Source organism: Pan troglodytes, chromosome 6 (assembly GCF_028858775.2).
Source record: "Pan troglodytes isolate AG18354 chromosome 6, NHGRI_mPanTro3-v2.0_pri, whole genome shotgun sequence".
NCBI classification, from domain to species: Eukaryota; Metazoa; Chordata; class Mammalia; order Primates; family Hominidae; genus Pan; species Pan troglodytes.
Genome location: NC_072404.2, coordinates 11,532,518 through 12,092,652, shown reverse-complemented (window position 1 = coordinate 12,092,652; position 560,135 = coordinate 11,532,518). Strand labels below are relative to the sequence as shown.

Genomic DNA, 560,135 nt, shown 5'->3' with positions numbered 1-560,135 from the left:
CCTCAGGCAAAGCCTCAAACCTCTGTCCAGACGTCTCCTGCCTGGCTTGAGGATGCCCTCACTGGCTTCCTCTCACTCATGTTGTAGGAGGTGGAGTGGGTTGATGTCCTCTTTCCTATGCCCTAGGATTTGGGGAACAAACATTTATGTACTGGCCCTGGTGGCCAGGGTGAGCAATGACCAGGCTGGCCAATCACTGTATCTCAGCCTTTGTGTCCTACAGAGGGCTTTTTGGAGCCCCTGCAGAGTTGATACATTGGTCCTGAGAGAGAACGGTCTTTCTGTGGGTCCGTTGGCTGTGTGGACGTCAAAGGTTTGGGGCTGCTGGCAGCCATGTTACCACCCTGTGGAGGATCAGTTCTTATGACATCATCCGAACTCCTGGATCCAGCTGTGCCTGAAATGCACCCAACTTACATTTGACAAAAGGACTTCTCAGTAACACAGGCTCATAAATTCCTCTTTTTGGTTGTTGTTTTTTAAAGCCTGTTTGGCTGGATGAGGTGGCTCACGCCTGTAATCTCAGTGCTTTGGAAGACTGAGACAGGAGGATCACTTGAGCCCAGGAGTTCAAGACAGCCTGGACAACAGAACAAGACCCTGCATTTTTTTTTTTTTTTTTTTGAGATGGAGTTTCGCTCTGTCACCCACACTGGAGTGCAGTGGCTCGATCTTAGCTCACTGCAACCTCCACCTCCCAGGTTTAAGCAATTCTCCTGCCTCAGCCTCCCGAGTAGCTAGAATTGCAAGTGTACACCACCATGCATGGCTAATTTTTGTATTTTTTTTTGTAGAGACAGGGTTTTGCCATGTTGGCCAGGCTGGTCTCAAACTCCTGGCCTCAGGTGATTCACCCGCCTCAGCCTCCGACAGTGCTGGGATTACAGGCATAAGCCAGACCCTGTCTTAAAAAAAAAAAAAAATTAGCTGAGCATGATGGTACACACCTGTAGTCCTAGCGACTCAGGAGGCTGAGGTGGGAGGATTGCCTGAACCCAGGAGTCTGAGGCTGCAGTGAGCCATGATGGTGCCACCACACTCCAGCCTGGGAAGTAGAGTGAGACCCTGTCTCAAAAATAGACAAACAAATGAATAAGTAAATAAATAAATACATTAAAAAAAAATTTAAGGCTGTTTAGAGTTCAGATGCAATCACTTGCAACTAGTGGGACACTCAGTGCTAGAAACCTCTAAGTAAAGAGGAAACAAGAAGAGCTCTCATATGAAAGTTGCATCTCGGCTGGGCGCGGTGGCTCACGCCTGTAATCCCAGCACTTTGGGAGGCCGAGGCGGGCGGATCACAAGCTCACGAGGTCAGGAGATCGAGACCATCCTGGCTAACATGGTGAAACCCCGTCTCTACTAAGAATACAAAAAATCAAAAAATTAGCCGGGCGTGCTGGCATGCGCCTGTAGTTCCAGCTACTCGGAAGGCTGAGGCAGGAGAATCACTTGAACCTGGGAGGCAGAGGTTGCAGTGAGCCAAGATCAATTGCACCACTGCACTCCAGCCTGGGTGACAGAGCGAGACACCGTCTCAAAAAAAAAAAAAAAAAAGAAAGTTTCATTTCATTTCCTGTTGATGTTTGGTGGGAGGGGATTTGCCCTTTGAGCAAATCTTTGAGGAGGTAAGACTCTCCTTCTTGGCCTCCTCGGGGAAGGATGGTATGGCTGATTTCAGGTCTCTGGGTTCCTAGCTCTTGCATGGGCTCAGGGAGGAAGTGGCTCTGTCCTCCAAAAGAGGCCAATTGGGCTGGCGAGGGACTGGAGATCTGTCTCCAGTGGAAAGGTGAAGATGGACTATGCTGGATGGAACAATCTCTGTGTGTCCTTTTTTTTTAATCTGTTTTATTTTTAAAAACATTTTTTTAAGGACGGTAGTGGTGACTCGGGCCTGTAATCCGAGCACTTTGGGAGGCCAAGGTGGGTGGATCACCTGAGGTCAGGAGTTCGAGACAAGCCTGGCCAACATGGTGAAACCCTGTCTCTACTACAAATACAAAAATTAGCTGGACATGGTAGCGGGCGCCTGTAATCCCAGCTACTTGGGAGGCTGGGGCAGGAGAATCTCTTGAAGCTGTGAGGTGGAGGTTGCAGTGAGCCAAGATCGTACCACTGCACTCCAGCCTGGGCAACACAGTGAGACTCTGTCTCAAAAAAACAAAAAACAAAAATAAAAATTTTTTTCTTTTTTTTTTTTTTTTTTGAGACGGTCTCACTCTGTCACCCAGACTGGCTCACCGCAACCTCTGCCTCCCAGACTCAAGTGATTCTCCTGCCTCAGCCTCCCGAGTGGCTGGGATTACAGGTGTGTGCCACTACTGCCCAGCTAATTTTTGTATTTGTAGTAGAGATGGGGTTTCACCATGTTGGTCAGGCTGGTCTTGAACTCCTGACCTCAAATGATCCACCTGCCTTGGCCTCCCAAAGTGCTGCGATTACAGGCGTAAGCCACTGCACCCGGCCCATTTTTTAAAATAGAGACCGGGTCTCGCTATGTTTCCCAGACTGGTCTTGAACTCCTGGCCTCAAGTGATCCTCCTGCCTCAGCCTGGTGTGTGTTTCTGTTTATAGCAGGGATTTCTTATGGGAGCCCATGGCGGCCTCTGAAACCGTAGGCAGTATGTGGTGTGGTCAGTGTCGTTCTGGTCAGTGTGTGAAGGCTTCCTGAGCTGGCTTGGAAGAACCTCTGAGGGCTGGTTTTGCAAGGCCCTGGGCTTGGGTACCACTCAGCCCCCTGCAGCTGTGTGGAGATCTCCCTATGGCCGTCTTCTTTGCAGAACCAGCCTCTCCCAGGAGGCCTGGGGAATACTTCCAGGAAGCTGCAGAGTTGGGGACTGGGGACGAGGAAGAGACCTATCTATGATGGACTAGAAGGAACTTTCCTTGAGTGACACCCAATGAGAACTGGTGTCACCTGGCCACCAGAGGGCCCAGTGAGAGAACTCCTTGCACTAGGTGGGAAAGAGGTTGTCACACCCTGAGGCTGGCGGGATCAGATCCAAACACATCCCGGGAGTCCTCATCCCCAGCTGCCAGGCTGTGGTGCTGGCCCCTAGGCATGGAGCCTCAGGGACACTTCCTCTGTCACTTGGTGGCAAAGCATTGGGCTCCCGTGGTCCCCTGTGCCTAGGTGGGGTTTGGGCATCATCCCGTCCTGGAGGGGCCTCAAGTCAACCATGAGAGGAGACTCTGCTCCCCATTATCAAGGAAGGGCTGGCCGGGCATGGTGGCTCATGCCTATAATCCCAGCACTTTCAGAGGCCAAGGCGGGCAGATCGCTTCGGAGGTCAAGCGTTCGAGACCACCCTAGCCAACATGGTGAAACCCCGTCCCTACTGAAAATACAAAAATTAGCCAGGCGTGGTGGTGCACGCCTGTAATCCCAGCTACTCGGAAGGCTGAGGCGGGAGAATTGCTTGAACCAGGGAGGCGGAGTTTGCAGTGAGCAGAGATTGTGACACTGCACTCCAGCCTGGGTGACAGAGCGAGACTCTTTCTCAAAAAAAAAAGGAAGGACTGGTTGGAAACTGAGTTAGGGGCTGAGACACAATTCCCACGTCCCCATGCACATCTGTTCCGGTCCCCACACCTGTGATGGGTGGCAGGGCCGCCCATCAGAGGCCGAAGCAGGGAACTTCTAACACCTCCACACCCAGTTTGGTTGGGTCAGCCCGCAGTACTGACTCTCCAGGGCTCCTGAACCCTGGCAAGCCCTCCGATGTATCCCCAGTCCTGCAGACTGGCCCAAGCCCTCTCTTCCCCCATCAGAGCCCCCAGCCTGGCCCACTGTCTTTTCCTTCACCTTCCCTGGAAGCAAGAGTGCAGGCTCTGAATGGGGATCACTGGGCTATCTCAGAGCACGAGAAAGAGGCATCTCTGGGCCCCTGATCTCAGATGAGTGGGTGCGGTGCCCCCAGCCCAGGTCCGCTCACCTTTCTCGCTGATGACTGCAATGGCCACGGAGTTCAGGGCACAGTGCTCCCGGGACGCCCAAGGACACTCGCTTGTGGCCGGCCCTCTGCTGCTCAGGGCCTTGGCATCAGTTACCGATGTGCCCGCAGTGACAGCTGGAGTTTCTACGGCAAAGTGATCCCCTGGGTAACCTGAGAAGGCCCCAGTTACCAGGTGGACCAGCAGGATGGCTGGATGGCTTGGCCAGGGCCCAAGCCTGCTGGCCTCTTCTGCTTACTCCTGGTGGGGGGTGAGCCATGGCTGGGGCCCGGCCCATGCACGAGGTCCCAGAGCATGGCAGGTAGGTCAAGAGGATTCAGGGGTGTTGCTTTGGGGTGGGGTGTATCACTTAGTTCAGAGGGAACAGTGATGCTGGAGGGGACTGTGAGACCCAAAAGGGCGTGGGAATCCAGTTCCACAGAGAATGCCGCAGTGGGAGCCCGACAGGCTGAGAATATTGGCAGAAGGGGATACCCAGGATAGCAAAAATGCTTTGAGGGGCAGGCACAGTGGCTCACACCTAGAATCCCAGCGCTTTGGGAGGCTGAGGTGGGAGAATCACTTGAACCTAGGAGTTCAAGACCAGCCTGGGCAACATAGCGAGACCTCATCTCTACAAAAAATAAAAATAAAAATTAGCCAAGCGTGGTGCACAGTGTAGTCCCAGCACTTTGGGAGGCCAAGGCAGGTGGATCACTTGAGGCCAGGAGTTTGGAAACAGCCTTGGCAACATAGGGAGACCCCTTATCTACAAAAAATATATGTAAAAGTTACAGCTGGGCACGGTGGCTGATGATTGTAATCTCAACACTTTGGGAGGCCGAGGCGGGTGGATTGCTTGAGACGAGGCATTTGAGACCAGCCTGGTCAACATGGTGAAACCCCGTCGCTACTAAAAATACAAAATTAGCCGGGCATGGTGGCGCATGCCTGTAATCCCAGCTACTAGGGAGGCTGAGGCAGGAGAATCGCTTGAACCTGGGAGGCGGAGGTTGCGGTGAGCCAAGATCGTGCCATTGCACTCAAGCCTGGTGACAGAGCGAGATTCTGTCTCAAACGAAAAAACAAGAAAACATATAGAGAAATCTATTACACACACACACACACAGACACACACACACACACACACACTAACCTGGAGAGCCTCTTTGGGTAAAGCATTTCTGGAAAACATCCCAGCTCGAGCTCAATTATGGTGACCTAGGCAACATAATGAGACCCATCTCTACCAAAAAAAAAAAAAAAATAGCTGGGTGTGGTGGTGCCTGTAGCCTCAGTTACTAAGGAGGCTGAGGCAGGAGGATCACTTGAGCCCAGGAGGTTAAGATTGCCGTGAGCCGAGATCACGCCACTGCATTCCAGCCTGGGTGATGGAGTGAGACCCTGTCTCAAAAAAAAAAAAAAAAAAAGAGAGAGAGAGAGAAAAGAGTAGCTCCTTGTGGCCTACTAGAGCGTTGCCTTTTCTCTAAAATAAAATAAAAAGTAAAAAAATAAAATAAAATTAGAACCAGAACTCACCCTCTTCTCTCCACTTTCCAGGCCACCACCCTGGTCCAAGATGCCATCATTTGTCTCTTGGAATGGTTCCACCACTTCCTGCCTGATCTTCCCTTGCCCCCTGCAGTCTATTGTCAACATAGCACCCAGAAGGAGCTGTTAGGAAAGTCAGGCGGGGCGCGGTGGCTCTTGCCTGTTATCCCAGTACTTTGGGAGGCGGAGGTGGTTATCTCAGTACTTTGGGAGGCGGAGGTGGAGGATCGTTTGTGCCCAGGGTTTGAGACCAGCCTGAACAAGATGTAACCACAGGCCCCCCACCCCCCGCCAAAAAAAGGAAAGTCAGATCCTGTAGTTCCTCAGCTCAAACTTGTTGTTGGTTTTTTGTTTTTAGTTTTGTTTTGTTTTGAGGCAGTCTTGCTCTGTCGCCCAGGCTGGGGTGCAGTCTTGGTTCACTGCAACCTCCACCTCCTGGGTTCAAGCGATTCTCCTGCCTCAGCCTCCGGAGTAGCTGCGATTACAGATACCCACCGCCAATCCCTGTTAATTTTTGTATTTTTAGTAGAGACGGGGTTTCACCATGTTGGCCAGGCTGGTCTTGAAGTCCAGACCTCAAGTGATCTGCCCGCCTCGACCTCCCAAAGTGCTGGGATTACAGGCTTGAGCCACTGCGCCCGGCCTCAAACTTGTTTTCGTTTGTTTATTTGTTTGTTGTTGTTTATTTGCTTGTTTGTTTTTGTGGAGGAAAATATCTTGCTCTGCTGCCCAGGCTGGTTTCGAACTCCTGGACTCAAGCGGTGCTCTCACCTCTGCCTCCCTAAGTGTTGGGATTACAGAAGTGAGCTACTGCACCCAGCTCGTATGCTCAAATTGCTCCCCATCACTTAAGTCTTCACACAGCCTGCAGGACCCCACCCAATCAGGTCCTTGCACCTCTCTGACTTTTCTCCCTGCTACAGGACCCCTTGCCCAGTCACTCCTCGCCCAAGCCAAGCATTGAGCTCCCACTCAGGACCTTTGCACAAGCTCTTTCCTCTGCCTGGACCATTTCTCCCACGTGTCTGCATGCCTCCACTTACCCCCTCCCAGTCTCGGTGCAGATGTCTCCTGTTCCATGAGCCTCCCCAGCCCTCCTCTGCTCCCCTCCCCTAATTTCAGGGAGGAGAATGGAGGAGGTGCATCACCATCTGACATGTCCCCAGGGGTCCTATGGATTCATCCTGTTTATTGTCCTCTCCACCCATGAGAATGCAAACACTAGGAGGGCAGGTATTTCTCTCCGTTTTGTTTATTGCTGTATCTGTGGGACCCAGAATAATGTTTGTCGAGTCACAGACGCTTAATAAATATTTGTGAAATGAATGAAGACATTAATAAGATCTACACTGCGGCCCCATTCCTCTAACAGAAGTACATTCCCCTCCCCAGGCTGGCCTAAGTAATTTTTTTTTTTTTTGTAAAGCGGGGTGTCCCTATGTTGCCTAGGCTGGTCTTGAACTCCTGGGCTGAAGCGATCCTCCTGCCTCAGCTTCCCAAAGTGCTGGGATTATAGGCGTGAGCCATGAAGACTGACGTTTTTTGTGTTTTGGTTTTTTTTTTTTAAGAGACAGGATCTCTGGTCAGGCGTGGTGGCTCACGCCTGTGATCCCAGCACTTTGGGAGGTTGAGGAGGGTGGACCACCTGAGGTCAGGAGCTCGAGACCAGCCTGGCAAACATGGTGAAATGCCATCTCTACTAAAATACAAAAAATTAGCCAGGCATAGTGGCGAGTGCCAGTAATCCCAGCTACTTGGGAGGCTGAGGCAGGGGAATCGCTTGAACCCGGGAGGTGGTGGTTGCAGTGAGCCGAGATCACGCCATGGCATTCTAGCCTGGGAGACAGAGCGAGACTCTGCTAAAAAAAGGGCCAGGCGCGGTGACTCACGCCCGTAATCCCACCACTTTGGGAGGCTGAGGTGGGCGGATCATGAGGTCAAGAGATTGAGACCATCCTGGCCAACACAGTGAAACCCTGTCTCTGCTAAAAAAAAGTACAAAAATTAGCTGGGCGTGGTGGCACGCACCTGTAGTCCCAACTACTTGGGAGGCTGAGGCAGAAGAATCGCTTGAACCAGGGAGGTGGAGGTTGCAGTGAGCCGAAATGGCACCACTTCACACCAGCCTGGAGACAGAGCAAGATGCCGTCTCAAAAAAAAAGAGACAGGGTCTAGCCATGTCTCCCAAGCTGGGGTACAGTGGTATAGTCATAGCTCACTGCAGCCTCCAACTCCAAGGCTAAAGGGATCCTCCCACCCCAGCCTCCCGAGCAGCTAGGACTACAGGTGAGCATCATCATGCCGGGTTAATTTATTACTATTGTTGTTGTTATTATTTTTATAGAGATGAGGAATCGCTGTGTTGCTCAGGTTGGTCTCGAACTCCTGGGCTCAAGTGATCCTCCCACCTCAGCCTCCCAAAAGGCTGGAATTACAGGCATGAGCCACTCCAATCAATCCAGGAATCTTTTTTTTTTTTTTTGAGACAGAGTCTCACTCTTTTGCCCAGTCTCGGCTCACTGCAACCTTCACCTCCCGGGATCAAGCCTCAGCCTCCCGAGTAGCTGGGATTGCAGGTGCCCACCACCACGCCCAGCTAATTTTTGTATTTTTAGTAGAGAGAGGGTTTCACCATATTGGCCAGGCTGGTCTTGAACTCCTGACCTCGTGATCAGTCTGCCTCGGCCTCTCAAAGTGCTGGGATTACAGGCATGAGCCACCATGCCCGTCCAACCCAGGAGTCTTGAAATCTCCAGCTGGGCGCGGTGGCTCACGCCTGTAATCCCAGAACTTTGGGAGGCTGAGGCAGGCGGATCACCTGAAATCGGGAGTTCGAGACCAGCCTGACCAACATGGAGAAACCCCATCTCTACTAAAAAATACAAAATTAGCCGGGTATGTTGGCACATGCCTGTAATCCCAGCTACTCAGGAGGCTGAGGCAAGAGAATTGCTTGAACCCGGGAGGCGGAAGTTGCGGTGAGCCGAGATTGTGCCATTACACTCCAGCCTGGGCAACAAGAGTGAAACTCCGTCTCAAACGAAAAAAAAAAAAGAAAAGAAATCTCCAAGACAGGCCCCCATGTGGCACAAGGTAAGCATTATTTTCTGATTATTATTATAATCACTAGTATTATGCTTTTCTGACAACTCAGTTATGTTTCCCAGTGTTCCAGTTTTTCAAAATAAGCTTTTTGTGCTATAGTTTTAGGTGTACACTCACTTACTGAGGAACATGTTGGTTGCTTCCAGCTTTTAGCAATGAGGAATGGCTCTGCTATAAACATTTACATACAGACTTTTGCTTAGACATAAGTTTTCAAATCAGTTGGGTAAACACCTAGGATCATGACTGCCAGATCATATGGTAAGTCTATGTTTAGCTCTGTAAGGGACTGACAAACTGTCTCCAAAGGGGTTGGATCACTTTGCATCCCCACAAGCCACTCCACATGTCTATAGGCAATGGATATTGTTAGGCTTTCGGGGGGTTGGGTGGGAGGGATTTTAGTCATTCTAATAGGTATGTTGTGGTGTATTTCCTTGATGCTCATTGATTTTTGTTTTTACTTTTTTTCTTTTCCTCTTTTTTTTTTTTGAGACGGGGTCTCTCTGCATTGTCCAGGCTGGAGTGCAGTGGCTCTATCTTGGGCTCACCACAACCTCCGCCTCCTGGGTTTAAGCAATTCTCCAGCCTCAGCCTCCTGAGTAGCTGGGACTACAGGCACATGCCACCATGCCCAGCTAATGTTTGTAGTTTTAGTAGAGATGGGATTTCGCCATGTTGGCCAGGCTGGTCTCGAACTCCCCACCTCAGGTGATCCACCCCACTAAGCCTCCCACAGTGCTGGGATTACGGGTGTGAGCCGCCATGCCGTTTTTTCCTCTCTTTACAGAGACAGGGTCTCTCTATGTTGCCCAGGCTGGTTTTGAACTCCTGAGTTCAAGTAATCCTCCTGCCTTGGCCTCCCAAAGTGCTGGGATAGGCCGGGTGCGGTGGCTCATGCCTGTAATCCCAGCAGTTTGGGAGGCCAAGGTGGGTGGATCACGAGGTCAGGAGATCGAGACCATCCTGGCTAACATGGTGAAACCCCTTCTCTACTAAAAATACAAAAAAAATTAGCCAGGCGTGGTGGCAGGCACCTGTAGTCCCAGCTACTGGGGAGGCTGAGGCAGGAGAATGGCGTGAACCTCGGAGGCAGAGCTTGCAGTGAGCCAAGATCACACCACTGCACTCCAGCCTGGGCAACAGAGTGAGACTCCATCTCAAAAAAAAAAAAACTGCTGGGATTACAAGTGGGATGTTTTAATTTGCCTTTTCCTAATGTCAAATGATGTTGAGCATCTTTTCATATCCTTATTTGCTACCTGTATTTCTTCTTTGATGATGTACCTATTCACATATTTTGTCTTTTAGAAAAAATAGTTTTGGCCAGGCACGGTGGCTCACACCTGTAATCCCAGCATTTTGGGAGGCCGAGGCTAGCAGATTGCTTGAGCCCAGCAATTCAAGACCTGTCTGGGCAGCATGGCGAAACCCCATCTCTACAAAAAATTAGCTAGGTATGGTGGTGCACACCTGTAATCCCTGCTACTCAGGAGGCTGAGATGCGAGGATCACTTGAGCCCAGGAGGTCAAGACTGCAGTGAGCCATGATCTTGCCACTATATTCCAGCCTGGGTGAAGAGTAAAACCCTGTCTCAATAAATAAATAAATAAATAAATAAATAAATAAATAAATAAAATTGTTTTAATTGTTGAGTTTAAAGAATTTCTGTGTGTGCATTTTGGAAACAAATTCAAATTCTTTTCTGTTTGTTTTTAGATACAGAGTCTCACTCTGTTGCCCAGGCTGGAGTGCGCCCGGCCTAGAAATAGGACTTTAAAACAGGTAATTAAGTTAAAATGGGGTCATTAGGGTGGATCCTAATCCAATCTGACTGATGTCCTTATAAGAAGAGGAAATTTTGTGGGAGGCCAAGGCAGGAGGATGGCTTGAGCCCAGCCTGGTCAACATAGCAAGATCCCATCTCTAAAAAAAAATTTAAAAATTAGCCTGACATATTGGTGCATGCCTGTAGTCCCAGCTACTCAGGAAGCTGAGGTGGGAGAATTGCTTGAACCCAGGAAGTGGAGGCGGCAGTGAGCCATGATCATGCCACTGCACTCCAGCCTGGGCGACAGAGAGAGGCTCTGTCTCTAAAAAACATAAATATATAAAAATAAGAAGAGGAAATTTGGACATGAACAAGCACAGAAGGTAGACCATGTGAAGACACAGCATGAAGGCGGCCATCCACAAGCCAAGGAGTGAGGCCTCAGGAGGAACCAGCCCTGCCAACACCTTGATCTCAGACTTCCAGCCTCCAGAACCACAAGAAAATAAATGTCTATTGTTGAAGCCATCCAGTCTGTAGTATTTTGTTAAGGTAGCCCCAGCAAATGAATGTACGGCCACAGTGAAATTTTATCAGAATATGGCTAAAGGGCTCTTCATTCTGGATGTGTTGAGAGCCTGGGTAGGCTTTGGCCAAGGACAGCAAAGGAGGGCAGACAGGGAATGAGTGGGAAAACCCAGACACCCGTTTAAAATTGGCTGGCGCCTCGCTCTCTTCCTGCCAAGTCCACCCTGACACATCCAGCCTTTCTGGACTGAGGAGACAGGGTCCAAACAGAGGATTTTTAAAATTTTTTTGAGTCGCAATCTTGCACTCCACCCAGGCTGGAGTGCAGTGGTGTGATTATCATGGCTCACTTCAGCCTCGACCTCCCGGGCTCAAGCCGTCCTCCTGCGTCAGCCTCCAGAGCAGCTAGGACCACAGGCACGTACCACGACTGACTGATTTTTTATTACTTCTAGAGAAGGGGTCTTGATATGTTGCTCAGGTTGGTCTCAAACTCCTGGGCTCAAACGATCCTCCTGCCTCAGCCTCCCACAGTGCTGGGATTATAGGAGTGAGCCATCTCACCTGGCCCAAACAGGAGATTTGTATCCTGCAGTCACACACTCTTATCCAAAGCCTCCGTGTTTCTGCGCTATGTCCTCAAAATCTCAGGCGACAAAAGAAAAAAGGACGGGTGACAGCTTGCAGGATTGGGGGTTGGCCCAGATGATTGTCCACCACAGTGACTGAGAGCTGAAGTTGACCAGTGATGTAACGGCATTTTATTTTTTTCTTTTTTAGACAGAATCTCGTTCTCTTGCCCAGGCTGGAGTGCAGTGGCGCGATCTTGGCTCACTGCAACCTCTGCCTCCCAGGTTCAAGCGATTCTCCTGCCTCAGCCTCCTGAGTAGCTGGGATTACAGGTGCCCACCACCACACCTAGCTAATTTTTTATTTTTAGTAGAGACGGGGTTTCACCATGATCGCCAGGCTGGTCTTGAACTCCTGACCTCAGGTGAACCACCCGCCTCAGCCTTTCAAAGTGCTGGGATTACAGACATGAGCCACTGTACCTGGCCCCGACTGATTTTTTTATTACTTGTAGAGAAGGTTTTGCTATGTTGCTCAGGCTGGTCTCAAACTCCTGGGATCAAGCAATCCTCCCACCTCAGCCTCCCAAAGTGCTGGGATTACAGGTGCCCGCCACCATGCTCAGCTAATTTTTGTATTTTTAGTAGAGATGAGGTTTTGCCACATTGGCCAGGCTGGTCTCAAACTCCTGACCTCAGGTGATCCACCTGCCTCAGCCTCCCAAAGTGCTGGGATTATAGGCATGAGCCACTGCGCCCAGCCAATGTAATGGCATTTTGAAGGCAGGCTTGATGGTTAGCCCTGAGCTATGCCATGGCTTTCACCAATAACCAGCATAGTGTATTAGCACCGTTAATACCAGCTACTGTAACAACCTCCAATCTCAGTGGCTTTACATAACGAAGTTTCATCAATGACCACATCAAAGTCCAGTATGCTGGTCTGTGAGCCCTGGTGTCTGTGGGAGCCTCTCTGAGCCCAGTCACTTCCACTTCAAAGTAAGAACAGCCCATGGGTATACCTGGCTTCACCTTGTCTTATGTTTACATCCTCTTCTTCTTGTTTCCCCTTCTAATCTCTTTTTTTTTTTTTTCAGAGTCTTGCTCTATCACCCAGGCTGGAGTGCAGTGGCGCGATCCCAGGTCATGGCAACCTCCACCTCATGGGTTCAAGCAATTCTCCTGCCTCAGCCTCCCTAGTAGCAGAGATTACAGGCATGTGCCACCACGCCCAGCTAATTTTTGTATTTTTAGTAGAGATGGGGGTTCACCATGTTGGTCAGGCTGGTCTCAAACTCCCGACTTCAAGTGATCCACCCGGCTCAGCCTCTGAAAGTACTGGGATTACAGGCGTGAGCCACTGCGCCTGGCTCCCCTTCTAATCTCTTTAAAGTTATGTATGTATGTATTTATTTGAGGCAGGGTCTCACTCTGTCACCCAGGCTGCAGTGCAATGGCGCAATCTCGGCTACTGCAACCTCCGCCTCCTGGGTTCAAGTGATTCTCCTGCCTCAGCCTCCCAAGTAGCTGAGATAACAGACATGTGCCACACCCAGCTAATTTTTATATTTTTAGTAGAGATGGGGTTTCACCATATTGGTCAGGCTGATCTCAAACTCCCGACCTCAAGTGATCCACCCGCCTACGCCTCCCAAAGTACTGGGGTTACAGGCATGAGCCACTGTGCCTGGCCATGAGTCTAATCTCTTTAAAGTTACGTATGTATGTATTTATTTGAGGCAGGGTCTCGCTTTGTTGCCCAGGCTGGAGTGAAGTGACATGATCATGGTTCACTGCAGCTTCAAATTCCTGGGCTCAAGCGATCCTCCCACCTTAGCCTCCTGAGTGGCTGGGACTCAGGAGTGCACCATCAAGACTGGCTAGTTTTCATATTTTCTTGTTACCGAGGCTGGACTCGAACTTCTGGCCTCGAGTGATCCTCACACCTTGACCTCCCAAAGTGCTGGGATTACAGGCGTGAGCCACTGTGCTCAGCCTCTTTAAAGTTATTTTACCTTGTTTTTGCGAGCCTATGTAAGCCATCTCCAGTCCTGCCTAGAATAAGTCAGGCTGATAGAAATCAATGTAGTGGGCCAGGCACAGTGGCGCCTGTAATCCCCGCATTTTGGGATGCCGACGAGGGAGGATCACTTGAGGCCATAAGTTGGAGACCCGTCTGGGCAACAGAGCAAGATCCTGTCTCTAAAATTTAAAATTTAAATTTAAATGGATAAATTGGCCAGGCATGGCCAGGCATGGTGGCTCACGCTTGTAATCCCAGCACTTTGGGAAGCTGAGGTGGGCGGATCACTTGAGGTCAGGAGTTTGAGACCAGCCTGGCCAACATGGTGAAACCCTGTCTCTACTAAAAATACAAAAATGAGTCAAGCGTGGTTGCATGTGCCTGTAGACCCAGCTACTCCAGAGGCTGAGGCAGGAGAATCGATTGAACCCAGGAGACAGAAGTTGCAGTGAGCCAAGATCATGCCACTGCACTCCAGCCTGGGCAACAGAGCAAGACTGTTTCAAAAATAAATAAATAAATAAAAATAAAATAAAATAAATATAAACATAAATAAATAGCGGGCGTGGTGGCTCACGTCTGTAATCCCAGCACTTTGGGAGGCCGAGGCAGGCGGATCATCTGCGGTCAGGAGTTCAAGGCCAGCCAGGCCAACATGGTGAAACCCCATCTCTACTAAAAATACAAAAATTAGCCAGGCGTGGTGGCATGTGCCTGTCATCCCAGCTACTGGGGAGGCTGAGGCAGGAGAATTGCTTGAACTTAGGAGGCAGAGGTTACAGTGAACTGAAATCGCTCCAATTGCACTCCAGCCTGGGCAAAGAAGCAAGACTCCATCTCAAAAACATAAATTATAAAAATAAATAAATAAATGTAGTGGACCACGCTTTGAAGTTGCCCTTCCTGTTCCTTCTACCTGCTGCTCTTCCCCTCAACAGTCATGCTAGCATTAGCTGGGTCTGTGAGTGTGTGGGGGGAAGGTGACGGGAGATTGAGCTTCAAAAGAGCTACCTTTTTGTCCCTATACCTCCTACACAAACTTAAAAAAAATATTTTTGGTGTCAAAGTTGGGGATTTTGGAAGGGAAAAAAAATATTGCAAAAGCTTCTGTTTTACACCATAAACCATACAGTGGGACTGCTTGCACAAGAACTCATTTTTTTCATACCCAAGAGCAGTAAAAGTCTGAGCCATGGGCAAAGAGGGGAGACTCAAGAAGGCGGGCAGGCCAGGCACAGTGGCTCCCGCCTGTAATCCCAGCACTTTGGGAGGCCAAGGCAGGTGGATCATTTGAGGTCAGGAGTTTGAGACCAGCCTGGCCAACGTGGTGAGACCCTGTCTCTAGTAAAAACGAAAAAATTAGCTGGCCATGGTGGCGTGTGCCTGTAATCTCAGCTACTTGGGAGGCTGAGGCATGAGAATTGCTTGAACCCAGGAAGCAGAGATTGTGCCATTGCACTCCAGTCTGGGCGACAGAGCGAGACTCTGTCTCAAAAAAAAAAAAAAAAGCAGGGTAGGAGAGACAGGTTTGCTGTCCCATTGGAACGTGGGTCACAGCAGCCACACTAAGTCCAGTTACGGAGATGTAACCACCCAAGGGGTCACCTTGCCCGCTGCCTAGACAGAGCCGACTTATCAAGACAGGGGAATTGCAATGGAGAAAGAGTAATTTATGCAGAGCCAGCTGTGCGGGAGACCGGAGTTTTATTATTACTCAAATCAGTCTCCCCGAGCATTTGGGGATCAGAGTTGGTTTTTTCTTTTTTTTGAGATGGAATCTTGCTCTGTCACTCAGGCTGGAGTGCAATGGCGTGATATCGGCTACTGCAACCTCCATCTCCTGGGTTCAAGCGATTCTCCTGCCTCAGCCTCCTGAGTAGCTGGGATTACAGGCACGCGCCACTATGCCCAGCTAATTTTTGTATTTTTAGTAGAGACAGGGCTTCACCATGTTGGTCAGGCTGGTCTTGAACTCCTGACCCCATGATCCGCCTGCCTCGGCCTCCCAAAGTGCTGAGATTACAAAGTTTTATTTTATTTATTTATTTATTTATTTATTTGTCTGAGACAGAGTCTCGCTCTGTCGCCCAGGCTGGAGAGCAATGGTGCGATCTCGGCTCACTGCAAGCTCTGCCTCCCGGGTTCATGCCATTCTCCCGCCTCAGCCTCCTGAGTAGCTGGGACTCCAGACGCCCACCACCGCGCCCGGCTAATTTTTTGTATTTTTAGTAGAGACGGGGTTTCACTGTGTTAGCCAGGATGGTCTCGATCTCCGGACCTTGTGATCCCCCCGCCTCGGCCTCCCAAAGTGTTGGGATTACAGGCGTGAGCCACAGAGTTTTTACAGATAACTTGGCAGGTAGGGGCTTGTGGGCAGTGCTGATTGGTCAGGTTGGAGATGGAATCATGGGAGGTCGAAGTGAGGTTTTCTTGCTGTCTTCTGTTCCCGGGTAGGATGGCAGAACTGGTGGAGCCCGATGACTCGTCTGGATGGTGTCAGCTGATCCATCCAGTGCAGGGCCTGCAAAATAGCTCAAGCACTGACCTTAGGTTTTATAAAAGTAATGTTACCCCCAGGAGCAATGTGGGGAGGTTCAGACTCTTGGAGCCAGAGGCTGCACAGCCCCTAAACTGTCATTTCTAATCTTGTAGCTAATCTGTTAGTCCTGCAAAGTCAGACTGGTCCCCAGGAAAGAAGGGGGTCTTTTCGGGAAAGGGCTGTTATCAGTTTTGTTTCAGAGTCAAACCATGAACTGAATTACTTCCCAAAGTTAGTTCAGCCTATGCCCAGGATGAACAAGGACAGCGTAAAATTGGTTAGGTCTGATTTCTTTGACTGTCATAATTTTCTCAGTTATAATTTTGCAGTGATGGTTTCAGAGACACAAAGGAGGATGCATTTGACAACATGACTTTGGGGTCAGCTGTATATGCTCCCCCTTGATGGTATAATCGCCGGACTGGCTCTTCTTTCAGCTGCACAGATAGAGCCAATTTACTGAGACAACAGTATTGCAGTAAAGAAAGCTTAATTAATTCAAGGCTAGCCACGTGGAAGGACTGGAGTTTATCACTCAAATCAGTCTCCTGGAAAATTCAGAGACTAGGGTTTTGTAAGAATAATTTGGTGAGTGGGGGCTAGGGAATGGGGAATCCTCACTGTTTGCACTGGGGATGAAATCCTAGGGGGCTGGAGCTACCTTCTTTTTTTTTTTTTTGAGACGGAGTCTTGCTCTGTCGCCCAGGCTGGAGTGCAGTGGCATAATCTTGGCTCACTGCAAGCTCTGCCTCCCGGGTTCATGCCATTCTCCTGCCTCAGCCTCCCGAGTAGCTGGGACTACAGGTGCCCGCCACTACGCCCGGCTAATTTTTTGTATTTTTAGTAGAGACGCGGTTTCAGCATGTTAGCCAGGATGGTCTCCATCTCCTGACCTCGTGATCCGCCCTCCTCGGCCTCCCAAAGTGCTGGGATTACAGGCGTGAGCCACTGCGCCCAGCCCGGAGCTATCTTCTTGAGCTGGGCCGGTCCCTGGGTGGGATCATGTGACCAGCTGAGCCCTTTTACCAGTCACAGTGGCACCAGCTGGTCCATTACAATACAGGATCTGAAAGATACCTTGAACACCAATCTTAGGTTTTCCAGTAGTGATGTTATCTATAGGAGCAACTGGGAAGGTTATGAATCTTTTGACTTCTGGAACAATGGCTGGTTGTCATTGAAGTTGGCCTCCACTTTAGCAGAGTTCATATTCCTCACACAAGCCTAATCTTTGGTTGTTTATTAGTTTTACAAAGGTGGTTTAGTCCATGAACAAGGAGGGGCTAGTTGTTGGGAAGGGGCTTTTATCATTTTTTTAAAGTTAAACTTAGGGCTGGGTGAGGTGGCTCACACCTGTAATCCCAGCACTTTGGGAGGCCAAGGCGGGCAGATCACGAGGTCAGGAGTTCAAGACCAGCCTGGCCAATATGGTGAAACCCCATCTTTACTAAAAATACAAAAAAAAAATTAGCTGGGTGTGGTGGCACACACCTGTAGTCCCAGCTACTTGGGAGGCTGACGCAGGAGAATCGCTTGAACCCAGGAGGCAGAGGTTGCAGTGAGCCAAGATCGCGCCACTGACTCCAGCCTGGGTGACAGAGTGAGACTCCGTCTCAAAAAAAAAAAAATTGAACTAATGCTGGTTTACACCTATAATCCCAGCACTTTGAGAGGCTGAGGCAGGAGGATCGCCAGAGCCCAGGAGTTCGAGACCAGCCTGAGCAACATAGAGGTACCCCATCTCTACAAAAATTAAAAAATATCCATGCATGATGGCACTTCCCTGTAGTCCCAGCTACGCAGGAGGCTGAGGCTGGAGGATTGCTTGAGGCCAAGAGTTGGAGGCTGCAGTAAGCCATGATCTGGCCACTGCAATCCAACTTGGGTAACAAAGTGAGACCCAGTCTCAAAAAAAAAAAAATTAAAAAAAAAAAGTTAAATGAAATTCCTCCCATAGTTATCTTGGCCGATATCCAGGAATGACCAAGGGCAGCTTGGAGGTTAGAGGTAGGATGGAGTCAGGTCAGATTTCGCTCACTATCATATTTGCAAAGGCAGTTTCAGTCTCCACCCACTCTTGGGAGTATCATGAGAGAGTGACAGTCAGGGTGAGGCATGCCAGCTACTGCAATGAGCAAGCTCACCGTGTCTGTGTGTGCAACAACCACCCAACACTATGTATTCCAGATGCCTCTCCCTCTGGTCCTCTTGCTTCCAGCTCGTGTTCAGAAACCCTTCTGACACTGCAGTCTCAGGCAGCACGGCTTCCAAGGCCTTATTCTGGAGGCCTCCATCCAATGACGTAGCATCTCCAGCCAGCTCTGCAGAGGAGCTGCCCTGGTGGCTTGCTGGGCCAGAGGAATTATCAGAACCTGGGGGGCTACAGTGATCACTAGAGCCATTCCCTGGGGACATTTCACAGTCTGTGGGAGGCTCATTCCAGGTTCCTTCCATTGGCCTCACCCTTAGAGCCTCCCTGGGGGATTGTAGTGCACATCCTCTTTGGCTTCCATGATACCCCCTCTTCCCTGACTCTCCTCCCACTTCTTTTGCTTTGTTTTGTTTATTTAAAAACATTTTTTTTTGGCCGGGCGCGGTGGCTCACACCTGTAATCCCAGCACTTTGGGAGGCTGAGGCGGGGGGATCATAAGGTCAGGAGATGGAGACCATCCTGGCTAACATGGTGAAACCCCGTCTCTACTAAAAGTACAAAAAATTAGCCGGGCGTGGTGGTGGGCGCCTGTAGTCCCAGCTACTGGGGAGACTGAGGCAGGAGAATGGCGTGAACCTGGGAGGCAGAGGTTGCAGTGAGCCGAGATAGCGCCACTGCACTCCAGCCTGGGCGACAGAGCGAGACTCCGTGTCAAAAAACAAAAACAAAAAGAAAAACATTTTTTTTTAAAGATGCGAAGTCTTGTCCTATTGCCCAGGCTACAGTGCAGTGGTGCAATAATAGCTCACCGCAGGCTTGACCTCCTGGGCTCAAGTGATCCTCCCACCTCGGTCTCCTGAGTAGCTGGGACTACAGCTGTGCACCACCATGCCTGGCTAATTTTTAAATTTTTTGTAGAGATGGGGTCTCACTATGTTGTTCAGTCTGGTCTCAAACTTTTGGCCCCAAGCGATCCTCCAGCCTCAGCCTCCTAAAGTGCTGGGATTACAGGCATGACCCAAAGTGCCCAGCCTCCTCCTACTCCTGTGGACATCCTCCCTTGGCTTTCTTTGCCAGCTCCTCTTCTTCTGCTGGTCCCAGGAAGTTGGAGAGCCTCAGCCTCTTCTCTCCTTATACACTCTTGCTCTTCCTAAGGAATTGCATCCATTCTGAGTGACCTTGCACAACTGTAACTGCAGCTTTGTGGCTAAAATTTCCTTCTCCTTCCTTTGCAAACACGTTCCCTTGAATCTGCACCCGGAGATTGCTGCCAGGAAGGAATTGTATTAATAGATTTGCCTTTGAGTCTGGGAAATGAAGGACATGCATCAAAAGTTCCTACCATGCCCCAAGCATCTCATGTTCTCACTCTTGCACCTTCATTCATCGGGGGTTGAATTTTTTTTTTTTTTTTTGAGACGTAGTCTCACTCTGTTGCCCAGGCTGGAGTGCAGTGGCGTGATCTCTGCTCACTGCAACCTCTGCCTCCCGGGTTCAAGTGGTGCTCCTGCCTCAGCCTCCCGAGTAGCTGGGATTACAAGCACCCACCACCACACCCAGCTAATGTTTTGTGTTTTCAGTAGAGACGGGGTTTCTCCATGTTGGCCAGGGTGGTCTCGGACTCTGGACCTCAGGTGATCCACCCGCCTAGGTCTCCAAAAGTGCTGCGATTACAGGCATGAGCCACCGCACCCGGCCCTGGGTTGAATTTTTTTTTTTTTGAGACAGAGTCTCGCTCTGTCGCCCAGGCTGGAGTGCAGTGGCTTGATCTCAGCTCACTGCAAGCTCCGCCTCCCAGGTTCACGCCATTCTCCTGCCTCAGCCTCCCCAGTAGCTGGGACTACAGGCGCCCACCACCTCGCCCGGCTAATTTTTTTTTATGTTTTTAGTAGAGACGGGGTTTCACCGTGTTAGCCAGGATGGTCTCGATCTCCTGACCTCGTGATCTGCCCTCCTCGGCCTCCCAAAGTGCTGGGATTACAGGCATAAGCCACCATGCCCGGCCCTGGGTAGAATCTTAATTTGAAGAGACATTTTTGACACATTCCTTGCATCATTCCAGGTATCACTTATTAGATGTCCACTGATTGATTGCCTACCTGGCCAGCATCCATGTACCTTCCCAGTAGGGCCCACACATCCTTCCAGAATCCAGCCCCTCACCTGAGGAACTCATGTGCTTTGGGGGAAACTGATCCTCTGTAGCTTCAGCAGGAGGCCTTGTTTTACCCAAGACAAAGGCCACATTCCATTTTCCTGGTGGCATCATGGTTCAGGGGTGAGTCTATGACCCAAGCCAGCTTAATCACACTGAATGTCAGTACTCCTACTTGGGCCTGGAGGGAGACCTCCCCACTCTCCCTTCACTGGATGTGGGTGTGGACGCATGAAGCCCCAGCTATGGCTGGTGGCCATCCCATCATCAGGAGGAAAGCTGGTCTTCAGATGAAGCTGATCTTCCAGTCTGAGTGAGGGATAAAAAGAACATTGGTTCTTGATCATGCCATTGGGCTGCGGGTTCAAGTCATTCCTGAAGCCAGCATCATTTCTGGACATTCCAATGGCAGGGACCAAGATGTCTCTTTTGTTGTTTAATCTACTTTGAGGGCTGGGCGTGGTGGCTCACACCTGTAATCCCAGCACTTTGTGAGGCTGAGGCAGGTGGATCACCTGAGGTCAGGGGTTCAAGGCTAGTCTGGCCAACACGACGAAACCCTGTCTTTACTAAAAATACAAAAATTAGCTGAGTATGGTGGCGCATGCCTGCAGTCTCAGATACTCGGGAGGCTGAGGCAGGAGAATCACTTGAACCCAGGAGGCAGAGATTGCAGTGAGCTGAGATCCCGCCACTGCACTCCAGCCTGGGCAACAGAGCGAGACTGTCTCAAAAAAAAGAAAAAAAAAAAAGGCACGGGGCAGCAATTACAGTAGCAAAGGCAAAGTGGAAATTTGGGTGTAAACTGGGCACCCATACATTATGCTCCAAGCCAGCTAATAGTGACAACTGTGGCCCCACCTACTGGCCACAGGAATTTTTTTTGAGTGATATCAAGGATGTAGATTTCCTTCTGATTTAAGTTATCATTTTCTTTCATTCATTCAGTTGATACATTTTTATTGGGCATCTACTATGAGCTAGGTGCTAAAATAGTTGCTACTTATATAACAGTAAGCCAACACAGATCCAGTCCTTTTTTTTTAATTTTCTTTTCTTTCTTTTTTTTTTTTTTTTTTTTTTGAGACAGGGTCTTGCTCTATTGCCCAAGCTGAAATACAGTGGCACAATCATGGTTCACTGCAGTCTCAAATTCCTGGACTCAAGCAATCTTCCTGCCTCATCCTGCCTCAGCCTCCCCAAGTAGCTGAGACTACAGGTGTACACCACCACACCTAACTAATTGAAAACTTTTTTGCAGCGGTGAGGTCTCACTAGGTTGCTCAGCCTTGTCTTAAACTCCTGGTCTCAAGGGATCAGCCCTCCTCAGCCTCCCAAAGTGTTGGGATTACCGGTATAAGCCACCATGCACGGTTCAAAAATACTTTTATGTTCCTTTCCTTCTTAATTTCTCCATGGCAAAATTCCTCATGGTCAATAAATCACTGATTGTAAACAAGCATCATGTGTGATATGCCTTTTGCAAGCGTAGCTACGAAGTCCTGTATCCCATTTCCAAAGTATAGCATCCATCATTCCCTTGGGGACAAGAGATCGTGGTGTAAAGCTGGTTGATCCTGTCAACTGATCTCACAGCAGGTAAAAAACTGATACTGCAGGTCCAGTTTCAGGAGCTGACAGGAGCGTTTAGCAACACTCCAAAGAGGAATTCTTTGCTCCATGCATCACAAGCAAGGCAATCCTTTTGATCACACTTGAATTAAATTTTTGGTTTTAAGCTTAAGTAGTCTGTTTTCTCTTATGCTATTTATAAAATGCAGGTGTCAAGGTTTGCGCTTGGACGTTTTAAAGAAGAGGCAAAAAATCAAACATGCCTAGGTTTCAGGAACTGACCAAGTGCTGAGAGATTAATCTTTTTTTTTTTTTCTGAACCAGGGTCTTGTTTTGTGGTCCAGGCTGGAATGCAGTGGTGTGATCCTAACGCACTGCAGCCTTGACCTCCTGGGCTCAAACAATCCTCCCACCTCAGCTTCCTAAGTAGCTGGGACCACATGTGCATGCCAGCACACCCGGCTAATTTTTAAATTTTCTGTAGAGACAAGGTCTCCATATGTTGCCCAGACTGTTCCCAAACTCCTGGGCTCAAGCGATCCTCCCACCTCGGCCTCCTGAAGTGCTGGAATTATAGGTATGAGCCTTGGTTTTTCAATTCTGGGTCCATAAATTTATGAAGACCTTGGATACAATGTACACAGGAGAAGGCATCCTGTTGGTAAGGAGTTTCATAAAAAGGAAAAGAAAAAGCATCAAGAAGCTGACATAGGTAGCAAAGAGACAGGAAAAGAGAAGAGCTTTAAGGCCAGTGTTTGGAGATCAGACATTTCCCCTCAAAGGAGGACAGGCCTGGCTCAGGTCTTCAGAGGCATCAGGAATAGACCCTGGCCTCAGCTGATTCAGAGATGGTCAGAGCAAAGGACACCCCACAGGGCCTTCTCAGGGCTATGTTTGGAAGCAGCTCTTGTTACCCCAAGCCTGCCTAGCATCAAACAGCCTTCCCTTTTATCCTCAACGTTTGTGGTCAAGTATTTGTCACTGCCCCGAGGATATTTAGGGCTGTACAGAGCAAGATGTCCTTGTCATCAGGAGCAAGGACACACATGGAGCGGAATCTGACTGATGGGTACACATTGTGCTTTCTGCCCGCTTCTGCAACGGAAGATGCTGGAACTGTTCTGCTAGATCTCAACAGTGTGGGTGGCTGAAAGCAAACTCTGTCCACCACACAGACATAGTCTGAGAGCCCCCTAAGTGTGACTGCCCTGGGCCACCTGGATCCCCCTGCTGGGCTCTGAGCAGGGACATGACTGGGCTCTGTGCAGGCCGCAGGGCAGCTTAGTCCCTGTCACAGCCCCAGCATGATCGCCCCCACCAGGCCCAGGTCGGTCCTCCTGTAAGTCTCCTGGCAGTACTGCTCTAAAATCCCACTTCCAGCCCAGTGCAGGGACTCACGCCTGTAATCTCAACACTCTGGGAGGCCGAGGTGGGAGGATCACTTGAGCCCGGGAGTTCGAGATCAGCTTGGGCAACATAGTGAGACACCCGTCTCTACAAAAAAAAAAAAAAAAAAAAAATTAGGCGGGTGTGGTGGCATGCACCTGTGGTCCCAGCTACTTGGGAGGCTGAGGCAGGAGGCATTGCTTGAGCCCAGGAGTTGGAGGTTGTAGTGTGCTACGATAGCGCCATTGCACTCCAGCTTGGGCGACAGAGCGAGGCTGTTTCTGAATGAATGAACGAATACATAAGTAAATAAGAAAATAGGTAATACATAAAATAAAATAAAATAAAATAAAATAAAATAAAATAAAATCGCACTTCCCAGCGGTTACACCCGGCCACGGAGGTCCCCAGGCTGGCTGCGAGGGAGCCGGGGAGGTCACTGTTACTCCAGCCCCGCAACCCGCGGCGGCCCTCGCACACTTCCGCCGGAAGTCAGCCCCTCGGGGGCGCCGCGCTGATGTCACGAGCCCGCAGGAAGTCTCGTATCGCGCCCGGAAGGCGCCGGAGCCCAGCGGCTGGCGGTAAGGCCGCCTCCGCGGGGCTGTGGGAAGCTTGGGCTGTCCCAGGACCGTCAGTCTCCTCCTCTGACCCTCCCTTTCCCCTTGTGTGTGGGGCCGCCGTCCCACCCCCACCTCGCCCGAGTCCGGGGCGGCCCCGGTGTCCCCTCCGAGCCTGCTGCACTCCACGTCCCCCTACCAGGGCTCCAGCCCCCAGGGAAATCTCCGGCCAGGCCCGCCCAGGAGGTGCCTTGGATGGGGGTGGCTTCGGGAGGCCCTAATGGGGAGTGGCGGGGAGAGACCCAAGGCTACCGACTTGGCTTATTTCTTCCCAACTAGCTGTTTCTCACAAAGTCTTTATTATTATTGTATTTTGAGACGGCGTTTCGCTCTTGTTTCCCAGGCTGGAGTGCAGTGGCGCGATCTCGGCTTACTGCACCCTCCGCCTCCCGGATTCAAGCAATTCTGCCTCAGCCTCCCCAGTAGCTTGGATTACAGGCATGCGCCATCACGCCCAGCTAATTTTTTTTGTATTTAGTAGAGACGGATTTCACCATGTTGGTCAGGCTGGTCTCGAACTCCTGACCTCAGGTGTTCCACCCGCCTCGGCCTCCCAAAGTGCTGGGATTATAGGCGTGAGCCACCGCGCCCGGCCTATTTTATTGTTTTTAGAGATGGGGTCCAGCTCTGTGGCCCAGGCTGGAGGGCAGTGGCACGATCACAGCTCACTGCAGCCTCGACCTCCTGGGCTCAAGCCATCCTTCCACCTCAGCCTCCCAAGTAGCTGGGACCACAGGCGTGGGCCACCACGCCCCACTGATTTTTAAATTTTTATGTAGAGACAGTGATCTCACTATGTTGCCCAGGCTGGTCTCGAACTCTTAACCTCAAGCTATCCTCCTGCCTGGGCCTCCCAAAGATTTGGGAGCAGGCCTAAGCAACTTAGTCTGGGCCATTTCTCCCAAAGTCTTACCCATTCATGCTGGGGGTGCTGAAAATCCCCTACTTCCAAATCCTTTTCCACAGGTATTCTGCCTTTGACTGCAACTCTTGTCGTCTTATGTGGGTGTTGAATTGATCTGTCTCTGCAGCCAGATCCAGGCTCCTGGAAGAACCATGTCCGGCAGCTACTGGTCATGCCAGGCACACACTGCTGCCCAAGAGGAGCTGCTGTTTGAATTATCTGTGAATGTTGGGAAGAGGAATGCCAGAGCTGCCGGCTGAAAATTACCCAACCAAGAGAAATGTAGGCTGGGTACCCTGAATCACCCCGTGAGAATTGCTGCTGTTTGTTTACTCTCATCTATCATGTCATGAATAGCTTCTTGTTTGGTTATCTCACTTGGCATTACAGCCCAGAATCTTATCTGCTAAGGTCAAAAGTGACCAGTTCCGGTATCTTTTTTTGTTTGTTTTTGAGACAGGGTCTCATGCTGTCGCCCAGGCTTGAACTCCTGTGCTCAAGCAATCCTCCCGCCTCAGCCTCCACAGGCATGCGCAACCACACCTGGCTAATTTTTGTATTTTTTGTAGAGATGGGGGTCTCGCTTTGTTGCCCAGGCTGGTCTTGAACTCCTGGGTTCAAGTGATCCTCCCACCTCAGCCTTCCAAAGTGCTGGGAGTACAGGCACGAGCCACTACGGCCGGCCAATTCCAGTACCTTTTTTTTTCTTCTCTTTTTTTTTTTTTTTAAACCACTACACTATGGAAAAGAGTTCCAGTATCCAGTGTCTTTTCTTTTTTTTTTTGAAACGGAGTCTCGCTCTGTTGCCCAGGCTGGAGTGCAGTGGCGCGATCTCGGCTCACTGCAACCTCCGCTTCCTGGGTTCAAGAGATTCTCCTGCCTCCACCCCCTGAGTAGCTGGGATTACAGGCATGTGCCACCACGCCCAGTTAATTTTTGTGTTTTTAGTATAGATGGGGATTACAGGCATGTGCCACCATGCCCGGTTAATTTTTGTGTTTTTAGTATAGATGGGGATTACACCATGTTGGCCAGACTGGTCTCGAACTCCTGACCTCGTGATCCACCTGCCTCGACATGCCAAAGTGTTGGGATTACAGGCCTGAGCCACCACGCTCGGCCCCAGTATCCAGTATTTTAATGCAGGCCTGTGTGTTGACTCTGGTTCCAGAGGGTAATTCCTGATGGTTGTGGCCAGTGTCCTGGAGGACAGGACACTGTCCTGTCCTTCTTAGGACAGGATGCCTGATTCTGGGTGCAGGGCTCCTGACTGCCTCTAGGAGATGCTTGTTCTCAAGGCATTGTCAGCAGATTCTTTGGGGACACATCTTGTATCTTTATGAATATTTAAGGAAGTGAAAGAATGATTCATGCCTGGGGGCAAGGAAGGAGGATGCATTTTCTTTCTTGGTTTATTTTGGATTTGCAAGTTGGAGATGCTTCAAAGGCAGGCCACAGCCTTAGGGTGTTAGATTCAAAGTTTTTATCTTGGGCGGGTGCAGTGGCTCACGCCTGTACTCCCAGCAGTTTGGGAGGCCGAGGCAGGTGGATCACCTGAGTTCAAGAGTTCGAGACCAGCCTGGCCAACATGGTGAAACCTCGTCTCTACTAAAAATACAAAAATTAGCCAGGCATGGGGTGCGTGCCTATAATCCCAGCTACTCAGGAGGCTGAGGCAGGAGAATTGCTTGAACCTGGGAGGCGGAGGTTGCAGTGAGCCAAGATCGCGCCACCGCACTGCAACCTGGGTAACAAGAGTGAAACTCTGTCTCAAAAAAAAAAGTTTATCTTTCTTTTTTTATTTTTTATTTTTTATTTTATTAAATTGAGACAGGGTCTCACTATGTTGCCCAGGCTGGTCTCGAACTCCTGAGCTCAAGCGATCCACCCACCTCTGCTTCCCAGAGTGGTGGGATTACAGGCATGAGCCACTGCACCTGGCCCTGAATTTTTATCTTGATGGAGGGAGCTCAGGACCATTTTGGAGGCCCCACTGAGAGGCAGCAGGCCTCTGTTATGTGTGCCTAAGAATTGGTGAATTCTGTTCTGTTTGTCTTTCTGCTTTTTGCTTTGAGATGTCATTAAAGTCTAGATGAATTCTGTTTTGGTAGCCATTTGGGAGTTGATGTCTGAGAATGTGTGCCATGGAAGAAACCTTTCAGTAGCAGATAGTCACACTCTTTCTGTTCCTTTGTAGCTGCAGGATGGACTTTCTGGTCCTCTTCTTGTTCTACCTGGCTTCGGTGCTGATGGGTCTTGTTCTTATCTGCGTCTGCTCGAAAACCCATAGCTTGAAAGGCCTGGCCAGGGGAGGAGCACAGGTAAGGATGATCCTTGGATGGCACTGGAATTTGAATACTGTGTTAGTCTAAGAGACTCACAGGTTTTGCTACAGGACAAAAAAGAGATGCCAGGCCGGGTGCAGTGCCTCACACCTGTAATCCCGCTACTCAGGAAGCTGAGGCAGGAGGATCCCTTGAGCCAGGATTCTGAAGTTGCCGTGAGCTATGATCACGCCACTGCACTCCAGCCTGGACTACAGAGTGAGACCCTGTCTCAACAACAACAAAAAAGATGCCACTTAACATCATTGATGGATTTATTTCGTTGATGGCAGTTGTGGGATATTCCACAGCCTCTGTGTGTGTGGGTTTTGTGTTCCTGCTGAAAGTCCTCTTGCGGTGGTGCTTTGAGAGAAGAGGTTGCTGTTTTCCTCTGGATTAGATGCCTGCGACTGGGCATGGATGTGAGCAGGGTCCGCCTGGGGGGCTTAATGGGTGACTCTGGGGGATGTATGAGCAGAAAGCTCAGCATTGGCTGGCCCCCCTCCTTCAGGGATCAAAGTGAGCAAAATGGGGCAAGCAGCCTATGGGAAGGCATTGACTTGGGAGGGACCTGGGCCAATGCCCAGTGATCTGGGTGTGGATGCTGGAACCTGGGATTGAACCCAGGCTGGGGAAGGAGCGGCCTTCACATTGACATTCCCCGACCCATCCCCTCTGCTCACCTCTCTTTCCCTGAAGACACTGACAGGTGCCTTCGTCAGAATCAGACTAGAAATGGAGTTGGCGTGAAAGGAAAGACTAGTAGAAAGCATTCCCCTCTTTATTCTCTGCTAAATCACTTCTTCACCCATATAGGGAAACAAAACTTACTATCACCCAGATTGCCAGCTGTATGTGGAGTGTCTGATTTGTTTGGGAGTGGAGGAAGTGAGAAATGAAACTGAGTCTTTCTCTTTCCTTTTGTTTCAGATATTTTCCTGTATAATTCCAGAATGTCTTCAGAGAGCCGTGCATGGATTGCTTCATTACCTTTTCCATACGAGGTATTTCTCTTTCAGAGTTTAAATATTCTCCTCTTTTCTGCTTTGATTATTAATTGTTGAGATCCTCTAGCTTCAGGAAGCTCCTTGTGGTTTCCAGCATGGTGAGGGAAAGAAGGCCGGAAAGAATCAGGAGTCCTGAGTTGGGAGCCTCTACTCATAGTTAATCTGCCTTTTGAGATGGAGGTTTTAACTTGCCTACTTTTAAAAAGCGATATTTACAGATTGCGAATTTCTGTTAAATACATGCAAAATGTTTCACATAGTTTTCTATGTAATTCTTACTATTATCTCAAGCCCAAAGGAAGTGGTTGGCCGTTGGTTACTTTCTTTAGTATCATACAATTTCTTCAAGAAGAAACCCCCATGAACAAGCCATGCCTGTTTTCTTTCAGAAACCACACCTTCATTGTCCTGCACCTGGTCTTGCAAGGGATGGTTTATACTGAGTACACCTGGGAAGTATTTGGCTACTGTCAGGAGCTGGAGTTCTCCTTGTATTACCTTCTTCTGCCCTATCTGCTGCTAGTTGTAAACCTGTTTTTTTTCACCCTGACTTGTGTAACCAATCCTGGTAAGTTGAGGCTCTTAGCATACAGCATGGTGACAGCTCCACTGTCTTACTAATAGTGCTGCAAACAAGGAGAGGCCCCCCCTGAGGACTTTGTAAAAGATTTGATGTGTAGCATTTTCATTACCTTTCAGTTTTGAGTGTTTTCTAATTTTTTTCTTCTTCTTCAACCCATGGGTTATTTAAAACCACTTAAAATTTTTAGTTTATCTTTTTAATGCTTTCACTTCATTTTGTCATATATAGAGCATGTGATCGGTATGGTACTGTTCCTTTTTTTGTTTTTTAAGACGGAGTCACGCTTTGTCGCCCAGGCTGCAGTGCAGTGAGGCGATCTCAGCTCGCTGCAACCTCCGCCTCCCGGGTTCAAGGGATTCTCTTGCCTCGGACTCCCGAGTAGCTAGGACTACAGGCGTGTGCCACCACACCCAGCTGATTTTTGTATTTTTAGTAGAGATGGGGTTTCACCATGTTGTCCAGGCTGGTCTCGAACTCCTGACCTCGTGATCCACCCACCTCAGCCTCCCAAAGTGCTGAGATTACAGGCGTGAGCCACCGCACCGGCAGAATTGTACACTTTAAATGAGTGAATTAGGTTTGTATGTTATATCTCAATAAAGCCGTTATTAAAAATGAATTGCGTGGCTGGGCGTGGTGGCTCACACCTGTAATCTCAGCCTGTTTGGGAGGCCTAGGTGGGAGGATCACCTGAGGTCCGGAGTTCCAGACCAGCCTGGCCAAAATGGTGAAACCCCATCTGTATTAACAAAAAAAATACAAAAATTAGCCACGTGTGCATTAGCACGCCTGTAATCCCAGCTACTACTCAGGAGGCTTACGTGGGAGAATCACCTGAACCTGAGAGGCAGAGGTTGCAGTGAGCCAAGATCATGCCACTGCATTCCAGCCTGGATGACAAAGTAAGACTCTGTCTCAAAAAAAAAAGAATTACTTACGATATTAAAGATAGCAGTTTCAGTTGTGTTTTATCAGGACGGGTTTTGTGACCATCCAGTCCACCATATTGCACGAAACTGACATATGTCCTTACTTTTCCCAGGCATTATAACAAAAGCAAATGAATTATTATTTCTTCATGTTTATGAATTTGATGAAGTGATGTTTCCAAAGAACGTGAGGTGCTCTACTTGTGATTTAAGGAAACCAGCTCGATCCAAGCACTGCAGTGAGTGTGGCTCTCGTGACTCCAGCGGCACCTCCAACAGCACATGTGTGGGCTTCGTCTGTGAGGGAATGTTTCCTGAATCCGAAAGCAGAGCCAGTTCACCCCCAGATATGGTGTGGCCACTACTTGTAGAGTTGAGATAATGGTTTCTTTCAGATGAGTGAGGGTCAGGTCTTGTGTTCCTGTGTAGTAGACAGTCCTCATCTCTGGGCATAACAGCCCTTCCCTCGCCACGTGGCAGGACATGCTCCCCACAAGTTGTTTCTGCGGATGTTGTGTTTGCAGATTTCAGTCCTACAAAGCCTAGTCTTCTGGGGAGGGCCCAAGATTCTAGACCAGTGCTGTCTAACAAAAATAGAATGTGGCTGGGCGCAGCGGTTCATGCCAGGAATTCCAGTACTTTGGGAGGCAGGCAGATCTCTTGAGCCTAGGAGTTCAAGACCAGCTTGGGCACCATGGAAACCCCACCTCTACAAAAAATACAAAAGTTGTAGTCCTGGCTACTCAGGAGGCTGAGGCGGGAGGATCACTTGAGCCCAGGAGATCGAGGCTGCAGTAAGCTATGATTAAACCACTGCACTCCAGTCTCAGCAACAGAGCAAGACCCTGTCTCAGAAAAAAAAAAAAAGGCCATGAATAGAAAGTTTTTAAAAATGTTTTTCAAAATGTGGCTGTGCTTGGAGACAGTTTTAATCAGGATGTTATTTAACCTACATATGTGAAATATCATTTTAACATGTAATCAATGTAAAAAATTCTTCATGAGATAGTTTATATTCTTTTTTTCATACTAAGCCTTTGAAATCTGGTGTGTATCTTACATTTATAGCACATCTTGATTTGGACACTAAATTTTCATGTGGAAATGCTTGTGTATTTAGATTTAATAAAATGTACAGTTGAAAAAGTAGGCTTACATGTGCAAGCTATGTCCAGATATTCTTAAAAGTTTTCCAATATCTGAATTCGGTACCAAAAAAATAATTTTCCTTCACCATCCATGTCTACATTGACATAATGATTCATCTTAATCAGAAGAATTGACTTTAAAGCAGGAATACCAGTTTTAAAACTATGTCTATCCAAGTCAAGTAAATTAACTAACACTTGTGTTGCCTCCATATTCACACTGAATTCAAAGGAGTATTGTAGTAAAAAGACAACTGTAAATTTGTCAATATTGACAAAATGTCCTCTCCGTTTTTTGGTTTGTTTTTTGAGATAGGGTCTCACTCCGTTACCCAGGTTGGAGTGCTGTGACGTGATCATAGCTCACAGCAGCGTTGACCTCCTGTGCTCAAGTGATCCTCCCGCCTAGCCTCTGAGTAGCTGGGACCATGGGTGCATGCCGCCACCACCTCAGATTTGTCTTGTAGTCAGATTGCAAGTGCTCAATACCCACATTTGGCTGGTTGCTCCTGTACTGGACACCACAGTTCCAAAAGCTTAGTTTGGAACTAAGCAGCTGCCATTTTCCTCTGATGACACATCCAGTGGACAGATTGTGAAAATCTCAGCAGGTGTGCGGTGTCCTTGTCTCATCAAGCACCATCCCAGCACGTGCCCCCTTGTTTCTGTGCAGGTGTGTGTAACTGGTGTGTGCACCGTTTCGACCATCACTGTGTTTGGGTGAACAACTGCATCGGGGCCTGGAACATCAGGTACTTCCTCATCTACCTCTTGACCTTGACGGCCTCGGCTGCCACCGTCGCCATTGTGAGCACCACTTTTCTGGTCCACTTGGTGGTGATGTCAGATCTATACCAGGAGACTTACATCGATGACCTTGGACACCTCCGTGTTATGGACACGGTCTTTCTTATTCAGGTAATTATGCTGTAGGTTTCTGACTTCAAGTTTCAGAATCGCAAAAAAGACATTTATTTTTCCAGTAAAAGCAGGAAGTTAGGTGGGGTGTGGTGGCTCACGCCTATAATCCCAGCACTTTTGGAGGCCGAGGTGGGAGGATCGCATGAGGCTAGGAGTTCAGGACCAGCCTGGGCAACACCCAAATGTCCATCAACTGATGATTGAATAACTGGTCTCCTGTAGAGACCTTGTCTCTACAAAAAATACAAAAATGAGCCAGGGCCGGGTGCAGTGGCTCATGCCTGTAATCCTAGCACTTTGAGAAGCTAAGACAAGCAGATTGCCTGAGCTCAGGAGCTTGAGACCAGCCTGGGCAACATGGTGAAACCCCATCTCTACTAAAATACAAAAAAATTAGCTGGGTGTGGTGGCACATGCCCATTGTTCTAGCTACTTGGGAGGCTGAGGCACAAAAATTGCTTGAACCCGGGAGGGAGAGGTTGCAGTGAGCCGAGATTGCACCACTGCACTCCAGCCTGGGTGACAGAGCAAGACCCTGTCTCAGAAACTAACAAACAAACGTGAAGTTTTTCCTTTTTCTAAACTGATATAAAATTCACATATTGGGCCAGGCATGGTGGCTCACAGCTGTAATCCCAACACTTTGGGAGGCCAAGGTGGGTGGATCACCTGAGGTCAGGAGTTCAAGACCAGCCTGGCCAGTGTGGTGAAACCTCGTCTCTACTAAAAATACAAAAAAGTTAGCCAGGCATGGTGGCCAGCATCTGTAGTCCCAGCTACTCGGGAGGCCGAGGCAGGAGAATCACTTGAACCTGGGAGGCGGAGGTTGCAGTGAGCCAAGATCGTGCCATTGCACTCCAGCCTGGGCAACAAGAGCGAAAGAGCGAAACTCCATCTCAAAAAAAAAAAAAAATTCACATATCATAAAATTCACCCTTTAAAGTATCCCACAGTGGTATAAGTATATTCACAGACTTGTTCAGCCCTCACTACTATCTAATTTCAGAACATTTCATCATCCCCAAAAGGAAACACTCCCCATTCCCTCCTCCCCCAGACCCAGGTAATCACTAATCTACTTTCTGTCTTTCGGGATAGACCTTTTCTGGACACTTCATATAAATGGAATCATGCAATATATGGTCTTTTCCACTGGCTTTTTTCTTGTGGCACAAGGTTTTCAGGGTTAATTCATGTAGCACGAATCTACTTCATTCCTTTTGTTTATTTGGGATGGAGTCTCGCTCTTGTTGCCCAGGCTGGAGTGCAACGGTGTGATCTTGGCTCACTGCAACCTCTGCCTCTCAGGTTCAAGCAATTCTCCTGCCTCAGTCTCCCGTGTAGCTGGGATTACAGACATGAGCCACCACGCCTGGCTAATTTTTGTAATTTTAGCAGAGAAGGGGTTTTACCATGTTGGCCAGGCTGGTCTTGAACTCCTGACCTCAAGTGATCCACCCGCCTCGGCCTCCCAAAGTGCTGGGATTACAGGCATGAAACCCCGTGCCCGGCCTTACTTCATTCTTTTTTATGGCTGAATAGTATTCCGTTGTATGGATAGACTGAATTTTAATTATTTGTTCATCAGTTGATGGACATTTTGGTGTTTTCACTTTTTGGCTATTTTTGAGTAATACTGCTGTGAACATTCATGTACAAGTTTTTTGTGTGGACATATGTTTTTATGTTTATAAAACATGTTTTATGTTTATGTTTTTATGTTTTATGTTTATATTTCTCTTGGGTACATTCCACCTAGAAGTGGCACTGCTGGGTCATATGGTAACTTTTTTTTTTTTTTGAGACAGAGTCTCACTCTGTCACCTAGGCTGGAGTGCAGTGGTACCATCACAGCTCACTATGACCTGGAACTCCTGGGCTCAAATGCTCCCACCTTGGCCTCCCAAAGTGCTGGGATTACAGGTGTGAGCCACCATGACTGGCCCAGAATCACTTTTGATTTGAGGTCTTTATATAATAATGACGGTTAATCTTTTGTTATACTGTTTTTTTGTTTGTGGATCTTTTGGATCTTGGGAATGGGGTTTTGGGTTTTTTGGGGTTTTTTGGTATAGAAAAGTTCAGACATTCTTTCTCATCAAATTTCTTTTCTTTGTAACTTCAACAAGAAAGTCTCCTCCATCAGGAGTTTTGTTAAATGTTCTCTTTTCTTGTGACTTTCAAAAATATTAAACTTTCTAAATTCTTCATTTTGCTTATTACAAAAATAACTTACAAAACTTTAAGCAGCGCAGTTCCTATGGTCATATACCATTTACGGAGTCAGTTTTGTTTTTACCCAAACAAGATGACAGTGTAATCCTTACATCTTGCCTTTCTCATTAGTCAATATATTAAATCTTTTCACAATCAGTACATAGAAATTGACATCATTTTTCATGGCTCCTCGTTTTCCCATTGTGTGACCATCCCAGAGTTTAACCTTCCTGACGGATGGACAGTTAACTTGTTTCTTGGCCAGGCACAGTGGCTCACGCCTGTAATCCCAACAATTTGGGAGGTCAAGGCAGGAGGATCACTCAAGGCCAGGAGTTTGAAAGCAGCCTGGGCAACATAGCAAGACCCTGTTTCTATTTATTTATTTATTTATTTATTTATTTATTTATTTATTTATTTTAGATGGAGTCTCGCTCTGTCGCCTAGGCTGGAGTGCAGTCGCACAATCTCAGCTCATTGTAACCTTCACCGCCCGGGTTCAAGCAATTCTTCTGCCTCAGCCTCTTGAGTAGCTGGGATTACAGGCATGTGCCACCACACCCGGCTAACTTTTGTATTTTTAGTAGAGAAGGGTTTCACCATGTTGGCCAGGCTGGTGTCAAACTCCTGACCTCAAGTGATCTGCCCGCCTCGGCCTCCCAAAATGCTGGGATTATAGGCGTGAGCCATTGCGCCCGGCCCCTGTTTCTATTTATTAAGAAAAGGAAAAAAACTTCGGAAGAGGGGCTGATAAAATCAATGATACAATGAATATCCTTGTACATCTATTTTTGGGGTTGTATTGTTTTAAGAAAGACATTGATCTCTTTTGTCCATCTGGATTTTATTTTGATGAATGAAGTCTGCATTTATTTTATAAATAGCTAACTGGAATAGCACATTTCCTAAGTAAACTTTCCCTTTTCCTTCAGTGTGAACACTTCATTCATCCCACAGGAAACTCTTGTATGTACTGGGATTATTCTGGGCTGCTTCTCAGTGCTGTTTATGTTCAGTTTGTCACATTTGGACACAAGTAGGTGGGCTGAGGAAGCAGCGCTGGTGGCTGTGGCAGGCCCAGGGTTGGCCAGTGTTCACTCTCATGGATGTCACAGTCCAGCTGCCTAAAGCACTACCTTTTCTCTGCCCCTAGTACCTGTTCCTGACTTTTCCACGGATTGTCTTCATGCTGGGCTTTGTCGTGGTCCTGAGCTTCCTCCTGGGTGGCTACCTGTTGTTTGTCCTGTATCTGGCGGCCACCAACCAGACTACTAACGAGTGGTACAGAGGTGACTGGGCCTGGTGCCAGCGTTGTCCCCTTGTGGCCTGGCCTCCATCAGCAGAGCCCCAAGTCCACCGGAACATTCACTCCCACGGGCTTCGGAGCAACCTTCAAGAGATCTTTCTACCTGCCTTTCCATGTCATGAGAGGAAGAAACAAGAATGACAAGTGTGTGACTGCCTTTGAGCTGTAGTTCCCGTTTATTTACACATGTGGATCCTCGTTTTCCAAGCATGGCTTGTTTGTTTTGATTTCTGCTGTGCTTATAAATCACTTTCGGTGGGCAAGGGAGAGAGGGGAAAATGGGTGTTGACTGAGGAATCCCCCTTGCTTGTCTTCTTTTGAAACCGGGCATCTCTGAAGTCCTGGTGTCAGGGGGATCAAGAGATGACTTCTCAGAGGTTCTAGGTGATGCTGAGACCTTGGTGTCTCTAAACTCTGGGCATGTGGACAGGAGGGGCTTGCGGCCGTGTCTCTGACCTGTGTGATGCGCAGGAGGGTCTCATTGACTCAGCGCCTGCGCGTTGTGCCTGGCTGTGCTCTCTTTTATGCCCCCTCTATTCTCCTCTCTCCCCCAGGGGATTTTCATCTCAACAACAGAGTGTCCTCACCCAGGCCTGCCTTCCGGCCAGTATGGGTTGTACATCAGGCACCTTCCTGCATGTGTGGCCTCCGGCCTGCCCTCCTCTAGCCACATTCAAGTCCTTTCTCACCAGTTTAAAAATTGTGAAAGTGAACTGCCACCTATTTCAGAGGAGAGATGACTGCCAGAAACGAGGTCTTGGTGCGGAAGGTCTTTGGAGTGGGAGGGCTCTCAGGTGCAGGTGGCAGGTGTTCTGCACCTTGCTAGGCCAAGGAGCCCGCAGTCAGAGAGGCTGGGAAGTGGGAGTCAGGGGCAGGGGGCCTTCCAGCCATCTTCCCCCGTACTCCCCAGCTGAGAACAGATGGAAACGTGAAGACGGGTAGCTGGGGCGGCCAGGGAACCCAAGTCCGCTGGCCGAAGCCAAAGCCCGGCACCACCCCCCATTCTTGCTGGTGGAAAGCACCGTGAAATCAACCAGCGGCAGCTCTGAACGCGACGCAGAGCCCGCGAGGGAGCCTGGGCAAGGACGGAGCGGGCCTGCACCGGCGGTTGGGCGGGCTCCTGGGGCGGGGTCCACCTGGGACCGCGGCGCGCCCCTCACCGCTCGCGCCGCCAGGGGGCGCCCTCCGGAGAGCGCGCCTAGGCCGCGGCCTGCGCTTGGCCCCTGCGGGCCGCCGTCTCCGTGCCCGGCATTCGGCCGCTGTTCGGCTGCGCGGCGGCAGCTCCCGGCGGCTCCTGGCGGCGCCGCAGTCGGACCTTCGGGCGCCTGCTGGCCGGCGGCAGCGGCGATGGCCCCCTGAGCAGGCAGGGAGCAGGTGGCGGCAGGCGGGCAAGCGGGCGGGTGCCGCAGCCCAGGCCCGGGTCGCGCCTCTTTGTTTCCACGGGTAGCGGCGCAGTCCCGGGCCCCGGGCGGAAGTGAGACGCGCTCGGCGCGGGGGCCGCGGCGGCCGCACCATGAGCGACATCCGCCACTCGCTGCTGCGCCGCGATGCGCTGAGCGCCGCCAAGGAGGTGTTGTACCACCTGGACATCTACTTCAGCAGCCAGCTGCAGAGCGCGCCGCTGCCCATCGTGGACAAGGGCCCCGTGGAGCTGCTGGAGGAGTTCGTGTTCCAGGTGCCCAAGGAGCGCAGCGCGCAGCCCAAGGTGCGGCCTGAGACGGTCGGGTTCCCGGGCCCCGCAGGCAGGCGGGCGGGCCTTTTCCCCAGCGATGCAGGGCTGTGTCAAGCCGCGGGCGCCCCATGTCCAGGAGCCCCGCGCTCGCGCTCGGCCTCGCTCCTGCAGCAGCCCCCAAACCCTTCTCCGGGTCCTGCAGTGTTGCTCAGCTGCCTGTCCAGTTTGCGGGGCGTGTGACAGCCGAGTCTTGGTGTTAAAGGGACAAACTGGCGACTGCCCGCTCCCTAGAGGTCTGTTGGGCTGTTACCGAAAGGCTCATCCTGAACCCTCCAGGAGGATGTATAATGATCTGTATGGCTTTCTTCTTACATCTTTTTCTTTTTTTTTTCTTTCTTTGCCTTTTTTTTTTCGAGACAAGGTTTCACTACGTTGCCCAGGCTGGAGTGCAGTGGTGCAATCACAGCTCACTACAGCCTTGAACTCCTGGGCTCAAGTAATCGTCCCGCCTCATCCTTCTGAGTAGCTGGGACTCCAGGCATGCACCACCATGCCCAGCTAATTTTTGAATGTTTTGTAGAGATGGGGCCTCCCTGTGTTACCCAGGCTGGTCTCAAACTCCTGGGCTCAAGATTCTCTCTCCTTGGCCTCCAAAGTGTTGGAATTACAGGCGTGAGCCACAACGCCTGGCCTATATGACTTTTTTCTAAGGTTAACAGCAAAGATCTCCCTGAGACCTGAGCTTTACGAAGGGCGAAAAGTTCTACGGGAGCTTTACGAAGGGCGAAAAGTTCTACGGGAAAATACTGTTATTTCCTGTTTTTCTTTTTTTTTTTTTTTTTTTTGAGACGGAGTCTCACTCTGTCACGAGGCTGGAGTGCAGTGGTGCGATCTCGGCTCACTGCAACCTCCGTCTCCCAGGTTCAAGCGAGATTCCTGCCTAAGCCTCCCGAGTAGCTGGGATTACAGGTGCGCGCCACCATGCCTGGCCAATTGTTGTATTTTTAGTAGAGATGGGGTTTCACCATGTTGGCCAGGCTGGTCTCGAACTCTTGACCTCGTGATTCGCCCGCCTTGGCCTCCCAAAGTGCTGGGATTACAGGCATGAGCCACCGCGCCCAGTCTATTTCCTGTTTTCTTAATGTATGAGTTAATAAGTACGTTACAGCCACATTTCTTAACGCTTTTCCGGGATTTCTTTTGCAGAGACTGAATTCCCTTCAGGAGCTTCAACTTCTTGAAATCATGTGCAATTATTTCCAGGAGCAAACCAAGGACTCTGTTCGGCAGATTATTTTTTCATCCCTTTTCAGCCCTCAAGGGAACAAAGCCGATGACAGCCGGATGAGCTTGTTGGGAAAACTGGTCTCCATGGCGGTGGCTGTGTGTCGAATCCCGGTGTTGGAGTGTGCTGCCTCCTGGCTTCAGGTACTGCTCAAGAGAGACCCTCGCCCGGGTGCGGTGGCTCATGCCTGTAATCCCAGCACTTTGGGAAGCTGAGGTGGGCGGATCACTTGAGGTCAGGGGTTCAAGACCAGCCTGACCAACATGGCGAAATCATGTCTCTACTAAAAATACAAAATTAGCCGGGCATGGTGTTGCATACCTGTAACCCCAGCTACTCAGGAGGCTGAGGCAGGAGAATCACATGAACCCGGGAGGCAGAGGTTGCAGTGAGCTGAGATGGTGCCATTGCACTCCAGCCTGGGTGACAGAGCAAGACTCCGTCTCAAAAAAAAAAAGAGTCTCCCCTGAGAGTCTCTGTAGAGGATTTTGCTGTTCGGAATTCTCATTTAATTAGATTTCTGGAGTGTTTTTTGTTTGTTTGTTTAAATTATATTTTTTGGCCATGCTTAGTGGTTCACTCCTGTAATCCCAGCACTTTGGGAGGCCGAAGGGGGGCAGATCAGTTGAGGTCAGGAGTTTGAGACCAGCCTGGCCAACATGGTGAAACCTTGTCTCTACTGAAAATACAGAAATTAGCCAGGCGTGGTAGCACGCGCCTGTGGTCCCAGCTACTTGGGAGGCTGAGGCAGGAGAATCGTGTGAATATGGGAGGCGGAGGTTGCCATGAGCCGAGATTGTGTCACTGCACTCCAGCCTGGGTTACAGAGTGAGACTCAGTCTCAAAAAAAAAACTTTTTTTTAAAAATTAGGGTGTGTTTTTTTTTCTTTTTCTTTTACTTTTTTTTTGTTCTGACAGGGTTTCAGTCTGTCAACCAGGGTGGAGTGCAGTGGTGCAATCTTAGCTCACTACAACCTTTGCCTCCTGGGCTCAAGTGATCCTCCTACCTCAGCCCTCCAAGTAGCTGGGACCACAGGCGCACACCACCATGCCTGGTTAGTTTTTGTATTTTTTTGTAGAGACAGGGTTTCACCATGTTGCCCAGACTGGTCACGAACTCCTGAGGTCAAGCGATCCTCCTGCCTCAGCCTCCCAAAGTGCCGGGATTATAAGCATGAGCCACTGCGCCCAGCTTAAGAATAAGATTTTAAGAGAAATTTAGCAAGTACTGCTGTAAACACACATTTTCATCATGTGGCAGTTCACTGATTCTCCTGAATCTCTTCAATGTGATAGCAGCTGTTAATTTTTACTTGTGGCATCTCACCTGGGATCCTGTAGAGTACGGAAGTTGTCATTTCCTCACCTGAAGGCAGAAATGATGTTTCCTAAGTAAACTGTAAAGCAAGAGCTGGCAGATGTTTTATGTAGAGGGCGACATAGTGAACTGTCTTCAGCTTTGTGGGTCCTGTAGTCTCTTTCACAGCTACTCACCTCTTTCCTTCTAGTGCAAGAAAAGCTTTAGGCAGTAGGCAAACGAATAAGCGTGATCACGTCTCAGTGAAATTTTATTAACAAAAACGGGTGGTGGGACAAATTTGGTCTGTGCAGTGGTTTTTTTTTTTTTTTTTTTGAGGCAGAGTCTTGCTCTGTCGCCCAAGCTGGAGTGCAGTGGCGCGATCTCGGCTCACTGCAAGCTCCGCCTCCCAGGTTCATCCTAGTCTCCTGCCTCAGCCTCTCGAGTAGCTGGGACTACAGGCGCCCACCATCAGTGGTGCCGGCCAATTTTTTTGTATTTTTAGTAGAGACGGGGTTTCACCGTGTTAGCCAGGATGGTCTCGATCTCCTGACCTTGTGATCCGCCTGCCTCGGCCTCCCAAAATGCTGGGATTACAGGGATGAGCCACCACACCCAGTCAGGTGGTGTTTTTCTGTTTTTTTTTTTTTTGAGACGGTCTTGCTCTGTTGCTTATGCTGGAGTGCAGTGGTGTGACCACGGGGCTCACTGCAGACTCAACCTTCCTAGGCCCAAGCCATCCTTCCACCTCGGCCTCCTGAGTAGCTGGAACTACAGGTATGTGCCACCATATCTGGCTAATTTTTTCTATTTTTTATAGAGATGGGTTCTTGCTGTGTTGCCCAGGCTCATCTGGAACTGCTGGGCTCAAGTGATCCTCCCGCCTCGGCCTCCCAAAGTGTTGGGATGACAGGCATGAGCCGCCGTGCCCAGCCTGGTCAGTGGGCTTCAGATTGCCCACCCCTGCTTTAGTGTAAGCCTTTAACTTTTTTTTTTTTTTTTTTTTTTTGAGATGAAGTTTTGCTTTTGTTGCCCAGGCTGGAGTGCAGTGGTGTGATCTTGGCTTACTGCAACCTCTGCTTCCCAGGTGTAAGCGATTCTCCTGCCTCAGCCTTCCAAGTAGCTGGGATTACAGGCATGCCCCACCATTCCTAGTTAATTTTGTATTTTTAGTAGAGACGGGTTTCACCATGCTGGCCAGGCTGGTCTCGAACTCCTGACCTCAGGTGATCACCCGCCTCGGCCTCTCAAAGTGTTGGGATTACAGATGTGAGCCACCACACTCGGCCCCATTAACATCTTTTTTTTGTCTTGGAAGTGGTTCTGCCATTTCTGGAGGTGGTCACTGTGTGTGCATAGTTGCTGGTCAACTCACTCACGACGTCTGTAGTTAAGTGGACTGTGTGGCTTCTTTCCAGCGGACGCCCGTGGTTTACTGTGTGAGGTTAGCCAAGGCCCTTGTAGATGACTACTGCTGTTTGGTGCCGGGATCCATTCAGACGCTGAAGCAGATATTCAGTGCCAGCCCGAGATTCTGCTGCCAGTTCATCACCTCCGTTACCGCGCTCTATGACCTGTCCTCAGGTAAACTTTAAACAGGTTATTTCTATGGAAGAAGCTTCAGTCAATGGCTAGTTTTATTTTCCACTGAATACCCAGGTGAAGTGTCCAGTAAATGCTTTGGCCGTTTTGTCTCTGAAATGTATATTTTTATTTTTATTATTTTTTGAGATGGAGTCTGTTGCCCAGGCTGGAGTGCAGTGGTGTGATCTCAGCTCACTGTAACCTCCCCCTCCCAGGTTCAAGCAGTTCTCCTGCCTCAACCTCCCGAGTAGCTAGGACTATAGCAGGCATGCGCCACTACTCCCAGCTAATTTTTTTGTGCGTTTTTAGTAGAGATGGGGTTTTAATGTATTGGCCAGGCTGATCTCAAACCCCTGATCTCAAGTGATCCACCCGCCTCGGCCTCCCAAACTGCTAGGATTATAGGCGTGCGCCACCGTGCCCAGCTGAGTTTTTATTTTTTATTTTTTGAGACAGGGTTTCACTCTGTCACCCTGGCTAGAGTGCAGAGGCGTGATCCCAGCTCACTGCAGTCTCTGCCCCCAAGGCTCAAGTGTTTCTCCTGCCTCAGCCTCTCGAGTAGTTGGGACTACAGGTGCATGCCACCACGCCTGGCTAATTTTTGTATTTTTTATAGAGACGGGGTTTCTCCATATTGTCCAGGTTGGTCTTGAACCCTGAGCTCAAGCAGTTCTCCCTCAGCCTCCTGAGTAGTCGGGACCACAGGTTTGCAACACCATGCCTGGCTAATTTTTTATATTTTTTGTAGAGATGGAGTTTCACCTTGTTGCCCAGTGTGGTTTTGAACTCCTGGACTCAAGCAGTCCTCCCACCTCGGCCTCCTAAAGTGTCGGCATTACAGGTGTGAGCCATTGCACCCAGCCTGAAATGTGTGTTTTTAGTTTAGGCTAAAAGCTAAAGGTGTGGACCACCTGGACGTGTGCAGTTTGCTAAGAGGGAACTATTAGTGATACCCATTTGCCTGAGGTGCAATGGTCCAAGTGGCAGGCAGCCCAGAAAGCAAGCTCTGGTGTCTGTGAGATGTGACCCGCTCCCTGGACATATGACTTGATTTTTTATCATCCCCATACTTTCTTTAATTTTTTTTACTTTTTTGGATATAGAATCTTGCTCTGTTGCGCAGGCTGCTGGAATACGGTGGTGCACTCATAGGTCACTGTACCCTCAAAACTCTTAGGCTCAAGTGATCCTCCCACCCCAGCCTTCCAGGTCGCTGGGACTGTAGGCACACACTACCAGGCCTGGCTGACAAAACCTGCTTTTCTGCTGCTGTTTCCGATTCCTCCTCCTCTGCCCTTGGCTGTTGCTGCTCACAGGGCTGACAAATAGTCTCTTTCTCTTCCTGGTCTGATAGCCAAACCAGCACTTTGAAAGCCTTCAACAGCATCTGTCATTTTTATTCAGTCCAGTATTGGTCTCCCACCAGCCTCCTGACTATTTTTGAGCCTTCTTTTTTTTTTTTTCTTTTTTTGAGACAGTGTCTCCCTCTGTCGCCCAGGCTAGAGTGCAGTGGCATGATCTCGGCTCACTGCAACCTCCGCCACCTGGGTTTAAACAATTCTCGTGCCTCAGCCTCCTGAGTAGCTAGCTGGGACTACAGGCGCGCACCACCATGTCTGACTAATTTTTGTATTTTTAGTAGAGATGGGGTTTCACCATATTGGCCAGGCTGGTCTCGAACTCCTGACCTCCTGATCCACCCATCTCGGCCTCCCAAAGTGCTGGGATTACAGGCGTGAGCCACTGCGCCCAGCCGAGCCTTCTTTTATCTGTCACCCTTTTTTTTTTTTTTTTTTTTTTGAGACGGAATCTCACTCTGCTGTCCAGGCTGGAGTGCAGTGGCATGATCTTGGCTCACCACAACCTCTGCCTCCTGGGTTCAAGAGATTCTCTTTCCTCAGCCTCCCGAGTAGCTGGGATTGTAGGTGTGTGCCACCACACCTGGCTACTTTTTGTATTTTTAGTAGAGATGGGGTTTCACCATGTTGGCCAGGTTGGTCTTGAACTCCTGACCTCAGATGATCCACCTGGCTCAGTCTCCCAGAGTGCTGAGATTACAGGTGTGAGCCACTGTGCCTGGCCACCTTTTTTCTTGTTGTTAGGTTTTGTAGCTCTCTTGAGAAAGTTTGTGTGGAAATGTTGTGAACATGCAAGCGCATGCCATATTCGTACGCTAATTTCTTTCTTTCTTGTTGTTTGTTTTTGGAGACAGAGACTCGCTCTGTCGCCCAGGCTGGAGTGTAGTGGCGCGATCTCGACTCACTGCAAGCTCCGCCTCCCAGATTCAAGCGATTCTCCTGCCTCAGCCTGTAGCTGGGACTACAGGCGCCTGCCACCACACCCAGCTAATTTTTTGTATTTTTAGTAGAGATGGGGTTTCACCGTGTTAGCCAGGATGGTCTCGATCACCTGACTTCGTGATCCACCCGCCTCGGCCTCCCAAAAGTGCTGGCATTACAGGCGTGAGCCACTGTGCCAGCCGCATATGCTAATTTCATACTCTTCTTTTCCTAGCAGTTTCCTTGTGGCATGGGAGGCAGGTGTTGAGGGGCAGGGCCACGCTGCTGCAGTGGGATTTCCCTTCTCTCTCCTCCAAAGGCTTCCTAAGAGCTGTTAACAGGTGGGAGTGGTATTCAGGTCTTTCATCTTCCAATAGGAAAGATTTCACTGAACCCAGCTATGGTATCATAGTTGGCTTTTTGGTTTTTTTTTTTTTTTGAGATGGAGTCTCACTCTGTCACCTAGGCTGGAGTGCAGTGGTGTGATCTCGGTTCATTGCAACCTCCACGTCCCAGGTTTAAGCGAGTCTCCTGCTTCAGCCTCCTGAGTAGCTGGGGCTATAGGCATGCGCCACCACGCCTGGCTAATTTTTGTATTTTTCGTGGAGTCAGGGTTTCACCCTCTTGGCCAGGCTGGTCTCAAACTCCTGACTTTAAGTGATCTCCCTGCCTCAGCCTCCCAGAGTGCTGGGATTACAGGCATGAGCCACCACACCTGACCTACCTTTTAAGTCATTGGTTATTCCAGGCCAACAAAAACAGAAACTGGCCTTACCATGGGGAAGGGATGAGTTAGTATATGGAACAGGAAAGAATATTCAGGGAATGCCACTGACACAGCACAGCAGATCTGAAACAGTGTTTTTCTCTTAAGCCAGTATGTCCGTTGAGATGTTGGTGATTTCTCAAGTCACTGCCACACAGCAGTGGCCCTGGAAGTCACCATCCAAATGGTGACTGAAACAGCTCTTGGGCACTTCTGGTAACAGGAGAGCATTCTTGGGGAGCCCGTGTCTTCAAAGCACAAAAAGGAAGATACCCACATAATTATATCCCCCCTTTCCTGGATGGCGCTGAGAACGTGGGACTCTAGAGACCCTAACTGGGATCCTAGAGACTGAGGACTCATGAAGCGCACATGCCGACATGTATGATAAGGGCACACCTGCACAAGTGTGCACACGCACACATTTTCTACAGGCTGGTAGAGATGCATCAGCTCAGATCTGAGGGGGCGGGGATACACTGGAGAGGTGGGTATGACCTGGTGTTGCCCAAACAGAAACATCTCTGTGGAATCGAGGGTGCACACATGGCCGGGCGGGGTGGCTCACTCCTGTAATACCAGCACTTTGGGAGGCCGAGGTGGGCGGATCACCTGCAGTCAGGAGTTGGAGACCAGCCTGGCCAACATGGCGAAACCCCGTCTCTACTAAAAATACAAAAATTAGCCAGCGTGGTGGCAGGCGCCTATAGTCCCAGCTACTCGGGATGCTGAGACAGGAGAATCGCTTGAACCCGGGATGCAGAGTTTGCAGTGAGCTGAGATCACGCCACTGCACTCCAGCCTGGACAACAGAGTGGGACTCCATCTCAAAAAAAAAAAAAAGGCACATAGGACAGCAGCTGCTCCCCGCTGTAGCCATCGTCTCACTGCAGTAGGTGGGCAGGGCGGTTCATACTCCAACAGTTGGCAGGAATCATCTCAGATGGTGGGCACAGCCCCAGAGAGAGGGGGCTGAGGACGCACTCCTGTGCACACAGCCAGCCTAAGGGCATTGCACACCAAGCCCCACATGCACAGTATAGCCTCCTGATTAAAAGCCAGGCTGCTGAGGTCAGATCTGGGCTGTATGCTTTTTGTGTGTGTGTGTGTATATATATATTTTTTTTTCCTGAGGCAGGATCTCACTCTGTTGCTCAGGCTGTTGTACAGTGGGACAACCACAGCTGACTGCAACCTTCACCTCCCAGTATCAAGTGATCCTCCTACCTCAGCCTCCTGAATAGCTGGGAATATAGGTGTGCACCACCACTCCCGGCTAACTTTTAAGAATTTTTGTAGAGACTGGGTCCCACTATGTTTCCAGGGCTGGTTTCGAACTCCTGAACTCAAGTGATCCTCCCACCTTGGCCTCCCAAAGTGCTGGGATTGCAGGTGTGAGCCTGGGCCATATACTTTCGACGAGTCCTGGGGAAATCACTTGACATGACTGTCCCTCAGTTACCTTGTCCTTTGTATGAGACTAATTGCTGGGGTGGAGGGAGGATTAAATGAGTTCGTCTGTGTAAAGCGTTGAGACCTGTGCCGGGCTCATAGGAAGCCCAGACTAAGTGTCACCATCTTTTCTTCTCTGTCTGGGCCACAGAGCCTGCCAGGTCTCAGGGATCACATCTCTGAGGGTTGCTTAGATGAGGGTTCCAGGTTTGGGGTTGGGACGGCCCTTGGCAGCAGCCAGATCACTGACAGGACTCTGAGCTGCTCCCTGAAGGCCACCATTGCTGTCACTGCCCCATACAGGAGACACTGAGCACCGGGAGGACACGTACTCAGGGAAGGGGTGACGTGTGGCAGTGTGGGATAGAAAAACCGTGGAATTTTATCTAAATTAACATGCAGCAGGCAATTTCTCCAAAGCATGTTGGAGTTCCAGGGAATTGTAGACTTAAGTATTTCTGCAGCCTCTCCCTTGCTCCAGGGTCCTGGGCACTGGGATGTGACAGTGACTGAGATGAGACTCCCAGTCCCCCTGGAGTGGATGTTCTAGGAAAGGGGACAGAAAATAGCTAAGCCAGGAGGCGTGATCCAGACCATCAGGTGGGCAGTGCCATGGGCCCTGGGGTCAGGCTTCCCTCTCTCCACTTCCCGCCCCTGTCCTCGAGGCCAAGAGCGCTCCTGACCTAATGGTCTTTGTTTGCAGATGACCTCATTCCACCTATGGACTTGCTTGAAATGATTGTCACCTGGATTTTTGAGGACCCAAGGTTGATTCTCATCACTTTTTTAAATACTCCGATTGCGGCCAATCTGCCAATAGGATTCTTAGAGCTCACCCCGCTCGTTGGATTGATCCGCTGGTGCGTGAAGGCACCCCTGGCTTATAAAAGGAAAAAGAAGCCCCCCTTATCCAATGGCCATGTCAGCAACAAGGTCACAAAGGACCCGGGCGTGGGGATGGACAGAGACTCCCACCTCTTGTACTCAAAACTCCACCTCAGCGTCCTGCAGGTGCTCATGACACTGCAGCTGCACCTGACCGAGAAGAATCTGTATGGGCGCCTGGGGCTGATCCTCTTCGACCACATGGTCCCGCTGGTAGAGGAGATCAACAGGTTGGCGGATGAACTGAACCCCCTCAACGCCTCCCAGGAGATTGAGCTCTCGCTGGACCGGCTGGCACAGGCTCTGCAGGTGGCCATGGCCTCAGGAGCTCTGCTGTGCACGAGAGGTGGGTGCCTCCCTGGCCCAGGTCTCCTGGTGCGGGGACACCGCCGCCCTGCAGAAGGAAGGAGGGGCTGCTGGACAGACACTGTTTTTGCTTCATTTAGGACTTCTTTTCCTCCTAGTGAACACAGGGGAGGAAGGCGCCCCAGCCGTGCCCCCTGCATTCCACCCTCCCTGCTCACCCCGTCAGGGTCCTAACATCCCACAGATGGGAGGTCTCAGTGTCGCCCAGGACTGGGGACTCCTTGAGAGCCTAGATAGCTTTCCTTCCAAGGAACCCTTTTTCTTTTTTATTTTATCTTATTTTTATTTATTTATTTATTGCGACGGAGTCTCACGCTGTTGTCCAGACTGTAGTGCAGTGGCACGATCTCAACTCAGTACAACCTCCATCTCCTGGGTTTAAGCAATCATCCTGCATCAGCCTCCCGAAAGCTGGGACTACAGGCATGCGCCACCACGCCTGGCTAATTTTTGTATTTTTAGTAGAGACAGTTGCACTATGTTGGCCAGGATGGTCACCTGGTGGCCACCTCTACCATCCAAAGTGCTGGGATTACAGGCATGAGCCACCGTGCCGTTTCTTTTTCTGTGTCCTTTTTTATTTTTATTTCTCTTTATTTTTATGAGACAGGGTTTCTCGCTCTGTTGCCCAAGCTGGAGTGCAGTGGCACGATCGTAGCTCGCCACAGTCTCCAGCTCCTGAGCTCAGGCAATCCTCCTCCCTCAGCCACAGAGTAGCTGGGACTACAAGTGTGTACCACCACACCCAGCTAATTTTTTAAAAAGATTTTTGTAGAGCCAGGGTCTCACCATCTTGTCCAGGCTGGTTTCAAACTCTTGGGCTCAAGTGATCTTCCTGCCTCAGCCTCCCAAAAGTGCTAGGATTACCACTGTGCCTGTCCTTGTCCTTTTTTATTGAGGCATAATTTATTTTTATTCATTTATTTTTTTTTGAGGTGGAGTCTCACTTCTTTGCCCAGGCTGGAGTGCAGTGGTGCGATCTCGGCTCATTGCAACCTCTGCCTCCCGGGTTCTAGTGATTCTACCGCCTCAGCCTCCCAAGTAGCTGGGATTACAGGTATGTGTCAGCATGTCTGGCTAATTTTTGTATTTTTGGTAGAGACGGGGTTTCACCATGTTGGCCAGGATGGTTTCAAACTCCTGACCTCAAGTGATCCGCCCGCCTCAGCCTCCCAAAATGCTGGGATTACAGGCGTGAGCCAATGCAACCGGCCAGGGGACGGGTTTTTTAAAGCAAAATTGAAGACAAGGAGAACTCAGATTCTTCTTTTTTCTTTCTTTTTTTTTTTTTCAAGACAGGGTCTCACTCTGTTGCCCAGTCTGGAGTGCAGTGGTGTGATCTCGGCTTACTGCAACCTCCCTCTCCCAGGTTCAAGCAGTTCTCCTGCCTCAGCCGCCTGAGTAGCTGGGATTACAGGTGCCCACCACCACTCCTGACTGATTTTTGTATTTTTAGTAGAGATGAGGTTTCACCATGTTGGTCAGGCTGGTCTCAAACTCCTGACCTCGGGTGATCCACCCGCCTCAGCCTCCCAAAGTGCTGGGAATACAGGCGTGAGCCACTGCGCCCGGCTAGAACTCAGTTTCTAAATGACACTAGGGAAATGTAGTATGAGGCGCTCTTGCTGTCTTGCTAGCATCCTTGCAAAGAACGTCAGTGTGTATTTCACCGTGTTATCTCCAGTATGTTCATTAATCTTGTATCTCCTTAATTGCAGATGACCTGAGAACCTTGTGCTCCAGGCTGCCCCATAATAAGTAAGTATCCTCAGGACTCCTAGCTGGGCCAGCTTGCTGGAGCAGGGTGGAGGGAGGCAAGACAGGGCGAACCCCTTTGTCCTGGGTTCTTTGGGGAGAGCCCGGTAAGGACATGATGATAAGTGGAGCATCAGATAACGCACGTGAACAGAACTCAAGTAGAAAGTAAACCTGAAAAATGGTCGTCTTGCTGGTAGTCTGTGAGAGAGGCCAGTCCCTGTATCACCGAAAGCTCCCTAGTGAAGGTGCACCTGTTGAGTGGTGGGTGTGGCGCAGGGGGCCCTCTGTTGGTGGCACTGTGAACTGCACAGCCCTTTGGGAAGTCTCGCAGAGCCACAGCCCTACAGCACTGTACGTTTGTTAGGCTAGCTGCCAGCGCTTGGCCATCAGGCGGCACGGACCTGGGTTCTGGGCGCGGCCCTGTCTGGGATTGGCTGTGACACTTGGGAAGTCTCTTGACCTGTCTCTATGCCTCAGCTTACCCCGTTGTAAAATGGGGGTGATACTGTTCCCTAACTCACAGGACAGTAGTGAGGATGAGACCCAGTGGTGTTTGTGAATTTCTCATCCTACTCCTTGCCATGTGGAGACCTCCAGAAACGCAGTCATCAGGTGAAAAGTGGGAACTGTGGTCAGATTCTGGAGAGAATCCGGGCCTTGCCACTTCCAAAAGTCCATATGTCCTTGGGCAGCTTCCCTGCCTTCTGCCTGAAGTCCTCGTGTAAAATCAAGAAAACCATGGGATCTGCCTCATGTCCCTCTTGCCTACCCCAGCTTCTCACCGTAAGATTTTTGTGAGGATTAAATGAGTGAAAACAGGCCAGGGCTGGGGTGTGGTGGCTCACGCCTGTAATCCCAGCACTTTGGGAAGCTGAGGCAGGTGGATCACCTGAGGTCAGGAGTTCGAGACCAGCCTGGTCAACATGGTGAAACCCCGTCTCTACTTAAAATACAAAAATTAGCCGGGCGTGGTGGTGCGCACCTGTAATCCCGGCTACTCGGGAGGCTGAGGCAGGAGAATCACTTGAACCCGGAAGGTGGAGGTTTCAGTGAGCTAAGAGCATGGCACTGCACTCCAGCTTGGGCAACAGAGTGAAACTCTGTCAAAAAATAAAAAAAAGGCCAGATGTGGTGGCTCATACCTGTAATCCCAGCACTTTGGGAGAACGAGGCAGGTGGATCACTTGTGGTCAGGAGTTTGAGACCAGCCTGGCCAACATGGTGAAACCCCATCTCTACTAAAAATACAAAATTAGCCAGGTGTGGTGGCATGCACCTGTAATCACAGCTACTTGGGAGGCTGAGGCTGGAGAACCACTTGAACCTAGGAGGCGGAGTTTGCAGTGAGCTGAGGTCGTGCCACTGCACTCCATCCTGGGTGACAGAGCCAGACTCTGTCTCACAAAAACAAAAAGGCTGGGCACGGCTCACAACTGTAATCCCAGCACTTCGGGAGGCCAAGGTGGGTGGATCACCTGAGGTCAGGAGTTTGAGTCCAACTTGGCCAACATGGTGAAACCCCATCTCTACTAAAAATACAAAAGTTAGCCAGGCATGGTGGCGGGTGCCTGTAATCCCAGCTACTTGGGAGACTGAGGCAGGACAATTGCTTGAACCCAGGAAGCAGAAGTTGCAGTGAGCCAAGACCGCACCATTGCGTTCCAGCCTGGGCAATAAGAGCAAAACTCCGTTTCAAAAAAAAAAAAATTGGCCAAATATGGTGGCATGCATCTGTAATCCCAGCTATTCATTCGGGCGGCTGACACAAGGATTGTTTGAGCCCAGGAGTTTGAGGCTGCACTGAGTTGTGATCGCAACTGTACTACCTGGGCAACAGAGCAAGACCCTGTCTCTTAAAAAAAAAAAAAGAAAAAGTGAAAACACAGAATGCACTTAAACTAGTACTTGGCCTGTAGTGAATATCTAATAAGTGTCAGCTGCTTTTTTTCTTTTTGAGACAGTCTTGCTTTGTTGCAGAGGCTGGAGTGCAGTGGCACGATCTCGGCTCACTGCAAGCCTCTGCGTCCTGGGCTCAAGCCATCCTCCCACCTCAGCCTCCCAAGTAGCTGGGACTACAGGTGTGCGCCACCACAGCAGGCTGATTTTTGTATGCACAAAAAATGTTTCATACCGATGCAGTTACTAACTAGCAAAGAACTGGAAACAACCTGTCCTACAGCGGGGTGATACTTAGTAAATGAGCTGTGATACCTCAGGAGGATGGAACATTATGCATCTGCTAAAAATAGTAACTGACTGCTGGGGAGGAAATGTTGATAGTGGAAAGCAGAACCCCTGTGCACATGGACAGGGTTTATAGAAATGACAAAGTGAGCTTGGTGGGGTTAGTAATGTTCTTCCTTCAGAGCCCTCACACTGGTCTTTAGCAAGGAGAAGCAGGCTTCCAGGGCAGGTGTTGGCGAGCAGTGTGGACAGAGGGTCAGTGAGTGGCTCGGCAGCCCTGGGGGTGTACACAGCCTCAGCCTGGCCCAGTGGCTGTGTCAGGTCCAGCAGCAGAGCGCTGGGCAGCGCTCGCAGGCTGAGACAGAAACATGCATAACTCGAGTCCAGGGTTCAGCCGGATGCTGGTCCACAGCCTGCAGAGGAACTGCATCCTTGTGTGGGGGTTGGGGACTCCCATCCGTGCCACACTCACTCTGCCAGGTTCTGCAAGGGAGGAGCCGGGGCAGATGTCTGGATGGGTACAAAGCCTGAGGGGGCGGAAGGGAACAGTCTCTGGGATAAGACTGTCCTGCCTGAGGTGTCATAACAGCAGCACAGACAGATCAGAGGGCCACCTCTCCCAGGGGCCCACACTCTTCCTCTCCTCTTTTTCTTTTTCTCTGTTTTTTTTGTTTTGTTTTTTTGAGACAGAGTCTCATTGTGTCACCCAGGCTAGAGTGCAGTGGTCTGATATCAGCTCACTGCAACCTCCGCGTCCTGGATTCAAGCGATTCTCCTGCCTCAACCTCCTGAGTAGCTGGGACTACAGGTGCCTGCCACCATGCCTAATTTTTGTATTTTTAGTAGAGACAGGGTTTCGCCATGTTGGCCAGGCTGGTCTCGAACTCCTGACCTCAAGTGATCTGCCTGTCTCGGCCTCCCAGAGTGCTGGGATTACAGGCATGAGCCACTGTACCTGGCCTCTTTTTCCTTTTTTTGGTCTGGGTTCTAGAAGTTTCCACAGCATCGAAGAACATTGTTGGTATCAGCTGGCACCTTTCCCCTCCTGCAGGAATCCCTTTGTGATAGTTCCCTTCTTTGTCCACTGCTTTTATTTAACATTTTAATGTTTTCTTCAGGGAATTAGACAGCAGGATACAAATCCTGTGTATCATCCGAGTCTTATAACTAGGGGTCCACATTAGAGCCCCCCAAAACTAATCAGTCCCCTGCTGGTCCTGCCCTGGAGACTCTTGACTCCATCCCTTCCAAGGAGCTGGTGGCCGCCTCTCCTGATGCAGATTTGGGGAGCCCTGACCTCCCGGGGCAGGCCTGGCACTGCTGTTGGGGAAGGACTGGGGGTCGCCTGGAATACCTCCTACATTTCTTTTCTTTTCTTTTTTTTTTTTTTTTTTTGAGACAGAGTCTCGCTCTGTCACCCAGGCTGGAGTGCAGTGGTGTGATCTCGGCTCACTGCAACTTTTGCCTCCCGGGTTCAAGCGATTCTCCTGCCTCAGCCTCCTGGATGGCTGGGATTACAGACAACTGCCACCATGCCCAGCTAATTTTTGTATTTTTAATAGAGACGGGTTTTCGCCATGTTGGCCAGGCTGGCCTCGAACTCCTGACCTCAGGTGATCTGCCTGCCTCGGCATCCAAAAGTGCTGGGATTACAGGTGTGAGCCACCACGCCTGGCCTACCTCTTAGATTTCTGACAGTCTCTGTGTTCATTGTGTTTCCAAATAGACCGGAAACTTCTTGAAGTGCTTTCTATCTCCGGCAGGGTGTGTACAGGTTCAAATCATCACATGACCGAAATTTGGCCTCTAAAATACTCTGCAGTACCTCCTCCTTGGGTTCGTTAATCTCTTGCTAAATTACTTACCCAGGGTTATTTAATAGTAGTAACAGAAAGAAAGGGGGCTCAGAAGAACTTTGGGCACCAAATGCACCAGCCCTCCACATACCCTCTGTTTACTGCCTGAGCCCCTCCTGGGGGCCCTGGGCCCAAGCCTTTGTACTGGGGAGCTTGGGGGTTCAGTCTGTGACAGACCAGCCCCTTGATGGAGCATGGGGGAGTAGACAGCAGGCAGGGCCGTGGCTGGGAAAACGGGTTGTTGTGGGACCCAGTTAGGATAATATGCAGGGACGGAGCCTTGGCTAAGTGACGGGGTGTGAGTAGAACCCGGTAGGCTGGCCTTGGTGTTAGGAGAGACCAGTGCAGGCGCTGCAGACACAGGACCCAGCCGGAGCAAGATCCTGGGGCAGGTCAGGAGAGGGGCGGGCTGCGGCAGAAGCTTCCGACGGGGGAAGCAAGGGGAAGGCAGGGTAGGGAGGAGGCCTGGGACCTGAAGCTGGGAAGGGCCCCAGAGGGCCTTTTTTGTTTTTTTTTCTTTGAGACAGGGACTCACACTGGCTCCCAGGCTGGAGTGCAGTGGCACAATCATGGCTCATGGCTCACTGCAGCCTTGAACTTCTGAACTCAAGCAATCCTCCTGCCCCAGCCTCCTGAGTAGCTGGGACTAAAGGTGTGCACCACCACGCCCAGCTAATTTTTAGTTTATTTTCTGTAGAGATAGGGTCTCACTGTATTGCTCCGTCTGGTCTTGAACTCCTGGCGTCAAGCAGTCGGCCTCCAAAAGTGCTGGCATTACAGGCGTGAGCCACCAGACCCGGCCAAGAGAGATTCTGACTGGGGAGAACCCATGGGGAGTTGGTCGTTTCCGGCTGACACAGAGCGGGGCAGCCCTCGCCTCGGCTGGGGGAGCTGGGGGTGATGAGCCAAGCCAGGGAGTTCTGGGGGGTTGGGGGATCATCCTGGGGAGGGCGTGGTTAGAAGGCAAGGGCCGTGAGAAACTCTTTCAGGAGTCTGGGAAGGGACCCAGCTTTGGAAAGCCACGTTGAATTTGCTGGGAGGAGGATTCCAGGAAGTGCGGGCTGTGGTTGTGCTGTACCACCAGGACGGGAGGTCCAGGCCTCTGGGGCCCGGAGGCCTTGGTGGGAGCGCGGTGGCGGATGGGGAGACCGTGCTTGCAGCTGTTCTCGGAGCCCCGGTGCTGGGTGCTGGGCGGGGTGGGTGCCCAAGAGTGGGGGCATCTGAAGCTGAGGCTGCGCGGGGCGGGGTGGGAGGTGGGTGGGTCCCGGAGGTCTGTAAGGGCTGGGTCCAGGCCTGGGCCGTCCCCGAGGGGGCCGCACCGGACTCATTCTGAATTTCAGGACTCTGAATTTCGGGGTCGTTTGCAAGGCCAGCTTCCTGGGGCTTCTGCTTGGAATTCAGGTAGGGCGCGGTCATTCTCGGCTCTGAGGAGACTGTGGCCAGCTGTTCTGTGTGTCCCAGCGCAGCAGAGAGCCGCAGAGGCTGACGTGGAGGCCACCTGTGTGGGCTGCGCGCCCGGGAGTGCTACGGCCGGAGCTCCGTGGGCCACAGGCCCCGTGCAGAGCCCACTCCCACGCATCCTCGCCTGTGGGGTCCTGGCTCTGCCACTGCTTCTCCGTGTCCACCGCCTGGACCCCCGGGTGGTCCGTGCCTGTGTCGGTGCCTCTCCCGGGCGGGGTGCGGGGGGACGGGGTCAGCCTACCGTGCGCACCTGCGGAGTCCCCGGAGCCCGCCCGCGCTGACGCTTCTCCTTGTGTTCGCAGCCTCCTCCAGCTGGTGATCTCGGGTCCCGTGCAGCAGTCGCCTCACGCCGCGCTCCCCCCGGGGTTCTACCCCCACATCCACACGCCCCCGCTGGGCTACGGGGCTGTCCCGGCCCACCCCGCCGCCCACCCCGCCCTGCCCACGCACCCCGGGCACACCTTCATCTCCGGCGTGACCTTTCCCTTCAGGCCCATCCGCTAGGCTGGCCCGCGTGTGCCTTCTGCGCTCTCGCTGGACGAAGCCTTTCGAGATGGAAGGGGTGGCCGGACTCCCAGAAGAGAACCTCGGGGAAGGGGTCGGGCAGCCCCTCCCCGCCGGCAGAACTGTCTTGGTGTCACTCCCCGCCGGCAGAACTGTCTTGGTGTCACGGAGTCCAGGTGCTTCCCACCCGGTCGCATTCTTTGACATGCAGATTGGATGGTGAAGGGAAGAGTCCAGCAGAGAGGCCGAGAGCCTGCTGCGTGCATTTTTAAAAGATGCCGATCCTGGGAGCCTCTGTTCTCTGCGCATTTCAGACACAGCCTGTGTGGCGAGGAGTGTGACGGCAGGAGCCACGGGTGCAAGCCCGTGTGTCTGGCCTCTTTCCTCGTGAAGACGATGTGTCCCCGCCAGAAAAAGTGGGCTCCTTCTGCAGCCCCATGAGCTGAGCCCAGGCAGCGTAGTGACCACAAGCTTATGTGCAGCACTGCTCAGGGAGGCTGTCAGGAATTCCCCTCACCTCGGAAAGGAACTTCTCAGTTTTATTGGGGGTGTCTAAATTTTCCTTTCATATGTTCAAATAAATTTTTCTAAACAGTCATGTAGACTTTATGGAATGTATTTTTAACAGCTTCATAAATATTGCTTCCAACTGCAGGTATTTTCTTCCCAATCTCTCTTTTTTTTTTTTTTTTTTATTTAGACAGAGTCTCACTCTATTGTCCAGGCTGGAGTGCAGTGGCATGATCTCGGCTCACTGCGACCTCCGCCTTCCGGGTTCAATTGATTGTGGCACCTCAGCCTCCCCAGTAGCTGGAACTACAGGTGCACGCCACAACGCCCGGCTAATGTTTTGTATTTTTTAGAGATGTGGTCTTGCTAGGTTGCCCAGGCTGGTTTTGAACACTTGAGCTCAAGCGATCCGCCCACCTTGGCCTCTCAAAGTGCTGGGATTACAGGTGTAAGCCACTGCACCTGGCCTCCTTCCCAATCTCTTATGATCGTCGTAGTTTTTAGTCATTTCTTTTGACGGAAACAATTTGGACACCTATGTTCCCAGCTGAGCCAGGCAGCTGGGGTCAGCAGGCATAGAGTGCTCCAGGTCTTTTTTTTTTTTTTTAAGACAGGATTTCACTCTGTCACCCAGGCTGGAGTGCAGTGATGTGATCTCAGCTCACTGCAACCTCCGCCTCCCAGGTTCAAGCGATTCTCCTGCCTCAGACTCCCAAGTAGCTGGGATTACAGGCGCCCACCACCGCGCCTGGCTAATTTTTGTATTTTTAGTAGAGACAGGATTTCACCATGTTGGCCAGGCTGGTCTCGAACTCCTGACCTCAGGTGATCCACCAGCCTCGACTTCCCAAAGTGCTGGGATTACAGGCGTGAGCCACTGCGCCCAGCCTGCTTCAGGTCTGTTTGCTTTGGGTCACATTTCTTCCCTCAGGTACAAAACAGCCGTCGGGGGTGTTTTTCCTACTGAAAAGGGAAGGTGTCTGCTTGGAGTCCTCCCTTAACTGACTTCAGGAGGAAGGAAAGATCAGGAACCATGTCACTGGCTCTCCTAGCCTGAAGTGAGAGACAGCAAACATGGAGCACTGAAAGATGGAGCTTACCTTGCAGGGATGAAATTTAACCTCCTGGGGCCGGGTGCAGTGGCTCACGCTTGTAATCCCAGCACTTTGGGAGGCCAAGGTGGGCGGATCACTTGCGGCTGGGAGTTCGAGACCAGCCTTAGCAACATGGTGAAATTCCATCTCTACTAAAAATACAAAAATTAGCTGGACGTGGTGGTGTGCGCCTGTAAAATCGCAGGTACTTGGGAGGCTGGGGCAGGAGAATCGCTTGAACCCAGGAGGCAGAGGCTGCAGTGAGCCAAGGTTGTGCCACTGCATGCCAGCCTGGGTGACAGTGAAATTCTGTTTCAAAAAAGAGAAAATTGGCTGGGCGCAGTGGCTCATGCCTGTAATCCCAGCACAGTGGAAGGCCGAAGTGGGCAGATCACCTGAGGTCAGGAGTTCAAGACCAGCCTGGCCAACATGGTGAAACCCCGTCTCTACTGAAAATACAAAAATTAGCCAGGTGGGATGATGTGCACCTGTAGTCCCAGCTACTCAGGAGGCTGAGGCAGGAGAATCACTTGAACCCCAATTGCTTGTTGTTTTGACACAGTCTCACTCTGTCACCAGGCTGGTGTGCAGTAGTATCATCTTGGCTCACTGCAACCTCCACCTGCTGGGTTCAAGTGATTCTCCTGCCTCAGCCTACCAAGTAGCTGGGACTATAGGCACCTGCCACCACGTCCAGCTAATTTTTGTACTTTTAGTAGAGACAGGGTTTCACTATGTTGGCCAGGATGGTCTCGATCTCTTGACCTTGTGATCCACCTGCCTCGGCCTCCCAAAGTGCTGGGATTACAGGCGTGAGCCACTGTTCCTGGCTGATTATTTTCATGCAACACACTTCCCTGTCCTGGCACGGTTGATGGCATTTATTGGGTGTTTGACCTGAAGAGTGACAACCGACATTTGCACACTAGACCACTGCCAATGCATGCTTTCCGTTTTTTAAAATTGTATTATTTTTATTTTCCTTTTTATTCTATTCAGAGAATGCAAGCATTTCTAGGGAAGGACTCTTGAGAACGTGCTGCATTAAAATGAAGGGCAGCATCATCGATGCTCACTGCAGCATTCATCTCGGTGTTTCTCCCTAGTCTGCTGCTCCTCCCCAGAACAGAATCCAAATCTTTTCCATCATCTCCAGGAGGAGACAAACTTCCTGCAGCCCCACAGCTGCCGTCTGGGAGCAGCTCTAAGTCTGTCTTATTCCACTCCCTTTCAAGGCACCTGCTACTGGCCCACCAGCTTTTCTTCTCAGGCACAAAGGATCAATAGTCAAAATGGCACTGGACTTCTCTACTAGCAACTCTGGAAGCTAGAAGACAATGAAACTGTTAGTTGCACCACGGCACTCCAGCCTAGGAGACAGAGTGAGACTCTGTCTTGGAAAAAAAAAAAAAAAGTGTCTTTAACATTCTGAGGGGAAACAATTGCCAATCTATAATCTATAGCTGAGACAGGGCTGGGCACAGTGGCTCACACCTGTAATCCCAGCACTTTGGGAGGCCGAGGCAGGTGGATCACGGGGTCAGGAGTTCAAGACCAGCCTGGTCAACATGGCAAAATCCCATCTCTACTAAAAATACAAAAATTAGCTGGGTGTGGTGGCAGGCACCTGTAATCCCAGCTATTCAGGAGGGTGAGGCAGGAGAATTACTTGAACCTGGGAGGTGGAGGTTGCACTGAGCTGAGATTGCACCACTGCACTTCAGCCTGGGCAACAGAGCAAGACTCTGTCTGAAAAAAAAAAAAAAGGAAAAGCTGAGACAGGAAGATCACTTGAACCCAGGAGTTCAAGGCTGCAGTGAGCCATGATGGCACGACTGCACTCCAGCCTGGGTAACAGAGCAAGATCCTGACTCAAAAAATAAGAAAGAGACAGACATGGTGTGAGAACAGGGATTAGTATGAGGATAACAAAGGCAAATCCCGGAAGGACGGCAGTGGAGGGGGGGTCCCAGGTTGACAGTGGGCAGCAGCTCCGACAGCAGTCTGCCCAGTGTGGGTCTGCAGGGAGGAAGCCCCTGAAGAAACGCCCCCGGGAAACAGTGAAGCAAATACCTTCCTGACCAGATTGACTAGGTGGAAAGTTGAGCTGGGAGGTATTTATAGCTCCAAAGGAGGATGTGGGAAGGCTTACTAAAAGATTCTAGCTGGGGCTGGGCATGCTGGCTTATGCCTGTAATCCCCGCACTTTGGGAGGCCAAAGCAGGTGGATCACTTGAGGTCAGGAGTTCGAGACCAGCCTGGCCAACATGGTGATACCCTGTCTCTACTAAAAATACAAAAATTAGCCATGTGTGGTGGCTTGTGCCTGTAATCCCAGCTACTCAGGAGGCTGAGACAGGAGAATCGCTTGAACCCGGGAGGTGGCGGTTGTGGTGAGCTGAGATCAAGCCATTGTACTCCCCCCGGGAAACAAGAGTGAAACTCCGTCTAAAAAACAAAGATTCTAGCCCAGGCCGGGCATGCTGGCTTACGCCTGTAATCCAAGCACTTTGGGAGGCTGAGGCGGGTGGATGACTTGAGGTCAGGTGTTCGAGACCAGCCTGGCCAACATGGTGAAACCCCGTCTCTACTAAAAATACAAAAATTAGCCAGGCGTGGTGGCACATACCTGTAGTTCCCAGCTACTCGGGAGGCTAAGGGAGGAGAGTCACTTGAGCCTGGGAGGCAGAGGTTGCAGTGAGCTGAGATCGCGCCACTGCACTCCAGCCTGGGTGACAGAGCAAGACTCCATAAATAAATAAATAAATAAATAAATAATAAATAATAAATAAATAAATAAATAAAATAGCTGGGTGCAGTGGCTCATGCCTGTTAATCCTAGCACTTTGGGAGGCTGAGGTGGGAGGATTGCTTGAGGCCAGGAGTTCAAGACAAGGCTGGGCAACATAGGGAGACCTCGTCTCAACAAAAAAAATTAGCCTGGTGTGATGGTGCATCCCTGTAGTCCTAGCTACTTGGGAGGCTGAGATGGGAGGATCACCTGAGCCTGGGAAGTTGAGGCTGCAGTGAGCTGTGATTGTGCCACTGCACTCTAGCCTGGGCAATGGGAGTGAGACCCTGTCTCAAAAACAAACCACAAAAAGCTCAGTGGGAGGAACTGTGTGTGGACTGGGTGGGACCCCTCTCTGGTGGCACAGGTGAGCAACAAGCCTAGGGGAGGGGAGCAGAGCCTGCAAGGTGTCAGAGAAGGGGCCAAGAGGAAGGTGACCCAAGGTGTTTCTCCCTGGACAGCATGGCAGAAGTGTCCAGTGCTGCCCAGAGGCCAAATATGATGAGGGTTTAGTGATGTGGACGTTGCTGGTGACGTCACGGGGAGTTGTCTGGCTGCAGTGAGGCCAGGTCAGAGAGGAGAAGGAGGGATGGGCAGATGGGGGATATGGCAAAGGAAGGTTGGCTGTCAAGGGCAGGAGAGAGAAGGGGGTAGCTCTTTTATGTTTTACAGACAGAGTCTTTTTTTTTTTTTTTTTTGAGACGGAGTCTCACACTGTCGCCAGGCTGGAGTGCAGTGGCGTGATCTCGGCTCACTGCAACCTCTGCCTCCTGGGTTCAAGTGATTTTCCTGCCTCAGCCTCCTGAGTAGCTGGGACTACAGCAAGCGCCACCACGCCAAACTATATATATATATATATATATATATATATATATATATATATATATATATATATTTTGTATTTTTATTAGAGACAGGGTTTCACCATGTCGGCAAGGATGGTCTCTATCTCTTGACCTCATAATCTACCCACCTTAGCCTCCCAAAATGCTAGGATTACAGGCGTGAGCCACCGCGCCCGGCCAGCAGACAGTCTTGCTCTGTCGCCAAGGCTGGAGTGCAGTGGCATGATCATGCCTCACTGCAGCCTCCAAAGCCAGGGCTCTCACGATTCTCCTGCCTTGGCCTCCCAAAGTGCTGGGATTACAAGCATAAGCCACTGCGCCTGGCCCGGGTAGCATGTTTTTAAGATGGGAGAGCCCTGAGGATGTGTAAATCCTGTCAGAAAGAAGCCAGCGAAGGGAGAGGATAAAGACCTGAGGAGGGAGGGGCTCCTCAGGGCATGAGGGTTTGCAGGAGGCTAGAAGAGGCAGGTGCACACCTGCTATGATCTTAAACTCCTGCCCATATCCTCCTCGCCTTATCTGCTCATCCTTATCCTGCCTAGCAGGCTGTCATCTCCACTTCACAGATGCAAGGCAGTCATTTGCCTGCAGTTACCTGGCTGCAAAAGGTCCCATGACCCTAGATGACTCTGTCTCCAAAGCCAGGCTCTTGCTGCACTTTTTCTAGCCTGGGGCAGAAGCCACTAGAGTGCAGGCTTTTCAGGCAAGGGCCAGAAAGGAAGCCTGAAACTCCAGTGCCTGTGGGGGCCAGAGAGATTCCAAAAACAGGACAAGGTGGCCACCTGTGCCACAGCAGTGTGAGCCCAGGGACAGGAGGAAGGGAGGGGGCTGTGAACCCTGAGGGCTCTTGTCCCCCACCAGGGGGGCATTCCTGCTGCACCCCAGGAGCACCTCCCAGATTCAAGCAATTCTCCTGCCTCAGCCTCCAGAGTAGCTGGGGTTACAGGCATGTGCCACCATGCCCGGCCAATTTTGTATCTTTAGTAGAGATGGAGTTTCTCCATGTTGGCCAGGCTGGTCTCCAACTCCAGACCTCAGGTGATCCGCCCGCCTCGGCCTCCCAAAGTGCTGGGATTATAGGCGTGAGCCACCGCGCCCAGCATGTTTGCTTGTTTTTAGATGGAGACAGGGTCTCACTCTATCATCCAGGCTGGGGTGCAGTGGCGCGATCATAGTTCACTGCAGCCTCGACCTCCTCCCGGGCTCAAGTGGTCCACCCACCTTGGCCTCCAAAGTAGTTGGGATTACAGGCTACTTTTCAGTAGCCCAGCTAATTTTTTAAAAACCTCTTTTGTAGAGATGTGGTCTTGCTATGTTGGCTAGGCTGGTCTCAAACTACCAGCCTCAAGTGATCCTCCCGAAATGCTGGGTTTACAGGCGTGAAGTACCATGCCCTGCCCCCAGATCTTTGGGTTTTTCTAAAGAATTTGAGCATCCCAATTTGAATTTGAATTCTCCAGGTTAGAGAGGTTTGTGCACCGAGAACAGGAAAGTTAGGTGGTGCAACATTAAGACGGGGTTAGGGAAGGCCTCCCTTGGAGAAGACCCCTGACCCAGGCAGGAATCCACTTGCCAAGTAGGGAAAGAGGAGAGGAGAGGGTGAGGGAGGTGGGAGGCCTGACCACCAGCCTTGTGGTCAGCGAAAGGCCGCAGGGGCGCTGGGCGGGAGGATTCCAGCTCTGCCAGTTCTCCACGGTGGCCTCATTTGATCTATGCAGGTCACAGTCCCTGATCGGGGGAAGGAGGCACACACTCCCTACTGGCCTGCCCTCCCCAGCCCAGGGGTCTAGGAGGAGGGCTCCACGGTGCGGACCGGGGTGGCCTCTCCAGGGCCTGCTCGGGCCGGGCCCGGATGGCGCCTACTCCCTCTCCGAGTGCCATCGAATTGTGTGCTAATTAGCCACAATTTGCACCGCGGCAGGGGCGCCCCGAGGCCACGCCTGCCCTCTAGGGGGTGGCAGGGATCGGGTTGGGTACCCCCCACCCAGACACCCAGGCAGTGACAGTCGCCAACCCCGTGGCGCGAGGACACGCGCAGCAGGGATGCGGCACAGCGCGCGCTGCGCTCGGCACCGGCCAGCCCGGGACGCCCCAGGGGCCGCCGCATCGTGTCCCCCGGGCCGGGTGAGTGGCCGGGCCGGGAAGGGTTAAGCCCACCGAGCTGCGGCTGCCTAGAGCGGCGGCGGCGGCGGCGGCGGCGGCGGCGGCGGGGGCCGGGGCGCGGGGGCGCGGCGGGCGGGCAGGGGCGGGGGACAGGATGCGGATGCCGGGGGGACTTCCTGTGCCGGCCCCCGCGCCCCCGCCCCCGGCCCGGCCAGCGGCCCGCACGGACGCACTCCCGGGCGGGCGGGCGAGCCCAGGGGGACCCGGCCCTGCCGCGGCGCCCGCCCCGCCCCCGCCCCGGCCCCCGCGCGGCCCGGCCCAGGCCGCCCGCAGGCTCCGGGCACCTGTAGCCCCCGAGGACCCGCGTCGCCTGGCCGCCGCCGACCCCAGGCGGGGCCACCCCGTGGTGCCGACCCCGGGCGCCGGCCTGGATCCCGCTGCCCGCGATGGTCCCGGGGGGCCGGCCCTGAGCCCCGCGCGGGATTCGAGGCGCTGCCTCCCGCCCCGGCCCCCGCCGGAGAGTCTCCACCAACTTCTGCTCGGCCGCTCCTCTCGGCCCCTTCCCTTGGCCCAGGGCGACCTCGGCAGCCCAGACGGCGTGGACCCTCCGGAGTGCCCAGAAAGCCCCCGGGGTGGCCCTGCGCCTCCTGGCTCTTTCTGGATGGAGGCGCCTCCGGAAGGAGCCGGCTGCACGCCGTGGCCTTCACCTCGCAGCCTCTGCTGACCACACCTCCCTAGCGCAGAGGCTGCCCGGGAGCAGGAAATGCTCCACCAGGTGAGGCCCAGGGGGTCGTTGGCGCTGGGCAACCGGGAACGCGTCCCTTGAGAGAGTTTGGACTGGATGGCACGAGTCGGCCTGTTTAGGGGAGAGGGGCCAGCTCTGCACGGGCCAGGGTGGACTCTCAGGAGCGCCTGGGCACAGGGCCAGGCCGTGGGTGACAGTGCTCTGGACACCTGCCTTGCCCGGGAGCTGGGGTGGCAGCTGACACACGTGGCCTGCTGGCGGCCTTCTCAGAGCAGGCCAGGAAGGCAATAGAATGGAAGGGCGCCAGGCGCAGTGGCTCACTCCTATAATCCCAACACTTTAGGAGGCCGAGGCAGGAGGATCGCCTGAGGCCAGGAGTTCGAGACCAGCCTTGGGCAACATCATCTACAATATAAAAAAACATAAAAATTAGCTGGGGGTGATGGCACGCACCTGTAGCCCCAGCTACTCAGGAGGCGGAGGCAGGAGAATCGCTTGAACCAGGGAGACGGAGGTTGCAGTGAGTCCAGACCGCACCACTGCACTCCAGCCTGGGTGACAGAGTGAGAATCCGTATCAAGAAAAAAAAAAAAGTATTTTAAAAAAAAGAATTGAAGGAGGCAGGGAGGATGTTGATGGACAGTCTCTCTTTGGCCCCAGAGCTCCCCGCCCTGAATGTCCCTTTGGTGACTCTAGCTTTCCTCCCTTGTGAAGGGCTGATACCCACAGTTGTGTCTCAGTGGGGCTACCCCACTCTCCATCCCGCTGTGAAAAGTCAGGAGAGGCAGCCCTGGCTCTGTGCAGGTGACAGCCTCTGGTGCTGCCTGCCAACTCCCCAGTCCTGAGCCTCCAGGCCACCGGCACTCCCCGTTCCCCGCTGCGGGGGACAGTCCTATAGTTGCAGCAGGTATGGAGCTGACCGCTCTGGGTGGCCCGAGGCAGAGGTGGAGGGCCTTTGGGGGCCTGTGGGCACCTGGCGGGGGTCAAAGCACTCCAGCCTGGCTAAACTGCTTCCTTCCTTTCAGCACAGCCGACTCCCGGGAATTGGGGTCTGACCGCCAGGATGGAAGTGGGGCCAGCCACCGAGACCTTCGTGCTGGAACTTCGATGTCTTGAGGATGGGGGCCCAGGGCCTGACACCCTCTCAGGTGAGGGCCTTGGGGGATCCCTTGACAGAGCCTCATGCCTGCCTGCTGTGGCAGAAAGAGGCTCAAGGGTGGCGGGCAGCCTGCACAGACTCACACCAGCCAACGTCAGCTGCATTGAGTAACACCAGCAGCTCTCCCTTGAGATTTTCCAAGGTGGCTGTGTCAGGCAGGCTGAGGCCAGGCTGGTGAGGGGCTCCCCGCTCCCCACATGGGTGCTGACTGGACTTAACACTCACACGTGCTGCTGGCTGGAACTCATTGCTGTGTTTCCTGGCAGCCAGAGGGCCTCCACCATCCTCCCACCTGGCCCCAGCTCCTGAGTCAATTTCCACTCAATTTCCCGGATCTGATTCAGGTACTAATAGGCTCTCTTCCTCTACCCCTCCTGCCCCAGATGTTGGCTCCCTGGCTTCTTCTCCCCTGTGGCCTCATAACCTTTCCCACTTTACCTTGACCTCTGCTTGCATCTGTTTTTCTCTACCTGATGCCCAGGGGCAGATGTGGTACTGCAGAACCTTCCAAGACCTCTTCCTCTGGGACCCTCTCTGGGCAAACCTTCTCTGGTGGCCACACTCATGAGAGCCAGTTTCCATTCTGTGCTTTAAGGGTGCTGAGTGAGGGCCTGGGGCAGGGCGGGACAGAGCTTGAAAAGGACCAAGGGAATTGGAGGGGGTGGGATGGGGATGTGTGGAGTCAGGAAGGACCGTTCTGACCGAGCATGGTGGCTCATTCCTGTAATCCCAGCACTTTGGGAGGCCGAGGCGGGCAGATCAATTGAGGCCAGGAGTTTGAGACCAGCCTGGCCAACATGGTGAAACACTGTCTTTACTACAAATACAAAAATTAGCTGGGTGTGGTGGGCACCTGTAATCTCAGCTACTCGGGAGGCTGAGGCAGAAGAATCACTTGAACCCAGGAGGCAGAGGTTGCAGTGAGCCAGGATCATGCCACTGCACTCCAGCCTTGGTGACAGAGTGAGAGTCCGTCTCAAAAAAAAGAAGAAGAAGAAAAGAAGACCCTTCTGACTTGTAAATTTAGCTGACAAAACTTTGGGAGGGTATACACGTCAGACAACATTGGACTAGATGTTCACTAAAATGCCTTTGTTAAAAATGCTGAGGTCAGGCACAATGGCTCACACCTGTAATCCCAGCACTTTGGGAAACCGAGGCAGGTGGATCGCTTGAGCTCAGGAGTTCGAGACCAGCCTGTGAAACATGGCAAAACCCCATCTCTACAAAAAGTTTAAGAAATTAGCTAGGCGTGGTGGTGTGTACCTGTAGTCCCAGCCACTTGAGAGGCTGAGATGGGAGGATCGCTTGAGCTTGAGAGGTTGAGGCTACAGTGAGCTGAGATTGCGCCACTACACTCCAGCCTGGGTGACAAGAGTGAGATCCTGTTTAAAACAAACAAACAAACAAAAACTGAAATTGCTGCCCCAGGGAGTCAGAGTGGCCTGTGGTCAAGACTGTGCCAGAAAAGAGGAGACTCAACACAGAGGCATGATCTGTCTCATTCCTCCCAGAAGGGGTGGGAGAAAGGAGGGTCCATGAGACATTGGACTTGCTGGGGGGACAGTTTTCACCCTGTCTTCTCCTACCATGTGCTTCCCCCCAGCCGATGTCAGTGTCTATGAAAAGCACACTCACGGATCTGTTAGCCTAACCAAAGGTTATTAGGAATATTTTACTAGAGGAAATTATATGCATACAGATCTCCCTTGGTGGATTTTTTTTTTTTTTTTTTTTTGAGACAGAGTCTCACTCTGTTGCCCAGGCTGGATTGCGGTGGCTCAATCTTGACTCACTGCAACCTCCACCTCCTGGGTTCAAGCAGTTCTCCTGCTGCAGCCTCCTGAGTAGCTGGGACTATAGGTGCCTGCCACCACGCCCGGCTAATTTTTATATTTTTAGTAGAGACAGGGTTTCACTATGTCCCTTGGGTTGTTGTTTTTGTTTGTTTGTTTGTGTTTTTGATAAGGAGTCTTGCTCTGTCACTGGGCTGGAGTGCACTGGCGTGATCTCAGCTCACTGCAACCTCTGCCTTTCAGGTTCAAGTGATTCCCCAGCCTCAGCCTCCCGAGTAGATGGGACTACAGGCGCACACCACCACGCCCGACTAATTTTTTGTATTTTAGTAGAGATAGGATTTCGTCATGTTGGCCAGGATGGTCTCAATCTCCTGACCTCGTGATCCATCTGCCTCGGCCTCCCAAAGTGCTGGGATTATAGGCGTGAGCCACCGCGCCCGGCCATCCCTTGGTTTTATTAAATCAATATATTCTTTGAAAAATGGCCAGAAAGCAAACTTTTATAAATCAAAGCATTGTCTTCCATTACAAAATGGAAAACATATGATGTTATAGGGAGAAGAGATGTTGAAATCAGATTTGGGAACGGAGAAAGCCTCCTCAAGTCACATGTAGAAAGAAGGATTGGGATTTTCCAGTAGCACAATAGTAATACTCAAAACGAGAATCTCATGGTGTACACGGTGCGGAAAGAGAAGCGTAGTAACGGAGTGGTGCTGTTTTTGCAGGGCCTCCCAGGTTTATGCCTCCCAAAGTGTTGCGATTACAAGCATGAGCCACCACGCCCAGCCGAGTTAGTCCTTTGTATTCCTGAATGACAATCTCAAACAGTCCCAGTCTCCTTGGTATTTTTTTGTTACTTTGCAAACCAATCCTAACCTTCAGAGAGAGGGAATTTTCAAGCACCTACCAGGCTCCAGGTACTATGCCAGGGCTCTCCTTGTTGTACTGTTTAAGCAGATGGCGTGGGTATCACTGAGCTATTTTGTAGACAGGACTGTGAGCCTGCAGGAGGTTGTACACCTGCCGACTGGTAGAGTTAGGTTCTGAACTGAGAACTTCCCGCCTGAAACCTAGTGGTCTCTCTGACACTTTGGTGATTTTGGGAAACTACTTGTGGTAACACCTCCAGGCAGCTTTATATAAATTCTTTATTATTTACAGAGAAGGAGAATTTCATTTATTTAAGGTGTGGCTGTAACTGAGGTCGGAGTTCAGCATGGGGTTGATGGCTTGGCCGTTGGGACAGCCAGTTCAGTGGTTTCTACTGGAGGGTGATTAAGCGCAAGAGACTTCTCAGGATGGTCAGGGAGCCCCCAGCATCCCTGCTAGTGCCAGTGCTGAGATCAGAGCATGGGGCCTGTGTAAAGGGAAGCTCCAAGGAGGGATCAGGGAGCTGGGGTCCAGAGGGAGGTCACCAGCAGTCCCTTGGCCACCTACCTTCCTTCCCTTCCTTCCCTTTCTTCCCTTCTTCCCTTCCTTCTCTCTCTCTCTTTCTCTCTTTCTTTCTCTCTCTGAGATGGACTCTCCCTCTGTCACCCAGGCTGGAGCACAGTGGTGTGATCTCGGCTCACTGCATCCTCCACCTCCTGAGTTCAAGTGATTCTCCTGCCTCAGCCTCCTTAGTAGCTGGGACTACAGGCACCTGGCAGCACACCCAGCTAATTTTTTGTATTTTTAGTAGAGACGGGCTTTCGCCATGTTGCCCAGGCTGGTTTCGAACTCCTGAGCTCTGGCAATCTGCCCACCTCGGCCTCTCAAAGTGCTGGGATTACAGGCGTGAGCCACTGTGCCCGGCCACCTGGGCACATTTCCAAGCCACCCCCGCCCCTGCAGCATTTCAGTTTCTGCTGGGCTGCTATTGTTACTCGATCCAGCACTTTCGGGCTCCTGCTAAGAGCGTGTTAGTGTATCTTTGAGGGCAGGGTAAGGGGCAGGTCCTGGGGTCTGGACCAGAGAGCTTCCTGTAGATCTTTCTCTCTTGGCTTCCTGCCATTTCTTCCACAGGTGGCAGCGGTGGGAGCGAGAGTCAGGAGGAGGAAGAGCCTCAGGAGGGGAACAGCAGTCCACAGCGGCCAGCAGTCTCGGCCCCAGTGGGGGCCAGTGAAATCGCTGAGGAAACCCGGCCGGGACAATGGGAGTTGCAACTGCAGCAGTTAGAACAGCAGCCCGAGCCGCAGCAACAGCCGCAACACGAGCAGCTGCAACAGCCGCAGCCACACCTAGAACTGCAACAGCAGCCGCAGCAAGATGGGCAACAACAGCTATCTCAACTACAACAGGAAAAACACCAATCCGTGCACCATCAGGAACTGAAACCAGAACTGCAGCTAATGCACCGGCAGCAACAGTTACAGCCACAGCAAGTGCAAGAGCAACAGCGGTTGCAGCAGCAGCAGGAGCAGTTACAGACGCAGCAAGCACAAGAGCAACAGGTGTTGCAGCAGCAGGAACAGCTACAGCAGCAAGTGCAAGAGCAACAGCTGTTACAGCAACAGCAGGAACAGTTACAGCAGCAGCAGCTGCTACAACAGCAGGAACAGTTACAGCAGCAACAGTTTCAACAGCAGCAGGAACAGTTACAGCAGCAGCAGCAGCTACTATTGCTGCAGCAGCAGGGACAGTTACAGCAGCAACTGTTGCAGCAGCAGCAGGCACAGTTACAACAGCAGCTGCTGGAACAGCAGCAGGCACAGTTACAGCAGCAGCTACTGCTGCAGCAGCAGGAACAGTTACAGCAGCAGCAGCAACAGCAGCTGTTGCAACAGCAGCAGGAACAATTGCAGCAGCAACAACTGCAGCCTCCTCCCCTGGAGCCCGAGGAGGAGGAAGAGGTGGAGCTGGAGCTCATGCCGGTGGAGCTGGGGTCAGAGCAGGAGCTGGAGCGGCAGCAGGAGCTGGAGCGGCAGCGGCAGGAGCTGGAGCGGCAGCAGGAGCTGGAACGGCAGCAGGAGCAGCGGCAGCTGCAGCTCAAACTGCAGGAGGAGCTGCAGCAGCTGGAGCAACAGCTGGAGCAGCAGCAGCAGCAGCTGGAGCAGCAGGAGGTGCAGCTGGAGCTGACCCCGGTGGAGCTAGGCGCCCAGCAGCAGGAGGTGCAGCTGGAGCTGACCCCCGTGCAGCCGGAGCTGCAGCTGGAACTGGTGCCAGCCGCAGGGGGCGGCGGAGCGGCGGTCCCGGGGGCTCCGGCCGCGGTCGTGGTGGCTCCCCCGGGCTACGTGGTGGTGCAGGAGCTCATGGTGCTGCCCGCCGTGGCAGCGCCGGCCGTGGTGGCCATCCCGGGCCCGGCAGGCAGCGCGGCGTTGACCCCTGCACGGCAGCGGCGGCGACGGCGCGCTCGGGACCGGCCGACCATCTGCGGGGAGTGCGGCAAGGGCTTCAGCCGCAGCACGGACCTGGTGCGCCACCAGGCCACGCACACGGGTGAGCGGCCACACCGCTGCGGCGAGTGCGGCAAGGGCTTCTCGCAGCACTCGAATCTGGTGACGCACCAACGCATCCACACGGGCGAGAAACCCTACGCCTGCTCCTACTGCGCCAAGCGCTTCAGCGAGAGCTCGGCGCTCGTGCAGCACCAGCGCACGCACACCGGGGAGCGACCCTACGCCTGCGGGGACTGTGGCAAGCGCTTCAGCGTCTCCTCCAACCTGCTGCGCCACCGGCGCACGCACTCGGGCGAGCGGCCCTACGTGTGCGAGGACTGTGGCGAGCGCTTCCGACACAAGGTGCAGATCCGCCGCCACGAGCGCCAGCTGCACGGCGCGGGCCGCTCCAGGGGCCTCGGCCTGCTGCGCGCCTCGCGGCCGGCGGCCCTCGGTGGCCCAGCCCGCGCGGAGCAGGCCGCTACAGCCACTGCGCCCGCAGACAAGGCGCTGTGAGGGCCGTGATCGGGGCTGCCTGGCCGGGAGGGGACCCCCCACCCGCCTCCACCTGAAAAGCTCCTTGACCCGGGTTCATGGGCGCTGGAGGCGTCCTGGAATATCCCTGGAGTAAAAGGCTTCCACCATCATCATCATCATCATCTCCCGGATTCCCTGAGAAAATACCAGGTTCACAGATTCACCGCCAGAAAAATCCATCCGCCAAAAGAAAAGTGGGCTGCGGCTGAAACAGCACATGGGACACGTTTGTCTGCCCTTTGAGGGGTCTGCCAAAAGTTTTCCCTCCGGGAAAACTGGACTTACTACGAACGAGGAAAAACTCCCAGTGGCGAGACGATTAATGACACTGGCCGAGGACTGGACACCCACCAGGGAATCAAGACGTGGTGAGACACACATGGAAAATCTTCGATCCTGGTGAAAATGATCGCAAGGAGAAATTCGGGGAGGAAGCAAACTTGTTTGCACTATGTAGAAACTGACCAAGGCATCGAATCGTCCTCAGAGGCATTTGCCTTGAAAATACTTTCCAAGATGAAAATTCATCAGGGTGGGTATAATTCTGATGAAAACACCTGTGTTCATCAACACAGGGTCAGAGCGCTCACCGGGTCAATGTGCAAATCCAAGCCAGGAAGTCCTGCTCCGGGTGGAAGGTAAAACCTTCCCTCCAGGGAACCAGGGGCTCCGGCGGGCATCGGAGGCAGCTTCTTGGCCTCTGCTGCCGTGTCCCCCAGTCCCCCCAGCCCGCATTAATGTCCTCTGGAATAAGAGCCTGTGGCTGAAGCAGAGGGCCTTCTGGGAGAGCTCTCCAAGGTCTGGAAGGAGGGTGCCCCAGAAGGAGCTCCGGGGTAGCCCCACTGTGGCCCCCCTGGACTCCACCAGCTTCATGCTTCTCAGATGCTACCCAGGGGCCGGCCCGGGGAGACCAGGGCAGATTTCTCCTGCACCAGGCTATGGAGGTTTGGAGGGCTGCCTGAGCAGACCCTGTGCCATAGCTGGGGCTGGGGAAAGAATATCTGAGACAAGGTTTGGGAGCAATGCTCTTTACCACGTTTACCAAATCGTCTGGGGCAGGGGTTGTGAGCTGCAGCAGTTGCTGGTGCCTTGTGGGAAGGTGGGGCAGGGAGGAGGCTGCCCGCCACCTCTGCCCCCAGTGACTTCCTGCTTGACCTGACTCTTCACATGTGGCTGCTTAATTCCTGCCCCTCTCCCCCCAGCTGCTTCTCCTTTACTAACACACCTGCTACATTTTACACATGTGTTGGTAAGTGAGAAACAGAAACGAAAAATAAATTAAAATGCAGAAATACAATGTCCTTGTCTTGGTGTTTTCACCTCTGGATTTTGTGTCTTCCATAGGGCTTCCTTTCTTTTCTTTCTTTCTTTTTTCCTTCCCTTCCCTTCCTTTCCCCTGTCCCCGTTTTCCCCTTTCTTTCCTCTTTCCCCTTCCCTTCCTTTCCTTTCTTCTTTCTGTTTCTTTTCTTTCATTTTTTTTAATGTTGCCTGGGCTGGTCTCAAACTCCCAGGCTCAAGCAATCCTTCCACCTCAGCCTCGCAAACTGCAGGGAGTACAGGTGTAGCCACTGTGCCTGGCCAAAGATTCATTCCTTTCTTTGTTTCTTTTTTTGAAAGAGGGTCTTGCTCTGTTGCCCAGGCTAGAGTGCAGTGGTTTGATCACTGCAACCTGAAACTCCTGGGCTCAAGCAATTCTCCTACCTCAGCCTCCTGAGTAGGTGGGACTACAGGTGCATGCCACAATGTCTGGCTAATTTTTTTTTTTTTTTTTTGAGATGGAGTCTCACATTGTTGCCCAGGCTGGAGTGCAGTAGCATGATCTCTGCTCACTGCAACCTCCGCCTCCTGGGTTCAAGCGATTCTCCTGCCTCAGCCTCCTGAGTAGCTGAGATTACAGGCACCCGCCACTACGTCCGGCTAATTTTTTTGTATTTTTAGTAGAGATGGGGTTTCACCATGTTGGCCAGGCTGGTCTTGAACTCCTGACCTTGTGATCTGCCCACCTCAGCCTCCCAAAGTCCTGGGATTACAGGTATGAGCCCCTGCACCTGGCCATGTCTGGCTAAATTTTAATTAGTTTTTAGAGAGGGGGTCTCACTGTGTCGTCCAGGCTGTTGGGGTTCATTTCAAGGAAAATGTTTCTGGTTGCTCTCGAGCAAGGAGCATGCTGTTCAGGCCCATTACCCAATCCTCGTCACCCCAGACCAGCCTTCCAGCCTGAGGCCCTTGGCTGGGTAATGGACTTACTCAGTGAGAACCTCATGGGAGGGTCAGGTACCAGAGGGTGGATGCTTGAGAAGGCCAGCTTTGGGATCTAGTAAGGACAACCTTTGTATCAATTCAGCCCAACTTGGTAGTGGCTCACACCTGTAATCCCAGCACTTTGGGAGTCTGAGGTGGGGGGATCACTAGAGGTCAGGAGTTTGAGACCAGCCTGGGCAACATAACAAAACCCCATCTCTACTAAAAAATAATACCACTGCACTCCAGTCTGGGAAACAGCGAGACCATTTCCCCCTCCACCCCCCAAAATTCAGGCCAGCTGCAGCCTGGAGTGATGGTGCTGAGCTCGCCCTGCTGCACAGCCACTTGGAGGAGCATCGTGAGGCCTGGAGTCTCCTCCCAGCCCTGAGAGCATTCATTCATTCATTCATTCATTCATTGAGAGACACTAGTCTCTCTGTGTTGACCAGGCTGGAGTGCAGTGGCACAATCTTGGCTCACTGCAACCTCCACCTCCTGGGTTCAAGTGATTCTCGTGCCTCACCCTCCCGAGTAGCTGGGATTACAGGCATGCACCACCATGCCTGGCTAATTTTTGTATTACTTTTAGTAGAGACAGGGCTTTTGCCGTGTTGGCCAGGCTGGTGTCAAACTCCTGACCTCAAGTAATCCGTCCACCTCAGCCTCCCAAAGTGCTGGGATTACAGGCGTGAGCCACCGCGCCCAGCCTTGCTGGATGGAGCCCCTTGATGCACCTGAGAATTACCTTCCCCAGGATGACCCTGGAACCATTAAGACAGGCACAGGAGGAGAGTGCAGCCTGAGTTCTCCTGTTTTTGTTCAGGGCGTCTCTGAGGCGTGACTCATGCTCGAGTTTGCCTGTGGGATCCAATCAAAGCATCCCTTGCATATATATATATGCTCGAGTTTGCCTGTGGGATCCAATCAAAGCATCCCTTGCATATATATATATACACACAGGGTCTTGCTCTGTTGCCCAGGCTAGAGTACAATGGCATGATCACAGCTCACTGCAGCCTCGATCTCCTGGGCTCTAGCAATCCTCCTGCCTCAGCCTCCTGAGTAGCTGGGACTACAGGTGTGCTGCTACACCTGGCTAATTTTTTTTTTTTTTTTTTTGAGATGGAATCTCGCTCTGTCACCCAGGCTGGAGTGCAGTGGCTCAATCTCGGCTCACTGCAATCTCCGCCTCCGAGGTTCGTGATTCTCCTGCCTCAGCCTCCTGAGTAGCTGGGATTACAGGCAGGCGCCACTGCACCCAGCTAATTTTTGTATTTTTAGTAGAGATGGGGGTTTCACCATGTTGCCCAGGCTGGCCTTGAACTCCTGACCTCAGGTGATCCACCCGCCTTGGCCTCCCAAAGTGCTGGGGTTACAGGCGTAAGCCTCCATGCCCAGCCACACCTGGCTAATTTTTAAAATTTTTTTGTAGACATGGGGAGTCTCACTATGTTGCCCAGGTTGGTCTCGAACTCCTGGAATCAAGCAGTCCTCCTGCCTCGGCCTCCCAAAGCACTGGGATTAGAGGCGTGAATCACCATGCCCGGCCTCACAGGATTTTGCTGGGGGCTGCATCTCTGCTTGGTTTTCTCTCCTTCCTTGACCCGCTTCTCTTACTCCAGCACCCTCTGAGAGCATGGCCTTAATGCATCACTCACTCAGAAATCCGTGTGTTGAGGTCTGCTGCCCAGCAGCCTGCCCTGAGACCCGTGGTGTAGTTCTGGCAAGTGGAGTCTGGGCTGGGGCCACTCCCCCATCAGGTGGCAATAGGGACCTGTTTGTTGGGGGTGAGTGGTGGTTACCTTTGGCTGCCTTTTTTTTTTTTTTTTTTTGAGACAGGGTCTCACTCTGTTGCCCAGGTTGGAGTGCAGCTACAATCATAGCTTACTGCAGCCTCCAACTCCCGGGCTCAAGGGATCCTCCCATCTCAGCCTCCCGAGCAGCTCAGACTACAGGCACACACCACCATGCCTGGCTTATTTTTATTATTTTTTGTAGAGACGGGGTCTTGTCATGTTGTCCAGGCTGATCTCGAGTTCCTGGGCTCAAGCAATTCTCCCACCTCAGCCTCCCAAAGTGCTGGGATTACACAGACCAGGAACCGCCCCTGGGCTGATGCCCCTTTTTGACATGGTGGATGGGGTTTGAGATACAATAAGTTCTGCCAATCGCCTGCCTCCCCACGGGGCACCTGGTGGGCTGGAAACACGAGGAACATCAGACAAAGGAACCCAATACCACTTCATCAAAAACTCAAAACAGGCTGGGTGCAGTGGCTCATGCCTGTAATCCCAACACTTTGGGAGGGTGGGGTGGGAGGATCACTTGAGGTCAGGAGTTCGAGACCAGCCTGGCCAACATGGCAAAACCCCATCTCTACTAAAAATACAAAAATTAGCTGGGTGTGGTGGCGGGCACCTGTAATCCCAGCTACTCGGGAGGCTGAGGCAGGAGAATTGCTTGAACCCGGGAGGCAGAGGTTGCAGTGAGCCGAGATCGTGCCACTGCACTCCAGCTTGGACGACAGAGCAAGACTCCATCTCAAAAACAAACAGAGACAATAGGGAAAAGAGACCTTAGTATAGAACTGATAGAACTGGGTTCAATTCTGGCCAGGCGCGGTGGCTCACGCCTGTAATCCCAGCACTCTGTGAGGCCGAGGCAGGCAGATCACGAGGTCAGGAGATCGAGACCATCCTGGCCAACATGGTGAAACTCCGTCTCTACTAAAATACAAAAATAATTAGCCAGGGGTGGTGGTGCGTGCATGTAGTCCCAGCTGCTTGGGAGGCTGAGGCAGGGGAATCACTTGAACCCCAGAGGCGGAGGTTGTAGTGAGCCGAGATCGCGCCACTGCACTCCTGCCTGGCGACTGAGCAAGACTCTGTCTCAAAACAAACAAATGAAACAAAACCCTGAAAACAGAGGATGCCCCCCACACCTCCCCCATGAAGGGCTCCTGGCCTTCTGCCAACAGGAGGCAGCCTAGGGAAGGAGGGAGGACAAGCGGGCCTATGTCAGCGGCTGGTCCACCTGCCATCCTGCTGCTTATGTGAGCAGGAGGAAAGAGGAGAGGTGATTGGCAGCCTGCCCCAGGGACATGGCCTGCCTGGGCCTGTGCACCCCGAGACAGCAGGAAACAGCAAGAACAAGAAAAACAGATACCCACATGGACATTGCTGCTCGGCCCAGCCAGCCACTGGCCTGTTAGTGGGCAGCTTTCCCTCCCTGGAGGGCACTGGAGGTGGCTAACAGAGGTGGGCTGGAGCACCAGAAAGGCAGTCCCTCACTTTAGCCTCAGCTTGAGCTCCTGCACCGTGCCGCTGGCTATCATGGCATCCAGGGCCTTCAGCTCATGGCATCAGGCCTGGAGTAGGGCAAGGCCCCCCCACAAGTCCCAACCATGAGGTGCAGCCTGAGAGTCACACACCAATAATCAAGGGATGACAGAAAGAGGAGTTCCCTGGCCTGCATGGGGACAGGTGGTATTTCAGCCCAGCCTGAAAGGTGACCAGAGAGGGGGATGCAGTGGTGGTAGGGGACATCTGTCTTGAGCAAGAGCCTGAGGTGGGAGCTGGGGGCAAATCCAGGGGTCTGAGTGGTCCTGTGGCTGGAATTTCTTGCCCTGGTGGGGGGTCCATGGTGGCTATGAAAGGCGTCAGGTGCTGGGGAAGGTTATGACTTGCCAAGGTGGATGGGGGTGTGGCATGTGGTCCCGATGGACAGCAGGAAGCCATCCGAAGGCTGTTTAAGGGAACCAGGTGAGAGATGACAAGACTTCAAGGTGACAGAGTTAAGCTCTGGTAACTGGAATTTTTTCTTTTTTTTTTTTCTTTTTTTTTTTTTTTTGAGACAGGGTCTTACTCTGTCGCCCAGGCTGGAATGCAGTGGTGCAGTCATAGCTCACTGCAGCCTTGAACTTGGGCTCAAGCTCAAGTGATCTTCCTGTCTCTGCCTCCTGAGTAGCTGGGACTACAGGTGTGCACCACCATGCCCAGCTAATTTATTTTTATTTTTATTTTTAAATTTATTTTATTTATTTGCTTTTTTTGAGACACAGTTTTGCTCTTGTTGCCCAGGCTGGAGTGCAATGGTGTGATCTCAGCTCACCGCAACCTCCCTCTCCTGGGTTCAAGTGACTCTCCTGCCTCAGCCTCCCGACTAGCTGGGATTAAAGGCTCCTGCCACCTCATCCCGGCTCATTTTGCATTTTTAGTAGAGACGGGGTTTCTCCATGTTGGTCAGGCTGGTCTTGAACTCCCGACCTCAGGTGATCCGCCTGCTTCAGCCTCCCAAAGTACTGGGATTACAGGCGTGAGCCACTGAGCCCGACCTCTAATTTTTTTTTTTTTTTTTTTTTTGAGATGGAGTCTCACTCTGTCGCCCAGGCTGGAGTGCAGTGGCGCAATCTCGGCTCACTGCAAGCTCCGCCTCCCAGGTTCACGCCATTCTCCTGCCTCAGCCTCCCGAGTAGCTGGGACTACAGGCGCCCGCCACCATGCCCAGCTAATTTTTTGTATTTTTAGTAGAGACGGGGTTTCACCGTGTTAGCCAGGATGGTCTCGATCTCCTGACCTCGTGATCTGCCCACCTCGGCCTCCCAAAGTGCTGGGATTACAGGCGTGAGCCACCACGCCCGGCCCCGACCTCTAATTTTTAAATTTTTTGTAGAGGCGAGGTCTTGCTATGTTGCCCAGACTGGTCTCAAACTCCTGGGCTCAATCAATCCTCTCGCCTCAGCCCCCGACAAAGTGCTGGGATTACAGGCATGAGGCACTGCCCAATAATTCCCAGTAAATGGGAATGATTGTTCAGCAGAAAACTGATCCCTTTGGGAAAGTTAACGTGGGGAGAATGTGGCCTGGCTCTATGGTCCTTGACACCACCGTGAAAGACCAGGTCACCCTCTGCCCATTGCCCTTCCAGAAGTAGCTTGTCCTCCCTGCCCCAGCTCCGAGTCCACCACAGTCTCCCACTCAGGCAGCTGCAAGGCATGCTGGGAGTGAGTGGCCACTGGCGCTGGGGGCTGTCGGGGGCAGAAAGGAGAAGCAGATTCCTCCCTCCTGGCACCTACAAAAGTGTGTCCACCAGACAGGACTAGATCAAGTCCAGGTCCCCGCAATGGAATGGGAAGGAGCAGGCAGCAGTGGGGTCTCAACTGCCGATGAGGAGGCATGCAGGGCTGGAAACACAGTCTTTCTATTTCCTTGACCGGCCTTCAGCCTCCCCGGAGCCTCTTCTCCACTCAGCCTTGACCTTTGAGTGTCTGTGCCCGTCTCTGCATTGCCCAGCTGTAGCAAAAATCCTGTCAAGTCAGTTTAGCCAGAATCTCCACCCTTGGTATCTGATCAAATCCCTCCTCTCCCACCACCTGCCAGGTGCCCTCTGATCACTCTTGCCTGCCTTCAGCCAGGATCCTGGGAATCAGTTCAACCAGAACCTCCCACTCCTTCGTATTTTTCCACCCACCCACTCCCCTCCAACCTGCTCCTAGGCTGGAAGTCTCCACTTGTCCCTGCTGTATTCAGAATTGAGCCCAGTTCTATACTGAGGTCTCTTTTCCCTATTGCAATAGTTCCTGAATAAAATCTGTTTTTTACCGTTTTAACTACCGTCCAGCTTTGTTTTCTTTTTCTTTTTTTTCTTGAGACAGGGTCTCAGTCTGTCGCTCAGGCTAGAGTGCAGTGGCACCATCATAGCTCACTGCAGCCTCACCCTCCCGAGTAGCTGGAACTACAGGCTCGCACCACCATACCTGGCTAATTTTTTCTACTTTTTGTAGAGACGAAGTCTCACTATGTTGCTCAGGCTGTTCTCGAACTCCTGGGCTCAAGTGATCGATCCTCCCACCTTGGCTTCCCAAAGTGCTGGGATTACAGGAGTAATATGGTTTGGATCTGTGTCCCCACCCAAATCTCATGTTCAATTGTTATTTATTTATTTTTGGAGACTGAGTCTCCCTCTGTCACCCAGGCTGGAGTGCAATGGTGTGATCTCAGCTCACTGCAACCTCCACCTCCTGGGTTCAAGAGATTCTCCTGCCTCAGCCTCCTGAGTAGCGGGGATTATAGGCACTCGCCACCACTCCTAGCTAATTTTTGTATTTTTAGTAGGGACGGGGTTTCACCAGGTTCGCCAGGCTGGACTCAAACTCCTGACCTCAGGTGATCCACCCACTTTGGCCTCCCAAAGTACCGAGATTACAGGCCTGAGCCACCATTCCTGGCCTCTCAAGTTCAACTGTAATCCCCAGTGTTAGAGGTGGGGCCTGGTGGGAGATGATTGGATTATGGGGGCAATTTCTCATGGTTTGATACCATTCCCCCTGGAGCTGTCACCACGACAGTGAGTTCTTGTGAGATCTAGTTGTTTACAAGTGTGTGGCACCCCTCCCTTCTCTCTCATTCCTCCTGCTGCCACCATTTGAAGTGCTGGCTCCCCCTTCACCTTTTGCCATGACTGTACGTTTCCTGAGGCCTCCCCAGCCATGCTTCCTGTATAGGCTGCAGAGACATGAGCCAGTGAAACCTCTTTTCTTAAATTACCTAGTCTCTGGCAGTTCTTTATAGCAATAGGAGAACCGACTAACACTAAACATGAGCCACCGCTCCCAGCCTCACCAATGGTTTTAATAGCAGCACTACTGCCTTCAGCCCACTCCAGGCACATAGAGGCTCCGTGGGGGCATCCATCAGCATCCTTCTGTGCCAGGCTCCCTGCCAGCCCCTGGTGTGAGAGCTCAGGAGGAGCCCAGGAGGGCTTCCTGCAGGAAGAGACAGCTGAGGAAGTCCCGAGAGCTGAGTGAAAGGGAGCTGTGCCCAGTCAATGTTCAGTCCCTGCAGGTGGGTCTGTGCAGATACGGGGCAGGCCCATGTACTTGAACGGAGATGCTCTCGGCCTCACAGAATTCCAAATGCCCCAGATGCCTGGTAACTTTTCACATACCCTGTGTCCCTGCCAGTGAGACACACGAAGGCTGAAGCATAGAACAAGCTTCATGCCAATCACTGGGTGGGCTGGCACCCTCCTCACTGCCAGCACCCACCGTGGAGGATGGGCAGGAGCCAGGCAGATGACACCCCAGGAACTGTTTCATGAGTATGCTTGGATATTCCCCCAGCCCCAACCCCACCAACCGCTCATAGATAGATGACTGACATGGAATTGTACTAGTGCAAAAAGGGTATGATTTACTTTTTTTTTTTTTGAGACGGAGTCTCACTCTGTTGCCCATACTGGAGTGCAGGGGCGCGATCTCGGCTCACTGCAACCTCCGCCTCCCGGGTTCAAGCGATTCTCCCGCCTCAGCCTCCTGAGTAGCTGGGATTACAGGCACCCACCACCACGCCCAGCTAAATTTTTGTATTTTTTTTTTAGTAGAGACGGGGTTTCACCATGTTGGTCAGGCTGGTTTTCAACTCCTGACCTCAGGTGATCCACCGGCCTTGGCCTCCCAAAGTGCTGGGATTACAGGCATGAGCTACTGCGCCCCACATTATTTAATTTTTGAGATGGAGTCTCACTCTGTCACTCAGGCTGGAGTGTAATGACACAATCTCGGCTCACTGCAACCTCTGCCTCCCGGGTTCAAGCGATTCTCCTGCCTCAGCCTCCCGAGTAGCTGGGATTACAGGTGTGTGCCACCACACCTGGCTAATTTTATATTTTTAGTAGAGACAGGGTTTCTGCATGTTGGTCAGGCTGGTCTTGAAATCCGGACCTCAGATGATCCGCCCACCTTGGCCTCCCCAAGTGCTGGGATTACAGGTGTGAGCCACTGCGCCTGGCCCCTAATTTTTGTATTTTTAGTAGCAACAGGGTTTCACCATGTTAGCTAGGCTGGACTTGAACTCCTGACCTTAGGTGATCCACCTGCCTCGGCCTCCCAAAGTGCTGGGATTACAGGTGTGAGCCACTGCACCCAGCTATTTTATTTTATTTTATTATTATTTTTTTGAGACAGAATTTTGCTCTGTCACCCAGGCTGGAGTGCGATGGCACAATCTCGGCTCACTGCAAGCTCCGCCTCCCAGGTTCACGCCATTCTCCTGCCTCAGCCTCCCGAGTAGCTGGGACTCCAGGTGCCCACCACCATGCCTGGCTAATTTTTTGTATTTTCAGTACAGACGGGTTTTCACCGTGTTAGCCAGGATGGTCTCCATCTCCTGATCTCGTGATCCATCCGCCTCAGCCTCCCAAAGTGCTGGGATTACAGGCATGAGCCACCGTGCCTGGCCTATTTTATTTTATTTTTGAGACACAGTTTTCCTCTGTCACCCAGGCTGGAGTGCAGTGATGTGAACATAGTTCATTGCAGCCTCAACCTCTTGGGCTCAAGCAATCCTCTCACCACAGCCTCCTGAGTAGCTGGGACTACAGGCATGCACCACCACACCCAACTAATTTTTAAATTTTTAGTAGAGTCAGGGTTTCACTATGTTGCCCAGGCTGGTCTTGAACTCCTGGGCTCAAGCTATCTTCCTGCTTCGGCTTCCCAAAGTGCTGGGATTCCAGGCGTGAGCCACTGCACCCAGCTAATTTTTAAAAATGTTGTGTAGCGACAGGGTCTTGCTATGTTGCCCAGGCTGCTCTCAAACTCCTGGCCTTAAGCTTTCCTCCTGCCTCAGCCTTCCAAAGTGCTGGGACTACAGGCATGGGCCAATCCTGGCCTGCTTTTTAATTATTTCCTTCTTCAAATGAGTCTAGGGAAATCTATCAAGACTGAGTTCAGTAGTGAGTGACAAGAAGGTCCAACTAAACTACAGTTTATGAAAACCAATTGTCCTCAGGTCAGAGGCATCCTCAGGTGGCCCAGGCCTGGTCTAGCATCTCCCCAAGGCCAAGGACACATAAGCCCCACCAGCTTCCTTCGTCTCCTCTCCGTCTCCTCAGCCCCTCAGCAGCGCTGTTGGAGCAAGAAGCAAAAATCACTCGTAGGGCCCGGTGAGGTGGCTCACGCCCTTTCCTTTCCTAAAAAGGAAAGGGAAAGGAAGAAAAGGGAAGGAAGAAAGGAAGGAAGGGAAAGAAAGAAGGAAAGAAAGGAAAGGAAAAGGAAAATTATCTGTGGACGAGGGAGAGGAAGAAATTGAGTCTTGGATTAGGTATCAGGTGAGGACAGGCCAAGAGGAGATCTGAGGAGATGCTGGGGTGATTCGGGGTCCCTGCCTGACAGGGTGGAGGGATCTAAGGCTGGGATGGAGCTGCTGACTCTATTATACACACTCCTCTTCTGGGGTCCCTTGCTGTCCACATTACAGGTGGTTTTGGGCAACGGGCAGCACTGGGAAGTGATAGGGTGCAGGAGGGGAGGGTTGGGGTACTCTCTCCTTGCCACACTGTCCCTCCATAATCACAGTGCCCACAGTGTCCCCATCTTTATATCTCCACCTCCCTCCAGGCCTGACAACATCCTGCCCTTTCCTGCTCCTGCAGGGCTAAGGGTGGCAAAGGCCTGGTGCCTTCACATTCCAGCTGCTTCCCTGGTGTATTAGTCCATTTTCATGCTGCTGTAAAGAACTGCCCAAGACCGGGAAACTTATAAAAGGAAAGAGGTTTAACTCACAGTGGCTCACGCCTGTAATCCCAGCACTTTGGGAGGCCAAGGTGGGCAGATCACGAGGTCAGGAGTTTGAGACCAGCCTGACCAACATGGTGAAACCCCATCTCAACTAAAAATACAAAAATTAGCCAGGCGTGGTAGTGCACACCTGTAATCCCAGCTACTTGGGAGGCTGAGGCAGGAGAATCACTTGAACCTGGGAGGTTGACGTTGCAGTGAGCAGAGATTGTGCCAATACACTCCAGCCTGGGCAACAGAGTGCGAGACTCCATCTCAAGAAAAAAACAAAAACAAAACAAACCACCACCACCACCACCAACCACCACCAACCACCACCACCACCAAAAACTGACTCACAGTTCCGCATGACTGGGGAGGCCTCAGGAAACTTACAATCATGGTGGAAGGGGAAGCAAACACTTCCTTCTTCACATGATGGCAGGAAGGAGAAGTGTGGAGCAAAGCGGAAAAGCCCCTTACAAAACCATCAGATCTCATGAGAACTCACTAACATGAGAACAGCATGAGGCGAACTGCCCCCATGATTTAATTACCTCCCACCGGGTCCCTTCCACAACATGTGGGGATCATGAGAACTCCAATTCAAGACGAGATTTCAGTGGGGACACAGCCAAACCACATCACCTGGTGACACTGCTTTTGGTCAATTGTTAATTGTCCTACAGTCAGAGCCCTTCCTGGGAGCTGCCTGGGGGCAATTGCACCTTCCTACTGAACCTGACGGATCAGGTAGGGTGGGGAAGGGTCTAATCTAGGGATTAGGGGTTCTAAGAGATACCCACAGGAGAGTCAGGCAGTGTCATTCAGATGTGGGCCTGGAGGAAAGGGACAGGGAGTGGTGGGCACTGAGGACCATGGCCACGCTCAGTCCCACCCACAGAAGCTGGTTACTTCTCAGGCCCTACTGGCTGGTGCCCTGCAAACCAGGGGCCTTGTGTTGCCAGAACTTCTGATTTTTCAGATTTTATTTATTATTAGAGACAGGGTTTCAATCTGTTGCCCAGGCTGGAGTGGAGTGGTGCAATCATAGCTCACTGCAGCCTCGACCTCCTGGGCTCAAGCAATCCTCCCACCTTGTTTTCCCAAAGTGCTGGGATTACAGGTGTGACCCGCCTCGGCCCTCCAGAGTGCTTAATTTATAGGTGTGAGACCCCGCATTAGAACCTGATTTTTCAATTTTATTTTTTAAACAAGAATGGGACTCCTTATTTTAAAATGTTATTATATTAACTTTAAGACATTTTAAAACACCAAGAGCCAAGCGACATCACTGTGAGGGTCTGATTCAAGGGGTTGGGGCTGCACCCCTCTGTGGGACTAAGGTTTGAGTCCTCCTCTATCTTATTATTATTATTTTGAGACAGAGTCTCACCTTGTCGCCCAGGCTGGAGTGCAGTGGTGTGATCTCGGCTCACTGCACCCTCTGCCTCCCGGCTTCAAACGATTCTCCTGCCTCAGCCTCCCAAGCAGCTGGGACTACAGGGGTGCGCTACCACGGCCGGCTAATTTTTGTATTTTTAGTAGAGATGGGGTTTCACCCACCATGTTAGCCAAGCTAGTCTCGAACTCCTGACCTCGTGATCCGCCCGCCAAGACCTCCCAAAGTGCTAGGAGTACAGACACCGTGCCTGGCCGAGTCCTCTATCTCTTGCCCAGTCAGGCCTGGGGTCCCCACAGAAAAGCACCAAGAACAATGGTGCAGGCGGGCTGGGAGCTGGGGAAGGAGCCTAGGCCACACCATTCCAGGCGGAAGACAGACCCTGGACTCCACCAATGCCAGAGCTCATCCTGACACCCCAGCTGCACCTCTTGGGAGCAGGTGCAGACAGGCTTGTGGGTGGGGGTCTGGGGGTGGCCGCTGAGCGCACCGACCCCTCCCTGGGTTCCTGGGGTCGCCTGTCACTTCTGCCCCCACACTGGCCATTCCCTCTGCCTGGACATCGCTTCCCTGCCCGTGACCCCATGTCCCTCCAAGTGCGGGCTCCACAACCCCAGTCTCCTCCTGCACTCAACCGCCACAGTCCACCCGTAAGACGTTCACCCCGCCCGTCCCTCCTCCCTCCCCACCCACAAGACGTTCACCCCGCGCGGGCCCGGGGATCTGGTGGAGGCGTGGACACCTGGCCCCCTCCCCACCACAGGGGTCGCCTCCTCCCTCCACCATCCTGGGGTCCCGGGCAGGCCCCGTGGACTGGCGGAGGGGGCCCAGCGCGGGGCCTGGTCCTCAGCGGGCGCCCCGATGAACGAGGCCGGGCTGGGGTTCGGGGAAGGCGGTGGTCGCAGCGGCGGGACCTCGGGGTCACCTCCGAGACCTGGCCAGGGTGTCCAGGAGCGGGGCGAGGTTGTGGGCGCCCCACGAGTGTCGAGGGCGCTCCCGTCCCCTCCCCGCACGCCCCGTCCTCGCCCCGGCCCGAGGCCCAGCTGGGCAAACCCCCGCAACCCGCGCTTCCCCGCTCCGCGCCGCTGCCCCCGCGTGACCGGAAGTTCCTCCCCCCGCGGGCGCGGGCGGGGCGGGGCTGGCCGGCGGTACTTCCGGTGCCCACGCGCCGCCGTCGCGCAGCTCCCGGGCCGTCACTTTGTGTAGCGCGGGGCCCGCCGCCGGCCCGCAGGCCCCGGCCCCGGCGTCCGGCCCGTGGCTCGGCCAGCCCGGCCCGCGCGGTGAGTGGGTCTCGCGGGGCCGGTGGGCGGCGGCGCGGGCGGCAGGTGCGGGCGGGCCGGGCTTGCGCTCGGGGGCGGCGGCGGCGGCGGGGCCGGGCTGGCCCTCGACGCCCGGCGCGGGGAGGCCGCGGGGAGGCGGCGGGGCCGGGGCCTGCAGGGTCGGAGCGGAACGCGGGTAGGGACTTCCGCGGCAGCGCCCCCGCCTCCCGGACCCCCGTCCGGGCCTGCGCGTTGCCGACCCCCGGGGCCGGTCCGGGCAGGAGGCGGAGGGGGCAGGCCCGGGAGGCCACGCGTGACACCTCGGGGTGCCCGCCCACGCCTTCTCGGACGCAGCGGCAGGGGCTGGGCCGCGGCCGCCCCCAGGACACACCCATCCAGGAGGGGCTGTCATCGTCTAGGTCTCTGCAGGAGGAGGCGGCTCCGGACGCCCCCTGGGGGGCGGGAGGCGCTCGGCTCGTCGCCCCAGGAGCCCGCTTTGTGACCTTGGGGGCCTTATCCGGGCTTTCCCTCATCTGCAGAAGGAGCCCCGGTGGGCTGCTCGGCTGTCTTCTGCTGCCGGCAGGTGGGTAGGGACACCCATCCCTGGGATTGGATGGGGTCTGGGCTGTCCCGCGTGGCAGCAGAGGTAGGAAAGGGGCTGGGCTTTGGTCGAGGACCCGATGGGCAAGAGGAAGTGCAGGTACCAGGAGGATCAGGCCCCCAGCTCTGCTTGTGTGGGGAGACCTCGGTGCTTGGTTTGGTTCAACAAGTGTGGGCAGGTCTGGGGAGCCGGGTGGGGTGGTGAGGGGGCTACCCTGGGGAACCTGAGATGGCCCCCGTGGAAATAACCTGCACCAGGAGCAAACCCAGGAAAGTAGGGGGATCCAGAATCCGAGGACAGACAGTGAGGACTGTGGTGGTCGGGGAAGGAAGTCCTTCAGGAGGGCATGAAGACCCGAAGGGCTCTGAGGGCAGCGGGGGCCACCCAGAGGGAATGAAGGGGGCTAGACTAACAAGCACACCCCCACATCTCCCGCTCTCTGAGTTGGGTTTCCCTGGCTTTGGAGCTTTTGTGAGGAGTTTCTACCAACTTTCAAGCTTTGCCTCTTCTTCCTGCCCTTGCCTCGCTCCCTTCTCCTCTTGGGAGATACTTTGTCACCTCCCATTCTAAATGTTGGCTGCAGCACTGTATCCTAGAGTGCAGGGCCCTAGTAGAAATGAGGGTTTGGGGCCGGGTGAGGTGGCTCACGCCTGTAATCCCAGCACTTTGTGAGGTCGAGGCGGGTGGATCACCTGAGGTGGGGAGTTTGAGAAATGAGGGTTTGGGATGACGTTGGTGAAGCTCCCTGTGGCCTCTGGTTTGGGATTGATGCTGATGAGGCCCCCCGTGGCCTCTGACCCAGAGTTGGATGCCGAGGGAGAAGTGAGCAGTGTTTACAGTGGACTGGCAGGCTGGCAAGAAGAGGGCAAGAGTGCAGGCCTGGGGGAGGCAGAGATAACCCAGGGCGAGTTGCTGGAATCTAAACTCTGCCCGGACTGCTGAGGTCCGTTTTTCAAACCATTATGTCCTGAGTCTTGGGTTGGGGACGATGTGTGGCTGTGCTGCTCACCTCTGTAGGAGCTGGTCCTCCACCTTCTCTGGTCGTCCGTGGGTGGACTTCTTGGGAGAAAGAACTCAGTGTCCTCTTTGGAGGGAGAGACTCTCCACTGCTTCTGGGGTGAGTTCCAATTCCAAGGGTCCCCCCAACCCCCTACCCCCAGCAGTGGTCAGCCTGTTCTGGAACAGGACAGTGGGGCCAAAACGCTGAGTTTGAAAAATCCTGTGTCCATCACATTGGCTGGCGACTTTAGACATTCTTTTAGTAAGTATTTGAATGCTTCTTAAGTGCTGGTGTGAGGGGTATTCAGACATGAGCAAAGGGAGCTTCTGCCGCCCGGGAGCTGGCTGTACTCAGGGAGAGAGATGATAAGACAGTCTCATAAGTGTATTTTTAAGATGTGGTGAGTGCTGTGAGGGAAGAATTACAGGGAACTGTGTCACCCACTGGGGCCCAGGGGGCTGCCTCAGAAGACCACCCAGGAAAAGGGGAAGAGAGTTCTGGGGATGGGGAATAACACACACACGGCCTGAGATGAGACGAACATGCAGCCACTTTATTCCAAAGCTGTGAAGTGTTCTTCCGTTGTGTCTTCGTATATGGCGGCCTGGCTCTGGGAGTTTAAAGTTGCTGCTTCAGGTGGTGGCCAGGCAGGAGACAGCTCTACTGAGCTTGGCATGGCACCTAGGCCCAGCCTGAATCTGCGGCCTGAGGCTTGAAAGAGAAAAGCCCTCCTCTGGGCCTCAAGTGGGTGGCAGTTGGGAAACCGTTGCTGAGTGTACCCAGCGCCCTGAGTGCTGGGCAGGGCCGCGTCCTCCTGGAGGTGGCTGGCATAACACGCGGCACATGGATTTCGACACTTTGGGCATCTTCACACGCCAAAGAGCTGTGGACACTGAGAAGGTTGGCTTCTGGGAGAGGCTGGAGGTTGGGGTGGCGCTCCCAGGCATAGTTCTGTGACTTGAGTCTTTGGGGGTCAGTGATTCTGAAACTAGAAAGGGGGCTGGAGCCAGTCAGGGGGCACGTGTGACCTTCGGGACAGAGGTGGCTTCTGGATGCCTGTGTGTCCCAGCCTTTGACTTGGGTGGGCCTGTGTGAATGCTCAGAGCTTCCTGGCTATTAAAGTGTGGATTTTAAAGCAACTGCTCAAAGCAGTTCAGGAAATGAGTACGCGCGGCTGCTATGGTTTGGGTGTTTGTCCAGGTGTCAGGCTGTTCTCGCATTGCTGTAAAGAAATACCTGAGACTGGGTCATTTATAAAGAAGAGGTGAGACTGGCGCATGGTTCTGCAGGCTGTACAGGAAGCATGGTGCTGGCATCTGCCTGGCTTCTAGGGGGCCTCAGGAAGCCTTTAATCATGGTGGACGGTGAGGGGGAGTAGGTATGTCACATGGCGAAAACAGGAACAAGCAAGAGAGAGTGAGTGGGGAGGCGCCACACACTTTTAAAGACGACCAGATGTCCTGTGAACTCATTACTCACTGTCTCCAAGGGGATGACCCAAGATTCAGGAGGGACCCACCCCCATGATCCAGTCACCTCCCACCAGGCCCCGCCTCTAGCATTGGGGATTACGGTTCAGCGTGAGATCTGGGCGGGGACAAACATCCAGGCTCCATCAGTCCCCTTCCAGTCTCAGGCTGAAGCATGATTTCCAGTGCTGGAGGCGGGCCTGCTGGGAGGTGATTTCCAGTGTTGGAGGTGGGCCTGGTGGGAGGGGATTGGCCCATGGAGGCGGATCCCTCATGAATGGTCTAGCACCGTCCCCTTGGTGATAAGGGAGTTCTCAGTTCACAAGAGATCTGGTTGTTTTAAAAGAGTGGGGCTTCCTCCCTCTCTCTTGCTGCCCCTTTGCCTCCCTCCATGAGTGGAAGCTTCCTGAGGCCCTCCCCAGAAACAGATGCCGGCGCCATGTTGGTGCAGCCTGTTGAACTGTGAGTGAATGAAACCTTTTTTCTTTGCCACTTACTCAGCCTCAGGTATTCCTTCACAGCAATGCAGAAATGGCCTAACAGCTGCCTAACTGATAGAGAAGTGATGGGTTATGGAGGGAGAGCTAATCACGGAGCAGCTTTCTCCTGTGTCCGTAAGAACACCAGGCGTGGTGGTCTGGACTGTTCTCGTGAAGGCCACTCAGTCTTGTTTTAGGAGTTCTGTGGCAGACACTGTCCACTGCTCGAGCTGGATGAGCTAGGGTGGGCCCAGTGCTCTGTGTGGCCAAGTGGCCTGACACTCCAGGGTGCTTCTGGGGCTCATGGTCTCTCCCCCTGGATTCTGGGCTTGGCTTGCTTTGGAAATGGCCCTGTTCAGGCCAGAGACACTGATGGTGTGTGTCCTGGGTAATGGGCCCGGTCTCAGGTTTATACCCAGAAAGGAGCCACAGAAATGGACTCATCAACGCTGTGACTCTGCCGTGCCCTTGGGACCCCACAGGGGCTAGTGAAGGACACTAGCAGTGGGGAGGGGCAAGGGGTCCCAGGGCCAGCAGCTCCCATCCTGCTGTGTCCATGGCCCTGGACCCTGGACCCTGTGTCAGTGTGGCTGCCTCTCCCCTGAGCTTCTGGGCTGAGCTGTTACTGATGTCAGTGAGAGAGTAGGACACTGTAGCCTCTAGGGCTTTGGTAAGTCAGCCCTTAAGAGTCTCTGATCCCCAAACTTGAAATGTCACAGGCATTTCCTGTCCTCCTGATGGTCTGGCGATGAGCCGTGTGTCCACCATGCACTGCGCTTTTCACAGAGCGAGGGCTGAGGGCACATGAGGGTGATGCTGGCTCACAGCCCCCACTCTCCCATGTCCTGCAGGAAGGAGCCTGACCTGCCGGCTTCCTGGCACCTGTCTCTCCTCCCAGCCCCGTCGTGCCTTGCAAGTGCCTGCATCCTGTCTGTGCTGAGACCTCTTGGCGTTCCCTGCTGGCCTGGTTCATGTGTGTTGAGGACCAGGTAAGCGTCTCTTTGTCCTGGGTATCAGGTGGGCTTTTCCTTCTGGCTAAACATGGGCCACCCTCGGGCTGTGTGATGCTTCCTTGTGGATAAAGACTGGGATAAATGCCTGATTTACTCCAGGAAAGAGCAGCAGTTCACACCAGGCACGTAGTTCTTGGTGAAAAGGAGCTGAGACTGGCATCCCAGGGGTCACGCGGAGGGGCTCTTGGGGCAGCCTTTCTGGGTACAGAATGTCTTGGTGGTGCAGGGTAAGATCGTGGGAAGGCCCGGTCCTCCCTCATCTCCATTGCCTTCAACTACATAACAGGAGTAAATCCTGCTCCCCTCGCCCCCGCCAGGCTGCGGGAGACCCTGTGAGGGGACCGTGTGGTGTGCTGAGAGCAGCCCGTCACTGGCGTCCATCTGCATTTCAGGCCACGTGGAGGCTCGCTCCCAGGGAGGATGGCGGCGCTCCACACGACTCCCGACTCCCCAGCTGACCAGCTGGAGCGGGCAGAGGACGGGTCAGAGTGCGACCCTGACCAGGAAGAAGAGGAGGAGGAGGAGGAAAAGGGGGAAGAGGTGCAGGAGGTGGAAGAAGAGGAGGAGGAGATAGTGGTGGTGGAGGAGGAGGAGGAGGGTGTGGCAGAGGTAGTGCAGGATGCGCAGGTGGAGGCGGTGGCCGAGGTGGAGGTGGAGGCGGACGTGGAGGAGGAGGATGTGAAGGAGGTGCTGGCAGAGGAGCAGTGTCCGGCGTTGGGGACCCAGGAGCGACTTAGCCGTGGTGGTGATGCCAAGTCCCCAGTTCTTCAGGAAAAGGGTAAGAAAAGCAGCCAGCCTTGGGGAGGAGATGAACGGGGCTGAGGTGGGCCAGGCCAGGGACCTGGTCAAGCCAGGAGGGCTCTTGGGCCGACAGGGTGGAGCTGAAACCCAGCTTTGCAATGAGGGTGTTGCCAGGGCTCCTGGCCCTGCAGGCTGGGGGCTCAGGGCAGCTGGCCCTAAGAGATCTCTCCCCACAGGCCTGCAGGCCTCCCGGGCTCCAGCCACTCCTAGGGATGAGGACCTGGAGGAGGAGGAAGAGGAGGAGGAGGATGAGGACGAGGATGATTTGCTGACGGCTGGGTGTCAGGTGAGCCGCCCTCTCCGTTTGGGGCTTGGGTAACCCGGGCAGGGTTTCCCCGGGGCCTCGGCACCTGCTGTTTGGAGGCGTCTGTTGGCAGCGGCCATGGCACTGGAGTCCCCGGACCAGGCCCAGGCCCTGAGCTGGGAGGGGCCACAGGAAGCGGCTGGGTGTCCAGCCCCAAGCCCGGGGGTGTGGTCCTGCTTTCCTGGGCGTTGGGTTGTCCTGATTGCTTTGGCTGCCACCCACTCAACCGCACTGTGCACAGCGACTTCAGAGGCCTGGCTCTCCCCCAAGGCTGGCCCTCCCCTCACCTGGAGTGCCTGTCACATGTCCAGGGTCCGGGTTCCTGCTGCCCAGTCAGGTCAGGCACCAGTGCCCACGCTCGGTTTAGTTGCTGCTGCTTGTCCACTCGGGTGTGGGCCCTCCATGGCTGACATGGCCATTGCACTGGCTTGAGCCAGACTGCATGAAGAGGGGGACTGGGGGCGGGGCTCCTTGTCTCCTGGCCTCTGCTTGAGCCACAGCTCTGCCGTATGAGCTGGGTCGTTCACCGTCTTTGAGCTTGAGTCCCCATTCTCTGGCTGGGATCTGGTCCTTGCTTTCCAGGGCTGTGGCAAGGCCTGAAAGCCCTCAGTGCCATCTGGGCATCTGTGTCCCCTGACACCCATGCTGGAGAGCCTCAGTGGCCTCAATCTTCCGTGGCTCTTTGTAAAGGGCTCCCTCAGCCTCTCACCTGAGGCTCTGTTTCCCCAGGGGCTGGTGACGTTTGAAGATGTGGCTGTGTACTTCTCCCTGGAGGAGTGGGAAAGGCTGGAAGCAGACCAGCGGGGCCTCTACCAGGAAGTCATGCAGGAGAACTATGGGATTCTCGTGTCCTTGGGTAAGGACGGGACCCTTTGTCCCCAAGAGGCAGCCTGGTGTGATGGCTGCCAGGGTCTTAGCTGTCTGACGGGGCGCTTTTCAAATCCCAGGGTCTTTCCAAAGGTGGATGCTGGGCCCAGCCCACCTCCCAGGGAAGCCCTAGGACCCCATGGCCCCTGGGTGGGGCGGGGGATGTCACTGGCCAGGCAGCACCCTGAGCCAGGTGACACATCTGTGGAGGCTGTCTGTCTCTGGTGTCTGCTGCATGGCCCCTGAAGCCTCCAGGGGTGAGGCGGAAGGCGAGGGAGGAGGAGGGTTGTGGGCATCTTGCAGGTGAAGGTGTTGGGGGGGCTTGGTGGGAGGAGGGCAGGGGAGGACAGGGAAAGGTTCAGAGGGAAGGGACCGCCTGGACCCTCCAGAGCAGGGGTGTGGGAGGGCTGGTGCTGGGAAGACGGAGGTGGAGGGGCACTGAGCGGTGGCACAGCACGGGCTGCAGGGCAGGGGAGGGCCCACGGGAGCCGCCTGCAGCCGCCGTCTGTTCTCCTGGCAGGATACCCAATTCCCAAGCCCGATCTGATCTTCCGGCTGGAACAAGGGGAAGAACCTTGGGTCCCAGATAGCCCCCGACCTGAGGAAGGAGACATCGTCACTGGCGTCTACACAGGTGAGCGTGGATGGAATTTCGTGGTTTGTGCCGATAGCTTCTTGGAGCTGTTGTCAAACTTTGGCCTTCACTGCGCTCTCTGCAGACCTGGTACCTGGTGCCTCTGACTGCGCCTCTGCCTTTGCCGCCTGGCTCCTGGTGGTTCAAGTTCCAGAAAGGTCCGAGGGCTGTAAGGTCCTTAGAGAACCTAGAGGCTCCTCCTAGGAACCTTTAAAAATGATACCCTGCCCTGCGCTGGAGCCTGTGAATTTCTTTGCATGTGAGGGGCCAGCTGTCAGGTGGTCGGCTGAGCCAGGGCAGACCCAGGAGCCCAGCACACCATTGCGGAGGCCTTTCTGATGGCACAGCGCTAGCCGGTCCTCCTGCTTCTCCGCCCACTTGGCCATGTCTGGGAAAAGGCTCCCCCCAGTCTCCCTTGCTCTCCCTGGAGCACCATGGGCAGGACTCTGACCGGGATGGGCAGGTTGGGGCATTCTGGAGAGGAGGTTTTGGAGTGATGGGTGCAGAAGGTGTTCAGGGTGGTGAATTTCCCTGAAAGCCTCAGGCCCAGCTCTGGCTCTGCTCCTTCAACTCTAAGGCCCCCTTTATTCATCTGAAGAAACTGAACTCAACTCAGGTTCCCACTGGGGGACGCCACATTGTCAGTTGCGTGGAGGTCCTTAGTGGTGTCTGAGGGGCTCCTAGCGTCAGAGAGCTCTGCAGAGGCCCCTGCCCCACAGGTGTCTGGTTTGGGGCTAGGTGATGCCAGTTAGGAGGGGCAATGGGTAGATTTGGAGCACTTCATAGATGTGTTTTCAAATGAAAATACAAGCTGGGTGCGGTGGCTCATGCCTATAATCCTAGCACTTTGGGAGGCTGAGGTGGACAGATCACTCGAGGTCAGGAGTTTGAGACCAGCCTGACCAACATGGCAAAACCCCGTCACTACTAAAAATACAAAAATTAGCTGGGTGTGGTGGCGTGTGCCTGTAGTCCAAGCTACTCGGGAGGCTGTGGCAGGAGAATGGCTTGAACCCGGGAGGCAGAGGTTGTAGTGAGCCGAGGTTGTACCACTGCACTCCGGCCTGGGTGACAAAGTGAGCCTCTGTCTCAAAAATTAAAAAAGAAATAAAAAAAAAATAGGCTAGGTGCGGTGTCTCATGCCTGTAATCCCAGCACTTTGGGAGGCCAAGGTGGGCAGATCACGAGGTCAGGAGTTCAAGACCAGTCTAGGCAATATGGTGAAACCCCATCTCTACTAAAAATACAAAAATTAGCTGGGTGTGGTGGTGCGCACCTGTAGTCCCAGCTACTTGGGAGGCTGAGGCAGAAGAATCACTTGAACCCGGGAGGTGGAGGTTGCAGTGGGCCAAGACTGCGCCACTGCATTGCAGCCTGGGCGACAGAGTGAGACGCCATCTCAAAAAAAAAAAAAAAAAAATCAGATCTCGTGAGAACTCCCTCACTATCATGAGAACAGCATGGGGGAAACGGCCCCCATGATCTGATCACCTCCCACCAGGTCCCTCCCTTGACACGACACATGCGGATTACAATTGGAGATAAGGTTTGGGTGGGGACACAGAGCTGAACTATCATTGAGGCCTGCCAGTCCCTCCTCTGTGTCATTGTAGGAGGCCCTTCCTGCCGCCATTCTCCAGACACTTGGGGACCCTCTTGGAATATTCCCCAGGTTTCAGTCAGGAGGGCTCTGGTTGGCAAGAAAGATCACTGCTGCCCCCAGGATGAGTCTGGGATGTGGATGACGCTCTCAGGAAGAGAAGGGGACACAGACCTGCGGGGCCCGTCCCTCAGCGTGTGGTCTACTTGTGCTCCTGTTCTCTGTGCCTCCTGGAGGGTTAGGGGTAGAGCCTTGTGCAGGCTTGAGCCTGAGTGGTTCCCTTTCAGCCCGGGCAACAGTACCCTTGTGGCCTGTGCACCTGGCTGGGGTTTGAGAGCTACCTGAGGGGCTGGCTGGGCCAGTGCCTCCTGCATCCCCTGCGGATGGTCGTCGTGTTGGGGCTGGCAGGCCTGGGATGCCCCCCGGCCCTGAGTGGGTGTGTAAAGTCAGTCTCTGAAATGTGATCCATAGCCTGTGTACTGAGTGGCTACCCTCCCCTGATGCTCCCCGCCTCCCCCAGTGCTCCCTGCCTCCCCTGCATTCATTTCTGGTCAGCTGAGCTGGTTGAGATCGCTGGGGCAGGACAGAGGCTGCCTGTGCCCAGGCTGACAGAGTTTGTTTCTAGACTGGAGTCTTGCAAGAGCCAAGTATGTCCCTCTCTTGGGCTCCTTGATGAGTTGGGCCACACATGACATCTGGGCTCTGGCACTGCCCTGATCAGGACCCACCCCTCCTGAGGGCTGCTGAAGCCCCCACCTGCCCTTCAGCCATGCTCCAGACCCTCCCTTGCCCTGCCTTTCTCCTTACCTGGCTTAGATCCCCGCCCTGGTTGAACCCTGTTTTCTGCCGGCTCTGGTCTGCACTAGAGCAAGAATGTGCCTGGAGAAAATTGTGGCTGTGGGTGCCTGCCAGTGGCATTGGCCTGGCGGGCCAGCCCTGTACTTGTGGGACTGCCTTTCCACCCTCCGAGATGGACCCCCTCAGCCACTGCAGACTGGCCCTTCTGAGGTCACCTGCCCCGGTGAGGGGCAGGCCCAGTGCCTGTCCTCAGAGAGGCCCCTCCTTACAGACCTGGCAGCCTGGCCAAGGCCATGCAGCTGGTTCAGATGCCAGTGCAGAAGCTGCGCCCGAGAGCCCGCCTCCCCCAAGCACCAATGTGTGGGGCCAGTGCCACCCTCATCTCCCTGACAGTTTGCAGAAGGGAGCACTGCTAATGCCTATGAACTTGGGCGTGTCACCCTTGTCCACCTCCTCCCTTTGCGACTGTCCCCCGTGAGAGAAGCTCTCCCTAAGGCCATCTGGAGTTTGTGTCTGAATGGAGAAAGTTGCACTGGCCGGGTGAGGGGAGGGAGCAGTGTTGGCTTCACTCGGAACTGACTTCCACAGCCTGCACTCCAGGCCAGGCCCCAGCGGATGGGTTGTCAGAGGGAGAGAAGTGGCGCTGTTCAGTCAGCCAACTCCGTGGACTCGCCGTGGGGCCCAGGTCAGGTTGGGCCTGGAGAGCAGGTTCCAGACTCCGAGATGGGCAGAGGTTGCCCAGGAGTGGGAGTTGTAGATGGTGGCGGCCTGGTGCCATGGGTGGTGTGTGTGGGCTACACTGAGCAGCATCCCTCAGTGATGTGAGATGTGTGTGGGGTCCCATGGCAGGTTGGGACCGTGTCTTCTGGGTCAGGCATGTGGCTGTGGGGCCACTGTCTTCCCCACAGCCACTGTGATTAGTGTCCTATGTAGGACCCCCACCCTGTGCCCAGGGCAGGGCACTTACCAGACTGTTCTGGGGGCTGTGCTGCTGGGGACATTGGTTGGCCCCTGGGATTACCACTGCCTCCCACACAGTTAAACCAGGGCCTGGGGACAGAAGCTGGAGAGCCTGCAGTTGTGTTGGTGGGATTCTGGGTAAATGCCCGGCTTTGGTGATGCCCATGAGCACCCTCCCAGGTGTAGGGACCTTTGTGCATCCAGGGCCTGAGGGCCTTGGCACTGCACCAGCCACTGGTGAGCAGGAGGGCACTAGTGTGGGCTGGAGGGTGCCCCACCCCTCCTGTCCAGTCCAGGAGGCAGCCTGCCCCCGGGGCACAGGGCTGGCCAGGGGCCTATCTAGGATTAGGGACTGTGGCCCAGCCTCAAGAGCAAAGGCCTTGGTGGGGATCTGTGGCCACCAGGGCCTGATGGCAGGAAAGGAGCATCGCCTGACATTTGGGGGACAACTTGAGCAATGACCAACAGAAAGCATGGGATGGACAGCAGGGGGCCTTGGCATCTGCAGGGACCTGTGGTGGCAGCAGCGCCACCTGACCCAGGGAGCAGTGGAGGTGCTGCTGCAGCCGCATCGCAGGTGTTTACGGATGTGCATTTCATCCTGGCAGCAGTCCCACCAAGTGGATTGCAGGTGCTGTTATCAACCCATTTTACAGATGGGAAAACTCAGATTTAAGGCCTTGCCCAAGGTCCTATGGCCAGTGCGTCATAGGAGTGGAATTCACACCCAGACAGAGCCCGGGTCCCCCAGCTGCCTTTTGAGGTGAAGCCAAGGGAGAGAAGGTGTAGCATCCCGGCCTGGCCCCTGCCGTCCTGGTGGAACTGAGCAGATGTGGGGCTTCAGCCTGCAGGAGGGTTGCTGCGGGCACAGGGGAGTAGTGAGCCCTTGAGGAACATCTCAGCATTAAGGTTCAAAGGGGAAGCCTCTAAAGACGCCACTCATGCTAGGGAGCAGCTGTGCCTGGTGCTGATGCCTGTGGAGGGAGGTGGGGGGATCGTTCCTGTGACAGCCCCAGCCCCAGCCCTGAGGCCTTTCATTCATTCCCTTGCACCCAGCCTGCTGGGGTGGTCTCCCTCTCCATCAGCTCCTGTCACCTGCCGCTGGATGGGGGGGGGGGGGGGTCTTAGTGTTCCCAGTTCAGGACATGGGCCGTGAAGGTTCTTGTGGCCATACTCTGGAAGCTTCTCCCTCCCTAGACAGCTGACTTTGAGCCTCTGATCGGCCTCTCCTTTTTATCACTGAGCCCTTGTGGTCCCTCTTCCGGAAGCCTAGCTGCATGTTGCTAGGTCAGAGTCCTTAGGCCTAAACATGAGGTGCAGGGGAGAGGGACCGTCAGTCCCAGGGTCTCCTCTCCTCTGCTGTCCCCTGGGTTCTGGAGGAAGCAGGTGTGTTGGGTACCCTGGGCGGCTGTCGCATGGTTCCTGCCCCAGTGCCCTCCAGCTGTTGAGAAACATGCACCAGCCCCTCCTAGTCAGCCTCCTGTCGCCCCGGCTTGGGTCTGATGAGTTGAGCTGTGATGAGGCCTGACTTAGATCTGGAAGAGGGCTTTGGATCTGAGAGCCAGCAAACGCCCTCGGGGCCTTGTCCCTGGAGCCCTGTTGGCTGAACACCCTCACTCAAGGATGTTCCCATCGACTTTGACAGAGCCTGGCCTGGGGCAGGCTGGTCTCCCTCTGGGACCCTTCCCAGGGGCCCTGCTACTTCCTGGGAGCTCCCCTTATAGTGCAGCCCGCTCAGACTCCCCAGGGACTTGGATGTCCTTCCCCTCCTGCACTCGGTGTCAATGGTGGCCTGTCACCATGCCATATGCTGGAGTGTGGCCCACCCTTGTCCCAGTTGTTGGACAAGTGGCCATGCCAGCTCCAGAGCTGGCGGGGGGTGCCCTCTCTACAGATCCCACTGGGATGGGGGCTTCCTGCCTACCTCCCCAAGTGAGAGGATTCCCTGCTACGATCAGGATCAAGGGAGAGGTGATGGGAGGAGCCTCCCAGCTCTGGGCAGCTGAGACTTCTGTGGGCAAGGCCGCCCTTGGCCTGGAAGTCCAGTTCTTTGAGGCTTATTATCCAGTAAATGCTCGCTGAGTCTTGGCTGTTTCCTGAGGTACCGATGCACCCCGCTACAAAATCATAGTTGTTCCTAGGCGTGAACCTTCCCCGTTTGGAGGGGTCTCCAAACCCAAGACCTGCATCAGAGCCTCAGGGTGAGATCCTTTCGAGCTCTCTGCCAGCCTCCCTATCCTGTAGGGTTGGGGTATAGGGCTGGGGTGCAGCAGCCTTCCCAGACCTGGGGAGTGTGGCTGCCAGTCGGGGAAGGGTGGCCACTGATGGGGACGGGCCTTTTCTTTGCTGCTCTGTGCACGGAGTGGCTGTGGGTGGCAGTTCGAGGTAGACTCAACTTAGTGACAAGAAACCTTTTTATTTCAAGCTTACGTTTACTATGATAGTAAACCGATAAAGTATCATGAAATGTGAAAGATGCAGTAACCCGTTTTCTGACCCTTTTCTATGTTGCCTGTTTTTTCACAGTGAAGCCAGGCCTGTGTGGGTCTGTGTTTTCCTGCGGCTCTAGGTCCCCATATGGAATGCATGTGGGACGAGGCAGTGCCAAGGGCATGCAGCCTGGCAGGGGCCAGCGTGCGACATGAGGGGCTACCTGAGGCCTACTGGGACCTCCTGGGCTCCGACTTTCCCCCTAGGGCAGCACTCAGTGGTCCAGGCTTATCCAGCTAGGTGACGGCTGAAATGGGCAGGGGACCCAGGTGGGGTGAGGAGGAGATTTCCACACCAGCTGTGGGAGCTGGAACCTTCCAGATGCTGAGACTGTCGGGCAGACACCAGGCAGGGTCCATGAAGGTGCCTTAGAGCATCTGGGGCTGCAGGCCAGGTGTCATCCCTGTGTCCCGTGACTTAGTGCCTGCTCCATAGACACCAGTTCCCTCCTGGGTGCGTCACGATGTCTTAGGTGTTTGAGCCATCAACAGGAGCCCGACCGAGCCAGCTCCATCTACATGTTGTTCACTGCCTGCACAGGTGCCTCGTAAGGCTGAAGGGAGAGGGCAGGGGTGCAGCTTGGTGTGAGAGGGGCAGAATGGGGGAAGCTGAGCAAAGCTTAGAGCTGACAGGCCGGGCACGGTGGCTCACCCCTGTAATCCCAGCACTTTGGGAGGCCAAGGTGGGTAGATCACCTGAGGTCAGGAGTTTGAGACTAGCCTGACCAACATTGAGAAACCCCATCTCTACTAAAATCATCATCATCATCATCATCATCTGGGCGCACGCCTGTAACCCCAGTTACTCGGGAGACTGAGGCAGGAGAATTGCTGAACCCGGGAGGTGGAGGTTGCGGTGGGCTGAGATTCTGCCATTGCACTCCAGCCTGGGCAACGAGCTCAATTCCGTCTCAAAAAACAAAACAAAATAAAAAAAGGCTGGGCGCGGTGGGTCACGCCTGTAATCCCAGCACTTTGGGAGGCCGAGGTGGGCAGATCACCTGAGGTCAGGAGTTCGAGACCAGCCTGGCCAACATGGCGAAACTCCATCTCTACTAAAAATACAAAAATTAGCCAGCTGCAGTGCTGTGTGCTTGTAATCCCAGCTACTAAGGAGTCTGAGGCAGAAGAATTGCTTGAACCTGGGAGGTGGAGGTTGCAGTGAGCTTTTAAAAAAAAAAGCCGGGCGTGGTGGCCTGAGCCCATAATCGCAGCTACTTGGGAGGCTGAGGTGGGAGAATTGCTTGAACCCACGAGGTGGAGGTTGCAGTGAGCCAAGATCGAGCCACTGCACTCCAGCCTGGGTGACAGAGTGAGACCCTTGTCTCAAAACAAAAACAAAAAGCTTAGAGCTGACAAAGGCAGGTCTTCTGTGGACAGGGCCGCTGGCTGCGCTGTCTTCCAGGAAGGCCAGGGAGGCGGAGTTCTCCAGGAGCTTTGGGGAAAACTGCCCCAGCGTCTCCACCTGGTTTTCTCAGCACAGGATCCCTGCTTGGGTTTAACCTTCGGTCGCACCCCTTCCTAGAGTTTGCCCCGTTCCTCAGCAGGTGGCAAGCCCTGGAGGGAGCCGGCGGTCTGGAAGAGATGTTGGACGGGAGCCCTGGCTTTCCTGGGAGGGACAGTTTCATGTGCTGCGTGTCCCCAGGTTCCTAGCTGGGGGCGGCGGCTTTCCTGCCTTGCGGCTGTTCAGGACTGGCAGTGGGACATGGGCAACCGCTCACTTGGTGAAAGGAGGTGCCCCGTCCGACTGAAGGAAGGTCCTGCTGGTGGCGTCTCGGAAGCCCTGATTTCTCGGGACAGGAACCTGCCACAGGCTCCTGTCAAGTTCACTTACCTCTCTCTTCTGGCCTGCCTTTGTCGCCTTCAGGAGCCTGGTTCTGGACGGACGACATAGAGGACCACGAGGAGGAAGACGACGAGGACTTCCTGGCGGAGGTGGCCGAGGAGGAGAACGAGCCCCCAGGGCTCTGGTCGGCGGCCTACGGCGTGGGGGACGTGCCTGGGACGTGGGGGCCCGACGACTCGGATTCGGCGCAGACTCCAGAGGGGTGGGGGCCCGACCCAGGCGGCCTGGGGGTCCTGGCCGACGGCTCTGAAGCGAAGCCTTTCCTGCCCGGCCGGGAGCCGGGTGCGAACCTGCTGTCGCCCTGGGCGTTCCCTGCCGCAGTGGCCCCGCCTGCCGGGAGGCCGGAGACCACGTGCGACGTGTGCGGCAAGGTCTTCCCGCACCGCTCGCGGCTGGCCAAGCACCAGCGCTACCACGCGGCCGTCAAGCCCTTCGGCTGCGAGGAGTGCGGCAAGGGCTTCGTGTACCGCTCGCACTTGGCCATCCACCAGCGCACGCACACGGGCGAGAAGCCCTTCCCGTGCCCGGACTGCGGCAAGCGCTTCGTCTACAAGTCGCACCTGGTTACGCACCGACGCATCCATACTGGCGAGCGGCCCTACCGCTGCGCCTTCTGCGGCGCGGGCTTCGGGCGCCGCTCCTACCTGGTCACGCACCAGCGCACGCACACGGGCGAGCGACCCTACCCGTGTCCGCACTGCGGCCGCAGCTTCAGCCAGAGCTCGGCGCTGGCACGGCACCAGGCGGTGCACACGGCCGACCGCCCGCACTGCTGCCCCGACTGCGGCCAGGCCTTCCGCCTGCGCGCCGACTTCCAGCGCCACCGACGCGGCGGGGGCTGCGCGGAGGCGGGTGGTGACGGCCCCCGGCGGGAGCCCGGCGAGACGGCGGCCGCCGCGGGGCCCGAGGACACGGACCCTGGGCCAGAGGGATCTGAAGTTGGCGAGGCGGACGGAGAGGCGGAGGCCGCGGCTGAGGAGAGAGAGGAGGCGGCGGTGGCGGCGCCCACCCCCAGCGGCAAGGTGGACCCCGCGCCGGAACGGCGCTTCCTGGAGCTGGGCAACGGCCTCGGGGAGGGCGAAGGCCCCTCCTCCCACCCGCTGGGCTTCCACTTCCCCGTGCACCCCAAGTCCTGGCTGCACCCGGACAGCTTCCCGATCCTGGGCCTACCCGACTTCCGAGAGCGGCTGCCGGTCGACGGGCGCCCGCACCCGGCGCCCCTGGGGGGCCCGCTCTCCCTGGTGGAGGGCACCGGGCTGGCGTGCGACCCTTTCGGCGGCGGCGGGGCCGGGGGCGGCGGAGGCGGCCTGCGCGCGTTCGGGCCCGCCATCGGGGGTCTGCTGGCGGAGCCCGCGCCGGCCGCGCTGGCGGAGGAGGAGAGCCCATGGATCTGCTCGGACTGCGGCAAGACGTTTGGGCGCCGGGCCGCGCTGGCCAAGCACCAGCGCTACCACGCGGGCGAGCGGCCGCACCGCTGCGCCGACTGCGGCAAGAGCTTCGTGTACGGCTCGCACCTGGCGCGCCATCGGCGCACACACACCGGCGAGCGGCCCTTCCCGTGCCCCGAGTGCGGCGCGCGGTTCGCCCGCGGCTCGCACTTGGCGGCGCACGTGCGCGGCCACACGGGCGAGAAGCCGTTCGTGTGCGGCGTGTGCGGTGCGGGGTTCAGCCGTCGCGCGCACCTGACGGCGCACGGGCGCGCGCACACCGGGGAGCGGCCTTACGCGTGTGGAGAGTGCGGCCGGCGCTTCGGGCAGAGCGCGGCGCTGACGCGGCATCAGTGGGCGCACGCCGAGGAGAAGCCGCACCGCTGCCCCGACTGCGGCAAGGGCTTCGGCCACAGCTCGGACTTCAAGCGGCATCGGCGCACGCACACGGGCGAGAAGCCCTTCCGCTGCGCCGACTGCGGCCGCGGCTTCGCGCAGCGCTCCAACCTGGCCAAGCACCGGCGCGGCCACACGGGCGAACGCCCCTTCCCGTGCCCTGAGTGCGGCAAGCGCTTTTCGCAGCGCTCAGTGCTGGTCACGCACCAGCGCACACATACGGGCGAGCGGCCCTACGCCTGCGCCAACTGCGGCCGCCGCTTCTCGCAGAGCTCGCACTTGCTCACCCACATGAAGACGCACCGCGGAGCCACCGCAGCGCCGGGCTCGGGTTCGGCCCCAGCCCCCGCGCCCAAGCCCGAGGCGGCCGCCAAGGGGCCGTCCAGTGCCGGCCCGGGTGAGCGCGGCAGCGCTCTGCTGGAGTTCGCGGGCGGCACAAGCTTCGGCTCCGAGCACCAGGCCGCGTTCGCCGGGCCCTCGGGCGCCTACCGGGAGGGCGTCCTGTGAGGGGCCCGGGGCCGACGGCAGCGCAGCCTGCAGGGCCACCGGTCCCTCCCTTGGACGGCCGGCCCCCCGCTCCTCGGGCCCCAGGAGGCTGAGGGTCCCAGTCCTGGGTGCGGTGCCTTCCCTCAGCCCTCGCCCTGCGGCCCCGGGTCTCATGCCCGCCGGGTCCGTGTGCTCAGCCGGAGACGTGGGGGAGCTCTGGGGAGAAGAGCAGCGCGGAGGCAGCGAGGCCGGGACGTCACCCCCACGGAGACTGCGATATCCCCGGGGTGTGAAGCAGGGCGGTAGTTGGCGGGCGATGCTATTTATTTCACTCGGATTCCGACTTGGGTGGTCTGGGGAGCAAGGGACTTGTGTGTTTGCAACTGGGTGTGGCGGCGAGGGAGGGGAAAGTCCTTGCGCCACGGGGGGGTGGGGCCCAGCCACCCAGGTGGGCCAGCGGGATGCCTGGGAGGCCGGTGGGTTTGGCTGACCACTTCTTCCCATTCCTCAGTGGGAGACTTGGGCCCTCCCGGTCATCCGAGTCTGTCCCGAAGGTTTAACTGCGCGCGGCGAGGGGAGGCCTTGTAGGTTTCCAAAGGGCGGAGCTCCAGTGGGAAAACTTGAAACTTGTCTGCGGATATTTATTTCCACCTCTTGTATGGCCTGAAGAATCTAGGAGGAGAAAAAGCCAGATACCAAACTTACGGCCAGGCAGACGGGTCGCGGGTGTTGACAGGGTCCTGAGGGAGTTTGAAGCCTTATTCTCGAGCCGCCTCCTCTCCTCTACCCACACTTGCACCGAGGTCACCCCGGCACCCGCCGCACCGGTTCGGTTTTGGTCTCTGCTTGTCCTCTCAGTCCTTGGTACTTTCGTCTCCCTCAGCCGGAGGTGGCAAACTCAGACATCTACGGGCGCCCGAGGCCCTCGCAGCCCTGAGCCCCAGCTTTCACTTCCCTGGGCTGCCCCTCTCCGGGAGCAGGCAGACGCCCCGTTCTCGGAGCCCAGCGCTCACTTAGAGCGACTGAGGTTGGTCAAAGGATCTTTCCCCACATCCCATAATCAGGGCCCTAGGACACTCGCAGGTCCCTTTAACTCTGCTTCTGTCATTACACTAGAACAAGTAGTGTTTCTGTTTAGAGTCCCATTTCACAAATTGGTTAGTGGAGGCACCCGTGGCCTGGCAGCTTGCACAGTGGCTGTCCACCTCGGGGGGGTGTGGACCTGAGCCGTGGCTCAGTGACAAACCAGGCACCCAACTATGCAAGGCCCCTGCCTGGTGGGCATCCTACCCTCTGGACTGGGCCCATGGAAGCCACTGGGCGGGCAGCTGGGGTGTAGTTCATGTGAAGCCCCGTTCCCCTCACGCTTTTGGGGCCACTGTGAATGGGGCCAGGAAACGGATTTTTGGTGCAGCTGCATTCCCTAATAGACCTAGTTCCCTCCACGTTAGTGTAGACATGGCCTTGGGGGCTGAGCGCAGCAGCCAGGCTGCCAGGGCTGGGGGCGGGTAGGAGGCACGGTAGTTGGTGGGTGGGAAGAGGGCCTGGGTGGTGGCGGTCAGTTAGCCTGGCTGGGTGAGGTTGCGGGGCGGGGTGGTGAGGAGAGCAGGGGTCCCAGGGAGGCATCGGGGTGCTGGGTAATGACCTCGGCCCTGGGTTTCTCCTCTCCCTGTGGGACAGGAGCCTCAGAAAGGGCCAAGGGCAAGGTGGGCTTGGGGGGCTCCAGGAATCTCAGCTCTAGCCCTGTATGGCCAGGATCTGCTGTCCCCGTCCCTCCTGGGCCCCAGCAGCTGTCCTGCAGCCGTCAGCAGGAGGGCCTGGCTTTAATAAAGAGTGGACAAACTGAACTTCTGACTGGACTCCATGCTGTCGCCACTCCTGGGAACCCGTCGGGGAGGCTCTGCGCGGCCTCAGGTCCAAGTTGTTTCTGCAAACATTTTTTAAAAGATTTTCTCTTTTAAGAAATTAGAATGGGTCCTAGGATGGCCCATGAGGAGTTGGCCCCAGGCCAGTGTGGCCCCGTGCTGCCCATGCCCACCGTATTCCTTGGTGGCCCCCACGCTGCTCCACACTTGATGTAGTGCAAACACCTGACTTGGGGCATTACTTTTTGGGAAGATGTTGGCCAGGCTTCCAGAGGCCAGAGTGAGGGGCCAGGTACCCTTCGTAGTGGTCCAAACACATTCCCAGCCCTTTCTTCAGAGGCCCCAGCACCATGTGGCTCATCCAGGGCTCACCTGCTCCAGTACCAGGGCAAGGTGCACAGCCCCAGGACCCAAAATGCCTTCCTTAAAGCTGATTGGTTGATTTCTTTATTCTTATCACATGGTAGCCCACGATCAGATCTGACTCTCCTGTCCTTTCTTTGTGGGTCTGAAAAATAAGAACTGCTGTAATCAAATGTGATCTGGAGGCATCAGAACAGAGCAATCTAATGCTTCTTTTCTTGCCCAGGCTGGAGTGCAGGGCGTGATCTCGGCTCACTGCAACCTCTGCCTCCCAGGTTCAAGCGATTCTCCTGCCTCAGACTGCCGAGTAGCTGGGATTACAGGCATGTGCCACCATGCCCAGCGAGTTTTTTTGTATTTTTAGTAGAGATGGGATTTCAGCATATTGGCCAGGCTGGTCTTGAGCTCCTGATCTTGTGATCCGCCTGTCTTGGCCTTCCAAAGTGCTGGGATTGCAGGTGTGAGTCACCGCGCCTGGCCAGAGCAACCTAATATTTCAAAAAAAAAAAAAAAAAAAAAGTCGGGCATAGTGGTATGCATCTGTAGTCCCATCTACTTGGGAGGCTGAGGTGGGAGGATCACCTGAGACCAGAAATTCAAGGCCAACCTGGGCAACGTATCAAGACTCCATGTCTGAAACAGACGTTTGAGTGGCAGACAAATACAAAGACCTAGTTAAAAAATGGAGCCCCTTGAGGATCTTACAGTCTATTCAGAAAAGTTAAATGAGGCTGGGTGTGATGGCTCATGCCTGTAATCCCAGCACTATGGGAGGCCAAGGCGGATCCCTTGAGCTCAGATGGATTCCTTGAGCTCAGGAGTTCGAGGCCAGCTGGGACAACATGGCAAAACTCTTGTCTCTATAAAAAATACAAAAATTAGCTGGGTGTGGTGGCGCACGTCTATAGTCCCAGCTACTCTGGAGGCTGAGCCTGGGAGGCAGAGGCTGCAGTGAACTATGATTTTTCCATTGCACTCCAGCCTGGGTGACAGAACAAGACCCTATCTCACCAAAAAAAAAAAAAAAAAAAAAGAAAAAGTTTCCCCGATAGAACTTATAGTTGACTGTCCAGCCAAATACTTAAAAAAAAAGTTTATAGGGAGAAAAATACCCTCCCCCATCCAATGGTCATAGGAAAAAAAGTAGACACCCTTTATTGCCAAGGAGGAATTAAACCCTAGTGACTTGTGAAATGTGAGTCACGAAAGGTGGCACTTAGAGGGTCCCTCAGCCCTGAGCGTCACTTTCCCCTCCACCTACCTTTGTTATTTCCTTTCTCTTTTGCCGGTTTCCGCAACCTCCTTCCTTTTCTGATTCCTTTTATCCTGATCTTTTCACTTAATCTCGTCCAACATTTCCTTCTATCTCCATTTTTTCTTTCTCTAATTGGCTACATATGGAATAAAGTATTTTGAATTACTGGGTTATATCTATTAAATAAAGCTTTATGATCTTTGCTCTTTTTTTTTTTCCTGATTATAAAAATACATGCTAGGACCAGGCACGGTAGTTCACGCCTGTAATCCCGGCACTATGGGAGGCTGAGGCGGGTGGATCCCTTGAGCCCTGGAGTTCGAGACCAGCCTGGGCAACATGGTGAAATCGCTACAAAAAAATTTTAAAAATTAGCTGAGTGTGGTGGCATGCACGTGTGGTCCCAGCTACTTGGAAGGCTGAGGCTGCAGTGAGCCAAGATCCCACCACTGCACTCCAGCTGGGGCAACAGAGTGAGATGCTGTCTCAAAAACAAAAGCGAATTCACTAACTCAGTGATTTTGAACACTTCTGACTCATGATCCACAGTGAGAAACCCATTTTCCATCATTGAACTTGAGTGTGCATATGTGCATACACACACTTAGTGCACCAACACTTAAACCTTTACTGCATTGTTAAATTCCACCTCTTTAAATCTATTTCATTTTTTTTTAAGCCAATCTCAATTCATGATGAGTCAGGATCTGCAGTGTGAAAGCCATGGTTTGAATCCCTCTAAGCTGTAGCTCATCACACCCCCTTCTGAGCAGGACCTGCCCTCAGCTCCAGGAAGGGGGCTTGCCCAGTGTTCAGCAAAGACAGAGGCCAGGGTGGGACGCATATCAGGAAACGCTTTGGTGCAGAAGCACCTCTGTCTGAGCTACCTGCGTTTAAGGAGGTGCTGGCCACGAAGAGACATGGGGCAGCCCTTGGTAAAATGGGGGAGTGAGGCAGCCAGGACAGTGCACCTTCCTGTGGGCGCAGAGCTCCTTTTCTCTCCAGGGACTGGGTATTGAGGTCACTGCTGCTTTTGGGAACCCAGGAACTCAGGGCTCTTTCCTTTTCCCCCTTGTCCTCCTCCCTGCCCTGTCCCGTCTCAGAGAGGGAGAGATTCCAGGACAAATAACAATGGCCACTAACACGTGTGTACCAGACTCTGTCCTGAGAGCTTTATGTGAATTCATTCCATTTAGTTCTCACAATATTATTGTCATTCCTGTTTTGCAGATGAAGAAACCGAGGCATAGAGAGGTTCAGTCATCTGACCAAGGTTTGCATGACACGTGACCCCAGCATGCTTAAGGGCATTTCTGAAGGTGCTCTAGAGGTAGCCATGCAAAGACCGGGCTACTGCAAGCATGATGGTCGCATACGAGCGCCTGTGCAGCCGGGCTGTGTTGCTGCAGGCGTGTAGTGGGGTGGAAGCTGTCTATTGTCTGTTTCAATGCTGCCTGCTGTGTTACAAATGACACCTCCCCCCAAAACACACACACACGGTGGTTTCCTATCACAGCCGTTGGGCAATGTGCAAGGATTCCAGGGATCAGGAATGCAGGTGGCCACAGCAGGGCTGGCTTTCTTTCCCCTGTTCCTTCACTTCTGGGACCTCAGCAGGGAAGGGACTTAGCAGCTGGAATCATGCACCTGTAATTGGGGCTGCAATAACTTGGCAATTAGGACTGTCAGCTGGCATGCACACAGGCGCCCTCCTGCGTGGCGTGGCTTCCTCAGCATGATTGGATTTCTTCTATGGTGGCCCTGAGATCTGAACATGTCCCACATACGAGGCAGAAGCTGTATGGCCTTGGGCCGTGCGCGGTGGCTCACGCCTGTAATCCCAGCACTTTGGGAGGCTGAGATGGGCGGATCACTTGAGGTCAGGAGTTCAAGAGCAGCCTGGCCAAAATGGTGAAACCCTATCTTTACTAAAAATACAAAAATTAGCAGGGTGTGGTGGCGCACGCCTGTAGTCCCAGCTACTGAGGAGGCTGAGACAGGAGAATTGCTTGAACCCAGGAGGTGGAGGTTGCAGTGAGCCAAGATCACACCACCGCACTCCAGCCTGGGCTAGAGTGAGACTCTCTCTCTCAAAAAAAAAAAAAAAAAAAAAAAAAAAAGCTGTATGGTCTCATCTTAGAAGTTGTGCACCACCATATCCACCATACTCTACTGACTGGAGCTCATTCAAAGGGTGGGACACAGACCCCAATTCTCGATGGTAAGAATGTCACAAAATTTCACGGTCATTATTTTTTTTTAAGTACGAATACTTTTATATTCAGCTCCTGGAGAGCTATCACATGTTTGAAAAATTAAAACATGAACCAAAGGGTCTAGTTTTAAAAACACAGCAGTGAGGCCAGGTGTGAGTTTTATAATCCCAGCACTTTGGGAGGCAGAGGTGAGAGGATTCCTTGAGCCCAGGAGTTCAAGACCAGCCTGAGCAATATAGCAAGACCCTGTCTCTACAAAAAAATAAACAACATTAGCCAGGTGTGGTGGCATGTGTCTGTGATCCCAGCTACTTGGGAGGCTGAGGTGGGAGGCTCACTTGAGCCTGGAAGAGGGAGGTTGTAGTGAGCTGAGATCACGCTGCTGCATTCCAGCCTGGGTGACAGAGCGGGATCCCATCTCAAAACAGAACAAAAAAACCCCACTATGATTGGGTGAAATCCTACCCATGTAATAGAGTTATCCAAATTAGTAACAAAGTATAAAATGAAAGGAGGGTCCCTTAGAAGTTTGAAATTCTTCTGCAGACAGTTCTGTCTTCTTTATTCAAGAGGTTTGTAGTCATTTTCAGAATTCACTCCAGAGCCAACTTTTAAATTTAAATATCAGCAAACCGGGCTGGTTGTGGTGGCTCATCCTGTAATCCCAACCCTTTGGGAGGCTAAGGTGGGTGGGTGGTTTGAGCCCAGGAGTTTGAGACCAGCCTGGGCAACATAGCGAGACTCTGTCTCTACTAAAGTTACCAAAATTAGCCAGGCATGGTGGCACACCCCTGTAATCCCAGCTACTTGGGAGGCTGAGGCACAAGAATCGCTTGAACCTGGGAGTTGGGGCTGCAATGAGTCAAGATCGCACCACTGCACTCCAGCCTGGGTGACAGAGCGAGACTCTGTCTTGAAAAAAAAAAATAGTATCTTCCTTCTTTCCAGTGTATAGTATCTTCCTTCTTTCCAGTGTAGACTAAAAAAATTTAGCATCTTCCTACTCTGCTGTGATTACTTCACATTTCATGCCTGTGTCAACATATCTCATGTACCCCATAAATATATACGCCTACTATGTACCCACAAAAATTAAAAATAAAAAACAGTATCTTCCAAGATTCATGAAGATGTTGCCTGTGTAAAATCAGAACGGGATGGTGGGAGAAAGAGAAATCAGAGAACAAGAAAAAATTTGGAAATTAAACATAATGGCCCAAAAGAAAAAGAAAGAACAGAAGGTAAAGTTTATCTCTTAAAATACAGAGCAAAAAAGAGGAAGAGGCAGAAATAATGATACGGAGGATTGATACAAGAATCTCCACACTCAGGTAATAGGAATTCAATAAGGAGGGAGGAACAGAACATGTCTGTCACCCAGGCTGGAGTGCAATGGCACAATCATAGCTCACTGCGGCCTCGACTTCCCGGTCTCAAGCCATCCTCCTGCCTCATCCTCCTGAGTAGCTGGGACTATGGGCATGCGCCACCAACCCTGGCTAATTTTTGTATCTTTTGTAGTGATGGGGTTTCATTCACTATGTTGCCCAGGCTGGTCTCAAACTCCTGGGCTCAAGCAATCCTCCCACCTCAGCCTCCCAAAGTGCTGGGATTACAGGCATGAGCCACCACGCCTGGCCAGGTCCACCCTACTCTTAACTAATTACATCTGTAATGATCTTATTCCCAAATAAGGCCACATTCTGAAACACTGAGATGGGAGTTAGGATTTTGACAAATCTTTTTTTCGTTTGCGGGAGGTGGGGTGTGGGGGGCGGGCTGCTGGGGGCACAATCAACCCGTAATACAAGAGAAAGAAGCAAACCGGCCAAGAGACAGAACTAAACGCCGTCCTGATGTTGCTGCTTGGGCCCCTAGATCTGGCTGTGTCTGAAGCTAGCAAGAGCCATCCTGGACTTTTAAAGTTGCTTAAAGACAGCAGATTTACTCTTTTGGCTTAAGCTCATTTTAGTTGGGTTTCTGTATTTGCAGCAGAAAAGGCCCTCAATGGCAAAGCATCCTTCACAGTGTAGCCTAAGTATCTGTTTCTCAGGTCTTCTCTGTTCCCTTAATCTAATTTAGATTTCTCTGTTCTAGTTTTCTTTTTTTTGAGATGGTGTCTCGCTCTATTGCCGAGGCTGGAGCCCCGTGGCATGATCTCGGCTCACTGCAAACTCCACCTCCCAGATTCAAGCGATTCTCCTGCCTCAGCCTCCTGAGTAGCTGGGATTACAGGCACCCACCATCACGCCCAGCTAATTTTTGTATTTTTAGTAGAGTTAGTAGAAACGGGATTTCACCATGTTGGCCAGGATGGTCTTGAACTCCTGACCTCAAGTGATCCACCTGTCTCTGCCTCCCAAAGTGCTGGGATTACAGGCGTGAGTCACTGTGCCCAGCCCTTTTTTTTTTTTTTTTTTTTTGAGGGAGGGTCTCACTCTCTCCCCCAGGCTGGAGTATAGCAGTGCGATCTCGGCTCACTGCAGCCTTCACCTCCTGGGATAAGGTGATTCTCCTATCTCAGCCTCCTGAGTAGCTGGGACTACAGGTGTGCACTACCACACCAGCTAATTTTTGTACTTTTTGTAGAGACAGGGTTTCGCCATGTTGCCCAGGCTGGTTTTGAACTCCTGGGCTCAAGCTATCCGCCTGCCTCGGCCTCCCAGTCCCTGTTCTGTTCTTTTATAGTCCTCTATGGGCTCTGACTTTTATAGTTCTTAGCTTTGGTTATTACATTATTATGTGTTATTGGTTGAATGTCTGTTTCCTCCAAGAGACAGTGTGATCCAACAAGAAAGATTTTTTTTGTTATTCTTTCTCCCCGTGGACCAGCACAGTGCCTAGTAAAAAAATAATTGTCTGCATAATTAACATGTTTGAATGAATGGGTCATTGACTGGAGAAAGGTGAAGTCTAGACCTAGAGACATCAGGTTTTGGGTGGTCCCCAGCTAACAATTCCTTGCTGAGCTGCAGAGCCTCAACCTGCCCCAACCTTTTTTTTGAGATGGAGTCTTGCTCGGTCGCCCAGGCTGGAATGCAATGCCGCGATCTCAGCTCACTGGAACCTCTGCCTCTTGGATTCAAGCGATTCTCCTGCTTCAGCCTCCCCAGTAGCTCGGATTACAGGCATGCGCCGCCACACTCAGACTAATTTTTGTATTTTTAGTAGAGACGAGGTTTCACCATGTTGGCCAGGCTGGTCTTGAACTCCTGACCTCAGGTGATCTGCCAGCCTCGGCCTCCCAAAGTGCTGGGATTACAGGTGTGAGCCACTGCCTGTACGGGAGGGGATGTGGAGGTGGGGGTGATGGGGGAGGGGGTGGAGATTTAGAGGTGGGGGGTGAAGGGGATGGGGAGAGGATGTGGAGGTGGGGGGTGAAGGGGAGGGGGAGGCGATGTGGAGGTGGGGGGTGAAGGGAAGGGGGAGAGGGAAGGGATGTGGGGGAGAGGGAAAGGAGGTGAAGGAGGGGAGCAGGAGGGGATGTGGAGGTGGGGGGTGAAGGGGAGGGGGAGAGGATGTGGAGGTGGGGGGGTGAAGGGAAGAGGGAGAGGGAAGGGATGTGGAGCTGGGAGGTGAAGGGGGAGGGGTTGTGGAAGTGGGGGAGAAGGTGTGCCAGGCGATGGAGGGGGTCGGCGGGGGCGGGGCCCGCACTGTCCCCGCCCCATGTGGGTGGAGCCTCCTGCCCGGGCCTGTGTCGCGGCAGAGCCTGGCGGGCTTTGTGCGCAGGCGCTTGTGGCTTCGCGGGGCTGACCGTGCGCTTCGCCTGCGGGGTCGTGCTGGGGCGGCGGGTGAGCCTGGGGGCTGCAGAGCGGGCGCGGGGCGCGTCCGAACAGTCAGTCGCAGCCCCGAGCCCCTGGGACCGACTTCCCCGCGGGGGCTTGGGCTCCGCGCCTGGGGCGGAGGTGGGGCGGGGGCGGTCCGCCCGCAGCAGGGGGTGCCGGGGCCGCCTCCGGGTTTCCTCCACTGGATGCGGCGGTGGTGCGCTGTCGGCCCGGCGGGTGCGGCGGGTGTGGGGTCACGGGTGTCGCGCGCCGCCCTGGGCCCTCCTCCGCGGTGCCTCGCGTGGGGCCCGTGCCAGGGCCCGCTGAGTCGGGGCCGCTCGTGGGCCGCCTGGCTCCCGCCTGGGGCCTCCGGGCGCTGCATCCCGCGGCTTCTGGGAACCGTGCGCGCTCACAGGCGGACTTGGGCCTCGAACAAGGTTCCTGCTAAATTGAGTTGTGCCCTAGGCTCTGCTGGACAGAGCAGCTCCACTGCGTTGACAAGGAGGGGGCTCAGGGACAGAAATCTCAGCGGGAAGACAACCCCTCCTCCGAAGGGAGGCCCATCAGGGCTTCAGAGAAGGGGCAGAGAATCGCATAAGAGGAGCGTGTGGTCCGGAGGGGCCCGGGCGTAGGGGAAGCCCTGAAAGACCCAGCAGAGGAAGGGAGCTGGGCAGAGGGTGATAGCAGGGGCCAGACTGGTCTCAAACTCCAGGCCTCAAGTGATCCTCCCGCCTTAGCCTTCCAGGGCGCTGGGGTTATGGGCATGAGCCACTTTGCCTGGCCTACTCAATTCTGTTTTAAATGTTTCTGTGTTTGTGAAGTGGGACAAAAATTGTTAAAGCAATGGGAAACATTGCAGGTTTAAGTTCCACTAAATCATATTGGAGTCAAAAAGGGATGCGGGGATGTTTCCCTCCTTTCCTTCTGCAGGGTCAAGGTTACCCAGCGGACGTGTGGGGGTTTTTAGGAGAATTAGGCGGGTGCAGAGCCTGCCAGATCGCTCATTCTGTTTCTTCCCCCCTTCTTCCAGGTACGCTCTTTGAAGAACAGGTTTCCATGCTCTTAGAGGAGCATCAGAAAATGAACAAACCCCAGGTGAGTTGCTTTTTTAGATTTTTTCATTTTCCAGGGGATTTGCTGGCTTTTATAAAATTCGTTTATTCAGATGGACATTTAAAAAGCTACTTCAGGATAAATGAGGAGTGAGAGGCAACTGAGCAGTAGGCAGAGGTGGCTGCGGAACCCTGTGGTCATGTGATCCTACAATCGTCAAAGGAGAGTGGCAGATTTGTCTTTTTTTTTGACACGGAGTCTTGCTCTGTTGCCCAGGCTGGAATGCAGTGGCGTGATCTTGGCTCACTGCAACCTTCACCTCTGGGGTTCAACCAAATCTCATGCCTCGGTCTCCCGAATAGCTGGGACTACAGGTGCTCACCACCACACCCGGCTAATTTTTGTATTTTTTATAGAGATGGCTTCGCCATGTTGGCCAGTCTGGTCTGGAGCCCCTGACCTCAAGCAGTCCTCCTGCCTGGGCCTCCCAAAGTGCTGGGATTACAAGCATGAGCCACTGCGCCTGGCCTTCATTTGTGTTTTATCTTCCTAATCTGCACTTCATTTTCACTGGCCACCAGAAGAAACTAACTAGTTACTCTTGGGACAGAAAGATTTCCTGGAGTCTGAAAGAATGTCTGAACATCATCATGGAGCAAAGAACCTTGCAGTGAACCTCCCTGTTGCCTGTAATTGTTCTTTGTTGGAAGTTGGCGGTAGAACTCAGGTTTTATTAGGGGGACCAGAGCAATATGGACTCAATAGAGACTTTTTGGAACATCTGTTTTGATCTAAGGACAAAACCTAAAAGCATTTGGAGAAATGAAAGAAATGGACTGCCTGTATTTGAAATAACTTTTCCTTACACTCTATAGGTGGGACAGCAGATGGTTCAAAGTCAAACCTTTTTTTTTTTTTTTGAGACGGAGTCTCGCTCTGTTGTCCAGGCTAGAGTGCAGTGGTGCGATCTCGGCTCACTGCAACCTCTGCCTCCTGGGTTCCACTGATTCTCCTGCCTCAGCGTCCTCAGTAGCTAGGATTACAGGTGTGTGTCACCACAGCAGGCTAATTTTTTTTTTTTTTTTGAGACAGAGTCTTGCTCTGTTGCCCAGGCTGCAGTGCGGTGGCGTGATCTTGGCTCACTGCAAACTCCGCCTCCCGGGTTCACACCATTCTCCTGCCTCGGCTTCCTGAGTAGCTGGGACTACAGGTGCCCACCACCATGCCTGGCTAATTTTTTGTATTTTTAGTAGAGATGGGGTTTCACTGTGTTAGCCAGGATGGTCTTGACCTCCTGACCTCGTGATCCGCCTGGCTCGGCCTCTCAAAGTGCTGGGATTACAGGTGTGAGCCACTGCACCCAGCCAATTTTTGTATTTTTAGTAGAGACGAGGTTTCACCATGTTGGCCAGGCTGGTCTCAAACTCCTGACCTCAGGTGATCCGCCTGTCTCAGCCTCCTAAAGTGCTGGGATTACAGGCATGAGCCACCGTGCCTGGCCTAAAGTCATATTCTTTGGTGAATGTTTCTGCACTATCCATTCTCTTTTTTTGCTTGTGGTAAAATATACATAACATCAAATGTGCCATTTTCACTCTTAATGGTACAATTCAGTGGCATTAATTATATTCACAGTTGTGCAGCCATCACCATTTCTATTTCCAAAAGGTTTTCATCACTCTAAACGAAAACTGTGTCTCCATTAAGCAACAACTCCCCATTTCTCCCTCCCCTCAGCCCCTGGGAACATGTACTTTCTGCCTCTGTGAAGTTCCTTATTCTAGGTATTTTATATAAGTGCAAACATGAAATATTTGTCCTTTTGTGTCTGGCTTATTCCACTGAACATGACGTTTACAGGGTTCATTCATGCTGTGGCCTGGGTCAGAGCTGCATTCCTTTCGGTGCCTGAATAATATTCCATTGTGTGGATCGACCACATTTTCTTTACCTCTTCATTTGCAGATGGACATTTAGGCTGTTTCCACGTTTTCATTGTTGTAAATACTGCTGCTGTGAGCACTGGGGTACAGGTATCTGTTAATTCCTTCGCATTTTAGTCTGCTTTGTGTGCTCTTGCCACTTCCCCGCCACCTGCCCAGGACGTCCTGATAAAGCCTAACCACGGCCTCCTTGCAGTTCAGTCCAATGCGTGTTTTTCTGACCTGGCCTTCCTAGAACATTCTGCTGCATTGGCATTGAACTGCTTTCACCTTCTAGAAAGGCCCCTCTCCCTGGTGTCTTGTGACATGCTTCTTGTGGCTTTATTCCTGCTGCTCAGATTTCTTGGTGCCCTTCATTGTGTCTTCCTCCTGCACATTCTCATGGCTTGTGTCCAGATGTCCATCCTTTACTCCCTCATCTTTTTACTCTTCCAGTCTTTCCCGAGTATTTCATGCCCTCTGTAGTGGTAGGGACGGGAGGCAGGGAAATTCTGGGCAGAAGAGGGCGGGTCCCTGGCGAGGGCCCTACCCTCAAGCCGAAAAGCCTGACACTGTGGTCGAAAGTGAGAACTGGCCGGGCGCAGTGGCTCACACCTGTAATCCCAGCACTTTGGGAGGCCAAGGTGGGTGGATCACGAGGTCAGGAGATCGAGACCATCCTGGCTAACACAGTGAAACCCGTCTCTACAAAAAATACAAAATATTAGCTGGGCGCGGTGGCGGGTGCCTGTAGTCCCAGCTACTTGGGAGGCTGAGGCAGGAGAATGGCATGAACCCGGGAGGCGGAGCTTGCAGTGAGCCAAGATAGCGCCACCGCACTCCAGCCTGGGCAAAAGAGCGAGACTCTGTCTCAGAAAAAAAAAAAAAAAAAGTGAGAACTTAAATCCCTGTTTTCCCACTTGAATGTTGCCTTTTCCCAAACTACCCGTGGCCCACCCCACCCCCCCATCCTGTGCCCATAAAAACCCCAGGTTTTGTCTGTAGAAGCCCTTTGTATTTCCATATAGATTTTAGGGCTGGGCTTGGTGGCTCTCGCCTGTAATCCGAGCACTTTGGGAGGCCGAGGCAGGCGGATCACCTGAGGTCTTAGCCTGGCCAACATGGTGAAACCCCATCTCTACTAAAAATACAAAAATTAGCCAGGCATAGTGGCACACGCCTGTAATCTCAGCTACTAGGGAGGCTGAGGCAGGAGAGTCGCTTGAATCTAGGAGGCGGAGAAAGAAAAAATTAGAACCAGCTTGTATATATCTACAAAGAAAAATTAGGGATTAAGATTGGAATTGAACTTGTAAGATCAGTTGGGGGAGAATGGACCTCTTTAACAGTATTCATTCTTTCATGAACCCAGTATAATTCTACATCTATTTAAGTCTTTAACTTATTTCAGGATTGTTTTGTAGTTTACAAGGCACAGGTCTGGCACATCTCTCAAATGTATCCCTAAGTGTTTCATTTTTTTTTGATACTCTTGTAAATGGTATTGAATTTTAATTTATGATTGTTCATTGCTAGTATGTAGAAATACCAAATTTTGTATGTTTATACTACAAAATTATCCTGCAGCCTTATTAAACTCACTAGTTCTAGCAGCTTTCTTGTAGGTTCTGCAAGATTTTCTACATAGACAATTCTATCATGTCATTTACAAATAGTTTTACTTCTTCTTTAATCTGTGTGACTTTTTGTTGTTTTATTGCGTTGACTAAAACCGCCTATACAATGTTGAATAGAAATGAGATGCGACATCTTTGCCTTTCTTATTTTAATTTTAGGAGGACAGCACTAAGTCTTTCACCATTACTGTGATGGCAGCTGTTGGTTTTTCATAGGTGCTTTTTATTAGGTTGAGAAAATTCCCTTTTATTCTTAAACTGTTGAAAGTCCCTTTTTTAAAATCAGGAATCAGTGTTTTGTCAAATCCTTTTCTGCATCTATTGATAAAATTATATGGTTTTCCTTATCTATTTGTTAGTATCATAAATTGTTTGATTATTAAATATTAGTGTTCACCTGGTACAAAGCTGTTCTAATATTCTTACCCCATCTTGTATCTGTGGAATTTCTAGTGAAATTTCTAGAGGAAATTCTACCTCTCACCCCTGATGGCGATAATTTGTTGGTGTTGCCTCCTCCTCTTCTCTGTCTCTCATCAGTGTAGCTAGAGGTTTGAAACATTTATTGATTTTTTAAAAAGTTTTATATATTACTGATTTTTGTTTCTCTGTTCTCTATTTTGTTGTTTTCTGTTCTCACTTTTATTACTTTTTTCTGACTACTTAGGTGTAATTTGCTCTTTTTCTGGTTTCTAAAAAGGTAGAAGATGAGGTCATTGATTTTATTATTATTTTTTTGAAGTGGAGTCTTACTCTGTTGCCCAGGCTGGAGTGCAGTGGCAGGATCTTGGCTCACTGCAACCTCTGCCTCTCAGGTTCAAGTGATTCTCCTGTCTTAGCCTCCTGAGTAGCTGAGATTATAGGTGCGCGCCACCACGCCCAGCTAATTTTTCTATTTTTAGTATAGATGGGGTTTTGCCATGTTGGCCAGGCTGGTCTCGAACTCCTGACTTCAGGTGATCCACCCACCTTGGTCTCCCAAAGAGTTGGGATTACAGGTGTGAGCCACCATGCCTGGCCTGCTTTCAAATTTTTAAGAAAATATAGTTTAAGGGGCATGATGTGCAAAGGTGTGTGTGTGGGGGTACATTTTCTGGAGGATAACTGAGTGTTTTGTAGAGCCAAAGCTGAAAAGCAAGCTAGTTGAGTGTAAGAATCTCTGTTAGACTTGTGACTCTTGTTTGGGAATGAGTATTTTAGAAGATATTTATTGTGGATTCTTGTAAGGATACCTTGAACTAATATAAACCTTATTTTATCTGTTGGCACATAGATAGTGGGCTTTATCTATATAGGTCTTATTCATCTGTTTTGTCTCACATCTAAGCCATCCTGTGATATTTCTCCTTAACATCCGTGACGTAGTTTAAGGGGCATGATTTGAAAAAGGGGTGTGTGTGTTGGGGGTACATTTTCTGGAGGATAACTGAGTTTTTTGTAGAGCCAGAGCTGAAAAGCAAGCTAGTTGAATGTAAGAATCTCTGTCAGACTCATGACTTGTGTTTGGGAATGAATATTTTGGAAGATATTTATTGTGGATTTTTGTAAGGATACTTTGAACTAATATAAGTCTTATTTTATCTGTTGGCACATAGATAGTGGGCTTTATCTATATAGGTCTTTTTTTTTTTTTTTTTTGAGATGGAGTCTCGCTCTGTCACTCAGGCTGGAGTGCAGTGGCGTGACCTCAGCTCAGTGCAAGCTCTGCCTCCTGGGTTCACGCCATTCTCCTGCGTCAGCCTCCCAAGTAGCTGGGACTGCACGCATCTGCCACCATGCCTGGCTAATTTTGTTTTTGCATTTTTAGTAGAGACGGGGTTTCACCATGTTAGCCAGGATGGTCTTGATCTCCTGACCTCGTGATCTGCCCGCCTCGGCCTCCCAAAGTGCTGGGATTACAGGCTTGAGCCACCACACCTGGCCTATCAATATAGGCCTTGCTCATCTGTTTTCTCTCACATCTAAACCATCCTGTGGTATTTCTCCTTAACAGCCATGTCTCCAAACACTGCTTTTCACTCCATTTCCTGCTTATGATTTCGTTGGGCTGACCTCATTTTTTAGTTTCTCTGTCATGCTTTTCCCTCAGTTAACTGTTCCCTATGTTTAATAATTTCGCCTTTTCAGTTTTGAGGGTCATCTTTTTAAAAATAGCAAATATATGTGTGTTCCTTGCAAGTTTTTCCCCCCTTTTCCACTATAGCAGGTGGTTTTCATTTTTATTTTTTGGAACCAAGGTGAAATATGTATTTGGGATTTCATCCCAGGAGGCTGGGCCTGAAAATAGAGAATCCATGATATAAATCACACGTACATAGGAAATGTTTTAACATTTTTAACATATACTTAATTTTTCTCATTTCTAGAAGTCCAGAAATTAAGAGACCTGATAAAGGGAAGCCAGGAAAATCGAGATACATATTTGTGGTACACTTCAGTCCTCAGTAACAACACACTAAGAAGAGGGAATACGTTTTTGGGAAAAACCTTAATCTGGGTACAAACCCAGTTTCTTCAAGAAAAATAGCCTGTTAGTATGACTCATGTGGAATGAGTTTGAATACATTTCAGAATCAAGTATTAGTGATAAAAATTATTCCAGTAATAACACTGATGAAATTAATATAAGTGAGAAGTTGCCTTTTGATAGTAATCAGGAAAACACTCATACTGGGAAGAAATCTGTTGTATATAACCAAAGTGGGAAGTCACCAAGTCATAGTGAGGGCCTTATTGAGGAACAGGAAATTCAAGCTTTAGCCCACCTTTGGAAGATAATGAACATGGAAATCCCTTCCTTGAGAAGGTAGCCACCATCACACAAGAGACAGCTCAAACGAGAGAAACCCTGTGATTATAAGGAGCATGGGGAAAATGTCAGTGCCACATTAACTCCCAAAGTTCATCAAGAAACTCACACAAGGAAGAATCACTCTGAAGTTAACGAGTGTGAGAAGTCAACCTTCTTCAAACATCAGAGAGTTAATACAGGGGTGAAAACCCAGGGAGCTAATGAAAATGAGAATTTCAGTCACAAGTCACATCTCAGTCTACCTCATAGAACTCACACAGTAGAGAAAACTTTTGAATGTAGTCATTGCAAGAAATCTTTTTGCCAGGAGTCCCACCTCACTGAGCATCACAGGACATGCACAAGAGAGAAACCATGTGAAAGTAATAAATATGGGAAAACTTCCAGAAATGACAACTTACCAACTCTCAGATAATGCATCGAGAAGAGAAACCCCATGAATCTGGTAAAACCCTTGTGAAGTCAGCCCTCACTGATCGCCAGATAAGTCAATCAGAAAAGAAGCTTTATGTATGTAGTGACTGTAAGAAACCTTTTTGTCATAGCTCAGTCCTAAGAGTCCATCAGAGAATTCACACAGGGGAGAAACCCTATCAGTGTAATGGGAAATCCTAAGCAAAATCAAACTTCAGTCATCATCAGAGAACTCACACAGGGGAGAAACCATATGAATATAAGGAATGTAGGAAATCCTTCCGTGTGAAACCAAACCTCACTAAACATCAGAAAACACATATAGGGGAGAAACCTTTCAAATGTACTGCGTGTGGGAGAACTTTCTTCCAGCAGTCACAATTTGCTGATTATTAGAGAAAACACACAGGAGAGAAATCCTGCAAATGTAATGAATTTGTTGGCCGGGCGCGGTGGCTCATGCCTGTAATCCCAGCACTTTGGGAGGCCAAGGCGGGCAGATCACGAGGTCAGGAGATCGAGACCATCCTGGCTAACACAGTGAAACCCTGTCTGTACTAAAAATACAAAAAATTAGCTGAGTGTGGTAGCGGGTGCCTGTAGTCCCAGCTACTTGGGAGGCTGAGGCAGGAGAATGGCGTGAACCCAGGAGGCAGAGCTTGCAGTGAGCCGAGATCATGCCTCTGCACTCCAGCCTGGGTGACAGAGCGAGACTCCATCTCAAAAAAAAAAAAAAAATTTAATGAATGTGGAAAATCAGTCCTTCTACTATAAGTCAACCCTAAATGTACATCAGGGAAAGCACACAGAAGAGAAACCCTATAAATATACTGAGTGTGAGAAATCCTTCTCCTATAAATCAGCGCTAATTATACATGAGGAAACACAGATAAGAAATCCTATGCATGTAATGAATGTGTGAAGTCCTTTTGTGTGAAGTCAAGTCTCAGTAAACAACAAAATTCACACCACGGAAAAGCCATATGAATGTAGTGAATGTGGAAAATCTCTGAATTCAATCCTCATTGTGTATCAGAGAACTCACACTGGGGAGAAACCCTATGGATGCAATGAATGTGAGAAGTCCTTCTACAACAAGGATGCCCTCACTAAACATAACAGAACTCACACGGGAGAGGCCACATAAATGTAATGAACGTAGGAGGTCCTTACAACCCTAGTTATACACCAGAGAACTCACACTGGAGAGAAACCTTACAAATGTAATGAGTGTGAAAAATCCTTCTATCTGAAGTCACGTCTTTTTTTTTTTTTTTTTAATTTTTTGAGATGGAGTCTCGCTCTGTCACCCAGGCTGGAGTGCAGTGGCGTGATCTTGGCTCGCTGCAACCTCCACCTCCTGGGTTTAAGCGATTGTCATGCCTCAGCCTCCCAACTAGCTGGGATTACAGGTGCCTGCCACCACGCCCAGCTAATTTTTGTATTTTTAGTAGAGACAGGCTGGTCTTAAACCCCTGACCTCAAGTGATCAGCCTGCCTTGGCCTCCCAAAGTCCTGGGATTACAGGCATGAGCTACTGCACTTGGCCTGAAGTCACATCTTAATATTCATCTGAGAAATCACACAGGAAAGAGACCCCATGTATGTAATGAATGTGGGAAGGCCTTTTCTATGAAGTCAAACTTCACTGATCATCAGAGAACACACTGAGAAGAGAAATCCTATGAATGTACTGAATGTCAGAAAACTTTTCACCATAAATCAACCCTAACAGTACATCAGAGAACTCATATGGGGAGAAGCCTTATAAATGTAATGAATGTAGAAAATCTTTCTATATGAAGTCAGCCCTCAGTCAGCATCAGAGAATACATATATGGGAGGAACATTGTGAATGTAAAGAATGTGGGAAAACCTAGCAGAGGTCACACCTTGCTAAACATCATCGAAAGTACACCATGCAAGGAACCCTATGAATGTAAGCAATGTGGAAAAACCTTCCAGAAGTCACACCTCATTGAACATCAGAGGACACACCCAGGGGAGATACCCCATGAATGTAATAAATGTGGGAAATCCTTTTGTTATAAGTCACTCTTGACCATTCACCAGAGAACTCACATAGAAGAGAAGCCCTATAAATGTAGCAAATCTGATACTTATTTCTGTATGAAATCACACCTCACTGTGCATCAGAGACCCCATACCAGGAAGAACCCTTTTGAGTGTAATGAATGCGGGAAAATGTTTTATGTGAAGTCAAACCTCATCAATCATCAGAGAACTCACACAGGGGAGAAGCCATATGAAGGCAATACATGTGGGAAATCTGTATGAAGTCATCCTCCACACAAGAGTGATACTCTGAATTGTAACAAATATGGGAAATCCTCATGTGTAAAGTCAATTTGTTTTTCAAACCAAAATTCATGGTAGAAACCTTATGAATGTAAATAATGTAGGGGTCTCCTTCTGTGTAAATTAAATCCTTAGTTGGCATCAGAAAACACAAGATATGGGGACTGGAGGCCTCTCCACAAATGAAATGGATATGGGAAGATTTTGTGTTATCTTAGAAAATACTGGCCGGGCATGGTGGCTCACACCTGTAATCCCAGCACTTTGGGAGGCTGAGGCAGATGGATCACCTGAGGTCAGGAGTTCAAGACCAACCTGGCCAACATGAGGAAACCCCATCTCTACTAAAAATACAAAAATCAGCCAGGCGTGGTGGCAAATGCCTGTAATCCTAGCTACTTGGGAGGCTGAGGCAGGAGAATTGCTTGAACCTGGGAGGCGGAGGTTGCAGTGAGCCAAGATCATGCCATTGCACTCCAGGCTGGGTGACAAGAATGAAAACTCCATCTCAAAAAAAAAAAAAAAAATACAGAAAACTCAAATGAGGAGAGACCCCTGAGAACATCTTGTATATTAGTATCCACCAAGAAATCAAATACAGTATGTTTCACATAAATCACAGGGGAAAACCGATAGAACAGTAATATAAAAGCATTTACAAAGTTCCAGCACATTTGCACAGCATATGATTGATACTGGTGTAAAACTATGTTTTCTATGGATGAAAGCTTTCAGGAAAAATTCAAATATAAGCAGACAATTAATACTGAGGGGACGTCTATCAGTTTAGGAGATAGAGATACTTTATTTTTTTGAGATGGAGTCTCACTCTGTCGCCCAAGCTGGAGTGCAGTGGCGTGATCTCAGCTCACTGCAAGCTCCGCCTCCCGGGTTCACGCCATTCTCCTGCCTCAGCCTCCCAAGAAGCTGGGACTACAGGCACCTGCCACCATACCTGGCTAATTTTTGTATTTTTAGTAGAGATGAGGTTTCACCATGTTAGCCAGGATGATCTCGATCTCCTGACCTTGTGATCCATCCGCCTTGGCCTTCCAAAGTGCTGGGATTACAGGCGTGAGCCACTGCGCCCAGCCGAGATACTTTTTTTCCCTACAAATACTGTAATACTAGAAGTCACATTTCAGGTACCAAATTTAGCAAATGTGATATGTGATGCATCCAATGCTAATGACATTCATTGTTGGAAGATGAAGTCTTTTGAAAAACAAGTTGCGGCAGCAAGCTGACAGTATTAGATATTTGAGTACTTGAGGTAAGATGGCCTTAGATTTGTTAGTGGGCAGCATACAACATACATACATGGCCTGGGTTTGATTTACATAGTGGAACTCCACTGAGTGGTCAGCAGGAAATATCTCTCCATAGCTTAAGAACTGTTGTAACACATCTACCACACGAAATGCCTCCAGTGTTTCTTTGTATCTTTTTGTTTGTTTGTTTGTTTGTTTTTGGGTCAGAGTCTCGCTCTGTTGCCCAGGCTGGAGTGCAATGGCACTATCTCGCTTCACTGCCACGTTTGCCTCCCAGTTTCAAGTGATTCTTCCTGCTTCAGCCTTATGAGTAGCTGGATTACAGGTGCCTGGCACCGTGCCCAGCTATTTTTTGTATTTTTAGTAGAGACAGGGTTTCTCCATGTTGGCCAGGCTGGTCTCAAAACTCCTGACCTCAGGTGATCTGCCCGCCTTGGCCTCCCAAAGTGCTGGGATTACAGGCGTGAGCCACTGTGCCCGGCCTCTTTGTATCTTAATAGTACAGTATACTTGATATGTGACATGTATGACATTTGCAGTACACAATATGTTATTGAGAAATGCAGAGTACAGAAAACTATATGGCTTGCTTCCTTTTGTGTGAGAATTCAGGGGAAGAAATAATATGTATGTACATAGATATTTTGTATATATATTTATCTATTATATATGTTTATATATTTTTTTAATTTTTAAATTTTTTGTAGAGAAGGGGCTCGCTATGTTGCCCAGGCTGGTCTCGAACTCCTGGGCTCAAGCGGTCTTCCTGCCTCAGTCTTCCAAAGTGCTGAGATTACAGGCATGAGCTACTGTGCTTGGCCAATATATTTTATATAATATATATATTTTGCAAATAAGTATAAACTACAAACTACAAACCTGAAGAGTAAGTTACAAACTCAAAAGTGAATACCTATGGAGATAGGAGTGAACAGGGTGGCGGGGCTGAGGATAGAGACAAGGCTTCTTCACGTGTACCTTTTTGTGAAGTTTTGACTTTTGGATAAATATGAGTAATTTACATACTCAAAAGCACATTTTGAAATTGAAAGCAAAGAAGAAATCAACTGAAGTTTATATCAAATGGGTAACTTCACTAAGTAGAAGAGCTCATTTTTTCAAGAGACTTTTAAATGCAGTATAATGAGCATATCCTTAGTGGGATTTGTTTCTGTTTTAGGACAAAAAGAACTTTAAAAATGACATTTAGAAGACACCTGGCTAGGTCTCTTCAAAAAGCTGACTTTTTTTTATTTTTATTTTTAGACGGAGTCTCGCTCTGTTGCCCAGGCTGGAGTGCAGTGGTGCGATCTTGGCTCACTGCCAGCTCTGCCTCCTGGGTTCACACCATTCTCCTGCCTCAGCCTCCCGAGTAGCTGGGACTACAGGTGCCCACCACCACACCCGGCTAATTTTTTGTATTTTAGTAGAGATGGGGTTTCACTGTGTTAGCCAGGATGGTCTCCATCTCCTGACCTCGTGATCTGCCCGCCTCAGCCTCCCAAAGTGCTGGGATTACAGGTGTGAGCCACCACACCCAGCTGCTGCCATCATCTTTAAAAGGAGAGAAAAGGTGGAGGGACTGTTTTTGAAGGGCAAACATGCTGAATATAGAAAGATGAACTGGCTTGATGTCTGCAGCCTTGAAGTGGCTCAGGAAAAAGATGCATGCATAGATAAAGCAAAAATGGCAAAATTTAAGCAAGTGTTGATCTGGCAGGCACATGGGTATTGACTGTTTTTCTTACAAGAGTTGTGTTTGAAAAATTTGATAATAAAAAGTTTTGGAGAAGTACTGTGCCACTTAGCAATTCTGTTACTGTTCCTTGGCGTATATAAATAGCTCTGCCCATGGTTATTGCTCTGCTTGTCAATAAAGAAGCCAAACAGTAACCTTTAAAGTGTTCAGTTGTTTTGGGTTTTAGTCACTTCAATAAAAACAGAACATAACCAAAGGCTGGTCATGGTGGCTGATGCCTGTAATCCCAGCACTTTGGGAAATTGAGGCAGGAGGATTATTTGAGCCCAAGAGTTCAAGACCAGCCTCGGCAACACAGCGAGACCACCTTGTCTCTGTAAAAAGTTGAAAAATTAGCCAGACGTGGTGTACACCTGTCGTCCCAGCTACTTGGGAGGCTGAGGCAGGAGGATCTTTGACCCAGGGAGTTTGGCTTTGCAGTGAGCTGTGGTTGTGCCACTGCACCCCAGTCTGGGCAACAGAGCAAGACCCCATCACAAAAAAAAGAAATAATGCAAAGGCAGGGTATACCATTAACAACTCAAGCTTGTGTTAAGAACTAGGTGCAAACAGTAGTGCTCATTGCACTGACAATGAAAATAGTATTGTATAAAGAAAATGTGCTTCTCTTTCTACTCCTGACACGTTTCTAAGCGGTGCCTCCAGAAGTACATGGCATAGCCCCCAAGCGGTAGGAGCCCAGGAACCATTTGCCAACAGGGTGGCAGCTGTTGTGTCCTCATTCTTTCTCCCTCCTCTACCTGGATTTCCTTGCAGCAGGGGGCAGACTGTTCTCTGCTGCTTTGTTGCATGAAAGCCTTGGTGTGGCCTGTTTCCCCCCTTCAACAGGGACTGTTTGGGTTGGGCATATGACCAAGCCTTGACCTCTAGGATGTGTAGGGAAGTGTTCTGTATGATTTTGGGGAAAGGGTTTATCACTGATGAAGAGACATGAGCAGAATCACATTACCCTTCTGAATACATCCATTGTTTGCGTCTTGTGGCCCAGGGCTGTAGTTGGAGGCTGGTGAGCAGAGACAGAAGAGCCTGGCCACTGATGGTATGAAGCACTGATTTAACCCACACTGAGGAAGCTCTGGATTGGGCACTTGAGGTCATTAATTTTTCTTATTGTGTAAGCCTGTTGGAGTTGAGATTTTTCTGTGACTTGGAGCTGTAAGGCATCCTAACTTTGAAGAGGGATAGTTTTTGTTTGTAGAGACAGGGTCTCTATGTTGCCCAGGCTGGTCTTGAATTCTGGGCTTAAGTGATCCTCCTGCCTTGGCCTCCTAAAGTGCTGTGATGACAGGATACATTTTTTTAAAAGAAGTCGTGTAATTCAGAAGTGTTAGTCACAGTGATTTGGGGGCAAGAATGATTTTGAGAAAATGATTCAGCAGCTGCTTTCTGCTCTGTAAATTTACATGTAATAAGGAAATACAGGTACCCTTGAACAGCACAGGTCTGGACTGAGCAGGTCCACTTGTAAGTAGTTTTTGGGTTTTTTTCCCAATAGTTGGCCCTCCTTATCTGCAGGTTCCACATCTGCAACCATATACAGCTCAAAACTATAGTATTCACAGAATGCAAACCTGAGGATACAGAGGGCCAACTTTGTATACAGGTTCCGAAGAGTCAACTTCAAAACTTTTGTATGCGGAGTTTGGTATCCACAGGGGGTCTGGAAACAATTCCCCCATGGATACTAAGGGGCGACTGTAATGTCATTTCTTATTTGCAAGAATCCAGAGTGGGAAAATGTTCTTTTCGAAATTAGTTGCATATTAAGTATTCTTTCTCTTCATATAAAATGTCATTTTTAATTGATCAAATTATTCATTGCCTTTTTTTTTGACAAGGTCTGGATTCATGTACGGATGTAATCTTTACTTTTGCAATGAACTGCTAGTTGTCCTTACACTATTTAAGAAATCCATCTCTTTGTCCCTGGTTTGAAATACTATTTTTATTTTATTTTATTTATTTATTTATTTGTTGAGATGAAGTCTTGCTCTTGTCCCGCAGGCGGGAATGCAATGGCATGATCTCAGCTCACTGCAACCTCCGCCTCCTGGGTTCAAGCAATTCTCCTGCCTCAGCCTCCCAAGTAGCTGGGATTGCAGGCACCTGCCACCGCGTCCGGCTAATTTATATATATATTTTTTTAGTAGAGATGGGGTTTCACCATGTTGGCCAGGCTGGTCTCAAACTCACGGCCTCAGATGATCCACTCGTCTCGGCCTCCCAAAGTGCTGGGATTACAGGCGTGAGCCACCATGCCTGGCCGAAATACTACTTTTATCATAGGGTAGGTCACTGTTAGTAGTGTCTTTGCTTTTTGTGTGCTCAGCACTCTTTCTCACATCTTTGTAGAAAGAGAAGCTGAAAACCTGGAGAGCTGGAAGTTCTCTGGGTGACCATTCATTCATTCCACCATCCTTTTGGCCCATCTTGATTTTACCAGGGAAGGACATTCAATCTGAGAGGTTAATGACAGTTGTTGGGAGTTTGTAATGGGAGGTCATTGTAGAGCCGTTTTTGGTTTGGTTTCACCTGGGAGTTGTCAGCAGCTTGGTTTTATTGGTTTTTGTCTAATTTACAGTTTTAGTCCTGCTTGGCATAGCTTGTGAGTCCCGTTATGCTTTGCTTAACAACAGAGATACATTCTGAGAAATGCTTCATTGTGTGAATGTCACACAGCATGCTTACACAAACCTACGTGGTAAAGCCTACCATCTGGGCTGTATGGTATGGCCTATAGCTCCCAGGCTACAAACCTCAACAGCATGTGACTGTACTGAATACGCTAGGCAACTGTAACACAGTTGCATTTGTGTATCTAAACAGAAAAGGCACAGTAAAATGCGGTATTATCATCTTATGAGACCAGTGTTGTATATCTGGTCCATCACTGATCAAAATGTTATGTGGTGTGTGACTATACTCCAATTCTGAGTTTTATTCTGTTTTACTGAACTATGAATACTTTATGCTAAAGAAGATCATGTTCCAATTCCTCTTGCTTTGTAATCTTTTCCATACATCAAAGAACAATCCTGTTTTTCAAGCTTTTTGGCATTTCCTACAATTCATTCTCAGAGATGACCTTTAGAATAGACTCACCAGGCTCTTATTTCCAAAGCCTGTAGGGATTGTGATGATTAAATCTGCATTTAAATTTAACCTCAGTGAACTGCCCACTGAGGGGGGGCCACTCAATCCAGCTGGCTTGAACAATCTCTTGATGACCAGAGACTGGGGGGTCACTCCAGCTGCTCTCCCCGACCCCAGGGACATCACCATGGCCCACTGAGCATTCCTGGGGCCCCAGGCCTGCCTCATCTTCCTTCCAATTGTCTCCTTTCTAACTTTCTTTGGGGAAGGTGGCACCTAATTTGAATGCCCTAGAGGTTGATTTTTTACCTGCCGGCTTTACCCAGGGACTTGCAGCTTCCAGGTAGGGTAGGAGGAATTTTTTGTTGGAGGCATTTGCTGGATGCCTTCTCCATTGTTTCAGTGGTATTTCCTCTTAACAAATGCAAACGTAACAGCTCACACAATAGAACTTCAGTTTTCAATCACAGCAAGTCCAAAATCAGCACTCTTGTTCAGAGAGTGGCTTCCAGGGACTTCAGTTTTTCTATAAATGGCTTCTCAATTCTCCTTCAGAAGGTTTCCAAGGTCAATCTGCTCATTAGCAGAAAGGGGGAGAGGATGGAGAAGGCACACTGGCTTTTTGGCCACCTCACCTGTGGCAAGTGATGCAACAATTCTGCCCCACTGGTGACAATGTGTCATGAAGGCCCCATTTGTGCAAATGGCTGGCAGGTCTCATCTGCCTGGACAGTTGTCTCTGTCATCTTCCCTCTGCTCTGGTCCTGACAGGCATCTAGGCAACTCTGTTGCATCCTAAGGCTTTGCTTTCCCATCTTACCTGTCCATTTGTCCAGCTGTCTACTCACGTCCTGAGGGCCAGAACCTAGTCACCTGGCCACAGCTAGCTAACAGGAAAGTGGAGAAATGAACTCTCCAGTTACAGCCTGAACAACACAGTGAGACTCTCTACAAAAAAAAAAAAAAAAAAAAAAAAAAAAAAAAAAAAGCTGGGCATGGTGGCACACACCTGAAGTCCCAGCTGTCTGGAAGGGTGAGGGGGGAGGATCACTTGAGCCCAGTAATTGGAGGTTGCAGTGGACTATGATTACACCACTGTGCTCCAACCTGGGAAACAGAGTAAGTCTGCCTCTAAAAAAATAAAAATAAAAGAAATCTCATTAGGTACCCAGCTGAGACTTGAGGAAGGGGGAATCCTACAAAGAGGGGGAACACTGTAGTGCAATTAGCAGTCTGTTGCAGAGTTCTGTCACGCGATGCAGATACTCATAGATGGAGTATTCGTTCAACAAAGCAAGGATGTGTCCAACAGTTTGAGCAGCCCAACCATTTCCATGAAAGCTGGCACAGGGCAAAGCTCCTAAAAAAGGCACAGACATCACTTAGGCACCTGAGCCATGAAAATCTGGCTAAAACTGAACAGACTATTTATTATCAACATTGGTTACTTTTTTTTTTTTAAAGATGGAGTCTCTGTCACCCAGTCTAGAGTGCAGTGGCGCAATCTCGGTTCACTGTAACCCCTGCCTCTGGGTTCAAGCAATGCGATTCTCCTGCCTCACGCTCCTGAGTAGTGGGGACTATAGGTGACGTGTGCCACCATGCCTGGCTAATTTTTGTATTTTTAGTAGAGACGTGATTTCACCATGTTGGCCAGGCTAGTCTTGACCTCCTGACCTCAAGTGATTCACCCAGCTCGGCCTCCCAAAGTGCTGGGATTACAGGCGTGATCAACGTTGGCTTCTGCAAGGACCTGCTTATGATTTGAATGGTTGTCCCCTACAGAACTAAAGGTAGCATTTTAAAGAGGTGATTGGGTCATGAGGGATCTGCCCTATGAAAAAGTTAATGTGTTAATGGGTTAATGGATTAATGGGTTATCAGAGGAGTGAGTTAGTTATCACTGTAAAAAGCCAGGTTGGCTCTCTCATGAGCCTCCTCACAATGTGATGCCCTCTGCACCTCAGCACTCTGCAGAGTCGCCGCCAGCATGAAGGCTGCTAACAGACGCAGCCCCTAGACCTTGGACTTGCCAGTCTCCAGAACTGTTAAATCAATGTCTTTCCTTTATAAATTACCCAGTTTTAGATATTCAGTTACAGCAACAGTAGATTAAGACAGACCCCCCTCTTATTTTACCTGATTTTCTTTCCTCTTCATACCAGACCCCACCCCATTCCCTCCCCCGTAGGTGTTACATGAAATTTATGACGTTAAGTAGTGTTGTGAACCTATATAATAGATGTGTGTGTAGGTATGAGACATTTTGACATTTTGTTTAGCTATATTAAATATTGTTGAATCAGTTTTCCCATTCATATCTAAGAGATTTTATCAAATGTGCTACATGCTAGTCTAGCATTTTACTTCTAACTGCTCACAGCCTTCTACTGCTTGTGTCACATTTTACTTACCTCTGTTAAGGATGTTCACCTAGGATGTCTCACAAATCTTGTTACGAAGAAATTCCAGTCTATAAAGACAAATTTGCAGCCAGGCGTGGTGGCTCACGCCTGTAATCTCAGCACTTTGGAAGGCCGAGGCGGGTGGGTCACGAGGTCAGGAGATCGAGACCATCCTGGTCCACGGTGAAACCCCGTCTCTACTAAAAATACAAAAAATTAGGCGGGCATGGTGGCGGGCGCCTGTAGTCCCAGCTACTCGGGAGGCTGAGGCAGGAGAATGGTATGAACCTGGGAGGTGAGCTTGTAGTGAGCTGAGATCGTGCCACTGCACTCTAGCCTCGGTGACAGAGTGAGACTCTGTCTCAGAAAAGAAGAAAAAGAAAAAAAGAAAAATTTGCTCAATCTAAAGTAAAACCAACAAGTAGAATATATGAGGATATTCAGCAAATAATAAAAGGGTAGTATACTAAAAAAAAAAAAAAAAAAAAAAAAAAAAAAAAAAAAAAAAAAAAGGATATAACCTATACCTGAAATTAGTGGTTACAAAATGCAAGTTGAAACAACAAAATACCCCATTCACATCCTTCAGAACAGCAAAAATTACAGAGACATATAGTAAATATTGGTGAAGATGTGAATGGTAATTGAAAAGGTTTCGTGCTATAAAATGACACCCATTCTAGGGAAGTGACCAGGCAGTATCTTTTAAAATTAATATTGGTCTGGCACAGTGGCTCATGCCTGTAATTCCAGCACTTTGGGAGGCTGAGATGGGCAGATCACAAGGTCAGATTGAGACCATCCTGGCCAACATGGTGAAACCCCGTCTCTACTAAAATACAAAAAATTAGCTGGGTGTGGTGGTGTGTGCCTGTAGTCCCAGCTACTCAGGAGGCTGAGGCAGAGGAATCACTTGAACCCAGGAGGCAGAGCTTGCAGTGAGCCCAGATAGCACCACGGCACTCCAGCCTGGTGACAGAGCGAGACTGCCTCAAAAAAAAAAAAAAAAAAAAAAAAAAAAAAAATTAATGTCTATGCCTTATGCAATGTATACCATCAGTTTATATGTTCCAGGGAAGTTCATTCACATAAGGATATATATACAAGGAATTTCATCATAACAACAGTGCAGCAGTTAGAAGTGCTGGTTTTACAGGTAGAACATTTGATAAAATCATTTAGGTTATGAATGAAAAAAAGGATGGAACAAGATTTTCTTTTCTTTTTTTTTTTTTTTTGAGACAGAGTCTCACTCTGTTGCCCAGGCTGGAGTGCGGTGGCACGATCTCAGCTCACTGCCAGCTCCGCCTCCCGGGTTCACACCATTCTCCTGCCTCAGCCTCCCGAGTAGTTGGGACTACAGGTGCCTGCCACCATGCCTGGCTAATTTTTTGTATTTTTAGTAGAGACGGGGTTTCACCGTGTTGGCCAGGATGGTCTTGATCTCCTGACCTCGTGACCCACCCGCCTCGGCCTCCCAAAGTGCTGGAATTACAGGTGTGACCCACTGCGCCCAGCCCAGGATTTTCTTTATTTTTCCACTTGGCACCACATCAATCTCTTCCAATTTGAGGCCTTTCATTCTCTTTTAATTACAAGAAAATTTTAATTCGTGTATTTTCCTTGTGTGTTGTCTCTTTTTCTTTTGGGAATTGTAGTATATGGTTATTTCTACTATCCTCTACATCTCAGTTTTTGATTTTTCACTTTCCATTTCTTCATTTCTTCTGGTGTCCTGGAGGAAATATTTGCCTTTACAACAGAGCCTGCTAACTCGTTGTTTGGGTGTATTGCATCTATCAATCTCATCTATTATTTCCTTCATGTCGATTATGCATGCTCAACAATCCACCTTTCTTTTGGTAACTATATTTTTACACACACCCCATTCATCTTTATATTTTTCTTCAAAGATACGTATTAAGGCGGGGCACAGTGGCTCAAGCCTGTAATTACAGCACACTGGGAGACCGAGATCGGGGGGGATCACTTGAGGTCAGGAGTTCAAGACCAGCCTGGCCAATATGGTGAAACCTCGTCTCTACTGAAAATACAAAAATTAGCCAGGCATGGCGGCACGTGCCTGTAATCCTACTCAGGAGGCTGGGGCAGGAGAATCGCTGGAACCTGGGAGGTGGAGGCTGTAGTGAGCTGAGATCGCACCACTGCATTCCAGCCTGGGCGACAGAGTGAGACTCCATCTCAAAAAAAAAAAAAAAAAAAAAAAAAAGATACGTATTAAGAACATTTTGAAATCTGTCTGGATGCCCGTATTTCATTAATTTAGGCCTTCTCATGTAAATGGTATTGTGTACTGTCTCTTAGTACCAATTCCTCATGTGTCTGACTACTTTCCTGAATTTTTACTTGGATACTGTAAATCCTGGCTGAGAATGAATAGCAGGGAGAAGGCCTAATCCTCCTGTTTCTTCCTGTTGGGTGGGTTTAAGTGGAGGAGTGTGTTACAGAAAAAAATCCCCTATCACCACTGCTTGGAATGAGACCCCCCCTTGCCCCGCTTGACTCACCCTCAGGATACCACTTGACATGATCACCCTAAATACTGCCTCCTTAAGATGTCTCCAGTCGATGGTGTGGTCGCTCATGCCTGTGATCCCAGCACTTTGGGAGGCCGAGGCGGGCAGATCACAAGGTCAGGCCATCCGGGCCAACATGGTGAAACCCCATCTCTACTAAAAATACAAAAATTAGCTGGGAGTGGTGGCTGGCACCTGTAGTCCCAGCTACTTGGGAGGCTGAGGCAGGAGAATCGCTTGAACCCGGGAGGCAGAGTTTGCAGTGAGCTGAGATCGTGCCACTGCACTCCAGTCTGGTGACTGAGCAAGGCTCTGTCCGTCTCAAAAACAAACAAAAAACAAAACGAACAAACAAAAAAATGAATGTCTCCAGTCGTAGCAATGACTGGCTTTTGAAGTGAGGAGAGGATGCTCTAATGGAACCTAAGTGCTCCCATAGGACCGAGCTGCTCTCCTATCTTATGAAGGCACCATGGTGGGCTATCATCTCCTGGGCATACTACAGAGGACCGTAAATGTATAGGGAAAAAGATTACAATTGAACTACTCTTTAAGATTTGTTCTGTCTGCCATTACCTTTCCCGCAAAAGAGCCCCATTCACATCCTTAGTTCTCTGGACCCAAACACTGCTCTTATTTCCGTGGCACCTCCGGGCTTGCACTGTAACAAGCCAGCAGCCCATGCTAGTGCATCAATTTGGCAGGAATCATAGACTTTATATTCAATGAAGGGAAAAGCAATTTATTTTTGATGTAGTTATCTCTGTGATAGGAAGAAAAAAGCAATATAATTTTAAGAATGTATTTCCTGGTGGGCTTCATTTTAAGATGGGCCAAAAATGCCTCTGAATTTATGAAAACATTGGCATCTTTTAAACTATAAACATGTTACTATGAACACTGACTACATTACTGAAAAGCCAGTTCAGGACCACTTATATACGTACCAGACCCTTTGATGTGCAGGCAATCCATAGGATGAGAAGAAAATGCCAAGCCATTTACAGTTTTCAAATATTTTACTGAAAATGCATATTGTACAATTAATGTATAATGACACACCAGTGTGAGAAACCTCCATAGGTATCATTTCCACAAATATGCTATGAATATAGAGTTCCTACACAAAACTATACAACTTACCAGATGTAATTCCTGTTACGTACCATACTCACAATCATCTTGAAGAATATGGAGAAAAAGTGCTGAGTGACAAAAACAGGAGCCATGTGTGATTTTAATAAATGGAAAACACGGCATTTCAGCTCAGTGGTAAAGCAGTAAACCAATCAGATGCTTAGCTATCAAGTAATCATGTGAGAGGAAACAGAATTAGATCCTTACCTCATACTATATGTTGTCAGCTAACACTGTAGCAGTGGTATATGAATCACATAAATTACCTCCAACAAAATTTATTCCATGTATTAGAAAAAAGGAGGTATGCCTAACATTGTGTCACGTTCCAAAGGTGAATTTTGCAGGTCAACGATATGACAGTTCAAGGAAGCATACATTTTATTGTTTCAAGTTGATTTCTAATGCTCAAACTATTTACGTCAAAATTTACAGAAAATAAATCTCTATATCAACAGCTTAAAATAAATGACTTACCTAAAGTCCACTTCTGAACTGCATAACTCCTATAAAGGTTTAAGTCTGTACCAATTAGAATGTCTTCAGTTATTAGTAACAGAGCATCCTAAATCAACTGGCTTAAAAATAAGTTTAGTCTCTCACAAAAGAAACAGTCCAAAGGAGGAGTGGCTACAAGGCTGGTTGGTTTAGTGGCTCAAAGACATCATCCAGGTCTCAGGGTCTTTCAGTTTTTCTGCTCAGGCCATGATTAAACTATAATCCATTGTTGAAAGATGGTTACCAGGCACCACATCCAGACAAGGTACTGTTCACCACAAGATTCTACTTCCCTTTGCTTGAATCCTTGGGCCTTTGAGAAGACCTTTTCCAGAAGTAGTCTGTCAGGTATATCCTTTGTTTTATGTCTAGAATTGGGCCCTGTGACCACTGTAAATCAACTGCTGGCAACGAGAAGGGGAGTGTCATTGGTTAAAACTAATCAGGATTTATCTCACTTCCTTTTGAGGATAAATGGATAACCAAACTCAGCCAGCAGAGTAAGGGAGTGACTAAGAAAGTCACTCGGCAATGTCTGCCACAAACCCTTATTAGAATGTGTTCTTAATTCATTCAGTAACAGGAAAGAGTAGAGCACAAGGTTTAAAACCAGTACGATATCAAATGAAAACACAGTGAATTCCTATGTTACACAGCATTGTGCTCTGCACGGTTATGTAAGTGTCCAAATAAAAAACCGTAGAAAAAAATAATAGATACAAATGGGAATATTTTAAGTATATCTTAAAACTGTATAGAGTGCAATGATTTTCTCACTCCTGGAAAACTGGCATTATTAATTTTAAATTACCTAAGCAAAGTTTTCTATCTATTTTATACATGGATATTTATCTCTCTGGCTGACTCAGATACAGTTGAAAACATTATAAAAGCATTGGTCCTTTAGAGCTGATATTGTTCATTAAGAATGATCAAATGCATTAAATCCTAGAGAAGAGTGCAAGAAAAAGTATACTTTATATCTATCAAATGATATTAATGTAGTGCTGTTTAGAATACTCTTACTATATGAATTACAAAATTAATAAGGATACGTTTTTCAAACATGATTCGAAGTGAACATACAATTCCTGTAATGTAATGTAATAAAAACAACCCTCTCCCCAAACATAAGTCCTATGTTCTTTGGGAACTGCTTACATGAGTTTAAGGTTACCGACTTAACTAGCTATCCTGATGACTTTACAGTTTCTATTTACACAAGGAGTATGTTTATTCACAGCAGGAATCTTCTATTTCTTTTTTTTTTCAAGTTTGCTATTGTATCAGAAACATATCTTTTAGTATTAACAGTTTCCAAAGGATTATGTCTTCCACATTCCTTATACTGATAGATTTCCCCTTGGCTATGAATTCCCTGATAGGCAAAACAGTTCCAATCCATGGTGACATGTATATACATTCTTAATATTTATAAATTTTTACTTGTCTACAGTCTAGTATTGTTATACCATGTGGTCTTGTTATAATCATGGTTTCCATTCTGTGAGTCTTCAGCTTATGAGTCCAACACACAAGGGGATGTCCACACTAACCTGTGTGAACTCTCTGATGTACAAGGTGTTTGACTTCAGGCAGGAGTTTCTGATTCACTATATTGAAAGGGTTCTCTGATATAAAATGAGGTCTGACTTCAGAGAAGCCTCCCCACATCTATTACATTCATATTGCTTCTCCTATGAATTCTCTGATGGCTATTGAATGCTGATTTGTGGTAGAATTTTTTTCCACATTCAGTACACTCATAGGGTTTCTCTCCTGAATGAGTTCTATAATGTACAGTGAGGTATGACATCCGAGAGAAGGCTTTTCCACACTCATTACATTCAAAGGGTTTCTCTCCTGAATGAATTCGATGATGTATAGTGAGATAGGACATCTGAGAGAAGCACTTCCCACATTCGTAACATTCGTAGGCTTTCTCTCCTGTGTGTGTTCTCTGATGTCGATTAAGGGCTGAATTCTGGCAGAAGGTTTTCCCACATTCACTACATTCATAGGGCTTCTCTCCTGAATGAATTCTATGATGTATAGTGAGGTATGACATCTGAGAGAAGAATTTTCCACATATATAGCATTCATAGGGCTTCTCTCCTTTGTGTATTCTCCGATGTCTACAAAGGGCTGAGTTCTGGTAGAAGGTTTTCCCACATTCACTACATTCATAGGGTTTTACTCCTGAATGAGTTCTATGATGGATAGTGAGGTATGACAACTGGGAGAATAACTTTCCACATTCATTACATTCATAAGGTTTCTCTCCTGTGTGCACTCTCTGATGTCTCATGAGGGCTGAATTCAGGTAGAAGGTTTTTCCACATTCATTACATTCATAGGGTTTCTCTCCTGAATGAGTTCTATAATGTACAGTGAGATATGACAACCGAGAGAAGAATTTTCCACACTCATTACATTCATATGGTTTCTCTCCTGTGTGGGTCCTCAGGTGGGTCGTGAGAGTAGACTTGCGGCAGAAGCATTTCCCACATTCACTACACTTGTAGAGTTTCACACCTGTGTGAATTTTCTGATGGTCATTAAGTGCTGACTTCTGCGAGAAGGTTTTCCCACAGTCATGACAAACGTAAGGTCTCTCTCCTGAATGTGTTCTCTGATGTTGTGTGAGGTGTGTCTTCTGGCAAAAGGATTTTCCACAATAACTACATTCATAGGGCTTCTCTCCTGAGTGAGTTCTCTGATGCTGAATGAGGTGTAACTTCTGGTAAAAGTTCTTCCCACATTCATTACATTCATAGGGCTTCTCCCCTGTGTGTGTTCTCTGATGCACAGTAAGGGTTCCCTTCTGGCAGAAGGATTTCCCACACTGATTACATTCGTAAGGTTTCTCTCCTGTGTGAGTCCTCTGATGTATAATAAATTTTGACTTTTTACAGAAGGATTTCCCACATTCACTGCATTCATAGGGCTTCATTTCCATATGAGATGTCTGATGTACAGTGAGGTCTGACATCTGGAGAAAGGCTATTTCAGATCCATTCCACTTATAGGGCTTTTCTTCCATGTGATTAACAAAAACAGTGTCCTTTTGGAAGGCTTTCTGGCATTCAATATATTCAAAAGGTTTCTCCAAAATACGAATTTTCTGATAAAGACTTTCTTCGTTTAGAGTATAAGGTTCCCCATTTTGATTAAATTCATAAGCTTGATCTCCTGGATGAGTTTTCTCAAGCTTAATATGGAGGAGTGATTTCCCACATCCACTACATTCATCAGCTTTCATTCTTGCATAGCTTCCATCACTACTAATATATTCTGAAACAGACGTTAAACACTTTTCACATGAGTCACAGAGGCTATTTTTATAGGCTATTTTTCTTGAAGGAACAGGGTTCGTTTCTACATCAAAAGTTTTACCAGGAACATTACCTCTCTCTTCAATCAGGGTCTCAATGAACACAGTTTGCCTTGAAGGTTTATTTTCCTCTTCCTGGATTCTCTCTATTAGGTCATCAGTTTGCCAGACTTCATCTAAAGAGAGACAAAATTAACCAACTTTTGTACATCTTCCTATATATATATATGATATGGAATCAGATTCATGATTTGTACACAAGCATCTCATTGTGAGTAGATGCTAGCTTCATGAACAGATGAAAATAATTCCAAGTGTACTCTTCTCCTTTATTCTTTTGCTTAAAATTACACACACACAAACACACACACACACACACACACACACATCCCCTTCTAGGAATGGAGAAAGGGGGAAGTAAACTGACAAAAACACATGCACTTTTGATCTACTTTATATTTTGTTCAAAACTGGGAATAGAAGATAAAATATAACACAGAACAATGACTGGTAGGTGAAGAATGCTGGATGAATGGCTGACAGGGTAGAGCGATAAGGAGTGCTGTTGGACAAGGAGGGTCATAAGATGTATTCAATTAGGGATTCATTTAGGGGGAGGTAAAGCTGTACTTTACACCACATCACTTCATACCAAGTTGAGAGAGATTACAATTTAAGGCATTAGCACTGTATACTAACATTTTTGTGGTAGCATTTTCACTAGACTACATCCTTCCAAACTATTTTGCCTTCTTTCCTCATTCCACATAGTAGAATGAACTAAATCTCCTCATGTTTAAAGGAACAGCCCTATAACCAGGGCATTTGCCCTGTAATTCTGTTTCACTTGGATGAAGAATCCCAGGAATGTATATATATATATCCTATAGGAAATATAAAATAGTCCACAGAGCTATAGGCTTATCTTGTGAGGATAGCGATGAGATCAACTGGAAACTTTAGTATTCTAATGATGCTATGATTTAATGCTAAACTCATTCTGACCATGAAATTCTACTTGTTCCTATTTGAACAGTATATTTAATAGCATGAACTCTGGTGAGGTGACCTAGGGCAAGCTACTTAGCAATTCTCTGTAGTCAGTATCCTTCATCTGCCAAATGGAGATAATGACACCTACCTCATAAGGTGGTTGTAGGATTGCAGCAGTTAATGCAGTGCTCAGAGCAGCATCTGGCACAAAACACATGCTTGATAAGCTTAGCAATTATTCTTCCCATCTTTCAATCTCCTGACAATTTGCTTAAGCCAGACCCACCCTGACATACTACCATCACTTAATTCTCAGTGTGAGTGCTTTCCCACTCCTGAGTAGCATTTAGTGTACAAACCTTACAAATCAGATCCCTGGCCGGGCGTGGTAGCTCACGCCTGTAATCCCAGCACTATGGGAGGCCGAGGCGGGCGGATCACTTGAGGTCAGGAGTTCGAGACCAGCCTGGCCATGATGGTGAAACCCTGCTCTACTAAAAATACAAAAATTAGCCGGGCGTGGTGGTGGGCACCTGTAATCCCAACTACTTGGAAGGCTGAGGCAGGAGAATCGCTTGAACCCGGGAGGTGGAGGTTGCAGTGAGCCGAGATTGTGTCACTGCACCCCAGCCTGGGTGACAGAGTGAGAATCTGTCTCAAAAAAAAAACAAAACAAACAAAACAAACAAACAAAATCAGATCCCTTACCATGCTCCTAAAATAATAATTTTATTTTTACTTATCTTAGAAGTGTCTGGATGAACCTGACTACTGTACTTGCTATCATGTACATTAAGTGAAACGATATCAACCGTAACCCCTATAACCTGTGCTTTCCCTGAACCCACTGCCAAAATATCAACAGCTCAAATGAGAAAAAAATCTGAGAGACAATACTTTTCACCTCCTGGGATCATTATATGATTCCAAGCTAGGATGACAGTCATCTAACAAAAATATTCTGTTGCAGGAAAAGCAAGCTATTTGTTGCACAAGGAGGGTCCTAAGATAAGTCCAAGTAGAGAGTTGTTTTGGAGGAAGTGGGTCTGCACTTTACACCTTCTCATGTCACATCAAGCTGGGAGAGATAGGTCATGATCTATCTCTTATCCTTGCCTTATGCTATGATCACTGTGTGCCTGATCAATGCCCAGCACATTTCACCTACAGTCTCCACCCTTATTGTTTCACTCAGTTTGCTTGACTTCCTGCCTTCATCTTCTCAAAACCTACCTTTGTAGGGGATTTCCATGCTTGAAAAAGATACTTCTCAAATCCTTTCTCACCTCAATTCCATTTCCCCTTGAAGTTGAGAATACTGTCTATAGAATCATTTTAGTACAAAGTGACTCAGCCTTGCATTGGAACATCAGCACTCCATGTAAAATGCTGAGTTTTAATTACTTCATGCAGCGCTGTTCTCTTTTTTTTTGAGACGGAGTCTTGCTCTGTCACCCAGGCTGGAGTGCAGTGGTGCGATCTCAGCTCACTGCAAGCTCCGCCTCCCAGGTTCAAGGGATTCTTCTGCCTCAGCCTCCTGAGTAGCTGGGACTACAGGCATGCGCCACCAGGCCTGGCTAATTTTTTAGTAGAGACAGAGTGTCACCATATTGGCCAGGCTGGTCTCAAACTCCTGACCTCATGATCTGCCCGCCTCGGCCTCCCAAAGTGCTGGGATTACAGGCGTAAGCCACCACGCCCAGCCCTTGTTCTCTTTTCCTAACCACAACCTTTCTCCTTGGAAGGATGGTCCTATTTCCTATTTCCTTTGAACCTCTGAATAAAAATCAGAGAAGCTGTTCTTAATCTGAATCATATAGGTATTTTTCCACTACTTGCAAAATATATGGGGATGTGACCCAGGCATGCATTATTTCTTTTTTCTTTTTTTTGTAGAGACAGGGTTTCACTATGTTACCCAGGCTGGTTGCAAGCAATCCTCCTGCCTCAGCTTCCCAGGGTTGGGATTACAGGTGTGAGCCACCACATTTGGCCCAGGCATGCATATTTAGAAGTAACTGCCTGTAAATTATTTCTGAATGGATGGACAAGAAAGTTCTTTCACCTGCCTAGCTTCTCAGATAATCAAAGAAAGAAAGAAATATCTCTCTCTGTTACACACTACGTCAAGGGATAACATGCCCCTTTCCTTACAGGACTATGATCCAAGAGCAAAACAGCTCAAGCAAAATATAGACACTATCGAATAACAGATTACTTAATCAGACTCACTTCTTTTTCCTATCACCCCTAGGTGAAACTGAAGTCGAGGGAAGGGAGATACAGAAGTCATGACAAAAGTCAGGGAGGGGTTGAAGATTTGAGGTCAGACTTAAAGAATGTGTTATGTGGGGAAGGAAAGCACACCCTAATGAAATGTAAAGCTGTAGGGACAATAGTATCATGAAGAGAAGACATTAGGAGTGTGGACCAAATGGAGTTTAGTGAGAGTTTTGGGGAAACAACAGAAAATTACTTTTTCCAGGTAATACAGGCCTAATATTGTTGAGATCCTTAAGGGACAAGGAATTAAAATTCCCTTTAGGAAGTAAAATGTAACCAACTATAGGCTTATCTTGTGAGGCTAGCGATGATATCAACTGGAAACTTTAGATGAAGACATACTGCAAATCCAGCTAGGACTCATAGCAATCCAGGCATGACAGCATCTAGTCTTTGTTTACATTAAGTCAAAGGAAACTGAGGATATACAGAGGACAATGAAGACATTTCACACTGGACGAAATCCAGTAATCCAGAGAGATCAGTAATATCTGATGAGAATTTCAGTGGTTTCACAGGGACCACTATAGAAGAAGAAGAGATTAGTATAGTTTAGTAAATAAAGGGAGGTGGAAAGGTGATTAGTAATTATAATTTGGAATAGGTCATGATCAATTTCCAGGCCTGATGAGAACAAGAGCAGCTCTGTAACTGCTATCACAGAAAATACCAGACTAGAGCCCAGGCTCAATGGTGGTAGAGATGTCATCCTGGGTGCGAGCAACATAAAATAAAAAACAAAGCCTAAAGACTTGGCACTGGAAGCACCCTTTGAGAAACTCATAATGTGAGGAAATCACAGTAGGTAGAAACAGACCCTTTAAAGACATTTCTGGAGGTGGTGGAAGCATAAACCAGACTTCATTTACGTATATAATACTTACTAAGCACCTGCCATGACAGGGTATCATTCAAGGCATTGGGAACAGAACAGAAAATAAGAAACAAGATGAAAACGAGCATTTGGTTAAAGAGGGAGACCCAGGTACTGCAGTCACCAAATTTCAGGAGGGCTGGGTCTCAGGAATGAGCAGCACTGTCCAATGAAGCACAGGTGCACATGACAAGTGGCAGGATCCACTGGCTTAGGCACAGGATGGGAACTTTGGAGTCTAACCTCAAAGAAAGAAAAGTACAAAGTAGAACAGGGTCCAGAAACAAGTCTCAGGCACTGCACGGTAAAGATTAAAAAAAAAAAAACCAGAAGTTACATGAAGAACACAAGAATCACATAAGTTATTTTTAAATGTCAGACTTATAACACCTAAAAAATCCATGATAATGGTTTCTGAAAATGCTAGAAGAGCAAGCAAAGACCCAAAGTTTAAGAGAACAACAGAAGTGACTGGAATTCGATTCTTGGGAGTGGCAAGCACAGAAAAGCTCCATAAACATAAGTTCTTACGGGGAAGGAAGAAGGCTTTGGGAGTGAGATTCAGGTTCATAGAGCATATAAGCAACTATTTCTAGTCACTTCTAAAGGTTCGGGACCATTAAAAAATCCCTGGGAAAAACACTCCCAAGTTACCGATCTCCTCACTGCCTCCACTAACACACCTGGATAGCTCTGAAGTAGGAATTCTCCTTCTACTATCCATGGCTCTTCTCCTTGTTCCAACTTGCTGATAACATCCGGTTTGATAATGTGATACCCTGTTAATGAGAAATGAAAGAGAACTTGAGCCCAGGCCGGTTGGCTTCAGGGTCTCTGTCATACGGGGAAAATTCCATTTGTGCCTTATCAAAATCAGAACTTTTCACGGGGGAGATCAAGACCAAAATGCCCTGCCTGGTGCCCAAAAACAGATTACTCACATTCGTCCCATCAAATTTTAAGTTAAAGTCATAAAATTTGTGAGAAATCCCATGTATTTTAGCAACTGAGAAAGCAAGCTATCCTCACCCACAGAAACTAGATTGCTGTAGTTCTCCAGCATCACATCCCTGTAAGTTATCTTCTGCTCAGGATCCAGCTGCTGCCACTCCTCCTGGGTGAAGTCCACAGCCACGTCCTTGAATGACACTGGCCCCTGAAATGGCACCGTGATTGGAATTGGGTGACGTGAAATAGGCACATAGGTACAAGATCTTAGCATGCTCACTGGCAAAATTAACCATGAACACTGTATACCTTTATTTTATGTTACAGACTGTGAAAGGGAAACAAACATATCAGAAATACACTGTTCTGGGGTTCATTCAGTATACATCAAACAAAAAACAAAAAACAAAAAAACAACACTGGGATTGCACGGTGAGCCAGAAACAATCCTGGCTGTTGGGAACTCTAACACCAGCAGGGACGAATCTCACCCCTGAGGAGCACAGGCCTGGGGACACTCACAGAACCGCAGGATGCACTCTGCTCCTTTGCACATTCTTCAATTTGCTTCTAGAACATTAATAATGTTGGTTCTCTTCTTACCTCCCTGGTCACTCCTTCTCAGTCCCTTTGCTGGCTCCTCCTCTACTCCAAGTCATCCTGAATGTTGTGGGCCCTACGGCTGTCTTGAGTCTTTTTCTCTTTGCTGTCTGTACTTGCTGCTTTGATGGTGAGCCCTCTTCCCGGCTAATTTAATTACCATCTATACACCAACATTTTCCAAATTTACATCATCAGCCCAGGCCTCTCTGCTAAATTCCAGACACATATGTCCCAGATGGCAAACTTAACATCCCTGAAATTCAATTGCTGTTCCTGTTCAAACCTGCTCCTACCATAGCTACTACTGGAACCAACCCACAATATTTGACACAATTACCAAAATAACAAACAGGCTGGGCAACACACATTCTAGTTTTTATTTTTACTGCCAAGTGACCAAGCCTATAGCAGTTCAGAATGCAGCCTGTCACATGAATGATCAGTAATAGCTTGGTTCAGGTTTTCCTAATTCCCAGCTGGGAACCCCAAATTTCCTTTCTTCCCATGGTACACGTTCTAGGAGAAAGGAACATTCCTGAGGAGGAACAGACAGCTGACCTGGAAACTGTCAAAACCACATCTATAAATGTGTATCTTTTGAATAAAGTGTCCCATTCACAAGTACTCACACTAGCCATTATAACTGTTTCCTTTAATATCATCCCCTCTAAAATAAAGAGAATAATGCTACCTATACATAATACCAGTATTAAATGGACTAATCCACGAAAAGCACTTAGCATAGTTTGTTGGATAAAACACATACTTATCAATGAAATCTACTGTTATTGCAGACTTTCTACTGTGGCTCTGACCACTTTCCAAATTAGGACAGAAAATTAACCATAAAACACAGAAGTTTAAACAACTGAAGGTTATGTGGTTGTTATTTATGTAATTGGCAAGAAAGAATCATAAAACAGTGTCTGTGTGTTAAGAACAAAGAGGCTGAGATGATTTCAAGAAAATATGGTAGCAGGAATGGTGTAGAAGGTGTGGAAGGAAAGGCCATGTCATGTTCAGAGCTACGTAAGATGATGACAAACTCCTGATGTTGACTGAACACCTTGGGTTTCATATGTGGAATGACTGGAATGATCCATGAGTGCAAGCTGGGTTCTACTGACTCCCTGAGATGCCGTGCCACTCTCTCCCAGCTCTAGATACAGGCGTATCCACAGACAGGCCTGGCTGGCCTGGGAAGGATGAGGGTAATCAGGGCTGAGAGTGTCCAGCTGCTGATGGGACACACGGTGGGGGAAGAAGTGGGTCCCACCCCAGCCAGATGAATCCAGGTGCAGGACTGCCCCAGCAGGTGATGAGAACTTCCTGGGGAGCAATAGCTGAGCTTCCAGAAACTCTGTGCACACTTTGTTCAGACGTCATCCACCATGAGGATCGGGGGAGTCTGGAAGTTCACGTATGGCATTGCCCTGCCTTGCTGAGCAATAACAACTTGCTTATTTCTTAGGAAAGTCAGCCTGGTTTCCTTTATTCAAGTGGTAGGTCCCTGCTTAGTATGTCCAGCTGATATCTGTCAGGATGGTCACTGTGCAATGGGTGAAAACGGGCAAAGGACTTTCAAGAAGGACTCATAAGAGGAAAAATGTGAAGAAAGTCATCAGCTCAGGAAAAGTCACAAAAGGAAAGCAAACAAATGAAAGTAGATGAGTAAAGAGACCACATATATCTATGACTACAATAAGTGTGAACACATAAAATCTCTATTTTATTTTCGATTTTTTTTTAAATCTCTATTTTAAACCAGAATCCCTCTTACAATAAAAATATGCCAGGGACGGCCGGGCGTGGTGGCTCACACCTGTAATACCAGCACTTTGGGAGGCCAAGGTGGGCGGATCACAAGGTCAGGAAATATAGACCATCCTGGCTAACACAGTGAAACCCCGTCTCTACTAAAAATACAAAAAATTAGCCGGGCGTGGTGGCAGGCGCCTGTAGTCCCAGCTACTCGGGAGGCTGAGGCAGGAGAATGGCGTGAACCTGGGAGGTGGAGTTTGCAGTGAGCCGAGATCGAGCCACTGCACTCCAGCCTGGGCGACAGAGCAAGACTCCGTCTCAGAAAAAAAAAAAAAAAAAAAAAAAAAAAAAAAAATATATATATATATATATATATACACACACACACACACACACACACACATATGTGCCAGGGACACGATCTTGACCAGAAACATACTTAGAAATAACCAAACCATTTCAGTCACACTTCTGTCCTATAGATCGTATATATTTGTTTTTGAGTCTTTCCATTAAGAGATTCTAAGTGATCTTCCTGAGAAAGAATATTTCATTCTTTTTAGAATCCCATAAGCTAGGAGAGTCCTCTGTCTAGCATCTCAGCTAGACACCCTTGAGTGTCACTGACTCAATCCCCTCAAACCCCCACTGCATTTGTTTTGCACACTGTCAGTCTCTATTAATTTCAGCTTTTCAACAGATGACACACTTTCCCAATTAGAAGGCTTGAAGTTCTCTGTAGGACAAAACCAAAACTCAGTCCAGCATTGGGGGCTCCTGGGTCCATCTGGGTATTTATCTGCATTCCCATCCCTCAGTCTCTTAACGGGAAGTCCAAATTCTAAGGAAGCAAAAATTTCACCAGCCCTCCAGGAGACTTACTCAGGCCCCTAATGCTGGTCTCCTGAGTGCCTTTACAAGCCTCTGCCACTAACCCGAATTATTCCAGGGCTGGCAAATGCCACCTTTCCCTTCCTTGAATGACGGAATCACAATACTTTGATGGTGCATTCATTTGTTCGTTTGTTCGTTCGTTCATTCATTCATTCATTCATTCATTCATTCATTCGAGACAGGATCTTGATCTGTTGCCCAGGCTGGGGTGCAGTGGTGCAATCATAGCTCACTGCAGCCTCATATTCCTGGGCTCAAGTGATGCTTCTGCCTCAGCCTTCCAAAGTGTTGGGATTACTGGTGTGAGCCACTATGCCCGGCTGAGGATGCATTTAAAATCAGACTTCTGCTTCATCATCACTTCAGAGTTTCCCAGGCATTGACCAGAACGACTCCCATGATCTCCTATAATTACATCCATGAATTACCTCCTCCAAGGAGAACATAAGCACCTTGAGAGAAAGAAGTGCCTCTTAAAATCATATCCCAAACCCCAAGACAAATGATGTTAGTGTCTAAGAAAAAAAGACAAAATGCTAGCTGAGCAGAAGGACACAGAGCCAAGCAAGGAGGGAGCTTCCTCTGGGACTCCTGAAGCCCCAGAACAGCAGGTGTCTGTGTGGTAGACTGGCTGCTGCTCTAATCGCTTTCAGCTGAGAAACACCAGTATCATGACACAAGCTCCCAAAAGAGTAGTATGTTACATTTACATTGTAAGAAATGAGCTGGGATTTCAGACAGAAGGAAAGGATGGTCCTCACGGCTGGCTGAGCATGTGTGGGGGTGGTTAGGATGCAGCTGCTCTCTCCCAAAACCCGGCCCTCACCCCTCACTCTTGGCTGACGAGCTATTTCCCTGAGAAAAGAAGCAAAGAGGAATGCTATGTCTACCCTCTTCTCTAACCACCTCATGGGACACCTCCAGCTGTCTGCATCTCTGTCCCCTCTGGCTGACTCGAGGCCCCACAGCCATTTTCACCCCATGGGCAACAACTATTTCTCATTCTCGACAGAATCACCCCCACTATTATCTCTCCCATGAAAACAAAACAAAATGAAAAATCCTTTCTTAACCTCAACTCCTATTCCTGCTACTATCCAATTTCTCTTTTTCCTTTAGGGCAAAATTTCTCAAAAAAAAAAAAAAATTCTGAATAGACCAAATTCAATTCTTCTACCACTCTCTCCTAAACCTCTCCAATCAGGATTTCCCTTACAGATCCAGCCACAGGGCCTCAGAGAGTCACACGACCTCCCCTGAGCTAAATCCCAGCACTATTTCTCAGTCTTCCTTGGGCTGGACTCTTAACAGCATTTGACACAGTTGATCACCTGTCCCTGAAGCTTCTCATTCCCTTGGCTTCAGAAACTGCACGCTCCTGGTTCTCCCTCTAGCCTGACCAGTAGCACCTTCCCAGTTCCTCCTTCTCTACCAGACTGCACATGGGAGAGCACCAGATTCGTCTCCCAAACTCCACACACACACACACACACACACACCAGATTCATCTCCCAAACTCCACACACACACACACACCAGATTCATCTCCCAAACTCCACACACACACACACACACACACGTTTGTCTCCCAAACTACACACACGCACACACACCAGATTCATCTCCCAAACTCCACACGCACCAGATTCATCTCCCAAACTCCACATACACACACACACACACAGATTCATCTCCCAAACTCCACAAACACACACACACACACATCAGATTCGTCTCCCAAACTCCACACACACACATACACCAGATTCGTCTCCCAAACTCCACACACACACACCCCCACCAGATTCGTCTCCCAAACTCCACACACACACAGATTCATCTCCCAAACTCCACAAACACACGCACACACACACATCAGATTCGTCTCCCAAACTCCACACACACACATACACCAGATTCGTCTCCCAAACTCCACACACACACACCCCCCCACCAGATTCGTCTCCCAAACTCCACACACACACAGAGTCATCTCCCAAACTCCACAAACACACACACACACACATCAGATTCGTCTCCCAAACTCCACACACACACATACACCAGATTCGTCTCCCAAACTCCACACACACACACACCCCCACCAGATTCGTCCCCCAAACTCCACACACACACACAGAGTCATCTCCCAAACTCCACAAACACACACACACACATCAGATTCGTCTCCCAAACTCCACACACACACATGCACCAGATTTGTCTCCCAAACTCCACACACACACACACACCCACCAGATTTGTCTCCCAAACTACACACACACACACACACACACTCCAGATTCATCTCCCAAACTCCACACACACACACACACACACAACAGATTCGTCTCCCAAACTCCACACACACACCCCCCCTAGATTCGTCTCCCAAACTACACACACACACACCAGATTCATCTCCCAAAACACACACACACACACACACACACACACACACACATCTTCTTGATGCTGCCACTCATCGCATACTAACACAGCTAACACAGCTCCCAAACTACACACACACACACACACACACACACACACCCCTACCTGCCTTCCTGATGCTGCCACTCACTGCATACCAACACAGCCCAAATTTTAAACATCTGAAACCTAATTCTGGCCTTTTCTCAAGCCTGCTTTACCCACAGTCTTCCCCATCCCAGCTTCAGGCAACCTCATTTTCGTAGTAGCCACTCTGGGAGCCACACAAGTGCTTTTCCCATGGGGGAAGCACGATACGATGAACACTTCAGGAGAAATACTTGACATGGGAAATGCAATATGCCTGGGCTTGTGGAGGAAAGTAGCAGCATAGAAAGAAAATCTCTACAACAGTAGAGAGGCCAAAAAATAAGCTATTTTGACAACAGCAGGGAGGGGATAGGGGACAGGATAAAAACCATCTAGAATATGACATGAACAAACTCAAAACAATCGTGAGGTCAGAAAATGGACAAGTTTAGAAAGAATCCCATCTTTCTCGATAGGGCTACAGGCTGGACGATGGAACAATGAATCAATAGGAACAAGAGAAGGCATAGGTGGGGGGCTCCAAATAATTATTCTGAACCTGCTGCATCTATGACCTTGAGGGGCCCTTTGGACACACTCAAATGCTAAGCAGGTGGCTGGACAGTTCTACGTGGGAGAACCAACACAGAGCTGGTAGTTAGAAGCACAGGAGGGTGACATCAGATAGGTACAGAGTCGTGAGCCAAGAGTGGACACCAACACATGAAGACCAAAGAAATCATCAATTTCAGGAAGCAGGCAAGAAGAGAAAGGGCACTGAAACTGACAGAGCAAACTGCAGAGTGGGCCAAAGCAAAGATGCAAATGTCCACTAAGAGCATGTGCTGGATTATTGGCAACCTTTTCGAACAAGGTCAGGGGAGTGGTAGGGACAGGACCAAGACCACAGGCTATGGGATAAAATGGGCATCTATGCCAGAGATTTATTATGGTCCTTTCTGCTGTGCAACCCAGATAAACTAAGAGAAGTATTTAGGGAGACGGCTTGGCATGGTGGCTCACACCTATAATCCCAGCACTTTGGGAGGTCAAGGTGGGCAAATCACTTGGCACTTGAGGTCAGGAGTTCGAGACCAGCTTGGCCCAAGTGCTTCTGAAACCCCGTCTCTACTAAAAAAAATACAAAAATGAGCTGGGTGTGGTGGCAGGTGCCTGTAATCGCAGCTACTCGGGGGCTAAGGCAGGAGAATCGCTTGAATCAGGGATAGCGCCACTGCACTCCAGCCTGGGCAACAGAGTGAGACTCCATCTTTAAAAAAAAAAAAGAAAAGAAAATATTTAGGGAGACTAATTTAAGGGTGAGAAGGCCATTTCTGCAACGGATAGAGCAGTAAAAAGAATCTACCTTTGAGACAACAATGTTTTAGTTACTAGAAATATTATGGGCTGGGCGCAGTGGCTCATGCCTGTAAGCTCAGCACTTTGGGAGGCCGAGGCGGGTGGATCACCTGAGCTCAGGAGTTCGAGAGCAGCCTGGCCAACATGGTGAAACCCCGTCTCTACTTAAAAAAAAAAAAAAAAAAAAAAAGGCCGGGTGTGGTGGCAGATGCCTGTAATCCCAGCTACTCCAGAGGCTGAGGCAGGAGAATCACTTGAACCTGGGAGGTGGAGGTTGCACTGAGCTGAGATAGCGCCATTGCACTCCAGCCTGGTGACAGAGCGCAATACTTGGTCTCAAAAAAAAAAAAAAAAAAAAAAAAAAAAAAAAAAAAAAAAGAAAGGCAAGAATTGCAATGGTTCAAGGGTTGTTATTTAGGAAAGCTGTTGATAATGATCTCAGAGGAATCTTTAAAATTCGTGCAAAAACAAAAGTGATTCTGCTTACGGTCAATGTAAGTCAAGGAATGGATGGTATTTATCATTTTTTGTGATAAATGCCAAGAACATGAGACACTTGTACTCTGGCTTCAAGAACTCTTTAAGGATCATGCTATCTGCGCATATGAATATGATAAAAAGGCTTGGTGCTGATGGCTACTGTTCTGTCTGACCAAATCTTGTATCTATTTCTACTTTCCCATTTTAAACTTTGAACCCTTAATCTCCTCCTAAGGTGTATTGTAAATCAGAGTAGAGAATAAATACATGAACAGAAACACTCACCAGGGATTTATTCATTTTCTGCTGCTCTTGTAAAAATCTGGAGGACTGTGAAAGCGGAGGCAGATCTGGGGAAGGAAAACCCGAGCCATGGCGTTATGAGCGGTCTGGCCTGCCAAGGCGGTCATCTCCCGCCTAAAACCTACACAGAAAGTTCCAAGAAGTACATCCTGTGGGAGACTGTCCCTTTAAGCCTTCAGAAGGGATTGGAAAATGATCAGGAGGGGGACCGATCTGCACATTTGAAACTCACACATGGCTACCTTGTGACTGAGTGGATGAGATTCTCATGGTGAATGAATACTGGATCCTACTGAAATAATCTGCCATCATTAAATGCAAGATGTAAAAAGGAATTCTGGTGGACCAGCCTGGCCAACATGGTGAAACCCCATCTCTAGTAAAAATACAAAAATTAGCTGGGCGTGGTGGCGGGCACCTGTAATCCCAGCTACTCGGGAGGCTGAGGCAGGAGAATCGCTTGAACCCGGGAGGCGGAGGTTGCAGTGAGCTGGGATGGCACCATTGCACTCCAGCCTGGGCAACAAAGCGAAACTTGTCTCAAAAACAAACAAACAAAAACCAAACAACAAAAAATGAATTCTGTAATACTCATCTATTTTCTTACTCTTTTAAATAAAGATCAGAAAATCCACAGGATGCCCTAAATAAAAGAATACAGTCGGCATGATTGAGTCTTTATTTGCAGAAACTTCAGTGTGCTACTCAAAAGGATCTTTTATTGAAGAACTTACGCTCACTTAACTAGGATACGGGGGACAGAACACTGGCCTGGGAGATAAAACTCCAGAGTTCTACTATGAGCAACTCCACCCACAAAACCTCGGACAAGTCACCCACCTGCTAAGGCCCTTCCCCTAGCAAATGAGGCAGCAAGAGATAGTTCCTGCAGGCTGTTCCTGCACTACAACGTATGATTCCACAAGAGCAGACCTAAGGGGGAATCAGCACTTAAATGAGAGAACAGAGATGCTGACGGACGTTTAGATACGGTCGCAATCTGGAGCAGAGAGGAGGAAGGGCTGCTGGGGTGAGGGGGGAGTGGAGACAACGTCCGCAGCTGAGGCTGGTGACACCCCCCACGCCCCCGTAAGCCTCGTCCTCGCCGGACCCTGCCTTCAAACCCAAACACACGTCACTCCTGCAAGCGATCGAGACCCTCCACTGTCCCTCACTCTAAGGTGCCCTACACGCGGTGACTTCGCCCAGGCCCTTCTCGCCCCGGGCCCGCAAACCCACGACTTACCCTCCTGGGGCTCCGCAGCCTCTGCCCCACCGCTCCCGACAGGCCGGGGCGGGGTTGCTGTCGCGGGCGCGCGTCTGCTCGCGAGGTCCCTTCCTGTCCACCTCACCAAGGCCGTTCTGCTCCAGAGGGGCCCGGGCCGGGCCTACGGGACAAATCCAGGCAGGGCGTCCCTCCCGGAGCCCAGATCCGTCTCCCTGGGGCTCACCGTCCTGCGGAGCCGGGGCCGGGCCGTCGAGGACGCACACGGGCCGGGCCCGGGTCCCGCCGCCCCTTCGCCTCCGCCGTCGCCACCGCCCGGCCGGCCCCTTGGGCCCCAGCGCCGTCGGCTCCGGGGGTCGTGCTCGGGGATCCCCGCTTGAGCCTCCGCCTGGCCCGCACAGCCCCGCGCCCGCTTGGGTGCCGGCCCGGCTCTTCGGCACCCAGCCCCGCAGGCTCCGCGATTCTCGCCCACCGGAGGCCAAAGCCTGGGAACTAAGGCGAGCGGTGACCTGGGGACGCACAGGAAGCGAGGGCACTGCGGCCGCGGCGCGCATGCGCGAACACGCACACAGAGAGGGGTGCACATGCGCAGGAATGCACCGGAAGTCCGCCTCCCGGGACCCACCGCCGGTCCCAGGACAAATACCGTGACTGTATTTCCCATGAGCCTACGCGCTCCCCAAATTTAGGAGCCGTCTGAAATGTCTCTATCTGGTCTAGCGGTTAAGAGGCTCTATGCTAAGAGAATTGGCAACCCCGAACCCCAGACTCAAATTTCTCCTTAGTTTAAGGGAACGTCTTCATGGGGATGGCTTGACTATCTTTAAGGGAACGTCTAGAAAGTCTCTGCTTCATGTAGCATCTCGTACACCATGACCGGGCCAGTCCTGCCTTACCCGAGAGCTCAAGGCTTAAAATCAATGTCCATGTGCAACCGTGACAAATGGAACAAGAGGGTGCATCATGCTAGCTTATGATCACAATGACACATTTAACGAAAACTTCAGTAAATAGAGCCCATGGATGAAATAATAGAGGATTAGCCTGGGACAGGATACCATCCTCGCCCCAACAAGGAGAAAAAGAATTCCAGCTTTTCCAAATCACTTTGAATTAGTGATAGCTAGAAAACTCAGAGAATATGTACAGAATTGAAAGAAGAAAAAAATTAGCCAGAGCTCTACTTCCTGAAGAGGATGAGGCAAGCAGAAAAAGAAATTTGCGTTTTAATGGAAAACGAAGCACATTTAGAAAGCCATGTTACTTGATTCCAACCCTGTTCATTATCTTTGAGGTATTTTACACCTCTTTGAAAACTGTAGGTAATCGATGCAAGTTATGTTCTGTCTGGTGGAAGTTGGTTGACTTCCCACAATCTCCACTAGAGAAAATGCAGTTTTGACTGCATTTCTCCATTTACATATAATCATGTCAATATTCCTGATCTGAAAATATGTCTGTTTCTCAGATTCTCTCTCTCTCTCTTTTTTTTTTTTTTTAATTTTGAGACAGGGTCTCACTCTGCTGTGCATGCTGGAGTTCAGTGGCGAGATCTTGGCTCACTGGTTCAAGCAATTCTCCTGCCTCAGCCTCCCAAGTAACTGGGATTACAGGTGCACATCACCAAGCCCAACTAATTTTTGAATTTTTAGTAGAGATGGGGTTTTCACCATGTTGGCCAGGCTGGTCTTAAACTCCTGACCTCAAGTGATCCACCCGCCTCAGCCTCCCAAAGTGCTGGGATTACAGGCATGAGCCACCATGTCCAGCCCTCAGATTCTCTTTTGAACCAGTTATAATATCTGCCTGTTTCCTCTTGAATTAAATAAAATCTTTAGCATGTGCTCATTTTTATATCTGTATCAGAGTCATGATTTTACTTTTATGTTTTAAGGTTTTCCAGGTCTTTGCAGAAGTCCCTGATGGAATCACATGACTGAGCCAGGAAAACCTCAGGACTGGAGTGCCTCATGAACGGTTGAAGCCCAGGTGAATCTTTTCTTGGCTCCCAGGAATGAGTCCAAAGTGCCAGTAGAAATTTGCTGGCTTCTCATTTTTCAGTAATTTCCCCATTTACCAATCCTGTGTTTTACTTTTGTTTGCATTTGTTTACATTGCTAGCATCACTGATTGGGACTTTGTTTGTTTTTGTTGTTTCAAGGCAAAGTCTCACTCTGCCGCCCAGGCTGGAGTGCAGGGGTACGATCTCGGCTCACTGCAACCTCTGCCTCCCAAGTTCAAGTGATTCTCCTGCCTCAACCTCCTGAGTAGCTGGGACTATAGGTGCATGCCACCATGCCCGACTAATTTTTGTATTTTTAGTAGAGACGGGGTTTTTCCATGTTGGCCAGACTGGTCTCAAACTCCTGACCTCAGGTGGTAGACTCGCCTCAGCTTCCCAAAGTGGTGGGATTACAGGCGTGAAGCACCGCGCTGGGCTAGGAATTTGGTTTTATGGTCTGATCACATGGTGATCTCTGTAATGAGATTAATGTTTGCAAAGACCTAATCTCTGTTGGGTGAGAGACATCAGAGTCTGATTTGTTATTCTATTTCTCTGTCTATTTTGAGCTGAAATCAATTAAGAATTTCATGCCCACTGGGAGGAGAAGAGCTCTTTCATATCTGGAAGGGTGAGTTTTTGCATTTTTGTGTTTACTCTTGACCCATGTCTGAAATTTTAGAATTGAAGCTGTAAGCTCTATTTCTTTGTATGTCTATGTGTCTGTAATTTAGAAAGGTCTTTACCTCTGATTGTGTGAGGTAAATGTTTTTCCACCTCTGAATGGTATTAAAGTAGATATAGAGTTTGTTTGTTTTTGAGACAGGGTCTCACTCTGTCGTCCAGGCTGAAGTGCAGTGTGTGTGATCACGGATCACTGCAGCTTCAACCTACCTGGGCTCAGGTGTTTCTCCCACCTCAGCCTCCCAATTAGCTGGGACTACAGGTGTGTACCACCATACCCAACTAATTTTCGTATTCTCTATAGAGATGGGGTTTTGCCATGTTGCCCAGGATGGTCTCGAACTCCTGGGCTCAAGCGATCTGATCACCTCAGCCTCCCAAAGTGCTGGGATTACAGGCATGAGCCACAATATAGAGTCTTTAAAGGTTTGCTGTTCTGATTGGCTTGTAGAGGTGTGTATGTACTTATATAAATTGAATTTGCCCAAATTCTTAGAAAAAAAGAGAAATTGAACTTATATTGCTTTAATGTGCTAGAAAGGTATTTTTTACTGAAACCAAATCAAATGTTTTGGAAATGCAAGTCCGCATGTAGTCCACATATATGTTACCGAGCAGTCAATGCACTCGCTGCCCAGTGTGTACAGAGGCCAATACCATGGCTCCAGCTTTTGAGAAATAAAGCCTTTTTGTAAGTCAACTAGCAAGGACACAGGAGGAAATGCTCAAATCTCCCTTTCCCAGCTGGGGGCTATGTCAGGTTTTGTAAGCATAGGGTAAGGAGATGTGATTTGATTGGATCTTGAGATGAAGTAATTAATGCTGGGAGGTGTGATCTGACTGGATCCTGCCATGGAGTGACACCAAAACTCAATCTCACTGGTTCCTGGCTCCTGTCACAGGGTGTCCGGTTCTTAAATGGGTCCCAGCTCCTCAGTCCGAGCACTTAGGTTACACTTCATGGTTGCATGCTTGGTTAATCTGGGCATGCTCAGAGTATATGACCTTCAACCCACGGATCCATGGCAATTGAAAAACAACTGCCAACTACATTACATAAAAGTTGAAATGGACGTGGAGTGCAGTGGCTCACACCTGTAATCCCAGCACTTTGGGAAGCTGAGGCAGGCAGATCACGAGGTCAGGAGTTCCAGCCCAGCCTGGCCAATATGGTGAAACCCTGCCTCTACTAAAAATACGAAAATTATCCAGGGGTGGTGATGCGCTGAGGCAGGAGAATCGCTTGAACCCAGGAGGCGGAAGTTCCAGTGAACCGAGATCGCGCCATTAAAGTCCAACCTGGGTGACAAGAGCAAAACTCCGTCAAAAAAAAAAAAAAAAAAAAAGTTGAACTAGATTTAGTCTGATGCAGTTCCAGATTTACAAACCGTGCCCCCATCTGTCTGCCGACACCTTCCACTCCTCATTCTTGAGGGATTAGGGATGGAGGTCATGCTTCTGTATCTACTTCATGCTGACCAGGGGCACTGAGTCCCCTAAAGTTAGAGGAGTGAAACTCTTGGCCTGCTGAGTTCAAATGAGTTTTGGGGTCACCCAGAGTTGCTTGAAGGGCTGGTATTGTTGTGGTAATACAAGCTGAAGGTGGAAGTGTTGGAGCCGGGAGGACAAACAGCTTACCATCAATTTAAATAAATAGGACTGAAAAGTACCTGGAGAACAGTGGCCACGAGGGGCCCCAACAGAGGAAGAAACCAGGTGAGGTGCGGGGTAGTGGACTCGACTGCTTTCTAAATCTCAGTGGTTGGCCAGGCATTGTGGCTCATGCCTGTAATCTTAGCAAAAGGGAGGCCGAGGCAGGCGGATCACCTGAGCTCAGGAGTTGGAGACCAGCCTGGCCAACATGGTGAAGTCCCACCTCTACTAAAAATACAAAAATTAGCCAGGCGTGGTGGCATGTGCTGTAGTCCCAGCTAATCGGGAGGCTGAGGCAGGAGAATTGCTTGAACCCGGGTGGCGGAGGTTGCAGTGAGCCTCCAGCCTGGGTGACAGAGCGAGACTCCGTCTCTAAATAAATAAACAAATAAATAAATCTCGGTGGTTCAACTACCCTTGATACAGTTTGGCTCTGTGTCACCACCCAAATCTCATGTCAAATTGTAATTCCCAGTGTTGAGGGAGGGAGCTGGTGGGAGGTGATTGGCTCATGGGGGCCGACGTCCCCCTTGCTGTTCTCGTGACAGTGAGTGAGCCCTCGTGGGATCTGCTTGTTGAAAAGTGTGCAGCACCTCCCGCTTCACTGTCTCTGTCTCTCCTGCTCCACCATGGCCAGACGTGCCTGCTTCCCCTTTGCCTTCTGCATGACTGTCTGTTTCCTGAGGCCTCCCCAGCCATGCTTCCTGTACAGCCTGCAGAACTGTGAGTCAATTCAACCTCTTTCTTCATAAATTACCCAGTTTCAGGTAGTTCTTTATAGCAGTATGAAAACAGACTAATGGACCCTTCTGGATGAAGGAATGCAGCCATTCTGCTTGTTTGACTATTTCCTTTCTATTCATCTCTATTTCCCGGGAGGTGTTTATCCAAGTGCAATAGGAGGTATTGGTGACCGAACAGTCCCCTCAGTGTTCTGCTAGTGAATAGTTGAAGGTTGATCAGTGATCTCCTGCATTTTCAGTCTGGCATGGAAAAGCCCCCGTGTAACTGGTAAAGATATCAGTGAGCACCAGGAGGTATCTAAATCTTCCAGGAGCCATAGGCATCATGTTGATGTCCATTTACCAGTCTTCCCTGGCAAGGTTCTTCTGAATTGTACTGCCTTGGCCAAAAGAGGTATGGGAGGGGCTGGGCACAGTGGCTCATGCCTGTAATCCCAGCATTTTGGGAGACCAATTCGGGTGGATCATTAGAGGTCAGGGGTTCGAGACCATCCTGACCAACATGGTGACATCCCATCTCTACCACAAATACAAAAAGTTAGCTGGGTTTGGTGGTGGGTGCCTGTAATCCCAGCTACTCAGGAGGCTGAGGCAGGATAATCACTTGAACCTGGGAGGAGGAGGTGGCAGTGAGCTGAGATCACACCATTGAACTCCAGCTTGGGCAACAAGAGCGAAACTTCATCTCAAAAAATGAAAAAAGAAGTCCGGGTGCGGTGGCTCACGCCTGTAATCCCAGCACTTTGGTAGGCCAAGGCGGGTGGATCACGAGGTCAGGAGTTCAAGACCAGCCTGGCCTAGATGGTGAAACCCTGCCTCTACTAAAAATACAAATATTAGCTGGGCATGGTGGCATGCACCTGTAATCTCAGCTACTCAGAAGTCTGATGCAGGAGAATTGCTAAAACCTGGGAGGGAGAGGTTGCAGTGAGCCAAGATCGTACCACTGCACTCTAGCCTGGGTGACAGAGCAAGACTCCATCTCGAAAGGAAGAAAGAAAAAGGAAATTCCCCAGGGAAGTACCCTGGCTTATTTCATAAAGAGGTACTGAAGGAAGCAGAGGCATCTGGAGGACTGTTTCACCATTTGGCCAGGCTGGTCTTGAACTCCTGCTGGGATCAATGGAGTGAGCCACTGCGCCCTGCCACCTTTAGAGTTTTCTTACCACCTGGTTTTCCTCTCTCAATATCTTTCCCTCATTTCCTGCTTTAAAACTCTAGCTTGGGGTGTGGGCGCAGTAGCTCATGCCTATAATCCCAGCACTTTGGAAGGCCAAGACAGGCGAATCACTTGAGGTCGGGAGTTGGAGACCAGCCTGGCCAACATGGTGAAACCCTGTCTCTACTATTTTTATAAAAGTTAGTCGGACGTACAGTTGGGTGCCTGTCGTCCTAGCTACTTGGGAGGCTGAGGCAGGAGAATTCGCTTGAATCCAGACGTGAAAGTTGCAGTAAGCCGAGGTCGTGCCAGTACACTCCAGCCTGGGAGACAGAGCGAGACTCTCTCTCCAAAACAAACAAACAAACAAACAAAGCCTCTAGCTTGGGATCGGCCTTCTCTTCTATTATTTTTCTTTTTAAAAAAATTTTAAAAAATAGATGTTGATGCTATGTTGCCCAGGCTGGCCTCAAACTTCTGCCGTCAAGTGATCCTCCCGCCATGACCTCCAAAAGTGCTGGGAATGTAGGTGTGAGCACTGCACCCAGGCTTGTGTTTTTTTTCTACCTAAAAAATAATGCAGGATTGTCTTCTAGAGCTAATTAATATATATGTTCAAATAACCAAAAGCCCATTAAGGAAAAATGTCACATGACAGCAAATAATCAATCCAGACCAATATGATCACACTCGCTGTGAAGGTGAGAAAACTTCATCTTTATTACGTTTCCCCAAGAGACGCACTGCATTGTTCTCTTGAAAACACACAGCTCATGTCCTCCTTTAAAACACACATCCTCTTTAAAGTAACATACAAACATGCCAATACAAGGTAAAAAGTTACATCTGAATTCTCACATTTCAAAAACATACAGTAAACATCAAATAAAAATTTATTTTTATAAGAATTTAGGGGAACTATCATGTAGCTATAAGTGTAATACATATATTAAGTATCATAGATAAAAAGAGTGCTCCCTTCAGCAGCACATGTAATAATAGATACAAAGATTTACAGATAAAAGATTTAGGATAAAAAGAATCCTCTCTTAAAAAGGAAAACAAAATTATATTTATGTGTATATAGCAGCTGTAACACCCATCTCACAACTTTATGGGAATGGTGTCTATTCAAAAATACCAGTATTTTCAAAATATTTTAAATAAATGTAGTAATAATTCTATGCCCATCTTTTTCAAAATATACCAATAAAATATATAGTGTATATTAGACATGTTAGTATATATCTAAGACATGTTAAAAATCACAACTGAATTCTCACAATTCAGTTACAAATCTAAACAGCAAATAAAAATTTCTATGATGAGAACTTAGAACTACCAATAGCTATAAAGGGAAAAGATTATTATGTAAGTATCATAGATAAAAAGTGTACTCGCTTCAGAGGCACATATAATAATACAGAAAACAATTTAAACATAATAAAAGATTTAGGATAAGAAGGATTCTCTTAAAATGAAAAGTATGTATATATAACAGCTATAACTCTCATCAAAAAATCTACAGGAACAGCATGTTTTCAAAAGTACAACAATTTCCAAACTATTTGAAATAAACCTATTAATAATTTGATGGTAAACATTTTCCAAACAAACCAATAAATGCATAGTGTGCATGAAGCTGTCTGTTACAGTCTATGGCACTCATATTTTACAAAGAATTCCATGCCAATCTGAGTGTCTGCACTGTGCCTTCAAATGCTCCTGGACTGTGGCAACCAAGTCCGTAAGAAACAGGACCTCCAGGTTCCGCCCCAGGAAGTTGGAATTCAGCAATATAAAATGGGAGATGGTGCCTCAGGAAGGGGTGGAACCAGAAACACCCCTGGTTTCTCACTGTTCTCTATGGATTCCTAGAAGTACCACCCCACCCCATCCTAGTAGGACAACATGATCACTCTATTCAGCTCCGTCTAGAACAGTCCAGGTTCTTCTAGATGATCTGCACAAATGGCTCCTCTTCTTCCTGGTGCCTGCCATTAGCATTGGAATAAAGTTCCTGATGAAAATCTGCATCTCCCCTGGGCCCGGCGTTCTGGAAGCGAGAAAGAGGATGTCACACTTCAAGGAGGCAGCTCTCTAGACAGGAAGGTTATTCACGTCCCATGTCAAGTCTAACTAGAGTTCAGAGCAACTGAGAAATCCAATTTTATCTCCTGTCCTTCGTTCCATAGCCTGCTTCTGAACCATGGTGTTCAACTGTGAAACTCACACTTTGGTGACCCTGACTCCAAAACTCACTTAATACACCCAAGGGCAGCCCCAGTGATCTGCTTCATAGCAAGGACTTTGGGTGGATCTGCCCAGGGAGTAGGGCACCCTCAGAGAATGTGGCTTTGGACTTCATCACAGCTGGGGCCTTTTGTGTGACTTAAGAGCTAAACTTGTAACCATGCTAGATCTGTTTCTAATGTGACAACATCACGAACCCCGAGTCCAGAAGCCTAATCCATAATCCTACCTCCTCATGATGAAGTCTCATGCTCTGTGCTCAACGTGGTTAGCTGCACGAGATGTAAACCAAAGCTTCACTGAACCCTCGACCCAAATCGGTAACTCAAGTGCGTCAATCATAATGAACCTCCCCGAACTCAGTATTTATGATTATTTTTGAGGCAGGGTCTCACTCTGTCGCCCGGGCTGGAGTGCAGTGGCAGGATCAGGGCTCCCTGCAGCCCTGACCTCCCAGGCTCCAGCGATCCTCCCGCCTCAGCCTCCTGAGTAGTTGGGAGTAGAGATGCCTCCCACATCGCCTGGCTACTTTTTGTATTTTTGTGGAGAGGGGATCTCGCCACATTGCCCAGGCTTGAAGCCGGATCAAGCAATTGGGTTCCTCAGATTTCCGAAATAGACCCCAATATTCTGCCTTTACCCTGGAGGACACAGATGTACCTTCTCTCAGGCCGATGACCTCAGGCCTCCACAGTCCCTGGAGCTCTAGGAAAGGTGAGTGCGATCTCGTGCCCACACCCAGTGCTCTGGGTCATAAGCCTGGATCTGGAAAAACAGACCCCCCTTAAGAAGATGGGGACTCCCCAGGATACTCCTCCCTCCCCTCATCCAGCCTCCAGCCCACCCGATTCCTCCCCACCTCCTCCACCTCCCCAGGCCCCACCCACCTCCTCGAACTTCTCCAGGAAAACCCAAGCCCTGCAGCGCACAGAACGGAAGACCCGGAAATGAAGCATATGGAACAAGGCAATCTGAGAGCAGTTCTTCCCGTACAGGAAGTAGAAGATGTTTTGTTTGGGGGTCTCGCTGTCCTCCTCCATGTCATTGGCCAAGTAGCTGGGGACAGCTATCAGGTTACTGCTCAGGGGCACCACCAGGAGAGACTTCTGGCTGAGGTCAGCTTCCTAGAGAGGAGGGCAGGGGACCGTCCTCACCTCAGGACGGGCACCCACCCTGCAGAGAGCCACGCCTTCCTCAGGAGGGCTCTGCTGGACAGAGACCTGCTGAAGGGCACCTCCCACGCCCTCAGGATGGAGACAAAAACCCAACTGGTGGCCGAGAGTGGTGGCTTATGCGAGGAATCCCAGCACATTGGGAGGCCGAAGCAGGAGGATCACTTGAGGCCAGGAATTTGAGATGGGCCTGGGCAACATAGCAAGACCCTCGTCTCTATTAAAAATATAAAAAATACACCGGACACAGTGGCTCATGCCTGTAATCCCAGCATTTTAGAAGGCTGAAGCAGGTGGATCGCTTGAGACCAGGAGTTTGAGACCAGCCTGGTCAACCTGGAGAAACCCCATCTCTACTAAAAATACAAAAATCAGCCTGGTGCGGTGGCACACCTGTTAGTCCTAGCTACTCAAGAGGCTGAAGCATAAGAATTGTGTGAACCTGGCCAGCCGCGGTGGCTCATGCATGTAATCCCAGCACTTTGGGAGACCGAGGTGGGTGGATCACAAGGTCAGGAGATCGAGACCATCCTGGCTAACATGGTGAAACCTCCTCTCTACTAAAAATACAAAAAATTAGCTGGGCGTGGTGGCGGGCACCTGTAGTCCCAGCTAGTTGGGAGGCTGAGGCAGGAGAATGGCGTGAAAGCGGGGGGTGGAGCTTGCAGTGAGCGGAGATCGCGCCACTGCACTCTAGCCTGGGTGACAGAGCGAGACTCCATCTAAAAAAAAAAAAAAAAAAAATTGTGTGAACCCAGGAGGCGGAGGTTGCAGTGAGCCGAGATTGGGCCCCTCCACTCCAGCCTGAGAGGCACAGCAAGACTCTGTCCCAATCAATCAACCAATCAATAACTGTCCAGGTGTGGTGGCACAGCCCTGTAGTCGGAGCTAATCAAGGGGCTGAGGTGGGAGGATCGCCTGAGCCCAGGATATGGAGGCTGCAGTGAGCTATGATCTCACCACTGCACTCCAGCTTGGGGGACAGGGGAAGTCTGTCTCAAAAAAATAAAATAAATTGAATACATTGATAGTTTGCCAGGACCCTGCCTTCTACAGGCATCTAGTCTAATGGGACTGGGAGTAATCAAGGCAGATGACCTAATCCCAGTGTCACATTATAATAGGATGTAACTGGAGAGCTACGGGCATGCAGAAGTTGGAAGATGAGGGAAGGCATGACAGAGGCTGTGGGGTGAACTGACTTCAAGGAATGGGTCCTTCCCTTCAGAACCACATGTGTGTGGGACACTCAGACAGAAAACACAAACACAAAGTCAAGTGGAGGGCATTTGGAAGGAGCAGTGAAGCCAAGCCAGGAAACACCAAGATGGTGAGCCAGTGTGGTTGTAGAGATTGTAGAGAGGGTGGAATTGGCACTGTTACCCTGGCCTCGATAGAGAAAGACGTCAGCTAAGGAGGTTGTTCAGGTGCGCAGTGAGGTTGCTGTGCTGTGGAAAGATGTTCAGGCTGCACTAGGGAGCCCCCTGGCTTGGGGAGAGACTCCAGGAGACCCCGGCAGGGAGCATTTGACAGTGGATTCGAGTGATGCGAGGGGGACATGAACTGTAGCCTCTGTCGTGGGAACCCGGAGGAGGTCGATGGCATTTGCGGTTGATGTGGGAAGGAGAGAGAAGAACCAGAAACGTCTGCTTGCTGGGGGAAGTGTCGTGTCCGCTCCTCCGCTCCTTTTCTTCTCCCCTTAGGAGCAGTTTATGCTTCCTTTTGTTTTATTCTTTTATTTGTACACTGGCGTTGGAGTTTTTTTTTTTGCTTTTTTTTTTTTTGGAGAAAAAGTCTCACTCTGTCACCCAGGCTGGAGTGCAGTGGCTCAACCTTAGCATACTGCAACCTCCACCTCCTGGGTTCAAGGGGTTCTCTTGCTTCAGCCTCCCAAGTAGCTGGGATTACAGGTGCACACCACCATGCCCGGCTAATTTTTCTATTTTTAATAGAGATGGGGTTTGGCCATGTTGGCCAGGCTGGTCTCGAACTCCTGACCTCAGATGATCCGCCTGCCTGGCCCTCCCAAAGTGCTGGGATTACAGGCGTAAGCCACCGCTCCCAGCCTGAGTTTCTTTTTAGAAACAACAGTCTAAGAACAAGATAGTAAAATCCTGTCTTTTTTGTACACAGAGTAAAGTGGACAAATAGGTGAAAGAATAAATGAAAGGCTGGAATCCCACCTTCCTCTGCTGTCCCAGAGCATTGGATATTGACCGATAGGAGGCAGCAAACCACTCACAGAGCCAGGAAGAAATAGATGCGTTGGTATTGCCAGGAGAAGAGGCTGGCCCGGCTAAAATACGCTGACCATAGCCAGGAGATACTGATGGAGAGAAAGGAACACAGAGAGGTCACATCTTGGAAGAGGAAGATTGTGGAGAGGGGGAATGAGGGTCTGGGGAGGGGCTGCCCATCAGAGAAGGGACCTCAGTGTTGGGGTGACTGTACTCATTTGGAAATAGCGGGGTGGAGGGGCATTTGATGGTCGGATGCAAATCCGAGGGAGGAAGGGATGTCGGTGATGCTCCCAGGATGGTGGGCTCCGATGGGATCTTTGGAGGGGCGTGTCTAGGTCGGCCGGTGTCAGGAGGGTCTTTTGTGTGCCAGGCAGAGAATTGTCTCAAAGAGCTGAGAGTAGAGGGGCCAGGAGCTTCAGGGCTGCGGTCAGACTGTGGCCCAGGGCTCAGATCCTAAAGGACCCATAGGAGAGGCAGGGGCTATTCATTCACTCGGCAAGAGACCAGCAGAGTCCTGAGGGAGATGCTGACAAATCATAAAAAGACCAAGAATAGCTGGGAGTGGTGGCTCAAGCCTGTGATCCCAGTACTTTGAGAGGTGGAGACAGGAGGATCACATGAGCCCAACAGTTCGAGAACAACCTGGGCAATGTAGCGAGACCCTGTTTCTACAAAGATTTCAAAAATTAGTTGAGCATGGTGGCATGTGCCTAGTCCCAGCTCCTCAGGAGGCTGAGGAAAGAGAATTGCTTGAGCCCAGGAATTAGAGGCTGCAGTGAGCTATGATCATGCCACTGCACTCCGTCTTGGGGAGCAGAGCTAGACTCTGTCTCAGAAAAAAGTGTGGGTGCCAAGACTCAAGATTGTGGGAGCTGGTGGGGCACAGTGGCTGACGTCTGTAATCTCAGCACTTTGGGAGGCCAAGGCGGGTGGATCACCTGAGGTCAGGTGTTCAGGACCAACCTGCCCAACATGGCAAAACCCCGTCTCTACTAAAAACACAAAAATTAGCCAGGCGTGGTGGTTCACATCTGTAATCCCAGCTGCTTGGAGGCTGAGACAGGAGAATCGCTTGAACGTGGGAGGCTTCGGCTGCAGTGAGTCAAGATTGAGACATGGCCCTCCAGCCTGGGCAACAGAGGAAGACTCTGTCTCACAAAAAAAAAAAAAAAAAAAAAAAAAGACCGTAGGAGCACCTGGTGGGAGGTGGTGGAGGGAGAACTGTGGGTTTGGAAGCTGCGCCCTCCCTCCGGTGGTGCGTTGAAGCAGGAACACAGTTACATGGAGAACAACCTTACCTTGTCTGACACCCTCAGATCTTTGTCCCAGGCCAGGAATCTTTTAATCACAGGATCCTCTGTTATTGGAGGGCAGATGTCAGCATGAGAAGCTTTCTGTGGGAGCAGCAGGGCAGCGAGGAGAAGTGTGCCTCCCGGGGGGGAACTCTCAGGATTGCTGCCACGGGCGAGGTGGATGGGAGGGGGGAGAATGACTTTCACTGGGCAAAGGAGAGAGGCTCCCGCTCTGAGACTCCCCTGAGAAGAGGCCGAAGGAGGCCCTGGGTGTGAGAATCTATGGGATGTAGAGCTGGGAATAAGCCAGGATGCCCTCCCAGCAGACACGGAGAACCACTGCAGAGTCATAAAGGAATTCCCATCATTTCCTCATGAGACAGTCACATCAGGGTGCGACCATGGCCTCGGTATCCCCCACTATGGATGGAGACACTTAGGTTTAGAAAAGTCAGTAAGAGACATTAAGTTTCAGAGAGCACAGCTGAAACCACTTTCTTTGTTTATTGATTTTGTTTTTCTTTATTTGATTTTTATTTTTATTTATTAATTTATTTTGAGACAGAGTCGTGCTCTGTGGTCCAGGCTGGAACGCACTGGCGTGATCTTGGCTTACTGCAACCTCTGCCTCCCGGGTTTAAGCAATTCTCCTCTCAGTCCCCTGAGTAGCTGGGATTACAGGCATGAGCTACTGTGCCCAGCCTTGGTTTTTCTTTTGAGACAGGGTTTTGCTCTGTCACCCAGGCTGGAGTGCAGTGGTGCAGTCATAGTTTACTGCAGCCTCAAAGTCCTGAATTCAAGCAATCCCCTTGCCTCAGCCTCCCAATATGCTGGTATCTCAGGCGTAAGCTCACCTGGCCCAAAACAAAGCTTTCTTATCCCAAGCACTGACCTTTATCAAGTCTAGCCTAATCCTCTATTGTCTCCTAAGCGTCCCTCATGAGTGATCACTTCTGAGTCCTCCCACATGGAGAGCTCACCCAATGGGGGCATATTTTTCCCATTGGAAAATAGTGGTTATTGGAAGTTTCCTCTTTTTTAGAAGAACAGGATTGGAGGTGCTCCCTGCAGTGTCCTGCTACCAATCTGATTATTGAAGGCCTCGTGGTGCTCAGGGAGCACGGGTGACACTCGCTGTTGCTTCAGCTTCATCTTGAGCCCACACAGCATCTCCACCACCCAGGTCTCCTCAGGCTCGGGGGTGAGCTTCTTCTCTGGCTCCTCCTCACATTTGTCCAACCACTCCCTCTTCCTTTTCCAGCAAAAGGACCTACATGGGGGGCTGGGATCTACCCCAGGGGCTGAGTAAAGAAACCAGGCCATGGTGTAATGCTTCTGCAACTGACCACCTTAGACCCCGACCCCAAACCACTCTCCATCCTCCCCAGCCTCACAGACTGTTGGTTTCTCCAAGCCATCTTTCTGTCTTTCTCCTCTGCTGAGCCCCATGTGCCGCTCCTTCCCCTCCCCATTCTTCCGTCTCTCTGTCCTCACAACACTTCCTCATGTCCTTCCCATGTCCCTGGCTCTCTGAGTCCCTCCCTTTTTTTTTGTTTTTGTTTTGAGACAGAATCATGCCTTGTCTCCTGGGCTGGAGTGTAGTGGTGCAATCTCAGCTCACTGCAACACCCACCTCCCGGATTCCACTTATTCTCCTGCCTCAGCCTCTCAGGTAGCTGGGATTAGAGGTGCCTGCGATAATGCCCAACTCAATTTTGTACTTTTAGTAGAGATGGGGTTTCACCATGATGGCCAGGCTGGACTCAAACTCCTGGCCTCAAGTGATCTGCCTGCCTTGGCCTCCCAAAGTGCTGGGATTACAGGTGTGACCATTGCACCTGGCCTGAATTTCTCCATTCTTCCCACACACCCACCTCAGGTTCTTCTTCCGACCTCTGACCGTTTTTTTTTTTTTTTTTTTTTTGAGACAGCGTCTCACTCTCTCACCCAGACTGGAGTGCAGTAGCGCAGTCTTGGCTCACTGCAACCTCTCCCTCCCAGCCTCAAGCGATTCTTCTGTCTCAGCCTCCCGAGTAGCTGGGATTACATGCGCGCACTACTAACGCCCAGATACTTTTTGTACTTTTAGTAGATATGGGATTTGACCATGTTGGCCAGGCTGGTCTTGAACTCCTAACCTCAGGTGATCCGCCCACCTCGGCCTCCCAAAGTGTTGGGGTTACAGGCGTGAGCCACTGCGCCCGGCCCCCTTCCTTCATCTTAGTCAATCCTATCCTACCTGTTCCTCCTCCAGTCCCCTCACCTGATGGTCCTGACACTTCATCATCCACCACCTCCTGGAGGGGGTACCCCGAGGTGCTGGGCTGGGGGCTCTGCTCCTCATCCTGGGGGTGCGGTTGATGGCTGGTCATGAGCTTTCCCAAAATCTGTCCCATCCCACGGAACCTAGTCTCTGTTCTGTCCAAGGCCTTCTTCTGGACTCTGCTAAGACCCAGAAGAGTGTGTTGTCAATTTTCGAGGCTGGGAGAAGTCAGGAGTGGAGAACAGCTCTGAGAAGATGCTGTTGTCCACCTGAGCTCCCAGGCGCCCACAGAGTCCAGTCCTTCCAATCAGGAAGGTTGGAATCTCTGATGTCATTGGTCATTCCAACCTGGCAGCCAGTTTGAAGAAAAACACATGTAACTGCCAGGCTGATCTTTGTCCTGGAGATCGTGGGTGAATGGTATCTCCTGCCACTGTCCCAACCTCAGGCACTGTCCAAAAGCATCTTCAGGGTCTCCACATCCCTCTGTTCCCTGTCCCAGCAGAGGCTGTGTCCTCTCCACTCAAAGCCTGAAGCATGGTGGGGTCTCCTCTTCTCTGTACATGCCCATTTCAGAGTCCAGTCTGGTGGGAGAGGGAACAGGGTGGGAAAGAAAACTAGGCTAAGCAGAAAGGATGAAACCTTACAAGAGTGAGATGATCATGTACAAGAGATCCCAGGAACATTGACTTGATGAAAAAGTCACATCAGAGCACTCAATTTGGCAGAGCTTTTCTGCTGAATGTTTACTGACATTCACTGTCCGAGATTCTATACTGGGGGTACAAGCGTCCTCTGCCCTAAGGCATTTTTGAGTCCAGAGACATCTTGAGGCCCGAAAGTCATAGGAAACTATCCATGAGCTCACACATATTTCCAGTGGTGTCCCCAATTTCAGGGAGTCCATGGATTACCTAAAGCCAGCCCCTCCAGTTTGGCTAACAAACTCTAGTCTATATATCAAGTTTTGTATCATATGTATTGCTCTGAACTCAGAAATTTCCCTACCATTTATGGATTCTAGGAATAAAATATCGCATGTACAAAAAGACTAAGTCAAAAAAATCTCAGCTGTGCACAGTGGCTCATGCTTGTAATCCCAGAACTTTGGGTGGCCAAGGGAGGAAGACTGCCTGAGGCCAGCAGTTCAAGATCAGTGTAGGCAACATAGCAAGACCCCATCTCTAAAAAACCAAACCAAATTAGCCAGGTGTGGTGGCTGGCACCTGTGTTCCACCTACTTGGGAGACTCATGTGACAGGAAGATCGCTTGAGCCCAGGAGTTAGAAGCTGCAGTGAGCTATGATCTTGCCACTGCACTCCAGTCTGGGCAACACAGCAAGACGTTGTGTCAAAAAAATTTTTTTTGATACAAAATAAAAGAGATGCATGACATTCAGAGACCATCCGAAAAACCTGTGGGTTCCTGGCCGGGCTCAGTGGCTCACGCCTGTAATCCCAGCACTTTGGGAGGCCAAAGGGGGTGGATCACTTGAGGTCAGGAGTTTGAGACCAGCCTGGCCAACATGGTGAAACCCCATCTCTACAAAAAATCAAGAAATTAGCCAGGCATGGTGGTAGGTGCCTGTAATCCCAGCTACTCAGGAGGGAGGGCTGGAGAATCACTTGAACTCAGGGTGCGGAGGTTGCAGCAAGCCAAGATCACACCATTGCACTCCAGCCTGGGCAACAAGAGCAAAACTCTGTCTCAAAAAAAATAAAGAACGTGTGAGTGAGTTCCCACACAGCTTCCTAATGGGCTGTGGCTCTCCTAGGAGTCTCTTGCTCATGGGAAAGACACAGACTGAGTGAAGAAGCAGATCCCATTGCTGTGGAAGTCCCATTGTTAGGAAACTCTGCTTTTCTGGAGTTCAAATTTGCATTCATGACGCTTTAAACCGTCAGAGCTGGGTGGGTTCTCCTACAACAAAAGAGTTTGCTCTCTCTCTCCTAGTTAACAGGCTTTCAAATATTAGAAGATCAATGTTATGACCCCGTTAAAATTGCTCTTTTGTGGAATGAAAAGCTCTGATTTAACCCATCTTCAAGCCTGGTTTGCATATTCCTCTCTCTTCTGGCCACCTTGTCTAGACACACTACACTGAGGCTGTGCCCATCTTAAATGATGTTGATACGTTGTCAAAAAACATAGCGAAGCAGGTGCGGTGGCTCATGCCTGTAATCCTACCACTTTAAGAAGCCGAGGCAGACAGATCACCAGAGGTCAGAAGTTCGAGACCAGCCTGGCCAATGTGTTGAAATCCGTCTCTACTAAAAATACAGAAAAAATGAGCTGAGTGTGGGAGTGCACATCTGTAATCCCAGCTACTTGGGAGGCTGAGGCAGGAGAATCGCTTAAACCTGGAAGGCAGAGGTTGCAGTGAGCCGAGATTGCGCCACTGCACTCCAGCCTGGGTGACAGAGCGAGACACCATCTCAAAAAAAAAAAAAAGGCTAAACAGCCCAGGTTTGGTCTGATATGTTCAGAAAAAAGCAAAACAGCCACCTCTCGCCTTCTCTTTTCCCGCAGTGATGCAGTTGAATACAGCAATGGCTGCAGGTATGCGGCAGAAATACCATTCAAGTGACACAGAAGGGCTTTCCTGGCCGGACACAGTGGTCACTCCTGTAATCCCAACACTTTGGTTGCCAAGGTGGGAGGATTTCTTGCAGCCAGGAGTTGGAGGCTGCAGTGAGCTGTGATCCCACCACTGCATTCCAGGCTGGGCCTCAGAGTGAGGCCTGTCTCTAAAAAAACGCTTCACTCCCCACAAGAAGGGATTTGCAAATACCAGCCTTTCAGCATGAGGATCACATGGAGGAACATTAAGATACAGATGCTGGGACCCAGCCCTATTGATTGTAATTCAAAAGCTGAGGTGGGGCGTGATTTAACTCTGTCACTGGAATCCATTCAGATTTGGAACTCTCTGGGTTGGACAGTGCAAGAGAGATCCTAAAGAAAGCAAAGTCACTATGGACTGAAATGAGCAGACAAGGTTTTCTGAGCATGGTGAAATATGATCTGGGCCTCACTTGGGAGGGCTGTGGCCAGGCCTTGAGTCCTTGGCTCAGTGGGACCTTCTGAAACAGCCTCCAAGCTGCGCCCCCGCTTCCTTTGCTGTTGGATGACCCCCTCCAGCGGCTTTGGTGCTGATGGGAATAAGTCGACCTGCAGCGGAAGTTCAGCCCAAGTCTCAGCCCAGCAGCCTCCCCACACCTGACCGGGGTCTGGTCATGCTGCCATCTCTGCGGTTCTCTGCAGAGTTGTGGTTTCTGTACCTTGAAGAGAACTTCCCCTTCTGGAACCCAGAAACCCAGTAAACCCTGAGGAAAAAAGCAAATGAAATTACTGCAGACAGCTCTGTGGTGGGGAGATGGAAAAGGGGCTCTTTGTTTTTGTTTTTTATTTATTTTTATTTTTTGAGATAGAGTTTTGCTCTTGTCGCCCAGACTGGATTGTAGTGGCTCAATCTCGGCTCACTGCAACCTCTGCCTCCCATGTTCAAGCGGTTCTCGTGCCTCAGCCTCCAGAGTAGCTGGGACAATAGGTGCGTACTACTGCGCCCAGCTAATTTTTGTATTTGTAGTAGAGATGGGGTTTTCCCATGTTGCCCAGGCTGGTCTTGAACTCCTGGCTTGAAGCAATCCGCCTGCCTTGGCCTCCCAAAGTGCTGGGACTACAGATGATGTGAGCCACCGTGCCCAGCCCTCACTGTATGGATTTTCTTAAAAAAAAAAAAAAAAAAAAAAAAAAAAAAAAAAAAAAAAAAAGATTAAATTTGTCTTATTTGCCAAAAGGTAAATTAACCTTTTCTCCTCTCCTTTTTAAAGAGTATTTCCTGATAAACGTTGTAATATAAGTAACTTCTTTTGTGCCTTTGACATGTATCTAAATCTTTTAAAAAGGTAAATGAACTTCTTGCCAACACTACAACCCGGGAATTTTTTTTTTTTTTTTTTGAGACAGAATCTCACTCTCACCCAGCCTGGAGTGCAGTGGTATGATCTCGGCTCACTGCAACCTCCACTTCCTGGGTTGAAGCAATTCTCAGGTCTCAACTTCCTGAGTAGCTGAGACTACAGGAACTTGCCACCACGCCTGGCTAATTTTTGTATTTTTAGTAGAGATGGGATTTCACCTTGTTGGTCTGGCTGGTCTTGAACTCCTGACCTCAGGTGATCCACCTGCCTCGGGCTCACAAAGTGCTGGGATTACCGGTGTGAGTCACCCCGCCGGGCCACAACACAGGAATTTTTTTCTTAAGAGCCTGAGAGTCTTGTCTTTGAAATGTAAACCTCAAGGAAAATAGTGTCCCTATCTTCCTGTTGCCTAGGGAGTTTAGCCTAGGCACCTGAGCTGTTACTACCTGCTTGTCAAGGAGATATGAGAAGTTTTATTTTTTTTTATCTGATACAGGTAATTAACTAGCATGGGTGGCCACCTTGATTTCCAGGTGAATTTAGGATGAGTGTTTAAGAATGCATAGCAGGCCAGGCGCGGTGGCTCACACCTGTAATCCCAGCACTCTGGGGGAGGCCGAGATGGGCGGATCACTTGAAGCCACACAGAAATTGAAAGAAGGAGTTTGAGTCTAGCCTGGCCAATATGGCGAAACTCTGTCTCTGCTAAAATACAAATATTAGCTGGGCATGATGGCACATGTCTGTAATTCCAGCTACTCCAGAGGCTTAGGCACGAGAATCACTTGAACCCAGGAGGTGGAGGTTACAGTGAGCCAAGATCACACCACTACACTCCAGCCTGGATGACAGAATGAGACCCTGTCTCAAAAAAAAAAAAAAAAAAAAAAAAGCATAGCAAGTCCTTTTACATGAGGATGAGTTACTGTTTATCTTGAGAGCATGTATGCAATGGATTGTATCTGCCAGGCTATACAAAAAGGAGGCTTTGGCCAGGCGCCATGGCTCATGCCTATAATCCCAGCACTTTGGGAGGCCGAGGCGGGCAAATTATGAGGTCAGGATTTCGAGACCATCCTAGCTAACATGACGAAACCCCGTCTCTACTAAAAATACAAAAAATTAGCCAGGCGTGGTGGCATGCACCTGTAGTCCCAGTTACTTGGGAGGCTGAGGCAGGAGAATTGCTTAAACTGGGGAGACAGAGGTTCCAGTGAGCCGACATCACACCATTGCACTCCAGCCTGGGCAACAGAGCAAGACTCTGTCTCAAAAAAAAAAAAAAGAGGCTTTATTTCTCTTTGCATCTCATTAATGGATCACCTGTGATGGGCATCACAGTCTGGTTTAATGCTTATTCAATGATAAAATTGTTTTCTTTATTTTCTGAATTTGTGGAGAGAATATTCTAGGTTAACAGAATAATTTATTTATTTATTTTGAGATGGAGTCTTGCTCTTTTGCCAGGCTGGAGTGCAGTGGCGTGATCTCGTCTCACTGCAATCTCCACCTCCCGGGTTCAAGTGATTCCCCTGCCTCAGCCTCCCAAGTAGCTGGAACTACAGGCACGCACCACCACACCCAGCTAATTTTTTGTGTTTTAGTAGAGATGGGGTTTCACCATGTTGGCCAGGATGGTCTTAATCTTCTGACCTCATGATCCACCCACTTCGGCCTCACAAACTGCTGGGATTACAGGCATAAGCCACTGTTCCTGGCCTCAGAAGAATTTATTTTTAGTCTTCTCCTTACCAGTTTTTATGAAACAACTGGGCAAGAACACTGTTAGATTTCACCAAAAAATTGTGATGAATCATTGTCCTTATATCCCATTTTTGAAAATTGACATTTTAATTGTAAAGCAAAAATAAAATTCTAAGCCCCCACAGCTGCTGAATGGACTCCTCTGTTGGCCAGCAGGATCCAAAATAAACATGAAAAACTAATTCAGGTCATGACGGGAAGGAGGGGGTCGGACATGCCTTGTCATACTCTCCTCCCTTCAGAGTTTAGGCACAGCTGACCAACATTAACACTAGAATACACATCATAAGACTGACAGAACAGGCTCTTTGTATCAGTAAGATACCCAACTCCATCCAGACTCTGATATAGCATCACATGACAGATAGCAGTCCCTGAAGGAAATCATAGTATTTTACCCCATAATATATTTTCTTTGTCACACTTTAAAATAGTCCTGCAAAGCCATCTCTTTGGGGGAAATTTGCATTCTGTAGAGAATCTCCTTCCCTTACAGAAAAGACTCCAGGTCTTTTCTGGAGATTCTGACACCTTTTAAAATCCAATAAGAGATATTTATCATCTATTCTCTCTGAAGCCTGTTCTGAGGCTTCACCTACATAACAAGAACCTTGGTTTCCACAATGCCCCTTATCTTAACTCAAGCTTTTCTTTTCTTTTCTTTCCCTCCCTCTTTCTTTTCCCTCCCTCCCTCCCTTCCTTCCTTCCTCTCTCTTTCTCTTTCTTTTCTTCTCTGTTGCCCAAGCTGGAGTGCAGTGGCACCATCATGGCTCACTGTAGCCTCAACTTCCCAGGCTCAAGCGATCCTCCCATCTCAGCCTCCTGAGTAGCTGAGACTACAGGCATGCACCACCACACCTGGATAATTTTTTTTTTTTTTGTAGAGATGGGGCTCTTGCTGTGTTGCCCAGGCTGTCCTTGAACTCCTGGCCTCAAGGGATCCTCCCAGGTCACCCTCCCAAAATGCTGGGATTACAGGCATGAGCCACCGCAATGGCCCATTTCTTTATGTCATCTTCCAACTGTTCAGCCAACACTTAACTCTGAATCAACTGCCAATCTTTGAATCTGCTAGTGACCTGAAAGCCTTTCCAGGCTGACCCAATGTGTACATCCCATGTATTGATTTATGTCTTTGCCTGTAACTGCTGTCTCCCTAAGATGTATAAAACCAAGCTGTAACCCAACCACTTTGGGCTCACGTTCTCAGGACCCCCTGAGGCTGTGTCACCAGCCATGGTCACTCAAATAGGAGGCCCACAATAAAACTCTTTACAGACTTTGAGTCTTTTTGGTCAACATAACCTAACCCTAAACATAATCCTCCTGGGGAAGGTGAAATCACAGGTATCTTTTCTTTGTTCGATTTGTGTATTTCCTGATTTCTCTACAGTTTTTAGGCATTCGCTGTGTGATCTAGAAAAGCTACAGAGTCTGGCTCCGTCGCCAGGCTGCAGTGCAGGGGCGCGATCTCGGCTCACTGCAACCTCCACCTCCCGGGTTCAAGCGATTCTCTTGCCTCAGCCTCCGGAGTAGCTGGGATTACAGGCACGCGCCACCACGCCCAGCTAATTTTCGTATTTTTAGTAGAGACAGGGTTTCACCATGTTGGCCAGGATGGTCTCTATCTCTTGACCTCGCGAGCTGCCCTCCTCGGCCTCCCAAAGTCCTGGGATTACAGGCGTGAGCCACCGCTCCTGGCCACAAATTCTATTTTCTTTCTCTTCCTTGGAAAGCATCGCTGGGCATTTATCCTGTCCTAGTATTTGAGTGAAACTTCTCTTAGCATTTCAGCGCAGTGACCACGATACACCCTTTCCTTTCCTTCTCGTTATGGGAAACTCTGTTCTAACCTGGAGGCCTTGGGCTCCAGGACCCAGTCACAGCAGCCCTGGACTTGACCCTAAAAGGGAGTAAAGACAAATGCGAAGTTCAGTCGGGGATCAGGGCTGCCAAAGCTCATATAGCCTGGGGCTTCTTAACCTTTAGACGGGGTAGAGACATTTGAAACGGCCCCTAAACTTGGGGGGCGCTGGTAGGCTCCTGGGAAATAGAGTCCGGCCCTTGTCCTGGGACCAAGGGTGGGCCCTGGGAGGAGGACTTCCGGTGCACTCCTGCGCGTGTGCACCTCTCCCTGGGTGCGTGTTCGCGCATGCGCGCCGCCGCCTCACTGCCCTCGCTTCCTGTGCGTCCTCAGGTTACCGCTTGCTCTAGTTCCCAGGCTTTGGCCCCCAGTGGACGAGAATCGCTGAGCCTGCGGGGCTGGACGCTGAGCGCCCGGGCCAGCACCTAGGCGGGCGCGGAGCTATACGGGCCAGGGTTCGCACGGGCTGGGTGGAGGCTCGAGCGGGGACCCCCGAGCGTGAGCCCCTGAGCCGGCGGCCCTGGGGCCAGGGGAACCGGGCGGGAGGTGGCGAAGGTGGCGGCGGAGGCGAAGGGGCGGCGGGACCCGGGCCTGGCCCATGTGTGTCCTGGGGGCCTGGCCCAGGCCGCTGCTGTACGGTGAGTCCCAGGGAGGCGAATCTGGGCGCCTGGAAGGACACCCTCCTGGATTTGCCCCGTAGGCCCGGCCCGGGCCCCTCGGGAGCAGAACAGCCTTGGTGAGGTGGACAAGAGGGGACCTTGCGAGCAGACGCGCGCCAGCGACAGCAGCCCCGCCCCGGCATCTGGGGAGCCCCAGGAGGATACGTCTTTGGATTTTCGGGCCCGCAGCGAGAAGGGCCTGGGTGAAGTCACCGTGTGTTCGGGACCTTAGAGTATGGGGCGGGGGAGGGTCCCGATCGCTTGCAAGAGAGGCGTGTGTTTGGGTTTGAGGCGCTACACGGGAAGATATGGGAGGACGAGGCTTACTGGGGCGTGGAGGGTGTCACCAGCCTCAGCTGCAGACGTCGTCTCCACTCCCCCCAACCCCTAACAGCCCTTCCTCCTCCTTTCCGTGCTCCAGATTTCGACCGCCTCTAAACATCCGTCAGCACCTCTGTTCTCTCATTTAAGTGTCTGCTGATTCCCCCCTTAGATCTGCCCTGGGGACTGGTAGTAATGCAGGAACAGTCTGCAGGGATTCTCTCTTGCTGCCTCAGTTGCTAGGGGAAGAGACTGGGCCTTAGCAGGTGGGTGACTTGACTGGGTCACTGGCTTTGTGGGTAGAGTTGCTCATAGTAGAACTCAGGAGTCTTATCTCCCAGGCCAGTGTTCTTTCTCCCGTATCCTAGTTTTCTTAGTAGAAGATTATTAGGTGCAGCAATAACCAAGTTCAGTTAGATAATTTAGAAACAAAACCATATTTTATACACGTTCATTTCATTTCTGAGAGCTCACATACTCAATTCGTATGGCTTCTTTGATTTTAAGCAGTTTAAAGAGACAATAAGAAAATGCGGGCTGGGTGCAGTGGCCCATACCTGTAATCCCAGCACTTTGCGGGGCTACAGCAAGAGTATCCCTTGAGACCAGGAGTTAGAGACCAGCCTAGGCAACATAGGGAGACCCTGACGCTACAAAAAATACAAAAGTAGCCAGGCATGCTGGGATGCACCTGTGGTCCCAACTACTCAGGAGGCTGAGGTGGGAGGATCAATGGAGCCCAGGAGGTCGAGGCTGCAGTGAGGTGTGAATGCACCACTGCACTCCAGCCTGGGTGGCAGATTGAGACCCTGTCTCAACAAACAAACAAACCAGAAAAAACATGAGCCGTATAATGGGAATTTTTTTTTTCTTTTTGCAGGTTGTATTTGATGATGGCAGACTATTTGTAAAAGGAGTCACCTTACCCATGAGAGTCTAGCTCATCTAATTACTACCTGATTATCTTAGAGTTACAAAGTTACAAGTGCATGCTTCCCTTATCACTCTTTTTTTTTTTTTTTTTTTTTTTTGAGACAGTGTCTCTCACCCAGTCTGGAGTGCAGCAGTGTGGTCTCGGCTCACTGCAACCTCCACCTGCCAGGTTCAAAGGATTCTTATGCCTCAGCCTCCTGAGTAGCTGGGACTACAGGCATGTGACACTGCGCCTGGCTAATTTTTTTGTTATTTTTAAGTAGAGACGGGATTTCGCCATGTTGGCCAAGGCAGGCGGATCACTTGAGGCCAGAATTTGAGACCAGCCTGGCCAACATGGCGAAACCCTGTATCACTCTTTTAGGCCCTTCTGAGTGTTTGCAGGCTGAGTGTTCACAGGGCGTTAGCCTATTGAGCTTTCTTTTGTGGTTCTTACGCAGGAGATTCCTGCCTTTGCAGGCCAGAGCACTCATGACTTCAGTGACCTGCTTCTCCCCCTCTAGGTCTACCAGCCACAGTCTCTGCACGTTTCCAAGAGCAGCAGAAAATGAACACATTGCAGGTGAGTTTTTCTGCTTGTGTATATGTTCCTCAACTTTATTTTATGATGCATTTTAAGAGGTTTGTAAGGATTCATACTTTTTTTTCTTTTTTTTTTTTGAGATGGAGTCTTGCTCTGTTGCCCAGGCTGGAGTGCAGTGGCATGATCTCGCTTCACTGCAACCTCCACCTCCTGGGTTCAAGCGATTCTCCTGCCTCAGCCTCCCGAGTAGCTGGGATTACAGGCGTGTGCCACCATGGCAACTAATTTTTTGTATTTTTAGAAGAGACAGGGTTTCACCATGTTGGCCAGGCTGGTCTCAAACTCCTGACCTCAGGTGATCCTCCCGCCTCAGCCTCCCAAAGTGCTGGGATTACAGGCATGAGCCACCGCGCCCAGCCAGGATTCATACTTTAAAATGGGAATGTGGAAATAGACATTGTCCTGTAAAATATAGTTAGTGTGGCAGATCAACACCAAAAATGATTTGTGAAGCTTGTGTGTGTGGATAGTAGATTTTAAGGCTGTTGAAATTGAGCCGCACCCAGGACTGATATTCTTGGCAGTCATCACAAAAGGAAAATGCCATCTGTATTAGTCCATTCTCACACTGCTGTAGAGAAATAACCAAGACTGGGTCATCTATAAAGAAAAGAGGTTTAATTGGCTCACCTGCAGGCTCTATCATAGGAAGCATGGCTGGGGAGGCCTTAGGAAACTTACAGTCATGGTGGAAGGCAAAGGGAAAGCGGGTACATCTTCCATCACCAGAGCAGGAGGAAGAGGGAGGGGGAGGCGCTACACACTTTTAAACAACCACGTCTTGTGATAAGTCACTGAGTGTCAGGAGAACAGCACCAAAAGGGAAATTGCCCCCATGATCCAATCACCTCCCAGCAGGCCCCACCTCCAACATTGGGGATTATAAGTGAACATGAGATTTGGGCGGTGACACAAACCGAAACCATAGCACCATCCATGACATCGCTTGTATTCATTATAAGGAGAAACCAATTTTGTTACTTGTGGATTTAAAAGATTTTCTAGGACTTTGAAAACTTTCTTCATTCCAGTTGATACAATTGCGGATAGCTTTCATAATAACAACCATCAAATTACCGTAACTTATGGCTTATTCTTGGTGCTTATGTAAGCAGAGGGCCTGCTGCCCAAGGAGAACTTGGTGCATATAATTTTTCCAGGGACGGAAATATTGTGATCCAAGTAGACAGAATTCTGTTTTTACTGTTGAGTCCTAGATCATGGGGGGAATGAATGACTTGATCATCCTTCAAATATTTGTTCGTCTTTCAGTTTGGGTTGCACAGCAAACAATACAGTTACTCTCTTGTGAAGATTTCCTCATTTCTGTTTCTCATTTCAGTTCTCAGTGTTTTAGTTTTGTGCTTTTCACGTTGCTGAGTCAGTCTGTAAAGATTACCAGTGATTTCATTGCAGTCGAATCCAGCGGGCATTTTCTAGCCCCTACCTCCCAGGACCCTTTGTCTGCCTTTGACATCTGTTACTTCCAAACTGATACTTTCTCCATGGAGTCTCTCTTTTCTTGGCTTTTAAAAAGATTCGTCTGTAAGTATTTCTGCTTGTCTTTAAATGATGAAGTCTGTTTTGTTCTGTTTCTTTTTTCCTTTTTTTTGAGATAAGGTCTTGCTGTGTCACCCAGGCTGGAGTGTAGAGACGTGATCACAACTCACTGCAGCCTCAATCTCCTTGGCTCACATGATCCTCCTGCCTCAGCCTCCTGCGTAGCTACAGGCACACGCTGCCACACCCGGCTAATTTTTTTTGTATTTTAGTAGAGACTGGGTTTCACCATGTCACCCAGGCTGGTCTTGAACTCCTGAGCTCAGGCAGAGCTCAGGCAATCTGCCCGCCTCGGCCTCCCAATGTGCTAGGATTACAGGCGTGAACCACTGTTTCTGGCCTAGAGATGTATTCTCACTGTATTGCTCAGGCTGGTCTCAAACTCCTGGTCTAAGTGATCCTTTCACTTTGGCCTCCCAAAGTGCTAGGATTACAGGTGTAAGCCACCACACCTGGCTAATAAGGAATCTTTTTGAAAGGGGCTAGGAATAACCCATAATACTCTCTTAATACATGTGGCAGTTGGGTTAAGTCTTTTAATAGTTCCTATATTATGTCTCTTGCGTGCTCATTGTTTTGAAGAAACTGGGTTGGTTATCCTCATTTTGGATTGTGTTACCCTTGTTTCACCTTTAGCACATTTTTAAAAAATATCTTGTATGCCTTGTAAAATTGGTAGTTTGATCTGGAAGTCTAATCAGGTTTATGTTCAATTCTTTTCACACAGCTGTACCGTACGTGGCATTTGTCTACTTCTGGAGGTATGTGTTTAGTTTCGTGAAGTTAAGAACTATTGACTGTTGATTATTGCTGTGATTTAATCGTTCATTAGGGGAGGCAAAATGGTGATCTGCTAATTCTACCATTTCTTCTTTATTTACTAGCCAAAATACCTTTCTTTTCTTTTCTTTTTTTGGAGACAGAATCTCACTCTGTCGCCCAGGCTGGCGCGTTTATGGCTTACTGCAGCCTCAAACTCCTGTGCTCAAGTGATCCTCCCACTTCAGCCTCCCAAGTAGCTGGGAGTATAGTCATGTGCCACAATGCCCAGCGAATTTTTTAATTTTTAGTAGAGACAGGTTTTGCTATGTTGCCCAGGCTGGTCTTGAACTCCTGGGCTCAAGTGATCCTCTTCTTTGACCTCCCCAGTGTTGGGATTATAGGCATGAGCCACCACAGCTGGCCTAGAATACTTTTCTAAAGATAAATTTCTATTCTCTATTTGGTTATGTAATTCATGCAGGAAAGAAAGTTTCTAAAATATTGAGTAGGCTTCTAAGCAGGAAGGTTTTTTTGTTTTGTTACCATTATGAGCTTATGGGTTTAAACAGATAGTAAATATTTCAGTATGTCGAAGTTGTGATTCTTTTTGAAAATTAAGTGGTTCCATCTTTGGCCAGATGGAATCCCTTTAAGTTGTTTTCTGAGGCTCTGTTGAAATATATTTGATATATTTGATATCAAATGTATACATATAATATATATTTGATATCAAATATATAATATATATGATAGTATATATAATATATATCTGATATATATAATATATATTTGATAGCATTATTTTCTATTGAGCATTTTATTTTGAAATCATTTCAAATTTTCAGAAAAATTGCAAGGATTTTACAAAGAAATCCCAGGTACTTCCTTTTGTTCAGATACTTCATTCTTAACATTTTCCCACATTAATCATTTATATGCATATATACATATATGTGTTTATATATATTTATATATATATTTTCTGAACTATTTGAGAGTGGGTATGATATGTCATGCCTCTTTACCCTGTAAAGTTTTAGATTATATCTCAAAAAATCAAGAACATTCTATTAAATATCCATAGCACAGTAATTAAATTCAGGAAATTTATCATTGATTTAGTTCTTTTATCTAAGCTATAGTTCATTTTCCAGTTTTACCAATTTCCCACTAATTTCCTTTATAGCAATTTTTAGTTTTTGGTAGAAGATTCAGTCTAGGACTGTCAATTTCCTGTAGTTTTCATGCTTTTTAAGTCTGTTTAATACAGATTTGTTCCTCAGTGCCATTATAATATTTGCAGAATACAGGCCAATGATTTTATAGAAGTCTTTAAATTTAGGTTTCCCTGATCTTTCTTCATGATTAGATTTAGACTGAATTTTTGTCTGGAATACTACATGGAACCTCTTATATTTATGGCTCAGAATAGGATCTGTCTTGGGAAACTTCTGCACATGCTTGAGAAGATGACTTGTTCTGCTCTGATTTGGTGGAGTGTTTGATAAATGTTAATGAGATCAAGTTGGTTGGTTGTGTTATTCAGGTGTATTATGTCCTTGTTGATTGTGTGCCTACTTGTATCAATTGTGGGGGAGAGGGGATTGAAATCTCCTGCTGCAATTGTGTTTCTGTTTCTCTTTGCAATTTTACCACTTTTTGCTTTATGTGTTATATTAGATACATAAATGTTCAAGGTCATTACGTCCTGTTGATTAATTAACCACTTTGTAAAATGGCCTTCCTTATCCCTGCTAATATTCCAGGCTATGAAATGTACTTTGTTATTTATGTAGCATTCTTTTGAGTAATGCATGCATGGTATATCTTATTCCATCCTTTTACTTTTAACCTATTTGCATCTTTATATCTAAAGTATTATTTCTTGTAGGCAGCAAGATTTGGATCTTGCTTGTTTTCATCAGTCTATTTCTGTCTCATAATTGGGGATGTATAGACTGTTTACATGTAATGTGATTATTGATTAAACTAGTTAGGTTATAGTCCATTGTCTTTGCTTTCTTTTAGTCTCACTTTGTTTCTTTTTAAAATGTCTTTGTTCGTCTTCCTTTCTTTTGATTAATTGAGAATTTTTTATGATTCTACTTTATATCTTTTGTTGAGTTTTTAGCTATCCACTGTTTTGTTATTTTAGTGAGTTAGAATTTATAGTATGCAACTTTAATTATCCAGTTTATTCTTAAGTAATTTACCATTTTTCTTAGAGTAAGAGAAGTTTACAATAGGATACTTCCACTTCTTTCCTTTGGTCTTTATACCGTTGTTCATTTTATTTTTACAGGTGGTATCAGTGCCACACACAATCTATTACATTGTTGTTAATTAAACAGTATTTATTTATTTATTTATTTATTTATTTATTTATTTATTTTGAGATGGAGTCTCACTCTGTCCCCCAGGCTGGAGTGCAGGGGTGCGATCTCGGCTCACTGCAACCTCTGCCTCCCAGGTTCAAGTGATTCTCCTGCCTCCGCCTCCCGGGTAGCTGGGATTACAGACACCCACCACCACGCCCGGCTAGTTTTTGTATTTTTAGTAGAGACAAGGTTTCACCATGTTGGCCAGGCTGGTCTCAAACTCCTGACCTCAGGTGACCTGTCCACCTCAGCCTCCCAAAGTGCTGGGATTACAGGTGTGAGCCACCATACCCGGCCCAGTTATCTTTTAAAGAGATGTAAGTAATGAGAGAAAATACACAGTTACCATTTCTGATACTCTTCATTCCTTTGTGTAAATCTAAGTTTTTATTTGCTGTCATTTTACTTCTGCCTGAAGGACTTTTTTTTAACATTTCTTCTAGTTGATGGTGAATTCTTGTATGTCTGCAAATGTCTTCATTGTGTCTTAGCTTTTAAAGGTGTTTCTGCTGGATATTTCTCCACAGTGCTTTAAATATGTTTCTCTATTGTCTTCCTGCTTACATTTTTTTCTAAGAGAAACCTGATCTCATACTCATCTTTGTTCCCCTATATATAACATGTCTTTTTTTCTTTCCCCCCTTATTGTTGTAAACTTTTTATCACTAGTTTTGGGGAATTTGATTGCAATACATCATGGTATCATTTTTTTCATGTTTCTGTGTTGGGGATCATTGAACTTCTCGGATCTTGGGTTTATAGTGTCATCACTTTGGGAACATTTTTATCATTATTTCTTCACATACCCACCACCTCCCCTCCATTGATTCTTGTTGCCTGTATATTAGGCCACTTGAAATTTTCCCACAACACACTGTTGCTCTTTATTTGCTTTTAATTCTTTTTTCTCTGTTTCATTTTATGTAACTTCTGTTGCTGTCTTCATATTCAGTAATCTGTTTTTTCCACGATGCTGTTAATCTTGTCCAGTATAATTTTCATCTTAGATATTGTAGTTTCTGTCTGTAGAAGGTTAGCGTGGGTCTTTTTTACATCTTGCCTGTCTCAATTTTTTGAACATGTGGAATAGAATGATGAACTCTCTCAGTGCTTTGTGCCGGTTGTAAACTCTCTGTCAGTTCTGGGCCAGTTTTTTTGGACTGATTCTTATTTCCTTATGGGTTGTAATTTCCTGCCCATTTTCCCATCTCACAACTCCTACTCCTCACATCTGCCTCTGTTCTTCTTCCCTCCTCTGTGGCCTGGAAACACTCAAGGCAGAAGTTGATTGGTTCACCTTGTTTATTTCCCATCACTCATAGATAACTCTACTGCCTGATAATCAGTGCCTTGAAAACTATTGCTTCAGCCCGGGCGTGGTGGCTCATACCTGTAATCACAGCACTTTGGGAGGCCGAGGCGGGCGGATCACGAGGTCAGGAGTTCAAGACCAGCTTGGCCAACATAGGGAAACCCCGTTTCTACTAAAAATACAAAAATTAGTCGGGTGTGGTGGTACATGCCTATAATCCCAGATACTCAGGAGGCTGAGGCAGGAGAATCACTGGAACCCGGGAGATGGAGGTTGCAGTGAGCCGAGATTGTGCCATTGCACTCCAGCCTAGATGACAAGCGGGAGACTTCATCTCAAAAACAAAAAAAAGAAAAACAAAGAAACCATTGCTTCGTATATGTTCTCCGTTTTATTTTTCTTTGTGTTTTTGATTTTGTTGTTGCTGCTGTTCTTTGTTATGTGCCATTTCAGGTTGGAGTACCTGTTAGTTTATCACAACTGAGGGCAGAAGTCCTCATGTCTCTCTCTCTATATATTTTTTCTAATATATATATATTTTTCTTTGTAGAGACAGGGTCTTGCTATGTTTCTAAGGCTGGTCTCAAACACCTGGCCTCAAGCAATCCTTCTGCCTCAGCTTTCCAGAGTGCTGGGATTACAGGCATGAGCCACCGCACCTGGCCTGGATACAGTTTTGTCCATGTCCAAATGGTGTTCTTCCCTGAGCTGTTTTTGATTTTCTTCCACCCCATAAGAACTGTAGTGTCAGCTTATCTAGTTCCAGGAAAAAGCTTTTTGATATTTTTATTGGGATTGCATATTTATAAAGTAATTTAGGGTAACTGACCTTATCCTAGGTAGGGTAAGTTGACCTTAATAATACAACTAATTTTTTTTTTTTGGATTTTTAATAGGGATGGGGGTTTCACCATGTTGACCAGGCTGGTCTCGAACTCCTGACCTCAAGTGATCTGCCCGCCTCGGCCTCCCAAAGTGTTGGGATTACAGGCGTGAGCCACCGTGCCCGAGCACTTTTACTTTTTCTTATAGTCCTCTAATTGTTTTCTCTAATTGTAGATAATGAGCATTTTATTACTACCTTGTTTTTGATCTTAGTGGGAAGGTATGTAGTTTTTCCCTGTTAAGTAAAATCCTGACTTTTGGACCAAGAAGACTGAGGCATAAATGCGTGTGTGTGTGTGTGTGTGTGTGTGTGTGTGTGTGTGTATACACGCAAACTGTATATATGTGCTTGTGTAATTGAAATACATATGTCGCATATGTATCATACGTACTATTGCATATTAGGGTGTAATATTTATATTTGTGTATATACATAACATTGATGTTAATCAATGTTAATGTAGTCCCAGCTGCTCACTCAGGAGGCTGAGGCAGGAGGATTGCTTGAACCCACGAGTTTGACGCTGCAGTGAGGTATGATTGAGCCATTGCACTCCAGCCTGGGTAATAGAGGGAGACCCTGTCTCAAAAAACAAGACAAAAAAGAGAATTTTTTAATTTTTTTGTGCTCGTAATGTGGATAGCTTGACTAGGAAAGAAAACAAGTAAGTCCACCCTGTCTTTATTAGGAAGTAACTGTGAATTTTTTTGTTTGTTTGTTTTAGTTGCAAAGCCTCATTCCTTTTGTTCAGCTGCCCCCTAGTGACTCCATGTGTGAGGAGTATGGTCTGGGCTGTTCGGATGCTCTGCATAATCTTTTTTAGTAAGTAGATTGCTGGCAAGAGAATGACAATTGAACATTTTATCTTGAGAGTTTTTTAAAAAATTTTTTTAAAGATAGTGATTTTTAGGGCTAATAGTTTCATGTCTTTTTTTTTTTTTTTTTTTTTTTTAAGAGACGGAGTCTCACTCTTTCCCAGGCTGGAGTGCAATGGCGCTATCTTGGCTCACTGCAACCTCTGCCTCCCGAGTTCAAGCAGTTCTCCTGCCTCAGCCTCCTGAGTAGCTGGGACTACAAGCACGTGCCACCATGCCTGGCTAATTTTGTATTTTTAGGAGAGGCGGGGTTTCTCCATGTTGGCCAGGCTGGTCTCGAACTCCTGACCTCAGATGGTCCGCCCACCTTGGTGTCCCAAAGTGCTGGGATTACAGGCATGAGCCACCATGCCTGGCTAGGGATAATAGTCTTTTATGTCCTTTATAAAACTGTGAGCAATGCTATTGCTAAGAAAGATGATTTATACAAAGGAGTCAGTTACTTAATTCAAACCATGTTCTGAGTAACTGGTATATTTCAGGTGGTTTTCTGTTGAGCAGGTCTTCTTTAAGGCTCTGTTTAGTTAGACTAACTTGTAAATTATTTTATCATTTTAAATGATTTTGACTTTTCTGGCATCTGATGAAGGCAGTTCAGTGTCATTAGTTTTAGTATAAGAAAATAGACACTTCCATAAATAGGATTGGTCCTGTAAATCTCATTCTCTCTCTCTGTCTCTCTGTCTCTCTGTCTCTCTCTCTCTCTCTCTCTCTCTCTCTCTCTCTCTCTCTATATATATATATATTTTTTTTTTGAGATGGAGTCTTGCTCCGTTGCCTAGGCTGGAGTGCAGTGGCACAATCTCGGCTCACTGCAAGCTCCACCTCCCAGGTTCCCGCTATTCTCCTGCCTCAGCCTACCGAGAAGCTGGGACTACAGGTGTTCACCACCATGCCCAGGTGATTTTTTGTATTTTTAGTGGAGATGGGGTTTCACCATGTTGCCCAGGCTGGTCTTGAACTCCTGACCTCAGGTGATCCGCCCACCTTGGCCTCCCAAGGCTCTGGGATTACAGGCATGAGCCACCGCACCCAGCCTAAGATCAGTATTTCTTTTTGTTTGTTTGTTTGTTGCCTTGAGATCTATATTTCTTACTCTTCCTCCACTTGCTTTTGGCTTATGCCTGAAATTGTAAACATGGAGCTTTATGTCTTTATGTGAAGGTGGTGTTCTGGAAATGCCGGTATCCCTGGGGTGGGTCTCATGTGAAGCAAGCACTTTACCAAGACATGAGATACAAGCTTCCTATCCGGGAGATTTTGAAAGGGGAGGGAATGTGGGCAAAATCCTGAGCACAAGTGGTTAGACTTCATTGACAAACCAGGGGCGGCAGCACGGAGGTTCTGAGAATGCATTTGAAGCGAGACCCACTTACAGAGGCTGAGGATTTATCAGGAAGGGTAAGGAGAGCTGCAACACATCAGTTTTGGACGCACTGCATCACCTGTGGTGCATTGGTTGACTGCAGGAGCTTTAGAGCATTCCAGAAGGTCTGGTTCTTTGATGACTCATCAAGATTTGGAGCACAGATACTGATGAACTGCAACTGTGATACTTATTAGCATGTCACCTGGTGTTTTGTTTTCATTTCACTTTAAGAATGTGCCATGTTGGCCGGGTGTGGTGGCTCACGCCTGTAATCCCAGCACTTTGGGAGGCCGAGGCGGGAGGATCACAAGGTCAGGAGTTTGAAACCAGCCTGACCAACATAGTGAAACTCCATCTCTACTAAAAATACAAAAAAATAAAAAATTAGCCAGACATGGTGGCGCATGCCTGTAATCCCAGCTACTCTGGAGGCTGAGGCAGGAGAATCGCTTGAACCTGGGAGGCAGAGGTTGCAGTGAGCCGAGATCGTGCCATTGCACTCCAGCCTGGGCAATGAAAGTGAAACTCCATCTCAAAAAAAAAAAGAAGAATGTGCCGTGTGATCGTATTTCTAATCCCTTTCACTCTGGAATCCTGCTCTTACCATATTAATGTTGATTAGCATCTCAGGTTTCATTTCACAATGCGCACGTGGAGTTGGAAGGAGTTCAACAGACAGACAGTTTTTCTTTGTCAACCGGTGTCCTTGTGACCCAGCAAAGGTATTTAAAATTTTTTTTGTATTTGTTTGTTCTTTATGCCTTTGACTTTTAATCGATAACTTTTTTTCTGTTAATAGGCAGTTTACATGGAACTCGGGACTTTGAGACATGGCTTTAACATTATCTTATTTTGGGCATTTACAGAAGTTTACTGCAGATGGCCCCCAACTTAAGATGTTTCAACTGAAGATTTTTCTGGCTGGGCGCAGTGGCTCATGCCTGTAATCCCAGCACTTTGGGAGGCCGAGTCAGGTGGATTGCTTGAGGCCAGGAGTTCGAGACTAGCCTGGCCAACATGACAAAACCCCGTCTCTACTGAAATACAAAAAATAGCCAGGCGTGGTGGCCTACGCCTGTAATCCCAGCTACATGGGAGGCTGAGGCAGAAGGATCGTTTGAACCTGGGAGACGGAGCTTGCAGTGAGCCGAGATTGTGCCACTGCACTCCAGCCTGGGTGACAGAGCGAGACTGTGTCTCAAAAAAAAAAAAGTATTTTTCTACTACTTCACCTTGTTGCAAAAGTTATTTTTGCAGTAGATACCATACTTCAAGTACCTATGTAACCATTGTTTTTCGGTATAGTATTCAATCAATCACAGAAGATATTCAACATTTTATTATAACATAGGTATTGTGTTATTTTGCCTATAGACTAATGTAAGTATTCTGAGGCAAGGCTGAGATAGGACATTCAGTAGGTTCGGTTATCACAAAGGCATTTTTGACATACAGTATTTTCAACTTATGGGTTTATCAGGCGTGAGCCACTGCACCTGGCCTCTGTGTACAGTTTTTTAAATTGCATATACATGAGTGTGTTTGTATGTGTTTATATACATTATATGTGTTGTGTGTATATACATACATAAATATAACCCTATCATAAATCAAGGAGCACATCTATCTGTGTACAGTTTTTTTTTGTTGTTTTTTGGGTTTTTTTTGAGACAGAGTCTCGCCCTGTCACCCAGGCTGGAGGGCAATAGCGCCATCTTGGCTCACTGCAACCTCTGCCTCCTAGGTTCAAATGATTCTCCTGCCTCAGCCTCCCAAGTAGCTGGCATTACAGGCATGCACCACCATGCCTGGCTAATTTTTTGTATCGTTAGGAGAGACGGGGTTTCACTATATGGCTAGGATGGTCTCGAACTCCTGACCTCGTGATCTGCCTGCCTTGGCCTCCCAAAGTGCTGGGATTACAGGCGTGAGCCACTGCGCCCAGCCTCTGTGTACAGTTTTTTAAATTGCATATACATGAGTGTGTTTGTATGTGTTTATATACATTATATATGTTGTGTGTATATATATACATAAATATATAAACATATTAATTACCAGTATATTATTGTAAAAACTAAAACTATTTGAAGAAACTAAACATTTTATAACATTCTGCATCACCTTTCAGTATAGACTGATTACATGGTTTCTATATTTTCTATAGATTTCTATATTTTCTCTTCTTTCTGTTTTCCTAGGAAAATAGGGCTCAGATTACTTCTGCCTCAGATTTAAACTGATCATCTTGATATGATGACATGGGTTTTTTGAGTTTGTATCTTAGCAACACAACATTGTACCTCAGTAATATTTTCTGGTTTTTTTTCTTTCTTTCTTTCTTTTTTTTGAGACGGAGTCTTGCTCTGTTGCCCAGGCTGGAGTGCAGTGACGTGATCTTGGCTCACTGCAACCTCCGTCTCCCAGGTTCAAGCCTCCCGAGTAGCTGGGATTACAGGCACATGCTGCCATGCCTGGCTAATTTTTTGTATTTGAGTAGAGATGGGGTTTCACTGTGTTGCCTGGGCTGGTCGAGAACTCCTGAGCTCAGGCAATCAACCTGCCTCGGCCTCCCAAAGTGCTGGGATTACAGGCGTGAGCCACCGCTCCCAGCCCCTGTTTTTCAATGATGCTTTAGAGTTTGCTTGTAATCTGCCAGATGTGGTTGAACTTCTAAATTTTTTAACCTATAGTGTGATGGATTAATAATTATTAATTATAACTATTAATAATGTGATATTTAGGTTTATTTCTAATGACATTTTAATGTCATAAATACTTTTCTATGTACATTGAATGTGTTTTATGAACATTTAAGCTGTGCCCGTATTTCACTAGAATTTCTCGGAGAGCAACTTTAGGTTGGAAAAAGACTCAGTTTTAGGAATCTATGATTAGAGAAATACAACTTTGTTTTTTTTTTTTTTTTTCTGGGGTCTCGCTCTGTCGCCCAGGCTGGAGTGCAGTGGCGCCATCTCGGCTCACTGCAAGCTCCATCTCCTGGGTTCATGCAATTCTCCTGCCTTAGCCTCCCGAGTAGCTGGGAATACAGGCACCCGCCACCACGCCCGGCTCATTTTTTTGTATTATTTTTAGTAGAGACGGGGTTTGACTGTGTTAGCCGGGATGGTCTCGATCTCCTGACCTTGTGATCCGCCCGCCTCGGCCTCCCAAAGCGCTGGGATTTCAGGCATGAGCCAGCGCGCCTGTCCGAGAAATAACACTTTGAGAGTTGTGAGGAAACTTTTGGTGATGGATATATTCATTATCTTGATTGTGGGGATAGTTTCACAGGTGTTTGTGTATATGTCAAAGCTTATGAAATTGCACACTTTAAATATGTGTAGTTTATTCCATGTTAGTCATATCTCAGTAAAGCTGTTAAAAAATGTATCCTTAGGCCAGGTGTAGTGGCTCACGCCTATAATCCTGGCACTTTGGGAGCCCGAGGCGGGCAGATCAGCTGAGGTCAGGAGTTCGAGACCAGCCTGGCCAACGTGGTGAAACCCCGTCTCTACTAAAAATACAAAAATTATCTGGTCGTGGTGGCATGTGCCTGTGATCCCAGCTACTCTGGAGGCTGAGTCAGGATAATCACTTGAGCCCTGGAGGCAGAGGTTGCAGTGAGCCAAGATCGCGCCATTTCACTCCAGTCTGGGTAACAAGAGCGAGACTCCGTCTCAAAAAAAAAAAAAAAAAGAAAAAAAAGAAAAGAAAAAAAAAGTCCTGCCTGTAGTCCAAGCTACATGGCAGGCTGAGGCAGGCGGATCACTTGAACCTGGGAGGTTGAGGCTGCAGTGAGCCATGATTGCTCCACTGCACTCCAGGCTGTGACAAGGCGAGACCTTGTCTCAAAAAAAAAAACAAAAAAGTATCCCCTTCTAAGAACATGCTGGTTGGTTAGAATAGTATGTTGTTAGAATGCGGGGGGTCGGAAACATTTGTCATTTTTTCTTTTCTACTCCTTGTATTTTGTGCAGGTCTGCAGACTCGTGAATGACGTCTACCGCATGTATAATCGACACCAGTATCCATTTGTTGTTCTTAACATTTCTGTTGATTCAGGTAAGTTCCATTGGCATTTCAGTACAACTAGTGACTAATGCCTCAAAGAATAAAATGAAATTCTACAGCTCTGCTATGACTGGAATGAGATAACAATTTATGGTCATGTAAGTTTTTTTTTTTTTTTGAGACGGGGTCTTGCTCAGGGTTTCACCGTCCACGCCCTGTAATCCCAGCATTTTGGGAGGCTGAGGTGAACGGATAAGTTAAGATCAGGATTTCAAGACCAGCCTGGCCAACATGGCGAAACCCCGTCTCTACTAAAAATATAAAAAATTAGCCGGGTGTGGTGGCAGGTGCCTGTAGTCCCAGCTACTCGGGAGGCTGAGGCAGGAGAATGGTGTGAACCCGGGAGGCGGAGCTTACAGTGAGCCAAGATCGTGCCACTGCACTCCAGCCCGGGTGACAGAGGGAGACTCTGTCTCAGAAAAACAGACACACAAACAAACAAAAACCAAAACAGTATAGTTTAATCTGTTTTTAATTTGAAGTTATTCAGTCTGTCCTTTTCTGTGATTTGTTTCTTTCTCTCATTATTTTGTTTGTGAGATTCATCCAAGTCATGCGGCAAAATTCATTTATTCGTTCGCTATACAGTGTTCCGTTATAGTCAGATATCATCATTTGTGAATATTTGAATTGTTTCCAGTTTCGGGCTATAATGAAGAATGCCGTCATGAACATCCTCATCCACGTCTTTTGACGAGCATAGAGATAGGCACTTCTTCTTCTTTCTTTTTTTTGAGAGGGAGTCTCACTCTGTCGCCCAGGCTGGAGTGCAGTGGAGTGATCTTGGCTCGCTGCAACCCTGCCTTCCAGGTTCAAGTGATTCTCCTGCCTCATTCTCATTCTCCCTAGTAGCTTGGATTATAAGTGCATTCCACTATGCCCTGCTGATTTTTCTTGTATTTTTAGTAGAGACGAGGTTTCAGCGTGTTGGTCAGGCTGGTCTTGAACTCCTGACCTCAAAGGGCTAGGATTACAGGCGTGAGCCACTGTGCTGGCCGATAGGCACTTCTGATAGGAGTAGCTATGCTGGGTTGCAGGTGTGCATACATTCAGATTTAGGAGGTATTCCCAGAGAACTTTTCAAAGCAGCTGTACCAGGTTCATTCCTACCAGAGGTATTCAAGCATTCCGCTTGATCCTGATCTTTGTGAGCATTTGTTGTTTTTTTAATTTTACCCATTCTGGTGAGTATATGGCCATATTGCATTGTGTTGTGGTTTTTTTTTTTTTTTTTTTTTTTTTTGAGACAGAGTGTTGCTCTGTCACCCAGGCTGGAGAGCAGTGGTGGCATCTTGGCTCACTGCAACCTCTGCCTCCCGGGCTAAAGGGATTCTCGTGCCTCAGCCTCCCAAGTAGCTGGGATGACAGATGTGCCACCACACCCGGCTAATTTTTGTATTTTTAGTGGAAACAGGGTTTTGCCATGTTGTCCAGACCGGTCCTGAACTCCTAGCCTCATGCGATCCCCCTGCCTTGGCCTCCTAAAGTGCTGGGATAACAGGCGTGAGCCACCACACCTGGCCCATATTATAGTTTTATTTTGAACATTGAACCGTGTTCATCTGTGTAATTAGCATGTGGATCTCCTCTTTTGTGAAGTATCTGTTCACATAAGCACGTCCTCTCACCATTTCAGGATAGTCCCTGACCCTCTTCTCCGTCCACGTTTGCTTAGGTAACTTAATAAAAATGCATGCAGCGGATTTGGAAAAGCCCATGGTAGAAAAGCAGGATCAATCCCCTTCATTAAGGACTGGAGAAGAAAAAAGGGATGTGTCCATTTCCAGACTGCGAGAGGCCTTTTCTCTTCGTCACACAACAGAGAACAAGCCTCACAGCCCAAAGACTCCAGAACCAAGAAGGAGCCCTCTAGGACAGAAAAGGGGTATGCTGTCTTCTAGCACTTCAGATGCCATCTCTGACAGAGGCGTCCTGAGACCTCAGAAAGAGGCAGCGAGTTCCAGTCAGGGACCCAGTGACCCTACGGACAGAGCGGAGGTGGAGAAGGACTCGGGGCACGGCAGCACTTCCGTGGATTCTGAGGGGTTCAGCATCCCAGACACGGGCAGTCACTGCAGCAGCGAGTGTGTGGCCAGCACCCCAGGGGACAGGGGCTCGCAGGAACATGTGGACTCTCAGGAGAAAGCGCCTGAAACTGACGACTGTTTTTCAGATGTGGACTGCCATTCAAACCAGGAAGATACCGGGTGTAAATTTCGAGTTTTGCCTCAGCCAACTAATCTCACATCCCCAAACACAAAGTGTTTTAAGAAAGAAGAAATTCTTTCCAATTCTGACATTCGTCAAAAGTTAGTAAATACTCAGAACGTGTCAGCCTCTCAGGTTGATGTAGCTGTGAAAATTAATAAGAAAGTTGTGCCCCTGAACTTTTCTGAGTTCTTTAGCTAAACGAATAAAGCAGTTACATCATGAAGCACAGCAAAGTGAAGGGGAACAGAATTACAGGAAGTTTAGGGCAAGGATTTGTCCTGGAGAAAATCAAGCAGCCGAAGATGAACTAAGAAAAGAGATAAGGTAAAGTTTTAATTTTTTACTTTTTATTTTAAATTTGTATTTATTTTTATTTTTTATTTTTTTGAGACAGAATCTTGCTCTGTGCACAGGCTGGAATGCAGTGGCACGATCTTGGCTCACTGCAGCCTCCACCTCCTGGGTTTAAGCGATTCTCCTGCCTCAGCCTCCTGAGTAGCTGGGATTATAGGTGCACGCCACCAGGCCTGGCTAATGTTTGTATTTTTGGTGGAAACAGGGTTTCACCATGTTGGCGAGGCTGGTCTGGAACTCCTGACTTCAGGTGATCCAGCCATCTTGGCCTCCCAAAGTGCTGGGATTACAGGTGTGAGCCACCACACCCCGCCAGGTAAAGTTTTTTCTTAAGAGTATTTTGAGGCTGGGTGCAGTGGCTCACGCCTGTAATCCCAGCATTTTGGGAGGCCAAACCGTGGAGGGAGGATCACTTGAGCCCAGGAGTTCAAGACCCGCCTGGACAACATAGGGAGACCTCGTCTCTACAATAAAATTGGCTGGGCACGGTAGTGCGCAGTTGTAATTCCGTCATCTGCCCCTGGCCAGATCCTGTTCTCTGTGGCAGGACCCAGACTCCAAACACATGGAAGACTTGGGTCTTTTAGGCCAGCACCAGCTTTTGAGCAGATTATGTATGTACTGGGAACCAGGGCATATTCAGACAATTGCCGGGAGAGCCTGGGATCGGTGCCAGGGGAGGTCGTATTTGTGCTGGTATCTGGGATGCTTCTGGGATGTTCTTTTCCTTCCCTCCTGCGGGGCAGGAGTTCCTGCGTCATCACTCACTCTGGCAGCTTCTCTCCATCCAGCAGGCTGCGGCCACTGCTGCTCCAAGGAGGTCTGAAACTCAGCCTGAGTGGGTAGGAGCCTCTTACAAGAGTTCCTTTTCTGCTGGGCATGGTGGCTCATGCCTGTAATCCCAGCACTTTGGGAGGCCGAGGTGGGTGGATCACCTGAGGTCGGGAGTTCGAGACCAGGCTGACCAACATGGAGAAACCTTTTCTCTACTAAAAATGCAAAATTAGTGGGATATGGTGGTGCATGCCTGTAATCCCAGCTACTTGGGAGGCTGAGGCAGGAGAATCGCTTGAACCTGGGAGGCGGAGGTTGTGGTGAGCCGAGATTGTACCATTGCACTCCAGCCTGGGCAACAAGAGCGAACTCCATCTCAAAAAAAAAAAAAAAGAAAAAGGAAAAAGAAAAAAGAGTTCCTTTTCTGAGGACTCTCCCTCTTCCCTAGGGTAGTAGCATTTTCCATTCCTGTATTTCTTAGCATAGTAGTTAACCACCTTTTGCTACTTTGTGTAATGCCTTATTATATATTTTTCCTCCTCAGGCCTAGCATGGTGGTGCACACCTTGTAATTCCAGCACTTTGGGAGGCTGAGGCAGGAGAATCACTTGAGGCTAGGAGTTTGAGACCAGCCTGGGCAATATAATGAGGCCCCATCTCTAAAAAAAAAAAAGTTAGCTAAGTACACTGCTGCACGCCTGTAGTCCCAGGTACTCAGGAGGCTGAGGCAGGAGGCTCACTTGAGCCCAGGAGTTTGAGGCTGCAGTGAGCTATGATCATGCCATTGCACTCCAGCCTGGGTGACAGAGCAAGACCCTGTCTTAAGAAAAAAAAAAAAATCCCTGTTAAAATCACTGGTATGGTTTTTGTCTCTTGATTGATTGCACTTTGCCTGATATGGAATCGGTACCAGGAAACAGACCCTCAAAGATAGGATTTGGGGATTGGTTTGGTTATGACTTGGATTTGAGCTCTGTGTGGAGCCCCTCACCATAGGAAATGTGGGCTCAGTAATCCATGCCATGTGGAGGTCTCACAGTTCACCAAACTGTCCCCTGTGGTTGATTGTGATGGTGACGAGCATGGTGGCATGGGACCGGGTCTTCCTGGAGCACTTATAGAAACAACAATATCAGCTCCTTTCTCTTTTTTTTGAGACAAGAGTCTCACTCACCCAGGCTGGAGTGCACTGGCACGATCTCAGCTCACTGCAACCTCTGCCTCCCGGGTTCAAACGATTCTTCTGCCTTTGTTTCCCAAGTAGCTGGGAGTACAGGTGTCCACCACCACGCCTGGCTAATTTTTTTATTTTTAGTAGAGATGGGGTTTCACCATGTTGGCCAGGCTGGTCTTGAACTCCCAACCTCAAATGATCTGCCCACCTTGTCTTCCCAAAGTGCTGGGATTACATTATAGCTCCTTTCATCCTCAGCTCAGGCCACCAGGTGAGAACCAGAAAACGTCCATGGCTGCTTTAACAGAGCCATTTCTTGTCGTCACCGCGCTGATACTGCAGAAAATCCGTTTTCACCGGATTTAATTGTGTGGAACTGAGAATGACAGTGTCAATTTCTCGTGTGAAGGTTAGCGGTGGTGTCTGTCTTTTGTCCAGATTGACTAAGTTAGTATTTAATGACATTGGATGTTGAAGCCACCCAGCAAAGCACCCAGTGGTGGGCCTGGCAAAGATGAGAAGGATTGATATCCAGCATTGGCAGAAAGGTGCTCTTACACACCATTGGTGGGAGTGTGACTTTTCACAGATTTCCCATCAAAAAGTACACATGTAGTTCTACCTGTAGTGTCTGTCTCACGGAAATGCACCCACAGATGAGTAGGTTTATGCACAGAAGTATTTGTTGCAGCTTTGAGTGCACTATTGAAATTGGAAACAACCGAAATGTCCTTTAGCAGGGGATTTGTCAAACAAGTTATGGTACATCCATGCAATGAATTCCTATGTGGCCATTAAAAAGAATGAAGTAGGCCGGGTGCGGTGGCTCACGCCTGTAATCCCAGCACTTTGGGAGGCCGAGGCAGGTGGATCACTTGAGGTCGGGAGTTCAAGACCAGCCTAGCCAACATGGTGAAACCTTGTCTTTACTAAAAATAAAAAAATTAGCTGGGCTTGGCGGTGCATGCCTGTAGTCCCAGATACTCGGGAGGCTGAGGCAGGAGAATCGCTCGAACCTGGGAGGCGCAGGTTGCAGTGAGCCAAGGTCGCGCCACTGCAGTCCAGCCTGGGCAACAGAGAGTGAGACTCCGTCTTAAAAGAAAAAATAATGAAGTAGATCTATGTGTACAGGTCTGAAAACGTCTTTCAGATGCATTAAGTGATGACAGAATGGAGAATTAAGATTCCATTTTTGTTTTTTAAAATTAAAAAAATTATATAGAGAGACAAGGGTCTAGAAGGATATATTCCATTTAAATCATTAATAGTAGCAACTGATGTCTTCTCCGGAGAGTTGGATGAATGAATAATTAATGTTATCTTTAGAAAGTGGGATGGTTAAGCTGAGCGCAGTGGCTCACGCCTGTAATCCCAGCACTTTGGGAGGCCAAGGCGGGCAGATCATGAGGTCAGGAGTTCGAGACCAGCCTGACCAACATGGTGAAACTCTGTCTCTACTAAAAATACAAAAATTAGCTGGGCATGGTGGCGCACCTGTAATCCCAGCTACTCAGGAGGCTGAGGCAGAAGAATCACTCGAACCCGGGAGGTGGAGGTTGCAGTGAGCCAAGATTGTGCCATTGCACTGTAGCCTGGGTGACAGAACGAGACTCTGTTTCAAAAAAAAAGAAAGAAAGCGGGATGGCTAGGGACTTTATTTTGTTTTTGTATTGTTTGACTTTTTTTTTATTACAGTGTTCTATAACATAATCAGAAAAATAATCTTGTAAAATGTCTGATAATTAACATTTTCTACCTGCAGTAAAACGATGTTTGCAGAAATGGAAATCATTGGTCAGTTTAACCTGGGATTTATAATAACCAAACTGAATGAGGATATCTTCATAGTGGACCAGCATGCCACGGACGAGAAGTATAACTTCGAGATGCTGCAGCAGCACACCGTGCTCCAGGGGCAGAGGCTCATAGCGTGAGTGTGTTTAGTGTTCATTCCCAGATTCCCCCTCAAATTGAAGATCTAATAGAGGCCGAGGCAGGAGGATCACAAGAGGCCAGGAGTTTGAGACCAGCCTGGACAACACAGCAAGACTTTGTATCTACTTTAAAAAAGAAGAGATCTAGGAAGGAGGGGTGTAAAAAATAAAAAAGATCTGGTTGGCCAGGCGCGGTGCCTCACACCTGTGATCCCAGCACTTTGGAAGGCCGAGGCAGGCAGATCACCTGAGGTTAGGAGTTGGAGACCAACCTGGCCAACGTGGTGAAACCCCGCCTCTACTAAAAATACAAAAAGGCCAGGCACGGTGGCTCACGCCTGTAATCCCAGCACTTTGGGAGGCCGAGGTGGGCAGATCACTTCAGGTCGAGAGTTCGAGACCAGCCTGACGAACATGGTGAGACCTGTCTCTACTAAAAATACAAAATTAGCCAGGCGTGGTGGCGGGCGCCTGTAGTCCCAGCTACTTGGGAGACTGAGGCAGGAGAATCGCTTGAACCCGGGAGGCGGAGTTTGCAGCGAGCCGAGTTCGTGCCATCGCACTCCAGCCTGGGCAACAAGAGTGAAACTCCGTCTCAAAAAATAATAATAATGATAAAAAATAAAAATACAAAAAATTAGCCAGGCATGGCAGTGCATGCCTGTAATTCCAGCTACTCAGGAGACTGAGGTAGGAGAATCGCTTGAACCTGGGAGACAGAGGTTGCAGTGAGCCGAGATCGCACCACTGCACTCCAGCCTGGGTGACAGAGCGAGATTCTATCTCAAAAAAAAAAAAGAGACCTAATAGTTTATATGTGTGTCTATATGTATATATGTATTTTTCCATAAGTATTCATATAGCAGATTTTTATACTTTTTACATAATAATAGTGATAGTTACCATTTATTCAATGCCTAGAATCTGCCAGGCACTGTTGAAATAATGTATGTGTATTAGTTCCTTTAATCCTCAAAAACCTGTGAGGTTGTTACTGTCACCATCACCATTCCACAAGCGATGAAACTGAGGCACATGCAGAGAGGTTGAGTAACCTGCTCCAGTTCACGTGGTTAACATGTTCTCTAAGTATCAGACCTTTTTTGCTATTAAAAATGTTGATCACTGGTTAGCCAGAAGATCCTTCTGATGAGGGCAATTGATAGTATGGAGTATTAGTATGCATAGTGTATGGAATGTGTGTGTTCAGAAAGACAGCCTGTGCGCCAGTGTTGATTGACAGTAGAGTAATCAGAAGTCAGATAGTCACTGCAGGTTGGACGCAGGGGCACACGCCTGTAATCCCAGAGCTTTGGGAGGCTGAGGCAGGCAGATCCCTCGAGCTTAGGAGTTTGAGACCAGCCTGGGCATCATGGTGAAACCTTGTCTCTACAACAAATGTAAAAAATTAGTCAGACTTCATGGTGTATGCCTGTGGTCCCAGCTATTCGGGAGGCTGAGGTGGGAGGATCGTTTGAGCCCAGGAGATTGAGGCTGCCATGATCGTGCCACTGCACAGCTCTCCAGCCTGGGTGACAGAGTGAGACAATGAGACTCTGTCTCACAAATAAATTAATAAATAAAATAAAATAAAATTTAAAAATTATTTTAAGATAGTCACTGCAGAATTTGGTATTTCTCTCTCCTCGGCCAAGCTGGAATGTTTTACCCTGACTACTTCACAAAGGTCAGGTGTGATAGTATCATGTAAAACCAAAGTCTTGTCTTCAGCAAAGTTATAAGAAGAGGTCATGGATTTTCATGTGGGAAATTAAACCACGTAGTGAAGTAAACTCAGATCCCGACAAGTAGATCCCACATGGAGAAATGTACCACTGAACCTGTGTAGTTTACTGAGTACTCTCCTGTGTAGTTTGCTGAGTACTCTCCTGTGTAGTTTGCTGAGTACTCTCCTGTGTAGTTTGCTGAGTACTCTCCTGTGTAGTTTGCTGAGTACTCTCCTGTGTAGTTTGCTGAGTACTCTCCTGTGTAGTTTGCTGAGTACTCTCCTGTGTAGTTTGCTGAGTACTCTCCTGTGTAGTTTGCTGAGTACTCTACTGTGTAGTTTGCTGAGTACTCTCCTGTGTAGTTTGCTGAGTACTCTCCTGTGGAATGCGTGAATTGTTTTTATTCTCAGTAGGAGGCAATGGTAATAATAGACATTTAGTAAGCTACTTTATATCCCTTCCCTGTTCCTCTTAATAGAGGTTTTTTGTTTTTGTGTTTTTGAGACAGAGTTTCACTCTTTTGCCCATACTGGAGTGCAGTGATGTGATCTCGGCTCACTGCAACCTCTGCCTCTCGGGTTCAAGTGATTCTCCTGCCTCAGCCTCCCGAGTAGCTGGGATTATAGGCGCCCGCCGCCACACCTGGCTAATTTTTGGATTTTTAATAGATAGGGAGTTTTGCCATGTTTGTCAGGCTGGTCTTGAACTCCTGACCTCAGGTGATCCACCAACCTCAGCCTCCCAAAGTGCTGGGATTACAGGCGTGAGCCACCATGCCTGGCTGAGGTCTTGTATTTTTTAGCCATTCGGCAAAGATAACCTCTCGTCTGTGACATTTCAAGTTGGCCCAGGTAATCACAGACCACTTAGGGTCCCAGATGGACCACACTTCAAGATGAAAGGATGAAGACCCAGTTCCACCCTGCCCTGCCAGCCCCTGTGTAGGGTGGCCCTGTTGACTCTGTAGCTTTTCCCGTTCGTCTTCCCCTTGTTCCCTGTACTCAAGCCTCTCTGGCTGTCTTTCTTTTTCCCTTGGCAGGCCTGATGAATCCCTATGTGGCCACTAAGCAGAATGAAGGATATCTTTATGTGTGGCTCTGCAAACATCAGCGGTCCATCCTGGGGCTTGGCACAGATTGTTGTCCCTGTCTAGAATACTTGTCCTGCACCCTGCACCCACTTCTCCCCCATTACCTGATTAACTCTCTTATCCCCGGACTCAGCTCAAAGGTCACTTCCTGACCCCAGGGTGAAGTCTCTCTATGACACTGGGTGCTTTTTCTTCCTGACCTTCCTGTCGTTTCTCATCATAATTGACTTGCCTGAGTATTTGCTGAACGTCTTTCTTCCCCGGTAATCTGTTGGCTCCAGGACCAAGCCTGTGTTTGCTCACCAGCTGTCTCCTGCCTTTAGCAGTGTTTGTCTTATCCAGCACTCAGGACCGGATGCAGTGGCTCACACTTGTAATCCCAGCACTTTGGGAGGCTGAAGTGGAAGGATCGCTTGAGCCCAGGAGTTTGAGAGCAGCCTGGGCAACATAGTGAGACCCTGTCTCTATCTTTGAAAAAAATAACAAAAGGTTAAAAAAAAAAAAACACTCAGTAAATCCAGGAGGAGAGAAGGATGGAGATATAATACAGGCAGAGGAAGGAACAGGATAGCAAAATAAATGCTGTCTGTTCATTCTGTTTACAAATGCTGGCAATGACCTAACCCAGTGTTTCAAATTCTGTATTAGAAGGAGGAAAAATAGCATTTTTGTGATATTGTTATCCTTAAGGAAAGGATTCAGAAAAAGTGGGAGTCATTGGCGTGGCAGGCTGAGGAAAAAGCAAACTACTTTTGTAGTTACTTTAACTTTTTTTTTTTTTTTTTTGAGACAGGGTCTTGCCCTGTTGCCCAGGCTGGAGTGCAGTGGTGTGATCTTGGCTCACTGCAACCTCCACCTCCTGGGTTCAAGCAATTCTAGTGCCTCAGCCTCCCGAGTAGCTGGGATTACAGGCATGAGCCACCACTTCCAGCTAATTTTTGTTTTTGTGGGTGTTTTTTTTTTTTTTTTGAGACAGAGTCTTGTTGTGTGGCCCAGGCTGGAGTATAGTGGTGTGATCTTGGCTCTCACTACAACCTCTGCCTCCTGGGTTCAAACGAATCTCCTGCCTAAGCCTCCCAAGTAGCTGGGACTACAGGCGTGCGCCACCATGCCTGGCCTAATTTTTATATTTTTAGTAAAGAGAGGGTTTCGCTGTGTTGACCAGGCCAGTCTCAAACTCCTGGCCTCAAGAGATCTGCCTGCCTCGGGCTCTTAAAGTGCTGAGATTACAGGCGTGAGCCACCGCACCTGGCCTGTAGCTACTTTAACTTCTAAAAAGAACTTTCAAGAAAGAGAAAATTAAAAGGAACTTCTCAGGAAGTTTTGTGACACTTAGCTGAATAATGTTGTTATTCGTGTTGTTATTTTGACATGAATTCAAAATACAGTATTGTTGTTTTCATTTCATTTCTGCTGTAAAGCTAAATGTTTGACTTCAGAATATGGTTTGAATCATTTCTGTGTTTTTCAGACCTCAGACTCTCAACTTAACTGCTGTTAATGAAGCTGTTCTGATAGAAAATCTGGAAATATTTAGAAAGAATGGCTTTGATTTTGTTATCGATGAAAATGGTAAGTTATTAATTAGAACTATAGCGGCTGGGTGTGGTGGCTCACGTCTGTAATCCCAGCACTGTGGGAGGCCAAGGCGGGCAGATCGCCTGAGGTCAGGAGTTTGAGACCAGCCTGGCTAACATGGTGAAACCCCATCTCTACTGAAAATACAAAAAGTAGCCGGGCGTGGTGGCGGGTGCCTGTAATCCCAGCTACTCAGGAGGCTGAGGTGGGAGAATCACTTGAACCCGGGAGGTGGAGGTTGCAGTGAGCCGAGATCACGTCACTGCACTCCAGCCTGGGCAACAAGAGTGAAACTCTGTCTCAAAAAAAAAAAAAAAAAAAAATTAGAACTATAGATTCTTGTCTTTTTAGAGCTGGGAATAATCTTTCAGGTCATATAGACCAGTTTTTTTTAATTTTATAAAAGATTAAAAAGTTCCTCCAAAAAGCATTTTGTGACTTTCCTCTCTTTCAGGTGTTCACTTTTTTTTTTTCTGAGATGGAGTCTTGCTCTGTCGCCCAGGCTGGAGCGCAGTAGTGCCGATCTCGGCTCACTGCAAGCTCCGCCTCCCAGGTTCACACCATTCTCCTGCCTCAGCCTCCCGAGTAGCTGGGACTACAGGCGCCTGCCACCACACCCAGCTAATTTTTTCTATTTTTTAGTAGAGACGGGGTTTCACCATATTAGCCAGGATGGTCTCTATCTCCTGACCTCATGATCTGCCCGCCTTGGCCTCCCAAAGTGCAGGGATTACAGGCATGAGCCACCATGCCCGGCCTCAGGTGTTCATCCTAAGTAGCTTTCAAGTGAAACGTGTTTGTCAAGTCATGGATTTTTCTCAAAATTGTATTCTTTTAGCTCCAGTCACTGAAAGGGCTAAACTGATTTCCTTGCCAACTAGTAAAAACTGGACCTTCGGACCCCAGGACGTCGATGAACTGATCTTCATGCTGAGCGACAGCCCTGGGGTCATGTGCCGGCCTTCCCGAGTCAAGCAGATGTTTGCCTCCAGAGCCTGCCGGAAGTCGGTAAGTGAAGAAAGCCTGGCTGTCAGCTCAGCTGCTCAAGCTTGCAGTCGAGGAAGGTCTCAGCCCAGCTCCTGATTTGGTCAAGGTTGTAAACGCCTTTGTGATTGCCAGGGGTCATTTTACACAGAGAGCTATGTGCAACGTCGTAGCTGAGCATCCCTGTCGTCTGCATTCTCTGTGACCTTGAACTCATAGTTATTGCTCTTTTGTTACCTCTGTTAAGCATATTCTTGGCTGGGCGCGGTGGCTCAAGCCTCTAATCCCAGCACTTTGGGAGGCTGAGGCAGACGGATCACGAGTTCAGGAGATCGAGACCATCCTGGCTAACATGGTGAAAGCCCGTCTCTACTAAAAATACAAAAAAATTAGCGGGGCGTGGTGGCGGGCGCCTATAGTCCCAGCTACTCGGGAGGCCGAGGCAGGAGAATGGCGTGAACCCAGAAGGCGGAGCTTGCAGTGAGCCAAGTTCATACCACTGCACTCCAGCCTGGGTGACAGAGAGAGACTCCGTCTCAAAAAAACAAAAAAACCCCAGAATTCTTCTTCTTTTTTTTTTAGACAGGGTCTCCCTCTGTCGCCCAGGCTGGAGTGCAGTGGCGCAATCACAGCTCACTGCAGCCTTGACGTCCCAGGCTGAAGCGATCCTCCTCTCTCTGTCTCCCAAGTAGTTGTGACCACAGGCATGCACCACCATGCCCAGCTAATTTTTAAATTTTTTGTAGAAACATGGTCTCCTTTTGCCCCTTGCCTCAGCCTCCCAAAGTGCTGGAATTACAGGCGTGAGCCACTGTGCGTGGCCCGGCCAGTATTCTATCTCTGAGCTTTGGTTGACTCCAACGCAGTTAGCATTTGAGGTACCTTGTTCGTCTATGGACCTTATGGGTCATAACAACATTGGGAGATAAAGATTTGCTGCTGCCAGGACTCGGCGACATTGGACACGATTCTGCAGAGTCATCGAGGCAGCAGGTGCTTCACGGGGTGCCGTGGTTGTCATTGCACGTGGTGTCACTGCCGCTGCTTCGGTTGGTGTGGGAAGGTGGCAGCAGTGGTTCTGCCTGCAGTGGGGATTAGCCTGATGTCCAAGAAAAGTGACTGTGTATCAGCCGGCCACTGGGAAGGGCCAGGACGCCATTCCTTTATTTATTCAGCAGATGCTCCTTGAGCCCCTGCTGTGGGGCCCGCCCTGCTCCAGGTGCTCGGGACACAGAGGTAACAAGGCGGCTGCAGCCCCTGCCCCTGTGGAGCAGACAGTGGGGAGAAATAGGCATCACCACAAATAAATGACACGCATTAGATGCCAGTAAGCACAGTCAAGAGATTCAAACAGCATTTTTGTCTGTTTTTGAGACGGAGTCTCGCTCTGTTACTAGGCTGGAGTGCGGTGGTGTGATCCCAGCTCACTGCAACCTCCGCCTCCCGGGTTCAAGCGATTCTCCTGCCTCAGCCTCCCAAGTAGCTGGGACTACAGGCACCCACCACACCTGGCTAATTTTTATATTTTTAATAGAGATGGGGTTTCACCATGTTGGTCAGGCTGGTGTCGATCTCTTGACCTCATGATCTGCCCGCCTTGGCCTCCCAAAGTGCTGGGATTACAGGCGTGAGCCACCGCGCCTGGCCTAAAACAGCGTTTTGGGACAGGAAATGACAAGAGAAAAACATGGTGACCAGGTGAGATGGTGGTCAGGGAATGGCATCTGGGCAGGTGGCATCTCAGCTGCCATCTAAAAGGTGGGATGGAAGCCAGGCATGGTGGCTCACACGTGTAATCCCAGCATTTTGGGAGGCCAAGGCGGGAGGATTGCTTGAGGCCAGCAGTTAAGAGACCAGCCTGGGCAACACAGGCAGACCCCATGTCTACAAAAAATTAAAAGATTAGCCAGGCGTGGTGGCATGTGCCTGTAGTCACAGCTACTCAGGAGGCTGAGGTGGGAGGATCACTTGAGCCAGGGAGGTCGAGGTTACAATGAGCCAAGATCACGCAACTGCACTCCAGCCTGGGTGACAGAGTAAGACCTTGTCTCAAAAAAAAAAAAAAAAAAAAAAGGCAGAATGGAGCCCTCTTGGGTAAGAACTTTCCAAGCGAAGGAAGTAGCAAGACTGAAGCCAGAGGCTGATTGTGTCCCTGGAGAGGGGAAGGGAGTGAGCAGAGCGGCGTCCAGAGGACAGCCACGTAGAGTGTTGCCGGTCATACCTAGACCCTGGGAGTCTGTGCTGTGTGTGGCGCGAGCCACTGGAGAGAACAGACGGGAAGGAGTCCCGTGATTGCAGCTGCTGGAGAGAGAACAGACTGGAAGGGGTGCTGTGGCTGCGGCCGCTGGGGAGAGCAGCAGCTGGGGGCCACGTGGGGAGTGGGTGGGATGGAGCCTGCTGTGTGAGCTTCAGGTGTCATTTACAGCCATGAGATTAGATGAAATGACTCAAGGGCAGAGTTTAATTAGAAGAGGGCCCAGAGTCTGACTTCTAGCCACAGTGTTTCTTGGATAAAGACCTAATATGAGCTGGGCGTGGTGGCTCACACCTGTAATCCCAGCACTTTGGAAGGCGGAGGTGGGTTGATCACCTGAGGTCAGGAATTTGAGACCAGCTTGGCCAACATGGTGAAACCCCATCCCTACTAAAAGTACAAAACTTAGCTGGGCATGGTGGTAGGTGCCTGTAATCCCAGCTACTCGGGAGGCTGAAGCGGGGGAATTGCTTGAATCTGGGAGGCGGAGTTGCAGTGAGCTGAGATCGCACCATTGCATTCCAGCCTGGGAGACAGAGTCTCCCCACCACCCCTGACCTCGCCAAAATAAAAGACATAATATGGATCTTCCAGTCTTGGAGTCTGTGAGTGAGAGTGTGGAGCTGAGCTCATAGCCGGGCAGTTTTGATGTCGTGAGTTTAGTGTGACTCAGTGGCCCGGGGAACCACAGGCAGCTCCTTCCCTCCCGCCCTGGCCTGCCCGTCCATCTCCGGTGTTGTCACTGCCTGCCCAGGAGGCTCCTGCTTTGAGCCCTGCCCACCCTTCCAGCCCCATCTCCCCACCACGCTTCCAGCCATGTAGCTGTCTTCCAGTTCCACGCTCGCCTCAGTCTCCTCCCTGCCTTACACCCTTTCTCCCTACTCTCCTCTCTACCTGGGTTTGCCACCGTCACCCTTCACCCCATCCCCACACCTGAGCAGGCCGCCTCGCCTGGGCGCCACCTGTCTTGGTTCTCTGTTGACTTGTTGATTGTTTGTCCTTCTCCAACCTGCTGTCACCCCAGCCTTCTGACTGTGCTTGGCACATGGCGAGCCCTCAGGGTGCTGCAGGAAGAAGGAAGGTGACATTGGGCTTCAGGCTTGTGTCCTCTCCTTCCTGTCAGAGGACCCATGGCAGGGAGGCAGCAGGGCCAGGGCTGGAGTGCTATGGGCAGCAGGTCAGAGCTCGACAGAGGGGGAGTGACACCTGCACCCATTGGGGGAGAGGGTCCCGGGAGTGCCACAGTCCCAAGGCAGGTGTTTGCGTGATGGGCCTGTGCAAGAGGAAGGGAGTAGCAGTGCAGCTGGGGTGAGGAAGGGAGGCATTCGTGCTTGGAGGTGGGGGTGCAGGCACAGCCCAGCGAGGGCCAAGTCAGGGGACAGACGGGGGCTTTTATTCAGGTGAGGGGGAGAGCTGTGAAGTGGAATGAATAACCTGACAGCCCTTTAAAAGTAATCACTGGCTGCTGAGTGGAGAGCGGCTCGGAGGGGTCGCAGTGGGGCAGGGAGGCCTGCTGGGAGGCTGCTGCACCTGCCAGGGTGAGAGGGCAGGGTGGCTGCTGAGACAGGTGTGGTCGGCGTCTGGAGTGGAGGCGGTGCCACCTTGAAGGAGCCACAAGGAGCCTGATTTCACAGAAGGGTGGAGGGCTGAGATCTAGAACCTAGGCTTCTCTAGGGGAAGGTTTTTCAGGGGTTTTTCAGGGAAGGTAGTTTTTGAGCTGTAATCTTGTCCAGCCTTATTTTAGAGAAGAATGCTTCTGAAGAGCTGCCATTCTGACGTCAAAAAACTACTAAAACGTTGAACCGTTGTGTCTCACACTCAGGTGATGATTGGGACTGCTCTTAACACAAGTGAGATGAAGAAACTGATCACCCACATGGGGGAGATGGACCACCCCTGGAACTGTCCCCATGGAAGGCCAACCATGAGACACATCGCCAACCTGGGTGTCATTTCTCAGAACTGACCGTAGTCACTGTATGGAATAATTGGTTTTATCGCAGATTTTTATGTTTTGGAAGACAGAGTCTTCACTAACCTTTTTTGTTTTTAAATGAACCTGCTACTTAAAAAAAATACACATCACACCCATTTAAAAGTGATCTTGAGAACCTTTTCAAACCAGATGGAGCATTGCTTGCAAATTTTTTTTCTCTATGTTTGCATGCGCTCGTGTGTGTGTGTCCAGGCAAGAACACATTTTATAAAAATAAGAACACTTGGGCTGGGCATGGTGGCTCATGCCTGTGATCGCAGCACTTCGGGAGGCCGAGGCCGGCGGATCACCTGAGATCAGAAGTTCGAGACCAGCCTGACCAACATGGAGAAACCCTGCCTCTACTAAAAATACAAAATTAGCCAGGTGTGCTGGCGCATGCCTGTAATCCCAGCTACCCAGGAGGCTGAGGCAGGAGAATCGCTTGAACCCGGGAGACGGAGGTTGCAGTGAACCGAGATTGCGCCACTGCGCTCCAGCCTGGGTGATAGAGCAAGACTCTGTCTCAAAAAACAAAACAAAACAAAACAAAAAAAAACCAAACCACTTTGGAAGTTACTCAGGCCTCTGCTCTGGCTGGACATAGTTTAGTCTATAACTTTCAACCCTTAACAATAATTAAATTCATCTTTGTTTAATTTCATAAATTTAAAAGTAGGGTCCTTTTCGGTTAGTGATTCTCAGCCCTGATTCACACTAAATTTTTAAACAAGGGGGATTCTCTGCCCGGCTGGAAGAAAATGACTGGATGGGACAGGGGTCACTATTTGAAACATTCCTCTGTGCGGCCAAGGTCGCAAAGTGCTGTCCTCGCAGGGGAACAAAAAGAGTTTGGTTTCCCATAATTTGATGCTGTGATTTGGTTTCCTCAGGGTGTGAACTGTAGAACATTCCAGTTACTGGCCTTGAATGGTTCTGGGAATATAAGAATCCCTGTCTGTCTTTTCAAATAGTTTTCATGGAACCTTGTCCTGTTTGAACTTGGCTGAAAATGGAAGTAAAGATGCCCTCTTGGGGGCCCAGAGATGACAGATGTGGCTCCCCCTGCTGCCCCCACCCCTTCTCCAGACTGTGGGCGGCTCCCCTTCCTGCTTTAGAATCCCTCAGATGGAGGAGGCGGTACAGTAGTCACTGTGCCATCGTGTCTGGCACTGTGCTGGCGTGGTCTGCAGGATCCCACTTATGAACTCTCCAGATTGGGAGCTGTGGCAGGATAACAGCCCCCAAGACAGCTGTGTCCTAATCCCCAGAACCTGTGACCACGCTGCCTCACGTGGCAGAAGGGACTCGGCAGGTGTGATTGAGTGAAGGATCTTTTTTTTTTTTTCTTTGAGATGAAGTTTCGCTCTTGTTGCCCAGGCTGGAGTTCAATAGCATGATCTCAGCTCACTGCAGCCTCTGCCTCCCAGGTTCAAGTGATTCTCCCACCTCAGCCTCCCGAGTAGCTGGGATTACAGGTGTCCAGAACCATACTGGCTAATTTTTGTATTTTTAGTGGAGACAGGGTTTCACCGTGTTGACCAGGCTGGTCTCGAACTCCTGACCTCAGGTGATCCGACCGCCTCGGCCTCCCAAAGTGCTGGGATTACAGGTGTGAGCCATCATGCCTGGCTGAGTTAAGGATCTTGCAACAGAGAGATTATCCTGGATTGTCTGGGTGGGCCCAGTCCATTGGGTGAGTCCTTCAAAGGTGGAGACCTTTCCCTGCTGGCCAGAGAGAGGCTGCCTTGCTGGTTTTGGAGATGGAAGGAGGTACCACTAGTCAAGGATTGCAAGCAGTCTCTAGAACAGGGATTCCAACACTCCGGACACAGACCAGTAGTGGTCCATGGCCTATTAGGAAGCGGGGTGCACAGCAGGTTAGGGGCTGGCAAGCCAGCGAAGCTTCATCTGTATTTACAGCCACTCCCCGTCGCTGGCGTTACCACCTGAGCTCCACCTCCTGTCACACCAGCGGTGGGCATTAGATTCTCATAGGAGCACGAGCCCTATTGTGAACTGCACACACGAGGGATGTAGGTTGCACGCTCCTTATGAGAATCTGATGCCTGATGATCTGTCACTGTCTCCCGTCACCCCCAGATGGGGCTGTCTAGTTGCAGGAAAACAAGCTCAGGGCTTCCACTGAGTCTCTATGATGGTGAGTTGTAGAATTATTTAATTATATGTTACAATGTAATAATAGTAAAGTGCACAATAAATGCAATGCACTTGAATCATCCTGAAACCATCCCTCCCCGACCCCCATCCATGGAAAAATTGTGTTCCGCGAAACCGGTCTCTGGTGCCAAAAAGGTTGGGGACCGCTTCTGGAAAAGCTGGAAAAGGCAAGAAAACGCATTCTCCCCCGGAGCCTCTGGAAGGAACCAGCACTGTGGGACTAATTTACATACTGTAGGGTAATTTGTGTTGCTTCGAGCCACTAAATTTATGGTAATTTGTTTGCGGCAGCAATGGAAAACTAATGCCTGCGTTATTCGTATTTTATGATGAAGCAGTTAGCAGAGCTGAGAAAACCCTGGCCTGCTGCCTCCAGCGTCCAGCCTTTCCCCCGGCCTTCAGGACCAGCAAGGGCGGGACACCTGCTTGGCGCTGGCGCGCGGCCCCTTTAAGAGCACAGGGTGGGCCTGGCGGCGTCCGCGGTTGCCTGGAGACCGGAGCCGGGTCTGGGACGCAGAGAGCCCGGCAACACCTCAGCCCGAGCCCGGCGAGGTCTCTGGGCTCCTGGAGCGAGGTGAGCGCCCCAGGCCGCGGTCCTGCGTACGCCGGGACAGCCATGGCGACTGGGTCCTGCTCCTTCCCGGCCGGACTGACGCGGCCTCCCAGGACCCGAGCACGTGCGTGATGGGCGAGGAGGGCCTAGGCCGGGCAGACCAGTGCAGGGAGCCGATTCTTCCCGGCTCACCGTAGACACAGGAGAGAGACGGCCTCTCCTTAAGCCTAGGAGAACAGAGGAAACATTAGGAAACGCACTGAGAAACGAAATTGGCTTGATTTGTAGTTCACTTATTTGTAGGTCACTGACAGAAGACCGAAAAGCTCGTAGTAAAGGCCCCTCTAAATTTAGAGGTGAGAGCACCTTGGGCTAGGGGACCCAGGGGCGGCTTCACTGAGACAGTAGTCGGGGGTGGGAAGGAGCAAGGGTGTTGGAAGGAAGAGAGAAGGCTTGGCCGGGCGCGGTGGCTCACGCCTGTAACCCCAGCACTTCTGGGAGGCCGAGGCGGGCGGATCACCTGAGGTTAGGAGTTTGAGACCAGCCTGGGCAACATGGTGAAACCCTGGCTCTACTAAAAATACAAAAATTAGCCGGGAGTGGTGGCGGGCACCTGTAATCCCAACTACTTGGGAGGCTAGGGCAGAAGAATCACTTGAACCTGGAAGGTTGCAGTGAGCCAAGACTGTGCCACTGCACTCCAGCCTGGGTGACAGAGCGAGACCCTGTCTCAATAAATAAATAATGGAGGAAGAGAGAAGGCTGGAGATGGGTTCAACTGGAGGGTGGGGTGTCCAGAGGATGGCATCCAGGAAGAAGAGGGCAAGAAGTGCCCACTGCACCCGTCGGGGCCTACGAAAAGGGACCAGACCTGGCCTTCACCACAGGGCTCACCTATGCATCCTGCTTGATGGACCAGGGTGCTTTCAGCGGGGCCAGATTAGGAAAGCCATGAAAACTATGGCTTTGAAACCCTGCACCGCAGCTCATATGCCAGACAAGCAAAGATATGCGCTGGAAACGGAGCTCGAGCAACGATGCGCTGGAAATACAGCTCAAGCAACGATGCGCTGGAAACGCAACTCCAGCACACCGGTCCTTGCTTGTCCGGCATATGAGAGGCACTCAATCGATGGCAGTGCTAGAGGGAGTGGGAAACCAATGATTTCAAGTTTGAAAACAGGAAAGGGACGAGATAATCACTCAATTTATTGACTTTGCTCTGTATCCTGTACTTAGGGATTTTTCTGTGTGTCATCGATTTAATTCTTACGAGACAAGGTACTGTTATTTCTATTTGTGAGGCAGAGGAGATTAAGCAACTTGCTTCAGAACACAGCACTTGGCCGAGCTCAGTGGCTCATGCCTGCAATCCTAGCAGTTTGGGAGGAGAAGGTGGGAAGATTGCTTGAGGCCAGGAGTTTGAAACCAGCCTGGGCAAAATGTACAACACCCCGTCTCAAAAAAAAAAAGGAAACCAGCCTGGCACGGTGGCTCACACTTGTAATCCCAGCACTTTGGGAGGCCAAGGCAGGCAGATCACGAGGTCAGGAGTTCGACACCAGCCTGGCCAACACAGTGAAACCCCATCTCTACTAAAAATACAAAAATTAGCTGAGTGTGGAGGCAGGTGCCTGTAATCCCAGCTACTCGAGAGGCTGAGGCAGGAGAATCACTTGAACCTGCAGTGAGGTTGCAGTGAGCCAGTGAGCCAAGATCCTGCCACTGCATTCCAACCTGCAGGACAGGGCTAGACTCTCTCTAAAAAACAAACAAACAAACAAACAAAAAAAAACCCCAAAAAAACGCAGAACTGGGCCGGGCACCCACACCTGGTGGCTCACGCCTGTAATCCCAGCACTTTGGAGGCCGAGGCGGGCAGATCACGAGGTCAGGAGATTGAGACCATACTGGCTAACACGCTGAAACCCCGTCTCTACTAAAAATACAAAAAGAATTAGCCAGGTGTGGTGGTGGGTGCCTGTAGTCCTAGCTACTCAGGAGGCTGAGGCAGGAGATGGCATGAACCTGGGAGGTGGAGCTTGCAGTGAGCCAAGATCGCACCACCGCACTCCAGCCTGGGCAAGAGAGTGAGACTCCGTCTCAAAAATAAATAAATAAATAAATAAACCCATAGAACTGGTAATGGGCAATGCAGGACTCCAAATCCAGCTCTCGCACACTTTACAATGCTGACCTATAAGGAGAGGGGCTTTTGTTTTGTTTTGTTTTGTTTTGAGACAGAATCTCGCTCTGTTGCCGAGGCTGGAGTGCAGTGGTGTGATCTCGGCTCACTGCAACCTCCACCTCCTGGGTTCAAGCGATTCTCCTGCCTCAGCCTCCTGAGTAGCTGGGATTACAGGCATGTGCCACCATGCCTGGCTAATTTTTTGTATTTTTAGTAGAGACGGGGTTTCACAGTGTTAGCCAGGGTGGTCTCAGTCTCCTGACCTCGTGATCCACCCGCCTTGGCCTCCCAAAGTGCTGGGACTACAGGTGTGAGCCACTGCATCCGGCCGGAGAGGGGCTTTTAAAGTGTGAATTGGCTGCATGCAAGACCTGAGAGGTGAAGTAGCCTATTTCATGTGTAGGGTTACCTTTCAAGAAACAATGCTAGACAATGGTTCCAACTTAAATAATTTTTAGGGCAAGGTACAGTGGCTCACACCTATAATCCCAGCACTTTGGGAGGCTGAGACAAGCGGATTGCTTGAGCTCAGGAGTTCCAGACCAGCCGGGGCAACATAGCAAGACCCTGTCTCTACAAAAAATTAGCCAGGTGTGGTGATGCATGCCTGTGGTCCCAGCTACTTGGGAGGCTGAGGTGGAAGGATCGTCAGAGCCTAGGAGGTTGAGGCTAGAGTGAGCCGTGATTGTGCCACTGCCCTCCAGCCTGGGTGACAGAGTGAGACTCTGTCTCAAAAATTAAAAATAAAAAAATTTTAGGAACAACCAATGCGATGTTGAGGTTGTATTTTTATAAACTGATGGTACTTGAAACTTGTAATTATAATCATTTTTGAGACAGAGTCTTGCTCTGTTACCCAGACTGGAGTGCAGTGGTGTCACACCACTCACTGCAGCCTCAACCTCCCAGGCTCAAGCAGTCCTCCCACCTGAGCCTCCCTAGTAGCTGGGACTACAGGCATGTGCCACCACGCCTAGCTAATTTATTTTTATTTTTTGTAGAGAGGTGGCATCTCACTACGTGGCCTAGGCTGGTCTCCACCTCCTGGACTCACATGATCCTCCCACCTTGGCCCTCCAACGTGCTGAGATCGCAGGTGTGAGCCACCGCACCCGGCCCTGGTAACTAATTTTTCAGACTTTGTCAGGAGAATGATAATGACATTGTGTTGTAAAACTGAAATTTTAACTACAAATGAAAACCCCAAGTGTTTGGAGACGTAATTTTTATTTTTCAGATAAAACTCATCAGTGCTTTGAAACGAGCAGCTCTGAACCAAAGAAATCATTTGATTCAAGTAACCATTGGATCTTCCCAAGGCAATGGTGAAAGAAAAGAAAAAAGCAGACAAAAAAGGGGAGAAGTCTGCCCGCTCTCCCTCATCTCTCTCTGATAATCTAGACTTTTCCAAACAAGATGGCAATACCACTAGGCAAGAGATGTCCCCAGCTGGTGTCCCATTGCTGGGAATGCAGCTCAACGAAGTGAAACCCAAAAAAGACCCCCAAAACATTCAGCAGAACGAAGATGCTACCCAATACGAAGAGTCCATTCTGACCAAACTCATAGTGGAAAGGTGATTTTAATGGGGGTGCCATCGGGTATAACACTGCCAGTCAGGCGGTTTATCTTATTTTATTTTGAGACAAAGTTTCACTCTGTCGTTCAGGCTGGAGTGCAGTGGTGCGATCTTGGCTCACGGCAACCTCCACCTCCCACATTCAAGCAACTCTCCTGCCTCAGCCTCCTGAGTAGCTGGGATTACAGGTGCCCGCCACCATGCGTGGCTAATTTTTGTACTTTTAGTAGAGACAGGGTTTCACCATGTTGGCCAGGCTGGTCTCGAACTCCTGACCTCAGGTGAGCCACCTGCCTCAGCCTCCCAAAGTGCTGGGATTGCAGGCATAAGCCACTGTGCTTGGCCTGAAGGTAATTTTATGTATTTAAAAAAATTATTTTATTTTAGATTTAGAGGGTTACATGTGCAGGTTTGTTACATGGGCATGTTGTGTGATGCTGAGGTTTGGGCTTCTAGTAAGCCCATCACCCAAATAGCAAACATACAGCCCCATGGCGCGTGTATATATAGAGTTTATTGTGGTGAAACATATAACAAAATGTACTATCTTAATTATTTTAAGTGTACAATTCAATGGCATTAAGTACGTTCATAGTGTTGTACGACCATCTATTAAATAGTAACTCCTGGCCAGGTGCGGTGGTTCAAGCCTGTAAGCCCAGCACTTTGGGAGGCTGAGGCGGGCAGATCACTTGAGGCCAGGAGTTTGAGACCAGCCTGGCCAATATGGTGAAACTCCATCTCTACTAAAAACACAATAATTAGCTGGGCGTGGTGTCATGTGCCTGTTATCCCAGCTACTCAGGAGGCTGAGGCGGGAGAATCACTTGAACCCGGGAGGCAGAGGTTGCAGTGAGCCGAGATCACGCCATTGCATTCCATCCAGCCCGGGCGACAGAGTGAGACTCCATCTCAAAAAAAATCCCCAAAAGACAAACAAAAAAACCCCGAAACACCTTCATTCCTCACCCTACCTTCAAACCCCTGGTAACCTCTTCTACTTTCTAGCTCTGTATATATATATATATATATATATATTTTTTTTTTTTTTTTCTGACTTCATTCTTCCCATTACATAGTTATATAGTTTAACCCACTGTCACTTGGGTTTATTCACGTTGTTCATTACCTTGAATTACCTTTATTTCTTTGTAGCTATGAAGGGGAAAAGGTTCGTGGGCTGTATGAGGGAGAAGGCTTCGCAGCCTTTCAAGGCGGTTGTACCTATCGTGTAAGTCGCCCATTTGAGAACCTGCAGGAAGGGGAGGAAGGTGTGGGGTGATGGTCGTAGATTTGTAAATCTTCAGTAAAATCCACTGATGCTTCAAAAGAAATCGGAAGCTCTTCATGCCGATTTTATTCTGAAACCTGATTACCTATTTAAGGTAAAAATAATGCTCAATATAACAAAAGTTATTTTAGATTTGTTTCTTTTCCTGATTATTTTATATTTTTTGAGACAGGGTCTCACTGTGTCACCCAAGCTGGAGTGCAGTGGCACAATCATAACTCATTGTGGCCTCAACCTCCCGGAGTCAAATGATCCTCCCTCCTCAGCCTCTTGAATAGCTGGGACTACAGGCGTGAGCTACCACGCCTGGCTAATTTAATTTTTTTTTTTTTTTTTTTTTGGTAGAGACAAGGAGTTGCTATGTTGCCAGGGCTGGTCTTGAACTGCCGGGCACAAGTGATCCTCCTGCCTCAGACTCCTAAAGTGCTGGGATTGCAGGTGTGAGCCCCGGCACCCGGTTGAGAACACATTTTTGTAGCTGAGGTCATCCTTAGGTCATGAAGATGAGGACCTCTTAGATCCTTTTTAGAGAAGGATGGAGCCCAGCATGGAGGCAGCTCAGAGTAGGACTCAGTAGGACTCAGCTGGTGCTGAGTGCGCAGACAAGCATCTTCACGCACGTGAAATCGGGATAAGGCAGCTGTGGGAGAGAATCATCAGCTGCAGGCCAGGCGCGGTGGCTCATGCCTATAATCCCAGCACTTTGGGAGGCCAAGGCGGGCGCATTGCTAGAGCTCAGGATTTCAAGACCAGCCTGGCCAACATGGTGAAATCCCGTCTCCACAAAAAATACAAAAATTAGCTGGGCATGGTGGTGGATGCCTGTAGTCCCAGCTACTCGGGAGGCTGAAGTGGGAGGATTGCTTGAGCCTGGGAGTTTGAGGCTGCAGTGAGCTATGATCACACCACTGCACTCCAGCCTGGGTGACAGAACCAGACCCTATCTCAAATATGTATATGTGTCAGCTGTATTCTAAGTGTTTGTCGTGGCTTTGTTTTGTTTTGAAGGGTATGTTTTCAGAAGGACTCATGCATGGACAGGGGACTTATATTTGGGCCGATGGATTAAAATATGAGGTGAGGCATATAACCAGTTATAGTTCTAAGCTGTGAGTATTGGATGGAACAATCAGTTTCCCACAATTGAACAGACTGTTTTCGTAGATGTCATTCAGCATATGGGTTAAGAAAAATTTGCAGAACCAGAGGATCTAGTAACTCATGACTGCATGGGACCCGCCATTAATTGTTATTGGTTTCATCTGTGTGTTCTAGAGGTATTCTATGTGTTCTAAGCACAGAGAGCACACGTACATGTATGTAGCTTGTCCTACTTTTTTCTTTGAGACAGGGTCTTGCTCTGTTGCCCAGGCTGGAGTATAGTGGTGCGATCATAACACTGCAGCCTGGAACTTCTGTAGCCTGTCTTGCTTTTTACAAACACACATAGTTTATTATACACTCTCTTTGGCATATTTACTTAGTTAGTTAGTGAGTCTGAGATGGGGTCTTGCTCTGTCACCCAGGCTGCAGTGCAGTGGTGAGATCATGACTCACTGCAGCCTCGAACTCCTAGGCTCAAGCGATCCTGTTGGCTCAGCCTGCTGAGTAGCTGTGACTACAGGTGTGCTCCACAGCGCGCAGCTAATTTATTTTTACTTTTCTTTTATTTTGTAGAGACAGGGTTTGCCGTGTTGCCCAGGCTGGTCTCGAACTCCTAGGCTTAAGCGATCCTCCCACTTTGGCCTCCCAAAGTGCTGGGGATTACAGGCGTGAGCCACCACACCTGGCCTGTACCTTTAAGTTTGAGATCAAACCATATCCATTCATGCAGATCTGTTTTTAGTGGCTGCATGTATTCCATTATGTGGCTTTTATTTAACCTGTCTTGTGGGGTTGAGGGGAATGTGTATTTTTAAACTGATTGCAAGGACCAAATTGTTCGCCAAGAGATTGTACCAGGCTCAATTCCCACCCACAAAGTGAGTGAGCGCCTGAAATGCTATTCTAAAAATCCCAAATGCAGAGTTGCTAACAGATGGTGTTTATAAATGGTAATGATGACATTTAAAACACATGCGCATAATGCACTTATTCAAATACCACGCAGGCAATGATAGAAACGGAGTCAAGTTTGGGCCGGGAAGCCACCTGCAGCTGGGCGGTGAGAGGCGTGCTGCAGAGGAGCGGGGAGAGGGAGGGGCTGACCGTCACTGGCGGGGCGAGGAGGATCTCCAAATTCCAGGGGAGCCTGAGGATTGGGCCCCCATCTTGGGTTCATGCCAGCTCCCTTCCCACGCGACATCCCGCCTTCTAGCCGGTGACTGACATGTAAGGTTTCTGGTCTTTATTTTATTTTATTTATTTTTGTGGGATAGAGTCTTGCTCTGTCGTCCAGGCTGGAGTGCAGCGGCGGGATCTCGGCTCACTGCAACCTCCACCTCCTGGGTTCAAGCAATTCTCCTGCCTCAGCCTCCAGAGTAGCTGGAATTACAGGCGCCCGCCACCACGCCGGGCTACTTTTTGTATTTTTAGTAGAGATGGGCTTTCGCCATGTTGGCCAGGCTGGTTTCAAACCCCTGGCTTCAGGTGATCTGCCCACCTCAGCCTCCCGAAGTGCAGGGATTACAGGTGTGAGCCACCGCACTGGGCCAGTTTCTGGTCCTTAAGTGACAACTTACCAAGAACCGCCCTGTGCCTCGTTGTCTCGGGAAACTCTCGGCAGGTGGGGAGGTCATTTTTGCAGGCACAGACCCCCACTCCAGCCCAGTCAGGGGGGCTTCTGGGCAGGACTCGGGGGGCTCCCAGAAGCATTCTCAGAGGCCGACTGGCCTCATGGGTCCTGGCTGGTGATCAGGCCACGGCGTGCTGTCCTCTTTTCTCTGCTGCCGTGGCTGCCTCCAGGGAGTTCAGGTTCCTGGAAGAGAATCCGATGCTGCTGGGTGCTGTGCACTGTGCTGCCTGCTGCCCACTCAGACGTCCTGGGCAGAGCGCGTTCCCTGGCAGATGCCCCTGGGGCAGGCTGTTGGCTGATTTGTTTACAGAATATTTTGATGACCCATGGCAGAAAGAGGGATTTCCTGACCGGGCATGGTGGCTCACGCCTGTAATCCCAATACTTTGGGAGGCCAAGGTGGGCAGATCATCTGAGGTCAGGAGTTCGAGACCAGCCTGGCCAATATGGTGAAATCCTGTCTCTACTAAAACTACAAAAATTTGCGGGGCATGGTGGTGCACACCTGTGATCCCAGCTACTTGGAAAGCTGAGGCAGGAGAATTGCTTAAACCTGGGAGGCGGAGGTTGCAGTGAGCCGAGACTACACCATTGCACTCCAGCCTGGGCAACAAGAGCAAAACTCCATCTTGAAAAAAAAAGGAAAAAGAAAGAGGGATGTCCCCAGTCATCACTAAGCCTGGAGGGAACAGTGAATTCACCTCCTTCGAGCGGGTTATGTTTTTTTTTCATTAGAGACAGGATCTTGCTCTGTCGCCCAGGCTGGAATGCAGTGGTCATAGTTCACTGCAGCCTCAACCTCCTGGGCTCAACAGATCCTCTCACCTCAGCACCCCCAAAGTGCTGGCATTATAGGCGTGCACCACTGCACCTTGGTGGCCAGCACCTGTAGTCCCAGCTACTTGGGAGGCCAAGGTGGGAAGATCACTTGAGGCTGGGAGTTTGAGACCAGACCAGCCTGGGCAACATAGAGAAACTCCATCTCCACAAAAAATTTAAAAATTAGTGAGGCTTGGTGGCACACACACTTGTGTTCTCAGCTACTTGGGGGGCTGTGGTGGGAGGATCTCTTGAGCCTGGGAGGTCGAGGCTGCAGTGAGCTATGATTGTGCCGCTGCACTCCAACCTAGGTGACAGGGTGAGACCCTGTCTCAAAAAAACAAAAACAAACAAACAAAAAACAAAAACTAGGCATGATGGCTCATGCCTGTTAAATGCCTGTTAATCTCAGCACTTTGGGAAGCCGAGGCAGGTGGATCACCTCAGGTCAGGAGTTCGAGACCAGCCTGGCCAACATGGCAAAACCCCGTCTCTCCTAAAAATACAAAAAAAATTAGCAGGGTGTGATGGTGGGTGCCTGTAATCCCAGCTACTCGGGAGGCTGAGGCAGGAGAATTGCTTGAACCCGGGAGGCAGAGGTTGCAGTGAGCCAAGATGACGCCATTGCACTCCAGCCTGGGCGACAGAGTGAGACTCTGTCTCAAAAATAAAAACAAAAACAAATAAAATCTTTTTCTAGAGACAGGGTCTTCCTAGGGTGCCCAGACTGGCCTCAAATTCCCGGCCTCAAGCAGTCCTCCCGCCTCAGTCTTCCAAAGTGCTGTGATTACAGGTGTGAGCCACTGCGCCCTGCCAAGGTGGGTTCTAAGAATCTGAAGTTCCCCAGGTCAGGATTGGAAGCCAGCACTTTCCAACGTCACCTGCTTGCTTCTTCGAACTTGGTCGACCTGCAGCCTCCCAGATATTTCCTCCTGCCTGAGCTTCCGCCCACTGGTCGGGTCAGATGAGAGAGGATGCGATGAGAGCAGACAAGGAAGGAAGAGAGAGAATGTGAGGGGGATGTTCAGTGTGTCCACAGGAGAGGCAGGAACAGGATCAGAGGTCAAGCAGCTCCTGGAACCGCCCGCAGGACTAGGGATTCCCGCCCACACCCCCCAACGCTTCCTTCTGTCACCCCATGGCCGTTCTGCTTCAGGGCAACTTTGTGAAGAATGTCCCGATGAACCACGGCGTGTACACGTGGCCGGACGGCAGCATGTATGAAGGCGAAGTGGTCAACGGCATGAGGAACGGATTCGGGATGTTCAAGTGCAGCACCCAGCCTGTGTCCTACATCGGCCACTGGTGCAATGGCAAGCGGCACGGGAAGGTGGGCGAGGTGGCCACGTGGAGGGCAGGTGGGGCAGGAGTGAAGGGGGTGGGCGGACATGGGGGGGCAGCCATGAGGGGGCAAGGTCGGGGGGGTCTGGGGGGCAGAAAGGAGTGGGGTGGCCATGTGGAGGGCAGGGGAGGGGCTGGGTGGCCACATGGAGGGAGAGAAGGGGGTAGGGGCTAGCGGCGCTGTCCAGGGCATATTCACTTTTTGTTTATTGAGGTGAAATTCACATCACATAAATTGACCATTTTATTCATTTTTTTTTTTTTTTTGAGATGGAGTCTTGCTCTGTCGCCCAGGCTGGAGTGCAATGGTGCCATCTCGGCTCACTGCAACCTCTGCCTCCCGGGTTCAAGCAAATCTCCTGCCTCAGCCTCCCAGGTTGCTGGGACTACAGGTGTGCACCACCACGCCCAGCTAATTTTTGTATTTTTAGTAGAGATGGGGTTTCGCCATGTTGGCCAGGGTGGTCTTGAACTCCTGATCTCAAGTGATCCACCCGCCTCAGCCTCCCAAAGTGCTGGGATTACAGGCGTGAGCCACTGTGCCTGGCTGTATGCAGGCTTTAATAGGCTATTTATTGAGTTGTGTTGTTTTTGTTGTGTGTGTGTGTGTGTGTGTGTGTGTGTGTGTGTGTGTGTTTTACAGCAGATTGCTTGAGACATATTGGAGGGATTGGGGGTGGTGACTTCTAGACAGCAGCATCTGCATGGCTGCAAGAAGGAATGAGTTTGCCTGATCATGAGAAAGAAGATAGAAAAATTCTCTCTCTCTCTCACACACAGATAAACCTGTGAAAAAGCCTTTTGAGGCTTTTCTATGTAGATCAAACAAAGGGTACTCTATGCTCACTTATACTCGGAGGCGGTAAAATGAGTAGCATGTCCAAATGGGTAAAACAACAATGGATCTGGTGCCTAAGAGAGAGTGACCTTCCGTTACACGGAAGGCGCAACTGTTCACTCCAGGTGGCAACAGACAGGATTTCTCTAGGTACTTAATTGACTAATAGTTACTGGATAGAATGAATATACTCGAATATGATGAATACAGTCATTCTGTGCCTTAATATGATACTTTTTATTTTATTTTATTTTGAGATGGAGTCTTGCTCTGTTGCCCAGGCTGGAGTGCAGTGGCACGATCTGGGCTCACTGCAACCTCTGCCTCCCAGGTTCAAGCGATTATCCTGCCTCAGCCTCCCAAGTAGCTGGGATTACAGGCACGCTCCACCACTCCTAGCTAATTTTTGTGTTTTTAGTAGAGACGGGGTTTCACCGTGTTGGCCAGGCTGGTCTTGAACTCATGACCTTGTGATCCGCTCACCTCGGCCTCCCAAAGTGCTGGGATTACAGGCGTGAGCCACCGTGCCTGGCCAATATGGCACTTCATTAAGGAGCAATTGATTTGTGACATTATCTCATTTCCCTTTGTGCAGCAGTTTTACCATTTTCTTGATAGCAAAACAGAAAAATAGCAGTTTACATGTCTTGCCTATGTATGACATTGACCTCTGTGTAGGTTCTACTTTTTAAGTTAATATGCTTACATTTGACAAAGCATTTGTGTCATGAGGCTTGATAGTTTTAAAGATGACATTATTTGTTTCAGGGCTCCATTTATTACAATCAAGAGGGTACGTGTTGGTACGAGGGAGACTGGGTGCAAAACATCAAAAAGGGCTGGGGAGTAAGATGGTAGGTATGACCACCGCCGCGCTTGGGGTGTAGATGAAGAAGTGTTTGTGGGCCCAATAGTGTTCACCTCGGATATTTAAAAGTAAGATGCAAAAGTTGCACAGAACATTTTCTCTCTAAGCAGAGTGGATTTTTTCTCTTTTTTTTGAGACAGAGTCTTGTTCTGTCACCTAGGCTGGAGTGCAGCGGTGCCATCTCAGCTCACTTCAACCTCTGCCTTCTGGGTTCAAGCAATTCTCCTGCCATGATCACACCACTGCTCTCCAGCCTGGGTGACCCAGTGAGATCTCATCTCAAAAACTGGCCAAATATTAACTAATCATGATACAATAGGGAATTATTAAAAGATTTTAAAAACCCGGCTCTTACCCACTTTGTCCCCTTATTAAAGAGTCAGAAGATTTAATAAAGTGACTCATTCTGCTCCCTTAGGACCATGAGCCTATCCATTGATTTTTTAAAAATTTTATTTATTTTTATTTATTTATTTTTTAGACAGTCTCGCTCTGTTGCCCAGGCTAGAGTGCAGTGGCATGATCTCGGCTCATTGCAACCTCCACCTTCTGAGTTCAAGTGATTCTCCTGCCTCAGCCTCCTGAATAGCTGGGATTACAGGTGCCTGCCACCATGTCCGGCTAATTTTTGTATTTTTTTTTTTTGAGATGGAGTTTTGCCTCCCAAGTAGCTGGGCTAATTTTGTATTTTTAGTAGAGATGGAGTTTCTCCATGTTGGTCAGGCTGGTCTCAAACTCCCAACCTCAGGTGATCCTCCAGCCTCGGCCTCCCAAAGTGCTGGGATTACAGGCGTGAGCCACCACGCCTGGCCTGAATTTAAATACAGAGAAGATTGTATAAGTACAAGGGGTGGATTTCTTCAAAGGAGCTCAAGGGGAGTGTTTAAAAGAATGTCTTAAAGGTAAATGTTGTGTAGGAGGTAACTGATTGTTTTTCTTTGGTTTCTTTCATCCTAGTTATAAATCTGGAAATATATACGAAGGCCAGTGGGAAGACAACATGCGCCACGGGGAGGGGAGGATGAGGTGGCTGACCACCAACGAAGAGTACACCGGGCGGTGGGAGAGGGGCGTCCAGGTACGCCCGGGCGGGGTAGCAGCTTATACCCAGAGGCGGACGCTCCGCCGATTCTCAACGCGTGTATATTTCTTTTTGGGTTTTGTTTTTGTTGTTGTTGTTGTTGTTGTTTTTTTGAGACAGAGTCTCTCTCTGTCTGTCTCCCAGGCTGGAGTGCACTGGCGCAATCTTGGCTCACTGCAGCCTCCACCTCCCGGGTTCAAGCAATTCTCCTGCCTCAGCCTCTGGAGTAGCTGAGATTACAGGTACCCACCACCACCACGGCTGGGCTAATTGTTTTTTTTGTATTTTTAGTAGAGACGTGGTTTCACCATGTTGGCCAGGTTGGTTTCGAACTCCAGACCTCAAGTGATCCGCGCGCCTCAGCCTCCTATAGTGCTAGGATTACAGGCATGAGCCACCACACCCAGCCTGTTTGTTTGTTTTTAGAGACAGAGTCTTGCTCTGTTGCCCAGGCTGGAGTGCGGTGGCAGGATCTCAGCTCACTGCAGCCTCCACCTCCTGGGTTCAAGCAATTCTCCTGCCTCAGCCTCTGGAGTAGCTGAGATTACAGGCACCCACCACCATGGCCCGGCTAATTTTTTTTTTTTTTTTTTTTTTGTATTTTCAGTAGAGACGGGGTTTCACCATGTTGGCCAGACTGGTTTCGAACTCCTGACCTCAAGTGATCCACCCGCCTCGGCTTCCCAGAGTGCTAGGATTACAGGCGTAAGCCACAGCGCCCAGCGTGTTCGTTTGTTTTTAGAGACAGAGTCTTGCTCTGTTGCCCAGGCTGGACTGCAGTTGTGCAATCAGGGCTCTCTACCTCCTTGGCTCAAGCGATCCTTCCACCTCAGCCTCCCCTGTAGCTGAGACTACAGAGGTGCCCACTGCCACCATGCCTGGCTAACTAAAAAAATAATTTTTTTTTTTTTTTAGAAACGAGGTCTCACTTTATTACACAGGCTGGTCTTGAACTCTGAGGCTCAAGTGATCCTTCCACCTCTGCCTCTCAAAGCGTTGGGATTACAGGCATGAGGCACAGCATCCAGCCCAATTGGTATCTTTAAAAAATAAAAATTTAGGCTGGGCGCAGTGGCTCACATGTGTAATCCCAGCACTTTGGGAGACCACCTGAGGATTGAGGCCAGGAGTTTGAGACCAGCCTGGGTGATATGGTGAAACCCCATCTCTACTAAAAATATAAAAATTAGCCGGGAGTGGTCGCTGGTGCCTGTAGTCCTGGCTACTTGGGAGGCTGAGGTGGGAGGATCACTTGAGTCTTGGAGGTTGAGGCTGCAGTGAGCCAAGATTGTGCCATACTCTAGCCTGGGTAACAGAGTGAGACCCTTTCTCAAAAAATAAAAATATATAAAAGCAAATAAACCCCAACATTTAAAATAACAATGAAAATCTTCACGATCAAGCCAGGCACTTTATGTACACTTATCTTCACTTTTTAGTAGAGATGGGGTTTCAACATGTTGGCCAGGCTGGTTTCAAACTGCTTTATATCTAACCTGAGGGGTAGGTGTCATTTCTGTCTTACAGACGAGGAACTTAGAGGGCTTAAGTGATCTGCCTTATTTCAAAAGACTCCTTAGTAAGTAGCTGAGCTGAAATTGAACCCAAGTCTGTGTGACTCCAGAGTCCAAGTTCTTTGCCCTTTCCAGTTTTCATTGTATTTATCCTAATTTTAAGGGGATCCGGGTAAAGAGAAAAACTGCTTTGTGCATTTCTGATGGCAGTCTGCTTTCTTTTCAGAATGGCTTTGGAACACACACGTGGTTTCTAAAGAGAATCCGCAGTTCCCAGTATCCTTTGAGAAATGAATACATAGGGGAGTTTGTAAATGGATATCGTCACGGACGTGGCAAGTTTTATTATGCCAGTGGAGCCATGTATGATGGAGAATGGGTTTCCAATAAGAAACATGGCATGGTGAGTATAGACCTGGGAGGATCACATTTCAAACAATTATGTAAAGCCATTGAAATTATGTAAAGCCATTGAAATGTCCAAGGATAATTGCAGATTTGTCTATTCTGCTTTCAGATCTATCAGTTTTGATTCAAATATTTGAAGCTTTGTTAGGTGCGTATACATTGAGGATTATTCTGTATTGGTGCATTGGCTCTTTTGATCATCACGTAATGTTCCTCATTAACCCTGCTAATTTTCTTTTTTTTTTTTTGAGATGCAGTCTTGCTCTGTTGTGCAGGTTGGAGTACAGTGGCGTGATCTCAGCTCACTACAACCTCTGCTTCCCGGGTTCAAGTGATTCTCCTGTCTCAGCCTCATGAGTAGCTGGAATTACAGGCGTCGGCTACCATGCCTGACTAATTTTTGTATTTTTAGTAGAGACAGGGTTTCGTCATGTTGGCCAGGCTGGTCTCGAACTCCTGACCTCAGGTGATCCACCCTCCTTGGCCTCCCAGAGTGCTGGGATTACAGGCGTGAGCCACCACGCCTGGCCAACCCTGGTAATTTTCATTTCTCTGAAGTCTATTTTGTCTGATGTAAATATAGGCACTCTAGATTTCTTTTTAATTTTAATCGTGGTAGAGTACACATGAGATTTCCCATCTTAACCATTTCCGAGTGCACAGTCCAGTGGCATTAAGCACATGCGCATTGTTGCGCAACCATCACCATCCGTCTACAGAACTCTTTGACAAAAGGCATGTCATTCTCGATTCAATTACATTATCTGTTTTGTATAGGATGACTTACTGTTTTGCTAAGGTGATTACATGACTTTTTTTTCTTTTTTTTGAGACAGAGTTTTGCTCTGTTGCCCAGGCTGGAGTGCAGTGGCGTGATCTCGGCTCGCTGCAACCTCTGCCTCCCGGGTGCAAGTGATTCTTGTGCCTCAGCCACTAGAGTAGCTGGGATTACAGGTGTGCGCCACCATGCCCGGCTCTTTTTTTTTTTTTTTTTTTAGTAGTTACAGGGGTTTTGCCGTGTTTGCCAAGCTGGCCTCCTGGTCTCAAGTGATCCTCCCACCCAAAGTGCTGGGATCACAGGCATGAGCCACTGTGCTTGGCAAAATAGTTTCAATGGTCATTGATTTCCTATATATTTAGTGGTTATTTAATCAGTTTTTGGTGTGTGTGTACGTGTGTGTGTGTGTGAGGGTGGTTTTGGTTTGCAAGTAACAGAGAATCTAGTGTCGTCTGCCATGTGAAATACAGAATAATGGTTTGATTCAGCAACTCAGAGCTGTCAGGATTCCTCCTCCATCTATCCACGATATCTCCCACCATGTCACTTTCACCCTTGTGTTTTTCCTCCCTCATGATTGCAAGACGGCTGCTGTGGTTCCAGCCTTCACATCCACATACCATGCTAACTAGAAGAAAAGGAGGAACTTTTTACAGAAGCTCTCTAAAAAGGTCTTTCATTTCACAGAGCCAAATTGGGTCATTTGCCCACTTCTGAATCAGTAACTGACTATTGGCCTGGGTTTGACAAATCTCAGGGAGTCTTGGCCAGGCTTAGTGGCTCAGGCCTGTAATCCCAGCACTTTGGAAGGCCGAGGTGGGCAGAACACTTGAGGTCAGGAATTCGAGACCAGCTTGGCCAACATGATGAAACCCCGTCTCTACTAAAAATACAAAAATTAGCTGGGCGTGGTGGTGCACACATGTAATCCCAGCCACTCGGGAGGCTGAGGAAGGAGAATTGCTTGAACCCAGGAGGCGGAGGTTGCAGTGAGTTAAGACTGTGCTACTGCACTCCAGCCTGAGTGACAGCAAGTCTCCATCTCAAAAAAAAAAAAGAAATTGTGGGGCACGATGGCTCACGCCTGTAATCCCAACACTTTTGGAGGCTGAGGCGGATGGATCACGAGGTCAGGAGATCGAGACCATCCTGGCTAACATGGTGAAACCCCGTCTCTACTAAAAATATAAAAAATTAGCTGGGTGTGGTGGCAGGCGCCTGTAGTCCCAGCTACTCAGGAGGCTGAGGCAGGAGAATGGTGTGAACCCAGGAGGCAGAACTTGCGGTGAGCCGAGATCGTGCCACTGCACTGCAGCCTGGGCGCAGAGCGAGACTCCGTCTCAAAAAAAAAATCAGGGAGTCTGTATTGTGTGATGGGCGTTCTGCTGGTCACTAGCGTAGTTCAATAAGACACATTCTGTGGCCATAGGTGCTTAAAGTTGGAGAAAGATTGTCGGGGAGAGAGAGGGGGAGGGGGAGGAATAGGAAAAGGAGGACGAGAGAGAGGACTTACACAGTGCATGAGACCCAGGAGCCTGATTATATGTAGAGTAAGTGCATATTTTCAAAACGAAAAGCTCCACACCCTTGAAAAAACTATTGATGTACATTTACCCATGTTTTTCTTTCCTTTTTTTTTTTTTTGAGATGGAGTCTCGCTCTGTCACCTAGGCTGGAGTGCATTGGCACGATCTTGGCTCACTGCAACCTCTGCCTCCCAGGTTCAAGCGATTCTCCTGCCTCAGCCTCCCGAGTAACTGGCATTACATGTGCCTGCCACCAGGCCCGGCTAATTTTTGTATTTTTAGTAGTGATGGGGTTTCACCATGTTGGCCAGTCTGATCTCGAACTCCTGACCTTGTGATCTGCCCGCCTCAGCCTTCCAGAATGCTGGGATTACAGGCGTGAGCCACCGCACCCAGCCTTACCAGTGTTTTTCTAAGAAAACTTTTCCTAAACTGTAAAAAGTTTTTCTGTCTGCAGGGCCGATTAACTTTCAAGAACGGGCGTGTGTACGAAGGCGCATTCTCCAATGACCACATAGCTGGGTTTCCAGATCTTGAAGTTGAATTCATCAGCTGCCTGGACCTATCTTCAGGAGTTGCCCCAAGATTGTCCAGGAGCGCCGGTAGGAAGCGTTCATCTGTTGAAATAAAATTCACCGGCCGGGCGTGGTGGCTCATGCCTGTAATCCCAGCGCTTTGGGAGGCCGAGGCCGGCGGATCACGAGGTCAGCAGTGCGAGACCAGCCTGGCCAACGTGGTGAAACCCCGTCTCAATTAAAAATAAAAAAAAATTAGCCAGGCGTGGTGGCAGGCGCCTGTAATCGCAGCTACTCGGGAGGCTGAGGCAGGAGAATCGCTTGAACCCGGGAGGCAGAGATTGCAGTGAGCCCAGACTGCACCATTGCACTCCAGCCTGGGCAACAGAGAAAGACTCCGTCTCATAAATAAATAAAATGGAAAAAAAAAAGAAATAAAATTCATCTGTTTTTATCCATGGTGTTCACTCATGAAAATACACCGAACACTTCAGAAAACAGAAGTCCTCTGTGAGCAACTCCTTTTTTAAAAAAAAATTTGAGACAAAATCTGGCTCTATCACCCAGGATGGAGCAGGATACGATCACTTTTCACTGTGGCCTCAAACTCCTGGGATCCAGTGATCCTCCCACCTCAGCCTTCCCCATAGCTGGGAATACAGGCACACACCACCAAGCCTAGCTAATTTTTTTTTCTTTTTGAGACGGAGTCTCACTCTGTCGCCCAGCCTGGAGTGCAGCAGTGTAATGTTGGCTCACTGCAATCTCCGCCTCCCGGGGTCAAGAGATTCTGCTGCCTCAGCCTCCTGAGTAGCTGGGATTATAGGCGTGTGCCACCATGCTTAGCTAATTTTTGTATTTTTTGTAGAGACGGGGTTTTACCATGTTGCTCAGGTTGGTCTCTAACTCCTGACCTCGTGATCCGCCCACCTTGGCCTCCCAAAGTGCTGGGATTACAGGTGTGAGCCAGCACACCTGGCCAGGCCTAGCTAATTTTTAAACTTTTTGTAGAGGCAGGGTCTCACTGTGTTGCCCAGGCTGATTCAAACTCCTGTCCTCACACAATCCTCCTGCCTCGGCCTCCCAAAGTGCTGAGATTACAGCTGCAAGCCATTGCGCCTGGCTGGCAACTGCTTTTAAAAAATGTTTTTTTTAGAGACAGGATCTCACTCTGTTGCCCAGGTGGGAGTGCAGTGGCGTGATCATATCTCACTGCAGCCTTAACCTCTCATTTTGGCTTCCCAAAGTGCTGGGATTAAAGGCATGAGCCACTGTGCCCAGCCTGTGTTCTTAGTAGGTTTTTGGAATATTCTTGTATCACATTTTGGTGGAAAATCATTGTGACATAACACTGAGAAATTTGAACATTGCTTTTCATAATTATCTCCAAGGATGGGTGTGGTGGCCCATGACCGTAATCCCAGCACTTTGGGAGGCCAAGGCAGGCGGATCAGTTGAGGTCAGGAGTTCGAGACCAGCGTGGGCAACATGGTGAAACCCTGTGTCTACAAAAAATACAAAAATTAGCTGGTCGTGGTGGTGCATGTCTGTAGTCGCAGCTACTCAGGAGGGTGAGGTGGGAGGATGGCTTGAGCCTGGGAGGCAGAGGTTGCAGTGAACTGAGATCATGCCACTGCACTCCAGCCCGGGCGACAGAGTGAGGCCCTGTCTCAAAACAAAACAAAACAAAAACCCACCAAACAAACCATACTTATCCCCTGTGTTTGCCTTCATTCATTAGAACTGATCAGAAAGCTTGATGGCAGTGAAAGTCATTCTGTGTTGGGATCGAGCATTGAGTTGGATCTAAATTTGCTCCTGGACATGTACCCTGAGACAGTCCAACCTGAAGAAAAGAAGCAGGTAAAACCTTTTTGATTGGTATGAGTTGCATCCTGGGGAAATATAGCTGATGACTGCTGTCACGTGTTGAATGTCTTCTTTTTTGTTTTGTTTTTTGAGACCGAGTTTTGCTCTGTCGCCCAGGCTGGAGTGCTGTGGCGCAGTCTTGGCTCACTGCAACCTCTGCCTCCCGGGTTCAAGCCTCCCCCACCTCAGCCTCCCCAGTAGCTGGGATTACAGGTGTGGGCCACTACGCCCGGCTATTTTTTTGTATTTTAGTTGAGACGGGGTTTCACCATATTGGCCTGGCTGGTCTGGAACTCCTGACCTCAGGTGATTGTCCCACTTCGGCCTCCCAAAGTACTGGGATTATGGGTGTGAGCCACCACGCCCGGCCTAGAACAATGCTTTAGATTATACATGTTTATTCAATTGAATTGCGTTTTCAAAAGCAGGAATGAATGCTCAGCGTAACAAATGCCTGAAGCTGCCCAGGTAGGGCTCTGTCTCCCTTAGGACCCTGCATCCTGTTCTTCGCATTCTCTGAATATCTCATTATGAGGGTAGGGCATGGGGTGAGTGGTTCTGGAGAACAGGACGCTGTGTAGAGGGCAGGGCTGCATGTGTGGGGAATTTGGGGCAGCTTAAGGGCATCAAAGGTCTGGGGAAAATCCTAAAAGGTGAAGTGTGACAGAGGGAGGTGAGTAAAGCAACCACCATGAATATTGCTTTTTTTTTTTTTTTTTGAGACGGAGTCCCTCTTGTCGCCCAGGCTGGAGTGCAATGGCACGATCTCAGCTCACTGCAACCTCCGCCTCCCGCGTTCAAGGGATTCTCCTGCCTCAGCCTCCTGAGTAGCTGGGATTACAGGCATGCACCACCACCCCCAGCTATATTTTGTATTTTTAGTAGAGATGGAGTTTCACTGTGTTGCCCAGGCTGGTCTCGAACTCCTGACCTCAGGTGATCCTTTCGCCTCAGCCTCCCAAAGTGCTGGGATTACAGGCGTGAGCCACTGCACCTGGCGGAATATTGATTCTTTCAGACTTTCAGCCCTATGTGTGGTGTGAGTTGCATGTGTTTTGTACATGCTGTTTATCAGGTTGAGGGATTCCTTTCTATTCCTAATTTGCTGAGGGTGCTTTTCATGAATGGATGTGAAATTCTGTGAAACGCTTCAGTTGATAGAATCATTTGGTTCTTCCTCAGTCTGTGAATTACATTGATTGATTTTTCAAATGTTAACCCAGCTTTGCAATTCTAGGAGAAACCCTACTTGGTGCTGCTATATTATCTTTTTTTTTTTTTTTCTTTTTGAGATAGGGTCTTAGGGTCTTGCTCTGTCACCCTGGCTGGAGTGAAGTGGTGCGATCTCAGCTCACTGCAGTCTTGACCTTCTGGGCTTAAGCAGTCCTCCCGCCTCAGCTTCCTGAGTAGCTGGGACTATATGGGCACTTGCTACTGTGTCTGGTTAATTTCTTTTTTTTCTTTTTTTTTTTTTTTTGTTGAGACGGAGTCTTGCTCTGTCGCCCAGGCTGGAGTGCAGTAGCACGATCTCTGCTCACTGCAAGCTCCACCTCCTGGGTTCACGCCATTCTCCTGCCTCAGCCTCCCGAGTAGCTGGGTCTACACCACGCCCGGCTAATTTTTTGTATTTTTAGTAGAGACAGGGTTTCACCGTGTTAGCCAGGATGGTCTCGATCTCCTGATCTTGTGATCCGCCTGCCTTGATCTCCTGAAGTGCTGGGATTACAGGCTTGAGCCACCACGCCCGGCCAGTTAATTTCTTTAATTTTTAATTTTCAGTTGAGACACAGTCTTACTATGTTGCACAGGCTGGTCTCGAGTTCCCAGGCTCAAGTGATCCTCCCGCCTCGGCCTCACAAAGTGCTGGGATGACAGGCATGAGCCACCATGCATGGCTACTATTCTTTTTATATATTGCTGGATTCAACTTATTTTGTTGAGGATTTTTGCACATATGTTGATGAAGGATAAGGATCTGCAGACAATAGAATTTTGTTGCCGCCACTGAGAGAGGAAGCCAGCCCATTGCCATGTGAAAGGAAGTCTACTTTCCAGATAACTTGTTTTGTTTTGTTTTTACTGTTGGTCGGAGATGGCATTTTATTGACCAAGGGGGGTGGGTGGAAAGAGTAAAATGCTTCTTGGCCAGGTGCCGTGGCTGATGGCTGTAATCGTTAACACTATGGGAGGCCGAGGCAGGCGGATCACCTGAGGTCAGGAGTTCAAGACCAGACTGGCCAATATGGTGAAACCCCATCTCTACCAAAAATACAAAAATTAGCCGGGCGTGGTGGTGGGCACCTGTTATCACAGCTACTCTGGAGGCTGAGGCACGAGAATCACCTGAACCCAGGAGGCAGAGGTTGCACTGAGCCAAGATTGTGCCACTGCACTGCAGCCTGGGTGACAGAGCGAGACTCCATCTCAAAACAAAACAAACACTTCTTAAATTCTTACAGTGGAAAGAGCTAAATGCCATTACTTTACTTGTATTATCGCATTTAATGTAGGACACAGGTGTTGTGTTTTTTGTTCTTTTTAAAATATTTAAATTTTCTTTCTTTATTTTGAGGCAAGGTCTCACTCTTGACGCCCAGGCTGGAATGCAGTGACATGATCTCGGCTCACTGCAACCTCCTCCCAGGTTCAAGCAATTCTGCCTCAGCCTCCTGAGTAGCTGGGGTTACAGGCATGTGCCACCACGGCCGGCTAATTTTGTATTTTTAGTAGAGATGGGGTTTCACCATGTTGGCCAGGCTGGTCTGGAACTCCTGACCTCAGGTGATCTGCCTGCCTCGGCCTCCCAAAGTGCTGGGATTACAGGCGTGAGCCACCACGCCCGGCCATCTTTTGTTCTTAATCCACGTACGACTTTCTTCTTTTCAGGTGGAATATGCCGTCTTAAGAAATATTACAGAATTAAGAAGAATCTACAGCTTTTACAGCAGCCTGGGATGCGGCCACTCTCTGGATAATACCTTTCCGATGACAAAGCTTCACTTCTGGAGATTTCTAAAAGATTGCAAATTTCATCACCACAAACTAACTCTTGCTGATATGGACAGGATATTAAGTGGTGAGTGTTCCAGATCCTTCACATCTTTTGGTTTAAAGCAGAGGACCAGGCCGGCCACAGTGGCTCATGCCTGTACTTCCAGCACTTTGGGAGGCCGAGGCAGGCGGATCACGAGGTCAGGAGTTCAAGACCAGCCTGACCAACATGGTGAAACCCCGTCTCTATTAAAAGATACAAAAAATTAGCCAGGCGTGGTGGTGCATGCCTATAATCCCAGCCATTTGGGAGGCTGAGGCAGGAGAATCACTTGGATCCGGGAGGCGGAGGTTGCAGTGAGCCAAAATTGTGCCATTGCACTCCAGCCTGGGTGACAGGGCGAGACTCCATCACACACACACACACACACACACGGCAGGGATCCCCAACCCCCAGGCCAGGGAGCAGTACTGGTCCATGGCCCGTTAGGAAACAGGCTACACAGTGGAAGGTGAGCAGTGGACAAGCAAGTGAACTTTCATCTGTTTTTTTGTTTTGTTTTGTTTTGTTTTGAGACAGAGTTTCACTCTTGTTGCCCAGGCTGGAGTGCAGTGGCATGATCTCGGCTCACCGCAACCTCTGTCTCCTGGGTTCAAGTGACTCTCCTGCCTCAGCCTCCCGAGTAGCCGGGATTACAGGCATGTGCCACCATGCCCAGCTAATTTTTGTATTTTTTAGTAGAGATGGGGTTTTTCCATGTTGGTTAGGCATGTCTCGAACTCCCAACCTCAGATGATCTGCCTGCCTTGGCCTCCCAAAGTGCTGGGATTACAGGCATGAGCCACCGCACCCAGCCTACCTTCATCTGTTTTTACAGCCATTCCCCATCGCTGGCATTACCGCCTGAGCTCCGCCTCCTGCAGATCAGCAGGGCATTAGATTCTCATAGGAGCGCAAATCCTACTGTGAGCTGAGGATGGGAGGGGTGTAGGTTGCACGCTCCTTAGGAGAATGGAATGCCTGATGATCTGTCACTGTCTCCCATCACCCACCCCCAGATGGGACCGTCTAGTTGTAGGAAAACAAGCTTAGGGCTCCCACTGATTCTACCTGATGGCGAGTTGTAGAATTGTTTCATTATGTATTACAATGTCATAATAATAGAAATAAGGCGTGCAGTAATTCGAATGTGCTTGAATCATCCTGAAACCAACAGCCCCCCACCGCCTTCCACCATTCATGGAAAAACTGTCTTCTACAAAATCGGTCCCTGGTGCCAAAAAGGTTGGGGACCTCTGGTTTCAAGGACAGTATCACAGTGTCACCTGGAAAACAGTTAGGAAATGTGGAGGGAGCTGGGAAGGCCCAGGTTGGGAGACGAGTGTTCCAGAAATCAGCGCGTGGTCATTTCCCCCGTGATTACGAGGTACTTGATAAAGAGACAGTCTCGTGACGTAACAGCAACAGCACGAGGTCACCTACAAAAGCAGGGCCAGCAATGCACGGTCTCAGGGTGAAATCCAGTCCACCCCCGTTCCCCTAAATCAGGCTTTACTGGAACACAGACATGCCCGTTTGCTCACGTGTTCGTGACTGCTTTACCCCGAAGCACCACAGCTGAGGGATTGTGATGTAGACGGTCTGGTCCACCAAGCCTAAAATATTTACTCTCTGGCCCTTTACAGAAAGTTTGCCTCCCTCTCTCCCCCTGACCACCGATCTATAGTAAAAAAGCACTAAATTGTCAGGTCAGAAATGGGGAGACGGCCAGGCCTCGTGGTTTACGCCTGTAATCCCAGCACTTTGGAAGGCCGAGGCGGGTGGATCACTTGAGTCCAGGAGTTTGAGACCCGCCTGGCCAATATGGTGAAACTCCGTCTCTACTAAAAATACAAAAATTAGCCAGGTATGGTGGTACATGCCTGTATTCCCAGCTACTTATTGGGAGGCTGAGACAGGAGTAGAATCGTTTGAGCCTAGGAGGTGGAGGTTGCAGTGAGCCGAGATTTCCAGCCTGGGTGACAGAGTGAGACTCTGTCTCTAAAAAAAATGCGGTGGCTCACACCTGTAATCAGCACTTTGGGAGGCCGAAGTGGGCAGATCATGAGGTCAGGAGTTCAAGACCATCCTGGCTAACATGGTGAAACCCCGTCTCTACTAAAAATACAAAAAATTAGCTGGGTGTGGTGGTACGTGCCTGTAGTCCCAGCTACTCGGGAGGCTGAGGCAGGAGAATCGCTTGAACTCGCGAGGCGGAGGTTGCAGTGAGCCGAGATTGTGCCACTGCACTCCAGCCTGGGCAACAGAGTGAGACTCTGTCTCAAAAGAAAAAAAAAAAAAACAGAATCAGCAATGGCTTGGAAGAGTCTAGAAAAGGCCCTAAGTAGTCTTAGGATTGGTCTTGATTTCAAATTAGGAAGTTGATGTGATAAATTTAACAACTTTGGAAGTTTAACTTCTTTCAGCCAAATCCTGGGAGGCGGAGCTGCAAGCTTCTAATTATCCGCTTGAAAAATGAAATATTAGAACAAATGCCTATTGACGTCAAAGTTTAGTGTTTGAAACATACTTAAAATCCATTTAGAATTAGCAGCATTCATCAGATTGTGTCTCAGACTATTCTGGAAAACAGTGGGACAAGATTGACATCTTTTTTTTTTTTTTTTTTTTGAGATGAAGTCTCACTCTGTTGCCCAGGCTGGAGTGCAGTGGCTCAATCTCGGCTCACTGCAGCCTCCACCTCCCAGGTTCCAGCGATTCTCCTGCCTCAGTCTCCCAAGTAGCTGAGATTACAGGCGCCCACCACCACATCTGGCTAATTTTTTGTATTTTTGGTAGAGACAGGGTTTTGCCATGTTGCCCAGGCTGGTCTCAAACTCCTGACCTCAGGCAATTTGCTGCTGCAGCCTCCCAAAGTGCTGGGATTACAGGCGTGAGCCACTGTGCCTGGCTTTCACGGAGTTTTAAATTTTTGATTGGAAGCTTATACACATGTTAAGAGCATTTTGAAATAAGTGCATATATTCAGTTCTTCGAATTGTATACCAGGAGCAAATAAGACGGAAGGTTCTAGCAAATGTCAGGCATCCTCTCCAATTTTCTTATTTTAGCCAATAATGACATACCAGTTGAAGAAATCCATTCTCCATTTACAACAATACTTTTGAGAACATTTTTGAATTACCTCCTGCATTTGGCGTACCACATTTATCATGAAGAATTCCAGTAAGTACCATTTCTGGACCCTTGTTGGGGGATGGGGCACAGCTAAGCTGTATTATTGTCATAGTGCCCTCTTTTCTTCAGCAGTCATTTTTATTTTTTTGGAGATGGAGTCTTGCTCTGTTGCCCAGGCTGGAGTGCAGTGGCACAATCTTGGCTCACTGCAACCTCTGCCTCCCAGGTTCAAGCAATTCTGCCTCAGGCTCCTGGGTAGCTGAGATGACAGGCGTGTGCCACCATGCCTGGCTAATTTTATTTATTTTTTATTTTTTGTATTTTTAGTAGAGATGGGGTTTCACCATGTTGGCCAGGCTGGTTTCAAACTCCTGACCTCAGATGATCCCACCTGCCTCAGCCTCTCAAAGTTCTGGGATTACAGGCGTGAGCCACCATGCCCAGCCTCAGCAGTCTTTTTTTAACATACTCTTGAAATGAAGGACTCAGAACACAACCTTTCCACAAATATTAATCACAAAGCCATGACATACTGGATCAAAACTTTGAAAGCCCTTCATATCTGAGTGAGTTCAATACTGCAAATATCTCTCGGGGTTTCTAATGCAGAAACAAATAGTCACAACCAAGTCATCTTTCTTATGTCAGAATTTCTTGTCTTTCTTACAGCAAAAGTGGTTTTATATCTTTTTTTGAAAAAACTTTTATTTATATATTTATTTTTTTGAGATGGAATCTCGCTCTGTCACCCAGGCTGGAGTGCAGTGGCGCGATCTCGGCTCACTGCAACCTCCACCTCCCAGGTTCCAGTGATTCTCCTGCCTCAGCCTCCCAAGTAGCTGGGATTACCGGTGTCTGCCACCAAGCCCAGCTAATTTTTTGTATTTTTAGTAGAGATGGGGTTTCACCATGTTGGCCAGGCTGGTCTTAAACTCCTGACCTCGAGTGATCCGCCCACCTTGGCTTCCCAAAATGCTGGGATTATAGGTTTGAGCCACTGACTTTAGCCTTCCCTTTCTATACTCTATACATTAGAAGCAAATTATTAAGTCTAGCCCATGCTCAAGGAGAAGGGAATTAAGTTCCCTCTTTTGGAGGAGAAGTAACTATGGTATCTTTTGATCATTATCACAGAAAGAGAAGCCCATCCCTCTTCTTGTGTTTTACAAAACTGATGACCGAGAACATTCGTCCAAATGCCTGCCAGATAAAAGGTAAATACAAAACCAATAGGATTCTATTTACTGCCCCATTTTTTTTTTCTCAAAATATAAATCTGGGCTGGGCGCAGTGGCTCACTCCTGCAATCCCAGCACTTTGGGAGGCCAAGGCAGGAGGATCACCTGAGGTCAAGGAGTTCAAGACCAGCCTGGCCAACATGGCAAAACCCCATCTCTACTAGAAATACAAAAAAATTAGCCAGGTATGGTGGTGCATGCCTGTAATCCTAGCTACTCGGGAGGCTGAGGCAGGAGAATCGCTTGAGCCTTGGGGGCGGAGGTTGCAGTGAGCCGAGATCGTGCCACTGCACTCTAGCCTGGGTGACATCAAGACTCTGTCTCAGAAAAAAACAAAAGCAATAGGATTATATTTACTGCTATTTTTTTCTCAAAACATAAATCTGTAATCATTTTTTGAACGTTGTATTTTTAGGCAATTTATTCTGTGAGCAACAGCGGACGCTCTACTCTATGAGTTACATGAATAAGTGCTGGGAGATTTATCTCGCCTACTGCAGACGCAGCGCAGCGCCTCCCCACGAGCCTACGATGAAGATGAGACACTTCCTCTGGATGCTGAAAGTAACCACCTAAGTTCGATATTGGCTTTCTATTTACAGGCACTTTGATCTTAATTAAAGAAAGGCAGGATATTCCAGCTGTGATATGCAGATAATCAGGTGAAGATCTGGGCTGGATTTTCAGGACCATTAAATGTTTACTGAGTCTCTTGGCAGAACAGTGGTCTGTGGTCGTGGAAGGAACAGAAACAGCCGTCACCTGCCCAATATGCTAACAGATTAGGGCAAGACAATGGTCCATGGCCTATAACAATGGCCCATGGCATGCGTATATATATATATTGCAATCCCAGCACTTTGAGAGGCCGAGGCGGGCGGATCACCTGAGGTCAAGGAGTTCAAGACCAGCATGGACATATATATTTATATATGCCATGGGCCATTGTCTTAAAAATATATATATATATAAATAAATACATATATAATAAATATATATATTTTTTAATTTTATTTTTTTGAGACGGAGTTTTGCTCTTGTCACTCAGGCTGGAGTGCAATGAAGTGATCTTGGCTCACTGCAACCTCCACCTCCTGGGTTCAAGCAATTCTCCTGCCTCAGCCTCCTAAGTAGCTGGGATTACAGGTGCCCGCCACCACACCTGGCTAATTTTTGTATTTTTAGTAGAGACAGGTGTTCACCATGTTGCCCAGGCTGGTCTTGACCTCCCGACCCCAGGTGATCCATCCGCCTCAGCCTCCCTAAGTGCCGGAATTACAGGCGTGAGACACTGTGCCTGACTGGCCTACAATATCTTTATTCATGCAGATCCAGCCATTTAAAGGAAGATAGGGCCGAGTACAGCGGGGCACCCCTGTAATTCCAGCACTTTGGGAGGCCGAGGCAGGAGGATCACTTGAGCTTAGGAATTCAAGACCAGCCTGGGCAACATAGTGAGATCCCCCTCTCTACAAAAAATAAAAACATCATAGCCGGGCGTGGTAGTGCACGCCTGTAGTCCCAGCTACTCGGGAGGCTGTAGTAAGCTGTGATCGTGCCACTGCATTCCAGGCTGGTTGACAGAGTGAGGCCCTGTCCCAAAAAAATCCCCCAAAAAACAAGAAAGGAAAATGGAGGAACACCTTAGTCTTTTTGATGGACTGAAGTGTTGCCTGATCCTAGAATAGCAATAAAGTCAACTGAAATCTTTTTAAAAAGGAAGGACTTTGGAAGGCGGAGGGGTGGATTACCTGAGGTCAGGAGTTTGAGACCAGCCTGGCCAATGCTGTGAAACCCCCTTTCGACTGAAAATACAAAAAAATTAGCCAGGCATGGTGGCGGGAGCCTGTAATCCCAGCCACTTCGGAGGCTGAGGCAGGAGAATTGCTTGAACCTGGGAGGCCGAGGTTGCAATGAGCTGAAATTGTGCCACTGCACTCCAGTCTAGGCAACAAGAGCAGAACTCTGTCTCAAAAAAAAAAAACTAAGGAAGTGGGGAGGATGAATATCATTTAAAACAATTACAGTTTATCGAAAAAGGAATTTTTAAAAGTTATTACTTGGGAAAATAGTGACAACATTTATACAATGTTCTCATACTAACTATTGGTTGTTTTTGTTCCATGATACTTTTTTTTTTTTAGACAAAGTCTCGCTCTTTTGCCAGGGTGGAGTGCAGTAGCGCGGTCTCGGCTCACTGCAACCTCCGCCTCCCGGGTTCAAGCAATTCTCCTGCCTCAGCCTCCCGAGTAGCTGGGACTAAAGGCGTGCATGACCATGCCAAGTTAATTTTTGTATTTTTAGTAGAGACAGGGTTTCACTATGTTAGCAAGGATGATCTCAATCTCTTGACCTCGTGATCCGCCCGTGTCGGACTCCCAAAGTGCTGGGATTACAGGCATGAGCCACTGTGCCTGGCCTGTTCCATGGTACTTTTAATTTGTACTTGTGGGAATACAAATGATTAAACAGAATCAAATACTAATGATACAGTGTTTTTACAAATTTCATAATGTTGTATACATATGAAAAATGGATAATAACCTAGTGTCTAACTATAGGAAAATAGTTTTGTTTTTTTGAGCAAGGGTCTCACTCTTGTCACCCAGGCTGGAGTACAGTGGTGCAATCTTGGCCTCCTGCAGCCTCAACCTCCCGGGTTCAAGCAATCCTCCCACCTCAGCCTCCTGAATAGCTGGGACTACATGTGTGTGCCAACATACCCAGCTAATTTTTCTATTTTTTGTAGAGACGGGTTATTGCCATGTTGCCCAGGCTGATCTTGAACTCCTGGGCTCAAGCAGTCCTCGTGCCTCGGCCTCCTGAAGTGCTGGGATTACAGGCGTGAGCCACTGCACCTGGCCCTTTTCATTGTTTCATTTGTTTCAAGCATGTTTGCAATTGCCCATTGAATAATAATAATAATAATAATTATTATTATTATTATTATTATTATTTTAACAGTCTTGCTCTGTCGCCCAGGCTGGAGTGCAGGGACATGATCTTGGCTTACTGCAACCTCTGCCTCCCGGGTTCAAGTGATTCTTCTGCCTCAGCCTCCTGAGTAGCTGGGATTACAGGTGCATGTCACCATGCTCGGCTAGTAGAGACGGTTTCAGCATGTTGCCCAGGCTGGTCTCAAACTCCTGAGCTCAGGTGATCCAACCATCTCTGCCTCCCACAGTACTAGGATCAGAGGCATGAGCCACCACACCCAGCCTCATTGAAGCATTTTTGTGATGACTGTCTCACAGTCTGTGTCAGTCAATTGTAACATCTTTGTCATCTTGGAGATGGCATCTGTGGATTCTCTTTTTTTCATTCAGTTTGAGATCTTCCTGGTTCTTGGTATGAGTTTTTTTTTTTTTTGAAATGGAATCTTGCTCTGTCTCCCAGACTGGACTGCAGTGGCGTGATCTCAGCTCACTGCAACCTCTGCCTCCTGGTTCAGGCGATTCTCCTGCCTCAGCCTCCAAGTAGCTGGGATTATAGGTGCGTGCCACCATGCCAGGCTAATTTTTGTATTTTTAGTGGAGACGGGGTTTCTCCATGTTGGCCAGGGTTTCTCCATGTTGGCCAGGCTGGTCGGTATGAGTGATTTAAAAAAACAACATTGACACCTGAACATTTGAGTACAGTAAGTCCTCACTTGACATTGTTATTATTATTATCTTGAGACAGAGTCTTGCTGTGTCACCCAGGCTGGAGTGCGGTGGCGCGATCTCAGCTCACTGCAACCTCTGCCTCCTGGGCTCAAGTGATTCCCTTGCCTCAGCCTCCCGAGTAGCTGGGACTACAGGCACACGCCACCATGCCCAGCTAATTTTTTTGTATTTTTAGTAGAGATAGGGTTTCTCCATGTTGGCCAGGATGGTCTGGATCTCTTGACCTCGTGAGCCGCCTGCCTCGGCCTCCCAAAGTGCTGGGATTACAGGTGTGAGCCACCGCGCCCGGCCCCACGTAACATTATTGATAGGTTCTTGGAAACCGTGACTTCAACCAGTGCTGTGTGGTCAGGAGCTTAACTCTTCTTCATGTCAATTATTCTGCGGTCAAATCGGTTTTGTTGTGCAGCACGTTGTTTCCCGACGTGCTTTTCGGCCTACAGCATCGTGTTAATATTTCACACCTGGACCGTGTTCTGGTCTCCCATGTTCTATGTCCTGTTCTGATGGCAAAAAATACTCTGCTGTTATTTTGGAGATACTAGAGAAGGGATAGAGAGGTAAATACGTGTGTGTGTGTGTGTGTTTGAGACAGGTTCTTGCTTTGTTACCTAGGCTGGAGTGCAGTGTTACGATCACAGCTCACAGTAGCCTCAAACTCCTGGACTTAAGTGATCCTCCCACCTCAGCCTCCTGAGTAGCTGGGACTGCAGGCATGCACCACCATGCTCGGCCTACATTTTTAATTTTCTGTAAAGACAGGGTCTTGCTATGTTGCCCAGGCTGATCCCCAACACCTGGGCTCAAGTGATCCTCCCACCTCGGCCTCACAAGGTTCTGGGATTACAGGTGTGAGCCACCATGTCTGGCCGCAAATGCCCATGTTAATCCAGAATGCTTTTCAAAATTATCAGTCTTTAAGATATTAATTTATGGCTGGGCGCAATGTCTCACGACTGTAATCCCAGCACTTTGGGAGGCCGAGGCAGGTGGCTCACTTGAGGTCAGGAGTTTGAGACCAGCCTGGCCAACATATAGTGAAATCCCATCTCTACTAAAAATACAAAAATCAGCTGGACGTGGTGGTGTGTTCCTGTAGTCCCAGCTACTTGGGAGGCTGAGGCAGGAGAATCACTTGAACCCAGGAGGTGGAGGTTGCAGTGAGCTGAGATTGCGCCACTGCCTAGCAGCCTGGGCAACAGAGCAAGACTCCGTCTCTCAAAAAAAAGAAAAAAGATATTAATTTCTGGTACACTTTCTTAGTTATTGTATTGATATAAATTGACATTAAAACATATAGCTGTTTACAATTATAGGCAGTTATGGTTTTTCTTTTTTACAGGACTTTAAAATGATAAATAAAGAATTAACAGCAGCTACATTTATGGAGGTCATAGCAGAGGATAATCCGTTCATATATGATGGAATTGACAGCAACTTTGAACCTGAGGTTTGTAAAGAGCCATCACAAATGGTAGAGATCCAATTCAGGCTGCTGGTTTTGCCATGGATACCAAGGACAAAGAACCAAGATTTTTTTTTCTTTTTTTCATTAGCCTTTTCACTGATGCTTTTTTTTTGAGAGGGAGTCTCAGTCTGTTGCCCAGGCTGGAGTGCAGTGGCACAATCTCTGCTCACTGCAAGCTCCGCCTCCCGGGTTCACGCCATTCTCCTGCCTCAGCCTCCCGAGTAGCTGGGACTACAGGCGCCTGCCACCACGCCGGGCTAATTTTTTTTATTTTTATTTTTTTTAGTAGAGACAGAGTTTCACCATGTTAGCCAGGATGGTCTTGATCTCCTGACCTCGTGATCCACCTGCCTCGGCCTCCCAAAGTGCTGGGATTACAGGCATGAGCCACCGTACCCAGCGTTCAGCTGATTTTTTAAAAACTTTTTTTTGTACAGAACGGGTCTCATTGTGTTGCCCAGGCTGGTCTCAAACTCCTGGGCTCAAATGATGCTCCTGCCTCAGCCTCCTAAAGTGCTGAGATTGCAGATGTGAGCCACTGTGACCAGCCTAAGAACCAAGATTTGATTGAAAGCAGTCTGAACACAAGTACCTAATATATGTGTGTGTGTGTCTGTGTGCGTGTCTGTGCGTGTGTGTGCATGTGTGTGTCTTTGTGCACATGTCTGCATGTCTGTGTGTGTGTGCGCAAACGTGCATATTCAGATATCAGGAAATAATGAACACCAGTCAATCAATGCTCTGTCTCCAGGTGTGTCAGAATGATGGAAACTCTCTGTGTTTTATTTTATTTCAGCTGGTTTTCCTGGAATTCTTTGAAGCTCTCTTAAGCTTTGCATTCATCTGTGTTACTGACCAAATGACTAAATCCTATACAAATGTTCCAGCTGATGATGTGTCTGGAAATAAACATGAAACTATTTATACAATACTAAATCAGGTAACACATAATATCTTAGAATTAGGTAATCTTAGAATTATAGAGTAAGGAGGGCTGGGCACGGTGGGTCACGCTTGTAATCCCAGCACTTTGGGAAGCCGAGGCGGGCGGATCACGAGGTCAGAAGATCGAGACCATCCTGGCTAACATGGTGAAACCCCGTCTCTATTAAAACTACAAAAAAATTAGCCGGGCGTGGTGGCAGGCACCTGTAGTCCCAGCTACTGGGGAGGCTGAGGCAGGAGAATGGCATGAACCCAGGAGGTGGAGGTTGCAGTGAGCTGAGATTGTGCCACTGCACTCCATCCTGGGCGTCAGAGCAAGACTTCTCAAAACAAAACAAAAAAACCAAACAAACAAAAAGAATTACAAAGCAAGGAATGGCTTTATTCTGGAATGGTTAAACCATCATCAAAACTATCTTGGCTTTACTAACCCTTCCAGAAAGTAATTTAAGAAGTCTTTCCATTTTCCTTTTAAAATTTTCTTTTATGTGTTTTGAGACAGGGATTCACTCTGTTGTCCAGGCTTGAGTGCAGTGGTGCAATCATGGCTCACTGTAGCCTTGACCTCCTGAGCTCACACGCTCCTCCCACCTTAGCCTCCTGAGTAGCTAGGACTACAGGCATGTGCCACCACACCCAGCTAATTTTTTTTTTTTTTTTTGAGACAGAGCTTCATTCTATTGCCCAGGCTGGAGTGTGGTGGCACGATCTCGGCTCGCTGCAATCTCCGCCTCCTGGATTCAAGTGATTCATGCCTCAGCCTCCTGAGTAGCTGGGATTACAGGCGTGTGCCACCATACCTGGCTAATTTTTTATATTTTTAGTAGAGACGGGGTTTCGCCATGTTGACCAGGCTGGTCTCGAACTCCTGACTTCAGTTGATCCGCCTGCCTCGGCCTCCCAAAGTGCTGGGATTACAGGCCTGAGCCACTGTGCCTGGCCTTTTTGTATTTTTTTGTAGAGATGGGGTTTTGCCATGTTGTCCAGGCTGGTCTCAAACTCCTGAGCTCAAGTGATCCTCCTGCCTCAGCCTCCCAAAGTGCTGCGATTACACGTGTGAGCCACCATGCCCGGCCAAGATGTCTTTTTCACATTTTGGAAGTGTATATAGATTTTTTTAAGTTAGGGAAAATGTGTTTCCTGGCCATGATCCAGGAAGTGGACTCCTAGCCACAGCAGAGAGTTGCTGATGAAGGGGAGAGTGCATACCGACATGCTGGGTGGGCCGCTAGACCACACTTTAGAAAATCAGAGGTGTTTTACTAGGAGATGTTTCGTTATACGGATCCAGTGTTTCTAAGAGTGGAAAGCCTGCTCAGGAGCAGATGTGTCGAATAGTTCCTGAGTGTGTGTGGGATGCTAACCAGGTCCCCAGGGCTTGCTCACAAGCATGGACACCCAGGCCAGGCACGGCGGCTCACGCCTGTAATCTCAGCACTTTGGGAGGCCAAGGTGGGCGGATCACTTGAGGTCAGGAATTCGAGACCAGCCTGGCCCACCATGGTAAAACCCCATCTCTACTAAAAAGACACTGGAAACTGAACGTTCATGTCATGCTCCAAGGGAATCACTGCTCCCTTTTGACCAACAATTTGGGAATGTGATTTAGAGATCAGAGAGAGGCTCAGCTTCAAACTTATCAAAGCTGGTCCTTCTTGCTCAGCTCACGGTGGTTTCACACGCTCTAGTAATTTGCGGAGGCAAAGGTAGAATTCTGTTCCACAGAGGTAAGCGTGCTATGAAGAGGGACAGCAAGCTCCAGAGATGTGCAGAAGGCTCCCCTTGAGCCGTCAGCTGAGTGTGCACGCATGTGAGGGAACAGCTGGAACCTAAGGGAAGAGCAGCCAGGAAGAAGGGGAGGGACCTCAAGGACTCACGCAGGGCTGGGAGTAGTTTGCATTTCCAGTCGCCAGCGTAGAGAAGCCTTCGCATCCATGAGGGGCTGGGAGTAGTTTGCATTTCCAGTCGCCAGCGTAGAGAAGCCTTCGCATCCATGAGGAGCTGGGAGTAGTTTGCATTTCCAGTCGCCAGCGTAGAGAAGCCTTCGCATCCATGAGGGGCATCAGGCTGGGTACTTAAAAGTTCACTGTGTGTGTGTGTGTGTGTGTGTGTGTGTTTCTTTTTTTTGACAAAATCTTGCTCTGTTGCCCAGGCTCGAGTGCAGTGGCACAATCTTGGCTCACTGCAGCCTCTGCCTCCCAGGTTCAGGGTGACTCTCCTGCCTTGGCCTCCCGAGCAGCTGGGATTACAGGTGCGCACCACCACACCTGGCCAATTTTTGTATTTTTAGTAAAGACAGGGTTTCACCGTGTTGGCCAGCCTGGTCTTGCACTCCCGGCCTCAAGTGATCCGCCCGCCTCATTCTCTGAAACTTCTGGGATTACAGGCATGAGCGAAGCCGCCTGCCCTGTTATTTATTTTTTTTAGAGACAGGGTCTTGCTCTCTTGCCCAGGCTGGTCTCAAACCCCTGGGCTCAGGTGATCCGCCCACCTTGGCCTCCCAAAGTGCTGAGATTACAGGCGGGAGCCACTGTGCCTGATTCGGTTCACTGTCTTGACTGAGGCGATGGTTTCACAGGTATAGATGTGTGAAAACACATCAAAGGGTACAGTTTATGTGTAGTTCATTGTAAATCAGTTACAGCCCATTAAAATATTGCGTGTGTGCGTGTATGTATGCCTGTGTGGATCTCTATGGAAACCAGAAGCCCTCTGATGCGTGTGTTTGTTCTTGCTTAGGATGCCCCGAACAAGAGTCTCAGCGCGGTCATGAGCCACGAATCGGATGCTGCTCACTCTGACAGTGCCAGGTCATCTTCCAGCAAGTTAGAACTCTCGCGTGATGTTAACAAAATAAGGAAATCAGAGGTTTGTCTCTAACCGTGTAGAGACACCCGCTACCGAGTGCCTGCTCTGCGAAGAGCTCTTTTCCATGCGTTGGGGCCCTAGCAGTGAACAGAAACCCACGCCCTCATGGGCTTTACTTTCCAGTGAGGAGGGGACACGGCAGCAAGTGAACAGCAGTAATAGCGTTTATGGGTGTTTACCAGGCGCCGAGCTGTCCCCAGGGACCAGCTCCGCATCCCCATGACCTTCAGGTACTGTGATTCTCTCTAGGAGGGAACCCAGGCCCAGGAAGGTTAAATAGCTTGGCCACAGCTGCATAACCAGTAAGGCATGGAGCTGGGGGTTTGTGCCCAGGCACTTTAACTCCAGAATTAGCACCGGTTACCGCAAGCTATGCTTCTTCCCACTTACGAGGTCTAAGTGACAGGAAGGGCATGTGGCCGGGGTGGGGTCCTGGCGTTTATTCTGGGTGAGTGGGATGGGATGGGACACCATCTGAGCAGAGGTGTCAGGAGGCTCTGTGGCTTCACTGTTGACAAACCAGTGAGGAAGCTCTTGGAACCATCCCGCTGGGAGGTGATGGTGACTGGGACTAAGGTGGGCTGAGGTCTGAGGTGTTTTGAAGGGTGCAGGGGTTGACAGGGAAAGAGAAGGCAAAGATGAGTCCAAGATTTTTTGGCTGAGCATTGGCAGAATGGAGTTGCCATTTATGATGATGTGGAAGATGTAGGCAGGGGGCTGAGTTTTGGGAGCAAAATTAAGTGGTTGATTTTGGAGAAGTTAAGCTTAAGGTGCCTGAACTGATGCCCAAGTAGCATGGCTGGAGGCAAGACTGGAGTTCAAGGGCAAACTCCAGCTGGAGGTAGAAATATGGGGGTTAGGGCATACACGTGGTGATTAAAGCCGTTAGGTCGGGCGCGGTGGCTCACGCCTGTCATCCCAGCACCTTGGGAGACCGAGGTGGGTGGGTCACTTGAGGTCAGGAGTTCGAGACCAGCCTGGCCAACATGGTGAAACCCCATCTCTGCTAAAAAAAATATAAAAATTAGCCAGGCCTGGTGGCAGGTGCTTGTAATCCCAGCTATTCAGGAGGCTGAGGCAGGAGAATTGCTTGAACCTGGGAGGCAGAGGTGGCAGTGAGCCGGGATCCAAGATCACACCACTGCACTCCAGCCTGGGCAACAGAGTGAGATTCCGTCTCAAAAAATGTAATAATAATTAAAGCCATTAATATATGAGTCTAAGTATGGTTAAATTTTGTTTTTTTTTTTGAGACAGAGTCTCGCTCTGTCGCCCAGGCTGGAGGGCAGTGGTGCGATCTTGGATCTCGGCTCATTGCAAGCTCTGCCTCCCGGGTTCACGCCATTCTCCTGCCTCAGCCTCCTGAGTAGCTAGGACTACAGGCACCCACCACCACGCCCGGCTAATGTGTTGTTAGTAGAGATGGGGTTTCACCCATGTTAGCCAGGATGGTCTCGATCTCCTGACCTCGTGATCCACCTGTCTTGGCCTCCCAAAGTGCTGGGATTACAGGCATGAGCCACCACGCCTAGCCGGTATCGTTAATTTTATACAATAAATACTGTACCAACAGACCCAGGTGACATTTTCAAGTTTTTGGGGTTTTTTTTGAGAGACTTTCAGTAAATGCCATAATTCTGTTATTCATTTCATCAATAATATAAATATTAATATTTTATTCAGGTTAAAATAGTCAAATTGGCTGGGTGTGGTGGCTCACACCTGTAATCGCAGCACTTTGGGAGGCCGAGGCAGGCAGGTCACCTGAGGTCAGGAGTTCGAGACCAGCCTGGCCAATATGGTGAAACCCCGTCTCTACTAAAAATACAAAAATTAGGCTGGTGTAGTGGCGCATGCCTGTAGTCCAGCTACCCAGGGAAGCTGAGGCAGGAGAATTGCTGGAACCCGAGAGGTGGAGGCTGCAGTGAGCCGAGATCGCGCCACTGCACTCCAGCCTGGGCAACAGAGCGAGACTCTGTCTCAAAAAAAAAAAAAAAAAGTCAAATTAAAGTCAAATTAGCTCAAGGAGAACAGCCTCATTAATAATATTCTAATTAATTAAAGTATAAAAAAGCGGTTTTAACCCCATAATGATGTAAACGTAATATTTTGCTTTATGATTTTTTTTAAATGCAAAAGCCCAAGATCAAGAAGTCTGTAAGTGATGAAAGAGTCTCCAAAATGAATTTTAAATCGACTGGAAAAGGGATCACCTTTTTCTCATCTGAGAGCGGTGAGTATTTTAATTGTAGAACCTTAATATTTACAAACTGTTGCTTATGAATTATATAATGTCTATACTGTTTTACAACCATCTTTTTTTAATTTTTAGTTTCTTAGAGGCAGAGTCTCGCTATGTTGTCCAGGCTGGTCTTGAACTCCTGGGCTCAAGTGATCCTCCCACCTCGGCCTCCCGAGTAACTGGGATTACAAGTAGGCGTCACCACATCCAGCACAACCATCTTTTTAAATAATGAGGCTGGTACAGCTGCTTCTGTTTCTCCTCCCTGGTTTGGAGTTCAAGTTCAAGGCGTGACCTTGCTGTGCTGACTCAGTCTGTTAGGGCAGATGCCAGTATGGGACAGCTGGGCCTCCCCTGGGCCCTGCACGCCCATCTCAGAGTCTGATGCTGTTGACTATATTGTTTTCTTACAGGCAACTTTTCTCTCTCAAGGGTCTCATTCTCTAGGATTTTTAAAGGTGCTCAAATTAAAAACAACATACAACCCTTATTCACTTCCTCATCCTCCTGTTTTATTATGTTTTCCTTTATCCTGGGAAGATCGCTCTTGAGGCCTCTCTGTCTGCTGACTGCACTTCCTCCCTCTGGTCTGATTCCTCAGCTGTGTCTGTGTGAACTTTCAACCTCACGCCTCTCGTTTTCTCAGGGTCATCCAATGATGATCAATGTCATGGGAATTTTCTGCTGTTACTCTGCTGGCCTTGCCAGTTGCACGTGGCCTTGTTTCCATGATTAAACAAGCCCTGGTGTTTCCCCTTTTTTCTTTTCTTTTTCTTTTTTTGAGACAGGGTTTTACTTTCTTGCCCAGGCTGGAGTGCAGTGGTGCCATCATAGCTCACTGCAACCTCTACCTCCTGGGTTCAAGTGATTCTCCTGCCTCAGCCTCCCTAGTAGCTGGGATTACAGGCACCCATCACTGCACCTTGTATTTTTAGTAGACGGGGTTTCATGATGTTGGCCAGGGTGGTCTCAAACTCCTGACCTCAGGTGATCTGCCTGCCTCAGCCTCCTGAAGTACTGAGATTACAGGTGTGAGCCCACCCGCCCCTGGGCTTTTTTTTTTTTTTTTTTTTTTTTAAAGAGGTGGGTTCTTGCTCTGTTGCCCAGGCTGGTCTTGAACTCCTGGATCCAAGAACTCCTGGATCTGAACGCCTTGACTCCCAAAGTGCTGAGGTTACAGGTATGAGCCCAAACGCGCCTGGTCTTTTTTTGTTTGTTAAAGAGATGGGGTCTTGCTATGTTGCCCAGGCTGGTCTTGAACTCCTGGGCCCAAGTGATCTTCCCGCCTTGGCGTCCCAAAGCACTGGGATTACAGGTGTGAGCCACCGCGCCTGGCCCTCCCCCTTTTCTGACGGCGTCTCTCTATGGCCGGCCACCCACTCAATGGTGGACTTTTACAGGCTCCATCCTGGGCCCTTGTCCTCTCAAAGGCCTCCCCTGTGTATCCCCCTCTACAGTGCCTGTCGTTTCCCGTTACTCCTCCTCCAATGGATCATTCCCATCGGCACACATGTGCTGCATATGCCCAGTTAGGAAAATCTCTTCTCCTGGCCGGGCATGGTGGCTCACACTTGTAATCCCAGCACTTTGCGAAGCCGAGGCAGGCAGATCACAAGGTCAGGAGTTTGAGACCAGCGCGACCAATATAGTGAAACCCTGTCTCTACTAAAAATACAAAAATTAGCCAGGTGTGGTGGCACACGCCTGTAGTCCCAGCTACTTGGGAGGCTGAGGTGGGAGAACCGCTTGAACCCAGGAGGCAGAGGTTGCAGTGAGCTGAGACCATGCCATTGCATTCCAGCCTGGGTGACAGTGAGACTCCATATGAAAAAAAAAAAAAAAAGGAAAAAAGGAAAATCTCTTCTCCCACTTTCCCCTCTAGATCCCACTTTCTTTCCCTGCTCCTTTGCTGCTAGGCATCTTGGGGGGCTGTGTACATGCTCACCTTTGCTGCTAGGCATCTTGGGGGGCTGTGTACATGCTCACCTTTGCTGCTAGGTATCTTGGGGGGCTGTGTACATGCTCACCTTTGCTGCTAGGCTTCTTGGGGGGCTGTGTACGTGCTCACCTTCTCCAGGACCTCTCCTGTGTGTCCCTTAGCTTTTGCTCCACGTGGCACTGCCCTCCCCAGGCCACTGAAGGCCCCTTTTCATCAGCAGTGACTCCGTGTTGCCACCGCCAGGAATCCTGCTGTCACTTGAACCGATCTCTCCACAGTCAGGAAAAGCGTCAGCTTCTTGAAATACTCTTCACAGAGATTCGGCCTCTGTGACCCCTCGTCATCCTAGGTTTCTTTTCCCTCTGGTGCAAATCTGTGGGTTGTGTCATTTTCTCCCACAGAGCTCAGCATCCCAGCAGAGACAGGGCATTCCTGCGGTGCCGTAATCAAGACGCACAGTTCCTGTAACAGAAATAGAACTGAAAATGGAACCCCAGCTAATGTGTTTTCCTGCTGATCTGATGAGCAGGGACGTGATCTCTAGTCCCAGCTCCAACTGGATTTTGTCCTGGATTTCTCTGGTTGTTCCTTTAAGTCCCGTGTGCTAGTCACCAGTCCTGTGGCTCCTGCCCTGTCTCTTGTCAAGGACCCCCTTGACCCACGTGGCATCCCTTCCAGTACCATTTCGTCTGATTATTGCATGTGGCAGCCGTGACTTACTGTCCTCCAGCTTGTGGGTGTCTAGTTGAGAGTTCATGAATGAACATAAGACAATCTTGCAGCCAGGTGCAGTGGCTCACAGCTGTAACCCCAGAACTGTGGAAGGCCAAGGCAGAAGGATCACTTGTGCCCAGGAGTCTGAGACCAGTCTCGGCAACATAGCGAGCCCGTCTCTACAAAAAAAATATCAAAATTCACCGGGTATGGTGGCACACTCCTGTAGTCCCAGCAGCTTGGGAGGCTGAGGCAGGATGACTGCTTAAGCCCAGGAGCTCGAGGCTGCAGTGAGCTGTGATTGCACCACTGCACTCCAGCCTGGGTGCCAGAGCGAGACCCTGTCTCCAACCAACAAAAAGGAATCTTCCTTCACATTCAGTCTTGTTCCGACCTTAGAGTCCTGGATTGCGTATAATTTGATTCTCTGAATTTTAAAATCTTCCAAGTGAATAGATAACCAGAATTGCTTGAAAATATGGAAAAAATTGTGGTAGTTTAAGATTTAGAGATTCTTTAGCCTGGACAAGAAAGATAGAGAGGGATAACTATAACTACTAGGAAATTACATTTGTGAGAGTAACCAGTTGTCTAGTTCTCTAGGAGAGAGGATTCACTTGGGTACACAGCTATCTTTGTCTCTAAAGGGGTTTCAAACTCTGAATAAATAAAAGGTTTCGAATATTTTGTCCCCAAGACCTAGGCCGGGTGCAGAGGCTCATGCCTGTAATCCCAGCACTTTGGGAGGCCGAGATGGGAGGATTACTAGAGCTCAGGAGTTTGAGACCATGGGCCACATAGCGAAATCTTGTCTCTATAATAATTAGCTGGGTGTGGTGGCACCCGCCTGTGGTCCCAGCTACTTGGGAGGCTGAGGTGGGAGGATCATTTGAGCCTAGGAGTTGGAGGCTGCAGTGAGCCATGATGGTACCACTGCACTCCAGCCTGGATGACAGAGCATGACCTTGTCTCACAGTAATACTTAAAACAATTAGCCTCGTGTGGTGGTGCATGCCTGTATTCTCAGCTATTAGGGAGGCTGAGATGGGAGGATCACTTGAGCCCAGGAGTTCCTCCAGGCATCAGTGAGCCATGGTCATGCCACTGCACTCCAGCCTGGGCCATAGAGTGAGAGCTTGTCTTTAAAAAAAAAAAAAAAAGAAAAAAAAAGCAAGAGAAACGAGTTTTTTTATTCTTGAAACATGGAAAATTAAAATATCAGAAAACCCAAATTCTTAAGATAGAAAAAAAAAGAGGTGGCCAGGCGCAGTGGCTCATGCCTGTAATCCCAGCACTTTGGGAGGCCGAGGTGGGTGGATCACGTGAGGTTAAGAGTTCGAGACCAGCCTGGCCAACATGGTGAAACCCCATCTCTACTAAAAATACAAAAATTAGCCGAGTGTGATGGTGCACGCCTGTAGCTACTCGGGAGGCTGAGGCATGAGAATCGCTTGAACCCAGGAGGTGGAGGTTGCAGTGAGCAGAGATCACACCACTGCACTCCAGCCTGGGTGACAGAGTGAGACTCTGTCTCCAAAAAAAAAAAAAAGAAAAAAAAAAAGAAAAAACAAGGTAGCAGGAAACTCAAAGGGAAGGCTGACAATCCCAGCCAGGGTCTGCTGAGCCCCTGCCTTGTTCCAGGTGGTCATGGAAGCAGCATCCTTACTCCTCTCCCCTCTCCTGGCCGAGGAGAAGGGGGCCCACCCCAGGGAGGCTAGAACGAGAAAAAGCACACAGACCCCCAATTGACAGCAGGATTGTATTCATGTTCAGCTTCATGAAACTCTATTCCAGAGAAGTATGAGAGACCCAAGGATGATCGAAAGGAAGAGTTCAACACGTGGGTCAATAATATGTACGTCTTCTTTGTGAACACGCTCTTTCACGCGTATAAACGTGAAGAAGCTATCAAGGAGAAAATAAGGGCAGACAGGTTACGTAGCACAGCACAGGCCCAGCAGCGGAAGATGGAAGATGACGAACTGGAAGCAAGGTAACTTATGAGGTCCCTCCTCTCCTTCCCCAGCTGCTCTCTCTCTTCCTGTCTTCCGCAGCTGCCAGAACGCATCAGGACCAAGTGCTTTCCGGACAAGCTGTAATTTCCTATGGGCATCGTTGACATAAAAAGGAATGAATATTTGGTCTCTGTTCCTGGCAGAGCACCTGAAGCCTTTGTAACTTCCTGAGTAATGGGATAATGGGAGCATCCTTTGTTCTAATATTTGGTCTTAGTTTCTAGTTTTATTATTTTTTTTAGACAGGGTCTCACTGTAACCCAGGCTAGAGTGGAGTGGTATGATCTCAGCTCACTGCAACCTCCGCCTCCCGGGTTCAAGCGATTCTCTTGCCTCAGCCTCCCGAGTAGCTGGGATTACAAGCATGCACCACCACGCCTGGCTAATTTTTGTATTTTTAGTAGAGACAGGGTTTCACCAGGTTGTCCAGGCTGGTCTCGAACTCCTGACCTCAAGTGATCTGCCAGCCTCGGCCTCCCAAAGTGCTGAGGTCACAGGGGTGAGTTACTGCATGCAGCTGTTTTCTAGTTCTTGACCCAAGAGTTCAAAACCTGTGGACTCTTTGGGGTAATGACTGTCTATGTTGAGATGACTGGTAGCCAGGGGAGGGGCCCTCGATAGCTTCTCGCTGGAGCTGGTTGCCAGGAAACCAACCACGAGATTAGAGGGTTGGGACTTTCAGCTCCAGCCCAACCTCCCAGGAAGGGAGAGGGGCTGGAGATTGAGTTCAATAACTAATAGCCAGTGACTTAATCAGGTCTACATATTGGACCTTCCATAAAATCCCCAAATGGGCTGGGCATCATGGCACATGCCAGTAACCCCAGCACTTTGGGGGGCCAAGGCAGGAGAATCACTTGAGTTTGAGACCAGCCTAGGTAATACAGCAAGACCTCATCTCTACAAAAAATACAAAAATTAGCCAGATGTGGTGGCAGGCGCCTGTAGTCCCAGCTACTTTGGAGACTGAGGCAGGAGGATTGCTTGAGCCTGGGAGGTTGAGGCTGCAGTGATCTGTTTGTGCCACTGCACTCCAGCCTGGGCAACACAGTAAGACCCTATCTCAAACACACACACACACACACACACACACACACATATATATATATATATGTAACTTTGGGAGGCCGAGGTGGGTGGATCACCTGAGATCAGGAGTTTGAGACCAGCCTGGCCAACCTGGTGAAACCCATCTCTACTAAAAATACAAAATATTAGCCGGGCGTGGTAGCGGAAGCCTATAATCCCAGCTATTCAGGAGGCTGAGGCTGGAGAATCGCTTGAACTCGGGAGGCGGAAGTTACAGTGAGCCGAGATTGCACCATTGCACTCCAGCCTGGGCAACAAGAGCGAAACTCTGTCTCGAGAAAAAATTTTCTTTTCATAGATAGATAAAAAGTTTATTTTGGACTGTGTCGACATGGCATCAGTTATTTCAGGCAAAGTGTAGCAACTTAGTTTTGTTTACACATGCTGTTGAAATGCAGGTATGAAGGGCTGTATACTATAAATAGCATAAAACTGGTTTTGCAGTTTCGAGGGGGATAAAAAAAAGCTACCACCTTCTCATGTTTGCTTTTAGGCTGAATATCTTTATCTTGAGAGAGGAAGAGGAATATCTTTATCTTTATACCAAGAGACATGACTATGAGGTGGACATCACAGTGATCAAGGAGCCGGCAGACGTGTCATCCTCCCATCTCATACTGGACCCTCCCAAGGAGGATGTGACCGTGTCCCCATCCAGCAAGACCATCACCAGCAAGAAGAAGAAAAAGTAGAGAGACACGAGGACACACACACAGGCTGAGGACGGCACGTGCTGTAAGATTTCCTGAGCATTACAGTTCTTAGCACTGAACTCGTTGCAGTGTTTTAACATACCCCCTGGCCCACTGCATCTCAGGTTTCCTACGTGGCTGGATTACGGGAGTTCGAGACCAGCCTGGGCAAAATAGTGAGACCCCCATCTCTGCAAAATTAAAACATCAGCCGACCGTGGTGGTGTGTACATGTGGTTCTAGCTTCTTGGGAGGCTGAGGTGGGAGGATTGCTTGAGCTCAGGAGGTTGAGGCTGCAGTGAGCCATTGCATTCCAGCCTGGGTCACAGACCTGGTGGCCGGTGTAATCTATAAATAGGCAGCAGGAGACTCAACACCAAACCAGAATTTTAAAAACTTTTAACAATTTATTAGTCTTATTTTCCAGTAAAATATTCACATAATGTCAAAGGAATGAAATGATAGCAATATAGCCAACTACCTTTAATTAATTCCACATAAATATTTAAAATCTAAAAACCTCAGATCAGCAGACCGAGTCGAAATGTGATTCTTCAAAGCAAGTATTGCTTTACCCTTGTCCTGAATGCAGTCCGTCATATGACCACTAACTTGCATGTGACCACATGTTTGCAGAGTGGTTTTTAGATAAGCTCTCGGTGAGCCGTCATCCGTCAATCCAAGAAGAAGATGTTGTTGAACTGCGTTGCACAAAGTTTCTTGACCTCTTCTGCAACAAGGACACAACAGTGAGGAAGGAGGAGGCAGTCACTTAAAAGGTTACATGATATATAATTAAATTCTTCTTGGGTAAAATTAGGAAGAGACATTTGCATTGATTTTGACCTTAAATCCCAGAAGACTAGGCAAGAATTTTTTTTTTTTTTTTTTTTTTTTGAGACAGGGTCTCACTCTGTCACCCAGGCTGGAGTGTAGTGGTGTGATCTTAGCTCACTGCAGCCTCTGCCTCCCAAGTAGCTGGGACTACAGGTGCACACCACCACGCCCTGCTAATGTTTGCATTTTTTGGTAGAGACAGGGTTTTGCCATGTTGGCCAGGCTGGTCTCGAACTCCTAACCTCAAGTGATCCGCCCACCTTGGTCTCCCAAAGTGCTGGGATTACAGGCATGAACCACTGTGCCCAGCCAAGAAATGTTAACAAGTAGAAGAGGGGAAAAAACCACCTACAAAACCTACCAGGCCTCAGGAGTTTTGAGCCTATCAACACTGCTGCCCGGGGCCTGAGAAACTGCAAAGTGCCCGGGACACCCAGGGGAGGGGGTTAGAAGCACAAGGCTGGTGACACACACCAAGCACAAGGTTGTCATCCTGGGACAACTAATGGAACAACAAAGAAACGCACAGCAACCTTGAGCTGCAGACCAAGTGCTCCGCAGAGGGGTCAGGATTTTGATCTTACCACATTCACAGTTTAGGTCAGGCTTGCATTAACTCATGTTTCTGATGCGCACAATGACTAACACAAGTATTACTAATAAAGAGAAAAATGTAGTATGCCCGAGAAGATACAAGGGGAAAAAAACGCTTACACTGAATTTCCACACAGTGTACACGTGGGGCATCTCCCAAGGGGGCAGCTCTGCCGAGGTGAGGTCCCCTGTCTCCAGGGCAGCCGAGCTATCAGCACAGCAGCTGCCGGGTCGCCCCGTGCAGTGGGCAAGGCTGGCCGCTTTGGCGGGAAGGCAGGAGAAAATGTCTGCCTCCTCCTGCCTGTGTACAGAGGGATACTTGTAAACGGCTACGTGAACCTGGCAGCTTCTCCCTACAAAAGATATGTTTTTATCACAGGATATTAAAAAAGGACATTTGGGGCTGGGCAAGGTGGCTCACGCCTGTAATCCCAGCTCTTTGGGAGGCCAGAGGATCACTTGAGGCCTGGAGTTTGAGCCCAGCCTGTGCGACAGAGCAAGACTCTGTTTCAAAAAAAAAAAAAAAAACAACAACAACAAAAAAGAAATTAGCTGGGTCTGGTGACACATGCCTTGGTGATACATGCCTGTGGTCTCAGCTACTCGAGAGGCTGAGGTGGGAGGACTGCTTGAGCCTAGGAGTTGGGGGCTGTGGTGAGCTATGATTGCACCATTGCACTCCAGCCTGTGTGACAAAGACCCTGTCTCCAAAAAAAGGGGGACATTTCTTAATATATAGTCACTTTTTTTTTTTTTTTTAAGAGTTGTAGAAAATAATTTTCTTTTGGCCATTGCCAAGTTTCCTGTGCTACAGGAAGGTCTTGTCATAGTTTTCCAAGGAACAGAAAATGGATCAAATGTGGAGCAGAGGCACCTGCTTAGAATCTCAACAGTCATGATTTGTTCTATTTATTTTTTAACCATGTTTCTTAATGCAATGAAAAGACAACTTTTCAAATTCTCCTGAAATACCAAATCCTACTTACCATTTACTTCAATCAGGTTTGCATTTTTTTGATTCAAAATAACATAGAGCTCCCGCCGATCAGACTTCTTTCCAACAACCCAGTAATCACTCATGGCCTTCACAATGATCTCCTCATCTTCATCCACTCTGCAAGACGAGTGTCAAAATGCAATCGTTCGTTACTCATACGGCCAGACTGTGAGAATAAGCGTTCCAAACCAAGAACAGGAAATGGAACGGGCGCACGTGGCATTTAAAAGGCTCAGGGAGTGCCGCGCGAGGGAACCGGTGACTTCAGGGCTCCCGGGTCTGTTTGGAAGCGGCGCCCATGAAGGTGGTTCACACTTGAACCCCATGGAAAGGGCTTTGAAGGGACTTTCTGTGTCTTTTCTCTTCTTAGAAAGGGGACGCCTGATTGGAGAAGTGGCTGGAATCACCTGGTAAAGTCACTGTTGATGTCCCCGAGAATCTTCATTAAATCCGGGTGCACGGAAGTGAGCGACACGCTGGGCGTTTTCCTCATGTGAACTGTGCTCTTCTCGGCGAGATTCATGTGGTTGAAGTAGATAAACTTAAACTGGGGTTCTTTCTCAGACCTGTGAAAACATGTCACCAAGACAGTAGCACTCCGGCCGGATACAACTAGATTCTTTTAAAATTTTTTTGAGATGGAGTCTTACTGTCGCCCGGCTGGAGTGCAGTGACACGATCTCGGCTCACTGCAACCTCCGCCTCCCTGGTTCAAGCGATTCTCCTGCCTCAGCCTCCTGAGTAGCTGGGATTACAGGCGCCTGCCACCAAGCCCAGCTAATTTTTGTATTTTTAGTAGAGACGGGGTTTCACCATGTTGGCCAGGATGGTCTCGATCTCCTGACCTTGTGATCCGCCCGCCTTGGCCTCCCAAAGTGCAGGGATTACAGGCGTGAGCCCCCGCGCCCGGCCCTGGCCCTCTTTTTCTAAACAAAGTTTCACGGGAACCTCGCCATTGCCACATGTTCATGTGTTGTCTGTCTGCTTTCCCACCAAAATGATAGTTGAGTAGTTTTAACACGTATCTACACACAGCCCGTGACATCTGAAATACTTATTATTGGGTCCTTTACCGTAAGTCTGCTGACCCCTGCTTGAGGAGAGTAACATCTCGTTCCTCCCGCAGTGCGGGGAATGAGTGTCCTGTGGAAATTAACCTGCCTCATGAGGGAAGCCTATGACACTATGTAACGAAGCTTTCCCTCATATCATCCCCAGTGGACATCACTGTAAAACGCAGTCGCCTTTTCCACTGCAGTCTGATGAACATTTTAAATGGGATATACCTTTTTATTTCTTAAACTGACTAGGCAGTGCTACGACACTGCCTCCCAGGTCAGAGTCTGTGACCTCCTCGGGGACCTAGTGGGAAAAGCTGGGCCTCATTGCTCCTGGGGCCCCTCCCCTCCCTGCACCCTCAGTGTCCACCCTGGGGCCTGGATGGGGCCTGAGCACAGCCCCGCCCCTGAGCTCAGAGGCCTCCTCTGCTTGCTTCAGGGTTAGCAGCCACGTTCTGGAGGGCTGGAGGTACCAGAAATCCGACCTCCGGACAAATGGGGTACTCATGAAATACTCTACATCCAGGCAAAGAAAGAACGTGGAGGATTCAGTTTCCAGGAACATGTAAAGAAACTTCTTATAAAACCAGAATTTGTTTTCATAGTGTCCTAAGGTTTAGGAAAGTATAATGACAAGAAAAAGTGTTTGGAAAGAGTTGTAAATTTAGTGGTCTGGGTAGACAAGGAACTTAAATCGGGTGTAAGCTTTTATCCTCACAACACTCTGTGGAGCCAGCACTTTGGGAGGCTGAGGCAGGCAAATCACTTGAGGTCAGGAGTTTGAGATCAGCCCAGGCAACATGGAGAAACCCCGCCTCTACCAAAAATTCAAAAATTAGCCAGGCGTGGTGGCACACACCTGTAGTCCTAGCTCCTGGGGAGGCTGAGGTAGGAGGATCACTTACAGCCTGGGAGGTCAAGGCTGCAGTGAGCCATGATTGCGCCACTGCACTCCGGCCTGGGCGACAGCAGGAGACCCTGTCTCCAAAAACAAACCCACAAAAAAACAGGTGACACGTTCTCTATGGTCACTACACTTTGTCACTTTCCATCTGTTAGTTGATAACCTGCATGATCCAAACCGATTTAACTCACTTTTGCCTCCTTCACAAAGGAAAACCTGATATTTTCACGGCCAAAGGATTCAATGATTCAGCAGCACTGTCAAGATGTAAGCTGTTGGCTGGGCCTGGTGGCTCATGCCTGTAATCCTAGCACTTTGGAAGGCCGAGGTGGGTGGATCACCTGAGGTCAGGAGTTCAAGACCAGCCTGGCCAACATGGCAAAACCCCATCTCTACTAAAAATACAAAAATTAGCTGAGTGTGGTGGCACGCGCCTGTAGTCCCAGCTACGCAGGAGGCTGAGGCAGGAGAATTGCTTGAACTCAGGGGCTGGAGGTTGCAGTGAGCTGAGACCATGCCACTGCACTCCAGCCTGGGTGAAAGAGTGAAACTCTGTCTCAAAAAATAAAAACAAAAAACCAACAAAGATGTAAGCTGTTGACAGCAGTAATCCACACACTGTTGTACAAAACCTAGAGGTGCTTTCACCTTTGCTCGCTTCTGCGCTCTTAGAGGCCCACGGTTACACAAGACCATGCAGAAATAACATATGGGCCGGGCGCGGTGGCTCACGCCTGTAATCCCAGCACTTTGGGAGGCTGAAGCGGGTGGATCACAAGGTCAGGAGTTCGAGACCAGCCTGACCAACATGGTAAAACCCAGTCTCTACAAAAATACAAAAATTAGCCAGGCATGATGGCACCCAGCTACTCAGGAGGCTGAGGCAGGAGAATCGCTTGAACCTGGGAGGCGGAGGTTGCAGTGAGCTGAGAACAGACCATTGCACACTCCAGCCTGGGCAACTGAGACTCTGTCTTAAAAAAAAAAAAAAAAAAAAACCCCAAAAACAACGTATGAACATTAAGACCATGAGCGTATGCAGAAATTCACAGGCTTTTAGTAACTTCTTAAATGTGTAGAGAGCCCATTTAAAAGCAGGACTTCAACTTCGCAAAGTGCTTTCCATCGCCTCACTTTCTCTTTATAATAACTATTTTATATTGAGAAAAGATAGGCATGGCCGGGTGCGGTGGCTCACACCTGTAATCCCAGCACTTTGGGAGGCTGAGGCAGGTGGATCACTTGAGGTCAGGAGTTCAAGACCAATCTGGCCACCATGGTGAAACCCCGTCTCTACTAAAAATACAAAAAGGAGCCGGGCATGGTGGTGCACGCCTGTAATCCCAGCTACTCAAGAGGATGAGGCATGAGAATCGCTTGAGCCTGGGAGGTGGAGGGTGCAGTGAGCCAAGATCAGGCCACTGCACACTCCAGCCTGGGCGACAGAGTGAGACTTTGTCTCAAAAAAAAAAAAAAAAAAAAAAAAAAAAAGCCAGGGAGAAAGAATTCAAGGACATTTCAGTGTGTAGAGAGCCGGAGGAGTGAATCCCGCCTCTCGCACTCAGTGTAGACACTTCAGGCTGCCAGACTGAGTACCCAGGCCCAGTGCCCCACATCCCAGCCAGTTTCCCCCACACATTTTCACACAACGAGAGGCAAACTGCTTTGAGTCTGTGCACACCAAGCCCACGCCGATGACCACTGTCCAAGTGAACGTAACACTCTGGGCTGGGGAAATGGGACGTTCCATCCGGGGGGAGCTGAGGGAGGGGGTTTAACAGAAGGTCCCGCCCCAGCTGCCATCGTGGGGCAGAAACGCTCAGGGTGACTGTCCCGGGACCCTTTCACACAGAGGCCTGAATGGCACGTGGCACCATCCTCTACAGTCCACGAGAACACAGGACTGTTAATACCACCCGTATTTGTAAGTAAAAACTACGTGTATTTCCAAAGCCGTTCGATGCCTGAAAGTGAACCGAAAGCAAAGTACAAACCCAGACATCCTCTTGTTGATGTTAAACTGCTCGCAGATGTCAGAGGCCAGCACTGTGAGCTGGGGCCCAACGATGCTGTCCAGTCTTCGGCAAAAATCCAACGTTGGGTGGATAGAGGCTGGCAAGTCATGACAAAAAATACCAGTAAGATTCATTTTACTGTGCGACGCTGAACAACAGTATTCCAACGAAAACTTCACTGGTCTGGGAAAACAAACCATGAATGCTCAGGCCCCCTTCTGCTCCTCAAATAGAAGAGAAACAGAAGATACAAAACCGGTTACATTTCAGATGAAAAAAAGGCGAAGACCTATCTCACCGTGAAAAGTTGACTGAGGCACACCCTGTGGGGTGGTAAACGGTTGCCTACCCCAGAAAGACCTCAGAAGGTCGTATGTTTATTTGACAAACATTACGTAGCACTCATGGGCCAGGTGCTTCACAGGCACGACCTCATTCGATCCTCAGAACCCCCCCGAGAGAGGTACCACTGCTGTCTCCAGCTTGCAGTCGGCGGGGCACAGAAAGATGCCCACACTCTACTGCTGACTAGCGGGAAACCTAGGACTTAAAAAATATGAGCAATGGCTAGTTAAGGAGACAGGGGGGTCCCAGATGGGGAACAGGGCTCCTCTCTATGCCTCTATATTGCTTATGACAACACATTTATCATTTAATGGGCTGGGTGTGGGGGCTCACGCCCGAAATCCCAGCACTTTGGGAGGCTAAGATGGGGGGATCGCTTGAGCCCAGGAGTTTGACACCAGCCCGGGCAACATAGTGAGACCCTGTCTAAACAAACAACAACAAAAACATTAGCTGGGTCCGGCGGTGTGTGCTGGCAGTCCCAGCGACTTAGGAGGCCAAGGTGGGAAGATCACTTGAACCCAGGAGGTCGAGGCTACAGTGAGCTATGATCATGCCACTGCACTCCAAGAGTGAAACCCTGTCTCCAACAAAAACACCCCAAACAACGGAAACCCCCAAAACATATTTATCACTTAAGAATAGGATGCAGCAAAGTACAAAAAGCTTAGGCCGAAATCAGACAAAGGCGCGTACCCACCGTCGATCATAAAGCACACAGCCGCACTCATGGCCTGGGAAGACAGAACAAGCCAGAGGTTATGAAATGGTGGAAAAAAGGAGACTTTCGAGTAATAACAATCTGTTCAAAGTCAATGGGAAGAAGTCAACTGTAAGAAGCTGCTTTTTGGTCAACTAGAGCCATCTGGACACAGACTGCCCATTCCATGATGCGAGGGGAGTGCTGTTGACCTTGTCAGGTGTGACAGCGCCAGTGGGGAGGTTACCACTGATGTCCTCATCAGAGAGGCACAGGGAAGTGGTCGTGACTGACATGATGACTTAAAATGCTCTTGCAAACCCAACAACACAACATGGAGAAGCAACGAAGACCAGAATCTTATTCACTTGTGTGATGGGGACTTAGGGGTTCACTGTTCTAGTCTCTCTGTGTATAGTCCAGAGAGAATAGACAATTGGCAGAAACTGTCCATTATTCTGTGACGATTTCCATTGACACAAGTTTACAAAGACAGCAAATGGATATCATCCTGTCTCACTTTATTATAGCAAATAATTACAGTTATGACATTAGACCTAGCAACCTACAACAACCAGGACCACAGATAACCAAAGATGTTTAAAAGTTATCAAAGCAATGCATGGTTAAAAAAGGCTGAGCAGAACACCAGGCCTGATGATGAAAGCCACAGACTTCCTTCTCTGACCCTCCTCCCTGGCAACCCCTTTACACTGTCATTAGACCACAGCGTTATCCTAACTCTTTAACGTATCCTCTTTGGGCATCGTACTGACTTCCTGCTCATGTCATGACAGGTGTGACCCCTCGTCTGCCTTCCCCACTCCTCCTCTATGGTTTATAGCATTCTATTTCCTCTGCTGGCCGCCTTCCACCAGCCACAGCCTCCGCTCCTGAACTCACATTCCCACCTGCCCCAGTACCTCTTCCCACTTCCGAGAGCGAGATCCTGTCTCAAGAGAAGAAAGATCTCAAATCAGTGACCTGACCTTTCGTCTTAAGATCCTGGACAACAGGAATCAACTAAACCTAAAGCAAGTGGGGCCGGGTGTGGTGGCTCACACCTGTAAGCCCAGCACTTTGGGAGGCCGAGGTGGGCGGATCACCTGAGGTCAGGAGTTTGAGACCAGCCTGGCTAACATGGCAAAACCCCATCTCTACTAAAAGTACAAAAAAATTAGCCGGGCGTGGTGGTGTGCCTATAATCCCAGCTACTCAGGAGGCTGCGGCAAGAGAATCATGTGAACCTGGGAGGCAGAGGTTGCAGTGAGCTGAGACTGTGCCACTGCACTCCAGCCTGGGTGACAGAGCAGGACTCCGTCTCAAAAAAAACAAAAACAAAAAAACCCAAACAAACCTAAAGCAAATGGAAGGAAATAATAAAGCATGAGAGCAGAAACAAACTCAACAGAGAAAAATCATAGAGAAAATAAATGAAACCAAAAGTTGTTCTCTGAAAAGACCAACATTGAAAAACTTTTCCTTTTTCTTGTGAAGATTCCAGAAGTATGAAGAACCTTTAGCTAGACTGTACAACAAGAAACAGAGAAGACTCAAATTACTAAAACCAGGAATGAAAGAGGAGACATCACTACTGACTTTACAGGAAAAACGAAGGAGTATCCGGCTTTACCTACAATACCATGAAAAACCGCGTGCCGACAAATCAAATAAATTAATTGAAGCTGACAAATTCCTAGAAAGACACAAACTACCAAAGCTGACTCAAGAAGAAACAAAATCAAAATAAACCTGTAACAAGTATAGAGATTAACCCATTTATGCTGGAGGTTGTAAATCTTTTTTGTGAAAAATGAGACCTTGGCAATGACCTTCAGCAGGATATAAATAACTCCCACAAGCTTAGTGTTCCAATAATGGAACACTGGGCATAAATGGTTAACTTTAAAATTTGCCACAAAGAAAAGCCCAGGTGCAGAGAGCTTGACTGTGAATTCTATGAAACATGTAAAGAGGAATTAACACCAATTCTTCACTGTCTTCCAAAAAAAATAGGAGGGAACATTTCCCAACACATTTTATCAAGCCAGCATTGCCCAAAGATATCACAAGAAAACAAAATTACAGGCCAATATCCCTTACAGCCCAAGCCCGTACAGCACCCGCTCCACCTCTGGAGGGCTGGAGACTAAGGCTGGCCATGTGGGGCCAGCTGTGTCTCTGTGGCCAATCCCCAATCAAATCTCTGGATCTCGAGGCTCAGGTGAGCTTCCCTGGATGTCAACACTCCATAGAGACAGCCACACATCCTCGATGGGGAAACACTCACTGGGCTGTCCACATGACCCCAACGGGAGAGGACAGCCGGAAGCTCACACCAGAGTGGGACTCCATCTCAAAAACCAAAAAAACAAAACAAAACAAAAACCCAAAAAACCAAACCAACCCAAACCAACCTAAAGCAAAGAGAAGGACTCCTGGTCCTTCCATTGGTGGCTCCTGGGCCCTGCCCCACACGCCTCTTCCCCGGGCTGAGTTTAACCTGTATTCTTCCACTGTAATAAACCGCAGCTGTGAGTGCAGCCATTCTTCCTTCTCCCTGGTTTTGCTTCCCATGGTTTCTGTTACGTGAGAGGGACAGTATAATAAAATATTGAGGTAAGGGGGAAGCAAACCGCATTCACATGACTTTTATTGCAGTAGAGTGTCATCGTCCAATTATGATTACTATTACTTTTTTTGAGATGGGGTCTCACTCTTGTCCAGGCTGGAGTGCAGTGGCACGATCTTGGCTCACTGCAACCTCCGCCTCCCAGGTTCAAGAGATTCTCCTGACTCAGCCTCCTGAGTAACTTGGATTACATGTGCATGCCACCATGCCTGGCTAATTTTTGTATCTGTAGTAGAGGCAGGGTTTCACCACACTGGCCAGGCTGGTCTCAAGTTCCTGGCCTCAAGTGATCTGCCTGCCTCGGCCTCCCAAAGTGCTGGGATTACAGGTGTGAGCCACTGTGCCCAGCCTTATTAATTGCTTACTGTCCTGAATTTATAAACATTATCACAGGCATGTATGTACAGGAAAAAACACAGCAAGTGAAGGGTTTGGTACTGTCCCCGGTTTCAGGCACCTCCCGGGGGTTTTGGAACACATGGCCTTTGGCTCGGGGGTTCTGCTGTAGAAAGCCTTTTCTGAGTCCTGTAGTACTTCTAGCGAACTCTTACCCTAAAGGTGGTCACCGGGACTCCCAAACTCACAGTGGGTGTCAGAAGTGAGGATGGTCTTGGAGACTCATGAACTTTGCAACTAGAAATCACTGAACTGTACATTTTAAGTGTACGAGGGTGAGTTGTATGGTACGTGCATTGTATCTCAAAGTCATTAAGAAAAAGGTAAGGACCCTTTAACATAGCCACAATCCCATTATCACACCCCACAATATGTCTGTAGATTGACTCTAAAAATAGAAATGCAGCCGACAGCATATTACACACCAGGGTTATGGAGATTTCAGTCATTACCTGGGTCATTCAAAGGAGAATGATTTTTTTCTTGAGATGGGGTCTCAAACTTTCACTCGATACACAAACGGACATTCTTCCTACTCCAATTCCTGCTCTGAATTACACCTCCAACATTTTGGTTTGCTTTTTCAGACCACATCTTTCTGTATGCTCTTCCTGCAATCTCCCCTTCCCTGCCAGTCTGTCACAGCCCAACTTTAAGTGACTCTCAAGCACACCATGTGATGAATGAAACATCTTTTTATCTTGGCGGCTTGAACCCTAGAGCCCTCCCTCCTCCTGCTGTCACGGAGGTGCTGGAGGTGGGGTGCCGCCAGCAGACCTGAAGAGCCTTATCACCCCAAGATTTCCTTGTACCGTCTCACACATGAGAACTACTGTTCTGGATTCCCAAGTGTTCCTTCTTGGTGTGCTCACTTATTCTGCTGACGGGGACCCTGTGTAACACCCTCAGGAAGGGTGCATGACGGTAAACTTTTTGAGGCTTTTCATGTTTAACGTGTTTTTTTTTTTTTCTTTTTGAGACAGAGTCTTGCTCTGTTGCCCAGACTGGAGCACAGTGGCGTAAGCTCAGCTCACTGCAACCTCCGCCTCACGGGTACAAGTGATTCTCCTGCCTCAGCCTCTGAAGTAGCTGGGATTAGAGGCGTGCGCCACGTCACCTGGCTGATTTTTTGTATTTTTAGTAGACAGGGTTTCCCCATGTTGGCCAGGCTGGTCTCGAACTCCAGACCTCAGGTGATCCGCCCACCTTGGCCTCCCAAAGTGTTGGGATTATAAGCGTGAGCCACCATGCCCCGGCTAATGTCTTTCTTTTGTCTTATCTGTGGTTGACAGCTTGGCATGGCAAAGAACTCTATGCTCAAATTCATTTTCTCTCAGAACTTTGAAAGTCTCTCTTCCACTGTCACATAATGTCTGGTGCTGGATATGAAACTGTTGATACCAGTTTCATTATTTTTGAGAGGGTTTCACTCTGTCACCCAGGCTAGAATGCAGTGGTGTGATCATAGCTCATTGCAGCCTTCAACTCTTGGGCTCAAGCAGTTCTCCTGCCTCAGCCTCCTGAGTAGCTGGGACTACACATGAGCACTGCCATGCCTGGCTAATTTTTAAACATTTTCCTGTCGACACAGGGTCTTACTATGTTGCCCAGGCTGGCCTCCAACTCCTGGCCTCAAGTGATCCTCCCACCTTGGCCTCCCAAAGTGCTGGGACTGCACCTGGCCCATTTCAATTTTATATTAATAGATACAACTCTTCTAATTAGTGGATACTAATTTTTAAAGTTCTTGTCTGTCCTCGGAATCATGTTTCTTTCGAGACCTCTAGTTTTGTTTTTGCAGCCATATTTAACAATGAGGGAACCAGAAGGCTGACCAGAGATGGAGGCTTCACTCTGAGTGTAGGATGAAGGTCTCAGTTCTGTCTGGGAGAAAGAAATGCCAGAATGAGCAGGGCCTCATTCTCAGGGGCAGACATCCATGTTAGCCACTCTGGGTCTCTTCAGACTGTTTCCTTTCTTTAAACAGACCCTCAGTTGTCACCCAGGGATGGATGCTCAGCCGTGGGCCTGTCTGTGCAAGGATGGGGGAAGGGGAGGCTGACTGGCCTCTCTGCCACACTTCACTTCCCTTCCCCACCTTTCCAGGCCCAGGCCCCACGCTGACTCCTCAGGTGACCTCCTCCAAGTCAGGAGCCTCTCTGGGCTTCCACAGGGCTGTGGGTCCTTGCCTTAGCACAGGGTTGCCACTCGTATTCCAGGTCTGCTCCGGCACCGCCCTCTATCAGGCATGGTTTACAAGTCCCGTCTACCTTCCAGAGAGGGACGGGACTCCCTCATCCTGACACATCCCGCTCCTTCCTGTTCCCCCACAGCATCATTTCTGAGCCTTTGTAAATGAAAACTTCTCCACAGCCTCAGGCAGGAAGAGGAGAAACACGTGCACATGCTCCGTCTTCTTTCTTGAATCAAAAACTGCCTTTAATTAGAAACACAACCTGAGTACATATCCTTACAAGACCATGTCCTGACAGAAACAAAATACGATCCTTACGGAATTAGCAAGCCCACAGCTTTAAAATCAGAGCAAAAGCAGCATATGCACAGACACATGGCTACGGCCCCCATCCAGAGCCATTTCGAGAACAGGCAGCACCAACCTCTGACAGCCTTTGGTTTGAGAGCACGTGAGACTTCACACGTTTATAAATCACAATCTTAAACAGTTCCTCTTTCACTAATAACAAAACTGTTTAAAAGGAACTGAAAATAAACTTATTACGCTGGAAGAACACCCATTTTGAGTTTTACCATAATCAGAACTTCCAATATCTTTTCCAAGAAACATTTAAGAGGTTTGCACATGCACTCGTGTACACATGCAAGAAAGATCCACTTCAGCATAATCATTAACGCTGGAAGGAAAAAAGTTGTTACCTTATAAACAATTAAATGGAGCTCTTCATAAGTGTCATCTGTATTTACAAAAATTTTGGGGAATCTGCATTTTGCATCTGGATCATTGAGGTTCAAGGGTCCGGTAAGAAATCTTAAAAGCAAGAACAGACATGACTTGATTCAACGAGGTGAATGAGAATCAGGAATCTAGAAACAGAACACACTCCCACTTCATACACACCGGTTGCTTTTGATGCCAGCTGCTATTTGGCAAAGACCATATCAGAATATGCCAGCTGGGCGTGGTGGCTCATGCCTGTAATCCCAGCATTTTGGGAGGCTGAGCTGGGTGGATCACCTGAAGTCAGGAGTTCAAGGGCAGCCTGGCCAACATGGCAAAACCTCATCTCTACTAAAACTACAAAAATTAGCTGGTTCTGGTGGTGGGCACCTGCAATCCCAGCTACTAGAGAGGCTGAGGCAGGGGAATTGCTTGAACCCAGGAGATGGAGGCTGCAGTGAGCTGAGATCGTGCCACTGTACTCCACACTCCAGCCTAAGCGACAGAGAGACACTCCATCTCAGAAAAAAAAAAAAAAAAAAAAAAAGGGTATGCTAAAGTAAGTTTTAACTCATTGGAAACAACAAACTTTCCTTTGTTGATTACTGTCAATCAGATGGCACAAAGATATTTCAATGTCCATATTATCTTTACCAAAAAGATAATAGGCCAGGCATGGTGGATCACACCTGTAATCCCAGCACTTTGGGAGGCCAAGGCAGGTGGATCACTTGAAGTCAGGAGTTCAAGACCAGCCTGGCCAACATGATGAAACCCTGTTTCTACTAAAAATACAAAATGAATTAGCCAGGCATAGTGGCTCATGCCTGTAGTTCCAGCTACTTGGGAGGCTGAGGCATGAGAATCACTTGAGCCTGGGGAGGCAGAGGTTGCAGTGAGCGGAGATCTTGCCACCGGGTAACAGAGCCAGACTCTGAGTAAAAAAGAGAAAGAAAACCCAGTATCATAAATCAAAGAACAGAAGTCCTACCTTCCATAGTGTTGAAGATTTCCTGGCATTTCTGCTCTTATTGGAGAATCCCTTCCTGCTAACTGCAAATACATTTAATGTTGAGAATGACTTATCAGACTTTTTATTTATTTTCCAAGCTTTGAAAAACAGCATTATCTACTACTTGGTTCCATGCCATTTGTCTTTTTCTTTTAGAGACAGGATCTTGTTCTGTTGCCCAGGCTGGAATGCATGCAGCATGATCATGGCTCACTATAGCCTTGAACTCCTAGGCTCAAGCAATCCTCCCACCTCAGCCTCCTGATAGAGGCATGTGTGACCAAACCTGGCTAGTTTTTAAATTTTTGGCCAGGTGAGGTGGCTCACGCCTATAATCCCAGCACTTTGGGAGGCCAAGGCAGGCAGATTACTTGAGCCCAGGAGTTTGAGAACAGCCTGGGCAACATGACGAGATCCCATCTCTACAAAAAATTAACCAGGTGTGGTGGCACACACCTGTAGTCTCAGCTACTTGGGAGGCTGAGGTGACAGGACCGCTTGAGCCCAGGAGTTTGAGACCATCTGAGTCAACAAAGTGAGACCTCATCTCTTAAAAAAAAACTTGGAAAGCGGGAGGACAAGAGGGAGGGAATGAACAAGCCAAGAGAGTGAGTTCAACTGAGCCAAAATGATTTTTGTGTGTTAAGCTCTGAAAATACTTTGGGGAGAACACAGTGATATCATTTAAAAGTTCTCTGCAGGAAACCGGGAAATTAAGTACTAGAGTGGAAAGCCAGGTAGGCACTAAAACATCTACTGAAAATTAGGTCTCCTGTCGATAGAGGAAAAGACTACACAGGTCGATTGTTTTAAAGATCACTGGCATTTTAAAGGTTCCTAGAACCCGATCTAAAATCCAATTTTTTGGCCAGGAGCAGTAGCTCATGCCTGTAATCCCAGCACTTTGGGAGGCTGACGCAGGTCAATCACCTGAGGTCAGGAGTTCGAGACCAGCCTGGCCAACATGGTGAAACTCCGTCTCTACTAAAAATATAAAAATTAGCCGGGCATGGTGGCAGGTGCCTATAATCTCAGCTACTCGGGAGCCTGAGGCCGGAGAATTGTTTGAATTCAGGAAGCGGAAGTTGCGGTGAGCTGAGATTGCACCATTGCACTCCAGCCTGGGCGAAAAGAACAAAACTCTGTCCCAATAAATAAATAAATAAAATAAAATACATAAATTAAAAGTAAAATAAAATCCAATTTTCCTCTACTCAGTGACTCACTCCTCTTAAAAACATGCTTTGTGGACTGGGGGCGGTGGCTCACGCCTGTAATCCCAGCACTTTGGGAGGCCAAGGTGGGCAGATCACAAGGTCAGGAGGTCGAGACCAGCCTGGCCAACATAGTGAAACCTGTCTCTACTAAAAATACAAAAAAATTAGCTGGGCGTGGTGGCGGGCGCCTGTAATCCCAGGTACTTGGGAGGCCGAGGCAAGGAGAATTGCTTGAACCTCTCCATCCCAGGTGAAAGTTCGAGACTCTGTCTCAAAAACCAACCAAACAAAAACACACACAAAAAAACCAACACACAGACACACAAAACGATGCTTTCTGTATCACATCTGAATGTCACATACTGGAGGAGAGCTGCATGTGGTTTTCTGTGCTAATTGATATACAGTGACATAAATATCACACTAAGACAAAACATACATCAGAAACGATCAGAAACGCCCCCATGCACCACCATCTCACTCCACCTGCCCTCTCTGTGCCCCTGGATGTAATTGTGCGCAGCTATGGTACCCATCATACCTCAGGTTCGATGTGCCTTGGAAAAAGGGAGGTGGTAAGGTATTTGTATAAAATTCTCATGTCATCTTGTTCTAATCCACTCCTGCAACAACAGAAAAGCACTGGGTTAAACGTTTGGAACTGTCTTCTGTCTTTCCACTGCTTTGATAAAGCTCATTAAACAAAAATTTTTTTTTCAAGTCATTTTTAGTAACACAGAATAAATTCTAACTTTTTAAAGTCTAAAGCTACTTAAAACTCAAAGCAATCTATTTTTCTACCTGAGATCAAAATGAGTTTCCTTTTTCCTAAACATAAAATTCTTAGCATTGAGGTAAATCTGAATTTACGTGGTATACTTTGTCAAACTTTTCCAAAGAATTTGAAGCCCTGGATAAAGCTCATTTTTTATTAAAAAAAATTTTTTTCTTTTTTTTTGAGACAAGGTCTTGCTCTGTCACCCAGGCTGGAAGCAGTGGTGCGATCATGGCTCACTGCAGCCTTGGCCTCCAGGGCTCAAGCGGTCCTCCCATCTCAGCCTCCGGACTAGCTGGGACTACAGGCGTGCGCCACCATCAGCTAATTTTTGTATTTTATGTAGAGATGGGGGTCTTGCTATGTTGCCAGGCTGGTTTCGAACTCCTGGACTCAAGCAGTGCTCCCGCCTCAGCCTCCTAAAGTGCTGGGATTACATATGTGAGCCACTGTGCCTGGCCTCATCTTTTTTCATTTTTCAAGAGATGAGTCTCGTCTGTCGCCCAGGCTGGATTACAGTGGTGTGACCACAGCTTGCTGCAGCCACCGATTCCCAGGCTCAAGCGAACCTCCCACCTCAGCCTCCTGAGTAGCTGGGACTACTGGTGCTTTTTTCTTTAACATTATATCAAGAGGCTTACCACCTGACCGCGAAGTTAAGGAAGGTAAAGAGTTAAACTTGAGTCCAGGCACTGCAACTTTATCCTGACCTGCAAAAGGCTACTCCTACAGTCCTGTATTTTACATGCCATTTGAGATGAAAAAAAAAGTCACAAGGGATTGGACTCTCTGGTTGAATTCCGTGTAGGATTATGCAGGAAACCTCCAAAGCCACACTGTTTCATTTTAGGAGCAGATGTCTCTTAGCTTCCTGGGTTATATGGTAATGCCACATTCTCTCCCCTAGTCCCCTGGGAAAATATGGGTGTGCTGTAGACAGGGAACGTGATCCTAGGTCTCAGAAATGTACATGGATTTTAATTCTCCGGATCTTCGGTGAAGAAAGAGGAGGAGGAGAAAAACAAGCTTTCAGGCAAACCATCTGATCTGAAATGAGGCAGGAAGGAGCAGCACATGGAAAAAGCACAGAGAAACTAGCAGGTATCAGACTCTGGAACCAGTTTTTTAAAAGGAGACAGACAATGAGGCTGGATCGGGGGGTTTTCTATTCAAGATCACTGAAATACCATGAAGGTGGTCGGGCGTGGCAGCTCACACTTGTAATCCCAGCACTTGGGGAAGCCAAGGTGAGCAGATCACCTAAGGTCAGGGGTTCAACACCAGCCTGGCCAACATGGCGAAACACCATCTCTACTAAAAAATATAAAAATTTGCTAGGCCTGATAGCACACACCTCTAATCCCAGCTACTTGGGAGACTGAGGCATGAGAATCGCTTGAACCTGGGAGGCGCAGGTTGAAGTGAGCTGAGATCACACCACTGCACTCTAGCCTGGGCAACCAAGCCAAGGAGACTCAGTCTCAAAAAAAAAATCAAAGCAATATACTAAGTAAATACATAAGGGTAATATATACTCTGCTTGTGACAAATTTTTTTTTTCCACTTTTTGGTAGAGACAGAGCCTCATTATATTGTCCAGGCTGGTCTCCAAGTAACTCCTGGCTCAAGTGATCCTTCTGCCTCCTCCTCCCCAGTAGCCGGGACTATAGGTATGTGCACCACGCCTGGCTGAAAAGTCTTTTTGATATTTAATATAACAGCTTTGGAATAAGCAATTCCGTCAAAACGTGCTGTTTTTCTTTTTCTTAGACAGGGTCTTGCTCTGTCACCCAGGCTGGAGTACAGTGGTGCTATCATAGCTCACTGCAACCTCAAACTTCCAGGCTCAAGTGATTCTCCAGCCTCAACCTCTGTAGTCTCTGTAGTTGGGACTCTTAAGTGCACATCACAATGCCCAGCTAATTTTTTTTTGCATTTTTTGTAGAGATACAGTCTCACTATGCTGCCCAGGCTGGTCTTGAACTCCTGGTCTCAAGTGATCCTCCTGCCTCAGCCTCCCAAAGTGCTGGGATGACAGGTAATAAGCGTTGGCGCCTGGAGTAAGAGGCTGTTTTTCTTGAAGGTTATTTTTGTTGCTACTTCCTCGGACTGACCTTTCCCCACGAGCACACTGGAGGTGACAACCGAGCAGTTCTGTGCAGCCACCAGAGCTGTGCCCTGCTCAACCCCTCAGATGCTATTCCAAGATGACGATGCCAACAGGATCCCCAGAGCTGGGCGCCAGATTGTCCTGTGACTCCAGGCTTCAAAGGGCCAACCCTGCTGGTCACTCTGGCTCCAGGGTCTCCCAGAATGAGCTCCTGGAAGACCCTCTGCTCTAAGCCTTCCCTCTTCCTCACTCTCAGGAGTCTGCACCCATGGCGGGGCTTGTGTTCTGTCCCAGAGATCAGAATCTCAGCTACCCTTCTCTTTTTGGTGGAAACAAGGCCATGGGCCACTACTGCTGGATTCTGGCTTGTCACACTACATCTCCCTATCGCCGTGGCTGCGTGTGACTTGCAAGCACTTCCTGTCATTTCCATCTGTGGAGGAGCCATCCCTCTGCAGACCTGATGCTACAGAAGCACAACTAGCCTCCCATCTCCTACATTTCACAGCAGAATTTCACTTTAGTAACACTGTGTACATATCACAGAAAGCAACTATAGCTGAGTCAGTACAGTGTAAGGTTTCCTGATAAACTATTTGTCAAATTAGAAAGTAGGTGGAGGCGGGGCACAGTGGCTCACACCTGTAATCCCAGCACTGGGAGGCCGAGGTGGGCGGATCCTTTGAGGTCAGGAGTTCGAGACCAGCCTGGCCAACATGGTAAAACCCCATCTCTACAAAAAAATTAGCTGGGTGTTGTGGTACGCACCTGTAATCCCAGCTACTCGGGAGGCTGAGGCAGGAGAATTGCTTGAACCCAGGAGGCAGGGGTTGCAGCAAGCCAAGATCATGCCACTGCACTCCAGCCTGGGCAACAGAAAGCGACTCCATCTCAAAAACAAAAAAAAAAGTAGATGGGTTTCACCTGAAATTTGTGTTGTCTTCCTAGGAGATAAAGTTCATGTGGAAACCCACCAAGTTGTCTATTAACTGGATTCAAATTTCTTTACAGTAACTTGTTTCTCTTCTTAAAATGGAGCTACAAGATTTTGGCAGGGAAGGTAAATTTTAGGGGAACTAGTTTTGCCTTTTCTATTAGCTGAATTTACCTTATAGTAGTACCATATGGCCACACCCCTAATTAAGAAACTGGGCTAGGCCAGGTGCGGTGGCTCACACCTGTAATCGCAGCACCTTGGGAGGCCTATGCAGGCGAATCACCTGAGGTCAGGGGTTTAGGACCAGCCTGGCCAACATGGTAAAACCCTGTCTGTACTGAAAATACAAAAATTAGCTGGGCATGGTGGCATATGCTTGTAATCCCAGCTACTTGGGAGGCTGAGGCAGGAGAATCGCTTGAACCCAGGAAGGGGAAGTTGCAGTGAGCCAAGATCGCGCCACTGTACTCCAGCCTGGCAACAGAGTGAGACTCCATCTCAAAAAAAAGAAAGAAAGAAAGAAAGAAAGTGGGCTCTAGTCAATGGGAACATAAAACTTGAGGGTCCCGGAACAGCTGCAAGCCTTGATGACTTCTGTCCACCTACTCTAGGCCAAATGTGCACAACCTCGGTTGCCACCCAGCTCTCAGGGGTCACATATGCTGGGCAGTCTTGTGCCCACGTTGTTCCTACTGCAGGACACAAACCTAGTTTCACGATAGCAGGTAATTTCCTGGTTTATATAACACTTTGGATTTCTTGGATTAAAAAAAAAGAAATCTAGTTTCTTTAAAAGAAAGTAGGTGCAGTGGCTCATGCCTGTAATCCCAGCACTTTGGGAGGCTGAGGTGGGTGGATCGCTTGAGGCCAGGAGTTTGAGACCAGCCTGGGCAACACAGTAAACCCCATCTCTACAAGAAAAAAAAAAAAAAAAAAAAAAAGGTATAAAAATTCTGCTTTTAACATTTATCATTTCAGAAAAAAAAAACTCCAAAATAAAAACACGATTCCTAAACCTTACTTGATAGGAACATTTTCTCTTTTTTTTTTTTTTTTTTGGAGACAGAGTCTCTCTCTGTTGCCAGGCTGGGGTACAGTGGTGCCATCTCGGCTCACTGCAACCTCCGCCTCCCGGGTTCAAGTGATTCTCCTGCCTCAGCCTCCTGAGTAGCTGGGATTACAGGCATGCGCCACCACGCCCAGCTAATTTTTGTATTTTTAGTAGAGACAGGGTTTCACTATGTTGACCAGGCTGGTCTCCAACTCCTGACCTCGTGATTCATCTGCCTCGGCCTCCCAGAGTGCTAAGATTACAGGTGTGAGTCACCGCGCCCAGCCTTTCATCTTTCATGCAGCCAGTTTTAAACTCCTCTGCTTGGAAATTTGAACCCAAATCACCCTAGTTCTGCTTTAAATAATCACTGCTTTATTTTGACAATATCTATGAAGATGCTTCCTACCCATCCTCCCTGCTGCAAGTTCTTGTTTGACAACCTGTCATCAATCCAGTCACTGCTGTTTTTATTATCTTAATTTCTTCTTTTAATACCATGCCTCGGGGTGTACCTACCAGATGAGCTGATCGTTATAGAGAAAAGCAGTGTATTTGACTATATTCAGGCTTTCCTCCATTCTGTTAATAAAGGACTGGATTTTCAAATAAGTCATTTTATCCAACGGGAAGAAGCTGATTCCACCAAAAATGTCAAGTAGGTCACATGACTGCAAATGTAGCGTTTGCAAATACTGTGGAAAAAAAACAAGGCATAAAATTTACTAATAGTACACTGAATATAATGCTCCTTGATAACTGAAAATAATCTTATGTCAGACTCACATTTATGGTACAATTACATACTAGCAAACAGCGCAACAATGAGGCCGTGGTGAAGACATGGGTGACTGAGTGTCAACTCAGTACCAATTCCAAGATACAAAGTTCAAACATATCTACTTAATGTTTATTCAGTATTGTGTTTTACTGCTTTAAGTTTATTTTTTTGTGACAGAGTCTTGCTCTGTCATCCAGGCTGGAGTGCAGTGGTGTGATCTCAGCTCACTGCAAGCTCCGCCTTCCAGGTTCACACCATTCTCCTGCCTCAGCCTCCTGAGCAGCTGGGACTACAGGTGCCTGCCACCATGCCCAGCTGTTTTTTTCCATTTTTAGTAGAGATGGGGTTTCACCATGTTAGCCAGGATGGTCTCAATCTCCTGACTCGTGATCTGCCTGCCTCGGCCTCCCAAAGTGCTGGGATTAGAGGTGTGAGCTACCACGCCTGGCCAAAATTTTTTTTTTTTTTTGGTATAAACAGAGTCTTGCTATGTTGCCTAGGCTGGTCTTGAACTTCTGGCCTCCGTGATTCTCGGTCTAGGTGTCCCAAAGTGCTGGGAATACAGGCATGAGCCACTGTGCCCAGCTAGCACTTTCAAGTATTTAATTCCTGGCCAGGCACAGCGGCTCGCACCTGTAATTCCAGCCCTTTGGGAGGCCAAGGCGGGCACATCACTTGAGGTCAGGAGTTTGAGACCCGCCTCGCCAACATGGCAAAACCCCATCTCTAATAAAATTACAACATTAGCCGGGCATGGTAGCCTGTAATCCCAACTATTCAGGAGGCTGAGACAGGAGAATCACTTGAACTTGGGAGACTAAGGTTGCAGTGAGCCAAGATCACACCACTGCACTCTAGCCTGGGTGACAAGAGTAAGACTCTGTCCCAAAAAAAAAAAAAAAAAAAATTAACTCCCTGCCTTAATGCTCTTCAAATTAGACTAACCTAATGAGGGATCTATCCATTAATACTACAGAGAGTGCCATCTTTATTTCCCCCCCGAGATGGAGTCTTGGTCTGTCACCCAGGCTGGAGTGCAGCGGTGCGATCTCGGCTCACTGCAAGCTCTGCCTCTGGGGTTCAAGCGATTCTCCTGCCTCAGCCTCCAGAATAGCTGGGATTACAGGCGTGCGCCACCACGCCCAGCTAGTTTTTTGGTATTTTTTAGTAGAGACGAGGTTTCACCATGTTGGCCAGGCTGGCCTCGAACTCATGACCTCAAGATCTGCCCGCCTTGGCCTCCCAAAGTGCTGGGATTACAGGCGTAAGCCATCACACCCAGCCAAGAGTGCCATCTTATACTAAAATCATGTCTAAATGATATGTACTCAGGACAACAGTTCTATCCATATGATGATGGGTAAGAGAGAAATGAGGACAAGAACAGAAACCAGGAGATAATATGCGAGTGGATAATTGTGGTCATTAAAATGACAAAACAACAAAGAAAAGTAATTCAGAGAAACAAAAAAATTCAAAAATAGCTATGAAAGCTGTTTTAGCAAGTCGAATTCAAAAATAGATACAGAAGGTATTTTCAGAAGAAAATAAATTGAGAATTGTTGCTTCGAGATAAACTAGGCTGGGCAAGTTGGCTCACGCCTTTAACCCCAGCACTTTGGGAGGCCAAGGAGGGAAGATCGCTTGAAACCAGCCTGGGCAAAACAGCCAAGACAAGACCCTGTCTCTTTGTTTCCTTTTAAAAAAAAGATAAACTGAGCTTGCCAAGGTAGGGTGAAACATGCAAAATTCAATTACAATGAAAGAGGACAGCACTTGGAACAAATCTCCCCAATCGCTAATGTGACAAAGTCTGTCAAGGCCAATAACTCTCACCTACATCAAGACAGTTTACGCCCGTTTAGTGAACAGAACCAATCCCTGAGAATGTGCAACTCCAATAATTAAGTTTTCCTTATCAACTAATCTATCACACAAAAGATGGCTGCTGAGTAAGCCCAGAAGGACAGATGCAGGTAAAACACAGGGAGGCCAAACGATGTCTCCAGGACCCTTTAAGAGCCCCGGGCAAACGCAGGAAGCTCTGCCTTACACCACAGCTGGAGGGAAGGTTCCAGAGCACACACCTCATGCGTCTCCTCGCTGCTCCAGTTTTGCGACGGTCTGTCTCGGGCTCTCTGCCACTTTCAAGTTCTGGGTTTTTTGTATATAAGAAACAAACTTGTCTGTCTATATTTCTCTAAAAACCTGCTGAATGCTTACTAAAGTTATAAATGAAATTCAAAATACTTACCCGATGGAAGAATTTCTCTAATCTTTCTTTCAGAAGCTTGACGCCTCCGTCTTCCATGGCTTTCAGAAATGTACCATTAAAAAGCTAGTGAGGTAAAAGATTGCAGGAAAAAAAATCAGTTTCCTATGCTCACTTTTTCAGTATAACAAGTTCTTTTTTTCCTTTAGATTATTAATTCAGCTCATTAAATCTCCCAGTTCTTTCCAACAGAGAATATTTACATGAGAAAACTTGAGTTAAAAATGTAAGTTACAAAAAATACTGTTAAGTGATGCTGTCTTATTTATGAAACCACCTAATTGCTCTAGGCATCTTTCAAAAATTTCAACTTACCCTGAAGTTTCAATTTACATACATAATATCACCCACATTTCTGTTTTTTTATTTTTCAGTGTTCTGTTAATAAATGGAATCACCAAACTTTTTATCCTTTTTTTTTTTTTTTTTGAGATGGAATCTCACTCTGTTGCCCAGGGTAGAGTGCAGTGGCACAATCACAGTTCACAGCAGCCTCGACCTCCAAGGTGCGAGCAATCCTCCCACCTCAGCCTCCCAGGTAGCTGGGACTACAGGCATGCACCATGATACCTGGGTAACTTTTATAAAAATTTTTTGTAGAGATGGGGTCTTGCTATATTGCCCAGACTGGTCCTGAACTCCTGGGCTCAACCAATCCTCCCACCTTAGCCTCCCAGAATGCTGAAATTACAGGTGTGATCCACTGTGCCCTGCCTCACTGAAACTTTTAAATCATAAAATTATCTGCATTCTGTACGTTCCTTGAGCACATAGACACACTTTTTCATCAATGGGGACACATTCCTACTATAAGGCTGAGAAAAGAGAAGGGAGTTCAATACTTACTGAATAAATGTAGGAATAAACCTCACTACCTGTTTCAAAGGCCTCATTATTTTCTTCTCTAAGACAAATACAGAGTCACTTTGCAATCATTTACAGATTTCTCTTTAAACAACCCTGGAGCCTAGAGATAGGGGTAAGTGGCTGGACTCTGAGAAAGAACGCCACGCTTACCTTGTACATGCTGTAGCACTGCCGCAGCACCGAGCTATAAACCTTGTCCTGCAGACGCGAAAACACAGCACACAGCTCAGTTCAAGGGAAAAACAATGTCTACTGGATAGATGGCAAAGGTACACTGACTCTTGGCCAAACAGGATAATGTTTACAAACTTGGTCCCACCATAGTCGTGTGCTGAAAAAAACTTTGCGTTCTTTTTTTTTGAGATGCAGTCTCGCTCTGTTGTCCAGGCTGGAGCGCAGTGGTGCAATCTTGGCTCACTGCAACATTTGCGTCCCCGGTTCAAGCGATTCTCCTGCCTCAGCCTCCTGAGAAGCCGAGATGACAGGTGTGCACCACCATCCCTGGCCAGTTTTTGTAGTTTTAGTAGAGACAGGGTTCCGCCATATTGGCCAGGCTGGTCTCGAACCCCTGACCTCAAGTGATCTGCCTGCCTCGACCTCCCAAAGTACTAGGATTACAGGTGTGAGCCACTGTTCCCAGCTAGAAGTGTTTAAACTCTAATTTGTGAATCAGTAAGCCTTACTTTAGGAGGGCTTTCAATATAGATGAAGAGTAGAAGGTATTAGTGAGATAGGGTGCATATACATTTTAAAAAGATTGTGCTCATGTAAATGATAAACATAAACCTTTGCTATATACCCCGAGAAACTTCCGCAAAAGCCTCCTAATTTAAATCCGACCAAGGAAGGCATTCAACATACTCAGCAATACATTTAAAAAAATAAACAAACAAACAATGACACATTACCAACAACTCCTCCTCTTGATATTCAAGAACTGGTTTTCCATCTTTACTCTGTTTTTCAATTATAGGATTCCGAACAACCTACAAAGTTTGATAAACTGAAATTATACAATGAATTCATTAGACCATGTTTATTTTGCCTTAATTTAAAAACTTTGAACATGCTACAGCACCAGAAACACAGCTTCTTAAAACAGCCCCAAGAATGAATAAAGCAAATAGGAAGAACTTGATTTTAAAATTGCAACCAATTTTATTTTAATTTTACTTGGATGCAACAGCCAGAGAACTTTCCTAAATTCTGAACAGTAAAGATCACCCATAACTTCACCATATAATTTCAGAAAGATACACTGTGTATGTAAATACCATGACCATCCAGAAATTTTCTTCTGGTTCATTGAAGAACTGTCTGTTCTTCTGTGTATGTAAAGATTTTGCAGGTTTTGATGGGCTAAATGTCCTACAAAGGTTAAAAAAATATGTTTGGGACAATTCTCCAGCAGCAGTTTTAAGAATTCACTGAAGGCTAAAGACACACTTAGAGGTATTACCTTGTAAACTGTACAATAGCTTCACACAATCCGACATTTCTAATCTTCTCATTCTTTTCTACCTCATTTGGATGATAAAATAAAATCTTATTTTCCTCCTGAAACATGAGGAAACAGAAGCACAACATGAATAGAAACATTTCATCTTAGCTATTGAAAACGCTAAGTTCAATGTCGACCTCTTGTGTCACACATGCTAATGACAAGACAAAACAAAACAAAAACCGGTTTTAGAAACACAGGAATTGTAAACCTAGTATTTTCAGAGGCTGAGGCGGGAGGATCACTTGAGCTCAGCAGTTCAAAACCAGCATGGGCAACACAGTGAGACGTCTCTATTATTTAAAATAATAAGAACAGGAATTATCTCATCATTGTGCAAATACTGCCCACCAGTCAGAAAGGCAATTTCGATAGTCAAGAAGTCACATCTGAAGTAGCACCAGGTAATTTTTATGAAAACTCAAGTCTCCAGGTTTCTTTCCTAGTGCTAATTTGTAATACACCAATGCTTGTAAGAAATAAAGGTGTGCCCATCTGCAGACACATAGCTCCCTGAAAATTAAATCCAGTCAGTTCCCAGACATTTAAACTGACAAGTTTTTTTTTTTTTTCTTTTTCTGGAGATGGGGTCTGTGTTGCCCAGGCTGTAGTGCAGTGGCGCTATTACAGCTCACCTGCAGCCTCAATCACTTGGGCTCAAGCGATCCTCTGGCCTCAGCCTCCTGAGTAGCTGGAAATACAGGTGCGTGCCACCACGCCCGGCTCACTTTTCGATCTTTTTTTTTTTTTTTGTAGAGTTGGGGGTCTTGCTATGTTGCCCAGGCTGGTCTGGAACCCCTGGCCTCAAGCAATCCTCCCATCTCGGCCTCCTAAAGTGCTGGGATTACAGGCGTGAGTCACAGCGCCCAGCCTGGACAGTGTTTAAAAGAAGTCTGACTTGCTGGAAACAAAACACAGCTCCGGACATCCTTTGAGAAAGTCGCCGTCCCCACCTCAGAAAAACCACACACACACACACACACACACACACACACCTCCCGAAATTAATTTATTTCCTCATTTGGGCGAAAACTATTACAGGGTCCTCCAGGCTTGCATCATTTGAAGGCTAGCGTCTGCCACCCTGGTTCCACGCTTCTAGTTGGGGACTACCCACTTAACAAAGCCAAGTTCGATGTTAATTTCCCAGAACTGACGCAAAGCAAAGCGCAAGGAGCCTCAACCTGGGGTGTGGAGTGATATAGACCCGACGGGGCTTTATTCCATCGACCTAGGACCTGAAGCGGTCCCCGCCTGCTGTCAGGTCCCCGCCGCAGCCCCCTGCCCGGACTCGCACCTGGCACAATGCAGGCTAGGTCAGTGCCCCTCGAGGTGGGCAGAACCACAGGGCCACCTTCCCGGGGAACACCGGCGCCGCCCGCCCGCGCGCCGCCCCCTCCGCATACCTCTCCTTCGCGCGGCCCGAAGCGCGGGTTGTAGATGAAGAAACTCAGCAGCGCCGGCGGGAACTGCTTCTCCTGGGCCGCCCAGGGCCCGCTCCCGGCCCCGGCCGCCGCTGCAGCCATCCCGCCCCGGCCCCCACCTCGGGAGCCTGCCACGGCCCGCCCAGAAACAGCAGCCACCGGCTAAAACACCGCACTTCCGCCTCCGTCGCCACCGCCCCGGAAGCGCTCGCCGCGGGCCCGGAAAAAGAATCCGCCTCGCAGCGTCCTCTTCAGGCACCCCCGGGTGGCCGTGTTGTCTGTTTTCTGGCCGAGTTTGTGTTTTCCTGGCTCGCGGAGTTTTCTCCTGGCTACAGGCGAGGGCTGCGCGTTTCAGGAAAAACCGAGCGGGCACTGTTTTGTTGTTGTTGTTGTTGTTTCTGATAGGGTCTCAGTTTGTCATCCAGGCTGGAGTGTAGTGGCGCGATCTCAGCTCACTGCAGCCTCAACGTCCGAGACTCAAGCAATCCCCCTGCCTCAGCCTCCCAAGTAGCTAGGATTACAGGCGCGCGCCACCAAGGCCAGTTTTATTTTTTTGTAGAGGTGAGGTCTGTGTTGCCTAGGCTGCTCTCCAACTCCTGGCCTCAAATGGTCTCCCACTTCGGCCTCCCAAAGTGCTCCGATTACAGGCGTGAGACACCACCGCCCAGCCTGTTGTTGTTTTGGTGGTATTGTTTTAAATTTAACTTAGAGACAAGATCTCGCTTTGTCACCCAGGTTGGAGTGCAGTGGTGCCATCATAGCTCACTGCAGCCTCAACTCCTGGGCTCAAGGGATCTTCCCACCTCAGCCTGAGGAGTAGCTGAGACCACAGGCATGCACTACCATGCCCAGATAATTAAAAAATAGATAGATAGTAGAGACAGGGTCTCACTTTGTTGCCCCGGCTGCTCTCTAACTCTTGGCATCAAGGGATCCTCCTGCCTCTGCTACTGGATGGAAGGTCTTGACCGTGGATTGCGCAGGTTCTTGGCTTGTTGAACACAGAACTGAACAAAATGCAATGCACAAAGTAACAAAAGAACAAAGCAACGAAAAGAAACAAAAGAAAAAACCGGAGTAAGGAAGAGACAGATTTATTGAAGCGAAAGTACAACTCACAGAGCAGGAGCAAGATAGAGCAAACAGCTCAAGAGCCCCCATTAGGATTTTTATTAAGCTGGAAGAATTAGGTAACGCCCCTAGGTGCCCGTTAGAGGTCTCCGATTGGTTACACCCTCTGAAGGATTGGCCTGTGACCAATCAGAGGCTGAAGTGGAGACGCGCACCCGCCCCCCCCCCCCCCCCGTCAATCAGAGGTTGTCACCCGCCCCCCCCCCCCGTCGTCCGTCAATCAGCCACTGATTGAGGGAATGAACACGTGGCCTCTATGCAGCCTAATCTTGCCTAGAACTGGCTGCACCTGCTGTTCTTTTGTTTATGCCTTAACCCTTGGTTACCCTCATTCCCTATTCTGCCTCACCTGCCCTCCGAAAGTGCTGGGATTACAGATGTGAGCCACCCACACCAGGCCCATTGTTTTGTTTTTAGTTTATTTAAAAAGTATTTTATTCTAAGACAGCACTTTGCTCTGTTGCCCAGGCTGGAGTGCAGTGGCCAGATCAGACCTCACTGCAGCCTGGAACTCCTGGGCTCAAGTGATCCTCCCACCTCAGCCTCCCGAATAGCTGGGACCACAGGTGCGTGCCACCATGGCTGGCTAATTTTTAAATTTTTCGTAGAGCTGGGGTCTCACTATGTTAACCCAGGCTGGTCTCGAACTCCTGGACTCAAGTGATCCACTGGCCTTGGGCTCTCCAAGTGCTGCGATTGTAGGCATAAGCCCCTGTGCCATGGCAGTTTTTTTTTGTAGAAGGAAATGTAGAGACACAAAGGAAGCCTCATTTAGAAATAAACAAGGCTGGGCACGGTGGCTCATAGCTGTAATCCCAGCACTTTGGGAGGCCAAGGTGGGTGGATCACTTGAGGCCCGGAGTTCCAGACCAGCCCCGTATCTACTAAAATAAAAAAACTAGCCAGGAGTGGTGGCACATGCCTGTGGTTCCAGCTACTTGGGAGGCTTGAGGCAGAAGAATTACTTGAACCCAGTAGGTGGAGGTTGCAGTGAGCCAAGATTGCACCACTACACTCCAGCCTGGGCAACAGAGCAAGACCCTGTCTCAACAAAAAAAAAAGAAAGAAGAAAAGAAAGAAAAGAAACACACTTAGGGGCAGATGTGCATTCCATTTGGCCCATTAACATCATCTACAGAGTCCTTGTTTGAGAGATCTCAAGTGACCACTGGATCACCCACACCTACAAAGCTTGCCCCTTCCCCCCATTCCTTCAGCGCAGGTCTGGACGCACATGGGGCACCGTGTGTGCCACGGGAGCAATATCAGAGGTGGCAGACTCCCCAGAGTGGCTGTTCCTGGACCTTGTCGCCTGGGATTCCCTTGCCTTTGAGTTGTGTGGGTTGTGGCATAGTTGGGATGGCTTGTTACAGTTATGTGGATTCAAGCCTTGGCAGCATATTGTTTGACCAAACTCAAGAAGACTTTGGTTTAGATTGCCTTATCTGTCACATATTAAGTTTGGAAGCAGAACGACTTCCCTTATCCAGCCTGGCAGAATAGACCACTTTTAGGGAAGTGATGAGTTGGAATTTGGACTGGAGACAGATCTGGGTACATATCCACTTTTGCCACTCACCGACTGCACCAATCTCCTTGCACCAAAGAAGAGATAGAGACTCTCTCGTCTGTATCTCTTATTTGGAAAATGGCTAATAGTAAATTCCTGCCAGGTGAGAGTTTCACTTGAAGAGTTAAATGGGACTATGAATGTGCATCAGGTGCCAGCACCTCATCATTATTTCATAAACGATTACTACTGTTCCTTGCTATTGACTTTCCCAATTAGCTTGCTCTAGTGCATGAAATTATTCCATGAGAAATACATGTTTTGGCTGGGTGTGGTGGCTCACACCTGTAATCCCAGCACTTTGGGAGGCCGAGGCTGGCAGATCACTTGAGGTCAGGAGTTTGAGGCCCAACATGGTGAAACACTGTCTCTACTAAAAAATAAAAATAAAAATAAATAGCCGTGCGTGGTGGCAGGTGCCTGTAGTCCCAGCTACTCGGGAGACCGAGGCAGGAGAATTGCTTGAACCCGGGAGGCGGAGGTTGCACTGAGCTGAGATTGTGCCACTGCACTCCAGCCTGGGTGACAGAGTGAGACTCTGCCTCAGTAAATAAATAAATAAATAAATAAAAATAAAGTACAAGGTGCTATATAAGAGAGTGAGATTAATATTTTAGAGTATGAGTCACAGTTTCTCCCAGGATACCTCTGTGTCCTTGTACATGTTTGCCTCTCCCTTCCTCCCACATACAATTCATTGCAGGAGGCATCGAAAGAGGGAGATGACAAAAAACAAAATGAAACATCCAGAGATCAAAGAAAAGAACATGCTTTTATGGTTTCAAAGTTAAGGATGCAAGAACGCTTAGACCTCAATGCATCCGCCTCTCCAAACACAGTCCTTGGGTGTGCACGGGTACCAGGCAGGAGTGGTAGTGATGACAGATACCCACATAGGTTTGGAGGTCTCAGAGGAGAGGGCGTGTGTGTCTTTCTCCCTGGGGAAGCTGGGGGAGGGGTGAGCTTTGCAGAGTTCCCCTCTGGGTCCAGCATGGCTCAGTAACCATAGAGTAACCACGGAACAGGGGTATCTAGACGAGATATCCTTATTGTTCAGGAAGAAGCTGAATGACTTACTTGTGCACAGAAGGAATTCAGAGAAAGCCAGTGCTGAGAAGCCTCAAGGTCAGGACCAGGAGGAGGTAGCAGTGGCCCCTCAAGACCACGAGAGTAGAGAGGATTGAGGATGACTCTGTGTTCACTGTTCGGACTGAGAAAACTCCAGTCCCATGTGGGGCCTCGACTCTCTCCCCCAGCCTATGGTAAGAAGGGAGAAGAGGTTGCTTAATTACCTGACATAATTAAGATTCTGACACCCAGCACAATGGGAATTCAAATCAAGTTCAGTTACAGAAATAGAAGTTAGATGTTTTGCACAAAGAATTTGCGAACTCAAAATTCCAAGGGAATGAGCTGTGGGAAAGACACATTTTGGTGTTGGAAAGGGAGCTCAGTTCCAAGTAGAAAGTCACAGTTCCAACCGGGCGCAGTGACTCACGTCGGTAATCCCAGCACTTTAGGAGACCAAGGCGGGCAGATCACTTGAGGTCAGGAGATTGAGATCAGCCTGGCCAACATGGTGAAACCCCGTCTCTACTAAAAATACAAAACTTAGCTGAGCGGGGTGGCATGCACCTGTAGTCCAAGCTATTCAGGAGGCTGAGGTGGGAGAATCACCTCAGCCTGGGGAGGTCGAGGCTGCAGTGAGCCGTGATGGCTCCCCTGTATGCCAGCCTGGGCAAGAGAGCAAGACCCTGTCTCAAAAACATAACAATTTAAGGTGAATAGATTTACATTCATTGTAGAGCCCCTAGGAAAACAATGTCAAAATGTATCCCCGCCCCCCGCCAAAAAAAGTTGACTTTTTGAAACCTGTGAAAACATATGCAAATGAAGTCTTTCCAGTGAATAAATTAACAGGCCAGGTGGAAACCATCCTGGTGATTCCAATTTCATCTCTGTTCTTAAGTGTTTGCAAAGTAACCTCATACCTTAACATGAGCAGAAGAGATAGAAGATAGGTTTTTGCTTGCAATTGGATTCCGGAGTGCTCATTCCATAAACTTAAACTGCAGTCATGACAGAGAATTAACTACGTACCTTGTAAACCTATACAAATAGACAAGTATTTCCTATCATCAGTGTTTTGCTATGCTTTGCTTATGAGCTAGAAAGAACTACTTTGTAAATATTGCTACTACGTCTTTACTAAGTACTGCTACTTAGTAAATAACTACTTACAAAATCCTAAAGCATTTACTGAGTATCAGTACTTAGCAAATGACTACCTACAGAATACTAAAACATTTACTGAATAGCTGTACTTAGCAAATGACTGCTTACAAAATATGAAAGTATTTACTGTGTAGCAGTACTTAGCAAATGACTACTTACAAAATACTAACATATTTACTGAGTTGCAGTACTTAGCAGATAACTATTACAAAATACTAATCAATTAGATTTTGTGCAATTATATAGTAGTGCTAAATATTAAAATACTTAGTATTTACAAATTGCTAAAGTATTTACTAATTAGTGGTACTTATAGTATTTACAAAATCTTATAAATACTTCATCATGTACAGATGCTGAAGCAAAATACTAGATAATGTTTGAAGTATTTTAATAATTCTTATTAGTCAACAACTAAACATTCACAAAGCTGGTTTTTAAATTTTTATTTTTTTATGCTAATCTCTGTATTGTTCCAATTTTAGTATACGTGCTGCCAAAGCAAACACACAAAGCTGGTTTTAAGATCATGTCCTGGCCAGGCGTGGTGACTCACGCCTGTAATCCCAGCACTTTGGGAAGCCGAGGTGGGTGGATCACCTGAGGTCAGGGGTTCAAGACCAGTCTGGCCAACATGGTGAAACCCCGTCTCTACTAAAAATACAAAAATTACCCGAGTGCGGTGGCAGGCGCCTGTAGTCCCAGCTATTTGGAAGGCTGAGGCAGGAGAATTGCCAACCCGGGAGGCAGAGGTTGCAGTGAGCCGAGATCGTGCCACCGCGCTCCAGCCTGGTGACAGAGTGAGACTCCATCTCAATAAATAAATAAATAAATCATGTTCTACCAAAATATGAACTACTCTCCCAAACTATAAGCCAAAATTACAATTAAGTAAAAATGGTCAAAATGAAAGCCCACACTTCCAGTCCTGTTTTATAAGCAATTAGGGAAAATAATAGGATGCCTAGTTTTTCAACTCTGTGACCTACGTTGCAATCTAGACCTTCATTTCTTTCTTTCTTTCTTATTTTTTTTTTTTTTGAGCTAGGTTGTTGGTCTATCATCCAGACTGGAGTGCAGTGGTGCGATCACAGCTCACTGTAGCCTCCAACTCTGTGGGTCAAGGCATCCTCCTGAATAGTTGGGACAATAGCCGCACCACCATGCCCAGCTAACTTTTAAATTTCGAGATGGGATCTTGCTATGTTGCCCCAGCTAGTCTCAAACTCCTGGGCTCAAGTGATCCTTGAACCTTGGCCTTCCGAAGTGTTGGGATTACAGGTGTGAGGCACCACGCCTGGCCATGGACTTTCATTTCAAAGTCAATATATGGCCAGGCGTGGTGGCTCATACCTGTAATTCCAGTACTTTGGGAGGCCAAGGTGGGCAGATCATCTAAGGTCGGGAGTTCAAGACCAGCCTGACCAACATGGTGAAACCCTGTCTCTACTAAAAATACAAAATTAGCCAGGCGTGGTGGTGCATGCCTGTAATCCCAGCTACTCGGGAGGCTGAGGCAGGAGAATCGCTTGAACTGGGGAGGCGGCGGTTGTGTTGAGCGGAGATTGCACCATTGCACTCTGGCCTGGGCAACAAGAGCGAAACTCTGTCTCAACAACAACAAAGTCAACATACATCATTTTGGTGCTGAGAACAAGCTCTCTTGAGGTAGACCTGTGGTCATCTACAAATTAGGTAAAAATTGAGAAGGCAAGCGCAAAGATAAAGTTGGTTATATGTTTGTCAATCCCTTTTCTGGATTGTTCTAATTTTCTCTAGAGTTTTGATTTCATTTTGGGTATGTTATATTTAACATTCTCCTTCAGTACATGAAAATACATGCAAATGAGTCAAACAATGAATAGAAATTTTGGGAACAGAATAGCATGCCAAGCTTTCATTAATTTGAGTGTTGGACACACTCTAGGCATGAAAGATTTTTTTGAATCAGAATTTATTACTACTTTGGGCCACGTGCGGTGGCTCATGCCTGTAATCCCAGCACTTTGGGAGGCTGAGGCAGGTGGATCACCTGAGGTTGGGAGTTCGAGACCAGCCTGGCCAACATGGTGAAACCCCATCTCAAGTAACAATACAAAAATTAGCTGGGCATGGTGGCAGGCACTTATAATCCCAGCTACTTGGGAAACTGAGGTGGGAAGATCACTTGAACCCAGGAGGTAGAGGTTGCAGTAGGCCAAGATCACGCCACTGCACTCCAGCCTGGGGGCAACAGAGCGAGACTCTGTCTCAAAAATAAAAATAAAAAATAAAGAATTTATTACTACTTTGGTTTAATGATAATTATTGGGCAAACTCTGCATCTCTTTTCATTTTATTTATTTTATTAATTTATTTTTGAGACAGGGTCTCGCTCTATCACCCAGATTGGAGTGTAGTGGCATGATCATGGCTCACTGTGGCCTCAACTTCCAGGCTCAAGGGATCCTCCCACCTCAGCCTCCCGAGTAGCTGGGACCACAGGTGCATCCTACCACACCCAGCTAATTTTTAAGTTTTTTTTGTAGCGACACGGTCTCCCTATGTTGTCCAGACTGGTCTTTTTTAAAATTTTAATTTTAATTTTTTTCCTTCATTTTCTGTAGTTACCATGCTGCACTTTATTTTATTTCTTTTTATTTATTTATTTATTTATTTTTTTGAGATGGAATCTCTCTGTGTCACCCAGGCTGGAGCACAGTGGTGTGATCTCAGCTCGCTGCAACCACCACCTCCTGGGTTCAAGTGATTCTCCTGCCTCAGCCTCACAAGTAGCTGGAATTACAGGCGTCTGCCACCACGCCTGGCTAATTTTTGTACTTTCAGTAGAGATGGGGTTTCACCATGTTGGCCAGGGTGGTCTCGAACTCCTGACCTCAGGTGATCCACCCGCCTCGGCCTCCCAAAGTGCTGGGATTGCAGGCATGAGCCCCTACACCCGGCCCAGCTGCACGTTTATAAAGGCTCCAGTCTTCTCTCCCTGTTCTGTAATCCTCCCAGCTGGAGATAACTAGGATTAAAATTTTACTGCATCTCCTTTCATTCTTTTTATTGTGAGATACATGTTGAATAGGAAATTTGTATGAAATTTATGTAATGACTAAACTCAGGTAACTTGAAAAAATTATTTTCAAATTATACTTCCCATCAAAGACTTGGAAATGCCACTTTTTTTTTTTTTTTTTTTTTTTACAAAATGCAAACTTAGAAAAATAACAACGAAATCAAAAAGTGCTAATTAATGAATATGCTCAAATGTGCAAAGAGGCCAGCCATGGTGGTTCATACCTGTGATCCCTGCACTTTGGGAGGCTCAGGTGGGAGGATCACTTGAGGCTAGGAGTTCAGACCACCCCTGGCAACATAGCAAGAACCTGTCTCTACAAAAAATACAAAAATACAGGTGACCACCTGTAGTCCCAGCTACTTGAGAGGCTAAGGCAGGAGAATCACTTGAGCTCAGGAGTTGGAGGCTGCAGTGAGCTGTGATTGCATCACCGCACTCCAGCCTGGGCAACATAGCAAGACCCCATCTCTAAAAAAATTTTTTTCTAATCCCCAGAGAGTTTTACTTGTATGCGCAAGTGAAATAAATCCCCCCTCAACCCCACTGGAGCATACCCAGAATCCAAATAACATAATTAAACTTTGGTATGAGTAAAGACGAGATTATTAGGTTTCATGTAAGTGTACCACCTGGCACTTCTTGGGTGTTAAATAGAGATAGTGCTTCATTATTGCTGCTTATTGTCTGTTGACAGAGACTCTGAAATGAAGTCCCTAAGATCGGGTTGGAAGAATGAAAAAGTAGTGTACTGTTATTTGAAATGGACAAAAATAATTGTCCCTTTGAATTGTAGTTTTGAAACAGTAATATGAGTAAAATTTGTGAATAACCAACTAAAATTCTACCTATAGAAAATCCAGCCAGGTGCACTGGTTCACGCCTGTAATCCCAGCACTTTGGGAGGCCAAGGCGGGTGGATCACTTGAGGCCAGGAGTTTGAGACCAGCCTGGCCAAGATGGCAAAACCCCATGTCTACAAAAAATACAAAAATTAGCTGGGCATGGTGGTGCACACCTGTAATCTCAGCTCTCAGGAAGCTGAGGCAAGAGATTGCTTCAACCTGGGAGGTGGAGGTTGCATGAGCTGAGATTGCGCCACTGCACTGCAGTCTGGGCAACAGAGCGAGACTCTGACTCAAAAAAAGAAAAAAAAATTTTTCTGGCTATTTATCCCTTTGTATACAACTAAGCATTTTCCCTAAGACAGTCAGGCCTAATAGTCTTGACCTAATCCAATGCTAATAGTCTTGTCTTTACTCACACCAGTTTTTAACTGTGGTGTTTGGATTTGGGGAATGCTCTTGGGGTGTTTAATTCCTCCTATGAATACGAGTAAACCTCTTTGGGCACGAATTTATTTTTGTAGAGATGGGGTCTTGCTATGTAAGACTTAATGACACAGTGTCCCCTGGCAGCTCCATATAACCCCTTTAGTCATTTTTCCTATACAGGTGCCCTCCTGATTGACAGAAAAGAAATAAGAGAAATTAAGCTGGACATACGGCTCATGCCTGTAATCCCAGCACTTTCAGAGGCTGAGGAGGGAGGACCGTTTGAGACAAGGAGTTCAAAACCACCCTGGCCAACATAGTGAGACACCCCATCTCTATTAAAAAAAAAAAGAGAGAGAGAGAGAGAAATCCATGCTCTTAACCTAGATTAGGGGGAGGTTGTCTTGGCAGCTCCAGTGGGTAATGGAGTTCTTGGTCCGTGGAAAACTCACAACTGTGATTTAAAAAGCGTTATCATCCACGTTGTTTCTTTGAGGTGTCTATGGTGGCCAGAAGCCCCATGGAACGACAGAATCACCCATTTAGAACTGTTGATGAGATAAAGAATCCTTAGCTGGGGACGGTCGGTGGAGTGAAAAGAAAATAGCAGAGCAGAATATCAGTGTACGCTGTAGCGATGAAGGCAAAATGAGGATTGTTTTAAGAATCAAGGCTCAGCCAGGTGTGGTGGCTCACACCTGTAATCCCAGCACATTGGGAGGCCTAGGTGGGTGGATCACCAGAGGTCAGGAGTTCGAGACCAGCCTGGCCAACATGGTGAAACCCCGTCTCTACTAAAAATACAAAACTTAGCTGGGTGTGGTGGTGCATGCCTGTAATCCCAGCTACTCAGGAGGCTGAGGCAGCAGAATCACTTGAACCTGGGAGGCAGAGGTTGCAACGAGCTGCTGCACTCCAGCCTGGGCGACAGAGTGAGACTCTGTCTCAAAAAACAAACAAAAACAAAAAAAGTCACTATGCTGAGAGTGATACTGTTAAAAAAAAAAAAAAGTTTGTGCCTGTCACCCTAAGTCATCTTGAGGTCCCCTGCTAGTATGTGCCCCATACTTTGAGGAACCACATTTAACATGACCCTCTGGAAAACAAAGGCTCAAAATCCACTAAGCTGGTTAGTGTGCCCGAAGCAATCTGGAAGAGCCCCAAGGCCTCTTGTGAGCTGGAGGGTTTAGTAAAAAGTGTGAGCTTTTACACAAGCTCTCCAGAAAATGCCTCAATTGTTCCCAGGAGTCCTCAACTCGCAGGGTTAGCCCGAGAGAAGAGCTTTAATGTGCCACCTGGAAACCAGCCTGGTGAGAATTTCCTGGCTTAAGACTGCCCAGCCCTAATGACAGCCCTGTAACAGAACCCCGGAGGCTCACCTCAAACCGAAGGCAAGGCTAGGTGTATTGGGCTTAGGTGAATCGCCTTAGAGCCAGGAAACCAGTGGCTGAGAAAGAGAAGGGGGAGGTGTCAGAGGATTGGGTGAGAGCAGGTGAGCCTCTCTGAGAGCTCGTTTCTCTTTTTTTTTTTTTTTTGATAGCTTGTTTCTCAAAGAAGAAGAAGATGGCCGGGTATGGTGGCTCATGCCTAATTGTGGCTTGGAATCCTTTGGGAGGCCTAGGCGGGCGGATCACCTGAGATCAGGAGTTCGAGACCAGCCTGGCCAACAAGGTGAAACCCTGTCTTTAGAAATACAAAATTAGCTGCACGTGGTGGTGGGCACCTGTAATCCCAGCTACTCAGGAGGCTGAGACAGGAGAATTGCTTGAACCTGGGAGGCGGGGGTTGCAGTGAGCCGAGATCATGCCACCTCACTCCAGCCTGGGTGACAGAGTGAGACTGTCTCAAAATGAAAAGGAGAAAAAGGACTTGAAAATGGATCTGTGGTGGCTCACACCTGCAATCCCAGCACTTTGGGAGGCTGAAGTGGGATAATGGCTTGAGACCAGCAGTTCCAAACCAGCCTGGGCAATAGAGCGAGACCCTCCGCCACCATCTCTAATAAATAAACAATAAAAAGTAAGGCCGGGCGCAGTGGCTCATGCCTGTTATCCCAACACTTTGGGAGGCTGAGGTGGGAGGATGGCTTGAGCCCAAGAGCTCGAGATCAGCCTGAGCAACATAGTGAGACCCTCCCCCACCATCTCTAATAAATAAACAATAAAAAGTAAGGCCGGGTGCGGTGGCTCACGCCTGTTATCGCAACACTTTGGGAGGCTGAGTGGGAGGATCGCTTGCGCCCAGGAGTTCGAGATCAGCCTAAATAACATAGTGAGACCTCACCTCTACCAAAAACACAAACGTTAGCCGGGTGTGGTGGTGCATGCCTGTAGTCCCAGCTACTCAGGAAGCTGAGGGGGGAGGATGGTTTGAGTCCAGGAGGCAGAGGTTGCAGTGAGCTGAGATCGTGCCACTGCACTCCAGCCTGGGCGACAGAGCTGGACCTTGTCTCAAAAGAAATAAATAATAAAGAGGAAAGGGGTCCGTTTGTACTAACCTGGAATCGCAAGTCTCTCCTGAGCTTTACAGACCACTACAGACACGTATTCTGTTTTGTCTTGTACCTTTTGCTTTTAATTAAATCAAAGTGGCTTTCTAACACATGGCAGAAAACATACCGGTAAGAGTGACTGGCTGGGCGCAGTGGCTCACGCCTGTAATCCCAGAACTTTGGGAGGCCAAGGTGGGCGCATCACTTGAGGTCAGGAGTTTGAGACCAGCCTGGCCAACATGGTGAAACTCCAACTCTGCTAAAAATACAAAAATTAGCCGGGTGTGGTGATGTGCACCTGTAATCCCAGCTACTTGGGAGGCTGAGGTGGGACAATAGCTTGAACTTGGAAGGCAGAGGTTGCAGTGAGCCAAGATTGAGCCACTGCACTCCAGCCTGGGTGACAGAGTGAGACTCTGTCTCAAAAAAAAAAAAAAAAAAAGAGTGATTTTATGCTGGCTAAAATCCCTTCCTATTAATTTCAGTGTCACAAGATTTGCTGAGAAAAATCCTAGCTTGACAATGGCATTTATTTGTGACTCTAAAGAAACAACCAAAAACACCCTCCAAAACCTGATTTCCTTGTTTGCTCGACCATAACACCAGTGTGGCCCGCTCCAAGCTTGATGGGACCAGAAATCCTACAAAAAGCCCTTGGTCCCAGCTTGCTTGAGTGTCGTGCTGAGGAAAAAACACGCCCACACATCAGCAGATGATGAGAAGCCTGTCTTTATTGGGTGATTTTTAGAGGCATTGCCTGTTGGGGGAAGGGTGGCTTACAGAAGTTGTCAGGGCATATACCCACCACCAAGAAAGTCATGAGTGACTCTCTCGTGACCTCGCTAAAACAATGAGCAAACTGCAGAAGGTTTTCAGGGAAAATTAACAAATCAGGTAGGGATGGGATGTGGGGTTCCCCATTCCCAGGGCTTTGGAATCCTTCCAGGTGATTATCCCTTTCTCTCTTTTCTCCAGAGACTGGGGCTTTTAAGAATGCACCATTTCCTGGAATTCTAGAACAGAAGAGGTGAGAACAGGGTCAGTGGAGGTGGCTTGGTTCTTTACAGACATGCCGTGGCCAATGAGAATTCCAAAGAGGGAAGGAAGCAAAGAAAATTGTCAGATGATGGGCATGGCCCCCTTGGAGGGCACAAAAGAAAAAAACTGGCCGGGCACAGTGGCTCATGCCTGTAATCCCAGCACTTTGGGAGGCCGAGGCGGGTGGATCATGACATCATGAGATCGAAACCATCCTGGTCAAAATGGTGAAACCCTGTCTCTACTAAAAATACAAAACTTAGCTCAGCGTTGTGGCACGTGCCTGTAGTCCCAGCTACTTGGGAGGCTGAGGCAGGAGAATCACTTGAACCTGGGAGGCGGAGGTTGCAGTGAGCCGAAATCACGCCATTGCACTCTAGCCTGGGCGAGAGAGCCAGACTCCAACCCCCCCAAAAAAAAAGAAAAGAAAGAAAGAAAAAAAAACCCTGGGTATCAATGACTATATCTCAAGAAGTCCACAGGGTTCCGTTTCTCTGAATAATCTTATTTAACAAACATCTTCAGCTTTGCAATAGAGGTCTTTGAATTAGAACTTGTCAAGCCCATCATTTCTCCCTGATAATGCATGAATTCAGTATAATTACCTGTGACCATCTGTGAACATTTAACTTTTTTCTGGTCAATTTGAGACAGGAAGGGGAGATTTTCTTTCTCTATTCCGTAGCTGGGTATTGCATTTTTAGGATATATTTGATAGGGTGGGACTTTGAACTGACTTTCCTCCATTGAACCAAACTCCAAAAGTTTCTGTTACTAAAAGAAGGATAATAGTAATAATAACAAGGTATGGATGTTACAGATTGATATAAAAAACTGGGGACTTGCTTTATATTTATTGGTAAGCTTTGTTTATTTGGAAATCCTTCATGGTTATGTTTTTTTTTTTTTCTTTTGAGATAGAGTTTCACTCTTGTTGCCCAGGCTGGAGTGCAATGGTGCCATCTTGGCTCACTGCAACCTCTGCCGCCCAGGTTCAAGCGATTCTCCTGCCTCAGCTTCCCGAGTAGTTGGGATTACAGGTGCCCACCACCATGCCCGGCTAATTTTTTATATTTTCAATAGAGATGGGGTTCACCATGTTGGTCAGTCTAGTCTTGAACTCCTGACTTCAGGGGATCTGCCCACCTTGGCCTCCAAAATTGCTGGGATTATAGGCCTGAGCCACCACGCCCAGCCCCTGGTTATGTTTAAATAAGGCAATCCCCCCTTACCTAATCTGTTTTTATGAGCTATCTATCTGCATTAACTCCCATGTAGTAAGCGATAGTGGTATAATTTTGAACAGGTTTTTTTTTTTTTTAATAAGCATCTAATGTAGCAGTTTTAAATTTCAAATTAGCACCACCAGAAGGACCATCATATGTTCTGCTGAGTTGGCAGGCACAAAGCAGTTAAAAAGCACACTAGCAACATGACAAAATCAAGTGAAAATAGTCCTACAGCTGTGCTAGTGTAGTCTAAAGCTCAAACCTAGGATTCGGCCTATGGAAGACTCAATAAATGAGTTTGGCTTATTTGTTCTCGTTTAATATTATCCCCTTGGCGGGCTAATGTCCAATAAAATATATTTGTCTAAACCCTTGAAGACGAAGAGGGCTTCCTACGCATGCCAATGGACCCTGGTCTGAGGATGTAAATCTTTCCCTTATTCTGAGGGGTTCAAACCCCACTGGTAGAAATACCTCACGCTATATGCAGGTGCATTATGGTTGGCAGGTACAAATAATTGGCCAGGTGGCTAGCTAGTCCCCTAGTCAGGTGAAGGATATTTTGCAGCTCATAGACAATGACCAGTGTGACCAGCTTCTATAGTACCTACCGAGCATTATGCCAGGGTTTTTACACACATCATTTGCATCCTTACTTTAGTCCCATTTTACAGATAAGAAGACTGAGGCTCGGTAAGGTTAAGAAAGGGAGATTTTAAGCCACATTGGTTTGATCTCACAGCCCAAGCCCTCATGGATGCTTCCTGAGCTAGAGTGTTTTATGCTACGTACACGTGTGGACATACCCTCTGCTCCAATTTTCCCATCTCCATCATTATCTGCCGCAGCCATCAAGGACTTGGTTTCTGACTCGGTCAGTTCTCTGGCACCACTCTCAAACTTCTGGAGGAAAAACCTACAGGATAATAAAGATCCATGGGGATTTTCAAAAAGATCATGCATCTCTGTGTTTACACTTTTGTTTTTCCTTTAAGCATATCATCTGTTTCCAGCACCGGCAATAATTAACCAAGGTCTTAGCAAGCAAAGGTTTCCTTAAGCTGTAGAAACCAATGGTGGGCACTTCATTTTTAAGGTTTTGTTTGTTTGTTTGTTTTTGAGACAGGGTCTTGCTCTGTCACCCAGGCTGGAATGCAGTGATACCATCATGGCTCACTGCAGCCTCAACTTCCTGGGCTCAATCAATCCTCCTGCCTCAACCTCCTGAGTAGCTGGGACTACAGGTGCACCCCACCATGCCCCACTAACATTTGTATTTTTTTTTGTAGAGACAAGGTTTTGTCATGTTGCCCAGACTGGTCTGGAACTCCTGGGCTCACTCAAGCAATCCACCCACCTCAGCCTCCCAAAGGGCTGGGATTGTAGGTGTGAGCCACAGTGCCTGGCCCATTTTTAAGTTTTTAGTGTTTTTAATTTTTATTTATTTATTTATTTGAGACAGAGTCTCTCTCTGTCACCCAGGCTGGAGTGCAGCTGCACGACCTGGGCTCACTGCAACCTCTGCCTCCTGATTTCAAGCAATTCTTGTGCTTCAGTCTTCTGAGTAGCTGGAATTACAGGCGTGAGCCACTGCGCTTAGCCAAGTTTTTAGTTTTTTAAAGTCCATTTGCCAAAGGAAATCCCTTACATGAAAGAATCTTTGCGGCTGGGCACAGTGACTCACACCTGTAATCCCAGCACTTTGGGAGGCCAAGGCAGGAGGATCACTTGAAGTCAGGAGTTTGAGACCAGCCTGGCAACATGGTGAAGCCCCATCTCTACTCTAAATAGGAAAATTAGCTGGGTGTGGTGGCAGGCACCTGTAACTCCAGCCACTTGGGAGACTGAGGCATGAGAATCACTTGAATTTGGAAGGTGGAGGCTGCAGGGAGCTGAGATCACCCCACTGCACTCCAGCCTGGGCAACAGAGTAAGGCCCTGTCTCAAAAAAAAAAAAAAAGAATCTTTGCACCTGCAGTCTTCTCTGCCCATGTTGAGGGCTTTGCATGGGTAGATGTGCGGTCAACTGACTCACGTCCTTTGCTTTAATGATGCTTGGCCGAATGACCAACACCAAGGCTGGCCATTGAAGAAATACTGAGCAACCTGGCCCCCACTGCACCCCAGGCCCACTCAGCAGTGCCGGGTACCAGACAGACTCAGGACAAAGCTTACTTAAGCTCTTCTTCATCCAGGTACCCGCTCTGGTCGTTGTCTATGAACCGGAAAACATCCTTCACCTGACTGGCTGACATCTTGGAGAGGCCTGACGTCTGGAAGAATTTTTGGGGTTCAAAAGTGTCTGGGTCTGAAGAACAGAGAATTGGTTATTCTGACACTTGTTGGATCACATTCTATGTTGGGGCCAAGGTACTGAAAACACAGATAATTAAAAACACTTCAACAATATCCCTGAGCTACGGGGATGCTCAACTGGTCCAAGATTTTGGGACAGCCAAGACTTGATGGCTCTGTGATGGCATCCCATGTCCCCTCCGCCCCAGTCTTCCCTCCTCCACTTGGTTTTGTCCATTTTCCTTTTCCCTCCTCATCTCTTCTGTGCCTCCCCCTCCCCCGGCCCACTTTACAGGCTGTGTGGCTGAGCCCCCAGCATCCCTGGTCTAATTGGTAGGGGGAAATGCAATCACTGGATTTCAACAGGCTAAATGGCCTTTGGTGATTTCTTTTTCTTTCTTTTTTTTTTTTTTTGAGACAGAGTCTCACTCTGTTGCCAGGCTGGAGTGCAGTGGCATGATCTCGGCTCGCTGCAACCTCTGCCTCCTGGGTTCAACTGATTCTCCTGCTTCAGCCTCCCAAGTAGCTGAGATTACAGGTGTGCACCCCCATGCCCAGCTCATTTTTGTATTTTTAATAGACACAGGGTTTTGCCATGCTGGCCAGGTTGGTCTTGAACTCCTGACCTCAAGTGATGCACCGGCCTCGGCCTCCCAAAGTGCTGGGATTACAGGTGTGAGCACCACACCTGGCCTTTCAGTGATTTCTTGCTTTCATGTTTAGTAGGTTTCTTTTGTCTTACAGAAGTGTAATCGTGTGCTCAGATCCCAGATCTCTATAGTTTATCTAATAAATAGCAGTTTTCTTCTCTGATTCCATGAATTTTCCAGCCAAGCTCTTATTTATTTATTTATTTATTTAGAGACAGAGTCTCACTCTGTCGTCCAGGCTGGAGTGCAGTGTAGCGATCATAGCTCACCACAGCCTCAACCTCCTGGGCTTCAGTGATCCTCCTTAGTTTCCAGAGTAGCTGGGACCACAGGCACATGCCACCATGCCCCGCTAGTTTTTATTTTTATTGTTATGTTGTAGAGATGGAGTCTTCCTATGTTGCCCAGGCTGGTCTCAAACTCCTGGGCTCAAACAGTCCTCTCACCTTGGCCTCCAAAAAGTGTTGGGATTACAGATGTGAGCCACCATGCCTGGTCTACATTTTTTTTTTTTTTTTTTTGTAGACAGAGTCTTGCTCTGTTGCCCAGGCTGGAGTGCAGTGGCATGATCTCAGCTCACTGCAACTTCTGCCTCCCGGGTTCAAGCAATTCTCTGCCTCAGCCTCCCGAGTAGCTGGGATTACAGGCACCCACCACCATGCCTGGTTAATTTTTTTGTATTTTTAGTAGAGATGGGGTTTCACCATCTTGGCCAGGCTGGTCTCGAACTCCTGACCTCGTGATCCACCCGCCTCGGCCTCCCAAAGTGCTGGGATTACAGGTGTGAGCCACTGCGTCTGGCCGCGTGGCCTACATTTTGATTTTGTGTTGCCTCGCTGGAGGTGCAAAGCTGTGAGGAAATCCCACCCCCGCCTCACGTCCCCTCTACCTCGGCATTCCTGGAGCGCTGCTGCAATGTCGTCAGCACTGAGCACGTCCGTGATGCTCATTTTCTACCTACTCACACAGAATAAATGAGAGGCGATAAGCCACAAACAGGAATGTGCACATCCAGGGGAAACACATCTTCCCAGGCCCACTGAAACTGTATGTGTGTCTAGATTTTTTTTTTTTTTTAAATTAAGACGGAGTCTCACTCTGTCACCCAGGCTGGAGTGCAAGAGCGTGATCTCGGATCACCACAACCTCCGCCTCCTGGGCTCAAGTGATTCTCCTGCCTAAGCCTTCCCAGTAGCTGGGATTACAGGTGCGTACTACCATGCCTGGCTAATTTTTGTGTTTTTAGTAGAGACGGGGTTTTGCCATGTTGGCCAGGCTGGTCTTGAGCTCCTGACCTCAGGTGATCTGCCTGCCTTGGCCTCACAAAGTGCTGGGATGACAGATGCAAGCCACCGAGCCAGGCCTGTCTAGAATTTTTAAAATGTGATAAGCATGGTTTTGTATGAAGTAACGGGACAGAATATCCAAATGAAAACCAGATACCGAAAAGACCACAGCCCTTTTTGTCTCAGAGCCTTCTTTTGAATATATGCCAAAAATGAAAACAAAAAAACAAAAAACATGACCCAAAGAAGGATTCAATTGTTTTCTTATAAAAATTATACTGATATAATCAGTCATTTGCATAGGCAGCCGTAAACCATGTTACACATGCACTGGCATTTTCCTACAGCAGCCCGAGAGATGCAATGTTGCAAATTCCATGTGGGAAAGGATACAGTTTGGGCTGCTTGCAGACATTCTGTGGAAGAAGGCATGCTACCTGTCCTGAAAGGTGGGAAGCAGATGGATGAAAAGCCCATCTCCCAGAGATTAAAATCCTTCCAGGTGTCAGAGCCACGGGCAAACAGGAGTCTGAGCACCTGAGCCTAATATGAATGCATGCAGTGAAGAAGAGTCTGGGGTCTGATGGATCCACCAGTTACTCACCGTTGTAGGTTTCCCCCCAGGAAGAATCAGGAAAAAGAGTTGAAGGAGCAAAACAACAGATGTGTTTTTGCTACCTTACTGACCTACCTTATATAGGCTAGAAAAAGTGATAGTTACAACCTCTTAGATTTCCTTTTCAAGGATCAAGTGGATGCAGCTCAAATGTCTTGTCTTACTCATGAAACCTCTTTTTTTTTTTTTTTCTATTTATGTCTCAAGGGAATGTGGGTGGGAACAGCCAATTGTAAAAAAAAAAAAACAAAAACAACAACAAACTTCAACAAACCTTAACTAAGATTTCAATTCTGCAAACGAACCCTGTTGGCAAAGTGTGGAGAAGGTTCTAGATGCCTGGTAAGGTGGAGATGGTGGCCTGAACTAAGACAAACACATACAGGGTGCTCTGTAAGCTGAGAAGGCTCCCCCGATATTAGCAGGTACCGTTGGAGGCAGGCCTGTTTTCAGCTTTGGGAACTATGGGTGTGTAAGTCTGACCTCAGTCTGGAGTTGACAGACTCAAAGCCATTGTCACCAAGTGCACACACAGGTCTTGTCCGGCACAGGAGACAGGGCTAAGTGACGTGATTTTCCTACAAAACTCTTGACTTTGACGTTTCCCAGCTATACCATAAATTGCACACACTCAAAAGGCAAAAAGGAGGAAATCAAACGAGCATCCCCAACCCCCAAAACTAACATGTTCAGAAACAAATATTCTGAGGCTGAGGCCAGGACTAGACACCTCAAGATTTTGTTTCTGTTGTGACAGGGTCTTGCTCTGTTGCCCCGGCTGGAGTGCAGTGGCACGATCTCAGCTCATTGCAGCCTTGACCTCCCAGGCTCAAGCGATCCTCCCACTTCAGTCTCCCGAGTAGCTGGTACTACAGGCACACACCACCATGCCTGGCTAATTTTTTAAATATACATATTTTTTTGGAGAGACAGGGTTTTGACAAGGTTTTGCCATGTTGCCTAGGCTGGTCTCGAACTCCTGGGCTCAAGTAATTCTCCCACCTCATCCTCCTAAAGTGCTGGGATTACAGGAGTGAACCACTGTGCCCAGCTTTTGTTTTTTGTTTTTTTTTAATTTTCAGCAAACATTTATTGAGCCTTTACATGGCCAGCACTGTGCTAGACTGTTCTTTTTAATTATCGTGGTAAAACCACTTTCCATAATATAATCTTGACCATTTTTTTTGTTTTTTTGTTTTTTCAGATGGGGTCTCAATTCTGTCGCCCAGGCTGGAGTGCAGTGACATGATCTTGGCTCACTGCAAGCTCTGCCTCCTGGGTTCATGCCATTCTCTTGCCTCAGCCTCCTGAGCAGCTGGGACTGCAGGCGCCCGCCACAACACCCGGCTAATTTTTTGTATTTTTTAGTACAGACAGGGTTTCACCATGCTAGCCAGGATGGTCTTGATCTCCTGACCTCGTGATCCGCCCACCTTGGCCTCCCAAAGTGCTGGGATTACAGGCGTGAGCCACTGCGCCCGGCCAATCTTAACCATTTTTAAGTGTATGTATAGTACAATAGTGTTAACTCTTGGCGCATTATTGAACGAGAGATCTCTATAATTTATTCAGCTGGAAAAACGGAAACTCTGTATCCATTGAGCTGCCACAACTGCCCTGTTCCCCCACCTAGTCCAGCTCCTGGTAAGCATCATTGTACTTTCTGCTTCTACGAGTTTGACTACTGGCCGGGCGCAGTGGCTCACGCCTGTAATCCCAGCACTTTGGGAGGCCGAGGCAGGCAAATCAAGAGATCAGGAGTTCGAGACCAGCCTGACCAACGTGGTGAAACCCCATCTCTACTAAAAATACAAAAATTAGCTGGGCGTGGTAGCCTGTAATCCCAGCTACTTGGGAGGCTGAGGCAGGAGAATCACTTGAATCTGGGAGGTGGAGGTTGCAGTGAGCCGAGATCACGCCACTGCACTACAGCCTGGGTGACAGAGCGAGATTCAGCCTCAAAAAAAAAAAAAAAAGAGTTTGACTGCTTTATCTAGGGACATCATATAAGTGTAATCATATAGTATTTGTCTTTTTCAGACTGGCTTATTTCACTGAGTATAATGTCCTCAAGTTTCATCCATGTTGTGGCATGTGTCAGGATCTCCTTTTTTTTTTTTTTTTTTTTTTTTCTGAGATGGAGTCTTGCTCTGTCACCCAGGCTGGAGTGCAGAGGCATGATCTTGGCTCACTACAACCTCCACCTCCCAGGTTCAAGCAATTCTCCTGCCTCAGCCTCCCAAGTAGCTGGGATTACAGGCACATGCTACCACACCTGGGTAATTTTTGTATTTTTAGTAGAGATGAGGGTTTCACCATGTTGGCCAGGCTGGTCTCGAACTCCTGATCTCAAGTGATCCACCTGCCTCGGCCTCCCAAAGTGCTGGGATTACAGATGTGAGCTGCTGGGCCTGGCCTAGGATCTCCTTTTTAAAAGCTGGATTCGTGTTTTTTATTTGTTTGTTTTTCATTTTTATTTTTATTTGTTTTTGAGACAAAGTTTCACTCTTTGGGCTGGAATGCGGTAGTGTGATCTCAGCTCACTGCAGCCTTGACCTCCTGGGCTCAGGCAATCCTCCCAGCTCAGCCTCCCAGGAGGCTGGGACTATAGGCACACACCACCACACCTGGCTAATTTTTTGTATTTTTTTGGTAGAAACGGGGGCCTCACGATGTTGCCCAGGCTGGTCTCAAACTCCTGGACTCAAGTGATCCACCCTGCTTGGCTTCCCAAAGTGCTAGGATTAAGGCACGAGCCACTGTGCCCAGCCTCAAGTCTTTAAAAAGTGCAAAAATAGAGCCCATGTTGCAATCAGAAACATACAGTGGCTTAGAAGTAGACAGTTCACGCTGGGTGTGGTGGCTCACGCCTGTAATCCCAGCACTTTGGGAGGCCGAGGCAGGCAGATCACCTGAGGTTGGGAGTTCAAGACCAGCCTGACCCACGTGGAGAAACCCCCGTCTCTACTAAAAATATAAAATTATCCGAGCGTGGTGGCGCATGCCTGTAATCTCGGCTACTTGAGAGGCTGAGGCAGGAGAATCGCTTGAACCGGGGAGGTGGAGGTTGTGGTGAGCCGAGATCACACCATTGCACTCTGGCCTGGGCAACAAGAGCAAAACTCCATCTCAAAAAAAAAAAAAGAAGTAGACAATTCAGGATACCTAGAGCAGGACCTCAGACTCTCCTGGGTAAAACAGTGGGCATCTTCACTTTGCCCCAAATATATTCTCCTACCAGGATAGTATACACCCTAGTGTCATCAGTGAACAGTTTCTCTCAGGGATACCTGCAGCCTCTCTTAAATGACCAAACCTCCAGCTGACACCCTACCTCTCATCCACGTTTTATTCCCCAGTGCCTAGCCCAGGACTGACCTAGATTTAGTCGCTCAGCAGTTATTTGATGAATGAATAAATAAAAATAGCAAAAAGAAGTTGAAAATACGATTCCCAACCAGCATCACCTCGCCCAGCCCCTTAAAGAAGTTTCTGAAGATTGAGTGTGGTGGCTCATGCCTGTAATCTCAGCACTTTGGGAGGCCAAGGTGGGAGGATTGCTTGAGCCCAGGAGTTTAAGACTAGCCTGGAGAACATGACAAGGCCCTGTCTCTACAAAAAAATAATAATCATAAATCAGCCCCTGCCGGGTCCAGTGGCTCACGCCTGTAATCCCAGCACTTCGGGAGGCCAAGGCACGTGGATTACCTGAGGTCAGGAGTTCGAGGCCAGCCTGGCCAACATGGTGAAACACCATCTCTACTAAAATACAAAATTAGCCCGGCGTGGTGGTGCATGCCTGTAATCCCAGCTACTCTGGAGGCTGAGTCAGGAGGATCACTTAGAACCTGGGAGGCAGAGGTTGCAGTGAGCTGAGATCATGCCACTGCCCTCCAGCCTGGGTGACAGAGCAAGACTCTGTCTCGGAAAAAAAAATAATAATAATCAGCTAGGCATGGTGGCGCATGCCTGTGGTGCCGGCTGCTCAGTAGGCTGAGGTGGGAAGATTGATTGAGGCTGGAAAGTAACGGCTGCTTCAAGTTACAAATGCACCACTGCACTCCAGCCTAGGCGACACAGTGAGACCTTGTCTCAGAAAAAAAAAAAAAGGTTTCTGAAAATAAGTCTTAAGAGTTTTGACTCAGGTTTCTCACATTAAGTTGCCATAGAAACTAGCTGAGCCCTTTCTTTTTCTTTGGGAGTGTTTACAATTGTCCACAGAGATAAAACATTTTTTAAAAATCTGCTCATTTAAATCAAAGTAGCATATGGGTTAAACCAAGATACTTTTTATGTTCATGCTATTTTTCTGATAGAAAATAAAGATACCAGAGACCAGGCCAGGAGTGGTGGCTCATGCCTATAATCCCAGCACTTTGGGAGGCCGAGATGGGAAGATTGCTTGGGCCCAGGAATTCGAGACCAGCCAGGGTGATGTAGTGAGACTCCCATTCTCTATAGAAAAATATTATATTTATTTAAATTTTAAAAAGAACATATTCAGTGAACACGTTTTCTGAATCAATGAGGCGCTTAAGATGATAACTTGAATTCCATTATGTGCAATCTGAGCATCAAATATTGATTCAGGCCGGGCGCCGTGGCTTACACCTGTAATCCCAGCACTTTGGGAGGCTGAGGTGGGCAGATCACCTGAGGTCCGGAGTTCGAGACCAGTCTGGCCAACGTGGCGAAACGCTGTCTCTACTAAAAATACAAAAAAATTATCCGGGCATGGTCGTGGGTGTCTGTAATCCCAGCTACTTGGGAGGCTAGGGCAGGAGAATTGCTTCAACCCAGGAGGTAGAGGTTGCAGTGAGCCAAGATTGTGCCACTACATTCCAGCCTGGGTGACAGAGCAAGACTCTGTCTCAAAAAAAAAAAAAAAACATATATATATATAGATATAGATTCACACAGAGATATTGTATAATTCCAGTAATACGAGGTACCTAGAATATTCAAATTGACAGAGACAGACAGAATGGTGGTTAGCAGGGCAGGGGGAAGGGATAACGGGAGTGAGTGCTTAATGGGGACAGAGTTTCAGATTGGGAAGATGAGAAAGTTCTGGAGATGGATGGTGGTGACAGTTGCACAATGTGAATATATTTAATGCCACTGAACTTCAAAGGGTTAAGATGGGTCGGGTGCGGCGGTACACGTCTGCAATCCCAGCGCTTTGGAAGGCTGAGGCGGGAAAACTGCTTGAAGCCAGGAGTTTGAGACCAGCCTGGGTTACAAAGCACTACCCCGTCTCTACAAAAAATAAAAAAAATAGCCAGACATGGTTGCGTGCACCTATGGTCCCAGCTACTCGGGAGGCTGAGGCGGGAGGATCACTTAAGCCCAGGAGTGTGAGGCTGCAGTCAGCTGTGATCACACCACCGCACTCCAGCCTGGGCAACAGAGTGAGACCCTGTCTCTCCAAAGAAAAAAAAAGAAAATTATTAAGATGGTAAATTGCATATTATGCATTTTATGTTGCATATCATGCTATGCATCTGACATGTGTTGCATATGCATAATGATATGTTGTTTATATTCTGCATATTTGTGTAATGTAATGTATATGTATATCATGTATATGTATATATTAACCATTTTTAAACGTTGATTCAGTAGTCTTCATTATTTTGGCCACCAATTACTAATTGCTCCCAGGAAAAGAATAGGACGACGATGTGGAAATAGATCTTTTTTTTTTTTTTTTTTTGAGACAGAGTCTCGCTCTATCACCCTGGCTGGAATGTAGTGGTGCGATCTCGGCTCACTGCAACCTCCACCTCCAAGGTTCACGAGATTCTTCTGCCTCAGCCTCCCGAGTAGCTGGGATTACAGGTGCCCACCACGACTGGCTAATTTTTTTATTTTTTATTTTTAGTAGAGAGGGGGTTTCACCATGTTGGCCAGGCTGGTCTCCAACTCCTGACCTCAAGTGATCCACCCCCCTCAGCCTCCCAAAGTGCTGTGATTACAGGTGTGAGCCACCACGCCCAGCCTGGCTGCCCTTGTGCAGACAAAACTCTTGAATGTATGGGAGACCCTCCTTCCATCATGTATGATGGGCTAGTTGAGAGCACCGTGGACCCACTTTCATGTTCTCTCAACAGACATCACTTCCTAAACATCTCTCACCTTCATCTTCTCTTCACGGACCACCGTCACTACCCTAGCCCAAGCCACCAGCATCTCTTTTGGGAATGGAAACAACTGTGGTGGCCTCCTAACCTTTCTCCACTCGGGGTCACCTCCAACCTAGCCAGGTGGGTTTTGAAAAAACCCAAGGATGGCTGGACTCGGTGGCTCATGCCTGTAATCCCAACATTCTGGGAGGCTGAGGCAAGAGCACTGCTTGAGCCCAGAAGTTTGAGACCAGCCTGGGTCACACGGCAAGAACCCATCTCTACAAAAAATGAAAATAACTAAATTATCCAGGCTCCTGGGCTTGAGCGGTCCTCCTGCCTCAATCTCCTGAGTAGGTGGGACTACAGGCATGTACCACCACCCCAGGCTAATTTTTAAATTAAATTAAATTAAAAAAAAAATTTTTTGAGATGGAGTTTTGCTCTTGTTGCCCAGTCTGGAGTGCAATGGCAAGATCTAGGCTCACTGCGACCTCTACCTCCCAGATTCAAGCGATTCTCCTGCCTCATCCTCCCAAGCAGCTGGGATTACAGGTGTGCACCACCACACCCTGCGAATTTTTTGTCGTTTTAGTAGAGACAGGGTTTTACCATGTTGGTCAAGCTGGTCTTGAACTCCTGACCTCAAGTGATCCACCTGCCTCAGCCTCCCAAAATGCTGGGATTACAGGTATGAGCTACTGTGCCTGGCCTTAACTTTTTAATTTTTGTAGATTCAGGGTCTGGCTCTGTCATGCAAGCTGGAGTGCAATGATGCGATTGTGGTTCACTGCAGCCTTGACCTCCTGGGCTCAAGCCATCCTCGCTTCTTGGCCTCCCAAAATGCTGGCATTACAGGTGTGAGCCACCGTGCCCAGCCCCATCATCCTTTTTTTTTCACATTTTAATTATTATTTTCAGTATTTATTGATCATTCTTGGGTGTTTCTCGGAGAGGGGGATTTGGCAGGGTCACAGGACAATAGTGGAGGGAAGGTCAGCAGATAAACAAGTGAACAAAGTTCTCTGGTTTTCCTAGGCAGAGGTCCCTGCGGCCTTCCGCAGTGTTTGTGTCCCTGGGTACTTGAGATTAGGGAGTGGTGATGACTCTTAACGCGCATGCTGCCTTCTAGCATCTGTTTAACAAAGCACACCTTGCCCCATCATCCATTTTTATCTTTGGTCTTTCATTGGCACATTCCTTGTCACAGTGTAACTATTCAATGAACACATTTGTGCATTGAATGAACTGGCTCTCTGAATCTGAGTTTCTGCATCCAGCTGTCTCCGTGTGGTGACGTGGGGGATGGGGTGGGATCCAGAGTTACAAGAATGTTTGTTTATGAGATACTTCTCTACGAGTGTATTTCCTTTCCCACTCACAGACTGAGCAATAATTGGTAAAATAAGTTTACACATGGGGGTTTGGGACAAGCTCCTTCGTGAGACGAAGTGACTGCTGTTTACAAATGAAGACCGTAAAGTGTCTTAGGGCTCTGTGAAAAGGACAGCTTGTGTGTTTCCCAATGAAATGAATAACAAGGATGGGGATCCCCAGGAGCACACAGCCCCCGTCTATAAGAGCTGACCTCTCCTGGGTTTACAGCTTTGATTACCCACGGGGCAGGGCAAAATGCATCCCTCGTGACCTACGATGGGTGTGGAAATGGCACAAGTCCCCTAATTACCACTGGCCCCGTAATCTGTGGGCTCCGGTACACGGTGAAAATGCAAGTCCTGCCGGGGGCAGTGGCTGGTGTCTGTAGTTCCAGCTACTCGGGAGGCCGAGACAGGAGGATTGCTTGAACCCGGGAGCTCTGGGCTGCAGGGCACTCTGCCGATTGAGTGTCTCCACTAAGTTTGGCATCAATATGGTGACCTCCTGGGTGCAGGGAACCATCAGGTTGCCTAAGGAGGGTGAACCAGCCCAGGCTGGCAACGGAGCAAGTCAAAACTCCTGTGCTGATCAGTAGTGGGATTATGCTTGTGAATAGCCACTGCACTCCAGCCTGGGCAACATAGTAAGACCCCACCCCTAAAAAAAAAAAAAAAGAAAAAAGGAAATGCAAGTCCTCTTGTTCAAAGAATTTCACTTTGGGGGCCTCAGTGGATTCAATCGAGTGTGCAGGCTTTCTAAGTGCAGGACCCTGAAGACTACAGGTCTCACACCCATGAAGCCTGCCCTGCTCACAACAGGTGTGTGCAACATTGCCCAGTTCACGAATATGATGTCGTGTCATTTAACCATGGCAACAACTCTGAAATATTATTATCCCCGTGATGAAAAAGGGAGAGATATCCCAGGTCAGGCAGGGTGCAATGGCTCAAGCCTATAATCTCAGCACTTTGGGAGGTTTGCCTTGAAGCCAGGAGTTTAAGCCCAGCCTAGGCAACAGAGTGAGACCCCTGCCTCTTTAATTTTTTTTTTTTTTTTTTGAGACAAGGACTCACTCTGTCACCCAGGCTTGAGTGCTGTGGTTCAATCATGGCTCACTACAGCCTCTGCCTCCTGGGCTCAAGTGATCCTCCCACCTCAGCCTCCCAAGTAGCTGTGACTATAGGCACACGCCGCCATACCCAGCTAATTTAATTTTTTGTAGAGACGGGCGGGGGGGGGGGTCTCACTATGTTGCCCAGGCTGGTCTCGAATGCCTGGGCTCAAGCCATCCTCCCGCTTTGGCCTCCCAAACTGCTGGGATTACAGGTGTGAGCCACTGCGCCTGGCTTTCTGGGCATTTTAATTTGTGGATCACCATGACTGTTATCCCAGCTACTGGCGAGGAGGCTGAGGCGGGAGAATCACTTGAACCCGGAAGGTGGAGGTTGCGGTGAGCTGAGATCATGCCATTGCACTCCAGCCTGGGCAACAAGAGCGAAACTCAGTCTAAAAAAAAAAAAGATACTCATCAATTAGCCTGATATTTACAAGAATTTCATGTGGTAGTTGTGATAGTTAATTTTGTATGTCAATTTGAGTGGGCCATGGGGTGCCCAGATTAAACACTGGCCAAGACTGCATACTTATGCTAACATGTGTTAAACCTCTGTGCTGACATGTCAAGCACTTCTGTACTCAGCAAAGCAGCAAACATTTTCCACAAGATACCTCACTGCTCAGAACATTAAGGCAGCTATTGATGCTCCTATTTTACAGATGAAGATAAACTACATTTCAGAGATTAGATGGCCAGAATGTACCAGCCTTCAGATGTGTGCTGAAATCTCTGGTTCCCTGCTTTTCCTACACGGCCTGGACTAATGGCTTATTTTGTAAGACACAGAGCACAGAACCCCAGTGAGAAGAAATTATGAATAAGGGCTTGTTCTGGCCCCAGCCAATGGACAGGATGCTATGAGAATGCATAAAGAATTCTGCAAAGGCTGAGGGCAGTGGCTCACGCCTGTAATCCTGGCACTTTGGGAGGCTGAGGCAGGGAGGATGGCTTGAGCCCAGGGGTTTGAGACCAGATTGGGCAACATAGTGGGACTCTATCTCTACAAAAAAATTTAAAAATTAGCCAGGCGGGGTGGTACGAGCCTGTGGTCCCCGCTATTCAGGAGCCTGAGGTGGGAGGATGGATGGCTTCAGCCTGGGAGATCAAGGCTGCAGTGAGCCATGATCATGCCACTGCACTCCAGCCTAGGCGACAGAGCTTTTATTATTTATTATAAAATAATAAAATAAAATAGAAAAGGATTCTGCAAATGTCAGCCTACTCCTCTGCCCAAAATATATAACAACAAAGAAAACAAAGCAAATATGTCACAGCTATGGTTTTGTTGCTATGAGAATACTCTTGTCAAGGCTGGAGGATGGCGCAAACATACTGTATTTAACCGCTTGTCAGTTTCACTTGCAATTCACACACGTGGCGCGTGGGCCTCTGTGCTCTTGCCCTGGGTCAGCCCATGTCAGGGGCGGGAGCAAGGGTATGAATGCTTCAAGAAGGAAGGATGGACCCGGCAAGTTGAGTGCTTCCGAGAGGTTAGGATGAGGCTGCCAGGGCAAGCACGTGCGGATTATGGGCAGGGCGGTGAGTTGTTGCTGGGTAGTGCGGAAGAAGCTGTTCTGGGGTAATGCAGGTGGGAGGGGACTGGAGAAGGGTGCAGGTGGGAATGAGATCATAGGGGAGGATACAGTGCTGCAGGAAATATATTTTTTAAATTTAAAAAAATTTTTTTTTAGATGGAATCTCTGTTGCCAAGGCTGGAGTGCAGTGGCGCCATCTCGGCTCACTGCAACCTCCACCTCCTGGGTTCAAGTGATTCTTCTGTCTCACCCTCCTGAGTAGCTTGGACTACAGGTGCACACCACCATGCCTGGATAATTTTTGTATTTTCAGTAGAGACAGGGTTTCACCATGTTGGTCAGGCTGGTCTCGACCTCCTGACCTCAAGTGATCCACCTGCCTCGGCCTCCCAAAGTGCTGGGATTACAGCCATGAGCCACCGTGCCCAGACAGAGCTTCAGCAGGAAATATTTTAAGACTCCAGCTGCCAATGGCCTTGGGGAAGGGGTAAGTTCACAGGTGGGTCTAGGAGGGCCTGGCACCCCCTCATGGGGAACACTCATGCTTCCTGAGTTCCTCTCTTCTCTCTTTTATTCCTGAAGCTTTCTGTCAGTACTGTATTCAGAATGCCAATGGTATGAAGTCAGCCTAGCTATGTAGAACTTTGGACTCAGTTGTTTTTGTTTTGTTTTGTTTTGTTTCTTTTTGAGACAGAGTCTCACTCTGTTGCCCAGGCTGGAGTACAATGGTGCGATCTCGGCTCACTGCAACCTCTGCCTCCCGGGTACAAGCAATTCTCCCACCTCAGCCTCCCAAGTAGCTGGGATTACAGGCGCACACCACTATGCCTGGCTAATTTTTGTATTTTTAGTAGAGACAGCGTTTCACCATGTTAGCCAGGCTGGTTTCGAACTCCTGACCTCAGGTGATCCAGCTGACTTAGCCTCCCAAAGTGCTGGGATTATAGGCATCAGCCACCGTGCTCGGCCTGGACTCAGTAGCATGAGTACTGGTCTGACTTTCTGGGTAGCCCAGAGCTGTTATGGGTGTCAGACTTCACGTTCCCAGTGCCTTCTAACGGACCCTCAAAGGAAGACAGAAGCTACATCATTTCTTATCGAAATGCTGCAGGATAGGACAATTCCTTAAAATTATCTGAGAGACTACTGGCTATGTCTTTTTTCCCCCTCACTCTTAGACACTTGCTCTAAATTACTCACTGAAACTGATGGCAAAAGCCCTTTAGACCTTTGGCTGGCTGTGTCTTCATGAGCTTACTAGAGCATTGTGGGGGGAAGAAAAGGCTGAAACAAAGATGAGAGTGGCTGGGTGCGGTGGCACACACCTGTAATCCCAGCACTTTGGGAGGCCAAGGTGGGAGACCATTTGAGGCCAGGAGTTCAAGACCAGCCTGAGCAACATAGTGAGACCCCCATCTCTAGAAAAATTAAGAAGATCGCCTGGGTGTGGTGGGGCATGCCTGTGACTCCAGCTACTCAGGAGGTTGAGGCAGGAGGATCGTTTGAGCCCAGGTGGTTGAGGTTGTAGTGAGCTGTGATCTTGCCACTGCATTCCAGCCTTGGTAGGCCCTGTCTCAAAAAAAACCAAAACAAAACAAAACAACAGCAACAACAAAACACAGTGAAGCTAGAGAAGAAAAATGCACTGGATGGGATTAGCAAATTAGACACCGAAGAAAAAAAGAGTAATGAGTTTGAAAACATAGCAATGGAAAAGATGCTGGGTGCAGTGGCTCACTCCCGTAACCCCAGAACTTGGGGAGGCTGAGGTGGGTGGATCTCTTGAGCTCAGGAGTTTGAGACCAGCCTGGACAACATGGTGGAACCCCATCTCTACAAAAAAATTTTAAAAAGTAGCCAGGTGTGGTGGTCCCAGCTACCAGGGAGGATCACCTGGGCCCAGGAGGTCAAGGCAGCAGTGAACCAAGATTGTGCCACTGCACTCCAGCCTGGGCAACATAGCAAGACCCCGTCTTAGAAAAAACAACCCCCCAAAACAGAACCAATCCCGTCCCAAACACCCCCACATCGCAATAGAAAAGATACAAGCTGAAACGCAGAGAGAAACAATTCTGGAAGAAATAAAACCAGACATCAGTGAGCTACTGGACAACTTCAAGTGGCCTAATATACATGTAATTGGAGTCTCAGAGAAAAGGAGAAAGAGGAGGGAACAGAAAAATATTTGAAGAAATAATGGCAGAAAATTTTCCACATTGGATGAAAGCAGGCTCAAGAAGCTCAATGAACCTCCAGAAAAAATAAGAGGAGGAAAAAGGAGGAGGAGGAGGAACAGCCAACACGTATAAAGGGCACGTTATTATAAAATTGTTTAAAACCAGTGATAAAGAGAAGATGAAGATCATAAAGGCAGCCAGAAAAAAGAGACACAATATATTCAGAGGAACAAAGAAAAGATTGACATCAGACTTTTTTTTTTTTTTTGAGATGGGGTCTTGCTATGTTGCCCAGGCTTGTCTTGAACTCCTGGGCCCAAGCGATCCTCCTGAGTAGGTGGGATTACAGGTGCACACCACTGTGCCCAGTGACATCAGACTTCTGATCAGAAACAATACAGGCCAGAAGGCAAGGAGGAATTTTTTTTAAAGAACTGCAAGAAAAATGAACAAACTATTGTGGATGGACACAAAGATTTTGCTTCTCTTAGCAATTGGAAATCACCTCAATGTCCAATGTGCAGGGATTTGTTAATTGATGGGCCATAAAAATAAAAGGATAGTCTACAAGTCTATTTAATGATACGGAAAAATATCCACCACATATTGTAAAGTGAAACAGGCACTATGCTAAACATATTTTGTAAATTGGAAAATATATATTTATAGACACAGGACGGCGGTTATAGGGACTGGACCTTACACAATTGTGGGAGCGGGTTACATGGTAACCAGTGTCAACCTCCACCCTCCACAGATATGTCTTCTTGCTCACAATAAACTGGAACTAGGCAGGGAGGGGAAATTTAGGAAATGCAGTCCCAGTTTTGCTAAATTGACACAATACATATCCACCACATATCAGTAAAAGACTACAGAGAAATTCACCCAAATGGTTTTAGCCGTTATTACTGGGAGTTGAGTGAGTTTAAATTCTCAGTACACAGGTCAGATGTGAGAAAATCAAACAACACATTTGGTTTTTTAATATAATAAGTCAACCTAATTTTCACTCCAATCCCTCCCATCCTATCAAGGAGGTAGGAAATTCAACATCCTTCCTTCCCTCCCTCCCTCCCTTCCTAACTTCCTTCCTTCCTTTTCTTTCTTCTTCCCTCCCTCCCTTCCTTCTTTCCTCCTTCTCTTCCCCCTCCCTCCCTTCCTTCCTTCTTTCCTCCCTCCCTTCCTCCTTTCCTCCCTCCCTCTCCCCCCCACTCCTTCCTTCTGTCCTTCATCTCACTCTGTTGCCCAGGCTGGAGTGCAGTGGCACAATCATAGCTCAGTGTCACCTTGAACTCCTGGGCTCAATGGCTCCTTCTCACCTCACCCTCTAAAGTACCTGGGACTACAGGCGCACACCACCACACCCAGCTAATTTTTTTTTTTTTTTTAAGAGATCGGGGTCTTGCTATGTTGCCCAGGCTGGTGTTCAGCTCCTAGCCTCAAGCAATCCTCCTTCTTCAGCCTCCCCAGACACTAGGATTGCAGGCACGAGACACTGCACCCAGCAGAAAAATACTGGACTTTTGTACAAATACGTATACTATTCATGAATAGCCCTTAAACTGCCCTGAAATTATGGGACTGAAGTGATTAAAATCTTTATCCAAATGAAGACAACTCTGTTATTATCAAGAGTGCGGCATATTTGACCTACATCTAGATGTGTATATGCATTTTCTTTTCCAAAAATGAATAAAAGAACAAAAGATTTCAGTATTGTTACCTATGTATTAAATGCACAGTTAAACTCACTGTCTCTAAATGCACAGGGTATGTGTTGCCCAAGCCCAGGACAGTTCTCTGGGACTTCCAGGTCGCAGCTGAGCATGTTTTATTTCCTGAATTTAGTGTTCTCCCATCGCTAGAGGTGATTCATGTTCATTAATTAGGTTGGTGCAAAAGTTATTGTGGTTTTTGCATTATTGCAACTATAATATAATTTTGCAATTATAACCTTTGCACCAGCCTAATAAAAAAAACACCTTGGCTGACAAGCTATGGGAATGGGATGGCCACCATAAATGACCTTCACGGTGTTCTAAAAAGCAGTGGCTTCCAGTTCAGAAGGGTTTGCTGCCCTCTGTCTAATGAGTTGGGGTTCTCTTTTCTCCTCCACGTTCTAGGGTTTTGATGCCTCTTAGCGTCACCGTCTCTCATTTGGGGAGCAATTATGAATCATTAGTAAAAGCTCAACTTTTTTAAGAAGCAAAACCAGCAAGAAAATTCAGCATGTCCCGGTTTTCTAGATGGTATCCTCAAAGATCACACCCAGGCGCTTAATAATTTAGCCTTTTGGGCAAAGTTCTCATTAGAATAGATCAAAAACATGAATAATGCAGGCATTTGCGAATCACACTACTCGTCGGCCCCGACATTGGCCAGGAAACACATGAAGCAGTTGCAGAGGGGCTCAGGGTGACTGGATCGGGTGACTGGGTCATGATGACACCAAATTTGGTTAATGGGAATCCCAGGTCATATCCGATGGTATCAAACTACAGCCGCTGCCCGCTGTCTTCCACAGGTCTTTCAAGTCAAATGTCTCATGCCAGTCAAAATTCCTGCCAGGAAATCACACTCTATTTCCCTAGTTTTTTTTTTTTTTTGAGAGGGAGTTTCACTCTTGTTGCCCAGGCTGGAGTGCAATGGTGCGATATTGGCTCACTGCAACCTCCGCCTCCCGGGTTCAAGCAATTCTCCTGCCTCAGTTTCTCAAGTAGCTGGGATTGCAGGCACGCACCACCACGCCCGGCTAATTTTGTATTTTTAGTAGAGATGGGGTTGCTGGTCTCAAACTCCCAACCTCAGGTGATCCGCCTGGCTCGGCCTCCCAAAGTGCTGGGATTACAGGTGTGAGCCACGGTGCCCGGCCTATTTGATTTATTCTAATGAGAACTTTGCCCAAAAGGCTAAATTATTAAGTGCCTGGGTGTGATCTTTGAGGATACCGTCTAGAAAACCAGGACATGCTGAATTTTCTTGCTGGTTTTGCGTCTTAAAAAAGTTGAGCTTTTACTAACGATTCATAATTGCTCCCCAAATGAGAGATGGTGACGCTAAGAGGCATCAAAACCCTAGAACGTGGAGGAGAAAAGAGAACCCCAACTCATTAGACAGAGGGCAGCAAACCCCTTCTGAACTGGAAGCCACTGCTTTTTAGAACACCGTGAAGGTCATTCTTCCTACCTTTTTTTTTTTTTTTTTGAGACAAGGTCTCCCCATGTCACCCAGGCTGGAGTGCAGTGGTGCGATCACAGCTCACCGCAGCCTCAACCTCCTGGGCTCAAGTGATTTCCCCTACCATAGCATCCCCCCCAACCAGGAGCTGGGACCACAGGCACGCACCACCATGCCTGGCTAATGCTTTATTTTTTGTAGAGACGGGATCTCATCATGGTGCCCAGGCTGGTCTTGCACTCATGGGCTCAAGCGACCCTCCTGCCTCGGCCTCCTAAAGTGCCGGGATTTCAGGTGTGAGCCACAGCACCTGGCCCCCTCTTTGCCCCCCTTGTTCCCCAGATCATTCTTGCATTCCTGATCTCCTTCTCAAACCCCAACATGTCTTCATCCTCAGCAGATGACCTTGCCTTCTCCTTAACTGAGAAAATACTAACGACCAGAGGAGAGTGTCCCCAGGTTCCCTAGACAACATCGGCCCTCTCCCAGCCTCTGCATCCACTCACTCTGCCTTCCTGCCTTAGCTATAACATGAACCATCAGGCTGGGTACGGTGGCTCACGCCTGTAATTCCAGCACTTTGCGACGCCAAGGCAGGCAGATCATGAGGTCAGGAGTTTGAGACCAGCATGGCCAACATGGTGAAACCCCATCTCTACTAAAAATACAAAAAATTAGCTGGGCGTGGTGGTACGCACCTGTAATCCCAGCTACTTGGAAGGCTGATGCAGGAGAATCGCTTGAACCCAGGAGGTGGAGGTTGCAGTGAGCTGAGATCATGTCATTGCACTCCAGCCTGGGTGACAGAGCGAGACTCCGTCTTGAGAAAAAAAAAAAAAATGAACCATCCACATCCTATCTAAAGCCAGCCCCTCCGCCATCTAAACTGGATTCCATTCCTGCCACCCTCTCAAGCACATCACTCCACGTACTCCCCCTTCCCTCTCCTGTGCCATCAATTTCTCTCTCCCTAATAGATCTTTCCCATTAACATAATATTAACCGAAAAAGGGACTGAGGCATGAGTCCCCACTGACTGAGGTTGATGCAGCAGTTTGAGGACACGCCCGGGAGGAACATCAGCCACAGGAGCATCTGTGACCTGTGAGTTTCCAAAGAGGGTTTGGGAACTTCGCTATTTAAAGGGGAAAGAGCAAGCAGGAGGGATAAAGGAAGGGAGGGTAGGCAGAGAGGCAAATGGTCCCATTCTCCCAAGGCTCTGATTAGCGATCAATAAATCTACATTTTACATGTCAATGAGGCATTCCTCTCCAGCTCAGGAAATCTACATTTTACATAAGGTAAAGTAAATATGTGAAAAAACGAGTAAAGAGTCCATGATGCATTCATCTTGAGCTCAGTAAATCTACATTTTACATAAGATAAACGTATGAAAAGAGGGAGTAGAGGAGTCCATGTTGCATTCATCTCAAGCCCAGTAAATCTACATTTTACATAAGATAAAGTAAACATGAAAAGAGGGAGTAAAGAGTCCATGATGCATTCATCTCGAGCTCAGTAAATCTACATTTTACATAGGATAAACATGTGAAAAGAGTAGAGGAGTCCATGATGCATTCATCTTGAGCTCAGTAGATCTACATTTTACGCAAGATAAAGTAAACTTGAAAAGGAGTAGAGTCTGTGATGCATTCATCTTAAGCCCAGTGAATCCACATTTTACATAAGATAAACGTGAAAAGAGGGAATAAAGAGTTTATGCTGCATTCATCTTGAGCTCAGTAAATCTGCATTTTACATAACATAAAGTAAACATGAAAAGAGGGAGTAGGGGAATAGGGCCATGCTGCATTTATCTCAGGGTAGGTGGAAGGATGATTTACAATCTTGTCCTTGTCCTATCCATGTGAAAATAAGCTGGTAATCGACATTGTCAGTGTGAGATTTAACAGAACTTGCTTTTAGGGCTAGTTTATAGGGGGAGATGTATCCTGAAAGAATTAGGGGCTCACTTTGTGAGCAACTTGTGAGGGAGCCATCTGGGAAGATACGTAACGTTCTGTCTTGGTGGGCACCTGGCTTATGCATGAGGCTAGAACATGGGGTTATGAAAATACAGCTCTCCATTTGGGAACAAAAGGGAAGGCAGTATTGCATGACTCAGTTTCCAAGCTTGACTTTCTCTTTGGCATAGTGAGTTTGGGGTCCTGAGAATTTACCTTCTTTCACAATACAAACATGCTGGTGTATGGATCCTGTCTTTAAAACGAACTTTCAGTATGGATGGCAAACGAGCACATGAAAAGATGCTTAACGTTATTCATCATTAGAGAATGCAGATTAAAGCCACTGTGAGGGCCCAGGGGCACACGCCTACAGTTCCACCCACTCAGGAGGCTGAGGCAGGAGGATCACTTAAGCTCAGGAGTTTGAGGCTGTAGTGTGCAATGTTCGTGCCTGTGAATAGCCACTGTACTCTAGCCTGGGTAACATAGCAAGACCCTGTCTCTAAAAAAAATTTTTTTAATTAAAAAGTAGGCCGAGTGTGGTGGCTGATGCTTGCAATTTCAGTGCTTTGGGAGGCCGAGGCAGGAGGATCACTTGAGCCCAGGGGTTTGAGACCAGCCTGGGCAACATAGTGAGACCCTGTCTCTAACAACAACAACAAATTATAAATAAATAAATAAATAAAACCACAATGAGATGCCAATACACATTAATGAAAACTTCCAAAATGAGGAGGGCTGACCCATGCCAAGCACTGGTGAGAAAGGAACTGGAACCCTCCTTCCCTGCTAAACTCACTTTCCTCTGAATAAGAAATGCATTACCCAAGTACTGAGCAACTCTCTTGGCTCTCCTTCCGCTCTTCAACATGTTTTCCTTCCTGAATGTAAATTTCCTTTGGAAAACACAGTGGAAGTGTCTATCACATGACCCAACTAGTTCTATTCCAACTTCCTCCCCAAGAACTGGGATTCTTTTTTTTTTTTTTTTTAAGACAGAATTTCGTTCTTGTTGCCCAGGCTGGAGTGCAATGGTGCGATCTCAGCTCACTTCAACCTCCGCCTCCTGGGTTCAAGCCATTTTCTTGCCTCAGCCTCCCAAGTAGCTGGGATTACAGGCACGCAGCACCAAGCCCGGCTAATTTTGTATTTTTAGTAGAGATGGGGTTTCGCCGTGTTGGCCAGGCTGGTCTCGAACTCCTGACCTCAGGTGATCTGCCCGCTTCGGACTCTCAAAGTGCTGGGATTACAGGCGTGAGCCACTGCACCGTACTCGGCCAGAACTGGGATTCTTAAAGCACATCTCCCTCCCATCCTGCTAAAAGCCGGCAACAACTATAACCACCACCACCTGTGGCACACACATTTGGTGTCAGCATTAGCGAGCCACCTCCAGGCTACCCCATTTGAGGACTTCTTGCCAAGAAGTTCTCCAGCAGTTTTCACCCAAAACCTGTTCTTGCTGTTTTTGCTCTCTGGCCAACTCTGTGGTCACTAAATCAATGTTTCACTTTTTGAGCAGGAACAACAACAACAACAACAAAAGAAATATATATATATGTATATATATGTGTATATGTGTGTGTGTATATATATGTGTGTATGTGTGTATATATATACGTATATATACATAATAATATATATATATATGCATATATGTATACACACACACACATATGGAGAGCCCCAAACTGCTTAGGCATGTGTGAAATGCTATAGCAGAAAAGAAACAAAATGCTATGGGACGCTGATTTTTTCATGAACAAGAAATGTGAGCGGCTCCATCTCAACTTACAGATGAGCTGGAGGCAACATTTAATGAAGACTTAAGTGAGTTAATTAAGGAGAAATTGCAACTAAACCCCACATAATGAGAGAGCTGGCATCTCTCGCTCCAGGGTCCCATATTTTTATCTGTCTTCACTTGTCCATGATGTGGGTTCTCTTTGTGGGGGGTCTCCTTGTATTGGGCAGACATCCCCATGAGATTCAGAACCCAGGAAAAACCATCCAATAAAAAAACACTGGCCGGGCGCGGTGGCTCACACCTGTAATCCCAGCACTTTGAGAGGCCAAGGCAGGTGGATCACCTAAGATCAGGAGTTCAAGACCAGCCTGGCCAACATGGTAAAACCCCGTCTCTAGTAAAAATACAAAAATTATAGGCGGGCGCCTGTAATCCCAGCTACTCACGAGGCTGAGGCAGGAGAATCGCTTGAACCCGGGAGGCGGAGGTTGCAGTGAGCTGAGATCACGCCATTGCACTCCAGCCTGGACAACAAGAACGAAACTGTCTCAAAGACACAAAACAAAACAAAAAAACAAAACAAATAAAAAACAACAAAAAGAAAACCATCAAGGAAGAGATGTTGTTGCCCAAAAGCTTCAATGACCCGGGACAGATGTCAGAGTTGAATTCAGAGAATTGTTCCAAAGCCCCAAGAACTCTCATGTTGGCCAGGTGCAGTGGCTCACAATTGGAATCCCAGCACTTTGGGAGGCTGAGGCAGGAGGATTGCTGCCGGCCAGGAGTTTGAGACCAGCCTGAGCAGCAGAGTGAGACCCCATGTCTACAAAAATGTAAAAAGTTAGCGAGGCATGGTAGCACGTGCCTGAAGTTGCAGCTACTTGGGAGGTCGAGGTGGGAGGATTGCTTGAGCCCAGGAATTCATGACTGCAGTGAGATACAGTTGTGCCGCTGCACTCCAGCCTGGGTGACAGAGCGAGAACCTGTCTCTAAAAAATAATTAAAAAAAACCCTCATGTTCTTATCTAGATACGACCTTGAATGGATAGAAAGAAGCTCAGGAGACAGGAGATCCCATCCTATCTTGGACTTTTCTAGCTGTCTGCCCTTGGGAAATTCACTTAATCTCTCAGAACATCAGTTTTCTTCTTTTTATTTGATTTATTTTTTGAGGGACAGAGAGTCTCGCTCTGTGCCCCAGGCTGGAGTGCAGTGGTGCCATCTTGGCTCACTGCAACCTCCACCTCCTGGGTTCAAGCAATTCTCGTGCCTCAGCCACCCGAGTAGGTGGGATTACAGGCCCATACCACCATGCCCAGCTAATTTTTGTATTTTTAGTAGTGATGGGGTTACACCATCGCTACATTTCTCCTGGCCATCGTTGGCCAGGCTGGTCTTGAACTGCTGACCTCAAGTGATCCACCCACCTTGGCCTCTCCAAGTGCTGGGATTACAGATGTGAGCCGCCATGCCCAGCCTGATGTCAGCAAATTCTTTTTACCAACCCTCCAATCAACCACCTCCTGGTGCTGGGGCTCTGACACCTTGCTCACCTCAAGCGATCCACCTGCCTCAGACTCGGGAAGTGCTGAGATTACAGGTGTGAGCCACCATGCCCAGCGAGTTTTTTTTTCTTTCTTTTTTTCTTTTGAGATGGAGTTTCGCTCTTGTTACCCAGGCTGCAGTGCAATGGCGCGATATTGGCTCACTGCAACCTCCGCCCTCCAGGTTCAAGAGATTCTCCTGCCTCAGCCTCCTGAGTAGCTGGGATTACAGGCGTGCAACACCACGCCCAGCTAATTTTAGTATTTTTAGTAGAAACGGGGTTTCACCTTGTTGGTCAGGCTGGTCTCAAACTCCTGACCTCATGATTCGCCCGCCTCAGCCTCCCAAAGTGCTGGGATTACAGGTGTGAGCCATCATACTTACCCATAACATGCTCATATTTTCATTTACCTTCTTGAACATATCAAATAGTTGTAGTAGCTGTTTTAATCTCTTTATTAATTCTATCTTTGTCATTTCATTTCATTGGTTTTTCTCCTCTTCCTGGGGTATAATCCTTGCTTCTTGGCATACCTGATGATGATTTTTTTTCAGAGACAGGATCTTGCTGTGTCACCCAGGCTGGAGGGCAGCGGCACCACCATAGCTCACTGCAGCCTCAACCTCCTGGGCTTCAGCGATCCTCCCACCTCAGCCTCTCAACTGACTGGGGTTACAGGTGTGCACCACCACACCTGGCTAATTTTTTAGTTTTACTTTTGTAGAGATGAGATCTCGCTATGTTGCCCAGTCTGGATCTTGAACTCCTGGCCTCAAGCAATCCTCTTGCCTCAGCCTCCCAAAGTGCTGGGATTATAAGTGTGAGCCAACACTTCCTGCCATGCCTGGTGATTTTTTACTGGACACCAGATATTGTGAATTTTACCTGGTTGGGTGCTAAATATTCTTGTTTAAAAAATACATTCTTGAGCTTATTCTGGGACATGGTTAAGTGACTTGGAAATAGCGTAATCTTTTTTTTTTTTTTTTTTTTTGAGAGGGAGACTCAGTTTGTCACCCAGGTTGGAGTGCAGTGACACAATCTCAACTCACTGCAACCTCTGCCTCCTGGGTTCAAGCGATCCACCCACCTCAGCCTCCCTAGTAGCTGGGACTACAGGTGCGCACAACCACGCCCAGCTAATTTTTGTATTTTTAGTAGAGACGGGGATTTCACCATGTTGGCCAGGGTGGTCTTGAACTCCTGACCTCAGGTGATCCACCCGCCTCAGCCTCCCAAAGTACTGGGATCACAGGCGTGAACCTCCGCACCCAGATGCGTGGTCCTTTTGAGACTTGCAGAACTAGACCAACCCTTAGTCTAGGGCCAATTCTGCCGCACCACGAAGGCAATGCCCCTCTGAACACTTGACTCAATGCCCCATGTATTATGAGGTTTTTCACTTTGCCTGCTGGAAACACGAACGGTTCCCAGCTTTTTGTGGACTTTGGAATTATTCCGCCTGTTTCTATTGTGTGATTCCTTCCCCTAGTCTTGCTCGGGTAATTTCCTCCATGCGTGAGCTGATCCCACTCAGCTTCAGAGTCAAGAGGTTTCCTTTGCAAAGCTGCAGAATTTGGGTTTTTTTGCATATCTCTCCCGCAGGATTCCATCCTGCAAATTCCAGCTGCTTTGGCCTGCTCAAACTTTTTTTTTTTTTTTTTTTTGAGACAGAGTCTCGCTTTCTGGCCCAGGCTGGAGGGCAGTGGCGCGATCTCGGCTCACTGCAACCTCCACCTCCCAGGTTCAAGTGATTCTCATGCTTCAGCCGCCTGACTAGCTGGGATTACAAGCATGCACCACCACGCCCAGCTAAATTTTTTGTATTTTTAGTAGAGACAGGGTTTCACCATGTTGGCCAGGCTGGTCTCGAACTCTTGACCTCAAAATGATCCACCCACCTCGGCCTCCCGAACTGCTGGGATTACAGGCGTGAACCACCGCACCTGGCCAGGCCTGCTCACACTTTAAGCTCTGTCTCCTGCACTCAGGGAGAACACTGGGCTCTGCCCGGCTGCCCTCCTCCCGCGGCAGCTGGAAACACTTTGCCTCATTGGTTTCTCCCCTAACAGAGATCACGGTCTTTAGTGCCACCTATTGACCGGTGTCTAAAAACTGCCTTTGCGTATGTGTTGTACGGTTTTGTAGGTATTTAAGGCAAGAGGGTTAATCCATCTTGGCCATAAGTTGGGGAAGTCTCCACAATTTTTACAACATTTTGGGAGTCTGAAGGGGGAAGACTGCTTGAGACCAGAAGTTCGAGCCCAGCTCGGGCAACACAGCAAGACCCCCATCTCTACAAGAAAATAAAAATACTAAAAGTAGCCGAGCATGACAATGTGCGCCTATAGTCTCAGCTACTCGGGAGGCTGAGGTGGGAGGACTGCTTGAGCCCAGGAGATCCAGGCTGCAGTGAGCCATGTTCGCACCACTGCACTCCAGCCTGGGTGACACAGTGAGACCTTGTCTCAAGAAAAAAATAAAACATTTTAAGTTCCTGGAAGGGTGAGTTAGAGGCTATATAAAGAATTAAAGCTTTTTTAAAATCACATTCCCAAATTATTGGTCAAAAGGGAGCAGTGGGCCGGGTGTGGTGGCTCATACCTGTTATCCCAGCACTTTGGGAGGCCGAGGTGGGCGGATCACCTGAGGTCAGGAGTTTGAGACCAGCCTGGCCAACACGGCAAAACCCCATCTGTACTAAAAATACAAAAATTAGCCGGGCGTGGTGGTGAGCACCTGTAATTCCAGCTACTTGGGAGGCTGAAGCAGGAGAATCACTTGAACTGGAGAGGCAGAGGTTGCAGTGAGCCGAGACAGTGCCTCTGTACTCCAGCCTGGGTGACAGAGCAAGACTCCATCTCAAAAAAAAAAAAAAAAAAAAAGAATTAAAGCTTTTGGTGGCTCACACCTGTAATCCTGGTACTTTGGGAGGCTGAGGTGGGCAGATGGCTTGAGCTCAGGAGTTCAAGACCAGCCTGGGCAATGTGGTGAAACCCCATCTCTACAAAAATTATAAAAATTAGCCAGCCATGCTGGCTCACACCTGTAGTCCCAGCTACTCAGGAGGCCGAGGTGGGAGGATCGCTTGAGCCTGGAAAGTTGAGGCTGCAATGAGCCCTGATTTTGCCACTGTACTCCAGCCTATACAACAGAGCAAGACCCTTCTCAAAAACGAAAAGAAACTGCTGTTTCCTATGTTTTGTACAGTTGTAGGTATTTAAGGCAAGAAGGGTTATCCATCTTGGCCATAAGGGGAGATCTCCACAATTTCTGTAAACATTTTAAGTTCATGGAAGGGGAATTGTGGGTTAGAGGCTATATAAAGTATTAGGATTTTTGATAATAAGAAATATGGGCTAAGCATCGTGGCTGTAATACCAGCACTTTGGGAGGCCGAGGTGGGTGCATCACTTGAGGTCAGGAGTTCGAGACCAGCCTGGCCAACATGGTGAAACCCCCATCTCTTTTAAAAATACAAAAAAAAAATTAGCCAGGCGTGGTGGCGGGTGCCTATAATCCCAGCTACTCAGGAGACTGAGAGAGGAGAATAGCTTGAACCCAGGAGGAGATAACAGTGAGCCAAGATCATGCCATTGCACTCCAGCCTGGACAACAAGAGCAAAACTCCAACTCAAAAAAAAAAAAGTGCACATACGTGTGCATGCAACAGAATATTTATTTCCAGAGGAACCCTGACTTCTCCAGGCTCCTCGGTTTGTCCTTCTTTGTGGGCATGAATTACGCAGCTGCCTATAGATGTCACCAGAGGAAGGCACATCAGAGGGAATAAAAATCCCAGGGTGAGAACCGCGGCACCATGGCAGAGGGCCAGAGCACGAGTGGAAAGGCCCCGTGTCAAACACAGAAGAGGTTTTTGTTTTAAATCACGACATCTAATGGCTCACACCTGCAACCCCAGCATTTTGGGAGTCTGAGGTTGGAAGATGGCTTGAGCCCAGGAGTTAGAGACCAGCCGAGGCAACATAGCAAGACCCTGTCTTTACCAAAAATAAAAAAAAAAAAATAGTTGGGCGTGGTGGCATGCATCTGTGGTTCCAGCTCCTTGGGAGGCTGAGGCAGGAGGACCACTTGCTCCCAGGAGTTTGAGGCTGCAGTGAGCTGTGATCACACCACTGCACTCCAGCCTGGGTAACAGAGTGAGACCCTGTCTCAAGTAAAACATAAAATAAAATAACATAAATAAAATTAAATTAAAATTAAATTAAATAAAATGAAATAACAAAATAAAATAACATCAGTCCACAGAACCCAAATCTTCACCCAAGATAGAGTGACAGCCTTACTAAAACAAATATGATCACCAGCAACCAAATTAAACATGGTCCAAGTGAAGAGTGAATGAGGAAAGATTTTGGTTATGCTCAGGCATTTGGACCAGTTTAACTGAGGTCAAATTTTTTCAGATTTTTCTTTTCAAAAGCTGGTTCTGGAGCGGAGTTCAGGAGCATGTTCTTCATAAAGTGATTCTTTGTGGGTCGGCCCTGGTGGGCGGGATTTCATTAATCTCACCAACCTCATTATCCAACATGCTGAATATGTAGCATCGATCAACGAACGAGATCCTCGGTCTCATGAAGTCAGCTTTCTGGGGAAGGAGAAAAGAAACACAAATAAACAAGGAAATAAACGCCCAAGGTGGAAATAAGACAGCGTGATGGTCAGGTTCCTTGAACTCACGTTTTTTTTTTTTTTTTTTTTTTTGTCTGAGATGGAGTTTCACTCTGTCGCCCAGGCTGGAGTGCAATGGCGTGATGTCGGCTCACTGCAACCTCCGCCCCCCGGGTTCAAGTGATTCTCCTGCCTCAGCTTCCTGAGTAGCTGGGATTACAGGCACCTGCCATCATGCCTGGCTAATTTTTTTATTTTTAGTAGAGATGGGGTTTTACCATGTTGGCCAGGCTGGCCTCGAACTCCTGACCTCAAGTGACCCACCCACCTTGGCCTCCCAAAGTGCTGAGATTAGAGGCATGAGCCACCACACCCGGCCAAGCTCATGTTCTTGAGTCACCCTCTGTCCTTTATAGAGAAGCAGTTTGGAGATTTCGTCCTACATGTCTGAGGCCGGGTGCTATGGCTCATGCCTGTAATCCCAGTAATCCCAGTAATCCCAGCACTTTGGGAGGCTGAGATGGGAGCATTGCTTGAGCCAAAGAATTCGAGACCGGCCTGGGCAACATAGTGAGGCTCTATCTCTTCAAAAAATAAAAAATTAGCCAGGTGTGGTGGTGCATGCCTGTGGTCCCAGCTACTCAGGAGGCTGAGGCAGGAGGATCACTTGAGCCCAGGAGGTCGAGGCTACAGTGAGCCATGATTGCATCACTGCACTCAGCCTGGGCAACAGAGCAAGACAGTGTCTCAAAAAAAAAAACTGTGTGAATCTTTTTGGCAAAGCAATCTGACATGTTTCTTGTTTCAGAGACTCAGCTTATATTCAACCTAAAAGCCAACTAACTCTCACAGGGGAATACTGTACATGGTGATTACTGCAGTGTGTTTGTGTGTTAAAGACTGCTTTGTCATGCTGACTACAGCTCCAGCCTCACCTCGCTGTAATTTACTGTGGATATTTTGCATTATGTAGGCAGCACCTTATACCCGACAGAAGAGTTGGGGGGGCGGGGGGGGGGGTCCAGTCCCAACTCAGGTGTGCTATAAACTGGCTGACCTCAGATGAACCTTGTTATATTGCTGAGCCCAGGTTTTCTCAACTACAATCATAATAATAAGACTTTGCCTCTAAGTTTAACATAGGGAATAATGACCGTATGAAAATATAGACTCAGCCTGGGCAACATCGTGCAACACCCGTCTCTGCTACAAATTTAAAAATTAGCCAGGCGCAGTGGCTCATGCCTGTAATCCCACTGCTTGGGGAGGTAGAGGCAAGAGGAATGCTTGAGGCAAGAGGAATGCTTGAGGCAAGGAGTTTGAGACCAGCCTGGGTAACATTGCGAGACCCCATCTCTATGAAAAAGTTAAAAAGTTAGTGAGGCGTGATAGCATGTGCCCGTAGTCCCAGCTACTTGGGAGGCTAAGGCAGGAGGATCGCTGGAGCCCCAGAAGTTCAAGGCTGCAGTGAGCTATAATCGCACCACTGCACTCCAGCCTGGGTGACAAAGCAAGACTATGTTGCCTCCGCTGGTCTCGAGACACCCTTGTAGTCTGCTGCCTACTCCATGTAGGATGTAGTTACATTGATAATCTTCATTGTTTTACAGATGGGGAAACTGAGGCTTGAATGATTTACCCAAAGTTAGCAAATGGTAGAGCTGAGACTTGAAGCAAGCTGACTCTACCATGTTCACCTTAACTCCCCGGAGACAAGGAGCTCAGAACCCAGTGGCCTGGCTGTCTCCAGGAGTGAGGAACGGGAAAAAAAAACTGCAACCTGGCTCACTCTTTTGTCTCCAGTGGCAAGAAAGAGACAGAAATGGTTATTTCAAGATGTTGTGATTATTGTTATTGAGGCAGCATCTCACTGTCTCCCAGGCTGGAGTGCTGTGGCGCAATCTTGGCTCACCACAACCTCCACTTCCCAGGCTCAAGCGATCCTCCCATCTCAGCCTCCTGAGTAGCTGGGACTGCAGGCACGTGCCACCACGTCCAGCTAATTTTTTTTGTAGAGACAGGGTTTCACCATGTTGCCCAGGCTGGTCTCAAACTCCTGAGCTCAAGTGATCTGCCTGTCTCGGCCTCCCGAAGTGCTGGGATTACAGGTATGAACCACCGTGCCCAACCAAGACATTATTCTTTTGTAAAGTAAACATAGTTGCTCTTAGCATATGGTTCTCAATTGATGGGCGTGTGTGTGTGTGTGTGTGTGTATGTGTGTGTTCGCTCTGGAAAAGTTTTCTCTGGGAGAAAATTCTAGATTTCACTGTTTTACATTTCAAAGTTGCCAGTTTGTTAAAAAATCAGGCTGAGAAGGAACACGTTAGGACAAAAATGTGAAAGACTGTCATTAAAGCAAGCAAGACCAAGGATGGAATTTTACAGACTTTACACAGAATTCTTGGATCAACCCATGGACACGGTGGCTGATTTTAACAGGAGCTGCAGAGTCTAATCCCTTTCATCACAAAAGCATCTGGGACCAGAGCCCGATTTCCTGCTGCCCTTGGGGGACTTTTTAACCATTTTTTTCCCCCAAGCTTAGAGTATACATCAAATCCCAGGTCCACACTGACCCCCACTCTGGGCTGGAAGGGCCTGACCTCTCCCAAGAGAGTGGGGGTAGAAGAGAAGCTGGGAAATACAAAGTCATTTGATGGATGTGACACTGGGCACAGGTTGACCATCAAGCCAGGGAGGAGGCCATTATGCCTGAAAGCCCCTGAGCCTGTTCCAGGGATGCAGTGAACCACTCCTGTACCCACCCAGGCTTGCCTAGGTGTGTTGTGTGCCAAGGAAGCTTCAGGGAAGAGAGAGGACAGAGAGAGGTTGGATGTCTAAGCGTTGTTCAGTAAAGTGAACAGAAAGCGAATGTTCCAGTCTGGGAAAGTAAAATCACATGAAAGAGGAAAGCGGATTGTCATAGAAGGTCCGAGGCCTGGGCTAGGGAAGGGAAAAACCACACGCTCAAAATCCTGGTCAACGCGTGTCCACGTTAATGGGAGAGAAGCACCTTCCTCCACTGTAGGGCCACGGCAGGGCCAGAGCACCAGCTGGGAGTGGATCCTACACTTTTTTTTTTTTTAATTGTGGTAAAATATGCATAACATAAAATTTGCCATTTTCGCTATTTTTGAGGGTACAATTCAGTGGCATTTATTACATCAAAAATATTGTGCAACCAGGCTGGGCATGGTGGCTCACGCCTGTAACACCAGCACTTTGGGAGGCCAAGGCGGGCAGGAGGTCAGGAGTTCAAGACCAGCCTGGCCAACGTGGCAAAACCCCATCTCTACTAAAAATACAAAAATTAGCTGGACATACTGGTGTGCACCTATAATACCAGCTACTCAGGAGGCTGAAGCAGGAGAATTTCTTGAACCCGGGAAGTGGAGGTTGCGGTGAGCCGAGATGGCACCACTGCACTCCAGTTGGGGCGACAGAGCGAGACTCCATCTCAAAAAAAAAAAAAAAAAAAAAGAGAAAAACAAAATATTGTACAACAGTCACCATCATCCATCTCCAGCACTTTTCTATCTTCCCAAACTGAAACTGTCCCCATTAACCCTCACTCTCCATCCCTCTTACCCCCAGGCTCTGATAACCAACCTTTTACTTTTTTTCTGTCTCTTATCAGTTTGACTATTCTAGGTACCTTATATAAGTGGAATCATGCTGTGTCTACCTTTTTTTTCTTAACAAGAGTTTTGCTTGTTGCCCAAACCAGAGTGCAGTGGTGCGATCTCGGCTCACTGCAACCTCTGCCTCCCAGGTTCGAGCGATTCTCCTGCCTCAGCCTCCCGAGTAGCTGGGACTACAGGCATCTGCCATCACGCCCAGCTTTTTGTATTTGTAGTAGAGATGGGGTTTCACCATGTTGGGCAGGCTGGTCTCAAACTCTTGACCTCGGGTGATTCACCCTCCTCAGCCTCCCAGAATGCTGGGATTACAGCCACTGCACCCGGCCTGATTGTTCAGTTTCTCAACTGCAACATGAGTAGGGCAAGTTCAAATTCTAACTTAGATGACATGCAGGCCAGTGCACATGGACTCATCCAGGTAAACTCTTGCCCTACCCAGAGCCCAAGGAGAGACAGGCAAGCTTTCTGTCTCCAGTCTGCCGTCTCCCTTGATGTACAGCCTGTGGAAAGTTCTGCGCATCTGAGTTATTTCAAGGCCAGTTCTGTCTTGTGTAGCCCCCAAGTTCTTGTTTCTTACCCTTCTATACCATTTAACATTCAAGTTCCAAGTAAACAAAAACCCATAGAACAGCTACAGCATCAACTCACAGACTTTCTGTTTTTCAGTACCTTCTACATAGCTGGCACCTGCAAACTTATTTTCCTGAGAGCTGAATTATGCAGCTAAAGGCTGCTGAAGCCAGTGACTTTTTTTTTTTTTTGAGATAGGGTCTCACTGTGTTGCCCAGGCTGGAGTGCAATGTGCAATATTGGCTCACTGCAACCTCCGCCTCCTAGGTTCAAGTGATTCTCCTGCCTCAGCCACCTGAGTACCTGGGATTACAGGCACACACCCAGCTAATTTATGTATTTTTAGTAGAAACGGGGTTTCACCATGTGGCCAGGCTGGTCTCGAACTCCTGACCTCAGGTGGTCCGCCTACCTCAGCCTCCCAAAGTTCTGGAATTACAGGCGTGAGCTATCACGAGTCTATGTAGTGTATGTATATGTATATACATTTTATATATATATATATATATATATATAGTCAATGTAGTTTACATACATTGTCTAGTATATATATAGACAATGCCTATGTAGTTTTTATACATACACATACAATGTCTACAGTTAATATATGTCTTTTTAATTTCTATGTAATTTATTCATATTTAATTTCTATATAAACATAAAATTTCCATGTAAATATATAATTTCTACAGATATGCCTCTCATGGGTTTATTCATGATATAACATATGAAAAGCACAGAGACCACAGAGTGCTGGACAGACAGCATTTAACCCAGTCATTGTCATCTTTAGTACAGATTCCCCTAACAGGGAGTCATTCCCAGTGGGACTCGGCTTCCTACAAAACAGTGGCTTCTGGCCGGGCGCGGTGGCTCACGCCTGTAATCCCAGCACTTTGGGAGGCCGAGGCAGGTGGATCATGAGGTCAGGAGATCCAGACCATCCTGGCTAACACAGTGAAACCCCATCTCTACTAAAAATACAAAAAAGTTAGCTGGGCGTGGTGGCGGGCGCCTGTACTCCCAGCTTTTCAGGAGGCTGAGGCAGGAGCATGACGTGAACCCGGGAGGCAGAGGTTGCAGTGAGCTGAGATCGCACCACTGCACTCCAGCCTGAGTGACAGAGCGAGACTCGCTCTCCAAAAAAAAAAAAAAAAAAAACCAAAACAGTGGCTTCTGAGAAAGACAACAAGGGAAACCTCCAGCTTCACAGACAGGGTGGGTGTGGCTCGCCACCTTGTTCTGGCCTCTCCTACTGCTCTGAGACATTTCTGGTGTGAAACACCTAGACATCCCTGGCTTCACAAAGCACAAAGAAACCCAGGCACTGTGAACATTTTCCTTCCTGGAGTGGACAGTGGTAATGTTCATGAGGCCTCATCTTCCTCTGGGACCAGCCCCTTCCTGCCCCTGTGCACAGCTGCCTGGTCAGAGGGCCTAAAACACCTGAGCTAGGCTGGACCCATGGAATCCTCCCCAAAAAGCTTTCAAAATTGGATCATTGAAGGGAGATTCAGTCCCTCACCACGGCAGAACTCGCAGCTGTGAGGAGAGGAGCTGGGGCTACACTATTTCTGGGCACAATGACAAAGTCAGCATGAGAAGAAAGTCACAGAAGCGCCAGGTGCAGTGGCTCATGCCTGTAATCCCAGCACTTTGGGAGGCTGAGGTGAGCGGATCACAAGGTCAGGAGATTGAGACCATCCTGGCTAACATGGCGAAACCCCATCTCTACTAAAAATACAAAAAATTAGCCGGGCATGGTGGCGGGTGCCTGTAGTCCCAGCTACTGGGGAGGCTGAGGCAGGAGAATGGTGTGAACCCGGGAGGGGGAGCTTGCAGTGAGCTGAGATTGCGCCAGTGCACTCCAGCCTGGGCAACAGAGCAAGACTCCGTTTCAAAAAAAAAAAAAGTCACAGAAGCAGAGACCAGGGAACAAAGATTCCTGGCGATACCTGGTTTGCCGGATGCCTCTGGAGCCCGACTGCACACCTGCTCTTCCCAGGGCTCGCATGCTGCCTTATAGATTTTTTTTTTTTTTTTTTTTTGAGACAGGCTCTCCCTCTGTTGCCCAGGCTGGAGTCCAAAGGCACGATCACAGCTCATTGCAGCCTCGACCTCCTAGGCTCAAGTGATCCTCCCACCTTAGCCTCCCGCGCAGCTGGGAGTACAAGCATGTGCCACTACACCTGGCTAATTTTTCTATTTTTTGTAGAGATGGGGTCTTGCCACATTACCCAGGCTGGTCTTGAACTCCTGGCCTCAAGCAATCCTCCTGCCTCAGCTTCCCAAAGTTCTAGAATTACTTTTTTTTTTTTTTTTTAAATCCTAACCTACTTCTAGTTGGATTTCTGGCTCTTCCAACTTCAAGGATTAGAACTTCTCACCAGTGCACTCCACACTCACACATTCCTAGAACCCGGGGTGAAGAGCAGAAGAAGGAGAATGCTTCCAGGCTGATGGAAAACACTGATGTCACTCACATGCAAAGAGAGCTAACAGCCAAGTGGGCGGATCACCTGAGGTCAGGAGTTCGAGACCAGCCTGGCTAATATGATGAAACTCCATCTCTAAAAATACAAAAATTAGTCGGGCGTGGTGGCACATGCCTATATTCCCAGCTGCTCAGGAGGCTGAGGCAGGAGAATCACTTGAACCCGGGAGGTAGAGATTGCAGTGAATCAACATAGTGCCACTGCACTCCACCCTGGGCGACAGAGCCAGACTCCATCTCAAAAAATTTTTTTAATTAAAAAAATAAAAACCATTATGGCAAGCAATTTCGGACGAGATCAGGCATGTTCAGGGTGGTGTGGCGGTAGACATGGCAGGCTGTTTCAAGAACACGCAGTTCATTCATTCGTTCCTCTAGATAATGCAGTGTTACATCCAGGTCACTGGGCACCGCACAAGGCTGTCTCTGTAGACCTGAGTGTTCTGCATCCCCAAACAACCAGAATCACAGACGGCTGCTTTGGCATAATATCTGCTGTTTATACAGAGAGGAAGAAAAGTCACAAGAGATTTCCTGTTGTGTTTCTTTCAAGGTGGTTGTTATTGAGGAACGAGTCTGCCACATCTTACATACAAAGATCAAATATATCTTTAAATCTTGAAAGAGCTGTATTTCCCCTGAGAATTAGACACGGTTGTCCAAAACAGACAACACAAGTCATATATTAGATGGAATCTGCCTGCCTTTTTAAAGTGACAGAAATGTCAGATATAAATTTACAAGGCATCGGGCTGGGCACAGTGGCTCACACCTGTAATCCCAGTACTTTGGGAGGCCAAGGTGGGCAGATCACTTGAAGCCAGGAGTTTGAGACCAGCCTGGCCAATGTGGTGAAACCTCATCTTTACTAAAAATACAAAAATTAGCTGGGTGTGGTAGCAGGTGCCTGTAAGCAGGTGCCTGTAAGGAGGCTGAGGCAGGAGAATTGCTTGAACCCAGGAGGCAGAGGTTGCAGTGAGCCGAGACTATGCCACTATACTCCAGCCTGGGTGACAAAGCAAGACTCTGTCTCAAAAAAGAATTTACAAGGCATCTCACAACTGCAGCAGCCTCTAGTCTCTCCACCCTGTCCTTCCCACAGCCGTGACCTTCCATTCTCTTCCTGTTTTCACTGATCCTGACTTCTGTTTGCATTTTATCAGATTTTTTTTTTTTTTTGAGGCAGAGTCTCACTCTGTCACCCAGGCTGAAGTGCAGTGGTGTGATCTCAGCTCACTGCAATCTCCACCTCCCAGGTTCAAGCGGTTCTCCTGCCTCAGCCTCCCAAGTAGCTGGGATTACAGGCACCCACCACCACACCCATCTAATTTTGTATTTTTAGTAGAGACAAGGTTTCACCACATTGGCCAGGTTGGTCTCAAACTCCTGACCTCAGGTGATCCACCCGCTTTGGCTTCCCACAGTGCTGGGATTACCAGTGTGAGCCACCACGCCCAGCCTTTATTAGTCATGTTCTTATGAGCATCCGAAATCCCTGCTGAAAAAGTGCAGTAGAAAGAAATGCCACACTCACCTGGGCCATGGTTCTTCCTTGCTGTTGTGGGAAAGCAGGTATCTGTGAAGGCAGCCATCGGGGTGGGGAGAGAGGATATGAGAGGCCACGCTTGCCCGTGGGCTCCCGATCAACTGCTGGGACCACCCCCACCCCACCCCTCGCGGGCACAGGTGGGAGAAAGCCTTCTCTGAAGGATCCCCATTATCAGAGCAAAGCCCTCACCTTGGAAATGTCATAGGGACTCAATCTCATGAGGCCTGACTTGGATTTTTTTTTTTTGAGACGGGGTTTCACTCTGTCACCCAGGCTGGAATGCAGCGATGCAATCACGACTCAATGCAGCCCTGGACTCCCAGGCTCCAGCGATCCTCCCACCTCAGCCTCCCAAGAAGCTGGGACTATAGGTGTGTCACACGCCCAGCTAATTTTTAAATTTTTTGGTAGAGACGGGGGTCTCACTGTATTGCACAGGCTGGTCTCAAACTCCTGGGTTCAAGCAATCTGCCCATCTTAGCCTCCCAAAACCTTGGGATTACAGGGGTGAACCACCACGACTGACTGGAGTTTTTCTTAATGAATATGTGTATCTGTGTCTCAGTAACCAATGTGCAATTTACTACAATCCCCACCTGTTACCCAAAAATGTAATTATTAGAAATCTATTCTGAAGAAACAGGCCAGATGCAGAGGCTCACGCCTGTAATCACCACACTTTGGGAGGCCGAGGCAGGTGCATCACCTGAGGTCAGGAGTTCAAGACCAGCTTGGCCAATATGGTGAAACCCCATCTCTACTAAAATACAAAAATCAGCCAGGTGTGGTGGCACGTGCCTGTAATCCCAGCTACTCAAGAGGCTGAGGCAGGAGAATCTCTTGAACTTGGGAGGCAGAGATCACAGGGAGCCGAGATTGTGCTGTACCACTGCACTCCAGCCTGGGCAACAAAGCGAGCTTGCATCCCCCCCAAAAAAATGATAAGCAAACTTTTTGGGGGATGGGGTCTTGCTGTGTTGCCCAGGCTAGAGTGCAGTGGCACGGCACAATCTTGGCTTCTTGTGACCTGTCCCTGTAATCCCAGCTACTTGGGAGGCTGAGGCAGGAGAATCGCTTGAGCCTCGGAGGTGGAGGTGGCAGTGAGCTGTGATTGCGCCACTATACTCCAGCCTGGGCAACAGAGTGAGACTCCGTCTAAAAACTCAAAACATATATATATATATATGCTTTTTGTAGAGTCAGGGTCCCGCTATGTTGCTCAGGCTGGTCTCAAACTCCTGGCCTCAAGTGATCCTCCCGCCTTGGCCTCCCAAAGTGCTGGGATTACAAGCATGCATCACTGTGCCTGGCCTGTTTCTTGTTTGTATACGTTGACTACAAACTACAGCACATGTAATAAGTTTGTAAACCTACATCTATAAAGAAAAAATTCTGGGCCAGGCACAGTGGCTCAAGCCTGTAATCCCAGCACTTTGGGAGGCCAAGGTTAGTGGATCACTTGAGGTCAGGAGTTTGAGACCAGCCTGGCTAACATAGCGAAACCCAGTCTCTACTACAAATACTAAAATTAGCCGGGTTTGGTGGTGCACGCCTGTAATCCCAGCTACTCAGGAGACTGAGGCAGGAGAATTGCTTGAACCCAGGGAGTGGAGGCTGCAGTGAGCCGAGATCACACCACTGCACTCCAGCCTGGGTAAGAGCGAGATTCCATCTCAAAAAACAACAAACATAAAAATAAATTGATTAATACAAATGCTCTCTGGCTGCTCACGAGAAAGATCGGGGCTCGGCAGAAGACCAGAGAGACTTCCTTGGGAGTGTAGGTCTGGAGGAGGGATGCGGCTGCCGTGGAGGGAAACACACGAAGCCCCCTCCAGAACTTTATCTTCTGAGGAACAAAAGCCTCAAGCTGCCAGGGGAATGGCAGTCAACCCTGTTGCCACCAGAACACAGGCAAGATCTTGTGCCTTCCTCCTTGAACCAGGGACAGGAATATGTCCTGGGCTCAGGCTTAAAGGTCTCCTGACACGAGGGGAGGGACAGGATCATTGTGACTCAGAGACCCAGGGCCCACCCTGGACTGAGAAGACAAAGAGAACCCCTCCACCCACAGGCCTGGAGATGCAAGCAGCAGCCGTCAACACAAGGAGGGGATCAAGAGCGGAAGGTCCCATTCGCAGCACAAAGCGATGCTACAGAATTGTGAAGCTAGTGGGCCCACTGCGGTAACCATGGTGACCAGCCCACCGCCCACTCAACTCCTGGCTGGACACGGTTCAACCACCCTCCAGCGCTCCCTGCTCCTTACATAGTAACAGCTCAGCAGAACTGGCTCATGTCCTTGTGTCTGCTCTCCTACGCAAGTCTAGCCTTCAAGACTAGCCAGAGATGGAAAAGGAAAAAACAACCCACTGAAAGGAAGCAAAGCAACAAACAGATATTAATTCCATCTTAGGTCAGCATCAGCAAGTGTATGTCACGGAGATGCGCTGCAAACAAATACAAAATCCAAAACCAGAAAGACAAAAGGAAGAGAAACCAATACATCCTCCATCACAGTAAAAGATTTTTTTCTTTTTTTCAGACAGCGTCACCCAGGCTGCAGTGCAGTGGCGTGATCTCAGCTCACTGCAACCTCCACCTCCTGGGTTTAAGTGATTCTCCTGCCTCAGCCTCCCAAGTAGCTGGAATTACAGGCACGTGCCACTACGCCCAGCTAATTTTTGTATTTTTAGTAGAGATGGGTTTTCACCATGTTGGCCACGCTGGTCTTGAACTCCTGACCTCAGGTGATCTTGCTGCCTCGGCCTCCCGAAGTGCTGGGATTGCAGGCGTGAGCCCCCGCGCCTGGCCATCTTCCTCCCTTCTTTTTAAATTTCTGCTCATTCTCTTTTACCTTTGGGGTTTTGCTCTTTTTTTCTCTTTTTTAAATATCTCTTTTTCTGGAAGACACAGACTGGACAATGGGGGTAGATGCTCCCTATTCTTTTTTCTGTGGAAGCCACCTGAGCTAAATGTCATTAAGTTTCACTCTTTGTATTTAACATATGTATTAGGACTAGCTGGGTGCAGTGGCTCACTCCTGTAATCCCAGCACTTTGGGAGTCCGAGGTGGGCGGATCATGAGGTCAGGAGATCGAGACCATCCTGGCTAACATGGTGAAACCTAGTCTCTACTAAAAACACGAAAAAAAAAAAAAAATTAGCCAGGCTTGGTGGCAGGCACCTGCAATCCCAGCTATGCGGGAGGCTGAGGCAGGAGAATGGCATGAACCCGTGAGGCGGAGCTTGCAGTGAGCCGAGATCGTGCCACTGCACTCCAGCCTGGGCGACAGAGCAAGATTCCATCTCAAAAAAAAAAAAAAAAAAAAAAAGGTATTAGGACTTTAATAATACGTTAAAAAGAAAAAACTAAAATCAATTCTTGGAAAGGTTTGATTAAACCAAATAAAGTAATTGGTTTGTATTTAAGATTAATAAAATTGACCGGAAGCCAGGCACACTTGAGTAAGAGAAGGCAAAGATAAACCATTTGTGCACATGAAAAAGACAATTTCAGATACGGTTGAGGTTTATAATTATAAGATCAGTATAAATAATTGCCATAAATTCAAAATTAAATGGGATACTTTTCTAGAAAATATAAATTACTAAAACTGACTGACAAACAGAAAACCAGAATAAACCACTCAACATTAAATGAAATGGATTCCTCTTAAAAAATATAGCCATTGGGGAAACACCAGGAATTTTACCACATTCTACTCAGGATTTTTGCAGTGTTCATAAGACAAAGTTAATTTATATATAAAATATATGAAAAAAATGCTAAAAATAAACGAGAAAGACAACCCCTAAACAAATATAAGCAAAGGTGATAAACATACAAAGCAATCTTATACACTGTTCATGGCTACACTCCTGTCTAGTAAATAAACAAAAACATAGATATATAGCAATTTTGGCCAGACACAGTGGCTCATGCCTATAATCCCTGCACTTTGGGAGGCCAGGGTGGGTGGATCACTTGAGGCCAGGAATTCGAGACCAGCATGGCCAACATGGGGAAAACCCTGTCTCTACTAAAAATACAAAAATTAGCCAGGTGTGGTGGTGGGTGCCTGTAATACCAGCTACTTGGGAGGCTGAGGCGTGAGAATCACTTGAACCCAGGAGGCAGAGGTTGCAGTGAGCCGGGATTGCACTGCTGCACTCCAGCCTGGGTGACAGAGTGAAACTCCATCTCAAAAAAAAAAAAAAAAAAAAAAAAGGCAAGCATCAAAAGCAATCCTGAATACTAAAAGAAAAATACATACATTCCATAGATCCCACTGACTCAAAAAATAAAATTAGAAAATAAAAAATGCAAAAAAATATTTAAACCACTAAATATGAAATGAATCCATACTCAAAAGTATTCCCAAAGAAATACCAAGCCTATATGTTTTTTAGGAATTTTATCAAACTCTCTTCAAGAGTTTTGCAATGTGTATAAGTGGTTTATTTGGGTTTTGTATATGTCAGTCAATTTTAGCAATTTACAATTTTCTACAAATGTGTCTTAATTTCAGATTTATGCCATTAAATGATTTATAGTAACATCTCACTTTTTATAAACATCTACTGGCCAGGTGCAATGGCTCACACCTGTCATACCAGCACTTTGGGAAGCCAAGGCGGGTGGATCACCTCAGGTCAAGAGTTTGAGACCAGCCTGGTCAACATGGTAAAACCTTGTCTCTACTAAAACTACAAAAAAAAAAAAATTAGCTGGACATGATGGCGCATGCCTGTAGCCCCAGCTACTCGGGGAGGCTGAGGCAGGAGAATCGCTTCAACCCAGGAGGTGGAGATTGCAGTGAGCCAAGATCATGCCACTGCACTCCAGCCTGGGCGACAGAGGGAGACTCCATCTCAAAAAACAAACAAACAAACAAACAAAAGGCCAGGCACTGTGGCTCATGCTGTAATCCCAGCACTTTGGGAGGCTGAGGCAGGTGGATTGCCTGAAGTCATGAGGCTGAGGTGGGTGGATTGCCTGAGGTCAGGAGTTCGAGAGCAGGCTGGCCAACATAGTGAAACCCCATCTCTACTAAAAATACAAAAAAATTAGCCGGGCATGGTGGCGTGCGCCTGCAATCCCAGCTACTCCAGAGGCTGAGGTAGGGGAATTGCTTGAACCAGGGAGATGGGGGTTGCGGTGGAGCCAAGATCACACCACTGCACTCCGGCCTGGGCGACAGAGCAAGACTCCGTCTCAAAAAAAAAAAAAAAAAAAATTCTATCTACTGTATCTGAAATCATCTCTTCCATTCTAAAATAGCTGATTTCTATTCTCCCTCGACCAGTGCAGACTGAAGTTTGTCTAAATTTATTAGTTTTAAATACAACCAAATTTTTGTTTTTAACAAATCCTTTCCAGTAAGTAATTTTAGCTTTTTCTTTTTAACTTTTTACTTGAGTGACTTGAGACTCAAAAGAAAGTCTCAAGAATAGTATGAAGAATTTCCAAATACCCTTCTCATCTAGATCTCCCAAATAGATCTCCCAAATATTAACATTTTACCACATTTGTGCAGGCGGCTGGAGGGACTTCAGGGCTGATGAAAAAGGTCCCACCACAAGGTGGCAGAGTACACACGAGCGGCAACTGGGCGAGGCTTTGCGCAGGCAGGAAGGCCCTCATGATAGAGGCCATCCCAGGGCTGTGGCATGGGGGCCATTACCCAGAAGGAGAGGGGGCAGGGACAGCTCCTGGGTATCTCTGAGAGCCTTAGGGTTTTTTTTTGTTGTTTTTTTTTTGATATGGAATCTTGCTCTGTCACCCAGTCTGGAGTGCAGTGACACGATCTCCAACCTCCGCCTCCCGGGTTCAAGCAATTCACCTGCCTCAGCCTCCCAAGTAGCTGGGATTACAGGCCCCTGCCATCATGCCTAGCTAATTTTTGAATTTTTGTAGAGACGGGGTTTCCCCAAGTTGGCCAAGCTGGTCGTGAACTCCTGAACTCAGGTGATCCGCCTGCCTCAGCCTCCCAATGTGCTGGGGTTAAAGGCATGAGCCACCGTGCCCAGCTAGCCTTGGGGTCTTGAAAGCCACATGGTTTGTCTTATACATGGCCGGCAGATGTTGGGTGCAGTTTCCCAGGTATGTACAGCAAGAGATCTCTAAATCACTACAAATCTGCATTTACTTAGGCTATGATTCAAACAACTGGGGCCAGGCATGGTGGCTCACACCTGTAATCCCAGCACTCAGGGAGGCCAAGGCAAGAGGATCCTTTGAGCCCAGGAGTTCAAGGCCAGCCTGGGCAACATAGCGAGACTCCTGTCTCTATTAGAAAATAAAACAGGCTAGGCGTGGTGGCTCACACCTGTAATCCCAGCACTTTGGGAGGCCAAGGCGGGTGGATCACCTGAGATTAGGAGTGCAAGACCACCCTGGCCAACATGGTGAAACCCTGTCCCTACTAAAACTACAAAAATTAGCCAGGTGTGGTGGTGGGTGACTGTAATACCAGCTACTGGGGAGGCTTAGGCAGGAGAATCACTTGAACCCGGGGGGCAGAGGTTGCAGTGAGCCGAGATCACACCACTGCACTCCAGCCTGGGCAACAGAGCAACTGTCTCAAAAAGAAAAAAAAATAAATTATGCAATTTAGGTTTAATGTCTCATGATTAGATTCAGGTGATACATTTGTGGCAGAAATTTTTTTGTTTTAACTTACTCTATTTTTTTGTTTTAAGTGGGAAAACACTTTATTCCATAAAACGGAGTAAATGTTCCTCTCTTCCTTTTAATTTCTCCTCATATGCTTTTACTTTTGGGGGTTTGTGCTTGTTTTTTCTTTTTTTTTTTTTTGAGAGGGAGTCTCGCTCTGTCGCGCAGGCTGGAGTGCAGTGGCACAATCTCGGCTCACTGCCAGCTCTGCCTCCCGAGTTCACGCCATTCTCCTGCCTCAGCCTCCCGAGTAGCTGGGACTACAGGCGCCCGCCACCACACGCAGCTAATTTTTTGTACTTTTAGTAGAGATGCGGTTTCACCGTGTTAGCCAGGACGGTCTCGATCTCCTGACCTCAGCCTCCCAAATTGCTGGGATTACAGGCGTGAGCCACCACGCCCAGCCCCTATTCTCTTTTCTATGCTAACCACCTGAGCTGAATGTCATTAAGTTTCATTCTTTTTATTTAACACATATATTAGGACTACAGTAATAAGTTAAAAAGAAAAGAAAATCAATTCTTGGAAAGGTCTTATTAAAACTAATAAAATAACTGGTTTGTATTTAAAATTAATAAAATCGACCAGATTCCAGGCACAATTGAGCAAGAGAAGGCATGAAAAAGACAATTTCAGATATGGTCAAGGTTTGATTTTTTTTTTTTTTTTTTTTTTTTGAGATAGGGTCTCACTCTGTCGCGCAGACAAGAGTGCAGTGGCGTGATCTCGGCTCACTGCAACCTCCGCCTCCCAGGCTCACGCGATTCTCTTGCCTCAGCCTCTTGAGTAGCTGGGATTACAGGCGTGTGCCACTACTGCCCAACTAATTTTTTTTTTGGTATTTTTAGTAGACACGGGGTTTCACCATGTTGGCCAGGCTGGTATCCAACTCCTGACCTCAAATGATACACCCGCCTTGGCCTCCCAAAGTGCTGCAATTACAGGCGTGAGCCACAGCGCCCAGCCATGGTCGAGGTTTATAAGATTACTCTAAATAATTGCCATAAATTCAAAATTAAATGGGACACTTTCCTAGAAAATATAAATTACTAAAATTGACTGGCAAACAGAAAACCAGAATAAGCCACTCAACATTAAGTGGATCCATCCTAAAAAATACAGCCATCGGGGAAACACCAGGAATTCATTACATTCTACTCAAGATTTTTGCAATGTCTGTAACTCAAAGTGAATTTATATTTAAAATATATGAAAAAAATGCTAAAAATAAGAAAAAGACAACCCCGAAGGAAATACAGGCAAAGGTGATGAACATACAAAGCAATCTTATACTGTTTATGGCTACACTCCTGTCTAGTAAATAAACAAAAACACGTATCAATTTTGGCCAGGTGCGGTGGCTCACGCCTGTGATCCCAGCACTCTGGGAAGCCAAGGTGGGTGGATCACTTGAGGTCAGGAGTTTAACACCAGCCTGCCCAACATGGGGAAACCCATCTCTACCAAAAATACAAAAATTAGCCAGGTGTGGTCGTGGGCGCCTGTGATCCCACCTACTTGGAAGACAGGTTGCAGTGAGCCCAGATCCGGCCACTGCACTCCAGCCTGGGCGACAAGAGACTCAATCTCCCAAAATAAAATATATAGCAATTTTAAGTTTAATCTCAGTGAGGGAGAGTACAAAGGGTCGTCAACAGTATTTAGGAGGTTTTAGTTCTGTAAGAAAATCTGAACCCAGCATACTTCTTTTTTTCACATCCCTTCGGCTCAGAATGAAGTAAACTTTTGACATCTGCTCAATTTGGATCATGAGTACAAAGGCTCCATTTCCTTTTACTTTGCTATGTATTTAGATCTCTTCCAATATTAGTAATCAAAAATAGCAAAAAAGAATTATGGACATGTCATAGGAAAAGCTCCTTCAGGCCGGGCAAGGTGGCTCATGCCTGTAATCCGAGCACTTTGGGAGGCCGAGGCGGGCGGATCACGAGGTCAGGAGTTCGAGACCAGCCTGACCAACATGGTGAAACCGTCTCTACTAAAAATACAAAAATCAGCCGGGCGTGGTGGCGCCCGCCTGTAATCCCAGCTATTTAGGAGGCTGAGGCAGGAGAATCGCTTGAACCCGGGAGTTGGAGGTTGCAGTGAGCTGAGATCGTGCCACTGCACTCCAGCCTGGGCGACAGAGTGAGATTCAGTCTCAAAAAAAAAAAAAAAAAAAAGAAAAGAAAAAACCTCTTTCAGTAAGACCCAAGCTCAAGTCGTGATAGAAAAACCACCATAAAAACATTTGGTCTTAACAAGATTTAAAACCATAGTACCAGTTTCATTCTCTCCCCAAATCAAGTGAGTTCCATCTTAAAAAAAAAAAAAAAGAAAGCATCAAAGACAGACATCCTCTGCTAACTCCATCACATCACACCACCCCGAGTGTTGCTCACCTTTCTTCACCAAGGGCTGGAAAAGAACAGTCTACACAGAACTGCGGCAGCCGCCTCCTTCTCACCCGTCTACAACAGAGGTGCTCACACTGTACCGCCTTCATCTGGCGTCTCCCTACTCAATTTTCTCACACCCTCAGTCCAACCCTCATAACTCTACTTCCTGCAGGGATACTTTGACCAACACCCAAATATGATCATGCCTCTGCCTTGAAGTACTGCATTTGCAGCTGGAGAAAGAGGGAGACCCCAGCCTTGGACCTTGCTGGTCAGCCCCCCACCCCGCCCCCAGCCTCACGGCCCTGGGCGCCTCCCCTGTGCTGAGTCCTCAGTACCACCCATCATTACTCCTTAGGGATGCTCCTCCCTGGTCCTCAAAGACCCTATTGCCCTTTCATCTGCAACATCTTATTTTTCTTTAAGTCTGACCTGAAGTCACTCCTTCCCCAGTTAAAACTGATCCTCCCTCCCCTGGGTGTCCATGCATCCTGATAGTTGAGGTAACTAACAGAGCGCCTACCCCTGGATCGCCCCCACATGTTAACGTGACCAACACCTCTGTAGGAATGCATCCAACAAGGGACCCCAGCTCCGTGCTCCCCCAGATCGGACCCAGGCACTCAGAAGATGTTTTGAATGAGCCCAGACGCCTGAAATAACCCCTCCACACCCTGCCTTCGTTTCCCTCCTAGTTCAGTGCCCACCACTGGCTGCGATCGGGGGTCTGCATGAGACAAGTAGGAGAGAAAGAAGAGGGTTACCCTCTGCAAGAGACGGGGACATTCTCCAACAGCCCCCTTCTTCCCCCTAGAGACCCAGGCACCGCAGTGCAGTGGAGTTCAGGGGCCTGGATGGGCAGAGAAGCTCCAGGGGAAGGGACGGCAACAAACCCACTCTTGGGGAAGAGCGGGATCCCCTGTGCAGAGAACAAGCCCCTAGCTCACCTGCATCCAGGTGGTCACAGTGGCAGGTGCCCTGCACGAGCCTCCAGAGGACGGTGGGGTCCGAGGAAGCAGAGCTGCGGGTAAGGGCAGTGAGATAAGGGGCCAGCCGCTGCTCCGGACCCACTACCTGTAGCGTCCCCCAACCCAACTCGGCAGCACCCGACAACCCGCAGAGATGTCTGGAGGAGCCGCCCCCAAGGACCCCAGTGCAGTGCCGGCTCTGCAGCAAGTGGGTGCCGGCCACGCTCGTGCTGGGCACAGCCCCGGAGCCAGAGCGCCGTCCCTCCAACGCGTGTCTGAGGTGTCAGTCGCCGTGGGAACAGTCTGGGGTCCGGAAGTGCACGCATTGCAGTCCTGCACCTCAAAACACTGCGTAAAAGAAGCTCCCCCCGGGACTACAACTCCCAGAACCCCCCACGACGCCATGCTTCCGGTTAGGCCACCCTGCACTTCCAGCCACAGCCACGGCTGCAGTCACGTGGGAGGTGGCCATGGGCTGGCAGGGTGTGGCGCCGGGCCTCTGGTTGACACAGAGCTGGGGGTAAATGACACCATGCCCAGCCGACTTTTCCTTTTGTTTCTACAAAAAGATTTTGTCTCTTTGTAAAAGGTTTTTTGTCTGGTTTCCTGGATCAGGTTTGCACATCAGGAATTGGAGTCCTTTGCACATTCAACTACGTAGATTTCCACCTTGTGGTAGATTCTACCTGTGGTTTCTACCGCGTGGTTCTAGAGGGAATTATCAACAGTAGGCCGGGCGCGGTGGCTCTTGCCTGTAATCCCAGCACTTCGGGAGGCTGAGGCGGACAGATCACGAGGTCAGGAGTTGGAGACCATCCTGGCTAACACGGTGAAACCCTGGCTCTACTAAAAATACAAAAAATTAGCTCGGTGTCATGGTGTACGCCTTTAATCCCAGCTACTCAGGAGGCTGAGGCAGGAGAATGGTGTGAACCCAGCAGGCGAAGGTTGCAGTGAGCCGAGATCGCACCACTGCACTCCAGCCCTGAGCGACAGTGTGTGACTCCGTCAAAAAAAAAACAAACAAAACAAAACCAAAATAAACAGTAGAAATCATCTCCATAAAAATGATTCATTTACAAATCTTGTGGGTGTAGACTCTTTTTAGAATAATGCTTTTGGGGTCGGGCGCGGTGGCTCATGCCTGTAAACCCAGCACTTTGGAAGGTCAAGCTAGGTGGATCACCTGAAGTCAGGAGTTTGAGACCAGCCTGACCAACACGGTGAAACCCCCTCTCTACTAAAAATACAAAAATTGGCCAGATGCAGTGGCTCACGCCTGTAATCCTAGCACTTTGGGAGGCCAAGATGGGCAATCACCTGAGGTCGGGAGTTAGAGATCAACCTGACCAACATGGCGAAACCCCGTCTCTCCTAAAAATACAAAAAAAAAAAAAAATTAGCCAGGTGTGGTGGCGCATGCCTGTAATCTGAGCTACTTGGGAGGCTGAGGCAGGAGAATCGCTTGAACCCAAGAGGCGGAGGTTGCAGTGAGCCAAGATTGCACCATTGCACTCCAGCCTGGGCAACAAGAACTAAACTTCATCTCAAAAATAAAAATAAAAATAAATAAAAACATTAGCTGGGCATGGTGGTGGACACCTGTAATCCCAGCTACTCAGGAGGCTGAGGCACAATTGTTTGAAAGAGAATCACTTGAACCCGGAAGGCAGAGGTTGCAGTAAGCCGAGATCACACCATGGCACTCCAGCCTGGGCGACAGAGCAAGACTCTGTCTCAAAATATATATATATATGTGTGTGTGTGTATATATACACACACACACACACACACATATAAAAAAGGAATAATCCTTTTGGGGTTTTATGTCATTTGTTCCTTTCTTCCTATTTAGGTCATTTTTGTTATGCATATTTTTTTCCAAATTGTCCTTTAATCAGGACATATTTTTAACTCAGATATTTGTTATGCCTACTTTTTCAAGATTTCTCTATAAATTTGCATTTTAGATCAGTGAGGGAAAAACACACCACGTAGACCCTCAAACACCATGGGTTTCAACTTCGAAGGTCCACTTATATGCAGGTTTTTTTCAACCGAACTCAGAAAATACAGTATTTGAGGGATGTGAAACTCAAATATATAAAAGCCCAACTTTTCATGTACACAGTTCCGCAAGGCCAACTGTGCGACTTGAGTATGGCAGATTTGGGTATGAGGGTGATATGGTTTGGGTCATGTTAAATTATAATACCCAGCTGGCCACAGTGGCTCACGCCTGTAATCCCAGCACTTTGGGAGGCCGAGGCAGGTGGATCACCTAAGGTCAGGAGTTCGAGACCACCCTGGCCAACATGATGAAACCCCCGTCTCTACTAAAAATACAAAAATTAGCTGGGCATGGTGGTACATGCCTGTAATCCGAGCTACCTGGGAGGCTGAAGCAGGAGAACTGCTTGAAGCCAGGAGGCAGAGGCTGCAGTGAGCTGAGATTGCACTACTGCACTACAGCCTGGGTGACAAAGCAAGACGCCATCTCAGGAAAAAAAAAAAAAAAATTATAATCCCCAGTGTTGGAGGTGCGTCTGGTGGGAGGCGACTGGATCATGGGGGTAGGTTTCCCCTTTCGTGCTGTACTCATGAGAGTGAGTGACTTATCATGATTGCTGGTTGTTTAAAAGTGTGCAGCACCTCCCGTCTTTCTCTCTCTTCCTCCTGCTCTGGCCATGTAAGACATTCCTGCTTCCCCTTTGCCTTCCGCCATGACTGTCAGTTTCCTGAGGCCTCCCCAGCCACGCTTCCTGTACAGGCTGCGGAACTGTGAGTCAATTAGACCTCTTTTCTTTATAAACTACCCAGTCTCAGATAGTTCTTTATAGCAGTATGAGAATGAACTAATACAAAGGGCTTGTGTCCTGGAACCAATCCCCTCCAAATATGAAGGGCTGACTTTATTTTATAGTGGTACAAAGGCTAGTACAGTGGCTCCCACCTGTAATCCAGCACTTTGGGAGGCCAAGGTATGAGGATCGCTTGAACCTGGGAGCTTGAGGCTGCAGTGAGCTATGATCACGGCACTGCACTCCAACCTGACCAACAGAGCAAAACCCTGTCTCAAAAAAAAAAAGTAATAATAGGCTGGGGAAGGGGTCTCATGCCTGTAATCCCAGCACTTTGAGAGGCCAAGCAGGCAGATCACAAGGTCAGGAGTTCAAGACCAGCCTGGCCAAAATGGGGAAACCCTGTCTCTACTAAAATACAAAAATTAGCTGGGTGTGGTGGCAGGAATCTGTAATCCCAGCTACTAGGAAAGCTGAGGCACGAGCATTGCTTGAACCCAGGAGGCAGAGGTTGCAGTGAGCGGAGATGGCGCCACTGCCCTCTAGCTTGAGGAACAAATCGAGACCCCCTCTCAAAAAAAAAAAAAAGAAAAGAAAAAAAATGGTTGAAAATGTTTTTCTTCCCAATAAATTCATGGTTGCTATGAAACTATCAAACAGTAACACAAAAAAAATGAAATTCCTAGATCTATTTCTACAGAGTTTTCCAACGTTTCTCTTTTATATTGATTAGTGTCACTAGAGATTTGTCTATCACTTGTTCATTTTTCCAAAGATAAAATTTTTGTTTATTATTTTTTCCTCTCTTCCCTAGTAAGAGAGAAAATAAAACTCTTACGGCTATCATCTTCCAATATCAAGATAACATGAAAACTCCTATAAAATGAAAGTGAAGGGGAACATTGTAATTCTAATTACAAAATGAGAGCTAAAAATATATGCAACTATGTAATTTAGGACATGGATAAAACTGCTGTAATAGAGTTCCCAAAATAAAAGTGCCCTAAAAATTACTGATAAAGCCGAACGTGGTGGCTCATATCTGTAATCCCAGCATTTTGGAAGGCTGACGTGGATGGATCACTTGAGGCTAGAAGTTCGAGACCAGCCTGGGCAACATGGCAAAACCCTGTCTCTACTAAAAAATACAAAAATGGCCTGTAGTGGTGGCTCATGCTTGTAATCCCAGCACTTTGGGAGGCCAAGGCAGGTGGATCCTGAGGTCAAGAGATCAAGACCATCATGGCCAACATGGTGAAATCCCGTCTCTACTAAAAATGCAAAAATTAGCTGGGCAGGGTGGTGCGCACCTGTAGTCCCAGCTACTCGGGAGGCTGAGGCAGGAGAATCGCTTGATCCCAGGAGGCGGAGGTTGCAGTGAGCCAAGAATGCACTACTGCACTCCAGCCTGGCAACAGAGCAAGATTCTGTCTCAAAAAAAAAAAAAATTTTGCCAGGTGTAGTGGTACACACCTGTAGTCCTAGCTACTTGGAAGGCTAAGGCAGGAGGATTGCTTGAACCCAGAAGGTAGAAGTTGCAGTAAGCCAAGATCATGCCACTAATCCCCAAGCCTGGGCAACAGAGTGAGACTATCTCAAAAAAACAAAAAAGAAATCACCAGTGATTATTTCTCATAAAAAAAATCCATGTGGCTCCAAAGGAGTCAGAAAACTAGACTCCCAAATGAGTGCTCTAGCTGGGCCTGGTGGTTCACACCTGTAATCCCAGCACTTTGGGAGGCTACAGTGGGAGGATCGATTGAGCCCAGTTCAAGATCAGCCTGGGCAACATGGCAAGACATCGTCTCTAAAAAACTTTTTTCTCATGCCTGTAATCCCAGCACTTTGGGAGGCTGAGACGGGCAGCTCACGAGGTCAGGAGATCGAGACCATCCTGGCTAACATGGTCAAACCCCGTCTCTAATAAAAATACAAAAAATTAGCCAGGCGTGGTGGCAGGCGCCTATAGTCCCAGCTACTCGAGAGGCTGAGGCAGAAAAATGGCGTAAACCTGGGAGGCGGAGCTTGCAGTGAGCCGAGTTCGTGCCCCTGCACTCCAGCCTGGGCGACAGAGCAAGATTCCGTATCAAAATTTTTTTTAAATTAACCGGGCATGCTGGCATGCACCTCTACTCCCAGCTACTGCAGAGGCTGAGATGGGAGGATTGCTTGAGACTAGGACATCAAAGCACTACAACGAGCCATGATCACGTCACTGCGCTCCAGTCTGGGTAACAGAGCAAGACACTGTCTCAAAAAAAAAAACAAAACAAAAAAACTGCTCTACCATCCCTAGAGCAGGTATGGTTCAAGATGGCCAGGTCTGTATTTCAGCCAGCAGTAAGAGGGGAAAAGGAAGGGACAGAATGCCCCCCACCCCAATTTTTTTTTTTTTTTTTGAGATGGAGTCTCGCTCTGTCGCCCAGTCTAGAATGCAGTGGTGGCATCTCCACTCACTGCAACCTCCGCCTCCTGGGGTCAAGCAATTCTCCTGCTTCAGCCTCCTGAGTAGCTGGGATTACAAGCACCTGCCACCATGTCTGGCTGATTTTTGTATTTTTAAGCAGAAACAGGGTTTCACCATGTTCGCCAGGCTGGACTCGAACTCCTGACCTCAAGTGATCTGCCCCCCTTAGCTTCACAAAGTGCTGGGATTACAGACATGAGCCACCATACCCGGCCCGAATGCCCTTTCTTTTAAGAGCTTGATTCAGAAAAGGCACAAGTCACTTCTGCTCATATCCCATTGAACAGATCTCAGTTACGTGGCCACCTCCATCTGCAAAGAAGGCTGGAAAATGGAGTCTCCATTCTGGGAGGGCAACTCCTAGCTAAAAATTGAAGGCTCTATTGCATTAGAAGGAGAGAACAGATATTGGGAAATAACCAGCGGTCTCCACCACAGGGAAAAGATAGGACGCAGGGAACACCGGGGGAACAAGTGAAACAGACAAGTGATATTAACCAGGAGTTCCCTCCCAACTGAGTTAAACTACGCATAGTGTTGAAGTTAATGTTTTCATTTTCTCCCATTTCACCAAAGGATAAACCTTTGCTGTTCTAGGGATAGGAAAAGAAATAATAAGCAGTAATAGCTGCCTGGATATGCTGCATAGGGCTGGAGACAAGGGACTCTAATTGCCCTGCTTATTGGCTGGGCACGGTGGCTCACGCCTGTAATCCCAACACATTGGGAGGCTGACGCAGACCTCCCTTGAGGTCAAGAGTTCAAAAACCAGCCTGGCCAACATGGTGAAACCTTGTCTCTACCAAAAACAAAGAAAAATAAGCCAAGTGTGGTGGCAGACACCTGTAACCCCACCTACTTGGGAGGCCAAGACAGGAGAATTGCTTGAACCTGGGAGGTAGAGGTTGCACAGTGAGCCAAGATTGTGCCACCGCACTGCAGCCTGGGTGACAGAGCAAGACTTCATCTCAAAAAAAATAAATAATAAATAAATAAATAATAAAAATACAAAAGTTAGCTGGGCGTGGTGGTGCATGCCTGTTGTCCCAGCTACTCAGGAGGCTGAGGCAGGAGAATTGCTTGAACCCAGGAGGCGGAGGTTGCAGTGAGTCAAGATCGCACCACTGCAGTCCACAGAGTGAGACTCTGCCTCAAAAAAAAAAAAAATATATATATATATATATAGCCCTGCTTATAGATGTTCATTTTTTCCATTTATTTGAAAAGCAGAATAAACGTATGATGTAACAAATCAATGTAAACATAAAGTATCATCCTGCTACTACCAATCATATAAAATCATACTAAGACATTCACATGCAATATGATTATTAATATCGTTGGTCCCACCTACTGGGGAGGCTGAGGCAGGAGAATCACTTGAACTTCGGAGGCGGAGGCTGCAGTGAGCTGAGATTGTGCCACTGCACTCCAGCCGGAGTGACAGAGCAAGACTCCGTCTCAAAAACAAACAAAAACACCCTTAGGTAATGATCACCAATGACTGCTGACATCTTTTTGAAAAAAATAAGAAAACCAGACACCCTGTCCATCTACATGGCTGTATACAACATCACCTATGAGTAATCCTGGAAAAAAAAAAAGAACTTGAGTCTAGGCCTCTTGATCTAATTAACAAATTACAGGACATACAAGGCAGTAGAAAAATGTCAGATGACACCACAATGAGACAATCTGCAAAATCCAGGCTGCAACAAATTCTACACTTTTTTCTACAAATAAAATGCAAACAGAGAGAGGGAGGGAGGAAAGGAAGAGAGGATGAAGGAATCTATGGATCACAAGAGAATGAAGGAAAATATCACTAGTGATATATGGATCCTATTATCTAAACAAGAGCTCACTGAACTTTCCAATTCATGTGCTTCCTCTTGTTAACTGCACTGACTCATTCCGTGTCTTCTGTGCCATCCTGTTTCCAGGTCTCCACTGGGAAAAAATAGCAACAGGAAAAATGGCATTTTATCAGGGGCGTGTACTAGGAAGATGCTTAACATTGTCTCCATGGTTTGATATTTTATATTGTATATAATGAATATATATATTTATAATATAAAATATATTTGTATGTAAAATATAAAAATATAGATATATAAAATATAAATATAAAATAGGTCAGGCACAGTGGCTCACACCTGTAATCTCAGCACTTTGAGAGGCCAAGGTGGGTGGATCACCTGAGATCAGGAGTTCGAGACCAGCCTGGCCAACATGGTGAAACCCCCGTCTCTATTAAATACAAAAATTACCTGGGTGTGGTGGCAGGTGCCTATAATCCCAGCTACTCTGGAGGCTGAGGCAGGAGAATCGCTTGACTCAGGAGGTGGAGGCTGCAGCAAGCTGAGATCGCACCATTGCACTCTAGCCTGGGTGACAGAGTAAGACTCTGCCTCAAAAAAAAAAATTATATATGTAATGTAAAACATTATTTATATGTAATATATTGCATAAATATATTTTATATGTAATATAAATGTTTATATATATTACATACATTGGCTCATTGCAGCCTCTGCCTCCCAGGTTGTAGCGATTCTCCTGCCTCAGCCTCCCAAGTAGCTGGGACTACAGGCGCACACCACCACACCCAGCAGATTTTCATATTTATATAAAAATATATAAATACAAAGCTATTTATATATAAATTACAAAATATATTTTATATATCATTTGTACTATATATTTTATATAATATGGTTTGTATTATATAATACTGTATATTACATAAAATGTTTTATATTATAAAGATCTTTATATCATAGTTCATATTATAAATATATAGTTTATGTCATATGTAATATGTAATGGATAATATCTTTTTTTTTTTTTTTTTGAGACAGAGTCTTGCTCTGTCACCCAGGCTAGAGTGCAGTGGCGCGGTCTCTGCTCACTGCAAGCTCCGCCTCCCGGGTTCACACCATTCTCCTGCCTCAGCCTCCTCAGTAGCTGGGACTACAGGCACCCACCACCACGCCTGGCTAATTTTTTGTATTTTTAGTAGCGACGGGGCTGTACCGTGTTAGCCAGAATGGTCTCGATCTGACCTCGTGATCCGCCTGCCTCGGCCTCCCAAAGTGCTGGGATTACAGGTAGAAGCCACTGTGCCCAGCCACATTTTTAATTTAATTTTATTTTTTTTTGAGAGTCTTGCTCTGTCACCCAGGCTGGAGTAAAGTGGGGCAATCTGGGCTCCCTGCAGCCTCTGCCTCCCAGATTCAAGTGATCTCGCCACCTCAGCCTCCCAAGTACCTAGCATTACAGACATGTATCACCATGCCTGGCTAATTTTTTTTGTTTGAGACAGAGTCTCGCTCTGTCACCCAGGCTGGAGTGCAGTGGGGCGATCTTGGCTCATTGCAACCTCTGCCTCCCAGGTTCTAGTGATTCTCCTGCCTCAGCCTCCCGAGTATCTGGGACTATAGGTGCACATCACCACATCCAGCTAATTTTTGTATTTTTAGTAGAGATGAGGTTTCACCATGTTGGCCGGGATGGTCTCCATCTCTTGACCTGGTAATCTGCCCGCCTCGGCCTCCCGAAGTACTGGGATTACAAGCGTGAGCTACTGTGCCTGGCCATTTTTTTTGTATTTTTAGTAGGGAAGGGGTTTCACCATGTTGTCCAGGCTGGTCTTGAACTCCTGACCTCGAGTGATCTGTGTACCTCAGCCTCGCAAAATGCTAGGATTACAGGTGTGAGCCATCGCGCTGGGCCTATAATACATATTATATATTACATATAAATAATACATTTTCATATTCCAATGTTTTCCTTTTCACTTTTTAGAAGAAGGGTCTCACTCTGTTGCTCAGGCTGGAGTGCAGTGGTGCGGTCATAGCTCACTGCACCCTCGACTTTCTGGACTCAAGAGATCCTCCCACCTCAGCCTACCAAGTATCTGGGACTACAGGCGCACACCACCATGCCTGGCTAATTTTTGTATCTTTTGTAGAGGCAAGGTTTCACTCTGTTGCCCAGGCTGGTCTTGCACTCCAGGCTTCAAGCGATCCTCCTGCCTCAGACTCCCGAAGTGCTAGGATTGCGGGTGTGAGCCACCAAGATGAATTTCTTGATTCCTCCAAAAATAGAAGCCATGGAGGCTCCTGAAAGCCTGGTGGCTGCCAATGTTTTTTCAACAACCCCCTGCCCTTTTTTTTTTTTATCATAAGGCAGCCTCCTGTCTCCTCTGCAGAGCACCTGTTTCACCTCTGTATACAGGACACCTCCAGTGAGCTTTGTCCCCTCATGGTAGCCCTGAGAGAGCAACTAACCCTGTTCTGCACCTGGGGAAACTGTAGCCCAGATTGTTTAGCCAATGTTCAGTAAGTTAGTGGCCAGGTAGTATATTAGTCCGTTCTCGCACTGCTATAAAGAAATACCCATCGGCCAGGCACAGTGGCTTACGCCTGTAGTCCCAGCACTTTGGGAGGCCGAGGCAGGTGGATCACGAGGTCAGGAGAGAGAGACCATCCTGGTTAACACAGTGAAACCCCGTCTCCACTAAAAATACAAAAAAATTAGCCGGGCGTGGTGGTGGGCGCCTGTACTCCCAGCTACTCAGGAGGCTGAGGCAGGCGAATGGCATGAACCTGGGAGTCGGAGCTTGCAGTGAGCTGAGATCACGCCACTGCACCCCAGCCTGGGCAACAGAGCGAGACTCCGTCTCAAAAAAGAAATACTCAGTGGCTGACAGCTATAATCCCAGAACTTTGGGAGGCCAAGTCAGGCAGATCACTTGAGGCCAGGAGTTCGAGACCAGCCTAGCTAACATGGTGAAACCCCATCTCTACTACAAATACAAAAATTAGCCAGGCATGGTGGCAGGTACCTGTGGTCCCAGCTACTCTGGAGGCTGAGGCAAGAGAATCACTTGAACCCAGGAGGCGGAGGTTGCAGTGAGCTGAGATCACACCACTGCATTCCAGCCTAGGTAACAGAGTGAGACTCGGACTCAAAAACAAAAACCAAACAGAATAAATAAATAAACCCAAGACTGGGTAATTTATGACGGAAAGAGGTTTAATTGACTCACAGTTCCACATTGCTGGGAAGGCCTCAGGAAAATTACTGTCATGGCGAAAGGCAAAGGAGAAGCAGGCACCTTCTCAGGAGGCAGGATGGAGTGAGTGCAAGCAGGGGAAGTGCCAGTGCTTATAAAACCATCGGACACCTCAAGACTCACTCACTATCACGAGAGCAGAATGGGGGAAACTGCCCCCACGATCCGTTTACCTCCACCTGTCCCGCTCTTGACACGTAGGGATTATGGGATTACAATTCAAGATGAGATTCTAGGTGGGGACCCAAACCCTAACCATACCAGGTAGGGACTAGAAATCTGCTTCCCAACTCCTACTCCAATGCTATGCTCTCTGGACACTGTGTCCCAGTCCTGGAAGGAAAGAGAACAAGAAACTCAGATGGCCTGGACTGAGGGCAAAGGAGGGTGAGGCTGGCACTGACATCCTCAGATGCTCCTGCATCATCGTGTATATGAAACCCAAGCCCAAGCTTCATGCCCTGCCCCCCAAAAGCAGGGAACGCACACTATAGCAAATGCTAAGCCAGCTCTCTAGCACGTGAAACAGTCTTGTCCAGAGACAGGAGACGGCTGCTCTCCTGTGGTTCTTCAAGGCTGCTTTCTCTTTTCTCCATTTAGCATTTTTGGACTGCGGTTGACCTCGGGTAACTGACTGTTAATGAGGGGAAACCACTGTAGTTCAAAACTCCAGTCTTGGTGGGGCGCTGTGGCTCAGGCCTGCAATCCCAGCACTTTGGGAGGCTGAGGTGGGAGGAGCACTTGAAGCCAGGAGTTCCAGACCAGCCTGTGCAACATAGCGACATCCCATCTCTACAAAAAATGTAAAGATTAGCCAGGCATGGTGATGTATGCCTGTTGTCCCAGCTGCTTGGGAGGCTGAGGTGGGAGGATTGCTTGAGCAAACCTCCAAACCTCCTCCAAACCATGAGTTCAAGACTGCGGTCAGCTATGATTGCACCACTGCACTCCAGCCTGTGCAACAGAGTGAGACTCTGTCTTAAAAGTAAATAGGCTGGGCATGGTGGCTCACGCCTGTAATCCTAGCACTTTGGGAGGCTGAGGCAGGAGGATCATCACATTCCCACTTCTGTCCTCATCGCCCATCCCTCACCTCCCTTCTCATCCTAGAAGAGCAAAAGGATTGCTTTTATTGATGAACTGTACATTGTATGCGAACACACAGGACCTCAGTGTGCAGTTTGATGGGTTTAGACACCCATGTAACTGAAACCCAATCAGGATACAGCAGTGTCCATGCTCCCAGAAAGCTCCTTCATGTCTCTTTTCACTCAATGCCCTTCCCCTTGGACTGCAAATAGGAAAGGTTCTGATACTTCCCAGAGCACTCAAACTTTCTGGGTCTCTCTGCCAGCCAGCCGTTCTGGGCAAGCCATCTACCCATCAGACCATCAGGCCCCTGAGAAACAGCAGTCACCGGCCACTTCCCTGAAGACACAAGTAATCATGCTGTCCACTCTGCTGGCTGTCACCATGAGGTCGCCCAGGTCAAGCAGCAAGTATACTTTTTTAAAAAAACTTCCTCTGGCCGGGCACGATGGTTCACGCCCGTAATCCCAGCACTTTGGGAAGCTGAGGCAGGTGGATCACCTGAGGTCAGGACTTCCAGCACTGGCCAACATGGTGAAAATAAAAAAAATTAGCTGGGCGTGGTGGCACATGCCCGTAATGCCAGCTACTTGGGAGACTGAGGCAGGAGAATCGCTTCAACCTGGGAGCCAGAGGCTGCAGGGAGCTGAGATCACGCCATTGTACTCCAGTCTGGACAACAGAGTGAGACTCCATCTGAAAAAAAAAAAAAGAGAAAGAAAGAAAGAAAGAAAAGGCAAACTTCCTCTGAAACTTTTCACACAAAGCTTATTCTTCCTTCTCTGTCTGCACCCGAGACCTCACGCTCAGTTTATCCATGGCTAAAATCTATGGCAAAGCCAGCCCTGATCAAGAGGGTAAGGACGCCTGTAATTACCTTAGCAACAGAACATGCTGTGCATTTGAATCACATCATCTCATCCCCATAGCAACACAGAATCGTAGAATCATGGTGCTCTGGAGCCAAGTGGCAACAGGGCTGAGTCCAACCTCTTAGATTAAAACAAAACCCAACAGAAACAAACAAAGTCGTTGACCACTCAGATAGATTTCATAGCCTTGTACCTATTTTTTTGTCATTTGGACATACAATGGAACTTTGATACCAGTAAGATAGCAGGGAACATCCACTTGGGCTGCTGGGTTTTTGGCTGATTTAATCAGAGGCTTTGTCCTATGTTATTAGGAACAAAAAAGAATTTTTTGATTGATGGAGGAAGAGCGAGTCGGCCAGGGATGAACGTAGAGATGTTGATATCAGAGACCACAGAGCTGTGGCAAGAATTCCTCGTTCATTTATGAAACCCGTCTTCATGAGATTGCATCCTTCTCTGCCTCTGAGGTCGGCGTGCAAAGAACAACCTTCTCTTTTATCAGCTGGGGACTGTAAAAGGGAAATATTTGCCGGGCGCGGTGGCTCACGCCTGTAATCCCAACACTTTGAGAGGCCGAGATGAGTGGATCACGAGGTCAGGAGATCGAGACAATCCTGACTAATGCAGTGAAACCCCGTCTCTACTAAAAACACAAAAAAATAGCCGAGCGCCTATAGTCCCAGCTACTCGGGAGGCTGAAACAGGAGAATGGCGTGACCCGGGGTGGCGGAGCTTGCAGTGAGCCGGTATCATGCCACCGCACTCCAGCCTGGGCAACAGAGCAAGACTCCATCTCAAAAAAAAAAAAAAAAAAAGGGAAATAAATATTTTCTCTGCAGTCTCCTGACACTAACTCCTGGCCTCAAGGAAGTTCTCCAGGGCAGAGGGTAACAATATGAAATGTAAACATGGGATGTGGGCGGGGGGGGGGCGGTTGGATACCTCATCCTGATATCAGCTCTACCTTTTGGCTATGTCTTGGTCTAATTCAAAACCATGAACTCTGGAGCAGGGGATATCTCAGTAGCTTCCTTAGGAACATGCTACAAGCTGAGATCAACAGAGCAGGGGGCATTGGAGGTTGCACTTCAAAGATGAATGGGGGCCAGGAGCGGAGGCTGATGCGTGTAATCCCAGCACTTTGGGAGGCCCAGGTAGGTGGATCACTTGAGGCCAGGAGTTCAAGGCCAACATGGTGAAACCCTGTCTCTACTAAAAATACAAAAAAATTAGGCGAGCATGGGGTGGCACACACCTGTGGTCTCAGCTACTCAGGAGGCTGAGGCACAAGAATCGCTTGAACCTGGGAGGCGGAGGTTGCAGTGAGTCAAGATAGTGCCACTGAACTCCAGCCTGGGCAACAAAGCAAGACTCCATCTCCAAAAAATAAAAAAGATGAATAAATCCTCTCCAAGCAAGAAACGTCCTGGGGGCAGGAAAGCATCCATTTCTGCATCCTCAGCATCTAGCAGTTTCCAGCATATATCAGGTGCTGAAAAAAACTTTTTAAAAGGCCAGGCACAGTGGCTCACGCCTGTAATCCCAGCACTTTGGGAGGCCGAGGCAGGAGGATCGCTTGAGCCCAGAAGTTTGAGACCCACCTGGGGCAACATGGTGAAACCCTGTCCCTACAAAAAATTAGCCAGGCATGGCGGCACATGCCTGTACTCCCAGATACCCAGGAGGCTGAGATGGGAGGATAACCTGAGCCTGGGAGGTCCAGGCTATAGTGAGTCGTAATTGAGCCACTGCACTCCAGCCTGGACGAGTGAGACCTTGTCTCAAAAACAGAACAAAACAAAACAAAAATCTTGAAAAAACAGACTGGGGGCCATGCGTGGTAGCTCATGCCTGTAAACTCAGCACTTTGGGAGGTCAGGGCCAGCGGACCACCTGAGGTCAGGAGTTCAAGACCAGCCTAGCCAACATGGCGAAACCTTGTCTCTACTAAAAATACCAAAAAATTAGCTGGGCGTGGTGGCACGCGCCTGAAGTCCCGGCTCCTCAGGAGGCTGAGGCACAAGAATCGCTTGAATCTGGGTGGTGGAGGTTGCAGTGAGCTGAGATCTGGCCACTGCACTCCAGCTTGGGTGACAGAGCAAAAGTCTATCTCAATTAAAAAAAATATATATATATATATATACACACACACACACACAAATTAGCTGGGCATGGTGGCGGGCGCCTGTAATCCCAGCTACTTCGGAGCCTGAGACGGGAGAATAGCTTGAACTCGGGAGGCGGAGGTTGCAGTGAGCCGAAATAGCGCCAGTGCACTCCAGCCTGGGCAACAGAGCAAGATTCCATCTCAAAAAACAAAAAAAAGAGACTGGGTTTGCCATGTTGCCCACACTGGTCTCAAGCTCCTGGCCTCAAGTGATCCTCCTTGCTCGGCCTTCCAAAGTGCTGGATTACAGGCTGGAGCCACCATATCTGGGCCTGAAAAAACTATGTCCTCGTGTTACAGGCGCATATTTGACAGGCTCATTTAAATATCCCCACTTCCATCAGGAACTGACCAAAGCTACCAAGGGTCATGGGGGAGAAATCCACCAGCCTTATCAAACCCCCACAACCCTACGGTTTCACATATGGGTGGACCAAGTGCCTACAAACAGCCACATAGGACTTGCAGTTTGGCACAGAAGGATCTTGGAAGTCACCACGCTGAGCTCACAAGTAAAAAGCTGTACAAACTGAAAAGTCAACAACTCCTCTGAAATCCGTCCGCGGAGGGAGGTCACAGGGCAAACTCCCCGCGGCAAAATTGGAGAGACAGGTGGATACAGAGAATTAAAACTTACCTGCGTAGAAACCCACGGGCAGAAGCCCCACACGGGACCCAGTGAAGAGGGGTGGGAAGAGCAGAAGGCTGAGGAGCTGAATTGCTGTGCCCCGCTGAAGAAGTCTGAGACAAAAACTCCCAGCAGGGCCGGGCGCGGTGGCTCACGCCTGTAAACCCAGCACTTGGGGAGGCCAAGGCATGGGATCACGAGGTCAGGAGTTCTAGACCATCCTGGCTAACATGGTGAAACCCCGTCTCTACTAAAAATACACAAAATTAGCCAGGCGTAGTGGCAGGCGCCTGTAGTCCCAGCTACTGGGGAGGTTGAGGCAGGAGAATCGCTTGAACCCGGGAGGCGGAGCTTGCAGTGAGCAGAGATCACGCCATTGCACTCCAGCCTGGGCGACGGAGCGAAACTCCGTCACAAAACAAAACAAAACAAAATTTAAAAAACCTCCGAGCGGACCCAGACAGGGCGCCCTGTGCTCTTGTGAGTTTTACCTACAGAGGCTCAACCAGGTTCTCAGAGTGAATATTAGAGAAAAATCCCCTCGTGCCTCCACCGGGGGGAGGGGAAAAGAGACAAGCCCGGGCTTTCTGTTCTTAACAAGGTCAACCCTCAGGAGAAACTACTTAACCACAGCTGAACCTGCTGGGGCTTCATCAGTGCCTACCTGACCTGGGGGAAGAAAAATACCCAACTCCAGCTGGCCCTAGCCTTCCACCTGGAGAAAAGGAAAAACCCAACCCCAGCCCCCAGGAGCCGTCCTGTCCCGCCTCAGCAGGTGACTTGGGGTGTTAATAAGCACTTATGAAGTCCAGTCCAGAGGCACAGGCTCACTAAAGGATTAAGATCTGGCCAGGCACAGCCGGGAACGGTGGCTCACACCTGTAACTCCAGCACTTTGGGAGGCCGAGGCAGGCGCATCACGAGGTCAGGAGATCAAGACCATCCTGGCTAACACGGTGAAACCCCGTCTCTACTAAAAATACAAAAAATTAGCCTGGTGTGGTGGCGGGCGCCTGTGGTCCCAGCTACTCAGGAGGCTGAGGGAGGAGAATGGCATGAACCTGGGAGGAGGAGCTTGCAGTGAGCTGAGATAGCAACACTGCACTCCAGCCTGGGCGACAAAGTGAGACTCCGTCTCAAGAAAAAAAGATCTGGCCGTGCACAATGGCTCATGCTCAGAATCCCAGTACTTTGGAAGGTTGAGGTGGAAGGATTGCTTGAGCTCAGGAGTTTAAGACCAGCCTGAGCAATATAGTGAGACCTCATCTTTTTAAAAAAATAATTTAAAACAAAGATTAAGACCTGCTCAGAGGAGCATTATAGAAGGCTTCTCCTCCCACCACACCTTACCACCACTCTCCCCCAGGTCTATCTATAGCAGCTCCTTTTACCCAATAAATTATGTCCAGTTATCGGGAAAAAAATTACGAGGCATAATGAAATGCAAAAAACATCCAGAAGCTTTGTAGATGATGTTTTTCTAAAAAGTCAGCCGTGCACGGCGGCTCACGCCTCTCATCTCAGCACTTTGGGAGGCCAAGGCAGGCGTATCACCTGAGGTCGGGAGTTCGAAACCAGCCTGGCCAACATGGTGAAACCCGTGTCTACTAAAAAAATACAAAAATTAGTCAGGCATGGCTGTGTGCACCTGTGGTCCCAGCTACTCGGGAGGCTGAGGCAGGAGAATCATTTGAACCCAGGAGGCGGAGGTTGCAGTGAGCCAAGATGGCACCGCTGCACTCCAGCCTGGGTGACAGAGCAAGATGCCATCTCTAAATAAATAAATAAAGAGGTGTAGAAAGCCATACCGTGATAATACTAAACAAAGCAGACTTCAAAGCAAAGAAAGTTGTCAGAGCTTAAGAGGCATTACAGCCAGGTGTTCCATTCACATCGATAATCCCAGCACTTTAGGAAACCAAGGTGGTTGGGGGGATTGCTTGAGCCCAGGAGTTTGTGATCAACCTGGGCAACATAGCAAGACCCTGTCTCTACAATAAATAATAATAAAAAAAAAATCAGCTGGTCATGGTGGTGCATACCTGTAGTCCCAGCTACTTAGGAGACCAAAACTGGAGGATCACTTGATCCTGGGAGCTCCAGACTTCAGTGAGTCATGGTCACACCACTGTACTCCCAGCCTGGGTGACAGAATGAGACCCTGTGTCAAAAAAAAAGGGGGGGGGGCATTACAGAATGATAAAGGAGTCAATTCTCCAAAAACACATAATTCATCCCTAATGTGTATGCACCTAACAAAAGCATCAAAATACATGAGGTTAGAAGTGCTGGAACTAGGCCGGGCACGGTGGCTCACGCCTGGAATCCCAGCACTTTGGGAGGCCGACAAGGGTGGATCACCTGAGGGCAGGAGTTCAAGACCAGCCTGGCCAACATGGTGAAACCCCATCTCTACTAAAAATACAAAAAATTAGCCGGGAGTGGTGGCAGGCGCCTGTAATCCCAGCTACTTGGAAGGCTGAGGCAGGAGAATCGCTTCAACCAGGGAGGTGGAAGTTGCAGTGAGCTGAGATTGCACCATTGTACTCCAGCCTGGGCGACAAGAATGAAATTCTGTCTCAAAAAAAAAAAAAAAAAAAAAAAAAAAAGTGGTGGAATGGCACAGAGAAATTGATAAAGTATGATGGTACTTCAAGACTTACTGTAAAGCTACGGTAACCAGGACGGTGTGATATTAGTGGAAAAATAGATAAATAGATCAATGAGCCAGGTGCAGTGTCTCACGCCTGTAATCCCAGCACTTTGGGAGGCCAACGCAGGTGGTTCACTTAAGGTCAGGAGAATGAGACCACCCTGGACAACATGGCGAAACACTGTCTCTTAAAAAACAAAATAGACCAATTGAATAGAACAGAGATCTCAGAAACAGACCCACATAAATAGAGTCAAATGATCTTTGACGGAAGAGCAAAGGCGATACAACGAGCAAAGACAAAGACGGTCTTTCTAACAAATGTTGCTGAACAATTGGATGGATTGGATGGACATCCACATGCAAAAAACTAAGTCCAGACTCTGACCTTACACACTTCACAGAATTAATTCAGATGGATCAGAGACCTAAATGTTAAGTTCAAAACCATAAAGCTTTTAGAAGGTAACACAGGAGAAAATCTAGATAACCTCAGGTTTGGCAATGACTTTTTAGATACAACGCCAAAGGTGGGATTCATGAAAGAAAGAATTGGGCTGCACGCGGTGGCTCACGCCTGTCATCCCAGCACTTTGGGAGGCTGAGGCGGGCAGATAACCGGGGGTCGGGGGTTCGAGACCAGCCTGACCAACAAGGAGAAACCCCATCTCTACTAAAAATACAAAATTAGCCAGGTGTGCCGGAACATGCCTGTAATCCCAGCTACTCGGGAGGCTGAGGCAGAAGAATCGCTTGAACCTGGGAGCGGAGGTTGCAGTGAGCCGAGATAGTGCCATTGCACTCCAGCCTGGGAAATGAGTGAAATTCCATCTCAAAAAAAAAAAAAAAAAAGAATTGCTAAGTTGGACTTCATTGAATTAAAAAATTTCTTCTTTCTGAAAGATGTTGTCAAGAGAATGAAAAGACAAGCCACAGACTGGGAGAAAATATTTGCTAAAGACATAGCTGATAAAGAAGGACTGTTAACCAAAATATACAAAGAACTCTTAAAACTCAACAACAGGAAAACAACCTGATTTTTAAATGGGCCAAAAAACCTTAAGAGACATCTTTCCAAAGATACACAGGTGGCAAACATGCATATGAGAAGATGCTTCATTTCGTATGTCATTGGGAAAATGCAAATTAAAACAATGAGATATCACTACAAACCTATTAGGATGACAAAAATCCAGAACATGGCAGGGAACGCTGGCTCATGCCTGTAAATCCCAGCACTTTGGGAGGCCGAGGCGGACGGATCACCTGAGGTCAGGAGTTTGAGACCAGCCTGGCCAACATGGTGAAACCCCATCTCTACTAAACATACAAAAATTAGCTGGGCATGGTGGCAGGCGCCTGTAATCCCACTACTTGGGAGGCTGAGGCAGGAGAATTGCCTGAATCCGGAAGGCGGAGGTTGCAGTGAGCCGAGATCGCGCCATTGCACTCCAGCCTGAGGGATAAGAGTGAGACTTGGTCTCAAAAAAAAAAAAAAAAATCCAGGACACTTGGCTGGGCGTGGTGACGCATACCCATATTCCCAGCTCTCCTCAGAAGGCTGAGGTGAGAGGATCAATTGAGCCCAGGACATTAGGGCTGCAGTGAGCTATGATGGCACCACTGCTCTCCAGCCTAGGTGACAGAGTGAGACTCTGTCTCAGTGGAAAAAAAAAAATTAATGCTGTATGATTCCAACTATATTACATTCAGAAAAGGCCGAACTATGGAAACAGTAAAAGGATCCGTTGCTAGGGTCTAGAAACAAAAGGTTGCCAGGGACAACCTTTTGTCCCTGGAACGGATGCATGAAGGGAGGCACGCATGAAGAGGCAGAGCACGGAGGATTTTTCGGGCAGGGAAACTCCAATGAGAGAGCTCTAACAGTGGATGCATGTTCTGACACATTTATCCAAGCCCATGACAAACACAACACCAAGACAGACCCTAATGCAAACTGGGGACTTTGGGTGAAAATGATGTCAATATAGGTCCCCTGATTGTAACAAATGTACCACGTTGGTGGAAGATGATAATGGGAGAGGCTATTAGCATGGGCAGGGAACATGTGAGAACTCTCTGTACCTTTTGCTCAATGTTGCTACGAATCTAAAACTGGCCTAAAAAAGTAAAGTCTATTAAAAAAAAAAAAAGACACAGTGAGCATTGGGAAGAAAGGGACAGAGCACATGCCTTCCTCATGGAAATCATGCAAACATATCTTCTGAAGACGACCCCCCTTTTTTTTTTTTTTTTGAGATGGAGTTTTGCTCTTTCACACAGACTGGAGTGCAGTGGCATAATCTTGACTCACTGCAACCTCCAACTAGGTTCAAGCTATTCTCCAGCCTCAGCCTCCCGAGTAGATGGGGTTATAGGCACCCACCACCACGCCTGGCTAATTTTGATATTTTTTAGTAGAGACGGGGTTTCGCCACATTGCTCAGGCTGTTCTTGAACTCCTGACCTCAGGTGATCCACCTGCCTCAGCCTCCCAAAGTGCTGGGATTACAAGCATGAGCCACTGCAGCCGACCAGACCCTACTTTTGAGTGGGGTCTTGTGCAGATGAGCCTGAGAAGGCCAGCAGGATTAGGTGACCAGGAAGAAGAGAGATCTTTGCATCTTCAGATGTAGGGGAGCACCGCCCATGGCAAATCTGAACATCAGCAGCTCCGGGCACCATCAAGTGGGCACAGGAAGATCAAAAGAGACTGAAGAATCTTTTCTTTTTTTTTTTTTTGAGACGGAGTCTAGTTCTGTCGCCCGGGCTGGAATAGAGTGGCATGCTCTCAGCTCACTGCAACCTCCACCTCCCAAGTTCAAGCAATTCTCCTGTCTCAGCCTCCTGAACAGCTGGGATTACAGGCATGCATCACCACACTGGATAATTTCTGTATTTTTAGTAGAGATGGGGTTTCACAATGTTGGCCAGGCTGGTCTCAAACTCCTGGCCTCAAGTGATCAGCCTGCCACAGCCTCCCAAAGTGCTGGGATTACAAGCATGAGCGACCATGCCCAGCCCAAAAGAGGCTGAAGAATCCTAACTTTTAAATTTTATTGATTTAATTACTGTTAGAGTCAGGGTCTTGCTCTGTCTCCCAGGCTAGAGTGCAGTGGTGCAATCACAGCTCACTGTAGCCTCCAACTCCTGGCCTCAATCAATCCTCCTGCCTTAGCCTTCCAAAGTGCTGCACTTACAGATGTGAACCACTGTGCCCAGCCCTGAATTTTTTAAAAAAGCTTATAAATCTCAGAAAATATTTCTTTCCGGCCAGGCGTGGTGGCTCACACTTGTAAGCCCAGTACTTTGGGAGGTGGAGGCGGGCGGATCACCAGAGGTCAGGAGTTCAAGACTGGCCTGGCCAACATGGCAAAACCCCATCTCTACTAAAAACATACAAAAAAATTAGCCGGGCATGGTGGTGGGCACCTGTAATCCCAGCTACCTGGGAGGCTGAGGCATGAGAATTGCTTGAACCCGGGAGGCGGAGGTTGCAGTGAGCCAAGATCGCATCATTGCACTCCAGCCTGGGCAACAAGAGCGAAACTCCATCTCCAAAGAAAGAAAAAAAAAAAAAAAAGGGAATTATTTATTTCCAACAGGAGAGAGCCTAGCACTTATAGGGAAGCCCTGAGCATGGATTCGATTAAATAGCATTGGATCATGGCGGGTAAATGCAAGAGAAACAACTACAGGGTTGTGAGGGGATGCAAGAGCCAGAAGGAACAGATCTCAAGATGCGTATAAGAGCCTTAATCCACCAGGCACGGTGGCTCATGGCTGTAATCCCAGTACTTTGGGTGGCTGAGGCAGGCAGCTCACCTGAGGATAGGAGTTCAAGATCAGCATGGCCTACAAGGTGAAACCCCATCTCTACTAAAAACTACGTTGGGAGGCCAAGGCAGGTGGATCACAAGGTCAAGAAATCAAGACCATCCTGGCCAACATGGTGAAACCCCGTCTCTACTAAAAATACAAAAATTGGCTGGGCGTGGTAGCACACACTGTAGTCCCAGCTACTCGGGAGGCTAAGGAGGGAGAATCACTGGAACCCGGGAGGTGGAGGTTGCAGTGACCTGAGACCGCGCCACTGCACTCCAGCCTGGCAACAGAACAAGACTCTGTCTCAAAAACAAAACAAAACTACAAAAATTAGCTGGGCGTGGTGGCATGCACCTGTAATCCTAGCTACTCAGGAGGCTGAGGCAGGAGAATCGCTTGACCCCAGGAGGCGGAGGTTGCCGTGAGCTGAGATCACGCCACTACACTCCAGCCTGAGCAACGAGCGAAACTCGGTCTCTAAAAAAAAAAAAAAGGAAAAAAAAAAAAGGAGCTTAAAACCAATAGCCAAGGGAGTTACAGTCACCAGATATTTGGTTCTCTATAGAAATTAAAGATAACATCTTGGGCCTGGTACAGTGGCACACACCTATATTTCCATCACTTTAGGAGGCTGAGGCGAGTGGACCGCTTGAGCTCAGGGGTTTGAGACCAGCCTGGAGAACATAGCAAGACCCCTGCCTGCACTAAAAATACAAAAAATTAGCCAGGCGGGGCGGCGCATGCATGTGGTCTCAGCTACTTGGGAGGCTGAAGTGGGACAATCACCTGAGTCCAGGAAGTGGAGGCTGCAGTGGGCAGATTGTGCCATTGCACTCCAGCAGCTGGGAGAAGGGAGTGAGACCCCATCCCCCCAAAAAAAAAATCAATGAGAGGAAACAAGGACTGACCTTCATGGGGTCCAGATGCCTGGCACAGTGAGGCCAACCACCCACACCAAGGTTTGCAGTGAGATAAAAGAGGGCATTTATTTGCAGGGCGCCAAGCAAGGAGAGTCGAGCAGCTCATGTTTACATGCAGAACTCTCTGCTGGCTTGCAGGTAGGCGTCTTTAAAGGTAAGGAGGCAGAGGCTGGGCGCAGTGGCTCACGCCTGTAATCCCAGCACTTGAGGCGGGTGGATCACAAGGTCAGGAGATCAAGACCACAGTGAAACCCCGTCTCTACTAAAAAAAAATACAAAAAATTAGGCACGGTGGCGTGCGCCTGTAGTCCCAGCTACTCGGGAGGCTGAGGCAGGAGAATAGCATGAACCCAGGAGGTGGAGCTTGCAGTGAGCCGAGATCACGCCACTGCACTCCAGTCTGGGTGATAGAGTAAAACTCTGTCTCAAAAAAAAAAAAAAAAAAGAAAAACCCAGAAGGTAAGGAGGCAGAGGTTACGGCAAAGTCATAAATCAGTATGGAGGCTATACGTTGGTTTGGCCCTAAAAGGTGGGATATCTTACAGTGGGGGCTTACAGGTCATAGGTAGATTCAAAGGTTTTTTTTTTTTTTTCTAATTGGTTAAGGAAGAGAAGCTTTGTTTAAAAATGTGGAGTTGGGCGCAATGGCTCACACCTGTAATCCCAGCACTTTACGAAGCCAAGGGGGGGCGCAGACCACCTGAGGTCAGGAGTTCAGGACCAGCCTGGCAACATGATAAAACCCTATCTCTACTAAAAGTACAAAAATTAGGTAGGGTGTGGTGGCGGGCACCTGTAATCTCAGCTACTGGGGAGGCTGAGGCAGGAGAAAAGCTAGAACCTGGGAGGCAGAGGTTGCAGTGGGCCAAGATCATATCACAGCACTCCAGCCTGGGCGACAGAGTGAGACTCTGTCTTAGAAAAAATAAAATAACATAAAATAAAATAACATAAAAGTACAAAAATTTGCCAGGCGTCGTGGCTCACACCTGTAACCCCAATACTTGGGGAAGCAAAGGTGGACGAATCACCTAAGGTCAGGAGTTTGAGACCAGCCTGGCCAAGATGGTGAAACCCCATCTCTACTAAAAATACAAAAATTAGCTGGGCATGGTGGTGTACACCTGTAATCCCAGCTACTTGGGAGGCTGAGGCAGGAGAATCACTTGAACCCTGGAGGCAGAGGTTGCAGAGAGCAGAAATCACACTACTGCATTCTAGCCTGGGCAACACAGCAAGACTCCATCTTGAAAAATAATAATGATAAACAAATCAATTCCAAGAGGTAGCACTTAGCCATCAGAGGTGAGAGAAATACACTGATCATACGGGTGGCAACGCTGGAATGAGAACCATGGCGTCCTAACCCCAAGCTATCTGTGGCAATGAGAAATAGACTTAGTGGTGTTCCTAAAGGATTGACAGCTACCCAGTGATGTCGTGGCTTGATCTACACAATAGCAACAAAAGAGGTCAAGAGCGGGCTGTGTGTGGTGGCTTAAACCTGTAATCCCAGCACTTTGGGAGGCCAAGGTGGGTGGATCACCCGAAATCAAGAGTTCGAGACCAGCTTGGCCAACATGGTGAAATGCCATCTCCACTAAAAATACAAAAATTAGCCGGGTGCAGTGGCGCGCGCCTGTAGTCCCCACAGCTACTGGGAGGCTGAGGCAGGAGAATCGCTTGAATGCTTGAACCTAGGAGGTAGAGGTTGCAGATCACACCACTGCACTCCAGCCTGGGGGACAGAGAGAGACTCTGTCTCAAAAAAAAAAAAAAAAAACTCAGAATACCCACATTTGTGTCAGGTTATGGCATACAGAACCTGAACTGACACTGATACTAAATGTAATAGTCTAACTCCCCCACCCGTTTTTTTGAAACGGGGTCTGTGTTGTCCAGGCTAGGGTGCAGTGGCATAATCATGGCTTACTGCAGCCTCGAACTCCTGGTCTCGAGCAATCCTCCCACCTCAGCCTACCAAGTAGCTAGGATCACAGATGCGCATCATGACACACTGCTAATCTTTTAATTTTTTGTAGAGACAAAGTCTCACTATGTTGCCCAGGCTGGTCCGAAACTCCTGGGCTCAAGTGATCCTCCCTCCTCAGCCTCCCAAAGTGCTGGGGTTGCAGGCATGAGCCACCCCGCCCGGCCTTGACTCCCTTTTTGATGTTTAACTGCTTGTGATATGGTGATACAATAAGAAATATTATTTGGTTCCTTCCCTTGGTTCCTGAGGCAGAGTTTCTGAAACCTTTGTAGACGGGGGCACTAGGAGGATCTTTAGTTGTAATATTTGATCTTTGACTGTTTCCTGACACAGAGCTCCTAAGATCTCCGTAACGTCCTGAGTGATAGGAGCATCTTTTGTTCTAGTGAGGTGACTCCTGGGGGGGTCCTGGGTAGCCTCACGATGTGGGGGCTAGTTGCCAGGCGAACCAACCACATGATTAGAGGGTTAGAACGTTTACTCCTCCCCCTGACTTCCGGAGAGGGGAGAGGGACTGACGGGTGCATTCATCACCAATGATTCAGTACATCATGCCTATGAAATGAAGCCTCCAAAAAACCCAAAAAGGGCCAGGCATGGTGGCTCACACCTGTAATCCCAGCACTTTGGGAGGCCGAGGTGGGCAGATCACCTGAGGTCAGGAGTTTGAGACCAGCCTGGCCAACATGGTGAAACCCCATCTCCACTCTACTAAAAATTTAAAAAAATTAGCCAGGCATCGTGGGGCATGCCTGTGGTCCCAGTTAGTTGAGAGGCTGAGGCAGGGGAATTGCTTGAACTCAGGAGGCGAAGGTGCAGTGAGCTGAGGTCGCGCCACTACACTCCAGCCTGGGCGACAGAGCAAGACTCTGTCTCAAAAAAACAAAACAAAACAAAAGGACAGCACTCGGAGAGCTTCGATGCTGAACTTGCGGAGGTGCCGGGAGGGTGGCGTGCCCAGAGAGGGCATGGAAGCTCCACCCGTTCCCACAAAACTTGCCCCTTCGGCCTCGGCATCTGGCCATTCCTCTGCATTTTTGGTAATGCCCCTTACAGTAAACCGGTAAACAGGCCGGCCATGGTGGCTCACGCCTATAATCCCAGCACGTTGGGAGGCTGAGGCGGGCGGATCACTTGAGGCCGGGAGTTCAACACAAACCTGGCCAACATAGCAAAACCCTGTCTCTACTAAAAATACAAAAATTAGCCGGGCGTGGTGGCGGGTGCCTGTAATCCCAGCTACTTGGGAGGCTGAGGCAGGAGAATCACTGGAGCCCAGGAGGAGGTTGGTTGCAGTGAACCGAGATCACACCTCTGCACTCCAACCTGGGCGACAGAGCAAGACTCCGTCTCAAAAAAAAACAACAACAACAAAAGTGCTTTGTGTTAAGTATAGAGTGGTGTGAGAGTAGAAAACACACTTTGGTCTTATTTTATTTCAGAGACAGGGTCTGGCTCTGCCACCTGGTATGATCACAGCTCACTATAGCCCTGAACTCCCGGGTGCAAAGCATCCTCCCACCTCAGCCTTCCTAGTAGCTGGGACTACAAGTGCACACCATCATGCCTAGCTCTTTTTTTTTTTTGTAGAGAATGAGGATCTCATTGTGTTGCCCAGGCTGGTCTCAAACTCCTGGCCTAAAGTGATCCTCTTGCCTCAGCCTCCCAAAGTACTGGGATTACAGCCATGAGCTACCACACGCTTCCTATTTATTATAAAAACATTTTTTTGGCCAGGCATGGTGGCTCACACCTGTAATCCCAGCACTTTGGAAGGCTGAGGTGGGTGGATCACTTGAGGCCAGGAGTTCAAGACCAGCCTGGCCAACATGGCAAAACCCCGTCTCTACTAAAAATACAAACATTAGCTGGGTGTGGCAGCACATGCCTGTAATCCCAGCTACTCGGGAGGCTGAGGCAGGAGAATCACTTGAGACTGGGTGGCAGAGCCTGCAGTGAGCCGAAATCATGCTGCTGCACTTCAGCCTGGGCAACACAGAGAGACACTGTCTCCAAAACAGAAGTATTTTTTATAGAGAACGAGGTATCACTTTGTTGCCCAGGCTGGTCTCAAACTCCTGGTCTCAAGTGATCCTCTCACCTCACCCTCCCACTGTGATTACAGTCATGTCACTGTACCCGGCCTATTATTTTTTTTTTTAATTTTTAATTTTTTTTTTTGTAGAGACAGGTTCTTGCGATGTTGTCCAGGCTGGTCTCAAACTCCTAGTCTCAAGCAATCCTCCCATCTAAGCCTCTCAAAGCACTGGGATTATAGGTGTAGGCCACCGTGCCTGGCCTTGTTTTATCTTTTTTTTTTTTTTTTTTTTGGAGACAGAGTCTTGCTCTGTTGCCAGGCTGGAGTGCAATGGTGTGATCTCAGCTCACTGCAACCTCCGCCTCCAGGGTTCAAGTTATTCTCCTGCCTCAGCCTCCCCAGTAGCTGGGATTACAGGCACGCACCACCACGCCCAGTTCATTTTTGTATTTTTAGTAGAAACGGAGTTTCACCATGTTGGCCAGAATGGTCTTGAACTCCTGACCTCAAGTGATCCACCCACCTTGGCCTCCCAAAGTGTGGGATTCCAGGCATGAGCCACCATGCCCGGCCAAATCTTATATAGTGCTGAAAGCTTTTAAGTATCATTTTCCCTCTTCCCCTGTGACTGACATCTGGGGAAGTTGATAAGAAGCCTCAGTGCTCCCTCCTTTGCCGCCAATGGGAGGTTTAAACCACACAAGCCTGAGTGCACAAACCCTCACCCAGCCACACCCACCAACCACCATAAAAACCCCAAGCCAGCCTCCTTTCCCTGTTTTCGCAAGACATTTTATTATTTTTTTTTGAGATGGAGCCTCACTCTATCACCAGGCTGGAGTGCAGTGGTGTGATCTTGGCTCACTGCAACCTCCGCCTCCCGGATTCAAGCGATTCTCTTGGCTCCACTTCCAGAGTAGCTGGGATTACAGGTGCCCACCACCACGCCCGGGTCATTTTTGTATTTTTAGTAGAGATGGGGTTTTGCCATGTTGGCCAAGCTGGTCTCAACCGCAAATGATCTGCCCACATTGGCCTCCCAAAGTGCCGGGATTACAAGCATAAGCCACTGCGATAGGTCAGTTTTATTTATTACTATTATTTTTCTTTAAACTTCTAGTTCAGCAGAAAGTTTTAAAAAAATAGATATAGGGTCTCGTTATATTGGCCGGGCTGGCCTTGAATTCCTGGCCTCAAGCAATCCATCAGCCTTGACCTTCCAAAGTACAGGGATTAGAGGTATAAACCACCATGCCCGGCCCCAGACGGCATTTGTTTGTTTTTTGTGACAGTCTTGCACTGTCACCCAGACTGGAGTACAGTGGCTCAATCTTGGCTCACTGCAACCTCTGCCTCCCAGGTTCAAGCCGATTCTCCTGCCTCAACACTCCCAGGTGTGTACCACCACACCCGGCTAATTTTTTGTATTTTTAGTAGAGACAGGGGTTTCACCATATTGGCCAGGCTGGTCTTGAACTCCTGACTTCAGGTGATCCCCCCGCCTCGGCCTCCCAAAGTGCTGCGATTAGAGGCGTGAGCCACCATGCCCAGCCTAAGATGTCATTTTTTGGTGTTCCATTGATTGAGAGAGAGCTCTGCAGCAGGTTCTGGTGTGCTCCAGCTGGCCCTGCTGCATAAAGCCACGTTATGTTGTATATCCCACGGTACCACATATACCAACGGAAGATGCCACCGTGCTAAAGATAACAATGGTAGGTGGAGTCTCTGGCGAGCACTAATAGAAAAGCTGCAGCTCTGGGCGCGGTGGCTCACGCCTGTAATCCAGCACTTTGGGAGGCTGAGATGAGAGAACAGCTTGAGCCTGGGAGTTCAAGATCTGCCTGGGCAACATAGTGAAATCCTTTCTCTACAAAAAATACAAAAAATTAGCTGGGTGTGGTGGCATGTGCCTGCAGTCCCAGCTACTTGGGAGGCTGAGGTGGGAGGATCACCTAAACCCAGGAAGTGGAGGCTGCAGTGAGCCATGATTTTACCACTGCACTCCAGCCTGGGGGTTGGAGTGAGGCCCTGTCTCGAAAGAAAGACAGAAAGAGAAAAAAAGAGGAAGGAGAAAAGGAAGGAAGGGAGGAATTAGGGAAGGCAGGAAGGCAGGGAGGGAGGGAAGGAAGGACAGAAGGACAGGAGGAAGGGAGGGAGGGAGGATGGAAGGAAGGAAGGGAGGGAGGAGAGTAGGAGAGGGGAGGAGAGGGAAAGGAAAAGAAAAGAAAGGCTGTTGCCACAGTGGAGAAACCGAGGATTATAGAACAAAGCCCCAGTCTTTAGCACATTTATGATTCAAAGTGCAGCTCTTTGGCCGGGCTCACGCCTATAATCCCAGCACTTTGGCAGGCTGAGGTGGGCGGATCACGAGGTCAGGAAATCGAGACCGTCCTGTCTAACAAGGTGAAACCCCGTCTCTACCTAAAAATACAAAAAATTAGCCGGGCAGGGAAGATACAGACCCCACCCCCTTTGGGAGGCATACCAAAGTCACATTGGAAATTGCATAGATACAGGGAAGGAATGATGGGGGAGTAGGGGGTCCTTATTTTAACAACTTACTGCTGTTGTCTCCGTTTGCAGAGCTGAGTCCACTCTAGGAACCGGCAGAAGACTCTTACCATCCTCATGGTCCAGGCCACTGTGCAGTTCTGAACTTCTGCTCCAACTAGTGCTGATACGTGTCTGCTGGACCCAGATGATTTTTTTCCTTACAGGCAGGGTCTCGCTCTGTGGCTGGAGTGCACTGGTGCCATCTCGGCTCACTGCAACCTCCGCCTCCCGGGTTCAAGTGATTCTCCTGGCTCAGCCTCCAGAGTAGCTGAGACTACAGTCGTGTGCCACCATGCCCAACTAATTTTTGCACTTTTTTTTTTTTTTTAAACTAGAGACAGCGTTTTGCCATGTTTACTAGGCTGGTCTCGAACTCCCGGCCTCAAGGGATCCACCCGCTTTGGCCTCTCAAACTGTTGGGATTACAGATGTGAGCCACTGCACCCAGCTTAGCTAATTTTTTTCTAATTTTTATGTATTTATTTTTTGAAATGGAATCTCACTCTGTCACCCAGACTGGAGAGGAGTGGCGCAGTCTCGGCTCATTGCAACCTCTGCCTCCCGGGTTCAAGTGAGTCTCCTGCCCCAGCCTCCCAAATAGCTGGGATTACAGGCGCCCGCCACCATGCCCCGTTATATTTAATTTTTTGAGAGGGAGTCTCACTGTCGCCCAGGCTGGAGTGCAGTGGCGCAACCTTGGCTCACTGCAACTTCTGCCTCCCGGGGTTCAAGCGATTCTCCTGCCTCAGTTTCCTAAGTGGATGGGACTACAGGCATGCAGGGCCACACCCAACTAATTTGTAGTAGAGATGAGATTTCCCCATGTTGGCCAGGATAGTCTCAATCTCCTGACCTCGTGATCCACCCACGTTGGCCCCCCAAAGTGCTGGTATTACAGACGTGAGCCACCGCGCCCGGCCTATTTTTAAATAGAGATGAAGTTTCACCAGTGGACCAGGTTGGTCTCCAACTCCTGATCTCAGGTGATCCACCCACTTCACCCTCCCAAAGTGGTAGGATTACAGTAGTGAGCCACTGTGCCTAACCTATTTCATGTTTCAAATTTTATTTATATTAATAGAGATGGGGGGGGGTTCTTACTGCGTCCGGAATTCGTGGGTTCTTCGTCTGACTTCAAGAATGAAGCCACAGACTCTCACGGTGAATGTTACAGTTCTTAAAGGCGGCGTGGCCCGAGTTTGCTACTTTTGATGTTGTGTTCAGAGTTTCATTCTTCTGGTGGATTCATGATCTCGCTGGCTCAGGACTGAACCTGGAGACCCTCGCCGGGATTAAAGCGACGCGTCTGGAGGCGTTCATTCTTCCTGGCGTGTTCGTGGTCTCGGTGGCTTCAGAAGTGAAGCTGCAGACCTTTACTGTGAAAGCAGCGTAAACCCAGAGCAACAACACTACCACCACCACCACAAAAATAAAAAATAAAAATAAAAATTAAAAAAAAAAAAAAAAAAAAAAAAAAAAACAAACAAAACCTTTCACACAGAGGAAGAAAACCCCAGCACATCGCTACTGCCAGCTCTGGCAGCCTGCTTTTATTCTTATCTGGCCCCACCCACATCCTGCTGATTGGTCCATTTTACACAGAGCCGATTGGTCTGTTTTACAGAGAGCTGATTGGTCCGTTTTGACAGGGTGCTGATTGGTGCGTTTACAATCCCTGAGCGAGACAAAAGTTCTCCACGTCCCCACTGGATTAGCTAGATACAGAGTGCTGATTGGTCTATTTACAAACCCTGAGCTAGACGCAGAGTATTGATTGATGCATTTACAAACCTTGAGCTGGATACAGAGTGCTGATTGGTGTATTCACAATCCCTTAGCTAGACATAAAGATTCTCCAAGTCCCCACCAGATTACCTAGATACAGACTGCCCATTGGTGCATCCACAAACCCTGAGCTAGACACAGGGTGCTGATTGGTGTGTTTACAAACCTTGAGCTAGATACAGAGTGCTGATTGGTGTATTTACAATCCCTTAGCTAGACATAAAGTTTCTCCAAGTCCCCACTAGACTCAGGAACCCAGCTGGCTTCACCCAGTGGATCCCGCACTGGGGCCGCAAGTGGAGCTGCCTGCCAATCCCGCGTTGTGCGCCTGTACTCCTCAACCCTTGGGCGGTCAATGGGATCCGGCGCCGAGGAGCAGGGGGCGGCACTCGTTGGGGAGGCTCAGGCCGCGCAGGACCCCACAGTGCCGGTGGGCTGGCACTGCTGGGGTTCCTGGCACACCCTCCTTAGCTGCTAGCCGGGGTGCTAAGCCCCTCACTGTCTGGGGCCCGCGGGGTCGGCAGACCGCTCCGAGTGCGGGGCCTGCCAAGCCCATGCCCACCCGGAACTCTAGCTAGCCTGCAAGCGCTGCGCGCAGCCGGGATTCCCGCCGGTGCCACTCCCTCCACACCTCCCCGCAGGCTGAGGGAGCCAGCTCTGGCCTCGGCCATCCCAGGAAGGGGCTCCCACAGTGCAGCGGAGGGCTGAAGGGCTCCTCACGCGCGGCCATAGTGGGCGCCGAGGGCGAGGAGGTGCCAAGAGCGAGCCAGGGCTGCCAGGGCTGCCAGCACGCTGTCACCTCTCATCACTATGTTGGCCAGGTTGTACTTGAATTCCGGGCTTCAAGCAATCCTCCCGCTTTGGCCTCCCAAAGTGCTGAGATTACATGCCTTTATTTATTTATTTGTTTGTTTATTTATTTTTGCAGTTGCAAGATTTAATAGAGTGAAAACAGAGCTGCCGCCGCCTTTTATTTTTTGTAGAGAGAGGGTCTCGCTCTGTCACTCAGCCTGGAGTGCGGTGGCACCATCATAGCTCACAGCAATATCTGGGTACACCACCACCCCCCGCCTCAGCACCTTGGCATGTTCACCAACTCAGAAGCTCTCTGAATTCCGTGCCCCTCGATTTTTTTTTTTTTTTCTTATGGTGGCTTCATTTCCTGGGCAAGATTGATTAAATCATTGGGGCATTTGTGATTAGCCCAACCTCAAGCCCTCTAATGACGTGATTGGGTCCCCTGGCAATCAGCATAACCTCAAATGTGGTTGAAAGGGGCTTGTTATGAATAACAAAAGACACTAATTTCACCTTCATCTCCCTGGAGCTGTTTCTTTTCTTTTCTTTTCTTTTTTTCTTTTTTTTCTTTCTTTTTTTTTTTTTTGGTGAGACAGAGTTTTGCTCTGTGGCCCAATCTGGAACACAGTCTCAGCTCACTGCAGCCTCTGCCTCTTGGGTTAAAACGATTCTCCTGCCTCAGCCTCCCGAGTACCTGGGATTACAGGTGCATGCCACCATGCCCGGCTAATTTTTGTATTTTTAGTAAAGGCAGGGTTTCACCGTGTTGGCCAGGATAGTCTTGAACTCCTGACCTCAAGTGATTTGCTAGCTTCAGCCTTCCAAAGTGCTGAGATTACAGGCATGAGCCACTGCACCTGGCCCTCCCTGGAGCTATTGCAAGATCCTGGGACAAAAACCAAATTTATGATGAAAGATGATCCTATCGCTCTTATCACTTAGCAAATTACCCGTGTTTTAGGAGCTCTGGCCTGGTGTAAAGACCAAAATACATATTTCTTATTATATCACAAGATCACAGCAGCTTTTTCAAATGTTGACGGATTTCATAAAATCAGAAAATCATGTTCATTACTATCACCACCCATCACACCAGAAAAGTTTTCCAGTAATGGGAAACTGTGAAGCTCCCAGTGGCAGATATAAACCGTCTAAAATTCTAATCTTCTCTTGAAAGCTCAAATGTTATCATCAGCAGCAAATACACAGTTATTTTCCTTGAAGTGATAGTTTCAGTTTCTTCAGTTTTGAGAAAGTGTCTGCAAAGTCCCCAAATCTGAATTATCCCAGTTTGTCAGTCAGTCATTCTCTCAAGATGATGTCCTAGAAAGAAAGTGGCCAGTCCAGCCCCAAACATGAATAATCGCACCAGGCCCATCTCATCATTCAGACTATTTAAGACAGGTACTCACAGATATAGATTGAATAAAATTAAGAAATTTTACTGCTGATTGGGGTACATTCATTGTTTTTTTGTTTGTTGTTGTTGTTTTTTGTTGTTTTTTTTTTGAGACGGAGTCTCGCTCTGTCACCCAGGCTGCAGTGCAGTGGCGCCATCTCGGCTCACTGCAAGCTCCGCCTCCCGGGTTCACGCCATTCTGCCTCAGCCTCCGGAGTAGCTCGGACTACAGGCGCCCACCACCATGCCCACCTAATTTTTTGTATTTTTAGTAGAGACGGGGTTTCACTGTGTTAGCCAGGATGGTCTCGATCTTCTGACATCGTGATCCGCCCGTCTCGGCCTCCCAAAGTGCTGGGATTACAGGCGTGAGCCACCGCGCCCGGCTTTTTTTTTTTTTTTAATATGGAGTCTCGGCCGGGCACGGTGACTCACGTCTGTAATCCCAGCACTTTGGAAGACCGAGACGGGCGGATCACGATGTCAGAAGATCGAGACCATCCTGGCTAACACAGTGAAACCTCATCTCTACTAAAAATGCAAAAAATTAGCCGGGCGTGGTGGCGGGCGCCTGTAGTCCCGGCTACTTGGGAGGCTGAGGCAGGAGAATGGCGTGAACCCGGGAGGCGGAGCTTACAGTGAGCCGAGATCGCGCCACTGCACTCCAGCCTGGGCGACAGAGCGAGACTCCGTCTCAAAAAAAAAAAAAAAAAAAAAAAAATCAAAAAAATTATCCAGGCATGGTGATGCGTGCCTGTAGTCTCAGCTGCTCCTAGGCTGAGGCAGGAAGATGGCTTCAGTCTGGGAGACCAAGGCTGCAGTGAGCTAAGATCATACCACTGCACTCCAGCCTGGGTAACAGAGTGAGACCCTGTCTCAAAAAACAAAAAACATGCTGAGCAAAAGAAACCAGACACAAGAGTACATGCCATATGATCCCATGTATGTGAAACTACAGAAAGATAAATTCTAGTCTAAAATGAGATAAAGGGCTGGGTGCGGTAGCTCATGCCTGTAATCCCAGCACTTTGGGAGGCCAAGGCAGGCGGATCACCTGAGGTCAGGAGTTCGAGACCACCCTGGCCAACTTTAGTTGGCCATCTTTTTAGTAGAGATGGCAAAACCTCATCTCTACTAAAAATACAAAAATTAGCTGGACATGGTGGTGGATGTCTGTAATCCCAGCTACTCGAGAGGATGAGGCAAGAGAATCGCTTGGACCTGGGAGGTGGAGGTTGCAGTGAGCCAAAATCACGCCACTGCACTCCAGCCTGGGTGACAGAGTGAGACTCCATAACAAAAATAAAATAAAATAAAATAAAATAAAAATACAAAGAATTAGCTGGGTGTGGTGGTAGGGGGTGGGGCCTGTAATCCCAGCTACTCAGGAGGCTGAGGCAGAAGAATCCCTTGAACCCGGGAGGCAGAGGTTGCGGTGAGCCGAGATTGCACCAGTGCACTCCAGCCTGGGTGACAGAGCAAGACTCCATCTCAAAATAAATAAATAAGTGAAAAAAAGCAAGTGCCCAAAAGCAGGTGGTTGCCTAGCGCCAGGGATGAGGGTTATGGATAGACTGGAAGGAACAGGAGGGAACAGTTTGGGGTGATGGAAATGATCTCTATCTTGATTGTGGGGGGGTTACGAGGGTGTATAAATTTGTCAAAACTGATAGAAAGGTACACTTAAACGGGGTGCCTTGTACCACGTATAAATTACACCTCAGTAACATTGATTTTTTTTTTTTACAAGTAATGGGCCAAAATGGCAGGAAATTACTGCTTCTGAAAGCAGACTGAGTTCGGGAATAATGTCCTCTATGACAACACCAGCACACCTTCATGTAGATACGGCTGATGACAGTTCTTGGGAACAAAATGATGATGGACAAATTGTGAATAATGGCGGTCCTCCACTACTGTCAATGATTTCACAGGTCAGATGCATGTTAAACTAACTGTAACCAGAAAATGCAATGAAGCCGTGCCGTGATGACTCACGGGGCGGGGGAGTTACAGCCTCAGCTCTGTGGCAGGCTCACGGGGTGAGTGCAGGTTGCACGCCTTTGGCCGTAACTGCATGGAATTACAGCCAGCACGGATGATACGGATTTTCATAGACAGAACTTCCATGCTTCTTCCCAGGAAAACAGCAAAACATCACTTGTTGAGAATAGTTTAGTCTTCAGGTAGCTATCTTGCCCTTTCTGATTCTTGGTGCTGGTTAACATTAAGACAAAGAAAACAGGCCGGGCGTGGTGGCTCACACCTGTAATCCCAGCACTTTGGGAGGCCAAGGCAGGCGGATCACCTGAGGTCGGGAGTTCGAGATCAGCCTGAACAACATTGAGAAACCCTGTCTCTACTAAAAATACAAAATTAGCCGGGAGTGGTGACACATGCCTGTAATCCCAGCTACTCGGGAGGCCGAGGCAGGAGAATTGCTTGAACCTGGGAGGCAGAAGTTGCAGTGAGCCAAGATCACACCATTGCACTCCAGCCTGGGAAACAAGAGCAAAACTCCATCTCAAACAAACAAACAAACAGACAAAAATAGGCCAGGTGCGGTGTGGCTCAAGCCTATAATCTCAGCACTTTGGGAGGCCGAGGCAGGAGGATCACTTGAGGCCAGGGGTTTGAGACCAGCCTAAGAAACACAGCGAGACCCCATCTATACAAAAAAATTAAAAAATTAGTCGGGCGTGGTGGCACACACCTGTAGTCCCAGCTACTCAGGAGGCAGGGGTGGGAGGGTCACTTGAGCCTGGGAGGTCAAGGTTGCAGTGAACTATGATTGACTGAGTCACTGCACTCTAGCCTCGGTGACAGAGTGAGACCCCAACCCCACCCCACCCCCCTCCAAAAAAAAACAGGGCCGGGCACAGTGGCTCACGCCTGTGATGCCAACACTTTGGAAGGCCGAAGCAGGCAGATCACCTGAGGTCAGGAGTTCAAGACTAGCTTGGCCAACGTGGTGAAACCCTGCCTCTACTGAAAATACAAAAATTAGGCGGATGTGGTGGCGGGCACCTGTAATCTCAGCTACTTGGGCTGAGACTCGAGAATCACTTGAATCCGGGAGGCAGAGGTTGCAGTGAGCCAAGATCATGCCATTGCACTCCAGCATGGGCGACAAGAGTGAAACTCCGTCTCCAAAAAAAAAAAAGGCCAGAGGCTTCAAAAGTAACCAGAATGATTCCAGTTCAAAAGTAACCAGAATGATTCCAGACAACCTAGAAGGAGGGAGTAGCTTCCTCTCGCCCTCACTGGGAGAAATGCAGAGATATGATAGTTGTCTTTATGACTCCGAAAATGCTTAAGACAAGAACAGCATGTAAACAAATAACTCCTATGAGAGCTTCTCAATTCACACATGATCCCATTTCATCCTTGCAAGAACACCGGGCAATAGATAATATCTTAAAATTCCCATTTTACAAATAAAAAATTCCCCGCCGGACGTGGCAGTTCACATCTGCCATCCCACCACTTTAGGAGGGCAAGACGGAAGGATCACTTGGAGCCAGGAGTTCGAGACCACCCTGGGCAACAAAGCGAGACCCTGTTTCTACATATATATATATATTTTTGAGGCGAAGTCTTGCTGTGTTACCCAGGCTGGGGTGCAGTGGCGCAATCTCGGCTCACTGCAACCTCTGCCTCCTGGGTTAAAGTGATAATCCTGCCTCAGCCTCCTGTGTAGCTGGGATTACAGGCATCCGCCACCATGCCTGACTAATTTTTTTATTTTTGGTAGAGACGGGGTTTCACCATGTTGGCCAGGCTGGTCTCCAACGTCTGACCTCAAGTGATCCACCCGCCTTGGCCTCCCAAAGTGCTGGGATTACAGGCGTGAGCCACTGTGCCCAGCCATGGGACCCACTTTACTCTTAATTTCCCCAATTCCTAGAACAGTGTGTGGCCCACAGGAAATCCGCAGAATATATTTGCAGAATGAATGAATGTCTTGCCAAAGGAATTAGGGCAAATAAGTAGATATCGAGTAAACATCCACAACCACCTGCCCCATACCCTTTTCAGCTCTGGAGAGATGGTGGCTTCTTGTGGGGTCGGATATAGGGGTCTCCTTTCCTTTCATCCTCCTGCCTCGTGGGGGAGTCAAGTCTCTGCAGGCGGAGAGCCCGGATGCAGGCGCGGCTAGGCGGCCCTCTCTATGGTGAGCCCCCGGGTCCCTCCTCCGCAGTACCCGGAGTGCCTCTATGGTTCTTCCTGTCCTTAGTCGGGAGGGGGCGCTGTGCGCAGGCGCGAGGTGACGCCGCGGCAGGGCCGGAAGGAGTGCAGCGGCTGCCACGGAGCTCGCAGCTGCGGCTTCTGAGGAGTAAGCGGCGCGGTAGCGAAGGCCGCCGAACCTGCCTGGCTAGCCGGCGACTTGAGTGACGAGTGAGTGTCGGCTGCGGGGCGCGCTCGAGCTCCTGGGCGGGTCTGTGAGGCGACGCGGCCTCTCTGAGGGGCGCCTCTGTGGAGCTCCGGTGGTGGGGGCGGGGGCGCGGGCCGTGAGGGCCGCCGAGCTGAGGGGCGCGGGCCGAGGCCCGGGCGGGATCGGGCCAAGGGGCTGGGCTGGGCGTCTCGAGCCCGGTGCGGTGGCGAGGCTGGAGCGACAAAGGCGCTGAGCGGCCGGGTGGCCCCCTCCCGCCACTTCGCGAAGTTTCGCGGGCCGGCCCCTCGGGTCTGCTGCGCGAGGGCAACAGCCCGGGAGACCGCGCTTCCCTCCCCCGGGCCCGAGGCCGCCGCGGAGGCGGTGTCCGTGCACCCGAGCGCGGCCTGGAGGAGCGGCGGGAGGCGGCCCGTGCCTGTGAACCCCAGCCCAGGCGGGCGGCGTTTTCCCTCCTCTCCCCTCACATCTGGAGCGCGTGTTCCGCGAAAGTTGGCGACTGTCACCCGGCACTCGCGAGGGCGCCGCAAGTGCGTCAAACCCTTCTGCGGGGCGCTGGGGGCTGGCCCGGCTCGGCTGTCCGGGCGCTGGGCAGCGAGCGAGGCAGCTGTCCCCGCGTCGAGGTGGCTCTGCTCCCGGTGGAACGGGACCAGGGATCCAAGACTCTGGGCCACTTGCAGCCAACCCTGGAGCGTGCGCGGCGTGCGGGTTACAGAAATTTCTGACAAATCCGCCAGGGCTCTGTAAATCCCTAAGGGCCTGGGTAGCAGTTGTCCTAGGTACTTTGATCGTGCAAAGAGAACGTTCTTTTTTCTTTTACTTTTTTTTTTTCCTTTTCTTTGAGACGGAGTCTTGCTCTGTTGCCCAGGCTGGAGTGCAGTGGCGCGATCCCAGCTCACTGGAAGCTCTGCCTCCCGGGTTCAAGCCATTCTCCTGCCTCAGCCTCACAGGGATTGCCTCAGCTGGGATTACAGGCATTTGCCACCACGTCCAGCTAATTTTTGTATTTTTAGTAGAGACGGGGGTTTCTCCGTGTTGGCCAGGCTGGTCTCGAACTCCTGACCTCAGGTGATCCCTCCGCCTCGGCCTCCCAAAGTGCTACAGTCTTTTCAAAAGACGTTTCAGATATGTTCTCCGGGGCCCTTGGGCGCTTCAGTAAGAAGCGCCCTGGCTGAAAACCCACACGTTCACCTACAGAAGAAGCACTGTGACGTAGAGGGTGAGCAGAGCAGAGGGCCTCACAGTGGCCCTCACATGCACCTGGCTCCAGCTTGGCCAGGTCGTTTTGCCCTGGTGGGCCTGTGCCTCACCTCAAAAATGGGGTTTCTTCCCTTATGAGGAAGACCCATTAATTAATAACGGAATTGCCAGGAATGCTAAAAACTATCTAAATGCCATGTATTGTTTTCAAGCTGTTACTCCTGGAAGGGGCTGGGTTGGCATTGTTTTAGAGGTTAGGAGCCAAACATCAGCTCATCTATTCTCCAGCTGTTGTTCGTCCTCCAGCTTCCTGCAATAGTCAGGCACAGGGTCTTATAAAAATGGGTTTGTGCTGCTGTATGTTTCGGTGGGTAATAGTTAGGCATCCTAATATATATCACCTTTGTTTACTGAATGGGATGTAGGTGGGGGACCCGAGCATATCCGCGTCCCTCGGAAGCAGTGCGTTTAAATGTATGTCCCGTCAGCTCCTCTCTGCCCCACCCACTCCAGCCCATTCAGTGAGCTTTTTTTTTTTTTGAGACGGAGTCTGGCTGTATTGCCCAGGCTAAAGTGCAGTGGTGCCATCTCTGCCCACTGCAACCTCCACCTGCCAGCTTCAAGTGATTCTCCTGCCTCAGCCTCCCGAGTAGCTGGAATTACAGGCGCGCACCACCACGCTCGGCTAACTTTTTTTTTTTAAGAGACGGAGTCTAGCTGTGCTGCCCAACTCCTGGGTTTAAGTGACCCTCAGCCTCCCAAAGCACAAGAATTACAGGCTTTAGCCACCGTGCTCTGCCAGAACATTCTTTACGCGCTGAGAAGGGAGAGAAGCGGGAAGATTCTATGAAACATCTCAATTCAGTCTGCTTGCTTTAAGGAAGAAGGCTAATAAATGGCCTGGCTTTGCCTTGGTTTTGTATTTCATAATTTATTGCGCCTGGGGTGTGGGGAGTAGTGGTGGATTTGAGGAAATGCCTGGAGAGTCTGGGCCAGATTTTGGACCCCCTGGCAAACCTCATTAGGCTTTAGATTTTTACCCTGATTAGAGCAGCAGCAGCAGCTAATAAAAGAGAACTCCTGAAGCCCCTGTGGAGAAATCTGATAAAGAAGGGTTAGGTGTGAGTGAGGCAGATTGAAAGTTGATGAATAGGATAGTTGAGAGAGCTGGTATTTGCTGACTCTACTACCAGCTACTATTTAATGTGTTTACAAAATTCTAGGCATTGCTATATTCTAGCTCTTTAGAGACATAATTCATTCTCATACCTGATGTCATCATTATATTTGCATTATTGTTAAAGATAATAGAACATAGCCGGGAATGGTGTGGCTCACGCCCGTAATCCCAACACTTTGGGAGGCCGAGGCGGGCAGATCACCTGAGGTCAGGAGTTCGAGACCAGCCTGGCCAACATGGTGAAACCCCGTCTCTACTAAAAATACAAAAATTAGCCAGGTGTGATGGCGTGCGCCTGTAATCCCAGCTACTCGGGAGGCTGAGGCAGGAGAATCACATGAACCCGGGAGGCGGAGGTTGCAGTGATCGAGATTGTGCCACTGCACTCCAGCCTGGGTGACAGAGCGAGACTCCGTCTCAAAAATAATAATAATTTAAAAAAAAGAAACTGAGGTGCTGAAAAATATCTAGTCCCAAAACTTGTAAGGGTCAGCGTGGAACTTGAACTCAGTTTGGACCCAGAGTTCATGCCACTAATTGTCCTTCTATAATTAGTGAGTGCTATTTATTCTGAAAGTACATCTACTATTGAAGATCATCTACTATGTGCCATCTGATATGCTATGTCCTGGGGCTTTGGGATCAAGTGACACTTTGGTTCTGCCTTCTTGGAACTTAAGTTTTAGCAGAGGAGACCAAAATTACACAAGTTTCCTAAATAAGTATATTAAAGTATTGTTGTTAAGTACTTTGAAGAAATGAGGTACGTTGTGTGATTGAACCAGGGAGGAACATCTAGGGGATAATCAGGAACAATTTTTCTCTGAGGAGAAAGCAAAGAACCGAACAATGAATAGAGTTAATTTGGTCCAAGAGGCAGTGAAGAAGAGTAGTTTAGCTGGGGAAGAGCCTGCAGTGGAAGGAAGGAGCAGGTCATGGAACTGAACCATTGTTACTACTGAATGGTGAATGCGGGGGGAAAAGGTATGAGGTAAGGCCCGCTATGTCAGCAAGGTCAGGTGATGGTAGCGTTTCGTAGGCCATGGTAAGGATTTCGGTTTCACCATGGTGAGATTTGTGGTTTAAAAGAAATAACTCAAATGCCGTATGAAAACATGTCAAGGGATGGAGCCTGCAAGGCAGTACTTGGGCTAGAAGCAGAAGCATGTCCTTTGGTCACAGAAGATGCAATTCTAAAAAGATCGTTGAAAACGTTGATTTTACCCTCCACACATGAGGATGTACTTACTTATCTGTCCTAGTTTCTAAACTAATTTTCATTGGACAGTTGAAGAAAATCTTCATGTTTTATGTTAAACTGTTTAGCCCGCCCACTGAAGATTTTGAGTTTAATTTTTGATTTAAAACCTTTCCTATTGTAAAAATACACCGATAATAGGATTCTTAGAGCTGTTAAATTCTAGACTAATTGTTTGCGTATTTATATCCATAATGATGGATGTTATTTTACCATAGTTATTTTGTCCACATATTAAAGTTAACACAATTTTCGTTTTCTTTCTCTGAACTCATCATCTGCTTTGTTCTTCCTTAATAGCATCACCATCCTGTGGTCACCTGATCTCACCGTCTAGGTCAACTTTGATTCCTTTCTTCTTGCCCTGATGGCCAGTGACATACACAGATCCCATCGACTCTAACTCTGCAGTCAGTGTCTTGTATTCTTCTCCTCCCCCTAGGTACTGTTGGCTCTTGTATCCTGGCACCGGTTGTCTCCTACAGGCCATCTTACACATTGCAGCCAGGTTGATTTTTCTAAAGCACAGCTGTCATTGCATTGCTTCCCATTGGCTAGAAAATAAAATCTGAGCTCTGTTTCAGTTATCTGTTGATGTATAACAAACCACCCTAATACTTACTGCTTCATAGAATAATTTTGTTTGTTGACAGTTTTATGAGTCAGGAGAATTGAGAAGTGCTCACCTGGGCCATTTTTCTCTGGTCACATGTTGTCAGCAGAGGTGGCCAGTGCTGGAGCATCCGCTTCCACAATGTCTTCTTCGTTCACATGCCTTGTCAAAGACTGCTGGAAGGCCGGGCTCCACTGGCTCTTTCCCTCCACGTGTAGTGTCAGGTCTTCCTGTGTGATCTCTCAGCAGGGTATTCAGACTTTTTACCTGATGACTCTGGGCCCGGGAGCCCTAAGTGAAAGCTGTTGTGCTCACTCGCTCTTTCTCTTCCTTTCTTTCTCTTTCTTTTTCTTTCTTTCTTTTTTTCTCTCTCTCTCTTTCTTTCTCTCTCTCTCTTTTTTTTTTTTTTGACAGAGTCTCCCTCTGTCGCACAGGCTGGAGTGCAGTGGCACAATATCAGCTCACTGCAACCTCCGCCTCCCAGGTTCAAGCCATTCTTGTGCCTCAGCCTCCAGAGTAACAGGAATTACAGGCATGTGCCACCACACCCAGCTAATTTTTGTATTTTTTTAGTAAAGTCGGGGGCTGCTGTGCTTTTAAAGGATAAACCCAGATCTGACACGTCTCTCACTTTAGCTTGATGTGGCTATTCCTGTGAAACCTTCATTGACTACCTGCCCTTCCCCTATAGTCTTTTTTTTTTTTTTTTTTTTTTTTTTTGAGACGGAGTCTTGCTCTGTCGCCCAGGCTAGAGTGCAGTAGCCCGATCTTAGCTCACTGCAAGCTCCGCCTACCAGGTTCTCGCCATTCTCCTGCCTCAGCCTCCTGAGTAGCTAGGACTACAGGCGCCCGCCACCATGCCCGGCTAATTTTTTTGTTTTTTGTTTTTTTTAGTAGAGATGGGGTTTCACCGTGTTAGCCAGGATGGTCTCCATCTCCTGACCTCGTGATCCGTCCGCCTTGGCCTCCCAAAGTGCTGGGATTACAGGCTTGAGCCACCGTGCCCGGCTATAGTCTCTTTATTGCACTAGTGACTTTATTCTCTGATTGATGGGACTGTGAGTTCTTTGAGACAAAATCCATGTGAGAGTTTCTTTTGATGTATTCCCGATGATGCATAACCAATTCTTGTTATATAAAATGCTGTAGTAGTACAGTCAGCTCTCCATATCCACAGCTTTCACATATGGATATGGAGAGCTAACAGTAAACTTTTTCTGTATTGATTTAATATTAATTATATTAGTACAGACTTACAAAAGGATGGATATCCAAAGAATGGTTAGGATGAGCAACTGGTATTTGAATGAAAAACAATCGTTTATAGACATTTTTAAAAACATGCTGGGAAGAGGTATTGTGGAGGCCTTGTGTGACACGGGCATGTCATCTTCTTCCAGCCTGTGCCTAGCTCTGCTTTGCCCACTTTTTCTTTTTTTTTTTTTTGAGATGGAATCTCGCTCTGTCACCCAGGCAGGAGTGCAGTGGTGCATTCTAGGCTCACTGCAAGCTCTGCATCCCGGGTTCAAGCATTTCTCCTGCCTCAGCCTCCCGAGTAGCTGGGACTACAGGTGCCCGCAACCACGCCTGGCTAGTTTTTGTATTTTTAGTAGAGACAGGTTTTACCGTGTTGGCCAGGCTGGTCTTGAACTCCTGACCTCAAATAATCCACTCACCTCGGCCTCTCGAAGTTTTGGGATTACAGGTGTGAGCCACTGCACCTGGCCTGCTTTGCCCACTTTTTGCTGGGAAGTCAAAGGGATTAACTCATTAAATTTGAAAGTCTTTAATGACCCCCAAATCTGTTGCAGAAGTGGCAGGCATATTTACAGAAAGTATTCTGGAGAGCCAGGGGCACTACAGAGCCCCAGGATCATACAGTAGTAGTTTAGGAGCATATACATAAGGAAAAATGGAGAAGGAGCATAAGTAGAACAAGGAGAAAAAAATGGTTTGTAGAAGACAGCCTCAAGCATTCTGGTCACGAGGAAGTGAAGGTGAGATTTTGAAAACCAGAAAGTTGGGTGAGAGAACCGTGAGTGATTCTCTTTTCTTCCTGACTTCGTTTCCCATATTTTCTGTAATGGGCAATACTTGATAACTGAAGAAAATCCTAATTGTTATTGCCTAGGCCGTGTTTCCTGACTCTGGTTCTATGGCCATGATGAATAACAGCTCCAGTCTTTGACAAAGGAAGAAGTTTTTGGAGCCACTCGTTCAACAACTGTGCTAGGCATTGGAAATACAACTATAAATAAGAAAAGAGGCCAGGCACAGTGACTTATGCCTGTAATCTCACCACTTTGGTGAGTGTCAGGGGGGTGGATCACCCGAGGTCGGCTGTTCAAGACCAGCCTAAGATGGCGAAACCTCATCTCTACCAAAAATATAAAATTAGCTGGGCATGATGGCAACATGCCTGTAACTTGGGAGGCTGAGACAGGAGAATCACTTGAACTCTGGAGGGGGAAGTTGCAGTGAACTGAGATTGCACCATTGCGCTCCAGCCTGGGCAACAAGAGCAAAACTTCGTCTCAAAAAAAAAAAAGTAACTTGGAATGGGAAAATAAAGATTTTTTTCCCCCCTTGAACTGTATTTTATTAATAAGCACTGCATTTCCTGTGTACTTGTGATTACAATGCTGCTATTTTGATGGTATTTACCATATACAAAGTGGCTTCTCATTTTTCAACATAGCCTTATAATGTAAGAATAGCTATTTTCATTTTTCTGTTTCGCAGGTAACAGTTAATAAAAATAGCATAATGTCACACTTAGTATATGTCAGGCACTGTGCTAAAACTTGATGTAATTCAACTGATTTAGTTTTTAAAAAGTTTTTATTTTTTAAAATTAATGAATTTTTTTGGAGGTAGGTTCTCCCTCTGCCGCCTATGCTGGAGTGCAGTGGTGCTATCATAGCTTACTTGCAGCATTGAACTCCTGGGCTCAAAGGATCCTCTTGCTTCAGCAACCACAGTAAAGCTGGGACTTGGGCACATGCCGCTCTACCTACCTGCAACTAATTTTAAAACAACTGTATTCTCATTTTACAAATGAGGAAATTGGCCTAGGAGATTGAACAATTTATCTGGAGCCACCGATTGACTAAATGGTGAAACCAAGATTTAAACATAGGCAGTATTATCCGAAGCCCAGATTAAAAGACTGAGTGTCAGAGAGTTAAATGACCTGATACAGAGACTTACATTTAGTTAAGAGTAGGAATTCCATCATCAGAATTCTTTTCTTCTCACAGGTTGGGGCCACTGGTGTGCCACTCATGAGGAATTTTTTGAACCGTTACTAGCAGTCTGCTTAACTACAAGCCTGACATTTCAACTAAATTAGCTGTAAAAATGAGTCACATCTCCCTTTGATTTTCAGTGTAAAATTGAAGGAAGCCAGTTGTGGTCAAAGAAAAAATTAGAAATTTGGCTTGGGGCCAGGCACGGTGACTCGCCTGTTATCCCAGGACTTTGGGAGGCTGAGGCAGGCAGATCACTGAAGTCAGGAGTTCAAGATCAGCCTGGCCAACATGACAAAACCACTTCTCTACTAAAAATACAAAAATTAACCAGCATGGTGGCACGCATGTGTCGTCCCAGCTACTCAGGGAGGCTGAGGCAGGAGAATCGCTTGAACCTGGGAGACGGAGGTTGCAGTGAGCTGAGATCGTGCCACTGCACTCCAGCCTGGGTGACAAAGCAAGATTCCGTCTCAAAATTTGGCTTGAAAATAGTGTTCAAAATACTTTTTAAAAATCTGGCTGGGTGTGATGGCTCACTCCTGTAATCTCAGCACTTTGGGAGGCTAAGGCGGGGAAATCACGAGGTCAGGAGTTTGAAACCAGCCTGGCCAACATGGTGAAACATCATCTCTACTAAAAATATAAAAAACTAGCTTGTGTGGTGGTGGGCACCCTTAATCCCAGCTATTTTGGAGGTTGAGGCAGAAGAATCGCTTGAACCCAGGAGGCGGAGGTTGCAGTGAGCTGAGATTGCACCACTGCACTCCAGCCCAGGTGACAGTGGGAGACTCTGTCTCAAAAAAAAAAAAATCTTATTTGGGGAAAAAAAGGACTTGATTAGATGCAGTTCAAATTTGATACCAGAGCTGTTCTTTTAAATACCATGCTACTTATAAATAACATCAGTATCATTATTTCAAATGAGAGACCCAAACTTACGCTGGTATATGTCAGTTTTAAAAGTGGGAATACCTGGGGCCAGGCACGGTGGCTCATGCCTGTAATCCCACCACTTTGGGAGGCTGAGGCGTGTGGATCACCAGAGGTCTGTAGTTCGAGACTAGCCTGGCCAACATGGTGAAACCCTGTGTCTACTAAAAAATACAAAAATTAGCCAGACATGGTGGCGCATGCCTGTAATCCCAGCTACTCGGGAGGGTGAGGCAGGAGAATTGCTTGAACCCGGGATGCAGAGGGTTGCAGTGAGCCGAGATCGTGCCATTGCACTCTAGCCTGGATGACCAGAGTGAAACTCTGTCTCAAAAAAAAAAAAAAAAAAGGAATGTCTTTGTTCAGTTATCAATGCCAGAAATTTCTGTTGTAAAACTTTGCTAACCTGGTTTTGATATCTGTATATTTTGATAGTATCTATAACTTCACATTCTATAAGTTGAGAAAATGCTGATATTATTTGACTATTAACTCTTTGTAGACATTTAATGAGAAGCCCCGATCTGGGGCTTACTGCCTCTGAGGCACAGCGGTTTCTCCCAGGAAGGCAAAGAAAATTGAGATTTTCTCAGAGAGGAAGGAAAGGATTGAATCGCTTAAACCTGGGAGATGGAAGTTGCAGTAAGCCGAGATCGCACCACTGCACTCCAGCCTGGGTGACAGAGCAAGAAGCACATTTAAATCTTGTGTTTATAGTAATTTGGTGTTTGTGGAGATTCTTTCTTGTCTAGTTTTTTTGTTACTGTTGTCCATGGAATTTTTTCTGTTACTATGTAAGAATTTGAGGAGATTCAAAGACTATTCTGCTGTTACTACTACTGTCTTCCCAGAATTTCCTTGTGGTTTTATTTTATTTTACTTTATTTTATTGGGAAGGAGTTTCACTCTTGTTGCCCAGGCTGGAGTGCAATGGCTCGATCTCGGCTCACCGCAACCTCCACCTCCCCGGTTCAAACGATTCTCCTGCCTCAGCGTCCTGAGTAGCTGGGATTACAGGCATGGGCCACCATGCACAGCTAATTTTGTATTTTTAGTAAAGACACGGTTTCTCCATGTTGGTCAGGCTGGTCTCGAACTCCTGAGCTCAGGTGATCCACCCGCCTCGGCCTTCCGAAGTGCTGGGATTACAGGCGTGAGCCACCACGCCCGGCCCCTTGTGGTTTTAGTTTACATTTCTCTGATGTCTCATAATGTTGGACACTTTTTCATTTATTTATTGGCCTTTTGCGTTTCCTCGGGGTACTCAGCCATTGTTAATTCAAATTGTTTGCCCCATTTTTCCTTTGGGCAGATGTTTTTTGGTGGGGGGACAGGGTTTCACTCCCATTGCCCAGGCTGGAATGCAGTGGCGGGATCACAGCTTACTGCAACCTCCACCTCTTGAGCTCAAGAGATCTTCCCACCTCAGCCTCCTGAGTAGCTGGGACTAGGTGCCTGCTACTGCGCCTGGCTAATTTTTTTTGCTTTTTTTGTAGAAATGGGGTTTTGCCATGTTGTCCAGGCTGGTCTCAGACTCCTGAGCTCAAGTGATCTGCCTGCCTCGGCCTTCCAAAGTGCAGGGATTACAGGCATGAGCCCCTGTACCCTGCCTGGATTCTTTTTCTTTTCAGTTAACATGCAAGAGTTTTTATATTTTCTCCTGGTGGCTTGCCTTTTCATTCTGAATTTCTTTGGTGAGTAGACATGCTTAATTTTAATGTATAGTGTTTCAGTTTTTTCTTTTATGGATAGTACTGTTTATGTCCTGTTTAGGGTATCTTTTGCACCTCTAAGATTGTGGAGATTTTGTGTTATCTTCTAGAAACTTATTTTACCTTTCTGTTTAAATGTGTAGTTATCTAAAATTGTTTTTGTGTAAGGCATGAGGAAGGGGTTGTTACCCCCTACTCCCACCCCATATGTGGCTTTTGAGTACAGCATCATATAGTAGAAAGGTCATGTTTTCCACTGCTCTGCAATGCTACTTTTGTCATAAACATTCATATAAGATTGAATCTGGGGCCAGGTGTGGTGGCTCACGCCTGTAATCCCAGCACTTTGGGAGGCCAAGGTGGGCGAATCACAAGGTCAAGAGTTTGAGACCAGCCTGGCCAACATGGTGAAACCCTGTCTCTACTAACGATACAAAAATTAGCCAGGCGTGGTGGTGCATGCCTGTAATTCCAGCAACTCTGGAGGCTGAAGCAGGAGAATCGCTTGAACCCAGGAGGCGGAGGTTGCAGTGAGCCAAGATCACACCACTGCACTCCGGCCTGGGCGACAGAGCAAGACACTGTTTCGGGGGGAAAGAAAAAACAAAGGAATCTGTTCTGCACTCTGTTCCATTGGTCTGTTTTTCTTTTGTCAATACAATATTGTCTTAATTAGTGTAACTTAATAGTAATACAATATCTCCTACTGTAAATCCTCCTTTTGTTTTTCTCCATGAATGCTTTGGTTATTCTTGGCTGTTTTCCTGTAAATTCTAAAGTCATCTAGTATATATCTATTCTTAAAACCTGATAAAGGTTGTATTAAATCTACACATCAATTTAGAGTGAATGGACATCTTTGCAAAATTGAACTTTCCCACCCGTGAATATGGTATGTCTCTACATTTATTTGATATTTAATTTCTCCCAGTAATCTTTTTTTTTTTTTTTTTGAGACGGAGTTTTGCTCTCATTGCCCAGGCTGGAGTGCATTGGCATGATCTCCGCTCACCGCAACCTCCGCCTCCCAGGTTCAAGTGATTCTCCTGCCTCAGCCTCCTGAGTAGCTGGGATTACAGGCATGTGCCACCACGCCTGGTGAATTTTGTATTTTTAGTAGGGATGGGGTTTCTCCATGTTGGTCAGGCTGGTCTCAAACTCCCCACCTCAGGCGATCCGCCCACCTTGGCCTCTGAAAGTGTTGGGGTTACAGATGTGAGCCACGGCGCCCAGCCCAAGTAATCTTTTTTGATGGGGTTTCACTGGCCTTAAACTTCTGTGCTCAAGCAATCTGCTTGCCTCAGCCTCCCAAAGTGGTGGGACTACAGGCGTGAGCCACCACGCCCAGCCGATTTTCAGTCTTTTTTTTTTTTTTTTTTGAGATGGGTCTCACTCTGTCAGCCAGGTTGGAGTACAGTGGCACAATCTCAGCTCACTGCAACTTGGCCTCCTGGGTTCAAGTGATTCCTCTGCCTCAGCCTTCTGGCTACAAGCACTCGCCACCAAGCCTGGCTAATTTTTGTATTTTTAATAGAGACAGGTTTTCACCATGTTGGCCAGGCTGGTCTCAAACTCCTGACCTCAAGTGATCTGTCCGTCTTGGCCTCCCAAAGTGCTGCGATTATAGGCGTGAGTCACCACGCCTGGCCAATTTTCAGTCTTTTTTCTTTTTTTCTTTTTTTTGAGACAGCTCTCACTGTCTCCCAGGTTGGAGTACAGTGGTGTGATCTTAGCTTACTGCAACTTCTGCCTCTTAGGCTCAAGCAGTCCTCCCTCCCCGGCCTCCCATGTAGCTGGTACCACAGGTGCATGCCACCATGCCCATCTGATTTGTTTGTTTGTTGGTAGAGACAGCGTTTCACCATGTTGCCCAGGCTGGTCTTGAACTCCTGAGCTCAAGCAGTCCGCTCACCTCAGACTCCCAAAGTGCTGGGATTACAGACATGAGCCACCATGCCCAGCCTCTTTGTTTAAAATAAGGCATTTGCGGCCGGGTGCGGTGGCCCACGCCTGTAATCCCAACACTTCGGGAGGCCAAGGCCAGCAGATCACAGGGTCAAGAGATTGAGACCATCCTGGCCAACATGGTGAAACCCCTTCTCTACTAAAAATACAAAAATTAGCTGGGCGTGGTGGCGCACGCCTGTAGACCCAGCTACTCGGGAGGCTGAGGCAGGAGAATCACTTGAACCCAGGAGGCAGAGGCTGCAGTGAGCTGAGATTGTGCCACTGCACTCCAGTCTGGCAACAGAGGGGAACTCCGTCAAAAAAAAAAAAAAAAAAGAAGGCATTTGGAACTGTAAATTGCTGTCTAATAAACTATTTTACCTCCTTCCCATAAATTTTGATATATTTTGTTTTCATTATCTTTCAGTTTATTTAGTCAAAATAGTTAACTAATTTTCATTGTAATTTCTTCGTTAATGTGTGGATTTTAAAAGTTGCTTTGGCCGGGCACAGTGGCTCATGCCTGTAATCCCAGCACTTTGGGAGGTCGAGGCGGGTGGATCACGAGGTCAGGAGATCAAGACCATCCTGGCTAACATGGTGAAACCCCGTCTCTACTAAAAATACAAAAAATTAGCCGGGCGTGGTGGTGGGCTCCTGTAGTCTCAGTTACTCGGAAGGGTGAGGCAGGAGAATGGCGTACACCCGGGAGGCGGAGCTTGCAGTGAGCCGAGATGAAGCCACTGCACTCCAGCCTGGGCGACAGAGCAAGACTCTCTCTCAAAAAAAAAAAAAAAACCAAAGTTGCTTCATTTCTCACATTTCAGAATTACCTAATTATCTTTTATTGACTGTTGTCAGAGAACATGCTGTGTGATTTCAAGCCTTCAAAATTTGTTACGGCACGGCATACAGTCTGTTTTGTGAATGTTCTTATACACTTGAAAAGAATGTGTATTCTGCAGTTACTGGATAAAGTGTCAGGTCAAGCTCTTTGATAGTACTGTTCAAGTCTATCCAGCTATAAGTGGATTCATCTTGTTTCCTTAAGGTCTGTCAATTTAAGCTGTGTGTGTGTGTATATATATATGTGTGTGTGTGTGTGTGTATGTATGTGTGTATATATATACTTGCCTGCCTTGGCCTCCCAAAGTGCTGAGATAACAGGCATAAGCTACTGGACCCAGCCTTTTTTTTTTTTTTCCCCCTAATAGAGACAAGATCTCACTATGTTTCCCAGGATGGTCTTAAACTCCTGGGCTCAAGTGATCCTCCTGCTTCAGCCTCCCAAAGTGCTAGGATTACAGGCATGAGCTACCGCACCTGGTAATTTTTTTTTTAATCAAAGTCTGGACATTATGAATGAAAAAACTGGAGGTTCCAAATGATACTCCTCTATTGTGGTTTAAGTTTTTTAGGTGTGCAAATTAGAGTACCGGCAAATCATCTTGATCCTGTCATGGTTTGCTCTTTATTAAGTCTGTTTTCATTTTGCTCTTAACCCTTAAGATTTGGCTCTCCTAGGATCTTAGATGAAAGCTCAGTGTTTACCAGCATTCCTCTACTTTGGTTGGGCTTGACCTTTAATCTCTCTCAACAGGCTGGGAGTGGTGGCTCATGCCTGTAATCCCAGTACTTTGGGAGGCCAAAGCAAATGCATCACCTGAGGTCAGGAATTCCAGACCACCCTGGCCAACATAACAAAGTCCCCTCTTTACTAAAAATACAAAAATTAGCTGGGCATGGTGGCGTGTGCCTGCAGTCCCCAGTACTCAGGAGGCTGAGGCAGGAAAATGGCTTGAACCCAGGAGGCAGAGGTTGCAGTGAGCCAAGATCGCACCATTACTGCAGCCTGGGTGGCAGAGCAAAACTCTATCTCAAAAAAAAAAAAAAAAAAAATCCCTCTCAACAATACGTGTTTGCTGAGATTTCTGCTCAGCTCTTTAGCTTCTCTGCTGTTGGATTTTGGGGAGTCTAGTCCTGCATGTATGTGGCATAGGTTAACAACTTGGCGGGGGGTGAGGAGGTTATTCTGGTTTTTGGAGAGTTCTTTCTCAGTGGATTCTTCCTTGCTGGAATTTTGTCCCTTAAGTCTCAGCTACTTTGGCAGCCCCAAACTCTGACCTTCAACTCCTCAGCCCGTTGAAATTGGTGCTTCTGCCTCAGGTCCATTTTTTCACACTTAAGATTTGGGAAATGCCTTCAGGAGACAAAAAATATAGGATGAATGTGTCATCTCCTGATGTGCTTCTCATTTTTCATGGATCAGAGCCCCTGAAATCCTGCCAGCTGGTTTTTCACCATTGCCTTCAAAGATGTGTTTTATATATTCGTTCTTTCTGTAGTGAATTTATAAGAAGAGGCAAAGGGTTGGTCTACTATAGGCTATTAATACTTTGTCATGGCCAGAACCAAAGTCTCTGTAAAATAAGGTTAATAAACATGCCAGGATTATAGGGTTATTGTTAGGATTAGCTGTGTTATGCATGTAAAGTGATAAGAAAAATGGTTCATACATAGTAGCATCCTCATTTTGGCTTGTAATTTTATTCTCTCTGTTAGCCTCTGGAACAGGACCCAAGGACATTATCATTATACAACTATCTGGTGAATATCAGTCTCTAAACATACACACGCACCCTTTATAGTTGTATAGAATTTTAGTTTCACCTTTTAAACATTTTTAAAGAGTTGTGCCACAGACATTTGTTACTTGAAATTAAGACCCTGTTTCATTATTTTCTGTGCTATATGTGTTGTTTCTGTAATTCCACCTGTATTAGTCAGCTCAACTGACTGATACCATAGACTAACAAAATAGCATCAGCTGGGTGACATTTAAAACAAATTTATTTTCTCACAGTTCTGGAATTTGGAAGTCTGAGAATAGAGTTTCAGCATTGTTGGATTCTGGTTAGTTCTCTCTTCCTGGATCTCAGACAACTGCCTTCTCCCTGTGTTCTCACATGATGGAGAGAAAAAGCAAGCTCTCTAGATCTCTTCTTCTCAGAGTGCCCAGCCATCATGAGGGCCCAACCTCCATGACTTCATCTAATTCTAATCACTTCCCACAGACTCCATCTCCAAATACCATTATATTGGAGGTCAGAGCTTCAATATAGGAATTTGGAGGCGAGGCGTGACACAGTTTAGAGCATCACTCATCCTCTAGACTCAAGGATTTTTTTGTTTGTTTTTGTTTTACTTTTTTGAGGCAGTGTCTCACTCTGTCACCGAGGCTGGAGTGCAGTGGCACACTCATGGCTCACTGCAACATCAAACTCCTGGGTTCAGGAGATCCTCCTGCTTCAGACTCCTGGGTAGCTAAAACTATAGGTACATGCCACCCCGCGCAGCTAATTTTTTAATTTTTATTTTTCGTAGAGACAGGGTCTAGCTATATTGCCCAGGCTGGTCTTGAACCCCTAGCGTCAAGTGATTCTCCCACCTTGGTCTCCCAAGGATTGGTTTCCTGGATTACAAGTGTGAGCCATTGTGCCCAGCCTGGATTCATGTTTCTATTTCTTTCTTTCTTTTTTTTTTTTTTTTTTTTTTTTTGAGACGGAGTCTCACTCTGTCGCTGAGGCTGGAGTGCAATGGTGCAATTTGGGCTCACTGCAACCTCTGCCTCCCGGGTTCAAGCAATTCTCCCTCAGCCTCCTGAGTAGCTGGGATTACAGGCACATACTGCCACGCCTGGCTAATTTTTTTTTTTTTTTTGTATTTTAGTAGAGACGGGGTTTCACTGTGTTGCCCAGGCTGGTGGCAAACTCCTGAGCTCAGGCAGTCTGCCCGCCTCAGCCTCCCGAAGTGCTGGGATTACAGGTGTGAGCCACCATGCCAGCCCCATGTTTCTTTTTCATGCTTTTTGTTTGTTTCAGAGGCAGGGTCTCGCTCTCACCCTGGCTGGAGTGCAGTGGCGTGATGGTGGCACACTGCAGTGTCGAACTCCTAGGCTCAAGCAGTCCTCCTGCTTCAGCTTCCTGAGTAGCTGGGACTAAGGGCATGCACCACCATGCCTTATTTTTTATTTTTTTATTTTTTGAGATGGAGTCTCACCCTGTTGCCTAGGCTGGAGTGCAGTGGCACGATCTCAGCTCACTGCAACCTCCACCTTCCAAGCTCAAGCAATTCTCTTACCTCAGCCTCCCAAGTAGCTGGGATTACAGGTTCCCACCTGCTACCACACCCAGCTAATTTTTGTATTTTTAGTATAGATAGTCCTCACTGTGTTGCCCAGGCTCGTCTCAACTCCTGACCTTAAGCAATCCACTGGCCTCGACCTCCTGAAGTCCTGGGATTAAAGGCGTGAGCCACCATGCCCAGTCTTGAAGTTCATTTTTTAAATAGCTCTTTGAGTATCTGTGGGAGGTAAACTCTCTTAGTCTTTGAATGTGTAAAAATTGTTTTATCCCATCCTTACTTTTTTTTTTTTTTTTTTAAGAGAGTCTTGCTTTGTTTCCTAGGCTGGAGTGCAGTGGGTTGGTCATAGCTTACTGTAAACTTGGAACTCATGGGCTCAAGCAATCCTCTAGCCTCAGCCTCAGGAGTAGCTGGGATCACAGATGTGTGCCACCATGCCCAACTAATTTTTTTCAGTTTTTTGTAGAGATGGGGTCTCACCAAGTTTGCTCAGGCTGGTCTCGAATTTCTGACCTCCAGTGATTGTTCCGCTTTGGCTTCCCAAAGTGGTGGGATTATAGGCATGAGCCACTGCACCCAGTCCCTACCCTTACTCTTGAAAAATAATTTAAGGGATCATAGAATTTGAAGTTTACAATTATTTTTTCTCTACTACTTAAAGATCATATTTTATTACTTTAGTGTTAATTGCTTCTTATGAAGAGTCTTTTTTTTTTTTTGAGGCGGTGTCTTGCTCTGTTGCCCAGGCTGGAGTGCAGTGGCACAATCTTGGCCTACTGCAACCTCCGCCTCCCGGGTTCAAGCGATTCTCTCGCCTCAACCTCCTGAATAGCTGGGATTACAGGCGCATGCCACCACACCAAGCCGATTTTTGTATTTTTAGTAGAGACGGCGTTTTGCCATGTTGACCAGGCTGGTCTCGAACTCCTGACTTCAAGTGATCTGCCCTCCTCAGCCTCCCAGAGTGCTGGAATTACAGGTGTGAGCCACCACACCCAGCCTGAAGAGTCTATTTTTATCTTTGTTTTACCTCTGGTAGTTTTTGCAATTTTAATGTTCTACCTTATGACATATTTATGTGTGGTTTTATTTTTACTACTGTCCAATAGCCAGTATAGTTTCACCACACCATTGCTGGTTTGAATGGATACTTATCTGTTTTTTTTTTTTTTAATTAATTTATTCTTTTAAGACAGAGTTTTGCTCTTGTCTACCAACCTGGAGTGCAATGGCGTGATCTCAGCTTACTCTACAACCTCTGCCTCCCTGGTTGAAGCAATTCTCCTGCCTCAGCCTCCCAAGTAGCTGGGATTACAGGCACCTGCCACCACATCTGGATAATTTCTTGTATTTTTAGTAGAAGCAGGGTTTCGCCATGTTGGCCAGGCTGGTCTCAAACTCCTGACCTCGAGTGATCCGCCTGCCTCGGCCTCCCAAAGTGCTGAGATTACAGGCATGAGCCGTCGTGCCCTGCCGTCTGTTTTATTTTTTAAAATCTTTATTGATACAGGCTGGGCTTGGTGGTTCACACCTGTAATCCCAGCACTTTGGGAAGCCAAGGCAGAAGGAATGCTTGAGACCGGGATATCCAAACCAGCCTGGGCAGCAGAGTGAGACCCTGTCTCTACAAATTTTAAAAATTCAGCTAGGCATGGTGGTGCATGCCTGTGGTCCCAGCTACTCTGAGGCTGAGGCAGGAGGATTGCTTGAGCCCAGGGGTTCAAGGCTGTAGTGAGCCGTGATCGTGTAGCTGCTCTCCAGCCGGAATGACAGAGAGAGACTGGCTCAAAAAGAAATAAAAAAGACTACAACCTCCGCCTACTGGGTTCAAGTTATTCTCCTGCCTCAGCCTTCCAATTAGCTGGGATTACAGGTGCCTGCCACCACGCCTGGCTAATTTTTATATTTTTAGTAGAAATGGGTTTCACCACGTTGGCCCGGCTGGTATCAAACTCCTGACCTCAAGTGATCTGCCCTCCTTAGCCTCTCAAAGTGCTGGGATTACAGGTGTGAGCCATCGCTCCTAGCCCTCAAAGAAATCCTTATTGATATATAATTAAAATAAAATCTGTCCATTTTAGTATATAGTTCAGTGAGTTTTGACAAATGCATATACCCAGGTGACTTACCACCACAATCAACATGTGGAGTGTGACTTAACCCGGAAAGGTTCCCTCATGTCACTTAACAGTTAATCTACCCACTCCCTCATTGGTACCCACCTTTTCTCCTTCCATAATAGACATGGGTTGTTGTTGTTTTTTGTCCCCATTACTCTCATATGAGTCCATTTCCCAAATATTTCTCTGTTTCCTATCCCCAGAGTTCAGTAGTTCTGCAGCTTTGGCCCCATCACTAACTTCTGTGTTTCTGTTCCATTGCTGGTCCATGGAGATGTAATGTCTTGGCTTTAACACCATGATACTTCTTTTTAAAGGAAGAGAGGGATGGATTTCAAAAATACAAGTCTACTACCCCAGTCTGCTACCCAGATTTAACATATGTTCATGTTTTGTCTTGTTTGCTTTAAATATCTTTAAAAGAAAGAAAAAAGATGTTATATGTAACTCAAGTTCAAGTTCCTTTTCATTCTCCCTTACCCAGAAATAGTCACTGTCCTGAAGTTGCTGAGGTCATTCTTACGCATACTGTATTTTTAATTTTTTTTTTTTTTTTTCGAGACAGAGTCTCGCTTTGTCATGCAAGCTAGAGTGCAGTGGTGTGATCTCGGCTCACTGCAACCTCTGCCTCCCGGGTTCATGCCATTCTCCTGCCTTAGCTTCCTGACTAGCTGGGATATCAGGTGCCCGTCACCACACCCTGCTAATTTTTGTATTTTTATTATTTATTTATTTATTATTATTTTTTAAATTTTTAGTAGAGACGGGGTTTCACCGTGTTGGCCAGGATGGTCTCAATCTCCTGACCTCATGATCCGCCTATCTCGGCCTCCCAAAGTGCTGGGATTACAGGCTTGAGCCACGGCACCCAGCCTGTGTGTGTGTTTTTAATAGAGATGGGGTTTCACCATGTTGGCCAGGCTGGTCTCGAACTCCTCACCTTAGGTGATCCATCCACCTCAGCCTCCCTAAGAGCTGGGATTACAGGTGTGAGCCACCACGCCTGGCTGTATTTTTTAATTTAATATTTAAATTTAATGTATTTTAAATTTGTGTATTAACTTACATAAATGGTATCACACTTATTTTCATTTAACATTAGTTAATTTAACTGTGTTGTATCATATGAATTTTATTTATTCCTTTACTGATGTCCAATAAGGTCATTTCCAATTGCTTTTATTACATATTTGCTGTAATGACCATCCCTGTCCGTATATTCTATTATGCGTATTTCTTGGAGAACACACAGAGGTTTCTTTAGCTGATACACCTGGAAGTGGAATTGCTAAGTCACAGGGAATGTACATTTGTAATTTAGGGCGTATTGCTAATTGCTATTCAGAATATCTTTTCCAAGTTATTCTTCAAACCAGCAATGTATAAGATGATTTCCCATGTCTTACATACTTGCCTTTTTTGCCACCCCAGTGGTTTGAAACATAATTCCTTTTTTTGTGTGTGTGACGGAGTCTCACTCTGTTGCCCAGGCTGGAGTGCAGTGCCACGATCTTGGCTCACTGCAACTTCAGCCTCCTGGGTTCAAGCGATTCTCCTGCCTCAGTGTCCGGAGTAGCTGGGATTACAGGCGCGTGCCACCACGCCCAGCTAATTTTTGTATTTTTAGTAGAGTTGGGATTTCACCATGTTGGTGAGACTGGTCTCAAACTCCTAACCTCATGACCTGCCCGCCTCGGCCTCCCAAAGTGCTGGGATTGTAGGCGTGAGCCACTGCGTCTGGCTGAAACATAATTCATTTTCTGATTTGCCTTTCCCTGATTATTAGTGAGATTGAGCATCTTCTGTGTTTTCTTTTTTGTGAATTGAACTGCCTGTTAATACCCTTAGCCCATTTCTTTGTTAGCATATTTGTATCAAGATATGATTTCTCTGTCAGTACTTTGTCTCTTTAATATGTGTATTTTAAAAATATGTTTTAATGTCATACGTTTTGAGTTTGTGTGGTTTTTTTTTTTTTTGACCCACCTCCTTGGGTATGTTTTCTTAAGGAATGTTTTCAGCATAAGCTTCAGATGTTCCACTGACCAGATACATGGCAAGAGTTTTGATACTCCCTCATTCTTACTGTTCCTCTTTGCTTCCTTTTCAGCCCTTTTGAAGCAGATGGTCACCATGTTTAGGTATTAGCAGTCCCGTATGTGCATGTCTGCATTTGAAAATGGAAGAGGGAAACAACAATGAAGAGGTAATTCACTTGAACAACTTTCACTGCCATCGGGGACAAGGTAAGTTGTTTGTTCTCACTTCATCCCTTTCCCTGTGGCTTCTTCTTTTAGTATCACAGCTGTATCTTTTGAAATGAACCTATTTTGTACCATTTAGAATCCAGGGACATTTCGTTTTTGACATAAAAAGACTAGTTAGACTAGAATTATATCAGATAATGATATTGCTGGCATGAATGAAGTGTAAGACTCATTCATTACAAATGGATTAATAAGCTATTAATTTGCTGGCAAGACGCTGTTAATATGCAGTCATTGAGTCTTAAGAGACAGTGTCAGTATCAGTTTTTGAAGGCGTGGTGATTATAAAGGAGTGCTCCACTAGGCCTTTATGTTCTGAAATACTGCAGGTGTTGCTGAACCAGTCTTGTCTTCCCATGATGCTTAATTTCTTTTTTGCCAGAAGATTCTGGCTTAGCCTTGAGGGGAATTTTGGAACATGTATTTTTTTGTTCTACAGTTTTGTTTTGTTTTGTTTTGTTTTCTTTTTTTGAGATGGAATTTCACTCATTGCCCAGGCCAGAGTGCAATGGCTTAATCTCGACTCACCACAAGCTCCGCCTCCTGGGTTCAAATGATTCTCCGGTCTGAACCTCCTGAGTAGCTGGGATTACAGGCATGTGCCACTACGCCCTGCTAATTTTGTATTTTTAGTAGAGATGGGGTTTCTCCACGTTGTTCAGGCTAGTCTTGATCTCTCCACCTCAGGTGATCTGCCCGCCTCAGCCTGCCAAAGTGCTGGGATTACAGGCGTGAGCCACTGCACCCAGCCTGTTCTACAGTTTTTAAAGTTTTGGGGAATTTTATTGATTTGTAAAGGGAATAGTGCTTGCATTTCTGTAACATTCTTACATGTTTATGAAATTTCCTGTTAAATTCGAATTCACATTTACACTTGGGCTAAAAGGAAAAAAATCATGCTGAGGTGTAGAATCCTTATGTTCATTTTTTGCAATTATAAATTCCATGGAAGAGGTTATACTGGTTTTGTTTTCTCCCGTTGATAATATTTTGTGTTTACAAAGATGATTTTTCTAGTAGAGAGTAAATTACATTTGACCTTACAAAAATGACTCCCCCAGGCCAGGCGTGGTGGCTCACTCCTGTAATCCTAGCACTTTGGGAGGCTGAGGCGGGTGGATCACGAGGTCAGGAGTTCAAGACCAGCCTGACCAACATGGTGAAATCCCATCTCTACTAAAAAATACAAAAATTAGCTGGGCGTGGTGGTGCATGCCTGTATTCCCAGCTACTTGGGAGGCTGAGGTAGGAGAATCACTTGAACCTGGGAGGCAGAGGTTGTAGTGAGCTGAGATTGTGCCACTGCACTCCAGCCTGGGCGACAGGGCAAGACTCCGTCTCAAAAAAAAAAAAAAAAAAAAAAAGAAGAAGAAAAATGACTCCACCAAAACTTAAGTATGAATAGCCTACTGTTGACTGGAAGCCTTACTGATAACAAACAGTCAACACATGTGTTATATATTGTATGTTTTGTATACTGTATTCTTACAATAAAGTGAGCTACAGAAAAGAAGTGTGATTAAAAAATCATAAGGAAGAGAAAGAAAATATATTTACTGTTCCTTAAGTGGAAGTGGACCATTCTAAAGGTCTTCATCTTCATCATCCTCACGTTGAGTAGGCTGAAGAGGAGGAGGAAGAAGAGGGGTTGGTCATTGTATTAGTTCGTTCTCCACTGGCTGTAAAGAAATGCCCAAGACTGGGTAATTTGTAAAGAAAGAAAAGAGGTTTAATTGGTTCGCAATTCTGTAGGCTGTATAGGAAACATAGCGGCCTCTGCTTCTGGGGAGGCCTTAGGAAACTTATAATCATGACAGAAGGAAAAGGGGAAGCAGGCTTGTCTCACATGGCTGGAGCAGGAACAAGAGGGGTTGGGGAAGAGGTGCCACACACTTTTAAACAACCATCTCTCACAAGAACTCACTGTTGCAACCAGAGGGGATTGTGCTAAATCATTTATGAAATACCACCCCCATGATCCAATCACCTCCCACCAGGCCCCATCTCCAACATTGGGGTTTACAGTTGAATATGAAATTTGGGCAGGGACACAGATCCAAACCATACTATTCCACCCCAGCCCCTCCCAAGTCTCTTGTCCTTCTCACATTGCTAAATACAATTGCGTCTTCCCAACAGTCCCCAAAGTCTTAACTCATTCTAGCATTAACTCAAAAGTGCAGTCTTATCTGTGACAAGTCTAGTCCCTTCCACCTATGAGCCTGTAAAGTCAAAAACAAGTTAATTATTCCCAAGATACAATGGGGGTACACGCATTGCGTGTATACTCCTGTTCCAAAAGGGAGAAATTGGCCAAAAGAAAGACGCAAGAGGTCCCACACAAGTCCAAAACCCAGCAGGGCGGTCATTAAATCTTAAAGGTCCAAAATAATCTCCTTTGACTCCACATCTCACATTCATGGCACACTGGTGCAAGGGATAGGCTCCTGAAAGCCTCGTGCAGTACTGCTGTCTCAGGAGTGACACAAGTGGAAGAAAATCTGCAAATAAGGGGACCCACACTGTTCAAATCAGTGTTGCTCAAGAGTCAACTGTGTATTTGGCTTTCAGAGCATTTAAAATTGAGCAAATTTTATTAGGTTAAATCAAGAGTAATAAAATTGCGCAAGCTATGCAAATTATGAGTGCAAAAGAAGGACTCATTTTTAGGATTTTATTAATAATGTATTCTAACTTGGTAGTGATTGTAGCCATAATTTATTGGATTCAGGCAATTTTAAATCTTAGTTATAACTTGTATTTACGATCATTTCAAAATTTTCTGTACATGTATATCCAATTAATTTTATCGTTGTTTTTTAATTGGATCTTAAATATACTTGAACAGTTTCTTTAAGAACAACTAATTCATTTTGGAAAATTACTGACTTTGGAGATATATTTTGTTAGACGAGTATGTATACTCTGCAGCCATCATGAGAACTTTTTTCAGGTATATAGAGTTTTGTTTTTATTAGCTGCATTAATTTTTTTTTTCTTTAATCAAGAGAGGGTCTCACTATGTTGCCTGGCAAGGCTGGTCTTGAACTGCTGGGCTCAAGTGATCCAATTGCCTCTGCCTCACGAAGTGCTAGGATTACAGGTGTGAGCCACTGCTCCTGGCCAACATTAATAATTTTTTATTATGCATCAACCTCTGTAGTTTTTTTTAAAGTGTATAAAATGAATATACCACCTCAATTATGATATGGAACATTTTCTGTCACTCCAAAAAGATTCCCTTGTGCCTCTTTGCAGTCAGTCCTTACCCCACTCCAGGCCTAAGGAAACCACTAATCTGCTTTTTTTGACTCTGTCATTTCATATAAATGGAATTATACATACTGTATATATTCTTTCTACTGGAATTCTTTTGTGAAAGGTAATGTTTTTGAGATTCATCCCTATTGTTGCATATATCGGTAATTCATTCCTTTTTAATTGCTAAATAGTGTTTTTACCTACTCATCTACGATTCTGTACCTAGTGGAAATAGGCTTAAAAATGAAGGTAAAATAAAGATTTAAAAAAATTTTGTCAGGAAGGAAAAAAGGTACATCATGCAAATAGCCACACACACACACAAAAAGAGCTGATATATCTGTGTAATATCAGATACAACTGATAGAAACTCCAGCCAGAAGCATTGATAGAGTTCATAATGATAAAAGATTCAGTGCACTGAGAAGATAAGCTTATCCCTATATACTTAGTAACATGATAGAAAAATAAACAAAGCAAAAATTGGCAGATCTAGAAACAGAATTGGACAAATCCACCATTATAGTGGGGATTTTTAAGACTTGTTTCAGTAACTGAAAGAACAAGCACATACACACACTTGTATGAAGATAGAAGATTGGAAGAACATGGTCAACAAATGTAATAAACATAGGTGGGATTCTGCACCCAGTGTAAGAAGAAATCACAATGAAAATTAGAAGATATTTTGAATTACATGATAATGAAAATATAGCCTATTATATATATGAGATACATGTATTGCCATGTTTTGAGGAAAACTTATGGCCTAAAATACATTAGACAAGAAGTAAAAAGCTCAGCCAGGCGCAGTGGTTCATGCTTGTAATGCCAGCACTTTGGAAGGCCAAAGTGGGAGGATAACTTGAGCCTAGGATTTCGAGGCGAGCCTGGGCAACACGGTGAGATTCTCATGTCTGCAAAAAATTAAATATAAAAAATTTAGCTGGGTATGGTGGTCTTGGGTTTACCAGGTCCCAGGTACTTGGGATACCAAGATGGGAGGGTCACTTGAACCCAGTAGGTCAAGGCTGCAGAGAACTTGTGTTCATGCTATTGTACTCTAGCCTGGGCAACAGAGAGCGACCCTGTCGCAAAATCAAAAAACAAAACAAAAACAAACCCAGCCTAGCCAACATGGGGAAACCCCATCTCTACTAAAAATACAAAAATTAGCCGGGCGTGGTGTTGGAAGCCTGTAATCCCAGCTACTCAGGAGGCTGAGGCCTGAGAATCGCTTGAACCCAGGAGGCGGAGGTTGCAGGGAACCAAGATAACTAGGGCTCAGCAAATTTAAAGAGCTAAATAGTTAATATTTTAGCCTCGCGGGCCATGTGGTTTCTGTTGCAACTATTCAGCTATACCATTGTAGCATGAAAGCAACTGTATTAGTCTGCTTTCACACTGCTAGGAAGAAATGCCTGAGACTGGGTAATTTATGACGGAAAGAGGTTTAATTGACTCACAGTTCCACATTGCTGGGAAGGCCTCAGGAAAATTACTGTCATGGCGAAAGGCAAAGGAGAAGCAGGCACCTTCTCAGGAGGCAGGATGGAGTGAGTGCAAGCAGGGGAAGTGCCAGTGCATATAAAACCATCGGACACCTCAAGACTCACTCATTATCACGAGAGCAGAATGGGGGAAACTGCCCCCATGATCCGATTACCTCCACCTGTCCCGCTCTTGACTTGTGGGGATTATGGGATTACAATTCAAGATGAGATTTTTGGTGGGGACACAGCCAAACCATATCAGAATCTATAGACAGTATATAAATTAATTAGCATGATTGTGTTCCTATAAGGACGTGAAGCAACATACTATCCTACACTGCAGATGGGAGTGTAAATTGGTACAATTTGGAAAATTTGTTTAGTGTTATCTGCCAAAACGGAGCATATGCTTACCCCATGACTCAGCATTTCCACTCCTAGAATGTATCCAACTAAAATGAGTACACCAAAGACTTGCACAAGAATGTTCACAATAGCATTATCCACAGTAGCCTAAACTGCCACATACTCAAATGTCTATCAACAGAAGAAGGAATAATTTATGTTATATTCGTATAGTTGATTATATACAACAAAGAATTATAACAGCATGCAGTATGGATGTATCTCAAACATTATTTGCAAGAAAGAGAAGAATATATACTCAAAAACATGCAAAACTTATCTGCGCAATTAGAAATCCTCCCTTTGAGGACGAAGGAGAGCAGAAATTGGGAGAAAGCACAAGGGGGCTACTAATGTGCTAGAAATATTTCCTGACCTTGTGGTGGTGATTATACACAGATGGCCCTTTTGTATTAATTCATAGAGCTTGTACACTTGATTTATAGACCATGCTGTGTTATTCTTTCAATTTTTTTTTTAAGTATACTTTGAAAAGCTAATTGGAACCTTACATGTGGTGTGTTGTGTGGTATCTTGTCAAACACTGGACTTTATTATAAGGTGATAGGTTCCTTCCTTCCTTCCCTCCTTCCCTCCTTCCTTTCATCCTTCCCTCCCTTCCTTTCTTCCTTCCCTCCCTTCCTTCCTTCCTTCTTCCTTTCCTCTTTCCTTCCTTTCTCCTTCCTTCTTTCCTTCCTCCCTCCCTCCCTCTTTCCTTTCCCTCCTTTCCTTCCTTTCCTCCTCTCTTCTCCTTTCCTTCCTTTCCTTCAGTTCCCTGCCTCCCTCCCTTCTTTCCTTTTTTTTTTAGCCTGAGATAGGGTCTTGCTCTAGCACCCAGGCTGGAGTGCAGTGGCATGATCTTGGCTTACTGCAGCCTCCATCTCCCAGGTTAAAGCGATTCTCCTGCCTCAGTCTCCCAGGTCGCTGGGATTACAGTTGCATGCCACCACACCCGGCTAATTTTTGTATTTGTAGTAGAGATGGGGTTTTACCATGTTGGCCAGGCTCGTCTCGAACTCCTGGCCTCAAGTGATCTGCCTGTCTAGGCCTCCCAAAGTTCTGGGATTACAGGCGTGAGCCACCAGCCTAAACCAACTTTTTCATTGGGTACACCAAGATTGTGTGTCTTTTTCTTGGGTCAGTTCTTCAAGAGAGGAATCTACAATTTCCTGCGGGTGCAGGGGTGTTATTCACTATGGCCATTTTCAGTGGTGTACATTTTCTCTCTTGACTCCTGTGCCTCATGTACCAATGGCTAGAGCTTTTCTTTGCTCAGTATCTCTTCAGAATGATCCCCCATAGCATGTGTCTTCTGAAATGGCTAAGTGAGGAGCTTGGCAACTCCTCATCCTTAAAAATCCACAATTAAGTCAGGCATGGTGGCTCATGCCTGTCATCCCAGTGACTTCTTGGGAGGCCGAGGTGGGAGGAGCACTTGAGGCCAGGAGTTCAAGGCCAGCATAGGAACATAGACTCCATCTCTACAAAAAAAAATTTTTTTTTAAGTAACTGTTCAAAGTAGTGTGCACCTGTTGTCCTAGCTACTTGGGAAGCTGACATGGGAGGATTGCTTGAGCCTAGGAGGTTGAAGCTGCAGTAAGCTATGATCACACCATTGTACTGCAGTCTGGGCAGTAGAGCAAGACCCTGTCCCAGACAAACACGCACGCACACACACACACACACACACACACACACACCACATAAAAGAAAAACATTACAACTTTAATGGAAGAATTTCAAAAATTGCAGTGATGAGGTGCCTCATTTCGTTTCTTTCTCTTTCTTCTTCTGTTCTTTTAGGTCACTTAATGCATTTTTTTTTTTAATTTGAGATGGGGTCTCACTCTGTCACCCAGGCTAGAGTGCAGTGTTGCAATCTCAGCTCACTGCAACCTCTGCCTCCCGAGTTCAAACAATTCTCCTGCCTCAGCCTCCTGAATAGCTGGGATTACAGGCATGCGCCACCACGCGTGGCTAATTTTTGTATTTTTAGTAGAGACGTGTTTCACCGTGTTGGTCTGGCTGATCTCAAACTCCTGACCTCATGATCCACCCACCTCGGCCTCCCAAAGTGCTGGGATTACAGGCGTGAGCCACTGCTCCCGGCCAATGCTTTTTTTTAAAATTGTCCCTCTTAACCTTTGATATTCCCATGGAACTAGACAGGAAAAAATACCAGTTTGTGTTACCCAGTAATTCCTATCAAACATGGCCTGTTTTCAAATTGATAAAAGGAAGTAAAAACCTTGAATAGAATTACTACATTTAGATGGTTAGATTATATATATTTTAAAGGAAACTTGGAAAGTTAAATTGCTGACTGTCATAGATGCTAAATGGGTGCTTGACTAAAGCATTGAAATAGGTTTGCTTAAATGATTCTGAAAGTTTGTGTTTAAGATGAGCAAATTTCAATATTTTAAACAATTAAAATTTTACTATTTTTTGAGTGATAATTTTTTCAGACCAAACAATTTAAATAAAATAGACATTTATTCCCAGGAGGAATAGAGATGGATTGGGAGACCATTATTTCACTTTAAAGAAATTGGCAGTCAAGAAAATTTTGTAAACAGATTTCTCCAACCTAGTATGAGAAAAAGTTGATAATGTTGAGCATAGTAATTGTTAGATGTTCTCTAGCAGTTCCCAAAATGTGTTATTGGCAAAAGTCAGCATAGAAACACGGCTCTTAATGCTTAAGTGCGTGGGCTGCTTGAGGAGGTACGTTACACTAGTAGCCATGAAGTTGGCTTTAGGCTGTACCCCTGTCAGGACAAACTTAAAGAGTTGGATGTGATAGTGCCAACCTCCCAGTAACAGTGTTCTCTGCTTTCCTGTAGAGTGGATCAATCTCAGAGATGGGCCCATCACCATATCTGACTCCTCAGATGAGGAAAGGATTCCAATGCTGGTCACCCCAGCTCCTCAGCAGCATGAAGAAGAGGACCTGGATGATGATGTCATCCTGACAGAAGTGAGTTTTCTTTAAACTTACAATGAGATATTATTGCAAGTTGGTGATCTGATTTTTCAGCCACTCTTGTGGGCCTTGTTGTAGAACAGCACCTCTTGTACTCGTTCTGAGAACAGCCCCTTTTCCATTCTACCTCATGTACCCTTAGATTTAGAAGCTGTATGTTTCAGTCTGTTTCTGGATTGAATATCTGCACCATTGTTCCATCTGACTATTAATGCACCAAATTCCACTGTTGTCATTGCTACAACATTATAGTGTATCTTACTGTTGGATTGGCCTTATTCTTTCCATATTATCCCACATTTTTCAGAATCATCCTGGATATTCTTGGACTTAAATTTTTATATGGATTTTACAATCAACTTCTTTAGTTCCAAAATATAAATAAAGATACGTATATAATCAGTTTGCGTAATCCAAAACAAATCTTCCTGTTATATTTATAGAGCAATTTTTATGATACTGCTCTTTCTAACCAAGAACAAATTTTGTCTTTTCATATAGTCAAGACTTCTTTAATATTCCTCAGCCAGAAAGCATTTTGAATTTTTCTTAATATAGATCTTAAGCATTTTTTGTTTTTCTTGGTTATTTTATATTTTCTGTTGCTTTTGTGACTGACATCTTTTCTTTCATTGTACTTTCATTTTTTTTATTTTTTTGAGATGGAGTTTTGCTCTTTTGCCCAGACTGGAGTGCAGTGGCGCGATCTCGGCTCACTGCAACCTCCGCCTTCTGGTTTCAAGCAATTCTCCTGCCTCAGCCTCCCGAGTAGCTGGGATTACAGGCGCCCGCCACCACGCCTGGCTGATTTTTGTATTTTTAGTAGAGATGGGTTTAACCATCTTGGCCAGGCTGGTCTTGAACTCCTGACCTTGTGATCCGCCCCCCTCAGCCTCCCAAAGTGCTGGGATTATAGGCGTGAGCCACTATGCCCGGCCCTTTCATTGTACTTTTAAACTGTTTTTTTTAAACTACAAATCTGTTGCTTTTTTTTTTTTTTTTTTTTTTTTTAAGTTTAAAGATCCCAGTTGGCTTTATTGTGGTTCAGAACCAAGGAACACTTCCTTCCATAAAATTCAGTAGGTGTTCCACTGAGCTGAGGAGAAGTGGTTGGCTTTATAGACAAAGAAGGGCTGAAGAGAGCAGAAGCAAAGTCCTTTCAAAGTTACTTTTCTTGTCAGGCTGGGACAGGGAGACAGAAAAGAGAAAAATAACTGATGAGTTAACATCAGGCTGCTTCAGGCCACCTTTCCTGTATAAGGATTAAAGCAGAGGGAAATTCATTATGATTCCCAGTGAAGATTTAAACTGCCCTGTTTAAGAAACTGGTTGTTCACTCTTTCTTTCAATTTCTAAGAAGATCAAATGAACTTCCCAGGTTTAGGTTTGGTAGTATGAAACTTACATGGATGCTTCCGTTTTGAGTTTTAGTCTGGTCTTTTGGGGTCTAGTGCACACACTTAGTCCAAAACAGTGGCCTCCTATAATTTTTATTTAACAATTCCTCCCTTTTTGTTAGGCTTTCACCCAGGACCTGACGAAACCTTCGGGCATCAGTGCCACTCTCAGTTACCATCATTTTGGGTTTCTGGTCCCAGCATATACTTTATAGGTTCTGGTGTCCTCATTATCACACTTTTTTGTTGTTGTTGTTGTTCCAGCTGGAGAAAGACCATTTGGCATTTGACAGGTAGCTGTATGGAAACATTTAAAACTTTCTGAGGGCGCACAGCACACCAAGGAGACTGCTGTTAGGACTCTAAGGAGGGTAATACCCAGAGTTTGGGTGGAGGATGCTCCTCGGCTAGGGCCCCAACTAAAACCAAATAGCTAGACAAGGAGTCTACCTTGTTTTAACCAAGTAGTCTGCTCTGCAATACCTGCTGTGTTTTATCTGTGTGCAGCAAGAAGCGCCATCAACTGCACAGATTCTTCTCTGTTGAGTTAGTAGGTAATCTCGCATCCCATGACTGGGTTAAATTAAAGCGGGGAGTGCAGGTTACCTGCAGAAGCTACTACTGATGGTGAAATTTTCACTGCAACGTTGTCCTGCCACGTGAGAGGCATAAGTAAAGAAAGATTAAGGAGAGTAAGAGTCTTACATTATGAGGGGGAGTCTTGCTCCGATGTGGTTTGCTGTTGTGAATGTCTCTGGTTGTGGCATTGGCCATCCTAGTGAACTCTGTGTGGCCCATGCGTTAGGCATGAGACTTATTCCTTGCGATTTACATAGATTTGTCCAGCTTCAGCTTATAGGGCTTCAGGAACTAAGCAATTCTCCTTCATTGGATAGTCGTAGCCAGATATTAGAGAAAACTAAAAATTCAGAATTCAGTGCTATGTACAGGTAGATAAAAACTCAATGAACAGTGCTGCAATCTAAATAACAGGCATACTGGAGTTTTCTTTTGAAATGTAATTTTCCTCTCTAAGTCACTCCCATTTCTACCAAAGATAATCACAGTAAGACCAGTTTGCCTAACAACATATTTGAAAGCACATATTTAAATTTGCTTTGCTGGAAATTTTGATGAGGAATCTCAAATTGGTCTTTAAAAAATATCTCTGCTAGGAAACCAAACCAGGGCAGACATTAGTCTTTGTGTGCTGTATCCAGCATCTGGAGGTTCCTGAGCCTGCCAGGAAGAGACAGATTTACTCACTGTAAGACAGGGAACGCTTAAAGCCAGGCATTGTTTGCACATTTTGAAATATGGCATTCCAGTCAAAGCCTTGGTAACATAACCAGTTTCCAGTTGTGTCCTTTTATTAAAAGGACAGATATGCAAATAATGATATTGCCATAAAAATAAGAATACTCATGAATAGTTTGCAAATTCTGGAGGGATCCTGTTGGGAGGAAAAGCAAATATTTTTATGTTTATTATAAAAGTATACCAAATTGCTATAAGCTATAATAACCTTAAAAGAAAAAAGTTTCCTTAAATCTGGAAAACAAAACATTAAAAGAACCAGCAATGTTTCAAATAAGCCATAAAAACCCATGATTGTTCTTTTATCAATTCAGTCTCATGTAATTAATTTTTGCTGTTTGATCTTGGTTAGCAGTTACACAAATCCATTAGTTTCTTCATTAGAATTTTGGATATTTAGTCCGATAGTACGAACTCAAACTTATATTTGTCAGAGTTCATTTCATTTTTCGCATATACATCTTTGAACACACAGCACTTTAGGATTATAATTGCTTGCAAAGAGCTTTCAGAAAGTGTCAGAACAAAATAACTGTGGACAGCGAGACTTAAAATGGCTGTGGTTAAAAACCTGATGAGAGTTCATTATAATGACACAGTTGACAAGGAAATTTAGTTATTTCTGAACCAAAATTATGACTGATAGCATTTATACCAAGACATATCAGATTTCTAGGAACTTTATATAATCTTGGAATATAAAAAACATCCATATAGGCCCGACGTGGTGGCTCACACCTGTAATCCCAGCAGTTTGGGAGGCCGAGGCAAGTGGATTACTTGAGGTCAGGAGTTCGAGACCAGCCTGGCCAACATGGTGAAACCTCGTCTCTACTAAAAATACAAAAATTAACCAGGCATGGTGGCACGTGCCTGTAATTCCAGCTACTCAGGAGGCTGAGGCAGTAGAATCGCTTAAACCCAGGAGATGGAGGTTGCAGTGAGCCAAGGTCACGCCACTGCACTCTAGCCTGTATGACAGAGGGAGACCCTGTCTCAAAAAAAAAAAAAAAAATACATGGGCATTTTTGCTGATCAGAACACAGCTGTTTTCCAAATGGTCTTACTTACCAAAAATACCTAAGTCACGTGAACTAAAAGGCATTGGAGTTAGGTCCTGTTTTTCTGATAAAAGATTGAAGGGCTTGCTTTTTCCTTAAACCAGTTATCAGAGTTCTCTCATATATTTTGGTAGAGAAATACCACACACACATAACGCATATATAGACACGGAGACACAGAGAAGCAGATCTTATAGCCTTCGTTAAAATTCTTTATTTGCCAGTTTTCAAATACAGTTTACACTTGAACAACATGGTGGTTAGGGTTGTCAACCCCTGTGCAGTTTAAAATCTGCATATAACTTTTGACTCCCCAAAAACTTAAGTACTAATAACATGCTGTTGACCAAAGCCTTAACTACTTCGTACTACTTAATAACTACTTAACTACTAATAGCATACTGTTGACCAATAACATGGTTAACATGCTTTAGTTAGTATATTATGTGTGTGTGTGTGTGTATGTGTGTATAAAATATACTGCATTCTTATAATAAAGTAAGCTGAGGAAAGGTTAAGAAAATCATAAAGAAACTGGACACGGTGGCTCATGCCTATAATCCCAGAACTTTGGGAGGCCAAGGCCAAGAGTTCAAGACCAGCCTGGCCAAGATGGTGAAACCCCGTCTCTACTAAAAATACAAAAATTAGCTGGGCATGGTGGTGAGCACCTATAATCGCAGCTACTCGGAATTTAGCTTGTTTCTTAATGAGTTACTGACTTCAGGGCTGCCAAAGACTAACCAGAGCTTCCCTGGGGTAGAGTTTCAGCATTAAAATGAGGTGGAATTGGCTTTTTCCTTCAAAAGGTGAACTGTAGGGCACAAAGACAGTTTGTGTGCAGCCTCTATAAGCTGGCAGAAACTGGTTTAAGATCTATATGTAGTAGTTTATGAGAAAACGACGTTTGTAAGGCCAGTCCTCTGTCCGTGTTAAGAGTTGTAGTGGGTTTCTGGGTTGTAAATCAGAGTTAGGGAGGGGTCTGATATTTGCCTGATACCCCCTATTGGTAGGGAGCTTAGCAACAGTTTGGTTTTTCTTGGAGCATAGGAATTTAGAGAGTTGCTATACCAGTCACCCTGAACCCTGACCTCATAGGTGATTTTTGTTTCCTTAACCTTAAGGGTCAGGGCAGACACAGTGGCTCAAAACCTGTAATCTCAGTCCTTTGAGAGGCCTAGCAGGAGGATCACTTGAGCCCAGGAATTCAAGGCTGTAGTGAGCTATGATTGTGCCACTATACTTCAGCCTGGGACCTTGTATCTAGTTATTATTTATTTTTTCTTTTTTTTTTCCCTTTTTTTTTTTTTTTTTTTTGAGATGGAGTCTCCTGTTACCCAGGCCGGGGTGCAGTGGTGCAATCTTGACTCACTGCAACATGCACGTCCCAGATTCAGTGATTCTTGTGCCTCAGTCTCCAGAGTAGCTAGGATTACAGGTGTGTGCCACCGTGCATGACCTTTGTCTCTAATTTTTAAAAAACAGACAAAACCTTAGGATCTGTCTTAGTTTATAAAGGGGCATCTATTTTGCTTTCAGATAACACCGTAGAGCTGAAACATTTTGGAAATGGCTTTCTAAGGGTCACGTCTGATATTTCAGGCTTTGCCTGGCCCATAAGTAGACTGGATAGTACTTGTCAGGTCCTGAATATCATCCTCAGGAAAATAATATTCTGCTTCTGCTGCTTTTATCCGTTTTTACTCCCTCTCCTTCCCCTGGTCCCACCATGTGTTAGCTGGTAATAAGTCAGGTATCCTAGGATCATAAGTTATAATTAAGACTCTGAATTCTTTAAAAAATGTCTGAAAGTCTTCCCTAGGTTTAGGACATTTTTAAACTATGACCTGTTTTTATCCATAGCATGTAAGTCAGGAATTTCATGCTACATTTTCAGGTTGTTCTGTTTTATAAGGAAACAGTTCAACTGTTCTTTTCAGAGAAGAAAGGCAACTCAGAGTTAGTAGACTGTGAATATTCAGGAGTAGATGCAGTATTCAGGTAAAATGGGAGCAGTAGGAGTTACATTAGTTTATCTGTCTTTGGTGTGGGAGGTAATCTTGCGTTTCTAGTTTTTCATTAGCTTTTTGCAGTTAATCTTTCAAAAAAGCTATTTTAGAATTCTGTTGTCTCTTTGAGGCTTCTGAATGCCAGTAAGAATCTCGTTCTCTCCGTGTAATTTGGAGTCTTAGGATTCAAGTGAATTTCTTGGATGAACACTCTTTTTCATCTGGAACATTCCACATCATGGTCATCATAATTCTGAATTATTTTTGGTGAAGTTTTGCCACTTGTGTAACTATTTGTAGCTTCTGGAGCCAGAAGTTTTATACATGAAAAGGCAAGACTACCAGAAGGCAGAGTACTCCAATTTTTAGAAATTAGGGATGCTGTTTTTTTGTTGGACCTTGTATATCTCAGGACCGGGATGACGTTGGCTCCAAGATGTCCTACGTAGCCAATCACTTTGCAGTTTCCATCTGACTCAGTCAAGACACCTGAGGCCTCCCTCACCTAAGCCTGCAAGAAAAGGAATCCACATACCCACAGATTCCAAAAGCCTGAGTTTATACCCTCCCTGCACTCAACACAGCTGGTATCAGTTAGCTTTAAAACTGCACCCCTGTATGCTAGCAGCAAATGGAGTTGCACCCACATTTCTGTCTGGCCATAATCTTGGGGGCTTGACTCAAGCCGTAAAGACCTCTGCAAAGAGGGAGCAAAAAATACAGTTATTGCCAGTGATTTGTGAGCCCCCACATTCCCAAAAGTCCTGTGCCCTGCCATAGCCCAGATTAACCCTAGGTACTGCAAAGTCAAATGCTCTCTCACAGTGCAGCCTAACCTTGGTACCCTCAAAGTCAAAGAGACCAGGTGCTAAAAAGACAGCAGAGCTCAGACCTGAGAAGGACTTCCGACACTTGCAGCTCCATGAGGAAAACGTTACTCCCCAAAAAAGGGAGTTAGCCGTTTTTCCTGTGTTCCTTGAGTTACCTCAAGATATCAACAGTCTCTGTCCCTTTGGGTTGCCAGACCTGTCAAAGGACAAAATTACAACAAATTTAGTGTAAGGATCTCAACTGTCTTTATTGTGAGTCTAGCATCAGGCGATGCTTCATTCCAAAATGGAGAGTAAGTGTTCTCATTGCTCTTTTTTTTTTTTTTTTTTTTTAAAGACAGTCTCAATCTATCACCCAGGCTGGAGTGCAGTGGCGTGATCTCGGCTCACTGCAACCTCCCGAGTTTAAGCAATTATTCTGCCTCAGCCTCCCGAGAGTAGCTGGGATTACAGGTGTGTGCCACCACACCCGGCTGATTTTTGTGTTTTTAGTAGAGATGGGGTTTCACCATGTTGGTCAGGCTGGTCTCTAACTCTTGACCTCAAGTTATCCACCCACCTCAGCCTCCCAAAGTGCTGAGATTACAGGCGTGAGCCACCGTGCCCCGCCCTTGTTGCTTTTTATATTAATTTTATACTCAATCACCTTACCATTATTATCTGTAGTGATTTTTCAGTTGACTCTTAATTTCTTGAAAACGTGCATCTGATCTGTCTTTCCAATTTTTATACTTCTTTCACGTGTCTAATTATATTATGGTACTTCCTCAGAAATTTTAATAGTGTTGATAGAGAAGAGCACGAATGGCCACAGACATAAATGGGAATACTTAATGTTTCTTCATTAAGTGTGATGGTGCCTTTTTGCTTTAGATACCATTTCTTTAGTTATGTTAAGGAACTAGTCATTTACTTTGACTTAAAAAAATTTTTTTAGAAGTGAATGTAGGATTCTGTTACATTCAATTTCAGCATCTTACAGAGATTGTCATGTGGTTTTTCTTCCTTGATCTCTTAGTTGGTAAGTTATTGTCTTTGAAAAGACTCCCCTTGGTTGTGGCATTGTAATGTAGTAGTAATGTGCTGCTGGGGATTCCATTTGCTAATATTAGTATTTTCTTTGTAGATCTTATAAGTGGAGATTGGCCCGTAGGTTTGTGTGTACGTATGATATCCTTGACATGTTTATTTTTTGATAAGCATGATTCTGACTTCATAAAAAGTTTAGAAGTTTTCTTTTTTTTTTTTTCTTTTTGGAGATGGGAGTTTTGCTCTGTCACCCAGGCTGGAGTGCAATGGCGCGATCTTGGCTCACTGCAACCTCTGCCTCCCAGGTTCAAGTGATTCTGCTGCCTCAGCCTCCCAAATAACTGGGATTACAGGCATGCGCTACCACTCCCAGCTAATTTTGTATTTTTAGTAGAGATGGGGTTTCACCATGTTGGGTCAGGCTGGTCTCAAACTTCTGACCTCAGGTGATCCATCTGCCTCAGCCTCCCAAAATGCTGGGATTATAGGCATAAGCCAACCGTGCCTAGCCAGAAGTTTTCTTTATTTCTTCGAGGGTTGTTTTTTGTGTGTTTGTTTGTTTGTTTTTTAGAGTCTTCAGAACCAGTGTATTCTTTGAGGTTTTGAATATATTCTATAGAATTAAACAAAACAGACTGTTGTTCTACTTTGTCTTAATCCGTGACTCTTATGTTTTTTCCCTTTTTTAGTTTGAATGGTTATTTGAACTAACCATTATGTGTCCCCCTCCTTCCCTTCCCTCCCTTGTTTTCCTTCCTCCTCCTCTACCAAAGAAACAGCTTCTTCTCTTCTACAACTCCAGTTATGTGTTTTGAAGACCTTTTTGTTCTTGACGTGTTCTCTTACCTAATGTTCCATTTTGTCTATGCCTTACTATGGCTATTCTGACCTGGCTTTCAATGCACTAATTTCTCTCTTCAACTGTATTTACTTAAAATGCTATATATCCATATATAGCATTAGTTATTGTATTTCTAGTTATTGTATTAGTTATTGTATTTTTCCATTCTGTAATTTGCGTTCGATTCTTCTTCTTGGCTGCAGTTCTCAATCTAGTCTTTGATTTCCCTAAACATGCTAACTGTTACTTTAGAATTCATGTTGTTAATTTCACTGTGTGAAACCCTTGTATATTTGTTTCTGTTGTCTGTTACTTCTCTTGTTTTGATTTTCTGTTGCTGCATTAAGTTCTTGTATGCCTAGTTATTTTTGAGTGAGTGTAAGTCATTGTATACGAAAACTTTGGGATTCTGTATGATGTTGTTTCTCTATAGAGGATCTTAATTGGTTTCTTGAAGAAGAGTAAGAGCACCAGCACCTCACATTCAGGGAGTTAAACTTTCCACGCTGGGATTCAGTTCCTGGGAGGTCCAGGGTATTTCCAGCTTGGCCCTTACTTCAGTGGCGTAGTCCTCAGGGACCCACCCTAAAGCCTGAGATTCACCATCTCCTTTCTTCTAGGGACTTCCCAGAGGAACTGTTGTTACCAGTTTAGCATGTATCCTTCCAGGTCTTTTCTTTGAATTTGTATGTATCCATGTGTATATACATGTGGGTACATATACATACTTTTAGAAATGATTTTGTTTGTGTCTTATTGACATATTTTAAGTAAATGGAATCATTCTGTGTATGATTTTGCAGCTTGCTTTTCTTCACTTAATGGCATTTCTTAGTGAAGCTTTCCATTTCAGTACAGACTGAGCTACCTCTTTTTTGGTAGGGGTCAGTTGTAGAGTATTTTGTAGAACAAATAAGTAATAGTTTATTTAACCATTCACTCAGGGACAAACTTCACAATGTCTCTAGGCTTTTTTCTGTTTGTGCTGAATATTCTTGTATATGCCCTTTTTAGATAGAGTTTATAGAACAGTATGAAAAAATGATGACAGACATTCATTTTTTATTTATATTTATGTATTTGTGTATTTATTTATTTATTTGAGACAGAGTCTCGCTCTGTCTCCAGGCTGGAGTGCTGTGGTACCATCTTGGCTCACTGCAACCTCTTGACTCCCTGGTTCAAGCAATTCTGCTCCGTCAGCCTCCCGAGTAGCTGGGATTGCAGGCACACGCCACCACGCCCAGCTGATGTTTGTATTTTTAGTAGAGACGGGGTTTCACCATGTTGGCCAGGATGGTCTCGATCTCCTGACCTCGTGATCCGCCTGCCTTGGCCTCCCTGAATGCTGGGATTACAGGCATGAGCCACCACACCTGGCCTACGTTTTTTATTTTAATAAATAGTGCCAAATTTCTCTCCTAAATTCACCAGCAGTAAATGATAGTATAAGAATTTTCACACATCGGCCAAGCGCAGTGCCCCACACCTGTAATCCCAGCACTTTGGGAGGCTGAGGTGGGCCAGTCATCTGAGGTCAGGAGTTCAAGACCAGCCTGGCCAACATGGCAAAACCCTGTCTATAACAAAAATACAAAAATTAGCTGGATGTAGAGGTGTGCACCTATAATCCCAGCTACTCGGAGGCTGTGGCAGGATAATTGCTTGAACCTGGGAGGCAGAAGTTGGCGTGAGCTGAGATCATGCCACTGCACTCCAGCCTGGGCGATAGAGCGAGACTCTGTCTCAAAAAAAAAAAAAAAAAAAAAAAAAAGATTTTTCACCATCCTCACCAATGCTTGGTATTATCTAATTTAAAAGTTTGCCAGTCTTACAGGGAAAAAAATACTGTTTTGTTTTAATTTTTCATTTTGCTAGTTACTAATGAGATTTAGATTTTTTAATATGTTTTTTGAACATTTCTTATTCTTCTGATGTGTTAGCATTCTTTCATTGTTGTATCTGCTGTGGAGTTATTTTTGTTTTAGTGGTCTCAGGTTAAATTATAATTCAGGGCTGGGTTCACTGGCTCATGCCTGTAATCCCAGCACTTTGGGAGGCTGAGGGAGGCGGATCACTTGAGGCCAGGAGTTTGAGACCAGCATGGCCAACATGGCAAAACCCCATCTCTATTAGAAACACAAAAATTAGCTGGACATATTGGCACATTTTTGTAATCCCAGCTACTTGGGAGGCTGAGGCACAAGAGTTGCTTGAGCCCGGGAGGCAGAGGTTGCAGTGAGCCGAGATCGCACCATTGCACTCCAGCCTGGGTAGCAGAGGAAAACTGTGTCTCAAAAATAAAAATAAATTATAATTCAAACTATATCTCAAGCTTTAATCTATGAATGACTACTTTGATTCTTACAGATAGTATATAGTGTAATCAAATTTCAGTGTTAAGATAAATGTAAAGAGTAGGTATTGTTAAGGGAGAGGGTGTTTTTGTTTCTTTCCTGTCCTATCTCGGAAGCTCAATATAAGTACATAAGGAGGGATAGGCATAGGAAAGAAATTGAATTATTAAAATTTCATTTTTTCTTAGACAAATAAACCTCAGAGATCACAACCCAATCTCATCAAACCAGCTGCCCAGTGGCAAGATCTGAAAAGGTTGGGAGAAGAAAGGCCTAAAAAGTCTAGAGCAGCATTTGAATCAGATAAGAGCAGCTATTTTTCAGTGTGTAACAACCCATTGTTTGATTCTGGGGCACAGGATGATTCTGAGGATGACTACGGTGAATTTCTGGATCTTGGGCCTCCTGGAATCTCTGAATTCACTAAGCCAAGTGGCCAAACAGAAAGAGAACCCAAGCCTGGACCGAGTCATAACCAAGCAGCAAATGACATTGTCAACCCCAGATCAGAGCAGAAAGTCATCATCTTGGAAGAAGGTAGCCTTCTTTACACAGAAAGCGATCCTTTGGAAACTCAGAACCAGTCATCCGAAGACTCAGAGACAGAGCTGTTATCAAATCTAGGAGAGTCAGCTGCTCTAGCAGATGATCAGGCCATCGAAGAAGACTGCTGGTTAGATCATCCTTACTTCCAGTCTCTGAACCAACAGCCCCGTGAAATAACAAACCAGGTTGTTCCTCAGGAACGGCAGCCTGAAGCAGAACTGGGCCGCTTGTTGTTTCAGCATGAATTCCCAGGGCCCGCTTTTCCAAGGCCGGAACCCCAGCAAGGTGGGATTTCAGGCCCCTCTTCTCCTCAGCCTGCCCATCCTCTAGGAGAGTTTGAAGACCAACAGTTAGCAAGTGATGATGAAGAGCCAGGTCCAGCCTTTCCAATGCAAGAATCTCAAGAGCCCAATTTGGAAAACATTTGGGGGCAAGAAGCTGCAGAGGTAGATCAAGAACTCGTTGAACTACTAGTGAAAGAAACGGTAAGTTTTATTTTATCAAGTAAATGTAGAAACTACATATACTGAGTTTTTTCTTTTTTTTTTCATTGCAAAAAAAAAGAAAGTTGTTGGTATGCGTGGACTTCATTTTCCTAAGAAGTATATATCTAGATGTACAGAATAGAAGAGACACTCTGAAGACATGAAAATGGAATCAGGGTTCCTTTACTATACTTAACCTTCAGGAAGCTCTCTGGGATTCTAACTGCATATCATGGTGGCCTGGTGCTGTCATACCTGCAGTCCCTCGTTTTTTTCAAATTCCTTGAGTTCACTCCAAATGGAAACCCTTAAAGTAGGTTTATTGAATTACCTAGACCTATGCTGTCCAATATGGCGCTTACTAGCTCCTTGTGGCTGTTTACATTTAAATGTCTTACAGTTAAATAAAATTTTCCAGTGGCATCAGTCACATCTTAACCTTAGTAGCCACATGAGGCTAACAGCTTACCTCATCATCAAGCATGGAGGACAATGTTTCTGTCATCCAACAAAGCTCTATTAGTGGTGATATTAAGAGTAACACAAGGGCCGGGTGTGCTGGCTCACACCTGTAATCCCAGCACTTTGGGAGGACAAGGCGGGTGGATCACAAGATCAGGATATCAAGACCATCCTGGCTAACACGGTGAAACCCTGTCTCTACTAAAAAAATTAAAAATTAGCCGGGCGTGGTGGCGGGCGCCTGTAGTCCCAACTTCTTGGGAGGCTGAGGCAGGAGAATGGCGTGAACCCGGGAGGCAGAGCTTGCAGTGAGTCAAGATCGTGCCACTGCACTCCAGCCTGGGCGACAGAGTGAGACCCTATCTCACAAAAAAAAAAAAAAAAAAAAGGTGTTACATCTGGTAACCACTATTTGCCTTCAAACAAGTCCATTAACCCTACTTTACCCGGCGGGTTTTTTTTGTTTTGTTTTTGGTTTTTTTTTTTTTTTTTGAGACCGAGTCTCATTCTGTCACCCAGGCTGGGGTACAGTGGTGCGATCTCAGCTCACTGCAACCTCCGCCTCCTGGGTTCAAGCGATTCTTCTGTCTCAGCCTCCCGAGTAGCTGGGATCACAGGCACATACCACCACGTCTGGCTAATTTTTGTATTTTTTTAGTAGAGACGGGGTTTCACCATGTTGGCCAAGCTGGTTTTGAACTCCTGACCTCAGGTGATCCGCCTGCCTCGACCTCCCAAAGTGCTTCGATTATAGGCATGAGCCACTGCGCCCGGCCACCCAGGTGTTTTTATCTAGCCACTTAGGTTGTGTGCTGCTTGAGGGCTGGCATGAGATTGTAACTTATTTGTGTTTGGATTCCCTTTGTCTAGACAGAGATGCTCAATATTTGTTGAAGCAATGAAGAATGGATCTGTAAAATGGGGACAGAGAACCAGATCTCTCAAGACCTTTCTAGACCTCATCTTCTATGTAGACAGATGAATCTGGGAACTAGTGTTGAATTTGAAGACACACACAGACCTGCTTCACAGCCCTTTTCTAGTCTTTAGTCATCTTATTATACTTTTTGCCATCTGTCTTGTATTGCCATTTGAAACCATTCTAGTGAATGAAATATAAATTATGTTCTTATTTGTTTCTAGGAAGCAAGATTTCCAGATGTAGCAAATGGGTTTATTGAGGAAATAATTCATTTTAAGAATTATTATGATCTGAATGTGTAAGTATACTACCATGCTTTTTTTGTGGTGGTGGTGGTGGTGGTGGTAAAATATATGTAATAAAAAATTTACCATTTTAATCATTTTTAAATATACAATTTGGTGGTGTTAAGTAAATTCACATTATTATGCAACTATCACCACCATCCATCTTCAGAACTCTTTCAGCTTCTCAAACTGAAACTCTGTCCGCATTAAACACTCACTCCCCATCCCCTTCCCAAGCCAGTGGCACCCACCATACTACTTTCTTTCTATATGGATTTGGCTACTATCAGGGACCTCATGTGTTTGTTCTTTTCTGACTGGCTTATTTCACTTGGCATTATGTCTTTTTTAATGACCTTGTTCGTTCTGACATTAGTGATACACAGACTGTTTTCTGGATTTTATGGAATACTGCATGGTTATAGAATTATGATAACTGAGTTGTTTCTAAGCGTTGATACTACGTGTGTTTTAGTCAAGATGTTAAGACATTTTCTTCCCTACAATTGTAACAAAATGTTCTGCAACCACTCTGTTTGGAGAAATACATGGAAGCATTTTTTTTTTTTTTGAGACGGAGTCTCACTCTGTCGCCCAGGCTGGAGTCCAGTGGTGCGATCTCGGCTCACTGCAAGCTCCACCTCCCAGGTTCAGGCCATTCTCCTGCCTCAGCCTCCTGAGTAGCTGGGACTACAGGCGCCTGCCACCACGCCTGGCTAATTTTGTGTATTTTTAGTAGAGATGGGGTTTCACCATGTTAGCCAGGATGGTCTCGATCTCCTGACCTCGTGATCCACCCGCCTCGGCCTCCCAAAGTGCTGGGATTACAGGTGTGAGCCACTGCTCCCAGCCATATTTCTTAATTTTCATTATAAAAGGGATAAATATGGGCCAGACATATGGGTCACACCTTTAATTCTGGCACTTTGGGAGGCTGAGGCAAGAGGATTGCCTGAGTCCAGGAATTCAAGGCTGCAGTGAGCTGTGTTATGCTACTGCACTCCAGCCTGGGAGACAGAGTGGGACCTTGTCTCTTATTTTAAAAAAAATTTTTATAAGTGGTAAATATGCTTTTTTAAAAAATAAGTTTTCCTGAAGAATATAAAATGAAAAATATACTCTTTCCCCTCCTTCTGATCTGCAGAGGTGAAATAATTGTAATTTTTTTTTTTTTTTTTTTTTTTTTGGAGACAGAGTCTTATTCTATTGCCCAGGCTAGAGTGCAGTGGTGCCATCTTGGCTTAAACAGCAGTCTCCACCTCCCAGGTTCAAGGAGTTCTCCTGCTCAGTCTCCTGAGTAGCTGGCATTATAGGCGTACTCCACCCTGTCCGGCTAATTTTTGTATTTTTAGTAGAGACAGGGTTTCATCATGTTGGTCAGGCTGGTCTTGAAACCCTGACCTCGTGATCTGCTCGCCTCAGCCTCTCAAAGTGCTGGGATTACAGCCATAAGCCACCGTGCCCAGCCTGGTGGTAAATTTAAACAAAATAGTTCACTAAACACCTTTCCCCAAAGTTCCTATCTTATACTGTAGTTCTCAGTCAAGGTTGCAGGTGAGTTTCTTCCCTGCCAAGGCTGAGAAGGAAGGGCCCCTTTCCAGGTGCTTAGCCCAATGTAGGTACTTTTTTCTAATTTGTACAATGACACTGTTGGAGCCATTAGTGGCCTTGTCTGATCCCACCTCTGTACAGAGGCAACCACTGTCATCAGATTTATATTTATTTATTTATTTATTATTATTATTTTTTAATCATTCTTGGGTGTTTCTCGCAGAGGGGGATTAGGCAGGGTCATAGGACAATAGTGGAGGGAAGGTCAGCGGATAAACACGTGAACAAAGGTCTCTGGTTTTCCTAGGCAGAGGACCCTGGGGCCTTCCGCAGTGTTTGTGTCCCTGGGTACTTGAGATTAGGTAGTGGTGATGACTCTTAACAAGCATGCGGCCTTCAAGCATCTGTTTAACACAGCACATCTTGCACCGCCCTTATTCCATTTAACCCTGAGTGGACACAGCACATGTTTCAGAGAGCACCGGGTTGGGGGTAAGGTAATAGATGAACAGCATCCCAAGGTGGAAGAATTTTTCTTAGTACAGAACAAAATGGAGTCTCCTATGTCTACTTCTTTCTACACAGACACAGCAACAATCTGATTTCTCTATCTTTTCCCCACATTTCCCCCTTTTCTGTTCGACACAACCGTCATCGTCATCATGGCCCGTTCTCAATGAGCTGTTGGGAACACCTCCCAGATGGGGTGGCGGCCAGGCAGAGGGGCTCCTCACTTCCCAGAAGGGGCAGCTGGGCAGAGGCGCTCCCCACCTCCCGGACGGGGCGGCTGGCCGGGCGGGGGCTGACCCCCGGCCTCCCTCCCGGATGGGGCGGCTGGCCAGGCGGGGGCTGACCCCCCGCCTCCCTCCCGGACGGGGCGGCTGGCCGGGCGGGGGCTGACCTCCCGCCTCCCTCCCGGACGGGCTGGCTGCCGGGCAGAGGGGCTCCTCACTTCCCGGACGGGGCAGCTGCCGGGCGGAGGGGCCCCTCACTTCTCGGACGGGGCGGCTGCGGGGCGGAGGGGCTCCTCACTTCTCAGACGGGGCGGCCGGGCAGAGACGCTCCTCACCTCCCAGACGGGGTCGCGGCCTGGCAGAGGTGCTCCTCACATCCCAGATGGGGCGGCGGGGCAGAGGCGCTCCCCACATCTCAGACGATGGGCGGCCGGGCAGAGACGCTTCTCACTTCCTAGATGTGATGGCGGCCGGGAAGAGGCGCTCCTCACTTCCCAGACTGGGCTGCCGGGCAGAGGGGCTCCTCACATCCCAGACGATGGGCGGCCAGGGAGAGACGCTCCTCACTTCCCAGACGGGGTGGCGGCCGGGCAGAGGCTGAAATCTCGGCACTTTGGGAGGCCAAGGCAGGCGGCTGGGAGGTGGAGGTTGTAGCGAGCCGAGATCACGCCACTGCACTCCAGCCTGGGCAACATTGAGCACTGAGTGAACGAGACTCCATCTGCAATCCCGGCACCTCGGGAGGCCGAGGCTGGCAGATCACTCCCGGTTAGGAGCTGGAGACAAGCCCGGCCAACACGGTGAAACCCCGTCTCCACCAAAAAATACGAAAACCAGTCAGGCGTGGCGGCGCGCACCTGCAATCGCAGGCACTTGGCAGGCTGAGGCAGAAGAATCAGGCAGGGAGGTTGCAGTGAGCAGAGATGGCGGCAGTACAGTCCAGCTTTGGCTGGGCATCAGAGGGAGACCGTGGAAAGAGAGGGAGAGGGAGACCGTGGGAAGAGGGAGAGGGACAGGGACAGGGAGAGGGAGAGCTATTTATTTATTTTTGAGACGGAGTCTCACTCTGTCACCTAGGCTAGAGTGCAGTGGTGCGATCTCAGCTCACTGCAGCCTCCGTCTCCCAGGTTCAAGTGATTCTCCTGCCTCAGCCTCCCAAGTAGCTGGGATTACAGGCATGCGCCATCATGTCTGGCTAATTTTTGTGTTTTTAGTAGAGACAGTTTCCCTATGTTGGCCAGGCTGGTCTTGAACTCCTGACCTCAGGTGATCCATCTGCCTCGGCCTCCCAAAGTGCTGGGATTACACGTGTGACCCACTGCACCTGGCCTTCCCTTAATCTTTATCAATTTTACTTAACATGCTTGTCAGTAAGGCAAAACCGTTAAGAGTGTACACTACCAGGCCATAGATTGGTGGTGTTGGTCAGTTCTGGAAATTTTGTAGCTGTTTCCTGTCTTCTGTAACTCTTCTCCCACAATCTCCATGTCTCTAAGTCCACCTCTTTGTCTCTGAGATGCATTCTGGATGATTTCTTCAGGGGTGTTCTTCTAGCCCACAAATTTCTCTTCAGTAGAGTGTAATCTCCTTTTAACTCATCCACCGTGTTACTGGTTTTCAGTTATGAAATTTTAGCTTTTAATTCTCTTGGTTATTTTCCTAGAGTTTTGCTCTTTGCCTATATTTTTAATCTTTTTTAAATTTCTTTAACCAATAAACGTAGCTTCTCTGTGAGTTTGATTGTTCTGATGTGTTAAGTTCTTGGGAATCATATTCTGTTCTTCCTGCTGGCTCCCATGGTGCCTCGTTTTCTTGTGTATTTTCTAAATTTGACTCTAAGCTCATGTCTTGAGTTCTTGATAGAGTTGGTTTCTTTAGAGATTATTGCTTTTGCTTCTTTCAAGTCCCCAAGGGCAGTGTCAGTTTGAAACGACTTTAGATTCCTGTCTTGGAAGTTTTTGGATTACACAAACTTTTTTATTTTTTATTTTTTTGAGACGAAGTCTCACTCTCTTGCCCAGGCTGGAGTGCAGTGGCATGATCCTGGCTCACTGCAACCTCCGTCTTCTGGGTTCGAGCGATTCTTCTGCCTCAGCCTCCTGAGTAGCTTGGATTACAGGTGCCCACTGCCCAGCTAATTTTTGTATTTTTAGTAGAGATAGGGTTTCACCATGTTGGCCAGGCTGGTCTCGAACTCCCGACCTCAAGTTATCCCACTGTCTCAGCCTCCCAAAGTGCTGGGAGACGTGAGCCACCATGCCCTGCAAACCTTTTGTTTATTTATTTATTTAGAGAGAGAGAGAGAGAGAGTTTTGCCCTTGTCGCCCAAGCTGGAGTGCAGTGGCATGATTTCAGCTCACTGCAACCTTCGCCTCCCAGGTTCAGGTGATTCTCCTGCCTCAGTCTCCCGAATAGCTGGGATTACAGGCATGTGTTACCTCACCCGGCTTGGATTACCCAAACTCTTAAAGCATTTTTTATTTTTCAACGACAGACTCTACCTGGGTATTTAACCTTCCTTACAGTGAGGAAAGAAAGCCATTTGGTTATTTACATGCCAGTTACTCACTCTTCTGAAGCCTTTCCACATATTCTTTATTGTGTATAGTTTTTAAACTTGATTATTGTAGAATATAATATACATAAAGAAAAATGAACAAAATAAAGATGCACAGCTCAATAATTTATCACAAACCAAACATTTATGGAACCACAACCCAGAAATCTTCAAGAAATAGAACGTTGCTATCCTTTTTGAACACTACATAAAGATTTTGTATAGTCTATAGTCTTTTGAGTCTGATTTCTTTTCACTCAGCATTATGTTAGGTTTATTCATGTGGGGTAGAACCACAGTTTATATATTTTCCATTGCTAAGTGGTATTCCATTTATACCACTTAGCAATGAAATTTTCCATCTACTTTTGATAGGCATTTGAGTTCTGACTGTCACAAATAATGTAGCTGTGAACATTCTCCTGCTTGTCTCCTGAACTCTACTTGCCCCACAACCTGGCATCCACCTTCCTATTGGCTATGTTTGTGTCTTCCAGCAGAATTGTTTGTTGGAGATTTTTTTCCCCTCCTAAGCTTTTAAAATACTTTCTTTTTGGGTTTCCAAGTGGCATGATAATAACTACATTTTTAAAAATTACTAAGCTTTATTTTTTAGAGCAGTTTTAGGTTTATAGGAAAATTGAGCAGCAATGACTACATTTTTACAATGAAAACTTTCTTGTAGGCTTCTACTCGTCTAAAAAGCAACTTATATGTGTGAATTGCTTTAACAACTCTTCGACAATACTGAGTTATGATGTTATTTTTTGTAGTTAATTAGAGTAGGCATGAAGTAGCATAAGTGACATTTCTTTGCTAATTGGCTGTGTTTTTCATATATTTGTTTACTAATTGTATTTCCCTTGCGTGTGAATTGTTTACTTCTCTCTTCTCTTTGAATTCCTTTTTTTTTTTTTTTTTTTTTGGTTAATGTTTTCCTGGTTATGAAATGTAATACAGGTTTGTTCATTACAGAAAATGTAAATGATAGAGAAAAGTATAAACTTAGCTCATTTATAGAACAATGATTTGAATACCAGATACCATGTTTTAGTATTTTTTAACAATTTAACCTCATAGAAATTGAGTATATTCAATGTTTTTCTCTCCTTCTGCAAATGAACATCATGTTTAAATATATCTTCAAGATTGTCTAGAAAAATCACTAAAACATAATCAAATTGACACCTTCTCTTACATTTCTGTTCTCCTACTTCCTGAGTCTCACATGTGTACTTATTTTTAGGGACTTGCTGACCCTCTGTGCTTTTTGTGTCACTCAGAAACAAACACTGATCCTTAAACACATTAAAATTTTTGTGAAATCCAAAAAGCAAGGGAATGTACAGTCATTGTATTGCATCTTTTCAAGACAATCTTGTTTTCCTGACACTGCTTTCCTTTCCATTAGCCTCCGGACTCCTAGGACAATGTTAATTCCACAGCTAAACTAAAATGTTAATGGAAACTGGAAATAAGGCCCAAAGCTGAGTTGAGCAGGCTGGGATTTTGTTGTAGGTCAGTCTCAGTTGCTTTATGTGCGTCTTTAAATGGCCTTCAGATGGAACCGTCTGGCCATTTTAAGCAGGAAGCCTATTCATTAGAGAACCACATGGCAGGTAATCTACTCTGCCTGGTTAACTTAGACCTTTCGCTCACACGTGGTCAACTTCAGTTGGATGAAGGCAGCAACAACTATCTAAGGGTTGAAAGGTTGGAGTACTAGCCTGGCTTACTTTGCAGGAGTGACTTCTCTAGAACTGCTAGCATGTCAGATCAGCTCAAGCATGAGGTCATATGAAGAGGTGGGCAGATTGAAGTCCGACAGGCTTCCCCACTGCTTTTGCCCCAGGGTGCAGATATTAGAACAGAGGCTACCACTTGTTTCTGTAGAAGAAAAACTTTATCCTTCATTTTCTGTGCCTCCAAATGTCACTTAACCTCCACAGAAGAGTTGTGTTGGTAAGCATAATGAAGGGATTAAACTAGAAATGAATTTTGACAGTTTATAGTGAGAGCTTCTGATTTCTGTCATGTGGAACTTCATGTCTGTAGCATTTCAGTATTTGAAGTTCTTAATATTGTTGCAAATATAAAATGAATTGGGGAGAGATGAACCTCTCAAACATGTTTTGTTTTTTCAAGAAATCATATCTACTGTTCCATCTGTATTTCATGTAGAGGTGTATTTATGTATCATTTACTTGAGAAAACACGTAAAAACAGACCATTTTAAAGCTAGTCCGTGTCTGGTTTGTCGCCACATCAAATATGCACATGTAATGAGTTGTCTGGAACTCAGGCCTTTCCCTACAGACGGGATTTTTGCTGGTAGCTAATTCTCAGGTCAGCCTTCAAAGGTTTGCATAACCTCATTGCACACCAGTAAATTCTAGGATGGAGAATTACCACTGATGACAATGGTTTTAAAGGAAAATGTACTCTGAATTCTTGTCGCCCTCTGTAATGGGAGGAGTTGCCTGCTTTTTTTCCTCTCTTTGGGCCTCAGGCGTTGTGTTCCGTGGACTGGGCAGGCTGTGGTGGTAGGGAAGTGGGGAGCTTAGAGATGAAGAGTATATGGGACTCCTGAAGTAACGGCAAAGGGAAATGCATTGAGATGTCAGGATGAGGGAGAAGGCTTTGACGTGGGTCCCCGGCGGGGGCTGCAGAATCAACGAACGTCTCCAAACCAGTCCCCAAACACTGGCACCTGGATGAGAAAAGGAGCAGAGCTGAGCACTTTTTCTCTGCCCTCTTTCTGCCAGACCTCCTGTTCTACTATTACAGGCCTTACTATTGACATCTGGCAAAAGAGAACCAGTAGAAAGGGAAGTGTGTGAGAACTGCAGGTATAGCACCTAGGAGGTCATCTTAGAAATCTACTGGAGCAAGAGAAAGAACAGAGAAAAGGGGAAGTCCCCATTACCCTCCGAGTGAAGAAGCTTCCTTGCTACTGAATGTGGCTAGAGCTGTACCCCACCCACTCTGTCTTCACTACTGTGCAGTCGTTCCAAGGTGGTTGTCTGATTTGACTGTGAAGAGCCTGGATAGTTAACATCTGTTGAGTCTGGGTGGTGATACATCAATGTGTGTTATCTCACTCTATATAGCCTTACTTTGGAAGTATTTCATGCTGATAATAGACAAAGCTAGTGGGTTTTGTGTGAAGAGAGTCTGTTCATAGGAAAACATGATCTGTTCATCAGTCTAGCTTAGCAGCTAGCTAAATAAACCAAGTGTAACTCAACGGCTCATAGAGCTTTATATTACCATAGAGATTTATGTTACCACAGGGGTATAAAAAGTATTAATGAATTAACAGAAGGTCTTTTATATTTCATTTATTTATTACATCTCTTAGCAGACTGTTTTTTACTGTAAATGTGAACACACAGTTTTCCACTTCTTACTTGTTCATAGTTTTCTTGACAAAGAGTAGCTACTTTTCTTTCAAATTTTCCCATTTTGTGGTTTAACCAATAATAGTTTCAGTGACTTCATTACATTAACACCCAATTGATACATAAACTTCAGAGGAGTTTGCCTTAATCAGTATGTTCATTGCTTTTTAAATTTTTTATCTTTCACAAAGATAGAAATTCAGTGCAGTTGTTTGTTTATTTGTTTAGTTTTTCTGGGCTACAAACATCTTAATTTCTTGATAGGCCAGTTGTAATGTGTGACTAAGGACTGTATTCTTCAAACATTGCATTTGAAGCAATGGGAAGGTGTGGGATTTGGAAGCAGTATGAAAGTAACATCATTTGTTTTTGCAGACTTTGTAATTTTCTTCTGGAAAACCCAGATTATCCAAAGAGAGAAGATAGAATCATTATAAATCCCAGTAGCAGTCTGCTGGCCAGCCAAGATGAGACAAAGGCAAGTGTCATGTTCGTGTTTTGCAGTCGCTGCCTGGAAATGCTCTGCTTTGGTGATGGTGGTGGTGTTGTTATCTCTGTGGGAAGAAAGTGCTTTGTTGGGACAAGTTTTTAAAGACTAGCCGAGGGACATAGGATTTCAGAATATGTCTATACTTCAGTGTGATCTCCCAGTCTGAGCCACTTTGAATTCTGTCTTTAACTTCTATCTTTCCTTGTAATTCTTATCTTCCTTTTCCCACAAAGAATTGAACGAATTCTCCATATCTTTAATCCTACAAAGCAAATTCCTAAAGCAAAACAAGAATTGACCAAAACTCTTAACATTTTATTATGAAAATTTTCAAACCTACAGAAAAATTGAAATATTTTACGTTGATCATTTATATACCTACCACTGGTACTAGTTAACAGTTTACTGTATCCTCTTTATCATACATATGTCCTCTGTCTGTCCATCAGCACATCTTGTTGTGTTTCATTTCATGATAATGCATTTCAAAGTAAATTGCAAAAACATGAGTACACTTCCCTGTAAGTACTTCAGCATGCAGATCATTACCCAGAGTGGAATATCTTTTTCTTTTGATGTGAGGTTTGTATACAGTGTATACTATACATCTGTTTAACCAGATCTCATATCAAGATGTAAACAGTTTGGTTTTTAAAAACTTTAATCATTGTCATTATTTGTGATCTAAACTGGCATTTAGTTTGTTATATGGTAAAGTATGGTTGAGAACTAACTGTATTAAGATCTGTTGCTTGATCTTCCAACTCCCCATAGATTCTTTGACTATCTCTGTTACGTATTCTATAATAGAAAAGAAATAGTTGTTTGTAAATATGGTATGGAAAGAAGATGGCTGTAAGATTGGTTTAAATCCCCAACTATACTTCTTTAGTAGTAAAACTAGTCTGTCGGCTCCAGACAGGTTTGTTTAACCTCTCTGAGCCACCGTTTTCTCATCTGTCTTATAGGGCTGGTAACTTCCTTATAGAGTAATTAGAACAAATGTTATTCTTTTCTACACATGTAATTCTTAAAATGATTTCCCCTGTATGGGAAATGTACTGCCTGGCCTCTGATTTTTTGCTTCTCTCTCGTTTCAGTTGCCTAAAATAGACTTTTTTGACTATTCTAAATTGACCCCTCTTGACCAGCGCTGCTTCATCCAAGCTGCTGACCTCCTCATGGCCGACTTCAAAGTGCTCAGTAGTCAGGACATCAAGTGGGCCCTGCACGAGCTCAAAGGACACTATGCAATCACCCGAAAGGTACTCTACCTGGTCTTCCTGTTGGGGTCACACCTCTTGACTACATCTTCCCATGGTAACAGAATGAACAGTTCAGCTTGTGGAAATTGGGATGGTTTATGATTGCTAAGGAATTTATGAGGGTGAAGATAAATAGATGGGTATTTGCTCATCGTGACGGACTAAATGAAAAGAAATAATAGATAGATGAGAAGCAGAGAAGTTCTGCTTTGACCGTAAAAACATGGAGCGTAATACATTCTACTGTAGAATGCAGGAGTGTGAAAGATGCGTTCTAATGCTGCTCCTTCCTGATTTGCTTTCCAACTTGGGACAGGTCACACGACCATCCATCCCCCAGGTGGCTCAGTTATCAGTGATAGGACGTAAGGTCTGTAGAGAGTCTGGGAACACAGCAGTGCCCCCTCAGAAGAGAGTGGGCAGCTACTGACAGCTCCCAGCGTTCTCCCCCCAGGATCCTAAAATAGATGGCCCTTAAAGGCCTTGGTTGAGGGTGAGGTGAGGAGGGTGCTGGTTTGTGGTGGGTAACACAGGCGTCTTCCATGAAGGACAGCACACAGTGCCTGCTTTGTAGCTGTGGCCAGAACAGGAGCGCATGCACCAGCAGAGACCTTGGCTTACTCCTCTTGGTCGCTCTTACTGCCATTAAATTCTATTCTACTGAAATTCTTGTGATTCTCAGCAAACACAGTGATGTTTCTTTTGTCCAAAGGACAAACGTGGAGTTATCGTAGTGGTTAAAATACTCATTGGGTCTTACCTGTAGGAAGGGAAGAACCAAGCCAAGGATTGTGGCTCATGCTAAGGTCTAGGCCAAGCCCCTTCCACCTTTTCTTTTTCTTTTCTTTTTTTTTTTTTTGAGACGGAGTCTCACTCTGTTGCCCAGGCTGGAGTGCAATGGCATAATCTCAGCTCACTGCAGCCTCTGCCTCCCCATTTCAAGCAATTCTTCTGTCTCAGCCTCCTGAGTAGCTGCGACTATAGATGGCTCACCACCACGCCTGGTTGGTATTTTTAGTAAAGATGGGGTTTCACCATGTTGGCCAGGCTGGTCAGCAACTCCTGACCTCAGATGATCTGCCCACCTCAGCCTCCCACAGTGCTGGGATTACCGACATGAGCCACCATGCCCGGCCAAAAAAAAGACTGAAAGAAAAATAGAGGGGCTTTGAAAGGGTAAAACAGGAGGCAACCTAAGGTAGACCAAAGGTCTCCAGAAGGGCCACCCTGAGGAAGGGACATTTAATCACAGACCCAAGTAGGAGTTTGGTGAAAGGGGTCGTGGAAGATGTTAGTATCATTTATTGGGGTGAGAACTAGTATAAACATCTGCTTTGGAGAGAAATAATCACGAAGTCAGTCTGGGAAACGTTGGTTGCCAATGTGCTGAGAAGGGCCTGTGAGACATCTGAGTAAAAATAATTCACTGGGAGGTTGAATGGACTAGAAAGTTTGGAAAATACAGACTGTAGATAGGATTTTTCTTTTTTAATCTCCTTGGGTTTTATGGTGATAGGACTTTGAGAGTCATCAGCATATGGAAAATCTCACCAGCCAGGATGAGGTACCCAGAGAGATACCAGGTGAGAAGAGAGGACTCCTGACATGCAAAGACCAAGCGGAGGAGGCAGGCAGACAGGAAGGAGGAAGTTGAGAGACCGGAGCAGTCTGTATTATTATCATCATCATCATGGTTATTCTTGTTTAGAAACAGGGTCTCTGTCACCCAGGCTGGAGTACAGTGGCCCAATCGTGGCTTATTGCAACCTTGACCTGGGCTCAAGCCATCCTCCTGCCTCAGCCTCCCATGTAGCTAGGACTACAGGTGCACGCCACCACACCTGGACGATCTTTTTATTTCATTTTTTGTAGAAATGGGGTCTTGCTAGATTGTGCAGGCTGGTCTTGAACTCCTGGCCTCAGGCTATCCTCCCACCTCAACCTCCTAAAGCACTGGGTTGCCACCATGCCCAGCCTATGTTATTAAATGCTGCTAAGAGTTTGTGCAAGATGAGGACTAAAATGTAGATGGTAGACTTATAGACTTGGCCACTCAATAATAAGCATAGATTAGTAAGTGCATAGATAGTTGCCAAATTAGAGACAGCTGGAAAGCTTGTGGTCATAAGGGTGAGGTGGTGAAACAGCAGATAAACAGCTCCTTTGATAAGTTTCTCTACAAAGAGGGGAAGAAGAAAGAGGGGCTGGCATTGAAAGAGAGATGAGATCACCTTCTCAACACCGCCACACTGGGGATTAAGTTTCAGCAGGAGTTTCAGACAAACACTGCATCATAGCCACCCCGCTTCTCATTGCTGCCCAGACTGGGACCCCAGCCTGCCCTGCACCCTAACAGCGTAGCCACAGTACATGAGCCCCAAGGCCTCCTATCCCCTGCCACAGTCAGGAGTCCCACCCAGTCTTCCTGAAAGGCTCCCACTCTTCCTTCTTCTCTTCCAGGCAGAATGGCCTTACCTCACACACCCTTCCTTCCGTTTCAAATCAGGTACCCCTTCTCCCTCCTGTTTTTAGGATGGCAAAGACTTGAGCACTTTTTTTTTTTTTTAAGACAGAGTCACGCTCTGTCGCCTAGGCTGGAGTGCAATGGTGCGATCTCAGCTCACTGCAACCTCCGCTTTCCAGGTTCACTGATTCTCATGCCTTAGCCCCCCAAGTAGCTGGGATTACAGGCGCTTGCTACCACGTCCAGCTAATTTTTTGTATTTTTACTAGAGATGGGGTTTTGCCATGTTGTCCAGGCTGGTCTTGAACACCTGACCTCAGGTGATCCACCTGCCTCGGCCTCCCAAAGTGCTGGGATTACAGGCGTGAGCCACCACGCCCACCCTGATTTGAACACATTTAAATCCTGATAAGGAAAATCTAACAGGGAGAAGCTGAAGGTAGGAAAGAAAAGGGATCCTCACCAGTGGAAGGATTTTGAACTCCAGCATCCTGTTGAAGGCTGGGGTGGATACAGGTGCACGCAGAGAAGAGCGTGGGGGAAGCAGGTTAGGGGAGAGTAAAGAGGAGCATTGACCAGAGAAACAACATGGAAGATTTGCCTACAGAATGGGACTCACCAGCCCATTGTCATGTGATTTAACCTGTACTTATTCAAGGACAGCTTGGACAGTTTTGTTTTGTTTGAGACAGGGTCTCCTGTGTTACCCAGGATGGAGTGCAGTGGCGCAATCATGGCTCACTGCAACCCTGCCTCTCAGGCTCAAGTGATTGTCCTATCTTAGCCTCCGAGTACCTGGGACCACAGCTGTGGACCACCACGCCCAGCTATTTTTTTGTATTTTTAGTAGAGATGGGGTGTCCCCATGTTGCCCAGGCAAGCCTTGAACACCTAAGCTCAAGTAATCCACGCCCCCCAGCCTCCCACAGTGCTAGGATTACAGGTGTGAGCCGCTGCACCCAGCCAACAGTTTTTCTTTTCCCTAGTTACTCTTTAATCTGTCAGTAAGTGTTTTGCTTCCACCACCGTACCAGTTTATGAAAGTCAGAGAAAATGAAAATAAAGAAATGCTGCCTATTTATTTTTCCACTGCCTATTCCTTTTTTTTTTTTTTTGAGACGTAGTCTCACTCTTGCCCAGGCTGGAGTGCAGTGGTGCAGTCTCGGCTCACTGCGACGTCCGCCTCCTGGGTTCAAGCGATTCTCCTGCCGCAGCCTCCTGAGTAGCTGGGATTACAGGCGTGCGCCACCATGCCCGGCTAATTTTTGTATTTTTAGTACAGACAGGGTTTCACCATGTTGGCCAGACTGGTGTCGAACTCCTGACCTCAAGGGATCTGCCCACTTGGCCTCCCAAAGTGTTGGGATTACAGGCGTCAGCCACCGCACCCAGCTGCCACTACCAATTGTTAGCCATGCTGGGTAGACAGCTGAAACTGTGTTAAAATGGCATTCAGGGATTGCCTGTCTCGTGTATTCTTATTTTCCATTTACAGAAGGAACCTTTCCTTTTCTCAATTTTTAGGCCTTGTCTGATGCCATTAAAAAATGGCAGGAGCTGTCACCAGAAACCAGTGGAAAAAGGAAGAAGAGAAAACAAATGAACCAGTATTCTTACATTGATTTCAAGTTTGAACAAGGTAATGCAAACTGTGTTGGTGGCAGTGTGTAGCTGCAACACTGCACCTTTTCTTCTTCACAGTCAGTGAAGGAAGCCGTGCTACAGGTGTCTGCTGAGCATCTGGACAGGCCAGTCCAAGGAGTGACTGACAGGAACTATTTTCTCAGCACATCAAAATTTTTAGAAAGTGGCTGCCCTTGTTGGCTTCCTTCTTCCTACTTAAGATAAACTGTGAGAGGAAAATTTTGTGTGGTGTTAGAAAATTCATGTGTGAGAAGGTATTTGAGTGTGCTGTTAAGCTTGGGGGGAAAAACTGGTCTTGAAGGTTTGATGCGAATTGGCTGTGTTATTAGGTAAAAACTACCCAGACTTATGAATGAGGGCTTACTGCAGAGGGTCACTTATGCAACTGAGAGAATGGCTAATAGCCACGTTTCTCCAAAATTCTGTCATTCTTATTGATGAAATAACTGCTGAAAACCCTTTTGAAGAGGTTATTTCAGGTCTGATCCCCAAAAATGTAAACTTGAGTGTTAACAACAACTCAGATTTTATCTGAGTTGCTTCCACCCAGTAAAGGAGTTTACTACAACTTTTCTAGAGAGCATCCCTTTCTGTTACATGTGTACTTAATTACCACACTTGATTTCAGGTATGACTAAGTGGAAACTCAGGTAACTATAAAGCTGGAAAGTATTTGTATATACTATGAACTTTTCAGGCTCTAAAAGAAAATCCCTTAGGCTATGACTCCTGAGGTTCCTAAGCCAGTCTGTGGAGCAGTGCTCTGCTGACATGACATTCGCCCTGGCCTGTGGCAGAATGTAGAACTAGGGACAGTGTGCAGGTGGTTTTTCATTCAGCCAGATTTACCCAGAGTTCAGAACAGGCATCCTTGTACATAGCCACACAGCGTTTGTTTCTGACTTCAGTGGCGGAGAAAGTGCTACTTTGCAAGATAGTTGACTTCCTTGTTGGTCAGCTCTGTCTTTTAGACAGTTCTTCCTTTATATTTGTCAGCATGTACTTCCTGAAATGTCCTGCCATGGTTGTAGTTCTTGCCTGTGGAGAGAGATTCTGACTGTTGTCCCTCCATCAGCCTGACTGCCGTCCCTTCATCAGCCTGACTGCCCTTCTCCTCTTCCCTGTGTGCCCTTCTCTAGCTTGTCAGGGTCTCTTTGAAAGTTGGGGTATGGAAGACTGCACATCATACTCCACATGAGGTCTGCTCACATTCAGCCTTGCTCTTTTCACCCACATTGCTGTCAGGTCATAAACCTGTCTCAGTTTTGCTGCATCTCACATTTTCCCCTGTTAACTTCATTTTATTTGATTCAGTTTCCTGTTTTAGATATAGCACTTTAATTTAGATGCTGATTCTTTAATTTTACTTATCAAATAATCTTGAAGGACCCTGGAAGTATAAGATAGAAAATACACTTGATTTACATTAGTAGTTTAATGTTTATGACTCACACTTAGCCTTTTTTGACAGCTTTTTATAAGGACACAGGCTAAGAATCCCTCATCTGTTCCAGGGATCCCATTTTTCTCCTTTTCAGTTTGTTTTCCGTCTAAACACTGCTCTTTGGGCTATAATTGCTTGACTCAAAGAGTGAGACACGGTTCTCCCTCCTCTGTCCTTTTTATGGTCATGCAGGAAAATACATTAGAGGGAAGTTTGTAGACTTAATTGCATTTATTTTATTTTTATTTTTATTTTTTGAGACGGAGTCTTGCTCTGTCGCCCAGGCTGGAGTGCAGTGGCGCAATCTCGGCTCACTGCAAACTCCGCCTCCTGGGTTCACGCCATTCTCCTACCTCAGCCTCCCGAGTAGCTGGGACTACAGGCGCCCGCCACCGAGTCTGGCTAATTTTTTGTGTTTTTAGTAGAGACGGGGTTTCACCATGTTAGCTAGGATGGTCTCGATCTCCTGACCTCGTGATCCGCCCGCCTCGGCCTCCCAAAGTGCTGGGATTACAGGCTTGAGCTACCGCACCCGGCCAATTGCATTTATTTGTAAAAATAAAGGACTGGAAATAAATCTTATTACTTTAACATTATAAACTACAAAAAGAACTGAGTAAAGACGAAAGAAATAATAGAAGGTGAAAATTTTTTTAATTTGTAGCATTGATAATTACAGTAATTAACATTGAGCACTTAATATGTACCGGTCACTTTTCTAAGTGCTTTAATGGATTAATTCATTTATGTTTCAAATAGCCTTATGAGATGTATGTGCCATTATTATCATTTTATAGAAAAAAGTGAAGCACAGAGAGGTTAAGTAACTTGGCAGATGTTACACAGCTAGCGAGTAGCCCAGCTGGGAATCTGGCTTCAAAGCTTACTGTCTAACCGCGTGCTTTTCTATTCTCATAATACCAAAAACTGATTTTGTTTTTTTGTTGTTTTTTTTTTAATTTTGAGATGGAGTCCACTTCCCAAGCTCAAGCGATTCTCCTGCCTCAGCCTCACAAGTAGCTGGAATTAATTACAGGTGTGCGCCATCATGCCTGGGGGTTTCACCATGTTGGACAGGTTGGTCTCGAACTCTTAACCTTAGATGATGTGCCCACCTTGGCCTCCCAAAGTGCTGGGATTACAGGCGTGAGCCACTGCGCCTGGCCCCAAAAACTGGTTTTTCTGAAGAAAAGGTTTGAATTTAAAAAAACATGAGAGGCTGGGCGCAGTGGCTCACGCCTGTAATCCTGGCACTTTGGGAGGCCGAGGCAGGCGGATCACGAGGTCAGGAGATCAAGACCATCCTGGCTAACACAGTGAAACCCCGTCTTTACTAAAAATACAAAAAATTAGCTGGGCATGGTGGCGGGCGCCTGTAGTCCCAGCTACTCGGGAGGCTGAGGTAGGAGAATGGCGTGAACCCCGGGGGGCGGAGCTGATAGCCGAGATCGCACCACTGCACCCTTGCCTGGGCAACAGAGTGAGACTCTGTCTCAAAAAAAAAAAAAAAAAAAAAAACATGAGAATGAGCAAGAGAAAAGGAGAATCAAAATAAAATGTATTAGGAACCAGATAGTAAATATTAAAATCAAGAGATTACCAAGAACAGACAAGAGTAAATTGAAAATCTGAATGAGATAAAGTTTTCTAGAAAAACATAAATTGGCCAGGCGTTGTGGCTCACACCTGTAATCCCAGCACTTTGGAGGGCCAAGGCTGGTGGATCATTTAGCCCAGGACTTCAAGACCAGCCTGGACAACATGGCAAAATCCCATCTCTAAAAAAATACAAAAAAATTAGCTGGGTGTGGTGGCATCTGCCTGTATAGTCCCAGCTCCTCAGGAGGCTGAGGCAGGAGGATTGCCTGAGCCCAGGAGTTGAGGCTGCAGTGATCTGTGAATGTGCCACTGCACTCCAGCGTGAGCAGCAGAGCAAGGCTCTGTCTCCAAAAAGAAAATCATAAATTGCCAAATCAGTGAAACAAGTACAAAACCTAAACAGATCATTTACATGTCTAATATTTGTTATTCTGCTCTCTTTTATTCTCATGTTATAATATATTGTGGTGAATCTAGGTACTATTCCTTCAGCCCCTTGTATATTTGAATGCTTTGAAAATAAAAATGGTTGAAAATCATACAGCACATTTGCACCCACCAGAATGGCTAAAATTAAAAACCGATGATAGGTGTTGGTAAGGACATGGAGAGACTGGAACTCACATGCATTGCTGATGGAGGAAGGGTGTAAACTGGTACAACCACTTTGGAAAACTGGCATTATTTTCTAAAGCTGGAAGTAAGCCTATCCCATGATCTAGCAATTCCCAGCTAAATTGCGGACATACATTCACCAACAAATGGCTATAAGCAGCGCTATTCAGATTAACCCAAAACAGCAAACCCAAATGTCCTCAGTAGTGAAATAGATAATAAATTGTGGTATATTCACATAGTACACTAGTGACAGGATAGGGGACACCTTCCAATTGGAGCATAAACAGAGGGAAAGAATCAGAAAGGTCAAAAAATGGATGGTAGGTTGGCAAATGGTAAGAAGCCCAGTCTTCCCAAATGGTAGAATGTGATAGAAAAGTCATGAAACGTACCATCAGAGAAGGTGGAGCATGAGGCCGGGAAGAATGGACATGGCTGGCCCAGGTTCCTAACACATAGTTGTCTGCATGCTTTTGCATTGTCGTATATCTTCTAGGTGACATAAAAATAGAAAAGAGGATGTTCTTTCTTGAAAATAAGCGACGACATTGTAGGTCCTATGACCGACGTGCTCTCCTTCCAGCTGTGCAACAAGAGCAGGAGTTCTATGAGCAGAAAATCAAAGAGATGGCAGAGGTAGGAAGATGTGCTCTGGTCTTGGGGTGTGTTTCTGGGATTCTGGTTTGCTCTTACGGTTTAGTTAGTACAAAACTGTCTTTTAAGATTTCCCTTCTCTTCAGACTGTTAAATTTGGATATATGCAAAGTTTTTAAAAGAAAAAACCTGGATTTTGTCATAATACTATGTTTGTGGTTTCATAAATCAGATTCATGTTAGAAAATTTTAATTGGAGCTTAGTGTATCTATTTTACCTCCTCCCTCAGCCTCGGTTCCATTTCGCTCTTTAATTTTTCTAAATATAGTATCAAATGTGCAAGTCAGCTGGAATGTATATATTGGTTGTTTAATAAGTATCTTCTAAACCAGTGGCTCTCAAAGTGTGACCCACAGATCCCTGGGTTTCCCAAGACTCTCTTGGGGGTCTGCGAGGTCAAACCTCTTATAACTATGCTAAGACATTACAGTGACCCTTGAACAACATGAAAGTTAGGAGTGCTTCCCCCTGTGCAGCTGAAAGTCAGCATATAATGTTTGACTGCCCCAAAACTTCACTGTGAACAGCCTACCGTTGACAGGAAGCCTTACCCATAATAGTCGATGAACACGTTTGGTATGTTTTGTGTATTACATGCTGTATTCTTAGAATAAGGTAAGCTAGAGAAAACGTTATTAAGAAAATGAGAAGGAAAATATATTTCATATTCATTAAATGGAAGTGTGGATCAGCATGAGAAGGTCTTTATCTTCATGGTCTTCACGTTGAGTAGGCTGAGGAGGAGGGGTGTGTTGGTTTTGCTGTCTCAGGGTGGCAGAAGCAGAAGAAAATCCGCACATAAGTGGGTCCCCACAGTTCACATCTCTGTTGATCAAGCTCAGCTGTATTTGCTTTTTCACCATATTGAATTTGTACCAGCAGAACAAAAGCAGTGGTGCCTTGGCATGAATCAGGCCAGTGGCATAGAGCCATCCTCATAATCATTGTTTTCTTCACCACCATGCACTTACATTTTTGAGACACACCAGTTTCACCTGAAAATGTCTTTGATAAAGCAGTAAAAATTATTTTACCAAGTTTTGACCGTTGAAAACATCTTTTCAATATTCTGTGTAATAAAATGAAGTCTTCATAAAGTGCTTCTGCCACATCCCAGGATATGAAGCTTGTCTTATATCCAGGTATGAGGAAAGCACTTATGCAGTTGAGCCACAAAGCAGCTGCATTGGCCACTTTTTACTTGGAAAAAAGTGACAGAAAAACTATGATTATTCAAAATAGGTATTTGGCAGGCATTTTCTCAAAAATGAATGAAGTGATTATTTTTGACCAAAATTCTAGATTTTAAGCAGAAATTAGAATTTATTGTTTTGATCCATCTGTTATAGAATGACATTCATTGATATCACCAATCTTATCAGATAAGTATTTAAAGTATTGGCAAATTGATGAATGTAGTTCATTGTAGTCTTTTATTCTTGGTGATATTCACATTGTCCCATCTCTGACTATTGGCTGCCCCTTCAAGTTAGTCTCTCTTAACCTGACCCCTGTAGTCTCTGACAACATCTTTGCTTTTGGGCACAGCCAAATGACCCCATTTCAGCTTCTGCTTTCTCAGACCTGGACTCAACAATTTTCCAAAGTGCCTTCTTTGCTTTTTTCTTTTCTTTTTTGACAGAGGAGCTCCATGTGTTACCCAGGCTGGAGTGCAGTGATGCAATCATGGCTTACTGCTTCAACCTACCTCCTGGGCTCAAGCAGTCCTTCCATCTCAACCTCCTGAGTAGCTGGGACTGCAGGTGTGCACCACCACACCTGGCTAACTTTTTTTGTAGAGCCTGGGTTTCCCCATGCTGTCCAGGCTGGTCTCGAACTTCTGGCCTCAAGCCGTCCTCCCAACTCAGCCGCCCAAATTGTTGGGGTTACAGGCATGCACCACCATGCCCTGCCAACTTTATTTTCTTTTCTCTGATGCTAAAAGTCTTGGTTCTTAATAACATTAATAACATTATTCAATATTTAAAATATTTTAAAGTCATTTGAAATAAATCTCGGTGCTTATACCATTAACTTGATAAACAAGTTTATTTGTTTCTGGCCAGGCACGGTGGCTTATGCATGTAATCCCAGCACTTTGGGAGGCCAAGGCAGGCAATCACTTGAGGCCAGGAGTTCAAGACTAAAAAAACTTAAGTTTGGCCGGGTGGGATGGCTCATGCCTGTAATCCCAGCATGATTACATGCTTTGGAAGGCCGAGGTGGGCAGATCACCTGAGATCAGGAGTTAGAGACCAGCCTGACCAACATGGCAAAACTCTGTCTCTACTAAAAATAAATTAGCTGGGCATGGTGGCACACACCTGTAATCCCAGCTACTTGGGTGGATGAGGCACCAGAATTGCTTGAACCTGGGGGGTCGAGGTTGGTTGCAGTGAGCCAAAATCATGCCACTGCACTCCAGCCTGGGCAACAAAGCAAGACTCTGTTTCAAAAAAAAAAAAAGGGTTGGTTATTTCTTTCTGTTTGTTTTGAACTTTTAGAGAATTGGTTTTGTTTTTTTGTCTAATGTTGTAAAAATTTTAGTTCTGAAATAAAAACTATAAAACAAGGAATATTCAGAAATATCTAGCTTTTGTCCTGTCCCTTTCTCGCATTTTGTTTGTTTGTTTTTTGAGACGGAGTCTCGCTTTGTCACCCAGGCTGGAGTGCAGTGGCAGGATCTCGGCTCACTGCAACCTCTGATTCCTGGGTTCAAGGGCTTCTCCTGCCTCAGCCACCTTAGTAGCTGGGATTACAGGTGCGCGCCACCATGCCTGGCTAATTTTTGTATTTTTAGTAGAGACAGGGTTTCGCCATGTTGACCAGGCTGGTGTCAAACTCCTGACCTCAAGCAATCCCCCCACCTTGGCCTCCCAAAGTGCTGGGATTATAGGCGTGAGCCACTGCACCTGGCCCCCTGCTTTGTTTATATATAACCATTATTGTTAGTCTTTGGTTTATCTTTCCTTATTTTATGGAAAAGCAAATAAGTATATGTATTTTTATTTACCCGTCTTTCTTATCCAGATAGTAGCAGACCAAGTAGCTGGGATTACAGGTGTGTGCCACCATGTGTAGTAGCTCACACCTGTAGTCCCAGCTACTCGGGAAGCTGAGGTGGGAGGATCTCTTGAGCCTGGGAGGTCGAGGCTGCAGTGAGCTGAGATTGCACCACTGCACTCCAGCCTGGGCGACAAAGTGAGACTCTGTCTCATAAATAATTTAATGTAATCCCAAATGTTGGCAGACTCTTCTGTGACTGCATTTTTCATTTAACCATGCATCCTGGCAGTCACTCTGCAGCAATTCATAGGGATTTTTCTCTTTCCTTTTTGAAACTGGCTGGTATACCATTTTATGTAATACCACAGTTTATTCAGTCATTCCCCTATTGATGGATGTTTAGGGTTGTTTCCAGGTTTTTGCTATTATAAATAGTGCCATGATAAGTTTGTGCATACATCATTCCCTGTTTCTGCCCAGGTGCATCTTTGGGCTAGACTCTTGGAAGTGGCATTGATGACTCTGTGCCAGTGCCCCACCAGTGTGGTTGTCTTGTTTTGCATTCTCACCAGTAATGTGTGAGGGTGCCCACTACCACACAGCCTCACCAGCGAAGTCTGTTGTTAAACTTAGTTTTTGTATGTTTGTTTGTTTTTTGAGATGGAGTTTCACTCTTGTTGCCCGGGCTAGAGTGCAATGGTGCGATCTCGGCTCACTGCAACCTCTGCCTCCCAGGTTCAAGTAATCTTCCTGCCTCAGCCTCCCAAGTAGCTGGGATTACAGGTGCACGCCACCATGCCCAGCTAATTTTGTATTTTTAGTAGAGATGGGGTTTTTCCATGTTGGTCAGGCTGGTCTCGAACTCCTGATCTCAGGTGATCTGCCCACCTCGGCCTTCCAAAGTGCTGGGATTACAGGCATGAGCCATCCCACCCGGCCAAACTTAGTTTTTATTTGTTCAGTTTGTTTTTGTTGATGCTATTCTTTGCTGTTCAAAGTGTTTTATGGGTCAGCCTTTTCCCTTATTTATTCTACATTTTGAGTCATACTTCAGAAATATTGTCTGTATTTTCTAGCTCTCTGATCCACTTAAAATTTATTCACAGGTAACCTTTTTGAACTGCTAAACTGTGTAATTGAAGAGATCACAATACTGGAGTTATGTTTATGGAAATAAATACTAAATGGTTAGTGTCATTTTTACTAAATTTGTGTCTGAATGTGTGCTTTTTTTGTTCTTCAGCGTGAAGACTTTTTGCTTGCCCTACAGATGAATGAAGAACAGTATCAAAAGGTAGTTTGAAATCTCACCTTGTTTATTCTGGGCATTTTCATGGGCTGTTTTCTCTTACCATGTTTTGTCAGCATTTTTTATGGCAAATTTGTTTTTGGATAACCTCCTGTTTGGTGAGTTTGCAGTTCAGCCAAGTTATAGTCAGATACGTGATCTAGTGTAGTCACTCTTATACCACAGTGAATCAGAATTGAAGGGAAGATAATAGATGTTCCTGTTAAAAATCATTACCTGACATTCATCAGATAGACTCATAAAGGAAAGTTTACAACTTAGATATCACTTTAGAGTTAAAGAGATATGTCTAACCTCAGGGCAAGATGGGTTTCTGTATGTAAAAAAAAAGCCCAGCTAATTTTTGTATTTTTAGTAGAGACGGGGTTTCACCATGTTGGCCAGGCTGGTCTTGAACTCCTGACCTCAGGTGATCCACCCATCTCAACCTCCCAAAGTGCCGGGAACAGGTGTGAGCCACTACACCCGGCTACTGACCCTTTCTAATGTGGTATTAAGAATGGGTTGGTGGCCGGGCACCGTGGCTCGTGCCTGTAATTCCAGCACTTTGAGAGGCCAAAATGGGAGGATTGCTTGAGCCCAGGAGTTTGAGACTAACCTGGTCAACATAGCAGCACCCCATTTCTAATAAAAATTAAAAATAAATAAATAAAAGAATGGGGCTGGATGCAATGGCTCACTCCTGTAATCCCAGCACTTCGGAAGGCCGAGGCAGGCACATCACGAGGTCAGGGGTTTGAGACTAGCCTGGCCAACGTGGTGAAACCCCGTCTCTACTAAAAATACAAAAAATTAGCTGGGCATAGTGGCGGGTGCCTGTAATCCCCACTACTCGGGAGGCTGAAGCAGGAGAATCGCTTGAACCTGGGAGGTGGAGGTTGCAGTGAGCCAAGATCGTGCCACTGCACTCTATTCCGGGCAACAGAGTGAGACTCCATCTCAAAAAAAAAAAAAAAGAATGAATTGGTGATTAGATCAGTTGCTATAGTTAATAAAAGGAGTCAATAGCCTGGTACATTACTTGAGGTTGCTGCTTTAGTTATAGCTTCAATAGTCCCTTAAAATAAAGCGCAGACCTCGATATGACCCATTCACACTCCTTATGAAAAGAACAAAATTCAACTTTTGAAAGTTTTTTGGGTAACATCTCTCGTACTCCTTATCCTTGCTTTTTATAATCACATTAGCATCTGAGTACAGATGTTCTAGTTCCCTTTGCACCATGGGATTGAATATGATAACTTTATATAAAGAATTACTCTAAAGAATACCAGAAAAAAAACATGAAAACCTCACTGTTTTAGGTATGGATTAATATTGTGTTAGTATCTTGAGCTAGATTTATATAGCACGAAACAGCATATCATTGTTTTATGGCCCCTAAAATGGGTTGCTTTACCTCAGAATTTGTGTGGGGGGTGGCAGAGAGATGAGGATGGGAGACAAGGCTCCCCCTCTCCTTAAGTGCAGGACATTTCATGTGTGTTTCTTGACTGCCTGCAGGACGGCCAGCTGATTGAGTGTCGCTGCTGCTATGGGGAATTTCCATTCGAGGAGCTGACGCAGTGCGCAGATGCTCACTTGTTCTGCAAAGAGTGTCTCATCAGATATGCCCAAGAGGCAGTCTTTGGATCTGGAAAGGTAAGAACTGTGTAATATGTCCCATGTATATAGGACACATTCCTGGAGTCTAAGGAGACCATGTTGATAGATAAGTGTAAGTGCCTCTTTGAGGGTGAGGTGGAATTCTGCTGGTATGCTTATGTGTGCATTACCTGATGTATGTGATTATGTGGGTTCTCTGAGCACAGCAGATTTCTTTTCAGGGCACAGTAGAATTCTTCCACACTCCCACGCCTAGCCGCAGAGGAGCACCTGCTTCGTTCATCATCTTATTTGTAATCAGAGGGAAGGTTACCTCAGAAAGAGAGAACCTTGCAGCCTATTGGATTAAATATATATTAAAATAACATAACTTACTTTACACAAGATCATATTTCTCTCTCCAAAGTCAGTTTCTCTGGACACCAGCATAACAAACACAGTATGGGAATTTTACATTGTTTTACACCACTGAGTTTGTGGTATTTTGTTCCAGCAAGCAATGGAAAACTAACACAGTGATTAAGAAGATGACTTTTTGCCCGGGTGGCTCACGCCTGTAATCCCAGCACTTTGGGAGGCCGAGGTGGGCGGATCACCTGAGGTCAGGAGTTCAAGACCAGCCTGACCAACATGGAGAAACCCCGTCTCTACTAAAAATACAAGATTAGCCAGACCTGGTGGCGCATGCCTATAATCTCAGCTACTGGGGAGGCTGAGGCAGGAGAATTGGTTGAATCTGGGAGGCAGAGGTTGTGGTGAGCTGAGATCGTGCCATTGCACTCCAGCCTGGGCAACAAGAGTGAAACTCCATCTCTAAAAAAGAAAAATAGGCCATGCGCTGTGGCTTATGCCTGTAATCCCAGCACTTTGGGAGGCTAAGTTGGGTGGATCACAAGATCAGGAGTTCGAGACTAGCCTGGCCAACATGGTGAAACCCCATCTCTGCTAAAAATACAAAAATTAGCCAGGTGTGGTGGTGGGTGCCTGTAATCCAGCTACTCGGGAGGCTTAGTGAGCTGAGATCGCACCACTGCACTCCAGCCTTGGTGACAGGGCGAGACTCTGTCTCAGAAAAATTAATAAATAAATAAAGTTTATGTTTTTTCAAAGAGCGTGACCTTTGGAGTCAAGCAGAATGCATTGGGCCATGCCCCCATCAGCCATACTAGCCCTGTGATCTTGAGCAATTTAAATTCCTTAAGCCACTGTTTCTTCCTCTGTAAAATGGAAATAATCATAGCATTGTTTTGAAAGCTAAATGAGGTGATGAGTTTAATGAAGTTATTGTTTGACACATGGTAAATGCCTCATAAATTTTAGCTAGTTATTTTTAAGATGTCGTCTTTTTCCATTTGTTTTCTTTGGTGTTTGTCTTTCATGTGGGAAGCATTCCTCATGTCTGACACTTTTTGTTCATGTTAAAGAGCTGTTTGAAAGCTGTGTGACTAGTGGGGCTTATAGACCAGTGAGTTTGACTCTAGGTGCATAGGAGCCAGTTAGCTTTTATATTATGAACCTGAATGGCTCTGAAGTCTCTTCCCTGGGGTGATTCAGTCTGCCTCCTGCCTGGTGGGTGTGAGCCCATTTTCCAACATTCTGAAACTGAGGGGGAAGAAAGGTCTGGAGAGTTCTCTGTTCATTATGCAGACTCCATTTCAGACTCTGACTTCAGGCCACCCCTCAGCTCTGCTCTCCTCTATGACTGGTTTCCAGTCCAGAGCCTTGTGGTCCAGCTGTTCAGGAGCTCTTCCTCATTTCTCTCAGAGTCAGCCAATTCCTTCTGAAGGGGGTAGGAACTAGAGGCTCCACCCATGTCCCTGTTTTCAGTTTATTACTTTGAGTCTCCGCCCCTCCCCACCACTCAGCTCTGCTTTCCAGAAGGTCTCCAGCTTTCTAATATCTGTAGAGGGGAACAACTTCTCCCCAGCATCTCCTTTTCAGACCCTAAGCTATGGGCTTCTGTGTGTGGTCTGCTAAGCCATTTGCCCTTCCGCCACTTTCAGTCTTTGTGGATTGTGATTTGGGCTAATAGAGGTCCTCTGGTGATATCAAAGATGTACTGGATTTTTGTTTCATGGTTTCCATGATTTAAGTGTGATTTCTCAGAGACGAACAGGCAGAGAGATCTTTGCTATGTTGTCTCAGGATCTATGTTTTTAACCACTGACGCTTTTTCTTTTTCTATAAATGGTATTGAATTTTTTTTCTTTGCCTTTTCGCCTTTTTCTAGTTGGAGCTCAGCTGCATGGAAGGCAGCTGCACGTGTTCGTTCCCAACCAGTGAGCTGGAGAAGGTGCTCCCCCAGACCATCCTGTATAAGTACTATGAGCGAAAAGCCGAGGAGGAGGTCGCAGCAGCCTACGCCGACGAGCTTGTCAGGTTCGTTCTCAGGCAGAGCGTGCCATCTGCCAAACCTTCCCCATTGTGAAAACTACCTGGGCACTTGCATCAGATGATGAAAATTGTGTTTATCTTCCAGGTTTTTTGACATTTCTTGCTGAGAAATAAGATTATCAATAATTTTACTTATTTATTTTTATTTTTTACACCTCAGAACCATTGAGTAACCAGTAATTCTATTAATGGAAAAATCTGCAGCTCAAACTTCTTTTTTTTTTTTTTTTTTTTGAGGTGGATTCTCGCTCTGTCGCCCAGGCTGGAGTACAGTGGTGCAATCTTGGCTCACTACAACCTCCGCCTCCTGAGTTCAGGCAATTCTCATGCCTCAGCCTCCTGAGTAGCCTGGATTACAGGCGTGCACCACCACATTCCAGCTTATTTTTAGTAGAGACGAGGTTTTGCCATGTTGGCCAGGCTGGTCTCCAACTCCTGACCTCAAATGATCCACCCACCTCGGCCTCCCAAAGCGCTGGGACTACAGGCGTGAGCCACCACGCCCAGACTGTAGCTCAAACTTCTGTCTACATATCTTGGCACTCCCTAATCTTCTGGCCCGTAGATACAATCATGGTGCCCTGGTCTGGAGGGAAATCGGTATATGCAAGGAGTTCTCATTAAGGTTGGGACGTGTTTATTGAGTGGTTTATATTGAGTCAGGACCTCATGTGGTGCTTATGTTTCCTGATAAGAGCCAGCACAAAGAAGAGGTTCAATCTGTGTTTTTAAGGAAAACTAAGGAGTATAAAGGGGATGTGAATGTCCAGCTCAAAACTCCATCTTCATATGAACAGCCACATGGAGCTGGAACCAGATCAGGCTTTAATGTTTGAAGTAATGTCACTTCTGCTGTTCTGACTCTAGGTGCCCGTCCTGTAGCTTTCCGGCTCTGTTGGACAGTGATGTGAAGAGGTTCAGCTGTCCTAATCCTCACTGCCGAAAGGTAGGGAGGCACATTTTTTTCTAGATGTATATTGAATTATGGTATTATGGGCTGCCCTCATGGCCCAAATATCTGCTGTTTACCTGACTGCTGATGTATAAGAAGGATTTGAGTGCTTTGCTTTTCATAAGCAAATGAGGATGAGTACTTTGTGAGTAACGGTTGACATGGTTACTGAGATGGCAGCCACTCTTGCCACTCCAGTTACAAAGCTCTGGATTCCTATTTTATATCATCTTCTTTAGGACAGATACTATAATGTAAAGTGGGAAGTGTTTAGTTTTTCTTCCACTGTGTCAACATTTTTCTTGCTTGCTCTCTTCACCACCTGTGCTCAAATAGCCCCTGCTACCCCTCCCTCCCCACACTCCCCACACACACACCTTTTGCCATTTTCAAAGTCCAAACGACGCTTCTTTGATTAAGGAACTGGGCATCATAGTGGCATCTCCATCACATCTGGTAGGTTATTTACTTGACTGTTTCTCCTCATAAGAACTGACTATATTACGTGGGAGCAGAGCTGTCTAGGTGCATTACTGTTGCAGATCTTTGTTCCCTTTAACTTGGCGCCCTGTGAACTAAGAATGTCTTAAAATTTTTCAGCTATTTAGAAGCCACTTAGAGTTTTTAGTGAATATTAGCATCCACCTAGACAAATACGCTCTAAGCCATTTTTCTAAAATTGCATGATTAGAGTTGAACGCTGCAATATCTTTGCCTTGGGGAGAGTAAAGAAATTAAGGTAGAGATTAGAAAAGGAAGAATAAACTAAACTAATGGATCAAAACTTTATTTCTGTTGTTTTCAGCATTAATATTTCTGGCCATTTTATATGTTCGCACCCCAGGCTGTTGCTATTAACAGTTGTCACAACAGTCGCTGGCATCTTGCAGCTCTTAAGAAAGCAGAGTGCTAGCCTGTCCCTTGTGTGCTTCCAGTGGGTCAGGTGCTGGACTGCCTGGGGAGGTGATGCCTACGCTAAGATGCAGCAGATAAGGAGGAAGTAGCCAAAGGATGGAAAGGGTGGGAGTGGAGTGGAGATGGAGAAATGTTCTAGGCCCCGGGAGTGGCAGCAATGTGGACGGTTACTGGTGCTAGGAGTGTGAAGGAGGCTCATAAGCTGAGTAGGGGCAGGCCCATGCAGCACACTGTCCTGAGGTGGGGAGAGGTAAAATATAAGGAAAGTCTACTTGCCTATTGAGTAGTCCAGGTGAGAAATGTACAGCACTGCACAGCCTCTTGGGTCTTCATGAGTTGCTTAGAAGGAGCTGGGAACTACATTTCCTGGTAAGGTTTCAAAGAAGGTCTGCCAGTGAAAGTGCTTATGTACAATTGGGAAGGCCAAAGAAGAGGAGAGACCAGTATTCTCTGAGGACTTTTTTTTTTTTTTTTTTTTTTTAATATTGAGACAGGGTCTCACTTTGTTGCCCAGGCTGGAGTGCAGTGGCACGATCTCAGCTCACTGCAACCTCTGCCTCCTGGCTTCAAGCAATTCTCCTGCCTCAGCCTCCCAAGTGGCTGGGATCACAGGTATGCGCCACCACGCCTGACTGATTTTTATATTTTTAGTAGAGATGAGGTTTCACCATGTTGGCCAGGCTGGTCCTGAACTCCTGGCCTCCAGTGATCCGCCCACCTCAGCCTCCCAAAGTGCTGGTATTACAGGTGTAAGCCACCACCCCCAGCCTGAAGACATTTAAAAGCAGCTGCATTTGTTGCCCAGTGGCTCATGCCTGTAATCCCAGCACTTTGAGAGGCTGAGGCAGGAGGATCTCTTGAGACTAGGAGTCCGAGACCAGCCTGAGCAACATAGACCCTATCTCTACAAAAAAAATTTTAAAACTCAGCTAGGCATGGTGGTGTGTGCCCATAGTCCTAGCTACTTAAGAGACTGAGGCAGGACAATCACTTGAGCCCAGGAGATTGAGGCTGCACTGAGCCATGATTGCGCCACTGCACTCTAGCCTGGACAACAGACTAAGACTCTGTCTTTAAAAGAAAAAAATTTAAAAAATAAAAGCCTGAGGGCACACATGAGTCTGGAACAGCATCTAGTGAGTATCAACTTGGCATGTTGGTGGGAGCTTCCCAGGGGGCTCTTAAGATCCCAAATAGGAACACCACATATGTTTTAGTTTGTCTATGGGAGGAATATACATGGCCTGCTGAACTTGGAGGTAGCCATGTAGCTTCTTGTGGTCAGTGAAACATGTGAGTAGTTAGATCACTTGCAGAAAAAGCCGTAAAGGCATGTGGTGTGGGGTAATGTCAAGATGACAGAAGAGAAAGCCCCAGACCCTCTTTTTCCCATAGAGAGAACAGTTCAACAACAATGGAAGGACCATTTCTCTCTGTGAGAAATCCAGAAACCAGTTGCATCAAAGGCTGGGGAATTTGTGATGCTGGCTCTCCAGAGCTCCTCCCCCTGGCACAGCACCATGTGATTGGGAGGAAGCTCCCAACTCCTGGCATCTTTCTGGGGAGGAAAAAGAAGACTGGAACATATATCTAATATTCAGCCTTTCAGGAGGCTGCTCAAGGGACTGGTTTCTGTCTTGTCTCACAGGAAAGGGCACCAGGTTGGGGACCTCTGAGGACAAATGGGATGGTGAAACTAGCACGTACTGACTCCTCATTGCCCTCTCCCTGCTCTTCTCGGGAGGGAAGGAGTTGGAGCATGAGTCCAGCATTCTAGGTTTTCTCGGGCCCGCCCGAGACTCTCGTTTCTGTCTCAGTTGATGAAGCACTGATGGGACCTGGCATGGTCTAGGTCCCTGGGGGGCTGCTGAGAACAAGAGAAAGCTGGGTGGTTTGTACTGCCCCAGAGGACCCACGGTACAGTAGGCAGAGTCCAGTGCACCTCGGAGGCTGCTTTTTGGGTCCAGGGGAAGAGTAGAGCATGTGTTCAGCATTTGGGCTTCTCAAGGGGCTGCCTGAGGGACTGGCTTCTGTCTCACCCAACTCACTGCTGGCAGAACCCAACCTACTCTAGATGCCTTGGAGCTGCTGAGGCCAAAAAAGAGCTGGGCAGCTTACAGCAGCTCCAGAGGGCCTGTGGTACCTCAGACAGGCACCAGAAGAAGCAAGAGCTTGCAAGCTCCTGAAAAAAGGAAAACAAAAGCCTGAGCACTTATATTAGCCTACGATTTAGCAAAATCTTCTTGCAGGAACCTATTTTAGAATAAAGTATGAGTATCTCATGTAATTTATTGAATACTGTACTGAAAGTGAAAAAGAGAATGTATGGGTACTTGAATTACAGTTTCTACTGAATGTGTATCACTTTCACACCACAGTAAAGTCAAAAAGTGTAAAACCATTGTAAGTTGGAGACCATCTGTATATGCACCCGACATCAGTGCACCCAAATATGTGAAGCAAATATTGACAGCCGAAGGGAAAAATAACACAAAAATAGTAGGAGATTGCAATACCTCACTTTCAATCATTGTTAGCACCACCAGGTAGAAGATTAGTAAGGAAACAGCTGACTTGAACAACACTATAGACCTAACAGACACATACAAAATATTCTAGCCAACAGGCACAGAAAACACTTTTTCTCCTCTGTTGCACATGGAACATTTTCCAGGATGGAGAATATTAGATCATAATACAGGTCTTAACAAATTTAAGATCAAAATCATACCAAGTATCTTTTCCAGCCACAAGGCGATACACTTAGAAATCACAAACAGCAAGAAAATTCACAAAGTATGAGAACTAAACACACTGGGCATGGTGGCTCCCACCTGTCATCCTGGCACTGTGGTAGGCTGAGGCAAGTGGATCACCTGAATTCTGGAGTTCGAGACCAGCCTGGCCAACATGGCAAAACTCTGTCTCTACTAAAAATACAAAAATTTAGCTGGGTGTGGTTGCGTGCGCCTGTAATCCCAGCTACTTGGGAGGCTGAGGCAGGAGAGAATCGCTTGAACCAGGGAGGTGGAGGTTGCGGTGAGCAGAGATTGTGCCACTGTACTCCAGCCTGGGCGACAGAGTGAGACTCTGTCACACACACACACACAAAAAAAACACAAAACACACACACACACCGAAAAGCTTTTTTTTACTAAGGAACAAGGCAAGGATATCACTGTCACCACTTCCATGCTACATAACACTGGAAGCCCTAGCTAGAGCTGTTTGGCAGGAAAAAGCAAAAGCATCTATATCCATGCAAGGTCACAGATAACATGATCTTATACATAGAAAAATCTGCAATTTCCACAAAAAACTTGTTAGAATTAATACATTCAGTAAAGGTGCAGGATACAAAATTAGCACATAAAAATCAGTTGCGTTTCTGTACACTAGCAAACACTCCAAGAAGAGAAATTAAGAAAATCTAATTTATAATACATCAAAAAAGTTGGAATACTTAGGAACAACTTAACCAAGGAGTGGGTAAAGACTTATACACTGAAAACTATAAAAAACTGCTGAAATAATTAAAGAAGACATAAATAAATGGAAAGACATCCCTAAAATGCATATGGAACCTCAAAGGATCCCAAATATCCTAGACAGTCTTAAGAAAGAAGAACAAAGCTGGAAGCCTCACACTTCCTGACTTCAAAACATATTACAAAGCTACAGTAATTTAAACAGGCAGACATGTAGACCAGTGGAACATAATACAGTGCTCAGAAATAAATCCACACATTTATGATCAGCTGATCTTCAACAAGGGTGCAAAGAACACCCACAGGGGGAAAAGGTAGTCTCTGATTAATGGTGCTCTGTAAACTGAATATCCACATGCAAAAGAATGAACTTAGATGCTGATACCATATCTCATATCTAACACAAAAATCAACTCTTTAAATGGATTAAAGACTTAAGTGTAAGACCTGAAACTGTAAAAACTAGAAGAAAACATAGGTGGAAAGCTTCATGACATCAGTCTTGGCAATGATTTCCTGGGTATAATACCAAAAACAAGGTGACAAAAGCAAAAAACAGGCAAGTGACTAGTAAGATGCTTTCAGCAAAGGAAACCATCAACAGAGTGAAAAGGCAGCCGGTGGAAAGGAATTGAGATCCTTTGAGAAAGGATCTCAGCATGTTCCTGTGTTCATTGCAGCATTATTCACAGTAGCCACGAGATGGAAACCACTTACTGACATGTTCGTCAACAGATGAATGGTTAAAATTTGGTATGTTATGCAGCCTTTGAAAAGAAGGAACTCCTGGCACATACTAACAACACAGATAAACCTTGAGGGACATTGTGTTCAGTGCAATTAGCCAGTCATAGAAGGACAGATACTGCACGATTCCACTTAAATGCAGGATCTAAAGACTCATAGAAACACAAAGTAGAACCCTGGGTGCCAGAGGCTGGGAGAAGGCAAAGTGGGGAGTCACTGTGCAGTGGGAAGTTTCGGTCATGCCAGATGAAGTTGTTTAGAGATCAGCTGTACAACATTTTGCTAACAGACCTTGTACACTTAAAAATGTGTTAATTGGGTAGTTTTTGTATTGTGTGTTTTCACCACAATTTTTTTTTTTTTTTTTTTTTTTGAGATGGAGTGTCGCTGTGTTGCTCAGGCTGAAGTGCAGTGGTGCAATCTCAGCTCACTGCAACCTCCACCTTCCGGGTTCAAGCGATTCTCCTGCCTCAGCCTCCTGAATAGCTGGGACTACAGGCACATGCCACCACGCCCGGCTAATTCTTTGCATTTTTAGTAGAGACAGGGTTTCACCATGTTAGCCAGGATGATCTTGATCTCCTGACCTCGTGATCCTCCACCTGCTTCGGCCTCCCAAAGTGGTGTTTTGTTTTGTTTTGTTTTTGTTTTTGTTGAGATGGAGTTTCACTCTTCTTGCCCAGGCTGGAGTGCAATGGCATGATCTTGGCTCACCATAACCTCCGCCTCCTGGGTTCAAGCAGTTCTCCTGCCCCAGCCTCCCGAGTAGCTGTGATTACCTGCATGTGCCACCACGCCCGGCTAATGTTGTATTTTTGTAGAGGCGGGGTTTCTCCATGTTGGTCCGTCTGGTCTCGAACTCCTGACCTCAGGTGATCTGCCCGCCTTGGCCTCCCAAAGTGCTGGGATTACAGGGTGAGCCACCGTGCCCAGCCTACCGCAGTTTTTTTTAAAGGGCATATGGTTCATTTTCTTTTCCCTCTGCCAAGAGGGATGTGCAGCATGAGTGAGAACAAAGTCTGTTTTGAGCTACTGAGGTTTGAGTTTGTTCCAGCAGCATAACCTAGCACATCCTGACTGATAAGGATCATAAGGACCATAACTGCCCTTGGAGTTGGAGAACAGGAGCAGATTTGAGAGGTAGAGGATTAGAAGGTGATGTGTTGCATGTGAAGGTGGGGAGAAAGCCAGAGGTCTCACAGGCGTGTCTGGTTTGGACCACTATGTAGTTGATGATGCTGTTTACAAAACTGGAAATGGAATCCAAAAGATTGAGGAGAGATTACTTTTGTTTTGGACATATTGAGTTTTTAGGGGAGACATCCAGTGTGTACGTGTTTTTACAATGCCTGGCACATAGTAGGTGCTCCATAAATCAGTGACCCTAGATCAGTGATCTGGGTCAGTAACACAGGGAGAGATCTAGGCTGGAAAAAGATTTTGGAGTCTGAAATGAGCAGCAAAAGGAGAAAAGAGGAGGAGAGGGGTAAGGTGCCCATCAGGGAGATTATTATTAGCTTAGAAATGCTGGGCCATGCTAAGTTTAAAGTATGTTTTTTCATTTATTCGCATCTTTTTATGCCCCTCAGCAGCGTTTTGCAGTGGAGAGAATGTGTGTTATGATTACATGATGGATTACAGTATGTTTCAGAACTTGACTTTCACCTATGGATAACAGCATTCACATTTTAGTTTCTAATGTTAGGGTAAGGATTGTAGGTGTTTGGCCCATCATGGAAAATAAAGTGAAAAATGTTATATGGGGACCTGAGGCAGTGACGGTCTGGTGGAGCTGGCTCAGTGACCACCAGAGGAATGAGAGAAGTCCCCACCTTGTCCTTTGGATAAGAAAGGAGAGTTTATGCCTAAATCTTCTGTCCTTATTTGTGGGCTGTGGAACGAGTTGCCACTAGGTGGCACAGATGCTCCATGAGGAAAGGGTTTTCTTCCTCTTGGGTGTTTGAAAAGTGTGTGTCAGCAAAACACTGTTTTGTAAGCAGAATTGACACAGTTCTTCCAGGCTCAGTACCAAAGCAAATCGCTACGTGCATTTAGACTTTATCTAAGAAGTCCGTGTTATTAGCGCATACGCTTTTACCTTTCTCAGTTGTGCAAATTCTCCTTATGCCATTCTTTCTAGCAAGATGGCTAAAGCAGTCGCTAATCCTTGAGGATTCCTGATATTTAAGACATGAGCCACAAGCTAATTTTGACCCGTGTGAGACTAAGGGCACCTGCTTTCTCATTGCAGTGTCTTTGCCAGTAATATAAATTCCAGTTGGCTTTTCAGGAACTTGTCACTCTGAAATGAGGCGTTTATATTAATGCCGTCTCTGGAGGAGGACTTGAATGGCTGGAATCATTCCTCTGGAATCCCTGAAGAATAAGACACTGTATCTTTGATGAAATGGAGAGAGTCTTTGTTTCATTGATATGATGGAATGCTTTTGTCAAGGCTCTCAGCTCCCTTGTGTGTTCTCAGATAAAGAATTCATTAGTTTGTTTTCAGTGTGCTGCTTTTAGGAATGAATTGGGTGTGTTTGGTGTGAGACTGAAGAGTGTTACATAAAAGGAGATTTGAAGGTGATGCTTCTGGAATATGTATTCTTAGGGTCACAAGTTTCACTGTTGAGTCTTTTCTGCCTTGCCACAGCCATAACTTTGCTTTATAAACTCAGAGCTGTGTAAGTCAAGTTTTCCAGAAACTTAGGGCCACAAGGTGGAGGTTTAGGCACACTCATGAAGCAAGCACTAACGACGAGAGACCATCAGGTGGTGAGAGTTTAATCAGAGTAACTGAAGAACATCTGGTGTAGTCTTTTCGTGGAAACTGCAAATGTGTGTGTGGTTGTGTAACCACCCATCTTTTCCCAATGTCACTTGTATTTATTTATCCTTTCTCACCTGCCAGCTTTCTTCCCTGCTTGTTTTTCTGCCCTTTCTAGGTTCCCATCCTATTCTTTGTAGCATTTGCTGTTTTTAACTTTACAGCCGTGAAGTACAACCAAAGTTCACATCTGCAGTGAACCAGTTTGTTGGTTAAAAAACAGGCATCTGCAGCCTCCTACAGTAGCTGCATGGCTGCGTGAAGAGAATGTAAATGAGTGTGGACCAGCTATCAGTGCCAGGGCAGCTCCAGCTGTGATGGCGGGTGGTTGGCACTTATTAACAGCACTCTAATTTGGGGCCCAGCCAGTCAGCTGACTCCTGTGCTGAGCACAGGCCTTCACATTTATCTAGAGATGAATGAAGCTTGGGCCGCTTGTTCCTACTATCAGGGAAGACCTTTATTCAGGAAGTAGCGTTGACAAGAAGCAAATAGCTGGGTAACAAAAAGATTTTTAAGCCCACAAATGAGGACTCATTTACTGGAGTGGAAGTCCATGCTGCATGATGTGAGTCAAATATGAAGGAGGGTGGTGTGAGAATTTCTCATCATGGAATGTGACCTGCCCTTGCTCCTCCAAGGTGAGTCACTTCCTTCACAGCCCAGCATGGGTCCCTCTGAAGAGCTTCAGGTTCAGGCCGCAGAAGGACGCTCCCTTCCAGGTATATCATGTAGGGTGCCTGGCAGAGCTCTCAGCTCATATTGGTCCCCACAGCAGCCCTACAAAATAGATACTGGCTTAAAGTCAAGTGATGGTAAATGGCAGAGCTGAGAACTCAAAGGGAAGCCTCCTTGCCTTAAAACAGCCTCAGAGTGGGTCGCAGACACCATCCCTGTGAGCCTCCCTTCCATCAAGTACTGAGCAGGGCTGGCGTCATAGCAAGGAGGCTTCAGAATTTTTAACTCTACTTGTGTCTGAGTACTTTTGTCAGTTTTCACTTTTTAAAATTTCACTTTTTAAAATTTAAAAGCATAGTGAATCTGTTCATCACAGACTTCTTGATCCTGGGAAGGTTTTGGTTAATTACACACGCAAGCACATCCTCTTCCCTTACCTGCTGTTGAAGCACAGTAAATACAGCATAGAGTAGATGTGTTCGTTAGATTCTTTTAAAGAAGAAGAAAAATAATAAAAGGCAAATGTTGCTTGCCTCCCTTCCCACCCTGCCTTCCCATTAAGAGTCAAATACATGCTTGCTGTTTCAGTGATTATTCAGAAGGGAGAGAGCTGACAACCCGAAATAGGGAAAGGTAAAAATACATACGCATTATGACAAAACGCCAATATGAATAAAAATTTTATTTTTGTTTCTGCTTGGCCCTACGGAAATAGTTTTTTACCCCTGTATTTCAGCTGCTTTATCCCTCATGTCAGACGCTAATGGTAGAAGCACCTGCCTCTCCCCTTGGCCCGCCTTGGAGGAGGCTGGGAGCTGTGAGTGAACATGGACTATGCTGCCACTCCCACTCCCTCTGCAGGGCTGCTGCAGCCCCTCAGGTTTCTCCCCTCGAAACTCGCAGAGGCAACTGCTGACCCCCCGGCAGGTGGCAGAGCCCACACCCACCTGCATTTCAGAGCCAAGGAAGTCTAGAGTCAGCGTGGGCTCCGAGGACCCGGCAGCGACCTGGGGCCTCAGATGTTGCCGACCTCCCTGATCCCTAGGAAATGGGCCTGACTCTTCCTTGTCCCAGACAACATCCTGGTGCTCCCTTCTGGTCCTGAGCTGCCTTCCTGGATTAGTGTTTCCACCTTCTCAGGAGACCAGTCACGAACCTCCTGTTCCATTCACATGAAGAGGCATTGTTTGGGACACGTCTTTTGCTGGGCTTTTATAGTAAGTTGTCTGTTTCAACAGTTCTTTTGAAGCCCTTACGTGAGAAGTGTTGATTGATGTGCAGCTCTGCACAGCACTGGGTGCTGTGAGGCCATGAATGGCATTGAAATGCCTGGCTGTTGCTGCATCACAGTGAGGGAAACGGTATAGCTCAGTGGTTAAGACAAGGGATTTTGATATTAAACCCACTTATGCTTTAATTCTAGCTCCTCCACTCACTAGCTTTGTGACATAGGGTGAATACTTGATCTCCCTAAGCCACATTTCCTTTCCCTGTACAATAAGAACGGTTGCACCTACCTCGTAGAGCTTTTGTGCAAAACCAATGGAAACAGCGTGGGTAAAGCGTCAAGTGCGGTGCCTGGCACTTTGTGTCACGAAGTAGTAGCTGCCCAGTGAGGATGGTGTGTGCAGATGTGCGGCCTCAGGAGATGAACGGAGATCCTAGAAAGGGGGAACTGCCTCCAGTTTTGTGAACCTGCTGCCACAAGAGCATGGAGTTCCCCTAAAGTGGGCAGGTGGAAAATCCCATCAGGGAGCAGAAGATGACTCATCACTCACCACTCAACTCATTTCTACCAGCTCCCCAGTGTTCTGCCATGTAAAGGGGTAGATTTTTCAACCTGATTTTTTTGCTAACTGATACATTCTATAAGAAATGACAGCTCTCCTTTAGTCCACGTTATTCAAGTTCAGAGAAAGGCCCTGTGCAACCTGGGGAGAGCCACGTGCTGGGGGAGGCCGTCGTGTGTGTGCTCCCACTCTCAGGGTCTGCACTCTCTGTCCACAGCACTGCTGTGCTCCTTCTCTCAGGTTTCATGTTGATTTCTTACTCCTACTCAGAAGGTTTAGAATCTCAGGGATGACATTCAAAAGAAATGAGTACAGGAGGGGCCTAGAAACAAAGACGGTGATACACTATACTAGAGAACTCCGAATTAGTCGCAGTGGAGAGATGGAAATCCGGGGTTTGTCTTCTTGGTGCATTGGGCATGAGTTTTTGTCCTACTGGGAGGGCACTGGTCATCCTGCCCACCCACGGCAGCGGGCAGGCTTGGATGCCAGGGCTGCTCACCTTGGACTGTCCTTGTGGAAGGACACACCTACTTGTCTCTTTGTTGTTGTTATTTTTGGTCTCTACTAAAACACACTGTAGTACTCACAGAAAAAGATTCTCTGTGGATTTTTAACGAGTTTCTATGGGTACTTAATTAAAATATAGTGGCTCTTTTTGTGGTTTTGTGTACTAGTTAGCTATTGCTTCTCAGGCTTGTCACAGCCTGTGGGGATCAGAAGCTTGGAGTGGCCCTCTTTCTAGAAACCACACACCACCTATTAAGTTCCTTTGTATATTTTACTAAAATAATTTAATGACATTTTTCTGTGTCTGTGGCCTCATCAAGGGAGAGATGCATGTTAGAAATTTCACAATAAAAATCCCTCAAGAATTGATACCTACAAAATATCTTTTTATAAGAAATGTTTTACCTCCTTTTTGTCATTGCACTGATTTTGTGTTGCTAGGTGTCAGCATCCTGATTTGTTGTCATGATCTCATTGTGATGTCCTTGAGAAGGGGCTGTGTGTGAGTGCACGTGTGCGGCTTGTGGTGTGTGCTGAGGTGCAAAGTGATAGTGTTCCCTCTTTGCATTCTCAGCACAGAGCACTGCAGGGTTTCCAGCCTTCCAGGTAGAAGAGAAATTGTTGCTATGGTAATACCACAAGCATGAAAACACCCCCTGTCCCCGTGGGTGTCTGTGTCAGGGCAGGGAATGTGGAGAAGGGGAACAGTAGCAAAGAGGAGTGTTTAGGGCATCGAGCAAGATGAGAGCAAAGCCTAAGCTGAAGCTGCTGTTGGGTGGAATTTCTTGTGTTTATTCTTGAATTCAAGGTCAGATTCCAGTTGCAATGTGGTAGCTGAGAACGTAAAAGGCCTTTTATTCCTCAGTGTCTTCCCTGACTTTGAGACAAAGATAAAGAATGCAGAGTGTCTCTGTCACATCTCCAGTCCCCAGAGGCCACATGGCCTTCCCACAGACCACAGTTAGAAAATGTGTGTCTGTATCTGTGGCCAGTACATCACTGCAAGTGGAATCAACCACCCAGCCCCAGAAAGCCTGCTGCCCTTCATGTCCAGTGTAACAGGCTAAGGCAGCAGTCCCTGCCATCTCTTCTGAAACTAAATAACAGTTTGTGCTCTGTTTCTGTACAATTCCCCTGGGAAGATGGACTGTGAATATCCTTGGTAATGCAGAGCCGTGATGAGAAACAAAATCCAATCTGCTGAGGTAGTGGGTGAGGAACACAACAAAAAGCTAGTGTTCAATTCTGTCAGATCATCAGGGTCAGTATGGGAAGAATAGCTTGAGCAGGGAGTCTGGCATCATAGTTAAAACAGGCTGAGGTCTAGGTTTTTGCTAATAAAACTCTTCCTGGGTTTTAGGGGCTTTTTACTCCTTATCTGCTCAAAGTCACACAGCTAGTAAGTGACAGCATCAGGAGTCAAATCTAGGGTTTCTCATTGTTATTTGTGTTTTTAGGTGTAATTTTGATATGCTGCATTAGTTTCAAGAGTCTTTATCTTTTACGGATACAAACTGAAATATTTATAAATGAAAAGATTTGTAATCTGGGATTTGCTTCAAAATTATACTGAAGGAGGAGGGATGAGTGAACAGGTAGGGTATAGATAAGCTCAGATTGGTTATGAGTCGATCATTATTATACACGATAATGGGTGCATAGGGTTCATTACATCCTCTGCTTTTGTATATGTTTAAAATTTTCTACAATAAAAAGTTAGTTTTAAAAAAAACAAGTCAAAAACTCTAGCTGTCTTCAGTGTTAGCTTTATCTGTGCTCTCATTGTTTTGGTTTGCTTTGCTGCTTTCCAGTTCACTCTTGGGGACCGGAAAGACCCTTATTCGAATGTCCTGTTTTGTGGCTTGTTCAGTTTTTTAAGAGATGAGAAAATGTGCAACATAACAGGAAAATGTGAACAGCTTTTTGTGGGAAGGTTAAAGAGCTCTTCATCCTAGAGGAGGGAAGGCTTCCTGTGTAGTTTCTCTGCACAAGATTCTTCTATATAAGTGGTAGGGACCTGGTGTTTTCCAGCTTCTCTGGGAAAACAGACTTAAACTACCTATGAAGAATCCAAGAGGCCGGAGCGGTGGCTCATGCCTATAATTCCAGCACTTTGGGAGAATGAGGCAGGAGGATTACTTGAGGTTATGAGTTCAAGACCAGCCTGGGCAACAAAGCACAACCTCGTCTCTACACAAAATAGAAAAAAATTTAGTAAGTCATGGTGCTGTGCATCTGTAGTCCCAGCTACTCGGGAGGCTGAGGTGGGAAGATCACCTGAGCCCAGAAGATCGAGGCCACTGTGAACCATGATCGTGCCACTGTACTCCAGCATGCATGCATGTGTGTGTGTGTGTGTGTGTGTGTGTGTATAAAAGAATCTAAGACAGCTCACTGGACTTCATTGTAACTGATGAATTGGGTTCCCAGGAAGCCTGGGGTTCTGTGTTGAGAGCATTGTACAGCCTGTAACAGACCCTCCTTGCTCCAGTACAACTGCTTACATGCAGTCCAGCTGCAACCAGAAGAGAGCCCACATGACCTTTTGAGTGTCCCTCTAGCCCAAACACTGTGATTTCTAGAAAACCGAAGATTTTAAAACTAGGATTGGCATTTGCTTTTCAAAAATAAACAGGCTAAGAGAGTTTCTCAGATGAAATCCCCATAGCCTCATAAAAGTACTTTTTTTTTCAGTTTTATTTCCCATCAGAAGCTTGTATGAAAAGCATTTTAAGTTTCAAAAGCTGCCTGTGTCTGAGAAGCTGATCCAGATTCTAGCCCAAAGAGAGTGAAATAGATCACAATTTCTTCCTCTCTTATCTTTGACTACAGCTTGTCCTTTTGCCCTTCACTCCCCTGCTCTGTTAGACTTTGCAGCTAAAAACATCTCGTGTTCCCACAGCCCTCTTAGCTTCAAGGCCTTCTTGCCTCCCATAAAAACCTACTTTTCACCCTCAAGGCCAGCACCTACTACTCTGACCTAACCTATTGTGCTCCTAGCTTCTGTCTTCTCCAGGCGAGCACCCTTGCATCCTAAGCACCTCAAATTGCTTGTAAAGATTCTTCCCTTCCCCACCTTCTGTCTCTGGACTCCATCAAAACCTTTCCCCAGGCTGGGAGTGGTGGTGCGCACTTGTAGTCCCAGCTGCACAGGAGGCTGAGGCCAGCCTGGACAACATAGCAAGACCTCATCTCTTTAAACAAACAAAAGAATAAGCCTTAGCCCAGCCATGGTACAGAAGAGGCCAATGAGGGTTTGGCCCCTCACCTTGCCTGACACTTCATCTTCTCCTCTAAACACGATCATTACCAGCTGCCTGTCATCTCCCTATATGGAGACATGTGGGCTGATTTCTGCTTTGGTTGAAGTCTGGTCATTCGTTCAGCAGATATGTATTGAGCATTTCTGTGCTAAAGGGAGTAAGAAAGAGAAAGGGCAACCACGGCCCTAACTGACCATCAGTGGGATGAGAGAGTGATGGTGACTGCTGTGAGGAACATGCGGCTCTGCATGAGCGACATGGGTCTGGGCCTGACCAGGCCGTGGTGGGGTCTTATTGGCGGAGATGGGGAGAACTTTACTCCAGGCCCAGAGAATGACACGAGCAAAGCTGGGTGAAGGGTCAGCAAGTAGACAGGTGTGTCCAGAGCAGAAGGAAGCAGGACTTTGAAGATAAATAGACCCTGTTGAGGGCTTTGCAGTGCAGAACAAAACAAGGAGGGTGGATTTTATTCTGGAGACTTCCCCTACCCCCCTCCCTGGAGCTATTGCTGGCGTAATGGAGGGACACAGTGGGATCACATGCTGCTTGTGGGAGGGTGAATTTTGTAGATCCTTGAAAGGGAGTGGGAGGGAGGGAGAGATCAGATATAGAATATCAAGGGAATTGGAACACCTTGCCAATGTAGTTACTATGGCAAGTCATTTCTAGTAACCTGGGGACACGCGGTCCTCCTACAGCCCTCCCAGAGCCCGTTCGTACAATGTTGCAGGTATTTGCTGTGATTACTTTTCCCATTTTCTAGAAGACCTAGGTGGGATTTGGCCTGAAGGAACCTGGTTCTAAGGGCAGGTTGGGGGCAAGAGGGGAGACGTGGGGCAGCAGTCAAAAGCGAGGATGGCAGCAGCCAAGGAAGAGGCTTTGGTGAAGAGCGGTCGATGCGAGACCATCGGACACAATCTCGGGCACGCGTGTCTAGGAGGCTGCCCCGGCCTGCTCCTCCTTCCTGTGGTGTGTGTGGCTGCCCTGGAGTAGATCACTGGGCAGTTGCTGCTTTGCCGCATTCCCACCGGCCAGTGAATTTGTTTTAGTCCTCAGGTGCTTTACATAAGGAGGAAACCATGTAACCTTCACAAGTTTTTTCCCACTCATTTAAAAAGGCTTGTTTTCCGGCCGAAGGCATGTTGAATAAGCTTAATTTCTCTCACTCAGATCAGCTTAATTTCTCTGTGATGTGCATACAGAGAATTGCTTAATTCTCCTTTTGCAACATGTTTTCCCAGCTGCTGAGAGCCCTGCTTTTTTTCCATGGGCCTCCTGACAGAAATACAAACAATTTAAAGCCATGCGGTACCAACTGCTGTTCGTCATCACATGGACTGTGGATGTCAGTGTGTTTCCCCTTGGGCTGGATTTGTCTAGAGCTGGTGGCTGCTTTCTTGTCCTTCCGTGCCTCCTGGGAGTCAGGGATCAAGGCCGTGCTGGGTTGTGCTGAGAGCCACAGCCCCTCCTTCAAGTGGGGTCCCCTCCCTGCCCAGCCTAGTCCTACATCCTTGTTGTGCGAGGAAATGAAGTCTGTTCCTTGGATGCGTTCTGACGGGAAACATGTTTTCTGTGGCACCTCTGCTTAGTCTTTCAGTGCAACACAAACAGCCTTTTGATACCTTGTTTTGTAAAAAGTACGTTTCCACAATGGGGCTTGACACTGTTCCTAAATAAACACATCCGTTTACAGGCAAAGCAAGGGAAGAACACATAAGGGAACAGTTTGACCAGGGGTTTTGCTTTTCCCTCTGTGAATGCCTGGTGTGCACCATCCATCCGAGGATGACTAGGGGAGAACACTATTCTGTGGCTGCCAAAACCACAACAAATGACAACTTTCCATTCTGTCATCTCTCTCGGCACCACTGCTAGCAAGCAATTCATTTTTCTACCATAAAAGGGCAATAGAACTTGTCTATAGCTGCGGTGTCTTCTGCTCTGCAGAGAGAGAGCAGGAGACCGGCAGGGAGAGGCACTCTCAGCAGTAGGCGCAACCGTGCTCACCCCGTGCCTACAGCCTTGCTTAGTCCGGGCTCCGAGGCAGCAGCAGCCATAAGAAAAAACAGGAGAGGAAGGCGATGTGGCGCTTCTGCCGGGCCCTCAGACTGGGGAGTGTGAGGTCAGGACAGGCTGGCGTGTTGTTTTCGTCTCTGTGGCTGCTGGACGTGTGAATGTGTGGTTCAAACCTTGGTACAAGTTGCTGCACTGGGTCTGCGCAGGTGGTTTTGTATATTGGTATTTGGTACTCTTGACTTGGAGTTGTAGATGTTAGATTTATAAGTCGGACCCAGGAGGTCATATAACCCAGACATGCTTGTTGTACAGATGAAGAACCGTGGATAGGTTAAGTGCTAACTTCGTATAGCTTGAAGTCATTGAACTTCTTGGTTATATATGAACTTTGGGTTCAGGGGTATTTCCCTAACCCATCTGTGTCCCCATTGGCCCATTAGTGTATTTTTTGGCTTAGTTAAAGTTGAGCCACAGAAGCCTTAACTAATAGAAATACAGTTCTTAGTTGGTGGATTTGTATGTCAGTTAACCAGGGTCTTTGGAAAGTATATTGTCTTTTCTATAAAATGCTTGGGTCCTTTAGATGATTATAAATAAATGTTCAAAATCAAAACAGGAGTAGTTAGTAGGCAAATGCTTAGCTATTTTGACAACACCTAGAACACTTTGAGAGAGTGGCTGTAAAATTTCTGCCCAGTGCACCCTGGCAGACCAGGAGACCAGCCCAACACAAGCTACGCAGCTGCAGAGAATGTACTTTCCATAGGCTGAAGGGCATGGCCACCATACACATCTCTGCTCCAGGGCAGGCAGGTCCTCAAATTGCGCCACAAGTGGGCCTCATCCTTTGGCTTGGAGCCCTTGAAGGTTTTCCTATAAACTAGAACTGAGATTTGTTTTGTCGTTTAAATTTACCTTAATTCTGACTGTCTGATCTCATAGCAGATGTTGGAACTGAACTAAGCACATTGCCAAGGGAATAAAAATTGTGTCCAAGAATCTTGCTGATCTGGAAGTTTTGGAGGAAAGCAGGGATTTTCAAGGTCAAATGTTATTACCCAGATAGTGCTCGTGGTCAGAATAGATTCTGAGCTCATTGGCTCTGAATCAAAAGTTAACTCAGAAGTCATTCCTTAAAGAGAATATCATTGAGTAGCAGTGGCTGAAGCAAGCTCAGTGTGAATGATTCAAGTACTGCATACCTAGACCTTGTTTTGAAGCTGAAAGACTTGTTTGAAAACTGTTCCAGCAAATAAATTGAGTAGGCAGTCCTAAAATGGAAAGTTTACAAAATGCCCTTTTTAGTAAGACCTTTCTGGATTCCTCTTTTCTCAATAGTGTAAAACTGACTATCTTAATCTATCAAAGAGCCAAGTGGTATAATTTCCTTGGCACTTTCCAAGACCTTTACTGCCTTTGGAATAAACCCATGATGCCTGGGAGCATTCGTCTCACTGTGCTCCTCTCATGTTCTTTGCTTGTGGAAATGTTGGAAGCCTTTGTTTTTTTGGTCAACAACAGCAAGTGAATTCCATCTTATAGAACAGTTATTAATTTTCGTTGTGTCATTTTTAAGGCTGATTTCTTAAGCAAATAGCATCTCCTTGTTGGCCAGAGAGTCTCTACCCGCGTCCATCTCTGTCTTTGCATGCCTGGGCGGCCTGGCCATGGGTGACCAGCTTTAGAGACATCAGCCTTCTTGCTTCCTAATTTGGTCACAGTATGCTTCAGGCAGTCTTGCCTAACTTGAGAACAACACAAGCACAGGGAGCAGCTTTGATATAGCAAAGGGGAATTTCCTCTTCTCAAAAGACCTACAGTTCCCTTCTTACTTCCTCTAAAAAGAGGAATTGACACTTGGGGAGGTTGTAGCTTGCTCTGAAGTTCCCTCTTTAAGCTTGGCTTCTTCATGCCGGCTTCTTCCTAGCTAGTTCCTGCTCTTTCCTTCCTCAAATGTCTTGGAGCTTCTTAGCATTAAAGGAGTTTAATTTTATTCTTAAGGAAATCCAATGCAATACCCATCAGCAGGGAACAACTTCAGTACATTTTGGTACCTCAGTACAGTGGAGGTCCATACCGGGGGGTCAGCATCCATACTGAGGTTCAGCAGACTTTTTCTGTAAACATCCATACCAGGGGTCAGCAGACTTTTTCTGTAAAAGGCAAGGTAGTAAATATTTCAGGCTTTGCGGACCATATGGTATCTATCCCAGCTACCTAACTCTGCCTTTATAGCGTGAAAGTAACCACAGACAATATGTAAACAAATGAATGTGGCTGTGTCCCAGTATAATTATATTTACAAAAATTGGCAGAGGGCCAGATTGGCCAATGAGCGGTAGTTTGCCAACCCGTAGCATATACCATAGCGTTTAAAAAAAATGACGTGGAATCCCGTTGTGCAAATATGGAGCTGTCTCCAAGATATTAAGTGAAAAAAGCAAGACGTAGAACAATGGGTGCAATATGCCCACAACTGTGTCTTAAATGGGAGGAGGAAGAGATGCTTGCTGACACAGACATAAAATCTATTTGGAAGGATAGATAAGAAATGGGTAGCAGTGAATCGCTTTTGAGGATGCTCACCAAGGGTTAAGGGAGGAGTGTGCATGTGTCACATTTTATACCCATTGTCATTAACTTAGTCATGTCTGAACATGAGCAAAAGAATTTTTGTTTTGTTTGTATTAAGAGAACTTGAAAAATAGAAATGTAATTATTAAAATATGCTTGTGTATTTTCAAACTCCAAGCTATTTCTTCTGGTGTATTGGAAGGCTTATTTTACCACCTAAAAAGGAGTGCCTTGCCTCAGGCTGGAGGCGAGAGATGGCGTTTTGTGGTGTGTGGAAGGAGCTGGAACTGAGCAGCTCTGCCTTTCTCCTCGCTCGCCTTCTGCACGGGCTCTGCTTGCAGCACAGGCTCTGGCACTGCCGGACAGGATACAGCCAGTGAGAAACCTTGGACCAGAAGTCAGGGCCCCGCGGGAATTAGTATGGCTTTTAGTAGTTAGAATTCAAGACTGTTTCCAACTGCTGCCTTTTCCCACAGTATGTCTGACTAACAAGGATGGGTTCTGATTCACCCAGCGTTGCTATGACCGCTTTTTTAAAATGTCTGCTTTGGGTTGTGAAATCAGCAAATAAAGTTGTTACTTTCCTAGTATGTGAAACAGTTAGCTTTTGGTATGTGAGGAACAAGTAAAAGGCTTAGTGGCAAATCCTTGTCTGCTTAGAAGGCAGTGTACATATAAACAACTAAAAAATTCACATTTGGCTGCCAGCCTCGATTCATAGTTCCCTCTTCCAGCTCCCAAGCAAATATTTTTCAAATAGCCGTGCTAAGCCTTTTCCAGGCATAATTTGCGGGCTTATTTGCTGTCATTCTATTTTTCAGCAAAACTCTGGGTAGGAATGTCGGAAATTATACCTTTTGAAATCCCTCCTTGAAAACATGGAGATTTGTAGGGATGCAGAGGCAATTGTAACAATATAAAGTATTCTATCTCTTCCACTAGAGTAGGAGGGCCTGACTGTCGGCCCCTGGGGTCTGTCTTTCATTACTTGTCTTGACTTCCGCTGTAAAAGCATTAAGTGGGAAGGTAGCAGTTCTGCTGAACAAGCTGGCATTGCCTTCTGTAAGAGAAGTTATTTAAAACATCGAAAATATGTTTGAAAGATATTGGTGTAGTTTCCTCTGACCTCAATTTCATACACTAGTAACTCTCCGGTGTCTAGAGTTAGTACTGATGGACTCCCTGCCGGGTGGCCAGAACCATGTGTCCATGCCAGATAGAAGATTGTACTTCACTTGATTGAGGACACTAAGAAGTTGTGCTTTGCCATACATGTTGCCCCTAAGGAGAAGCTGGGCATTTTAAAGAATAGACTTTAAACTAACACACATACTCTGTTTTTCTCACACACACATTCCCCCTCTCCCCTTCTCTTCTACACACACCAGCACTGCCTTCCCCAACCCCACCATAGCTCTCTCCATTACTGCCTTTAACCTTGAAACCTCTCTTGTACACTTACGCATTCATCTGTTCCTGCTCTTGTATCATTAATGGGCCTGGAGCAATCCAGCCAGAACAGGAACACTGACATTACTAATTACTGCTTATAACTGAGAAGTAAGGAGCAGTGAGTAAAGTGGGTCACAAGTCAGTGTCCTAGCAGTCAAATGCTGCCGTTGGCCCGAGTGGCGAGGTGTCAGGTGGCTTGTCTCCCCTTCACCATGGGTAGACCTGGCAGAGCACCCTGTTGGCATGAGCAGAAGTGCTCTCACGTTGATCACCCAGGCTCACTGTCTACACACACGGTTAGAGAAATGGGTGTGCTTCTGTCGGAACTTAAAACATGGCAGATCAACCCGTGAGAACAGAGTTCTTTGCACGGCTATGTGAGCTGGGAAGAGACAACAGGCAGAAAAGGTGCTGCAGGGGGTGTATGGAGGTGGAGCTTCAGCCTCTCCTGGCTGTGTGCTGGATAAGCCCTGAACCACAGGGTCCAAGTTGACTCATCTGTAGGTTGTCTTCAGCCCCCAAATCGCAATTCCATGTTGAATGTGTACATTTTACACATGTGCATATGTGTTATTAAGTGTCAGGCTGGTGTGGCAGAGCTGTCTTGGCAGAACATGCGTGTGTACATCCCTGCAGGCTGTCGGGGCATGAGCGCTAGTGTGGGCTGTATTGCAGGAGCATCAGCAGAGAAGGGCGAGATCTTCACTCTGCCTCTCACTAGCCCTGGGCACTTCCCACTGCCTTTGTGGACTTCTGTTTGCTCTTCTGTAGAATGGGATAACAGTGCCAGTCCTGCTTACTATTTAGAGTTATGTGATGCTTGCAGATGTACAGGGAAAGCACTGCTGATGGGAGCTGCTGAAGTTTCTAGGGGAGGTGAAGGTGGCGCCTCCTCCCCTGGTCTAAGTAGTAGATGGTGCAGGGAGAGGAGAATTTCATTCTGTGGCAGCAGCTGATAGATTCCAGGTCTTTAATACTACCTGGGAAACCTTAACAAAGCAGTCAGTCACCAAAACTGACCTAGCTTCTGAGCATTGCTAACCATGCTTTTAGAGAAACAGGAAGTAAAAAGGATCTTTAAAATCTTTTTTTTTTTTTTTTTGAGATGGAATTTCACTCTTGTTGCCCAGGCTGGAGTGCAATGGCGTGATCTTGGCTCACTGCAACCTCTGCTTCCCGTGTGCAAGAGATTCTCCTGCCTCAGCCTCCCAAGTAGCTGGGATTACAGGTGTGCACCACCATGCCTGGCTAATTTTTTGTATTTTTAGTAGAGACAGGGTTTCACCATGGCCAGGCTGGTCTTAAACTCCTGACCTCAGGTGATCCGCCCGCCTCAGCCTCCCAGAGTGCTGGGATTACAGGCATGAGCCACCCACCACGCCTGGCCATAAAACCTTTAAAGATGTAAGTAAAATATAATACAGGTGAACTCGGCAAACAAGGGGGGTTACCTGCCCTCCTCTTCTCTTCTGTTTTCTGTTCTTTTTTTTTTTTTTTTTTTTGAGACAGAGTCACCCAGGCTGGAATGCAGTGGCGCAATCTCGGCTCACTGCAACCCCCCGCCTCCTGGATTCAAGTGATTCTCCTGCCTTAGCCTCCCAAGTGGCTGGAATAACACCCAGCTAATTTTTTTGCATTTTTAGTAGAGACGGAATTTTGCCACGCAGGCCAGGCTTGTCTTGAACTCCTAACCTTAGGTGATCCACCTGCCTCGGCCTCCCCAAAGTGCTAGGATTACAGGCGTGAGCCACCACGCCTGGCCTTTGTACTATTTATTAAACTCTGCATATCTAAATGATTTTACTCAAGTCTATCATGTAATTACAGCCCTAAAACTACATTTCTTATGCTTTAAAAACTTGTAGGAAGTCCAAGAGAAAAGGAAAACTACTTGACTACAAGCCTAGGGTTTTTTGTTTTTTGTTTTTTTTAGAAAATGGCCTCCAGAAAGTGGGAAATTATTGATCACTTGACAACAGAAGGGATGTGGGTTTCTAGGCGCCCTGCCTCCTCGGCTTAGGATGTTTTGCCTTTCACTTTTCTTCTTCTTTCTTTCTTTTTTTTTTTTTAATACTACAAATATGGTTATTGTTGAGAAAGTCTTGGAGTGAGTCATGGTTACAAAAACTGAGCGTAACTTCTGTCACTTTTCCTATACCTCACAAACTAGCCAAAATGCTGCCATATCAGCTTCTGGAGCCAGGCCTGCCCTTTGTCCCCCTCAAGCATCCACCTCCCCAGACCCTTAGCGCTGCACTCCAGGACCCCCTTCCACCTCCCTCCTGTGCTTTTGGTTCTCCACATTGGCTCACAAGGCACTGATGGTGGTGCCATATAATAGGATATCATTTTGTTTCACAGAATCGGCAGCCTGTTCTTTTATGAGAGAGGAAGCCACAGCAGAACCAAGTAAGATGCCAGGCTTCTCAGATCCACTTGAAGAAAAAGGAGTATTTCCTTTACTTAGTTTTGTGAATATTTTTCCCGCTTCTCTCATTCAGTCAACATTTGAGTTCAGACTTAAATTTTATATTGAAGAACACAGTGCTTTGCACAGTAATGTTAGTAGCTGTTATCATTTGGGAATTCGTATCATATTATTAAGAGCAACTCTTTCACTAATAATAAAGCTAAATAAACTGAGAATTGCCCAATCCTAAGTCACCCACAGTTTTACAGATATCCCAGTCCAAAAAAAAAATAAGACAAGCCTGATAATAAGTATGGATAAGGAAGTCTCCAGAAGATACACTGTCAGATGTGTAAAGCAAGGTAAGGTGCGCAGAGTGAGCCTTCTGCTCACTTTGTATAAATGTAAAGGATAAAGCTGGTAAATACATGCGCCTTTGACTTTTTTCTTCAAAACCTAAGCATGAAACACAAACTGCTACAGGAAGGCTTGACAAGAGGGGAGTTTTTGCTTTTTGTTTATAATAACTTCTGTATTTCTTAGCACATTCAGTATGTGTTCTTCTTTTCACTAGTGTCAACAGAGATATGAACATTTAAATTTTTTTAAAAAGCTTTAGGATAGAAAAGAGGTGTAGCTGGGCAATTTCCTCTGACATGCGGTTTGTCTGAAATAGAGCAGCCCCTTGTTTATGATTTCCAGATATGTGAGTCTGTTTTTTTATGTACAGGTTTTACCTTGGCTCAATTTACTGTCTAGTTACATTTTAACAGCTTTCTACTCTGCTTTTTCTCTCAATATAAAAGTAATCGAAAGAAGACTAATCATTTTTGAAATGCTTTCAGTTTTACACAGTTCTGTGCTTTTAACAGCAAAGTGAAAGCCTGGTGTCCCCACCAGCCAACTGTGGGAATCCAGGACATAGAGCAGGAATAGCTGCTGCTTATTTACTGCTCTAATTACCTCTTCGGTTCCATTTGTGGTTGCTAGTTCCTTCCATCAAGCAAAGTGAAAATTGTCAAAACGGCTGTTTTTCCCTCCTGGAAAACAGAAAAAAGAATATGGCAAGATGTTAACTGTGGCATGACAGTCCGGGATTCTGGACACAACCTACATAATCTTCCTTCAATCTCTTTGTGACTTGGTTTCCTCATCTGTAAAATGGTGAGATCATGATCTCTACCTCACCCACTGGGTTGTCTGAAGATTAAAGGAGGGGATGTTTGCAAAACTCTTAGCACCTTTAAACTTAGGTCCTTGGAAATGCTAGTGGATTCATTTATCTTCTCTTTCCTTAGATGCTTGGAAAGTAAGACACTGGCATTTTTGTCATTCTTGATTTCCTGGTCATTTGGGGGCACTTAATTTCTCTGTGTTGGTTTCCTCCTCTGTAATGAGATCTGTTAATCTCAGGATTTCACAAGGGGCAGGCAGAGAGGCTTGTCACAGCCTTTTAGACCTAGAAGAAACTTAAGATGTCATTTAGGTCCACAAGTGCCAATATGAGAGTCTTTCTACAGTATCTTTGTCCAAAAGTAGATGTGAGTGGACTCTTTGGTTTCTAAAAATCCCGCATCATGTCCCCTTAATTTCTTTTCTTTGTTTTCTTTTCTTTTTTTTTTTTTTGAGGTGGAGTTTCACTCTTGTTGCCCAGGATGGCCCAGGATGGAGCAGTGACGCAGTCTCAGCTCACTGCAACCTCCACCTCCCAGGTTCAAGTGATTCTCCCTCCTCAGCCTCCCAAGTAGCTGAGATTACAGGCGCCCGCCACCATGCCCAATTTATTTTTGTATTTTTAGTAGAGATGGGGTTTCACCATGTTGGCCAGGCTGGCCTCAAACTCCTGACCTCAGGTGATCTGCCCACCTCAACCTCCCAAAGTGCTGGGATTACAGGCATGAGCCACCATACCTGGTGTTCCTTTAATTTCTAGATTTTGATTTTGAACCTGGTGTTTCTATAACATTCACTTGACTGTGGTGATGAATCCAATTAGAATAATCGGGGCTCTGCTTTTATCTTTTAAGATAGGGATCCCCAGTCCCCATCCCCTGGCCACACAGGAGGTGAGCACTGGGCCAGTGAGTGAGCATTACCACCTGAGCTCTGCCTCCTGTCAGATCAGCAGCAGCATTAGAGTCTCAGGAGCGTGAACCCTGTTGTGAACTGCTCATGCGAGGGATCTGAGTTGCACACTCCTTATGAGAGTCTAATGCCTGAAGCCATCTCTCCACGCCCTGTCCGTGGAAAAATAGTCTTCCACGAAACTGGTTCCTAGTACCAAAAATGTTGGGGACCGCTGTTTTAAGATCTTCTGTAGGTAATATTTCATTGCCGCAAATAGCACTACCTTTGAAAGCTTGTTTGACAAATCTTCCAAACCCAGCTCACATATATTTAAAGAAATAGTTGACAAGTGCAGTTCTAAGTGAGCCTCACAATTTAGAACATCAATTTAGGAACACTGGCGTGCATTGTACAGATTTGGCTTTCCTGCCTCAGCTTTCCTATAAAGGCACTGATGGTTAAGCAGCACTTAACCAGAGAACAGATAACATTCAGACTCTTAAGCCACCACTGTGTGACTGTCCGCACATCATTTACTCTGACTTTCCTCATCAGAGAAATGGGGATCCTGTTTTCTGTCCCAGCCCCCTTCAGGGTAGTTGTGAGAAGCAAATGAGGCCGCAACAGGTAAGGGCTCTTTGACAGAGGTGTCAGAAGCCCCCACAGAAACCACGTGGCAGCAGTGGTGTTCTTGAGAGTTTGGAGAAGCACGTTCCATTTTTTTTTTTTTTTTTTTTTTTATAACAGAGTCATACTCTGTCAACCCAGGCTGGAGTGCAGCAGCATGATCTCGGCTCACTGCAACCTCTGCCTTCTGGGTTCAAGCGATTCTCCTGCCTCAGCCTCCCGAGTAGCTGGGACTACAGACGTGCATCACCACGCCTGGCTAATTTTTGCATTTTTAGTAGAGACAGCGTTTCACCATGTTGGCCATGCTAGTCTCGAACTCCTCATCTCAGATGATCCGTCCGCCTCAGCCTCCCAAAGTGCTGAGATTACAGGCATGAGCCGCCACGCCCGGCCCACACTCCATTTTAGAAAAGAAGGTTGGGGAACTTCCATGTGGGACACACAGCATATAGAGATGATCAGTCTCCTTAATGGTTAACAGAGAGGCTATCCCTGGAAGATTGACACGAAGCTGCACTCAGTAACGAGGAAAGAAATAGAAGGGAGGGACACAGTGCAGCAGAAGCCAAGGACTTTCCCAAGGTGCATATGAGGGCTACTGTTCCTCAACCCAGAGGAGCAAAGATCAGAAAGAGTTAAAAACAGAGGAGATTAGGCCGAGCGAGGTGGCTCACGCCTTTAATCCCAGCACTTTGGGAGGCTGAGGCGGGTGGATCATGGGGTCAAGTGATCGAGACCATCCTGGCCAACATGGTGTAACCCCATCTTTACTAAAAATACAAAAAATTAGCTGGGCTTGGTGGCAGGCGCCTGTAGTCCCAGCTACTCGGGAGGCTGAGGCAGGAGAATCACTTAAACCCAGGAAGCGGAGGTTGCAGTGAGCCGAGACTGAGCCACCGCACTCCAGCCTGGCGACAGAGCAAGACTCCATCTCAAAAAAAAAAAACAGAGATTATCATTGGTTAAATTATGTGGAGCCTTAAAAGTGAAGATGTTTATCCAGACACATTTTTCAAAGCTCAGTGTGGACTGAGATTATATCTACATTCTTCCTGCCATGTTTTTACAGTGTGCGCCTCATGGAAATTTTTTTTTTTTTTTTTTTTTTTTTGAGACGGAGTCTCGCTCTGTCACCCAGGCTGGAGTGCAGTGGCGCGATCTTGGCTCACTGCAAACTCCGCCTCCCAGGTTCACGCCATTCTCCTGCCTCAACCTCCCAAGTACCTGGGACTACAGGCACCTGCCACCATGCCTGGCTAATTTTTTTTGTATTTTTAGTAGAGACAGGGTTTCACCATGTTAGCCAGGATGGTCTCGATCTCCTGACCTTGTGATCCACCCGCCTCGGCCTCCCAAAGTGCTGGGATTACAGGTGTGAGCCACCACGCCCGGCCGGAATTTTTTACATCGTTTTCTACAAGGTCAGTACATAGAAATGCATTATAGTGCTCCAAATATAAAGAATTCACATACTGAAAATGTTTTGCTTTTGTCCAGCCTTCTTAACATACATATTTAATTACAAGGCATGAGGATTAATGGGGCTTTGAATATTTAAAGCTCTTTTCCCAAGATGAATTTGATTTAACTACTGAGATGGGCATCTGTAGTGCTGGTGACTTGCCATGTGGCTGGGAGTTTGAGAGCAGAGGAGGTGAGACCAGGACTGATGTCAGGTTGGCTTCTGGTGTTTTACTTCCTTTTCCACTATGCCCCCTCCCCTCTCACTTTTAGCTCACCGCTTTGTCTTTTCAGTTTGCTGAGGAAAGAGGAAAAAGTAATAGAATTTGCCTTGATGTAGTTCACCATGTAACTCGCTGTTTTCAAAGTTGTAATGTTTAGTGTGCATCCCTTAGTGTCTTGGAAAGTAATATAACAGAACAATTTCTATAGCCCTGCCCTCCCGACAATCCTCCCTTACACCCTGGCTTCCATCCCAGGGCTTCTGTGGGGAGGAGGAAAGAACACAGGCCAACAGAGCATGGACCCAGAAAGGGGCCTCCTGACAATAATCACGTTTTATTCATGGAATTCTGAAGATGGAGGAGATCAAGAGGCTCTGGAGCAAAGAGGAGGAGATGGTTTTGTTCATGCTCACTGTCTCCAGCTACCACAGCCAGGGGAGCTACCTCCATGCCCACCCATCCGTGGTGGACATTGTACATGGGCAGCCCAATCACTGGAGGCCATGAGCCTCCAGTGAGGTAGAGAGGCAGAATAAAGAGTGAGCCACCAGGACCCAAGATGGCGGCTTGAGGGCAGGCAAGACGCTACTTTCATCCAGAGCGTGGCTCACCATCAGCAAGAATCCTGGGCACTCTCTCCACCCCTCCACCTATGCTGTGTAAAGACTGCTCAAATCTGATACCCCCTGCACATCCTGAAGCCTGTGGGGTGACAAAGCTACAGACTAACACCCCACCCCACCCCCAGCCCCCCATGCAGGACTCCCAAGCACCCTTTCCTTCTTGGGGAAAATTTTACTGACCTCTCTTTTCGTCACCTTAAAAATGTGAGGCATGTCATTTGGTTTACTAGAGGAAAGAACTCTGTAAAGGTAAAGTTTTGTTTTTCCTAACTATATGTGAGGTGCCTTGAAGAAGACATTGCTTGAACACCCACTGGAATTGCTGCTAGGGTGTTGTTCAGGTATCAGTCAAGTTCCTTTTTCTCACTAGCAAGGGACAGCCACCACAGCCTGAGTGGAACTGGGCTACGTGGCTACATGGGATGGGCTTTACTGCCCCTGACATCAGTCAGACTTGATTTCCAGCAACCCCAGGGAACATCGAACTGCATGGGGCCACGCCCAGAAGAAGCCAGCAGCTGGTGCTTCCTGGAATAGGCCAGGGCTGACAAACTCCAAGAGGAGCTTAAAGATCAGCATTTGTTTTAATGCAGAGGCTCAGCTTAGAAGGCCCAGCTTGTGGGCCGGGCGCAGTGGCTCACACCTGTAATCCCAGGACTTTGGGAGGCCAAGGCGGGTGGGTCACGAGGTCAGGAGATCGAGACCATCCTGGCTAACACAGTGAAACCCCGTCTCTACTAAAAATACAAAAACAAAAATTAGCTGGGCGTGGTGGCGGGTGCCTGTAGTCCTAACTACTCCGGAGGCTGAGGTGGGAGAATGGCGTGAACCTGGAAGGTGGAGCTTGCAGTGAGCCAAGATCACGCCACTGCACTCCAGCCTGGATGACAGAGCGAGACTCCATCTCAAAAAAAAAAACAAGGCCCAGCTTGTGGAAGCACTGGTCCCACCATCACAGACTAGTACCTGATACTGCCAGACCAAATCAACTTGCTGCTGCCTTGGTCTTCACACATCCCGCCACAAGACCCCTACTGGATCTTGCCCTTAACTCAGCAGTAGCCAGCCTTCTCACCAGACACAAGTGATGCCCGTCTCTATTCTCTGTGCAGGCTGGAGAATTCATGTGGTGTTTATCTTTTTTCTGTAATGATGGCCATAGCAACTAGGCTGTAAATTCTGCTGGGCTTATCTTGCACTTTTAACAGATTTTATCCATAGACACTGATGATAATTGTATGGCTCATTGATTATCTACTGCTGTGCTGAGCACTTTAAAAACAATTCTAATTCCTAATCCTCACAGTAACCCTGAGAGGAAAGTGCTGACATTGTCCTCATTCTCTTTGATGAGGACACTGAGGCTCCAGGTTAAGTGTGCACTCAAAGGGGTAGAGCCAGGATTGCAACTGGCGCCTCTCTCCCATCACAAAACTTAGAGAACATCTTATCTGTTCAGAGAGTTCTGATGAGGTGGTTAAGTCATGATGCTATGTGCCTGTGGCCTTGGTCTCTCCACATGGAGGATGGGGGTGATACGGGACCCACCTCAGGATGTGGTGAGCAGTCTGGCAGCACCACTTAGATATAGACACCTCTGGGCACTGTTGCAGGAAAATAGAGTTGGAAGCTGCAGTGAGCCTCCAGCTTGTGGATTGTACCACTGCACTCCAGCCTGGGTGACAAGAGACCCTGTCTCTTTAAAAATAAAACAAAATCCAGCAAGGTCTTTTGTTTCCCCCTTTTTTTTAATGAATAAACAAAGAGGCCAGGAGCTGCTAAGGGCCACACAGATTCCACTGGCCCTGTCTTCATTCCTTCTACCCTGTGATGCTGCATTTCTAGCTTGTGGTCTGGTGTCTGTTTTTTGTTTGTTTGTTTGTTTGTTTTTACCACATAATTATAATCATTGCATACATACAGTGTTGTGCCCTGCGTTTTTGTTTTTTGTTTTTTAACTTAGCATGACATAGCACTTTCTGCATTCTTAAGGAGTTTGTGACCCGGTCATGGGAGGTTGTCATTCCATCACACAGATTTATGTTGGTTTACCTATGCTTGCTCCTGAGTTGGGAATGTAGAATTTTTTTCTGGTTTTGATGCTACATTAACGCAATGCAAAACTTTATATGTAAAGCCTTTTCTTTTTTAGAATTATTCCTTAGAATAGATCCCTACAGTAGGACTCTTGATTCCAAGAGAATCCATTTGCTTAAGACTCTTGGAGCACAGTTTCAAATTTCTTTCCAAAAGTGTTGCACATGATTATTCTAACTCTATTACATGCTACTTATTTAAAAGTAAAAATGTCAGCCGAGCGCAGAGGCTCACGCCGATATCCCAGCCCTTTGGGAGGCTGAGGTGGGTGGATCATTTGAGGTCAGGAGTTCAAGATCAGCCTGGCCAAAATGTTGAAACCCTGTCTCTACTAAAAATACAAAAATAGCCCGGCATGGTGGTGGGCACCTGTAGTCCCAGCTACTCGGGTGGCTGAGGCAGGAGAATCGCTTGAACCTAGGAAGCAGGGGTTGCAGTAAGACAAGACCGCGCCACTGCACTGCAGCCTGGGCAACAGAGTGAGACTGTCTCAAAAAAAAAAAAAAAAAGAAAAAAAAATGAAAGTAAAACTGTCATCTCTCCTTTAGGCCAGAGATTAGCTGCTCCAAGCTAAGTAGTGACATGTGCTCCATGGCTGCCCTTTTAGAGGGACGGGTGTGAGGGTAACCTGGTCAAGTAGCCTCTGAGGTGATTCCAAAGGATTTCAGAACAAGATAGGGATTTTTGGAGTCTAGATTTGAGAAAAAGTCAGTGTGGGCTGGCACATAGGTACAGAATCTGCCAACTTTGCAATTTAGAAAAGGGGAAAGAAAGCCAACGGTTTTTCCTAGCAGCGTGGGCCCGCATGGTCTCAGGTGCCTGTGTCTGCTGAGTGGACAGGCCTGCAAGCATTTCTCCATCATCCCCACCCTGAGAAGAGGCAGCAGCCGGCCACAGAAGTGGCATACACAGAGCCAGAGTGCCAGTGGGCTGTGACCCATTGTCTAAGGTTGCTGTGGCACAGGCAGATGGCCATCTTTGTAGCATTCTTTAGAAGACCACTGGGGGTTACCACCCTTAGGGGCTACACAGATCCCGTCTTCATGTTGAACTTGCTTTTGAATTTGGCCTTTTCACCTCCTATCCTCCTTTTCTGGGTGTTTCCTGTTTATGTAGTCAGGATTGAGGGATGGCTGTTGATGAGATGCCATGGCCAGTCAGTAAGCCGGAGTGTTGAAGCTGAGCAGTGTGGTTTCTCAGTGTGGTCGGGTAAGTTGCAACCAGTGAGGCTTGGGCCAACATACCAGATGGAAAACTATCCCCAGTTGAGGAATGGGACTCGTCCTTGACACTTCCTAAGCAAGAACAACATTGAAAGGTGGTCAGTGTGGTCAGTGGGTAGGGTTAATCAAGGAGGAGGAAGACACTGTCCTTGGTGCTACAGGTCCTGCCTAGCCCTTGAGGCTTGAGAACACCCCTTGGAATTAACTAGAGAGGGAGGCACACTGGGTCAGGGCTACAGATTTCCTCCAGAAACTTAGAAGCTGCTGGGGACTTGGTAATCCACAGTTGTTTCTGTGTAGCTATAAAATGTGACGTGTTTGGGGCCAAGGATGACTTTTCTCTTTCAGAATAAAGTTTGTATTTTTTCCTAAAACAGGTAAATGATGGGAGATGAAACCAGATGATAATTCAGATTCTGGCCCTAGGTAATTGCTTGGATTTCCTGATGTAGGGAGGTTCCTACATTAGGCATAGTATGAGAAACATTTAGGGTGCTGCTAAAGGCCCAGGTGGCTCTTCAGTGTCTCTGAAGAACCACAAACGATTCAGGACTTGTCCAAATCATAAGCAAGAGGCTAGGCGTTCAAAGAGCCAGGGACAAGCTGTTCAGGTAAGAACACAGGAGCTGAGACCCCAGTGTGGGAAGGGTCTGGGGTATCTGCGGGGTATGGCTGGAGGCAGCAGCGTGAGAGGGAGTGAGGGGTGGGATGGCCTGAAGTCCAGGCTCTCCGCCATGGCCCAGCCAGAGGGGATCTAGGCTGGGTTTTGGACCCAGATAGGAGTGGGTTAGGTGTGAGGTGCATTTCGGAGGCGGAACAGAAAGGACAAGCTGGAATGAGTGGGGGTAAAGAGAAAGGAGGAATTGGGTTTTGTTGCATGAGCAGCCAGTGGGTGGCTGTGTCCTTCAGGGATACAGGGGAGCCCAGGGGCCAGAAGTGGTGCTTCAGACATCTTTTGTCTGGGGTGCCTTTTAGACATCCAAGTAGAAGTGTTGAGTGCTGGGCGCGGTGGCTCACACCTGTAATCCCAGCACTTTGGGAGGCCGAGTCGGGCAGATCACAAGGTCAGGAGATCGAGACCATCCTGGCCAACATGGTGAAACCCCGTCTCTAGTAAAATACAAAAAAAATTAGCTGGACATGGTGGTGCGCACCTGTAGTCCCAGCTACTCAGGAGGCTGAAGCAGGGGAATCGCTTGAACCCGGGAGGTAGAGATTGCAGTGAGCCGAGATCGCACCACTGCTCTCCAGGCTGGCGACAGGGCAAGACTCCGTCTCAACAACAACAAAAAAAGAAGTGTTGAGTAACCAGTGAGCTGACAAGCCCACCATGTGGAGGGCTCGGGTAGGAGACTTGGGCTTGGGGGAGTGGATCGCATTCTATGATGACAGAGCTAGCTGGGGGCAGGGCGGGGGACAAAGGAACCACTTCCCTGTTGGACCTTGAAGGCTGCATTAGAGCATGAAGAGACTTCCGGAAGAGGACACAGAGTGTTAAAGTAGAGGGGAGCGTGTGTTTCCAGGGCGAGCTCGTGGGGGAGATGTCCCTTGTGTGAAGAATGTGGACTTCTTCCTGATTGCAGCAGGAAGTCTATCCATGGTCATTAAACAGGGTAGTGAAATGATCAGATTTAGCTTGTCACATGATTATTCTGGTAGCAGAGGACTGAGGATGTAATGATCCCAGCAAGAGACTCCCAGGACCCTAAGGGAATCGCTGTGCATACAGGGTCCCTATTGTGCTTCTTAAAGCCGACTGTGGAGCCGCCTGGCTCACCTGCCCAGGGACTCTGGCCGCTTAGCAGAAAGGCGGGTGAGGGACCCGGAGGAGCATGATAGTCTCTCCTGCTGAGGGTCTAAAGATGCTTATTCCCACAGGGCCAGTTGTTAGAAATGCAGGCACTCACACAGATACGCTCTTCTCTCAGTGGTGCCTGCCTTTCTTTTTTTGTTTAATTGCTCCTTGCAGTAGCACATTCCATGGGCGATTCCATGACAGGACTATTCTCTCGATTTCAGTGGTTTTGATTTTGTGTCTGTTGTCATAGCGCCTGGAGCTAAGCCTTATCAAATAATTGCACATCTGGTGATCACTTAGGCTTCCAGAAACGTGAGGCAGGGAGGACCCTCAAGGGAATCTGGTCAGCACTCCTACTGCTGAGAGGCTTCACCGCATTCCCCCGGACTCACCAACAGCCTCGTTACACTTGTTACGGTGTGTGTGCACCAGTGCGCTCAGCGCCTGCATCCTCACAACCCAGCCCCTTGTGAGGCTGGCCGGACCACAGCTTGCCCTGTTCTGCACCATTCTAGGGCTGAAGGATTTGCCCAAAATATGTCACTAGATGGTGACAAACAGGCCCTTAGTCCAGTGCCTTTGGCAGGGGCTGGCTGGAGCAGCATGGCCATGTTCAGATGCCTGTCCCACCACTTGTTAGCTGTGTGCACCCCCCCTCCCAACCGCACCACCACCACCCCTACCCAAGGGTGACAGGATCCTCCTGAAAAGTCTGTTAGGAGGATTAAATGACTTGATAACTAAGATGTTTCATCCATAAGCACTCAGTAAATGGTAGCTGCTGCTGTTATTCATTCCACTGTATCTAATCTCTCTACTCTTAAATTTTACAACTTTACTCAATAACTTTTAAAATATTCTACACTTGTGGCTCCCATAAATTTCCTCTTTGCTCTATTGAGGCCATTTCTAGTCCCTGTGTGATCAGGGTTATTGGAGAGCAACTGATAAACCAGCCATGCTCCCCACTTCCTCTCTAGGAGCTCGGCCTCCTCAGCTTGTCTGCAGACCTTTGCCTCTTAAGTTATCCAGTCCAGTTCTCATGTCTTCCCTGATGAACTGGTGTCAAGAAATCTGCTCTGTCACCTTCTGTGTGAGGAGCAGCCTCTGCAGCTTGTCCCACTGCTGTAGCTCTCACAGTGCAGGGTTTCCTGGAAGCGTGCTTGGAGGGTAGCAGGCCCAGGAGGCACAGTTGTGACTGGAGCCATGGCAGAGCAGCAGCTGATATTTGTCACTACGAGTGCCGGCCTCCTTACAAGCACTCCTTTTATAGATAGGGAAGCTGAAGCTGGGAGAGGTGAGGTCACTCACCTGAGGTCACTTAAGTAGCCATGGTGGACTACTCATGCGGGCCCAGAGCCATTCTCCTGACCACCAGGTCATGTGGGGACGCCAGGTGGCATGAATCTCTGAATCTCATTTTTCTCTGCGCTTGGGGAGGTGGTAACGTAGGTCAGTCCTTGGCGATGGTTAGTTCCCTGCCCAGGGCCTGTCAGCCTTAACATTCTTCTGATCCTGTTTATGAAACGCAGGTAATATATTGACATTGCAGAAGCTCAGAGAACATAATTGAAAGTCTTGTAGATGGCAGTAAAATGGGAAGATTTTTCAGACTGGTTTTCTTATTGGTCTGGTGAGGAGCTAAAAGTTACAGCAGGCGGTCAGCAGAGGGCCCCAGAGCCTCAGAAGTAAACCTAGATTTGGGCACATGCCTGAGTATTGGCAAATTTGTGTAGCCGGGGCCCTTTGGCTCCACAGTGGGGCGTCAGGCATTGGAGTGCACATCTCTGAACTGGGAGGAAACCCCAGTACCACCAAGACGAAGACAGGTGTGTAGGAGAAGATAGAATACCAAGAACAGTCGCAAAATCTGCTTACCCCCTGGAAAGATCACTGTGGTCTTACTGCTCCAGTTAAGAGTGTGGGTGTGTGATAACAGGGCTGGGGCTGTGTATGTAAACCAGGAACCTGGAAGAGAGCAAAGAGCTGTTTTTCTAGCTCCCTTACATTCCAGTATCCTCCTTCCCCTGATTCTACTGGATTCTGATTTAGTTACTCTAATGGTCTCTGCATAGACAACCCTTCCCCTTGGGCAGACTCTGATTCCTAGGATTTCCTGAGCAACACTCCCAGGACTCTGCACAGGAAGTGGAGATTGAGGTCAGGCCAGGACTGGAAGGGGATTCACCTACTCTCATAGCGATTGAATGGTAATTCCAGACCTGTTCTTAGTCACTTCTTTCCAATCTGAGGATGCTAACACAAATATAAAAGACCAATGGTTAAGCACAAAGTGCTTAGGATGGTCCCTTTGTAAGGGTTTGCCATTATTATAATTTACCAGAAGCCACATATGTGGCCTTTCGATATGGCCTGGATCTTTTATTTCATTTTTTCTTCTAGTTTTCCTTTTTTTTTTTTTTCCTTTTATAGAGGAAAGCCTGAGAAAATGGCAAGAAAACCAAAAGAATATGGTTCTGTGATTGGCAGTCCAGTCTTACAATGGAGATAATTTACCTAGTGCCCACCTTTAGTGAACGCAGGTGGCATTGCCCAGACCACCCATACAGTAGAGCATGTAACGTCCAGAAGCAAAAGACAACGGCAGATAGCGACTCCTTGGCTGATGTCGCAGAAGCACGTGCTGAGCAGTCTCTAAGTCACATGTGTTTGCTCTAAAATTAACACCTGGACAATTTAGAATTAATGCCATTAGAAAATGAAATCACTTCTGTTTTCCACACTGTGTAAACCATACGTCAGATTGCCCTAAAAACAAGGGAGATGTATGTGGTCTGTAGTGGTATTTCTCTTAGGCCACTAGTTAGTTCTCTTACGAGGTTCGTTTCATGTGGTTGGTGGGTTTTGGTTTGGTTTGGCTTTTAAGGAACAATAACCCTTCCCTGTGGGAAATAATGGGCCTTGGATGAGGTTATGTCCAGTGTTCACTGGTCCCATTTTGAAGTGCCCCAGCTGGATGCACACCTGGTCATAGACCCAGGGCCAGCCTTGAATCTAGCCTGGGACAATGACCAGAGAGGAAGTGCTTGGAACCTGAGGCCAGTGGCTTTTCTGTGTCGTGGCTCAGGTTGCACTGTATGTTTATGAGTTTTCTTTCTCTCCCAGTTGTTAGGCCGGAAATGCCATTATTCCTTAAGAATAGGGGCATAGGGGGCCCAGACTTTTCAGCCGGAAGCTGCTCCTCCCAATTGTGTGTGTATTCCCCTGTGGTGCCCCTCTAATGTCCAGGTATCTTTTGTGTGCCAGGAGCCCCATGAGAGCTGTGTTGGTCACACAGTCAGGCAGACAGGACGGACGGGAGACTGTGAGGAAGCAGAGGCCACTGGCTTGGCCCGAGTACTCAATGCAGGTGCAGCTTGGGGGGGTTCCCCAGCGACAGTTTTCACAGATGGGGCTTGACTTGGTTCAGAATCATACTTTTTGCAACTGCCGTCAGCACTTTTAAGGGCAGCTTTGTTTTGTGTTAAAAGTTTGCATAAAATTATAAGATATATAGCTGGAGAGAAAGAAATTTCTTTGGCATGGAAAGAACTTGAGGCTGGGCGCGGTGGTCAATGCCTCCCACTTTGGGAGGCCAAGGCGGGCTGATCACTTGAGACCAGGAGTTCAAGATCAGCCTGACCAACGTGGCAAAACCCTATCTCTCCTAAAAATACAAAAAAATTAGCCGGGCCTGGTGGCATATGCCTGTAGTCCCAGCTACTTGGAAGGCTGAGGCACGAGAATCACTTGAACCTGGGAAACGAAGGTTACAGTGAGCCGAGATCGCGTTGCACTCTAGCCTGGGCAACAGAACAAGACTCTTGTCTCAAAAAAAAAGAAAAAAGAAGAGGGCCAGGCGCAGTAGCTCACGCCTGTAATCCCAGCACTTTGGAAGGCTGAGGTGGGCGGATCATCTGAGGTCAGGAGTTCAAGACCAGCCTGACCAACATAGAGAAACCCCGTCTCTACTAAAAATACAAAATTAGCCAGGCATGGTGGTGCATGCCTGTAATCCCAGCTACTCAGGAGGCTGAGGCAGGAGAATCTCTTGAACCCAGGAGGCGGAGGTTTCAGTGAGCTGAGATCGCACCATTGCTTTCCAGCCTGGGCAACAAGAGCGAAACTCCACCTCAAAAAAAAAAAAAAAAAGAATTTGAATAGAGTTAGCGCTACAGACTTCATGACCTTGCTCCTTTGTTCGTTCGTTTGTTTGTTTTGAGAGGGTCTTGCTCTGTCACCCAGGCTGGAGCGCAGTGATGTGATCCTAGCTCACTGCAGCCCGACCTCCTGGGCTCAAGCAATCCCCCTGCCTCAGCCTCCTGAGTAGCTGGGACTGTAAGTGGGCACCACTACACTCAGCTAATTTTTTTTAATTTATTTTTCGTAGACGGTGTCTTGCTTTGTTGTCCAGGCTTGTCTCAAACTCCTGGCCTCAAGTGATCTTCCTGCCTCAGTGTTCCAAAGTGCTGGGATTACAGGCATGAGCCACTACACCATGCCAAACTCACACCTCCCCTGTCCCCTGGGATATGGCCCAGGAAAGCCTGTCCCCTCTGGGGCTTCTAATTCTTGTCTGTGCAGAACCTAGCATGCGTGCAGAGGGATAAGAATTGAATGAGGTGATGTCTGTGAAGTGCCCAGCATAGTAACTAGCATACAACAGACTGTTAGTAGTTGGTACCTTATTTGAGCGTTCCAGAATCACTATATTTTTCCCTGCCATTATTTAAAATAAAAAATTCACCTTTTAAATTGTGGGAGCTCTGCTGTAGTTACATATGAAGCTGGCTTTTCAGCAGTTGCCATTCTGTACCCACATTTGCTTTATATATATATATTGTTTGTTTGTTTGTTTGTTTTGAGACAGAGTCTCTCTCTGTCGCCCAGGCTGGAGTGCAGTGGTGCGATCTCAGCTCACTGCAACCTCCACCTCCCTGGTTCAAGCAATTCTCTTGCCTCAGCCTCCCGAGTAGCTGGGATTACAGGTGCGTGCCACTATGCCCAGCTAATTTTTGTATTTTTTAGTAGAGATGGGGTTTTGCCATGTTGGCCAGGCTGGTCTTGAACTCCTGATCTCAGGTGATCTGCCCACCTCGGCCTCCTAGAGCCACATTTGCTTTAAAGACTCCCCGCTTTGCAGCACTATAAATGAGTGAGTGTCACCTCTTTTTGGACTAGTCTCCCCAGGAATTCCCAGCTGACTTTTTTCATTTGTTTTGTTTTGTTTAGTTTTGAAACAGAGTCTCTGTTGCCCAGGCTGGAGTGCAGTGGTGCGATCCTAGGTCACTGCAGCCTCGACCTCCTGGGCTTAAGTGATCCTCCCACCTTGGCCTCCCGATTAGCTGGGACTACAGGTGTGTGCCACCACACCTGGCCTTTTTTTTTTTTTTAAGAGATGTAGGGCTGGGTGCAGTGGCTCACTCCTGTAATCCTAGCACTTTGGGAGGCTGAGGCAGGCGGATCATGAGGTCAGGAGTTTGAGACCAGCCTGACCAACATGGTGAAACCCCGTCTCTACTAAAAATACAAAAATTAGCTGGGCGTGGTGGTGGGTGCCTATAATCCCAGCTATTCAGGAGGCTGAGGCAGGAGAATCGTTTGAACCCAGGAGGCGGAGGTTGCAGTGAGCCGAGATCACGCCATTGCACTCCAGCCTGGGTGACAAGGCAAGACTCCGTCATAAAAAAAAAAAAAATTGAAAATTATCCAGGCATGGTGGCGCACACCTGTAATCTCAGCCACTCAGAGGCTGAGGCAGGAGAATTACTTGAGCCCAAGAGGCAGATGTTGGAGTGAGCAGAGATCATGCCAGTGCACACCAGCCTGGGCGATAGAGCAAGACTCCGTCTCAAAAAAAAAAAAAAAAATGAGAGAAAGAGAGAGATGGAGGTCTCTCTATCTTTCCTAGGCTGGTCTCAAACTCCTGGGTTCAGGTGATCCTCCTGCCTCAGCCTCCCAAAGTGCTGGAATTACAGGTGCGCACCACTGCACCCAGCTAATTTTTTAATTTTTTGTAGAGACAAGGTCATGCTGTGTTGCTCAGGCTTAATATTTTTATTTGCTGTGATGACATGGGGTGTTTTATTCTCCAATCTAGCCAAATGGAGAAATTCCTTGCAGACCCTCATTCTGGGCTGTGGTCTTGGCCTCCTGCACTTGATCCTGCAACTTCCTTTCTTCCCTGCATACTGCCCCACGTGACAGGTCAGCTTTGCTGTTCTTCACATCACCCCCAGTTGGAACCTGCAGTGGCTTCTAGAGCCTTTGTCACTCTGTTAGTCTGGCCCCTTCTTTTCTGGCAAACCAGGCCAGTCCCCCACCTGCCTACCTGTTGTTGTAGATGCTTTTGCCCACAAAGCTATCTCCAGCCCACTCCATTCTGTCGAGCCTGTTCTTGAACAGCACCTCCACTGACAGAGCCACGCTAATTACCGTAAGCGGGCAGGGTAGATAGGTGGGCGGGGAGAGGCCATGCTGTACACTTTGTGGCTTCATAGAAGAATCTCAATAACCACTGACTTCCCCCGCTTTGGGTGGTGCTGGTGACCAGTGCAGTACTGCCCGCAGGTGGGGCATTTGGTGTTGTAGAGGACACATTGGTCTCCGGAGGTCCAGAGAGTGGTGGGAATGCCCACACCGTGCACATATGCCCCCCTCCCACCCTGAGTCGGTGGAGAGATGGATACACCCTGCCCCTGCCCCGTGTCTCTTGTTAAGACACAATACATCTATAAACCGCAGATCCTGAGCTGTAGCCAGGACATCTCAGTACTTTTTTTGTACATTTTCCAATTTCAAGACATCCCCCTTGGTCAAATGATAGAATCCAGTAGGGCTCCTCAGCATTATCCTGGGAGTGTGCTGCCTGTGTCCCTGTGTCCTAGAAAGCCCCAGCTCCTCGCCTCCCAGTGCTCTACAGCATCCTATCTCGAGTCCTCCCTCACATCCATCCTCTACCTTGCGCTGCTCACCAGGAAGACCACAGCAGCCTCCTCACTGGCCTTCTCTCTTCCAGACTCATGCTCCATAGTGTGCTTATGTGATCACATAAGTATTTATGCGATGAGTCTTTATCGTCGGGTACCAGCAAGAGAATGTATGTAAGTGGATAAAAATGTAATTCAACTCTCAGAACATCAATTAAAGTCCATCTCCTGTTGAAATTCATCAGTGGGTTAAACTCCGAATTGTCTTGATGCTACAAGCACTACACCGTGTGTGTAGTTTCATTCTAAAGTCTGGTTGCTTCACTTCTTGTTATTAAATTTAACAAACATAACTCTCCAACTTGGCGTTTTTGCAGAGTGGGATCCTTTTATATAAACATTAGTAAAGACCAAAGTAACTGATATAACTACAAGATTATCATTCCCCCAAAGTAAACATGTATTTAGGGGCAGCTGCTTCCAGGAAGCCATGTGCTCTTCTGGCTGGAAAATAAATCGGTGGCATTCTTGGTTTTCTGGGACTTAGTCCCAGTCTCTACAGCCTGCTTTCCATCTGTCTCCCAGAATCAGGACTTAACGTCTCCAACATGTATGAAGAAGATCAGAGGGCACAGCGTGTGCACAAAGGGGCGGGAACTTCTCTGATCCACTGCCATCTACTCCTTGATAGTCATCAATGGCCACTGTCTTGGTCAGCTCGGCTGCCATAGCAAAATACCAGACTAGGGGCTTATATATGCCGTCAGTTTTCCTACAGTTTTGGAGCTAGAAATCTGAAATGAAGTTGTCAGCAGATTTCGTTTCTTGTGAGGCCCCTCTCCTTGGCTTGCAGAAGACTGTCTTCGTGCTGTGTCCTCACATGGTCTTTTCTGTGCACTCCTCTGGTGTCTCTCTCTGTCCTTTTTTTTTTTTTTTTTTTTTTTTTTTGAGACGGAGTTTTGGTCTCTTTGCCCAGGCTAGAGTGCAGTGGCGCAATCTCAGCTCACTGCAACCTCCGCCTTCCAGTTTGAAGAGATTCTCCTGCCTCAGCCTTCCAAATAGCTGGGATTACAGGTGCCCGCCACCGCGCCCAGCTGATTTTTTTGTATTTTTAGTAGAGACGGTGTTTCACCATGTTGGTCAGGCTGGTCTCGAACTGCTGACCTCTTGATCCACCCGCCTTGGCCTCCCAAAGTACTGGGATTACAGGCGTGAGCCACCGTGCCCGGCTCTCTCTGTCCTTCTTATAAGGCTATCAGATTGGAATAGTGCTCACCCCATCAGCCTCATTTAATATAATCACCTTTTTAAAGTCCCTGTCTCCAAATACAGTCATTGTCCAAGGTGTCAGAGTTGAGGGCTTCACATATGCGTTTGAGGGAGACACAGTTCAGTTCATAACAGCCACAGATAAATGATGTGTCTTTTTAGCACGTGTGATTCAGTTGGGAAGACAATAGAAAGCAGGAACAGTTACCAATGGGCTTAGAGATGAGCCAAAGGCAAGTCTATTCAAGCATGAGCAGCTGGGTCCCCTCTGTGTTCATCAGGATTTCCAGCCTTCACATGGGCACATGGAGCAGTTGCTGAGCCTAACTAGAGCACAGCTTAGGGAGCCTGGCAAAAGGCATATTGCCTCTGGTGAGGTTTTATCCTGTTGTCCATCTGTGTTATTTAGAGCAGTTTCTGTAAAGAAAAAAGTATCGTTTGTTGCTGTAACAAACGATATTAGCAACATCAGAGCAGGCTGCCACTCCGGCAGCTCCCCCGGAACCAAGTAGTTCACAGAAAACACTCTAGGCCTCCTAGGGAAGGGAGAGGCATGGTGGTTCGTCTTGGGAAGACCTTGAGTCCTGCCTTCCCAGGGTGGACCCTCACCCCTGAAAAAGGCTACAGACGGCCTCCTTATATGGCCACCACTACACGTTCCTCCCGGGTAGGCCACATAACTGGAACTGAGAATTTGGGCTATGGATTAAGGCTGAAAACACAACTCAACAAAGATGAGAGGGAAGTCACATTTCAACATACTGTGTTACGAGACCCAGTTACACCACTTTAGCTGTACTTTTGCTTCCAAAGGTCACCTTAGGTTGTCGGACATGAAGAAACTAATGAAGCAGTAGGGGTGGAGATTAAGCATGCTTTGGGGTCAGAATGGTGAGGGGCATACCATTAATTTCTTGCTCATAAACATTTCTGTGAAATGATGGAATCTCCTAAGGTTTGTTTCATACATGATTAACTGTACCAAAAATTTAAATCCAAGAATAAGCAAAAAGAGGAAGTAAAAGACTGTTTTTTTACCCAACCACCAGTTCAGCACTCTCCTCTAGTTCTGGGTGTCTCCTTTTGGCAGCCCCTCCATGCACATCAGAGGAGCCCACTACCACATGGCTGGGTCCTCTGCAGTCGGGCAGCAGCACTGTGGTCAGGCATGTGTCATCTCAGGGGAGCAGTGCATGTGCAGGAAATGGATCCTCAAAGTCTCACATCCAGGTTGTTTATGAAAGTGATTTCCAGGGCAGGCACAGTAGCTCACGCCTGTAATCCCAGCACTTTGGGAGGCCGAGGCGGGTGCCTCACTTGAGGTCAGGAGTTTGAGACCAGCCTGGCCAACATGGGGAAGCCCCGTCTCTACTAAAAATAAATAAATAAATAGCTGGGCATGGTGGTGCGTGCCTGTAATCCCAGCTAATCGGGAGGCTGAGACAGGAGAATTGCTCGAACTTGGGAGGCAGAGGTTGCAGTGAGCCAAGATCGCGCCACTGCACTCCAGCATGGGTGGCAGAGCGAGACTCCATCTCAAAAAAAAAAAAAAAAAAAAAAGTCCGCTTTGCTATTTACTCTGAGAAGGGATTTGATTTTTATGAGAATGTGAAAAACTACCAGGGGCAGCCGCTTTTCTATGCCTGCTATATAAACAGTACTTTGCAAGATGTCCTGTCTGATATCCACAAAGGGGTATTGTCAACCCCAAGTTCAGACAGCTTTGTATTCTTCTGTCCCTGGATACATGAATTACTGCCATCTTTACACAGCGCCCTAAAATACCAACGCGAAGTTACCTGCTCAGCTTGAAGCTGCGCTGTACCCTGGAACCAGCACTTCTGCTGAATGACTCAGGATGAAGCCTCGACTTCCTCCTTCCCATCCCATGCCCAGACCCCAGTGGCTCCTTTCCCCAATCTGATCCAATGACTTTAAGTCCAGCTGTTGTCAGCCTGGGCATGAGGAGGAGTGTCAAGATGGTCTTTGTCCTACCTGGAAGGAGGCTTCCTGGAATCTGCAGCCTCTCTTCCAGGGCATGCTGACAGTGGAGTTCCAGCAGGCAGGAGCTGGTTTTGCTGGCTGTTCCTGCCAGGCCAAGATTCCCAGCAAAACCCTGGGAAGCCCAGAGGTAGCCCAAGCAGTGAGCAAAGACAAGGTCAGCCTGGCTTGTTTCTGCCCAAGTGATAACAGTGTTTCTATTTGACAGTTTGAAATGATTAGATCTGCTTCCTACGCATGGCCCTGCTCCTGCAGGATGAAGAAGGCTGGGGTTCCCCTGGTTCCCGGGCATTGTTCCTTATCAGCAGAGTCACCTCCAGGGTAACTAGAGATGGGGCTGGTTTTCAGTTCCTGGCAGTGATCCTTGGGACTTCCTATTGTGAGAATGAGCCTTTTGATGCCTTTTTGAAGAAACTTTAATTCTGAATGAATTCTAAATTAATGGCTTTTAAACTTTTTTGCTTGTGACCTATAGTAAGAAATATAAATTACCATAAGCCTCATCCAAACATAAATAAATATAGGTGTAACAGAAAGTTTTATAAAACAAATACTTGACACGTGGAATGTGCCCTAGTATTTTTGTTTTAACTTTAAATCCACTAGTCATAATCTACTGAAATGACTTTACAACCCACCATAGGGCCACAGTTTATAGTTTAAAAGTCATGGCTGGCCAGGCACAGTGCCTCACAACTGTAATCCCAGCATATGGGAGGCCGAGGCGGGTGCATCCTTTGAGCCCAGGAGTTTGAGACCAGTCTGAGCAACATAGCAAGACCTGGTCTGTACAAAAAATTAGCCAGGTATGGTGGCATGTGCCTGTGGTCACAGCTACTCTGGGCACTGAGGGGGCAGGATCACTTGAGCCCAGTGAGCTATGATGGCACCACTGACTGCACCCCAGCCTGGGTGACAGAATGAGACCCTGTCTCAAAAAAAAAAAAAAAAAAAAAGTCATTGCTGTAGTAACTTCGGTTCCACAACCTGTATTGTATGGAGCATCTATGGGGAGCAAATCCTTTGGAAGGGTCTTAGTCACAGCCTCCCCTCCTGCCCTTTCCAGGCTGTGAGAAGCTCGGCAGGAAGGCGGGAGAGGCCCCACCTTCAGAGGCGCAGCTCAGAGGGCTTGAGAGCTCCCCGTGAAAGGGATCCCTGCAGGTGGGGTTCTTTGGGAATCAACCTCATGCACAGCCATTGCAGAGGCTCTTCTTCAGCATCTGTTTACTCTGGGCTCAGGCCCCAGGCAGCCTGCAAACCCAACCCTCCTCTCCACCTTACAGCTCTGCCCACCCTGCTCCTCCCTGTTCCTGGTGCCTGGAATTCTTTCCCCCAGATAGCACCAGACTCTCTCCCTCGCCTTTCTTAAGTCTTCACTTACATGCACCTTCGCAGAGAGGCCTTCCCTGACCACCAGTTTAAAATCGTGAACTATTTCCCCCTCTCCACCCCAGTGCATTCTTCCTTTATTTTTTTCTCCTCAGCACTTACAATCATGTCTTAACTGTATATTACACTTAACGTGTGTCCCCACTGCAGAGCAGGACCCATAGTCCTTAGTAGGAGCTCACATATTGGTCTTGGATTTTTTTTTTTTTTTTTTTGAGACGGAGTCTCACTCGGTCGCCCAGGCTGGAGTGCAGTGGCGTGATCTCCACTCACTGCAAGCTCTGCGTCCCAGGTTCACGCCATTCTCCTGCCTCAGCCTCCCGAGTAGCTGGGACTACAGGCGCCCGCCACCACGCCCGGCTAATTTTTTTGTATTTTTAGTAGAAACGGGGTTTCACCGTGTTAGCCAGGATCGTCTCGATCTCCTGACCTCGGGATCCGCCTGTCTCGGCCTCCCAAAGTGCTGGGATTACAGATGTGAGCTACCGCGCCCGGCCTTGGTCTTGGAATTTTTATATAAATGTCCACATGCTGCCATTGCCTAGGCGTTGCTGATATAGTCTCGGTGATTCTGTTAAACAGCCATTCGAGAGAAACAGTCGTCTGTATTTGAATAACTAAGGGAATTGGTAGTTTTGTTTGTAGTTACTATGATAAAGATAAAATTGAACTTTGATTTATTCCAGAAAGACTTTACCCTCCCACTCTGTCCTCGAAGCCCTGGTCCCCATAGTATAGTAAAAAGCCGGCAGCTATGTGTGGTCTCTCCCAGAGCAGTCAAGCTGGTGTCTCGGTGCCTTATAACTTTCCATCCCTAGGGGGCAGCATTAGCACAGAAACCACATATAAAGCTTCTATTCCAATTTGTCACCTAATCCTGGTGGCTCAGGGAAAGAACTTTTCTAATCCACAGAAATAACACTTCAAGATTTCTTTTTTCAAAGCCTGGTTCTGTACATAGAAATGGTAGGTGAGGTGTGTATGAAAACAAAAAATATTTAAGAACAACATGAAATCTTCCCCAAAGAAGCCCTTTCCTCAGGACTAGGGAGTGAGGTGGGGGAGGCTTTGTAATGGTTCCCAGAGCTCTCACTTGGCTACTCCCAGATTTGAATTTCTGCATTTGGAAATGTAAAGGTTCTCCTTCCTTTGAGAGATGATTTACTGTACTTTGAGGATAGAGAGGAATCCCCTGCATGGTGAGCTTGGCTTCTTAGATGTGACATAATCAGATCATTACAAGACACTGTTAGAAGAATTCATGTTAGAATTTTGTGTGTCCTGGCTGGGTGCGGTGGTTCGTGCCTGTAATCGCAGCACTTTGGGAGGCCGAGGCGGGCAGATCACCTGAGGTCAGGAGTTCAAGACCAGCCTGGCCAACGTGGTGAAACCCAGTCTCTACTAAAAAATACAAAAATTAGCCAGGCCTGGTGGCAGGCGCCTGTAATTCCAGCTACTTGGGAGGCTGTGGCAGGAAGAATTGCTTGAACCTGGGAGGCAGAGGTTGCGGTGAGCCAAGATTGTGCCATTGCACTCCAGCCTGGGCAACAAGAGCAAAACTTCATCTCAAGAAAAAAGAAAAAAAAGAATTTTGTGTGTCCTTTAAGAACTGGACCCAGGCAGTTTGGATTATCTTGTTTCTGGGAGTGCAGAGGAGAATGCTGGCCAGTGGGGGAAGCGTGCAGCCTACCCTTGGGTGGCAACTGGCCTTCCACAGCCCCTGGGGGTGTTGGGGAGAGCCAGGCTGGGACACAGGCAGAATGCGCATTTCCAGTCCTCACCCTTCTAAACCAGAAGTTCTCTTGGGCACACATTTTCAGGGTCTACTGTTTGTGAGCTCCTTTTATCCTGATTGAAGAGAGATCAACTTCCATGTCTTGAAACTACAGGAGAAAATCAACAAAGAACATCCTAATTGAAATATATGCAGTACTTTCTCACACCATCTGCAAGCATTTGGTCATTAGCTGCTTGGTAATAACTGCTGTTTGTAGTTTAACTCATTAAATTGGGGAAAGACATTAGGGAGCAAAGAAAGGAAGGACAATAACTCATCCTTAAGGCTCAAGCTGTAATGAATTAACCTGAAAGGGTCGTATATATTAATAATTTCATTTTCTCATAAAATACTTGGCATAATTATAAATAAGACCCAATAGGGAGGAAATAATGTTCTTTCAGGGAGGAGATAGATACGCTTTTTTTGCCTATGGAAAGTACAAAAAAACATAGCTCTCTGCATGGAGAAGATGTGCTTTGTCTTGCCAGCCTCCAGCTCAGACATTCAGCACCTTGTGCCGCTCAAATCTAGTGCTAGGCCCTAGAAATCCAAAGATACCTGAGACGTACGGTGGTTGATTACGAGCCCCTCCAGGTCAGGAATTCTCCAGGCTTCATCTCCATCACATCTCCATGTGGCACAGAATAGGCACTCAAGTGAACTTTTTTTTTGTTTTGGGGTTTTTTTGTTTTGTTTTGTTTTTTTGAGACGGACTCCCTCTCTGTCGCCCAGGCTGGAGTACAGTGGCAGGATCTCAGCTCATTGCACCCTCTGCCTTCTGGGTTCAAGTGATTTTTCTGTCTCAGCCTCCTGAGTAGCTGGGACTACAGGCGTGCGCCACCACACCCGGCTAATTTTTGTATTTTTAGTAGAGACGGGGTTCACTATGTTGGCCAGGCTGGTCTCGAACTCCTGACCTCGTGACCTGCCCGCCTCAGCCTCCCAAAGTGCTGGGATTACAGGCATGAACCACTGTGCCCGGCCTCAAGTGAACTTTTTTTTTTTTTTTTTCCTGAGGTGGAGTCTCGCTGTGTCGCCCAGACTGGAGTGCAGTGGCACAATCTCAGCTCACTGCAAGCTCCGCCTCCCGGGTTCATGCCATTCTCCTGCCTCAGCCTCCCGAGTAGCTGGGACTACAGGCGAACGCCACCACACCTGGCTAATTTGTTTTTGTGTTTTTAGTAGAGACGGGGGTTTCACCGTGTTAGCCAGGATGGTCTCGATCTCCTGACCTCATGATCCACCTGCCTCGGCCTCCCAAAGTGCTGGGATTACAGGCGTAAGCCACCATGCCTGGCCAAGTGAACTTTTTTTTATTGGATGAATTGAGCCCTCCATGCCAAGCCTGTCCGTAGTGACCAGCAGGACGTCATCTTTGCGGCAAGGAGCGCCTGGCATTTGGAAGAGATGTGACATAATCAGATAATTACAAGACGCCACTAAAAGTGCAGTAACAACGCATAAGCTAAGTGCTGTGGGAGCCCAGTGAGCAAGTGCCAGCTCTTCCCAGGTCATTTGGGTTTCCCAAGCCACTGGTATTTGAAAGGAGAACTGGTGAGTAGGTGTTGCCAGAGGTGAAGAGATATTCTTAGGCAAAATGTTGTGCCATTGAGGGCATAGGGGGTGTGGGTGCTGGATTCTCTGAGCGCTCTGTCCTGTCCCAGCTCCGTCTACTGTCCTGCTTGCATTCCCTCTACCTGGAACGCTTCTCTACCAGATAGCCTTCAGGCTCAAGCAGAAGTGCCAGCTCTACACAAGCCTTCCCTGACAAACCAGTGTCAGATGGCACCCTCCCTGTTCACACTGCCTGCCCCCTACCTGGCTTTAGTTTCCTCTGAGGTACTCACTGTCTTCCTCAGAGTATACAGTTATCTGTTTGTGAGTAGACTCTAAGAGGACAAGGGCTTCGTTTTATACCGATCCCTCTCTCTGGCACTGATGGAAGGCTCTCAGCGGCACTGATGGAAGGCTCTCAGCGGCACTGATGGAAGGCTCTCAGTGGCACTGGTGGAAGGGGCAAGGGTGGGAACACGAGAGTGTCTTCATTCCTTTCAGTGCAGAAACTGTCTCTGTTACCTGCATTGCTCTGAACAAAACCCACCCAGAGCAGTTTCAGTGATGGTGATAATCTCAAGCAATGCCATTACCAAATCTTAATGCCATGAACCTGGCCACCTTTGAGGAGGTAAGTGGCAAGTATTTACAAGTAAGCATCCAGGGGCTGGTTGAGGGAGTGACTATGGAACATTTTCATGGAGCCTATCTCTGTTTAGGCGGTAATGGAAATCTAAAAATGGACTTCCTTTTGCTATACCGCCAGACATGCAACTGGCCAAAGGTGGCAGGAACAGCTACTTCCTCACACGTGTCCAGTCTGAGATCACCCTGTGATTAGCAGGTTCCTATCATTACCAGTAAGAAAGGGTATCCTCAGGTCTGATTCCATCCCATCCTGCCTCTTACTGAGCCATTCGCAGCTCTCCAGGAAGCAGGCATCCTGCACAGCTGCAGCTGCACGGCCATGCCTTTGATGCCCTGATGCTCACACCCAGATTTGCTGATTGTTCCTCTGTGGTCTTCTCACACAAGATGCCATTGTAACCTCGGCTTGTCTCATAGCCACGTGCCCTTGGGTTCTCCAGTAAACAGTGACCTGCTTTTGCTAGCAAACACCATGTGGGCACACAGTGGGACTAGAGTAGAAAGAGTAAGTGGATTTGGGATCAGACAGACTCATGTCTAAAGCTCTGTGACCTCGACCAAATTAATTGGACCCTCTGAGCCTTCTTTTTCTCTTACCTTTTTTGTTTTTGTTTTTGTTTGAGCAGAGTCTCATTGTCTCGCCCAGGCTGGAGTACAGTGGCACAATCTCAGCTCACTGCAACCTCTGCCTCCCAGGTTCGAACGATTCTCATGCCTCAGCCTCCCAAGTAGCTGGGATTATAGACTTGCACCACCATGCCTGGCTAATTTTTGTATTTTTTGTAGAGACGAGATGTCACCATGTTGGCCAGGCTGGTCTCAAACTCCTGACCTTAAGTGATCCACCCTACTCGGCCTCCCAAAGTGCTTAGATTACAAGAGTGAACCACCATGCCCAGCCGTATTTACTTTTTTAAAAATGAGAATAATTCTCCAGTACTTCCCTGTAGAGTTGCTGTGAAGATTGAGATGTGTATGCAAAGCACCCTTTGTGAAGATGTGTAAGTTTTCAGTCCTAGCAGGTCTCATTTATTTCTTTAACAAAAAACCTAAGCCTACAAGCTGGGCATGGTGGCACACACCTGTAAGTTCAGGCTACTGAGGAGACTGCCATGAGCTATGCTGGCGCCACTGACTGGGCAATAGAGTGAGACCCCATCTCTTCGAAAAACAGCCTGCAGGGGCTGGGCGCAGTGGTTCATGCCTGTAATCCCAGCACTTTGGGAGGCCGAGGTGGGCAGATCACTTGAGGCCAGGAATGCAAGACCAGCCTGGCCAATGTGGCGAAACCCTGTCTTTACTAAAAATACAAAAATTAGCCGGGCGTGTGTGGTGCATACCTGTAATTCCAGCTACTTGGGAGACTGAGGCATGAGAATCTTGAACCCTGGAGGCGGAGGTTGCAGTGAGTCGGAATTTACTGCAGGCTGGGTGACAAAGCGAGATGCTGTTTCAAAAAAAAAAATAAATAAACCTAAGGCTTCAGGAGCATGGAGCTAGTACTGTGAAAAGCAGGAGTTTTAGACCTCTGTTAAAGATGTTCCCCAGGCCAGGCCTGGTGGCTCACATTGGTAATCCCAGCACTTCGGGAGGCTGAAGCTTGCGGATTGCTTGACTCCAGGAGTTTGAGACCAGCCTGGGCAACATGGCAAGACCCCATCTCTACAAAAAATTAGCTAGGCATGGTGGTGCACACCTGTGGTCCCAGCTACTTGGGAGGCTGAGGTGGGAGGATCGCTTGAGCCAGGGAGGTCGCGACTGCAGTGAGCCAAGATTGTGCCACTACACTCCAACCTGGGTGACACAGTGAGACCCTGTCTCAGTCAGTCATTAAAACAGGGCTCCATGCCTGTAATCCCACCACTTTGGGAGGCCGAGGTGGGTGGATCACCAGATCAAGAGATCGAGACCATCCTGGCCGACATGGTGAAACCCTGTCTCTACTAAAAATAGAAAAATTAGCCAGGTGTGGTTGCGGGCGCCTGTATTCCCATCTACTCGAGAGGCTGAGGTGGGAGAATCACTTGAACCCAAGAGGCAGAGCTTGCAGTGAGCCAAGATTGCGCCACTGCACTCTAGCCTGGCGACAAAGTGAGACTCCATCTCAAAAAAAAAAAAAAAAAAAAAAAAAAAGAATTTAAAACAGGGCCAGGCTCTGTGGCTCATATTTATAATCCCAACAGTTTGGGAGGCCATGGTGGGCAGATCGCTTGAGCCCAGAAATTTGAGAGAACCCTGGGAAACATAGCAATACCTGTCTGTACAAATAAAATAACAAAATTTAGCTGTGGTGGCACGTGTTCGTAGTCCGAGCTACTCAGAAGATAGAGGCGGGAGAATTGCTTGCACCCAGGAGGTCAAGGTTATAGTGAGCTATAATGGCACCACTGCACTCCAGCCTGGGCAACAGAGCAAGACCTTGTCTCTAAAAAAAAAAAAAAAATTAATTAATTAATGTAATTAAAATATTAAGAATAATAGTAATAAAGTCCCTTTCTGAAGCCATATCAGAAAATGTGGTTCTCTTCTTCTTAACAAAAAAAAGACAGGTGTGCTGCTATTGCCCCATCACAGGTTAGGCTTTCCTGTCCCTGCCAGGCTTAGTGTTGGCACACCTTGTTTCAGGAAGTAAGCTGTGCCCTTATTTATGGAGGACTGTTGAGGAAATCTAAGCAAGAATCAAATCCAGACTCTGAGCCTGTTGCCCTAGAAGTTATTTACTTGGCCTTAGTTTAGAAAGGGGGTGCTGCAAGGTCCTACAACCCCAGCAAACCATCCCTTTAACAATAGCAGCCAGAAGAATCTTTTGAAATGTCAACCAGATGCTTGCATTTCCCACCTGGTCAGCCTAGCTTTCCAAACTCCTTCCTAGAGCCTCAGTCCTACTGGGTGACCATGGTCCATTCTCCACTCTCCCCCACTGGGCTCCAGCCATACTGACTTTCTCAGCATGAGACAGACCCTCTCCTGCCCTGAAGCCTTCACCCTTGCTCTTCCCTCTGTACCCATACCTGGCCGACTCCTCCTTTAGGACTCAGCTTAAATGTCGCATCCTCTGACTAGGCCCCTAGTCTCAGTTAATATCTGTTTTTCAGTAAAACGTAAATGTCATGAAGATAGAAACTGAGCCTAACTTGTTTATTGCTGTATCTCCAGTGTCTCATACAATTGACAGAAATTCAGCAGATATTGGAAGAGCACATAAATGAGTGAATAAGTAAGCTGGTCTGGAACTAAACTCGCCTCTGCCTCCCACCCTCACTCAGATCTTATTCTGCACCACTTGATCTAAGTTCATGTTTCCACCAATCTCGCTAGTGTCCTACATCAGAAGCCTAGAAGTCTTTCTAGGCTTCTCTCTCACCCTCATCTCTTTCATAGACTCTTCCAGTTGCTTCTCAACCATCTTTCTGTCTTTGGTCTCAAGCTCACTAATTAATGGAAGTATTCTGAAACATAACTCCGACACATTGCTGCACTCTCCAGGCCTCCTCCATGGCCCTTCAGTATTGAGAGCGGCAGATGTACAATTTTATTGCTTGCCGTATCAGAAAAATTGTGCAGAGGACACCCCCAGCGTATGTGTTTATTTGTACGTTACCTATGTGCTACTGTTGTAACATAACATGGCAAAACATACACAGATACAGAAAATTTAAAAGGGTGTAATGAAATAAATCATACTTTAAAATATACTGCTTTATTCAAGTCAGTTAAATTTTTTTTTTTTTTTTTTTTTTTTTTTTTTTTTTTTTTTTTTTTTTTTTTTTTTTTTTTGAGACAGTCTCTCTCTGTCACCCAGACTGGAGTGCAGTAGCTTGATCATAGCTCACTGCAACCTCCACCTCCCAGGCTCAAGAAATCCTCCCACCTCAGCCTCCCAAGTAGCTGAGACTACAGGCACATACCACCACAGCCAGTTATATTTTTGTATTTTTTGTAGAGATGGGGTCTCACTATGTTTCCCAGGCTGGTCTCAAACTCCTGGGCTTAAGTGATCTGCCCACATCGGCTTCCCAGAGTGCTGAGACTACAGGCATGAGCCACTGTGCCCGGCCCAAAATAATTTTATTTAATGAGATGAAAACTTTTTGTGCTTATTAAAATAGGAATCTTTTGAACTATGTTTCATTGTTGAAATGTTTGGTTTGAGCATCTGGTTCTGAGGTTCAGATACTTGGCTTTAATGGCTGTCATTGCTGGAAAAGCGTTTCACTAAGACGTAGATCCCAGTAGGAGAAGCACTTTATTGGTTGCATGGAGGTTCTGATTACTCATGGCACTTACTGTAGTCAATCCCATGAAGATGTCAGCTCCGCAAAGAATCCTTGTCTGACTCACCTCTTTCTCCTCTGCATGCACATGCATGCTCCCCTGCCGTGTGTGCGTGCACGTTACACTGAACTCCCATTATGCTGTGCTTGATTTGCCCCGATATGTAACTCTCTCAGTAGAATGCACTCCTTGAGGGCAAGGACCAAGCCTTATTCGGCTGTTATGTGCATTCTTGACCTAGGAAAAATAGAGGTTCTTGGATTCCCTTAGTGAAAGGAAAGAAAGTTCACTGAATCTACCTGAGCTTTGACTTTGCTGAACTTTATTGATTCTCAGGGGTTGCAGCATAAACTCCTGAGATTTAAGGGGTTCCATCTTAAAATCAGTGTCTTTCTGGACCTTCTGTATGTCATTTGGGCGTATGGGTGGGGAGGACCAGCATCTTTGACAACTAGAAGACATAGATGGCCTGGAAGCCCACGGTCCTGTGGTCCCTGGCTGAGCATTTGCGAATAGTCAAGTGTCTGGGCCTTTTACCTCAAGAGTGCTGGGGATTTATAGTCTCACCATTTTATTTTATTATTTTTTTTTTTTAGACAGAATTTCACTCTTGTTGCCCAGGCTGGAGTGCAATGGCGCGATTTCGGCTCACCGCAACCACTACCTCCTGGGTTCAAGCTATTCTCCTGCCTCAGCCTCCTGAGTAGCTGGGATTATAGGCATGTGCCACCACGCCCAGCTAATTTTGTATTTTTAGTAGAGATGGGGTTTCTCCCTGTTGGTCAGGCTGGTCTTGAACTCCCAACCTCAGGTGATCCACCTGCCTCCACCTCCCAAAGTGCTGGGATTACAGGTGTGAGCCACTGCACCCGGCCCAGTCTCACCATTTTTTGAGGTGACAGAACAGAGAGCTGAAATTTCTGAAGCTACTTCTGGATTGGCAACAGCGTAATGCCCTGTGGCATGTCAGTGACTTCTCTCCCCCTAGAGAGTGAGTTGACAGGTTTCACTGGAGGAACCATTTAAAAGTAAGGGAGCAGTTTAAAAGTAAGGAAGTACTTTGTTCTGCTTCTGAGACAAGGCTGGATGGAAGTCAGCAACTGAAATCTAGCACGCATGGGGATGGACACCTTCCGGGTGGCTTTGCAAGGAAGGCAAGGAAACAAACACAGAACCCGGTGACTTTGGCCTGTGGGCTCAGATTTTCTTTTGGATTCTTTGCCAACAGACCCAAAGGTCTCAAGATTATTATCACACTTGCTGGGCTTGGAGGAGGTGGTGGCCGGATACATTTGTCTACTGGTTCTGGAGAAAGCTGTTTATGTGAAGAAATTTCAGCTCCCATCATGATAGGGTCATCTGGAATTGAATTTAATCTTCTGCTTTATTCATTAATCATTATTCAGGCAGCAGAAAATGAATAAAGGAAGACGGAAGTGCTTTCTTTATATTGCAAAGTGAAGACCTCATGAACAGCCAAAACACCTTAATGTATTTTGAGGACAAAAGGGCATCATAAACTTAACCAGCAACCTCCCTGATGACATGAAGAACGTGGCCTGGCGTCTACTTGTTAACAAACTACCCAACATGCATGCTCCTTCCCCACTGAGAGGGCGGGAGCTGCTTGCCTGCTTATTGTATTTGGGATGATGGTGAACTCCGTGGTTTCCCCCAATCGGAAAGGCACAAGGTGATAGAAAGTGTGGTCCCACGCGATGGCCACGATACCCTGTTCTTCATGTTTTGAGGTTACTCGTCAAAGTGTACTTTGCCTTCCAAAATGGTCCTTTGCGGCTTTCTTGTAAACCACAGATTGAAGAATGTGGTTATCATGTTAAACATGCAAGAGTCTGGGCGCAGTGGCTCACACCTGTAATCCCAGCACTTTGTTTGTTTGTGACTGAATCTTGCTCTGCCGCCCAGGCTGGAGTGCAGTGGCACGATCTCAGCTCAATGCAACCTCCACCTCCTGGGTTCAAGCAATTCTCCTGTCTCAGCTTCCAGAGTAGCTGGGATTACAGAAGCCCGCCACCATGCCCGGCTAATTTTTGTATTTTTAGTAGAGATGGGGTTTGACCATGTTGCCCAGGCTGGTCTCAAACTCCTGACCTCAGGTAATCCACTCCCCTCAGCCTTCCAAAGTGCTGGGATTACAGGCATGATCACTGGTAGTCTCAGCTACCCAGGAGGCTGAGGTGGGAGATCGCTTGAGCCCAGGAGGTGGAGGTTGCAGTAAGCCGAGATCACACTACAGCACTCCAGCCAGGGTGACAGAGTGAGACCCTGGCTCAAAAAAAAAACCACTCAAGAGCGTTTCTTCGTAATATGCGTAAGCATTTGCTGAGTTTAGGAGCAAAGCCTAGCTGTGCCTGAGAGGAGAAAATTACAATTTAGTAAAATTTACACTGTTTAGAAGAGAGAGTACATTTTAAAGACACTACACAGAGAGAGCTCCAAATGTTAAACTCCCCAGCCTGGTGTTTGCTTGCCTTATTTTAATTGTGGGTTTCATATCTAGCTACATGGTCTGGTCTTGTCTTTTTTTTTCCCCCCCTTTTTTTGAGATGGACTCTTGCTCTGTTGCCCAGGCTGGAGTGCAGTGGCGCGATCTCTGCTCACTGCAACCTCCGCCTCCCAGGTTCAAGCAATTCTCCTGCCTCAGCCTCACAGGGATTGCCTCAGCTGGGATTACAGGCATTTGCCACCACGTCCAGCTAATTTTTGTGTTTTTAGTAGAGACGGGGTTTCTCCGTGTTGGCCAGGCTGGTCTCGAACTCCTGACCTCAGGTGATCCCTCCGCCTCGGCCTCCCAAAGTGCTACAGTCTTTTCAAAAGACGTTTCAGATATGTTCTCCGGGGCCCTCGGGCCCTTCAGTAAGAAGCGCCCTGGCTGAAAACCCACACGTTCACCTACAGAAGAAGCACTGTGACGTAGAGGGTGAGCAGAGCAGAGGGCCTCACAGTGGCCCTCACATGCACCTGGCTCCAGCTTGGCCAGGTCATTTTGCCCTGGTGGGCCTGTGCCTCACCTCAAAAATGGGGTTTCTTCACTTATGAGGAAGACCCATGAATTAATAACGGAATTGCCAGGAATGCTAAAAACTATCTAAATGCCATGTATTGTTTTCAAGCTGTTACTCCTGGAAGGGGCTGGGTTGGCATTGTTTTAGAGGTTAGGAGCCAAACATCAGCTCATCTATTCTCCAGCTGTTGTTTGTCCTCCAGCTTCCTGCAATAGTCAGGCACAGGGTTTGTTTCTTATAAAAATGGGTTTGTGCTGCTGTATGTTTCGGTGGGTAATAGTTAGGCATCCTAATATATATCACCTTTGTTTACTGAATGGGATGTAGGTGGGGGACCCGAGCATATCCGCGTCCCTCGGAAGCAGTGCGTTTAAATGTATGTCCCGTCAGCTCCTCTCTGCCCCACCCACCCTAGCCCATTGATTGAGCCTTTTTTTTTTTTTTTTTTTTTTTTTGAGGCGGAGTCTGGCTGTATTTCCCAGGCTAAAGTGCAGTGGTGCCATCTCTGCCCACTGCAGCCTCCACCTGCCAGGTTCAAGTGATTCTCCTGCCTCAGCCTCCCAAGTAGCTGGGATTACAGTCACCAGCTACCACGCCCAACTAATTTTTGTATTTTTATTAGAGGTGGGGTTTCGCCATGTTAGCCAGGCTGGTCTCGAACTTCTGACCTCAAATGATTTGCCTGCCTTGGCCTCCCAAAGTGCTGGAATTACAGGTGTGAGCCACCATGCCCACCCTGATTGAGGCTTTTTACGACATCCCACCAGAAGGGTCAGGTTCTCAGCTCCCTCAGCAATCTGTTCCATTTTTCTCCCTTTTTAAATTCTTTTTATTAGATAGTACACATATAGTATAAAATTCAGAATGTACAAAAGGGCCAGGCACGGCGACTCATCTCTACACCCACCAGTCTTACTTCCTCCCTTGCTCTCAAGTCAGTCCCCTTTTCTACCTGTCCTTGCCCACCACCCTTGTCTGGGCCTTCATGGCCTCTCTCCTGAGTGGCTTTACTAGCTTCTGTCTTTTGCACGTTCACTCTTTCCTCCCTCCGGTGTTTTCCACCCAGAATGATTTTTTTTAAAAGACATACCTGATCGTGTTACTTCCATACTTGGCACCTTTTGGTGGCTTCCTAGTGCTCATAGGATAAAGAAAAAACTGCTCATCATGCCCTTCAAGGCCTTGCCTGGTCTGGTGCATGCAGGCCTCCAGGGCCATGCTCACTGTCTGCAGTCCAGCCATAGGAACTGAACATGCCCGGCTTTGCCTGCCAGAGTCTTCTCTTGCTGCCCATTGTCTGGAGTGTTGATCTGTTTTCGCCGCCCTATTCATTGTTGACTCATCCTTTGGGTCTCAGGCCTCACTTCCTCAAGCCTTCACCGTCTCCCCAGACTAGATCAGGGCCCCACTTAAAACTGACAACACTATGTTTTCCCTCACTGTAACCTATTAGGGTTATAATTTCCATTTAATGCCTGTGATCATTGGATTAACATTTTTTTAATTCTTTTTTTTTTTTTTTTTTTTTTTTGAGACAGAGTCTTGCTCTGCCGCCCAGGCTGGAGTGCAGTGGCGCGATCTCGGCTCACTGCAAGCTCCGCCTCCCGGGTTCACGCCTTTCTCCTGCTTCAGCCTCCCAAGTAGCTGGGACTACAGGCGCCCGCCACCACGCCCAGCTAATTTTTTTTGGTATTTTTAGTAGAGACAGGGTTTCACCGTGTTAGCCAGGATGGTTTCAATCTCCTGACCTCATGACCTCGTGATCCGCCCACCTCGGCCTCCCAAATTGCTGGGATTACAGGTGTGAGCCACCGCGCCTGGCTCTTTAAATTATTCTTACTGATGTGGGATAGTTTCTGGCACATATGAAGGCATTTTATAAACTATGAAGGATCCTAGAATAAAGGTGGTGATTATTTAAGATGCATGTTTATATATGAAGTGAAACTTTTAAGGGTGACATCCATGCCGTTGAGTGATGAGCAGCGGAGGAAAGTCTCCCTTAGGACCCTGGTGAACTGAAGTAGGCCATTCTTCAATCCAGTAGAAGTGAGTTTTGGACGCCAGCTTGTGGGCACAGGGATTTTGCAGAGATTAACGAGATCCAAACAGGCCCTGCCAAGCAGCTCGTGCTACTGTGTTTTAAAAACCCAAGATTACCCAAGATCCGTCTCCTTTGGTTTTTTCAGATGGCCCAGAGCATTTCAGAAAGGCTTATGCAAATTAGGTGATGGGAGCAACACTTCCTTTTGATCTAGGGAGAGAAATTTTTCCTTGTGCGTCCTTCTAATGATTCTTACCACTCCCCTCTCCTCCCCCAACTCTTTGTCTTTTTTTTAAGGGACAGGGTCTCACTCTGTTGCCCAGGCTGGTCTCAAACTCCTGGCCTGCCGCAGCCTTCCAAAGTGCTGGTACTACAGGCGTCAGCCACCTAGCCCTACCACCTTTTAACCTCTTCTATTAAAAGATGTCTTTAGAAATATCCCCCCTGAAAAGGAGAGGCATCCTCTGAAAGAATTCAAGCCAAGTAAAGCTCATTTCATATCCCTTTTGTTGAACAGGAACTTCTGTGGTGTCCACTCACCAGGAGTTGTCTTTGTGTCTGTCCTTTATCCCCAGGAAACCTGTAGGAAGTGTCAGGGACTCTGGAAAGAACATAATGGCCTCACCTGTGAAGAGCTGGCTGAAAAAGACGACATCAAGTACCGTACCTCTATGTGAGTAACAGAATTCAGAGGGGCTATGGGCTGATTCTCAACTTCCCCATTAACCTGCTTTTTGGTAGAGAGGGCATACTGTTGTCGGAAGAACACGCTTGAGCCACCCCAGTCTGGAGTGATCTTGGGGAAGTAATCTAACCCTTGAGCCTCTGTTTCCTCATCTCTGCAGCCTCATGGAGTTATTTCAGAAGACAAACTAACATATAAATGCCTGGCACCTGTGAATTCAATAAATGATGGTCCCCCTTTTCCTTATTTTCTAAATAAGCAAGTAACGCGTTTTAATTGACTTAGACTGCACTAGTGTTGCTTATGTCTGTGTTATAGGAAACTGTTGGCCTGAGACCTAAGTAGAATTGCCCACCTCCAGAATACAAAATGATACGCCTGTGATAATAATAACCATTACTTGTATAGTACTATGTGGCTGAGCATGTTACAAATACTCACTTATTAAAATGCAGGCCAGGCGCAGTGGCTCACGCCTGTAATCCCAGCACTTTGGGAGGCCGAGGCTGGCGGATCACGAGGTCAGGAGATTGAGACCATCCTGGCCAACATGGTGAAACCCCATCTCTACTAAAAGTACAAAAATTAGCTGGGTATGGTGGCGCTTGCCTGTAATCCCAGCTACTCGGGAGGCTGAGGCAGGATAATTAGTTGAACCCGGGAGGCGGAGGTTGCAGTGAGCCGAGATTGCGCCAGTGCACTCCAGCCTGGCAACAGAGTGAGACTCCGTCTCAAAAAAAAAAAGAAAAAAAGAATGCAATGACTGAAGTAATACTGAAATCTCTTTCTCTTCTCTCATAACAATCTAGCCTTACCATGCAGCTGAGGGTGCATATCTATCTCCTGATGTTATTCAGAGATAGTCTCACAGCCGGGCAGGGTAGCTCAGGCCTGTAATCCTGGCATTTTGGGAGGCTAAGGCCGGTAGATCGCTTGAGCTCACGAATTTGAGACCAGCCTGGGCAATATGGTAAAACCTCATCTCTACAAAAAATAAAAAATAAAATTATCCAGGAGTGGTGGGCACGCACCTGTAGTCCCAGCTACTTGGGAGGCTAAGGCAAGAGAATTGCTTGAACCAGGGAGGCAGAGGTTGCAGTGAGCCAAAATCGCACCACTACAACACTACACCCTGGGCGACAGAGCGAGACTCCAACTCAAAAAAAAAAAAGAGAAGATTGTCTAACTGCTTCACCCTTCCCTGAAGGTGATATTCTCTTCTGCATGGTTGTAACTAGATTGTGGCCACATTTACACTCAAACCCAAAGAAAGTGGGAAATAGACAACTTGCCAAGCAGGCAGCTTTTCTTTATGTTATAAGTGATACAGGAATTATATACATATATCTCACTTCCGCTCGTATCGCATTGGTCTAGATTGTCACGTGGGCAAGGCAAGCACCGTATGTAGCCTGTAGTTGGGTGACTTTATGTCCAGTTTAAATATGAAGGATATGGAAGGAGTTTGGTACTCAGAAAATGAAGTGGGCAATGGCAATTTGGGCAGTTTCCCAAGTATGCAGCACAGGTGTATACCATTATTCTCTTACAGATGAGGCGGCTGAGGCCCATGTGATTTGCCCTTGATTGTATGGTTAAGGACCTTGAGATGGGGAGGTTATCTGGATTATCCGAGTAGACCCAGTCTAATTACAAATCCTTAAAAGCAGAAAGCCCTTAGTATAGGACGAAGAGTCAAACAAGCGTGAGAAGGACTTGACCCCCCTGTTGCTAGCTTTGAAGATGGATGAAGGTGGCCATGAGCCAAGGATTGAGGTACCCTGTAGAAGTTGGGAAAACCCTCAGCTGACAGCCACCAAGAAAATAGAGACCCCGGTCCTACAACCTCAACTGAATTCTGCAGACAACCCAAATGAGCAGCAAAGATACTCTCTCCTCAGGCCTCCAGGAGGGAATGCAGCCCTGTGATAAGGCATCTGGACTACTACAGGACTCAGTAGCAGGCTGTGAGATGTTTCTTGGAAGGAGAATTACTTACAAAGCACAGCCTTCATTCTGATTGTCCTATCGGTTCCTGGCACTGGTTCCGCTCAGCGTCTTGGTCTGCCACACATAGCCCACCACTGGGTCCTATTTAAACCTGGCAGCCTTTTAGATCAGCAGTAAGTGGATAAGAGCAGAACATCCAAATGTGATATATGTTGATTCCAAAAATCAAAAACAGCCTCCCAAATGTTGGGCTTCTTCCTTAGTGATAGAGGATGCTTCTGTCATGAGCCTAGCTTTGGAAGGGATATCATGATATACATGCCTGACCTCCAGACCACCAGAACTTCATAGAGATGACACATTCCTACATTCAAGGGATTTCTCTCTCTAACCTTCTGGCATTCATGTAGCATATTAATACATACTACCATACCTGCTACTTCCTGTTCACCAGGTTCTATCTGCATGTCGTTCAAGTAGAACGGTGTGTTATCCTGTTGAACGACATAATCAAGGTCCTCACTGGCTGCTGGTGTTCTCTGATTATCAAACAGACAGGAAAAGCATTTTCCAAATCATTCGCAGCATACCAGTTGCCATGGGCTGTTTGTTCTGGTGAGAGATGACATCTAAAACAGCAGCCACATTTAGTCAGCATCTGTTGAGGCTTAAAGTAATACAGTGTCCTCCAAGAGCCATTCTTCTGTACAAGCCAAATGAGAAGTAAAAAGAGATGTGAAAGAATCATCGCCTCTGCATCTTAGAAGTCTTTGATGGTGGTGCCAGTCTAGAAGATGCCCAAAGGAATCTGGTGATGTGTTTTTTTTTAGAGAGAGGGTGCTCCACGGGCTTCAACTTGCCTTTCCTTATCGTATAGCCCCTCTGGGACCAAAGAGCAACAGAATCCTGCCAAATGTCAAAACGTTTTTTTTCTCGCCTTGAGACAGTGTCTTATTCTGTCATCCAGGCTGGAATACAATGGCACAATCACAGCTGGAATACAATGGCACAATCACAGCTAACCTTAGCCTTGACCTCCCGAGCTTGAGTGATCCTCCCTCCCTTTCTTTCTGTCTTTTTTTTTTTTTTTCCTTTGGAGACGGAGTCTCCGTCTGTCACCTAGGTTAGAGTGCCTCGGCTCATTTCGACCTCCGCCTCCCAGGTTCAAGCGACTCTCCTGCCTCAGCCTCCCGAGTAGCTGGGATTACAGGCGCCTGCTACCACTCCCAGCTAATTTTTGGATTTTTAGTAGAGATGGGGTTTTACTTTGTCGGCCGTGGTTGGCCAAGCTGGTCTCGAACTCCTGACCTCAAGTGATCCCCCCACCTCAGCCTCCCAAAGTACCGGGATTACAGGCATGAGCCACCGCGCCCGCCCGGCCGTCACTTTCTTGTTTTTAAACTGCTATAGTGTTTTCAAGCAAATCCAAATCCCTGACAGCAAGTCATTTCACCCATAAAACCTTTTTTTCTTATATAGCACTTACCTTTATGACCACTAACAAAACTAAAATTGAAATTTTAAGTCTTTGATATCTCATACCAACTTCACAGTTCCACTAATTATCTCAAATTAGCTTTACATGTGTACTGCAGTTAGTTTGTTCAGGTTAGGATCCAAATGAGATTCATTGCATTTGATAATTGGCCTGTAGAATGTCTTCTAGAGTTGGCTGGTTTCTCGTGGTATCATTTAACTTGTTCTTCTGTCCCCTGCGTTTTCTTTTTTCTTTTTTCTTTTTTTTTTTTTTTTGAGACAGAGTCTCACTCTGTCACCCAGGCTGGAATGCAGTGGCGCTATCTCGGCTCACTGCAAGCTCTGCCTCCCAGGTTCACACCGTTCTCCTGCCTCAGCCTCCCGAGTAGCTGGGACTATGAGTGCCCGCCACCATGCCTGGCTAATTTTTTTTTGTATTTTTAGTAGAGATGGGGATTCACCGTGTTAACCAGGATGGTCTCGCTCTCCTGACCTCATGATCCGCCTGCCTTGGCCTCCCACAGTGCTGGGATTACAGGTGTGAGCCACCATGTCTGGCCTGTCCCTTGAATTTTCTATAAATTAAAATTTAGATCTAATCAGGCACAGTGGCTCACGCCTGTAACCCCAGCACTTTGGGAGGCTGAGGCAGGCGGATCACCTGAGATCGGGAGTTCGAGACTAGCCTGACCAACATGGAGAAACCCCTGTCTCTACTAAAAATACAAAATTAGCCAGGCATGGTGGTGCATGCCTGTAATGCCAGCTACTCAGGAGGCTGAGGCAAGAGAATCACTTGAACCTATGGGGCAGAGGTTATGGTGAGCTGAGATCACGCCATTGCACTCCAGCCTGAGCAAGAAGAGCAAAACTCCATCTCAAGAAAAAAGAAAATAGATCTAAAGGCTTGATTAGGTTCTCACTCAAATGTTTTTGGTGAGAACATTTCACAGGTGGCTCTGTGCATCTCACATTACAAAACACCCAGAGCTATGCAGTGTCTGGGTGGCCCACCATGAAATACTTCTAAGCAAATGGATGTCATGGCCTAAGTTACATGATTTTGGTGGCTACAGGGCAAGTAGCTTTAAAGAAAGCAAGACTTGAATAAAGGAGAAAATTTAGAAAGCCATTACAGTAGTCTAAGCCACTCTATCATAGGGCTCCAAAATAGGTTTGTAGTATTATAAATGGAGAAGAGGGGATAAATTTAAGAAATATTTAAGATGTAAAATCAACAGGTCTTGGTAGCTGATAGATACGGGAAGTAAGAGCGGAAGGAGTCTAGAATGATTCTCAGGCTTCTAGCTTGGGTGATAAAACTATACGAGCTAACCCAAAGAACCAGGAGTGGGAGAGATTAAGTATAGGAAAATGAATGGCTGCCACACCTGTAATCCCAGCACTTTGGGAGGCCAAGGCGGAAGGATTGCTTGAACCCAGGAGTTGAAGACCAGCCTGGGCAACAAAGTGAGACCCTCTCTGTACAGAAAATCTAAAAATTAGCCAGGCATGGTGGCACGTGCCTGTAGTCCCAGCTACTTGGGAGGCTGAGGCAGGAGGATCCCTTGAACCCAGGAGTTCGAGGCTGCAGTGAGCCATGATTGTACAAGTGTACTCCAGCCTGAACAACAGAGCAAGACCCTATCTCAAAAAAAAAAAAAAAAAGAAAGAAAGAAAGAAAGAAAATGAAGGTTTCAGATGTGGACATGGCAAGTCAGCTGCATTATTCACCAAACTTTAGTTTTTCTCAAAAAATACACTCAAGGGAGTGACATTACAAAAACATGACAGTGTAGGGAATTCCAAAAACTCCTATCTCCCACCAGAGCAAGAATTAACCTGGCAAAAACTGCCAGAGGCAACTTTTTCCCTTTTTTTTTTTTCACCTTTCACAACTTGCTCAGGGCTGAAACAGCCTCCCAGTGGATTTTGTTGAAAGCATTTGGAGGCATGTACCAGCTGCAGCTGCCTGAGGCAATGAGTAACACATGGGCAAGCCAAGACAGATCTAGAAGACTACGTACATGTCTAGGGCTCAACACATGCTCAGAAAAACCCAAGACCCTAGGCTTTCACCTCACACTGAGCTTTAGGTTCTGTATTAACAGGAACTCAAAAACTAAGAAAGTTACAGATGACCTGGCTGAGTCAACTCAGAGTACTCCAACTGCAAAGATCAGGATGGGAGGATTGGTTCTTTCATTTTTTTTTTTCTAGCATTGACTACTAAGCTAATACAACAGAGACTTCAGTGACCACACATAACAAGGAATAGTCTTTACAAAAATAACTTTTTTTTTTTTAAGATGGAGTCTCGCTCTGTCGCCAGGCTGGAGTGCAGTGGTGCAGTCTTGGCTCACTGCAACCTCCGCCTCCCAGGTTCAAGCGATTCTCCTGCCTCAGCCTCCTGAGTGGCTGGGACTACAGTTGTGTGCCACCACACCCAGCTAATTTTTTGTATTTTTAGTAGAGATGGGGTTTCACCGTGTTAGCCAGGATAGTCTCGATCTCCGGACCTCATTATCTGCCCGCCTCTGCCTCCCAAGGTGCTGGGATTACAGGTGTGAGCCACGGCACCTGGCCCCCTTTTTTTTTCCCTTTTGTTTTGTTTTGTTTTGTTTTGGGATGGAGTCTCGCCTTGTCACCCAGTCTGGAGTGCAGTGGCAATGATGCGATCTCAGCTCACTGCAACCTCCACCTCTGGGCTCAAGCGATTCTCATGCCTCAGCCTCACGAGTTGCTGGGACTACAAGCATGCACCACCATGCCCGGCTAATTTACAAAAATAATTTTTAAAAGTCACTAAACAATCTCAAACCATACAAAAAGCAACCTGATTTCTAGACTCTTCTCAGTATAATATTCAAAACATCCAGTTTTCAACAATAATTCATAAAGCAAACAGGAAAGTATGGCCCATTCACAGGGAAAAAAGTGGTTGATAGAAACCATCTCTGAGGACACATTGGGCATACTAAACAAATGCTTTGAATCAGCTGTCTTAAATATGCTCAGAAAGCCAGGTGAAACCATGGGCAAAGAACTAAAGGAAACCAGGAGCACAGTGTATGAACAAGTAGAGAATATAGATAGAAATTAAGAAACCAGCCAGGCGCAGTGGCTCACGCCTGTAATCCCAGCACTTTGGGAGGCCGACGTGGGCGGATCACTTGAGGTCAGGAGTTCAAGACCAGCCTGGCCAACATGGTGAAACCTGTCTCTACTAAAAACACAAAAATTAGTTGGGTGTGGTGGCGGGCGCCTGTAGTCCCAGCTACTTGGGAGGCTGAAGCAGGAGAATCATTTGAACCCGGCAGATGGAGGTGGCAGTGAGCTGAGACTGCGCCACTGCACACCAGCGTGGCGACAGAGCAAGACTCTGTTGCAAAAAAAAAAGAAAAATTAAGAAACCAACAGAAATTCTGTACCCCAAAATTACAATAGCTGAGATGAAAAATACACTAGAAGAATTCAATAGCAGATTTGAGCAGGCAGAAGAATCAGAGATCTTGAAGATACGGCTGTTGAAATTATGCAATTGGAGGAGGAGCAGAAAGAAAAATGAATGAAGAAAAGTGAATAGAGCCTAAGGGACCTGTAGAACATCATCTGATGTACCAATACTCACATTAAGGGGAAGCCCAAAGAAGAGCAGAGAGCAAAATGAACAGAAAGAATATTGAAGAAATAATGGCTGAAAACTTCCCAAATCTGATGAAGAACAAGAGTCTATACATCCAAGAAGCTGAATGAATTCCAAGTAGGATGAACTCAAAGAAGTCCACACCACGACACATCAGAGTCAAACTGTTCAAGGCCAAAGACATAGAAAATCTTGAAAGCAGTAAGAGAACAGCCTAATCAGAAAATAGGCAAACAGGCGGGGCACGGTGGCTCATGCCTGTAATCCCAGTACTTCGGGAGGCTGAGGCGGGTGGATCACGAGATCAGGAGTTCGAGATGAGCCTGGCCAATATGATGAAACGCCTAAAAATGCAAAAATTAGCCAGGCGTGGTGGCACGTGCCTGTAGTCCCAGCTGCTCAGGAGGCTAAGGCTGGAGAATCTCTTGAACCCGGGAGGTGGAGGTTGCAGTGAGCCAAGATCACACCACTGCACTCCAGCCTGGGCAACAGAGCAAGACTCCGTTTCAAAAAAAAAAAAAGAAAATAGGCAAACAGCCAGGCACAGTGGCTCATGCAGGTAATCCCAACACTTTGAGAGGCCAAGGTCGGGCAGATAGCTTAAGCCCAGGAGTTTAAGACCAGCCTGGACAACATGGTGAAACCCAGTCTCTACAAAAAATTTAAAAATTAACTGGGCATGGTGGCGTAAGCCTGTATTTCCAGCTACTCAGGAGGCTGAGGTGGGAAATCACTTGAGCCCAGGAGGCGGAAGTTGCAGTGAGCTGATATTACACTACTGCGCTCCAGCCTGGATGACAGAGTGAGACTCTGTCTCAAAAAAAAAAAATGGGCAAACAATATCAATTGATATTTCTCCAGAAAGATGTACGAATGACCAACAAGCACATGAAAGCATGCTGAATGTCATTAGTCATTACAGAAATACAAATCAGAACTATAAGAAGACACCACTTCACACCTATTAGGATGACTATAATGAAAGCGATGGAAAATAACAAGTCTTGACAGAGATATAGAAAAAATGACACCAGTATACATTGAGGTGGGAATAGAAATAGTGTAGCCGCCATAGTTAACAGTTGGCTTTCCCCAATAAGTTAAACATAGAATTACCATATGACCCAGCAGTTCCGCTCTCAGGTACTCACCCAACATAAGTGAAAACAAGTGTCCATATAAAACTTGTGCAAGAATGTTCATTTAACCACAATTCACACCAGCCAAAAAGCAAAAATAATCCATCAACTCATGAATAAACTAATATGATATATTCATACAATGGAATATTATCCAACCATAAAAAGGAATGAAGTATCGATACATGCTACAACATAGGTGAACCTAGAAAACAACACACTAAGTGAAAAAAGGCACAAAAACACACGTGTGATTTCCATTCCTATGAAGTATCAGAGGCGTATGGGCATTTGCCTAGCCTCAGAATGGCAATCTGTAGAGCCCAAAAGCATGCTGTGGGTTGCAGGGCAAGGAGGAATGGGGAATGCCTGCTTAATGGGTACAGGGTTTCCTTTTGGGGTTATAAAAGTCTCTTGGAACTAGATAGTGACGTTGATTGTATAACATCGTGAATACTCAAAATATCCCTGAATTGTATACGTTAGAGTGGTTTAAAAAGTCAATTTTGTGTGCATTTTACCACAGCAAAAGAATGCATACACACATGCATCTTCACGCTCACAAAGGGGACGGGCTGAGATCTGAAGGGCATGGCATATGCCACCATCAGAATATGGCTCCCAGAGAGGAGTTACCCACACACTGGCTGGTGGTGAGCACAGATAACTACAGGAGTCTGGGCTGTCGCTGGCTGCATAGAAGAGGCCCTGAGCCTTCCTGTGTGAGCGCAAGGTCAGCAACCACAGTCACAGCTCCGGCTTCTCTTCCTGTCCTGCCCCGGGAGCACATCCTGCGGGGCTGTGTTTCCTGCCTGGTTGAGAATCTAGTTGCCAAACCACCTTTCCTCTGAAGGAATCAACCATGATTTTTCCCCATTTTTCACTTTTATATTACTGGCTAGGTAGTCACCACATCCCATAATAAAATTCCATTCTGGCCCTATCCAGTACTACTCTTACAAATGTGGAAGCAAAGGACTTGAGTGGACATTTGTGCAATATTGAATAGCTGTTTAACATTTCAGCAATGTTGAGTTGCAGGCATGCTTTATGTATTCCTCTGTCCATTTTAGGAGAACCTTTTTTTCTCCCTCCATACCCATTATTATTTCATGTCAGTGCCAGACAGATCGGATGAGCAAGCAAATAGACCCTCTTTCCAAGCCTTCATGAAAAGACTGTAACCTTAATTCTTTACAGCCTCTTCTCTCCTTGAGCAGCTTCCCAGGGAAAGTCAGCCAGCCCCAGGCAACTGGAGTGCCACACCTTAAAGCCACACCTCAGCCTCAGGGTGCTCTTACAGAGAAGGTTTGTGCTGTAGAAAATTGCAGTTGTGTTTGGGCACATAGCTTTTCAAATTGAAAAGTTTTTCATTAGAACCTTGAGTCTAGCCGGGCGCAGTGGCTCACGCTTGTAATCTCAGCACTTTGGGAGGCCGAGGCAGGCGGATCACTTGAGGTTAGGAGTTTGAGACCAGCCTGGCCAACATGGTGAAACCTCATCTCTACTAAAAATACAAAAAATGGCCGGGTATGAAAGCCAGGTGCGGTGATGTGGTGGCGCACACCTGTGATGCCAGCTACTTGGGAAGCTGAGACATGTGAATCGTTTGAACCCAGGAAATGGAGGTTGCAGTGAGTCTCAAAAAAAATAGGCCAGGCACAGTGGCTCACACTTGTAATCCCAGCACTTTTGGGAGGCCGAGGCAGGTGGATCACCTGAGGTCGGGAGTTCCAGACCAGCCTGGCCAACATGGTGAAACCCCATTTCTACCAAAAATACAAAACTTAGCTGGGCATGGTGGTGGGCGCCTGTAATCCCAGCTACTTGGGAGACTGAAGTGGGAGAATCTCTTGAACCCGGGGAGGCGGAGGTTGCAGTGAGCTGAGATGGAGCCACTGTGCCCCAGGCTAGGTGACAGAGCAAGACTCTGTCTCAAAAAAAAACAAAAAACAAAACAGAACCTTGAGTTGTAGAACGTTGAGTAGTGTCTTCACAGTTGCTGAGTAACTAAAATCATAAACGGATGTACTACAGAGGTGACTCATTAAGGTAATAGTACTAAATGCACTTTATCTAAACCTCATCTCCTTGACAATGTTTTCTTTCTTTCTTTCTTTTTTTTTTTTTTAAGATAGAGTCTCGCTCTGTTACATAGGCTGGGGTGCAATGACACGGTCTCAGCTCACTGCAGCCTTCACCTCCCGGGTTTAAGCGATTCTCCTGCCTCAACCTCCCAAGTAGCTGGGATTACAGGTGTGCACCACCACGCCTGGCAAATTTTTGTATTTTTAGTAGAGACGGTTTCACCATGTTGGTCAGGCTGGTCTCAAACTCCTGAGCTCAAATGATCTTCCTGCTTTGGCCTCTCAAAGTTCTGGGATTACAGGCGTGCACCACCATGCTCAGCCTGTTCTCTCCATTTTAAGCCTACAGGGATTCCTATAACAAATAGAGCAGTCCTTTTCTAAATGCTAAGTACTGGGCACTATGCCAGGGTACTTTATATTTTGTCTGTAATCCTCAAAACACCATGAGAAAGTTGTGTTTTCACAGTTTAAAAATGAGGAAACTGAGTCTCCAGGCAGGTGAGTAATTTACCAAAGGTCATACAATTAAAACTTTGAAGCAGTTCTCAGACTCCAAAACCTAGGCTCTTTTCACTGTTTAATGTCACAAAAAAGCCATAAGTGATCATTTTATGTGAAAATAAATAAATGCTTAATGGCCAAATTTTTTTCCTCCTCATCTTCCCTCCCAGCTCCAAATTATGTTTTCTTATTTCAGTGAAGAAAAAATGACTGCTGCCCGCATTAGAAAATGCCACAAGTGTGGGACTGGCCTCATCAAATCTGAAGGCTGCAACCGCATGTCTTGCCGCTGTGGTGCCCAGATGTGCTACCTCTGTCGAGTTTCTATTAATGGATATGACCATTTCTGCCAACATCCCCGCTCACCAGGAGCCCCTTGCCAGGAGTGTTCAAGATGCTCTCTCTGGACCGATCCCACTGTAAGTAGACACATGGCTGCCTATTGCTTTATAGGGAGAAAATAGAAATATATTTTTATGACAAATATTTTGAATATACATAACAAAATTTGACTTAGGAGAAGAATATAGGAAATTACATAGACTGATAACCAAAGAAAACATTTGAGAAAGTAATTAGCTACTCCTCATGCTGCTCAAAGCAGCATGCCCTAACAGTTTTATAGGCAAATTCTTTTAATTCTTCAGGAAATAAAACTCTGTGCCCTCTGAAATATTCCAGAGCAAAGTAAGGAAACTTATACATGTATCTGTTCAAAGCCAGCATAACGCTGACTCCAAAGCCTGACGGAGATAGCCCTAACAAAGAAAACTACAGATTTTCTTATGAGACTCACTTATAATCTAGATTTTAAATTATCTAAATAAAATATTAGCAAATAGAAAGCATGACCAAGTGAGTTTGTTCTGGAAATGCAATGATGGTTTAATATTAACAACTCTATTAACATAAATCATTATATGGTATCTGTAGATGGTGAAAAGACATTTAAGAAATCAAATCAAATATTTCTTCTTGATTTAAGCTTTAAAAATACAGTATTTTAGAGGAGGAGCAAGGCTGGCAAGGAAATTAAACACATAGGGTCTGTTTGGGGATCGGAAAGAAAGCGGGTGAAGTTTGCAGGTGGAGAGCCACAGGGAGGTGACAGCGATTGGCCCAGGGGCCGGCCTCAGATCTGGAGTGTGATGAGAGCCATTTAAGGGCATTGTAGGGGCTCTGTTTCCCAGGTCACACTAGCTACTACGCTGGGGAGAGAGAGGACAGCATGAAGGGAATGACTTTTATAATCTTGGAGAAGATAAGGTTTTTCTTAGCATTACATCAAGGCCAGACTAAAAAATAATAAATTCTCACTGGCAAATGACATCATAAACAAAGATTAGGGATACATGAAAAACTGGGGGAGAGGGTCAGGCACAGTAGCTCACGCCTGTGATGCCAGCACTTTTGAAGGCCAAGGTGGGCGGATCGCTGGAGCCTAGGAGTTCAAGACAAGCCTGGTTAACATAGTGAGACCCCCATCTCATTTAAAAAAAAAAAAAAAGTTGGCCGGGCGCGGTGGCTCACGCCTGTAATCCCAGCACTTTGGGAGGCCGAGGCAGGTGGATCACAAGGTCAGGAGATCGAGACCATCCTGGCTAACATGGCGAAACCCCGTCTCTACTAAAAATACAAAAAATTAGCCGGGCGTGGTGGCAGGCGCCTGTAGTCCCAGCTACTCAGGAGGTTGAGGCAGGAGAATGGCGTGAACCCGGGAGGCAGAGCTTGCAGTGAGCTGAGATCATGCCACTGCACTCCAGCCTGGGTGACAGAGCGAGACTCCGTCTCAAAAAAAAAAAAAATTAAGGCTAGGCACGGTGTCTCATGCCTGTAATCCTAGCACTTTGGGAAACCAAGGCGGGTGGATCACCTGAGGTCAGGAGTTCAAGACCAGCCTGACCAATATGGTGAAACCTGTCTCTAATAAAAATATAAATATTAGCCGGGCATGGTGTTGCATGCCTGTAATACCAGCTACTCAGGAGACTGAGACAGAATTGCTTGAACCCAGGAGGCGGAGGTTGCAGTGAGCTGAGATCGTGCCACTATACTCCAGCCTGGGTGACAATGTGAGACTCTGTCTCAAAAAAAAAAAATGTGGAGCCGTGTGTGATGGCTCATGCGTGTAATCCCGGCACTTTGGGTTCTCAAAAAAAAAAGAAAAACAGAAGTGTGTTTCTCCTCTATGTGTAAGTACAGAGATGAACAGCCCAGGGGTGGGCTAGCAGCTCTTATCTGGGATCCAGTTGCTTCCAGCATTCTACTCTGCCACCCCTAGATCATAGGCAAGGATCACATGAGGTCATTGTCTGAAAAGGAGCTCTGGCTGATAAATCCACATTCCAAGCAGCAAAGGGGCTGCAGTGAGGCTAAAGAGCCTGCTTACCTATCTCTTAAGGAACGTTAGGCTTCCAGAAGCTGCAACAGGTCACTTATGCTTCAGTCCCATCAGCCAGAACTTAATGACATTCTTCCTCAACTGCAAGTGAGACGGGAAGGAGTAGCCATCACAGACCCAGCCAGAATGTCTGTGGAGGAAGATGTTATACTGAGGAGTCTCCCTATGGTCTATTCACCTCAACTCAAAAATGGACAGAGGAAGTTTAAAAAAATTATAAGTAGGGAAAAAAGCTGCTTGCTGGCCAGGTGCAGTGGCTCATGTCTGTAAGCTTTGGGAGGCCAAGGCAGGAGCATCACTTGCATCCTGGAGTTTAAGAACAGCCTGGGCAACATAGTGAGACCCCCATCTTTACAAAATATCAAAAATTAGCCAGATGTGGTGCTCACCTGTAGTCATAGCTACTTGGGAGGCTGAGGCAGGAGGATCATTTGAGCCTGGGAGGTCAAGGCTGCAGTGAGCCATGTTCTTGCCACTGCACTGTAGCCTGGGTGACAGAGCAAGACCCTGTCTCCCCCCCCCCCCCCCAAAAAAAAAAAACTGCTTGCTTTTCTACCTGGCCACAATCTGGTGGAGTTGGCTAACAGCTACCCCTAATAATCAAATAAATGGAAATGAAAATAGCACCTGGCTGCTGGTAGGTAGTTTTCAGATTTGTTGGCATCTGCTACACTGTAATTGGGCATAGTGGGCAGTTACTGTGTACAGATCAGAAGATGTAGTGCGTGTACTTGATCTGGGAGTTCCTCTTAATTAGAAAAGGTTATCCTCAGGAGACAGTTGGACAAGTTCACAAAGTTCTGTCTGCAACACTGTTCACTGAGTTGTTTAAAGTTGTATAAATTTAGAAACACCATTTAAATATCCCAAAAAATAGGAGATATGTCAAATTTTATATATGCTTACATTAGAATTGTACAAAAAGTAATTCTATATATATCTACACTTTAAAACACGGAGGAAAAGAAACAGGAAGATTTTCACATCGAAAACAAACAGTATGGATTGCTGGGGTCACAGACCCAAGTTACCACAGGGGCAGGTGGTAGCAGAAATGATGTCTGGATGGAGCATCCAGACATCTGGGTCTAGGAGGCAGGAAGGCATAGTGGGGACTGTGGCAAAGGAGAGGGTGTGGGGCCCATCCAAGGCGCTGCTGCTCAGCCACTACAGATTGTTGCGGGGAGGGCCTCCCAGCTGCTCGGGAGGCTGAGGCACAAGAATCACTTGAACCTGGGAAGCAGAGATTGCAGTGAGCCAAGATCGCGCCACTGCACTCCACCCGGGACAACAGAACAAGACTTGATCTTAAAGAAAAAGAAATGCGTAATTTGGCCGGGTGCAGTGGCTCATGCCTGTAATCCCAGCACTTCGAGAGCCCAAGGCGGGCAGATCTCTTGAGTCTCAGGAGTTCAAGACCAGCCTTGGAAACATGGCAAAACTCCATCTCTACAAAAAATACAAAAGTTATCCAGGGGTGGTGGTGCGTGCACACCTGTGTTCCCAGCTCCTTCCAGGGCTGAAATAAGAGGATTGCTTTAGCCCGGGACGTTAGGGATGCAGTGAGCCCTGACTGCGCCACTACACTTCTGCCTGGGTGACAGAATGAGACCATGTCTCAAAAAAAGGGAAAGAAATGTATAATCCTGAGAGCTACTCATGGTTTTGAAAAGATGTGAGGCCTCTGTGGTAACCAGGTGTTCTCTATTTCAGGAATGTTCTATCATGGAACAAGCTCCTAACTGAGTGGGAAGCTGGGATAAGGGACCCCTAAAAATCACTCAGATTACAAAGCTTATGACCCAGTGAAACCCTTAGCTAGCCTGCCCTCCTGTCACTAAGGAGATGTGTGGAAGAAAAGGAGGCTTTTTGTACATAGAAAGCCAAGCCCGAGTCATCCTTCTTTTGCTGGGTGATCGGGAGGTGCAGCCCACAGTGGGAAGTGCTCACAAGGCAGGCTGTGCCCCTGTGTGGCAGACATTCCCAGGCACAGCCCTTCTGCTGACTCACCTCCTCAGCCCCCTGGCAGCTAGCACAGTGGGAGGCAACCATCTCTAGGAACTTCATGAATCTTGAAAAAATAGATTTTTTTTTTCAGCTGGAGCTATGAAGAGCTCCACAGGCAGTATTTCATCTCTAGAGACAAAGGGCAGAGTGGGAGTTAGCGTGAGGGTGGGTGTTAACAGTCTGGCCTATTCTCAGTGCTTTTTTCTTTCTTTTCCTCCTTGTTCTGTGTCTTCTGCTGCCTCCTCCCTTTGCTTCCCATGCCTGGGATTGATGGTGTGGGTTTCTCATGTGCTTTTTCCTTGTTTGGGTGCCATAGCATGCACTGCCTTGTTGTTTTCTTGTTGGATCGTCATCTTCTAACCTGAGAAGGTTTCTAGATTTGCTCAAAATAAAGTTTGAAAGGAAGGTCAGGCAAATACAAATCCCTCCAATTTCCTCTGATAGCCACAGCCGGAGATGCTGTTCCGTTTGTCCCGTTCCCATCAAAACAGCGATCAGCCCTGTTTCCTTGATTCTCACCAGCAGACCGATCGAATTCCAACCCAGCATCTGTTGGGGCTTCTGAGAACACAAAGCCATTCAGAAGTTCAGTGAAACAAAGCATGCACTGTCACACAAGCCTGTTCTCTGGCTTAATTAACCAGCAGGGCCAGGAAGAATCTCTTATTTGTCAGCGAGGGAGTTGTCCCGTCATGGTTTTGGAGGGAAGTTGAGTTTTCATCCTTAATGACTAGGGAGGGATTGCTTGGGAACCTGAACTACCACTCCACAGTAAGAGCTCAAGTGGTGAACAGTAACTTTCTTTTTCTGTTAGTTATCAAAATGAAGCCAAAAGCATTCAACTAAGAGTCTTATAAAGAAGGTGTCTTCTTTAGGAAGCAAAAAACCAGAAGCGAACAGTCACAGCAAACCACAGTTTTCTGGATTAGGGAGCAGAGTGGAAAGCCAGCTCTTGACACATAAGTGAACAGACGTTATTTTGCAGTAGGGGAAGAGTGATCCTGGAACTTTACTGAACGTGAATATACTGACTGGTCCTTGCGTGGCCACAGCAGTGGTAGCTGAGGTGGGGAGCAAATTGTGAGAGGAACAGGCACCTGGCAGTCTGGATTCGAGAGTATGGCAAAACTCAAAACAGCATGTTCTCTTTCAATACAAAACAAAGTCCGTGTTTGTCTTGGGTTTTGGCTACGAGAAACTACAGAGAATTGTTTTCTACAGTGTCTTTGTCTTTTGAATGTAAGAGTTTGAAACCTGTCCAGTTCAAATAAAACCCTAGGGCTTTTACAGCCAGTTTAATTTGGTACAATTATCGCCTAGCCATTTGGTTAAGAGACACTCATTTTTCCAAACCAGCAGTGGACTGAGCCTAACATTTATAGATGTTAATACATTCAGTTCTGTAGCAGTGCTCGAAGGCAGATGTATCATCCTAGTTTTACTTGCTTAAGACTGTGGCCAGTAAATGGTAGCCTGGGTTTCCACCCGGGTCATTTGTCCTCGGAGTATTCCCAGGCCTGCCTTCTCCCCTCAGGCCAGCGCAGCATCTCCCTGGTGGATCAGGCATGCAGAAAGTCCTGGGGACCTTTGGGACCCTGGCTTAAGCGGCAGGGGAAAGGACATGATGTTGTTGGAATTAGGGAGGAAGGCTGTGAAAGGGAGGATTGATGAGGAAACGCAGAAACCTGGTAAGGAAAGGTATTTTAGACTTTTAGGTTGGAAACTGATTTTTGGCTTCAGAATTTTTTCCTTAACCTTAAAAATTTATTCTACAAAAGAGTAAAGTGAGCCCCCAGATTGTCCCATCACCCAGCTTCCACAGCTGGCTTTGGCGTGTTATTTCTCATCACTGTCATAAATATCATTGTGTGTTAAAAAAAAAAAAAAAGTGAAGTTAGTGGGGTGGGTGTGATCATTGATCTGTCATCGAAACTGACCTCGGTTTCTTCATCTTCCTCTTAATAGCCACACAGCCAACACCATGTGAGCGTGCTATGCAGTGTGATTTTTACTGCATGGGACTGGGAGGCAGTGCTTTCCTATTTTGCAGATGAGGGAGATGATGTGTAGGTCACTAGCCCAGGATCCCTAGCTTGGTGAAACCAGGATGTAAGCCCAGGTCTTCCAACCAGTGTCTGGCTCCTGCCACAAATACATGGTCGTTAGGTGCCCATAGGGTCCCTGAGCCCCATGAACCAGGTAGCCCTTGCAGAGGGGTGGGGACCTCGCCGGACTCTTTCCCCATGGATGAATGAAGCTGCAAATAGTAGAAAGGGCCCTGGCAGTTTTGCTACCCCAACAATGTCCCAGACAGGGTTTCGATGTCACTGAGGGCTTTCCCAAGCAGGGCAGCACAGTCCAGTACACACGGCCTGTTGGTGCTTGTTGCTACATGTCTTCAGCAGATCCCACCAGGCCCCTGGGTGAGCACTTGACCCTGACGGGACGCAAAACATGGCCACATTCTGCCCCCATCTCCAGGTCCTTGTGGGGGAAGTGCTCCAGATAGTGGTATTTGGGTGCTGGTCTTGTCTGACCTGAGGAGGTGGCTGCAGAAGCCAGGGCCAGCCCTGAGCCGGTGAAGTCTCTGCTCCTCCCCAGCACACTGTCCTGCCTCCCTGCCCTTCCCAGCCACAGCTGCGCAGCATGTGCCGCTCCAAGCTCTGCTGCTCCCTCCCCCAACTTCCTGTTGCTGGGGACAGCAAGGGGTGGGGGCTAAGGGTCTGCCGTTGCTCAGGCGATCTGTGGCTGATCTGGGAATAATTTGAAACTAAATCTTAAGCTCTTTGGAAGCCTCTCATGAAATCATTGCAAGTTTATTAACAACAGCTGTGGCCACACATGACCTGGATCCCAGCCCCAACCCACCCCCAGAATCTCAGAGGGGAAGCACCAGTCGACTTGCAATTCCCAATCAGCTTTCTAAGGGGAGGAAAAGTGCAATGAAGAAGAAAAGCCACCCGTTCTTCCCCCATGGTCACAGGAGGCTGGCCAGCAGGCACGTGGACAGCCAGCCCTGGGGACCAGAAGTGTTGGAAAAAAAGGCTCAAAAGGACCGTAAAGGCTTTGGCAAAAATAGTTTTGTGCCAAGCACTCAAATGGTTATTTTGGGAACAGTCAGCCTGTGGCTGCTGATTACTGTTCATATCTGATTTGTGAAAATAAATTGAATCTTTTCCCCTTTTTAATCACTCAGTTTCTCTTTCTTCGTTTTCTCCTGTCTATACCCTGCTGCGTGGACAGAACTGTGGGGCATAGTTGTGGAGGGACAAGCTAAGGGAGGATGTTTGTGTATGTTTTGTTTCTCTCTTCTTAATTAAAACCTCTGTGGTAAATTCTACCTCATTTGCCGTCTTCAAGTGCAGCACGTTTCTGGAGAGGCCGGGTCCTTGCCATCCCCACAAGCTCTTGCTGCGTCTTCCTCCCACCCACCCTACCTGCATGAAGCAGGCAGCAAGCCAGAGTCTTCTGTGTCAGGCTGAGTTCTTTCTGCACCCTGCTGAGCTCAAAGGAATTCAAGGAGAGGAAACAAATCTCCCTCCCTGTTAAAATGCAATCCGCTTATTTCCTTGTTTTGTTTTGTTTTGTTTTGTTTTGTTTGAGAGGGAGTCTCCCTCTGTCGCCCAGGCTGGAGTGCAGTGATGTGATCTCGGCTCACTGCAGCCTGAATCTACTGGGTTCAAGTGATTCTCCTGCCTCACCCTCCTGAGTAGCTGGGATTACAGGTGCACGCCACCAGGCCCAGCTAATTTTCGTATTTTAGTAGAGACGGGGTTTCACCGTGTTGATCAGACTGGTCTCGAACTCCTGACCTCAAATGATCCACCTGCCTAGGCCTCCCAAATTGCTGGGATTACAGGCATGAGCCACCGCACCCGGCCTTACTTCCAGCTCTTCCAGCTGGGCGCAGTGGCTCACACCTGTAATCCCAGCACTTCGGGAGGCCAAGGCGGGCAGATCACAAGGTCAGGAGTTCGAGACCAGCCTGGCCAATATGGTGAAACCCCGTCTCTACTAAAACTACAAAAATTAGCTGGGCGTGGGGCGGACGCCTGTACTCCCAGCTACTTGGGAGGCTGAGGCAGGAGAATCACTTGAACCCGGGAGGCGGAGGTTGCAGTGAGCAGAGATCGCACCACTGCACTCCAGCCTGGGCAATAGAGCACGACTCTGTCTCAAAAAAAACAGAAAGTGCTCTTCTAGTTCCGCTGGGTGGGTGAGACTCCCGTTTCACTCTCTGCTTTGACCCTTTGTCCTTGACACTGCATTTGGGGTGCACTGCCCACTGTGGTGCCATTCGTGTGCTTCGTCATGGTACTCATTGAATCCCACTGTGGTCCATAGGTACACCTTCTGGAGTAGCGATGGGGCACTGGAGGGCTTCGTTTTGTTTTTTGGAGATGGAGTTTTGCTCTTGTCGCCCAGGCTGGAATGCAGTCGCGTGATCTTGGCTCACTGCAACCTGTGCCTCCCGGGTTCAAGCGATTCTGCTGCCTCAGCCTCCCAAGTAGCTGGAATTACAGGCACCGACCACCACACCTGGCTAATTTTTGTATTTGTAGTAGAGATGGGGTTTCGCCATGTTGGCCAGGCTGGTCTCGAATCCCTGACATCAGGTGATTGGAGGGCTCACTTCTACCCTGGCCTGACACATCATTACGCTTGTTCTTTTGAGCCCTTGCTGATCCAGGGACACCTTGGTCGCTGATCAGCATCCACTCCCTCTCACCTCAGCCTGGCCTTGCTCATCAGAAAGGAGCTGTGCTGAGGATTCGTTTGAAAGTTTTCACTGGGATTAGGAGGGGCCAGAAGGAGAGCAGAGAGAGAACTCATTCAGGCTAGCTGGGTCCTTCTTAAGGCCCGTGCCAGAAACCAAGGATGAGGCACAGAGACTGCAGCCCTCGAGGGGATGCACCATGGTCTGTCATGGGATCTGTGGCAGCGAGTACAGACGCAGCCAGCAGCCCCTCCTGCCCCCACTGGCCAGGGCAAATGGCATGAACAGGAACTCAGATCTCAAATAGGTTCAGGTGAACCTCTATAGACCCCTATCCAGGGTGAGCCCAGCAACCCAGCCTGAGCCATGCAGAGTTGAGAACTGCCGGCCATCCTTGGAACCTACAAGTCCAGACCTCCTGCCCTGGCCTCAGCACACTGCCCACCTTGGTGGTCCAGCCACTCTCTGCATCTTCTGAGCCTCAGGGTCCTCTTATGAAATCCTTGCCAGCCTCCCATGGCGTGGAGAAGGGGGCGTGAGCTAAGCAATCCGTACAAGGCAGCAGGACCCTCGTGGGGGCAGAGCTTGACCTTCTACAATGGAATCTGAGTGGGCTTGACAGTGAAGTGTGGATATAAAAGCAGCCAATGGAAAAGATACCAGAATGTTCCCAGGATTGATCTCTGGTGAGGAATTACGGCTGATTTTAGCTGTGTTGTTTTGTTCAATGTTTCCCAAGATTGTTTTAATCAGTATGTACAAGGAAAAGAAATAATGGCATTTTTTTTTATGTTGATGAGAACCAAATCCCTGAGTTTTTTGTGACAAGAAGAGGACAGAAAGAGAAAATGTCATGGGACCCCCATGGGATTCAAGTAACTTGGTACTGTCAGGAGAAAACATGTCAGGCAAGGAAATCTTGAAGCATTCGCTTCTGCCTTTGAGATGGACCAAAACCAGTGAGCTGAGAACAGCACCTGGTCAGAGGCCACTGGAGACCAGTGACCCAGGGAGGCACTACAGCCTCTCACCTCAGTGCTGGGCCCCCATGTGCAGCTTAGATTTCTGGCTCAAGAGATGAGTGTTATGAGCTTTCCCAAGCTCCCCACTCCCACTCTGGGCAAGAGGAATCTACTGGCTTTTATCCCAAAGGACAAGTGCCAGGGACCAGAGGCCAACAAGTGGGCTGTTTCAGGGGATGGCACATGCACTTCTGGGTAAGCTGAGCCTGAGAAAAGGAGGATTGTTCCCTAAAAATTTCCAAAACACAGCCCCTTGCTCTGCGTTTTGGCTGTTTGTTTCCTTGAGTAGAAGTGTTTTGTTTTGTTTTGCCCTATTATGTCTTGTAAGGGGAGAAAGGAGGTTTCAGAATTCTGCTCTTCTCAGAAGGAACCCTCTTGTGTTTCTGCACTCTTTATAGAATAAAGCACACCTTAGAACAGTTGCCTCTGACACACGCTCCCAGCCCGACAGCAGTGTTCTCAGGCCCCCAGTCAGGTTTGCCAGAAGTTCCGATTCAGAAACCTGGGGGTTTATGTGGTTAACAGCTCAGGCTTTGAGACTAGATTGCCTGGGTCACAACCTCGCTGTGCCAGGGTTTCCTCATCTGCAGCGTGGCAATCAGTTCATAGTGCCTGACACAGGGAGCTGTGGTGAAACTGAGGTCCATGTGAGGTGTGTAGACGGGCTGGTGCATAGTAATCTCTCAGTGCATGTTAACTACTGTTGTTGTCACTGTGCTTGGCACTTTATAAGAGTGATCAGACCAGGTGTGGTGGTTCACACCTGTAATCCCTGCACTTTGGGAGGCGGAGGTGGGAGGATGGCTTGAGGCCAGGAGTTTGAGACCTGCCTGGACAACACAGTGAGAACTCCCCCTCCACCACCATCTCTGTAAGAAAAATTAAAAATTAGCTGGGCATGGTGATACACACCTGTAGTCTCACCTACTCGGGGAGCCTAAGGTGAGAAGATCACTTGAGCCCAGGAGTTCAAGGCTGCAGTGAGCTATAATCACGCCATTGCACTCCACCCTGGGCTGAGCAAGACCCTGTCTAGAGGAAAAAAAAAAGGTACGAGATGATTGGCTTCTCACCCTAACCTGTTTTGGAAAGGAGTGGGTTCCAGGTTAGGTAGTGGGGGTAGAGCTGCATATGCACTCAAGCCAGGTCTGGAGCCCCAGAGTTGTAGTTCTTCCCGTGATGCCAGCAGCCTCTCTTGAAGAAGCCAGCACTGCTTTAAAATGAGTTCACCCTGCCATCCAGGCAGCTCTACCACCAGGGTTTCCTATTTGTGACTCAGCCCCGAGACGGCAAGACAGTTGTGCTGTGATCCAGCTCAGACCCTGGCTCCTCCTCATCCTCTTTCCTTCTATTTTTCCCCTCTCCCAGCAGCCTAGGTGTGTCCTAGATTGGCAGCGTGGCCTTTTTGCAAGTGTCGTCTTCACAGGATGGTGATGCTCATATGCCTGGAATGTTTCCTGAGGGACTTGACTCCAGAAAGGACTCAATACCCCATCTGACACTTATCCCAAGTCCAAGAAGTATCTGATGAGGGACTAGGCCTCATGTTTAACATCAAAATCAATCCTAAACCCTCCCTCCCTCTTTTTTTTTTTTTTTTTTTTTTGAGACAGAGTCTTGCTCTGTTGCCCAGGCTGGAGTGCAGTGGCACCATCTCGGCTAACTGCAGCCTCTGCCTCCCAGATTCAAGTGATTCTCCTGCCTCAGCCTCCCGAGTAGTTGAGATTACAGACGCCTGCCACTGCGCCTAGCTAATTTTTGTATTTTTAGTAGAGATGAGGTTTCACCATATTGGCCAGGCCTGTCTCAAACTCCTGACCTCGTGATCCGCCCGCCTCGGCCTCCCAAAGTGCTGGGATTACAGGTGCGAGCCGCCGCTTCTGGCCCCTCCCTCTTTTTAATTGTGGTGAAGCACTAAGATAAAATTTGCCATTTTTAAGTTTACAATTCAGTTATCTTCACTTTTTTTTTTCTGAGACAGGATCTTCCCCTGTTGTGCCAGTACAATGGCACAATCATAGCTCACTGCAGCCTCAACCTCCTTGGGCTCTAGTGATCCTCCCACCTCAGCCCCCCAAATAGCCCCCTAGTAGCCACACCTGGCTAATTTTTAAAATTTTGTAGAGCTGGGTTCTCACTGTGTTGCCCTTGCTGGTCTGAAAATCCTGGCCTCAGGCGATCCTGCTGCCTCAGCCTCCCAAAGCACTGGAATTGTCTTCACTTTTTTTTTTTTTTTTTTTTTGAGACAGTCTTGCTCTGTCACCCAAGCTGGAGTGCAGTGGCGCCATCTCTGCTCATTGCAATCTCCACCTGCAGCTTCAAGCAATTCTGCCTCAGCTTCCAGAGTAGCTGGGATTACAGGCACACGCCACCACACCTGGCTAATTTTTTGTATTTTTAGTAGAGATGGGGTTTCACTGTGTTAGCCACACTGGTCTCTAACTCCTGGCCTCAAGTCATCCACCCACCTCGAACTCCCAAAGTGCTGGGATTACAGGCATGAGCCAACTGCACCTGGCCTGTCTTCACTCTTGACTTGAGGAATTTCAAATGCTTCAGAGAAAATGATTGTGGAAGGAACTTCCACCCCAAATTAAGAAAGAAATCTTCCAGCTGGGTGTGATGGCTCATGCCTGTAATCCCAACATTTTGGGGAGACCAAGGTTGGGTGCATCGCTTGAGCCCAGGAGTTCAAGACTAGCCTGAGCAACATGGTGAAACCCCATTTCTACAAAAAAAAAAAAAAAGTCAGATGTGGTGGTGGGCGCCTGTAGTCTGAGCTACCAAGAGGCTAGGGCAGGAGGATCTCTTGAGCCCAGGAGGTGGAGGCTGCAGTGAGCTATGATGGTGCCACTGTACCCCAGCCTGGACAGCAGAGCAAGACACTGTCTCAAAGAAAAGGAAAGAAATCTTCCCTTTAGAGTCTAACATATTAGCTAAAAGCGTAATTTTTTTATTTTAAAAAAGAAAAAAAACTTTTAAGTTTTATTAAAGTTACTAAGCACAGTGTCCTGTGAGTCTAGCCAGTTGGAGACAGTTGAAATCTGAAACACCTAACCTATATCTAGGTATAACTGACAGTTGGCTCATGATTTATGATAAAATTGTAGGTCATTGTAGCTGAGTGCTGTCATTTTGGGTGAGATACAAACCAGACTGTCTTTAAACTCCTAAGGGCTTGACTCCCAAGACAGGACTCAAGGGCAAATGGTCTTGATTCCACTTGCCAATCAGGAGAGTGATCAGAGCAGAGGGAGGGATTGGAAGAAAGGCTCTGGGGTGGCTGTCTTCGGAGGGTGAGGATGCGACACTTTTATTCCCTTGGGACTCTGAGGCTCCCTCTTCCTCTCCAGGAAGAACTCTGAATGGCAGGCTGGGAAGGTTCTATCTGCACTGTCCTCCAGACCCCGCCGATCTGTATCAGAAACCCGGGCTCGCGCTCCTGTGCAGGTGCCTCAGACCCTTCTGAGGGAGTTCTGAAATAGGATTTATTCAGGAGCACTGGGATTTATCACGGAAGCTTAGTGATAAAAATCAGGCAGTGGCCTGCATGCTCTCAGCCTCAGCAGTGCCACAGGGGGCCAGAGCTCTTCTCCCCAAAAGAGAGCCTCTGTTGTCCCTCGTGTTTTATCAGGGGAGAGTCTGAGGGAAAAAAGGGGGTTAGTGGCTAGTCTATTTTTTTTTTTTTTTTTTAGAGTCTCCCTCTGTCGCCAGGCTGGAGTGCAGTGGCGCGATCTCGGCTCACTGCAACCTCCACCTCCCAGGTTCAAGCCATTCTCCTGCCTCAGCCTCCCGAGTAGCTGGGATTATAGGCGTGTACCACCACGCTCAGCTAATTTTTTGTATTGTTAGTAGAGACAGGGTTTCACCGTGTTAGCCAGGATGATCTCTATCTCCTGACCTCGTGGTCCGCCTGCCTCAGCCTCCCAAAGTGCTGGGGTTACAGGCGTGAACCACCGAGTGTCTAGTCTTTAATGCTATGAAATTGCCCCTTCTATCCACGTGGAATTTTAGAGAGAGGTGCCCGTTGGAACGTTGCTCATAGCAGAGACGTGAGGCCCTCACAAGGAGGGCCAAGGCTGCCACACTCCTCACCGTGTCTGCAGCGTCCAGCACGGTCCTGACTGGTGTGGGTGCTGTGTATGGGGCAGGGACACCTTCAGGATATCTTTTCTGTGGATTTCCTCCAGGAGGACCATTGAGTGGCCCGGTGTGTGCGTTTGTCCCAGTTTACCGCCAACTAGCCATAACATTGAACAAGGTACTTTCTCAGGGACCTCAGTTTCTGTGCTACAGAGTTTGGAATGGATGATTCCTAAGGTACCTCCTTGTGCCATCGAAGGCCATAAGTGTCCCTTGGGGACTGATGGTGTAACTGCATCGAGGAGATGCGGCAGAGATTGAGGTGAGGCAGAGTGGTGGTTGTGCAGTCCTGTTGGTTGTGATTAATAACGGACCAGAGTGAGGACCCCTGAAAGAAATACTGTGGGTGTCTCCCAGTGTGCACCACTTCTTCATGAAACTTCTCTACCTGTCATTTTTCAGTGTTCCTTTGTCCTAATCATGAGCATTTACTTTGGGCTACATCCTTTACATACTTGAGCTCATTCAGTCCTTAACAAAGCAGCCCATTTACAGATGAGCTGCCTGGACACAGGGATACTCAGGAACCTGCCGAGCTCACTTAACTAAGAGGTGTAGGCCCACGGCTCTCCTGCTGCACAACTTTCTTTCTTTTTTCTTTCTTCCTTTTTTTTTTTTTTTAACACAAGTTTCACTCTGTCGCCCAGGGTGGAGGGTGGAGTGCAGTAGCACGATCACTGCCAAGTAGCTGGGACTACAGGCTCACACCACCATGCCTGGCTAAATTTTGTATTTTTTGTAGAGATAGGATCTCACTTTGTTGCCCAGGCTGGTCTCAAACTCCTGGGCCCAAGTGATCCTCCCACCAGTTTTCTGGATCACTTCGCTTAATTTGTTGGGGTTTTTTGGTTCATTTCTTTTTTTCTTTTTTTTTTTTTTAGTCTTTTTTCTTAGGCCTGCCACTGGCTCCAAAATGAAGAGGCTTGCCAGCTCCCAGTCTAGAGAGTTGATAGAATCTACCTTGATATTCACATAGAGGCCTTCAAACTGCCCACCCAACCCTCTTGAGTTACTGGAGCCCTTCATGTTGACTTACTTAGTGATTATGTTGAAGGTAGTAAGTTCCCCCTTGTGGAGTGTTCACAAAGAGGCTAGATGACCTCATCTCGGGGTTTTGATAGAGAATTCTTATGTGTTAACCCCGGAGAGAGACAGCTCCCTCAGGATTCCTTCCAGACATAGGATTCTGTGGTGTACTTGGGCACTCTGCAACTCTTGAAATGCATGATGGGAACTTGACCTTTGTCACCTCTCCTCTCTTCATGCCTTGCTCAGAACACGTGGCCAGGCAGCAGCAAGGAGGCTGCTTCTGCTGAAAACAGACTTGAGTATCTTAAGAATGTCCAAGTGTCGAAGAGTTGGAAAGAAGCTTATGAGACCTTTTAGTCCAAACCCATCACTTGGCATCTGAGGCCTAGAGAATGTAGGAGAATTTAATAGTGTCATCCACTGTTGCAGATAGAACCAGTCTCCAGGGAGTCTATTGTAAGAATCTTTCATCTACCAAACCAAGGGAATGTGTTATCTAATTACTTACTCAGTCCATCTGCCTTTCTGTTTCATTGTTGATCTGAAGTTTAATCAGTAAACTTAGAACAGTGTCTAGCACAGAGTAGGCATTCAGTGCCCGTTTAGTGAAGGAAATTCCTAACTCCAGAATCCTTGCGGTTCACAAACAATTGTGTGGGGAAATCACTCATTTCTGTCTTGGCTGTGACATTAATAACCTAGTAAGTATACCTGCAAACTGTCCATTGCTTAGCCCTTGATGGGGCTGCCCATCTTCTGCTGGACCAAGGATTGTCTTCCTTCCAGTTGCTGCTCTGGGTGTCATCAGATCGGCATGAAAAAATCCAAACTGATCATTATTAATATTCCAACCCACAGCAAAGAAATTGGCCAGATGTTTAGGCTCTGACTCCGTGTCTAGGAAAATAAATGTGCTTTCATTAGACTGCTTGCATTGTTGGGACTCGCTAATCCTCTCACGATATCAGGGACCACCATCCCTTCCCATCCTTCTCCCCAGCTCAGCTGCTCTCAACTCCTGGAGGACCTCAGGGAACAGAGCCCTCCTATAGTCAGCTCTCTCTTTCCTGCTTGCTGAGCCGGCAGTTGGCGTGTTTGGGGTTTGCCACGGTGTTGCCATTCTGCTGCTTGTGAGCCTCAGCCCTCTCGGGCCCACACCTTAGCCCCTTGGCCCTGCAGCCAGCCAGGAAAGATGGGCACCCACTTGGCGGGTTTTTTCTATCCAGTTAATCGTCTTTCAGTCCCACAAACTGCACAGCTGTTTTGTGGGTCACTGAGGAGGGGGGTTAAGGTCAGTGCCACTCAGGAAGCAGGCATCACGGGTGGTCTGTCCTGAGGCAGCAGCCCGGTCCTCCCATGGTGTCTGCTGGCAGGTGGGGGTGTGGGAGCTGCATGTGGCAAAAACCCAACCTCTGGGGCTTGCCCAGCGTGGCCCCTGAGTTTCCCAGCACAGCTCCCACATCTGCCTGCACTCACAGTGCCTCTTCGGTTCCTGTCTGAGGCTTGGATAACCCAAGTGTGAATTGTGTTTGTTATTTCAGGCCTACCAAGCATGGGGTTTGGGAGAAGAGACGGCAAGGTCCGAGGGGGACCATCCTCACTGTCGCATCTTCCTCCTCTCCCCGAGGCCTGGCCCAGGAGCCAAGGCCAGCCTTGGGGGCTAAGCAGGGCCCGACTGGACATTTGTCCATCTCAGTTGAGGACATCTGCAAGACTTTTTCAGGCTCTGCAGACAGGCTGCCATGCCCAGCGCTTGTGGACTTGGGATCTGAAACTTTTCAGGCTGTGCCCACTCAGACCCAGCCCTCTCCAGACCCTTCTCATATCCACCACTTGCACGCAGCTCAGTGCATGGAGGCCCTCCATCCCCCCACCTCACCAGGCAGCTGCCTGCCGTGCTCAGACCCCTCTGCCCAGCCTTGTGGATGGCCTCCTTGTGGAACGCCATCAGGCTGATGAAGGAAGGAGGCCTTCGGGGAAATAGGAAGGAACGGTGTGCAGCCCAGGCCCCACTGGCCAACAGCAGGCTTTGGGCTTGTTCCATGGCCACAAGCAACAAGCGGCCTCCCCCCTGTTCCACGGGGCCTCAGCACTGCATGAAGCTACAGGTTCATCCTTCTCATTGCTTGCGTTTTAGGAAGATGATGAGAAGCTTATTGAGGAAATCCAGAAGGAGGCTGAAGAGGAACAGAAAAGAAAGAATGGAGGCAAGTGCCCCTCCCCAGGCCCCCAGGACAGAGCAGCAGCCAGGCCATGCAGGCTTCTGCTGGCCTCCCTGAGTGTCCTGGCACTCAACCCAGCATAGGAGAGGAGGGGGTGCTGTCCCTCAGGTGGCTATAGACCTGACTTCACCCACGCGGCCACATCTCAGGCCTATGGAAAGGCCTTCAACGCCTTGAATATAGTTTTGGCATCTCCTTGATGGTGAGGAAGTCCCAAGGGGTGGGTTTGAGCTCAGGAATCAAACAAGCCACACCTGGCTAAAGAAAAGTAGGCCCAGCTGATCCTTCTGAGGCTGAAAAGCAGTGAAGCCAGGCGTGTTGGCACACATCTGCAATCCCAGCTCCTCAGGAGGCAGAGGTGGGAGCATCACTGGATCCCAGGAAGTTGGGGCTAGCCTGGGCAAAATAGCAAGACCCCATCTGTTTTTCTTTTAAAAAAAAAAAGGCTAAGTGCAGTGGCTCACATCTGCAATCCCAGCACTCGGGAGGGTGAGGCAGGTGGATCAGTTGAGCCCAGGAGTTTGAGACCAGCCCGGGCAACATGGCAAAACCCCATCTATTAAAAAAAAAAAAAAAAAAAGTAACTGAGTCACTGAGGTGGCCCATCAAGGCCCTGGCTCTGAAGGATGTCTGGCTGGGTGGGTGGACGTGCCACCTTCCAAGGTGCCACTGTGGAGCAAGACACTGGTGGAAGTACAGATTTGTCCTTGGTTTCTTGCAGTGGCATTTGGGGGGTGTCCACGTTTTGTGCTTTGATCAGCATGTGGAGCCACTCCCGTGTCCAGAGGTCGCTGCCCTGGTCCCAGGCTAGATTCCATTGAGGTTGGTTTAATGTTTTTCTCCACTAATCCCCACATCCCTTTCAGAGAACACCTTCAAACGCATTGGACCCCCGCTGGAGAAGCCTGTGGAGAAGGTGCAGAGGGTGGAGGCCCTCCCGAGGCCCGTTCCGCAGAACCTGCCACAGCCACAGATGCCACCCTATGCCTTCGCGCACCCACCCTTCCCCCTGCCTCCCGTGCGGCCTGTGTTCAACAACTTCCCACTCAACATGGGGCCTATCCCAGCCCCGTACGTGCCCCCTCTGCCCAACGTGCGGGTCAACTATGACTTCGGTCCCATCCACATGCCCCTGGAGCACAACCTGCCCATGCACTTTGGCCCCCAGCCGCGGCATCGCTTCTGATGGCCCCGAATCCCCATTGAGCAGCACAAAGCCCGTTTGGGGTAGGAGTGTGGATGGAGAACCCTCCCCCACCCCTCCCCCAAGGCTGGTGTCTGTACCATTGCATCCTAAGTCAGGTTGAAGGGTAGGCTGGTTTTCTTCCCACCCCTTTCCTAGAAGGGCTGCTGCTCCTGGAAAAGTGGACGGATCCATAATAAAGACGAAGTCCCAAATGGTGGAGTTCGGAGAGAGCTGCGATGTGAACTGCCCCTCCCCTCGCATCCCCCAGGCCACCAACGGCAGTCCTTCTGCCTTGTCCATGGCATAGGCCATAGACCAGGTCCCTGCTGCTCACACCTGGGCCTCTCCTCGGAGCCGACCCCTGGGTAGCAAGGCAGCCGAGAGCATCTCCCTGGAGGGGCCCACGGTTGGGCCAAGGGCAGAGGGGGCTGCACCTGCGGGCCTGGGAAGCATTGCTCAGGGTGGGGGGCTGGGACCATGGCCCGCAGAGGCACTGCCACAGCTGTGAGGGCCAAGATGCTGTCCCCCCATCCAAAACCCGTGTGCCACTGCAGTGAGTGTTGAGGGCACCTCTCCTCCCCTCTTACACCTACTCAGATGAGGCAGCAGCAGACCCATCTCGCGGCAGGGGTTTTGTTCTGTTGCCGCCTAACTTTCTCACCCTCGGTCTCTGGAAAGTCAGGCTGAGAAATCCTTTCCCAGGCCAGGCCGCTGCGGTACACTGGATGGTTCTGAAGCTGGCCCATTGAAAGAGCCTCTTAAGGCAGCTGGGACAGAGGCCTGGTGGCCCTGCTGGGCAGCCCAACTGCTGGGGGAGACGTTTCTGCCACCCTGGGTGATGAGCAGCTTTTCCCCCCTGGCTTTCTGGGGGAGGAGTGGGCCTCCTTAGGGAGACAGGTGACCCTGGGTGCCACCCCTGCCCCGTGTGTGCCCCGGGTGTTCTCAATGGTTGGTGAAGGCAGGTAGAGGGTGCTGTCCAGTATCCCCCATGTGAAGGCCACTTCCCTTCTCATGGAGTCAGCTGAGCATCAGCTCAGCCCTGCCATGTCCCCACTCACCCTCCTCGCCTCCTGTCCGGCCCTGGGTTTCTAGCCGTGCCTGAGGCATCACTCTGGCCCATTGACAGATGAGAGGTCTGAAGCCTTCCTGGCCACAGGCATCACTTTCTCCTCCTCCTCGTGCCCTGCCTTGTCCTTGTCATGTTGCCATGGGGTTCTGAGAGGCTGGGAGTTCACAGACCTCAGACACAGCTGAGCCCGACAACCATTGGGGTGGGTCTGCATCAGTCTCCGGAGTGGCCCGCCACCTCCTGAAGCAGGGCCTGGCCCACCCAAGGTGCCTGGGGCAGGCGGGCACCGTCATTTGCTGCCATTGGCTTCTCAGATGTATTTCAAGGACTAAAGTGGGCTCTAAGATCTAAGATGGCCAGGCGCGGTGGCTCCCACCTGTAATCCCAGCACTTTGGGAGGCCGAGGCGGGCGGATGACTTGAGGTCGGGAGTTTGAGTCCCCGTCTCTACTAAAAATACAGAATTAGCCGGACAAGGTGGCGCATGCCTATAATCCCAGCTACTCAGGAGGCTGAGGCAGGAGAATCACTTGAACCTGGGAGGCGGAGGTTGCAGTGAGCCAGGATTGTGCCACTGCACTCCAGCCTGAGCAACAAGAGCAAAACTCTATCTTAAAAAAAAAAAAAAAAAAAAAAAAGATCTAAGATACCCATTCTTTCTGCCTTTGCCCAGGATGGAGGCTTTGAAGACAGGTGGTCACCTGGACCTGGGGTAAGGGTGCGCAGGGAGGCTGGGCTTGGGGGCAGCCTGCTGCTATGTCCTTGCTGGCGCCCATAGCTGTTGGACTGCCTGAACTTTGCTACTAGCCTGAACGACAGTGCCTTGGAAAGGCGGGCTCCATGCGGCAGCAACAGGATTGTCTTCAGTACCTTAAATATGCTCCCTGTGCTTCCCCAGGGAGGATCTCTGGGAACGGAGGGCGGCTGTAGACATCACAGCTGAAGAGGTGACCTCAGGCCCTGGGAGCCTCAGCTCCCTATGCCCTGCACCCTAGGCACGTGGCTCCAGCAAGAGGCCCAGGCAGGACAAAGGGAGCAGGGAGCAGGCAGCAGCTGCAGAAACAGCCCTAGACAGGTGCTGGCCTCAACCCTGGCAGGGGAGGGGGAGCCCAGAGTGATGTTTCTCCTAAGGCCAAACCCCAAGGGTGGGTCATTTGAGAGGAGTTCCAGCTGTTCTGGCCACACTGGGCTGGTGGGGAAGGAGTGGCTGCCTCTTTCCTTGGAGGGTCCCTGATTCCTGAGGATCCTCCCCGAGCCAGGCACGGGGGACCACAGGGCTGCCGTGAGCACCCACCCTGGTTCTCCAGGCCCCTCTGTCCAGAGGCAGGGCCTGAACCTCGGGCTCCTGCCTGGACCAGTGACACCATTGGGGAGAGAAGCACTGAGGGTCTTCTGACCAGCCAGCAAGGGACCGTGCCAGTGCCCAGAGAGCAGGTCAGACCACAGGCAACCCTGAGGCAGCTGGCTCCCTCTCTCTGCCCTGCAGGGCTTGCCGCAGGGCGTGAGGCTCCCCAGCCACAGCCCCCTCTTACTTGCCTTAAAACTGGAGAGAGGAATCTAGTATTTGCACTTAGCAAAATATTTAAAAACTGAAAAAAATGTGCATGATCTGTCACTTTGTATAAAAACAAGAAACGGTTAGTTCATTAAACTTTTTCTTTACCTTCTGGTAGTAAAAATAGATAAAATAATTCCGTTTCAACTACTGTGTGTAAAAAGCCTGTATCATATGTAACTGGGACTTTTGTAAATAAATGTTTGTGCGCTCTGCTCCCTCCAGCTTCGTCTCTCCACCCCGCCATCTGGCAAGTTACAGGGGCCGCTGACAGATTTATCCAAGTGATTGGGTCTAAACCAGCATCCTCACCTCCCCGACTGGGTCCTGGCAGGAGCAGGCCCGGAAGGCCCAGTAGTAAGATTCCCACCACTCCCCTGCCAGGGAGGAAGATCAGGTGATCTGCTAGGCAAATCCCGCTAGGGCGGCTACCAAGGCCCACATTGGGCACAAAGGGTCTGTTTGTTTTTGGCACAGAATCCCCTGCAAGAAAGGTGCAGTCAGTTTCTTTTGCAGGCCCCTTCCCCAGTCTGCCCACCTAAAGGTCAAGTAAACCAGGAGAAGCCTCACCCAGCTGAGGAGGGGACAAGTTTCCAAGGACAGGAAGTGCCTGGGCTGAGAGGCCATGTCATTTGAGTCCCTTCCCTGACTGGTGAGACGCTGCAGTGCCAGGGCCCTGCTATCCTCACTGTTGGCACAGATTTTCTCCGGAGTCCTTCCTGCCATGTACCAGGCCAGGCAGGAATCTGGACCCTAGATCTGAAGGGGGCCCTGGGCACAGGGGAAGCTGTGACCTCCAAATGCAGATGGACTACAGCTCGCTTTAATAAAACGGGGTCTCCTGCCGTATGCAATTTTCTATGGAACAATTACCTGTCTTTCTCATGTCTGAGAAAAAGTATACTAAAAGCTTCAAGAGAAAAGTTACATCCCCCAAAAGGTTACCCACATTCCCAGCTTCTAAATGTGGTTTTGTTTTTTTCTGAAAGGGAGTCTCGCTCTATCACCCAGGCTGGAGTAGAGTGGCACGATCTCGGCTCACTGCAACCTCTGCCTCCCAGGTGATTCTCCTGCCTCAGCCTCCTGAGTAGCTGGGATTACAGGCATCTGCCACCACACCCCACTAATTTTTTTTGTAGCTTTAGTAGAGATGGGGTTTCACCATGTTGGCAAGCCTGGTCTCAAACTCCTGACATCAGGTAACCTGAACACCTTGGCCTCCCAAAGTGCTGGGATTACAGGCGTGAGCCACCGCACCCGGCCCAATCTGTGTTTATTTTTAATTTGTTCATGGCATGCAGTCCTTGTTCCTGTTCCTCCTCTATATTTGCAACAACATCATAAAATTTTCTGCAATTTCAGTAAGTAAGTAAAAGCTATGTATCCGTTCTGCTGCTATCCTTTTTCCATCCAAAGTGACCAGGGTGGTGGTATTCATCCCACCTTCCCCAGGCGCTGGCCAGCACATTGCAACACACCTGATCAGGACTTGGGGGCCTTTGGTTTTAAAGAAGTTGGTACCTTGCTTTTCTCCCTTAACAGTCATGTACTGGCCTCCAGGTCTATAGCTCTGTCTGCATCCAACTTGTTCTTTTTATGTCTTCCATCATACATTTTTTTTTTTTTTTTGAGACAGTCTTGCTCTGTTGCCCAGGCTGGAGTGCAGTGGCGCAATCTCGGCTCACTGCAACCTCTGCCTCCCAAGTTCAAGCGATCCTCCTGCCTCAGCCTCCCGAGTAGCTGGGATTACAGGCGTGTACCACCACGCCTGCTAATTTTTTGTATCTTTAGTAGAGACAGGGTTTCACCATGTTGGCGAGGCTGGTCTCAAACTCCTGACCTTGTGATCTGCCCGTCTCGGCCTCCCAAAGTGCTGGGATTACAGGCGTGAGGCACCGTGCCCAGCCAGTTGTATTTTTAGTAGAGACAGGATTTCACCCTGTTGGCCAGGCTGGTCTTGAACTCCTGACTTGAAGTGATCCACTCCTGCCTCGACCTCTCAAAATGCTGGGATTATAGGTGTAAGCCACCGCACCTGGCCTTTTTTCCATCTTTCTGAGATGAGATCTCACTCTGTCTTAGAAAAAGATCTAAGACTGCACTCCCAGGCTATAGTGCAGAGTGCAGTCACGGCTCACTACAACCTCAACCTCCCAGCTCAAGCGATCACACCTCAGCCTCCCAAGTAGCCAGGACTACAGGCGTGGGCCACCATGCCCAGCTAATTTTTGTGTTTTTTGTAAAGAAGGGGACTCAACGGCCGGGCGAGGTGGCTCACTCCTGTAATCCTAGCACTTTGGGAGGTCGAGGCAGGCGCATCACCTGAGGTCAGTATTTCAAGACCAGCCTGGCCAACATGGTGAAACCTTGTCTCTACTAAAGTACAAAAATTAGCTGGGCATGATGGCGGGTGCCTGTAATCCCAGCTACTCGGGAGGCTGAGACAGGAGAATCACTTGAACCCGGGAGACAGTGGTTGCAGTGAGCTGAGATCGCACCACTGCACTCCAGCCTGGGCAGCTAAGCGAGACTCCGTCTCAAAAAAAAAAAAAGAGGTTCTCACCATGTTACCCAGGCTGGTCTTGAACTCTTGGGCTCAAGCAGTCGGCCCACCCCAACCTCCCAAAGTGCTGGGATTACAGGTGTGAGCCACCTCCTTTATTTTTCCATCCTTAAAAAGTGTGTTTTTTGGCTGGGCGTGGTGGCTCACGTCTATAATCCCAGTATTTTGGAGGTCAAGGCGGGTGGATCACGAGCCCAGGAGTTCAAGACCAGCCTGGCCAAGATGGTGAAACCGCATCTCTACTAAAAATACAAAATGGAGCTGGGCATGGTGGTGGGTGCCTATAATCCCAGCTACTTGGGAGACTGAGGCAGAGAATTGTTTGAACCCGGGAGGCAGAGGTTGCAGTGAGCCGAGATTGCACCACTGCACTCCAGCCTGGGCAACAGAGTGAGACTCCATCTCCAAAAAAAAGTAATAATAAAAAGTGTCTTTTTTATGGAGGTTGCAGCGAACCAAGATCACGCCATTGCACTCCAACCTGTGTGACAGAGTGAGACTCTGTCTCGAAAAAAAAAAGTATCTTAAAAAATACATTTGCCAGCCAGTCGCGGTGGCTCATGCCTATAATCCCAGCACTTTGGGAGGCCGAGGTGGGCGGATCTCCTGAAGTCAGGAGTTCGAGACCAGCCTGGCCAACATGGTGAAACCCTGTCTCTACAAAAATATAAAAATTACCTGGGTGTGATAGCGGGTGCCTATAGTCCCAGCTACTCGGGAGGCTGAGGCGGGAGAATCAGTTGAACCTGGGAGGCAGAGGTTGCAGTGAGCTGAGATCATGCCACTGCACACTCCAGCCTGGGCAACAGAGTGAGACTCCCTCTAAACACAAAATACATTTGCCAATCAAAAGTGTACAAAAAATAGAAAATGTATATGCAAAGTAGGAAAATCTTGAAAACAAAAATATAAAGCAAAAATAGACATGCTTTGTAACCCAAAGATAACTGCTGATCACATCTCAATGTACTTCTGCAAGGTGTGATCTTTTACTGTGATATATACAGTACTCATGAAACTAGTGAACCAGACATGAAGGTTTTCTTTTTTTTTTTTTTGAAACAGAGTCTCACTGTCGCCCAGGCTGGAGTGCAGTGGCACGATCTTGGCTCACTGCAAACTCCGTCTCCCGGGTTCATGCCATCCTCCTGCCTCAGCCTCCCGAGTAGCTGGGACTACAGGCGCCCGCCACCACACCCAGCTAATTTTTTATATTTTTAGTAGAGATGGGGTTTCACTGTGTTAGCCAGGATGGTCTCGATCTCCTAACCTCATGATCCTCCCACCTCGGCCTCCCAAAGTGCTGGGATTACAGGCGTGAGCCACCGCACCCAGCTGACATGAAGGTTTTCATTCTGCTTTTCCTTTCTGGAGCATTTACAAGACAGGAGCAAGTGCTTCTGAAACACTTTTTAATTAGCTCTTTGCCTTTGAGAACCTCTCACAGCACGTTCCATCTGCCTTCTCTTTGAATTTCTTGCAGTCATCTAGGCTGGTGTGAAGCTAACGCAGTCCAGGCCACGAGCTCTGTTCTCAGGACCCCTGCGGGGGGACGTGGTCACTTCTGCAGTCACTGGCTGTGTGTGCCTCTTGGTCAGGATGAAGTCCAATCATCAGTTCCACTCATCGTCGCTTCCTGTCCCTTCATCTGCACACATGTCTGGAGGAGACGGCCCAGGACCTCTGGCTTTGCTTCTCCCCAGGAGAAGGTGCCAGTTAAACCCGCAGGAGAGGGACTCAGGTGAGCACCGGCTTCTGAGTCAGGTCCCACGCTCCCCATCTTGCTGGGTGTGAGTCACCCAAGGTGGGGTGGTGAGAGCCCTGGCAGCGGTATGGCACACCTGGGCCTGGCATTAGCCGTAAAGTGGGAATCGCCGCAGCATCTTCCTCAGGCTGTGAGAACTGGGGAGGGGAGACAGGAAAAGTGCTTGGCCGAGGACGGCAGGGAGGGCAGAGCGGCTGTGATGGTGGTGGTTGCGCCGTCCCACAGAGCTGTGCTGTCCCTTCCCACGTTTCCAGTGATTCCTTGCGGATAAAAGCCTAATCCTTTGACCAGACCAACCTCTCAGGGTCATCTGAGACTGTCAGCCCCACCTGGGACCCCCGGGAGCACCTAGTCCACACCCACACCTGGCAGGTGCCTGCGTGCCCGGCTGCTCACCTGTGCACGTGCCCTGAGTGTACCTGGGTGCAGACCTGGACGGCGCTGCTCAGCTGGGCAGTCCCAGGGCACTTGGCCCCTAGTAGGTGCCACAGAGAAACCGGCACCAGGTGGCAGGGAACAGGCTGAGTCTGTGGAGGGGACCCACTGGGGTGGCCCAGGAGGCTGGGAAGGCTTCCAGGAGAGGCCCCGCCTGCTGCTCATCCTCATTGCCTGACCCTTGTCCAAGTGCAGACCGCAGGGCCGGGGATGCTGACTGGCCAGTTCCAGGTGTTCCTGAGAACCAGATCTTAAATCAGCTCCTCGGGATGCAGTCACGCGTTGGCCTTGGTGGAGACTTCCCCAAGGGCAGGAGTCCTGGAGGACGCTGCCAAATGGCCTCTGGGTGAAAGGGTACAGTTGGGGGTACATCTGAGAGAGGCTCAGAAGACAGTCCAAGGAGACTGGGCACCAGTGGGGGTCCACGAACAGGGAGAATCCACAGGGATGGCCAGGCCCTGTCCTGGGAGCTGAAGGAACTGGTCCCAGGGGCACTTCGGGGCAGGGGTGAGGAGGCCATGGCACCACAGGGTGGGGCTGAGCACGGCCACCCCAGGCAGTGAGGCCCGAAGGCCTGGGAATAGCAGCAGGGAGCGGGTGGGACACAGGGCTGAGCAGGCCAGGCCCCAAGGAGCACGTGCTTTTCTGGACAGGCAGAGGGACAGTGCCCTGTGTTCCAGGACACACAGATGCATGAGGAGGAGGAGGCCAGCCAGCAGCAAGGAGGAGAGCCAGGGCACCGAGCACCGGGAGGCAGCCCTCCCTCCCGCAAGCTCTCAGACCGCCGATGCCCTCAGACCTAGCAGCAGCGCCCGTACCCCGCCAGGCCCCATCTCCTCCCCTCCCTCAAAGCCTCACTTCTCCAGGGTCCAGCCCTGATATCTCTTTCCCAGGCCTTCCAGGAGCTGTCTGCCCTCCTGTCCCCCTGTCGGATCCCCCTGCCCTGTATATTCCCCTAGGTCCCGCTTCTCACCCATCTCAGTCATCTATGGCCACATAAAACCACACCCCAAGGCCAGCACAGTGGCTCACGCCTGTAATCCCAGCACTTTGGGAGGCCAAAGCAGGAGGATCACTGGAGCCCAGGAGTTACAGACCAGCCTGGGCAACCTAGCAAGACCCCCATCTCTATCAAAACAAAAAACAAGCAAGGCATGGTGGTATGCACCTATAGTCCTAGCTACTCAGGAGGCCAAGACACAAGGATCACTTGAGCCTGGGGGGTCAAGGTTGCAGTGAGCTATGATTACACCACTGGACTCTAGCCTGGGTGACAGAGCAAGACCCTGTCTCTAAAAAATAAACCACAGCTCAGCCCACTACTCACAACATCCCTGAGTTGCTATTTTCCACAAGGCTTCCCTTTGCCGAGGCTCAGCCAGGCAGCTGTGCCATATCTGAGGACCCCGGGGTGGCTGCCATCAGCTGCCAGCTGGGGTTTGGCCGAGACCACAACCCCTGCCCATGGGCTCTCAGCCCTCATCGGTCTGGCCCCGGCTTCTCTCCATCACAGTGGTGGCCTTCCAAGAGGCCAGGCATGGACACAAGCACCTCTCCCTCCACATGGTAGCAGCCAAAGCAAACCACAGGCCAGCACAGCTCCAGGCGAGAGATGAGGACAAGCCGCCAACCCGGCCTGCTCCAAACGCCAAGCCCTGCTGTGACCCATGTGTGCAGTGTGCAGTCACAGCCCCGCAGGGGTGAGGGGACACTTCAGCCCAGGACGTCTCAGCAGGGAGACAGCTGAGTTGAGACATTCTCAACTCTGAGCTGAGTTCTCTTCTTGCTGAGAACTCTCCTGTCTCTCTCTCTCTCAATCTCTCTCTCTTTCCATCCTAACTTTATTTCTGGAAAGCTGTGGTAAGAAAATGAGCAGGGCCACGCACAGTGGCTCACGCCTGTAATCCCAGCAGTTTGGGAGGCCAAGGCGGGCAGAGCACAAGGTCAGGAGTTTGAGACCAGCCTGGCCAACATGGTGAAACCCCGTCTCTACTAAAACTACAAAAATTAGCCGGGCGTGGTGGTGGGCACCTGTAATGCCAGCTACTCGGGAGGCTGAGGCAGGAGAATCGCTTGAACCCAGGAGGAGGAGGAGGTCGCAGTGAGCCGAGATCATGCCACTGCACTCCAGCCTGGGTGACAGAGCAAGACTCTGTCTCGAAAAAAAAAAAAAAAAAAAAGTGAGCAGCGCCTAGGATGAGGCCTCTGAGGTGTGCTGCCGGCGGGGTGCCCTGGCCACCATAGGCACAGTCCTTAGTGTGACTTTCACCTTCACAGATCCCCAGTGAGGATGCACAGGGGTGTAAGGTCAGAAAGGGCCAGTGTTGTGGAAACCTGCCCACAGCCCAAAGGACGGGCACTAGGGGGCCTGAGCTGAAGCCCCCCAGCCCAGGTACCCTAGGACTGGCGCCCAAGGGACATCTCAGTCTACCCTCAGTCACTGCCCTGGGATGGCCTTAGGCCTAAGCAGGGCTTTGAAGCCACACCCTCAGAGGATCGGGCAGAGCCTGGAACTAAGTCCAGGAGGCTCCACAGTGGGCAGCAAGCCATGTCTGGGGCTCCCCAGCCTGCCCAGCCTCAGAACCGGGGACACTGGCACATCCCACAGACAATTCACTCTTCCCTTCTGATGGGGAGGACAAGGATGAGGACTGCCGGAGCTGGTGGGGGGCAGCAGGAGGCACCAGGCGCTCAGTGCCCCCTCAACCCACCAGTTCTGCTGCATCTGGCTCTGAGGCGTGCACAGTCCCTCGGCTCCTTTTTCTCATTGGAGGGACTGACTGTCTTGGGTTAATACCCTGCTTGTGGCATGTTTCCCAGAGTGCCTGCAAAGACCTCCATGCTGCAGTCCCCAGCCACAGTTCAGAGTCTGGGATGCGCTGGAAATGTTTGTTCTAGAAGAAATATGAGAAATAAACATTAAGGTATCCCTCAGGGTCGGGCATGGTGGCTCACACCTGTAATCCCAGCATTTTGGGAGGCTGAAGCAGGAGGATCACTGAGCCCAGAAGGTGATGGAGACCAGCCTGGGCAACATATCAAGACCCTGTCTACACACAAAAAAAATTAAAAACTAGCCAGGTGTTCTGACATGCACCTGTAGTGCCAGTTACTCCAGGGGCTGAGGCAGGAAGATCACCTGAGCCCAGGAGTTTGAGGTTGCAGTGAGCCTAGATCACCCCATTGTACTCCAGCCTGGGTGACAGAGCAAGACCCCATCTCCAAAAACAAAAATTTTTTTTCTGAGACACAGTTTCAGTCTGTCACCCACGCTGGAGTGCAGTGGCTCGATCTTGGTTCACTGAAACCTCTGCCTCCCCAGTTCAACGGATTCTCCTGCCTCAGCCTCCCAAGTAGCTGGCATTACAGGAGCATGCCACTGTGCCCGGCTAATTTTTTGTATTTTTAGTAGAGACAGGGTTTCACCATGTGAGCCAGACTGGTCTCAAACTCCTGGCCTCAAGTGATCCACCCGCCTCAGCCTCCCAAAGTGTTGGGATTACAGGCGTGAGCCACCACGCCTGGCTGAATAATTTCTTAAAAATATATTTTCTTAGTGTTGCTTTCCTTAGAAGTCTATATAAAAAAAAAAAAAAAAAAAAAAAAAAAAAACAAGAGTCCGGGCGCGGTGGCTCACTCCTGTAATCCCAGCACTTCGGGAGGCCGAGGCAGGAGGATCACGAGGTCAGGAGATCGAGACCATCCTGGCGAACACGGTGAAACCCCATCTCTATTAAAAAAGAAATACAAAAAATTAGCCGGGCATGGTGGCTGGAGCCTGTAGTCCCACCCACTCAGGAGGCTGAGGCAGGAGAATGGCGTGAACCCGGGAGGCAGAGCTTGCAAGTGAGCCGAGATTGCGCCACTGCACTCCCACCTGGGCGACAGAGCAAGACTCCAGCTCAAAAAAAAAAAAAAAAAAAAAAAAAAAAAAAAAAAAAAATTAGCCGGGCATGGTGGTGCGCCCCTATAGTCCCAGCTACTCAGGCGGTTGAGGCAGGAGAATCGTTTTAACCCAGGACGTGGAAGTTGCAGTGAGCCGAGATCATGCTACTGCACTGCCTGGGCGACAGAGCCAGACTCCTTCCCAAAAAAAAAAAAAAAAAAAATTTCCAGAGGGGTGTAAAAAACCATTAACACAGTTACCTCCAAAGTAAAGAGGGCTGGGGCCGGTTTAGCTGTGGATTTTTGTTTATATCTGTGGGTACCCTTTGATTTTATACCCTATTTATTTATTAGCTTAGTTTCTTCAAATAACAATAATATTTGTAAAGCCTTTTAGAGCACTTGCCTGGTGCCTGGCACTATCTGGGGGTTCCCTGGAAGGTGGGTTCCCCCCTTGCTCACCTCCTCCCCTCCTGAGGGTCAGACCTGGGTCCTGGGATGAGGAGGGGAGCACAGTGAAGGCTTTTGTGCTAATTATTTGCACATCACAGAGGCCCCTCCTCCCGGTTTAAGCTAGGGCCCCGTTAAGGGGCTTGGGTTTCACGCCAAATGCCCTGCCCCGCCCCACCCCTCCAGGCCTCTCTGCCTGGGAGACCCCCTCTGTTCCCTTCTCCCTCTGCTGCCCCCAAGGGTCTCAGAGCCCCTCCCCCATCCAGACAACCTTGTTGCCCACAGCCCGTTCAGGGAGACCAGGCACCCAGCTGACCATTGCTCAGGGGTCTTCAGGGAAGCCGGCGTCCCAAGGGAGCCGAAATGGGCACTGCCGGGCCCCCTTTCCATCTTCACGCACCTTATGAGCCCCAAAAGCCGTCATTTGAAAGAAAAGTTTTAGACTTTTTATTTTATTTTATTTATTTTTGAGAGAGAGTCTCGCTCTGCGGCCCAGGCTGGACTGCAGTGGTGGAATCACAGCTCACTGCAGTCTCAACCTTCCAGGATCAAACCATCCTCCTACCTCAGCCTCCTGAGCAGCTGGGACGACAGACACACACCACCATGCCTGACTAATTTTTGTAGTTTTTACAGAGACAGGAGTCTCACCATGTTGCCCAGGCTGGTCTCAAACTCCTGAGCTCAAGCAGTTCTCCTGCCTCAGCCTCCCAAAGTGCTGGGATTTCAAGCACCAAGTATTTGACTTTTTTAAAAGAGTGAAGTCAAGGCCGGGCACGGTGGCTCATGCCTGTAATCCCAGCACTTTGGGAGGCTAATATGGTGAAGCCCCATCTCTACTAAAAAATACAAAAATTAGATGCGGTGGCGCGCACCTGTAGTCCCAGCTACTCAGGAGGCTGAGGCAGGAGAATCGCTTGAACGTGGGAGGTGGAGATTGCAGTGAGCCGAGATCACGCCACTGCGCTCCAGCCTGGGCGACAGAGTGAGACTCCGTCTCAAAAAAAAAAAGCGACAGAGTAAGACTCCATCTCAAAAAAAAAAAAAAGAGTGAGATCAGCCCCCATCCTCGTGACTCTGGGAGAGGCCACTGTGGCCCTGGAGGAAATGGGGCCCAGCTGGGTCTGGGGCTTCCTGTCCCCTCCCCCACCCCCTGATAATGAATTGGAAGAGGCTGAGCTGGGGCAGAAGGTCTGGAGGGGGGGGTCCCGTGGAGACACACTGGGAAGCTCAGAGGCCTCGCCCACCAGAGGGACTTGCCTGAGTTCTCCTGGGGCTGGTGACAGCTCCGTAGCCCCCCGCAGGACTCAGGGTCCCTCCCAATGAGGCCTCCTGAGGAGGTCACAGCAGACAGCAGTGGGGGCACCCAGGGCTGGGACCCTGAGACACAGAGTATGCCCCACTGTCCCCCAGACTGCCCACATGCCTGGACTGGGCAATATAGCTCAGTCTCTCCTTTCTTTCTTTTTTCTTTTTATTTTTTTATTATTATTATTATTATTTGGAGACAGAGTCTCACTCTGTCGCCGAGGCTGGAGTGCAGTGGTGTAATCTCGGCTCACACAACCTCCGCCTCCTGGGTTCAAGCGATTCTCCTGCCCCAGCCTCCCAAGTAGCTGAGATTACAGGCACCCACCACCATGTCTGGCTAATTTTTTTATTTTTAGTAGATTACAGGTGTGAGCCACTGTGCCCGGCCTCTTTTTCCTTTTTTTTTTTTTTTTTTTTTTTGAGACAGGGTCTTGCTTTGTCACCCAGGCTGGAGTGCAGTGGGTGGTGCCATCATAGCTCACTGCAGCCTCAGCCTCCTGGACTCAAGCAATCCTCACACCTGGGCCTCCTGAGTAGCTGAACTATATAGGCATTAGCCACTGCTCCCAGCCCAGTCTCTCCTTTCTTTGCTCTAACAAGTTTAATTGAATGTTTTCCCTTAAGTCGTGATCTTTGGGGATCACAGTGAATCCCAACAAGGATCTTGGAGCCCTGGCTGCACTTGCCTTGACTCACTGGGGACTCTCAAGCCTCAGTGTCCCCTTCTGAGCAATGGGAGGTGGGACTCTTTCACTCCCAACCCCATGGCAGGCTTAATGGAGGAGCCACCCTCGGGGTATGGGGTCCCTAGTGGCCCCCGACCCACCTGGGAGAACTGCCGGGAATGGGGGTGCACGGGACAGAGGCTGGTACCCTGAGTGCGCTGAATCCCTGTAGGCTGGAGACAGATTCCTGGGAGTTGGTCTGCCTGCATCTGTGCGTGTCTGTGTGCACGCCTACATGCACGTGTACCTGCCTGTGCATGGGGCTCTTTGCACAGGTCCATATGTGTGTGTGCGTGCAAGTTCACAAGTGTGTGAGTGCGTGTGATGGGCCGCGCCCTTGTGAATGAAGAATCGCTGAGAAAGCGAAGGTGACTCAGGCAGGAGCGGAAACTGCACCCTCTGCCCTGGCTCCCTGCCCCGGCGAGCCCCAGAACCTGTCCTGACAGGAGGGACCTGAAGGTAGGAAAAGGTCAGGAGATGGGGAGCCCGAGCGCCCCAGAGTCTGCCGGTCCGCGCAGTGCCCGCTCCTCCAGAAGACGCTCGTGGCCTCCACGCGAGTCTGGAGAACCGTGGCCTGGCTCCCTCGACCCGCATCTCACCTGGGACCCCAGAGATGCCCCCGGCCCCTGGCCTGACTTCCCCCCCAGAGGGCAGGGCCTGGGAAGGTCCCTCGCCCCGGGTTATTCCCCCGTCCCTTTCAGTTGGGCAGCTCCTACCGATTCCTCCCGAGAGATCTCGTGAACGGCCCTTCCAGCCTCCCCCATCGGACTATGCTGCTCATTGGCTGCAGCCTCGGGAATCTCGGCCACGTGGTAGGCGCCAAATTTTGCAGAATGAATGGAATTCAGAATCAGCTGGTGGCTCCGGGGACCTTAGGGTCATTCTAGGTCAGCTCCATGGGTGGAAATGAGCCAGGCTCCCCCCAATCCCCCTTCCCAGTGCCTCCCACCCTCCTCCCCAGGTCTCAAAGAGTTTGGTTCCGGAGGATTAATCTGTCCCTTCCAGTCACTGGGATTTTTCTGGCTTCCAGCCTGGCTTTCATGGGGGAGGGGAGAGGGGTGGCCGCCGGAACCTCGCTGAGGGGACCCCGACTTCCCTCTGCAGCAGCCACCTGCCCCTGCCAATCTCAAGACTTCCGCCCTCCCCCCCGCCAGGGACCACCTATCACAGCGCAGCCCTCCCAGTTGCGTCATCAGCAGCCAATAAGCGCTTGCTCTGCTGCCGACGGTGGGGAGGATGCGGGGGAACAGGGGGCTTCGGCCTGCAGTGCCCTGGCTGCCCCCGGGACGCCCCGCGTGTCCCAAATTCCGTCGCCATCACCGCCTTCCCAGCGCACAATGACTGGGCGCCAGGTCCCTCCGCTCCAGGCTGCGCCTTACTGCTCCTCCCCTCAGTCTTCGCGCAGCTGCTATCCTTAGGGGCACCTGGGAGTGAATGAAGCTGCACGAGGTCCGCGAGCCTCTGCCCAGCCCCTGTCCCTACAGCCTAGGATGCAAAGGGAGGCTCAGAACCCAGGTCGCCCTGACTGTGGCCTTGGTAAAGTCTGGAAACAGTCCTCAGCCTCTGATATGCCAGATATCCCCAGGGCTGCTGGTTCCGATGTAGGCACCTGCCCAGGGTCTGCACACTCGGCCCGGTCCATCCTACCACGGCCGCCCCCTGAGGGGCCCAGGGCAGCATCTCCCAGCCCCAGGGGCACCCCAACCTGCTGTGTCTGGGGACGTGGAAGGCCCGGATCCTCGCAGTGTGGGGGCGGAGCTGCCCCTACCACCACGTCCCCTAGTCGAAGGGCACATGTCAACTAGAGGATAATGTGGGGTCTCCTGGTTTGAGTGTTCCCTGGGCTGCGCCTTCTCAACATCCAGCGTGCCACCCCCAGACACCCCCGAGGTCCCCCGCATGGTGGACGTAGCCTACGAGGAGCCACAGCCACTTCTCACCACAGAACTCCTCCTAATGGCTCTGGGGGGTCCCATGGGCCACAGTCCACCCCCTCCCAGCGCTCCATCCCCCGCTTAAGGAGGTGTGCTGGGCCCACGAGCTCCGGAGCACCCACTGGAGCCGCGGCCCCCCTCCCACTGCACACTCCCAGCACTGAGCTGGGGAGCCAGGGCGCCTACCTGTCCCGCCAGCCCTCCCACCCACCTCAGCCCCAAGACACACACAAGGCCGGCCTGGGGCTGCAGACTGAGTTATTTTATTTCGCTATTTCCAGTTTGAAGCTACTATCATGGGCGTTTAGAGTTATACAAATGACACTTACAAAAAATAAAAGACCAAGACACCCAGAGTGAGATGCATGTTAGGGATGGGGGAGGCTGGCAGCAGGGGGGCCCCGGCGGCTCACCCCAGGGCTCCCGGAGGGGGCGACGCCTGGCTTCATCCACCCAGGAGGCCCAGGGAGCACCAATCACAGCAGGGGCTCTGGCCCAGGTGTCGGCAGCCCAGGCCCAGGGCTGGGGCTGGACGGGAAGGACGGAAAGAGGGGGCTGAGATGCACCCCCTGGGGGAGGGTGCTGAGACGCCCCCCGCCAGATCACTCGCTACTACAGCCAGGCTTGCCTGGGACGCCTCCAGCAATAATATTTCATTAAAAAAAATACTGATTTGGTCATTTTCTGCTTCCAGTCAGGCTAGGGTGAAAGGAAAGAGACAGGAGGAAGACGGCCCCCACACCCCTACCAGCCCCACCACCACCTTGGCAGAACGCGCAGGGGGCAGACCCTGTGGCCGTCACGCCCTGCCGCTCCGGGGAAGGGAGCCAGGCTGAGCTTCTGCCACGTGGGAGAGGGGCTGTTTCCAGCCACCACCCAAAAAAACACCAAGGGTCAGTCCTAGCCCACCCGACAGCTTCCCTTCCCAAGCAGGGGTTTCGGGGACAGTGCACCAGGGAGGGCCACTGACAGGCTTGGGACATGTGCCCAGCTCCTGGGGGGCTGGGAGGAGGTGGCTGGGAGAGGCAAAAGATTCCAGTTACACTACACGCCCAGGGCTCCCAGCCTCCAACCGTCCCTTAGCCGCTTCCAGAGAAATAAGGCTCAGAGCCGTCTGAGGTCAGAAGAAAGAGGTGCCAGACTCACCCCGTGGCACACAAGAGGGCAGGGGCATCTGAAATCCCTCCCAGGGCCAGGCCGCAGCCGCTGACCCGAGGGGAGTAGGGAACCCGGGCGGAGGGGAGAGTGGGGAGTCCATAGGGGCGACAGGTGGGGGCACCGTTTTCTCTGGGGTTTCCAGTTTGAAAGGCAAGGGGGCTTGCCTCCCGCCCTGGAGCCCATCTGGAGGAGAAGGGGTTAGCAGGGAGGGTTGGCAGGAGCCGCCACGTGGGCAGGGGCGGGGAAGGGCGGGCCGGCCCTAGTACTCCCAGAGCGAGGCGGGGTCCACGGTTTCCGCCGAGGCCTTCAGGACGCCTGCGTGGTCGCCCTTCAGGTAGCGCCCGCCCACCTTGATGGCCACCTTGTTATAGTCGCAGAACTCGAAGAAGAAGTCCACAGGAGTGTCGCCGCTGCTGGTGACCGCGGAGTCACTGCCCACCGTCCAGTATTTGCCTGTGGAGTCTGGGGAGGGGACTTTATCAAGTGGGGCCCAAAGCCTGGCTCCCCACCCCCACCCTGGGCAGCGGAGGGTGGGCACGGGTGTTCCCAAGGGTGACGCCCCACCCTCCAGTCCCGGCTCCGGAATGAGCCAGGGTCCCTATGGCCCGCACGTCCTCCTGTCCGTGATGGACACATGAACAAGGGTCCTAGAACGTGTTCTGCTCGGCCGCAGTGGCTCACGCCTGTAATCCCAGCACTCTGGGAGGCTGAGGTGGGCGGATCACTTGAGGTCAGGAGTTCGAGCCAGCCTGGCCAACATAGTGAAGCTCCGTCTCTACTAAAAATACAAAACAATTAGCCGGGTGTGGTGGCTCACACCTATAAACCCAGCACTGTGGGAGGCTGAGGTGGGCGGATCACTTGAGGCCACGAATTCAAGACCAGCCTGGCCAACATGGTGAAACCCGTCTCTATGAAAAATACAAAAAAATTAGCCAGGCATGGTGGCTCCCACACACAGTCCCAGCTACTCGGGAGGCTGAGGCAGGAGAATCGCTTGAACCCAGGAGGCAGAGGTTGCAGAGAGCCGAGATAACGCCACTGCACTCCAGACTGGGTGACAGAACAAGACTCTGTCTCAAAATAAATAAATAATAAATTTTAAAAATATAAAAATTAGCCAGGTGTGGTGGCGCACACCCGTAATCCCAGCTACTTGGGAGGCTGAGGCAGGAGAATCACTTGAACCCAGGAGGCAGAGGTTGCAGTGAGCCGAGATAACGCCACTGCACTCCAGCCAGGGTGAGGGAGTGAGTCTCAAAAAAACAAACAAAAAAACCATGTTCTGAATCCTAACAGGCACCTCTGGATTGTTGGGGGTCCTCCTGGGAAGGGGCCCCAGTCCCATAACCGAGGCGTGTCCTCCCCTGCACACCCTTTCCAGAACCTCCCCACCCCTGCTCTCCTCTCCTTCCCGGCTCTCCCCTCCCCTGCTCTCCTCCCTCCCCTTCCCTGCTCTCCTTCCCCTCCCTGCTCTCCCCTCCACACACCTCTCTGTCAGGTGGGCAAGGTAAGTCCCCCCAACCACACAGACAAGAGGGAAAGGGGCTGCTTGCATCCCAGAGCCCCTGGTGGCCATCGGACACCTGTCCCTTTAGGGCCCGGAATGGCCCTGAGCCAAGCCAGGGTCCAGTGTGGATGCAGAGGGCGCTCCCCGCAGCACTGACCCCAGCCCCAACCGAGGGGTTCCCTGCCCAGCAGCTGCCCACAGGAGAACCTGCCTTTGATGTTGTAGGCGCCATCGTTGAACTCCAGCTGGAAGACGTCATAGCTGGAGCGGTTGGCGTCCAGGGTGCCCGTGACCTTGCGGCAGCCAATGAAGCCGTGCTCCCCGCGGAACACGATGATGGGGCGGTTGATGAGCTTCATGAGGAAGAGCTCTGAGTCCCCTGTCCCAGAAAGAGGGGAGTCAGTGAGCCTCCTGGCAGGGAGTGGGGTGGAGGCTGGGGTGACCAGAGAGGGAGGGCCAGGAGCGGGGGTCACACAGCAGTCAGCCCCAGGGTAGGACAGTGCGGGGCCAGTCCGGGGGGATGCCCAGCACACAGCAGGCCTTGGCTGGGGCTACCAAGTGACCACGGCATGGCCAGACCCTCCAGGACTCCAGGACGGCTCCAGGGAACTGGGGCATTAGTGTTACCTGCTGTCTCCACCGAGGCGGCCAGCTGCCCATTCTTCTTGGAGGTCACAAACTTGCCATTGGACGCCCTCAGTGTGATGCGCCGGTCACGCCACTCGATGTCGAAGTAGCAGCTGGCATTCCTGGGGGATGGCGGGACAGGGTCAGGCGGGGTAGCCCAGGCAAGGTGGTGGGGGCGGTGACAGGTGGGAGCGAGGCACTCACTTGCTGGAGGCGGTGGACTGCACGCCCCCGGTGGCCGTCAGCGTCCAGTACTTGCCCGTGTGGGTACGGAAGGCACACTTTTTGGTGTCGCGGTCGATCTCCAGCTGGAAGGTCTCCTGGTCGGTCTCCTCATCCTGATTGGCAGACAGGTCCATACCTGCAGAGAGGAGGCCTTGGGCTGGTACTGGGGCCCCACACCCCCTAGTTCTGGCAGACCACAGCCCTGAGCTCACAGAACTACACACGCAAGGTAACACCACGGGGTGGGGTGGGCGGCCGAGTCCCCACAGTGGCACACATGAGAGGCAGCAGAGAGCACCCAGGAACGCAGGCAGGGCCGGTCAGAGGCCAAGGCAAGCTACATCTGTTCCCACATGACTTTCCCCAGTTAGAGAAATAATAGGGGCCAGGGATAGGGGCTCATGCCTGTGATCACAACACTTTGGGAGGCCAAGGCAGGATGATTGTTTGAGTCTAGGAGTTTGAGACCAGCTTGGGCAACATAGCAAGACCCCCACCCCACCCCCGTCTCTACAAATTACTTTTTTTAATTAGCTGGGAGTGGTGGTGCAAACCTGTGGTCCCAGCTACTTGGGAGGCTGAGGCAGGAGGATAGCTGAGGCAGGAGGTTGAGGCTGCAGTGAGCCGTGATTGCACCACTGCACTCCAGCCTGGGTGACAGAGTGAGACCCTGTCTCAAAAAAACAAAAAGAATCAAGAAACCAACTGCACAAAAGACATTCTTGAGCCAATCAGGAGGGTCTTAACGTGGCCCAGAATTAGATGTTAAGCATTGATTACTGTTGATCACGTTGTGGTTACATAAGAAAATGGCCTCGTTTTTTTAGAAACACAGATGGAAGTATTTTGGGATGAAATGCCCTGATGTCAGGGATTTGCTTCAAATACAACCAAAAATGGTATAGAAAAGGACAAATGGGGCTGCAGCACAGCGGAACAGCGCATCTTGGGGGGCCGTGTCTGGGGGTTCATGCTATTGTTCCTGCTTCTATGTAAAAATTAAAATAAAATATGATGGTACATGTTCCTTTCCTTTAGAAAACTTATAAAAGGGCCGGGTGCGGTGGCTCATATCTCCTGCAGTCCCAGCATTTTGGGAGGCCAAGTCAGGAGGATCATTTGAGACCAGGAGTTCAAGACCAGCCTGGACAACTTAGCAAGACCCTACTTCTTAAAAAAAAAAAAAAAAAAAGGGCTGAGCACAGTGGCTCACACCTGTAATCCCAGCACTTTGGGAGGCCAAGGCAGGCGGATCACCCGAGGTCGGGAGTTTGAGACCAGCCTGACCAACATGGAGTCACCCCGTCTCTACTAAAAATACAAAATTGCTTGAGGCTGAGGCAGGAGAATCACTTCAACCTGGGAGGCGGAGATGGCAGTGAGCCAAGATCACTCCAGCCTGGGCAACAAGAATGAAATTCCGCCTCAAAAAAAAAAAAAAAATTTTTTTTAAACCCTGTCTCTAAAACAAAAAAAAGGAAACTATGAAGTCCTACACGTCCCCTTCCCACCCCACTGCAGAACACCCCTGTGTTGGCAAATACATCTTTCTTTCTTTTTGATTCAGGGTCTTGCTCTGTTGCCCAGGTTGGAGTGCAGTGGCACCATCATAGCTCACTGTAGCCTCGACTTCCTGGGCTCAAGTGATCCTCCCACCTCAGCCTCCCAAATAGCTGAGACTACAGGCACACACCACCACATCAAGTTAATTTTTTTTTCTATTTGGTACAGACAGGGTCTGGCTATGTTGCCTAGGATGGTCTTGAACTCCCGGCCTCACATGATCCTCCTAACTCAGCCTCCCAAAGTGCTGAGGTTACAGACACAAGCCACCATGTGCCCAGCCAGTGAACCCACAACTTTCTAGCTGTTTTTTTCTTATACATAAGAAGCATGCGGGTTGCCACGGCAGCTCACGCCTGTAATCCCAGCACTTTGGGAAGCTGAGGCGGGTGGATCACCTGAGGTCATGAGTTCAAGACCAGCCTTGCCAACATGGTGAAACCCCGCCTCTACTAAAAATACAAAAATTAGCTGGGCACAGTGGGGCACGCCTGTAATCCCAGCTACTTGGAAGTCTGAGGCAGGAGAATCACTTGAACCTGGGAGGCAGAGGTTGCAGTGAGCTGAGATTGCACCACTGCACTCCAGCCTGGGCGACAGAGCAAGACTCCATCTCAAAAAAAAAAAAAAAAGGAAGAAAGAAAGAAACATGCACAGATGTCCTCTGTCTCTGGATTTGCATACTGTTTTCTGTATGGCATCTTTACATGATTCCATGTCCCTAAAAAGTAGAATGGGACTGGCCGGGCGCAGTGGCCCACGCCTGTAATCCCAGCACTTTGGGAGGCCGAGGCGGGCGGATCATGAGGTCAGGAGTTTGAGACCAGCCTGGCCAACATGGTGAAACCTCATCTCTACTAAAAATACAAAAAAAAGGACCAGGCAAGGTGGCTCATGCCTGTAATCCCAGCACTTTGGGAGGCCGAGGCAGGCGGATCACGAGGTCAGGAGATCGAGATCATCCTAACACGGTGAAACCCGTCTCTATTAATAATACAAAAAAAAAAAAATTAGCCAGGCACGGTGGCGGGCGCCTGTAGTCCCCGCTACTCGGGAGGCTGAGGCAGGAGAATGGCGTGAACCCGG

The 560,135-nt window shown here is 48.0% G+C and overlaps 12 protein-coding genes and 1 long non-coding RNA gene across 70 annotated transcripts in view; 7 read left to right on the top strand and 6 right to left on the bottom strand.

Annotated features, from left to right (window-relative positions):
* Positions 1–23,760: 23,760 nt before the first annotated feature.
* ZDHHC4 (zinc finger DHHC-type palmitoyltransferase 4) lies at positions 23,761–35,469 on the top strand. 11 transcript variants are annotated; one of them, XM_001143370.6, is made up of 8 exons: positions 23,761–23,867; positions 24,935–25,089; positions 27,005–27,128; positions 28,062–28,135; positions 28,528–28,706; positions 29,764–29,889; positions 31,472–31,716; positions 35,090–35,469. In XM_001143370.6, the coding sequence occupies exons 3-8, from the start codon at positions 27,012–27,014 to the stop codon at positions 35,381–35,383; spliced, it is 1,035 nt and encodes a 344-aa protein (XP_001143370.1). In that variant the 5' UTR covers positions 23,761–23,867; positions 24,935–25,089; positions 27,005–27,011; the 3' UTR covers positions 35,384–35,469. The 11 variants fall into 11 exon arrangements, with proteins under 11 accessions (XP_001143370.1, XP_001143222.1, XP_063671285.1 ...); XM_001143222.7 differs by having other exon boundaries at positions 24,870–25,089; XM_063815215.1 differs by having other exon boundaries at positions 23,790–23,867; positions 24,870–25,115.
* A 969-nt stretch (positions 35,470–36,438) lies between these two features.
* INTS15 (integrator complex subunit 15) lies at positions 36,439–55,189 on the top strand. Of its 3 annotated transcripts, none has more exons than XM_009452593.5 (7): positions 36,464–36,947; positions 38,121–38,342; positions 40,915–41,080; positions 46,281–46,808; positions 48,547–48,586; positions 53,967–54,027; positions 54,390–55,189. In XM_009452593.5, exons 1-7 carry the CDS (start codon positions 36,756–36,758, stop codon positions 54,861–54,863), a joined length of 1,683 nt encoding a protein of 560 aa, XP_009450868.1. In that variant the 5' UTR covers positions 36,464–36,755; the 3' UTR covers positions 54,864–55,189. The 3 variants fall into 3 exon arrangements, with proteins under 3 accessions (XP_003318348.1, XP_009450868.1, XP_063671284.1); XM_063815214.1 differs by having other exon boundaries at positions 36,516–36,947; positions 38,228–38,342; XM_003318300.7 differs by lacking the exon at positions 53,967–54,027 and having other exon boundaries at positions 36,439–36,947.
* Positions 55,190–62,131: 6,942 nt separating this feature from the next.
* ZNF853 (zinc finger protein 853) lies at positions 62,132–70,830 on the top strand. Of its 2 annotated transcripts, none has more exons than XM_001145360.6 (3): positions 62,132–62,709; positions 63,710–63,827; positions 67,645–70,830. In XM_001145360.6, exons 1-3 carry the CDS (start codon positions 62,698–62,700, stop codon positions 69,510–69,512), a joined length of 1,998 nt encoding a protein of 665 aa, XP_001145360.3. In that variant the 5' UTR covers positions 62,132–62,697; the 3' UTR covers positions 69,513–70,830. The 2 variants fall into 2 exon arrangements, with proteins under 2 accessions (XP_001145360.3, XP_009450867.2); XM_009452592.5 differs by having other exon boundaries at positions 63,705–63,827.
* An 11,401-nt stretch (positions 70,831–82,231) lies between these two features.
* ZNF316 (zinc finger protein 316) lies at positions 82,232–103,011 on the top strand. Of its 2 annotated transcripts, XM_054655465.2 has the most exons (8): positions 82,232–84,015; positions 84,414–84,577; positions 88,395–88,532; positions 88,949–89,334; positions 89,534–89,643; positions 90,391–90,517; positions 91,049–91,162; positions 98,877–103,011. In XM_054655465.2, the coding sequence occupies exons 1-8, from the start codon at positions 83,131–83,133 to the stop codon at positions 101,183–101,185; spliced, it is 4,233 nt and encodes a 1,410-aa protein (XP_054511440.2). In that variant the 5' UTR covers positions 82,232–83,130; the 3' UTR covers positions 101,186–103,011. The 2 variants fall into 2 exon arrangements, with proteins under 2 accessions (XP_054511440.2, XP_024213479.1); XM_024357711.3 differs by lacking the exon at positions 84,414–84,577 and having other exon boundaries at positions 83,878–84,015.
* Positions 103,012–132,849: 29,838 nt separating this feature from the next.
* Positions 132,850–151,219, bottom strand: ZNF12 (zinc finger protein 12). 3 transcript variants are annotated; one of them, XM_016958657.4, is made up of 6 exons: positions 151,083–151,215; positions 149,819–149,883; positions 141,998–142,124; positions 141,652–141,747; positions 136,893–136,994; positions 132,850–136,778 (listed from the first exon to the last, which is right to left on the bottom strand). In XM_016958657.4, the coding sequence occupies exons 2-6, from the start codon at positions 149,831–149,833 to the stop codon at positions 135,139–135,141; spliced, it is 1,980 nt and encodes a 659-aa protein (XP_016814146.3). In that variant the 5' UTR covers positions 149,834–149,883; positions 151,083–151,215; the 3' UTR covers positions 132,850–135,138. The 3 variants fall into 3 exon arrangements, with proteins under 3 accessions (XP_016814146.3, XP_016814145.3, XP_063670041.1); XM_016958656.4 differs by having other exon boundaries at positions 132,850–136,994; XM_063813971.1 differs by lacking the exon at positions 149,819–149,883 and having other exon boundaries at positions 132,850–136,994; positions 151,083–151,219.
* A 381-nt stretch (positions 151,220–151,600) lies between these two features.
* Positions 151,601–205,990, top strand: LOC742579 (mismatch repair endonuclease PMS2). Its single transcript, XM_063813972.1, is given in 13 exon segments — positions 151,601–152,355; positions 152,956–153,694; positions 156,038–156,123; positions 176,491–176,549; positions 184,193–184,290; positions 186,335–186,434; positions 189,693–189,777; positions 191,462–192,179; positions 192,181–192,321; positions 196,062–196,229; positions 200,522–200,622; positions 201,467–201,636; positions 205,689–205,990. Coding segments are annotated over 12 exon segments (1,911 nt in total). The 5' UTR covers positions 151,601–152,355; positions 152,956–153,653; the 3' UTR covers positions 205,833–205,990.
* On the bottom strand, positions 164,753–166,914 carry LOC134810402 (speedy protein E2-like). Its single transcript, XM_063813986.1, has 2 exons — positions 166,523–166,914; positions 164,753–165,560 (listed from the first exon to the last, which is right to left on the bottom strand). The coding sequence occupies exons 1-2, from the start codon at positions 166,653–166,655 to the stop codon at positions 165,298–165,300; spliced, it is 396 nt and encodes a 131-aa protein (XP_063670056.1). The 5' UTR covers positions 166,656–166,914; the 3' UTR covers positions 164,753–165,297.
* Positions 205,991–207,039: 1,049 nt separating the features above from the next.
* LOC738574 (radial spoke head 10 homolog B) lies at positions 207,040–255,464 on the top strand. 20 transcript variants are annotated; one of them, XM_063813956.1, is made up of 22 exons: positions 208,504–208,931; positions 211,765–211,884; positions 212,001–212,339; positions 213,498–213,573; positions 214,642–214,710; positions 218,343–218,516; positions 220,134–220,219; positions 221,191–221,311; positions 223,055–223,231; positions 225,983–226,142; positions 227,797–227,918; positions 230,811–231,000; positions 234,027–234,141; positions 235,228–235,307; positions 235,747–235,895; positions 240,339–240,446; positions 241,261–241,404; positions 244,149–244,277; positions 246,417–246,510; positions 250,967–251,165; positions 252,770–253,011; positions 255,162–255,464. In XM_063813956.1, exons 3-21 carry the CDS (start codon positions 212,086–212,088, stop codon positions 252,966–252,968), a joined length of 2,646 nt encoding a protein of 881 aa, XP_063670026.1. In that variant the 5' UTR covers positions 208,504–208,931; positions 211,765–211,884; positions 212,001–212,085; the 3' UTR covers positions 252,969–253,011; positions 255,162–255,464. The 20 variants fall into 20 exon arrangements, with proteins under 20 accessions (XP_063670025.1, XP_063670029.1, XP_063670033.1 ...); XM_063813951.1 differs by lacking the exon at positions 255,162–255,464 and having other exon boundaries at positions 208,504–208,699; positions 208,879–208,931; positions 252,770–253,188; XM_063813952.1 differs by lacking the exon at positions 255,162–255,464 and having other exon boundaries at positions 208,563–208,596; positions 208,879–208,931; positions 252,770–253,188.
* Positions 253,356–280,492, bottom strand: CCZ1B (CCZ1 homolog B, vacuolar protein trafficking and biogenesis associated). 2 transcript variants are annotated; one of them, NM_001280309.1, is given in 15 exon segments: positions 253,356–253,698; positions 255,386–255,513; positions 255,804–255,962; positions 259,353–259,470; positions 260,419–260,452; positions 266,342–266,453; positions 267,355–267,416; positions 269,134–269,215; positions 273,985–274,160; positions 276,501–276,584; positions 277,536–277,583; positions 278,294–278,371; positions 278,660–278,753; positions 278,845–278,942; positions 280,293–280,479. In NM_001280309.1, coding segments are annotated over 15 exon segments (1,449 nt in total). In that variant the 5' UTR covers positions 280,413–280,479; the 3' UTR covers positions 253,356–253,642.
* A 117-nt stretch (positions 280,493–280,609) lies between these two features.
* OCM (oncomodulin) lies at positions 280,610–343,289 on the bottom strand. 19 transcript variants are annotated; one of them, XR_008536333.2, is made up of 8 exons: positions 342,875–343,278; positions 332,835–332,876; positions 324,498–324,569; positions 318,861–318,938; positions 296,518–296,615; positions 295,149–295,258; positions 284,089–284,268; positions 280,610–281,317 (listed from the first exon to the last, which is right to left on the bottom strand). XR_008536333.2 is itself a non-coding variant. In XM_063813974.1 (8 exons), the coding sequence occupies exons 3-8, from the start codon at positions 332,841–332,843 to the stop codon at positions 293,026–293,028; spliced, it is 444 nt and encodes a 147-aa protein (XP_063670044.1). In that variant the 5' UTR covers positions 332,844–332,876; positions 341,931–341,999; positions 342,875–343,278; the 3' UTR covers positions 292,789–293,025. The 19 variants fall into 19 exon arrangements, 18 of the variants coding, with proteins under 18 accessions (XP_054511502.1, XP_054511499.2, XP_063670044.1 ...); XM_063813974.1 differs by lacking the exons at positions 280,610–281,317; positions 284,089–284,268 and adding exons at positions 292,789–293,088; positions 341,931–341,999 and having other exon boundaries at positions 295,135–295,258; XM_063813975.1 differs by lacking the exons at positions 280,610–281,317; positions 284,089–284,268 and adding exons at positions 292,789–293,088; positions 335,119–335,221 and having other exon boundaries at positions 295,135–295,258.
* A 36,848-nt stretch (positions 343,290–380,137) lies between these two features.
* On the top strand, positions 380,138–546,677 carry RNF216 (ring finger protein 216). Of its 4 annotated transcripts, none has more exons than XM_518955.9 (17): positions 380,138–380,364; positions 400,821–400,956; positions 408,983–409,116; positions 420,152–420,994; positions 422,600–422,676; positions 431,284–431,386; positions 432,499–432,663; positions 436,652–436,766; positions 440,929–441,068; positions 445,337–445,387; positions 446,906–447,043; positions 449,238–449,386; positions 450,269–450,347; positions 508,637–508,734; positions 519,745–519,967; positions 537,005–537,074; positions 537,956–538,487. In XM_518955.9, exons 2-17 carry the CDS (start codon positions 400,890–400,892, stop codon positions 538,273–538,275), a joined length of 2,772 nt encoding a protein of 923 aa, XP_518955.2. In that variant the 5' UTR covers positions 380,138–380,364; positions 400,821–400,889; the 3' UTR covers positions 538,276–538,487. The 4 variants fall into 4 exon arrangements, with proteins under 4 accessions (XP_518955.2, XP_054511436.1, XP_001140695.1 ...); XM_001140695.8 differs by having other exon boundaries at positions 380,140–380,364; positions 420,323–420,994; XM_054655461.2 differs by lacking the exons at positions 537,005–537,074; positions 537,956–538,487 and adding an exon at positions 544,945–545,517.
* Positions 458,766–460,699, bottom strand: LOC134810401 (uncharacterized). The gene is made up of 2 exons (XR_010158330.1): positions 460,526–460,699; positions 458,766–459,110 (listed from the first exon to the last, which is right to left on the bottom strand). It is a non-coding gene; the product is annotated as an uncharacterized LOC134810401 (long non-coding RNA).
* Positions 546,678–554,207: 7,530 nt separating the features above from the next.
* Positions 554,208–560,135, bottom strand: part of FSCN1 (fascin actin-bundling protein 1) — a 13,946-nt gene continuing 8,018 nt past the window's right edge. The window contains exons 2-5 of the mRNA XM_518954.8: positions 557,466–557,622; positions 557,262–557,383; positions 556,846–557,013; positions 554,208–555,586 (exon numbers count right to left, since the gene is read on the bottom strand). Of these exons, the coding sequence (XP_518954.4) occupies positions 555,384–555,586; positions 556,846–557,013; positions 557,262–557,383; positions 557,466–557,622 (650 nt within the window). The 3' untranslated portion in view covers positions 554,208–555,383. The remainder of the gene's footprint in view (positions 555,587–556,845; positions 557,014–557,261; positions 557,384–557,465; positions 557,623–560,135) is intronic.

What these genes read in the sequence shown, in the direction of transcription:
- OCM (XM_063813973.1), bottom strand. An exon ending in TCAGCATGTTGGATAATGAG is followed by an intron (nt 318,939 to 324,497) that starts GTTGGTGAGATT and finishes CTTGTTGTCCAG; the next exon opens with GCTGGAGTGCAATGGCGTGA. An exon ending in GATTCTCCTGCCTCAGCCTC is followed by an intron (nt 296,616 to 318,860) that starts GTGAGTAGCTGG and finishes AAATTCTTCCAG; the next exon opens with ACGTCAGGCCTCTCCAAGAT.
- ZNF853 (XM_001145360.6), top strand. An exon ending in AGGGCCTGACACCCTCTCAG is followed by an intron (nt 63,828 to 67,644) that starts GTGAGGGCCTTG and finishes TTTCTTCCACAG; the next exon opens with GTGGCAGCGGTGGGAGCGAG.
- CCZ1B (XM_054655517.2), bottom strand. Translation starts at nt 280,412, where the DNA reads ATGGCTGCAGCGGCGGCCGGGGCCGGGAGCGGGCCCTGGGCGGCCCAG. An exon ending in TCGGGCCGCGCGAAGGAGAG is followed by an intron (nt 278,943 to 280,292) that starts GTATGCGGAGGG and finishes CTCATGTTTCAG; the next exon opens with GAGGAAAATAAGATTTTATT. An exon ending in ATCAACAAGAGGATGTCTGG is followed by an intron (nt 255,963 to 259,352) that starts GTTTGTACTTTG and finishes ATGTTTTCACAG; the next exon opens with GTCTGAGAAAGAACCCCAGT.
- ZNF12 (XM_016958656.4), bottom strand. An exon ending in CAGCAATCTAGTTTCTGTGG is followed by an intron (nt 141,748 to 141,997) that starts GTGAGGATAGCT and finishes TCTCATTAACAG; the next exon opens with GGTATCACATTATCAAACCG. An exon ending in CCTACTTCAGAGCTATCCAG is followed by an intron (nt 136,995 to 141,651) that starts GTGTGTTAGTGG and finishes GTCTCTCTTTAG; the next exon opens with ATGAAGTCTGGCAAACTGAT.
- ZNF316 (XM_054655465.2), top strand. Translation starts at nt 83,131, where the DNA reads ATGCCAGAGCTCATCCTGACACCCCAGCTGCACCTCTTGGGAGCAGGT. An exon ending in TCATGTGTGTTGAGGACCAG is followed by an intron (nt 88,533 to 88,948) that starts GTAAGCGTCTCT and finishes TCTGCATTTCAG; the next exon opens with GCCACGTGGAGGCTCGCTCC. An exon ending in CGTCACTGGCGTCTACACAG is followed by an intron (nt 91,163 to 98,876) that starts GTGAGCGTGGAT and finishes TGTCGCCTTCAG; the next exon opens with GAGCCTGGTTCTGGACGGAC.
- ZDHHC4 (XM_001143370.6), top strand. Translation starts at nt 27,012, where the DNA reads ATGGACTTTCTGGTCCTCTTCTTGTTCTACCTGGCTTCGGTGCTGATG. An exon ending in CATTACCTTTTCCATACGAG is followed by an intron (nt 28,136 to 28,527) that starts GTATTTCTCTTT and finishes GTTTTCTTTCAG; the next exon opens with AAACCACACCTTCATTGTCC. An exon ending in GACTTGTGTAACCAATCCTG is followed by an intron (nt 28,707 to 29,763) that starts GTAAGTTGAGGC and finishes TACTTTTCCCAG; the next exon opens with GCATTATAACAAAAGCAAAT.
- RNF216 (XM_518955.9), top strand. Translation starts at nt 400,890, where the DNA reads ATGGAAGAGGGAAACAACAATGAAGAGGTAATTCACTTGAACAACTTT. An exon ending in CCAGCCAAGATGAGACAAAG is followed by an intron (nt 431,387 to 432,498) that starts GCAAGTGTCATG and finishes CTCTCGTTTCAG; the next exon opens with TTGCCTAAAATAGACTTTTT. An exon ending in CAGTCTTTGGATCTGGAAAG is followed by an intron (nt 447,044 to 449,237) that starts GTAAGAACTGTG and finishes GCCTTTTTCTAG; the next exon opens with TTGGAGCTCAGCTGCATGGA.
- LOC134810402 (XM_063813986.1), bottom strand. Translation starts at nt 166,655, where the DNA reads ATGGGACAGATTTTGGGAAAGCTCATGACCAGCCATCAACCGCACCCC. An exon ending in TGAAGTGTCAGGACCATCAG is followed by an intron (nt 165,561 to 166,522) that starts GTGAGGGGACTG and finishes TTCTTTACTCAG; the next exon opens with CCCCTGGGGTAGATCCCAGC.
- INTS15 (XM_009452593.5), top strand. Translation starts at nt 36,756, where the DNA reads ATGAGCGACATCCGCCACTCGCTGCTGCGCCGCGATGCGCTGAGCGCC. An exon ending in GTGCTGCCTCCTGGCTTCAG is followed by an intron (nt 38,343 to 40,914) that starts GTACTGCTCAAG and finishes GCTTCTTTCCAG; the next exon opens with CGGACGCCCGTGGTTTACTG. An exon ending in GCTCTATGACCTGTCCTCAG is followed by an intron (nt 41,081 to 46,280) that starts GTAAACTTTAAA and finishes CTTTGTTTGCAG; the next exon opens with ATGACCTCATTCCACCTATG.
- LOC738574 (XM_063813956.1), top strand. Translation starts at nt 212,086, where the DNA reads ATGGTGAAAGAAAAGAAAAAAGCAGACAAAAAAGGGGAGAAGTCTGCC. An exon ending in ACCAAACTCATAGTGGAAAG is followed by an intron (nt 212,340 to 213,497) that starts GTGATTTTAATG and finishes ATTTCTTTGTAG; the next exon opens with CTATGAAGGGGAAAAGGTTC. An exon ending in GATGACGAACTGGAAGCAAG is followed by an intron (nt 251,166 to 252,769) that starts GTAACTTATGAG and finishes GTTTGCTTTTAG; the next exon opens with GCTGAATATCTTTATCTTGA.